We start from the raw sequence: 423,781 nt of genomic DNA on the forward strand, positions 1-423,781 counted from the left end.
GATGTATAGTAATAAGTCGTCTGCGTACAGAGACACTTTGTGTTCTGCGCCTCCTCTTATGATTCCTTTATATTCTTCTGCAGAGCACAATAAAATAGCAAGAGGTTCTATGGTCAGCGCAAATAATAGGGGAGATAGCAGGCAGCCCTGGTGTGGTGAATGGTGGAGAGGGAAGGAGCTTGTGTCTATATTATTGGTGTGTACAGTTGCCTTGGGTTGCACATAAAGTAGTTTGACCAGAGAGATGTAGTTGAGGCCAAGTCCAAACCTCAACAGGGTCCAGAACAGAAAATCCCACTCGACCCTGTTGAAGGCCTTCTCGGCATCCAAGGACAGCAGTATTACTGACACTTTTTTATTTGAACTTTGAGTGTAGATAATGTTAAACAGTTGCCTGATGTTGAAAAATAGCTGTCTTTAACAAATCCAGTTTGATCTGGTGATACAACCGTTAGGACTGTTTCTAATCACATGGCCAAGATTTTTGCTAGTATTTTATTATCTATGTTCAGCAGACTTATGGGTCTATATGAGCCTGGATTTAGTGGATCCTTACCAGTTTTATGGATTAGAGAAATGCTCGCATCATATAGCATTAGGGGCAGAGCACCTGCTGTCAGTGCCTCATTATAAACATTTAGGAGAAGAGGGGCAGTCTGATCTATAAATGCCTTATAGAATTCAGCGCTGTACCCGTCAGGACCGGGACATTTACAGTTTTGCATATTCAGGATAGCTTGTTTTACTTCCTCTATTGAAATTGGCTGGTCTAATTTTTTTTTATTTTCGAAACTTATGCAAAAAAAAAAATGTTCTGTTAAATCTGGATCATTTTTGGATTCTGAGGAAAATAGAAATTTCTAAAGGTTTTGTTTATTATTTCGGGAATAATTGGTTTATTATACAGCTTGCCTGTAACAATGACATATCATCCACGAGGGTCAGATACTGCTTTTGATGTTATAAAAGGAATCGTCCTTCTAATAACAATTGCTGCACCTCTACTTTTTACTGAGAAATTTGAGTGGTACACTTGACCGACCCATTTGGTTCGTAACCTTTTATGGTCTTGATCTCTCAAGTGAGTTTCTTGTAGTAACCCAATATCCATTTCTAGATTTTTAAGATGAGTCAGTATATTCCCACGTTTAATCGTACTATTGAGACCTTTGCAATTCCATGAGATAATCTTAACCAAGTTTTGATGCCCAGTTGTTTTTGACACATTAGCCATGATCGTATAGTTGGAAAAATAAGAAAGCACTCCAGCTTGTATTTTTAGACAGCCTCCATTCAAAGTAAAAGTTACATTCTGTAGAAGTGCAGGACAAAAAATATGAACTAAGACCAAAACCCCTGAACCCTACCCTCCCATTTCCCTCCCTGTACTCACCTAAACTAACTACTCTGCCAGAACTAGGACAGAGAAAGTGCTTCAATCGAAGCAAAAAGTGTCTAAACTTAGAGAGGTGCTTGTTCATGAACATTTGACTTACCGCTAAGCTCCTAAACTTTTCTTTTCTTTTCCAGGCCATTTTAACTATATTTTGGTCCTCACGCATGTTTAATATACAGTAAAACAGATATCTCCCTTATTTTGAATACATAAATAAAACGAGAAAATAAAAATAATTAAAAAAAGATGAATTTACATATTTAGGGTACCTGATAGAAAGTTTGTTACTCAGTCCGCATAAGCCATAACAATGAGTTGTTTCTTTGTTTTTGTTAACTTTCAGTCGTCCTCTTGTCGGGATGATGGCATGTTGTCCCCAAGGTATTTTTCCGCTGCCCTTGGGTCGGTGAACGTTGTTTTGGCATCACCCATCGTGATCACGAGCTGTGCAGGTTAAAAGCATTGGGTACGGGATTCCAAAGTTGTGTAGTTTGGCTTTCATGTGATTGAAGGCTGCTCGCTGTCTTCCTACCTCTGGGTTCATATCAGGGAAGCTGTGGACCTGGGACCCCTCATAAAGCAGCTTGCCTTTGCTCCGGGACAGCGACATGATTTTTTCTTTGAGTAGTAGTGAAGACGAGCAATTATTGGTCGGGGTCTTCCTCGTTGCACGGTTTCGGGGCAAGGCTTCAGTGTGCTCGGTCAACAACAATGGGGCTATTAAAGTTTTCTTCGCCCAGCACTTTAGAGAGGAACCTGGATGTAAAGTCAGTCAGTTTGTTGTTTTCGGCACCCTCTGGAATGTTTAATATCCTGATGTTCTGCCGGCGACTTCTGTTTTCCAAATCAATCCACTTTTCCTGTAGTTTCTTGTGGTCAGCGGCAAGTGACCGGTATGAGCTCTCGAGAGCCGTGAGCCTGTCAGAAGCGTCGCTGAGAGATTGTTCCATGTTCTTCTGTGTATTCGCCGCTTCTGCTTGTGTTGAGAATAATTTCTCAACTTTCTCGGTTAGCTCGTCACGTCCGCCTTTAATGTCCGCCTTGGTGGTCTCGTGCAAAGACAAGATATCTTCACATATTTCTTTACAGAATCCCTCCATCTTGGTTTTAATAACAGACTGCATGGTATCCCTGTAGGCTTTAAATTCCATTCTCAGTAAAGTGCCCAGTGATAACGGGCTTTCCTCTGTTAGCCCTGTGGCGTTAGTGTTAGGTTTAGCTGGCTCGACTTCCAGAGTCATCTGGGTATGCTGCTTGTTTTGCCTGGGAGTCATTTTTGCTTCAGTAGTGTTATGGCTTACTTCGTTTGAAGATATCTGGTCTGGAAATTTTAGTTTTTATCAGTTTTGCGAGGAGCTGGTCTTTCGCGCTGCTTACTTCATATGACCGGAAGTGGTGAAGTCCCTTCACTTTCTTTTTTAACATATTTACAATTACATTATATACTTACATTGAACTTACTAAGTAAAATTAGGTGTGCGTACGCACGCACTCCCACTTTTAATATAAAGATGATTTACTGTCCCCTACTGGAATGGCATGTTAGCTAATATCTGTAGTTTCTCCAAAAATATTAATCCTATCAACGTTATATTTTGGCACCATTACCTTAAAATACATAAGCACAGCAAACGGCAGGCAAAGCTTTTTGTTCTGCATTCTGCTGCAAGCAGGTGCTTTTATTTTTTGCACACGCACAAACAGATGGTGGCGGAAGACATCAAACCCAATATTCTATTTACTCATGGTAATGACAACATGACACTTAACTAAACTGACTAAACCAATTGAACTATAAAAACACAATAAATTAATAACACTAACAACGCTGTTAAACTAACTTGAACCACAATAACAATATTTAAAACCCCAAAACCCTGAACTCCTATGGTGCATTGTAGCACAATGTCCATTGTTTATTGGTGAGCTAAAATTGCTAATTTCTCCACAAATATTAGTCCTATCAATGTTTTGTTTTCACAGTGTTCATCTTTGACCCAAAATACATAAGCATACCACACGGCAAATGTCAGCTCTCCCCGGTTTCTGCTTGATCGAAACGCATGCACACAGATTCCACTTGGCTATTATAATATAGATATTAATTTATATATAGGTGAGCTTTATTAATTCACGCAGGCAGAAGATGCGATTTGGCTTTACTTGCGGCCGATTTATGGACACTGAAAGTTTAGACTACTGTATAAAAGTCAATTTTGATTTAACCATTTTTGGGAGGGGCAGGCATCAGTATAAATTCCGGCCCAATCTGAACCAGTGAGAAGGATCAAAAGCGGAAGGTCACATCCAGATCCATGACCAAAATCTTTGAATCATCCAGAATCATCCGCACTGACGAAGCTCTCACTGCTGAAGTGCAGCAGCCTGGGGAGGAAGAAGATCCTAAACCCACTCCAGATGAAGACATCATCATCCAGAATCACCTGCACTGATGAAGCCCTGATCACTGAAGTGCAGTAGCCTGAGGAGGAAGAAGGTATGCACTTCACACAAGTCAGTGTTTTGTCATATGCAGAACAGTAACAAACATCATCCATTACCCACGCAGGGGTCCTGACAGGAAAACATCAAACGCGCCGAGACACTTTGATATGCACTTTGCACATCTTGGCGTGTTATCACATGCAAAACCGGGAAGGCACTGTAACCACAGTTGACGACACTTGGTATGGTGAATTATGTCCACAATGTCCATTACATGTTGAATGTCCACTACAGGGTGTTCGGATTTGTTAGAGTATTGGGATTTTTTGAAACTTAATGAGATTATAGAGGTTATAGACAGAGGTTATGTTGTTTGGAAGTGCCCTCGTTGACTTGGGACCTCTTAAGGATTTTGTACGTCCCAAGGTCACCAGCCTTGGTGTCATGATAGACAGCGATTTTAAATTTGATAAACAAATCAATGGTGTTTTGAAGTCGTGCTTTTATCATCTTCATCTTTTATCAAAGGTAAAACCGTTTTTATCTTTCAACCTTTTTGAACAAGTTGTGCACTCTTTTATTTCAAGTGCGACTTTTAACAGGAGCCTGGAAGCGTGAACACATAACCCCAATTCTTGCATCTTTGCACTGGCTTCCTATTAATTTTAGAATTGATTTTAAGATTTTACTGTTTGTCTTTAAAGCTTTGAATGGAATGGCCCCTCAATATATCACTGACCTCCTACAAATTTATTCTCCGGCGCGTGCTCTGAGATCTGAGGGCCATTTCCAGCTTATGGTACCCAAGACAAGACAGGGGGACAGGGCTTTCTCTGTGGCTGGCCCCAGACTTTGGAACGCTCTGCCCCTCCATGTCCGAACAGCCCCCACAGTGGAGTGTTTTAAGTCTCATCTGAAGACCCACTTTGATTCTCTGGTTTTTAACACTGCGTGAGTTGAGTGGTCCTCTGTTTTATTGGTTTTGTTTTATTTTGTTAGATTTTATTGGTTTTATCTTTTGTATGCTGTATTTATTTATTTATCTTGCACATTTTAGTTATTTTTATTGTTAATTTTCTTATTTTTAATTTATTTCTTGACTTTTGGGGTTTTATCTATCGTGATTCTCTGATGGACAGATGACATCACATTTCCCCTGAGGACAAACTGCATTGAGCAGTATTTGAGCGGGGTTTGTCTTGGTCGTGTGAACAGTCCCACATTTTTTTTTCCTTTTTATGTGATGGTTGACCACATTTATGTTATAATAATAATAATAATAATAATACATTTTATATATATAATACATTTTTTATAAAGTGCCTTACATTTGGCAAGCAAATCTCAAGGCGCTACCATAAAAGCACAATAAAACACAGTAAAAAAAAAAAAAAAAAAAAAGTGTTTTTTAAAAGTTTCGGATGACTGTGGCAGTCTTAGATGGTAGGGAAGAGCATATTCCACAGTCCCTTCTGGTATACCGTAGAGCCAAATGTTGTTATGTCAAAGTCTGTTTTCCATGTCATCACATTTAACAGTGAGGTTAGCTTCCCTCAGCAAGTAAATGTTAAGTGGACTTAATTTATATAGCGCTTTTCCATCTGCATCAGATGTTCAAAGCACTTTGCAATTATGCCTCACATTCACACAGACACACTCGCACACTGGTGTCAAGGTGCTGCCATGCAAGACACTCAATACACACCGCGAGCAACTTGGGGATGAAGGTCTGTTGGGTTAAAATCTCTAATTTTACGGGGTTGAGAGGGAGCGCTCAAAAACTGACAGGAAACGGACCTCAAAATCTACAAGCTGATCTCACACACACACACACACACACACACACACACACACACACACACTCTGCCTGCTGCTTCTTCCTGCACTCCAGCTCCGCCCCCAGATAGGCGGGCCATTTCCCCTCAATGTGGATCAGTAAAATCATGTGATTGGTTGAAAGATGTTGCATTTTGACCTTTATCTGCGGTGAGTGCATGCATTGTATTAAACGGTGTGTATAAAAGTAAAACTGTTCTGTCCATGTAGCATGACAAGCAGAAGGACAGTATGCATCATGGCATACAACATAAAGTTATTATTATTACTATTATTATCTGTATAAGGACATATGAAGTTATTATTATATGAACTTAGCAAAGTAGCAAATTAGCCATGAGACATACTGCTCCAACAGAACTTTGCCCAAGGTGATTTAGTGATTAGTGATTTTCTAGCCAGACTGGGCTTTGAACCAAGGATCCTCTGGTCTGAAGCCCAACGCTTTACCACTAGACCATCACCTCCCCTGTAGCTCTGTCCCTTCTCATGCTGCGTGTGTCCGTCCTCGGCAGCACCGTGTCCTCTGTGTAAGTCAGTCTTTTGTCCAGCCCCTAGGTTCGTTGTTTTAACTCATCCATAGTAGATTCAAGCCTCGTAAGAGACATCTTCACCAAAGAATCTTTATTTTCCCGTTGGAGCTTACAAAGCTCTGTTAGCACTCCGGCTCGGCGTTAGCCTCCGTAGCTTCAGCTAGTGTTAGCTGTTTGGTGCCCACTTTGCTTTCTTCATTTTTTCTTCCTTTTGTGTCATGTTTTTTTGGTTCAAACTCACAACTGCTGTTATCTTCTCTGGTAATCATGTGTTCATTTGTCTGTTTGTTACTTTTAATCTGCTATTTTAATGGGTCCATTGGAGCTGAGAGTTTAGCTGCCCGTCTCAACCATGATGTAACCAGAAGTCCAATTTTATTGTTTTGTTTGTTTGCATGTTTATTTTTTAATTTTTTATTTTTTTTTTGAGTGCATGTGTGTGACTAAACATATGAAATTGTTTGCTCTGTCAATTCTACTTTCACTGCTCTTTCTTTTCACAAATGTCTTGTATTTAGTTTTGCTTTTCCTTGATGTTTTACATTGTTGCGGTTGCCAGATTAGATGGTCTCCAGACTGAGTTGGTGCGCTCAGATTTGGACCCTGCTCTTGTGATGCACCTTGAGATGGCCTGTGTTGTGATTTGGTGGGAAACAAACTGAATTGAGGTCAGTGATGTCACTTTTCAAATTACGAATGACTTTTTTAAACTCTGCACTTCAAGTAAAGCAGCCTTTCCCAAGAATTACACAAACTGATCCAAATCTTTCACTTTACTAGAAATGTAGTTGATTGAGTAAAATTCATTGTACTTTTTTTTGGCACGTGTTCAAACCAAGTACGAAACAGCTCCATTCTTTAAAAAAAAACAAAACCAAATCTTTTATCAAACTTAACACGTCAAGATACCTTACGAGGTCTGTGATAAAAGTAACGGACCTTATTATTTTTTTCAAAAACCATATGGATTTGAATCACGTGTGATTACATCAGACATGCTTGAACCCTCATGGGCATGCGAGAGTTTTTTCACGCCTGTCGGTTACATCATTCGCCTGTGGGCAGTCTTTGAGTGAGGAGTGGCCCACCCTCTCGTCGATTTTTTTCATTGTTTAGGAATGGCTCAGAGACTGCTGCTTTGTTTGATCAAACTTTTTTCAAAAACTGTAAGGTACAACTGAGTGGACACCATTCAATAAATTCAGCTGGTTTTCGGTAAAAATTTTAACGGCTGATGAGAGATTTTGGTCTGGTAGTGTCACCGTAAGGATGGCCCACGGCGCCTGACGGCGATCTACACTTCGAGGCGGCAGCGTCTCGCCGTTTCAAGTTGAAAACTTCCACATTTCAGGCTCTGTTGACGCAGTAAGTTGTCAGAGAACAGAGAATGTTCAGAAGAAGTCGGCATGAGGAGTTTATTCGGACATTCCATTGTTAACGGACATTTTGTAATGAAAGAACGTGTGGGCAGAGTCGCATGTCGGGCCGGACCCGACCGCGGGGGGTCGCGACAGGAAAAAAAACATCCGTTGGAAACCTTAACGGGCAAGGTGGAACATGTCCAAGCTGTTAAACAATTTCTCAGTTACTCACTTGTTGAAAGCCATCAAAAGCCACCTGAATTTTACAAATGGTTTTCAACACGGAGGTGTTTTTCCTGTCGCGGCGCACACAGATTCGCCGAGTCGTCACGGAAACAACTCGGCGAATTTGCGCGCACGTCTTTCATTAAAAATGTCCTTAAACAGTGGAATGTCCGCATAAAGTCCTCATGCCGGCCTCTTCTGAATCTTCTCTGTTCTCTTACAACGTCCTGGGTGAATTAAGCCTTAAATTAGAATGTTTTCAGGTCGAAACAGGCCGACGACGGCGCCTGGAAGCGCTGTGCGACGTCCCGCTCTGTGGGAAGTCCTTACACCGACAGAAACACCCCATAATCTCTCATCAGCCGTTAAACTTTTCACCGAAAACCATCTTAATTTCTCGAATAGTGTCCACTCGGATATCCCTCACAGATCCAGAAAAAATGTTGATAAAGCAACGCGCACCGTCCGCAGCGGCTATTCAGACAAAGAGATTCCAACTGGCGGGGTGGAGCACTCTTCACTCAAGGCCTGCCCACAGGCGAATGACGTCACCGACACGCGTGAAAAAACTCACGCATGCGCACAAGGGTTCAAGCTTGTCTGATGTAAAAACATATGTTTTTTTGAAAAAAATAAAAATGAACACTTTTTCATCACAGACCTCATATTTTACAAAATTATTATTCGGTATAAAAAGAGTGACACAATCATCCCTCAACCAAAGAAGAAATGGGACTAAAAAGAGGCAAATACAGATTTGTCTGACAAAAAAGAAGAATGTTAAATACATCAGCAGTTCTTGAAAAAAATGCACATCAAATAGAAGTAGAAGCTGGAAAAGAAACGGAAAAGACATCAGTTTGATTAAAAGGTCAAATTCCACATGTACACGTCATTCTGACTAGTAGAAGAACAGAAACTGTGGTTCAGCGGTGATGCCGGCCCCCTGCTCACCAGTACCTCAGGCTGGTTCCAAAATGGTTCCAAATGTGAGGGCCCTCATCAAAAACACTGCTTAAAAGAAACCAGCAGGCTGAGGACAAAGATTGAAGCTTTTACCAACATCTGACCATCATTCCTGATTTCAAACGGATGTTTTGTGTTTGTCATCTTTTATTATTGTTTTTATTTCAGTTTACTCATTGTGTCAGTGGGACGTTTGTGTATTTATTCAGCAGAACGACGCTCCAAACATCTGTTTAATAAAAACAAACAAAACAGCAGCTGAAGTTCACCAGCATGGAGCAAATAGTCTGCAGTACCGTTTTGTTACCAATAGATGTCAGTGTTAGGGTTTAACTACATGGCAAAGAGTTAAACTGTTAAACTGACGCATTCTGATGATGATTTTTTATTTTTATTTTAACACAACACTTTTTTGTGTTGAGAACAATAATTCTAGGCTGTTATTTTAGAACACAATGTTATGAAATTGATTTCTGAGCCAGCAGAACAAACATGTGGCACTCTTTGGGTAATTTGTGCTTCCTGAACACTCTTCCAGAGCTTCAATTATCTTGTTTAGTCTCATGTTTGATGTACATGGTGCCTCTTGACCTTGAACCTGCAGCTGATCTTCTAAGCTGCAGGCCCAGCCAAGGTGTGTCCCCAACTACTGAAGACCTGCGCCACTGAACTGGGAGAAATGTTTCAACCTCAGCCTGCAGCTAGGGAGAGTGCCCACCCTCTGGAAGACATCATTACAGTTGGTGTGGAGGATGCCACACCAACACCTGCTACAACTCCACTCACACCTGGATAAGGGAAGTGGCACAGTGAGGATTCTCTTCCTGGACTTATCAAGCGCCTTCAGCACCATCCAGCCCCTTGTGCTTCAGGACAAACTGAACAGGATGTGAGTGGACCCCCGTCTGGTCATATGGATCTCCAGCTACCTCACCGACAGGCTGCAGTATGTCAGTCTGGGGACACCATGTCTGACACTGTGATCAGCAGCACTGGAGCACCCCAGGGTAGTTTTTTCAGTTTTTTCGATTTCAATTTATTTTCATTTATGCAGCAGTGGTAAGGAAAAACTCCCTCTGAGGAAGAAACCTCAAGCAGACCAGACTAGGGGTGACCCTCTGCTTGGGCCATGCTACAAACATAAATTACAAAACAATTCACAAACTGAATACACAGGAAATGCTGTTGGTGCACAGGGCAGGAGGGTCTCCAGCACAAATAGCACACCCATCTCTGGATGGAGCTGCACCTTAAACAGAGAGAAAAAACAGAATCGGGCATCAGAAAGGCAAGAAATACAGTATAATTTGTCAGCATTAAACAAGAAAAACAGAAGGAATACTAAGGTGATTGCCAGCCACTAATCCTAAGCTTCACTAAAAGACCCAGAATTTAGGTTTAAGTTGAGGCCGCGGCACACTCCGTTTCCTAATAAAATGAATTAAAAGAATGAAAAGCATAGAACTATACTATGCCAGTATGCTAACCATAAGAAAGGGAAAATAACTGCGTCTTAAGTCTGGATTTGAAACTCTCCACAGAATCTGACTGTTTTATTGACGCAGGGAGATCATTCCACAGAAAAACCATCCTGACCCTCTTCACCTTGTATAACTCGGACGTCTGCTACAGCTTTGAGCTCTGTCACATCCAGAAGTTTGCAGATGACACAGCCATTGTTGGATGCATCAGGGACAGCAGAGGAGGAGTACAGCAGCCTAGTGAAGGACTTTGCTACTTGGTTCCACACAAACCATCTACAGCTCAACACCTCAAAGACAAAGGAGTTGGTCATTGACTTTGAGAAGTCCAGACCAAGTCCACGACCAGTTCTGATTGAGGAAGCCTAGGTGGAGGCTGTGGATTCCTACAAGTACCTCAGGCTGTGGCTGGACAGGAAACTGGACTGGACAACCCACACCAACCACCTGTACAGGAACAGAGCAGGCTGTATTTTCTAAGGAGGCTGCGGTTGTTTAACATCTGCAGGAAACTCCTGTGGATGTTCTACCAGTCCGTAGTAGCCAGTGTCCTCTTTTACACCGTGGTGTGCTGGGGGCAGCACATTAAAGAAGGACACACCCAGGCTGGACAAACTGATCAGGAGGGCTGGCTCTGTGGTTGGCATGAGGCTGGACTCTCTGGTGATGGTGGCAGAGAAGAGAACAATGGATAAGTGTACTGTCCAACTCCTCACTCAGGGGGAGAAGGAGTAACAGGAAAACAGAGGACGGGAATGAGAGGAACAGTAGTAGCCAGTAAACCAATAGTTTTGGTATTTATATTTGTATTTACCTTAAACAAATTGTTTCTTTCTTCTACTTTTGATACTGTGTGCTTCTTACCCTGTGTGCTACTGTCTAATGCTGCTGGAAACTCAATTTCCCTGACGGACTCTTTCCAAGGGATGAAGAAAGTTCTGTCTAATCTCATTTTTACATTCATTACAGAGGTTCTATTTTTGTTTTGTCCATCTGTAGCAGGATATCTGAACAGGACATGAACAGATTTCAGTGACGTTTGGTGGTGTTTTGGTAGGTCTGGGGTCAAAGAAGAGCTGGTTAAATTCTGGTGCAGACCCACATCAAAGAGTGGATCTTGCCTTTGATCTTTATTCTGTTGATGGTGTTTGTGCCATTGATCTTTGTTTTTGACTGCTAATTAGTTCATCAGTCAGGATCAGAGGATCCGCTCCTTGATCCTGATTCTTTTGATCCTTTACACGATGACAGGCTCAAGCTAAGACAAACCGTAATGAAAACATAACATTGTTGGCAGACAAAGACCAGCATCAAAGACCAGGAAAAACACTCCCCAATAAAAAACAAAGAAAAGTAAAACGTCAACAGAGAATCAAAGAGTTGGGTCTTGGTGAGTGCCCCTCCAGGTAACTATGTGACCTTACTGCACTGATCCTTCAGATACTACAGTTATTGCAGCGACGTGTGTCTGTACGATCGTTATGACGGCAGTAAGGTGTCCGGCTGGATGTGCTAAGACTTGGATGTAATGTGATGTAACAATTTGCATAGATTTTTTTTACGTTATTTCAACTTTCAACTGAGTTAATGCCACAAGACTTCTCTAGTTAAGCTGAAATCAGTGTAAATTGTGACATCACTTTTTCTTGTTGAGACGGCAGTTCATTTTTTTAAAGTGTAGCGTTTGCTCTTTCTTGTTTTCACTGACACGATAGTTTCATGGTAATCTGGTGTGAAAACAGGCTGGATCACTTGATGACACCTGAGGATACGGAACACAAATGGTTTACGATTTTGGGTGTTTTGAGGGGGGTTGGTCTCTTCTACATGGTTCTGTTTTGTGGGAATGTCAGACATAAAACCATTTTTCTGTAATTGTGATTACAGACAAATTTACCTGAAAAGCTTCATTTTAGGAACTTGTACATGTGTGAGAACATTTGTGCTGCTGTGTTGTCCAGTTATTGAACACTTCATTAAAGAAGAACCTTGATGAACCTGAAGAGTTTTCCATTGTTGATCACATTTTGACATTATTAAATTATGATTGTGTGTAAATAAAATGGCGCTGTGCTCCCATCGTTGTTAATGGCACAGAAATTGGAACGGCAGGACCTTAGGGTTCAGTCTTCTCCGTATCAGGACTGGAAACCCATTGGGCCAGGACCTTGTCAGAATCTGGATGCAGGCACAGAGACGGTCAGAGACGAGTGTCTTGGAACTCGTCCTCAGCCTCCTCGGGCAGGGCAGAGATCTTGGCTGTCTGTGGCACCGCTCGCTTGGTGGAGTTGAGGTGAAGAGCTGGAAAGAGTCGCAGTCGGTCGGTGGGGCTCATGGCCTGTTTGAGGTGGCTGGTCTCATTCATCAGCCTGTGGATGGAGTCGTAGCTTTTCACAGAGCTGCCCTCAATCATCTGGACACGAGACAGAAACAACAAATCACCTGTTTTGATCTGCTGCTGCTTATTTTTGTTTTTCATGAAAATTATGACAATTTTCTGTAATTCTGGCTAGAGAAGCACAGCTTTTCAGGCTAAAAAATGCACACACACACCAATCTGCCACTTCAGACATTTAATTATTGTTCTGACAATGAGAAGAAGAAGAGCCAGCCGGGGATTTTTGCTGGTGGGCCGATCAATAATGTGCTGATGGCTGCCTGTTTTTTTTTTTTTGTTGTTGTTGTTTGTTTGTTTGTTTGTTTTTGCTGCGCCTTGTCATGGTAACTCTCCTGGGCCAGGGCAGCCTGCAGACACAACATAGGCCCAGTGGCTTGTCTGTCAAAAGAATACCTGACCCAGTTGTGGCCCTGTGATAGGCTACAGAGATGCAGGAGTCCCACCCATGCATGTTCAAGAGTCCTCTCACCCAATCACCTTTAATGATGAGCAATCATGATGTGAGAGACAGAAACAACACAGCAGAACATGAAAAACAAAGCAAGTCACAAAATGGAGAAAAAAAGGAAAGGTGGTGCAGAAAAACAGAGGGAAAAGAAAAAGAAAAAGAAAACAGAAGCTGTTGTTACTGATGCTGCTAAGAGCAGAAAAAATTCAGAGATGTTTGTTGTGGGGTCCTGGCACGAGCACCTGCAGGTCCCTCTCAGCACCAGCAGGTGGTGTCAGAGTCGGACAGTGAAAGAGGCTCTGGCTGCTGTGGAGGTGGTACAGGAGCAGGAGGAGATTGGTGGTGCCAATGATAGCAGGTGTGTGCCAGCATGGTGTGGATAAACACTCATTCATAGAAATGTTTAGCCTTTCATATAAATGAAAAGCCCTATAAGGTCCAACACCTATCAAAGAGAGTGGAGAGTGCTCGACAGTAAGTCAAAATCATTTCCAGTGGGGGTTGGCCTCTGCCAGGGCTGCACCTTGTCACCAATCCTGTTTGTGATATTCATGGAGAGGATAACAAGGCAGAGTAAGGAGAGGAGGGTTTCCAGTTTGGTGGGCTTACTTGATGATGATGATGTAGTCTTGCTGGTTTCATCAGCCGGTGACCTCCAACACTCACTCACTTCAACTACCTCGGGGTCTTATTCAAGTGAGGGGGAACAATGGAGCATGAGATTGGCCAGAGAATTGGCGCAGCAGGGGCGGTGTTGCTTTCACTCTACTGTACTGTTGTGATGAAAAGGGAGCTCTGCCAAAAGGCGAAGCTTTTGATCTACTGGTCAGTCTTCATTGCTACTCTCACCTATGGTCATGAGGGTTGGGTCATGACTGAAATAACTATATCATGGGTACAAGCGGCCGAAATGGGCTTCCTCACGAGGATGGCTGCTGTCTCCCTCAGAGATAGGGTGAGAAGCTCAGTCATTTTTGGGAGCTCGAAGTAGAGCTGCTTCGTGCTGAAAGGAGCCAGCTGAGGTGGTTCGGGCATCTGGTAAGGATGCCCCCTGGGCGCCTCCCTAGCGTGTTCCAAGCACGTCCATCTAGGAGGAGACCACGGAGGAAGACCCAGGACTAGGTGGAGCGATTATATCTCCACACTGGCCTGGGAACGCCTCGAGATCCACCAATCATTGGTGCTTAATGTGGCCCGGGAAAGGGAAGTCTGGGGTCCCCTGCTAGAGCTGTTCCCCCCGCGACCCGATTCCGGATAAGCGGTTGAAGATTTTATATATACAAATCTGGGCACCCCTGATGATTTCCATGATTTTCCTTTATAAATCATTGGTTGTTTGGATGAGCAATATCAGTTAAATACATCATAGCAGACAAACAGTGGTATTTGAGAAGTGAAATGAAGTTTATAGGATTTACAGAAAGTGTGCAATAATTCTTTAAACAAAATTAGGCAGGTGCATCAATTTGTGCACCCCAACAGAAAAAATACATCAATATTTATGAGATCCTCCTTTTGCAGAAATAACAGCCTCTAAACACTTCCTATTGGCTTCCAATGAGAGTCTGGTTTCTGGTTGAAGGTATTTTGGACTATTCTTCTTTACAAAACATCTCAGGTTTGTTGGTTTCCGAGCATGGACAGCCTGCTTAAAATCACACCACAGATTTTCAATAATATTCAGGTCTGAGGACTGAGATGGCCATTCCAGAATGTTGTACTTGTTGCCGTAGTAGATTTTGAGCAGTGTTTAGGGTCGTTGTCTTGTTGAAAGATCCAACCCAGCCACAACTTCAACTTTGTCACTGATTCTTGAACATTGTTCTCAAGAATCTGACCCTCAACTTTAACAAGATTCCCAGTACCTGCACTGGCCACACAGCCATACAGCATGATGGAACCACCTCCAAATTTTACTGTAGGTAGCAAGTATTTTTCTTGGAATTCTGTGTTCTTTTTCAGCCATGCATACCGCCCCTTGTTATGTCCAAATAACTCAATTTTAGTTTCATCAGTCCACAGCACCTTATCCCAAAATGAAGCTGGCTTGTCCAAATGTGGTTTAGCATACCTCCAGTGAGTCTGTTTGTGGGATGTACACAGAAAAGGCTTCCTTTGCATTACTCTCCCATACAGTATCTCCTTGTGCAAAGTGTGCTGTCTAGTTGAACAATGCACACAGACACTATCTGCAACAAGCTCATTGTGTAGGTCTTTGGAGCAGGTCTGTGGGTTTACTATGACTGTTCTCACCATCCTTTGCTTCAGCTTATCTGAGATTTTTCTTGGCCTGCCACTTTGGGTTTTAACTAGTACTGTGCCTGCGGTCTTCCATTTCCTCACTATGTTCCTCACAGTGGAAACTGACAGCTGAAATCTCTGAGAAAGATTTTTGTGTCCTTCCCCTATACCATGATGTTGAACAATCTTTGTTTTCAGGTCATTTGAGAGTTGTTTCGAGGCTTCCATGTTGCCACTCATTAGAAGAGATGCAAAGAGGGGAAACATTTGCAAATCTCATTTCAGCCGCCTCTGAACTCTTGGAGGGCGCCAAAGTTTTTACAAAGCTGGATCTTAGCAATGCATATCATTTGATTAGAATTAAGCAGGGAGACGAGTGGAAAACAGAGTTTAATATGCCGACAGGACATTATGGCATCTGATAATGCCATTTGGGCTCACCAATGCTCCAGTTGTCTTCCAGAATCTGGTTAATGATGTTCTGCGTCATTATACCTGAATATACCTGAATAAGCTTGTTTTTGTTTATTTGAACTTTATCCCATAAGAACCCAGATCCATTTTTCTTTAAGGGAAAATTATGCTGGATATAAAGCAGACTAGATGGACTACATACAACATATTTCTGATATTATTTTGGAAAAAACACCCTTTGTTGCGAAGATCTGTCATGTTACATATATGACACATTGGGCGTCTTAAGGAACTTTATTACAGATTATATAGCTTATTTGAAAATAAATCCACTTAACATTTTCTTCTTTAGAAATAAAGACTTGCCTTTTTATTTGCATTTCCATAGTATAAATCAAAATTACGTCCTTGTTAAGATTTAGCAACATTTTTTAATTATAATTTGTTTTACAGCACCAAAATGTGCAAACTGAACAATAAAACAGCCTCATATTAGAGGTACTGTCAATAACATACTGTTGCTGCAGAAAACTGAGCAACAGATATATACAGTAAACATTAAGACATAGTGCAAAAACAAAACACTGAACATTTGTATGATCTACACCATGTCTGAACTATTCTTTTCAGTTCGTATGTCAGTATGTCTTTCCTCAGTGAAGCAAAATCGCACAGAGTGGTGGTTGCATTGACTTTGCAGAATTTGCAGCAGCCACGTTTATCACATTTCACAGGCCAGTGTGCAACGTTGTCAGTGTGAACATCATCTGGAACTTTAGCATAAACTCTCTTGGGGAGGTGATGGAGATGTGGCGGTAAAGGTTGGGCGGCCTCTTTGTGAATGCACCAGAATCAGGCTCCTGGCAATTTATGCCTGGAAGCTTCTTTGTTTCAGTGGCTTTTGGACACCAAGTAGTTTACAGTCACGGCGGTAGATTAGCCACGCATTGACAAGGCCTAACATCATGGTTTGCCAGAACAGGTAGAGGTACCACCTCTGTGACCTCATGTGGTACTTGTACCTTGCAACACAAGTTACCCCACCCCATGAATGTGTTGTACTCCTTCACAATGTGTGGCCTATTGACCTGTACAAATGTCTTGTCTGATTTTCTCCAGCGTCGAGCTTTGTCTTGGGGCTCAGTTGCACAGTATGATGAGATCAGGGTGACAGACTTGTTGTCATACCATTTGACAATGACAATGGGTTCCTCTTTCTCCAGCCTGGCATCAAAGGATCCTCTGCCTCTCTTAGCAAGACTTTTCTCATCTTCAAGCTGGCAACCTGCCAAGCGATTGCTACGTAGAGTTCCTACAAAGTAGATCTGTCGCTGAAGAAGCTTGTGCACCAGTTGTACTGAAGAAAAATAGTTGTCAGCAAATACTTTGTAGTTCTGGTTTGATGGGAGTGTTTCACACAGTTTGACCACAACATCGCCTCCCATGCCAAGTGGAGTTTTTTTCCCTAGTACCACCCTCATAGACCATGAAATCGCAGGAAGAGCAGCTACCCCAAATTTTCAATCCCCAAGGATGGGGCTTTCCTTTCACATACTGTCTTATTGGGCTGTGAGTCCCTCTGAAGGACACCATTTGTTCATCAATGGAGTTGTACTCCACTGGTGTGATTTTCAGGCATTGCTGGCGAAACATACTTATTATATTGATTCATACTACGAAAATAAAAAAAAAAAACAACACTGAAAAAGGACCAGCATAGGATAGTAAAATACTATTTGTGTATTTGTCTATGTATTACCAAGAAACGTGTTGAGCTAAAGACAGGATGCGGTTTGAGACTGATATGCAAAATGTGTGTCATAATACATTTTATGATTCATTTATTTAAATTAAACATTTCTTTGGTTATATTTGTGTAAATGTGCTTTCAATGACCCACAGAAAATACACTGATAGAAATTAACTGATTAAGCTTAATTATTTGAGCAACTCATTACTATTTTTCTTATTGTGACAAAGACGTCACATGGTATTTTCTGCAAGAATGTTTAGGCTGAAGGCCCGATGTTACATATGTGTCACAGCAATTTTTACAAAACTTGTTATATATCTATTTGTGTAAAGAATGCGATCAGAACAGCATAAATGTGATCTTGGACATCTTATTGAAGGATTACTATTGTTACATGGGTTGAAACTTACCTTTGCTGTCAAAAAACAAGCTTTTTAAATTATCAGATTTTCTCCCATTTTGGAAGTGACGTCATGTGAACAGCAATTCACTTAGTGGACTGCATTTATATAGCGCTTTTCCATCTGCATCAGACGCTCAAAGCGCTTTACAATTATGCCTCACATTCACCCCAATGTCAGGGTGCTGCCACACAAGGTGCTCACTGCACACTGGGAGCAATAGGGGATTAAAGGCCTTGCCCAAGGGCCCTTAGTGATTTTCCAGTCAGGCGGGGATCTTCTGGACTCAAGCCCAACGCCTTAACCACTAGACCATCACCTCCCCTAGTGTCACATGACTTCACCAGTATGTTAAGTGGATGTCACTTTGGGACCTCATCAGTTAAATTCAAGAATAAATGTCTATGAGGAACTTTCCAGACTATTTAAAGGACATTCACATAACAATACATAGTTAAAAATCAAAAACAAAGGTGTAGGCTTATGCTCTATTTAAGAAAGTCAATAACTGGCCCTGATCTTGTATCGAAGATCAAGATCCATTGTTGAACTGTGGGAGATTCCGGTTTCAAATTGTGATCATTTTTCTTGCGGTCATCCAAAGAAGGTGAAGCAGAAATTTTTGATCCTGAGAAAAGTTGTCTGGAAAAACATCCAATAAGAAAGTAACAGGGTCCAGAGAGATGCTCACTTTCATTAGAGTCTCCACACTGTTTTTAATATTCTTCCTCAAGTAGTTCTGTATGTTGGAACAGTCTCAGAAGTGAGTTTGGTCACCCACAAATCCACAATTTCTCCAGCACTTGTCAGTGACATTTACTTTGAAGCAGAAGGACTTCAATGGTGTTCTGAAAAATCTAATTTTCATCTTCCAATCAAACTCCTTCTAACTTTGATTGCCCACTCCCCTATGGCAACCAGAGCAAATATCCCTCCAAACAGCATCCTCTAAAATGACATTTAGCTCCATTTCCCATTGCTGTTTTATGTGCTGCGTGTTATGTGCCATATCGATCATCATTTTTTGGTACATTAATATTTGTTTTTTCATTACACCTGCATTTTCAACCAAACTGATAAAATGCTTTTCTATGTTTGTAGATTCTCTTCTAATATGTTCCCAGTCTGTATGTTTGTGATGTAACTTCTTATTTGTAAATACCTATAAAAATCACTTGTTGGTAATTCAAATTTAGCTTTTAGTTGTGCAAAACTTTTAATCACATTTCCATCAAATAACCGATTCAGTGTGATGAGTCCCCTCTTGGCCCACCCACGAAAACCACTGCTGTCCAATAGGGAAGGAAGAAACTCAATATTTCCACTAATGGGCATAGCTCGTGAAAGGACAGCCTTTCCCTTTAACTGCTTTTGAATCCTATTCCAAATTGTTGAAGTATGTTTGACCCAAATATTTGTCATTTTAATTTTTTTCATTGCCTGCATGCTGAGAAATGGGAGATGTGCTAGGGCAATTCCTGGTAATGAATATTCTTCCATGGAGACCCACTAATGATCCATGCCACCACAGCTTTAATTTGGGCCACCCAATAATACAGTCTGAAGTTAGGCAGATTTAATCCTCCATTTTCCTTAGGAGTCATTTAAAATTTTAAGACATACTCGTGGTCTTTTGTTCTGCTAAATAAATTTAGAAATTAATTTATTCAGTAATTTAAAAGTGAATTGTGGGATTAAAAGGGAGGTTCTGGAACAGAAATATAGTCCTAAGAAGACTATTCATTCTTATACATTCAATTCTCCCAAAGAGAGAGAGAGAGTGGTAGTACATCCCATCTGTTTACGAAGTCTGTTAGAAAAGTATCGGACCTTTTTATTTTTTGCAAAAAACTTCTGGATTTGAATCACGTGCGCTTGCATCAGCCAAGCTTGAACCTTCGTGCGCATGTGTGAGTTTTTTCACGCCTGTCGGTTGCGTCATTCACCTGTGAGCAGGCTTTGTGGGAGGAGTGGTCCAGCCCCCTCGGCAGATTTTCATTGTTAGGAAAATGGCTGAGCGACTGCCGCTTGCTGCAATCAAAATTTTTTCAGAAACTGTGAGAGACAGCCAAGTGGAAACCATTCGGAAAATTCAGATGGCTTTCGGTGAAGATCTTATGGTCATCATACAGATTAAGGAGCATTACAACCAGATTAAAGACGGCCCACAGCGGCTGAGGGCGCGCCGCGCTTCGAGCGGCCATCGACAGGCTGAAACAACCAGATCATTTCCAAAGTGAAGGCTGTGTTGATCCGGGACGTCGTCTGACTACCAGAGAAATGGCATGAGAGGTGGACATAGCACTTTTTCGGCACATTACACTGTTACAGGAGATTTTGTAATGAAAGACGTGCGGCGGAATTCGCGCGTCAGGACGGAGCCACTAATGGTGCAGAACAAAAAGCACCTCCGTGTTGGAAGTCTCACGGGACATGCCCAGCTCTTCCACCATTCCGAAGATTCAGACGGCTTTGGGTGGCTTTTCAGTCGAGTGAGTATCTGAGAAACTGTCGAAGAGCTGAGCATGTCACATGTCCTGTGAGACCAACACTGAGGTGCTTTCGTTCCGCGCCATTAGCGGCTCCGTGGCGAATTCCTCTGCTCCTGTTTTCATGACAAAATCTCCTCTAACAGTGGAATGTGCCGGGAAAGTGCTATGTGCACCTTTTCTGCCATTTCTTTGGTAGTCAGACGACATCCCGGATCAACACAGCATTCAGTTTGGAAATGATCTGGTCGTTTCAGCCTGTCGATCGCTGGTCGGAGTGCGGCAGCCCCTCCGGCCATTGTGCGGCGTGTTTTAAACCGGCTGTACCACTCTTAATCTGTGTGATGCCCATAAATCGTCCCTGAAAGCCATCTGAATTTCCGAATGGTGTCACCTGGCGGTCTCTCACAGTTTCTTATTATTGTTATTGCAAAAAATAAAAAGGTCCGATACTTTTCTAACAGACCTCGTAAATCAGTCTTAATTTCTTTCATCAATTTATCATAGTTAGATGAGAATAGCTGTGTGGTCTTAGATGTGAGAATACTCCTAATATCTGAACCCTTGTTTGAGGTATCTGAATTAAACCAGATTATTCAATTGTGATGGCCAATCCCCTGAAATCATTAAACCTTCTGTTTTCATTTATTTGGATGACATTCTCATATTTTCCCCAGATTTACAGACAAAAAACTTGACATGTTTGTTCTGTTGTACAGACTCTATTGCATAACAACTTGTATATTAAAACTGAAAAGTGTGAGTTTCACACATCCACCGTATCGTTTCTGGAGTTCATCATAGCCGAGGGGGAGATTCAGATGGACCCGGATAAGGTGGCGGCAGTACGTGAGTGGGTGGTGCCCAGTAATCGAAAAGGCAGTTCAGAGATTCTTGGGGTTCGCAAATTTCTATTGCAAATTTATATGTAATTTCAGTACTGTTGCAGCTCCGTTATACATAGACCTGGCGCCATGAGGGGGCGTTTGGGCGCGACGCCCCCTCACATCATCCACCCCGCCTCCTTGGATGTGAGAGTTATCAAAAAAAGAAAAGAAAAAGAAGTACTGGAAAATATAGCAAAATATTAGTTATTCAATGATATCACGTATTTATCAAATAAACAAAATTAATTAACTAAAGTAATTAATTTTAAAACAAACAGATATGGCGTGTGTCTGTGTTCAAGCGATTTGATAGGTTGAAGGGCCTTTCACACTGAAGCTTCTCCCATCACCCTGCTGGTAGAAGCTTTTTTTCAGCTACTTTTCGGAGTGACGCCGACCGAGGGAGGACTGACGACTTGGTGGGATATCGATCGAACCGCGACAGCGGGCCGACCCACATGGACAAGCTGGCCTTCAGGCATCATCACTGGTCAGACCGAGGCAGGCAGCCGGGGTGATGGAGCAAACCCACTCAGTCCAAAATCTCCCACTTTTTGGATATATGCGAAGTCCCAGTTTGACCAACGGAGTTTAGTTGCAGCTTTATCGAGGTGAGAATAAAATAAAAGTAAAACGTGACGTTTACTGCACTGCTGTGAAGGTTTATTGATCGGCTAACGTTAGCTTAGACTTTTAGCACAGTTGATCTGAGTGAACACTTTAATTTCTAAATGGTTCAGTCTTTTTTATTTTTACCAAATAAAGCTACAGCTTTTTTCATACACCACAAAAGCTCAACTTTAAATAACTTATTTTTTTGGGCGTTTTTTTTTCTTTTTTTTTTCATTGTTTTTTTCCCATTTTTTTTTTCTTTTCCTTTTTTATATATGAACTGTTTAGTGTTTCTTTATATTTAAAGAAATATTTCTATTTGTCCCAATCAGGAACATTTGCTGTGCAGACAACCAAACTTCCACTGATGAGCTGAACACCATGAAGTCCAGTCGAAAGAAAACATCTCTGCTCTTCACTGTAAAAAAAAATTGTTGAGAATACTTCAAATTTGCAGGCAACAGTCTGCACTTTTATGTTGTGCCGATGATGAACTATATGTTATAGTATATAGTTCATCATCGGCACAACATAAAAGTTCTAAATAAAAGGCTCTTTCAACAGCAATTATTTTATTATTTTTTAAAAAGGTGTTTCATTTTATATTTTAACAATAAATGAACAGATCATTAAAAATCTCCACGAAATCAAAGTCCAAAGACATTTGCACAGGTAGAAACTCTCCACTTGTGCTCAAATTCATATTTTAGAAATGACTCTGTACTGATAACAACATTAAAGGCAATTACATATTTTGGCAAAATTACAAGTTGAAATGACTATTAAAAAATCATCATGAGGTTTATGTCACAGAAATCCTACTTTACAATCACACTGCAGTCATTGTTAAATTATTTCCTGTTGCATTTATAATAAACATTTGTATTTATTTACAGTGTCTTTCTGGTTGAAATGAGATATAAATAATCTACCAGACTTAAAAAAATGTTACTAATTTCCATGTTATTTTGTCTAAAAAGTAAATGTCCGCTATGTTAAACAAGAAATTATCTAATCTGAAATAACAGGTGGTTTTATTTACAGATGAAAGGTTTCTAAAGAACCATTTAGATTTAGATTTATTTAGCTATTTAATTACAAGTTTTATAAACTTTTTTTAACCATAATTCAGAAATTCTCAGGTAACACAACAACAACAAAAACATTTCGAAGGATTTTTTCAGAAAACTGCTCCATAAATGAGCAGTCCTGTGACACGTTTGTTTTGCACAGATCAGTGGCTTCTACACCGATCCGTTTTGTAGAGATCAGTGGTTTCTACACCGATCCCTTTTGTAGAGATCAGTGGTTTCTGCCACTAGTCTTCCGTGTTTGGCCCGATGCGTCGTTCCTATTGGACAACGCAAAGGTACGTCACAGCTCAGAGCATCGAATTTGGTTGGATTGAACTTTGACCGCGTCAGCCTGCCGACAAGCGGCAATGCGCGCTCCGGTCAGAAGCGTCGGTTTAGCTTGGCTTTTGACGCAACGCATCTAAAAAGCAACGCGTCTCATTGAAAATAATGCTTTTTAGACTGATTTTTGACGCATCTGACGTATTCATTGTGAAAGGCCCTTGAGGGTTGCGCTTGTCAGTGCAGCAGAGGGCAAGAATCCTGAGTCCACTGAGGTAGGCTAGCTATCCAGTTTCCACACAGAATTTTATGTTAAGATATGGACTTTTATGGTAAGATAAAAGTTTTGTATTGTTGTAAATATATCTACATGAAAGGTTTATCTTTGACCCGTTGTGTGACTGTCATGCCCAATTGCACTGTGTTTGTGCTTGTGATGGAGGGCTGTATGTTAATCTACTGTCTCGTGTCGTTTCTCAGATCAGTTGTTGGTCTGGTTTTGTGGTATGCAGGAGATCACTTGACCAAGGGTCTATACGTTCAAATAATAATTAAAAAAATGCTGTCATCACTCTTTACTCATACTCAGTCAGTCTCTTACAACGGTGTAGCCTAAATACATGAGCTTTCCAGGAGCTCACCCAATTCATTACGACGCTCAGAGGCACGTCCCCTCCGGCGCGTACTTTTTTTTGGGGGGGGGGGGTGACCCCGCCCACTGTGATAAACTCATCGCCCCCTTAATATTTTTTTTCTGCCACCGGGCCTGGTTATACAGCATGACCTCTTCCCTTTGGTCGTTCTCTTGGACACTGGAGTGTGAGGAAGCATTCAGGGTCCCAAAGCAATTTTGTTAATGCACAGGTTCCACCCGAATGCTCTCATAGCAAGTTATTTGTTCTGGCTCCACTCAGGGGAGAGGTAATTGACTGGGGTCACAACAGTTTGTTTGCCTGTCATCCAGGAATGAAGAAAACAGTGTACGTGGTCCAACAGCAATTTTGGTGGCCACAGCTTTTAAGTGATGTCACTGAGTTTGTGCATGCTTGTCAAATGTGTGCTATGCATAAGTCGTCTACGTGCCCTCCTGCGAGCTCTTTGTATCCTCTGCCTATTCCCAGACAGCCATGGACTCGCATCACGATGGATTGTGTTACTGGACTCCCTCCTTCCAGGGGTAACACTGTTGTCCTGACTGTTATGGATAGACTTTCTAAAATGTGTCATTTTATACCTTTGCCTAAGCTACTCTCGGTCAAAGAAATGGCAGAGATTATGTTGAGTCATGTATTTCGTCTACACGGGTTTCCTCTGGACAATGTTTCCGACCAGGGTTCTCAATTTGTCTCGGGCTTCTGGAGGGAGTTTTGCCACTTACTTGGGGCCACCTCCAGTCTCACATCCGGATACCATCCCCAAACTAATGGACATACTGAAAGACGAAATCAGGAGTTAGAGAAAGGTCTCAGGATTCTCTCCTCATAACATCCCTCCACCTGGTCTTCACAGTTGTCCTGGATTGAACTCGCCTACAATAGTCTCCCATCATCATCCTGTGGTTATTCCCCTTTCCATGTTGTGTACGGTCATCAACCTTCTCTGTTTTCCTCCACAGACTTATGGCCCCCTGTTCCCTCAGCCCTCAGCCTTATCCCCCTGGTGCCAGTGAACCTGGGAGCGGGCCGGTCTTCAGCATGGTACATTGCAGCAGATCGTAAGAGGTCCTAGGCCCCCACCGATGCAGCTGGTCAGAAGGTGTGGCTGTCCACTTGCAACCTGCCTCTTTGTGGTATTCCCAGGAAACTTACTCCCAGGTTCGCTGGTCCTTTTCCCATTTCTAAAATCATTAACCCAGTCTCTGTCAGTCTCAGCCTTCCAAGGTCCATGCGCATGCATCCCATGTTCCAAGTCAGCCATGTCAAACCATTCTGGTCCAGTTGTTTGTGTCCTCCGAATATTCCCCCACCAGGTTCGTGGAGGGTGGGCCTGTTTTTTCTGTACGGCGTCTCCTAGGTTTTCGGCAGAGGGGTCATGGCATCTAGTACCTGGTCGACTGGGAGGGTTATGGCCCCGAGGAGCGGTCGTGGATTCCCTCCAGCTTCATCTTAGACCCCGCTCTCATCCGGGTTTTCCACAGTGCTGTCTGGCTGTCTGGAGTCGACCATGGGGGGGGGGGGGTACTGTCAGGATTTGGAGTTTTTATGTTCTGCCTCTCTTGCTTTATTTAGTTATTTGGTTTTGTTGTATGTTGGTTCTCTTGCTGGTCTTTTTCTGCTTGGGTTTTCTCTGTCCCTATTTCTCTTGTCTTTCTCTTGTTGCTTGGTGGTAGCGTTTCCCTCGGTCTGGCCACACCCTTGTTCTGGTGCGTTCCACGCACATCTGTTTCTAATCTGCAGCTCCTCACTGGGGTGTATTTAAGGTTCACTGTTTGCTCTAGTCCCTCAACAGATTGATGCCCCTTGAGCCTTCTCTGTAGCTCTGTAGTGTGTTTTCTCCGTCCTGCTAGCCTCCTTGTGTGTATGACCACCTGCCTGTTTACTCAACCATGCCTAAGCCTGATGTTTGTTGTACAGCTTATGTCTAGCTGTAGTGGGCCATGATCAGACATGACAATACCTTTATATTGGCAGCCCTGAACTGTAGGACGGGTCCTGCTATTGAGAAGAAAACATCTATCCTTGTTGCGAATGATGCACTGGAGAGAAAAAATAATATTGCTTCATCGTTGGATTTCCTTTTTCTCCAGGGATCAAAAAAGTGCAAAGGATTCAACAAAAGACATGATAACAGCACCTGCCTTGAAATCCCTACTATTGGGCCTTAGATTTGACCAGATACAGGTCCAACACACAATTGACAACACCCCCCCCCCCCCCCCCCCCCCCAATATCAACTGTGATCATTCAAATCTGGGATTGTTGCTATGAAATTGGAAAAGAAAAGAGGGTCATCCGAATGTGGGCCAATACATTTGCACAGCCAACCGAGTGCCATACAAATCCCCTGTCACTATCACATATCTTCCCCTCAACTCAGAGATGGTCAGTGAAAGGGATACCTTTCCTTTCCAAGATGGCTGTGCCTCTAGTTCTATATTCACTCTTTGAACAGAACGTTTGTCCTATCCATGCCTTCTTTATTTTTGCATGTTCCGTTGTTCAAGGTGTGTTTCCTGCAGAAATATAATGTTGGAACTCATAGATTTTAAATGTGCAACAACTCTGCTGCGTTTTACTGGGTTATGCATCCCCTTTATATTCCAACTCAAAAAGTGAGTGTTTCCCACATTCTGCATAACAGACATCCTTACCATAAAAAAAAATATATATATATATATATATCTATATATTCTATATATATTATATATATATATATATATATATATACATAATAACAAAATTCCCCGTCAGTGACCCACCAAAAAGAAAAGAGAAAAAGTAGCCATGCTCAACCCATGTTAATCTACTAATTCTCTAGAGATTACACTCCTTATCACTAGCATAACAAAGCCAATAACCATATACGAGGTCTGTTAGAAAAGTATCAGACCTTTTTAATTTTTGTAAAAACCTGATGGATTTGAATCACGTGTGCTTGCATGAGCCAACCTTGAACCTTCATGCGCATGCGTGAATTTTTTCACGCCTGTCGTCTGCATCATTTTCTGGTAAGCAGCTTTTGTGTGAGGACATGTGTAGTGCGCTCGGCGGATTTTCATTGCAAGGAAAAAGACGGAACGACTGGAGCAGCGCTGCATCAAATTTGCCCAGAAACTGGGTGACAGCCAGGTGGAAACCATTCAGATGATTCAGATGGCTTTCGGTGATTTTCAGTCGGTGACTATCCGAGAGGACACATCCAAATGCTCCCAAACAATTACATTTACAATTGGCAACACACAAAAACTTCATCCTTTTTCAGCAGATACATAGTTTTGAAAACATCATGTCTTTATATTGATTTTAAACTGATTGATATATGGACATTGTTTGAGTTCCTCCGTCAGGTTATTCCATATTCTACACAATGGAGACACAGAAACCTTTCCTGGTCGTCCGAGCACCAGCAATTTAAAAATGATACAAGCCCGTAAATTGATTTTTTCCTCTCTCTCAGGAAAAAGAAAATTCTTGAATTCCTAAATGCCACCTGTTTATTTTAACTTTGTACATTAATTGAACAGTCTTGAACAAAATCATATCGTGAAGTGTTTTAATAATAATTTAATAATAATTTGAAATTTAATGATCCACTGAGTGACACCTTGGTGCAGGTGTCTTTTTCCGAGTGAAGAACACAGTTATGGGTAGTTGTTGGTGCTCTTTTTTCTTCTGGGCGAGAAGATATAAACGGCACACGCAGAACACGTTTCTTCACTCACTGCCTCCGATATTACCGTTGCAGGACGGATGCGGGACCCGCAAAGAATCCAAGTCATTAAAAAGATACAAACCTCTCTCATTGGCCATGGAGCTCTGCGGCTGCGGTTACCGAGACCATGCAGCACTGCGGGTTTCTCCGCAAGAATTCTATCCTTGCGGGCTGCTGGAGCGCTCTGCGTCAAAACAGCAAGCGTAGTCTCTGGACCTGTTTCCAGATTTTGGCCGCAACTCTGCACAGCAGACAGTGGGGCGGTGTGAGTGGCCCGCTGGAGCGCTTACCGAGCCCGCAGACTCGGTAAGCGCATTGGAGGCAGTGAGCGCAATCGTGGTGATGCCGACCAGCCTGCCTGATGAGGACGCAGAACACAATGCGCTGTTAAAAAAAAAAAAGAAGAAGAAGCAGCATGCAAAATTTTACTAAAAAAATCAGCGAAACTGCGAGGCCCCGAAAGATGAATCGCGTTATAGTGAGAGACCACTGTATTTCCTCCAGAATGACATGATCAGGAAGCGATTGTAGCTCACAGCAGCTCCCACAGAAAATAATGGAGAGACAGCCTGTGATTCTCGCATGTTTACATAAAACAAACGCAATAACAACATCTATAAATCCAGAGAATATATTCATGAGAGTTTTAGGCACAATATAAAAATAGTTTTATGTTGCGATGTTAATGCTATTGTCCGTGTACAGCGGTTAAAGTGCAGCGTGATCAGAGCGTCTCAATGCAGTTTCACTGTTACTGACATCTCGCAGAGCGGTGACCTCTCCAAGGTTTTGCAGGATTTGAAACCTGAAAAGGGCGGATATCCGCCCGCTGTGCATAAACAAATGACGTCATAGCGCGTGCGCAGCCCAAGAACTGTCCACAGAGGGGAAAAAAAACTGTCCGCAGAGGAAAAGCTAAAAAGGCGAGAAGTGTGTGTTGGTCCCAATATGATATTCCAGATGATTTCTCATGGATGGTACGACAATGAACAGCAGCCAAAGCAGCCAGCTTGATGAGGGCGCACTGGCGAATTTGGAGAGCAGCATGCGCCAGCCGACACTACAAAAGTTAAAATGAGCCAACTTTTATGTACGTGTTACGTGTTGTGTATCTCAGTAAAAACTGATAATAATGCAAATAACATGCATTTGTCGTGCAGTATGCATTTCTGAGTCCCTCCATCCATGCCATCGCCCGCAATGACAGATATTCGCCCACGTCTAACTCGGGCGAATATCTGTCATTTTGGGCGACTGAGCATGAACGTCGGGCCTCTGAAAATGCATACCGCCCTCCAAAAGCATGTTATTGTATTATTATGAATTGTTCTTAATGCTCTTTTTTGAAGAATAAATAATGTTGCACTGTAGTTTTATAATTGTTGCCCCAAACGTTAGCACAGTAAGTCAGGTAGGGTGCAACCAATGAACAATACAAAGTATGTAGTGCTCTGCAATCAAGAACATGCTTGCTTTAATACTGCAATACTCTTTGATACCTTCTTTTGAACATGTTGAATATGAGCTTTCCAATTATTTTTTCATCAATAATGACACCTAAAAATGTATTTTCTTTGACACATTCTGTTTACCCCTTGTGTACTTAACTGTATTTGTATGTCTTTTTTATAATTTCCAAATAACATTCATTTAGTTTTTGACAAATTTAATGATAATTTGTTAATATCATTTCAGTTCCTAAAACAGATAACAATTGTTGCAAATTTTCTCCTGAGCAAAACAGGTTTGTGTCATCTGCAGAGAGAACTGCTTTAAACAGATCTTGAAACTTTATATAAGTCGTTGATGTACAAAATAAACAATTTTGGTCCAAAAAAGAACCCTGTGGAAGCCCAAAAACAATGTCCAGACATGAAGAACAATATTCCCTGAGTTTAACAAACTGCTTCCGGTTTTGTAAGTAACTTTTAATCCAACTCAGATCCATTCCTCTCATCCCATACAGTTCCATCTTGAAATAATACATTGTGATCAATTGTGTCAAAAGCCTTTCTTAGGTCAATAAATAAACCTAATACTATTTCCCTTTGGTCCACATGTTTATTGATCTCTTCTACTGAATCGAGAAATGCCAGTGCAATGGACCTTTTTGCACTAAAACCATATTGACTTTCATCAAGCAAGTTCTGTCGCTCTATAAATTTATCCAGTCTGCTGTTGTAAAGTTTTTCCAATTTTGAATTTTTAATTTATTTATTTATTCCAGACCCAGGAGGATCCATAACACAGATAAAAAACATCATAACACAGCAAAAACAAAAAACAAAAAAAAAACATACAGATATTGCATAGCTCACTGTCCCACATACAGACACGTTCGCCATTGATTCCACAAACGAGAGAACAGTCTCACAGAGCTACGTCCAGGGCTAGCCAAAACAGCAATTACGTTGTTTTGTAACTCAGATACCCTGCACATAAATCTATACATCAGATTACGCAGCACAGCTGCACAAGTAAGTACCCCAGCACTGACAAACATTTAACTTGCACTAGACCTTCTTGGAATTCCCAGCATCAGCCTCATGCTGTCATAGATATCTTAGAAAATTGTGACAATAGACCATACAGGCCTGTAGTTAGTAAAAAGATGCTTGCTACCAGATTTAAATAAAGGTATCACATTTTGCCACTTTCATACTGTTAGGAACAATTCCAGTTTGAAATGATTTTTTTTTTAAATATATGATAATGGTTTTGCAATTTCAGTAATTATTTGCTTTACTAAGGACATATGTACCTCATTATGATCCGTTGACTTTTTACTTTTACATGTATTAACTACGTTAATAATTTCCCTTTCATCTACTGGGCCAAGAAACATTGTGTGCAGATTCCTGGTGATTAATTGCTGATTTTCCCATGGGCTGTATAGAATTTCAGCTGCCAGATCTGGCCCAACATTAGCAAAAAATTTATTGAAACTATTCACTATTGACTCATGTTATATTCGTCTTTATTGTTATAAGTAAAGTATGTTGGGTAGTTATTTGATTTGGGTTTATTTGCTATAATACTATTCAGTATTTTCCATGTTTCCTTTACGTTGTTTTTATTATCGTTTAGTATTTTTTCAAAGTATGATTTTTTTTACAGTTCCGCATAATAGTTGTTAGTTTATTTTTATAGTCCTTATATTTAATCTCTGCCTCTCTTGATTTACTTTTAATGAATTCTCTGCATAGCATATTTTTCTTCTTACAAGCCTTTTGAAAACGTTTTGTTATCCATGGGTTAACTTTATATTTATTATTTTATTATACTGTATAATTGGACAATTTTTGTTGTATATATTGAGACATATGTTTTCAAATTTGGAATATGCTAGTTCGCATCTTGCTTCTCTTAATGGGATTCCATCCTGTAAAAGTAAATCATTTTTTAAGGCAGTGATAGCTTCTTCAGATTGCAGGTGCTTGCAATATTGTATTTTGTCAGTACATTTTTTATTGAACTTCAGATCAGTTACTATAAAAACTGGTAAATGGTCACTAATATCAATTAATAAACCACTTAGTGTTTTGGTATTGATATCATTTGTAAGTATATTATCAATGAGAGTAGCTGAATGTAAAGTTATTCTTGAAGGCCTAGTAATATAAATGGATATAAATTTAAACTGTACATAGTATTCATGAAATCCTCTGTCACTTTATGCTTATACAGACAAATACTTGCTTACACACCTGTGAAAAAAAAACTTCTCTGTCCAATTTGGAAATTCTTCAGTCTTAGAGCTCTATACATATCTGCAGCTAATAATTATATTTTTACCTTTTTCCATACCTATTTCGATTGTGATTGTGAATTAACAAATTATACACTCAACAAAAATATAAATGCAACACTTTTGGTTTTGCTCCCATTTTGTATGAGATGAACTCAAAGATCTAAAACTTTTTCCACATACACAATATCACCATTTCCCTCAAATATTGTTCACAAACCAGTCTAAATCTGTGATAGTGAGCACTTCTCCTTTGCTGAGATAATCCATCCCACCTCACAGGTGTGCCATATCAAGATGCTGATTAGACACCATGATTAGTGCACAGGTGTGCCTTAGACTGCCCACAATAAAAGGCCACGCTGAAAGGTGCAGTTTTGTTTTATTGGGGGGGATACCAGTCAGTATCTGGTGTGACCACCATTTTCCTCATGCAGTGCAACACATCTCCTTCGCATAGAGTTGAGCAGGTTGTCAATTGTGGCCTGTGGAATGTTGGTCCTACTCATCCTTTTCAATGGCTGTGCGAAGTTGCTGGATATTGGCAGGAAACTGTACACGCTGTCGGTAACGCCGGTCCAGAGCATCCCAAACATGCTCAATGGATGACATGTCCGGTGAGTATGCCGGCCATGCAAGAACTGGGAAATTTTCAGCTTCCGAGAATTGTGTACAGATCCTTGCAACATGGGGCCGTGCATTATCCTGCTGCAACATGAGGTGATGTTCTTGGATTGTATGGCACAACAATGGGCCTCAGGATCTCGTCACGGGTATCTCTGTGCATTCAAAATGCCATCAATAAAATGCACCTGTGTGTCTTCGTCCATAACAGACGCCTGCCCATACCATAACCCCACCGCCAGCATGGGCCACTCGATCCACAACACTGACATCAGAAAACCCGCTCACCCACACGACGCCACACCGCTGTCTGCCATCTGCCCTGAACAGTGTGAACCGGGATTCATCTGTGAAGAGAACACCTCTCCAACGTGCCAAACGCCAGCGAATGTGAGCATTTGCCCACTCAAGTCGATTACGACGACGAACTGGAGTCAGGTCGAGGACCCCGATGAGGACAACGAGCATGCACTATGAGCTTCCCTGAGACGGTTTCTGACAGTTTGTGCAGAAATTCTTTGGTTATGCAAACCGATTGTTTCAGCAGCTGTCCGAGTGGCTGGTCTCAGACGATCTTGGAGGTGAACATGCTGGATGTGGAGGTCCTGGGCTGGTGTGGTTACACGTGGTCTGCGGTTGTGAGGCTGGTTGGATGTACTGCCAAATTCTCTGAAACGCCTTTGGAGATGGCTTATGGTAGAGAAATGAACATTCAATACACGAGCAACAGCTCTGGTTGACATTCCTGCTGTCAGCATGCCATTGCACGCTCCCTCAAATCTTGCGACATCTGTGGCATTGGTGCTGTGTGATAAAACTGCACCTTTCAGAGTGGCCTTTATTGTGGGCAGTCTAAGGCACACATGTGCACTAATCATGGTGTCTAATCAGCATCTTGATATGGCACACCTGTGAGGTGGGATGGATTATCTCAGCAAAGGAGAAGTGCTCACTATCACAGATTTAGACTGGTTTGTGAACAATATTTGAGGGAAATGGTGATATATGTGTATGTGGAAAAAGTTTTAGATCTTTGAGTTCATCTCATACAAAATGGGAGCAAAACCAAAAGTGTTGCATTTATATTTTTGTTGAGTGTATAACATATTTATATCATCATCATTATTATTCTTTAATTTTAGATTTGTATTTTTGTATAGACGCCTGCGGAGCAACGTCGCATCTAGCCAATAACACGGCCGCAACGTATGAGGCCCACCCCCAGCGGCTCCTCCACTGGCAGCCAACAAGGGACGGGAAGCCCTGGGCCGTGCATGCACAGCAGTGTTGCCAGATGTAACGATAATTATCGTATTTGTATGATAGTTTTTGCCCTCGTACATGATACGATCAATATGGGAAAAAAATCCAAATGTACGATAATTTCAGTTGGTTGCCCAAACACGCATCTCTCTCTGACACCCAAGAATCATTTTGCAGGCGATGCACTCAAAGACACACCACACACAGGGCTGCTGCTGGCTTTGGCCGGCCGGGACAAAGTCATTTGAAAGCCCACCACCTCTCCATACAAAGTAATGAGTTCCCATCCAATCTCTGCCGTGACAGGAAGATTCCCCAACCAACAACATCTTTTTTTTTTCCGAAACTTTATTTCAACAAATGTAATAACAAATGAACAAAACACAATAGCAAAGAGATATACAAGAAAAATAAAAAAAAAGTTCAAGTTCCTTATGGAGGTGTCAACATTTTTCTGTGTTCAAGCAAAATCTGCACAAGTGACCATGGCATCGATGATGACGGCGACCTCAAAGTTGAATTCGACTCTTTCTAGTCTGGTAATTACACGTTGTGTCCCTTCACAGAAAAAAAATATTTCTAGTCTGTAGTCATTTGCTTGTGCATTTGCCTTCTTTTTGTGCCATAGCTACGTTGTATGCATTTTGTTTGTGTACGATAATTTCTCCCAAAATACGATAATTTTGAGGTTTTGGTACGATAGTTTCATATTTCATATCTGGCAACACTGACGCACAGCAATGTCCAACTCCCCGCAGGAGTCCACAGACAAGCAAACAAAAATAAATATAGGCCACATTGCTAGCCCCGTAATGAAGAAAGAAAAGAAAGTTATGCAAACTGAATGGAAACTTCCCGTCTCAATATCATAAACTATCAACATTAGCCATTAGCAAATAGCCGCTAATTCCTGTTAGCCATCAAAACTACACCAACTGCATCTCAAAAAAGGTCCATGTCCTAAGGCTTTAGATTCTTCTGAATAAAGTCTATCGCTACAGTTGGGTCCTTGAATCACTTTGGGAAAGACGATCCCAAACTTGATTCACCAACATTTCCGCAAGGAGCTGCTCAGCATCCATGAACGCCACTCTCCTCTTAGCTACCACAGCGGTGTAATCAGGGAAGATAATCACTTTCTTTCTTTCCATGGAGGGTCAGTGAGGTTGTGCGGCAGCTTTACGGAACACTGTCTCTCTCTCTCTTGCAAGTAGTGAAATTTGATCACCACAACTCTCGGGGGTTCTCCTTCGCTGGGTGGTGGCCGCAGATCACGGTGGACCTGGTCCAAAGTCGGAGGCAAAGTCGAGGTCCAGTAAGCCCCTGCAGTATCTTAGCAATAGCATCTGTGGGTCGTTGGTCTCTGCTGTTCTCAATTCCCGCTTTTATCCCGATAATGTGGGCATTGCATCGGCGCTGCCATCCTTTCAAGTCATCTTGCTTTAGCTGTAGCATCGCAACCTCTGACTTCAGCCAGCCGACATCTCCCTCCAGTTTCTTGTTTCGCCATATCATCCCATATAGACTCTATTTTAGCATTTAAATCATGCGTGCATGAGTCTATATGAGACAGTATCTTGCTATCACTGCTTGCAATAGCCGCCATCACTTCAGCTAAATCCACTGTCTCGTCGCTCGAGGTTCTAGCAGGGATCAAATCTTTACCACATTTATTTTTGCTCATAGCAGCTTCTGATCAGTCGTAACTGGTGTGCAAAGCTGTAAGCCAAATGATCTGTGGTCTGTGAGTTGGTAAGCTCTGTTTGAGTTTAATATTTATAAAATGTTCGCCCTCATCAGGAGCTCCGCAAAAACACGTCTCTACATGTTATTGCTCACCAGCGCCCCCTCTGATCCTTTTTGGGTAACTAATATCACGTGTCACAGTGTGTCTGCACTGACCAGGAAGGACTGACACTCCAGCAGCGGCTCCACTCTGTGTTCTGACAGGATGACGGTACAGCTGGAGAAGGACTGCCTCAGTGTCTTCCTCAGGACCTGCAGTGTTCTGCTCACAACACAGACACCACACTCACGCACACACCACACACACACAACACACACACACACACACACACACACACACCACACACACACACACACACACACACACACACACACACACACACAAGCTTACTGCTCTGCCTGTTCATGCGTACATCAAAAGCCCGGTCTGACTCTGGCTTTGTCATTGTTGGCTTCATTTGCCATCATGTGGCGTCACCACACAAACACCCACATACAGTACTTCACAATTACAGTAAGTGCTGAAGATTGCTGCCATGTGTGGCTTCATTTGGTTCGCCGCCGCTGCTGCACTGTGACCCCCACAGTATGGAGAGAGGAGCGCTGACCACAGCACCTGCTCAGCGGGTGCTCTGAGACTGTGTACTTACATGGGGTCAAGGTAGGCGGAGGTGTTCGTCCAGCAGCAGAATGCGGGCCTTGCTGAGGATGGAGCGAGCCAGGCACAGCAGCTGCTTGTGTCCATAGCTCAGCACATAGCCCCCATCCTCCAGTTGGAAGTCCAGTGTTGTCTGGGAACTGTTCAATAATGGATTTCAGACCCACCTGAAGGACACGAGAAAATTTACAGTTCACTGTTTGTTCTTTCACACAAAGCAGCTTCTGTGAAACCCTAAAAGGCTTGAAACCTGTGACCTTTATTCTCCAGGACCGACTGTCTACAGCAGGGGTGGCCACGTTCAGATTCCTCGAGAGCCACCTTCCTGACACTTTTAGTTGTCTCCCTGCTCCAACACACCTGAATCCAATGAAAGACTCGTTAGCAGACTTTTAATGAGCCTTCATTGGATTCAGGTGTGTTGGAGCAGGGAGACAACTAAAGTGTCAGGAAGGTGGCTCTCCAGGACCGAACTTGGCCACCCTGGTCTACAGGTCCTTAATGAACAGGCCCTGGCACTGTGGAAGACTGTCTGGTGTTTTAAGACACACTGGGCCTGATTTATGAAGATCCAGCATTGAATTCAATCCAAACTTTTGCACATTGGGTTGGAGGACTGTAAATTACCCACAAAGTGCAGTTGCTAGTGGGCGGTAACGTGGCATGACCACCTAGTGTAATGAAGATTTTGCACGTGTTAATGGCTGTAAGCACAAACTTAAACTAGAGCACTGCACTCGTAGAGTGCAACCTCCACCAACATGAGTTTCCAATTGCAAAAAAATTCACCTTGGAAAAAATCTTCAAGGTCAAAGTCCTTTCAGAAGTGGCTTTTCATAAGCTAAATTAGGATGTGATCAAATGATGCACCTCCTCCAGATATTCTTATTTATACTTGTCTGTTTAAAATGTAGGATTGTGGACTGAGCTGCAGAAGGAAGCCCTACTGTTTTGCCCTGATGTTCTGCTGAGAGGCTTTGCCATGTGAGGCTATTTGGATGTGCCCTACCCGCTGTTCTGCTTGATGTTCCCTACTGATGGTAGTGAAGGTTCTGTCAGGAACTGTGTGGCGCAAGGTCGCCCCCGTGTGGCAGTGTCCACTACCACTAGTGTTTTAATCGAGTATTAACAAATTGTCATTTAAGAGTTCAGCATAAATCGTTAATTTTTTTAACAAATGAAAAAAATGACATACAACCCCAATTCCAATAAAGTTGGGATGTTGTGGAAATGTAAATAAAAACAGAATACAATTATTTGCAAATCCTCCTCAACCTATATTCAATTGAATACACACAAACACAAGATATTTAATGTTCAAAATGTGATAAACTTTATTGTCCATCCAGCCATCCATTTTCTTCCACTTCTTCCGGAGTTGGGTCATGGGGGCAGCAGCTCAGCAAAGCCGGCCAGACGTCCCGATCCACACACACCTCCCCCAGCTCCTCCGGGGACCCCGAGGTGTTACCAAGCCAGCTGAGAGACGTAGTCCCTCAGCGTGTCCTGGGTCTTCCCCGGGGCCTCCTCCCGATGGGACGTGCCCGGAACACCTCTCCAGCGAGGTGGTCCAGGGGGCCATTCGGAAAGATGCCCCGAGGCCACCTCAGCTGGCTCCTTTCAACATGGAGGAGCAGTGATTCGACTCTGAGCTCCTCCCGAGTGACCGAGCTCCTCACTCTATCTCTAATGGAGCACACAGCCACCCTGCGGAGGAAACTCATCTCGGCCGCTTGTACTCACGATCTTGTTCTTTCGGTCATGAGCCAAATCTCATGACCATAGGTGAGGGTCGAAACGTAGATCGATCGGTAAATCGAGAGCTTTGCCCCCCTGCTCTGCTCTGTCTTAACAATGACAGTCTGAAACAACGACCGCATCACTGCAGATGCTGCACCGATCCATCTGTCGATCTCATGCTCCATCCGTCCTTCACACGTGAACAAGACCCTGAGATGGAGTGCCTCAAGTGGAGACTCCTCCACTTGAGGCACTCCACCGACCTGAAGAGGGCAATGCACCTTTTTCCGGTTGAAAACCATGGCCTCGGATTTGGAGGTGCTGATCTTCATCCCGGACACTTCACACTCGGCTGCAAATCGCTCCAGTGCACGCTGAAGGTCCTGATTTGACGAAGCCAACAGAACCACATCGTCCACAAACAGCAGTGATGATTTCTGTGGTTCCCAAACCGACCCCGCTACACCCTGGCTGCGCTTTAGAATTCTGTCCATAAAGGTAATGATAGAACCAGTGACAAAGGGCAGCCCTGGCGGAGGCCAACGTGCACTGGAAACAGGTTTGACTTACTACCGGCAGATGGCGAACTCAAGCTCCTGCTGTGGTCATAACAGGGACCGGATAGCCCTTAGCAAGGACCCCGGATCCCATACTCCCAGAGCACCCCCCCACAGGCGCCTCAAGGGACATGGTCGAAACGCCTGTGCAGAGCTGGTCCAGGGTGTGCTGCGATCAGTACGAAAACCACACTGCTCCTCCTGAATCCGAGATTCGACTATCGGTCGAATTCTCCTCTCCAGTACTCTTGAATAGACCTTAGAGGAGGCTGAGGAGTGTGATCCCCCTGTAGTTGGAACACACCCTCCGGTCCCCCTTCTTAATCAGAGGGCTCCTCGAAGTATTCCTTCCACTGCCAACCAGCATCCCCAGTCAGGGTCAACAGCTCGCCACCCACACTATAGACAGTGTTGGCGGAGAGCTGCTTCCACCTCCTGAGGCATCGGATGGTTTGCCAGAATTTCTTTCGAGGCCGACCGATAGTCCTCCTCCATGGCCTCCTTGAACTCCTCCCAGACCCAAGTTTTTGCCGTTGCGACCGTACAGGCTGCAGCACGCTTGGCCTGCCGGTACCTGTCAGCTGCCTACGGGGTCCCACTTAACAACAAAGACAAGTAGGACTACTTCCTTCAGCTTGACGGCATCCCTTACTTCCGGCGTTCGGGGATTGCCGCCGCGACAGGCACCAGAGACCTTGCGACCACAGCTATGAGCGGCCGCATCGACAATGGAGGTGGAGAACATGGTCCACTCAGACTCCATGTCTCCAACCTCCCCCAGGATCTGGGAGAAGCTCTCCCGGAGGTGGGAGTTGAAGACCTTGCCGACAGAGGGTTCCACCAGTCATTCCCAGCAGACCCTCACGATATGTTTGGGCCTGCCAGGTCTGACCGGCTTCCAAACTGTGGCTAGCACAGAAGTCCAACAACTGAACACCACTCGGGTTCAGATCAGGGAGGCCATGCTTCCCGATCACCCCCCTCCAGCTCTCACTGTTACCGCCCACGTGGGTGTTGAAGTCCCCCAGGAGAACAATGGAGTCCCCAGTCGGAGCACTATCTAGTACCCCTCCCAGGGACTCCAAGAAGGTCGGGAACTCTGCACTGCTGCTCAGCCCATAGGCCGAGACAACAGTGAGAGACCTGTGCCTGACCCAAAGGTGTAGAGACACGACCCTCTCATTCACCGGGGTGAACTCCTACACATGGCGACTGAGCTAGGGAGCAATGAGCAATGCTACCCCAGCTCACTGCCTCTCCCCGCGGGCAATGCCAGAGAAGTGGAGCGCCCAGCCCCTCTCCGGGAGTTGGGTACCAGAGCCCAAGCTGTGCGTGGAGGTGAGCCCGACTATCTCTAGTCGGTACCTCTCAACCTCCCACACAAGCTCAGGCTCCTCCCCCCCAGCGAGGTAACGTTCCATGTCCCAACAGCCAGAGGCTGTTAGTGCGGACCGGGCTGCCGGGCCACCCACCCTCGACTGCCACCTAGTCCTCTCTGCACCCGACCCCCATGGCCCCCTCTGCAGGTGGTGAACCCACAGGAGGGCAGGCCCACGACCTTCAATCCCTCAGGATTGCATTAAAAAACGACATCATTGGGCAAAGGATCTTACTATGTGGGCTCAGGAATACTTCAGAAAACCATTGTCAGTTAACACAGTTTGTCGGTATATCTACAAGTGCAAGTTAAAACTCTACCATGCAAAGCGAAAGCCATACATCAACAACATCCAGGAACGCCGCCGCCTTCTCTGGGCCCGAGCTCATTTGAAATGAACAGACACAAAGTGGAAAAGTGTCCTGTGGTCTGATGAGTCCACATTTCAAATTGTTTTTGGAAATCATGGACGTCGTGTCCTCCAGACAAAAGCCGAAAAATAACAACCAGATTGTTACCAGAGCAAAGTTCAAGAGCCAGCATCTGTGATGGTATGGGGGTGTGTTTGTGCTCATGGCATGGGCAACTTACACATCTGTGATGGCACCATCAATGCTGAAAGGTACATCCACGTTTTGGAACAACACTTGCTGCCATCCAATCAACGTCTTTTTCAGGGACGTCCCTGCTTATTTCAGCAAGACAATGTCAAGTCACTTTCTGCACGTGTTACAACAGCATGGCTTCATAGTAAAAGAGTGCGGGTACTAGACTGGCCTGCCTGCAGTCCAGACCTGTCGCCCATTGAAAATGTGTGGCTCATTATGAAGCACAAAATACAACAACGGAGGCCCCAGACTGTTGAACAACTGAAGTCGTACATCAAGCAAGAATGGGAAAGAATTCCATCTACAAAGCTTCAACAGTTAGTGTCCTCAGTTCCCAAACGCTTACTGAGTTTTGTTAGAAGGAAAGGTGATGTAACACAGTGGTAAACATACCACTGTCCCAGCTTTTTTGAAATGTGTTGCAGGCATCCATTTCAAAATTAGCAAATATTTGCACAAAAACAATAAAGTTTATCAGTTTGAACATTAAATATCTTGTCTTTGTGGTGTATTCAATTGAATATAGGTAGAAGAGGATTTGCAAATCATTGTATTCTGTTTTTATTTACATTCATTGGAATTGGGGTTGTAATGTAAAATATATATAAATATATATATAAATGGGGTTTTCAAAGTTAAATTGAAATTGCCACAAAATCCGTAATCTGGATCAGATCCGGCTCAAACTTTGTCAGCCAATAAAGGATACTATCCAGTGGTGGGCACAGTTCCGATAATCCGATAATAGATAATTATCAAAGATAATGTTTTCATTATCGGATTATCTTTTTAGATAACTTTAAAAACCATTATCGGACTAATTATCTTCCGATAAATTTTTGTCCAATAACTTTTAGACCGATAACGTAGTAAACAAAGTTGAACAGCGACAAACATTTTTAAAATTTAAAATCAGTTGACCACCTCCCTGTTAAAGGTTTCATAACAGATGTATAGTTCTACCCTCTGCAAACAGAAGAGAGCTGCTTCTATGAGAAACTGCTCTATCCTCTGCAGGCAAAGGAGAACTAGTCACAAAAAAAAAAAAGAAAATTTCCTTTAACACCATACTGATGCACTGGCAATATCACCCAAGTTATCCAGAGGCATACATTTTTAACTTATGGTTCAAATTTTAACCAAACTAATTTCGGACAAGTTATTTAAAATTACTGTCACGTCTGAAGTTTTATAAAGTGAAAATATCAGATATATGTTTTAGTTTTAAAGTAATCCGCTAATTTTTAAGGTTTTCGTGAACACAATATAATAAAATGAGCGCACATTCTCTCCACATGCAAAACATTTTGCGATGACACTTCCAGGGCTCCATAAAAATGCCTGTTTTTACAAATAAAAAATGGAATATTTTACAAAAGCACATTTATCTGTAAACACCAACACACGACACACGTCACATTAACGTGTTGGTTTACATAATGAATGACTGAACCAATCAGTGTTTAGCAGAGGCACATTTCTTTTGCAGAGGCACAATCCTTTGCGATCTGTCTGTGTTTTACAAAACATCAGAATTAGTGCATTATTCAACAATAAAAGATATATGTTATATTTTAACTTTGTACAAATGACAGAATTGACATTAATGGAGTTATTCTATTGGTATTAATGTTATTTATAAATCAAAACCATAAGTCAGCACTGCTTTATTTTCCGAGACTTCCGCCTGACCGGAGCGTTGTGAATGGGTAGAGAGCTGATTTTGTGGCTGCTCTCAGCTTGCTTCTGTGTTGGAAGCCATGTAGAAAATCAAGTATTTCATTTATGTTTTAAAGAAATAAGAGCTGCTAAAACTACCTGGGTATTTGGTTCAAAACAAGTAAAGTATAAAATGCTTTTGATGTATCTTATTTTTGTTTTATTGTGAAGAGCTAAAGGAAGTGCTGTGTCTTATTCCACCGCTGCCAGTGTGTTGTTGTAGTAGCTTGACGCGAGTGAAAAAGCCGGGAGAGAGATGCTTTTGATTGACTGCCAGAAATGCACTTTGAAGTGACCAATTACTGTTTGAGTAATTGAGTTTCCGGATTGTTAACTCAATGGTCCGTAATGGACACTTGTTAATACTTTTTAGACTATCTGAGGACATTTCAGCTCGAAGTTTGTCCTGCAGTAAGGTGTCTGATATTTTAAAGTTGTTTAGCATATGGACATTTAGCACTTGCTGGCTAAGTGAATGCATTGCATGAGAGTTAGTTCAGCTAACAGCTGGTGACAGAGACGACCTGTTCATCGTTCCGGCTTGGAGATGAAGACTAGTCATAAGTGAAGTGTCTTTGGATGATATCTTTTCATGGAGATCACTCACTAGAGTTTAAGTCTGGACCAGCAGATGGGTGGCAGCATCACCATCTTAGGACACAGTTTGGTTTCTTCCTCTTCAGCTACTGGTGGTTGGCTCTCACTGCGGTATTGTATCACTTCCTGTTCCGGAGCACAGCGGTGTTTTTCTGTATCTGTTAGCTGTTTAATCTGCGCAGTTAGATTGATCTAGTTATCTAGATTACGATTTGTTTCCCAGTGTAATCTTTACGTGCCTTAACTAAAGCACTCCCTCTGCTGAATCACCTCTAAATTATTTACACATTATTCACTTTGCGTGTTTTTAGGAATCCGCTAGCTTAGCGTAGCTACTAGCTCTTAGCCGATTTAGCATGGCGGCTTCTCCTGTCTCTCCCGCACTTTTCTGCTCTGGGTGTGAAATGTTTAGTTATTCCTCGGCCTCCTTTAGCAGTAACGGTACTTGTAATAAGTGTAGCTTATTCGTAGCTTTGGAGGCCAGGCTGGGCGAATTGGAGACTCGGCTCCGCACCGTGGAAAATTCTTCAGCTAGCCAGGCCCCTGTAGTCGGTGCGGACCAAGGTAGCTTAGCCGCCGTTAGTTACCCCCTGGCAGATCCCGAGCAGCCGGGAAAGCAGGCCGACTGGGTGACTGTGAGGAGGAAGCGTAGTTCTAAACAGAAGCCCCGTGTACACCGCCAACCCGTTCACATTTCTAACCGTTTTTCCCCACTCGACGACACACCCGCCGAGGATCAAACTCTGGTTATTGGCGACTCTGTTTTGAGAAATGTGAAGTTAGCGACACCAGCAACCATAGTCAATTGTCTTCCGGGGGCCAGAGCAGGCGACATTGAAGGAAATTTGAAACTGCTGGCTAAGTCTAAGCGTAAATTTGGTAAGATTGTAATTCACGTCGGCAGTAATGACACCCGGTTACGCCAATCGGAGGTCACTAAAATTAACATTGAATCGGTGTGTAACTTTGCAAAAACAATGTCGGACTCTGTAGTTTTCTCTGGGCCCCTCCCCAATCGGACCGGGAGTGACATGTTTAGCCGCATGTTCTCCTTGAATTGCTGGCTGTCTGAGTGGTGTCCAAAAAATGAGGTGGGCTTCATAGATAATTGGCAAAGCTTCTGGGGAAAACCTGGTCTTGTTAGGAGAGACGGCATCCATCCCACTTTGGATGGAGCAGCTCTCATTTCTAGAAATCTGGCCAATTTTCTTAAATCCTCCAAACCGTGACTATCCAGGGTGGGGACCAGGAAGCAGAGCTGTAGTCTTACACACCTCTCTGCAGCTTCTCTCCCCCTGCCATCCCCTCATTACCCCATCCCCGTAGAGACGGTGCCTGCTCCCAGACCACCAATAACCAGCAAAAATCTATTTAAGCATAAAAATTCAAAAAGAAAAAATAATATAGCACCTTCAACTGCACCACAGACTAAAACAGTTAAATGTGGTCTATTAAACATTAGGTCTCTCTCTTCTAAGTCCCTGTTGGTAAATGATATAATAATTAATCAACATATTGATTTATTCTGCCTTACAGAAACCTGGTTACAGCAGGATGAATATGTTAGTTTAAATGAGTCAACACCCCCGAGTCACACTAACTGCCAGAATGCTCGTAGCACGGGCCGGGGCGGAGGATTAGCAGCAATCTTCCATTCCAGCTTATTAATTAATCAAAAACCCAGACAGAGCTTTAATTCATTTGAAAGCTTGACTCTTAGTCTTGTCCATCCAAATTGGAAGTCCCAAAAACCAGTTTTATTTGTTATTATCTATCGTCCACCTGGTCGTTACTGTGAGTTTCTCTGTGAATTTTCAGACCTTTTGTCTGACTTAGTGCTTAGCTCAGATAAGATATAGTGGGCGATTTTAACATCCACACAGATGCTGAGAATGACAGCCTCAACACTGCATTTAATCTATTATTAGACTCTATTGGCTTTGCTCAAAAAGTAAATGAGTCCACCCACCACTTTAATCATATCTTAGATCTTGTTCTGACTTATGGTATGGAAATAGAAGACTTAACAGTATTCCCTGAAAACTCCCTTCTGTCTGATCATTTCTTAATAACATTTACATTTACTCTGATGGACTACCCAGCAGTGGGGAATAAGTTTCATTACACTAGAAGTCTTTCAGAAAGCGCTGTAACTAGGTTTAAGGATATGATTCCTTTTTTATGTTCTCTAATGCCATATACCAACACAGTGCAGAGTAGCTACCTAAACTCTGTAAGTGAGATAGAGTATCTCGTCAATAGTTTTACATCCTCATTGAAGACAACTTTGGATGCTGTAGCTCCTCTGAAAAAGAGAGCTTTAAATCAGAAGTGCCTGACTCCGTGGTATAACTCACAAACTCGTAGCTTAAAGCAGATAACCCGTAAGTTGGAGAGGAAATGGCGTCTCACTAATTTAGAAGATCTTCACTTAGCCTGGAAAAAGAGTCTGTTGCTCTATAAAAAAGCCCTCTGTAAAAGTAGGACATCTTTCTACTCATCACTAATTGAAGAAAATAAGAACAACCCCAGGTTTCTTTTCAGCACTGTAGCCAGGCTGACAAAGAGTCAGAGCTCTATTGAGCTGAGTATTCCATTAACTTTAACTAGTAATGACTTCATGACTTTCTTTGCTAACAAAATTTTAACTATTAGAGAAAAAATTACTCATAACCATCCCAAAAACGTATCGTTATCTTTGGCTGCTTTCAGTGATGCCGGTATTTGGTTAGACTCTTTCTCTGTGATTGTTCTGTCTGAGTTATTTTCATTAGTTACTTCATCCAAACCATCAACATGTTTATTAGACCCCAATCCTACCAGGCTGCTCAAGGAAGCCCTACCATTATTTAATGCTTCGATCTTAAATATGATCAATCTATCTTTGTTAGTTGGCTATGTACCACAGGCTTTTAAGGTGGCAGTAATTAAACCATTACTTAAAAAGCCATCACTTGACCCAGCTATCTTAGCTAATTATAGGCCAATCTCCAACCTTCCTTTTCTCTCAAAAATTCTTGAAAGGGTAGTTGTAAAACAGCTAACTGATCATCTGCAGAGGAATGGTCTATTTGAAGAGTTTCAGTCAGGTTTTAGAATTCATCATAGTACAGAAACAGCATTAGTGAAGGTTACAAATGATCTTCTTATGGCCTCGGACAGTGGACTCATCTCTGTGCTTGTTCTGTTAGACCTCAGTGCTGCTTTTGATACTGTTGACCATAAAATTTTATTACAGAGATTAGAGCATGCCATAGGCATTAAAGGCACTGCGCTGCGGTGGTTTGAATCATATTTGTCTAATAGATTACAATTTGTTCATGTAAATGGGGAATCTTCTTCACAGACTAAAGTTAATTATGGAGTTCCACAAGGTTCTGTGCTAGGACCAATTTTATTCACTTTATACATGCTTCCCTTAGGTAGTATTATTAGACGGTATTGCTTAAATTTTCATTGTTACGCAGATGATACCCAGCTTTATCTATCCATGAAGCCAGAGGACACACACCAATTAGCTAAACTGCAGGATTGTCTTACAGACATAAAGACATGGATGACCTCTAATTTCCTGCTTTTAAACTCAGATAAAACTGAAGTTATTGTACTTGGCCCCACAAATCTTAGAAACATGGTGTCTAACCAGATCCTTACTCTGGATGGCATTACCCTGACCTCTAGTAATACTGTGAGAAATCTTGGCGTCATTTTTGATCAGGATATGTCATTCAAAGCGCATATTAAACAAATATGTAGGACTGCTTTTTTGCATTTACGCAATATCTCTAAAATCAGAAAGGTCTTGTCTCAGAGTGATGCTGAAAAACTAATTCATGCATTTATTTCCTCTAGGCTGGACTATTGTAATTCATTATTATCAGGTTGTCCTAAAAGTTCCCTAAAAAGCCTTCAGTTAATTCAAAATGCTGCAGCTAGAGTACTGACGGGGACTAGAAGGAGAGAGCATATCTCACCCATATTGGCCTCTCTTCATTGGCTTCCTGTTAATTCTAGAATAGAATTTAAAATTCTTCTTCTTACTTATAAGGTTTTGAATAATCAGGTCCCATCTTATCTTAGGGACCTCGTAGTACCATATCACCCCAATAGAGCGCTTCGCTCTCAGACTGCAGGCTTACTTGTAGTTCCTAGGGTTTGTAAGAGTAGAATGGGAGGCAGAGCCTTCAGCTTTCAGGCTCCTCTCCTGTGGAACCAGCTCCCAATTCAGATCAGGGAGACAGACACCCTCTCTACTTTTAAGATTAGGCTTAAAACTTTCCTTTTTGCTAAAGCTTATAGTTAGGGCTGGATCAGGTGACCCTGAACCATCCCTTAGTTATGCTGCTATAGACGTAGACTGCTGGGGGGTTCCCATGATGCACTGTTTCTTTCTCTTTTTGCTCTGTATGCACCACTCTGCATTTAATCATTAGTGATCGATCTCTGCTCCCCTCCACAGCATGTCTTTTTCCTGGTTCTCTCCCTCAGCCCCAACCAGTCCCAGCAGAGGACTGCCCCTCCCTGAGCCTGGTTCTGCTGGAGGTTTCTTCCTGTTAAAAGGGAGTTTTTCCTTCCCACTGTAGCCAAGTGCTTGCTCACAGGGGGTCATTTTGACCGTTGGGGTTTTACATAATTATTGTATGGCCAATATAAAGCGCCTTGGGGCAACTGTTTGTTGTGATTTGGCGCTATATAGAAAAATTGATTGATTGATTGACATGAACTTGGACAAGAGTCCATACCTGTTGAACTACTAAATCAGGTACTTCTTTGTTTTGTTTTTTTTTCCAAGAGTGAGGCGGCCATTTAATTCTGGGCTTTGCCACTCCCAAGCATCACTCAGGCCTGCAACTATAAGGTTTTGATAACTAAATAAGATGGCTGTTTAAAATCTTCCACAAACTGCACTGGACCAAAGTTAAAATGTCCCAATTTTTACCCAACATAAACCATATACGAGGTCTGTTAGAAAAGTATCGTACCTTTTTATTTTTTTCAAAAAGTATATGGATTTGATTCACATGTTTTTACGTTAGCCAAGCTTGAACCTTCGTGTGGAGGAATTCCGCGGTGGAGCCGCGACGCGCAAAGCAACGCCGTGATGAAGCGTCACAGAACATGTTCTGGCATGTCCAGGCACATCCACAATTTCTTGGATAATCACTCGACTGAAAAACCACCGACAGCTGTCTGAACGCCATCTCAAAGCCGTCCTGTGAGACCAACACAGAGGTGGTTTTGTGTCGGTCCAGCAGCGAATCCATCATGACGCGCGAAGCCTCCGCTCAGCTTTCCACGACAAAATCTCTTGTTAAAAGTGAAATCTGCAGGAAAATGGGTGATGTCCAGCTCTTGTGATAACCAGAGAAAGTGCACACGATGGTCACGGATCCACAGAGCGATCCGTTTAGAAATGAAATGGTCGTTCAGCCTGTCGATGGCAGCTGGAGCGCGGCACGCCCCACAGCTGCTGTGGGCCGTCCTTAAAGCGACAGTAACATCCCTTAATGTCTTTGAAGCCCATAAAATTTTCACCAAAAACCACCTGAATTTCTCGAATGGTGTCCACATGGATGTGCCTCACAGTTTCTAAAAAAAATTTGATCAAGCAAAGCAGCAGTCTCTCAGCCATTTCCCTGACAATGAAAATCCGCCGAGGGGGTGGACCACTCCTCACTCAAAGCCTGCTCACAGGCGAATGACGCAACCGACAGGCGTGAAAAAAAATCACGCATGTGCATGAAGGTTCAAGGTTGGCTCACGCAAGCACACATGCTTCAAATCCATATGTTTTTTGTTTTTTTTTAAATAAGGTCAGATACTTTTCTAATAGACCTTGTATGTTACCTTGGGTCCCTAATTGTTGTATTGCATTTTGTTTATTTTAACTTTTTTCTTCCTCCTTTTTTTCTGTCTTTTTTTTTTTATTACTGTTGTTTTTACTTTCATATGGGGAAGTGATTTCCACAATGTTGCTGTGAGTGGGGTTACAATTTCTGGTGTTCTGTTATTGTGTTGCAAAAAATCGGAAATAAACCTTGTTAAAAAAAACAGAGATAAAAAGAACAGTGTTGGACACTGAGCACAGAAAAAGACACATACCTCCTCAGCCACCCTCCACAGTTCTTCATCGCTGTAGCGCCCGTGTGGATCCAGGTTCATTCGGAAAGTACCCGTCAGGATGAAGACTTTCTGTTCAACATGGAAAGATGTTTTGAGTGCAGACACTTTTCATTGGTCAGAAATACACATTGCTCCAGTCTTCAGCTTCATTTTCAATCCAATTCAATTTGTTTATATAGTGCTAAATTATAACAGGTCACCTCACAGTGCTATCACCCCATGAGCTAACAGTGGTAAGGAAACACCCCAGAAGTCTTTTTTTATTATTTTATGGGATGAAACCTCAAGCAGACCAGACTGAGCTCCAACAAGACAAAAATGAAAGCAACACAAAGATATATAAATCTCTGTTAACAATGACAGGATAACTGAGGAGATACCAACAAGATACTGGTCTGAGTCCTGCAACCCAGATGAATCAGTCATTCAAGTAAGAGTTAAACCCAGAGCCAAACCAACTGGATCCTTGATTTCTCCTCAAAACGTATTTCCACTTAGCAAAGAGACAATCTCAACCAAGGAAAAGGTAAAGCAAGGGAAAAGGAATGTGTCATACCTAGCAACAGGGTCAAGCCCGCCTCCTCACAAAGACAGGAGTTTCTGTCCCCTCCTTGCTCAGACTTGCTCACACACTTTTTGAATCTCCCTTAGGCTAGGATTCATTGCCAGGAAGTTTTAGGCTACGTTAGGAGGTCTTTGAGAGGACTTTGAGTTGCTTCATGGATGCAGGCCAGGGATTTTTCCAATTTTCCAAGATTTTTCCTGACTTTGACTGACATTTTCAAGGTCATGGGTCAAACCATGACCTTGAAAATGTAATTACTTCTTACCTGTCAGGATACGAATCTTCTGTAAAAATTTCATAACAATATATGAAAATGTGGGTTACAGTCTGTTCACAAACAGACAAAAAAACAAACAAATGGGCAAAAACATAATCTCCTCCAACTTTCTTGGTGGAGGTAAATATCTTGGGTTCATGCTATCTGCAGTGAAACAGAAGTCAAAGTAAATCAAAGATCACTGATTTTTCCTGCATTTTCCATATCATCCACACTTTTTCTGATTTGGGTTTTTTGTAGACATACCTGTGGCACCACTCCAAAGGCCTTCCTCCATGTGTGAAGAGAGACTGAGCTCGAGGAGACGCCATCTACAGAGATTTCTCCATCAGTGTATGCGAGACGCAACAAGGCGGACAGTACAGTGCTCTTCCCTGAACCAGTCCTTCCCAGCAGTCCAACCTACAGCACAAATATCTTCAGTTTTCTCGTATTCTTCACACAATTACTCATAATTAATACTTTTCATATTAACACATACATGTTTGCTTTTCTTATCACCAGTATGAGAATCACAGGACCTCCCACTACGGAAAATACAGTATTAACTTATACATACGAGGTCTGTCAGAAAAGTATCGGACCTTTTTATTTTTTTTTCAAAAACCATATGGATTTGAATCATATGTGATTGCATCAGCCAAGCTTGAACCTTCCTGCGCATGCGTGAGTTTCTTCACGCCTGTCGGTTGCGTCATTCGCCTGTGAGCAGGCTTTGTGTGAGCAGTGGTCCACCCCTCTCGTCAGATTTTTATTGCGAATAAATGTCTGAACGATTTGGAGCTTTGCTGCATCAATTTTTTCCAGAAACTGTGAGAGACCTCCAGGTGTACACCATTCGGAAAATTCTGATGGCTTTCAGGGATGATTTTATGGGGATTACACAGATTAAGGAGTGCTCCAGCCAGTTGAAAGACCGCCCACAGCTGCTGAGAGCGTGCCGCGCTCCGAGCGCCGATCGACAGGCTGAATCAACCAGATCATTTCCAACATGAAGGCTTTGTTGATCCAGGACGTCGTCTGACTTACACAAAAATGGCAGCAGACTTGGACATCAGCACTTTTTCGGCATATTCCACTGTTAAAGGAGTTTTTTTCATGGAAAGAAAAGCGGACGGATGCGCCACCGTGCCGCTCATGGCGCGGGACAAAACCACCTCCGTGTTTGTCTCACAGGACGGCTTTGAGATGGCTTTCAGACGGCTGTCGGTGGGTTTTCAGTCGTGTGACTAACTGAGAAATTGTGGATGAGCCTGGACATGCCAGAACATGTCCTGTGAGGCTTCATCACGGCGTTGCTTTGCGCTATGCGGCTCCACCGCGACGCGCAGAATTCCTCCGCTCCTCTTTCCATGACAAAAACTCCTGTAACAGTGGAATGTGCCATTCATTTCCAAACTGGATGCTGTGTTTTATCCAGGACGTCCTCTGACTAGCACAGGAATTGCGGAAGACGTGGACATCAGCACTTTTTCGGCACATTGAGACAGACGTGCGGAGGAATTCCGGAGGAAGTGGAGCCACATGGTGCAAAGCAACGCTGTGATGAAGCCTCACAGGACATGTTCTGGCATGTCCATGTCAGTGATTCTCTGGGCAAATTCAAATTACATGCAGATGGAAAGGGAACAATGACAGTCTCTAATGTTGACAGAATGCACAAAAAGTGATTTCCCATTGAGAGCACCTAGTTCTCGTTAGAAAAAAGCACACTGAGAAAGCACCTGCATGTATTTCATCAGACTACGCAGCTGTGCAGTGTGGCAGACATTCAACATGTAATGGACATAATTCACCATACCAAATATACAACCCCAATTCCAATGAAGTTGGGACGTTGTGTAATATGTAAATAAAAACAGAATACAATGATTTGCATATCCTCTTCAACCTATAGTCAATTGAATACAGCACAAAGACAAGGTATTTAATGCTCAAACTGATAAACTTTATTGTTTTTGTGCAAATGTTTTCTCATTTTAAAATGGATGCCTGCAACATGTTTCAAAAAAGCTGGGACAGTGGTATGTTTACCACACCATTCACATGCCTGTGCCGCTCCCAGATGATGCAACACTCATAGCAATGGCACCTGTTTTGCCTTGCCAGAGTTTTGAACCCAGAGCCAAGTGTTGCTGCCCACCCTGCACTTTCAGTGGAAAGGGAAACATCGGAGCTGGTGCTCAGTAGTCGCCATGAGCCTCACCCGTACCGACGGGATACCGTTCATCCAAGACACGGTCTCCGGCCGTCGGTTCCTCTGTGACACATCGGTGCACAGCGGAGCATTTTGCCCATTTCCGAACTGGCTGGATTTGGCCCTCACCAGCAACACCGCTATACACACGTATGGCACTTGACATATGGGCATTTGGGGGCCAGAGATTTGGCTGGAACTTCATCACAGCTAAAGTCACTGTCCTTCTCCTGGGCACAGATTTTCTGTGCGCTTATGGTGAACTGGTGGATTTCAAAATCCACTGCTTGATTGATGCCTTTTGACCACCTTTTGTTCATACAGCTGCACCCTCAGTGGTGTGGACTCCATCAGACTGTCTAGTGTGCTGTTGCAGGCTGACATGTTTCACCGCCTTCTCGAGGAATTTCCTGCACTCACACAGCTGACCTTTTCATCCTCTGCCGCCAAGCATATCGCCGCCATGGGCCCGCCTGTGTACTCCTGGGTGAGGTGTCTCAACCCGGCCAAGCTCGGCATTCCCAAAGTTGAGTTTGACAACATGGAACACCTTGGAATTATCCATCACTCCAACAGCCCATGGGCGTCACCCCTTCACGTGGTTCCCAAGCGCGGTGTTGGGTGGTGCCCATGTGGTGATTACTGCCAACTTAACTACGCCACGACATCTCTACCCACATCCAGGATTTTTCGGCACACCTGGTGAGTAGGCCGTCTTCTCAAAGGTGGATCTTATCCGTGGATACCACCAGGTGCCTGTCCACCCACTAGACAACCCCAAAACAGCAGTGATCACCCGCTTTGGACTGTTTGAGTTCCTGAGAATGCCATTTTGCCTTAAGAATATTGCCCAGTCCTTCCAGTGCCTCATGGACTGTGTGCTATGTGACCTGCCCTTCCTGTTTGTATACTTGGATGACATCCTCATTGCCAGTTCCTCCCAAATGGAACACTTGTCCCACCTGTGGATACTGTTTTGAACACCTCAGCCTACATGGGTTAATCATCAACCCAGCTAAGTGCCAGTTTGGTTTGACCACCACTGACTTCCTAGGACACAGTCACCAAAGACTGGGCTGTGACACTCCTGTCTAAGGCAGATGTGGTCCTAACCTTTCCATGGCTGATCACGGTATGGGCAATCCAGGGGTTTTTGGGAATGGTGAACTTTTTACCACCACTTCATTCCCAAGGCTGCTGCAGTTATGGGCCCCCTGTATGAAGCCATGAAGGAGAATGCGCCCAAGCACCTGGCGGATTGGTCCACTGAAAGAGACACAGCATTAATGGATTCCAAAGCTGCCTTTGCTGCTGCAACAATACTGGCTCATCCATTGCCGGAGCCCCCCATAGCCATCACCATGGATGCACTGGACCATGCTGTGCACGAGCAGTGGGTGAACTGCGCCTGGTAACCGCTCACTTTTTTTTAGTCGGCAGTTACACCCCAGTGAGCGCAAGTATAGCACTTTTGACCAGGAGCTGCTTGCCCTTCACCTCACCGTCTGACACCTGTGCACCATTGACTTTTGCCATGGCTAAAGAGTCTGAACCCTGGTCCCAGTGACAGCTCACTTACGAGGTCTGTTAGATAAGAAACCGACACTTTTATTTTTTTTTAACTATATGGATTTGATTGATGTGCGATTACACCAATCATGTTTGAACCCTCGTGCGCATGCGTGAGTTTTTCACGCGTGTCGGTGACATCATTTCCCTGTGGGTAGGCCTTGATTGAGATGTGCCTTGGGGCAACTGTTTGTTGTGATTTGGCGCTATATAAAAAAATTGATTGATTGATTGATTGATTGATGTGGTTTAGCCCTCTCGGCTGAATTCCTTTGTTTCACACGCTGCTCGAGATGGCGTGCGTTGCTTTATCAAAATTTTTTCTGGACCTGTGAGGAATATCCGAGTGGACACTATTCGAGAAATTTAGCTGGTTTTCGGTGAAAAGTTTAATGGCTGATGAGAGATTATGGGGTGTTTCTGTCGCTGTAAGGACTTCCCACAGAACGGGACATCGCGCAGCGCTTCCAGGCGCCGTCGTCGGCCTGTTTCGACCTGAAAACATCCTAATTTAAGGCTTAATTCACCCAGGACGTCGTAAGAGAACAGAGAAGATTCAGAAGAGGCCGGCATGAGGACTTTCCAACGGAGGTGTTTTTCCTGTCGCAACCCCCCGCGGTCGGGTCCGGCCTGACATGCGACTCTGCCCGCACGTTCTTTCATTACAAAATGTCCGTTAACAATGGAATGTCCGAATAAACTCCTCATGCCGACTTCTTCTGAAAGTTCTCTGTTCTCTGACGACTTACTGGGTCAACAGAGCCTGAAATGTGGAAGTTTTCAACTTGAAACGGCGAGACACTGCCGCCTTGAAGCACAGATCGCCGTCAGGCGCCGTGGGCCGTCCTTAAAGCGACACTTACAGACCAAAATCTCTCATCAGCGGTTAAAATTTTTACCGAAAACCAGCTGAATTTATCGAATGGTGTCCACTCAGTTGTGGCCTTACAGGTTTTGAAAAATTTTTTATCAAACAAAGCAGCAGTCTCTGAGCCATTCCTAAACAATGAAAAAAATCGACGAGAGGGTGGGCGACTCCTCACTCAAAGACTGCCCACAGGCGAATGACGTAACCGACAGGCGTGAAAAAACTCTCGCATGCCCACGAGGGTTCAAGCATGTCTGATATAATCACACGTGATTCAAATCCATATGGTTTTTGAAAAAAATAATAAGGTCGGATACTTTTCTAACAGACCTCGTATATCTCAAAGTTCAGCACAGACATACAGCATGCTGCGGGCGAGACTAACTTCGTTGCGGACTGCCTTTCGAGCTTTTGTAGCCACTATCCACCTCAGCCTGGTCTACACCCTAATGGCGGCTGATCACTGACCCAGAGGTGCAGTCCCTCAGGTCTGCGGCCACTGGATTACAGTTGACAGAAATCACTTTTGGTGATGGCGGCACCAGGCTGTTGTGTGACATCTCCACAGGACAGCCACAGCCTGTTGTCCCCCCTGCATGGAAGTGGCATGTTTTTGATGCTGTGCATTGCCTTTCCCACCTGGAGAGGAGACCATCACAAAAGTCAGGCAACCAAGTTCATCTGGCATGGGCTCAAGAAAGATATTGTGGCTAGTCTCAGCACACCAAGATCCACCGCCACTCTAAAGCTTCCCTGGGTCACTTCCCTGTAACTGAGCGGAGGTTTGATCACATTAATGTGGACCTCGTGGGCCCCCTACCAACCTCCCTGGGTTTCACCCACATCCTTACAATGGTGAATAGGACCACCCGGTGGCTGAAGGCTGTTCCATTGACAGCCGTAACAATTGCTGAGATGGGACGGGCATTCATTGGTACCTGGTTCACCCGATTTGGCATTCCATCTGAACTCTGGCTGAGGGGGCATCTCTTTACAGTCTCTCTTTGGATCAGGGCTTTGTTATGCAGTGTACTGGGGTCACTATTTTTAAGATGGTCATAAAATTTAATTGCTCTCTTTTGAACTAATAATTAGTGGGTATCATACTAATTCTTCTCCACATGCATTGTTTGCTGTTTTCCATTGGACACAGAGGATGGATTTACAGAGTCTCAATTTGGTGTTTGTCCCATTTTGCAAAATCTTGGTTGGCGAGCGGGCCCCAGACGTCGCAACCATAACGAGAAATGGGTTCTATGACAGAATCCAATGTTTTGAGCCAGATTTGAATTGGGATATCTACTTAGATGTTATTTTGATGGTATAAAAAGCCCCTCTTGCCTTGTCTATCAGGTCATTTACAGCTTTGTTGAAATTGTGTCTGGTGCTGATGTTTTTCCAAGGTAGGTAGGTGTATTTTTTTGTGTGTTCTCGGATTGTCTTATCCAGGAAGAAATTATATTTGTGTGACTGGAAGCTGGGTCCTTTTTGGAATACCATAATTTTTGTCTTGGTTAGAGTCACTGTTAAGGCTCAGGTTTGGGAAAAATTGTGTAGGTCAAGTTGTTGTTGTAGCCCTTCTTTGGCTGGAGACAGCAACACCAGGTCATCTGTGAAAAACAAGCTTTCCACAGTAACTTTAAAAAGTTATTTTATTAGTTACTTTATACAGTTCCATTTTACAGTTACTTTATACAGTTATTTCATTAGCAGCTGTGGACAACTTGTTGGCAGCTGCTGAATGTATCTAATAAAGTAACTCGTAATCTAACTTGGTTATTTTTAAGTTTGCAAATATTGGGGAAGATCCCAGAGCTAAAGACAACATTAAAGAGCTATGGCCAATTGGAATTTGGGATCTATGAATTTGATCATTTTATTTAGGATGTTGTCAACAACACAGGTCTTCTCGGTTTCAGGTGATTTTGTCTTGCAGTTGTTTTAGGGTCATGGGGTCATCTCGTGGCTTCGGTTAATTTTTTATGGCTTACTCTAAGATTTGTAGTTTGTCTTATATGTGTTATTTCTCTATTGGACCAAATAGCTTTGTGAAGTGGTTTACCCACACATCTCCATTTTCCATGGGTAGATCTTCATGTTTTTGGTTATTTAGGTTGTTCCAATTTCCAAGAATTGATTTGTTTTTATGGACTCTTAAATAGTGTGTATGTGGTTTCTAACATGTTGCTCATTTTTTCCTTACTGTGTTTTTGTCCTGTTTGCCTATACAGTGAAGGCGTGTGTTCTGGTTGTCTGGATCTCTGTGTTTTTGTTTTGATATGTTCTTAACCCTCTGGAGTCAATTGTCGCACCCTTGCGTGAAAAGTCACATGACCTAATTAAGAGGACATACCAAACTATCCACCCCACTCTGTCTGTCTGTTTGAATGCGTGTTGAATGTGTGGAATTCAACCTCCACATCACTTTTCAAATTTTGTTAATAGGCCACGTATGACGTATGTATAACATAAGTATAAATTATGATTAATAATTTATGGAATACGACTTCCTCAACTGCAGCAGGAAAGAGGGGTGTTACCATTGATGGAAAACTGAGGAACTAACCAATCACAATCACCAACTTCACGTGGGGTGATGACAACACACAGACCCCAGTTGGGTGTGTGTGTGTGTGTGTGTGTGTGCATGCCCCCCCCCCCCTTTTTGTGAACGGGACTTTTCTTCAGTCTCTCTATCTGCGACAGCAAACAAGGAATAAAAAATACACAAATTTTTCTTCATCACTAGTGTAAAATATGTCCAAATGATGATCCCCAATCCACGTAATTTGGTTGCTGAGAAGAAAAGTGTGGTTTTGTATGGAGTGAAAAACAGATGTCAAACAGTTTTGAAAGTTGTGATATTCGCCATGCTTGGACTGTGTTTTATTGTGTGTGTGGTGGAGTGTTTTAGTGTGTATGGTTCGTGTGTGGTGTAAGTTTTATATTTATTGGGTGCATCAAAATAACCAGGCGTCTTGGAACAGCGCATCATGTCTCTCTCTTTTCTTTTTGAACTACATGAAGACAACTGAGAGTCTGAACCAGAGTGTGATCAGTCTGATGATGAAGTGGACGAAGGAGAACAGGTGGATTCACAGATCTGTGCACACAAATCAGCATAGTGGATCGGACCACGCGCTTCTTGTTCCATCTTCTCTGGGACTCATGCACTTCTGCTCCAGCGCCGAGTCCTGGAGCACAGCAGGGTGGAGACACACACATGTCCCACCAGTCAGCAGGCTCCAGGGGCGGAGAACACAAGAGTTCAGGTAGAGACTTCTCCTCCAAAGTCCAGAAAACCTTTTTCTATTGTGTTTTTTTTTTTTTGGCCACTAACACAGCCTGTGTCTGTACTAACACCAATAAAAAAAATGCTACAAAAACAAGGACCTGACTCGACTATGAACAGACCCAGTGAGCGACAGAGTTGTAATCCATGTTTGTTGATTGTTTTGTCATAGTTGTGTATATCAGGGAGATGTTTCTTCCTGATGGTAGGTGTTTGTCCCCCTAGGTGCTGAGGGTGTCAGCTCCTTGTCCTGTTCTGGTGTTGGGGTCTTCACATACTGCAATGTGACCATGAGTGTGGAAATGGTTAATTTCCTCCTCGAGGATGGAGAACATGTCTTCACTGAAATATGTGGATTTGGCTGGAGGAATGTCGGTAGCATATAGGAGCATATTTTTCTGTTTGTGTGAATTTCTTATGTATTTCTAACCATATTTTTTGATTAGCTCCACGGAGTGGGCCAGTTGTGATTTGTACTATATTAGCGAACCTCCTGAGTCTCCTCCTCCTTTGATTCCTGTTTGCTTGGTGGATGGTACAACAAGTTCTCTGTAGTTTACAAGGTAGCTGGATGGACCATCTTCTCTGTGCCATGTCTCCTGTAGGACAATGATGTATGTGTTTGCAATTCTTTGGTAAAGTCTGGGTCCCTGTTCTTTCAGCCAAAAGCAGTTGACCTCAGACCTTGTATGTTGCAGGATGAAATATTAAGTGATTTGTATTCCATATTCCAACATGTTTTCTAAAGGGTTTTGGCTTGGACCAGGGCTGTGTAGAGCTCGCTCAGCATCTGGGGTATGCTCAGGTCAAAAGATGGGGCTCTGTCAGGTGGAGTTTTGGGGATTGCTCTGCATACAGCCTGTGTATATGTGTGGTGTAGTGTTGCCAGAAGAGAGGTGGGCCTAGCCTAGGGTGCGATGAGATGTCTTCTGGCTGCTGCAGGAGGTCCTGCACATGGAGCATGGAGTCCTCTGGGTGCTGCGGGGGGTCATCCAGATGGGACGGGTCCTCTGCGTCCAGCATCCTCTTTTACACCGTGGTGTGTTGACGGAGCAGCACATCCAAGGACACATCCAGGCTGTACAAACTGATCATGTGGGCTGGCATGAAGATGGACCCTCTGGTGACGGTGGCAGAGAAGAGAACACTGGACAAACTGCTGGACATTTATGGACAATTCCAGGCAACCTCTGTACACCGTCATCAGCAACCAGAGGAGCCTTTTCAGCCACAGACTGCTCCTTCCAAAGTGGATGAACAACAGACTGAGAAACTCCTTTGTCCCTCAGGCCATCAGACTGTACAACTCCTCACTCAGGGGGAGGAGGAGTAACAGGAAGACAGAGGACGGCAAGGAGAGGAACAGGAGTAGCCAGTAAACCAGTACCAAGCAGTATTTCTGGTATTTATATTTGTGAATTTATAACTGCAAATTGTTTTTTATTTTCACTTTTGATACTTTGTGTGCTTCTTACCCTGTGTGCTGCTATACCATGCTGCTGGAACTTCAATTTCCCTGAGGGAGTCTTCCTAAAGGATGAATAAAATTCCATCTAATCTAATCTCTCCCCCTTCTCTCTCTCTCCCTCTCCTGTTTTCTCTCCCCCCCTGTTTCATCCTAACTCTCCCTTTTCTGTTCTCTCTCTCTTCCCCTCTTTCTCTCTTCACCCCTCTCTTTCTCTGTATCTTGTGCTCTCTCCCTCTCCTGTTCTCTCTCTCCCTGTCTCTCCCTCTCTAATTCTGTTTATCCCCCTCTCTCTCCCTCACTCTCTCCCTCTGTCTTGTCTCTATGTCTCAGCCCCCGTTCTCGCTCTCTGTTTCTGTTCCCCCCTCCTCTCTCTCTCCATCTCTCTCTCTCTCTCTGAGGACATGCTGTGGGAGTTCTTTGATGTGCTCATTGTGAGGGACACACAACTAGAGGAAATATGACGAAATGCTTTCATTAAACGACACACTGTTCATATCCAGTTCCAACAGGTGCACATATATGTCTTTAAATCAGGAAAATCTATCTGCTAATGTCATGCCGTGGAAATGTGACGTCATATGTCTGTAAGAGCCCAACAGAGGAGGACTTATCTGTGCCAAATCAATGTGCAGATCCATCTCAAATCTGCTGTGGACACCCGAGTGGAAAAAAACAAGGGAACAGCAAAAGGGACTTACAATGTTATTGCTGAATAAATCAAATCAAATCAGAGGACGCACACACCTTGAAGTACTGCTGGACATCACTGCATCACGGAGAAAAGGCAGGTCCAATACATGAACCATTGCTGTGCACGGATGTCAGAGACGAGGACAAATGGATCATATAAGCATGGATTATACGAGGTCTGTTAGAAAAGTATTGGACCTTTTTATTTTTTTCAAAAACCTGATCGATTTGAATCACGTGTGCTTGCATGAGCCAACCTTGAACCTTCGTGCGTATGCGTGATTTTTTTCACGCCTGTCAGTTGTGTCATTTGCTTGTAACATAGCCAGCGCCACGGGGGGGCATTTGGGGGCAAAGCCCCTCACGTCATCAACCTTGCCCCCTCGGATGTTAGAATTATCAAAAAAATAAAAAAGAAAGAAACGAAATACTGGAAAATATAGCAAAATATTAGTTATTCAATAATATCACGTATTTAACAAATAAACCAAATTAATTAACTAAAGTAATTAATTTTAAAACAAAACAGATATGGCGTGTGTCTGTGTTCAAGGGAATTTGATAGGTTGAGGGTTGCGCTTGTCAGTGCGGGCAGAGGGTGGTGCGTTTTCAACGCGTCGTGACGTCAGACGCATCGCTTCGGAAGCGGCAAGGGGAGATTGCTACGTCACACTCTGGCTGTTTCCACAACCTGAATAATGTTCAGCGATCACCATCTTGAATTTGCGTCGCCTGAACCACAAAAAATCTTTAAAAAACAGCAGTAGAACGATTCTCCCATCACCCTGCTGAGAGAAGCTTTTATTCAGCTACTTTTCGGAGTGACGCCGACCGAGGGAGGACTGACGACTTTGTGGGATATCAATCGAACCGCGACAGCGGGCCGACCCACAAGGAGAAGCCGGCCTTCAGGCATCATCACTGAGCAGAGCGATCCAGGCCGCCGGGGTAATGGAGCAAACCCACTCAGTCCAAACTCTCCCACTTTTTGGATATATGCGAAGTCCCAGTTTGCCCAACGGAGTTTAGTTCTGCAGCTTTACTGAGGTGAATAATGTAAAAACAAAACGTGACGTTTACTGAACTGTGAAGGTTTAATGATCGGCTAACGTTAGCTTAGCCTTTTAGCACAGTTGATCTGAGTGAACACTTTTAATTTGTAAATGGTTCAGTCTTTTTTATTTTTACCAAATAAAGCTACAGCTTTTTTCAGACACCACAAAAGCTCAACTTTAAATAACTTATTTTTCGGGCGTTTTTTTCCATCGTGTTTTTTTGTTTTTTTGCTGTTTTCCCCCCCTTTTTTTAATGTATAAACTGTTTAGTGTTTCTTTATATTTAAAGAAATATTTTTATTTGTCCCAATCAGGAACATTTGCTGTGCAGACAACCAAACTTCCACTGATGAGCTGAACACCATGAAGTCCAGTCGAAAGAAAACATCTGCTTTTCAGCAACACCACCAGAGTTCAAAGCTGCAGAAGAGACCTTCATCTGGTCCCAAGAATCCAGCAGAACATCACCTGCTTCTAAATAAAAGGCTCTTTGAACAGCAACTATTTTATTATTTTTAAAAAAGCTGTTTCATTTTATATTTTAACAATAAATGAACAGATCATTAAAAATGTCCACGAATCAAAGTCAAAAGACATTTGCACAGGTAGAAGCTCTCCACTTATTGTGCTCAAATTCATATTTTAGAAATGACTCTGTCCTGATAACAACATTAAAGGCAATTACATATTTTGACGAAATTACAAGTTTAAATTACTATAAAAAAATTAATCGAGGTTTATGTCACAGAAATCCTACTTTACAATCACACTGCAGTCATTGTTAAATTATTTCCTTTTGCATTTATAATAAACATTTGTATTTATTTAGTGTTTGTTTTTCTGGTTGAAATGAGATATAAATAATCTACCAGACTTAAAAAATATACAAGTTTCCATGTTATTTTGTCTAAAAATAAATGTCTGAGGTTCCTTATGTTAAACAAGAAATTATCTAATCTGAAATAACAGGTGGTTTTAATTTACAGATGAAAGGTTTCTAAAGAACCATTTATTGATTTATTTAGCTATTTTAATTACAAGTGTTCTAAACTTTTTTTTAACAGTAATCAGAAATTTTGAGGTAACAAACAACAACGAAAAAACTTTTCCAATGATTTTTCTTCAGAAAACTGCTCTATAAATGAGCAGTCCTGTCACACGCTAATGTTTTGTACAGATCAGTGGTTTCTGCACCAATCAGATTGGTCCGATCCATTTTGTACAGATCAGTGGTTTCTGCCACAAGTCTTCCGTGTTTTGGCCTGATGCGTCGCTCCTATTGGACAACACGAAGGTACGTCACAGCTCAGATTGTCGAAAGTTGGCGCACCTCATCTCGACAGAACACCGGCTCTGTGTGGTATGCAGGAGATCACTTGACCGAGGGTCTATACGTTCAAATAATAATTAAAAAAATACTGTCATCACTCTTTACTCTTAGTCAGTCTCTTACAACGGTGTAGCCTAAATACACGAGTTTTCCAGGAGCGCACCCAATTCATTATGCACGCTCAGAGGCACGTCTCCTCTGGTGCGCACTTTTTTGGGGGGGGGGAAGTGACCCCGCCCCCTGTGATAAACTGCCACTGGGCCTGGCTTGTAAGCAGCCTTTGTGTTAGGATGGGTGGAGTCGCTCGTCGTTTTTTCTTTGCAAGGAAATGGCGGAACAACTGGAGCAGCGCGACTTCATCAAATTTTGCCAGAACCTGGGCCACAGCCAGGTGGAAACTATTCGGATTATTCAGACGGCTTTCTGTGACGATCCTCTGGGCATCACACAGATTAAGGAGTGGTACAACTGGTTTAAAGACGTCTGCACAACAGTGAAGAGTGCGCCGCGCTCTGATCGGCATGAACACGCTGAAATGACCGGATCATTTCCAGAGTGAACGCTGTGGTGATGTGGGACCATCGTGTGATTATCCGAGAAATTGCGGAAGAGGTGGACATCAGCACTTTTTCGGCACATTCCACTGTGAAAGAAGATTTTGCCATGAAAAGAGTGGCGGCGAAATTCATTGGCACGAAGCTGATGGCGCAGCAACAGCGCCTCTGTGATGAAGCCTCACAGGACATGTTGTGGCATGCTCACCTCGTCCACAATTTCTCGGATAGTCACACGACTGAAAAGCCATTGAAAGCCGTCTAAATCTTCCGAATGGTGCAAGAGCTAGGCATGTCAGGCCATGTCCCAAGGCTTCATCACGGAGGCGCTGTTGCTGCGCCATCAGTTTCGTGCTGATGAATTTCGCCACCACTCTTTTCATGGCAAAATCTTCTTTCACAGTGGAATGTGCTGAAAAAAAGTGCTGATGTCCACCTCTTCTGCAATTTCTCGGATAATCACACGACGGTCCCACATCACCACAGCGTTCACTTTAGAAATGATCTGGTCATTTCAGCATGCTGATGGCCGAACGGAGCGTGGCTCGCTCTCCACCGTTGTGCGGCCGTCTTTAAACCAGTTGTACTGCTCCTTAATCTGTGTGATGCCCAGAGGCTTGTCACCGAAAGCCGTCTGAATTATCTGAATGGTTTCCACCTGGCTATGGCCCAGTGTCTGGCAAAATTTGATGAAGTCGCGCTGCTCCAGTTGTTCCGCCATTTCCTTGCAAAGAAAAAATGATGAGAGACTCCACCCATCCTCACACAAAGGCTGCTTACAAGCAAATGACGTAACCGACAGGCGTGAAAAAAATCACGCATGCGCACGAAGGTTCAAGGTTGGCTCATGCAAGCACACGTGATTCAAATCCATCAGGTTTTTGAAAAAAATAAAAAGGTCTGATACTTTTCTAACAGACCTCGTATACTGGACATGGAAGATAGGACACTAGATCCAGCAGGGACATCATTCTGCAAGTCAGTGAGTGCGCTATAAATGTTATTATATTTCGTAAAATTTAATATTATTTCAATATTTACTCCCTCACTCATCACTCATTTTCAACCGCTTATCCGGGATCGGGTCACAGGAGCAACATCTCTAGCAGGGGACCCCAGATTTCCCTTTCCCGGGCCAGACTGACCACATCTGACTGGGGGATCCCGAGGCATTCCCAGGCCAGTGTGGAGATATAATCTTTCCACCTAGTCCTGGGTCTTCCCAGGGTCTCCGCCCAGATGGACGTGCCTGGGCCCTAGGGAGGAGCCCAGGTAGCATCCTTACCAGATGCCCAAACCACCTCAGCTGGCTCCTTTCAACGCAAAGGAGCAGCAGCTCTACACCAAGCTCCCCACGGATGACCGAACCTCTCACCCTATCTCTAAGGAAGACACCAGCCACCCTCTTAAGGATGCCCATTTTGGCTGCTTGTACCCACGATCTAGTTTTTTGGTCATGACCCATCCCTCATGACCATAGGTGAGAGTAGGAACGAAGATGCACCAGTAGATCGAGAGCTTCGCCTTTTGGCTCAGTTCCCTTTTCATCACAACAGTACAGTAGAGCGAATGCAACACTGCCCCTGCTGCACTGATTCTCCGGCCAATCTCATGCTCCATTGTCCCCTCGCTCATGAACAAGAGCCCAAGGTACTTGAACTACTTCACTTCGGACAAGAAGGAATCCATTGATTTCCTGCTGAGAACCATGGCCTCAGATTTAGAGGAGCTGATCCTCATCCCAGCTGCTTCACACTTGACTGTGACACCAACTGTGACTGGTGTCTAACTGGAAACAGTGTAAATTAAATCGTTGCCTGTTTTCAGAAAATGAAGTAGGAACCTGCTGCGTTTTTGAGCATTTTGTCACTAAGTTGTGTCACCAACTGCTCTCCAACAGTCACACCAGTATGCTTTTACTTTTATGACCTTGCTTTGACTGATATTTGCAACATCTTCCTTGAATCAAGTTTAAAAACCAATAAAACAATGCCAAAATGCCCTCTTTAAGGTTTCATCAAAATCCAAATCAACCTTTCCTTCTGCCTCACTCAGTGCTTACACTGTGTCCTCCGTCCACACTGAAGGAGACATCGCTGAGTATTGCACGTCCGGCCTCTGTGTGTTTCACAGTGAGGCCTTGGACATTTATCTGTCCTCTGTTGGGCCAGCAGTCATGGGCGTGTGGATTTTCGATAACCAGGTCAGGACCTCCTTTACCACCTCCTTTCCCTCCTTTGGCAGACAGCGGCTCCTCTGATGGCAGGTCAATGAACTTGAACACTCGTTCCACAGAATGCATCTGAGGAGTGCAGAGAAGACGGACAGTCACAGACAGTCCTTCACTGTAACCAGGAGTCCACAAGCTGCTCAGCATAGATTCAACACATTCATACATTCAAACCCACAGTTAACAAGTCAGCATGAGCTCTTATTGCTGACTTGTGTTTGTTGGAGGCAAACACGAGACAGCAATAAGTCATTGTTGCTGATTGTCGTCAAAACACCTGAGTCAATTAATGAGGTCGTTAGCAGCACTCTGGAGAACTTGACTGCATACTGAGGAGGTAATTCAGCCATTTAATTCAGGTGTGTTGGACCAGGGACACATCTAAAAGGTGCAGGACACCAGCCCTCGAGGACTGAAGTTGAAGATTTCTGACATAGATGATGGTCTTTACTTTTGCAAGACATGAATGGCTCTTGGTCGCAGTTGTATGAATTGATACAAATAATCAAGTTATCCTATGTCTTTATGGAGAATATTTTTTTCAGGGTAAATTTAAGATAATGTATATGCTACCTGTGTCCAAAGTGTGGTATCCTGTGGTTCCAGGTAGCCGATGCTGTCAGGAACTACAGATAGTTCAGGAGCTACTTGTCATTGAACCATAGCCTTTATAAATGATTGTGAAACACAAAGATTCTGAAAAACTATATGACATTATGCAAGCACGTGTTGTGGTTTGTCCACAGTGTGTGCCTTATGTTGAATGATCTTTGTGTTCTGTCTGGGCTTTTATTTGTTATTTTTGTGGTTTGTCCCCTGTCTACGTCCCTTTGTTTATAGTTGTTTATATATAGTACAGTTTTGTTCCTCGTGTGTTTTCCTGTGTTTGCACTTATTTTGAGTTCCATGTCTGTTTTCTGCCTTTATTTTCTTGGTTTTGTACTTGGTTGTCTTGTTTTTGATTCCACTTAACCCTGGGTCTCTTTCTGAGTCACGTTGATTTTGTGTGTGTGTGTGTGTGTGTGTGTGTGTGTGTGTGTGTGTGTGTGTGTGTGTGTGTGTGTGTGCTAGTTTCAGTGTGTGTGTGTTGTGTTCCAGCTGCCCCTATTTTTTCTGTGTCTGCCACGCCTGACACTTGTTTGTTTAGTTGTGTTCCACTATTTAAGCCTGTTTTGTTTCCTGTTTGATTTGCTGGATTCTTCTTTGTGGTTCCCACCGTGAGTTTGTCGTGAGTATTTCGATCTTCTTTGTCTCCTCCCATGGTTGTTAGTAGTTGGATTACCTTTGTCACCTCCGTGTGTTTTGCCATTTGTTTACATCCCTTTATGCTGGAATTATTCATCACACCAATTACAAAAATTGGAGATCTCAGTTTGTGCGTTACCTCCCTCGGCCTGTGTTTGGTGGATTTCATTTTGTTTTCTGGACTCCTGTAGGATCCTTTGAACTCTCCCAGCTTGTTGATACTCACTTCTCACCTTACATTCTGTTCTGGTTAGTCTGCATGTTGGGTTCATTCAGACACCATGATTCCGGCCAATCATGAATCCAGCAGGCAGTAACCTGGACACTGTGGTGCTGAAATTGATTTTTTTCAAGACTGAACTATCTTTGCAATTGCTATCATAGCTGTTACACCCGTGGAAAAAAATTGGATTTCTAGACCAGGCATGGAATTTGGTGGAGGCATACTCTTGGGTTTTTCACTGGTTCCTGGGCTTGTTTGCTCTCAATGACTTGTTCAGGGGTAGGCTCCCTGACTGGGTTTGGTGACCAGAGTTGTACCTGCCATAAAGGTCCCCCCTCCCAGAAATTGATCAATACTGGTCAGACTCTGAGGATGAATTTTCATCAGAAGCTGAGGGAGACCGCGACTTGGTTACAATAGGCAATGCTGACAACCTTGACCCCCATAATGCCACCAAAGCTTTTTTTAAGATCCAGGACCTATACCACAACTACAGTGACATATTAATCAGTACTGAAAGAAACACAGTATTAGACTCCGTAGATGACATTATTCGCGCCGAACCCCACCTCATGACTGTTTACCCAGACCTACGCAACATTAGAACACTCTTTGTACAGCAACGGGTTCCTCTCTACATGGAGGACCCTACAAACTTCCTTCCTTTGATTCCTGACATTCCCTCCGTTCCGCCTTCCTCTCCGACCACAACAACAAACTCTGTGTCAGACACGACCTCCATTCAGACACTCCTCACAACCACCCAAAACACAATAACAAGTATACAGTCGGTCCTCCCTGAGCTGCCAGGCAATCACACCTGTTCTTAGACCTCCGTCTTGGACACAGCATTCCACGCATCAGAGCAGCAACTGCTGTTCTACACACCTCAGCAGTTGCTTGCATTCCACACAACACATTTTATACCAGTGTTTGGTATTAACTACAGTGAGGCAAATACGTATTTGATCCACTGTCCATTTTGCAAGTTTTTCCACCTACAAAGAATGTAGAGGTCTGAAATTTTTATCGTAGGTACACTTCAACTGTGAGAGACAGAATCTAAAAAAACAAATACAGAAAATCACATTGTATGATTTTTAAATAATTCATTTACATTTTATTGCATGAAATAAGTATTTGATCTAATAGAAAAACAGACCTTAATATTTGGTACAGAAAAATTTGTTTGCAATTACATAGGTCAGATGTTTCCTGTAGTTTTTGACCAAGTTTGCACACTGCAGCAGGGATTTTGGTCCACTCCTCCATACAGATCTTCTCCAGATCTTTCAGGTTTGGAGTTTCAGCTCCCTCCAAAGATTTTCTATTGAGTTCAGGTCTGGGGACTGGCCAGGCCACTCCTGGACCTTGGAATGCTTCTTACGGAGTCCCTCCTTAGTTGCCCTGGCTGTGTGTTTTGGGTCATTGTCATGCTGAAAGACCCAGCCACGACCCACCATCAGTGCTCTTACTGAGGGAAGGAGGTTGTTTGCCAAAATCTTGCGATACATGACCCCATCCATCCTCCCTTCAATACGGTGCAGTCGTCCTGTCCCCTTTGCAGAATAGCACCCCCAGAGTATGATGTTTCCACCCCCATGCTTCACGGTTGGGACAGTGTTCTTGGGGTTGTTCTCATCCTCCACACATGGTGAGTGGAGTTGATATCAAAAACGTCTATTTTGGTCTCATCTGACCACATGACCTTCTCCCATGCCTCCTCTGGATCATCCAGATGGTCACTGGTGAACTTCAAACGGGCCTGGACATGTGCTGGCTTGAGCAGGGGGACCTTGCTGCCCTGTAGGATTTTAAACCATGACGGCGTCATGTGTTACTAATGTAATCTTTGCGACTGTGGTCCCAGCTCTCTTCAGGTCATTGACCAGGTCCTCCCATGTAGTTCTGGGCTTTCTCAGAATAATCTTTACCCCATGAGGCGAGGTCTTGCAAGGAGACAAGGAGGAAGACTGACAGTCATCTTGTGTTTCTTCCATTTTCTAATAATTACCTGTTCTTTACTGTGTGACAAGAACAAACTGATGTGTTTTCACAAGCTCAGAGTGAGACCTTCATAGCGACATGGGAGTGGGTCCACTCAAGGAGGCCGCTGTGTTGCACCACCATACTGATATAGTAAAGTACTTGGTAAGGTTCTTGAAATGTAGCCACATAGATATTGGGGGAGTAGACCTACGATCGCTTTGTAAATAAAAATGTGCCAGTGTGAGAGACGACGTGCAGCCAATGAGGGCCACTCAACTCTGCTATATAAAGTACAATGGTGAGTGAAGGTTTTGCAATGTGTAACAAACCTTAGGGCACTGTGATACACGGAGTCCAGAGATTGGAGACAATTTGCAGGGGCATGCATATAAAGAAGGTAATAAAGGAAGAAAGGTGGCAGCTACTAAATTCTTCCTAGCAGCAAAGCTAAAACACGTCCTGTTACGATAAAAGAACCCCAGTTTTAGCTTTAGTTTTTTGATCAGGTTCTCTATATGAGACTTAAAAGAAAGTCTGTCATCAGTCAGCACACCCAAATACTTGTAGCAAGGCACAAGCTCAATCGTGTATCCTTGCAGGGAGAACACATTCGGGTGTCTTCCTGCCATTTGAAAAAATCCTAAATTTGGTTTTAGAAACATTAAGAACGAGTTTCAAATTTACAAGCTGACGTTCCATAAGGTTAAAGGCGGCCTGTAGAAAGCCAACAGCCTTAGCAAGGGTGGAGCCACAACAGTAAATAACAGTGGCATCAGCATAAAAATGGAATTTAGCATCCGGGACATTTCTGCCAAGTACATCCACTAAACAAAATTGGACCTAAAACAGAGCCCTGAGTCACACCAGAGGAGACTTTTAACATTATGGAGAAACTACCACTGAAGTGTGTACATTGCATTCTGTCAGACAGATAGTTTGCAAACCAACCCTGATAGTTCGCAAAAGAGTTTCTCCCTGATACACTGTTGGCTAGTTTAATAGGGAGATGATGGTCTAGTGGTAAAGCAGTGGGCTTCGGACCAGAGGATCCTTGGATGTCAGCAGCACCCTGACATGTGAGTGTGTCTGTGTGAATGGGTTAATGTGAGTCATCATTGTAAACCGTTTTGAGCTGCTGATATAGATGGAAAAGCACTCTCTCTCTCTCTCTCTCTCTCTCTCTCTCTCTCTCTCTCTCTCTCTCTCTCTCTCTCTCTCTCTCTCTATATATATATATATATATATGTATATGTGTAAGGATTAAACAACGAGAAGCTGTGCATTATACGGTTTGAATGCACGACGCGGAGTCTGAAACACCATGACGCGAAGTGGAGTGGTGTTGCTCCGCGAAGTGCATTCAAACCGTATAATGCATGGCTTCGAGTTGTTTAATCTGCTTATACCACGGTCCCACACAGTCAGCTAACAGAACTTGATAAAAATGTGTGAGTATTTGGGACTATTTTATGTTTTGCCTCTGATGCGCTTACCGAGTCTGCAAGCTTGAGCCGCAGCGGGCCGCTCACACCGCCCTCCTCTCTGCTGTCGCCTGTGACAAACCTAGGCAAACAAGTCAAGAAAACTACGCTTGCTGTTTTGATGCGGAGCGCTCGGCCGCCCGCACGGATAGAACCGTTCTGTTCTTCTTTCCCGTCTTCAATCTTGTCCAGTTCGTCCGATGTTAAATCATTATGCCGTTGCTTTTGCTGTTCTTCTCGTTTGATCTCCTCTTCCCATTCCTCAAACGTTTTATTTTGGCCAACAATATTAAAATTCACTTGGAAATCCATGTTTTATCACGTTTCTGTCATTCACCTGTCAAAACACAGCTGATCTGTGCCAAGTGACTTGCGCGTTGCTATGGTGACGACCACAGCTGAGTGATTATAACAGTGACTTAACTTGCCGAACTACGTGTGTGTATACATGAAAATAATGCACGTCAGTTAGACATGGAATTCTCACTGACCGTGGTATAAATATATATACGAGGGCTGTCAATAAAGTAACGGTCCTTTTTATTTTTTTCAAAAACTATATGGATTTCATTCATATGTTTTTACGTCAGACATGCTTGAACCCTCGTGCGCATGCGTGAGTTTTTCCACGCCTGTCGGTGACGTCATTCGCCTGTGAGCACTCCTTGTGGGAGGAGTCGTCCAGCCCCTCGTCGGAATTCCTTTGTCTGAGAAGTTGCTGAGAGACTGGCGCTTTGTTTGATCAAAATTTTTTCTAAACCTGTGAGACACATCGAAGTGGACATGGTTCGAAAAATTAAGCTGGTTTTCAGTGAAAATTTTAACAGCTGATGAGAGATTTTGAGGTGATTCTGTCGCTTTAAGGACTTCCCACGGTGCGAGACGTCGCTCAGCGCTCTCAGCCGCCGTCGTCAGCCTGTTTCAAGCTTAAAACCTCCACATTTCAGGCTCTATTGATCCAGGACGTCGTGAGAGAACAGAGAAGTTTCAGAAGAAGTCGGTTTCAGCATTTTATCCGGATATTCCACTGTTAAAGGAGATTTTTTAATGAAAGACGTGCGGACGGATCCGCGCGTCGGGACGCAGCCGATGCGGTGCGGCGGCACAGGAAAAACACCTCCGTGTTGATAACCATTTGTAAAATCCAGGCGGCTTTTGATGGCTTTCAGTGGAGTGAGTATATGAGAAATTGTTTAACAGGCAGGACATGTTCCAACTTGTCCTTAAGGCTTTCAACAGAGGTGTTTTTCCTGTAGCGGAGCGTCGCGGCAGCTGCACCCTCTGCCAGCTCTGTACTGGCACATATCACCACTTGTGATATGACACTCTGACAAGTTCACAAAGCGACAGCTCTTCTTGTGTTTGTATCCACCATTAAAATACGTAGTGTTTGTCTCAACATGTCCTCCAGTCCATCCTCTAATCACAGGAGCATTTCAGGGTTGCCAACTCTCACGCATCTGGTGTAACGCTCACGCTTTCATCATCAATCTCAAGAAATGTCATGCCAAAACAAAAATTTCTCCCGTTAATTTTCTGTTGATGACTACATTAGACTAGACCAGACCACAGCACAGTATTTCTTAATGAAAGGAGAGGAGTTTGAGGCCCACACCCAAAACAGCTATCTGCTTACAGCGTTCTCGCTGCAGTATTCTCTGATCACTGATTCACTGCAAACCTGTCACCTGAGATGTCAGCTGCACATGAAGAGATCAGAGAGAGTTCAAGCATAGGTCCGGAGCTTGGTTGTGAGTCGGCCACTAATGCACAATAGAAAGTTTTGGATGACAGGGTAAGATGATAAATAGCCTAATAAATCAAATAATCTATTGTCTAAAAGACTTGGGTCCCTTGTCACTACAGCCGTAGCCTGATCAGTCTGTTTGTGTGCTGAGAGACAGTAGGCTACAGACTTCAACTAGTTGTAAATGTTGTCTGACGTACGATATGTAGGGGCTAGGTAACTTAAAGGACGTGGCACACGTTATTTAATGTCCTGGTTAGCAAGTATTCATGATTGTAAGTTTATCCGTGCACATGTGGTAAAAATGTGTGGTAGCTGATTTATTTTATGGCTAATATTAGTGACAGAGAATTCTAAGCCTTTTAAACCACTAAATCAGTGTGAAGCAATTGTGTTGAAATGGTTGCGTTTTGAAGCATTTGATACAATTTAATATCGCTACATCTGCTGGCCAATCTTTAACGTAGCACTTGCATGGAACAATGAAACAGCCAGCACTGTTATGGATGTTAAATAATAAAGGTTTTATGTGTATCTTGAAATTTGTGACTATATTTTAGTTTAAAGACAATAATATACTTGTGTTATAATGTGATGGTGCCATCATAGAATACTGTATGTAATAGAGATAAAAATTGTCAAATGTTTGTGCAGCTAGGGACTGTTATGACCATAGTTGTACAAAATGAAGGGGATTTGGGGATTCAAAGGTTTTTATTTAAAAACAAGATCATTTCAGCGGTGTTAAGCTTAAGTCTGTTCCTTCTCCCCAGTTTAGGAGAAGACTCACAGGGCACAGAAGCTGCTGGCATGTGAAGACAGATTTTTTTCCAGCTTGTAAAGAGTTGGACAAATAACTGCCTCCATCCTTTCTATCTCTCCTTGCAAATTCACTGCAGAAAATGGTTCTGGGGAGCATTAGCATGGCTAAAACTCTTCAGCTTCTGAAGATTTCTAGCCCCCAGCCAGGTCCCCCTTGAACCCCAACCATTTTAAGCATTTTTCTTTATTTGCCTCTCACATGCTTGCAGATCACCTTGCTATTTTGGAAAATGGAAGGAGGATGGAGAAGAGAGGAGATGAATCAAGCAGTGTTTCCCTTCTTTTATTTTTATTAGTAAACAAAGACTGTTTTTTTTTTAAATTAGGGTTAGGGTTGCCAAAACATTTCGGCGTGTGCTACGTGCTTGCAGAGTCTCACTCCAACCAAAGTCCCTAAGTTGGTAACCCTGGCATTTCTGAAACATGTAAAAAAAACAAAAAAAAAACGGAATAAACGGAATAGTGTTACAGAGAACTTAATGAATAGCTGGTGCCTTCTAACCAGGTTTTTGTTGTTGTACACCAGCTGACTGTCTCACATGCACAATCATTGCACCACCATGGTGTTAACCCTCTGGGGTCTGAGGGTATTTTTTTGGATAGTTCACTCGCCTGGCATAAATGTTTTATTATTGCTTTTAACAGCTCTCCCTGCATCACACAATCAAGTTTTATGTCTCTTTTTTCAGGACAACCTGTGCTTTCATAATATATATGATTTGTTGTGTTTTATAAGTGTAATAAAGGTTTACAATCAGAGATAAGAAAGAAAAAAGTAAAGCGGAAAATAATTTTCCACACACATTTATTCAAAACACACAGCAAACTATAATAAATAACTGTTTTGACACGCTATAAATGTAATTTGATGTCTTGTGTGAAAGACTGTACAACAAAAAGGTTCAAACAATAAACACAAATGCACATTTTGAACAATATATACAAAATGGTCTATGCATTTTTTGTCTTCATCTCAAAGCAATTTCTGTCTGCTATTACACAAAGGTTACATCACAAACTTCTACTGTGTTTTGGAGTGTTCTGTGCTGCTCCTAAAGCAACTTTCATTCACACTTTGGCCCACTTTGGCTCCTTACAGTCTGAGGAGCGGCCCTCCCCCTCGCTCCATTGATATGGTAAACAGTGCTTTATGCCGAGAAAGCAACAGAGTTATCCAGTAACATTCACATGCAAACTAGTGGAGCAATCCTGATAGTCACACACTCTTTGTTTGAGCATGTGACAATGTCATCAGAGGTTCTCCATCTGCTCCGTCTGCTTTCACTCACTGCTGTGCAGGGCGCACTGATGTACTGATTGGAGCACTCAGGGGGCTATTCAAATGGGCCAACTAGTAACACATCACTCATGAAAACGATCTTTGGCTTTTCACGCGAGGTGAATCTGCCCTACAACTGGATTTTGGAAAACCATGTGACAGTGAAGCAATTCCGATTGGACACTCACATTGTGCACGTCATCACATAGCTTCTATGAGGAGTACAAAGATGGCCGATGTTGTTAGTAGTTGCAAATGTACCAGAGACAATACTGGAATTTATCGGTTATCTGCAACTTCCGAAACATTTTTGGGTGGTTTATGGGGTTATCTTTATCAAAGATAGCTTTTCAGTTATCTGATTACCTGTTATCGAAGTTAATTTTTTGGTTATCTGTGCCCACCACTGACTATAGGTGGGAGTAGGAATGAAGACTGACCAGTAGATCGTGGGTTTTGCCTTTTGGCTCAGCTCACTTTTCGTCACAACAGTATAGTGGAACGAATGCGGGCAAACAGTCTCCAGCCAGCCTCACACTCCATTAATTCGGGGTGTTGAGGTATTTGCCTTTTGTCATAGTTTAAATATTTTTTTTACATTTAAACATCTCAGTTATGTCAAAGATGTTTAAAAACACACAAACACATTTTAACATAAATAATATTAATTACACTTTTTATACATAATTAGTCTCTCATCTAGTCTCACCTCTTGTTTAGTGCGAGTAATGAGTCTGGGTCTTTGACGCGCACAGGTGGCTGATGTGGGGATGCACTGTGGAGAGGAGCAAATGACTGTCCTCTACTTTCTTCTTTTTTTGGTTGCCCCAAACTCTGTCTGGTAGATTTGCGCACTAAAAATCTATCCATTTTGCTCCTGGCATGTTAGCTAACAACTTCAGACTTCAGACAACTTTATTGATCCTAAAAAAGGGCAACTACGTTTACACTCCAATTACCTCAGACAAGATACAACAATTAATCCACAATTATTACTTGTTTACCGTAATAATGGCACACATCAAAATTAAAGACAACACATATACATTTGACATTGTTTATGTGCACTAAACTTGAAGCAAATCCGAACTGAGGTAAAGTGGGTGAAGGCCACTGCAACTGGAGTTGCGCCGCCGCTAGCTTGGGCGGAGCATATCTCACCCATATTGGCCTCTCTTCATTGGCTTCCTGTTAATTCTAGAATAGAATTTAAAATTCTTCTTCTTACTTATAAGGTTTTGAATAATCAGGTCCCATCTTATCTTAGGGACCTCATAGTACCATATCACCCCAACAGAGCGCTTCGCTCTCAGACTGCAGGCTTACTTGTAGTTCCTAGGGTTTGTAAGAGTAGAATGGGAGGCAGAGCCTTCAGCTTTCAGGCTCCTCTCCTGTGGAACCAGCTCCCAATTCAGATCAGGGAGACAGACACCCTCTCTACTTTTAAGATTAGGCTTAAAACTTTCCTTTTTGCTAAAGCTTATAGTTAGGGCTGGATCAGGTGACCCTGAACCATCCCTTAGTTATGCTGCTATAGACTTAGACTGCTGGGGGGTTCCCATGATGCACTGAGTGTTTCTTTCTCTTTTTACTCTATATGCACCACTCTGCATTTAATCATTAGTGATTGATCTCTGCTCTCTTCCACAGCATGTCTTTTTCCTGGTTCTCCCCCTCAGCCCCAACCAGTCCCAACAGAAGACTGCCCCTCCCTGAGCCTGGTTCTGCTGGAGGTTTCTTCCTGTTAAAAGGGAGTTTTTCCTTCCGACTGTCGCCAAGTGCTTGCTCACAGGGGCCGTTTTGACCATTGGGGTTTTTCCGTAATTATTGTATGGCCTTGCCTTACAATATAAAGCGCCTTGGGGCAGCTGTTTGTTGTGATTTGGTGCTATATAAATAAAGTTGATTTGATTTTGATTTGATTTAGCTTGGGGGGAACGGGGACCTGCCGCAGTTTAAAAACCGCGCAGCCCCCGGAGGGGGAACGGGTGGCATGAGCGGTGGCCGGGATGGGGTATGTGATGGGGGAGCAGGAAGGGAGGTAAAGGGGAAAATGGACCATGCTTCAGTCTTGTCCATGTGTAAGTCTGTCAGTTTATTGTCTTTGTGGGTTGAGATAAGAAGGAGCCGAATAATCTCACCAGAGCCTGGAGACATTCCTCTGGAGGAAAACACTGGGCAATTTGTCCTTGAGGCTAGATAAGCCTGGAGTGTTGTGGTTGAGCAGTGAAAAACACTTTTAACAGTTCCACTTGAACAACCAAATTATGAATTAAGAATATTCCCAATTATGAATTAAGAATATTGACCGGCCTCCGAAACCTTCAGCTTCAACTGCAAGGCATGCATCTGCTCCAAGATGTCATCCAATTTGCGTCTGAGTTCAAGAGTCAACACAGTCTGAGAATGCACTGCCTTGCCAACCTCCTTAATCATGACAGACAAGCGAGGGGCCGTGGTTTTTGATGCCACCGTCTTGCCAATTTTCCGGTAGATCAGGGCAGCACATAAGCCAGAAAGTACCAGCCCTGCTACCATGAGACCAAAAATGAATAAATCCTCGATGTCCTCAACAGAGAAAGGCGCCAAGCATGCAACACATCAAGACCCTCAGGAGTCGAGGGCATAGCCAGCAGGATACGTTCCATCTGGGCAGGTAGGATCCTCCAGTCCTGACCTTCTTGTAGAAAAAATGGTGTCAATAGCGTTCAGAGACCAGCTGATCAATTCCATGGTTAATCCAATAGTAGTCCAATAGATCCAGAATCCAATATAATTTGAGAAATTCACAGTCTGGGGAAGTAGGGACTTGAAGGTTAAAGGCAGAGAACAGAGAGAACAGAGATAAGGGACAGTGGAGGAGATGCGACCGCCCTTGTCGGAGTCCCAAGCTAATGTAAACAATGCTTTCTTTTTCCTTTTTCCCCTTCTTCTTTTGTTAGTTAACAATGTTTACAGTTATTTTTTTGCTCCCCCCCCCCCCCCCCCTCCAAAAAAAAAAAAAAAACTGGGGGGGGGGGCACCTCACAGTTTGAAAACTACTGCTATAAATAATAATCAGTTTTATTGCCAGTTTTCTACAGACAGTCAGAGGATGGAAAATGAACATTTCCAAGTCACTGAATATGTCTTGGACTGTATTTACATCAGATTCTAATCTGGATTTTCTTTGTATTTCTGAAACGTGGCTACAGTCCTCCACTCCCTCTCATGTATTTATGGTGCCAGGTTATCAGTGTTTCAGACGGGACAGACCTGTGGGTCGGGGAGGAGGGGTGTTAATATATGTAAGAAATGACATTAAATGTGAACGGGTGGTTTTTAAAGCTGCTAATACGCTGGAATACGTCGGATTGAAAATTATTTTATCCCAGCAAATGTCTTTTACTATTACTGGAGTGTACAGACCCCCCTCTGCAAATGATGCATTTTATGATTAGTTGACAGAAATGCTCAGAGAATGTAATCACAACAAAGAGTTAATTCTTATGGGTGATTTCAATTTAGACTGGGGAGATAGTGTAAAGAGAAAAAAGTTGAAAGGCTTGGCAGATAAATATAACTTAGATCAGCTCATAAAAGGAGTGGCAAGAATTGCCAAATAATCTAGCACACAACTTGACCTAATTTTTACCAATAAACCAGAAAGAATAACTATAACCTCATTACTGGGTTATCTGATCATAATCTGACTTTGGTAGCTAGGAAGTTCAAAAACTCCAATAAATTTCTTAGACATACCCAAAACTCAGCAAGCTGAGTTTGACAATGAAATCAGTGATCTAAGCTGGGAGGATGTAATAGCCTCTGAGGATTTGGAGGGCAGTTGTAATATATTTGTCAATAATATTAACTCTGGTAAGAGAACGTTTTACTGTTAAAATCCAGAAAAAATGTAAAAGAAAGCAAAATCTACCATGGTTAACTGACAATGTGTGGAAACTCATGAAAGAAAGGGATGCTGCGCTAAGAAAAGCCATTAAGTCTAAAGTGAGCACAGACTTGCTGATTTTTAAAGGCCTAAGGAATAAGGTTATTTATGAACTGAGGCAGGCTAAATCTAAATTTTATCTTAATATTTTACATAATGCTAAAGGTAATCAATCAATCAATCAATTTTTTTTATATAGCGCCAAATCACAACAAACAGTTGCCCCAAGGCACTTTATATTGTAAGGCAAGGCCATACAATAATTATGTAAAACCCCAACGGTCAAAACGACCCCCTGTGAGCAAGCACTTGGCTACAGTGGGAAGGAAAAACTCCCTTTTAACAGGAAGAAACCTCCAGTAGAACCAGGCTCAGGGAGGGGCAGTCTTCTGCTGGGACTGGTTGGGGCTGAGGGAGAGAACCGGGAAAAAGACATGCTGTGGAGGGGAGCAGAGATCGATCACTAATGATTAAATGCAGAGTGGTGCATACAGAGCAAAAAGAGAAAGAAACAGTGCATCATGGGAACCCCCCAGCAGTCTACGTCTATAGCAGCATAACTAAGGGATGGTTCAGGGTCACCTGATCCAGCCCTAACTATAAGCTTTAGCAAAAAGGAAAGTTTTAAGCCTAATCTTAAAAGTAGAGAGGGTGTCTGTCTCCCTGATCTGAATTGGGAGCTGGTTCCACAGGAGAGGAGCCTGAAAGCTGAAGGCTCTGCCTCCCATTCTACTCTTACAAACCCTAGGAACTACAAGTAAGCCTGCAGTCTGAGAGCGAAGCGCTCTATTGGGGTGATATGGTACTACGAGGTCCCTAAGATAAGATGGGACCTGATTATTCAAAACCTTATAAGTAAGAAGAAGAATTTTAAATTCTATTCTAGAATTAACAGGAAGCCAATGAAGAGAGGCCAATATGGGTGAGATATGCTCTCTCCTTCTAGTCCCCGTCAGTACTCTAGCTGCAGCATTTTGAATTAACTGAAGGCTTTTTAGGGAACTTTTAGGACAACCTGATAATAATGAATTACAATAGTCCAGCCTAGAGGAAATAAATGCATGAATTAGTTTTTCAGCATCACTCTGAGACAAGACCTTTCTGATTTTAGAGATATTGCGTAAATGCAAAAAAGCAGTCCTACATATTTGTTTAATATGCGCTTTGAATGACATATCCTGATCAAAAATGACTCCAAGATTTCTCACAGTATTACTAGAGGTCAGGGTAATGCCATCCAGAGTAAGGATCTGGTTAGACACCATGTTTCTAAGATTTGTGGGGCCAAGTACAATAACTTCAGTTTTATCTGAGTTTAAAAGCAGGAAATTAGAGGTCATCCATGTCTTTATGTCTGTAAGACAATCCTGCAGTTTAGCTAATTGGTGTGTGTCCTCTGGCTTCATGGATAGATAAAACTGGGTATCATCTGCGTAACAATGAAAATTTAAGCAATACCGTCTAATAATACTGCCTAAGGGAAGCATGTATAAAGTGAATAAAATTGGTCCTAGCACAGAACCTTGTGGAACTCCATAATTAACTTTAGTCTGTGAAGAAGATTCCCCATTTACATGAACAAACTGTAATCTATTAGACAAATATGATTCAAACCACCGCAGCGCAGTGCCTTTAATACCTATGGCATGCTCTAATCTCTGTAATAAAATTTTATGGTCAACAGTATCAAAAGCAGCACTGAGGTCTAACAGAACAAGCACAGAGATGAGTCCACTGTCCGAGGCCATAAGAAGATCATTTGTAACCTTCACTAATGCTGTTTCTGTACTATGATGAATTCTAAAACCTGACTGAAACTCTTCAAATAGACCATTCCTCTGCAGATGATCAGTTAGCTGTTTTACAACTACCCTTTCAAGAATTTTTGAGAGAAAAGGAAGGTTGGAGATTGGCCTATAATTAGCTAAGATAGCTGGGTCAAGTGATGGCTTTTTAAGTAATGGTTTAATTACTGCCACCTTAAAAGCCTGTGGTACATAGCCAACTAACAAAGATAGATTGATCATATTTAAGATCGAAGCATTAAATAATGGTAGGGCTTCCTTGAGCAGCCTGGTAGGAATGGGGTCTAATAAACATGTTGATGGTTTGGATGAAGTAACTAATGAAAATAATTCAGACAGAACAATCGGAGAGAAAGAGTCTAACCAAATACCGGCATCACTGAAAGCAGCCAAAGATAACGATACGTCTTTGGGATGGTTATGAGTAATTTTTTCTCTAATAGTTAAAATTTTGTTAGCAAAGAAAGTCATGAAGTCATTACTAGTTAAAGTTAATGGAATACTCAGCTCAACAGAGCTCTGACTCTTTGTCAGCCTGGCTACAGTGCTGAAAAGAAACCTGGGGTTGTTCTTATTTTCTTCAATTAGTGATGAGTAGAAAGATGTCCTAGCTTTACGGAGGGCTTTTTTATAGAGCAACAGACTCTTTTTCCAGGCTAAGTGAAGATCTTCTAAATTAGTGAGACGCCATTTCCTCTCCAACTTACGGGTTATCTGCTTTAAGCTACGAGTTTGTGAGTTATACCACGGAGTCAGACACTTCTGATTTAAAGCTCTCGTTTTCAGAGGAGCTACAGCATCCAAAGTTGTCTTCAATGAGGATGTAAAACTATTGACGAGATACTCTATCTCACTTACAGAGTTTAGGTAGCTACTCTGCACTGTGTTGGTATATGGCATTAGAGAACATAAAGAAGGAATCATATCCTTAAACCTAGTTACAGCGCTTTCTGAAAGACTTCTAGTGTAATGAAACTTATTCCCCACTGCTGGGTAGTCCATCAGAGTAAATGTAAATGTTATTAAGAAATGATCAGACAGAAGGGAGTTTTCAGGGAATACTGTTAAGTCTTCTATTTCCATACCATAAGTCAGAACAAGATCTAAGATATGATTAAAGTGGTGGGTGGACTCATTTACTTTTTGAGCAAAGCCAATAGAGTCTAATAATAGATTAAATGCAGTGTTGAGGCTGTCATTCTCAGCATCTGTGTGGATGTTAAAATCGCCCACTATAATTATCTTATCTGAGCTAAGCACTAAATCAGACAAAAGGTCTGAAAATTCACAGAGAAACTCACAGTAACGACCAGGTGGACGATAGATAATAACAAATAAAACTGGTTTTTGGGACTTCCAATTTGGATGGACAAGACTAAGAGACAAGCTTTCAAATGAATTAAAGTTCTGTCCGGGTTTTTGATTAATTAATAAGCTGGAATGGAAGACTGCTGCTAATCCTCCGCCCCGGCCCGTGCTACGAGCATTCTGACACTTAGTGTGACTCGGGGGTGTTGACTCATTTAAACTAACATATTCATCCTGCTGTAACCAGGTTTCTGTTAGGCAGAATAAATCAATATGTTGAATATCAATATGTTGTGGTAATAGCAAACTAATATGGCACGGCATCAATAATTTGATGAGGAATGAGCCACTTGTCCCAGAAGATATTCAATTGAATATTGATAGAATTTTGACGGATGACAAGTCTGCTGTTGCTAAAATTTTTTATCATTATTTTATTGATTCAGTAAACGATCTTGGGAGAAATTTCACTGAAACGGAATTGGATATTACACCTATCACTCCTCCTGATGAAGCTTTCGTTTTGGCTCAAACAGATGTCACAGAAGTGAATAAAATTATCAGTTCTTTAAAGAATTCCAAATGTAGGGATGTTTTTCAGTTCGATACCATGTTTATTAAAAAACACCAGGCTACATTAGTGCCACCTACTGCTCACTTAATTAATTTATCAATAAAACATAATGTTTTTCCAACTGCTTGGAAGCAAGCCATTGTCAGTCCTATCTTTAAGTCTGGTGACCGTCATGAAGCGAGTAATTTCAGACCAATAAGTATACTTCCAGTGCTTTCGAAAGTTGCTGAGAAGGTTGTAATTAAGCAACTGACTACATATCTCGCGGATAGTAAATTTTGTTTACATCCATTGCAGTTTGGCTTTAGGCCCAGTCACTCCACTGAAACAGCTGTTTTGCATCTCATTGAGCAGATGAAATTTAAATTAGATAAGGGGGGGGGGGGGTAGTTGGTGCCATATTCTTGGATTTGAGAAATGCATTTGATATGGTAAATCATAGTGTTCTTATTTCAGAACTTTCAAATTTTAATATTTCATCAGAAACGCTGCAATGGATGGCTTCTTATTTATCTGATAGGATGCCTTGTGTTAAAGTTAAGGATGTTCTCTCAGATAACATTAAGTGTACAATGGGTGTGCCACAAGGTTCTGTTTTGGGCCCCCTTCTCTTTAGTCTTTATATTAATGATCTGCCACAGGTGTGTCAGGGCATGGATCTGCAAATGTATGCTGATGATACTGTCTTATACACACATGCAAAAACTGCTGAACTAGCAGCTAGGAAGCTGACAGCTACTATGGAAAGGATTATGGAGTGGCTTGACCAGTCATGTCTCAGCCTTAACATAAGTAAGACTGTTGTGTGGGCCGCCAGAAGAGGAGGTACTGCTGGCCCACCACCAGAGGGCGCCCTGCCTGAAGTGCGGGCTTCAGGCACGAGAGGGCGCTGCCACCATGGACACAGCCGGGGGTGACAGCTGTCACTCATTATCTCCTGACAGCTGTCACTCATTCATGCTTCATCATCTCACTCCATAAAACCCGGACGTCATCTCCACCTCATCGCCGACATATCGTCAAACCGTTCAGGTAGTATTCTCAGCCTTGAAAGTGAACTGTGTATCAGTCTGAACTCTTTTTTGCAGACGTTTTCCTGTGGTGTTCCATGTCTGTGAGACCGGCGTTCGGTGTGACCAGCAACGGCTCCGCTGCACACCTCTACCAGATAAGTGGGTAGACAGGAGCTGCACGAGTGTGTGTTAGAGATGGAGGTGGCATTCCCACCATTGTTGCTACTGGGTGTGCACACACCCATATCTTATTGTCTCTGCTCCCTGCCAGCAGTACCAGATCCGACCTTCGAAGACGGTGGCCACCTGGGGACTCGGGACTTGGCGGCTCCAGTATTCTCCGGGTTCGGTGGCGGAGGAAATCGTGTGGTTCCGGTTCACCTCAGGACAGACGTCATCTATCCTCAAGCCTGCCCACACGTCACCCTTGTGATTGACTGTCTGTAAAATTTCACATTCCTCTGTGTTGTGCTCATTCACAACAGTAAAGTGTTCATATTTGACTCTTTCATTGTCCGTTCATTTGCGCCCCCTGTTGTGGGTCCGTGTCGCTATACTTTCCCCAACAGGATACTTCGGCCAGCGTCATGGATCCCGAGGGGCGTCACCCATCTGTTGGACAGCCAATGGAACAGCAGGGTGCACAGGCGTCTGCAGGAGGCGTGCTCGGTGAGTTGCAGCAAATCCTCACCGCCTTTACCGCTCGGCTGGATTTGATGACCGAGCAAAACGTCATCCTTAATCGCAGGATGGAGGCTCTCACCGCACAGGTGGAAGCGCGCGATCAGAGCGCTGCTGCGGCTCCTCCTCCTGCCGACCCTGTGCCCGATATTAACTTTCCACTGGTCATTCAACGAACCCCCCCACCATCCCCTGAAGCATACATAAGTCCCCCAGAGCCATACAGGGGTTGTGTGGAGACATGCGCGGACTTTCTGATGCAGTGTTCGCTCGTCTTTGCACAACGACCCGTGATGTACGCGTCTGACGCCAGCAAGGTGGCTTATGTTATTAACTTGCTTCATGGTGAGGCACGCACTTGGGCTACAGCGCTTTGGGAGCAAAACTCACGGCTCCTTACCTCTTATACTGGGTTTGTGAGGGAGTTCAGAACAGTGTTTGATCACCCTAACAGAGGAGAGACCGCTTCAACAGTGCTGCTGTCAATGCGACAGGGGCGCCGGAGCGCAGCCGAATATGCAGTCGACTTCCGCATCGCGGCTGCGAGGTCCGGCTGGAATAACGTTGCGGTCCGCGCCGCCTTCATAAACGGACTGTCGTCGGTCCTGAAGGAGCACCTGGTAGCTAAGGAAGAACCGCAGGATTTAGATGGACTTATTGATCTCGTTATACGGTTAGACAATTGGTTGGAGGAACGCCGTCGGGAGCGAGACGAAGGACATGGCCGGGCACGCGCCGTCCCTCTCCCTTCCGGGTTCGAAAAGGTTCCGCCCTCCCCACGCTCCACAGCCTCAACGCTCCGTGTGGCTTCAGCTCCCACTGCTGACGAAGCTATGGACATGAGCAGGGCCACATTTAGACCACCTAACAGACAGAGGAGGCTGGCCCGCGGGGAGTGTTTTGTCTGCGGTTCTAATGAGCACCTGCAGAGAGACTGCCCCAAGCGGTTAAACACCAACGCCCGCCCCTAGAAACTGGGCTAAGGGTGGGCCAAGACATTCACGTGGGACATACACATATTTCCACACGACTCCCAGTTACAATCCTAAGCGGGGATTTAACCCTTCAAGCCCCAGCACTGGTGGACACGGGGTCAGAAGGGAATCTGCTGGACAGCAGATGGGCAAGGGAGGTAGGGCTCCCTCTGGTGGCGCTTCCTTCGCCATTGCAGGTGCGGGCACTAGATGGCACCCTTCTCCCTTTAATCACGCACAAGACACAACCTGTAACTCTGGTGGTGTCTGGAAATCATCGGGAGCAGATCAAGTTTTTTGTGACTCCTTCTTCCTCCCGCGTGATTTTGGGCTTCCCATGGATGTTGAAGCACAATCCCCAGATCGATTGGCCGTCTGGGGTGGTGGTTCAGTGGAGCGAAACCTGCCATCGGGTGTGTTTAGGATCCTCGGTTCCTCCCGGTTTACATGCTAAGGAGGAGGTCAAAGTCCCTCTCAATCTGACGGCGGTGCCGGTTGAGTACCACGATCTTGCTGATGTCTTCAGCAAGGATCTGGCACTCGCCCTTCCCCTGCATCGTCCGTACGATTGTGCCATTGATCTGATTCCAGGCGTTGAGTTCCCGTCCAGCAGGCTGTACAACCTCTCATGACCTGAGCGCGAATCAATGGAGACCTACATCCGGGACTCATTAGCTGCCGGGCTGATCCGGAACTCCACCTCCCCGATGGGTGCAGGTTTCTTTTTTGTGGGCAAGAAGGATGGCGGACTCCGTCCATGCATTGATTACAGGGGGCTGAATGAGATTACGGTTCGCAACCAATACCCGTTGCCGTTGTTGGATTCCGTGGTCACCCCCCTGCATGGAGCCAAAATCTTTACTAAGCTGGATCTTAGGAATGCGTATCACCTGGTTCGGATCCGGAAGGGAGACGAATGGAAGACGGCATTTAACACCCCGTTAGGTCACTTTGAGTACCTGGTCATGCCGTTCGGCCTCACCAACGCCCCCGCGACGTTCCAAGCCTTGGTTAACGACGTCTTGCGGGACTTCCTGCACTGATTCGTCTTCGTATATCTGGACGATATTCTCATCTTTTCTCCGGATCCTGAGACCCATGTCCAGCATGTACGTCAGGTCCTGCAGCGGTTGTTAGAGAACCGACTGTTTGTGAAGGGCGAGAAGTGCGAGTTTCACCGCACTTCTTTGTCCTTCCTGGGGTTTATCATCTCCTCTAACACCGTCGCCCCTGATCCGGCCAAGATTGCGGCGGTGAGAGATTGGCCCCAACCAACAAGCCGTAGGAAGCTGCAACAGTTCCTCGGCTTTGCTAATTTCTATAGGCTACAGTCAGGTAGTTAGCCCCCTGACAGCCCTGACCTCTCCAAAAGTCCCCTTCACCTGGTCGGATCGGTGCGAAGCCGCGTTCAAGGAGTTGAAACGACGGTTCTCTACTGCACCAGTTTTGGTGCAGCCCGACCCTAGCCGCCAGTTTGTGGTTGAAGTGGATGCCTCTGACTCAGGGATAGGAGCCGTGCTATCCCAGAGCGGAGAGACCGATAAGGTTCTTCACCCATGTGCCTACTTTTCTCGCAGGTTGACCCCGGCTGAACGGAACTATGACGTCGACAATCGAGAACTCCTTGCGGTGAAAGAGGCTCTGAAAGAGGAGTGGAGACACCTGTTGGAGGGAGCGTCTGTGCCATTCACGGTTTTCACTGACCATCGGAACCTGGAGTATATCAGGACCGCCAAGCGGCTGAACCCCAGGCAAGCCCGCTGGTCACTGTTCTTCGGGCGTTTTGACTTCCGGATCACCTATCGCCCCGGGACCAAGAACCAGAGATCGGATGCCTTGTCCCGGGTACACGAAGAGGAGGTCAAAACTGCGCTGTCGGATCCACCGGAGCCCATCCTGCCTGAGTCCACTATCGTGGCCACCCTCACCTGGGACGTGGAGAAGATCGTCCGGGAGGCCCTGGCACGAAGCCCGGACCCGGGAACTGGACCAAAGGACAAACTATACGTCCCACCAGAGGCCAGGGCTGCGGTCCTAGACTTCTGTCACGGTTCCAAGCTCTCCTGTTATCCGGGGGTGCGAAGGACCGTGGCAGTTGTCCGGCAGCGCTTCTGGTGGGCGTCTATGGAGGCCGACGTCCGGGAGTACATCCAGGTCTGCACCACCTGCGCCAGGGGCAAGGCTGACCACAGGAAGTCCCAAGGACTGCTCCAACCGCTTCCTGTGCCTCATCGCCCCTGGTCCCATATCGGCCTGGATTTTGTCATGGGCCTCCCACCGTCCCAGGGCAACACCACCATCCTCACGATAGTGGGCCAATTCTCCAAGGCGGCCCACTTTGTGGTCCTCCCGAAGCTCCCTACAGCCCAGGAGACAGCGGACCTCCTGGTCCGCCACGTCGTCCGTCTGCATGGGATCGCTACTGACGTAGTCTCGGATCGTGGTCCCCAGTTTTCCTCTCACGTCTGGAGGAGTTTCTGCAGGGAACTGGGGGCCACCGTGAGCCTCTCGTCCGGGTACCATCCACAGACGAACGGACAGGCAGAACGGGCCAACCAGGAGTTGGAACAGACCCTCCGCTGTGTGACATCCGCGCACCCGACAGCCTGGAGCAACCACCTGGCCTGGATCGAGTATGCGCATAACAGCCAGGTGTCTTCTGCCACCAGCCTCTCCCTGTTTGAGGTGTGTTTGGGGTACCAGCCCCCATTATTTCCTGTGGTTGAGGGAGAGGTCGGTGTGCCCTCGGTCCGGGCCCACCTTCTGAGGTGCCGTCGGGTGTGGCGCACCGCCCGTTCTGCCTTGTTGAAGGCCCGGACGAGGGCCAAGACCCATGCAGACCGCCGGCGGTCCCCGGCCCCTGCATACCAGCCCGGGCAGGAGGTGTGGTTGTCGACAAAGGACATCCCGCTTCAGGTACAGTCACCGAAACTAATGGACAGGTTCATCGGACCCTTCCGCATCCTCAAGGTCCTTAGCCCTGCCGCAGTGAAGCTCCAGCTCCCAGCTTCACTGCGGATCCACCCGGTTTTCCACATCTCCAAGATCAAACCGCACCACACCTCACCCCTCTGTGCTCCCGGTCCGGCGCCGCCTCCTGCCCGGATCATTGACGGGGAGCCGGCTTGGACAGTGCGCCGGGTCCTGGACGTCCGTCGAATGGGCCGGGGGTTCCTATATCTGGTGGACTGGGAGGGGTATGGACCCGAAGAATGCTCCTGGGTGAAGAGGAGCTTCATCCTGGATCCGGCCCTCCTGGCCGATTTCTACCGTCGACACCCCGATAAGCCTGGTCGGGCGCCAGGAGGCGCCCGTTGAGGGGGGGTTCCTGTTGTGTGGCCCGGCGTAAAACCTGTGTCAATTCAACATGCAGATCCACCTTGGATTTGCTGTGGCGACCCCGAGTGCAAACAAGGGAGCAGCTGAAGGGACTTACTTTTTTTACTCACCAATACAACGTTGGTCTCATTATTAGTCCATAGTTCAAATAACATGTTCAGTTCAAATCTGAGGCAAATATTTTTCTTCTTCTACTAAGGTAGATTAGAACTTTTTGGGGGTTCCAGTACTTGGTGGACTGGGAGGGGTATGGGGTATGGCCCTGAAGAACGCTGCTGGGTGTCGCGGGGCCTCATTGTGGACCCCTCACTCATTAGAGACTTCCATCGGGCTCACCCAGACCGCTCTCCTAGGTTGCCTGGGGTCTCCCATTGAGGGGGGTTACTGTTGTGCTTCTGCTGTCAGCCTCACTCCCCCTTCCCTCCTGTTTTCTCTGGGCTGCTTCACAGAGCTGATTGGACACACCTGACTGTAATGAACCTGCACCTGTATTTACACCTCAGTTCGTCACCCACTCAGAGGCCGGAAACTCAGTTTGCCTTTGGAGTATCTGGCCACAGTTTTGCGTTCATGTCTCTAGTTGTCTCTAGTTTTTGTCTACTAACATATTTCTCTGTGGTTTCAGATTATGAAACTCAGTCACCTCTGTCACAGCCACCAAGTCCTGCTCTGGTTCAATTTAAGCTGCAGCTGCTACCTGGACTGGGAGTGCACCTTTAGGTCAACACTTTGGCTCATCTCTCCATTCTCCAGTGCTTGGTTCATCTGCTCATTCCACTGTTCATTACATTTACTTGCAAAATAAACTGTTATATTTTTTAAACTCAAGGTCTATTTCTCTGCCTTTGAGTCTTAACCTCTACTTTGGGTGTTTGTACTTTGCACCATAACAGATGTTGCTTTTATTTAACTTATTTTAAAGAACTATGTAAATGTATTATTATTATTATTATTATTATTATTATTATTATTATTACTATTTATTCTTATTATTATTCTTATATTGCCAAGACAAAGTCCACATTAATGCTTGTATTGTTTGACAGAAGACAGACACATTCAGACAGAGAAGTGACTGTTTCTACCAGTAAATCAAAGTGAATAACTGTAACTGAGTGTGTTCCCACATTATCAACATCAGGCTACTCCCCCAAACACAAAATGCCTTCCACTGCGATAAGCACGAGCATGATGACACTGAACCTGAAAACAGCTCCATTCAGCAACAAAACAAATTCTCACAGAGACTCAGACATGATGCGTATCGAAAAGGCTATTCACAGGAGCTTTTTCATGATGGAATAATTAGATTAGATGATGCAGTTTGATTTAATCCAATATAATTTGTTATTTAATGTACACATCCTTTATCTATGATGAATTAGAACAAGTCAAAAGCAGCTTTGTTTACCATCAAATACATATTTCATGAACAATCAAGGACCTTCTGCAGGTTTTACTTGTGCGCTGTAGCCACTGATCTATATTACTGAATCGCTCACTGGCCAATATTTCTGAAGCAAACCAGCCGCCATATTACCACTCATGTGCCGCTCCTGAATGCGCTTTTCTATTGATCTTTAACCAGGCGTACGCAACTTTATTCTTTGTGATTTTGTAAAAAAACAAAAAAAAAACAAAATGCCTTCTTGTGCAGCAAATCACCAGTTCAAAGTCTGTGGACAAACATTTCACCTGTATGATTGAAATGGAAAGTAATGAACAATAATTTGAAGCGTTCTCTCCCTTATTCCAGCATATAGGCAAAGATAATAATAATAATGATAATAATAATAATAATAATAGGTGGCATGGCTTGTGTGTAGCCACATGTAGAGTTTTGTGTTGGACGAGCCATTTTAAGACATTTAATTACTTGTGCATAGTTTTGGAGCTTTAGGCGTTGCTGCTAGAGCTGAGTGTAATAAATATTGACATTGCAGGGAAAACCACCTCTCCTGTAGCTAGTTAAGTGGTATTTTATTCTTTCAGTGCAGCTATAAAAAAAAAAAAATCCACTATTGCTATATTATCCATCATGACATATTATCCATCCACTTTTGTTCATGATATGGTACATATATATATATATCCATCCATCCATTTTCTTCCGCTTTATCCGGAGTCGGGTCGTGGGGGCAGCAGCTCAAGCAAAGCCGCCCAGACCTCCCGATCCACACACACCTCTAGATATATATATATATATATATATATATATATATATATATATATATATATATCACTTACATCATTTTCTGACCGTTCTGTTCTTGTTCTCCAATAATTGGTTAACATGTACCGGACCCAGAACTCGAGTAAACTCACCACTCATCCGTTTCTCTGTATTTTCTAACTAAGACTCCTTGTCCAACAGAGATGTTCCTGAGTCTGCCCTTACTTCTTGACTCTTTCTGTGCCAATCGATCTTGGACCATTTCTGAAGATTTGGTTTTACCAAAGACAACCTGTCTTTTCAAAAACAGTTCATGTGGTGTTTTTACAGTTGCCACATGTGGTACATTTCTGTAACCATACAAAAAATTTGCAACACAGTGACTGACCACCAAGTGCTGTTCTTTTTGCCAAATACCTCTTGAAATTTTGCACCAACCGTTCAGCCAGTCCATTTGATACTGGATGGTATGCTGGAGTTTTGATGTATTTGACTGCATTCAATTTTAGTGCAGAGACTAAAGAAAAGGTTGTGGTATGTGGCACCAGGCAGCAAAGCAAAACTGTCTCAAATTCACTTGAAATGAATTGAGGTCCATTATCAGTTACCACCTCTTTATTCAGCAGTCATCATCTTGAAAAGAGTCCTCAGATATCAATGCCAGCAACAATCTCTGGTCATCTCGCATATGAATCAATCAACACCAGAAACGTTTGACACTTTGATTCTGCAAAATCCAAGTGTATTCATTCCCATGGACCTGATGCCCATTTCCAAGTATGCACCGGTGCTTTATCAGGTACACTACACTGATATTTGTAGGCTTCACACTGATTCACTTTCGCTTCAAGGTCTTCATCCAAAGAAGGACACCACATTGAGCTCCTAGCCAGGGACTTCATTTTGACCATTCCCCAGTGGCTGTCATGTAGCTCTGCAAGTAACCTATTTTTCAGACTATCTGGGATAATTACTCGAAATCCCCAGAGTAAACACTTATTTTCCACAGTTTAGATCAAATTACAACCATTACTGACCCCCCAAACAAATGGACAGATGGGTTGAGCACTATCTGAAACTGTATTCTACAGAGAATCCGAGGAGGCCATAAATAGCATCCCAGCACTGTCAGTCCTGGAGGAGGTAGACACAGGACCTACTGTAGCAGAGCTAGAGAAGGCTATGGATGCCCTCGCCTGTGGAAAAGCTCCAGGAAACAATGCCATTCCACCAGAGGTAATCAAACAAGGGAAACCAGCACTCCTCCCACATCTCCAAGACCTCCTCTGCCTATGTTGGAAAGACGGATCGGTACCTCAGGACATGAGAGACGCTAATATCGTTACACTCTTCAAATACAAGGGCGATAGGAGCGCCTGCGACAACTATCATGGCATCTCCCTCCTCAGTATTGTTGGCAAGGTTTTTGCCCACGTGGTTCTGTCCAGACTGCAGGTGTTAGGCAATTGTGTATATCCAGAGACTCGATGTGTGTTTTTCAAATTAATACCTATTAGTACATTGGATGACATTGGAATTGAGGATGGCCCGCTGGCTGTTCCTGCTGTATTCAGTATTTCACATCTGATGCTTGCGATCCGTGTGGAGTGTATCAGGCCTAAACCTATTTTTAGGTACCTCAGAAATGTTCCTTCGGAACCACCCATAAACCCAAATAGTCCAATTGTCAACTCTGCCGAGGTCCTTAGTTTGGGTCTTATAAATATCAGATCACTGTCTTCAAAATCTATGTTGATCAATGAATTAATATGATGCTACATATTGTCTGGGGCAAAAGTGGGGACATCAGCCGCGTTAGTTTGTCATTGTTTATAGGCCACCTTGGCCCATATTCTGAATTCTTGGACGAATTTGGTGCATTGATTTCTAACTTGTCAACTAGTGCTGATAATATTTTGATCATTGGTGATTTTAATATTCATATGAATAGGCCCTCTGATCCCCTTCTGTAAATGGAATTTGGAAATTGTGGATGCATTGGGATTTCGGCAATGCATTCAGGGCTCGATGCACATTAGTGGAAATACCTTGGATTTAGTTCTTGTACGTGGTATTGCTGTCACGAATATTGGTATCCTGCTCCTTGCATCGGTGGTCTCTGACCACTCATTTATTAAGTTTACATTTATACTCCCGCTTTTACTGGAGCAGCAACCTTGCCTATTACTACGGCAACGCATTAAACCTTCAACTAGGACTGAACTTGAAGCTAGATTGGCAATAAAAGGTTGACAAAATCGTTTTAAATAGTCTTTGATACTCCCAAAATTTTTGTACAGACTCCTACTGTTAAAGTGGATTACTGATCATTTCCCATCACTTGTAATGCAGTTGTTGTAATGTTCCTCTGTATAATACCGACAGTTATTATTTATTAAGGAATAGAAATGATTGTCCGGATCTACGTATCTCATATTCCAGATCCTGTATATGATGCTGAGTACACTGAAAAAGTTGTAATTCCAAACCCTCATAACCATGTATCATCTCAGTTATATAGGGTGAGTAAATTTCGAAGACTCAGTTGCCATCCCAAAAGAACTGTAATCCACAATCCAAAAATGCAGTTAAGATCATTATTTTACTCCTGTGTGAATCTTAGGAGTGGTTTTCTCTTAGGAGTTTTTTTCCCTGTTTTTTTCTGTTAGTTAGCTTGCTCTAGCTTGGCTATACTCTTGAATTTTCTGGAGCACTACTTTACACTTTACATAAATCTTGTGTGATTCTGGCAGATAAGGTGGCTCTTTTAGAGAGCTGTGTCCGTAAGCTACAACAGTTTCTTTGCTCAGTGGAGAGAGATGTCACGGGCACTCCAGACAATGTTAGCCGGCTAGCGTGCCCATTAGCAACAGCCTAGAAACGGCAGCTGTGGAGGAGGCTTTCAGACTGTGGTTAGGTTGCGGTACCCCAATCACACTCGCCACTGCAAATTGTGAACTGGTTTCTCCCTTGGATATGTCTGATGTGAGTTCTTTGAGCCCACAGGTGACTTCCACTCCTATCTCTAGGCTTTAGTTGTAGGGGATTCTATCACCTGGAAAGTCAGGTTACAGACACCTGCTGACATTAAATGTATTGCTGGGGCCAGAGCTCCTGACAGTGACTCCCATCTTTGGGTGCTGACACTGCAAAAAGGTAGACAGACAAAGGAACATGGCATGGGATACAGTCACACAGTTATTCAAGTCGGTGCCAATGATGTCAGGATGAAGCACTCTGAGGCCACAAAAATGGACACAGAGAGGACTTGTGACCTTGCCAGAAAGATGTGTCGGCATTGATTAATAGTCTCTGGTCCCCTCCCCTCCTGGGGTAATGATGAAGCGTTTAGTAGGCTGGCATTGTTAAATAGGTGGCTAGCGCAATTTTGTAGACAGCAAGGCTTCAGTTTTATAGATAAATGGCCTTCATTCTGGGGCCATTGCTGATGGCCTTCACCCTACTAGGGAAGGTGCCGCCATCTTGTCTGCAAACATAGATAGAGCTCTACAGGGAGGGTAACATTAGGATTTTACAGCAGGCCACGGAGCAGGTAATTAGAGACCCTGCAGGGCTTATGACAAATGTGGGTGTGGAATCTATTAGCTTAGCGGGGAAATTAGTGCAGAAAATCCACTATGGTGCAGTTTATGTGCCAGGGATGGAAATTCATCAAGTTGAGACTGTGGCCTGTTTCCGTAGAAGTGTCTATAAAAATCATAGAGGAATATAACCCATTACTACTACATTGACTGATGTTGAAATTGAGGATGGCTTGTTAGCTGTTCCAGCAATATCAAATATTTAACATAATGGTGACTTTAACATTCATATAAATAAGCCTTCTGATCCCCTCTGCAAATCATTTAGGGAAATTGTGGATGCATTAGGATTTCAGCAATGCATTCAGGATTCGATGCACATTAGTGGAAATACCCTGGATTTGATTCTCACATGTGGTATTGCTGTCATATTGACATCATGCCTCTTGCATCAGTGGTCTCTGATCACTCACTTATTAAGTTTACAGAGTCGCTGCCGTGTTTATGGAACAACAACCTTATTTATCACTGCAGTGACGCATCAACTCCTCAACTACGACTGAACTTGAAGCTAGACTGCCTGATATCTTAGCTTCACTTCTGGAAAATGCCTAATCAGTAAACAGTCTTGTAGATCGTTCAAACTCAGCGCACAAAACTACACTCGACATGAATCCACCACCTTTATTAAAACCGCGCCCCCCCAAAACACAGTCACCTGGGTTCAATGATTACTTGCGTGACCTCAAGCATAAGGCCTATTACTCTGATTTCATCAACAAAAACAAGCATAACTCAAAGTTCTTGTTCGACACGGTGGCAACGCTTATTCAAGGACAACCACCTGTAGTTTGCTCTCCTTTTACAGCACAAGATTTCTTGAATTACTTTGAGAAGAAAATAGAAGACATTAGGTTAAACATATCCCAGCATGCCTTAACCCAGCCACCACACCCCGCTATTGAGGTTGTGCTATTACTGAGGCATTATCTAGATTTACAGAATTTGATAGTATCTCACTAGGCGTGCTGACAAAACTTGTAACGTCTACAAAAAGCACAACCTTCTTATTTGATCCTATACCAACAAAACTGTTTCAGGATCTGTGGCTCACTCTTGGGGCAACTGTGCTGGAAATTATTAATCTCTCATTAACTTCTGGATCTGTTCCTAACTGTTTCAAATCTAGAGTGATTAAACCATTACTTAAGAAATCTAATCTTGACCCCAGTGTATTGAAAAACTATAGGCTGATATCAAATATATAATTTTGCTCTAAAATTGTGGAAAAGGTGGTTTCACAGCAGCTCTTGGACCACCTTACTGAGAATAATCTTTTTGAGCCACTGCAGTTTGCTTTTAGAAAATATCATTCCACAGAGACGGCTCTCACTAAAGTGGTGAATGATCCACTTGCAATAGATTCGGACACCACTACGGTTCTGGTGCTGTTAGATCTTAGTGCTCCATTTGATTTCGTGGATCATCATATTCTACTCGATAGGCTGGAGAGTCATTTTGGGATTACTGGGAATGCCTTTGCATGGTTGACGTCATACCTGACCAGTCGTTCTCACTGTGTTTGTACAATAACACTACCTATAACCTTAGTGACATGAAATTTGGGGTTCCACAGGGGTCCGTCTTAGACCCCCTGCTTTTCTCCCTTTATATAGCACCCCTTGGGCCCATATTGCGGTGTATCGGAATTACCTTTCACTGCTATGCTGATGATACTCAGTTATACATGCTGCTGTCATGTATAACTGCTGGTAATCTCATCCAAATAAAATCCTTAGAAGATTGCCTTGCATCAGTGAGAAGCTGGATGTCTACAATAGCAACTTCCTACTTCTAAACTCTGATAAAACTGAAATGATGGTTCTTGGCATTGGCATCAATTTGACCAGCTAATGCTTAGCTGGTCAATTGTCAGTGTGACATACATCACACTGACAAAGTGAGGAACCTTGGGGTAATTTTTGATCCTACATTGTCCTTTGACCTCCACATTAGAGATATTATGAGGAATACTTTCTTCTACCTGCGAAATATAGCGAAGATTCATCCAATCCTGTCTATGGCTGATGCTGAGACCCTGATTCGTGTGTTTATCTCTTCTAGATTGAACTACTGCAAAGTTCTATTTTCTGGTTTACCGCAGTCCAGCATTAGGGCTCTCCAACTGGTTCAAAATGCTGCTGCCAGACCTTTGACACGAAGCAGAAAGTTTTACCACATTACACCCATTTTGGCATCTCTTCATCTTTTTTGGCATCTTTTCTGGCTTCCTGTCCCTGTGAGGTCAGATTTTAAGGTTCTGCTACTAACCTAAAAAATTGTTCACGGGCTGGCACCTACCTACTTAGCTGACCTAATTAAACCCTACGTACTGGCCCGGGCTTTGCTTTCTCAGGGTGCAGGACAGGTACAATTTGGAATACGTTTGCAATCACTTTTATCAGATTCATGATTTGAAAAAAAAATATCAAGTATTTGTCATGTTGTTTGAGCAGGGGTGGTGGACAAGTGGTTAATGCACTTGGTTTCAGTTCAGAAGGCTCCGGGTTCAAATCCCACCCCTGCCACATTTCTCCATGTAATGTGGAGTTGCGTCAGAAAGGGCATCCGGCGTGAAACCTGTGCCAATTCAACATGCAGATCCACCTTGGATTTGCTGTGGCGACCCCGAGTGCAAACAAGGGAGCAGCTGAAGGGACTTACTCTTTTATTTCTCATGTTGTTTCACATGGTGTTTCCTGCTGCAAACTATAAACCAGGTTTTTGAGCTGTTAATGCTTCAGCCATGTTTGTTCATGCAAATGGATATGTCCAAACTGGACATCTTCCTGCTGATGGATGTCTTTGACTGACTGCTGTTTATGTGTTTTTAAGTGACATTTCACACCTCTGTACTGTTATGTTACTGTGTTTGTGTGACATACCAGTTCATCTACGGTGATGCTGGTGATAATCGCCCACTGGAAAGTCCCAAGGATGAGCATAGCCATCGCCACAATGATGCCAATCTCCCCTGGTTTGTCTTCTGCAAAAAGTAAACACACCCACACGTCATCCATTGTCCATTCATAGCTGCTGGCCCTGATGTCATGTGCTACAACTCTGCTACTGGCTGCATTGGAAGCTAATGAGCTGTGAAATGACCCTTTAAACCACCTTCAAAATAAACACACATGCTGTGACACAGCAACACATGGATGTGTGTTCTGGTTCAGGTAGGTGCACATGTTTGCTTTTGCACGTGACATTTTGTTCCCGTGTTTTGTCTGGTGTCCAGATATCCTGTGCCGTGAGGATCTTATCTGACTTCACACTGCAACAGGTTATTAATCAGAGAATAATGATGGATGAACTGACAGCTTCTATAAAACAATCACAATAGCTGGTCTAAAAAAAACCCCACATACACAAATCCTTTCAGTTCGATGAGAATACAGTTCTTTTATACAGTTCTTTTTTTTTTTTCCAGTATTTTTATTAAATTTTCTTGCAAAGATATAACAATATGAATAATTGACAATATGAACATGTCAATATACAAGAAGAACAATACATTTCACACACACACATACACATCCATACTTGTGCACATATAAACCTTACATTGCGCAATTTATCACAATCCACTCAAATATCACTATTCAGCAGTAACAAAAAGGAAAATGCATAATAATAATAATAATGTAGAGATGACTTCTGTATTTCCTATTTCATAGATATAATATTCAAATATGGTTCCCACAATTTAACAAAATCTTTTCGTTTACCCTTGACTATATATGTCAGTCTTTCAAGACCTATACATTCTGAAAGTTCCTTAATCCACTGTCTTGGGGAAGGGGCTTCAATATTCTTCCAATTCAGAGCAATAACTCTTCTAGCTTGTAAAAGTCCAAAATCCAATAGTTTCACTTGTTTTTTTTTTCAATAGGCCATCAGGATATATTCCCAATATACATAATTTTGCACAAAGTGGAATGTTTATATTAAATATTTCCATTAAGCATTGAATTACATTTTTCCAAAAAAGTTGAATTGTCGCGCATTCCCAAAGACAGTGTACAAGAGTTCCTTTAAAGTTACCACATTTATTACAAGTGTCGGGAATATTATTAGAGATATGGTGAAGTATTTCAGGAGTTATATATGTCCTTGTTAGCCATTTGTATTGAAGTAGTTTAAGTCTTGTATTTATTGTTTGTTTCTGTGCTCTTAAACATGCTTCGTTCCATTCAGTTTCACTTATATCTTCATGCAAGTCATTCCTCCAAGCATTCAATTTATCTAGTGTTGAATCTTTAGAATGGACCATGAGCAGGTTGTAAAATTTTGATAATAGACCTTTCCCTTTCTGGTGTTTTATAGCAATTTCTTCAATTGTTGATAGACAGGGGATATTCGTACTTTCTCTATATTTTGATGATATAAAATTTCTTATTTGTAAATATTTAAAAAAGTGTTTTTTGGGGATTTGAAATTTTTCACACAATTCATTGAATGTAAGCAGTTTTCCATCTACATATAGGTCCTTGATTGTCTGAATGCCTTTGTCTTTCCATAATTTGAATCCTCCATCCATCCTACCTGGTATGAACTGGTTATTGTTCCATATAGGTGAGAAACGAGATATTGTTATAGGGTTTTTGACAAGTTTATGGGCATTGTACCATACAGTTATTGTGTTTTTTAGAAATGGATTTTTTGTTTGTTTTTTAAGTAGTTTTATATCAGATGAATATAGATAGTTGTTTATTGGTAAATTTGGGATTGATTGTTGCTCGATGGATACCCAAGCTGGAGGAGTGCCTGTACTGAAATAGTGCAATGCTGATGTTAATTGTGCTGCCATATAATACCACTGAAGGTTTGGAAATTGAAGGCCCCCTCTTTCATAAGGTAAATAAAGTAGCTTGAACCGAAGTCTTGCTTTCCTCTTGTTCCATATGAATTCACTGAATATTTTGTTCAATTTATCAAAAAATGATCGAGGTAGTGGCAAAGGAAGTGTTTGAAAATAATATAAAAATTTTGGCAAAATTGACATCTTTATTATATTAATGCGTCCTATCATAGAAATAGGTAAACTTGACCAGCGACCAAGTGTTTCTGTGATCTCATCTACCAAGGGATCGTAATTTATAGTGACAATTTTATCTATATCTGGGGTGATTTGGACTCCCAGATACTTGAACCCATCTGTTGTGATGGTGAATTTGGTTTTTATTGGAGGGGATTTCCTGTCCTCATCATTAAGAAACAGTAGTACTGATTTACTATTATTGATTTTATATCCGGAAAATTCGCCAAATTTCTCAAGCAGGTTCATCAGGTTAGGAATAGTGTTCTTTAAGTCTGTTAAAAAGAATATTATGTCATCCGCAAATAAGGATATCAAATGATTTCTACCACCAATGTTGACTCCCGAGAGTCCTACCTGGGCTCTCACCGCTATAGCCAGGGATTCCATAGCTAGTATGAAAAGAATTGGTGACAGGGGGCACCCTTGTCTAGTGGAACGTTGTAAATGAAATGGTCTGGAAAGGTTATTGTTAGTTAAAACTTGGGCAGTGGGGTTTGTATATAACAATTTAATCCATTTGATGAAGTTTTCCCCCATTCCATATCTTGGGAGTAGTTTCAACAGATAGTGCCATTCTATCCTATCAAACGCTTGACGTGCATCTACTGACAATATTGCTGTATCACGAGCATTATGTTTCTCATATAATACATTTAACACACGTCTGATATTATGATAGCCTTGTCTCTGTTGAACGAATCCTTGTTGATCATCCAATATCAATTTGGGTACACAACTTTCTAGTCTTTTGGAGAGCACTTTGCACAATATTTTCAAATCGCATCCCATGAGACTTATTCCCCTATATGATGCACAATCTGTTTGTGGTTTGTTAGGTTTTAAAATGAGGATGATAGTTGCTAATCTTAGGGTGTCTGGGAGGGTCCCAATTTTGTATGATTCTTTTATCCTCCAGGCTAACAGTTTACTTGCTTTTTCTCCCTGGTCGTAATATGCTTGCTTCGTCCACATTAAACTTTTTGCTACTTTTTCAGTTGTTAGTTTATCATATTTAGTTCTCATAATTCTTAAATTTTGCAGTTTGTCTAGGTCATTAGTGTTATAAAATTCATTTTCTAAAGTTTTAATTTGTTGTTCCATTAATTTAATCTCCATGTTATATTTTTTATTTCTAGTCCCTATGAAACTTATTATTTCACCTCGTATATAGGCTTTAAAAGCTTCCCATCTAATACTAGCGGATGTTTCTTCTTTATTACAGTCAAAATAATTATCTATACATTTTTCTACAAATTTTACGAATACTTCATCTTGTAACAAGAAGGTCTGTAATCTCCATCTTTTTGGACTATACACTATTTTACCCAATTGTATCTTAACAGAAACCGGCGCGTGATTACTCAGTACAATGCTATTATACCAACACTCTTTCACTTGTGGCTCCAAATCTACGGATGTTAAAAAATAATCAATGCGCGAGTGGTTTTTACAGCTGCCTGAAAAACAGGAATATTGAATACTATTTGGATTTCTAATCCTCCATATATCATGTAGTTTTAGATCTTTCATATAGTTATGAAGTATCTTCCTGGTTTTCATATGTGTGCTATCACTTTGGGATGAACGATCTAAGACTGGGTTGAGAGTGCAATTAAAGTCTCCCCCCATAATACACATTCCATCTGAAGTGGAAATATTAAGAAAAAGATTTTCAAAAAAGGATGGGGAGTCATAGTTGGGGCCATAAATATTTATAAGATTCATCTTTTGAGAGAATATAGTACCTTGTAATATAATATATCTTCCTCCTGGATCGATAATGACCTTGGATTTCTGAAATGGTATTGATTTATGGATCAAAATTAAAACCCCTCTGGCATGACTAGTGAAGCACGCATGAAACACTTGGCCAGGCCATCTTTTGGTTAGTATTTTGATATCTTGCATAGTCAGGTGTGATTCTTGTAGGTAAATAATTTTAGATTTAACAACTGTTTCTATTCAATATTTTTTTCACTTTAATTAATTTTCTCATTCCCCTGACATTCCAGCTTGTAATAAGAGCATCAATATATTCTTTTTTACTTTCCATTAGTGATTTATGATAAACAAGATTAGGACCAACATCACCATACCTCTTCCTTGATAAGTGCACATTTACACAGTCATACTCATTCATGCACATATATACACACACATTGAACCCAGAACATATTTTAAACTTCCCCTTACCCACCCCTGGTATTCCATCCAGTGGAATGAGAACCCCACCCCTTTGAACACTGAAGTTCCCCAGGATGCCGATCCACAATACTGGGGAGAAGCTAACCACATGACCTTTCTCCCTTGTTCCAACATCGACACCCCAAACACCATGTTAGTTCTAATGTCTCTTAACCCCCTTGAAATAAGTATAACAATGGAAGATGTAAAAATAACAGTATACTGTATATATTGCTATTGCTATCCAAATTATAACTGCCAACTATAACCTTGAGTTACTGAAGCTTAGCTTAGTAAATAAACAGAAAATATTTAAATGAAAATATAGACATAAGAAAACAAACAAAACAAAAACACACCCTGTATTTATCAGGTATCACCTGCTTAGAAATGTTTGTTTTATATCAGGAAATTCTTGATCCACATATTACCACGTTCAGTTCAAACGCCACCGGTGTTCTCCGTGGAACCTTGAAGTCGCCTGTAGAATTCCTCTGCTTCCTTAGGTGTGGAAAAAAGGTGGATCTTACTGTCATGGAGAATTCTAATCCTGCATGGATTGTATTGAAACCCACGGAAAGCGTTAATGTCGATGAAGTTCTGATGACGGGTTGAAAGTTCTTTCTTGTCCGGGCTGTTCGGCCGAGAAGTCTTGTGCAAACGTGATCCTCTGGCCATCGTGCAAGATTTGTTGTTTTCTTGCTTCTCGGTAAACAAACTCTCTCTCTTGTAAGTTTAGAAACCGGATCAGAACGGCTCTGTTCTGGCCTGGTCTGGCTGTTGCTGGTGTGCGGTGGGCTCGTTCCAATGTAACTGAACGGTGCGTCAGGCCCAGCCATTTCGGTAGCATCTCAGTAATATAGTCGATAAGTCTACTATTCCCCTCGACTCCTTCACGTATTCCAAACACACGGAGATTTTTACGTCTTCCACGATTTTCCACGTCCTCCAATTTAGCCTCCAGGGAAGCAATGCGCTTAAGAGCAGTTTGTAGAGTTGTGTCGGCTTCCTCCTGTTTAGTTTCGGATGTGGCTATGCGGGCTTCGGCCTGTTCAATGCGAGTCGTGTTTGCAGAGACGTCTTGTATTGTCTGTGTTAGGTTACTCTCTAATGTTGTGAGGGCGGATGACATATTGCTCAATTTTTGATCAATACCACCGAGTCTTCCTCCAAAGTCTGAGCGCATTGACTTTAGTTCTGACAGTACATCTTCGATGCTAGCCATATTAGCACACTCCGTGTTAGTAGTAGCATTGGCATCCGTGCTATCCTGGAGATTTGTCGGGGTTGTTCTGGTACTCGTTTTGCGTCCGCGGGTGAAAAGATCGCATTGTTTCATGGACGTTGTCTTTGACATGACCCCCACGCAGCGCGTAAAGTGAAAGTTGGCAGTTAATAAGGGTTTTGTTCATAAAAACAAGAACACGGTGTCGGAGCCACAGCGCTAAGTCGCCATCTTGGTCATGTGGTTCCCGGAACCTCATACAGTTCTTTTTCTTGACAGCTTTACCCATAATTCCACTGAAGTCGCTGCGATAACTCACACAGTCAGACGTGATTGTAGTAAAGTAAAAATCTTGTTCGAGTAAAAACAAGATTGCAAAAATGCACAACTACTGATGGAGAGTCCCAATTTGCACGTGTGCATTTCTACAAACATGCACACACATCTATATTTGGCAGCACACCTCACAAAAATATCTTCACATTTGCATGAGTGCAGTTCTCATATAAAGCAAAAGTGAAAGCATCATTTTTATACTTCTTATACTGTAGTACTGCAGTACTGATGAAGTTTTATGCTTCTGTGGTCCTCAGACTCAACACGTCCACCAGACAGTCCAAAAAGTGAAGATGCTGCATGTTAAAAATGAGTAAATAAAAAAATCTTTGATTGGCTGTTTAGGAAACTAAAATAGCAATTTGCATGTAACTCAGAAATTCTAACTCAGAGCTCACACAAGACACTTATAGTCAGACTAACTCAAGTTCAGCAAAGAATTTAATTAACTGGTTTTGTAAACTTAATTTTGTAAAGTTAATTAATGTTAACCAAATTAATTTAAAGGTTTTGGTGTTATTAGACGAATGATTAAAGTGATTCTAGGTTCTTTACTTTGCCTCCATTCCACTTAGTAATGTTCATGCAAATTAATACACTCTCTCTCTCTCACACACACACACACACACCACCTCTTTCACAGTCCCTCTCTTTTTTGGAAGGTGGTGTGAACATTGTTATATGTACATAATGTTCTTTTGTCAATTGAAGAATTTTTCATTTTTGAAAGTCTAAATTTGGTGATATTTTCTGTTCTGTTTGGGGGGGGGGGGGGGGGGTGTTACTGTGAACCCCAGGATGTGTTTGTCTGAAGATAATGTCAGTGCAGTACAGTTTGGTGTACTATGTGTGTAATTGGTGTTAAATGGTGAAATGTTCTTTGCTCAAGAACTTGAGTGTTGTATTTGATACTGTTCCTTTCCAAAGTATAAATGAGGAGTAATATAGCTGTAAATTGTTAACTTCATCTGTGAAACTGCTGATTTTGAGAAGGAAATTAAACGATTATTGTGGAATTCTGGTAATTTTCCGACTATTCATTTGAATGCCTGTACTGGATGAGGCACAGCAGCCCCACCAATACTTTTTTCACCAGCTGCCACTGAACTGTCCAAGGTGCTAAACTGGAGCACAGCAGCTCTCTGCAGGGGCGTGCTGGGAACATTTTTCAGCCCGGGAGTTTCATATCCAACCGGCCCACAAACCGCCAGCACACAGGGATAAAAAGAGTTGTGCTGTGGCATTTATGTGCTGACTGACTGTGAAAATTGGGTGGCTTATAACAGAAAGTAAAAGTTTGTTAGTTAAAACAAGAACAGTATTGTTAACTCACCAGCGCACCACTGTGCAATTTTTGGCGCTTTTTCAGCCGATTTTTCACTCGTGCGAGAATTTTTTAGATCATGCTGAGTTTCAGCTTCGTGTGTCCTGCGTCTCATGACCACCTCCCGATGGGGAATCATATGGTTGGATGAAAATCAAACCTGTTTGATATTTTGGTCGGCCGTCGTGGCTCGTGAGGGTTCTGCGCTGTTGAAGCAGCGCTACAAGCGTCTACGCGCTGATTACGTCGCTCACTGTGCATGTGCAAACACCGGAGAGAGCAAACAGTGATCTCATGTAAAGTCTTGTGGGGTTTTTTTTATTGCGTTCCCTCGCAATATATATAATATATTAAAGTTCATGCCTATCAGCGCGCACAGTGAGTGGAATCAGGTGGGGGGAGACTGAACGTATATGCGCGCGCGTGCACACACACACACACACTGCAGACAACAACAGGATTTACGACAGATGAGCACAGCTGTAAGACTCCATATGAAATATAGTTTATTTATAAAACAGTGTAAGTAGCAACACCTGTTATGAATATTTATGTTTTCTTTTATTACCGTCCTCTCGAGAATCACGTTGCTGTCTGCTGTGTGTGTGCATGCGCATATACGTTCAGTCTCCCCCCACCTGATTTCACTCACTGTGCACGCTGATAGGCATGAAATAATAATAATAAAAAAAAAAAGAAACGCGACCCCAACGTGTGGTTTTTGAACGTACAATGTGAACAGTCAGATCGCATCAGAGCATCGGGCCGTACAGTGTGAGAACATGAATCGTGCGCTCTGAACTTTTAAACCCTGTGGTTTTGTCACACAGTTTGTGCTGGAGCCAAGTACGATTGAAAATATCGTACAGTGTATGCCCAGCTTAAGTCAGTGAAGTTTGTAAGTAGCTGTAAGAGATGGTACTGGACTACTAATGTTGATACGGCTGACATCCGGGCATCAACAGGCATGTAGCCTGTTGATGCCCGGCCCTATTTACCAGTTCCATCTTTGCTCTGTCTTCTTGAAAAAATATCTGTGAGCTTTGCACACTTGGCAGCTTTTCTTAATCTATCTTTTTCAGCTCCACTTGGCTTTTTTCTGTCCATCTTTCACTCACGGGACACTCCTAAATTTGCTAGTAGTGCAAGTCCCATCTGAGCGCACAGGGCTTGATTGGACTGAACTAACTGAAATGAATGCATAGGGGTGTTAAACGTGTAATGGTATGTCCCTACCTGGAAAAGATAACAGCGTTGCAAAAGAAGGAGTCTTAACTTATTTTCTTGTGAATTTTTGTGATTGTAAACCATTTATAACACTTAATGTCTTCTCTCTTCTCATTTTGACCCGAAGACCACCTTTGTGCCTTTTTTTGTACAGCTTACATGGAAATGTGAATAAAAGCAACATTTCACTTTTTCTATTGTTGGGGCTAATCTAGGAAAAGTCATAAAATTTCAAGTTAAAAAAATAGCATTTAGTGGATTTTTTGGGGGGGGGGGGGGGGGGGGGTTTAACACAGTGGCAGGTCATTTTGACCAGAGGACACAGGAGGGTTAAGATAAAGCAGCCCAAGTGTCTTGCTGTGTAGCCTAACAGCTAGTGGTGGTCATATATGTATGCATATATTAACACCCCCTCACAACGGCCCCAGGTTGGACCAGCCCACTGGGAAAACTCCTGACTCTCCCGATTACCCAGCACGCGTAGGCTCTCTGTCTCCCATGGACAGAAGAGTGACGTTCTGTGCTATTAACTAAGTAAACAGAAAAAAAAACATCTCTCATTGACTAGCAGCAAAACAGTTATTGGTCTTACTGTGTATCACAGGTATAGATATTCTTCATACCATAAGCTAATTTACAGTGGCCAACAGATTTTATTATATCATGAAACTTTTACATAGACATCTCATATCAGTTTTAAAACTAATAAAGCCCATCCTGATTTTTCCAGGCCTACTCATTAGCCACATTCTGGCTCCGCCACTGTGCTGTCTACACATTGTTGTCCTCGTACTCACGGTTGGTTCCCATGGCGATGAAGGTAGCAGCAATGAAGAACAGGACATAGATCATGTCACAGCGAACGAGGAACCATCGCAGTGTGGTCAAATAGTGGAACCACATGGCGGTGTGAGTGTTCAGCGCCTTGTGGAAGAGCATCTCAAAGTACGTCTGACATTCAAAGGCACGAATTGTCCATAAACCTTTCAGGGAGATGATGAGATGGGAGAAGATTGGGCTACGAGCTGCAAAGGAAGGAACAGATATGTAAAACATTAAACACTGCCAGATGTCTGGGTCACTGCATGGTCATGACAGCTGATTCAGTGGCGAGCTCTTCAACACATTCAGCTCATTTTAAGTCATTTCACACCAAAGAAACTTCTTTTTCTGTCACCTTTTTGACCAGCAGTTAACAAGGCGTATCTGAAAGCTAAAATAGTTAAAGCTGTGAAAGATGACGTGGTGAGAACACCGTTGCATGAAGAGCTAGAAGTTAGCCTCCATCAGGTAACTCACAAGCTTGGAGCTGTGCAGACAGAACATCAATGATCATGAGGACTATTTCAACTTAAAACAGGACGCTACTTAAAACTTAAGACTTAAGACACTACTGTTCTCTCTCAGGATGTTGTCAGGACCAAATATCATTCTTCCTCCTCTTTGTCTTTCAGCTGTGCCCATTAGGGGGCACTCAGTCGTTTCCATCTGACCCTGGCCTCTGTATCTTCCTCTGTCACACCAAACACTTGCATGTCCTCCCTCAGCACATCCATAAACCTCCTCTTTGGCCTTGCTCTTCTCCTGATATGTTCATTCCAAATCATTTCAATTCTCATCACTCCCAAAGACAATCACAACATCTTCAGTTCTGCCTCCTGTCTTTTGTTAGTGCCACCGTCTCTAAGCTCTACAACATAGCTGGTCTCACTACTGTCTTGAAAACTTTCTCCTTCACTCGCAAATATTCTTCAGTCACAAATCATTTCTGCCACCTTTTTCCACTCACTCCACCCTGTATGGACTCTCTTCTTTACCTCTCTACCACACTTTCCATTACTTTGGACAGTTGACCCAAAGTCTACTTTCTTCATCTCTCCAACTATCCCAATTCTTTTTTGCCATTGTAAACCTGGGCCTCGACCAATCTGGTATGGAAATTCAATTTGGACTCTGCATGTTTATTTTGGCTTGTTTTACATCGGCTGCCCTTTCTGACACAACCCTACTTATTTACCTGGGCTTGGGATGGACACTTAGAGTGTATTGGCTGAGTGCACCTTGAGAGCTCAGGCCGGTACGTAGGTGAGCTAAGTAAGGAGGTGCTGGTCCGTGAATACCTTTATAGGTTAGTAACAGAACCTTAAACTCCAACCTCACAGGACCATAGACAACACGAAGCCAGTGAAAAGATGTCATGTAATGTGGTTGAACTTTCTGCTTCTTGTCAAAACTCTTCTTCTTCTTACTTATAAGGTTTTGAATAATCAGGTCCCCATCTTATCTTAGGGACCTCGTAGTACCATATCACCCAATAGAGCGCTTCGCTCTCAGACTGCAGGCTTACTTGTAGTTCCTAGGGTTTGTAAGAGTAGAATGGGAGGCAGAGCCTTCAGCTTCAGGCTCCTCTCCTGTGGAAACCAGCTCCCAATTCAGATCAGGAGACAGACACCCTCTCTACTTTAAGATTAGGCTTAAACTTTCCTTTTTGCTAAAGCTTATAGTTAGGGCTGGATCAGGTGACCCTGAACCATCCTTAGTTATGCTGATAGACGTAGACTGCTGGGGGGTTCCCATGATGCACTGTTTCTTTCTCTTTTTGCTCTGTATGCACCACTCTGCATTTAATCATTAGTGATCGATCTCTGCTCCCCTCCACAGCATGTCTGTTTCCTGGTTCTCCTCCCTCAGCCCCAACCAGTCCCAGCAGAGACTGCCCCTCCCTGAGCCTGGTTCTGCTGGAGGTTTCTTCCTGTTAAAAGGGAGTTTTTCCTTCCCACTGTAGCCAAGTGCTTGCTCACAGGGGGTCGTTTCTGACCGTTGGGGTTTACATCATTATTGTATGGCCTTGCCTTACAATATAAAGCGCCTTGGGGCAACTGTTTGTTGTGATTTGGCGCTATATAAAAAAAAAATTGATTGATTGATTGAAAACTCTGACAGCAGCATTTTGAACCAATTGGAGACTCCTAATGCTGAACTGTGGTAAACCAGAGAATAGAACATTGCAGTCATCCAGTCTTGAAGAGACAAGTGCATTGATCATAGTCTCTGCATCAGCCACAGACAGGATGGGATGAATCTTTGCTATGTTTTGCAGATGAAAGAAAACTGTCCTTGTAATATCTCTATGTGTGTAATATCTATATTTAGGATGCAAAGGACAGCATGAGCTCAAAAATCACCCCAAGGATCTTCACTTTGTCAGTATGATATATGACACACAAGCCCAGGTTAAGCATTAAGCTTGTCAAACTGATGCCAATGTCTCGCTGGACTAAGAACCATCATTTCGGTTTATATAAAGGCTGAGTGGATCCTTGTCATTTGTTTGGTGCTTTGTATGTCACATGACATTGATTAATTCATCTCATTGTGGTTTGCATTGCATTTAAAGTGCAGTTTGGTTCCATCAGATGCAAATTCTGATGCTAGGCCTCGTTGATGGTATGTTATTTATACTCCTAAACATCATTATTTGTATACTATGTTAAAAGTAAGAAACTGTAGGACAGCCAGCTTTTCACTGACACAAGGCAATCCTTGTGTCACTAATCAATCCTATAATGCCACAGTAGTGCCCGAGGGGTGCTATATAAAGAGCAGGCAACCAGGGGGCTAAGAGGTACCCCTGGTGGAACCCCATATTTCATGACACCAAGGTAACAGTAGTGGTGTTGTACAGGACAAAATGATAGTGACTGATAGGTAAGATGTCAACCATGCAAGGACATTAAATGGACTGCATTTATATTGCGCTTTTCCATCTGCATATCAGACGCTCAAAGCGCTTTACAATTATGCCTCACATTCGCCCCGATGTCAGAGTGCTGCCATACAAGGCGCTCACTACACACCGGGAGCAATAGAGGATTAAAGGCCTTGCCCAAGGGCCCTGAGTGTTTTTCCAGTCAGGTGGGGATTTGAACCCATGATCTTCTGGACTCAAGCCCAACACCTTAACCACTAGACCATAGGTGTCAAACTGATTCCAGAAAGGGTCAAGAGAGTGCAGGTTTTCTTTGTAACCACCAACTCCACCAGGTGATTTCAATGATGAACATCACTTTGAGCAGATGGGAAGAGTTCATCAGTGAAATCACCTGGTGGAGTTGGTGGTTACAAAGAAAACCTTCACCCTCTTGACCCTTTCTGGAATCAGTTTGACACCTATGCACTAGACCATCACCTCCCATTCCCATTCCTCCCAGACATTCCCAGTAATCCCAAAATGATTCTCCAGCCTATCAAGTAGAATATGATGAGCCACTGCATGTAACACAGCGCTAAGATCTACAACCCCAATTCCGGTGAAGTTGGGACGTTGTGTAAAATGTAAATAAAAACAGAATACAATGATTTGCAAATCCTCTTCAACTTATATTCAATTGAATACACCAGAAAGACAAGATATTTAATGTTCAAACTGATAAACCTCATTGTTTTTGTGCAAATATTTGCTCATTTTGAAATGGATGCCTGCAACACTTTTCAAAAAAGCTGGGACAGTGGTATGTTTACCACTGTGTTACATCACCTTTCCTTCAAACAACACTCAATAAGCATTTGGGAACTGAGGACACTAATTGTTGAAGGCAGGCCAGTCGAGTAGCCACAGTCTTTTACACTCAAACAGGAAGTGCCAATTTATCAGTCACAGTGAAACAGGAAATGTTCAAATGTCAAACATTTCCTGGCATGGGTGGAGCTAGAGCGGAGGCTGGGGTTTCATTGGACTCTCCTGAAATCCAATTGGACACAGGTGATTGACATGTCACAGCACCGCACATCTGGTTGCCAGAGCTGCATTCTGAAATTAGTGAGTCACATTGACTGCTGGGTTACTCCTGTCCAGTAGTTGGTACTGTTTACCACAAAAGGTTCTAATCCACCTTAGTAGAAGAAGAAAATGTTTGCCTCAGATTTGAACTGAACACGTCATTTGAACTCCACTGGGATAGGCAGCATTACATACTCTGAACACTCTGGACATTTCTTGTTGTAATAAATCCGTGTTTGACACATTCCTCTCTGCTCCCTGCTTCTGGTTTCGTTGTCCGTTCACACCCGAACCATAACAGGAGTTTCTGGCCACATCATGGACCCAGCGGGGGCTGACCATTTGCAGCAGACGTTACAGATCCAGAGCGAGTATCTTGGAAAACTCCAGCAAGCCGTGGACTCTACAGCGGATCACGTAAGCTCACTGACAGACCACATCAAACACTCAGACACGCACCTCTCAGACCTCTCCTCCCAGATGTCACAGCTTGCACTCGGACACACACTGACACCGCCTCCTGCCACTCCGGCTCAGTTTATCACCACCTCGTCCTCCGGCACTGCCTCCGTGGCACCACTCAAACCGATCATTTGTCACCCAGAACCATTCGAGGGTAGTGTTGATACGTGTGCTGCATTCTTGATGCAATGTTCTCTGGTTTTTGATCAGCGTCTGTCACAATACAGCTCCGATAAAAGCAGAGTAGCGTACATCATCAATTTACTCCGGGGAGAGGCGCGCGCCTGGGCGACCGCGCTCTGGAGCAACGACTCCCCCCTCCTTAGTTCTTTTGCAGCTTTTTCCAGGGAATTTCGTTTAGTTTTTGAATTTCGTTTAGTCAAACAACACTGTCAGGATAAAATATTATTAATTATTGTCAAACATCACTGGACAGGGTCAAACATCACTGTCAGGATCAAATATCATTAACTGTAGTCAAACATCACTGGACAGGGTCAAACATCACTGTCAGGGTCAAATATTATTCACTCCAATAAAAAAAACACTAGACAGGGTCAAGTCACCATCAGGATCAAATATTGTCAACTATAGTCAAACACCACTAGACAACGTCAAACATCAATGGACAGGGTCAAAAGTCACTGTCAGGATCAAATATTATGAATCATATTCAAACATCAATGTCAGGATGAAATATTGTAAACTGTCATCAAACATCACAAGACAGGGTCAAACATCACTGTCAGAATCAAATATTATTAATTATTGTCAAACATCACTGTCAGAATCAAATATTATTAATTATTGTCAAACATCACTGTCAATCAAACATTATTAATTACTGTCAAACATCACTGTCAGGATCAAATATCATTAACTCTAGTCAAATATCACTGGGGAGGGTCAAACATGAAAGGACAGGATCAAACATCACTGTCAGGATCAAATATCATTACCTATAGTCAAACATCACTGGACAGGGTCAAATATTATTCACTATAATCAAACATCACTGGACAGGGTCAAACATCACTGGACAGGGTCAAATGTCACTGTCAGGATCAAATATCATTAACTATAGTCAAACACCACTGGACAACGTCAAACATCAATGGACAGGGTCAAAAGTCACTGTCAGGATCAAATATCATTACCTATAGTCAAACATCACTGGACAGAGCTCTATTGAGCTGAGTATTCCATTAACTTTAACTAGTAATGACTTCATGACTTTCTTTGCTAACAAAATTTTAACTATTAGAGAAAAAATTACTCATAACCATCCCAAAGACGTATCGTTATCTTTGGCTGCTTTCAGTGATGCCGGTATTTGGTTAGACTCTTTCTCTCCGATTGTTCTGAGTTATTTTCATTAGTTACTTCATCCAAACCATCAACATGTTTATTAGACCCCATTCCTACCAGGCTGCTCAAGGAAGCCCTACCATTATTTAATGCTTCGATCTTAAATATGATCAATCTATCTTTGTTAGTTGGCTATGTACCACAGGCTTTTAAGGTGGCAGTAATTAAACCATTACTTAAAAAGCCATCACTTGACCCAGCTATCTTAGCTAATTATAGGCCAATCTCCAACCTTCCTTTTCTCTCAAAAATTCTTGAAAGGGTAGTTGTAAAACAGCTAACTGATCATCTGCAGAGGAATGGTCTATTTGAAGAGTTTCAGTCAGGTTTTAGAATTCATCATAGTACAGAAACAGCATTAGTGAAGGTTACAAATGATCTTCTTATGGCCTCGGACAGTGGACTCATCTCTGTGCTTGTTCTGTTAGACCTCAGTGCTGCTTTTGATACTGTTGACCATAAAAGTTGTCCTAAAAGTTCCCTAAAAAGCCTTCAGTTAATTCAAAATGCTGCAGCTAGAGTACTGACGGGGACTAGAAGGAGAGAGCATATCTCACCCATATTGGCCTCTCTTCATTGGCTTCCTGTTAATTCTAGAATAGAATTTAAAATTCTTCTTCTTACTTATAAGGTTTTGAATAATCAGGTCCCATCTTATCTTAGCGACCTCGTAGTACCATATCACCCCAATAGAGCGCTTCGCTCTCAGACTGCAGGCTTACTTGTAGTTCCTAGGGTTTGTAAGAGTAGAATGCGAGGCAGAGCCTTCAGCTTTCAGGCTCCTCTCCTGTGGAACCAGCTCCCAATTCAGATCAGGGAGACAGACACCCTCTCTACTTTTAAGATTAGGCTTAAAACTTTCCTTTTTGCTAAAGCTTATAGTTAGGGCTGGATCAGGTGACCCTGAACCATCCCTTAGTTATGCTGCTATAGACATAGACTGCTGGGGGGTTCCCATGATGCACTGTTTCTTTCTCTTTTTGCTCTGTATGCACCACTCTGCATTTAATCATTAGTGATCGATCTCTGCTCCCCTCCACAGCATGTCTTTTTCCTGGTTCTCTCCCTCAGCCCCAACCAGTCCCAGCAGAAGACTGCCCCTCCCTGAGCCTGGTTCTGCTGGAGGTTTCTTCCTGTTAAAAGAGAGTTTTTCCTTCCCACTGTAGCCAAGTGCTTGCTCACAGGGGTCGTTTTGACCGTTGGGGTTTTACAAATATGTATGGCCTTGCCTTACAATATAAAGCGCCTTGGGGCAACTGTTTGTTGTGATTTGGCGCTATATAAAAAAATTGATTGATTGATTGATTGATTGATTGATTGATTGATTGATTGATTGATTGATTGATTGACAGGGTCAAATATTATTCACTATAATCAAACATCCCCAGACAGGGTCAAACATCACTGGACAGGGTCAAATATTATTCACTATAATCAAACATCCCCAGACAGGGTCAAACATCACTGGACAGGGTCAAATATTATTCACTATAATCAAACATCCCCAGACAGGGTCAAACATCACTGGACAGGGTCAAACATCACTGGACAGGGTCAAATGTCACTGTCACGGTCAAATATTATGAATCATAGTCAAACATCAATGTCAGGATGAAATATCGTAAAACTGTTGTCAGACATCACGAGGACAAGGTCAAACCTGGACTGGACAGGGTCAAACATCACTGTCAGCATCAAATATTATTAACTACACTATGTAACACCAATTTTTGTTCCTGGCTTCTAAGTGTTATATTTCACTGCTTCTGTCTAAAGTCTAGATGGAAAAATGACTACCTTCAGCACAAACTTTGATTTTATTTTTTTTTTAACATTCTTGAAAGTTCTAAAGTTTCTTGACAATTTCTAGAATAATTCTGGAAAACTTCTAGAAATTCTGGACAGTTCCAGCAGTTAAAGAATATTGTAGAAGACTACTCAGTAGTAGTGAAGGCAAATCGAGAATATTCTTGAAAACAGACAAATTTAAAAAATATCATTGTCCTGATCACAGAAGCAAAGTTTCTGTGGAATAACAGCTATTTTCTATTTATATAAGGCATAACAGGTTTGGAAAACACACTGTGTACCCAGGAACAAAACAAAAATAAAAATTTGTTACATAGTGCTATCGTCAAACATCACCGGACAGGGTCAAACATCATTCTCACCGTCAAATATTGTGAGTTTTAGTCAAACATCACTGTCAGGATCAAATATCATTAACAAAAGTCAAACATCACTATCATGGTCAAATATCATTAATGTAGTCAAATATCAAATATTATTAGTTCTTGTCAAACATCACTGGACAGGGTCAGACATCACTGTCAGGATCAAATATCATTAACTCTAGTCAGATATCACTCGGGAGGGTCAACATGAAAGGACAGGATCAAACATCACTGGACAGGGTCAAACATCACTGTCAGGATCAAATGTCATTAAAAACAGTCAAACATCACTGGACAGGGTCAAACATCACTGGACAGGGTCAAATGTCACTGTCAGGATCAAATGTCATTAAAAACAGTCAAACATCACTGGACAGGGTCAAATGTCACTGTCACAGTCAAATAGTGTGAATTATAGTCAAACATCAATGTCTGGATGAAATATCGTAAACTATTGTCAAACATCAAGAGACAGGGCCAAACCTGAAAGAACAGGGTCAAACATCACTGTCAACATCAAGTATTATTAAGTATAGTCAAATATCACTGGACAGGGTCAAACGTCACTGTTAGGATCAAATATTGTTAACGATAGTCAAACATCACCGGAGAGGGTCAAACAAAGGGTCAAACAACAATGGAAAGGTTCAAAAGTTACTGTTGGGATCCAATATTGTTAACTACAGTCAAATATCACTGGACAGGGTCAAACATGACTTGACAGTGAAACATCACTGTCAAGATCAAATATTATTTACTTCAGAAAAACATCACTGGACAGGGTCAAACACGAATGGACAGGTTCAAACATCACTGGACATGGTCAAACATCGCTATCAGGATCAAATATCATTAACTATAGTCAAACATCACTGGACAGCGTCAAATATCAATGGACAGGGTGAAACATCACTGTCAGGCTCAAATATTATTCACTACAGTCAAACATCACTGGACAGGGTCAAACATCAATGGACAGGGTCAAACATGAATGGACAGGGTGAAACATCACTGTCAGGCTCAAATATTATTCACTACAGTCAAACATCACCGGAGAGGGTCAAATATCAATGGACAGGGTCAAACATGAATGGACAGGATCAAATATTATTCACTACAGTCAAACATCACTGGACAGGGTCAAACATCACCATCAAGATCAAATATCATTAACTATCGTCAAACATCACTGGACAGGGTCAAACATCAATGGACAGGGTGAAACATCACTGTCAGGCTCAAATATTATTCACTACAGTCAAACATCACTGGACAGGGTCAAACATCAATGGACAGGGTCAAAAGTCACTGTCAGGATCAAATACTGTTAATGATAGTCAAACATCACTGGAGAGGGTCAAACGTCACTGGACAGGGTCAAACATGAATGGACAGGATCAAATATTATTCACTACAGTCAAACATCACTGGACAGGGTCAAACAACAATGGAAAGGTTCAAAAGTCACTGTCGGTTTCAAATATCGTTAAATACAGTCAAACATCACTGGACAGGGTCAAACAACACTGTCAGGATAAAATATTATTAATTACTGTCAAACATCACTGGACAGGGTCAAACAACACTGTCAGGATCAAATGTCATTAACTGTAGTCAAACATCACTGGACAGGGTCAAATGTCACTGTCACGATCAAATGTCATTAACTATAGTCAAACATCACTGGACAGGGTCAAATGTCACTGTCACGATCAAATGTCATTAACTATAGTCAAACATCACTGGACAGGGTCAAACATGATGGTCAGGATCAAATATTATTCACTACAGTCAAACATCACTGGACAGGGTCAAACATGACGGTCAGGATCAAATATTATTCACAAAAGTCACTGTCGGGCTCAAATATCATTACCAATAATCAAACATCACTGGACAGGGTCAAAAATCACTGTCAGGATAAAATATTATTAATTACAGTCAAACATCACTGTCAGGATAAAATATTATTAATTACAGTCAAACATCACTGGACAGGGTCAAACATGACGGTCAGGATCAAATATTCACAAAAGTCACTGTCGGGCTCAAATATCATTACCAATAATCAAACATCACTGGACAGGGTCAAACATCACTGTCAGGATGAAATATTGTTAACTGCCGTCAAACATCATTTGATAGGGTCAAACCTGAATGGACAGCTTCAAACATCACTGTCAATCAATCAATCAATTTTTTTATATAGCGCCAAAATCACAACAAACAGTTGCCCCAAGGCGCTTTATATTGTAAGGCAAGGCCATACAATAATTATGTAAAACCCCAACGGTCAAAACGACCCCCTGTGAGCAAGCACTTGGCTACAGTGGGAAGGAAAAACTCCCTTTTAACAGGAAGAAACCTCCAGCAGAACCAGGCGCAGGGAGGGGCAGTCTTCTGCTGGGACTGGTGGGGCTGAGGGAGAGAACCAGGAAAAAGACATGCTGTGGAGGGGAGCAGAGATCGATCACTAATGATTAAATGCAGAGTGGTGCATACAGAGCAAAAAGAGAAAGAAACAGTGCATCATGGGAACCCCCCAGCAGTCTACATCTATAGCAGCATAACTAAGGGATGGTCAGGGTCACCTGATCCAGCCCTAACTATAAGCTTTAGCAAAAAGGACAGTTTTAAGCCTAATCTTAAAAGTAGAGAGGGTGTCTGTCTCCCTGATCTGAATTGGGAGCTGGTTCCACAGGAGAGGAGCCTGAAAGCTGAAGGCTCTGCCTCCCATTCTACTCTTACAAACCCTAGGACTACCAGTAAGCCTGCAGTCTGAGAGCGAAGCGCTCTATTGGGGGTGATATGGTACTACGAGGTCCCTAAGATAAGATGGGACCTGATTATTCAAAACCTTATAGTAAGAAGAAGAATTTTAAATTCTATTCTAGAATTAACAGGCAGCCAATGAAGAGAGGCCAATATGGGTGAGATATTGCTCTCTCCTTCTAGTCCCCGTCAGTACTCTAGCTGCAGCATTTTGAATTAACTGAAGGCTTTTTAGGGAACTTTTAGGACAACCTGATAATAATGAATTACAATAGTCCAGCCCTAGAGGGAAATAAATGCATGAATTAGTTTCTTCAGCATCACTCTGAGCAAGACCTTTCTGATTTTAGAGATATTGCGTCAATGCAAAAAAGCAGTCCTACATATTTGTTAATATGCGCTTTGAATGACATAGCCTGATCACAAATGACTCCAAGATTTCTCACAGTATTACTAGAGGTCAGGGTAATGCCATCCAGAGTAAGGATCTGGTTAGACCACCATGTTCTAAGATTTGTGGGGCCCAAGTACAATAACTTCAGTTTATCTGAGTTTAAAAGCAGGAACATTAGAGGTCATCCATGTCTTTATGTCTGTAAGACAATTCCTGCAGTTTAGCTAATTGGTGTGTGTCCTCTGGCTTCATGGATAGATAAAGCTGGGTATCATCTGCGTAACAATGAAATTTAAGCAATACCGTCTAATCATTACTGCCTAAGGGAAGCATGTATAAAGTGAATAAAATTGGTCCTAGCACAGAACCTTGTGGAACTCCATATTAACTTTAGTCTGTGAAGAAGATTCCCCATTTACATGAACAAATTTGTAATCTATTAGACAAATATGATTCAACCCACCGCAGCGCAGTGCCTTTAATACCTATGGCATGCTCTAATCTCTGTAATAAAATTTGTCAGCATCAAATATTATTATCTATAGTCAAATATCACTGGACAGGTTCAAACGTCACTTGGACAGGGTCAAACCATCGCTGTCACGGTCAAATATGTGAGTTTTCATCAACGTCACTGTCAGGGTCAAATATCATTAATATTGTCAAACATCAGTGGACAGGGTCAAACATCACTTTCAGGATCAAATATATTAATTATTGTCAAACATCACTATCAGGATCAATATCATTAATGTATCAAACATCAGTGGACAGGTCAAAACACACTGTCAGGATGAAATATTAATTATTGTCAAACATCACTGGACTTTTTGACTATGCTGAATATACTCACCATAGTCACAGCATCACTGGACAGGGTCAAACATGAAAGGACAGGGTCAAACATCACTGGACAGGGTCAAACATCGCTATCAGGATCAAATATCATTAACTATAGTCAAACATCACTGGACAGCCTCAAATATCAATGGACAGGGTCAAAGGTCACTGTCAGGATCAAATATCATTAACTATCATCAAACATCACTGGACAGGGTCAAAAGTCACTGTCAGGATCAAATATCATTACCAATAATCAAACATCACTGGACAGGGTCAAACATCACTGGACAGGGTCAAATGTCACTGTCACGGTCAAATATTATGAATCATAGTCAAACATCAATGTCAGGATGAAATATCGTAAACTGTCGTCAAACATCATTTGATAGGGTCAAACCTAAATGGACAGGGTCAAACATCACTGTCAGCATCAAATATTATTAACCATATCACTGTACAGGGTCAAACATCACTGGACAGGGTCAAAAATCAATGGACAGGGTCAAAGGACACTGTCAGGATCAAATATCATTACCAATAATCAAACATCACTGTCAGCATCAAATATTATTAACTATAGTCAAATATCACTGGACAGGGTCAAACATCACTGTCAGAATCAAATATTATTAATTATTGTCAAACATCACTGGACTTTGTCAAACATCACTATCAGGATCAAATATCATTAATGTAGTCAAACATCAGTGGACAGGGTCAAAGGTCACTGTCAGGATCAAATATTCATTATTGTCAAACATCACTGGACAGGGTCAAACATCATTAATGTAGTCAAACATCAGTGGACAGGGTCAAACATGCATGGACAGGGTCAAACAACACTGTCAGGAAAAAATATTATTCACTACAGTCCAACATCACTGGACTTTTGTCAAACATCACTGTCAGGATCAAATATCATTAACTCTAGTCAGACATCACTGGACAGGGTCAAAAATCACAGGACAGGGTCAAACATCACCGTCAGGCTCAAATATTATTCACGACAGTCAAGCATCACTGGACGGGGTCAAACATTACTGGAGAGGGTCAAACATCACTGTCAGGATTAAATATCATTAACTATAGTCAAACATCACTATTAACATCAAATATTATTAACTATACTCAGATATGAATGGACAGGGTCAAACATCACTGGACACGGTCCACCATCACTGTCAGAATCAAATAATATCATGAACTATAGATCAGGGCAGCACATAAGCCAAAACGTACCAGCCCTGCTACCATGAGACCAAAAATGAATAAATCCTCGACATACTCAACGGAGAAAGGCGCCAAGCATGCCACACGCCAGGAACTCCAGGAGTCGAGGACATAGCCCGTAGGATACGTTTCATCTGGACAGGCAGGATCCCCCGGTCCTGACCTTCTTGTAGAAAAAATGGTGTCAATAGCATTCAGAGACCAGCTGATCAGTTCCATGGTTAATCCAATAGTAGTTCAATAGATCCAGAATCCAATATAGTTTTGAGGAATTCAAAGTCTGGTGGCGTAGGGACTTGAAGGTTAAAAGCAGAGAGATAAGGGAGAGTGGAGGAGATGCGACCGCCCTCGTCGGAGTCCCAAGCTGAATATATACCATTGTGCAAGTGGCTAAAATACTGGAGCTAGTAAGTACACCAAAAAACACCAGCTAAGGAAGGTCCAGTGGAGTCAGAGTCAATAACAATAACAATATTTGGCATTCACGGCTGCTTTAACAGCTCTGTGGATAAATCCAATGTTGAGGATAGTGATAAGCTAAACAGGCTATATGAATACTACTATGGCAAAACGTTGAAAGTAATTCAGCCATGTTTACTCATGCAACCATCAGAAGGGTACAAGAAGGCAAAACAACTACTCAAGCAAAGGTTTGGCAATGACTTTGCAATCTGTAAGGCATGGGTCTCAAAGGTGGCAGAAGGTCCACCTGTCAAACCAAATAATGGTGAAGCCCTGCAATACTTTGTGAATGATGTTAGAAGCTGTATGGAGACTCTTGGGGCTATGAAAGCTGAGGGAAGTTGATTCACAAGACCGGATGGTAAAAATACTGAACCGACTGCCAATGTATCTTCAGACTAGATGGCGTAAGAAGCTTACAAGACACATGAGAGAACAGGGGAATACCCTAGCTTTGATCACTTTGTCAAGTTCCTAGAGCTAGTAGCAGGAGAAGCTAATGACCCAGTTTTTGGGAAAAACCTGTTAACACTCAGACTACCAGAGTTGTGCCAAATGGCACTTCTTCCTTTCATGACCAAGGTCGTGCCAAATGGCACTGCTGGGGTAATTTAAATCAAATCAAATCAATTTTATTTATATAGCGCCAAATCACAACAAACAGTCACCCCAAGGTGCTTTATATTGTAAGGCAAAAGCCATACAATAATTACAGAAAAACCGCAATGGTCAAAACAACCCCCTATGAGCAAGCACTTGGCGACAGTGGGAAGGAAAACTCCCTTTTAACAGGAAGAAACCTCCAGCAGAACAAGGCTCAGGGAGGGCCAGTCTTCTGCTGGGACTGGTTGGGGCTGAGGGGAGAGAATCAGGAAAGACATGCTGTGGAAGAGAGCAGAGGTCAATCACTAATGATTAAATGCAGAGTGGTGCATACAGAGCAAAAAGAGGTGAATAAAAAGAAACACTCAGTGCATCATGGGAACCCCCCATGACTGGCAGTTTGAGCTTTCTGCTCAAGCTTGCATGATGACTTTCTCAAAGTCAGAAATGTTATGCATACAAATAAAAAAGTGACCAAAAATTGATCAAATTAAAGACTTAAAAAACAAAACTAAGCTTCATGAATTAAATATTAAGGCAGTTTTCTTTTAAAAGTTTGCAATGATGATGAGCTCTCTGTTACATTTCTTTTATCATTCCATATTTGTACAACACAATATCTGATGGAAAACAGACCATGTTTAGTTTACTGTGAGAATGTTCAGTTTTTTAAAAAGTGATACAGAAGCTTCTGTTGATTAGGGAGGACAGAAATACCAAAGTGCTTTACAGTAAAAAAGACTGTACCCCAGGACCCCAGAGGAACACAAGGGTTAATTTTAAAGATATGGAACAGTAGTAGTGACTTCCAGTGACATCAGGGATGTAGTGGCAGCAATGTTGTTGTGTGGGCCGCTGAAGAGGAGGTACTGCTGGCCCACCACCAGAAGGCGCCCTGCCTGAAGTGCGGGCTTCAGGCACGAGAGGGCGCTGCCGCCTCAGGAACAAGCCGTGGTGACAGCTGTCACCCATCATCCGTGACAGCTGTCACTAATCATCACATCTGGTATAAAAGCAGGAAGACACCTCCACCAAACTGCCGAGATATCATCTTCATCTGGAGGTAATACTCTCAGCCTTTTGTGATTTATAAATCTGTTATTGTGAGTGTTTGCAGGAGAACCGGTCATTTTTGCGGAGGCTGTGCAAGACGGCGCTCCTTTTCAGCTGAGACCGCTGCAACACGCTGAGTGAGAGGTGGAGGTGGCATTCCCACCATTGTTACTGGGTGTTCACACACCCACCCTTTGACTGTCTTTTGCTTTCTGCCAGCAGTACCAGATCCGACACGCCGGGAAGGTGGACACCTGGGGACTCCGGGACTTGGCGGCTCCAGTATTCCTCGGGTTCAGGTGGCGGTGGAAATCGTGTGGTTCCGGTTCGTTTCCAGACGGGCGTCTCCTATCGTCGAGCCTGCCCACACGACACCTTTCTTAATTGACTGTTGCACATTCTGAATCTGCTGTGTTTGGTTGTGACATTCACAACAGTAAAGTGTTATAATTTGACTCCTTCCATTGTCCGTTCATTTACGCCCCCTGTTGTGGGTCCGTGTCACTACACTTTCCCAACAAATGTAACTGAGCTCCGCTGGACATAAATGAAAATAAGTGCGACAACTATAACAATTCAATGCCGAAACGTTAAAAATAGATTACTAAAACATGAGCTCCTCCGCTGGACAAAGAAGACAGGAGAAACTTGACCCCTCACGAGGAAAAGATGATAATAAGCGGAATCCACCGAGCCCAACTAGCAAGAACCTGGCTAGTAGCAACACGAGTCAATCAGATACAACGGTACTGGAAGAACCGAGAAAACTCCGAAAAGAAAATCAAGATGGACACAGTCAAACTAAACTGGCCCTTAACCGTGTGGAACAATCTATTTCCGACACAAAAACCAACTGGCAGAACACGAATGAATGGAAAGGCTGGAGGAGAGAATCAGCACGGCGGAAGATACAGAGATGCGCCACCACAGAGCACTGAGGTATCTGCTGCACCGTGATATTGAGCTTACAGCAAAGTGCGATGACCTCCAAAACAGGCTGAGAAGAAACAATATCAGGATCTTTCAAATCCCAGAAGATAGTGAGGGAGGGGATGCGGCTGGTTTTGTTAAGGACCTGCTCCTGAAAGAGCTTAAATTACCACCAGGCTTGGACATTAAGATTGAAAGGGCACACCGCTCCCTGGAGGCTAAACCTAAGGATCCAACAGCCCCTCTGAGGTCGATAATAGTGAGATTTCTGGACGCAGCGGTAAAGGACATAATCATAAGGCAGGCATGGAGCCAGGGGACGGTTGTCTATCAAGGCAAACAGATCTATTTCGATCAGGATTAATCTCCCGATCTACAACAGAAATGAATGAGGGTCCACAAAGTTATTAACAACTTAAAAAGAAGAGCACCCAGGCAAGGTGTGTGTACCCAGCGCAACTGAAAATTAAGCTGAGCACTGGAGAGAAGACGTTTGGATCGCTAAAAAGCGCCGCAACACTACTGAAGGAGCTGGGAGTCGAGGTGCGATACGAGGAGAGGGAGCGCATTGAGGAGGAACTGAAGGATGGATGGAGGAGCCAGGAGAGGAGAAAAAGGGGGGGTGCCTTTGTTGTCAGCTGATCTCAAGACTTTTCTGCAAGTGAAGGATTAAAGGGACTCTACCATTAAGGTGGTCAATAAGCCTGTTTCAACTAACCTAATGATAAGGTTAGTGGATTCACGCTAGCTATAACTAATGGACTCAAAGGAACATAATAAGCGTCATTAAGTTTTATTATTCAAATATATTTTGTTGTCACAAAATAATAGATAGTCCAAGGCGGTTATGCTGACTATATGAGTGGAACACATTCACCTGGACCTTTTTTACAGTTTAGTGTAATACTGGTCACACTTACACTGTGTGTACTTTTTTCCACAGAGAGGGTAGGTCACACCTCTCTGCTCCAGTACCAACGGGGATCTGACACGGTCATAGTTCAGCTACTGTGTCAGATTGATGTAGTGGAAGTTCAATTCTATGTTCTTTGTGTTTTGTTTTTCCTCACATATATAACTGATATCACTTTGTTAGGGGTTAGATACACTCTGATGTCCAAGGGTAAACAGGTAGAGAGCTATACTGTAAGATCCTATAGGGATTATGACTGAGTTGAATTTCATAAGTTACAATATAAGAGGAATCAATAATCCGATCAAGAGGAAGAAACATCTGGAACAATTAAAGAAACTACACTGTTCTGTTGCTCTGATACAGGAAACACACCTGACAGAGGTGGAGCATCTAAAACTGAAGAGAGAGTGGGTCAATCAGGTTTATAGCTCATCATGTGGGAGAGCAAAGAAGATAGGGGTTGCCATATTGTTTAATAAATCTGTGTATTATAATAATGAGAAATCCTTCCAGGATGATGAAGGCCGGTATGTTATGGTGATAGGCATGATTGCAGGAATGAAAGTAACTATACTTAATGTGTATGCCCCAAATGAAGATTGTCCACACTTTATCAAAAAGGTAGCAGCTTTACTAGCAGACAAAAGTGAGGGGATTATACTGGTAGGGGCTGATTTCAATTACACCTTGAACTCAAAGCTGGACAGGTTACCTACAATAAGAATATCTCAAACTAAAATGTCTAAGGGGCTGTCAGATATGATGAAGGAACTGGGCCTAGTAGATATTTGGCGGCAACTTCACCCTAATGAGAGAGACTTCACGTTTATGTCCCAAGTACACGGAAGTTATTCGAGGATAGATTTTTTTCTGCTTATCAAAAACTGAATTACACAGGGTAAAAGAGTGTACAATTGAACCAATAACTATTACGGACCATGGCTCTGTGACTATGAAAATTAACTTGGAAGCAGATAACTATTTTAAACACTGGAGGCTTAATGTCTCCTTACTAATGGATACAAACATCAGACAAGAAATACAAAGAGCTCTGACTGAATACTTTGCTATCAATGATGATGGTAGTATCCCCCCCTCAGCTGTATGGGATGCCAGTAAGGCCACAATAAGAGGGAAGATTATTTCTATTGGATCTAGAATAAAGAAACAAAGGCTTGCAAAACAACAAGGATTAGAAGCAGAAATAAAAAAAATTAACAAGGGAACACAAACAATACGGAAATAAAGACATTTTAAATAAAATAAAGAAAGTCAGACAACAACTGGATGAAGTTTTGACACATAAGGCAGAGGGAGCTCTCAGATACACTAAGAGAAAATATTATGAAATGGGTAATAAAGCTAGTAGGCTATTGGCCTTTCAACTCAGAAAAGCCCAATCTAGCCATGCAATCCCCAAGATAAGGAACCTAGAGACCAATCAGATAAAAACCGATCCAACTAAAATATCAGATTCCTTTGCAACATACTACAAACAACTATATAGGACTGATGAATCAAAATTCAGGAGAAAGGAGTGCAGAGTTCTTAGGGCCCCTTAAATTGAATAAACTATCAAGTGAGGAAGCAGAACTATTAATAAAACCCATCACAGAAAGTGAAATTAAAGAAACTACTACCAAACTAAAAAATAATAAATCACCAGAGAATACTACAAAATATTTGTGAATGAACTCACTCCCATACTATGTAAATTATACAACTACGCACTGAAATCAGGAAATCCCCCAAACTCGTGGTCAGAAGCCATAATAACGGTCATACATAAGGAGGGAAAGGACCCCCTTCAGTGTACTAGTTACCGCCCAATAAGTCTACTATGTGTGGATTATAAAATCTTGACTTCTATATTGGCTACCAGAATTTAAAAAAAAATAAAGAAATTAATACACCCAGATCAAACGGGGTTCATACCAGGACGTCAAGGAACAAATAACATTAGGAGAGCTCTGAATTTGCAGAAAATTGCAGCAAGGGAGAAACAACCGTTGATGCTTCTCGGCTTAGATGCAGAGAAGGCATTTGATCAAGTTGACTGGATATTTCTGAGGCAGACACTGCTAGAAATGGGTCTTGGAAAGGAATTTGTGACCTGGATCAGTCTCTTGTATAAAGAGCCTTGCTCCAAAGTAAGAGTCAATGGCCACTGCTCTAGTCCCTTTGGGATTGAGCGAGGTGTGAGACAGGGGGACTCGTTATCACCCATCTTATTTGCCCTAAGTATTGAACCTCTGGCAGAGGCAATACGCCAAAACACGCAGATTCAAGGGATAGCAGATGAAGGAGGGGTAATCCATAAAATAGCTCTGTTCGCAGATGACATTTTGCTCTTTATAAAAAATCCACTCCTTTCCATTCCCACGCTTATAAAATGTCTACATAAATACGGGTCAGTATCGGGATACAAAATCAATGAGACTAAGTTAGAAGCCATGATAATCTTGGGTACCTGGCCTACACAACTGAATAACAGCGTCTCCTTTCGCTGGTCTAAACAGGGGTTTAGGTATCTAGGAGTCATTATCACACCTAACCCCACTCAGTTATTTGAGGCCAATTATAGCAAATTAATTAGACAAATAAAAAGGGATGTGACACATTGGGAGGTGCTTCCCCTGTCTTTAATTGGTAGAGACAGTAAAAATAAACCTATTGCCTAGACTTCTTTTTTTGTTTCAGTCCCTCCCAGTAAGAGTACCTGTTCTCACTCTAAAAATGTTAGATAAACTAATATCAACATTTATTTGGCAAAGGAAGAGGCCGAGGATAAAACTGAAATGCCTCCATCTGCCTAAGGAAAGGGGAGGACTGAGTTTACCAAACTTTAAAAACTACTATTGGGCTGCACAAATAAACGCAATTGTGGCATGGCTTAGAAATGATCAGGAGACAATATGGACTCGGATAGAGCAGGATTCAATTAAGGGTGTCCCTTTATCAATACTGCCCTTTATTGATATAAAGTCAATCAAAAAGATTAAATTAAAGAATGAATGGATAAAACACACTTTAAAAATTTGGACAACAGTTAAAAAAGTGCTTGGGGGGCCGCAGTCAATCTCAAGGACTATGCCTATAGTAGGAAACAAAATTCCCCCCCTCGGTATGGGATAGTGGGTTTAGAAGATGGGCAGAAAAAGGCTTCCACACAATTAATCAACTCTTTATAGAAACAGAATTCAAATCCTTCTCCCAACTTCAAGAACAATTTGATCTCCCTTCGAACGATTTCTATAAATATCTCCAGATCAGATACTATATCACAAGCCATAAAGAAAAGGAGATGATTATTAAAGCCCCAAATGAGATGGAGGAGTATTTAATCTGTATTACAGAGAAACACTTCCCAACAAAAAGACACATATCTAATATATACAAAAGGTTGATAACTGACGAATATAAATATAATAATTATATAATATATATATTATATTATATAATTATATTATAATATATATATATATATATATATATACACTCAACAAAAATATAAACGCAACACTTTTGGTTTTGCTCCCATTTTGTATGAGATGAACTCAAAGATCTAAAACTTTTTCCACATACACAATATCACCATTTCTCTCAAATATTGTTCACAAACCAGTCTAAATCTGTGATAGTGAGCACTTCTCCTTTGCTGAGATAATCCATCCCACCTCACAGGTGTGCCATATCAAGATGCTGATTAGACACCATGATTAGTGCACAGGTGTGCCTTAGACTGCCCACAATAAAAGGCCACTCTGAAAGGTGCAGTTTTATCACACAGCACAATGCCACAGATGTCGCAAGATTTGAGGGAGCGTGCAATTGGCATGCTGACAGCAGGAATGTCAACCAGAGCTGTTGCTCGTGTATTGAATGTTCATTTCTCTACCATAAGCCATCTCCAAAGGCGTTTCAGAGAATTTGGCAGTACATCCAACCAGCCTCACAACCGCAGACCACGTGTAACCACACCAGCCCAGGACCTCCACATCCAGCATGTTCACCTCCAAGATCGTCTGAGACCAGTCACTCGGACAGCTGCTGGAACAATCGGTTTGCATAACCAAAGAATTTCTGCACAAACTGTCAGAAACCGTCTCAGGGAAGCTCATCTGCATGCTCGTCGTCCTCATCGGGGTCTCGACCTGACTCCAGTTCGTTGTCGTAACCGACTTGAGTGGGCAAATGCTCACATTCGCTTGTGTTTGGCACGTTGGAGAGGTGTTCTCTTCACAGATGATGCGAAGGAGATGTGTTGCACTGCATGAGGCAAATGGTGGTCACACCAGTTACTGACTGGTTTCCCCCCCCAATAAAACAAAACTGCACCTTTCAGAGTGGCCTTTTATTGTGGGCAGTCTAAGGCACACCTGTGCACTAATCATGGTGTCTAATCAGCATCTTGATATGGCACACCTGTGAGGTGGGATGGATTATCTCAGCAAAGGAGAAGTGCTCACTATCACAGATTTAGACTGGTTTGTGAACAATATTTGAGGGAAATGATGATATTGTGTATGTGGAAAAAGTTTTAGATCGTTGAGTTCATCTCATACAAAATGGGAGCAAAACCAAAAGTGTTGCGTTTATATTTTTGTTGAGTATATATATAATTTAAGACTCTACATGAATGACATATGTACAGTGTTGTGTGGGCCGCTGAAGAGGAGGTACTGCTGGCTCACCACCACCGGATGGCGCCCTGCTTGGAGTGCGGGCTTCAAGCACAAGAGGGCGCCAGAACCACTGGGAGTGACAGCCGTCAATCATCCTCAACACCAGCTGTCACTCATCATCTCATCATCACCATCACCATAAAGGCCGGGTGGCGACTCCACCTCCTCGCCGAGAAATCTCCTACGATACAAGGTAATCTCTCTGCTGACTTATACGTCAAATAATAATCTGATCTGTTTTGCAGCTGTTTTTTCCTGGTGGTATTTCCTTGACTGGATTTTCGGAGCTGCACGTGTGTATGATTGGAGGTGGAGGCTCTCCCTCCACAAGAATCAATAATCAAGGTTGCTGGGTGTGAGGATTCACACTCACTACCTTCTGTTTTTTCTGCCAGCAGTACCAGGGCCGACAACGGAGGACAGAGACCACCTGGGGACTCGGGGCTTGGCGGCTTCAGTGTTCTTCAGGCCGTTGGTGGTAGAAGCGGTGTGGGTCCCGGCTCTTCGTTCATCTGAGGTCTCCTATCTTCGAGCCTGCCCGCAATCCTCTTGTGTGTGATTGGCAGTACCTTTGTTTATTTACGTTGTGTTCTTGTGCAACATTAAATTGTTACTCCTTCCCTTATCCATTGTCCGTTCATTAGCGCCCCCTGTTGTGGGTCCGTGTTACGACACCTTCCCAACAGGATTTCTCGGCCATTCGTCATGGATCCCGAGGGGCGTCAACCACAGCTTGAACAGCCAATGGGAGAACAGGGAGCGCAGGCGTCAGCAGGAGGCGTGGTAAGTGATCTGCAGCAAATCCTTACCGCTTTCACTGCTCAGTTACAGCTGGTAACTGAGCAAAATGCAAGCCTCAATCAGAGGATGGAGGCTCTCACCGCCAGAGTGGAAGCACGCGAGTCAAGCGTCGCTGCAGTGTCTCCTCCTGCTGGTCCGGGGCCTAATGTAGATGTTCCACTGGCCGTTCAACTACCCCCCCCCACCGTCCCCTGAAGCTTACATAAGTCCTCCTGAACCGTACGGAGGCTGTGTGGAGACGTGCGCAGACTTCTTGATGCAGTGTTCGCTCGTTTTTGCACAGCGTCCAGTCATGTACGCGGCAGACGCCACCCGGGTGGCTTATGTAATTAATCTGCTTCGAGGTGAGGCACGCGCTTGGGCTACAGCGCTCTGGGAACAGCAGTCATGGCTTCTGACGTCATACGCTGGGTTTATACGGGAATTCAAACAGGTGTTTGATCATCCCAACAGAGGCGAGACCGCCTCGACCGTGCTGCTGTCACTGAGACAGGGGCGTCGGAGCGCGGCCGATTACGCTGTCGACTTCCGCATCGCGGCTGCGAGGTCGGGTTGGAATGACGTCGCGCTCCGCGCCGCCTTCATAAGCGGACTGTCTCCAGTACTGAAGGAGCATTTACTGGCTAAGGACGAACAGCAGACTTTCGACGGGCTTGTCACTCTGGTTATACGCTTAGACAACCGTTTGAATGAACACCGTCGGGAGCAGGCCGGGGGGCGTGGCCGGGCACAAGCCGTCCCTCTCTCTTCCGGGTCTGACGGGGTGACGTCGTCCTCACGCTCCATTGCCGGTGGGCTCCGTGTGGCAACAGCTCCCCCTGCTGACGAAGCTATGGACACGAGCAGGGCTAAAGTGAGATCAGATATTAAACAAAGGAGACTGGCCCGCGGGGAATGTTTTACTGTGGCTCATGTGAGCACCTGTTAAAAGACTGCCCCAAACGGTCAAACACCAACGCCCGTCCTTAGACACTGGGCTAAGGGTGGGCCATAACATGTGCACGGGAAGTTCCCGCAAATCAGCACGAATCCCAGTGGTAATCCTGAGTGGGGATTTAACCCTTCACGCCCCAGCACTGGTGGACACGGGGTCCGAAGGGAATCTGTTGGACAGCAGATGGGCAAAGGAAGTGGGGCTCCCCCTAGTGGCTCTGCCTTCGCCCTTGAAGGTACGGGCACTAGATGGCACTCTACTCCCGCTAATCACACACCGGACCCAGCCTGTGACCTTGGTTGTGTCTGGGAATCACCGGGAGGAGATAGTGTTTTACGTGACATCTTCTACCTCCCGAGTGATTTTGGGTTTTCCTTGGATGGTGAAGCACAATCCCCGGATCGATTGGCCGTCTGGGGTCGTGGTGCAGTGGAGCGAAACCTGCCACCGGGAGTGTTTAGGATCCTCGGTTCCCCCCGGAATGACGGCTAAGGAGGAGGTTAAAACCCCTCCCAATCTGACGGCGGTGCCAGGGGAGTACCATGATCTGGCTGACGTCTTCAGCAAAGATCTGGCGCTCGCCCTTCCACCACACCGACCGTACGATTGTGCCATCGATTTGGTTCCGGGCAGTGAGTTCCCGTCCAGTAGGCTGTACAATCTCTCACGTCCGGAACGCGAATCAATGGAAACCTACATCCGGGACTCCTTGGCCGCCGGGTTGATCCGGAACTCCACCTCCCCGATGGGTGCTGGTTTCTTTTTTGTGGGCAAGAAAGACGGCGGACTTCGTCCATGCATCGATTACAGGGGATTGAACGAGATCACGGTTCGCAATCGATACCCATTGCCCCTCTTGGATTCGGTGTTCACACCCCTGCATGGAGCCAAAATATTCACCAAACTCGATCTTAGGAATGCGTACCATCTAGTTCGGATCCGGAAGGGAAATGAATGGAAGACGGCATTTAACACCCCGTTGGGTCATTTTGAGTACCTGGTCATGCCGTTCGGTCTCACTAACGCCCCCGCGACGTTCCAAGCCTTGGTTAATGACGTCCTGCGGGACTTCCTGCACCGGTTTGTCTTCGTGTATCTGGATGATATACTCATCTTTTCCCCGGATCCTGAGACCCATGTCCGGCATGTACGTCAGGTCCTACAGCGGTTGTTAGAAAACCGGCTGTTTGTGAAGGGCGAGAAGTGTGAGTTTCACCGCACATCTCTGTCCTTCTTGGGGTTTATCATCTCCTCCAACTCCGTCGCCCCGGATCCGGCCAAGGTTGCGGCGGTGAGGGATTGGCCCCAACCAACGAGCCGTAGGAAGCTGCAACAGTTCCTCGGCTTCGCAAACTTCTACAGGAGGTTCATTAAGGGTTACAGTCAGGTCGTTAGCCCCCTGACCGCCCTGACCTCCACCAAAGTCCCCTTCACCTGGTCGGACCGGTGCGAGGCCGCGTTTAGGGAGTTGAAACGCCGGTTTTCATCTGCTCCAGTTCTGGTGCAGCCTGATCCTACTCGCCAGTTTGTAGTAGAGGTGGACGCCTCAGACTCAGGAATAGGAGCCGTGCTGTCCCAGAGCGGGGAGTCCGATAAGGTTCTCCATCCTTGTGCCTACTTTTCCCGCAGGTTGACCCCCGCTGAACGGAACTATGACGTGGGCAATCGAGAACTCCTCGCGGTGAAGGAGGCTCTAGAAGAGTGGAGACACCTGTTGGAGGGGGCTACGGGGCCTTTCACGGTTTTTACGGACCACCGGAACCTGGAGTACATCCGGACCGCCAAGCGGCTGAACCCCAGGCAAGCCCGCTGGTCCCTGTTCTTCGCACGCTTTGACTTCCGGATCACCTACCGCCCCGGGACCAAAAATCAACGATCTGATGCATTGTCCCGGGTGCACGAAGAGGAAGCCAAGGTCGGGTTGTCGGACCCCATCGACACCATCCTTCCCGAGTCCACTGTCGTGGCTACCCTCACCTGGGACGTGGAGGAGATCGTCCGGGAGGCCCAGACTAAGAACCCGGACCCGGGAAACGGTCCGAAGAATAGACTCTACGTTCCACCAGAGGCTAGGGCTGCCGTCTTGGACTTCTGCCACGGATCCAAGCTCTCCTGTCATCCTGGAGTGCGTAGGACCGTGGCAGTAGTCCAGCAGCGCTTCTGGTGGGCGTCACTGGAAGCCGACGTCCGGGACTACGTCCAGGCCTGCACCACCTGTGCCAGGGGCAAGGCGGACCATCGCAAGACCAGGGGTCTCCTCCAACCCCTGCCTGTGCCTCATCGCCCCTGGTCCCACATCGGTCTGGACTTCGTCACGGGCCTCCCGCCGTCCCAGGGCAACACCGCCATACTGACGATAGTGGACCGGTTCTCCAAGGCGGCCCACTTCGTGGCCCTCCCGAAGCTCCCAACGGCCCAGGAGACGGCAGACCTCCTGGTTCACCACGTCGTGCGTCTGCATGGGATACCGTCGGACATCGTCTCGGATCGTGGTCCCCAGTTTTCCTCGCAGGTCTGGAGGAGTTTTTGTAAGGAACTGGGGGCCACCGTGCGTCTCTCGTCCGGGTACCACCCACAGACGAACGGCCAGGCAGAGCGGGCGAACCAGGAACTTGAACAGGCTCTTCGTTGTGTCACCTCCGCTCACCCGGCGGCCTGGAGTAACCATCTGGCCTGGATCGAGTACGCTCACAACAGCCAAGTATCCTCTGCCACCGGCCTCTCCCCCTTTGAAGCGTGTCTGGGCTACCAGCCCCCGTTGTTCCCACTTGTGGAGGGAGAGGTCGGGGTACCCTCGGTCCAGGCCCACCTGCGGAGGTGCCGCCGGGTGTGGCGGGCCGCCCGCTCTGCCCTGTTGCAGGCCCGGACGAGGGCCAAGGCCCATGCAGACCGCCGGCGTTCCCCGGCCCCTACATACCAACCAGGGCAGGAGGTGTGGCTATCCACCAAAGATATCCCGCTCCAGGTGACCTCCCACAAACTCAAGGACCGCTTCATCGGGCCGTTCCCCATCGCCAAGATCCTCAGTCCGGCCGCAGTGAAGCTAACTCTCCTGGCTTCACTGCGGATCCATCCGGTTTTTCATGTTTCCAAACTCAAGCCATACCACACCTCACCGCTCTGCTCCCCCGGACCCGACCCACCTCCTGCCCGGATCATCGACGGGGAGCCGGCATGGACCGTTCGTCGGCTCCTGGACGTCCGTCGGATGGGTCGGGGCTTTCAGTACTGGTGGACTGGGAGGGTTACGGACCCGAGGAACGCTCCTGGGTGAAGAGGAGCTTCATCCTGGACCCGGCCCTTTTGGTCGATTTCTACCACCGACACCCAGACAAGCCTGGTCGGGCGCCAGGAGGCGCCCGTTGAGGGGGGGGGTCCTGTTGTGTGGGCCGCTGAAGAGGAGGTACTGCTGGCTCACCACCACCGGATGGCGCCCTGCTTGGAGTGCGGGCTTCAAGCACAAGAGGGCGCCAGAACCACTGGGAGTGACAGCCGTCAATCATCCTCAACACCAGCTGTCACTCATCATCTCATCATCACCATCACCATAAAGGCCGGGTGGCGACTCCACCTCCTCGCCGAGAAATCTCCTACGATACAAGGTAATCTCTCTGCTGACTTATACGTCAAATAATAATCTGATCTGTTTTGCAGCTGTTTTTTCCTGGTGGTATTTCCTTGACTGGATTTTCAGAGCTGCACGTGTGTATGATTGGAGGTGGAGGCTCTCCCTCCACAAGAATCAATAATCAAGGTTGCTGGGTGTGAGGATTCACACTCACTACCTTCTGTTTTTTCTGCCAGCAGTACCAGGGCCGACAACGGAGGACAGAGACCACCTGGGACTCGGGGCTTGGCGGCTTCAGTGTTCTTCAGGCCGTTGGTGGTAGAAGCGGTGTGGGTCCCGGCTCTTCGTTCATCTGAGGTCTCCTATCTTCGAGCCTGCCCGCAATCCTCTTGTGTGTGATTGGCAGTACCTTTGTTTATTTTACGTTGTGTTCTTGTGCAACATTAAATTGTTACTCCTTCCCTTATCCATTGTCCGTTCATTAGCGCCCCCTGTTGTGGGTCCGTGTTACGACACCTTCCCAACATACAGGTTGCCATAAGGGAATTAATAGCCAATTATGGGAGGAATTTCACTGGAAAGTGAAAATCAGATACTTTTATACTCCTCTTACCATCTCTTCATTTGTAAAGAATCCTACTACAGCACTATGTTGGCGGAACTGTGGAAATATTGGAGACACCACACACATTTTTTGGGAGTGTCCAGTAATAAAGGAATATTGGGACAACATTAAAAAAGAGATAGACACTATTTTAGGAATAAATGTTGTCCCAGAACCTATGTTGTTCCTGTTGGGAGCCATTCCTAGAGACCTATATAATGCAGATCAGCGATATATACTGAGGATTCTTTTGCTGATAGCAAAGAAAATGATTACGGTGAACTGCAAAGATGTAAAACCGCCAACTATAGATCAATGGGTACAGAGACTGAAAAATGTTTATATAATGGAGCAAATGACTGCAAATCTCCAGCTATCCATGGACACTTTTGAGCAAAAATGGGCATGTATTTCGACATACATGGATGTTTGACGAGAAGTATGATAAAATACTGTTCCTCTATTACCCTTTGGGAAATTTACCTTAGCCACCATTTATAGATATTATCTACTACGAGGTCTATTAGATAATAAACCGACCCTTTTATTTATTTTTTTTAACTATATGGATTTGAATGACGTGCGATTACACCAATCATGCTTGAACCCTCGTGCACATGCGTGAGTTTTTTCACGCGTGTCGGTGACGTCATTTCCCTGTGGGCAGGCCTTGAGTGAGATGTGGTTCAGCCCTCTCGGCTGAATTCCTTTGTTTCACACACTGCTCGAGACAGCGCGCGTTGCTTTATCAAAATTTTTTCTGGACCTGTGAGGAATATCCGAGTGGACACTATTCGAGAAATTAAGATGGTTTTCGGTGAAAAGTTTAACGGCTGATGAGAGATTATGGGGTGTTTCTGTCGGTGTAAGGCTTCCCACAGAGCGGGACGTCGTGCAGCGCTTCCAGGCGCCGTCGTCGGCCTGTTTCGAGCTGAAAACATCCTAATTTAAGGCTTAATTCACCCAGGACGTCGTGAGAGAACAGAGAAGATTCAGAAGAGGCCGGCATGAGGACTTTATGCGGACATTCCACTGTTAAGGACATTTTTAATGAAAGACGTGCGCGCAAATTCGCCGAGTCATTTCCATGATGACTCGGCAAATCTGTGTGCACCGCGACAGGAAAAACACCTCGGTGTTGAAAACCATTTGTAAAATTCAGGTGGCTTTTGATGACTTTCAACAAGTGAGTATCTGAGAAATTGTTTAACAGCTTGGGCATGTTCCAACTTGCCCGTTAAGGTTTCCAACGGAGGTGTTTTTCCTGTCGCGACCCCCCGCGGTCGGGTCCGGCCCGACATGCTACTCTGCCCGCACGTTCTTTCATTACAAAATGTCCGTTAACAATGGAATGTCCGAATAAACTCCTCATGCCGACTTCTTCTGAAAGTTCTCTGTTCTCTGACAACTTACTGGGTCAACAGAGCCTGAAATGTGGAAGTTTTCAACTTGAAACGGTGAGACGCTGCCGCCTCGAAGCGCAGATCGCCATCAGGCACCGTGGGCCATCCTTACGGTGACACTACCAGACCAAAATCTCTCATCAGCCGTTAAAAATTTTCCTGAAAACCAGCTGAATTTATCGAATGGTGTCCACTCAGTTGTGCCTTACAGTTTTGAAAAAAATTTGATCAAACAAAGCAGCAGTCTCTGAGCCATTCCTAAACAATGAAAAAATCGACGAGAGGGTGGGCCACTCCTCACTCAAAGACTGCCCACAGGCGAATGACGTAACTGACAGTTGTGAAAAAACTCTCGCATGCCCACGAGGGTTCAAGCATGTCTGATGTAATCACACGTGATTCAAATCCATATGGTTTTTGAAAAAAATAATAAGGTCGGATAATTTTCTAACAGACCTCGTATACCCCTAAATCATTATATATATATATATATATATATATATATATAGGAAAAGGGGAAAAAAGGAAAAAAGAAAGAAAACCTTCTTACTTTGTGGGAAATGTTGTGTCAGAAAATGTTATGTTTAGTGGTTAAATAAAGAGTTTAAAAAAAAAGGAACAGTAGTAGTAAGAGGTTGACCGACACAGTTTGTTTGCATTCTTGGTGAAATTTATTGCTTACTGATTGTCTGAACATACTTGGCACTGCCACAACATCTCCTTTCTGCATTTGCCACATGTGAACTTGTTACAATAAACACGATGCTTAGTGGCATGGTTTTTCTTGCAGCAACACTTCACCTGGCACAATGCCCTTTTCCTTGTGTCAGGTGTGGGTGGTTGTTGCTGAAGGATTTCCTTATTCACCTCCTGATTCCACCTGTTATTCTTTGGTTCTCACATGTACAATATAAATATTCATCAGATGTGTGTGTTTATTTACAAAAAACATGTTCTCACCTTTATGTTGACCATCAGCATTTAGAAATTTGTTCATATTAAATTCACAGATTCATTCATATAACACCAAACAGAATAGTCATCTTCACCTTCCTTTCTATAAAACTAAACATGGTCTGTTTTCCATCAGATATTGTGTCGTAAAAATATGGAATGATACAAGAAATGTAACAGAGAGCTCATCATCACTGCAACCTTTTAAAAGAAAACTGCCTTTACATTTAATTCATGAAGCTTAGTTTTGTTTTTTTAAGTCTTTAATTTGTTCAATTGTTTTGGTCTTTTTGTATACATGCATAACACTTCTGACTTTCTCAAAGTCAGAATGCAAGCTTGAGCAGAAAACTCAAACTGCCGGTCACTCTGGTACTGCCACATTCTGATCTAATGGCTGCACTTACATATGAAACATAAGAACAGGTACATAAGAAAAGGTGGCCTAATGAGTTGTAAATTACCCCAGCAGTGCCATGTGGCACCCTCCGGTCAGAATATGAGGTGGGAGAAAAGGCTGGTTTGCGAGTGTTAAGGAGTCAAAGGAAAAGGGAAAGTCAGTGCAATCTAAGAAGAACGGCACAAGTACCAGCCCAAGCAAAGCTAATAAAAAAACAGTAGCTACCCAAAAACCTACAAATGTCAGATATGTAGCAGCGAAAGCCACGGAGTGAATTCCTGTCATGACTTCAAGAAAATGACTCCAGAAAAGAGGTTAGAGGTCATCAAAGAGAAGAGACTGTGCTTTAACTGCCTAGACTTTAGTAACCACTGTCCAAAGGAGTGTAGACGACCAAGAGACTGTCAAGAAAATGTCTGTAGAGGGAAACATTCATCACTACTTCACCAAGCCGTAATTATGATTAAAGCTCAGGTTACACATAGATGGTTTTGTCGGCGGGTAGTACGTAGACCGAAGTTCGTGGTAGTTCCGGCTGTTTTCGGGGTGGAAAGGGGCGGAGCATTTGCCGGCATTTTGAGCACCGTACTAGCCGCAAATACGCGGATAAAATGCCGCTAAATCCGCCGAATAAAGCGGCGTTTTGACGCCGTAGCATCCGGCACACGTCAGGCAACGAGGGTTAATATCCAGTTCTATCCTTTACAATCGCAGGTTAAGACGCGCATGAGAACGGCGGTGTTCTGCTGCCGCCGATAATGCCCTGTGTATCACTGGATTTATCCAGGCAAATGCTGCGATACTCCAGGAACGTTTGCATATAGGCACCGCCCCCAGAGTATAATAGGCTGAAGCAGCTGTCACTGCCGGGGGAGGGAGTGACAGGGAGCTCATCTCAGCCTTTTCTTCTCCTTTCCTTTTCCCCTCCTCAACATGTTGCTCGTCTCCACCACAGGCCTCTCCTCTCCTTCTGAACCAGACCTCTTGGTAAGTCCTTGCCGCTGCCAATTTTCTTTTAGGAGGCATACTGGAGCTTCTCTGCAAAAATATGTGGAGCTGGCCGCGAGTGAGAGGCCTGCATGCAGCGCGCTAGCGTTTTTATATTGACCGCCGCCTATCGGCCGTTTGGAACACCGTTAACCGGGAGGTGGCGTTTAGAACGGCGTACTGTCCGCTAGCGCCGCCGTTTTGTCTGCCTCTGTCGTTGGTTAAAACGCCCTTGAGGACGCCGATGTGGGCTCTATCGCCGTTTTACACGCCGTTGGTTAGGGATACAACGCCGGCCGCCAATTACGGCGGTGTAAACTGCGGCACTATAGGAACGGGCAGGATGAAACGGCGATTAAAAAGTATCAAACGATGACAACGATGAGAGATGACAAAGTAGTCAAGAAAGAAACGAAGGTTTGTGCCACAACAACTAGTTCACCTGATTTTGTGGAGAAAATATTCACCAGATACTCTTCTGGTATCGTTTGAAAAGAGGAGTGGCGTGGCTGATTCAATTTGAAAGATGGCTCAGCTAAATAATCAGCTTACTGTCAGTGAACTCCAAGATGCAGAGAAAAGCATTGTCGATACATCCAAAGAAGATACTATTCTGATGAAGTTGCTGCTCCTCAGACAGGTAGACATCTTCCGCAAAATCAGTATCTTCAAGTTAGAGCCCTTCAAAGATGAGCATGGAATGCTTCGTGCGCAGGGAAGACTTGAAGGTGCCCCAATCAGTGACTCATCCAAGCATCCTTTAATTCTAACAAAGGAACACCATGTTGCACAACTCATAGTGAGGCATGTCCACGAGTGGGTTTCAAAGTATTCTGGGAGAGAATATGTTCTTTCCAGAGTTCGGGAAAAGTACTGGATATCCCAGGGACGCCCGCTTGTAAATAAAGTTCTTCGGAATTGTGTAGTCTGCAAGAAGCTGAGAGGAAAGATAGAAGTTAAAAAGGTTGGCTGATTTCCCCAAGCACCACCCTTCACCCAAACCACCCAAACCACCGTTCACTTAAACAAGCTTATACTGGTGGTATAGATATCACTGGACAGGGTCAAACGTCACTGGACAGGGTCAAACGTCACTGTCAGGATCAAATATCGTTCACTATCGTCAAACACCACTGGACAGGGTGAAACATCACTGTCATGATCAAATATTAACTACAGTCAAACATCACTGTACAGGATCAAACATTAACTACAGTCAAACATCACTGTCAGGGTCAAACATCAGTGTCAGGTTCAAATATCTTTAATTATAGTCAAACATCACTGGGCAGGGTCAAACATCACTATCAGGATCAAATATCGTTCACTGTCGTCAAACATCACTGTCAGGATCAAATATTATGAATTATAGTTAAATGTCACTGTCAGGATCAAATATCTTTAACTATAGTCAAACATCACTGTCAGGATCAAATAGCTTTAACTACGAGGTCTATTAGATAAAAACTGACCCTTTTATTTATTAACTATATGGATTTGAATGACGTGCGATTACACCAATCATGCTTGAACCCTCGTGCGCATGCGTGAGTTTTTTCACGCGTCAGTGACGTCATTTCCCTGTGGGCAGGCCTTGAGTGAGATGTGGTCCCGCCCTCTCAGCTGAATTCCTTTGTTTCACACGCTGCTCGAGATGGTGCGCGTTGCTTTATCAAAATTTTTTCTGGACCTGTGAGGAATATCCGAGTGGACACTATTCGAGAAATTAAGATGGTTTTCGGTGAAAAGTTTAACAGCTGATGAGAGATTATGGGGTGTTTCTGTCGGTGTAAGGACTTCCCACGGAGCAGGGCGTCGTGCAGCGCTTCCAGGCGCCGTCGTCGGCCTGTTTCAACCTGAAAACATCCTAATTTAAGGCTTAATTCACCTAGAACGTCGTGAGAGAACAGAGAAGATTCAGAAGAGGCCAGCATGAGGACTTTATGCGGACATTCCACTGTTTAAGGACATTTTTTAATGAAAGACGTGCGCACAAATTCGACGAGTCGTTTCCGTGAAGACTCGGCAAATCTGTGTGCGCCGCGACAGGAAAAACACCTCCGTGTTGAAAACCATTTGTAAAATTCAAGCGGCTTTTGATGGCTTTCAACAAGTGAGTAACTGAGAAATTGTTTAACAGCTTGGGCATGTTCCAACTTGCCCGTTAAGGTTTTCAACATGGAGGTGTTTTTCCTGTCGCGACCCCCGCGGTCGGGTCCGGCCCGACATGCGACTCTGCCCGCACGTTCTTTCATTACAAAATGTCCGTTAACAATGGAATGTCCGAATAAACTCCTCATGCCGACTTCTTCTGAAAGTTCTCTGTTCTCTGACTTCCTGGGTCAACAGAGCCTGAAATGTGGAAGTTTTCAACTTGAAACGGCGAGACGCTGCCGCCTCGAAGCGCAGATCGCCATCAGGCACCGTGGGCCGTCCTTACGGCGACACTACCAAACCAAAATCTCTCATCAGCCGTTAAAATTTTTACCGAAAACCAGCTGAATTTATCAAATGGTGTCCACTCAGTTGTGCCTTACAGTTTTGAAAAAATTTTGATCAAACAAAGCAGCAGTCTCTGAGCCATTCCTAAACAATGAAAAAATCAACGAGACGGTGGCCCACTCCTCACTCAAAGACTGCCCACAGGCGAATGACGTAACCGACAGGCGTGAAAAAACTCTCGCATGCCCACGAGGGTTCAAGCATGTCTGATGTAATCACACGTGATTCAAATCCATATGGTTTTTGAAAAAAAATAATAAGGTCGGATACTTTTCTAATAGACCTCGTATAGTCAACCATCACTGGACAGGGTCAGAGGTCTTCAGTCAGGCTCACACATCATTACCAAAGGTTAAACGTGTTGTCAGGTGTTTCCAGTTTAAAATGGAAAACATACATCATGGAAACAAACAAATAAAAAAAAGAAACCTCACATGTCAAAAAAGTTTCAAACTCACTTTTCGAACATCTCTGTCAGTGTTAAATGTAACTGCGTCTCGCTCTCTGACTGTGGGGACAAGCTGCAGCCCCCCATCACCCCTGATTGGTGTCAGGGGCAATAGAAAATGAATGAATGAATGAAAGCTGAACGGGGTGTGTAAACTCTTTGTGGAAAGTCAGTTACACTCTGCTTTCAATATTTTTGCTGGTGGTTGAGGTTTTCTTCCAATATTTTTATGACAATGTGTACATTTTTTGAATGGTGTCTTATTTTATAATCTTCCCTAACTGCGCCTTGAAATCCTGTCCATGAACATCATGAACAGTACTGGGGAGTCCAACACCCACCCAGTGAGAACACGTCCCATATCATGCTGAGAATGTGGGTGCTGCTCACACTTTGGTCAAACAGAGAGTGTGTTGAACGGTGCAGTGAAGCCGATACCCCGGACACCCCCCACAGGATAAATGAAGGGACCCGGTTGTGTGCCTTTTCCAAGTCCACAACACACAGTTTTTGTTTACCAGTCTGAACGTCAATATTTGCCTAATAATTAAAATTTCAAAGTTACACAAGGAAAAGTTCTTCACAGTTCATAAATAAATTAAAACCATCATAACTGAAATGTGAAGAAAAAGAAGCTTTGCCAGCGATGTAAACACTCAAAGTGACACACACAGACACACACACACACACACACAGACACACACACACAAACACACAGACACACACAAACACACACACACACAGACACACACACACAAACACACAGACACACACACACACACACAGACACAAACACACAGACACACACAGACACAAACACACAGACACACACAAACACACAGACACAAACACACAGACACACACACACACAGACACACACAGACACAAACACACAGACACACACAAACACACAGACACAAACACACAGACACACACACACAGACACAAACACACAGACACACACACACACAGACACACACAGACACAAACACACAGACACACACAAACACACAGACACAAACACACAGACACAAACACACAGACACAAACACACAGACACACACACACACAGACACACACAGACACAAACACACAGACACACACAAACACACAGACACAAACACACAGACACAAACACACAGACACACACAAACACACAGACACAAACACACAGACACACACACACACACAGACACACACACACACACAGACACAAACACACAGACACACACAAACACACAGACACAAACACACAGACACACACAAACACACACACACAGACACAAACACACAGACACACACACACACACACAGACACACACACACACACAGACACAAACACACAGACACACACACACACACACACACAGACACACACACACACAGACACAAACACACAGACACACACAAACACACAGACACAAACACACAGACACACAAACACACAGACACACAGACACACACAAACACACAGACACACAGACACACACAGACACAAACACACAGACAAACACACAGACACACACACAAACACACAAACACAGACACACACACACACACAGACACAAACACAGACACACAGACACACAAACACACAGAGACACACAAACACACAGACACACACAAACACACAGACACACACACACACACAGACACACACACACACACACACACACACACAGACACACACACACACAGACACAAACACACAGACACACACAAACACACAGACACACACACACAAACACACACACACAGACACACACACACACACAGACACAAACACAGACACACACACACAAACACACAGACACACACGCACACAGACAAACACACAGACACACAAACACACAGACACACACAGTCACAAACATACACACACACAAACACACAGACACACACACACACAGGCACACACAAACACACACACACAGACACAAACACACAGACACACAGACACACACACAGACAGACACACACGCACACAGACAAACACACAGACACAGACACACACAGTCACACACACACACACACACACACGCACAGACACACAGACACACACACAGACACACAGATACACACAGACCCACACACACAGACACAAACATACACAGACACACACACACACAAACGCGCACACAACACACACACAGACACACACACAAACAGACAGACACACACGCACACAAACACAGACACACAAACACACACACACAGAGATAAACACACAGACACACAAACACACAGACACACACAGACAAACACACAGACACACAAACACACACACACAGAGATAAACACATAGACACACAAACACACAGACACAGACACACAAACACACACACAAACACACAGACACACAAACACACACAAAGATAAACACAGACACACAAACACAGACACACACACAAACACACACACACAAACACACACACACACACACAGACAAACACACAGACACACAAACACACATGCACACACAGACACACACACACAGTCACACACACACACGCACACAGACACACACAGATAAACACACAGACACACAAACACACAGACACACACACACACACAGACACACACACAAACACACAGACACACAAACACACATGCACACACAGACACACAGTCACACACACACATGCACACAGACACACACAGACATACACACAGACATACATGCACACAGACACACACACGCACACAGACACACACAGACATACACACAGACATACATGCACACAGACACACACACACACACACAAACACACACACATAGACATACACACAGACACACACACACAGACACACAAACACACATGCACACAATAAAAGTCCACTCTGAAAGGTGCAGTTTTGTTTTATTGGGGGGGATACCAGTCAGTATCTGGTGTGACCACCATTTGCCTCATGCAGTGCAACACATCTCCTTCGCATAGAGTTGATCAGGTTGTCAATTGTGGCATGTGGAATGTTGGTCCACTCCTCTTCAATGGCTGTGCGAAGTTGCTGGATATTGGCAGGAACTGGTACATGCTGTCATATACGCCGGTCCAGAGCATCCTAAACATGCTCAATGGGTGACATGTCTGGTGAGTATGCCGGCCATGCCAGAACTGGGACATTTTCATCTTCCAAGAATTGTGTACAGATCCTTGCAACATGGGGCCGTGCATTATCCTGCTGCAACATGAGGTGATGTTCTTGGATGTATGGCACAACAATGGGCCTCAGGATCTTGTCACGGTATCTCTGTGCATTCAAAATGCCATCAATAAAATGCACCTGTGTTCTTCATCTATAACAGACGCCTGCCCATACCATAACCCCACCGCCACCATGGGCCACTCGATCCACAACATTGACATCAGAAAACCGCTCACCCACACGACGCCACACACGCTGTCTGCCATCTGCCCTGGACAGTGTGAACCGGGATTCATCTGTGAAGAGAACACCTCTCCAATGTGCCAAACGCCAGCGAATGTGAGCATTTGCCCACTCAAGTCGGTTACGACGACGAACTGGAGTCAGGTCGAGACCCCGATGAGGACGACGAGCATGCAGATGAGCTTCCCTGTGACGGTTTCTGACAGTTTGTGCAGAAATTCTTTGGTTATGCAAACCGATTGTTTCAGCAGCTGTCCGAGTGGCTTGTCTCAGACGATCTTGGAGGTGAACATGCTGGATGTGGAGGTCCTGGGCTGGTGTGGTTACACGTGGTCTGCGGTTGTGAGGCTGGTTGGATGTACTGCCAAATTCTCTGAAACGCCTTTGGAGACGGCTTATAGTAGAGAAATGAACATTCAATACACGAGCAACAGCTCTGGTTGACATTCCTGCTGTCAGCATGCCAATTGCACACTCCCTCAAATCTTGCGACATCTGTGGCACTGTGCTGTGTGATAAAACTGCACCTTTCAGAGTGGCCTTTTATTTTGGGCAGTCTAAGGCACACCTGTGCACTAATCATGGTGTCTAATCAGCATCTTGATATGGCACACCTGTGAGGTGGGATGGATTATCTCAGCAAAGGAGAAGTGCTCACTATCACAGATTTAGACTGGTTTGTGAACAATATTTGAGGGAAATGGTGATATTGTGTATGTGGAAAAAGTTTTAGATCTTTGAGTTCATCTCATACAAAATGGGAGCAAAACCAAAAGTGTTGCGTTTATATTTTTGTTGAGTATACATATATAAGTACATATGCATATATATAAACATGATTGGGATTGAAAAAGAGATAGGAGCATCTTATTTACAATATGTGAAATGGAGTTTAGATGTGATAAGGTGACATTAGTGCAGGGATTTGTAAACGAGTTGTTATTGCACATGATTTGTGGACATATTATTGCATGGCGTTATTTCACAGTGTTATTGTACAGTCTAACAGCAGCAGGGAGGAACGACCTGCGGTATCATTCCTTCTTGCACTGAGGGTGCCTCAGTCTGTTATGCTGCTTTTACACATAAAAACAGCAAGTCACGAATGCCACGAAGTATACATTCTTGGCCATTGATCATGAATATGATGATTTGATGCAGAGGCATCAGGAACTGCTGCAACCTGTTACCACACGTTACGATTAATGGCCCCTGTTGCTGGCGAATTATCAGGAACCATTACTCACAGTCAAGTATAATGTTCCGTGCTGCTGTGCGCTGTTGCGCATAACACCACATTCTTAAGTTCTGTCATGTTGTGAATGAGGCGAATTGTCTCCACACACACACACACCCATATTCATCCAACCGTCAGTTGCTGAACAATTCAGATTGCTCCAGTTTGCTCCTCAAAATCCACAGCAGAAGAACTTTGTGATTGCATGCTTAGTTGGGCTCTGTGTGATGGAGTGGTGCAGAGAGGAGGAGGAGACGGAGAGCCACGCAGCTCTGGTCTGGCATGTTTTCTCAAACATCAGGCACATGCAGCAGGTGGAACACCTGCAGGAGCACGCTGAGGAGCACTGGAACAAAACTTTTAGCCAACTTGGCGTCAATGTCCTTCTTCAGTATACTGCAGCAATGAAACTGAATGCGGTGCAGCAGGGTTTAATTGTGCTCACATCAGAGAAGAATGTTGTCACGCTCTATTAAGGATCACCGCTAATCAAGACTGATCAACACACTCAGTTGCCACCTCCATGACATGAGGCGAAGGTGGTGCATGATATTCGTGGAAGATTTTTTTTGACAGCCAAAAACATGCTCCACAAAAATCATGCACCGACAAGCATTATTAAGAAACCTATTCAGATGCATTAAGTTATGTTAAGAATGTCAGGAATGTGCCAAGAATGATGCAAATATGACATTCATAACGCATCTTGCCTATGTGTAAACACAGCATTAGATTCAAACTGAAAGCAAATCTCTACGACTTGATGTAAATAAATTAAAAATATAAAAGCCAAAATGATGGATTGCAAAGTAACCAGCCCCTTTGGTATAATACTTGCAAATAATCAGTTTAATTGCCAGTTTTCTTCAGACAAGTCAGGGGATGGATACATGAACATTTCCAACTCACTGAATATGTCTTGGACTTTATTTACATCAATTATGAAGAAATACAAACAGTATGCCACTCTATGGTAAATCTGTGTGGAGTAGATAGTCCTCAAAAACTGAGTGACTGTGCAAGAAAGAGTGAAGCCCCAGTCACACATAGCAAGAATGTGGAGGAGCCATTCAGACACGGCAAATATTGCCATTATCCGACGTAGTCGAGAGGAAAATTGGCGTGGTCCAAAGGCATCCGGACTGCCTCATCCACACCTGCATGATGGCATCCAAAGCGTGTTTAGACAGCAGGTGGTTGGCACAGATTATTCTCAGACGGTTAGGCTGCAGTCTGCCCAATCTCCAACAGTCTGCAGGGCAGACTGGAGTGCTGTTTTCCTCACACGCATGTCCGCGAATGTGTGTGTGGCACACCTGCACTCTGCGCACATGTGTGGGGCTGTAATTATCACTCAACTGTGTGTGTGTGTGTGTGTGTGTGTGTGTGTGTGTGTGTGTGTGTGTGTGTATGTGTATGTGTGCGTGCATAACACTGCCTGGGCCACTAAGCGTGCATGGGGCACACGTGGACAAGTGGGCAGCTTTGCTCCAAAGTTTGCTGGCAGTCCCTCGGACGGAGCCTTTATAAGGAACTTTCTTTTTTCTTGTTTGCACACATCAGCAGCAGAACGTAACTCTGGACACCACGATGGTTGGATTATCACATGGAATTATTTTTTTTCCTTTGGATGAGAGAATTCTAACGGCAGGCTGCTGTCCTGGCCTCATGTCCTCATCTGTGAAATACCCCTGGACTGCTGTTGGAGGCAAGATGCATGTGTATTAATGGTGTAACGGCCTGCCACAATCTCCATGTTATATCTCCTCCAGAGTTAGAAGGTGGACATTTATTACAATGCATTGAGTTCTGTCCGGCTGAGTCTGCCATGCGGTGAAGCATGCCACATACATTTCAACAGTTCTTTTGTGCTCTGGGGGGTGGACATTATTATTCTAGCATGTGTAGGACATACCGGACATACCGGCAGGCATACCGTGCCAGAGGTTCTTGAGGTTCCGTCATATGCGCTCAAATTGTTTTGGATCGCATTTTGCCGGCATCAGAATATGTATACTGCGGTGAGATGGTCCTCAGACTCTCATGGACCACGGTCAGATAGGTGTCCCATCTTGATCACACCTGTTGAATTATGAACAAGTGCTTCACACTCAGGGCCACCGACCAATTTTGACCAAGAGTGTCAACTTCCACAGGTGGCTGTCAAAACGTTCTGGAACTGAAATCTGACACCTTTTGGATATGTGCCATTTCATAAGTCCGATGCCACTCTGCGTGCTTCCAGCTATGTGTGACGTATGAGGAAAGCCACCAAGACAACCAGACAACCCAGAAGATTTTACAGGCTTCTGTGGCTGTGAGAAATTGTGCCTAGTGCATGTTTTGCGTTTTGTATCCCCAGTTATACAGCTTCATGATGAAGTTGTATAAAGGAGGGTTTTATTAAAAAGAAGATCTGAAAGTTCAGCTGCAGTTTGCCAGAAGGTACAGTAGTGTTCAGAATAATAGTAGTGCTATGTGATTAAAAAGATTAATACAGGTTTTGAGTATATTTCTTATTGTTACATGGGAAACAAGGTACCAGTAGATTCAGTAGATTCTCAGAAATCTAACAAGACCAAGCATTCATGATATGCACACTCTTAGGGCTATGAAATTGGGCTATTAGTAAAAAAAAAAAAGTAGAAAAGGGGGTGTTCACAATAACAGTAGTGTGGCATTCAGTCAGTGAGTTTGTCAATTTTGTGAAACACACAGGTGTGAATCAGGTGTCCCCTATTTAAGGATGAAGCCAGCACCTGTTGAACATGCTTTTATCTTTGAAAGCCTGAGGAAAATGGGACGTTCAACACATTGTTCAGAAGAACAGCGTAGTTTGATTAAAAAGTTGATTGGAGAGGGGAAAACCTATACGCAGGTGCAAAAAATTACAGGCTGTTCATCGACAATGATCTCCAGTGCTTTACAATGGACAAAAAAAACAGAGATGTGTGGAAGAAAATGAAAAACAACCATCAAAATGGATAGAATAATAACCAGAATGGTAAAGGCTCACCCACTGATCAGCTCCAGGATGATCAAAGACAGTCTGGAGTTACCTGTAAGTGCTGTGACAGTTAGAAGACGCCTGTGTGAAGCTAATTTTTTTTGCAAGAATCCCCCGCAAAGTCCCTCTGTTACATAAAACATGTGCAGAAGAGGTTACAATTTGCCAAAGAACACATCAATTGGCCTAAAGAGAAATGGAGGAATATTTTGTGGACTGATGAGAGTAAAATTGTTCTTTTTGGGTCCAAGGGCCTCAGACAGTTTGTGAGACGACCCCCAAACTCTGAATTCAAGCCACAGTTCACAGTGAAGACAGTGGTGCAAGCATGGTGGTGCAAGCATCATGATATGGGCATGTTTCTCCTACTATGGTGTTGGGCCTATATATCACATACCAGGTATCATGGATCAGTTTGGATATGTTAAAATATTTGAAGAGGTCATATTGCCTGATGCTGAAGAGGACATGCCCTTGAAATGGGTGTTTCAACAAGACAATGACCCCAAGCACACTAATAAACGAGCAAAATCTTGGTTCCAAACCAACAAAATTAATGCCTCGCAGATGTGTTTTGAGTTTGTAGCGTCAACAGCAGATGATACTATTATTGTGAACACCCCCTTTTCTACTTTTTTTTTAATAATAGCCCAATTTCATAGCCTTAAGAGTGTGCATATCATGAATGCCTGGTCTTGTTGGATTTGTGAGAATCTACTGAATCTACTGGTACCTTGTTTCCCATGTAACAATAAGAAATATACTCAAAACCTGGATTAATCTTTTTAGTCACATAGCACTACTATTATTCTGAACACTACTGTACATCTGAGATGCAAGCCGAGATTTAATGTTTTGGTTAAAGAAAATCTTTCTCTGCTCCACTTCATCATGAAGCTGTATACAACCCCAATTCCAATGAGTTGGGATGTTGTGTAAAATGTGAATAAAAACAAAATACAATGATTTTCAAATCCTCTTCAACCTATATTCAATTGAATACCCCACAAAGACAAGATATTTAATGTTCAAACTAATAAACTTTATTGTTTTGTGCAAATATTTGCTCATTTTGAAATAGATGCCTGCAACATGTTTCAAAAAAGCTGGGACAGTGGTATGTTTACCACTGTGTTACATCACCTTTCCTTCTAACAACACTCAATAAGCATTTGGGAACTGAGGACACTAATTGTTGAAACTTTGTAGGTGGAATTCTTTCCCATTCTTGCTTGATGTACGACTTCAGTTGTTCAACAGTCCGGAGTCTCCATTATCGTATTTTGCGCTTCATAATGCACCACCCATTTTCAATGGGCGACAGATCTGGACTGCAGGCAGACCAGTCTAGTACCCGCACTCTTTTACTATGACGCCATGCAGTTGTAACACGTGCAGAATGTGACTTCTGAAGTGGTGCCATCAGGGCATCAATTTATTCTGCAAAGATCATAGCATCATCCACAAACTCAAGGTTTAGGAACCTCTCCACATACACAAAGCCACTGAAGTTGCTGGAGGACAGCATCTCCATCTGCCTAAACAACTTCAGCCTCACCTAGACCCCTTCAACTTTACCTGGCCTGAACTGTTACACCACCTTTGCAGCTGACTCGCAGAACAACCACCAGAATCTTGGTACCAGAGGTGTCCAACATCCAGGCAGGAAGATCAGGGTTGTCCATGCCCTCAGTACAGCTGGCTAAATAAGAAAGTACAGCAAGGTCTTCTGTCGTGACTGAAGATGGATGAAGTATAAGTTGGTAGGAACACAGTACTTTGATTCCTCTGTAAGCAGACCAAGGGTCATTAGAACAAGGGTCTAACTGCTGACAGATTCCCCAAATGAATTTCTCGTCTACTTTTGTCCACTTTCTTACTTTCCTACACCTCAGAATTGCCAACAAGCTGTGCACTAGGACTCTTCTGGATGAAGAGATGAAGCAACTCATGGGAACATTTGTAACACCAATGCAGTCCCTGGCAGCTGTCAAGGTATAACTGGAAAAGAATAAATAATAATAAATAAATAACGTCTCATCTTCATGTTTGCAAGTCCCCCATCCAGACTGAAAACACCTGGGAAACAGTCTGATATGAAATCTAGCCAAATTATGTCTGGGACATTACTGGGCAGATGGCACTTTGTCCCTTTGAGAAGGATGTTCAAGAAAGGTTTACAAACTGGGGACTGATCTGTATCTGTTATATACAGATCAGTGTCCGCGGATTTATAAAATTTGCAGGATGACGTAAAAAAGGACACTTTGTGACAGGCATTTTACAAACTCGGTGAAGATCACAATTACAGACTACCACACTAATGCCCCCCCCCACCCATGATGAAATCCGCAGAATTCCTCGGATCCTCTGAGTTTTCACAGCCATGGAAAGTCCAACAAACAGAGAGTTCAAAAGGTTCCACAGGAGTCCAAACAAAACACAAACCAGAAACGTGGGCAGAGGGAAGCAACAAACAAACTGGATTCAACAAAGAGCAAAGAGTAATAGCCTAAGCAGAGGGTCACCCCTTTGAGGCTGGACTGCTTGAGGTTTCTTCCTCAATACCTCATTAGAGGGAGTTTTTCCTTACCACTGTCACCTGCGTGCTTTCTTTAGGGGTTGGTAAGGTTAGACCTTACTTGTGTGAAGCGCCTTGAGGCAACTTTGTTGTGGTTTAGCGCTATATAAACTAAATAAATTGAAACAGAAGTAATACAACGGCAAACTCAGAGGTGTCATGGAATAATCAAAACTTACAACCAGTAACACAGCTATACACGGGAGGTAACAAAGATAGTCAAATTCTCCCAACATACACAGAAGGAGACACAGATCATCAAAACTCACAATCTTAGGGCCCCTTCACACATAATGCAAATATGTACACCTCAGGGCAACTAACAGCGGTAGAGCTCGTATGAGCGCACCACGAAACATCGTGCAGACGGGCGGGCGTGCACGATGCTAGTGCGACAGTTCATGCATGCGGGAACACAATGCCAGCAGCTGCGCGATGTGAAGAAAAAAAAAATACATGCTGTGACGGTTCCATGCACAGTAGCTTTTCACAGCAAAATTACATGCCACTCACGGGAATCAAACAGCGCCTTCCAAAAGATTTCATTTCCAGTCAGAAACTTTACCACTGAGCTACTGTTGCTGTCCTGTGAACGCTGCGGGAAACTCCCTGATATCAGAAAGGACATGGACATATTAAAAAAAAAGTAAAACCACACACCATATAAAAACACCGCATTTATCAAGCAGGCAATAAAAATATGATCCGTCTCTTCCTCTGTAGATGACCCATGGTCACTGACATACAGTCATGGAATGACATAAATGAGAAGCAGTTCACTCATGTCCACATCTGCTGGCACGTGTCCAGCCAGCCCAGCGCACGTGTCCTGCTGGCGCGCCACAGAACTGTCACTGCGTCATGTGGAACAGAGCTCACACATGGTGGTGTGACAGTCAGATTGCCCACTGTATGTTCTGATCTGACAGTCCATTTCAACCTGGAGGCAGTGTGTCCACGGGCTGCAGTGTGCGCACGCTCGCTTGCTGCAGCCCGTCACCAAGCGATATATGTTTTTATTTATGGCCACATGATGACAGCAAGCAAACATACGCACGTCACAGTGGGCAGTTGTTAGTCCATGTTAGTTAGTTGCCAGTTCTTAGTCCAAAGACAGTACATGCTGTCCAACTGGGATGTCCAGATCGACAGATCTCCATAGCTGCTTCTGTCGGCGGCCACACCTCCTGTCAGTTTAGGGCACAAACCAAAACTACACTCGTTGGGCACTAATGCCCCTTTCACACCGGGGCTGCTCCCAGTTGCTTCCTGTGGTGTCATGACGATGCAGGAATATCTGTATCAGGTGCGCGCAGCAGGGGGCAGAGAGGACGTGAGAACACAGCCTGCAGGTTCTCTGCACAGGTTCTGCTACTTTATATTTGTTCTTGTGCAGAGCTGCAGGGCTGCACTCTGAGTTCTATAGTTTATCTTTCCTCCTTTGACAGCGAGATGCGCGCGCATGAACCGTCCTTAAGCAAATGTGGAGATGTCTGGAGTTCTACCTGAAGTTGACTTATGTCCTTTTTTTAACTGTGATTGTTGTGGCTGGGGTGCCTGGCATGCCTGGCTGGCTTTTGTTTGTCTTCTGTTTTCTGTCTTTTGTTTTTCCTTCCAGGTGGCATGCGTTCAGGACTGAGTGGATGTGTGGCTGAGTTATTAGGACCTCACCCTGATCACCCGAAGCTTGTCATGTACAGCTCATCAGGACTCACAGCTGTGGTGCATCTTTATGGATTGGGGCATGGTTGCATTTAAGTCTGGAGTACACAGTGTGTATTGGCCAGAGACTTGACCTTGTGACCAGATGGGTGAGATCGACGTCTAGAGAACCATCTCATCATCATGGATGCAGAGACCGTACCAGGTTTGATGCCATGGTCTGTGAAAGAGGAGGGGGTGAGGTCTCACGCTCGTCAGCACACTTCCTGAGGTACTTTAGGTTTTGTGACTAACATGAGTACAGTCAGTAGATGTGGTGTCCCTCACACCTTATTATATTGAGCTGTTATGTTAGTCGTTTAATCAGCTTCCACTGCAGTGGAGAATTGAACTGGGTGTTCCATGCCTGCAGGGTGGGAAGCTGATTTGTGATTAAGCCAGGAAGTGTTTGCTGTTTATGTACACCTTTGAGTGGTCTCTCTGTGTGTGGAGTGGTGGACTCACATCATGGTTTCTTGTTTCACAGACTCGGTTGGTCGCGGCCACCTGGGGGGTGTCGGCGGGGTCCTTGGGTCCGAACTGTTCTGGCTAGGGAACGTTTGTGCTGCTGGGAGCGCACCGTTCTTCCACCTCGCCAGACCGCGCACTTATTTGTTAGTAATTAAGCACTCACTGTTATGTCATTAAATTCTGTTATCCTTTGTACCGTGCTCTGCTTATTTTATACTGGGTCCTACTTCAAACGCTGGTCGGTTCTCCGCCCGCGTCCGACACATAACAGTGATGTGAGAGTTTGAGCAGAGAACAAGGAACTAATGCCTGCAGCCAGACTTTTTTTCTTTTAATTGTTCACATGTGCGCGCATGAATGAACGTCCATGAGTGGACTAGAGATGTATGGACTTTTTACTGGATATTTCTGGCAATCACTCTGTGAGCAGGATTTTTATGGAATTTATTTAAACACATTTGTGAGAGAAGAAGCTGCTGCTGCCTCACACAGTGCCTCTCTTCACCAGACAGCTCCACACAGAGAAGGAGCTGAGCTGCAATCAACATTTTTTTTCTGTGGTCTTTTTTTTTTTTGTCAGCGTGTAGTTTTTACTGCATTTAGTACACGGTATAAAAACAATCCTGCATGATTTATACTGCGGGAACAATGGAACACAGCAGGAATTATAAATTGGCTTCCGAGTCACGCCGGGTAACGCCTCTTTGCCTCGAGTTATGCCTCTTTGCCTTGACTTGCGCTGGAACCACTTCCTTTCTGCATCGAGCACAGGACGGCAAAATAATTAAACAGGTTTAATTTTTTGGCTCTTGTGGCGCCAAGCTGCATCGTCTCGGCACTGAGTTGCTTCCACGCGGCGTCATCATAATAATGCACGGCGCAACTGGGAGCAACTGAGAGCACCCCCGATGTGAAAGGGCTTTAGACAAATTTCACTGCCAGCACGACAATGATTGTCTGCTGACTGTTGTCATGTTAACAGTGCGAATGGCCACACATTTTCTAAGTGCCAAACAAGCAGTGTTAGATGTGTGTCACCTGGAATTTGGCCGTCACCTGCCACGAGAGGGTTTGATGGGCTTGCACAGGGCACACTCTGTCTTTCAGCCGCTGGTGTGTGCAAATAGTTGTAGCAACAGGTGTACGAGGCAGCAAAGATTTTACACGTTTTAAGATAAGATAAACTTTATTGTCCCTCTTGGGGAAATTTGTCTTGGGATGAAGCACAGGATGCTGCCACATACAACAAAAATAGACCTGTAAGGGCCACAAAAACAAGGACAAAAAAAAAAAAATCATTTTGCACACGATTCCTGCTTCATGTGCACATTATGCACAAATTGACCAAGTATGCACTGTGTGTGAAGGGGCCCTTACAGAACAGCAATGGGCAGGAGATGGCAAAGACACATCTCGTAAACTCAGAGCAGAAAAGTGCAGTACTTAAAGTGACACAAATTAAATAGACGAGTGACAAGTGGTGTGATTATGGAATGTGATGCAGCTGTGTAGGGGAGACCGGTAACAAAGACACACCTAAACTCCCCAGAGGTGAGAAGAACAAAAAACATGTCATAATAGCAATTAAACTAAAAGAACAACCACAAAATAACCAAGAAAACTAACATGGAACTCACAGATGAAAATGTGCAAAAACAGGAAAACCACATAAACGACAGGACAATTCCAATTCCAACTCCAATTGTTAGTGAGACACACTGACAATTACACAGGGACACAGACAGGGGACACATCACAAAGATGACTAACAGAAAGACACAGACAGGGGCAAACCACAGTGTAGGACCATACCAAAGGCAACCCTTTCTATGAACAATCAAGTCTCACACCCAAGTCATCACATTTTGATGCAAAGAGGTCATTTAAAAAAAAACTTCTTCTGTGATGAGTCGGGTACACTACCCTAACCCAAACCCTAACCATAACCAAAACGCAGATGAATATTTCCAGAAGTGAGGTAGACAGTTTTGTGCACAGTCAGAGAGAATTGACACAGCTAGCAAAATATGTGTGTCCCCAACAATCACATCATGATGGAATGAGGCACGGACCAAGCGTAAAATGTGATGAGTTGGAAGTGATCATGTGTCATAATGAATGCATGCAATATTCTTGAAAATGCTGTTATACACAATGAGGAGGTGATGGTCTAGTGGTTAAGTGGTGGGGTGGAGAAAAGAGGATCCTTGGTAGCCAGATTGCAAAATCACTAAGAGCCCTTGAGCAAAGTCCTTCATCTGTCATTTGCTTTCAGTGTGCAGTAAAGCACCTTGCATAGCAGCACTCTGACACTGATGGGCGAATTGTGAGACATCACTGCAAAGTGCTCTGAGCTTCTAATTCAGATGAAAAAGAGCCATTAGGCGACAGGTCTGGACTGCAGGCAGGCCAGTCTAGTACCCGCACTCTTTTACTATGAAGCCACGGTGTTGTAACACGTGCAGAATGTGGCTTGGCATTGTCTTTCTGAAATAAGCAGGGACGTCCCTGAAAAACATGTTGCTTGGATGGCAGCATGTGCTGTTCCAAAACCTGGATGTACCTTTCAGCATTGATGATGCCATCACAGATGTGTAAGTTACCCATGCCGTGGCCACTAACACACCCCCATACCATCACAGACGCTGTCTTTTGAACTTTGTGCTGGTAGCAGTCTGGATGGTCTTTTTCCTCTTTTGTCTGGAGGACACAACGTCCATGATTTCCAAAAACAATTTGAACTGTGGACTCATCAGACCACAGCACACTTTTCCACTTTGTGTCTGTCCATTTTAAATGAGCTCAGGCCCAGAGAAGGCGGCAGCATTTCTGGATGTTGTTGATGTATGGCTTTCGCTTTGCATGGTAGAGTTTTAACTTACACTTGTAGATGTAGTGACGAACTGTGTTAACTGACAATGGTTATCTGAAGTGTTCCTGAGCCCACGCGGTAAGATCCTTTACACAATGATGTTGGTTTTTAATGCAGTGCCACCTGAGGGATTGAAGGTCACAGGCATTCCAATGTTGGTTTTCGGCCTTGCCGCTTACGTGTAGAAAGTTCTCCAGATTCTCTGAATCTAATGATTATATTATGGACTGTAGATCTACAGACCATAATATAATCCCTATTAATGGAATCCCTAATTAATGGAATCCCTAAATTCCTTGCAATTGAATGTTGAGAAACATTGTTCTTAAACTGTTGGACTATTTTTTCACGCAGTTGTTCACAAAGTGGTGATCCTCGCCCCATCTTTGCTTATGAATGGCTGAGCCTTTTGGGGATGCTCCTTTTATACCCAATCATGACACTCACCTGTTTCCAAACAGGTGTTCTTTGAACATTCATCAACTTTCCCAGTCTTTTGTTGCCCCGTTCCAGCTTTTTTGAAACATGTTGCAGGCATCCATTTAAAAATGAGCAAATATTTGCACAAAAACAATAAAGTTTATCAGTTTGAACATTAAATATCTTGTCTTTGTGCTGTATTCAATTGAATATAGGTTGAAAAGGATTTGCAAATCATCATATTCTGCGGACATTTTACCCAGCGTCCCAACTTCATTGGAATTGGGGTTGTAGATGCTGCACAATTCACTTTCAATTATTCCCACATAATACTGAAATCCTGCAGTGGGGTATGTTGAGTACTTCACCTCGTGTTTCATGTTCTTCTCTTTGCACAGAAACAATAAAGCACAAGTAGAAGCTGTGTTTTAATTCACAAGGTGAATCCCTGCTATATTTGGAAAAATATCAAAAATCAAATTTAATGCCTTTCACTATCTTGATAGGTGAATAACTGTTTATTTTACCCAGCTTGCTCCAGTTCTATCAATAACCCCCACCTTTCTGTGGCAGCCCGTCCATCCTCTCCTTCAGCTCTTCCTCTGTTATGTTGTTGCACCCCATACTTACCTTTGACCCAGGGCCGTCCACCAGCTCTGCCCACTGCCGAACTGTCTGGATGACCTCAACTCTCACTTCCTGTTTGCTCTACTGGTTTTTTTTCTATTATGTTTTCATTTGAACTCTTCCTGACAGTTGCTTTTCATTATGGGTATGAATGTCATGGCAAGATTAAACTTTCCAACATATATTAACTGGTGTTTTTGTCAGGCAGAATTATTGCACAGCATACTGTATAACATTTGTAATTTGTAATCTAATTTGTTGCACAACACAGGGTAAAAATTATACACCCACTGACATTATGACATCATTTTGCACCCAGAATACATAAAGAACAAATAATACATAAAAAACAAATATTCTGTACAACGTGCTGTAGTTAATTGATGTCATTTGTCACCGATAATACAGTGACAAATGCACATCATAGGAACAGTATATGACAAAAAAAAAAATCATGTGGACATTAACGGGACTAGAATTAAAATGGCACAATGTGTAACTATTTCATCTCTGACTGCTTGTTGTGTGGGCTGCCAGAAGAGGAGGTACTGCTGGCCCACCACCAGAGGGCGCCCTGCCTGAAGTGCGGGCTTCAGGCACGAGAGGGCGCTGCCGCCTCACAGGAACAGCCGAGGTGACAGCTGTCACTCATCAACTATGACAGCTGTCACCGATCATCTGCACTTCACCCCAGATAAAAGCAGGATGACACCTCCACCACGTCGCCGAGATATCGTTCTTCAAAGGAGGTAATATTCTCAGCCATAAACTAAACTGTATCTTAGTCTGAACTCTTTTTGCAGCCGCTTTCCTGTGGAGCCTTGTCCGCTGATTGGTGGTTTGTGAGAGTGCCGACGTCTTCGCCTCTCACTCTTTCCAGATAAGTGCTGAAACAGGAGCTGCACGAGTGTGTGATTTGAGTTGGAGGTGGAATTCCCACCGTTGTTGTTACTGGGTGTACACACACCCACACTTGACTGTCTTTGCTCTTCGCCAGCAGTACCAGATCCGACACGCGGAGACGGTGGTCACCTGGGGGACTCGGGACCTGGCGGCTCCAGTATCCTTCGGGTTCGGTGGCGGAGGAAATCGTGTGGTTCCGGTTCTTCTTTAGACGGACGTCTCCTATCGTCGAGCCTGCCCACACGACACCTTTATCCATTGACTTTGTATCATTCTATAATCTGCTGTGTATGGTTGTGGCATTCACAACAGTAAAGTGTTCAAATTTGACTCCTTCTATTGTCCGTTCATTTGCGCCCCCTGTTGTGGGTCCGTGTCACTACACTTTCACAACACTGCTCAGATAAAACGACATCACCTTACCTTCAGCCTCCAGTAGTTTAAGCTGCTGTCCAGTTCGAAGGAAGTACTTTCTGAGAATAACAAAAATAACAGCCAATGGGATGGAGGCAATAAAGATGTACGGCCTTATGATAGATACAGTGAAGATGGCGCCAATGACAATCAATGTGAGCTGAAAAAAAGAACAGAGGGGTAACCCAAGTTTATTGTCTGGATTCCAGACCAGAACCAAGCTTTTTACCACACTTAAAAATAGCGGTCTAATGGATTTTAGTTGATCTGAGATTTGTAAAGAACGCCCACGTTCGGCACACATATGGCCTGCAGAATAATGCCGAAGATGATATAACTGAGTGAAATACAGATTTATTGTTATTGTGAATTGTTTGTGTAGGTCGATGCAGAGTTGCAGTGAAATCATGGCAGTCGTCTGTGCATGTTAAAAGCTCTCAGTAGAGGCAGCCTGGTGCAGACTGAACACATGTGAGTGCAAGCACAGAAAGAATCACTCTGAAATATCAGTAGCTGATTAGGGAATGTGTGCAGTGCCTTCTCTGTGCTGTCCTGAGCTGAGTGTGTGCGGGTCCAATGTGGCTGGGAGCCCACTGACCTCCAGATTTTTTTTTGTACTTTTTCTGAGTGGTATAGCTGCTCAAAAGGACTCTTGGCTGGAGCTGCATGGGGCAGTCAGATGAGGTACAGTGAGCAGTGCCTGTCACTAGTACCAACAAGAAGGTGTTCAATTTTGATTACGATGCTTTCACTGTTCTACAATAAATGAAAAGCAAAATTATATTTGTTTCCCTTTTTTATTGATTTGGAAAATGACGACAAGCCTTGATCAGATCTAAACTATAAGGTTTATGATCTGTTGTACCCCTATTTAATAGCAAGCATATCAGTACTTTCTTGGACTGTTTTCACAAACTCTTGGTACAAAACAATGTTATTTCAGATACTGTGTGTGGGCAGAATACCTGTACAAGGTCAAACAGCACAAGAGGCAGCATGTCATCAATGGTGGCCATGTCTTTGGTAAACCTGTTCATGATCCGGCCTGGTAGAGGATATTCAAACACACTCAGGCTCAATGAACAATGTGGTGAATGAGTGAATTAAAGACCCTGGTGCTAAACGTACTGACATCACAAAAGGTCCATTTTGAGAAATTAAATCCAGAAATGTCATGGAGTCATAAAATCAGCCACTAAAGGTTTTGCTGTTTTAATGCATCAGACAGTAACTGCTGATGTTTGAAGTGTATGTAGGCAGGTTTTTAGCATTTTGAAACCTCACGTATTGTGAGATAGCAGCATCTTTGCTTTTGGGACTCGGGTACTTTTTGCACCTGCCTAGGACTTCAACACTCCTGGCATGAAAACCGGGAAAGGACTTTGTCAGAGTTAGAAAACTATTTATTTAGACACAATTTTCATCCTAAGTAAATATGACCCTCCCCAGGACAATGAGTAAAAATAAAACAGTAAAAGCACAACTGCACATTCGTTTCAGACAAAGGGATTTGTAGCACTGAAACACTAGACTTAGATACTTCTTGTGTACTAGAACATGATAACCTGTTGTTTTCATAATGGAAAGAAGTCACACAGGCATCTTTTCTGTTAACAATATTTATAAGGTTAACTTAGCTAAACGAATACAACATGTTTCTATGGTTAACCCCTTAACGCCCATCGTCGCATATATGCTACAATCTCTGACTCAAATATGCAACTTACCAAATTGACCTGTATGCCCGTTGTCGCAAATTTGCAACATACCATCATTATTATTATAACATTATAACATAAAGTCATTACCAGAATACCCAATATTACTATCTAGTTTTTGTACAAAAGTGAAATTAATAATCTCAACATTATTTACCATCTACTTAAAGGCAAAAACACACACAAAACATTTTTTTTTATATACAGCTATATAAATTCGGGCGTTACGGGATTAACCTGAATTGTCTAAAAATGTGACCTCAGTACTTTTAGCACCCATATTTCCAATTAGTGTGGTGATACAGATCAACAAAATGGATACATGTAAAGATGTATGTGCAGTTTTGGGCATTACAACAAAAGTAATTAGAAACATTCACCCTATTGAGGTTTCAAATCCTGCAAAACTTCGGAGAGTTTGCCGCGCTGTGCGATGTCATTAACATTGAGAACTGCATTGAGATGCTCTGATCAGGCTGCACTTTAACCGCTGCACACAGACAACAGCATTAACATCACAACGTAAGACTCTTCGTACATTGTGCCTAAAACTGAATATATTATCCGGGTTTTAGACGTTGTTATTGTGTTTGTTTTATGTAAACCTGTGAGAAGCACAGGTTACTTCTCTGTTATTTTCAATGGGATTCGCTGGGAGCCGCGATCACTTCCTGTTCATGTAGATCTGGGGGAAAGGGAAGTTTGCTCTTTTTTTGCTCTGATTATTGTCCTTCACAGCACTGTTTCTCCAGTTCATTCCAGAGAAATATAAATAAAATGTCTGAAATTTGGTTTGCATTTATTAAATTCCATGCAGGTTAAACGTAGCAGATACAGAATATAGGTTTTAGCAAGTTTAAAGGGTCTTATGCAGCAGTCTCTTATTAACATGATGAAAAGCAAAATAAATGGGGGAGGTGATGGTCTAGTGGGTAGGCGTTGGGCTTGAGGGGTGAATGTGAGGTATTGATGTGTAAAGCGCTTTGAGCGTCTGATGCAGATGGAAAAGCGCTGTAGAAATGCAGTCCATTTACCATTTAAATTACATTTTGGTAGTATAATGTTCATTTGCAATTGTTGCCATGTGGATTTTCTATGTTGTTTCGACTCTCTGGCATGCAAGGGATCATGAGATATCTCAATAGGGTGAATTAAGAAAGTGGAGTGAGTAGAATACCTGTTTTCATGGTGTTGAGCACAGCCATTGGGGCCCGTAGGACAGCCCTTAGCATCTGCTCATGCAATCTCTTGGAGACTGTGAGTAATGTGTGCACTAAAGGGAGTCCTCTGATGAAACCCAATGCCAGGACACTTTCAGAAGTGGCTACAAAGATGTACATGATGTAGTAAGCACTGGTTGGTGTGACAATAACAGCCAGGTGGACAGGCGGTGACGAGGCATTGGGAGGTTGCTCGCTAATGTAGTTGGGTGATGAAGGATTGGCTCCATCCCTCCAAACCGCACTGGTAGAACCCAACAGAAGATTACAAATGTCACATTGATTCAAAATAAGATGTGTACAAACTTGCTATTTGCATGAAAATTATACAACAAAACCCTTAAACATTTTGACATAGACAACATTTGTCAATGACCTGAATCACAGATTCAAGATATACTGTTGTGGTCTAGTCCTGTTAGGGTCCTATCTATGACCAGGTTTTTAGTTGGTTTGTTCTGCCCTTTGTCTCTACTGTCTGTTTAGTCTCATTTCCTCTATCTTGTCTCAGTATTTTCTTGGAATTTCTTCTCAGTCACTCCCAGCTTCCTTTACTGGTTTCACATCTTGTCTTTTCTCCTTCAGCCTGTCAATTATTTCTCTCTTGCAAGCCTTCTATCATCGTCACTGTCAAGCTATGTCTCTGTGTTCAGTTCACTCTGCCTCAGCTCTGTCTCCTCTGTTTCCCTCTCTGCCTCCCTCTGGTGTTCTCCTGGGTTCATCACGTCCTCAGCAATTACCTGTACCCAGTGGTGGGCAGTTGCGCTTATCCGCAAACCGCTAATTATCAAAACTTTTTTGTAAGCAGATTTTCAGCTAATTTCAAAAACCATCAATGGACCAATTAGCTTCCAATAAATTTAGCTCCAATAACTTTTAGAGCTCTGACATTTTTTTTTACATAGTTAGTAATGGTGAAAAACATTGATAAACCCTGTTGGCTCCTGTATTTTGCAGCAGTGAGGTAGCTAAGAGAAGCAGAGCTCAACTCTACCCCAGCAGAAGGGATCTGGCCACCAGACTGCCACCAAAAAATAAAAAAATGTCATTACCCTTTACAGCATACAGCGGTCCAGCCGTGAGGCTGAAGGCCTCAAAGGAAAGTATGTTTGACTTGTGGTTTTGGTTTATAAACCAAATTAATCCAGATAGTTTAATGACATTAATGTCAACTCTTGTCATTTGTACAAAGTGAAAATATAACACATATCTTTTAATTTTAAAATAATGCACTAATTATGAAGTTTTGAACATATTAACACACACACAGATGCCAAACTGCATTATGGGTAAACTCATCCTGATCATCACTGATTGGTTGATTCATTTAACCAACACAAAACTGTGTTGGTTTTTACAAATAAATATGTATTTGTAAAATATGTAATTTTTTTCATTTGTTAAAAAAGGCATTTGCAAAACTGAAAATTCTGTTTGTTAAGTAGTGATTCAGCCAGGAAGCAATAACCATGTGATATAACCAGGTGTCATTCACACTGCCATCCAGTAGATGGCAATGTCCTATACATTTTAACCCATCTACTAGATAGCATATTACATACTGGCTTACCAAGCTTTTTGCTTTTTTACACTGTGCTTTGTAATCTTTTAATTCATTTTATTTTGTTTTCTGAATTATTTTGTGTGAAGCACCTTGAGGCAACTCTGTTGTGAGTTGGTGCTATAGAAAGTGAATAAACTGAATTGAAATTGAGGCTCAGTTTACTCATAATGCAGTTTGGCATGTGTGAGTTTATGAAACTTGACTCTTCAGCAAGAACACAACTCCTTGGTTGAAGTCAAAGTCAAAGTCGGCTTTATTGTCAATTCTTCACATGTACTAGACATACAAGGAATCGAAATTTCGTTTCTCACTTTCCCTCGGTGATGACAGGACAAGACATTTCAACAATAAGCATTTAGTATTTACAGTGTAATGTCTGAGGTAATAGTAAAAGTGGAAAGTGCAGTAGTGCAAACCATTCAGTATTTGTAGCAGCAACTAATTTTTGTTAAGACACTGTGCAAGTGGTGTGGTGGTGATAAAGTGAATCAGTGTAGGACATTGGTCATAGGCAACATATATATATATAAGCTGGGGAGGAGAGAGTTCAATAATCTCACAGCCTGGTGGATGAAGCTCTTTGTGAGTCTGGTGGTGCAGGACCGGAGGTTCCTGTACCTCTTCCTGGAGGGCAGAGTGCTTGGCTTGCATGGCTTACATCACCCACAATTGTGGTTGCTTTGCGGTTGAGGTGGGTGGTGTATATGTCTTGCAGAGAGGGGAGTGAGGCACCAATGATCCTTCCAGCTGCATTCACTATGCACTGTAGGGCTTTCTTGTTGTAGTCAGTGCAGCTTCCGTCCCACACAGTGATGCAGCTGGAAAGGATGCTCTCAATGGTGCCATGGTAGAAAGTGCTCATGATGGTTGGTGGAGCACTTGCCCGCTTGAGTTTGCGCAGGAAGTAGAGATACCGGTGGGCCTTCTTTGGCCTTCCAGGACAAGACCTCACTGATGTGCACCCCCAGGAATTTGGTGCTGCTCACTCTCTTCACAGCAGCACCCTCGATGGTCAGTGACAGGTGTTGGGTGTGACCTTTCCAGATGTCAACAACAATCTCCTTGGTCTTGCTGACATTCAGCAGGAGGTTGTTGTTTCTGCAACACATGGTCAGAAGGTTGACCTCTTCCTTGTAGTGAGTCTCATCGCCCTTGGTGATGAGCCCCACCAGAGTTGTGTCATCCGCAAACTTCACTATGTGGTTTGTGCTGTGGGTTGTTGTGCAGTCATGTGTCAGTATGTGAAGTGGACTGAGCACGCAGCCTTGGGGAGCCCCTGTATTCAATACAATGCTGCTCGAGGTGTTGTTGGCAACACGGACTGCTTGTGGCCTCTGGGTGAGGAAGCAGCCAGTTGCAAAGGGAAGTGCTGAGCCCCAGTTTGTCTAGTTTGCAGATGAGCTATTGAGGTATTATGGTGTTGAACGCTGAACTGAAGTCTATGAACAGCATTCTCACATATGAGTGTTTTGTCTCATGTTGATGTAATTTGACATGGCAGAGCTGAATCAACAAAATTTTAATCAATCTTTCTCAAGACAAAACACATCTCTCCTTCAGGTGTGTTCAAATCTTCCAACTATTTTATGACTTGTACACAAGCACATAGAGAGCGGTAAGAGTGCTGAGGCTGCACCTCCTCCTGCTCCTTCATGTGAAGGATGTAACCACAGACAGCAGTGACACAGAACACTGTTTCATCAGGTTGTGAGATTGCAACATGTCGTCTTTCAATCATCAGAAACATGACGTACGACACTTACGTAGTGATGAGGTAAATACCAAGGACTGAACCAGCAACCTGTTGGGGGAAGGAACAACAGCTTTCATGTTAACTCAAGATAACAAGCAATGCAGAAAAGTGCAAACAATTTTACCTCAATGGCAAAGACAAACAGGATGAAAATTAAGACGTAGATCAAGCTCCTGTTGGTGGTGATGTAACGTAGATATGTGCTCCACGAAGTTGTTTGGAAAATGTTTTGCCGTTCATCTACAAAACATTGCTGTGAAGATAAAGACTGTTGTTAGACTACATCTCAAAAGTAAAACATAATCAGGTAACCTACAAGTGCTTTAGGAGGGTCCTGCTCCCACAACATGACATTGCAATGCTTTATCAAAGCCCTTGGCCTCAAATACCAACCTTCCCCAACTGAATGGAGGACAAGTCCAACACAGGCCCTGAGGCCAATCAGGCAGGTTCGTATCCCTGGGTACTGTAGCATGAAACAGATGGGAGTCTACAGTGCATCCAGAGAGGATTCACAGCAGCTACCTTTTTCCACATTTTGTTGTGTTGCAGACTTATTTCAAAATGGAGAAAATTCCCCCCCCGCAAAAAAAAAAATCAATGACAACATGAAAAAAGTTTGTTTTTGGAATTCTGCAAATTTATTAGAAATAAAAGAAATCACATGTACGTAAGTATTCACACCCTTTGCTCAATACTTTGTTTATGCACATTTGGCAGCAATTACACCCTCAAGTCTTCTTGAATATAATACCACAAGCTTGGTGTACCTATCTTTGGGCAGTTTTGTCCTCTTTTCAGCGCCTCTCAAGCTCCATCAGGTTGGATGGGGAGTGTCAGTGCACAGATATTTTCAGATCTCTCCAGAGATGTTCAATTGGATTCAGGACTGGGCTCTGGATGGGCCACTGAAGGACATTCACAGAGTTGTCCTGAAGCCACTCCTTTGATATTTTGGCTGTGTACTTAAGGTCATTGTCCTGTTGAAAGACTGGGGCGACGGTTCACAAAGATGAACCATTGCCCCAGTCTGAGGTTAAGAGTGCTCTGGAGCAGGTTTTCATCCAGGATGTCTCTGTACATTGCTACATTCATCTTTCCTTCAATCCTAACTAGTCTCCCAGTTCCTGCTCCTGAAAAACATCCCCACAGCATGATGCTGCCACTACCATGCTTCACTGTAGGGATGGTGCCTAGTTTCTGCCAAACATCCATCCATCCATCTTCTACCGCTTAGTCCAATTAAGGGTCGCGGGGGGCTGGAGCCTATCCCAGCAGTCATAGAGCGCGAGGCGGGGTACACCCAGGACAGGACGCTAGTCTGTCGCAGGGCCACAAATAGACAAACAAACACAGACACACCCACACACACACCCACGGACAATTTTAAAGACCCCAATCCACCTAACCCGCATGTCTTTGGATGTGGGAGGAAACCGGAGCACCCGAGGAAACCCACGCAAACACGGGGAGAACATGCAAACTCCACACAGAAAGGCCACGGGAATCGAACCCACAACCTTCTCGCTGTGAGGCAACAGTGCTAACCACTAAGTCACCGTGCTGCCCTCTGCCAAACATGACGCCTGGTATTCACACCAAAGAGTTCAATCTTTGTCTCATCAGACCAGAGAATTTTGTTTCTCATGGTCTGAGAGTCCTTCAGGTTCCTTTTGGCAAACTCCAGGTGGGCTGCCATGTGCATTTAACTAAGGAGCGGCTTCCATCTGACCACTCTACCATACAGCTGTGATTGGTGGATTGCTGCAGAGATGGTTGCCTTATGGAAGGTTCTTCTCTCTCCACAGAGGAGTACTGGAGCTCTGACAGAGTGGCCATCAGGTTCTTGGTCACCTTGTTGTATGGCTGGGGGGCCTGGCTGCCTTTTTGTTTCTGTCTTTTGTTTTTCCTTCCAGGTGGCTTGCATTTGGAACTGAGTGGCTGTGTTGCTGAGTTTATCAGGACCTCACCCTGATCACCTGAGGCTGATCACCTGCGGCTCATCAGGACTCACAGCTGTGGTGCATCTGCATGGATTGGAACATGGTGGCATTTAAGACTGGAGTATGTCTTTGTGTATTTGCCAGAGACTCGACCTTGTGACCAGACGGGTGAGATCTTCGTCTCGGGAGCCATCTCATCATCAGTGGATGCAGAGAACGTCCAGGTTTGATGCACGGTCTGTGAAAGAGGAGGGGGTGAGGTCTCACGCTCGTCAGCACACTTCCTGAGGTACGTTACATTTTGTGACTAACATTTATACAGTCAGTAAATGTGGTGTCCCTCACACCTTTTTATATTGAGCTGTACGTTAGTCATGTATCGGCTTCCACTGCAGTGGAGTTTTGTGAACTGGATGTTCCATGCCTGCAGGTTGGGAAGCTGATTAGTAATCAAGCCAGGAAGTGTTTGCTGTTTGTACACCTTTAAGTGTTCTCTCTGTGTGTAGAGTGTGGACTCACATAATGGTTCCTTCTTTCACAGACTCGGTTTGTTGCGGCCACCTGGGGGTGTCGGCGGGGTCCTTGGGTCCGAACAGCTTCTGGCTCCGGACCGTTAGCGCTGCTGGGAGCGCACCACGCCAGACTGCACTTTCTTTTGTATTTTTTGTATCACTGTTATGTATTAAATTCAGTTAGCCTTTGTACCGTGCTCTGCTTATTTCATACTGGGTCCTTCAAACGCTGGTCGGTTCTCCGAGCTGCGTCCGACACATAACAGTAGTCTCTGGCCAAACATCACGGACCCAGCGGTAGCAGAGACGGTAACGCGCCGGGAAGGCGGCAGCAGACGTTCAGTAGTTATCCGGATCAGTTGCGGGTGCTCTCCGCCCGGATGGTGCGTGTTTGAGACCCATTACTGAATACTGATTTGTGCTCTCTTGCAGCCGTGTTCCTGTGTTTGTGCCTTATCCGAGGGTCGTGGTGGAGTGTGACTGGCGACGGCTTCGCGTCACGCTCCGACCGGATAAGAGGTTTAAACGGGAGCTGCAAGAGTGTGTCTGTAATGGGTGCACGCGCACGGCGGAGCTCTGTGGCACGGGTCGCTGAGCTTCCTGTGTTACAGTTGTAGCCCCGTTTCCCCGGATAAAGATAACTACTGCGTCTGTTGTATCAGCTCCGGCGTTATTTAGTTGAGCACATTTTGGTTGTGTTGCACACAGCTGCGCACGAAGATGCAGCTCGTTTGTTTTTTGTCACCAAAGGGGGTTTTTCATTTTTAGCACTTTGGCTCCCTCTTTTGGTGACTGAGTCACATTACCGTCAAGCTCTTAAGTTGGAACAGGTGTGTTCCATTTATTGGAGCTTGACGGTATAAATCACTTGTTTTGTGTTAGTTCATTTTGTGTGGGTGTTTTTTGAGTTGGTTTTTGTGTGGGATTTTATTTTTTGTTTTTCACTATTTAGTGTCTGGGGTCGTGACCCTGCAGTTCTGCCAAAAAACAAACAAACAAAAAAAAAACAAAACAAAAAAAAGGACCCAAGCAACTGTATGTTAGTCTGTTAGTCTTTCTTTTTATTTCTTTCAGTTTCACCTCCCAGGGTTTGATGGGACAGTCCCCTGGGGGGTTATGGGGGGGTAATTGGGTTGTTTTTTTTTTTCTTTTGTTTTTTGTTGTGCCCTCTCTTCTCCTCTGGCTCCAGCCGGGTGAGCCGTAGTGTCAGCGTTGCTGGAGTGGTGCAGTTTGGTTATGCTGGGCGTTTCCCGGGTAACCTCTGCACCTAGAGGGGGGGGTGTTTTCTTTTTGTTCCCTGTCTTCTCCTCTGGCTCCAGCCGTGTGAGCCGTAGTGTCGGCGTTGCTGGAGTGGTGCAGTTTGGTTATGCTGGGTGTTTCCCAGGTAACCGCTGCACCTGGGGGGGGGGGGGGGGGGTGTTTTTCTCCTTTTTGTTTTTCCCCCCAGTTTCCGCCCTCAGGGTTTGACTGTGGTGTCCTCTGGGGGGGAAAGGGCTGTGGGTCCATCTAGCCATAGACGGCCGGGGCTGGGTCCGTTGGTCATGAGGGGAGGCGTCTCCTGGGGTTGACGAGTGGTCCTCTGGGAGGCGCTGGGAGTCCCCGTGGGTGACGTTGGATCCCAGAGGGACCTCGGCTGTGGTTATTACTCCTGGAGCTGGCGGGATGTCCTCTGGGGGGTGTTGGTCCCTACATGTCGTTGGGGGGGTGTTAGCATTTTTATTTGTTAGCTTAAGTTTGGGTTGTTTTTCTTTTCTCCCCTTCCCGGGGTTTGATGGAATGGGCCTCTGGGGAGGGGGGGGGGTGTTTTGGTTGTTTGTGTTTGTCTTTTTGGTTTTATGACTAACCAGACTGTGAACATGGTTGGACAAAGGCTGACCGCACAGGTTTAAGAACTCCTGGCCACACCTGTGCTAAGTGACTGACAGGAAACAAAGGCAAAGATGCAGCCAGAGGAGAAGACATCAACCGTTCTGTTTGATGAGGATTCTGCTGGAAGATGAATGCGGATACGGTTTCCAGCCATGGTCCCTGGAGGGGGGTGTTTCTCCTGGGCCAGGTTTGTGTGGTCGCCGGGAGGCTTCCCGTGAGGGTGGGGTACTGTTGTATGGCTGGGGGGCCTGGCTGCCTTTTTGTTTCTGTCTTTTGTTTTTCCTTCCAGGTGGCTTGCATTTGGAACTGAGTGGCTGTGTTGCTGAGTTTATCAGGACCTCACCCTGATCACCTGAGGCTGATCACCTGCGGCTCATCAGGACTCACAGCTGTGGTGCATCTGCATGGATTGGAACATGGTGGCATTTAAGACTGGAGTGCACAGTGTGTATTTGCCAGAGACTCGACCTTGTGACCAGACGGGTGAGATCGTCGTCTCGGGAGCCATCTCATCATCAGTGGATGCAGAGAACGTCCAGGTTTGATGCACGGTCTGTGAAAGAGGAGGGGGTGAGGTCTCACGCTCGTCAGCACACTTCCTGAGGTACGTTACATTTTGTGACTAACATTTATACAGTCAGTAAATGTGGTGTCCCTCACACCTTTTTATATTGAGCTGTACGTTAGTCATGTATCGGCTTCCACTGCAGTGGAGTTTTGTGAACTGGATGTTCCATGCCTGCAGGTTGGGAAGCTGATTAGTAATCAAGCCAGGAAGTGTTTGCTGTTTGTACACCTTTAAGTGTTCACTCTGTGTGTAGAGTGTGGACTCACATAATGGTTCCTTCTTTCACAGACTCGGTTTGTTGCGGCCACCTGGGGGGTGTCGGCAGGGTCCTTGGGTCCGAACAGCTTCTGGCTCTGGACCGTTAGCGCTGCTGGGAGCGCACCACGCCAGACCGCACTTTCTTTTGTATTTTTTGTATCACTGTTATGTATTAAATTCAGTTAGCCTTTGTACCGTGCTCTGCTTATTTCATACTGGGTCCTTCAAAAGCTGGTCGGTTCTCCGAGCTGCGTCCGACACATAACACACCTCCCTGAATAAGGCCCTTCTTCACCCCGATTGCTCAGTTTAGACGGGCATCCAGCTCTAGGAAGAGTGCTGGTGGATCCGAACTTCTTCCATTTATGGATGATGGAGGTCACTGTGCTCACTGAGACCTTCAAAGCAGCAGAAGTTTCTGTACGCTTCCCCAGATTTGTGCTTTGAGACAATCCTGTCTCAGAGGTCCTGTCTTCATACTTGATTTGTACTCTGATGCACTGTCAACTGTGGGACCTTATATGTAAACAGGTGTATGTCTTTCCAAATCATGTCCAATCAACTGAATTTACCCCAGGTGGACTATAGAAGCATTTCAAGGATGATCAGTGGAAACAGCACCTGAGCTCATTATTGAGCTTCATGGCAAAGGCTGTGAATACTTAGACTAATTAGGAAAGGGTTTTACTTATAGAATTACAAGCATTTTTGAGTAAAAGTTGGCAAATAGTGTTACTTTGTCAATTTGGGTGCACTGATTCCAAATCTGCCATTTGCCAAACTGTATCTGTCCTCTGATGACCTTGAGAGGTTATTGAACTTTGTACCTGTTGACCCAACCAGAAATCCCACTTAGAGCATGAATTATCAATCTGACCTCATTAAAAATGCACAAGATGTGAAGAAAATTGTCCAATTGTCGAGATTTGAATATTTCAAGTCCTAATAACCTACTTTTCAGGATGTCCTTGACCTTTGGTGACCTTGAGAGGTCGCTGACCTTTTAGATTGCTCCGTTCAACTTCATTTCATAGAGAGCTTGTTAATTGTCAATTAAAATGTTTTTTAATTATTTGTCAAACTGTGTCCCAGGTTTGGATAATCGCTTTTTGTTTATATAGCATTTACGAAAATACCTTACTTGACCTTTGTGACCTTGAGTGATTAGATAGTTAGCCCTGTGGGTATGACTGTTAATTCACGCACGAGCATATGTTTGTCTCTAAACACTTATCACTCACAATGAAAGCAACCCTGCCAGACAGAAGCTTGATTTGAAGGATGAGAACAACATCTTAGCCACCTTGCAGCATTTTCTTGTCTTTGCTGATGAACAAGGACCAAATCTGCAAAATGTTGCAACAAAAGATGTGGTACCAGAGAGCATCAGTGATGATCTACAGACTACAGGCCTGTTGCACTTACGCCTGTGGTCATGAAGTGCTTTGAAAGACTGGTCTCTCAGCACATCAGAGCCTGTCTGCCTCCCACTCTGGACCCCCACCAGTTTGCCTACACAGCAAACCGCTCCACAGAGGACGCTATCACCACAGCTCTCCACACCGCGCTGAGCCACCTGGAGCACCAGGGGAGCTATGTGAGGATGCTCTTCCTGGACTTCAGCTCAGCCTTCAACCACATCATCCCAGAGATCCTGGTCCAGAAACTGACACATCTGGGCATCTCCACCCCCATCAAGGACTTCCTCACGAACCACCCACAGTCTGTGAAACTTGGCCCCCACCTTTCCTCCACCATCACACTCAGCACCAGTTCCCCTCAAGGCTGTGTATTGAGCCCCCTCCTGTTCACCCTTTACACTCACGACTGCTCTCCGACCCATCTGTCAAACACCATCATAAGGTTTGCGGATGATACCAGGGTGGTTGGGCTCATCTCAGGGGGGATGAGTTTGATTACAGAGACGAGGTCAACCGACTGACAGCGTGGTGTTCAGCTAACAACCTGCCGCTGAACACCACAAAAACAAAAGAAATAAACCTGGACTTCAGGAAGGGCAGGGCTGGGTCAGCCCTGCCCTTCCTGGGTCAGGCCTGCCCTTCCTGCCGCGCTCTGGTGGTCAATGGGGAAACTGTGTGGAAAGGGTCAGCTCCATCAGATTCCTGGGAGTGCGGCTCTCTCACAGCCTCTCCTGGACTGCCAACACCACAGTGGTGGTGAAGAAAGCCCAGCAGCGACTCTATTTCCTGAGGGTGCTCAGGAGGAACAATCTGGAGGAGACGCTGCTGGTGTTGTTCTGCAGAGCCACCATTGAGAGCATCCTGACGTACTGCATTACAGGGTGGTACGGAGGTGCACAGCAGCAGACAGGAGAACACTGCAGAGGGTGATCAAACGGCCTCAGGCCGACGGTATAGGTCAATCAAAACTAGGACAAACAGACTCAGGGACAGCTTTCTCCCCAGAGCGATCACTGTACTGAACAATAACAAACCACATTAATCTGTACTTTTCAAAGTTCTTCTGCAATATCTGTACCCACGTGCAATATTTTCCCATGCAGTATCATTCCAGTTGTACATAATTCTTGTTTTACATTTTACTTTTGTCCACATTTTATTTTAGTTGTACATATATTTAAATAATTTATTTTGTTAAATTTCATTATGTTTTCTTTGGCTAATAATTACTTGCACTTCGGAAAAGCACCTTTTGGAGTTTCACTCAAATCTCGTTGCAATGTAAATTACAGTGACAATAAAGGCGATTCTGATTCGATTCTGATTCTGACCTACTCAAGGCTTGTCAGAAAGGTCAAGATCAGCTGATAGAATTTGTCAGAGACAGACTTGAAATTGGCGAAGATGGCAGGAGAACACTTGATTTCACCGAACCTTGTGCAAGAACAAGTATCTTACCTTTGCTTCTCTCTTTGACAGAGAGCACAAAGTACATACAACCACAAAGACGGTTGTATGTGCAGATAAGAAAGTTTTGCAACAGGTACTCACTGCATGTCAGACTGGAAGGGATGTGAACTTGGAGGAAATCCTCAAGCACGAGCTGTTGCCTTCTCCTCCATCTCTGGCAGATATGAAAGGAGAACTTCGATCTGGTCAGAAGTCTGTCTTGGCGGAGTCAGTAACCCTTCCCTGACTTCCAGGGAAATTGGTACTGATGGAACTATCATTGTTGATGGTCAGGCACATGTCATTGCAATGGTTAAACCATCAAAGGCCAGAACCTTTGGTGATTTGGCTGATATGTTTGTGAACTCCATAATGAACTTGGGGGCACTGTTCAGTTGCATTGATGTTACCTTCGACAGATATTATGATCTCTCCATCAAAAGTGGTACAAGAGACAAACGTTCTCACAAAGTTGTAACCGTACGATATGAGATGAAAAGCAGAGACATTCCCTTGCCCTTGAAATGGGACAATTTCATAGCACACAATCAGAACAAGGCACATTTGACAAGGTTTCTATCCCAGCAACTGTTGCTGCAGGCACCACAGGACAAAGTCGTCATAGTTGCAGGTGGTTTCACTGATGAGGAACAGGTGGAATCCTCTGCTGGTTACATCAACACACAGGAGTTGGAGGCCAAACATGAAGAAGCTGACACAAGAATGGTGCTGCATTTGCATCAAGAGCCAAGCATCAGGTATTGTTGCTGCCTCTCGTGATACAGATGTCCTGGTTTTGCTGCTGACCCACTTCAACAAGATGTCCTGCAAGAAGGTTTGGATGAAAACAGGAACAGCAAAGAAAATGAAGTACCATTCATGCAACTCCATTCATGCAGTTGCAGCAAGTCTTGGAGATAATATACTCAATGCACTTCCAGCATTTCATGCCATCACAGGCTGTGACACCACATCATTTCTAGCTGGTCATAGCAAGAAATCCTGCTTTAAGACATTCAAGGAGTGCTACAACCTGCTGTCAAGTCTTGGCAAAGGGAATCTCAGTGACCACATCACTGCAGACGCAGAGAAATTCATTTGCAGTCTTCAAGACTGACTGCGTTTCATCAGACAGAGCGACAGTGACACTTTTCACTCAGACACATTTGCTGCAAACCTTGCCACCAACTCATAATGCCCTGTCATTTCACAGAGAGCTCAGTACCAAGCAGCTGTGTGGAACGAAGCAGATCAACAGCAACCTGTACTGACTCCACCACAATCCATGGGATGGAAAACTGAAAATGGAGCACTGGTACCAGTTCTGACTTCCTTTGTTTCTGTACCACAGAAGCTTGTCAGTTTAGTTACCTGTCAATGTACAACTTAGTGCATGAAAGGTAATTATAGTACATGCAAGATAAACACGCTTCAGTGCACCGCTGCATGTAGTTGCCATGCATCTGTCTGTAGAAACAAGGCGAAGTAAATACAACGCCGTAAACAACATTATGAGCTTCAGTTGGATGACCTCTCAAGGTCACCAGGGGTCAAATAAGTTTCCAAAGTGATGAAATGACACCAAGATTGTGTACTGAAAATGCATGATACCAGAATGTGTGAAATCAAACAACATTTTGATTTGTAAAAAATTGTACTGTTGCAAGCCAAATTAAGTTAAAGGGAGCAATTCAAAAAGGTCAGCGACCTCTCAAGGTCACCAAAGGTCAAGGACATCCTGAAAAGTTGGTAATTAGAATTTGAAGTATTCAAATCTAGACGATTTCAGCATCTTAGCATCTTGTGCATTTTTAATGAGGTCAGGTTGATAATTCATGCTCAAAGTGGGATTTCTGGTCGGGCCAACAGGTACAAAGTTCAGTGATCTCTCAAGGTCATCAGAGGAGAGATACAGTTTGGCAAATGGCAGATTTTGAATCAGCACACCCAAATTGACAAAGTAACACTATTTGCCAACTTCTACTCAAAATACCTGTAATTCTATAAGTAAATAATTCCTGTAGGTGGCAATTTTGGCACCAGTCTAACTTATGTACATGTGATTTCTTTTTTATGTTTAATAAATTTGCAAAAATCTCGTAAAGACTTTTTCACATTGCCATTATGGCATAATGTATGTAGAAATTTGAGGAAAAAAATATTTTATCCATTTTGGAATAAGGCTGTAACATAAAAAAATCTGGAACAAGTACAGCGCTGTGAATACTTTCTGGATGCCCTGCATAAGGAGTTGGAATGGCATGTGAGTCCAGAATGTTTGTAGAATCTTAGGTCTTAGTCCTCAACAGTTCTCAACCATTTTATTACCTGTTAATTGGACATTGTTTTTTATGTTAATTAACTGTCTTAACATATGTATATGTATGTCCATTGCAGCACAATGGACTTTGTGCTGCAATGCACCGTGGGAGTTGTCATGTTGGAGTTGTAACATGTATCATGGTAACATGGAACTGTTAACAGTGTTGTTAGTGTTACTGATTTATTATGTTTTTGCAGTTCAGTTGTTTTAGTCAGTTTAGTTAAGTGTCATGTTGCTGTTACAGTGACTGACAAGTGCAGTGTGTTTGATGTGTTCCACCACCACTGTCTCTGTTTGTGGGTGTGTAAAAATGAAAGCATCTGCTTGCGGCAGAATGCAAAAAAGACAAAATGCTCTGGCTCGGTTTTTGTTCTTCTGTGCAGCTCGCCACAATATATTAAAAGATAAGTCTATGTACGTGTGTGTGTATGGCTTTGATCATGGACAAACTGGGGAGAGCTGACATTTGCCGTTTGGTAGGCTTATGCATGTTGGGACAAGGATGAATACCACCAAAATGTAACATTGATATGACTAATATTTTTGGAGGAACTATGGATATTATCTAATGACACTGAACAACGGACATTGATAATTACATTCTGGACTCCTATATCATGTATATCTTAAAAGGGAGCATGCGTGCATGCATGAGTGAGTGCATGATTTTATTTAGTAAATTCAAAGTAAGTACATAATAAAATTGTAAATATGTTAAAAAAATGGATGATGTATGAAAGTGGAAATACTTATTTCCATTTAAAAATCAAATGACAAAAATAAAATAATTATTATTATTACACTCATCTTCAACTGCTTATCTAAGACCAAGTTATGAGTTGCTGGAGCCTATCCCAGCAGTCAGAGAGCGTGCGGGAAAGTACACCCTGGACAGGACACCAGTCTATCACAGGACCACATATAGACAAACAAACACATTCACACCTATGCACAATTTAAAGTCTCTAGTTCACCTAACCTGGATGTCTTTGGATGGGGAGAAAACCAGAGCACCTGGAGAGAACCCATGCAAACACAAGGAGAACATGAAAACTCCACACAGAAAGGCCACAGGTGAGAATTGATCCCATGACCTTCTCAATGTGAGGCAACAGTACTACCCATTAATCCACCAGGCTGCCCTAATACTGGTAATAATACTAATAATAATACTAATACTACTACTACTACTAATACTACTACTACTACTAATAATAATAATAATAACAAGAACAATCAGAGATTTCTGACGTCCTCCAAACCTGGATCTGGACCACCACCAAAATTCAGTGGACTCTTCCATCTATCTGTGGTGCAAATTTGATGAGAATCAATTAAGTAGTTTTGAAGAAATCCTTTAAAGCCTATAAAAAGTGAAATCTTGATCCAGAAACTGGATCTGGATATGGATGACCTCCAAAATTCAGTGGAGTCTGCCATGCTCTAATATCTATCTGTGGTGCAAATTTGGTTAGAATCAGTGAGGTAATTTTGAAGAAATCCTTCAAAGTGTATATAAAAAGGAATCTCGATCCAGAATGCGGATTCGGATCCAGATCACCTCCAAAATTTAATGGAGTCTTCCATGGCCTAATATCTATCTGTGGCGCAAATTTGGTGAGAATATGTGAGGCAGTTTTGACATAATCCTGCTTATAACAAACAGACAGACAAATAAACACCGATGATTTTATTTCATCTACGGCAGATGTAATACTCGCAAAGCGTTGCGGAGCTCGCTCATGGTACAGGGATTCCCAAACAGGATATGCCAAATTTTGAGTCCACAGTAAAACAAGAAATGTCAAATGTCAAACACTACTTGCATCGACACTTCCTGGATTGACAGATGAGATCTCATGGAATCTCGCGGGGAACTCAGTAGCAAGTTCACACTGAAACAGGAAGTGCCAAATTTTGAGTGTACAGACATTTCCCAACAGGAAATGTTGGGAAATGTCAAATGTTGAACACTTCCTGGCATGGGTGCAGCTGGGTGTCACTGGACCACCTTGAAATCTGATTGGACACCATCCCAGATGATTGACATGTCACGGCACAGCAGATCTGGTTGAAAAGAGCCATTTTAAATCTGAGACATATATTGAGCTAATAAATGGAATAGTTTTGACATTGCTGAATGCTTGGTCTTCAAAGTAAAGGTCAAACAAGGTCAATGTGCATTGGATTCTATGACGTGACATATGTTACCCTGTAACATGAACTAAGCATGACACACAATGCAAGCTGTTACCTTTTAAAACCCACTTAACTTAATCAGGTTTTTAATTTGCATCAACTTTTACCAAAATTGGAGCAACTTTAACTTTTGACCTGTGTACAAACTGAAACTTAACTTTATCACCATTCTTGCTGCTTTTACCTCATAACTTCATAACATTCAGTCACAGATAGTCCAAACTATACCTTTTTGGAAGCTTTATGATCAGGTAAATAATGTGGTAGTTTTCAATATGATTGGAGCATCTTTAAATTTTGACCCCTGTGTAATTCTTTAATTGACCTCTACCTGGCTGTCTATTGAAAATTCAAGTGGCCAATCAGTTTTTTCAAAGAGTTCATGTCTATGGATTATTTGTGCCGAATCTGATGCTTGTATCACCATTTCCACTCTAAATATTTTCTTATCAGCTGCACTATATATGAGATGTAAGATGCTGCTCCTCAGTATTTCTCAATTGCCCTCAAAAGTATTGGAACACTTGGTATTTCACACATTTTAATTTGTTTATTCCATTTCACATTTTTTTTCCTAAAATTATCTTCCTTAACTCAAACTGAAAGCAAATCTCTACAACTTGATATAAATGAATTAAAAACATAAAATCCAGCTTTCTAATGAAGTGTAGACGAGGATTTTCTTTTAAAAAAAGACCTGAAAGTTCAGCTACAATTTGTCAGAAAGTACATCTGAGATGATTTGATGTTTTGGTCAAAGAAACTTTTGTATTTCTTCCTAATTGATGGAAAGGTCAAAGACATATTCAGTGACTTGGAAATGTTCATGTTTCCATCCCCTGACTTGTCTGAAGAAAATGGCAAAAGAACTTATTATTTGATTTGATTTTCATTTGATTTTTAAATGGACTACAATGGAATTACGTGTGTCCCTTTCTTGTGTCATCCATGTATTTTTAATGCATTTACAATTACATTTTGAACTTACTAAATAAAATCACGCATGCATGCATACACGTATATATGTACACAGAGACCACTTTGCTTTTAATGATTTACCGCCCTCTGCTGGAATGGCGTGTGAGTCCAGAATGTAATTACCAATGTCCACTGTTCAGTGTTGTTACCTAATATTTGTAGTTTTGCAAAAAATATCAGTCATATCAATGTTCTATTTTGGCGGCATTCATCTTTGACCCAAAATACATAAGCATACCAAACAGCAAATGTCAGCTCTCCCCTATTTGTCTGTGATCAAAGCCACACACACACACACACACACACACACACACACACACACACACACACACACACACACACACACACACACACACACACACACACACACACACACACACACACACACGCTAAGAGTTGTGAAAGAAGCAGAAGAGAAGGGGAAGCACCATGTGGCTCAGATTTTCCTAGGCAATAGAAATGTGTCCGGGAGTGGTGTAGGAACAAGGATAAACTTACAACCCTGTCCAAAATGGCTGCCTGGTGGGGGGGTAAGGGTAGGCATTGGCGTGACAGGGAAGGGTCTGAAATACGAGGCACTGTGGCTGCATAAGCAACATAGAAACCAGAACAGACTTGATGTGATTTCATGACAATGAGGTAGGACTATTTCATTTTCATTTTACTGTGTTCACTCAGGAATTTCACTACATGCAATGTGACGGGAAAAGATTCGGGGGGGGGGGGGGGGGGGCTTTTATTAGAGAGGGAGCATTTATTAGAGTAAATACTTTACTTTGGTTTGAAAAGTACCAAGTACTGACATAGTGAGTTAACCCTCTGGGGCCGACGCTGTCGTATACGACGGCTAAGACCAAGCTTTACTAAATTCTAAATAACTTTTATTGTTATGAGATAGAAACTTACTTTTTTTTGCCAAAAAGTTAACTCCGCGGATATTCGAGCCAGCCATCGGCCATCTTTGTACTCCTCATAGAAGCTGTGTGATGATGTGCACAATATGAGTGTCCAATCGGAATTGGTTCACCGTCACATGGTTTCCAAAATCCAATCGTAGGGCAGATTCACCTCACGTGATGAGTCAAAGATCATTTTCAGGAGTGATATGTTACTAGTTGGCCCATTTGAATAGCCCCCCTGGGTGCTCCAATGGGTACATACTATTGGGCTCCAAATGCGCCCTGCACATTACGCACAGTGATCACTGAAAACAGACGAAGCAGACGGAGAGCCTCTGATGACAATCTCACATGCTCAAATAAAGAGTGTGTAATGATCAGGATTGCTCCACTAGTTTGCATGTGAATGTTACTGGAGAACTCTATTGCTTTTACCATGAAGACAACAAAACACATAGACCATTTTGTATATATGAGGTCTGTTAGAAAAGTATCAGACCTTTTTATTTTTTTCAAAAACCTGATGGATTTGAATCACGTGTGCTTGCACGTCAATAATTTCTTGGATAGTCACACGACTGAAAAGCCACCGAAAGCTGTCTGAATCTTCCGAATGGTGGAAGAGGTGAGCATGTCACAACATGTCCTGTGAGGCTTCAACACGAAGGCACTTTTGCTGCGCCATCAGCTTCGTGCCGATGAATTTCGCCACAACTCTTTTCATGGCCAAATCTTCTGCCACAGTGGAATGTGCCGAAAAAGTGCTGATGTCCACCTCTTCCACAATTTCTCGGATAATCACATGACGGTCCCACATTACCACAGCGTTCGCTTTGGAAATGATCTGGTCATTTCAGCATGTTGATGGCCGCCTGGAGCGTGGCTCGCTCTCCACCGTTGTGTGGACGTCTTTAAACTGGTTGTACCGCTCCTTAATCTGTGTGATGCCCATAGGATCATCACCGAAAGCCGTCTGAATAATCCGAATGGTTTCCACCTGGCTGTCACCCAGTTTCTGGCAAAATTTGATACAGTCGCGCTGCTCCAGTCGTTACGCCATTTCCTTGCAAAGAAAAAACGACGAGAGACTCCACCCCTCCTCACACAAAGGCTGCTTACAAGCAAATGATGCAACCGACAGGTGTGAAAAAAATCACGCATGCGCACCAAGGTTCAAGGTTTGCTCATGCAAGCACACGTGATTCCACCAGGTTTTTGAAAAAAATAAAAAGGTCCGATACTTTTCTAACAGACCTCGTATTGTTCAAAATGTGTATTTGTGTTTATTGTTTGAACCTTTTTGTTGTACAGTGTTTCACACAAGACCTCAAATTACCTTTATAAAGTGAATAAACAGTTTATTATAGTGTGCTGTGTGTTTTGAATAAATGTGTGGCAAATTATTATTCTTTCCTTCCTTATTTTTGATTGTAAACCGTTATTACACTTATAGAACACAACAAAAGCATATATATTATGAAAGCACAGGTTGTCCTGAAAAAAGAGACATAAACTTGACTGTGGGATGCAGGGAGCGCTGTTAACAGCAATCATAAAACATTTATGCCAGGCGAGTGAACTGTCAAAAAATGCCCTCAGACCCCAGAGGGTTAAAGAAATCCTGTAAAGGAAATAACATGCATCAAAATGTATCGTCAATCATTTTAAAATCAAAACCACTAAATTGTAAACAAATCAAATTGTTAGGTGCCTTACAGATTCCTACCCCAAATATGTGTGTGTGTGTGTGTGTGTGTGTGTGTGTGTGTGTGTGTGTGTGTGTGTGTGTGTGTGTGTGTGTGTGTGTGTGTGTGTGTGTGTGTGTGTGTGTACTCAGTGTATGTCAGAAAAGCTGCATAAATTTTAGTAATGAGAAAAAGTCCTACCGCCATGTCTTCTTCATCCACCTCTTCACTAATGTCATAAACACTATCTTTGGACAACCGATGGGCATAAATGTCCAACTCCGTTGCCAAATCACACTGCGGCGTGATGGACAGTTTCTTTCTGAAAGAGGACTGCAACTGGTCTCTCCGCTCCTGACCATGAGCATTAGTGATGAAGGCCAGGACAGACTGGCGCCGCTGGCCGCTGAGCTGCTGTAATCCATTATGATACATGTTCCCTCTGGGAAGAACCTCCTCTACTTGATCATCCTCAGGTACGACTGAGAATTTTCTTTCAGAAAGTTCACAAACACCATCCTCTATTGTCATGGACTGGGGAACGTTTGTGTTCTGTTGGGAGTTTCCGATGAAGGAGATCTTGCGGGCAGCTGCCAGCGGATTGAGGATGAGAGACTGCTTGCGTTTTTCTGGGTGTCCATCACCTCCAGGAAACGCTTGGGATCCAGAAACCATTAGTGAAGGTGGTGGCTGTCGGAAAGACTGGCGAATTGGATCTGCACCTCTGAAGCCAGCCGTTTCATCAATAGACACCCTGCGGAGAGTTTCTGTGAGAATGGAGCTGCGTCGCTCTGCATTAATGCTGTCATAAGCTTCTATTCCAAGGAGCAGAGAGCTAAAATCAGGGCGCTCGGCCTGTAGCTCTGAGAATGTGCCATAGAAGTAACAGTCTCCATTGTGAAGAAGGAGGATCTTGTCTGCTCGTTTTAGATGCTCCAGCTTGCTGGTGACAACAATTCGTGTCTTGGATGCCATCAGTTTACAGACACATCTGTGCAGGAACAAAAAAAACAAAACAACGTAAGCAGCAGTGAAAGCAATCAAACGTGTCTACACAGCCAGCATACACACAGTACTACTGCTGAGAAGTTTAGCTACTAGTTACTAGTCAATATAATGTGGAATAAGCTAGTTTTAACTTTGCCACTTCTCTATTTTATCACAGTAAACCAAATATTTTTGGGTTTTGGACATTGTTTGTTGTAAAAAAACAAGTACATTACATCTATTGCCTTAGGCTACAGGAAACCTGCATGGAACTCAAACAATTCATCAACAGACTCAAATAATAAAAATCATCAAGATGATTTTAATTTATTCATGTATTTTGGCTGCGAAGAACTGTTTCTACACATGCAGCCTTTTGGTTTGCAAACTATTTGGCTAGCAAGACTCAGTGTGTTCAGATGGCTGGTGTTAACTCTGCCTTCCTCGAGGTAACAAAAGGTGTCCCTCAAGGCTCAGTCCTGGGACCTATCTTGTTCACACTTTATACTACTGACCTGTATACAAACCTATCAAATGCCTTCTATCATCTGTATGCTGCATGCTTCTCCTTAAATGCTCGGAAGCTGCTGATAAGTGCTACCCTACTGCCCATATTGGACTATGGTGATGTCGTATATAGGTGTGCTTCATCCAATTGTCTACAGTCCTTGACCCCACTGTATTACTGTGCCCTGAGATTCATCCCTGGTTGCAGCTGCCTCACTCACCACTGTGAGTTGTATGCCAAAGCTGGTATGCACCCTTTGTCTGTTAGGCGATATACACACTGGATGATTCTAGTTTCCAAAACTGTTATTGGTCTGGTTCCGACCTATTTATCCAGTTTACTTCAGAGAGCCAAAAGCCGCTAAGCTCTGCGCTCAAATGCCATGTTATGTTTTCGTGTACCTCATGTCTGCACTGAAGCAGGAAAGAATGTCTTCAGTAGTTCATCTCTCTCTGATTGGAATGTTCTCCAATCTGAACTGAAACTGCCCAGACAGACTTCCTTGAACACCTTCCGGCCTATTTTACGAGATTGCGAATGGGTTTCTTTTGCACAATGCCTATGTTTCTAATCCAAATCAGTTTGAGATTTTACTTCATGTGCAATGTTATTATGACCAAGTTGATGGTATTTTATTTCTCACCAGCGTTCTCATGTTGATGTTAACCTGCCCATTATGACGTGTGATGCTGCCTTTCTTGGCCGGGTCACCCTTGCAAAAGAGGTTTCGATCTCATTGGAATTCTACCTGGATGAATAAAGGTTATTATTATTATTATTATGATTATTATTATATTCATTCTTGGAATATTGTTCATGTTCATTGCCATAGGATCCCTCACTGATGCAAGAAGTGATCAGCAGCCTGTGAGTCCAAGTGTTCTCTGCCCACTGGGTTCACGTTCAGATCGCCACATTTATGTGGGTCTATTTTTGACAAAATGTCTGCTATCGACAATATACCAGCTACAGACATGCTGAATGAACCCACTTCATAACGCGTGCATGGACGAGTGCCACTGACACATCAGGAGGCACTGGTAGCTGTTTTTAGTCCTGGCCCTGTACATCTCAAGGGGGGCAATTTTTGATTTTCTGAATTTCTGACTGCTGTTTTGAGTAATAGGGTCTACCAACTTTCAAAATCACACAGGTGGACATTTGAATTTAGTGGCGAATGGCCACCAGGGGGCGTTTTCCAAAATGGCCACCGATCATATATCGGAATCATAACTTTTTTGTTTTTTATGCTATATGTTAATGTGATACCTCTATAATAGGGCTTTCAAACATGCAGAACTCATTTCTGACCTTATTTTTGAGTTTCACCAGCTCAACCACATTATTCAGGGTTGATAACACTTCAAAATACTCAAATACGCTAGAAGAAAAATAACAAATTTATTGCATTATACAGTAGTGTTCAGAATAATAGTAGTGCTATGTGACTAAAAAGATTAATCCAGGTTTTGAGTATATTTCTTATTGTTACATGGGAAACAAGGTACCAGTAGATTCAGTAGATTCTCACAAATCCAACAAAACCAACATTCATGATATGCACACTCTTAAGGCTATGAAATTGGGCTATTAGTAAAAAAAAAAAGTAGAAAAGGGGGTGTTCACAATAATAGTAGCATCTGCTGTTGATGCAACAAACTCAAAACTATTATGTTCAAACTGCTTTTTTTTTTGCAATCCTGTGAATCACTAAACTAGTATTTAGTTGTATAACCACAGTTTTTCATGATTTCTTCACATCTGCGAGGCATTAATTTTGTTGGTTTGGAACCAAGATTTTGCTGGTTTACTAGTGTGCTTAGGGTCATTGTCTTGTTGAAACACCCATTTCAAGGGCATGTCCTCTTCACCATAAGGCAACATGACCTCTTCAAGTATTTTGACATATCCAAACTGATCCATGATACCTGGTATGCGATATATATGCCCAACACCATAGTAGGAGAAACATGCACATATCATGATGCTTGCACCACCATGCTTCACTGTCTTCACTGTGAACTGTGGCTTGAATTCAGAGTTTGGGGGTCGTCTCACAAACTGTCTGTGGCCCTTGGACCCAAAAAGAACAATTTTACTCTCATCAGTCCACAAAATATTCCTCCATTTCTCTTTAGGCCAGTTGATGTGTTCTTTGGCAAATTCTAACCTCGTCTGCACGTCTTTTATTTAACAGAGGGACTTTGTGGGGGATTCTTGCAAATAAATTAGCTTCACACAGGCGTCTTCTGTCACAGCACTTACAGGTAACTCCAGACTGTCTTTGATCATCCTGGAGCTGATCAATGGGTGAGCCCTTTGCCATTCTGGTTATTCTTCTATCCATTTTGATGGTTGTTTTCCATTTTCTCCATGTGTCTCTGGTTTTTTTTGTCCATTTTAAAGCATTGGAAATCATTGTAGATGAACGGCCTATAATTTTTTGCATCTGCGTATAAGTTTTCCCCTCTCCAATCAATTTCTTAATCAAACTACGCTGTTCTTCTGAACAATGTCTTGAATGTCCCATTTTCCTCAGGCTTTCAAAGAGAAAAGCATGTTCAACAGGTGCTGGCTTCATCCTTAATTAGAGGACACCTGATTCACACCTGTTTGTTCCACAAATTGACAAACTCACTGACTGAATGCCACACTACTATTATTGTGAACACCCCCTTTTCTACTTTTTTTACTAATAGCCCAATTTCATAGCCTTAAGAGTGTGCATATCATGAATGCTTTGGTCTTGTTAGACACTGTTTTATTTCTTCAGATGAATCCCACTGAAACTAACAGGTAAGAATTTATATTTACTAATGTGTCTTTTACTCTGCCAATCATATATTAATGGACATATTTTGGTTGTTTAAGTCGCAGGGTTCAAAGCGTGTGAAAAAAGCAGGAGCTTTTTAGTTTGTAAATGACAGTGTATCTAATATCGAGATAACTGTGTGATAACTTTTCAGTTATCGGATTAATGGTTATCAAAGCTAACTTTTTGGTTAGCTGTGCCCACCACTGCTCTTTGCCTTCAGAAAACAGAAATTCCATACAAGTTCTTCTCCAATTATTCAATCAGAAAATTACCATTTTTTGAACTTAATGTCAGCATAGGTCGCAAAGGTCACATCAAGGTCAAAACCAAAAGCCTCATTCTCATGATCATGTCCTTACATTGGAAAGCCTTAAGGGTCTTGGATGAGGAATCTGAATCTCAGTGTGCCATAGCCTGTTTGAACTGTGGTGGAACTTCTATCATAGACTTTGACAGACACAGACCACATTCTTGAAAGTGATATCACTGGCACTTTTTCCAGAACCAAGGTGCTGGTTTTGGTTCTGGTGCTGTCCCAGATCACATTTGTGAGCTCCGTTGGGTGACTTGTCACAGTTATACACACTGGCCACAGTTCTGCTAATCTGCTAACCGCTAATTAGCGAAGCTAACTGTTTTGTTAGCAGATTAGGTTTTCAGCTAACTTTGAAAACCATCAGTGGACCAATTAGCTTGTGCTAAATTTAGTTCCGCTAATTCTCAGTCCACTAACATCTCTAAGTAAGTAAAGTTTAATGGCCAAAAACATTTGTAAACCCTAAAATCATACATGTTAGTTCCTGTCTGTTGTGTGTCTGTGGGGCCGCTGTGAGGAGCTCAGCCCCTCTGAGCACTGGCTTCACTGCACATGCGTCATTTCAGAGTGTCAGCAACAATTCAACAATTCTTGTCTTGTTTCAGCTTCAAACTGCCTCCAGTCATCATCTATCTCAGTGACAGATATCTGAAGCTTTTGTACAACAATCATTTCCACATAAATTGTCTAATAGATTACAATTTGTTCATGTACATGGGGAATCTTCTTCACAGACTAGGGTTAATTATGGAGTTCCACAAGGTTCTGTGCTAGGACCAATTGTATTCACTTTATACATGCTTCCCTTAGGTAGTATTATTAGACGGTATTGCTTAAATTTCATTGTTACGCAGATGATACCCAGCTTTATCTATCCATGAAGCCAGAGGACACACACCAATTAGCTAAACTGCAGGATTGTCTTACAGACATAAAGACATGGATGACCTCTAATTTCCTGCTTTTAAACTCAGATAAAACTGAAGTTATTGTACTTGGCCCCACAAATCTTAGAAACATGGTGTCTAACCAGATCCTTACTCTGGATGGCATTGCCCTGGCCTCTAGTAATACTGTGAGAAATCTTGGAGTCATTTTTGATCAGGATATGTCATTCAAAGCGCATATTAAACAAATATGTAGGACTGCTTTTTTGCATTTACGCAATATCTCTAAAATCAGAAAGGTCTTGTCTCAGAGTGATGCTGAAAAACTAATTCATGCATTTATTTCCTCTAGGCTGGACTATTGTAATTCATTATTATCAGGTTGTCCTAAAAGTTCCCTAAAAAGCCTTCAGTTAATTCAAAATGCTGCAGCTAGAGTACTGACGGGGACTAGAAGGAGAGAGCATATCTCACCCATACTGGCCTCTCCTCATTGGCTTCCTGTTAATTCTAGAATAGAATTTAAAATTCTTCTTCTTACTTATAAGGTTTTGAATAATCAGGTCCCATCTTATCTTAGGGACCTCGTAGTACCATATCACCCCAATAGAGCGCTTCGCTCTCAGACTGCAGGCTTACTTGTAGTTCCTAGGGTTTGTAAGAGTAGAATGGGAGGCAGAGCCTTCAGCTTTCAGGCTCCTCTCCTGTGGAACCAGCTCCCAATTCAGATCAGGGAGACAGACACCCTCTCTACTTTTAAGATTAGGCTTAAAACTTTCCTTTTTGCTAAAGCTTATAGTTAGGGCTGGATCGGGTGACCCTGAACCATCCCTTAGTTATGCTGCTATAGACGTAGACTGCTGGGGGGTTCCCATGATGCACTGTTTCTTTCTCTTTTTGCTCTGTATGCACCACTCTGCATTTAATCATTAGTGATCGATCTCTGCTCCCCTCCACAGCATGTCTTTTTCCTGGTTCTCTCCCTCAGCCCCAACCAGTCCCAGCAGAAGACTGCCCCTCCCTGAGCCTGGTTCTGCTGGAGGTTTCTTCCTGTTAAAAGGGAGTTTTTCCTTCCCACTGTAGCCAAGTGCTTGCTCACAGGGGGTCGTTTTGACCGTTGGGGTTTTACATAATTATTGTATGGCCTTGCCTTACAATATAAAGCGCCTTGGGGCAACTGTTTGTTGTGATTTGGCGCTATATAAAAAAATTGATTGATTGATTGATCACCTGACAAAGTTTCATCCAGATCGGATAAAGTTTTTGGATTTTGTGGACACTGAAAAGCCCATTTAGTGTACATTTTGCATCATATCTCAATCAAAAGTGCCTTAATCACTCTCATTTTTCTGTTATGGATTTACCTACACCACCAAAATTTAATTTAGGTTTCAATTTTATGCCCATTTGTCGTCCAGCTATCAGTCGGAAGCTGAGTGCCAAAAAGCAATGACAAATTGTGCATAGCAGAGATGTTCTGTGAAAATTATCTGAAAAGAATTCAGAACCTGAAAAAGTTGAAAAAAAAAACCCTGACAACACCACAAAAACTTTGATTCAACTGCATGAACTAAATACATACTCCTGATATTTGATCACATCTAATTGAGCTCATGAAATGTCACTTCTAACAGGACTTTGACCTTGAAAGGTTTTTTCTAAGGAAAGATTTTGTGGAATTGGAAACTCGGTTTGCAGCCTTGGAGCGCGGTGCTCTAGTTCAGTGATTTTCAACCTTTTTTGAGCCGCGGCACCCTTTTTATATTTACAAAATCCTGCGGCACACCACCAACCAAAATAATATTATAATGCTATTACCTCTGGTTTTGCGCAAAACCAATTATCGCAATAGAAAATCGATACAGAAAACACCGCATTTCGAAAATCCCCAAGCATTTTGCGCTCTGATCTCAAGTAGGGCTGTCACGATTAGGAATTTCTGGAGATGATTAATGGTCAGACAAATAATTGCGATTGACGAATATATTTTCTATTTTTTTTCTTTTTTTCCCCTTCTTTATATTCTACTATTGTAGTATAATTACACAACTCTGGAAGAACGTTTGGCTTCTGTGAGTGGAGAAACTGGGAATAGTGCAACATTTTTATTTTTATCTTCATTTTACATACAGTCCCAACTTTTTCTGAATTGTGGTTGTTTCTGTTGCATTTCTGAAATTGTTTCTCCTCATCAGTCACGTTTTGTGCTTAAACACTGCATTAAGCTCAAGACTGAACAAATAAATACCTTTGGAAAATAACAGCTGTTAAAGTTCAGAGTTCTCACCTGCTTTTTGTGATCTGTGCGTCTGAACATTTTTTTTTTTTTGTGGCTCAGTTCATTCATATATTCTCATTTTTTAAATATGTTTTTAAAGATATTTGACCGTTTATTTCATCTCATGATCTCATAAATTCAGCATACGAAGCGCACATGGTGTGAACAGGACGGTAACGGCAGAATCACACCTTTAGAGAAAGTTCAGAGAGAAGTAAAGGCAGCTTCATGTTTTGGTTTTGTTTACTCGGGTTAAAATCCTCTCTCTGCTCCGCGCTCGCTGCGCACTGAACTTGTCGCGCCTGCATTCAGGAATCTCCCTCACCCACCCCCTCCTGTTAACTCCGTGCGCGCACACACAGGCACAGACACACACACACCGACAGCTCCGCATTTTAGACGGCTTTTGAAGGAGACAACACTGTTTTAATCGGCCGTCAGCCTCCTTGTTATTGTCCCGCCTTAAGACAAGAGCGAGGCTGCAGCACGTTTGACGTCAGATTCTGAGTCGTTTTATGCTTTATGGATAAAATAAATAATTCACGGTAATCGCGAATATGAAAAATAATCGCGAATATGAAAAATACCCACGGCACCCCCGACGATCGACCGGCACCCCGGTTGAGAATCACTGCTCTAGTTAATGCTGTGATTCCACACACACTGATACAGGTGTTGATAAGCACTTTGACAGGGAGGTGATGGTCGACTGGTTAATGGACTAAAGTCAGCAAGACCGAATGGCTCTTTGTGAGCAATTAATTCCAAATATCTGTGTGTGAGTGTGAGATGGCTCTCTCGTACTTTGTACTTAATCCATCTCACACTCACACACAGACAGGGTTGGGAGGGTTACTTTAAAAATGTATTCCAATACAGTTACTAGTTACCTGTTAAAAAATGTAGTCAGTAATGTAATCCAAGTACCATAATATTAATGTCATTTGATTACTTTCAATTATTTCTGGATGACTCCAATATCAAATATGCTAATACAGACAAAAGAAACTAAATATAAATGTCTTGACCACATAGTACTGATTATTAAGCAAAAATAAATCTGTTTCTTTTACATGGCATGCTCTGTTTTACTTCAAATTATGAATTAAGAGCACCACAATATTGTTTTAAACACACCCAGTGTTCACCTGCTAAATTTTCAACCAAAATGCCAAACAAATGAAGGATAATCAAAACTCAGGCATGTGCGGATGAATTTGTAATTAAAAGTGGCTTGCAGAACAATATACAAAACAAACAAAAAGTCTACTACTTGTTCAGTAAATTCGCACCATGTTTAACATATGAGTCCACTTATTAAACTTTCAAAATAAGAACGAAAGCATAATGAAAACCATTAAGTAAATCCTGTCAGTAAGGAGGCGTGGTCGCCATTTGAATTCCAGGCAAGTTAGTGATTTGCGCACATAGAAGTTCAAGAAACAGGTGGAATATGCCGGAAAGCTGCGCATGTTGGCAAAGCCACAAACAGAGGAACAAGAGAGACAATATTTCCTTCCATAAGTAAGTGGTTTTGGTTCTTCTTGTCACTTTGTCTGTGATATTTGGATGATAAACAGCTGTATGTTTCCTGTCGTGTCGCCCGATGACACGGACCATTAACTCTTCATTTATGTCGAGTTGATATTTTCCCTGCTAGAACCATGTCTAGTTAAAATACTTGTCGTTAGTGATTAAAATTGTTTGACAAGACTGGGGATTTTTTTAAATTTGCGCCTTAAAATAATGAGATTATAATGACCCGCGCTGTTCCGCTCACAGTCACACCCACACATAGAGATTTGTACCCACACCACTGACTTCATGAATGAAACTCAGTCAATAAAGGATAACCGTGTAAAAATATAATATGTATATACGAGGTCTGTTAGAAAAGTAGCTGACCTTTTATTTTTTTCAAAAACCTGATGGATTTGAATCACGTGTGCTTGCATGAGCAAACCTTGAACCTTCGTGCGCATGCGTGAACTTTTCCACGCCGTCAACTGCACTCATTTTCTGGTAAGCAGCCTTTGTGTGGGACGTGTGTTGTGCGCCTCGCCGTTTGTTTCATTCCAAGGAAAAAGACGGACGACTGGAGCAGCGCCGCATCAAATTTTGCCAGAAACGGGCGACCAGCCAGTGGAAACCATTCGGATTATTCAGACGGCTTTCGGTGATGATCCAATGGGCCATCACACAGATTAAGGAGCGTACAACCAGTTTAAGATGACCACACAGCGGTGGAGAACGAGCGCGCTCCGGGTCGGACCATCAACACGCTGAAATGACCAGATCACTTCCAAAGTGAACACTGTGGTGATGCGGGGACCGTCGTGTGACTATCCGAAAATTGCGGAAGAGTGGACATCAGCACTTTTTCGGTACATTCCACTGTGAAAGAAGATTTTGCCATGAAAAGATTGGCGGCAAAATTTTTTCCTGAAGCTTCTGATGGCGGAGCAAAAGTGTCTTCACGTTGAAGTCTCACAGGACATGTTGTGACATGTCCGCCTCTTCCACAATTTCTTGGATAGTCACACGACTGAAAAGTCACAGAAAGCCGTCTGAATCATCCGAATGGTTTCCACCTGGCTGTTGCCCAGTTTCTAGCAAAATTTGATGCGGCGCTGGTCCAGTCGTTCCGTCTTTTTCCTTGAAATGAAAATCCGCCGAGCGCACTACACACGTCCCACACAAAGGCTGCTTACCCTAAAATGATCTAATCGACAGGCGTAAAAAAGTTCACGCATGCGCACAAAGGTTCAAGGTTGGCTGATGCAAGCACACATGGTTCAAATCCATCAGGTTTTTGCAAAAAATAAAAAGGTCCGATACTTTTCTAACAGACCTCGTATATGTATTTTAATGGTTTTAGGAGCCGCGCTGCGTAGAACACAGCAGCTGCAGGACGCTTCAGCTCAGCAGCTTGAACAGCGCAGATCCGTGTAACTTTCAACAACTAATATTTGGAATGTGTGAGTGTCAGAGTAAGTTTAATACTTTCCTGACATAATTTAATGTAATTTAATTTTACTGGCTCAATATCCAGGTCAAATGACATTTTTTAAACGGCGTATTTTGCGAGCAGTTTTCTGAGTTCTGTTCAGTTGCGAATCTCAATGAAAATGCATTAACATCCGGTACTTCATCAATATTTTGCCCGGTTAGGAGACGTCATGTCGCTGTTCATGAAGGGACGTTTTTGTTTCAAAGAAAAAAAATATATTATATACAGATAATATCATAAAATGCCTTAAAATTGTAATCCTGCGAACTAATCCCCATTATTACTAAATATACCTGTAACCTGAATGCGTCTTTTTTTCTGTAACTGTAGCGGAATACAGTTAACTTTTTTTTTGTATCCTAATTACGTAACGCCGTTACATGTATTCCATTACGCCCCAAGCCTGCCCATAGAGTGTTTTGTTGCACTCTGCTCTACAACTCTTGATGTTGAGATGTTTTGGTCTCTTACACCAGGAAAGAGCTCATAAACTTTTTCGCTGGTTTGCACTGAACCAGTGAGTTTTACAGATGTTTTGGTTGGAGGAGCAGCAGCTCTGTATGGAGTTTACAGGAGAAGCGGGCAGGAGCACTCATGAAACTCAGACGGTAGGACAGTAACAGAACTGGACATATGCTGAGCACAGACAGAGGGACGGAGTGACAGACAGACAGACAGACGGAGGGACGAAAAGCCTTCACAATACCAAATGGTCATATCTGATGGCCACTGTGTAAAAATTAAAGCAGCAGTGCGGCGCCGGCGTATATGGACATGCTAAAGCTAATGCAATTTTAGCTAATCTGAACAAAATCTAAACAAAACCAGGCAGCTGCAACTTAGTTATTTCTGCCCAACTTTTTGCTCTGGTATTTTATTTACTTTTTGGGAAAGGTTGAGGATACATTGCATTTGCATGCTGGGGTTTGCATGCTGTTGCCATCGCTCAACCAGCCTCCATCGCGAGTGAGGAACAAAACACACTGAGGTTGGGCAAAGTGATTTGTGGCTCTACTGTAACTGTTCAAAACCTTCATGACAGGCGACTGGGGACATATCTGAAAATAATCAGATTGTCCGAGGTTAATCGCCTCGCAGATGACAAATGATGCACGGTAAACCTGAAATTCAGGCCGACACAAAAAGCTGTTGTACAGCTCAGAATACGGTCCAAAATGGGACTCGAGCTTTACAGACTGATGGATAACGGGATGGACAGAGCTGATTGGACAGTGATGACAATGACCCTTGATGGTTGGTGCACAAATTCACAGTTTTCTTTTGTGACTCCAGTCTAAACAACCAACCAGAACAAACTAAAACTGGTGACAGGAGCCAAATTTCCAAAATAAACGGTAAATGGACTGCATTCATATAGCGCTTTTTTCATCTGCATCAGACGCTCAAAGTGCTTTACAATTATGGCACACATTCACCCCAATGTCAGGGTGCTGCCATACACACCGGGAGCAACTAGGGGATTAAAGACCTTGCCCAAGGGCCCTTAGTGATTTTCCAGTCAGGCGGGGATTTGAACCTAGGATCTTCTGGTCTCAAGCCCAACACTTTAACCACTAGACCATCACCTCCCCCAAATAATGACAAATAATGGGCACATTTCAAATTTAAGAAGCAGCTGCATCTTCCCGTTACATACTGAACATGTTTTCAGGTGTGTGTTTGTGTGTGTTATCATTTAGCAAAGTCAGTTTTTTAGAACATGGGCCGCTTTGAAACACGGCCAAAGTCGACATTCCATCAAAGCAGAAATTCCTTTTGCTAATTTAAAAAAAAAAAAATCTAATTTCCTGTTCCATTGTGTTGAAACAGTCGTATATTGCCACAGTCAATTCAAGTGTGTGTAACCTTGACCCTGAAGACAGACAGACAGACCCTGCACCTCCACCACATCAGAGACTCTCTGTAGGGATACAAACTTCTCAAAGATCTCTTTCTCCGTCATGATGTCCAGGTGGGTGAAGGGTGCATCCAGCAGGTACAGGTCTGCATCCTTATACACGGCTCTGGAGCACAAACACACGTGCACACACAGAGGCAAAACAGTGAAACAAAATTTACAACCTGAGGAAAAGAAAGAGAAAAGCTGCAAATGAAAATGAGCCTCAGTGAGAAAACTGCGGTGGCATTAAATCAGCGGGATTAGTCAAAAACCAACCTGAACCAGGACTGATGTCACAGCACTATAAACCAATAAATAATGTTTGATAATGTGAAAGCGTGCACACAGAATAATAGAGCACTAAAGCCCAAATGAAGGCTGTAAGCGTCATTACAACCATAAAACACACTTGGTGAGGGCAGCTGAACGTACCGGAGATAAGAACACCAGCTTCAGGAATTTATGATCAGTCACAGCGGTGCTTTACACTGCTGGGAACCAAGGTGTTGGACAATTTGTTGCCAAAGACAGTAAATCCTAAACACTTGTAAATGTTTGTCAGGTGTATGCAGCACATGCACTGGGACCTTCATCTCTGAAGTGGATCACTTTGAATACTTTGATACTCAGCTATGTTGTTCAAATCTTGGAGCGACATCCTGCTTCATGTTTTTTCTGAGGATGAATCTAAAAAATGCACACATTAAAATCCATCAGGTTGTATGTGTGATGAAGGACCTTATTCCCCAAAAGGAGGTGAAGCTGCAGGGATCCCCACTGCATATGCAGTAAGGTTAAGGTGTGTCTTCCCTTGACTTTGGACAAACACTTTTTCCCATTTATTTCCTGAAGAAGGAGAGAGCATATTTCACCCATACTGGCTTCTCTTCATTGGCTCCCTGTTAATTCCAGAATCAAATTTAAAATTCTTCTTCTTACTTATAAGGTTTTGAATAATCAGGTCCCATCTTATCTTAGGGACCTCTTAGTACCATATCACCCCAATAGAGCTTGTAGTTCCTAGGGTTTGTAAGAGTAGAATGGGAGGCAGAGCCTTCAGCTTTCAGTCTCCTCTCCTGTGGAACCAGCTCCCAATTCAGATCAGGGAGACAGACACCTTCTCTAATTTTAAGATTAAGCTTAAAACTTTCCTTTTTGCTAAAGCTTATAGTTAGGGCTGGATCAGGTGACCCTGAACCATCCCTTAGTTATGCTGCTATAGACTTAGACTACTGGGGGGTTCCCATGATGCACTGAGTGTTTCTTTCTCTTTTTGCTCTGTATGCACCACTCTGCATTTAATCATTAGTGATTGATCTCTGCTCCCCGCCACAGCATGTCTTTTTCCTGGTTCTCTCCCTCAGCCCCAACCAGTCCTAGCAGAAGACTGCCCCTCCCTGAGCCTGGTTCTGCTGGAGGTTTTCTTCCTGTTAAAAGGGAGTTTTTCCTTCCCACTGTTGCCAAGTGCTTGCTCACAGGGGGTCGTTTTGACCGTTGGGGTTTTTCTGTAATTATTGTATGGCTTTTGCCTTACAATATAAAGCGCCTTGGGGCGACTGTTTGTTGTGATTTGGCGTTATATAAATAAAACTGATTTGATTTGATTTGATTTGAAGGTGTAGTGCTGTTTGTTTTTAGTGGTTTGGGAGGCCCTGTGACTTATTCTCCACAATATCAGTCCTGTGACTGTGTATCGTGAGCCAAGAGCTCCTCAACAGTTCCTAAAGAGCTCCTTTGACTAACATTTGGTGACACACAGAGTAGATCATGGACTGTCCAAGGACGCAGAAGGCTCAAGGCATTCCAAACAATGTCCACATATTTTTGATTATACGGTTTCATAAAAAAAGTTATAAACAGGAGGAATTACTTTTTGATCCATCCTCATATTTTACATCCATATCTTTGATCTGCTCACTCATATTTCAACTCTGCTGGTAGAAGAACAAATAAACCACCTCAGCAAAACCACAGCATCCTGTTTGAGTCATTCAAATCTGAGACGGGGACGGCTTCAAGCAACCTGCCTCCATCATTTGTAAAGAAGTTGAATTACAGCACCTCCTGGAATCCAAAATGTGCCCACACTTGGGAACAAAATGTGACTTTTGTGATCAGAAGCAACATTTTGAAATAATAACGAATGTCCTGAGTCCCTGTGAGGATCCGTGCACACATTTATCATGTGCCGCTGAGCCTGGGTCCAAAGATAACAGGGCCAAAAATCCAAATATAACAACAAGTCACACCGTGTACAATAATGTTGGCACTGAGGTATACCACTGGAAACAAAAAGTGTGTGTGTGTGTGTGGGGGGGGGCAATTAAATGAGCAGGTGCTTCAGATGTTGATATGGAGCTTGATGAAAAGACAAGGTATCATTTCTGGGATAATCATCACTCAGCGAGTGAAGCTGAGGAATGCTTTCTTCAATGAAATATGACGGAGCGCAGTAAACCGAGGGGAGCGCCTCCGAGTGCACTCACTGTCAGGACATCGCTGAACACGGCCAGAAGGAGCTGAAGGACTGGAACTCTTTCAGAGCTACAAGATGTTTACGCACTGTTACTGTGTACTTTTTATTAGTGGCATTTATTCTTTTATTAAAAGTCCCTTTGACTTTGCACTTAACACCGGGGGTTTCCACAACAAGGCCAAGGTGGATCTGCATGTTAATTTGGCATAGGTTTTACAGTGGATGGTCTTCCTGACACAACTCCACCTTACATGGAGAATGGGGCAGGAGTGGGGTTTGAACCGGGAACCTTCCGCACTGGAACCAACTGCACTAAGCACTTGTCCACCACACCTCTGGTATCACTGGAGTTTATTTTTCTAGTACTTTGATTTCAGGGAAGTTCTGTATAGTTATTATAATTACTATTATTAATTACAAATGTTTTTGGTATATAAGTAGACCTGGAGTAAAAGTCACAGGGCCTCCCAAAGGACTAAAAACAAACAAACAAATCAAAAACGCAACTTATACTCCAAAAAAGAGGGTAATCATGATGAACTTATAATCCTTTTTATACCACGGTCAGTGAGAATTCCAAGTCTAACTTCTTCTTCTTCTTCTTTGTCTTTTGGCTGTTCCCATTAGGGGTCGCCACAGCAGATCAATCGTTTCCATCTCACCCTGTCCTCTGTATCTTCCTCTGTCACACCAACCACCTGCATGTCCTCTCTCAGCACATCCATGAACCTCCTCTTTGGTCTCCCTCTTCTCCTCCTGCCTGGTGGATCCATCCTCAGCATCCTTCTCCCTATATACCCTGGGTCCCTCCTCTGCACATGTCCAAACATCTCAATCTCGCCTCTCTGACTTTGTCTCCAAAACCGTCCCACTGAGCTGTCCCTCTGATATGTTCATTCCTAATCTTGTCCATTCTTGTCACTCCCAAAGAGAATCTCAACATCTTCAGCTCTGCCACCTCCAGCTCTGCCTCCTGTCTTTTTGTTAGTGCCAGCGTCTCTAAACCATACAACATAGCTGGTCTCACTATTGTTTTGTAAACTTTCCCCTTCACTCTTGCTGATATTCTTCGGTCACAAATCACTCCTGCCACCTTTCTCCACCCACTCCACCCTGCCTGCACTCTCTTCTTCACCTCTCTACCACACTTTCCATTACTTTGAACAGTTGACCCTAAATATTTAAACTCATCTACTTTCACCACTTCTGCTCCTTGAACTGCACTATTCCACTGGGCTCCCTCTCATTCACACACATGTACTCAGTCTTGCTTCTACTGACTTTCATTCCCCTTCTCTCCAAAGCATATCTCCACTTCTCCAGACTAGACTCAACTTGCTCTCTACTCTCACTACAGATCACAATGTCATCTGCAAACATCAAAGTCCATGGGGACTCCTGTCTGATCTCATCTGTCAATCTATCCATCACCACTGCAAACAAGAAAGGACTCAGAGCTGATCCTTGGTGTAATCCCACCTCCACCTTGAATGAGTCTTTCATTCCGACTGCGCATCTCACCGCTGTCACACTATTATTGTACATGTCCTGCACTACCCTAACATACTTCTCTGCCACTCCAGACTTCCTCATACAATACCACAGCTGTTCTCTTGGCACCCTATCATAAGCTTTTTCTAAGTCCACAAACACACAATGTAACTCTTTCTGTCCTTCTCTGTACTTTTCCAACAGTATTCTCAGAGCAAACATTGCATCTGTAGTGCTCTTTCTCAGCAAGAAACCATACTGCTGCTCACAGATCTTCACCTGTTTTCTAAGCCTAGCTTCTACTACTCTTTCCCATTATTTTCATGTATACACACACATAGTTCGGCGAGTTAAGTCACTGTTATAATCACTCTGCTCTCGTCGTCACCATAGCAATGCACAAATCAGTTGGCGCAAATCAGCTGTGTTTTGACAGGTGAATGACAGAAATGCAATAAAACATGGATTTCCAAGTGAATTTTAATATTTTTGACCAAAATAAAATGTTTGAGGAATGGAAAGAGGAGGAAAGCAAACGAAAAGAACAGCAAAAGCAACGGCGTAAAGATTTAACATCAGACGAACTGGACAAGATTGAAGAAGGGAAAGAAGAAGACAACGGTTCTATCCTTGCAGGCTGCTGGAGCACTCTGCATCAAAATAGCGAGCGTAGTTTCTGGACCTGTTGCCAGAGTGGGCCGCAGCTCCACAAAGCAGAGAGGGGGGGCGGTGTGAGTGGCCCGCTGCGATGGTTACCGAGCCTGCAGACTCTGTAAGCACATCTGTGGCAAAATGTCTTGAGACTGCTATAAAATAGTCCCAAATACTTACGCATTTTTATCAAGTTGTGTTAACTTAAAAAAATATTTGTGTTTTAGCTCACTGTATGGGACCATGGTATAAAGAGGATTAAACAACAAGAAGCCGTGCATTATACGGTTTGAATGCACTTTGCATCGTGGTGTTTTAGACTCCGCGTCGTGCATTCAAACTGTATAATGCACAGCTTCTCGTTGTTTAATCCTTACATATAACAGCTGAGTGGATCCTTGTCATTTGATTGGTGCTTTGTTTTTCACTGCTCAGCTGCAACACTACAGGCTATCTAGACTCAAGGTCAATTGCCCACTGTTTACCTCCAGAGGAATTTATTCAGGCCTTGGTGAGATTATTCAGCTCCATTCTTATCTCAACCCACAAAGACAATAACTGACTAACACATGGACTGAAGCATGCTCCAGTTTCTCCTTTTACCTCTCTTCCTGCCCCCCATATTTATGCTATACTGGTCAAGAAAGCAAATCTTTAAGTTCCAAACCAGGAGATAATATCCAGAACTTGAACCAACTCCTCTGGAGCCAAGGACGTGTGCTGAGGGGTTCTCAGTATCAGAGGAAGTACCTTGCTAGACCGAGGCGTGCTCTTTGGCCACCACTGAGGGTCACACCCCCCTCGACAAGCAGCGTCTTGTCTTTCTCAGGCAGCAGAGCAAAGTCCTACAGAAGTAAAGAAAAGGTAACCAGGTCAAACAAGTCCATGCAACGGAATTTTGAGATGAAAAAGCAACTGCATGACACAAAAGCACTGCACATAACGTACATAATGATGATGATGATTGTGTCAAAGCAAAGTCTTCAAACCTCAAACACGGCTCACATCCCACTCCCATACGTACAGATGTACTTTAACTCAAATATAAGTTAATCTATTTCTCTGAACTTTATGACCTTGATTCCCCCTTACATGAGTAACTGAATATTAAATATGTTTAATCAATTACATGTAAAATAACAGAATAAATTATTAACAGTAAACATTGTACACTAATCTACACTATTTATTGTTGCTGTGGGACAATGTGAGACAAGACACCCATCACATTTAATATATTATTGTTGATATTATCATTACTATATTTACATAATAGAACAATCAACCACAATAGAATTTTTTTTTTTATATATTTATTGCACCTCAACAAGCTCACAGTGTTTCACTTTCCCCACAATTTGTTATGTTACAGTCTTATTCCAAAATGGAGTAAATTAATGTTTTCCCGTAAAATTCTACTCACAACACCCCATAATGACAACATGAAAAAAGTTTTGTTTTTTTTTGCAAATTTATTAAAATTAAAAAACTATGAAATCACATGTACATAAGTTCACACCCGTTGCTCAATACTTTGTTGCTGCACCTCTGGCAGAAATTACAGCGTCAAGTTTTCTTGAATATGTAAGTAAGGCCGATGTAACAATGGAAACAGTAATTAGTTAGATTACTTGTTATTGAAAAAAAAATAATGTCGTTTGTAACAGTGTGTGCTTTAACAGCGTTATTCCCATCTCAGTGCTGACAACATAAAAAACTGTGTGACTCTCTACTTACTAGAGACTCCGATTACAGTCTCTGCTGGTAGACTCTCCAATTCTATCAAATCGCAGACTCTACTTTGACATATATATAAAATTGTTTGTGAAACTTAAAAGCACACGTAAACCTGAAAATACAAACACATCGAAAGAGAATGGTAGGACCGGCCTAATAACATGTTTCATTTGGTAACACACAAATAGTTTAGTTGCCCCAAATTAACTATATTTACACCAACGTATTAACTTAATTTCAGTTGGCATAGTTTACTTCAGTGGTACTAACTGAAGCAATCTGAAGAGTTTCAGACTTTTTCTGCACAGGAACACTTCATCTTCAACTTGACAATGACAATGGATGAAGTGATGACAAAAGTTTACTGCCATGGTTATAAATTCTTACCTTTTTAAACGCTCCACTGTCCTGACAGCAGCAAAGACGGGATCAAGTGAACACATTGTTTACATAACAGCTCATAAAACAGGTGACAACCACAAAATAAATAAAGGATTTTATTTTTTTGTAGTTTTGATATCAATAATGTGTACATTGTCAGACATTTACTCAGCTGTAGAGGGGTTTGTCAGAAATGTTGAAACATCCTGAGTTATCGAATATGATCATTAGAAAACCACATGAATTCAGGGGCATATGTGGATAGGAGTTGTACCATCAACCTGCAGAACGTAATTCAAATCCAAGTCTGGGCTTCATGCTGCTTGTCTGTGACCTGCACTGAACTGAACTGCTCCAGCCCTCCCAGCTCTAATGGGAACTATCCTTGACTGGAGCAGGAACCTGTGTCTTATTCAAGGGGATTTGTAGTTTTTTTTTGCCTGCTTCATGTTATGGTATCCAGGACCTGGATGGGACCTACTCACCTTCTTATGTACCACTACAGACAGTATTAAAGTCCACATCTTTAGGATTTCAATGAGAACTTTTTAAAGCACGGCCACAGAATCATTGGAGGAAAGTAATGTTTGTGTTGCATTGAGGGGAGCTGTGGGTAACTTTCCTCCAAAGTTCTCCAGATTTATATACTGGAATTGTATCCGGAAGGCATCCGATGTAAAAACCTGTGATAAAACCCACATGATGATCCAGCACAGGTCCACAGTGATGACCCCATACAAAAGAAAAGAAAGATACCTTTAGGAAAACTGTGCAGCTATAGACAACAGAAAACACAGGAGTCCAACAAGTCCCTCATGACCTCACAAGCTGGGGCCGGGCAAAATGACTCCAAATCAGTAACACAATTTTTTTTTTTTTTTTTTTCTGCAGATCCCAGAGTGCATGAGCAGCCCCCTTTTGTCTGGAAAATTTGACTGCCAGCACCTCTGCTGAAATAGGTCAAAACAAGGGCAAAGCACGGCCCCTGGGCTGCAAGCAGGGCAGCCATTACTTACAGTGCCCACTGCACAAAGAGTTCATGACTCGCTGTCCATCAGTCACCACAAACCCATAAGGTGGATCACATGGCAGAATCATAAAATTTTACACAATTTTTTCCACATGAAAGCTAATTCAGCAGTACAGCCGTCACACACAGTGAACGCTGTGAGAAAACAGGGACCCTGCACAATTCTGTGAGTTTCAATAGCACATTATTATTATGATCCGCAAGGCAGCATTTAATTACAAAAGGTGGGTGTACCTGCAACAGAGAGGGACACATTTTCAGGTCTTGGACTTTTGTTTTTGTCCTTGGTGCGTTTCTGAAACAGCCTCTTTTACTGCAGCAATAAATTTGTCTGCAGTGCTAAATAAATTCCAGAAGGGAGGTGCTGGGGTCATTGTTTTCCACATCAGTGGTGTGGAGGGCAGTGTCTGATTTTTCTAAAGCTGATAAGCATCAACGTTTGTGATGTCAGACATCCTGCATCTTCTACTGAAAGCCCTGAATATTAACCCTGATCAAGCAGGATTTGTAAAATCAAGATATGGCACAGACAATGTACGCCGTGTTCTTAATATTGTTCAGTATCTTAATACTCATCACAACCCATCGTTAATTGTCTCTCTTGATGCCGAAAAGGCCTTTCATTGAGTAGAATGGCCCTTTTTGTTTCTGACATTAGAAAATTCGGTCTGGGCTCTAATTTCATTAATATGATTAAACATTTTTATTCAGACCCAATAGCTACAGTAAATACCAATGGTTTGCTGTCTGACAGCTTTCCGGTGTGCAGGTGTTGGCTGTCGCCATCAGAACCAACTCTGATATATCTGGAATTAGGGTGGGTGAAGTAAACCACATTATCTCTTTATTCACAGACTATGGCCACCTATATCTGAATAAGTCTGAGAAATCAGTCCCGGCGGTTTTGAAATCTATATCCACATTCAGTGCCCTATCTGGCTATAAGATTAACCTGGGGAAGTCGGTCGCTACGCCTTTTAATGCCCTCCAGGATTTAGCGATATCAGGGGTGGCCAACTTCGGTCCTCGAGAGCCACATTCCTGACACTCTTAGTTGTCTCCCTGCTCCAACACACCTGAATCCAATGAAAGGCTCATTAAAAGTCTACTAACGAGTCTTTCATTGGATTCAGGTGTGTTGGAGCAGGGAGACAACTAAGAGTGTCAGGAATGTGGCTCTCGAGGACCGAACTTGGCCACCCATGAGCGATACAATCTCCTTTCCAAGTGTCTAGGAAGGGTTTCAAGTATCTATGTATTTTTGTCACACCTGATCTAAACAATTTATTTGAAACTAACTACACACCTAAGAATGATCTGTCTAGATGGGCCTCTTTACCAACTTCCGTCCTTGGGAGAATCAACAACATAAAAATGAATAGTCTTCCTCGATTGAACTACTTATTCCAAAATCTTCCGTGCTATTTGACCCCAGCATTTTTTAAGTCACTGAATTCTCACATTTCTCCTTATATCTGGAATAATAAGAACCAAAGAGTTAGGTTTTCTACACTTACAAAACCAAGGGATCTGGGAGGTCTGTCCCTGCCCAATTTACAATTATATTATTGATCAGCACAACTTAAAATGATGACAGATTGGTTGATGAACAGGAAGGATTCTTTATGATTGAGCCTTGAATCCCTATCATGCTATCCCAGAAGACTTAACTCGCTTCCTTTTATCAACAATATACACTCAACAAAAATATAAACGCAACACTTTTGGTTTTGCTCCCATTTTGTATGAGATGAACTCAAAGATCTAAAACTTTTTCCACATACACAATATCACCATTTCCCTCAAATATTGTTCACAAACCAGTCTAAATCTGTGATAGTGAGCACTTCTCCTTTGCTGAGATAATCCATCCCACCTCACAGGTGTGCCATATCAGATGCTGATTAGACACCATGATTAGTGCACAGGTGTGCCTTAGACTGCCCACAATAAAAGTCCACTCTGAAAGGTGCAGTTTTGCTTTATTGGGGGGGGGGGGGGGGGGAATACCAGTCAGTATCTGGTGTGACCACATCTCCCTCGCATAGAGTTGATCAGGTTGTCAACTGTGGCCTGTGGAATGTTGGTCCACTCCTCTTCAATGGCTGTGCGAAGTTGCTGGATATTGGCAGGAACTGGTACACACTGTCGTATACGCCAGTCCAGAGCATCACAAACATGCTCAATGGGTGACATGTCCGGTGAGTATGCCGGCCATGCAAGAACTGGGACATTTTCAGCTTCCAAGAATTGTATACAGATCCTTGCAACATGGGGCCGTGCGTTATCCTGCTGCAACATGAGGTGATGTTCTTGGATGTATGGCACAAAAATGGGCCTCAGGATCTCGTCACGGTATCTCTGTGCATTCAAAATGCCATCAATAAACTGCACCTGTGTTCTTTGTCCATAACAGACGCCTGCCCATACCATAACCCCACCACCACCATGGGCCACTCGATCCACAACAGTGACATCAGAAAACCGCTCACCCACACGAAGCCACACACGCTGTCTGCCATCTGCCCTGGACAGTGTGAACCGGGATTCATCCGTGAAGAGAACACCTCTCCAACGTGCCAAACGCCAGCGAATGTGAGCATTTGCCCACTCAAGTCGGTTACGACGACGAACTGGAGTCAGGTCGAGACCCCGATGAGGACGATGAGCATGCAGATGAGCTTCCCTGAGACGGTTTCTGACAGTTTGTGCAGAAATTCTTTGATTGTGCAAACCGACTGTTTCAGCAGCTGTCCGAGTGGCTGGTCTCAGACGATCTTGGAGGTGAACATGCTGGATGTGGATGGATCTTGCGACATCTGTGGCATTGTGCTGTGTGATAAAACTGCACCTTTCAGAGTGGCCTTTTATTGTGGGCAGTCTAAGGCACACCTGTGCACTAATCATGGTGTCTAATCAGCATCTTGATATGGCACACCTGTGAGGTGGGATGGATTATCTCAGCAAAGGAGAAGTGCTCACTATAACAGATTTCGACTGGTTTGTGAACAATATTTGAGGGAAATGGTGATATTGTGTATGTGGAAAAAGTTTTAGATCTTTGAGTTCATCTCATACAAAATGGGAGCAAAACCAAAAGTGTTGCATTTATATTTTTGTTGAGTGTAGATCAGTTAGTTAATTTTAAGAACATTATTGTTTACCATATACTACTGGTTTGGCAAGATGTGAGGAAATACCTAAATATCCCTCCTGTCGTCTCTCTCTACTCTCCCTTGTCTTTGAATCCAGATATACCAGTGCAGATCAGGAATGTTGGTTTGATGGAATGGACATCTAAAAGGCTTGTTAAACTCTGGCAGACCTACTGGCCTCTGACGCTGTTAAATCATCTGAGCAAATCAGGGTAGATATTAATATTCCCCACAAAGATTTTTATAAATACCTCCAAATTCGTCACGTTATAGGATCTCTTTTGAGGACAGGAAGGATCCGCATGAGACTGTCAGAGTTGGAAAATATTATAGTTTCAGTGAACTCTCCCAAAGGGCTGATTTCCAAAATTTACACGTCCCTGCTTTATTGTGATTCTTCGGGATATGATTCTCTGAAGCGGCTGTGGGAATGTGAACTGGAAGTGTCATTTAGTCTGGTAGATTGGGACAAGATTTGCAGCGGGATTTTTCCTAAATGCACTTCCATCTCTATATATGAACAGAATTTTAAATTTTTCCACTGAACTTACTACACACCTGGTCGCCTCCAGAAAATGTTCCCTGACACTTCCAACCTTTGTTACAAATGTAATATACACAAGGGTACATTTATCCATTTGTTTTGGTCATGTGACCACATCCAGACTTTTTGGACAGAAGTTCATTCTGTAATTCAGGAGGTCACTGGTAAACAGTTCTTGTTGACTCCTTTCTGTTTACTTAACCATGCTCCAGATGTTGTCTTGGATACAGATACCAAGTTTTAATTGACTATTCTTATATTTCTGGCCAAAAAATGCATTTTGCTGCAGTGGTCATCTCCCCAGGTTCCTACAGTCGACTTGTGAATATCACAGATTTCTGCCTTTATTCCTCTCAAGAAACTGACTCATGATCTTAACCATAAATTGGACAGATTTTGGAGGATCTGGCAACCATTGCAATCCTTCTTGCATAAGCAATAATTTATTATCTGTCCTGGGGAGACGAGGACTGTTTGCTTTTTCATCTGTTAGAGTTGTATGCTTTTAGTTCACCTGTCTCCTGTCTTCTTTCGATTTTCTAATAAATTCTTATTTACATATAGATAGATATTTGTAGTGCAGGGCTCAATGTTTGTTTGGGGTGGGATAAATTTTTGTTTTGTTTTATTTTTGTTTTATTGTCTGTATTGTGTTTAATACTGTTCAATGACTGTTGTTATTATTGTTATTGTTTATTGTCTGTTTATAGATCAAAAATCAATAAAAACAGTAAAAAAAAAGTCAGCTGATAGTCGGTGGTCAGCTGACATGCACTCTGTATGTTCACAGCAAAGTGTATGAGCAATGTGATCACACATGAATGGGTTCATGCCTTTACCCTTATTTGTTTTATTTGATCTCCACTCTTTCTGTCTGTGATGCATACTACAATTTACATGGTGGAAGTGACATCAGCCTGCCTGGCCACCGTCAATTCTGTGCCGTGTGCTCAGATGCTGGCCGGTCCTCATGTGCATTGCAATGTTCACCAGCTGAGTTACAGTAAACAGTGGTCAGCTGGTCCAGCAGCTCACTGCGATGATGACACACTCCACAAGACATTTGTGTGTGTGTGTGTGTGTGTGTGTGTGTGTGTGTGTGTGTGTGTGTGTGTGTGTGTGGTGTGGGGGTGGGGGGTGGTGGGGTCTGCACAGTCACAGCAATGTGTTCTTAGGTTACGCCACACTTGTGTTGCACTTAGACAATTTTCACAGACAGCTTGAATGTAGTCAGCTGCTCTCTACTATCGTGCGCGGAATGTGATTAGCCCCACCTTGTCTAAATGCCCAGCGAATGGTGTTGGATGTTCCTGTGTAACACTTGGGATTTGGCCGACAACTACCAAGAGGGGGGTTGAATGGGCACTCACAGGGCACTCACTATCTTTCAGCCGCTGATGTACGCAAATGGTTGTGGCAACAGCTGTATGAGGCATTTCAGGCACCTCCGATTGTCACGAGTGGCATGCAATTCCTCCTTCAAAAACTTCAACTATTCCATTATTAATGGAACTGTGAACCTGAAGAAAAAAGACTGTGTCAAAAATGTTAATGATGAGACAATGAACATACCTCCTCCAGCTGGCAGGCCTTGATGACAGAGGTATAGCGATACTCATCGTAGGTCAGACCAAACAGAATATTATCTCGCACTGTCCCTTGCATGATCCAGGAAGTCTGTGGTGAGTAGGATATACGACCACTGTGTCTGATTTTACCCTCTGATGGCACCAGCTCTCCCAAGATCATCATCAGTAAGGAACTCTACAAGGAAATGCAAAATGCACATTCATAGTCAGCAGAATATAAATACAATGAACCCACCTGATTTCATTGACTAAACACAATGACTCAAAATTGAAGACACGTTGCAAATGATGTAACCACACCTGTAAAGACCAGTTCAGAATGCACAGTTAAAGGATCCAAACAGCCACCATGGACAGAGGCACAGGAAGAGGAGTTCGAGTCAGAGCAGGGAGAGGAGGGGGCAAAGAGAGAGAGGAGCAGGCCAAGGATGGAGAGAAGGGGGGAGCAAGGACGGAGAGGAACAGACCAAGGATGGAAAAGATGGGGCGTCACTACAGACAAGGTGAGAGCAGCAGTCACTGACCATGTCATGTCAATGACCAAAGCAGGACAAAGAGTTCGTCCAAACCACTATCTGAGCATTCAGAGAACACAACAGCTACTGTACTGTATTGCTGTCTTGGTCACTACAGTACATTTTTACAGTTTATCTCAGTGTCACTGCTGTACAAATAAATTACAAAACATGTCCATTGATGTTTCTACTGAATGCATGTTTTATTTTGGAGTACATGTACAATTCAGTACTGTAAAATACATGTTTGTTTCTCTAGAGTTGATCGAATGCCACGTGGAGGTTTGAGCGTTGCCATATTTACACTGGTGCAAGAAGCCTTCACTGTAGGTATGGTTCAGGAGAACAACTCAATCAGACTCAGACAAATCAAGGAGAGAGGCATTGCTGACAATGTCAACTCTGAGAACACTGACAAAGTCAGCTTGACCAACACAGACAGAGTTCTTCAGCACCAAAGGGTGCACATGAAGAAGGCCTATAGGGTACCCTTTGGCACAATCAAAGGTCTGTGTTGCGAGTCTGCCCAAGTAAGTATTACATCCATGCACACAGTTCAAAGTACAGTGGGTGCACATACCGTGTTGCTTAGTGGCCTATCAACTCAATCAACTTTTTTCTTCTATAGCGCCAAATCACAACAAACAGTTGCCCCAAGGCGCTCCATATTGTAAGGCAAGGCCATACAATAATTATGAAAAACCCCAACGGTCAAAACGACCCCCTATGAGCAAGCACTTGGCAACAGTGGGAAGGAAAAACTCCCTTTTAACAGGAAGAAACCTCCAGCAGAACCAGGCTCAGGGAGGGGCAGTCTTCTGCTGAGACTGGTTGGGGCTGAGGGAAAAAACCAGGAAAAAGACATGCCGTGAAGGGGGGCAGAGATCGATCACTAATGATTAAATGCAGAGTGATGCATACGGAGCAAAAAGAGAAAGAAACAGTGCATCATGGGAACCCCCCCACAATCTACGTCTAAAGCAGCATAACCAAGGGATGGTCCAGGGTCACCCGATCCAGCCCTAACTATAAGCCTTAGCGAAAAGGAAAGTTTTGAGCCTAATCTTAAAAGTAGAGAGGGTATCTGTCTCCCTGATCTGAATTGGGAGCTGGTTCCACAGGAGAGGAGCCTTTGTCAGGTGATAGTGAGTGCCAGTCTGCAACTACAACCTCAATTCCAATGAAGTTGGGATGTTGTGTGAAATAAAAACAGAATACAATGATATGCAAATCCTCTGCAATCTATATTCAATTGAATACACCACAAAGACAAGCTATTTAAGGTTCAAACTGATAAACTTTATTGTTTTTGTGCAAATATTTGGTCATTTGAAATCTCTGAAATGATGCATGCGCAGTGAAGGCAGGGCGGACCGATTTTTAGGTGGACGTTTGCTCTGCGACACTGGATCAACTTTGTCAGCCGATAAGGGATCCCGTCCTACATAACGCTGTCAGATATGAAAGAAATTTAATCTTTTTGACAGAATTATGCATTTTTGAAAATTTGTTCAATGGTAGGGATATGGATTTTTCTAATTTTCAAGATTTTTCCTGACTTTGACCTATGACCTTGAAAACCAAATCAGTTCTTACCTATCAAGATATGAATCTTCAGTAAAAATTTCATAACGATATATGAAAAATTGTGGGTTACAGGTTGTTCACAAACAAACAAACAAACAAACAAACAGGGGTGAAAACCTGCGCCCAACTATGCTGGCGCAGGTAAATGCGCCAGCATAGTTGGGCGCAGGTTTATTGTAGCTGACGTTCTCTGACAATAGAAATGATACTCCTCACCTTAGTTTTCCTGTACTGAATATTTCAGAATATGAATCAAGTCATATGAGGGGAATAAAATAATATTCACACTACTATAAAAAAGTAATAGTTATAGTTACTAGTTACCTCTCAGTTAGCATTCCATTAGTAACTGAGTTACTGATTTGCAGCATTATAAAAGTAATTAGTAGAGAAAGCAATAACTGTTACTTTTTTAAATGTTCAAATATGTCAATAAATTTGGACCCCCCCCCCCCCATGAACTTTAAATTAAACTGTATGCTATTTATAATAAAACTGAATATTAAATATGTTTAATTAATTAAATGTACACTTAATAGAATAAATGATTAACAGTAAACATTGCACATTAATCTGCACTATTCTAATGTTGCTGAGGGACAATGTGAGACAAGACAATCAAATTTAATATATTACTGTAGATATCTTTATTGTGGTTATACTGTACAACAATGAAACACAATCGATATTTTAGAAATTTTTGATATTTACTGCACCGTGGCTAAGAATGAATGAATGAATGATATTTGTTGCACCTCAACAGGCAACAACTGGCTATCAAATCAATCTAAAATTAAATGATGCTCGTTCACGTTTTTTGCCTGTCTTGTCTGTAGTTCCAGTAGAGAAATGCTAATGTGTCTGTGTCATTTGTGTGTGCATGGGTTTGTATTTGTGAGTGAACTCCCACTCTCCTCTGCCTCTGGTTGGCAACCAATCACCATCACATATGTGGTTGTCTTGCTCCCCCCCAACCCCTCACCAAAGAAAAGAATAAGAAAAAAAAAATTGCAACTCTGCTGAGAGTCTGCAGATGAAAACGGCTTCAGTGAACTTAATTATAGCAACATGCCGCAATTTACTGTCAGTAACAATAAAAGTGATGTAACAATGGAAACAGTAAGATTACCCGTGACTGAAAGAAATAACACCATTAATAACAGCATTAAATTAGTTAATACAGTGACAACTACACAACAGTGGCTTTTCAAATTTTGAGAATTGATCCTCATTGAAGCTGAAAATGGACTCAAATCAGTTGCAGGTGTTTCGGGCCCCTTCACACATTTGGACGAATACGGCAAAACGATGCAAAATAGTTCAAATTATGGGCACCACGAAACATCGTGCCGACGGGCAGGCTGCACGATGCTGGTGCGATGGTTCGTGCATGCGGGAACACAGTGCCAGCACACATCGTGCAGCTGCTGTGACGAAAACAACAAATAAAAAATAAGAAAAATACATGCTGTCAGGGTTGCCAGTATGACAGTGACTGTCTGCAGACTGTTGCAATGTCAAGAATGTGACTGGCTACACATTTTCTAAGTGCTATGTGAGCGGTGTTAGATGTTCTTGTGTGTGTGTTCTTGTGCAGCAGGATTTGATGGGCTCGCACAGCGCACACTCTGTCTGTCAGCCGCTTGTGTGTGCAAATAGTTGTAACAACAGGTGTACGAAGATTTGGAAGCAGCTACGAAATTACACAGTTTGCAAAGGATTCCTGCTTCATGCGCACTTAAAGCGCAATTCGACCAAATCCGCACTATGTGTGAAGGGGCCCTTAACGGGAGAGACTCTAGATGAGATGTGGTCTGACTGGACTCACCTTCCCCGCGCCTGTGGAACCAGCTACAGCCAGCATCATGCCTTTGTCCAGATATAAGCTGATGTTCTTGAGGACAGGTGTGACATAGAGGTTGGTAAAGAAGAGGCCAGCGTCACTTTGTGGGTGTCCGTTGGCCTTGTTCTCTTGCTTGAGCTTCTCAAACAGCTTGCCGATGCCCTGCAGAGAAATCTGTCTGAGTTCTCACTTTTTACAAACTCAACAAATGCTCACTGATCCAATCAGATCACAGGAGCTGCTGGGCCTGATCACAGCGGCACCGTGGACGCGCTCGTGTTTTTTCTTACAACATAACGTTACTACAAAACTAAAATGTGACGTCTGAAAACTGACGGACAGACAAACAACACACACACATAGACAGAAAGAGAGACACACACACAGACAAGAGACACACAGACAAGACAGGGCAGATGGGAGGGTAACACGTGTCTTTAATTTTACAGATGCTTTGGTTGTTATTTTGTTACTGCATCTGGAAATAAATCTTTTCTGCTTAAATGTGGATTTGGCTGAACAGAACAAAACAAAATTAAAATACGTGCAGACTGTTTTTTGTTTTTGAGAAGAGTGATTTCATTGACTGGAGCCAGCTGTGTGTGTGGTGTGTGTGTGTGTGTCTTGTCTGTGTGTGTCTCTTGTCAGTGTGTGTGTCTTGTCTGTGTGTGTGTGTCTCATGTCTGCGTGTGTGTCTCTTGTCTGTGTGTGTGTCTTGTCTGTGTGTGTGTGTCTCTTGTCTGTGTGTTTGTGTGTGTGTGTCTCTTGTCTGTGTTTGTGTCTCTTGTCAGTGTGTGTGTGTGTGTGTGTCTCTTGTCTGTGTTTGTGTCTCTTGTCAGTGTGTGTGTGTGTGTGTGTCTCTTGTCTGTGTTTGTGTCTCTTGTCAGTGTGTGTGTGTGTGTGTGTCTCTTGTCTGTGTGTGTCTCTTGTCTGTGTGTGTGTGTCTTGTCTCTGTGTGTGTGTCTCTTGTCTGTGTGTGTGTGTCTCTCTTTCTGTGTGTTTGTGTGTGTGTGTCTTGTCAGTGTGTGTGTGTGTGTGTGTCACTTGTCTGTGTGTGTGTCTCTTGTCTGTGTGTTTGTGTGTGTGTGTCTCTTGTCTGTGTTTGTGTCTCTTGTCTGTGTGTGTGTCTCTTGTCTGTGTATGTCTTGTCTGTGTGTGTGTGTCTCTTGTCTGTGTGTGTATGTCTTGTCTGTGTGTGTCTTGTCTGTGTGTGTGTGTCTCTTGTCTGTGTGTGTATGTCTTGTCTGTGTGTGTGTCTTGTCTGTGTGTGTGTCTCTTGTCTGTGTGTGTATGTCTTGTCTGTGTGTGTGTCTCTTGTCTGTGTGTGTGTCTTGTCTGTGTGTGTGTCTCTTGTCTGTGTGTGTGTCTCTTGTCTGTGTGTGTATGTCTTGTCTGTGTGTGTGTCTCTCTTTTTGTGTGTGTGTCTCTTGTCTGTGTGTATGTCTTGTCTGTGTGGGTGTCTCTTGTCTGTGTGTATGTCTCTTGTCTGTGTGTCTATGTCTTGTCTGTGTGTGTGTCTCTTGTCTGTGTGTATGTCTTGTCTGTGTGTGTATGTCTTGTCTGTGTGTGGTGTGTGTGTGTGTCACTTGTCTGTGTGTGTGTGTTTCTTGTCTGTGTGTGTGTGTCTCTTGTGTGTGTGTGGTGTGTGTGTGTGTGTCTCTTGTCTGTGTTTGTGTCTCTTGTCTGTGTGTGTGTCTTGTCTGTGTGTGTGTGTCTCGTGTCTGCGTGTGTGTCTCTTGTCTGTGTGTGTGTGTCTTGTCTGTGTGTGTATGTCTTGTCTGTGTGTGTCTCTTGTCTGTGTGTGTGTGTCTTGTCTGTGTGTGTATGTCTTGTCTGTGTGTGTGTGTCTTGTCTGTGTGTGTATGTCTTGTCTGTGTGTGTGTCTCTTGTCTGTGTGTGTATATGAGATTTTTGTGGATCACAATCATGTTTTTTTTTTTTTTTGCTCATTTTCAAAATGTTCTTAGATTGGTCACTATGATCTACAACACTACTATTACCAAAGATGACACACTGTGCTTTTATAGCTGGTAGCCACGATGGCCACATCCCACCCACGGCTTTGACCTTGTGTGACATGATGAGATGTCAAGCCCATGGTGACTCGTATGTCTGTCCAGGAATGTAAAGACTGACTCCAGCAAGCATGGTGGAGTGCTTAAAGCACAAGACACACAGATGTCCTGCTCATCCACATCTGTGTGTGTCTCGTGTCTGCGTGTGTGTCTCTTTTCTGTGTGTGTGTCTCTCTTTCTGTGTGTGTGTGTGTGTCCTGTCTGTGTGTGTCTGTGTGTCTCTTGTCTGTGTGTGTCTCTTGTCTGTGTGTGTGTCTCTTGTCTGTGTGTGTATGTCTTGTCTGTGTGTGTGTCTCTTGTCTGTGTGTGTATGTCTTGTCTGTGTGTGTATGTCTTGTCTGTGTGTGTGTCTCTTGTCTGTGTGTGTATGTCTTGTCTGTGTGTGTGTCTCTTGTCTGTGTGTATGTCTTGTCTGTGTGTGTGTCTCTTGTCTGTGTGTGTGTCTCTTGTCTGTGTGTGTATGTCTTCTCTGTGTGTGGTGTGTGTGTGTGTGTGTGTCTTGTCTGTGTGTGTCTCTTGTCTTTCTGTCTGTGTGTGTCACTTGTCTGTGTGTGTGTGTCTCTTGTCTGTGTGTCTGTCTCTTGTCTGTGTGTATGTCTTGTCTGTGTGTGTGTCTCTTGTCTGTGTGTGTCTCTTGTCTGTGTGTGTATGTCTTCTCTGTGTGTGGTGTGTGTGTCTTGTCTGTGTGTGTCTCTTGTCTTTCTGTCTGTGTGTCACTTGTCTGTGTGTGTGTGTCTCTTGTCTGTGTGTCTGTCTCTTGTCTGTGTGTGTGAGTGTGTGTCTCTTGTCTGTGTGTGTCTCTTGTCTGTGTGTGTCTCTTGTCTGTGTGTGTGTGTGTCTCTTGTCTGTGTGTGTGTGTCTCTTGTCTGTGTGTGTGTGTCTCTTGTCTGTGTGTGTGTTGTGTGTGTGTGTGTGTGTGTCTTGTCTGTGTGTGACTGTGTGTCGTCTGTGTGTCTGTGTGTGTCTCTTGTCTTTGTGTGTGTGTGTGTGTGTGTCTCGTGTCTGCGTGTGTGTCTCTTGTCTGTGTGTGTGTTTGTCTTGTCTGTGTGTGTGTGTCTCTTGTCTGTGTGTGTGTGTGTGTGTCTTGTCTGTGTGTGACTGTGTGTCGTCTGTGTGTCTGTGTGTGTCTCTTGTCTTTGTGTGTGTGTCTCTTGTCTGTGTGTGTGTGGGTCTCTTGTCTGTGTGTGTATGTCTTGTCTGTGTGTCTCCTGTCTGTGTGTGTGTGTGTGTCTCTCTTTCTGTGTGTGTGTCTCTTGTCTGTGTGTGTATGTCTTGTCTGTGTGTCTCTTTTCTGTGTGTGTGTCTCTTGTCTGTGTGTGTATGTCTTGTCTGTGTGTGTGTCTCTTGTCTGTGTGTGTGTCTCTTGTCTGTGTGTATGTATGTCTTGTCTGTGTGTGTGTCTCTTGTCTGTGTGTGTATGTCTTGTCTGTGTGTGTCTCTTGTCTGTGTGTATGTCTTGTCTGTGTGTGTATGTCTTGTCTGTGTGTGTCTCTTGTCTGTGTGTATGTCTTGTCTGTGTGTGTGTCTCTTGTCTGTGTGTGTATATGAGATTTTTGTGGATCATAATCATGTTTTTTTTTTTTGCTCATTTTCAAAATTTTCTTAGATTGGTCACTATGATCTACAACACTACTATTACCAAAGATGACACACTGTGCTTTTATAGCTGGTAGCCACGATGGCCACATCCCGCCTACGGCTTTGACTTTGTGTGACATGATGAGGTGTCAAGCCCATGGTGACTCGTATGTCTGTCCAGGAATGTAAAGACTGACTCCAGCAAGCATGGTGGAGGGCTTAAAGCACAAGACACACAGACGTCCTGCTCATCCACATCTGTGTGTGTGTGTCTCGTGTCTGCGTGTGTGTCTCTTGTCTGTGTGTGTCTCTTGTCTGTGTGTGTCTCTTGTCTTTGTGTGTGTCTCTTGTCTGTGTGTGTCTCTTGTCTGTGTGTGTGTGTGTCTCTTGTCTTTGTGTGTGTCTCTTGTCTGTGTGTGTCTCTTGTCTGTGTGTGTGTGTGTCTCTTGTCTTTGTGTGTGTGTGTCTCTTGCCTTTGTGTGTGTGTGTGTCTCTTGTCTGTGTGTGTCTCTTTCTTGCCTTTGTGTGTGTGTGTGTCTCTTGTCTTTGTGTGTGTCTCTTGTCTGTGTGTGTCTCTTGTCTGTGTGTGTGTGTGTCTCTTGTCTGTGTGTGTGTGTGTCTCTTGTCTTTGTGTGTGTGTGTCTCTTGCCTTTGTGTGTGTGTGTGTCTCTTGTCTGTGTGTGTGTGTGTCTCTTGTCTTTGTGTGTGTGTGTCTCTTGCCTTTGTGTGTGTGTGTGTCTCTTGTCTGTGTGTGTATGTCTTGTCTGTGTGTGTATGTCTTGTCAATGTGTGTGTGTCTCTCTTTCTGTGTGTATGTCTTGTCTGTGTGTATGTCTTGTCTGTGTGTGTGTGTATGTCTTGTCTGTGTGTGTGTGTATGTCTTGTCTGTGTGTGTATGTCTTGTCTGTGTGTGTCTCTTGTCTGTGTGTGTGTGTGTCACTTGTCTGTGTGTCTGTGTGTGTCTCTTGTCTTTGTGTGTGTGTGTCTCTTGTCTGTGTGTGTGTGTGGGTCTCTTGTCTGTGTGTGTATGTCTTGTCTGTGTGTCTCTTGTCTGTGTGTGTATGTCTTGTCTGTGTGTCTCTTGTCTGTGTGTGTATGTCTTGTCTGTGTGTCTCTTGTCTGTGTGTATGTCTCTCTTTCTGTGTGTCTCTTGTCTGTGTGTGTATGTGTGTCTCTTGTCTGTGTGTCTCTTGTCTGTGTGTGTGTGTCTTGTCTGTGTGTCTCTTGTCTGTGTGTGCGTCTCTCTTTCTGTGTGTGTGTCTCTTGTCTGTGTGTGTGTCTGTGTGTGTATGTCTTGTCTGTGTGTGTCTCTTGTCTGTGTGTGTGTGTCTTGTCTGTGTGTGTCTCTTGTCTGTGTGTGTATGTCTTGTCTGTGTGTGTATGTCTTGTCTGTGTGTGTGTGTCTTGTCTGTGTGTGTGTCTCTTGTCTGTGTGTCTCTTGTCTGTGTGTATGTCTTGTCTGTGTGTGTGTGTCTTGTCTGTGTGTGTGTGTCTCTTGTCTGTGTGTATGTCTTGTCTGTGTGTGTATGTCTTGTCTGTGTGTCTCTTGTCTGTGTGTGTGTGTCTTGTCTGTGGGTCTCTTGTCTGTGTGTGTGTCTCTTGTCTGTGTGTGTGTCTCTTGTCTGTGTGTGTCTCTTGTCTGTGTGTGTATGTCTTGTCTGTGTGTGTATGTCTTGTCTGTGTGTGTGTCTCTTGTCTGTGTGTGTATATGAGATTTTTGTGGATCACAATCATGTTTTTTTTTTTTTTTGCTCATTTTCAAAATTTTCTTAGATTGGTCACTATGATCTACAACACTACTATTACCAAAGATGACACACTGTGCTTTTATAGCTGGTAGCCACGATGGCCACATCCCACCCACGGCTTTGACCTTGTGTGACATGATGAGATGTCAAGCCCATGGTGACTCGTATGTCTGTCCAGGAATGTAAAGACTGACTCCAGCAAGCATGGTGGAGTGCTTAAAGCACAAGACACACAGATGTCCTGCTCATCCACATCTGTGTGTGTCTCGTGTCTGCGTGTGTGTCTCTTTTCTGTGTGTGTGTCTCTCTTTCTGTGTGTGTGTGTGTGTCCTGTCTGTGTGTGTCTGTGTGTCTCTTGTCTGTGTGTGTGTCTCTTGTCTGTGTGTGTATGTCTTGTCTGTGTGTGTGTCTCTTGTCTGTGTGTGTATGTCTTGTCTGTGTGTGTATGTCTTGTCTGTGTGTGTGTCTCTTGTCTGTGTGTGTATGTCTTGTCTGTGTGTGTGTCTCTTGTCTGTGTGTGTGTCTCTTGTCTGTGTGTGTGTCTCTTGTCTGTGTGTATGTCTTGTCTGTGTGTGTGTCTCTTGTCTGTGTGTGTATGTCTTCTCTGTGTGTGGTGTGTGTGTGTGTGTGTCTTGTCTGTGTGTGTCTCTTGTCTTTCTGTCTGTGTGTGTCACTTGTCTGTGTGTGTGTGTCTCTTGTCTGTGTGTCTGTCTCTTGTCTGTGTGTATGTCTTGTCTGTGTGTGTGTGTCTTGTCTGTGTGTGTGTGTCTTGTCTGTGTGTGTCTCTTGTCTGTGTGTGTCTCTTGTCTGTGTGTGTGTGTCTCTTGTCTGTGTGTGTATGTCTTCTCTGTGTGTGGTGTGTGTGTCTTGTCTGTGTGTGTCTCTTGTCTTTCTGTCTGTGTGTCACTTGTCTGTGTGTGTGTGTCTCTTGTCTGTGTGTCTGTCTCTTGTCTGTGTGTGTGAGTGTGTGTCTCTTGTCTGTGTGTGTGTGTGTCTCGTGTCTGCGTGTGTGTCTCTTGTCTGTGTGTGTGTTTGTCTTGTCTGTGTGTGTGTGTCTCTTGTCTGTGTGTGTGTGTGTGTGTGTCTTGTCTGTGTGTGACTGTGTGTCGTCTGTGTGTCTGTGTGTGTCTCTTGTCTTTGTGTGTGTGTCTCTTGTCTGTGTGTGACTGTGTGTCGTCTGTGTGTCTGTGTGTGTCTCTTGTCTGTGTGTGTGTCTCTTGTCTGTGTGTCTTGTCTGTGTGTCTCTTGTCTGTGTGTATGTCACTTGTCTGTGTGTGTGTCTCTTGTCTGTGTGTCTGTCTCTTGTCTGTGTGTTTGTGTGTGTGAGTGTGTGTCTCTTGTCTGTGTCTCTTGTCTGTGTGTGTGTCTCGTGTCTGTGTGTGTGTCTCTTGTCTGTGTGTGTGTTTGTCTTGTCTGTGTGTGTGTGTCTCTTGTCTGTGTGTGTGTCTCTTGTCTGTGTGTGTGTGTGTGTGTTTTGTCTGTGTTTGACTGTGTGTGTGTGTGTCTTGTCTGTGTGTGTCTCTTGTCTGTGTGTGTGTGTCTCTTGTCTTTGTGTGTGTGTGTCTCTTGTCTGTGTGTGTGTGTGTGGGTCTCTTGTCTGTGTGTGTATGTCTTGTCTGTGTGTCTCTTGTCTGTGTGTATGTCTCTCTTTCTGTGTGTCTCTTGTCTGTGTGTGTATGTCTTGTCTGTGTGTGTGTCTCTTGTCTGTGTGTGTGTCTCTTGTCTGTGTGCGCATGTCTTGTCTGTGTGTGTCTCTTGTCTGTGTGTGTCTCTTGTCTGTGTGTGTATGTCTTATCTGTGTGTGTATGTCTTGTCTGTGTGTGTCTCTTGTCTGTCTGTGTATGTCTTGTCTGTGTGTGTATGTCTTGTCTGTGTGCGTATGTCTTGTCTGTGTGTGTATGTCTTGTCTGTGTGTGTATGTCTTGTCTGTGTGCGTATGTCTTGTCTGTGTGCGTATGTCTTGTCTGTGTGTGTATGTCTTGTCTGTGTGTGTATATGAGATTTTTGTGGATCACAATCATGTTTTTTTTTTTTTTTGCTCATTTTCAAAATTTTCTTAGATTGGTCACTATGATCTACAACACTACTATTACTAAAGATGACACACTGTGCTTTTATAGCTGGTAGCCACGATGGCCACATCCCGCCCACGGCTTTGACTTTGTGTGACATGATGAGGTGTCAAGCCCATGGTGACTCGTATGTCTGTCCAGGAATGTAAAGACTGACTCCAGCAAGCATGGTAGAGCGCTTAAAGCACAAGACACACAGACGTCCTGCTCATCCACTTGCAGCTAGAAGGGAATGTTTCCATGATACTGGGTAAAGGTTCCTTCTGCTGAGAGAGTGGGGTTGGTCGAGTGCAACAGCTCTCCCACTTCCACACAGACGTCCCCTAACTACCTGCAGTGCTGGAGTGACATGGGCATAGCAAAAGCTACGAGTGGAAGTAACCCCTGGAGGTTATATGTATGTAGGTGGTCTGTGGACCAGCGGTCTTCTTTCTTTGAACGGGGCAGAACAAACTGAGCAACCTCAGCTCATTCAGGTCTTCTCAGCTGATCGGGAGATGCAAAATGGGCAGGTTAGGAGTCCAGGAGAATCAGGGCTGGAACCACTGCCATACTGTAGGTCACTGGTTACTGTCCCAAGTTTCAGAGTAAAACAGGAAACACCAGGAGTCTAAAGACTTGAACATTTGCTGTCTTGCAAAGACAATGGCATCACCAAACTGTTCTGTCCAGTTACCTCATGAACTCTTCCCAGATGGCTCTCAACCTCAAAGGCTGATGCTCAAGAGACATGAATGTCACTGTCAAAAGACATGTTAGACTAAGTATAAGTACAGCACTTTCACAGCATACAGAGCCACATCTGATGGCCAAGTCCAGGACGTTATAGCCTGGATCTGAATCTTTATCCAGGACAATCTCAAAATCAGATGCTCCAGTTCCTCACTCAGACACCGTAGTCGCTGGTTTCCACAATCCTGCCGCAAGAGGATTCCAGGATCTCTTTCTTATTACTAAGCCCACACATTTATGAATTTGGGCTTAGTAATAATTATGTACAATAAAAATATCATGCAGAGTGGTGGGTTCAGTATCATGTCGTCCTTAATTTATGACATTATACTTCAAAGAGCACATGCGCTGCAATGGTCTGGCAGCAGCAGCCTCCTCTGGGGAAGGACCTGACTGATGTCCCATCCACTGGGGTTTTTTTTCCCATCCACTGTATTTGGTTCTTGCTATGTACTCCTGGGTGCTGTTCTACTGTGATCACCCACGGTCCAAAAAAAGTGCAAAAACGGGATGAAACAGCTTAATCCAGCTGGTCCTCTAACTGGCTGGCTTATAAAGTACAGACCTGGCATCCTGCCCAAAAATGAAAAACAGGAACTGCTCTCTTGGCTACACATGATCAAAAACTGCAACAAACGCTGCTTCAGCTTCAAATGTGTAGAGCACAATCAAACAAATTCAAGCTGTGGTCACTACAAATACTCCATTTAAAGAAGTTCAACCTGATTGAAGCCGTTAAGACTACAATTACCCATAAGCCAACACGTACTATCAACGATTTTGAAAATTGGGATGAAATTTTTGAACAGTTCAAAAATTGGACTTTGATGGTGCCCTTGATAGGCGTAACCCAACATGTAACCCTTTTTTTTTTTCAAAATATCATGTTCCAGGAAGAGAATGTGGGAATGAGGTGGTGAACACAGTTCCGACTGCCAGGGTGAGTGACAGTGTTTCCACCAGTGGCAGCGTTTTGTCACAGTTTTATGTAAACAGGCTCTTTTTCTCACTGCTCTGGGTAGTCACCTGTGGGACAAATGTTACAGCTAGCGTCACGGATAAACTTATCTGACAGGACTGAGGTAAAAAACGACGAAAATCAAATAGTACACTGAAGAAATCCCATCGTGTTTCTGTCCACCCCGCTGGGGTCTTTGTGTCTCACCATCTGTGCGTGTGCTCTCACATGACTGCCATCTGTGTTTTCCCATCTATCAAACGGCTGCTCTCAGATTTCGTCCCGGGGCGTGTTTATTTGGTTCAGGCTGATTTTTGAATATTGCTGTGCGTTTGTCACAGCCACTCCGCTACTTTGCTCCCTGTCTCTCAGCTGCTCACAGGCTGTTCAGGACGGATTCAGATCCGCATTAGGATTTGATACTCTTCCTGACGGAACTCCGGTTCCACATGGTGAAGCCCACACAGCCCCTGGTATTTCCGAGTGGTCTCCTGGCCAAGTACCAATCAGGACCTACTTCTGAGATCTGACAGGGATCACCTGCAGACTGAATGGTTGCATTGGTCTCTGAACTCTCCACGCAGAGTCCTCCTGTCCTCTGGACAGCTCTTCTTCCAGCACACTCACATCCTCCATCATCTACCTACGACATCCACCGGTCGACTCCACCTCAACCTCCAGATATGGATTTTCGTACCTGGAAACAGACTGGTTTTGTGTCCAGTGCCCCAGGGTCAGCTGGAGTGGGCGGGGCATTCAGGTGACAGGTGCAACCCTGGTGTAGATCGCTTGTGTACACTGCGTTGTTTGTGTAGTAATTTACTTATTTATTTTTGTTCTGACCTTATGGTTGAACGCTAACAACATGATGTTCCATACTCGTTCAGGTTGTTTGGTGACATCATGGAGCCCTCAATATGTCCCACATATAGTCACAAACGTCTTTCCCCACAACCATTATTCTATGAACGCTTCTACATTACTGTCACAGTGGCTTAAAAACTGAAAATCAAAGTGAAACTATACTTGGACACTGTTGGAGGAAAAGACGCAAGACAGGAGGCGCACGCAACAACCCGAGGAAATAAGGGCTCAGTGACCGACAGAAACTTTCACTGCTTCCAACAATCCTGCTTTCAAATGTTCACCCCATCCATAGAACTTTACTCTTCATCCTATGAGCTCCAGAGATCATCAGCAGGTAGCATTTGATTTTTTCTGACAACGCTGTGCTGTTGTCCCTTCTTGACTGTCCACAGTCAGTCCTCATACTAACGCTCTCACTCACTTCATCAGATGATTCCCTACATTTAAATGTTTCTACAACCAACAAACTGATTTCAGACCGAACACATCATTAATGGGGTCATTCATGGTGACAGTGTTGGAATTAATCCGGTCATATTCTGGGAAGGGTTTTTGACGTCCAGCCATGGTGGGACTTGACCAGAGATGCTGTTGTAAAATGAAGTCAGCAAACAAAACATGTCCTTCACAAACTGGATGCCTTCTGTCATTCTTTGAGCTTTTAATCTTTTTTTTCTGACTTTCTCTTTTATCTGCTGGTTTCCCAGTTTGACGTGGAAAGATAGAAACAGTTTGAACAGTACAGTTAAGATCTGTTCACTGATTACTGCAGTAAAACAAACACATCTGTCTGCTCTCTGCAACCAATAAATTATGTTCTCGCAGGTGCCAGCATCTGGGCGTCGGTACGCTTCACCTGTGTGGGAAACAAACCTTCATCTGATGTCCTTCACTGCCTCAACAAGTCACATGTTAAAAAAACTTGCATTGGTAGATTTTATGTGACCTTTTTGACATTTCTGAACTGGTTTTAATGCACTAGTTTTATACTGAATTGAACTTAATCGACTGTTGTTATATTCAGGGCTGGATCCAGAGTGAAAATCTGACAGATGAAAATCTGACAGCCCAATGATAAAATAAAAATCGTACGCATCTTGTTATTCAATAATCTTCATTCTTTTATTTGTGTTCAACATACACTGTCACACTTCTTTTAATATATTTATTATACTTCATGGACCATAGTGAACACTTATTTGTATAAATATGATGCCCTAAAAAACAACACTATAACAAAAATTGACTGTAAACAGAATCAAATTTATTGTCAAAATCTTTCAATTATACCTGAATCTATATATGATTTTTTTTCAATTGATAAAATCAATAAAAATATGACTATTCTTAATAATAATATATTGAGATACAGACAGTTCACAGAATACATTTTCCATTTATACCAATCAAAATTAGAAACAGTCCAGCAGATAACAACAACATCATGTCCATGACTAAATATACTAAAACAAATACATCACAATTGTACACATATCACATATCACAGTTGTGATATGTGATATGTGTACAATTGTGATTTATCGGTCCAACTGTATCGATCCAATTGTGTATGCATCAGTCCAAACCAGTCTGGATCTGGGCCTGACATTGTTTGGCGCATCACAGACGAGGGGAAGCAGCTGGGTTGAGTACTATCTCGAGCTGTACGCAACCCAGATCATTGTCACAGTCACAGCCCTCAATGGAAGAGGTAGACACGCCACTAACCAAGGAAGAGCTTGGAAAAGCCATTGACTGCCTCCGCTAGTGGGAAGGTCCCATGGAGTGACGGCATCCCTTCAGAAGTCTTAAAGAGTGGGAAACCTGCACTGCTAAAACACCTGCACAATCTTTTCTGCCTCTGCTGGGAACAGGGACACATTCCCCAGGATGTGCAAGATGCAAGCATCATCATCTTGTATAAGAACAAAAGAGAAAGAAGCGACTGCAATAATTATCGAGGCACTGTTGGGAAGGCCTTCACCTGTGTCTACAGACACGCAAAGGCTTTGCGTGTTTACCAAAAGTCCCAGTGTGGTTTTCGCACTGGGACTTCTGATCTTTTGAAGATGCCAGCTGCAGGAGAAGTGTCAAGAGCAGCAAATCCCACTCTACATCACCTTCATCGACTTGATCAGTCTGAGTCTGAGTTCAGGCACCTGCAGAAGATCGGCTCTCTCCCAAAACTCGTCGTAGTGGTCTCTTTGTTCCATGAAAACATGCACAGTACAGTTTGCTTCAATGCCGCAACATCAGAGCCCTTCCCAGTTAGCAGTGGGGGAAAACCGGGCTGTGTCCTTGCGCCGACGCTCTTCAGAATCTTCTTCTCCATGCTTCTCCAGGAAGGACTGCAGTGAGGAAGTGTAAATTCACACCAGGGAGCGGAGTGACCGTGCAAGCCCTTTAACAATGCCCGACTTTGCAGCCTTGACATCACACTCTGAAGATGATCTGCAGCAGCTTGTTAGTTGCCTCTCTCACACCTGCAATGAGTTCAGACTGACCATCAGTCTGAAGATGACAAATGTCATGGCACAGGGCACAGTTGCTTCCCCTAGCATTGACATTGATGGGTACACCCTGGATGTCATGGATTACTTCACATACCTTGGGTCAACTGTCTCAGGATAGCAGTATCCTTAACAATAGCAGGATTGCTAAGGCAGCAGCAGTTATGGCAAGACTAAGCCACAAAGTCTGAACCAACTCCAGCCTCAATGACAAGACAAAACTGTGCATCTACCAAACCTGCATGCTCAGCACACTCGGTAGTGAGGCATGGACCGCAAACGTCGGACATGAGAAAAAGCTCAACAGCTCAACAGCAGCTCAACCACCTTGAGGTGCCTTAGATGAATTCTGCACATTGGAAGGCAGGATATGGTGCCCAACACAGAAGTCTTGGAACGCACCAACATGAGCATCATGTTCATCATTCTTGGTGAAAGGTGCGTTCGTTGGATTGGCCATGTCAGGAGACTGGATCCGGCCCGCATTCCTAAAGTTCTACTCTAGTGAGCTGGCAGAGGGCACTCGTTTGGCTGGTTGACTACGTCTGCGCTTCAAGGATGTCTCCAAGAAGGATATGAGCCCCAAGCCTTCTGCATATGCCTTTTGCAAGAAGGCTTGGGACTCCGGCGAGGGCGGTCGCATCTCCTCCTCTCTCTTCTCCTTCTGTGTTTTTCCTCTACCTCTGCCCCAACCTTCAAAAGTCCCAACTTCACCAGACTGTGTATTCTTCGAACTATATTTGGAATAACCATGGAATTGATGAGCTGGTCCCTCAATGCTATTGCTACCATTTTTTAAACAAGGAATCAGGGCTGAGGGACCCTGCGTGCTCTGATAGAACCTATCCTGTGGGGCTATGTTCTCGATGCCTGGGAGAAGTGGCGCGCTTGGCACCACCCTCCGTGGAAGACGTTGAGAATTTATTCTTATTTGCATTTATGGTAGGTCTTTTGCTGCTTGGATTATGCGCTGCCCTGACCTACCGGAGATGGCAAGACGGCTGCTACCAAAGCCACAATCCCACATCTGTCTGTCATGATTAAAGAAGTGGGCAAGGTGGTACAATCTCAGACTGTGTTCACTTTTGAAATTAAACGCAAGTTAGAAACCATCTCAGAGCAACTGTCTGCCCTGCAAAGGAATTGATGTTGGAGACTAGTGCATATTCACAATTGGATCTGGACGGTTAAAGAGAGGCCGTATTGGAATTCTGTGTCTCTCTGCCTAACCCAAACGCGGCAGCCTTATCAGCTACCGAAGGTCAAAATGCCCCGCTGTTTTCCTCCAGAAGGATTTCAACGGCCTTGGTGAAGCATTTCACTCCCTCTTAATCTGCCCCCCTACAGACTGATATGAACTCATCTGCCCTCCCCTACAGCCACTCCAGACTCTACGCACACATGGGCAGAGACTGATATGAACTCATCTGCACACATGTTGTTGATTCCCTGTTCCACCTCCAGCTTCAGCGCGCCTTTGAGCCGTATGCCATCGGCGTAGCTGAGGTTTGGGGCAGTGGAATATACCCGCAGCTGGTGGCTGGTTTGGAAGTCGGAGGGGTGGCGCCGTTTTGTGCCGTCTGCCATTACCGCTGTTCCACTCCTCCCGGTTGACTTCTGGGGTATAGTCGTGGTTGGTGACGTACTTCCAGTTTCCACTGCGCCGAGGGGGTGGGGTTGGGGTTGTTTTGTTTGTATGTTTTTTTTTTCTTTTGTTTTTCCCCCCAGTTTCCACCCTCAGGGTGTGACTGTGGTGTCCTCTGGGGGGGAAAGGGCTGTGGGTCCATCTAGACATAGACGGCCGGGGCTGGGTCTGTTAGTCATGAGGGGGGGCGTCTCCTGGGGTTTGATGGAACCGTCCTCTGGGAGGTGCTGGGAGTCCCCGTGGGTGACTTTGGATCCCAGAGGGACCTCGGCTGTGGTTGTGTTGTTGAGTTATTAGGACCTCACCCTGATCACCTGAGGCTGGTCATGTGCAGCTCGTCAGGACTCACAGCTGTGGTGCATCTTTATGGATTTGGGGCATGGTTGCATTTAAGTCTGGAGTATACAGTGTGTATTTGCCAGAGACTCGACCTTGTGACCAGACGGGTGAGATCGACGTCTAGAGAACCATCTCATCATCATGGATGCAGAGACCGTACCAGGTTTGATGCCATGGTCTGTGAAAGAGGAGGGGGTGAGGTCTCACGCTCGTCAGCACACTTCCTGAGGTACTTTAGGTTTTGTGACTAACATGAGTACAGTCAGTAGATGTGGTGTCCCTCACACCTTTTTATATTGAGCTGTTATGTTAGTCGTTTAATCAGCTTCCACTGCAGTGGAGAATTGAACTGGGTGTTCCATGCCTGCAGGGTGGGAAGCTGATTTGTGATTAAGCCAGGAAGTGTTTGCTGTTTATGTACACCTTTGAGTGGTCTCTCTGTGTGTGGAGTGGTGGACTCACATGATGGTTTCTTCTTTCACAGACTCGGTTGGTCGCGGCCACCTGGGGGGTGTCGGCGGGGTCCTTGGGTCCGAACTGTTCTGGCTCCGGACCGTTTGTGCTGCTGGGAGCGCACCGTTGTTCCACCTCGCCAGACCGCGCACTTATTTGTTATTAAGCACTCACTGTTATGTCATTAAATTCTGTTATCTTTTGAACCGTGCTCTGCTTATTTTATGCTGGGTCCTTCAAACGCTGGTCGGTTCTCCGCCCGCGTCCGACACTCAGCTCAAAATAAATCTGTTCAGCTGTCTTTTTTTCCTTTGAGTTATGCATTTGGCTCCAGTTTTTGCATTGATTGTGATATTTTGATGCACAAACACAGAGGGCTCCAAACTCCAATCACACACTTCAACCTTTACAGAAAAAACTGTCAGAGTGCAACAGCACAGCGCACCAGCGGTGTGGAAAAAGCATTTTCAGTTTGAGTCAGTGAACCAATCAAAAGAGCTGCAGGAAAAGCATTTGTTTCTTCGTTGTGATCAAACAAAATGACATCTATGTTCCCAGTGTGACTGAGTGAAAAGAAATATTCAGGGTAACAACGCTCTTGATAACACTTTTTCAATAAAGTTTTTAAAGCATTTTGTTGTGCACTTTCAAAACAAATTGTTTTGACAGTGCACAACAAACAACTCCAGAACATTTTGGAGCTGAAACCCGACACTTTTTGGATGTGCACCAATTCATCATTCTGACGCCGTTCTGCATGATTCTGGCTGTGTGACGGGGGTATATGAGTTCTAAACCGCATGCCACTGTATGAATTTTGTTGGTTTTAGTTGGCCCCTGTTGGGTCAGAGAGCTATAACATCTCTGAGTACTGTCCTGGTTCTGAAAATAATCCCAAACCTTACATAAATTATAAGTAACATCATTGTGACACAATGGAGAGCAGAGCTCATCCTGACACACAAACACAAACAAACCTCATCCCAGGATGCAGAAACGTTGACCAGCTCCAGGTCTGTGGTGGTCAGGTTGTACTCCAGCACTCTGTATTCTTCCTTCATTAAGAAATCCTTAAGAAAACAAAAACAGACACAACAGTCACATTTATTACAGTCTCTGAAATATCATCTGTGGTGGACTAAACACTGCTGTGGTAACCTCTTCTTCTTTCAGCTGCTCCAGCATCTCCACAGCAGTTCATTTGTTTCCATCTCACCCTGTACTCTGTATCTTCCTCTGTCACATCAACCACCATCCATGTCAGCACATCCATAAACCTCCTCTTTCTCCTCAGCATCCTTCTCCCTATATACCCATTCCTAATCCTGTCCATCCTCACCATTCCCAAAGAAAGTAGCAGCATCTTCAGCTCTGCCTCTTGTTTTTTGTTTGTGCCACCATCTCAAAGTCATACAACATCACTGGTCTCACTACTGTCTTGTAAACTTTGCCCTTCACTCACAGATATACGGCCACAAGTCATTCCTGCCACCTTTCTCCACCTTTCTCCTGTCTGCACTCTCTTCTTCCATCCATCCATCCATCCATCCATTTTCTTCCGCTTTATCCGGAGTCGGGTCGCGGGGGCAGCAGCTCAAGCAAAGCCGCCCAGACCTCCCGATCCACACACACCTCCTCCAGCTCCTCCGGGGGAACCCCAAGACGTTCCCAAGCCAGCCGAGAGATGTAGTCCCTCCAGCGTGTCCTGGGTCTTCCTCAGTGCCTCCTCCCAGTGGGACGTGTACGTAACACCTCTCCAGCGAGGCGTCCAGGGGGCATCCGGAAAAGATGCCCGAGCCACCTCAACTGACTCCTTTCGACGTAGAGGAGCAGTGGCTCGACTCCGAGCTCGAGCTCCGAGCTGCACTCTCTTCTTCACCTCTCTAATCACACTCTCCATTACTTTGAACTGTTGACCCCAAATATTTAAACTCATCTACTTTCACCACTTCTACTCTTTGTAACCACACTATTCCACTGGGTTCCCCTCGTTCACACACGTCGTCCGACTTCCATTCCACTGCTCTTCAGAGCATATCTCTCCAAGCTAGACTCAATCTGCTCTCTATTCTTACAACAGATTCCATGGCATCTGCAAACGTCACAGTCCATGGAGACTACTGTCTGATGACACTATTTATATGCAATGCATATGTTTACATATACTATGGCTGATAATTTTAAACTTAATTTTCTGATAATTTTAATCTTAATGTTTTTTTTTTATCAAACAATATACCATAGTAAGAAAATCGACAAACAAATGGAGGAAGTAGAGGGAGTGAACTGACGTAGCCAAGTTGGTGGATTTGGAGGGATGGTCGTGATGTGACAATGTGAGAATAACTTTTGTGGAGGGTTTGTTAATAAAAGGTTTGGCGTTCCCACCATCAACTGCGTTAAATATTGAAAGAGTGCACCGGGCACTCGCCTGTAATCCCCCGGCCAAAGCTGTGCTGCAGGTTGAGAGCTGTGATCAAAGCTGTGCTTCAAAACTTGACCACTCAAGGTTAGGTTTTGAGGCTCTATGAAGGAGGAGGGCATTAAACAAGCACAGCAGAAAAAAGGTTTTGATTTTCAAGGACAGCGGAGCCACCTAGACCACGACTACATACCGGAGTTCCTGAGGAAACAGAGAGTGTACACAGAAGCACTGAAAGGAAATAACATCAGATTTCAGACACCTTTCCCAGCAAGACCGAGACTGTTCTACAATGACGGTTACGGTGATCTACAACTCGGGTGAAGAGACAACGGCAGACATGACAAAGAGGGGGATACCAGTGACGGTGCTGAAAAAACTGACATCGCTTTTGGAACAGATTAACCGGCTGACATGGCGTTCCAATAGGAGACTTGGAAACGACGGAAACCAGGTTGGGCTTCAAGCAGCGGCTCCGGGCTTTCCGTCATTAGGATGATGGATAAGTACTTTTGCTACGCAATGAATGGGATAAATTGTGTGACATAACTAACCATGGAAGACAATGAGGATGTGTGACTAATTACGTTATCATTTTTTTTGCCAGTGAGCTAATATTAAGGGTGTACAGAGGATAGATACTGCATTGAACACCTACTACTGGACATTACAGACCTGGGCCTGCGAACCAACTTAAAGTCCTCTCAAAGAGCTCTGAACCTGGCCTAAATTTGGAGGAGTACTAGCCTGAGAAAGATCCAAGAGAGCAACTCTGAGCAAGGAGGGGACAGAAATGTTTATCTTTGTGAGGAGGCGGGGTTGACCCCGTTGATAGGTATGATGCAGTCCTCTAATACCTGTGATTGGTTGTTACAGAATGGGGAGGATAAATAAAAAAACAAATGTGCTCCACACTCCTAATCATGAATGGACAGTAAAATCAACCAATCATAAAACCTGAACCGCATTAAGACGTGCAATCGTGAGGATAACTTAATGTCATGATGATGAAACTCAGCAAAATTAAATTAACTGAAAATATTTGAAAGTACCAGGACATGTGTATGCGTGTGTGAGTATTTAGTAAGTTCATGGTAAGTACATAATATAATTGTAAATATGTTAAAAATACATGCATGCATGAAAACACTTATTTCCATTGTCCAATTAAAAATCAAATGACAAAATACAAGTAATAATAAAATAAATGATCAATAATGATAATACTGATAATAATAAATATATAATGCAATGCTAAAATACCCTCGGCCATATGAGCATTATGTTATGTACAGACGGTTGCCCAGTTCCGGATCACCTTTTTTAATGTCCCGCTATACGGAGCCATAATGCAACTGAATGTCCTTTATTGGGTATTGTTGTATTGGGTATTTGGATGTTATTTAGCTGAAAAAGTCTGGGTGGAGTAGCGCTTCTACTTAAAGTGTGAAGCCACATTGTGTGTGGCGCAAACATTTGCCAGAAACGGATCCTTTTGCCAGTTCCGGATCACGACACTCTGAGTCACTTTGGGGGCATTCCTGGCATCTGGCTGGAGCCCTTCTAATGCAGAATGATACACACTGTGCCCGAGAATGTGTTTTGAACACAAAATGATAGAAATAATACTTATTAAATGAGAATTTACTTCGTTTCGAAAAGCGCCGTTATACGTTTTTACGAGCAAAAAATGAAGTGTGGAGTTGAGATTTCTCCCGAATTAAAAAGTAAAAGCCCCCACATTCATGTCCATTCGTGATGTTGAGATGATCCCCAAAGTCCACAAGGCTCACAACTACAGACATGAGGCTGCTGCTTCAAGTGATCCGGAACTGGCAAATTTTTGCGTCGAAGATAAATGTGCGCAGCAATTAAACAGCAAGACATAACACACTGACATTTTCTACCCAAGTTAAGTAAGTATTTTCCCACTCTAGAACCAAAAACACCGAACGTTTTAGAGATCGTTACTTTAAAACTTGCAGGAATGAGTGAGTCAGAAAAAGCGCGCACACCGCAGACACCGGGATGTTTTGATTCCTCTGCTGGTCACAAGGACGGCTGGATCTGGTCGAGCTTGTGGTCGTTTGTAGACAAAACATCAATCTTTCCATTGGTACCAAGTATTAGCTTATTCGTGCTGATTCCGAGAAACGGCGGCACAAAAACTACAGCAGTGATCCAGAACTGGCAATGATCCAGAACTGGGCAAGTGACTGTATAATTTGCAGTTGTTTAATTAATTGTTAACATTCTACTGTCTTACATACAATTTGTACATGTTCAATAAAGCCCCTGTATCAATGAATCAATCAAAAACAATATTTATGTTTTAAGAGAGGAAGCTGTGCAAATCAAGGAATATTTGTAGATCACCTTCTGTGCATTGGCAGATATTGATGAGACCAAGTAACACCATAGAAAGTTAGCTTTGGGTTAGTGGAAGTTAGCGTGCACACTAACACGAAATGGCTTGGAAATAAGTTCAGAGGTGTTATTAGTTTCCAAAAACAGTGTTTTCAGTTTTAGAAGTGTTTTATTTCTTACTAGCTTTTACATAATATATGACAAAGAGAATGTATTTACACACAAACAAAAATGGAGTTTTGGAACTAGCTACCAGCCTGTGATGTCACCATACTAACATCCGTGAAATGTCTTGTAAATAGGTTCAGAGGTGTTATTAGGTCCCAAAAGCAGAGTTTTCAGTTTTAGAAGTGTTTATTTCTTTCCAGCTACAGAATATATGAGATATGTATATAAACGCACAAAACAAAGTGATTTTGGAGAGACCAGTTACTGATGTCACAGTGCAGCTCTACTCTGAATGGCTGTCATGCCAACCACACAAACATGAAACTGAAAATATTGAAACAGAATGTGACTTTTTAACCTCTTACAATAGGTCAAGGTTAGCCATCTTTGAACTTGCTCAACGTCTATGTCCCAAGAATATCCCCTGTAAATCTGAAGACTTTGACAGTAATAGGACTGGACTTATGCTGAGCACAGACAGATGGACAGACGCAAAGCCTTCGCAATACCATATGGCCATATTTGATGGCCTTGGGTAATAATTAAACTTTCTCTGCTTCCTCTCTGTCTTTTCCACATCTTCTCTGCTTAAGACACTCAGGCTCCTTAAAAGTAGAGGTGTGTGGATCGATTCTAATATCGATAATATCGATATCAACGCTGGTATTGATACTGAACGTGTAAAAAGATCGATACTCAAGCTTTTATTCTCTCCCGCAGGCACTGACTGCTGCGCATGCAGATTCATCAAAGTCTACTCTCTGTCTGCAAGAGCAGCACTGCGCTGTGTCACACAACACAGAGCAGCGCACCCTTGTATTGTGGTTTGTCAGCCCTCTACTTCAGGAGATTTAGTTTTAAGTTGTGTTGAGTGATTTTTTTTAAACAAAAATGTTGATTGTGATACTAAAGTATTTTGTTGTCACGTTCAATGTTTGGCGAAATTCTGTCCTAGGCCTTTTCGATCCTTTGGATCTATGAAGCTTAAATATGAAAAAGTATCGGTATCGATATCGGCGATACTGGGCCTGTATTTACTTGGTATTGGATCAATACCAAAATTCATGGTGTCGCCCACCTCTACTTAAAAGTCCTCCTCCCTACTCTTACCAGTTTGACACCTTAGGAGCTCTCTTATGGCCCTGTCACACGACCTACGATGATTCCTGAACAAAGGGAAAAAAGTAAAAAAAAAAATCACAATCCATTAAGAAAAGGTGGAGGAACGAGTTTTATCACTGTATAGCCTGCGAATCAAGAGCGCCAAAGGGACTAAAGAGGAAAAAAAATTACACCGAAGCTAACGCGTTAAACAAAATGCACCTGGAGTCTGTGTGTCTGCATCTCTGCTTTCCAGGACTCGGTGGTGGGACGGAGCTCATAGCGCCCAAGTCCTGGAGAAACTGCAAACAGAAGCTCGTGATCTGACCTACTGCTCTGGTTCCTTGTCCAGAACACAAGAGGGATCATCTCCTCATCGTCAGAATCCTCACTGTCTAACGACGCGCCGTGCGCTCCGTCTTGATCCAATTAAAAAAAAAACTCTGGTGTGCCGTGGTCACTGCTGTATCACTGTATTACGTTACTAAGCCAATATATATTGATTTACAACAGAAAACTATCAAAAGGGGAATACATTTAAGTGTAAAGATGATGGAATATATAATCAAGAGCAGTAAATTGATCAGTCCGTTTGAACGGGCATTGACTCCCCGTGTGCGGTTATTTCTACCAGCTGCAGTTGATCCAAAACGTGAATTCTGCCTTCCAGAACAGCTCTTTATATAATCATCTGAATCATCTACCTGTTGCCACATGTACAGAAGGGCTGGATTGTCATTCCTACAACTCATATTATTATATTTAATAAAAAATAATAAGCGCACACAGGAGGCAATGGCTGCTGCTGCTGCCACTGCTGCTGCCACTGCTGCTGCCGCTGCGTTCAAGTACTGTCCGAAATTACATAACTTTTTTGTTGTTTCAAATGGAGCGTGGTTTTAATTTTAATTTTGGTAAAATAATGAATTGTATCCAGACAAAAGATTAATTCTGGCGTATACAAGGTGCCTGAGCCCAGTGAAGCTGACCCCCCACCCAGATAAAAAAAAAAAAAAAAAAAAATCCATGCAGGCTGAGTTTGCACTGTAATTTCCAACAGTACATGAATGGAGCAGCAGCACCCACAAAATGGCTTCTGCGCTGTGTGAAAACATTCAGCTGGTCGAACGAAGTTAAATTAAACTCTAACGTTACAAAACTAAGCAAATGATAAAAAACCGTCAAGAATGACAGCAAAACGAAATATGGACGAATTGAGGTTTTCAATGGCATTCGTTCAAATTTTTCAACAGTTTAAAAATCCTGACAAAGCGCCAGCTGCAGGAACGAAGCTGCACCAAGGTTAAACAATGCCAAGAAAAGTCAGCAAAAGTCCAGATTTCTTCTTTCATTGGGGCTTCATTGCCCTTCGTTAAGTGTCGTGTGACTGGTCCATTAGACCTAAGGTGCTTTGCGGACAACTTTCATCTTCCGAAGGGAAAATTCTAAGGAATGTCTAAGAATTTGAGGAATTCTAAAATTTTTCCTAGAATAACACCATAAGGAGCTATTTTCAGCCTAAGTCTGCTTCATGGATAAGAGCCCTGAACATTAGTTAAAGGCTGAAAAGGGCTCTCCCAACACCAGACGCAAGAGATTTTGCCTTGACATTCAAGTTCCAACTGAGTCATAAGGCCATTAGAAAGGCCTTAACGCTGGAGGTGCAAATCTGACTACCAAGCCAGATGGAAAGAAATTCAATAGAAGGTGTCCGGGAAGTTCCAATTCAGGCACGGTTATGGGATAAAATCAGCCCAGTCTCACGTTTGTTGTTTTTTTTTTTCGTGCTCCCGTGACGAAATGAGTCAAATTTTCGTGACGGGTTTTTTTTTAACTCACTATTACTAACCCTACTCCTACTCCCAACACTAACCTTAACCATAACCTAATCTTACTCTTTCCCCCCACCCTAACCATAACCACCCCCGCCCCCCGCTTCACTTTTAATTTCGTGCAGGCATCACGGAATGAATTAGAATAATGAATTTGTGCTGCTGTGACAAAAATGAGGCACTTTTTGTCACAATATCACCAACCAATAGATTAATGTGTATTTCATGCTGCTGAATCACGACTTGCTGTGAGACCAGGTTGGATAAAATACTAATTAAAAACTGGAAATCTGTAACAAAGTACTATTACTACACTTAACGAAGTACTCACTCACTCATCTTCAACTGTTTATCTGGAACCAGGTTGTGTGTCAACAGCTCTTCCAGGGAACCTCAAACTTCCCTTTCCCGGGCCACACTGACCACCTCTGACTGGGGGATCCCATGGCATTCCCAGGCCAGTGTGGAGATATAATCTCTCCACCTTGTCCTGGGTCTTCCCCGGGGTCCCCTCCCTGGACGTGCCTGGAACACCTCCCTAGGGAGGCGCCCAGGGGGCATCCTTACCAAATGCCCAAACCACCTCAGCTGGCTCCTCTCAACACGAAGGAGCAGCAGCTGTACCCTGAGCTTCACCCTGTCTCTAAAGGAGACACCAGCCACCCTCCTGAGGAAAAGTTTCCAATTCACCTAACCTGCATGTCTTTAAATGTGGGAGGAAACCGGAGCACCCAGAGGAAACCTACACAAACACGGTGAGAACATGCAAACTCCACACAGAAAGGTCACAGGTGGGAATCAATCCAAGACCTGCTTGTTGTGAGGTAACAGTGCTAACCATTAATCCACTGTGCCGCCCATGACTGGATGAGTATGACTGGCACAGGATGAGTATGACTAGAAAAGGGAGAGAGCTGGCTGATATGATGGAATGGAGAAAGGCAGACATGTTGTGTGTGCAAGAGACCAAGTGTAAGGGACGTAAGACCAGAAGCATAGGCGGTGGGTTCAAGTTGTATGATGGTGTAGATAGGAATAGAAATGTTGTTGGTGTTATTTTAAAGGAAGAGTATGTTAAGAGTGTGCTGGAAGCAGTGGTGGGCAGTTCCGCTAAACGTTAACGCAAAGCTAACTTTTTGGTTTGCGGATTAACTTTTCAGCAAACTTTGAAAACCATCAGCGGACGAATTAGCTTCCGCTAAATTTAGTTTCGCTGACTTTTAGTCCGCTAACATTATTTGTGGCATAGTTAGTAAAGCTGAACGGTCAAAAACATTTCTATATTAAAAATATATGTGTTAGATCTTGTCTGTTACGCGTTTTGCAGCAGTCAGACAGGTATAGTTGAGCTCAACTATACCCCAGTAAAAGGGGGCAGGCTACTGGGCTACCAGACTACTACTACTATTACAAAAAAAAAAGTAATTTACATTCAACATACATGTGGCAGGTGCCATCAAAGGCAAATCAGTTTTCACTTATGGTTTTGATTCATAAACAAAACTAATTCCAGACAGCTCATCGACATTAAGGTCAACTCTGTTATTTTTACAAAGGGAAAATATCACAAATATATTTTAGTTTTAAAGTAATGTGCTAATTTTGAAGGTGTGAGCATTAAAACTCACAGATGCCAAAAGGTATTATGGGATAATGAGCCTCCTCATCACTGGTTGGTTGGTTTATTTATTTAAAAAAAAAAAAAAAAACACAAGTTATTGTAATGTCTGTGTTGGTTTTTACAAATGTGTATTTGTAAATGCACATTTTTCATTTGTAAAAAAAAGGTATTTGCATGGATTTTGGGTCAAAATCCACAGAACAATGCCACCTACTGGCTGGGAGCGTGAATAGCATCCAACTGTCACACGGTTGCTGTTCGTTGTGCTGAATCACATTTAACAAACAGAATTTTCAGTTTTGCAAATGCCTTTTTTACAAAGGCATTTGCAGAATCTGCTTTAGCAGTATTTAATGGCCTAACATATTCTATTCAGCAGCAGAAGGAAATAAAATCAAAATAATGAAGACAAGAATTCCAGAGCAAAAATTTGAATCTTCACAAGTCAGCTTCCTCATTTGGTGCCATCTCCAAGAGGTTCACGCTATCACAACCAATGGTATAATCTGTTACGCAAAAGATATAAGAAAGTTGGGAAACTACAAAAAAGAAAATCACTAACAAAGGAGGCCAATAAAAGAAAAGAAAAAAGGAAAGAAAAGAGAAGAAAACAACACCAAGGAATTAATTAACTTAAATGAATCTCAGAATCACAACTAAGAAATTAATGAACCTACCTCAATCTTCGCCACCAAAGCCAGCGTGTCATACCACATTTGGATGGATCCTGGCAAGTGACGGGTCAGTGTCATTCGTAGCACCATGCAATAAGAGGAAGTCGTAAAAATGCGGCGTAGGATGACGCCCCTACTGAGGGCATGTGGCACAATGACTGACAGAATGACCAAAATTGCAGAAAAAAAGTATGAGGCACTGTAGAAGTACCGCAGAGAACCAATCTTCCTTGTCAGTGTCATCTCGTCCCTGAGGAGGGTGGAGAAAAGATTTCTGTCAGGACCTTAAAATGCCTAAATTAACTACACACGGTACATAAAAGGTCAATCAACCTTATTTATTCAGAACAACTTCAGGCTGAAAGGCTAAAAAACAGAACAAAACATTTTTACAACCTCTTTCTCCTACTTTTCTGAACATCTTCATTCCACCACCAAGACTCTTTGTCTTCCTTCCTCTGTCTCAGTACCTTCCTAGCTGTATTCTTCACCACATCCACACTACACAGTATTTTTCCCATTGTCCAAAAGCAAATCAAATCAGATCAATTTTATTTATATAGCGCCAAATCACAACAAACAGTTGCACCAAGGCGCTTTATATTGTAAGGCAAAAGCCATACAATAATTACAGAAAAACCCCAACGGTCAAAACGACCCCCTGTGAGCAAGCACTTGGCAACAGTGGGAAGGAAAAACTCCCTTTTAACAGGAAGAAACCTCCAGCAGAACCAGGCTCAGGGAGGGGCAGTCTTCTGCTGGGACTGGTTGGGGTTGAGGGGAGAGAACCAGGAAAAAGACATGCTGTGGAGGCGAGCAGAGATCAATCACTAATGATTAAATGCAGAGTGGTGCATACGGAGCAAAAAGAGGTGAATAAAAAGAAACACTCAGTGCATCATGGGAACCCCCCTGCAGTCTAAGTCTATAGCAGTCACCTGATCCAGCCCTAACTATAAGCTTTAGCAAAAAGGAAACTTTTAAGCCTAATCTTAAAAGTAGAGAGGGTGTCTGTCTCCCTGATCCGAATTGGGAGCTGGTTCCACAGGAGAGGAGCCTGAAAGCTGCCTCCCATTCTACTCTTACAAACCCTAGGAACTACAAGTAAGCCTGCAGTCTGAGAGCGAAGCGCTCTATTGGCGTGATATGGTACTATGAGGTCCCTAAGATAAGATGGGACCTGATTATTCAAAACCTTATAAGTAACAAGAAGAATTTTAAATTCTATTCTAGAATTAACAGGAAGCCATTGAAGAGAGGCCAATATGGGTGAGATATGCTCTCTCCTTCTAGTCCCTGTTAGTACTCTAGCTGCAGCATTTTGAATTAACTGAAGGCTTTTCAGGGAACTTTTAGGACAACCTGATAATAATGAATTACAATAGTCCAGCCTAGAGGAAATAAATGCATGAATTAGTTTTTCAGCATCACTCTGAGATAAGACCTTTCTAATTTTAGAGATATTGCGCAAATGCAAAAAAGCAGACCTAGATATTTGCTTAATATGCGCACTGAAGGACATATCCTGATCAAAAATGACTCCAAGATTTCTCACAGTATTACTAGAGGTCAGGGTAATGCCATCCAGAGTAAGGATCTGGTTAGACACTATGTTTCTAAGATTTGTGGGGCCAAGTACAATAACTTCAGTTTTATCTGAATTTAAATGCAGGAAATTAGAGGTCATCCATGTCTTTATGTCTGTAAGACAATCCTGCAGTTTAGCTAATTGGTGTGTGTCCTCTGGCTTCATGGATAGATAAAGCTGGGTATCATCTGCGTAACAATGAAAATTTAAGCAATGCTTTCTAATAATACTGCCTAAGGAAAGCATGTATAAAGTGAATAAAATTGGTCCTAGCACAGAATCTTGTGGAACTCCATAATTAACCTTAGTCCGTGAAGAAGACTCCCAATTTACATGAACAAATTGTAATCTATTAGATAAATATGATTCAAACCACCGCAGCACAGTGCCTTTAATACCTATGGCATGCTCTAATCTCTGTAATAAAATTTTATGGTCAACAGTATCAAAAGCAGCACTGAGGTCTAACAGGACAAGCACAGAGATGAGTCCACTATCTGAGGCCATAAGAAGATCATTTGTAACCTTCACTAATGCTGTTTCTGTACTATGATGAATTCTAAAACCTGACTGAAACTCTTCAAATAGACCATTCCTGATCAGTTAGCTGTTTTACGAGGTCTATTAGAAAAGTATACGACCTTATTATTTTTTAAAAAACCATATGGATTTGAATCACGTGTGATTGCGTCAGACAAGCTTGAACCCTCGTGCGCATGCGTGAGTTTTTTCATGCCTGTCGGTTGTGTCATTCGCCTGTGAGCAGGCTTTGTGTGAGCACTGGTCCACCCCTCTTGTCTATTTTTTATTGCGAATAAATGTCTGAACAATTTGGAGCTTTGCTGCATCAATTTCTTTCCAGAAACTGTGAAAGACCTCCAGGTGGACACCGTTTGAAAAATTAATATGGCTTTCAGGGATGATTTTATGGGGATTAAACAGATTACGGAGTGTTACTGCCGCTTTAAGGACTGCCCACAACTCCTGAGAGTGCGGCGCGCTCCCAGCCCCCATCGACAGGCTGACACCCCGCTGGAACAACCAGATCATTTCCAACGTGAAAGCTTTGTTGATCCGGGACCTCGTCTGACTTTCACAAAAAGACAGAAGATGTGGACATCAGCACTTTTTTGGCACATTCCACCATTACAGGAGTTTTTTCATGGAAAAGAAGCGGAGGGACGCGCCACGAAGCCGTTCATTACGCGGCACAAAACCACCTCCGTGTTGGTCCCACAGGACAGCTTTCAGGTGGATTTCAGACGGATTCCGGTTGCTTTCCAGTCGTGTGAATATCCGATTGTGATTGTGCATGAGCTGGACATACCCAAACATGTCCTGGAAGGCTTCATCACGGCATTTCTTTGTGCCATGCAGCTCCGCCGCGACGCGCGGAATTCCTCCGCACGTCTGTCTTAATGTGCCGAAAAAGTGCTGATGTCCACGTCTTTTCACAATTCCTGTGCTAGTCAGATGACATACCGGATCAAGACAGCGTCCAGTTTAAAAATGAACGGCACATTTCACTGTTACAGGAGTTTTTGTCATGGAAAGAGAAGCGGCTCCACTGCGCGTCGTGGCGGAGCTGCATGGCGCAAAGAAACGCCGTGATGAAGCCTTCCAGGACATGTTTGGGCATGTCCAGCTCATGCACAATCACAATCGGATATTCACATGACTGGAAAGCAACCACAATCCATCTGAAATCCACCTGAAATCCGTCCTGTGAGACCAACACGGAGGTGGTTTTGTGCCGCGTAATGAACGTAATGAGCGCGTAATGAGCACGTCCCTCCGCTTCTTTTTCCACGAAAAAACTCCTGTAACGGTGGAATGTGCCGAAAAAGTGCTGATGTCCACATCTTCTGCCTTTTTGTGAAAGTCAGATGAGGTCCCGGATCAACAAAGCTTTCACGTTGGAAATTATCTGGTTGTTCCAGCGGGGTGTCAGCCTGTCGATGGGGGCTGGGAGCACCCCGCTGGCAGGAGTTGTGGGCAGTCCTTAAAGCAGCAGTAACACTCCGTAATCTGTTTAATCCCCATAAAATCTTCCCTGAAAGCCATATTAATTTTTCGAACGGTGTCCACCTGGAGGTCTCTCACAGTTTCTGGAAAAAAATTGATGCAGCAAAGATTCAAGTCATTCAGACATTTATTCGCAATAAAAAATAGACGAGAGGGGTGGACCACACCTCACTCAAAGCCTGCTCACAGGCGAATGACGCAACCGACAGGCATGAAAAAACTCACGCATGCGCACGAGGGTTCAAGCTTGTCTGACGCAATCACACGTGATTCAAATGCATATGGTTTTTTAAAAAAAATAATAAGGTCGGATACTTTTCTAACAGACCTCGTACAACTACCCTTTAAAGAATTTTTGAATTAATGGTAGGGCTTCCTTGAGCAGCCTGGTAGGAATGGGGTCTAATAGACATGTTGATGGTTTGGAGGAAGTAACTAATGAAAATAACTCAGACAGAACAATTGGAGAGAAAGAGTCTAACCAAATACCAGCATTACTGAAAGCAGCCAAAGATAACCATATGTCTTTGGGATGGTTATGAGTAATTTTTTTCTCTAATAGTTAAAATTTTATTAGCAAAGAAAGTCATGAAGTCATTACTAGTTAAAGTTAAAGGAATACTCGGCTCAATAGAGCTCTGACTCTTTGTCAGCCTGGCTACAGTGCTGAAAAGAAACCTGGGGTTGTTCTTATTTTCTTCAATTAGTGATGAGTAGTAAGATGTCCTAGCTTTACGGAGGGCTTTTTTATAGAGCAACAGGCTAAGTGAAGATCTTCTAAATTAGTGAGACGCCATTTCCTCTCCAACTTACGGGTTATCTGCTTTAAGCTGCGAGTTTGTGAGTTATACCAGGGAGTCAGGCACTCCTGATTTAAGGCTCTCTTTTTCAGAGGAGCTACAGCATCCAAAGTTGTGCTCAAAATCACTTCACCTCTGTCCTGTACCTGTCTCGCCTCCTCCCTGAATTTCACACAATAGTCTTCGTCAATTCAGTTTCCACCATCTGCTCTTTGCTGAGTTGTCAGTGTCTTCCTCTTCTTCACCTCCAAAGTCCTCCCATAAACCACCCTTGGATGCTGCCCAGCAATGTTCTCCCCTGCCTCCAGCCAGTCTAGAATGTCTCTGACATAGAATGTAGTCCACCTGTGTGCTTCTTCTTCTTAAACATCATTAATGCTCTGTTTAAACATTTAAAGTGCCGACAGCCACGGCACTTTAAATGTTTAAACAGAGCATTAATCAGGCGTGATCATGCTGATCAATCAATCAGGTTGTCTGATGATCACACCACAGCGACGGGGCTTTAAAAGTTTAAATCATCACAGCGCTTCTGTGTGTTCAGAGCGCAGCACCGGCTAAGAAACGCACCTAAAGCAGAAAAAACCACAGAGGGACTTGCTTTAAAATGTTGTGTTTCCAGCCACGAATTAAAGGATTTTCCAAGGTCATTTTCAAAAATCAGGAGCTTTACGGGGATTCATGTCTGTCTGTGATGGTGAATTGGACTGAAATGAACAGGTCAGACTTCGTATTTTTCCATGTGTGAATGAAACAGTCATTCTGCATATGGACCGCAGCTTTCAGCCAATCAGTAAGCAGCATTAATGGACGGATGAGTAAATTACAAGAAACGTCTGCCAACAATCACAGAACTTACCTACAACTTATGTCCAGCCTGTGCGGGACGTGTGAGTCACACGCTGGCACTTGTTGAAAATTTTCAACATACCCAAAATTTTGGGAGGAGCTCAGCTTATGAGGACATACATCAACGAGCTTCACCGTATTTTAACAAGTTTCCACGTGCATCAACTTTCTGTTAACTTATAAAAACTTACCCTTAACTTACTGGACTTATGCCAGCGTATTTTAATATGGTCAGCATGCGCTGGCTAAATCGTCAAGGTGTGACAGAGACTTAAAGCTGAGAGTGGTGACATGACAGACAAATGTTGTTGTGTGCACAGCCTCTCCAGTGAAAGCCGCTGATGTTTTTCACTCCTTCAGAGTTGAACTTTGGACAAAATTACTCCGTTGAGGAGGTGTTGGCCTGAGAGAGAGGTGGGCTTTAGTTACAGTCCCTGTGTGTGTGTGTGTGTGTGTGTGTGTGTGTGTGTGTGTGTGTGTGTGTGTGTGTGTGTGTGTGTGTGTGTGTGTGTGTGTGTGTGTGTGTGTGTGTGTGTGTGTAAATGAAATGGTAAATGGGCTGCATTTATATAGCTCTTTTCCATCTGCATCAGACGCTCAAAGCGTTTTACACATCAATGCCTCACATTCATCCAGATGTCAGGCTGCTGCCATGCAAGGCGCTCACTACACACCGGGAGCAAAGGACCAAACATTCGTTTGGAAAACCTTTGTGATTTTCCGGTCAGGCTGGGATTTGAACTGAGGATCCTTTGGTTCGAAGCCTAACGCTTAACCACTAGACCATCACCTCCCCCTTGCTTTCAATGATCAAACATTAAAACACTTGAAGTCACAAGAGGACACTGCTGTGTCTTCTAAGTGCTGTACACACTGCAAACAGTGCGTGTATGTGGGTCTTACTGTCTGATGTTCTTAATGATGGTCTCCATCACCTCCTCCCAGCTGTACGCCTTCACAGAGTGGATGTTCTCCACGATCTCTGCGGTTAGAGCCAGGCGGCGGCTGATCATCCCGGCCCGCTTCACCCTATGAACACATCAAATGGACATTTTCATCAAAATAAAGTGGCTTTCATACAAACACACAATTGAAAGTGCTTTTAATTGAGACAGAAGTGATTTAAAATACTATTTGCAAAATATCCACAACCACATCAAACACAAGGTTTAGGTCTGCACGCCATTCAGGTGCTGTAACCGTGTGTCAGCACTAAAACAAGTGCACGCTCTGCTGCCAGAGGAAGAGCTGCTGGTGTCCTCCTGACATCCTGCTGTATTTCAGCTGTATTTTCCTGTGGAGTGTATTGAACCCTGACAGTGTTTCACAAAAACCTAATGTACATCAGGGTGATGTCAAAACTCTTGCTACAAGTCAAACTACCAGACAACTGCACAGTTTAGGTCTGATTGGTATAATTAAGCCACGGAAATCTCCAAACAGACTAATGAAGGACAAATAGGCTGAGCCAGTATTCATTCATTTAACAAATTTGCTTAGTCCAGTTAAGGGTCACCTGGCAGTGTGGGTGAAGCCTATCCCAGCAGTCAATGGACAAAAGGTGGGGTACACCCTGGACAATCTATCATACAACCCCTGGCAAAAATTATGGAATCACCGGCCTCGGAGGATGTTCATTCAGTTGTTTAATTTTGTAGAAAAAAAGCAGATCACAGACATGACACAAAACTAAAGTCATTTCAAATGGCAACTTTCTGGCTTTAAGAAACACTATAAGAAATTAGGAAAAAAAATTGTGGCAGTCAGTAACGGTTACTTTTTTAGACCAAGCAGAGGCAAAAAAATATGGAATCACTCAATTCTGAGGAAAAAATTATGGAATCATGAAAAACAAAAGAACGCTCCAACACATCACTAGTATTTTGTTGCAACACCTCTGGCTTTTATAACAGCTTGCAGTCTCTGAGGCATGGACTTAATGAGTGACAAACAGTACTCTTCATCAATCTGGCTCCAACTTTCTCTGATTGCTGTTGCCAGATCAGCTTTGCAGGTTGGAGCCTTGTCATGGACCATTTTCTTCAACTTCCACCAAAGATTTTCAATTGGATTAAGATCCGGACTATTTGCAGGCCATGACATTGACCATATGTGTCTTTTTGCAAGGAATGTTTTCACAGTTTTTGCTCTATGGCAAGAGGCATTATCATCTTGAAAAATGATTTCATCATCCCCAAACATCCTTTCAATTGATGGGATAAGAAAAGTGTCCAAAATATCAATGTAAACTTGTGCATTTATTGATGATGTAATGACAGCCATCTCCCCAGTGCCTTTACCTGACATGCAGCCCCATATCATCAATGACTGTGGAAATTTACATGTTCTCTTCAGGCAGTCATCTTTATAAATCTTATTGGAACGGCACCAAACAAAAGTTCCAGCATCATCACCTTGCCCAATGCAGATTTGAGATTCATCACTGAATATGACTTTCATCCAGTCATCCACAGTCCACGATCGCTTTTCCTTAGCCCATTGTAACCTTGTTTTTTTCTGTTTAGGTGTTAATGATGGCTTTCATTTACCTTTTCTGTATGTAAATCCCATTTCCTTTAGGCGGTTTCTTACAGTTCGGTCACAGATGTTGACTCCAGTTTCCTCCCATTCGTTCATTTGTTTTGTTGTGCATTTTCGATTTTTGAGACATATTGCTTAAAGTTTTCTGTCTTGACGCTTTGATGTCTTCCTTGGTCTACCAGTATGTTTGCCTTTAACAACCTTCCCATGTTGTTTGTATTTGGTCCAGAGTTTAGACACAGCTGACTGTGAACAACCAACATCTTTTGCAACATTGCATGATGATTTACCCTCTTTTAAGAGTTTGATAATCCTCTCCTTTGTTTCAATTGACATCTCTCGTGCTGGAGCCATGATTCATGTCAGTCCACTTGGTGCAACAGCTCTCCAAGCTGTAATCACTCCTTTTTAGATGCAGACTAACGAGCAGATCTGATTTGATGCAGGTGTTAGTTTTGGGAATGAAAATTTACAGGGTGATTCCATAATTTATTCCTCAGAATTGAGTGATTCCATATTTTTTTCCCTCTGCTTGGTCTAAAAAAGTAACCGTTACTGACTGCCACAATTTTTTTTCTTATAGTGTTTCTTAAAGCCAGAAAGTTGCCATTTAAAATGACTAGTTTTGTGTCATGTCTGTGATCTGCTTTTTTTTCTACAAAATTAAACAACTGAATGAACATCCTCCGAGGCCGGTGATTCCATAATTTTTTGCCAGGGGTTGTACATATCATGCAATCTATCATATAATCAGAGATATACTGACACACAAACACTCCAACTCACACCGAAGGCCAACTGCATCTAATTTACCTAAAGCCCATTTCACAGTGGTGTATTCGTAGAGCTGCTCATTGCAGCATATCGTCTACACTGCGTTGAGCAGCTCTATGCCCTCTTTTAGCAGCTCTACTTCGAGTTTTTTCTCCCTACGCAGCAGTATGTTGAGGGTTATGCGCGTAGGACGGAAGAAATGAAACATGTTTAATTTTCTTCGGCGCTGTCTAGAGCGCTGGATACAGTTTTATGCAGGTCTGTGCAGCACAGCGTTACTGCAGGCAAGTCTGTGCAACACTGTGCTCCTGTACACAACCAAAAACTGAGTGCGTCAGCTGGAGAACATGAGAACATGATCACCCAGCCCACAGCACCTGTGTGTTCAGAACAGGGACTCGAACCTCAACTCAGAAATCCAGAAACACAACAGAAACAGGTCAGTCTCTCTCTCTCTCTCTCTCTCTGTGTGTGTGTCTGGTCACACCTGTGACTTTAAAATAAAAGCACACTCGCTACATGTCGGTGCGTTCATCAAACGCCCTGATCGATCAGGTCTGATCAAATCAGTGGACCTGACTGGAGCAACTAGAGGTTAAATAGTTTAAGGAGTCACAGCGTTTCGTTCACGACAGCCTTTACCACAGCCAGACTCAGCAGCATCTGGACACAATGAAAGTGATCCACCAAGACAAAAAAGTAAATAAATAAAAAAAAATATAATAATAATGTTAAATGACTGTTTTTGAGCTGCACCACACCTGCAGTAGAGAACAGAGCGCACTTCCACAGAGGCAGAAAATAGCACTGACCTGGTTTAATAGCAGCATGGCACACGCGACTGTGTGAGCAAACATACGCAGCTGCAAGTATGAAACAAACACTGAAAAAGGCTGAGTACGTATGGAGCTAAATCAAGGCCAAAAGTTTTGTAATCTGAAAATAAAAAAGATTGAAAAAATAAATTTTGAAACTGAAAATTAAAGTTTTGTAATCTGAAAATAAAAAAGATTGAAAAAATAAATTTTGAAACTGAACATTCAATGATTGTTCTTGAATTTTATAATCATTTAAAAAGTATTATCAAAATAAAAATAAGTGTAAGATATATTTTTCAGTTTAAATAAATTTTTGATTCAGCTCTAATTTTTTTGATCAAATAATTTATTTTCATTCAAATTTCTTTTTTTCACCTTTAGATCTTTTTTCACTTTCAGATCTTATTTTTTCAGTTTCAAACTTTTGGCCCCATTCTGGCATGGGAGGGCGTGGCTTTCGACTGAGAGGGACGTGGAATTGTGAGTAACAGGAGAGCAATCAATCCTCACATGATGTTGCTTTCAGGAAACGTGGGTACTTTGATAGATAATGACTCTGCTCCCGTCTCCATCGTTTATTTACTACGCGGCTGGCGCGTGAAAGAAAATACAGAGAATGAAAGCTTATTACGTGGCTTTAAACCCTCGAGATGTTTATTGTGATCGATGTGTAGCAGTTGGTTCAGTGGATCCGTATGTTGTACCGGATAGTGAATTTAATGACGATGTAACAAAGTTGACCGCCCGTAAATCCAAATCCAAAGCCGCCCGGAAGAGCGCTCCGGCTACCGACGGTGTGAAGAAGCCTCACCGTTACAGGCCCGGCACTGAAACGCTGAGAGAGATCCACCGCTACCAGAAATCCACCGAGCTGCTGATCCACAAGCTGCCGACCAGGTCAGCCTCGCCGGCCTCCTGCAGAGCATCACAGCGGAGCTCTGAAAGCGGAGGTCGGTCTTGAAGTCCTGAGCGATTTCTCTCACCAGGTGCTGGAAGGGCAGCTTGTGGATGAGCAGCTCAGTGGATTTCTGGTAACGGCGAGGCTACTTCACACCCCGCAGCTCTTTGAAAACGCCAATGTGAAAGGGGCTTAACCTGCATGTCTTTGGAAGTGAGGGGAAGCCAGAGCACCTAGAGAGAGAACCCACACAAACACAGGGAGGGCATGCAAACTCCACACAGAAAAGCACACGTTGGCTTTGAACTCCAGACCTTTTCTCTGTGAGGAACTCATGTTAATCACTAAAGCCTGGGTCCCACCGAACAAGGAAGGATGAAGAAGGAGCCATGCAGCATGTTTTCTTTGCTAATGGAGGGTTTCTTCAACTATCGTGGGAGTTTCGTGGCTCTGAGTGGCTCTTAGAGGCATTATCTTCAGTTAACGAGGCTCCTCTGTGAGCGTGGTGCTAATTTCAAGAAGTTCAAAATTTAGCAACAGCAGCGTGGCGCAGTTTGTGTATGAGTTACTGCGACGGCTTAGAGGCATTTGCGTAGTGTTTACGAGTCTGCTAAAAGCCCATTATCCGTGGGCCTGGCACCTACGCAGGACCTGAGAGGTTATTTTTGGAGCGGCTGCCCTCTTGTGCACACAATTCCACCTGCTCTGTGCACTGGACTCTATATAAAATAGTTATTTTGTAGCAGATTAATCATTTTCTGCCAAACCTTGGATGCTGAAAACACCTCTAATCATTTCTGGAATCACAGAGGACTGTTTCATCTGGACGCTTTTTTCCTCTCTCTCCTGCTCCATGTGGAACAGCTTAAGGTAACTATTTTTAATGTTTTTTATAGCTTGATAAAACAGTTCCTAGCTGTAAAAGTATGTCTGTTGTATGTTGATGTCTGTTGTATGTAAAGGTATGATGATTTAATATCTTGTTAATGGATCACATGAGCTCCGCTGTGTGTGCGCACTGAGGCAGTGACTCATCATTAAACGAGCATTTAGGCAGAACACCAGCTCACAAAACAGTGATATTTCAGTCAATATTGGACGAACACAAAGTTAAAATTTGGGTGACTGCGTGAAAGTGGATGTGTGTTTAAAACCATGGAAGATAATAACTCCAGTGAAGCTGCTAAAAGCAGAGCAGAAGCTGTGCGGCAACACAGGAGGAGTGCGTGCAAAAGACTGATTTTGAAGACATAACACAAAGTTAAAAGTTGTATCACGGTGACGTGTAAGCTGTGGAAGAAATAAAGAACTATATATATATATATATATATATATATATATATATATGGCACAGTGTGTGCCATCTCTGTGCCACAGAGGTGTTTTACCTCTGTGGCACAGAGATGGCACACCAAAAAAGAAGCCCCTCACCACAGTCTAGTGATGCGGGAGTTGCTGAGCACATCTTGAAAATGTTCAGGGTATGTCCACACATCGCCAACACCTTTTCTGTCTTGAAGCGGCGGCAGAGTGGTCATAACCCTCGACAAATACAAGTAAAACAGGAATCCCCCCATACTCTGTATCATGACATTCGTTTGGTTTAGTGATGGTTGGATCATTTTGGTTGCTAAATTTGCAAATATTCACTGAAACATCTCTTTTGTGTTCTGACAATGTATTTAGAAATAATAAAATAAAATGCCTGCATGCATGTGTCTGTGAGCAGCCACACTGTGGATACCCACAAATGGGAAAAGAGGTGGCGTGTATATATCGGCGTTACCCATTGATCTCTATACATTAATGGATCGCTCATTGGCCAACATTTTTGAAGCAAACCGGTCGCCATATTACCACTCTGATGTTCTATATTGTAAGGCAAAAGCCATACAATAATTACAGAAAAACCCCAACGGTCAAAACGACCCCTGTGAGCAAGCACTTTGGCGACAGTGGGAAGGAAAAACTCCCTTTTAACAGGAAGAAACCTCCAGCAGAACCAGGCTCAGGGAGGGGCAGTCTCCTGCTGGGACTGGTTGGGGCTGAAGGGAGAGAATCAGGAAAAAGACATGCTGTGGAGGGGAGCAGAGATCAATCACTAATGATTAAATGCAGAGTGGTGCATACAGAGCAAAAAGAGAAAGAAACACTCAGTGCATCATGGGAACCCCCCAGCAGTCTAAGTCTATAGCAGCATAACTAAGGGTCACCTGATCCAGCCCTAACTATAAGCTTTAGCAAAAAGGAAAGTTTTAAGCCTAATCTTAAATGTAGAGAGGGTGTCTGTCTCCCTGATACGAATTGGGAGCTGATTCCACAGGAGAGGAGCCTGAAAGCTGAAGGCTCTGCCTCCCATTCTACTCTTACAAACCCTAGGAACTACAAGTAAGCCTGCAGTCTGAGAGCGAAGCGCTCTATTGGGGCGATATGGTACTATGAGGTCCCTAAGATAAGATGGGACCTGATTATTCAAAACCTTATAAGGTTTTACGCCAACGTATGTTGGTGTTTACAAATAAATGTGCTTTTGTAAAATATGTCATTTTTCTCATTTGTATAAAAAAAAGAAAGAAATTTTCAAGATCCCACTAGACAGCGCCTAAGCACGCGTGATGACATCACTATCCAGTTAGGGAGACAAGTTTCTTTCAGTAACAAGAACTGCCAAAAAACTTTCTCGTGTGTGGTTGGAATTGTGTGGAGACAGGAATCGCCTTTGAATGCTTGAATAATGATATCAGTCGCGCAAAGAAATCAAATAATAGTGAAAACATGTTTGGTGCGGTGTCATAACGCATCAATCAGTCGCTCCGTGAGGCGTCATAACATCCGATCGGTTAGCGGCTCAGTGCGGTGTTATAACATCAAGCCTGGTTCACATGGCAAGATAATTAGGCCGATATCGGACCCGATCTTCCCCTTCCGACAATCTTAAGGACGCCCCGACAATCGTGATGATATAAATATAATCTTATCAGACATTCCTGCCATATGTGGTTTGTTAAGAAGGACGTGAGGAGCTAAATATGACATGCAGTCAATCAGAAAGCGAGGTGTTTGACCTGGGAATGTTCGTATGTGAAATCTGTTTGTGCGTGTTGTTTTTACCGTGTAGCTGACACCACACACTGTAAAACTAAACCTGTCATATCTATGATTTTTTTTTATCTCCATGTGTGGGGTCTCTCAGGTTTTGGAAAGCTACAGATAATTTTAAAATCCTGCGGTCGACAACACTGTGATATAACCGGTCGCCAGTAGATGGCAGTGTTCTATGCATTTTGATGCCGTTATATCACACGGCCTGAGTCACAACTTAACAGACTTTTCAGCTTTTGGAAAAGCAACCTGGGCTTCTTCTGGCATTTTTACATAAAAAAAGAAAACACAATAACAACATCTATAAATCCAGAGAATATATTCACAAGCGTTTTAGGCACAATATACAAAGAGTTTAATGCTGTTGTCCCTGTGGAGCCTGATCAGAGCATCTCAAATGCATTTCTTCTGTCGTGAATACCCATAATGCACTGGGCATCACAGCATGTCCACACTAAAACCTTCAAAATTAGTGCATTACTTTAAAACTAAAAATATATCTGATATTTTCACTTTGCAAACTTGTCCGAAATTAGCTTGGTTAACATTTTAACCATAAGTTAAAACTGTATGCCTCTGGATGCTATTGCCAGCGTATCAGTATGGGGTCAAAAGAAATGAGCTTTTTTCTTTTCTATGACCAGTTCTCCTTTGCCTGCAGAGGATAGAGTGTTTTTTCTAGAACCACCTGTTCTCTGTTTGTACAGCATAGAACTGCGCATCTACGACAAAAAGCTACACCTGCAAAGATGTTAATGGTCTAAAAATTATTGGACCAAAGCTTATCAGAAGATAATTGGTCTGATGATGGTTTTGAAAAGCTAATCCGATAATGAAAACATTATCTTTCATAATTAGCTGTTAGCGGATTTGCGAGGTGATAATCCATGAACCGCAGCTAATGACACAGTAAAGGCAGGGCAAACTGATGTGTAGGGGGGAACTACTTGGTCTGCGGCACTGGCACACAGGTATATATACATACCTGAGTACCACTGGCTGGAAAAAGACAAGGGGATGCCAAGTTTCACATGGCTGCAGCACATAGATGGTTATTGTAGACAATATGGGGATGGACTGGTGTCTGCCTGGGTGGCTGCCATCCAGTGCCCAAGGCAGCCTTTCCACTGTCATTCTGTGTCTCCTGAGCCTGCCCGCTGATTCCTGGTTTTGTTCACCTAATTGGACTGATTATGACCTTCGACTATTTCCCGAGTTTCAGAATAAAGAAACTTGGACTTTACAACGGATCTGTTCTCTGTCCTAGGGTCACACTGTGAACTCTAGTCATTACAAGAAATCATGCCATGTAAGACTTAAAGATTGAAACTACTTAAGCAAAGTCACAATTTAAACACTGTATCAGCTGCATATTTGTACCTTTCACTGGCTCTCAGAAAGTAAAGTATTTTGCCACAGTTAACTCTTGTACCAGATGGAACTGCGAGAAAGGTCCAGCGGCCTCATGTATAACCCCTGGCAAAAATTATGGAATCACCGGCCTCGGAGGATGTTCATTCAGTTGTTTAATTTTGTAGAAAAAAAGCAGATCACAGACATGACACAAAACTAAAGTCATTTCAAATGGAAACTTTCTGGCTTTAAGAAACACTATAACAAATCAAGAAAAAAAAATTGTGGCAGTCAGTAACGGTTACTTTTTTAGACCAAGCAGAGGGAAAAAAAATATGGACTCATTCAATTCTGAGGAATAAATTATGGAATCACCCTGTAAATTTTCATTCCCAAAACTATCACCTGCATCAAATCAGATCTGCTTGTTAGTCTGCATCTAAAAGGAGTGATCACACCTTGGAGAGCTGTTGCACCAAGTGGACTGACATGAATCATGGCTCCAACACGAGAGATGTCAATTGAAACAAAGGAGAGGATTATCAGGGTAAATCATCACGCAATGTTGCAAAAGATGTTGGCTGTTCACAGTCAGCTGTGTCTAAACTCTGGACCAAATACAAACAACATGGGAAGGTTGTTAAAGGCAAACATACTGGTAGCAATACTGGAAGACATCAAAGCGTCAAGACAGAAAACTTAAAGCAATATGTCTCAAAAATCCAAAATGCACAACAAAACAAATGAGGAACGAATGGGAGGAAACTGGAGTCAACGTCTGTGACCGAACTGTAAGAAACCGCCTAAAGGAAATGGGATTTACATACAGAAAAGCTAAAAAAAGCCATCATTAACACCTAAACAGAAAAAAACAAGGTTACAATGGGCTAAGGAAAAGCAATCGTAGACTGTGGATGACTGGATGAAAGTCATATTCAGTGATGAATCTCGAATCTGCATTGGGCAAGGTGATGATGCTGGAACTTTTGTTTGGTGCCGTTCCAATGAGATTTATAAAGATGACTGCCTGAAGAGAACATGTAAATTTCCACAATCATTGATGATATGGGGCTGCATGTCAGGTAAAGGCACTGGGGAGATGGCTGTCATTACATCAAATCAAATCTAATCAAATCAATTTTATTTATACAGCGCCAAATCACAACAACAGTTGCCCGAAGGCGCTTTATATTGTAAGGCAAAAGCCAAACAATAATTACAGAAAAACCCCAACGGTCAAAACGACCCCCTATGAGCAAGCACTTGGCGACAGTGGGAAGGAAAAACTCCCTTTTAACAGGAAGAAACCTCCAGCAGAACCAGGCTCAGGGAGGGGCAGTCTTCTGCTGGGACTGGTTGGGGCTGAGGGGAGAGAATCAGGAAAAAGACATGCTGTGGAGGGGAGCAGAGATCAATCACTAATGATTAAATGCAGAGTGGTGTAGGGATGGGTATTGATAAGGTTTTATTGATATCGATGCCATTATCGATTCTGCTTATCGATCCGATTCCTTATCGATACATTGTGAATTTTGTTCTAAAAGTAGGCTTTACAGGTTTTCTATGTATTTCCTTGAGTCTTAAAGTAAATAAATATGAAATTAGTCACTGTATCCTTGATCTATGGACATAAATAAAAATAAACAAAACTGTGTTTCGCTTTGAAGTTATTAATTCAGACTGAATTCTATCGTTCTATCTTGACTTGTCAGAGAGCCGCGCAACGTTTGGAGCTGTGTGAACAGAACGGAGGACGATTCTCGTTTCTTTCTTGCAACAAGACAGGAGTCCCAGTTAGTAACTTTAATCCGCACAAAAGTGAATCACAACTCATATTCAGGGATGAAAGTGGTGAAAAACAAAAAAAGCTGAAACCCAAAATTACCCCCAACACCACCTGCACAAAAATGTTTGAATTCTAGAAGCTCTGAAATGTAATCTGGGACTATTCCAGACAATAAACTGGAGTGAGTGCAGCATCCATTTAGGTGAGAAAAAAAAAGTACAACTTTCCTTATTCGGATTCATTCCAGTAGTATTCTGCTTCTAGTTTGGCAGAAAGTTCTGGAGGAAATCACTGAAGAAATTAACAAACTGAAAATATGGTTTGACTGAAACAAAGTGTCATTAAACTTAAATAAGACAGGGATGAAATGGAGGTGTAGGAGTCACTCGGTGTTCACAGGAAACATTTATTTCTGTATGTATTTATTTATTTATGTTAGTTGCTATTATATATTTTCTGTTTGTGTTTCTATTCAGGTTCTTTTTGTCTCTTTCTCTAAAATTGTATATACTAATCATTAGATTATTAATATATAAGCAAAAATAAATTTAAGGAATATTACAATTTGAAAACAAATGCACCCGAACATGATGATGGCTGCAATTGCTAAATGCTAACTTTTAACATTGAAAATGCCGTAGACATGCTAACGCGTTAGCATCGCTCCCGTTTTTAAGTTATAAAATAGTAGTAGTTAAAAAAATAGTTAAAAAATCTATCAACTGTTTCAGAAGACCATAACAGGTCGATTTAACATAGAAAAGGTAAATAATACTCACAGACGTACGCTCTTTAGGGTTTTAGCGGGGGAAAATTAAGCGAAAGAAATAAATGAAGCAATCGACCGAAGCATTGCTTCAATCTGCGAACCACGCTTCGACTGGTTCAAGGTTCAAAGCAAAGCCACGCTGCAGAAAAGTTGATTAAGGACCTGCTGCAGGGTCTGTAATCAATGTAGAGAAATGATCATTTTCCTGACAAACACCCGCCAAAACAACAGCCACCCTGAAGGACCGATAACAGAATCGTTAAGCACAAAGCTTATTGATGTCGGTGGATCGAATCATTTCTTAACAATACCCGTGTTGTATGGCTGGGGGGCCTGGCTGCCTTTTTGTTTCTGTCTTTTGTTTTTCCTTCCAGGTGGCTTGCATTTGGGACTGAGTGGCTGTGTCAGGACCTCACCCTGATCACCTGCGGCTTGTCAGGACTCACAGCTGTGGTGCATCTATATGGATTGGAACATGGTGGCATTTAAGACTGGAGTGTACAGTGTGTATTTGCCAGAGACTCGACCTTGTGACCAGACGGGTGAGATCGTCGTCTCGGGAGCCATCTCATCATCAGTGGATGCAGAGAACGTCCAGGGTTTGATGCACGGTCTGTGAAAGAGGAGGGGGTGAGGTCTCACGCTCGTCAGCACACTTCCTGAGGTACGTTAGATTTTGTGACTAACGTTTATACAGTCAGTAAATGTGGTGTCCCCTCACACCTTATATATTGAGCTGTACGTTAGTCATGTATCGGCTTCCACTGCAGTGGAGTTTTGTGAACTGGATGTTCCATGCCTGCAGGTTGGGAAGCTGATTAGTAATTAAGCAGGAAGTGTTTGCTGTTTATGTACACCTTTGAGTGGTCTCTCTGTGTGTAGAGTGTGGACTCACATAATGGTTCCTTCTTTCACAGACTCGGTTTGTTGCGGCCACCTGGGGGGTGTCGGCGGGGTCCTTGGGCCGAACGGCTTCTGGCTCCGGACCGTTAGCGCTGCTGGGAGCGCACCGTATCACCACCACGCCAGACCGCACATTCTTTTGTTGTTTTGTATCACATCACTGTTATGTATTAAATTCAGTTAGCCTTTGTACCGTGCTCTGCTTATTTCATACTGGGTCCTTCAAACGCTGGTCGGTTCTCCGAGCTGCGTCCGACACATAACAACCCGAAAGGAACCGGTTCTCGATACCCATCCCTAGAGTGGCGCATACAGAGCAAAAAGAGAAAGAAACACTTAGTGCATCATGGGAACCCCCCAGCAGTCTAAGTCTATAGCAGCATAACTAAGGGATGGTTCAGGGTCACCTGATCCAGCCCTAACTATAAGCTTTAGCAAAAAGGAAAGTTTTAAGCCTAATCTTAAAAGTAGAGAGGGTGTCTGTCTCCCTGATCCGAATTGGGAGCTGGTTCCACAGGAGAGGAGCCTGAAAGCTGAAGGCTCGGCCTCCCATTCTACTCTTACAAACCCTAGGAACTACAAGTAAGTAACAAGTAACATCATCAATAAATGCACAAGATTATGTTGATATTTTTGACACTTTTCTTATCCCATCAATTGAAAGGATGTTTGGGGATGATGAAATCATTTTTCAAGATGATAATGCATCTTGCCATAGAGCAAAAACTGTGAAAACATTCCTTGCAAAAAGACACATAGGGTCAATGTCATGGCCTACAAATAGTCCGGATCTTAATCCAACTGAAACTCTTTGGTGGAAGTTGAAGAAAATGGTCCATGACAAGGTTCCAACCTGCAAAGCTGATCTGGCAACAGCAATCAGAGAAAGTTGGAGCCAGATTGATGAAGAGTACTGTTTGTCACTCATTAAGTCCATGCCTCAGAGACTGCAAGCTGTTATAAAGCCAGAGGTGGTGCAACAAAATACTACTGATGTGTTGGAGCGTTCTATTGTTTTTCATGTTTCCATAATTTTTTCCTCAGAATTGAGTGAGTCCATTTTTTCCCTCTGCTTGGTCTAAAAAAGTAACTGTTACTGACTGCCACAATTATTTTTCCTGATTTCTTATAGTGTTTCTTAAAGCCAGAAAGTTGCCATTTGAAATGACTTTAGTTTTGTGTCATGTCTGTGATCTGCTTTTTTTCTACAAAGGGGGTTGTACAAAGACTTGTGTGGACTTTCCACTAAAAGCTGTCATCCGCCAAAACCCTGAATCTGGTGTAAGCACAAATATATTCAGGCACATGAAAGTGTGCATAGGTATGAATTCACACACGTTCCGTTTGTACATCCCACTGAACGTGGAATTGAGCGTGGAACCAAACTCCTCCCTGGCCATGCCCCATTTAAATATGCAATTTCATGTAAATAGGCCCTTTGAGCAGGGATTCCCCACAACGTCACATCAGACAGGAAAGAGGAAAGAGGAGGAAACACAAAACAAGAAACAGGAAAGAAATTATACTATAGATGACTGGAAATTATGTGGACAGGGACAGGGACAGTTTATTCAGTATGCTGTTAAACAGATTAATCATGAAACTGTAAAAATGTTTGTGGGAGCTACAAAGTGTGTATGTGTGTGTGTGTGTGAGGCCGACACGTAAGACAGCGCATACACAATGACATTAAAAAGGTGAGGTGCGCCTCTGCTGACCAATTCACAATTTACACAATTATGAATTCCGTATTTGTGAATTGTCCGTATTTGTGAATTCCGTATTATACGGAACACAGGAAGCCTGCAGCTCACCATCAGGCAAAAATAAAAAAAATACATTAATAATAATAATAAAAATATATTTGAAGGTGCATATGACCAAATGTGCCCACTCTAGTTTTTGTTCAGAACAATTACACAAATAAACTATTCAAACATAAGCATAAATATAAGCACCCATTGTGCACCATGCAGCCTCCAGCCGAATGTCGCGAATTTGCGCACCACATCAATGAAGTTCAAATCTTTCATATTAACAGAAACAAATTCATCATGTGATGGTGCCTATATAGCAAAATATGTGCAGTCAGTAGCTCCATTCGGGAAACCGGATCTCGCTGCAAAATGTGCTGTAATGTTGGAATGTACCTGGATGACATTTGGATGATTGCGGCTCAGCGCAAGGTTGACTCCTGACCGTTCAGCAAGCTCACGCTGGAATGCCCCTGATGCCAGGACACACAACCCCTGGCTCCTCGCCATATTGCGCTCTGGCCGACCGCAGTTGTGTGCACACCTCCAGTAACAGTGGCCTTGGTAATCAAAATCGGTTTATGAGCCAGTTATCCTCATTTGGAAGTAAATCCTCGCATTCTCCGAATACACGCTCACATTGGATTGCACCATTTGCAAGGTCCTCTAACAACGCCACTGCCAGTGCCATTTTACGCATCACTTTGCACGTGCTTTTATATCCATCCACATAATTGCAAATGCGTGGGTGTGCTAAATGTTCATCCACGTGCCTCTGATGTGCACATCACTCTATTATTTCATGTTTTCACACTATTAACAGTTCCCTGCATTTCCTGTACAATGTCGGCAGTGGTACAACAACTGTAGAAATGTGCGTATGCCAGCTAGGATTTTTGTGTGACGCACCACACGTTTCCACGCTCAAATCACTTTTGATACATCTGCACGTGGACGTGGAGACGGGCGTACGCCAGATTTTTGTGCACATGCACGCTTTGTGCATGAGGTCCCTGATCTTTAGGACCCCAAATTCATCAGCATTCATCAGCACAACACAACAATGGCTGTGGTACATATATTTTATTACATGTACTACAATGTGCATGTTTTCTAACCGGTGAGTTCCCATCTTCTGAGAGAGCCACGCCTGGATGATGCCCAGCAGGGAGAGAGCTGCCAGACCACAGAAAGTGTTCACATCGATCAGTTCCCATATCAGTCCAGTTAACAGAATACATTGCAGGGGGGTGATCCATATGAAGTGGGCCAGACCCAGGCTCTGCACAGAAACAACATCAGTCAGGCAAGTGGAACGTACCATTTATCTTTAGTTACACAATTTAAGACTGTCATTCTTTGTTTCCAGCCAGGAAATTCCCCCCAGACAAACTTTTTCATAACAGAGAACCTGAAGGAGCTTCAGACATAGAAATTGGGAGCATATATTGGTGTTTTTCTTGTATCATATAAGGTTGTGTCTGATAGTGTTAATAAATCTAGCATGACTAGATTTGACTGACTGACAAATCTAGTCATGACTAGCATGACTAGATTTGCATGACTATGCATATGGATTTAATATGTGAAGGGCAGTGGACTGAATGACTGACTGAACATACAAAAAGACAAAGAAAGAAAAGAATGTTGAATACAATGCAAAAACACATTAAGGCACACAGTTTTATGTTTCACAGAACTATGAACACCTTAAAAATTGAACCAGCAACTTAATGATGTTGAAACAAGTAACATTTTAATCAAACTTCATGACTTCATAATTCATGTCTGGATTCGCACGAGGACAGTTTCTTAAGAAAGATACTTTCAAGATCTCGTCCTTACAAAAAACAGCATCTCCAATTTCCACACGTTCTGCTGCTTCATTAAGCAGCAGAAAGTGAGCAAAAATTTGTGCAAAACCAATAAAGTTTACAACCCCAAATCCAATGAAGTTGGGGCGTTGTGTAAAATGTAAATAAATAGAATACAATGATTTACAAATCCTCTTCAAACCATATTAATTGAATACACCACAAAGACAAGCTATTTAATGTTTCAAACTGATAAACTTTGTTTTTGTGCAAATATTTGCTCATTTTGAAATGGATGCCTGCAACACATTTCAAAAAAGCTGGGACAGTGGTATGTTTACCACTGTGTTACATTACCGTTCCTTCTAACAACACTCAATAAGCATTTGGGAACTGAGGACACTCAAGACTGGGTATAAAGGAGCATCTCAGCACTCTCAGCCATTCACAATCAAAGATGGGGTGAGGATCACCACTATGTGAACAATTGCATGAAAAATAGTCCAACAGTTTAAGAACAATGTTCTCAACGCTCAATTGCAAAGAATTTAGGGATTCCATCATCTACAGTCCATAATATAATCAGAAAATTCAGAGAATCTGGAGAACTTTCTACATGTTAAGTGGCAAGGCCGAAAACCAACACTGAATGTCCGTGACCTTCGATCCCTCAGGCGGCACTGCATTAAAAACCAACATCATTGTGTAAAGGATCTTACCGCGTGGGCTCAGGAACACTTCAGAAACACAGTTCATTCCTACAAGTGCAGTGTTAAAACTCTACCATGCAAAGCGAAAGCCATACATTAACAACATCCAGAAACACTGCCGCCTTCTCTGGGCCCAAGCTAATTTGAAATGGACAGACGCAAAGTGGAAAAGTGTGCTGTGGTCTGATGTGTCCACATTTCAAATTGTTTTTGGAAATCATGGACGTCGTGTCCTCCAGACAAAAGAGGAAAAAGACCATCCAGATTGTTACCAACACAAAGTTCAAAAGGCAGCATCTGTGATGGTATGGGGGGGGTGTTAGTGCCCATGACATGAGCAACTTACACATCTGTGACGGCACCATTAATGTTGAAAGGTACATCCAGGTTTTGGAGCAACACATGCTGCCATCCAAGCAACGTCTTTTTCAGGGACGTCCCTGCTTATTTTAGCAAGACAATGCCAAGCAACATTCTGCACATGTTACAACAGCGTGGCTTCGTAGTAAAAGAGTGCGGGTACTAGTTTGGCCTGCCTGCAGTCCAGTTGCCCATTGAAAATGTGTGGTGCATTATGAACCAGTTGAAGTCCGGGGTCTCCGTCCGGGGTCTTTCCCATTCTTGCTTGAAGTCGTACTTCAAGCAAGAATGGGAAAGAATTCCACCTACAAAACTTCAACAATTCGTGTCCTAAGTTCCCAAACACTTATTGAGTGTTGTTAGAAGGAAAGGTGATGTAACACAGTGGTAAACATACCCAGCTTTTTTGAAACATGTTGCAGGCATCCATTTCAAAATGTGCAAATATTTGCACAAAAACAATAAAGTTTATCAGTTTGAACATTAAATATCTTGTCTTGGTGGTGCATTCCATTGAATATAGGTTGAAGAGGATTTTCAAATGACTGTATTCTGTTTTTATTTACATTTTACACAACATCCCAACTTCATTGGAATTGGGGTTGCATATTTTATGTATATATTCCCTGTGCATGGCATCTTTCTGCATCCAGGGACTGTAAGTGGTCATCCAGCCTAGACATAATCCATTTTGGGGGTTGGTGGTGGGAAAGGTAACTCAGATATCATAAAACACTTTGCAAACACTTTCCAATCGTCTTCCCCAACATGTCTTGGTCAACAAAGGGAAATATATTTCCCTGGTGGCCTATTTCGCCAACAAATCATACCATTTGGAGCATAATTTGGAAAGAACATGACTCTTATGCAAAGCAACTAAGATAACTGAAACTTTTGAGAATGACTGTACACAGACTGAAGTTTAGCCAAATCCTACAAAAGACTTTAGTAGGATGTATTAAAATTTTTATGGGTTCTGGTTTTTTGGGGGGGTCACCCTGTAGTTTTTCACATTTTCCTGTTGCACAAGGTGAGGCTGCACTTCAGAAATGGGTTATCTAACAACACTTAATCTGAGGGATATTATCTTGTTGCATAGACAGATAATTTCACTTGACAAGATGTCTTGAATTCAGATAGTTAAATTTACAAATAAGCATGTCAAACACTTAAAATAAGAATTTAACTCTTAAAAGAAGAAAAATTATCTAACATTTCTAAATTAAAATTTCTAACATTTCTAACTTAAAGTCTTTGTAAGAACCAAATAATTTGCAATGTGCCCTGAAGATGTGCCAGCTGCTTTAACGAGCATTTAGTGCTAAAATCCGCTGTTCACACAAATGTTCATGTGATCTTTTATAAACAGTAGTTTGTACACTTTAGAAACATTCCATGAAAACAATATCTTTTGTTTTCATGTGAAAATGAACGAACCTCTTTCCTCTCCTCTCCTCTCTCTCAAATCTTGATATCAACAAAAAGAAAAATACATTTTTTTTGTGGGGACCTTTTGAGGAAGAAAGCAGTTTCCAGAGAGATAAAAAAAAAACCCCGAAAGAATGAAGGCAAAAATACAGTACAAAAAAATTGAAAATTAAGACATTAATGGGATTCTAAGGGCACCCTGGCAAAGAAAAAAGAATTGAAGAATAGAATGCTTTTTTATTGTCATTATACACAAGGTACAATGAAATTAAAAGACAACTCCCATAGTGCAAAGGTGTAAAACTAAATATAAAAATATAAAAAGACAAATAAGAATATATACGAGGTCTGTTAAAAAAGTATCCGACCTTTGTATTTTTTTCAAAAACCTGATGGATTTGAATCACATGTGCTTGCATGAGCCAACCTTGAACCTTCGTGCGCATGCGTGATTTTTTTCACGCCTGTCGATTGCGTCATTTGCTTGTAAGCAGCCTTTGTGTGAGGATGGGTGGAGTCTCTTGTCGTTTTTTCTTTGCAAGGAAATGGCGGAACAACTGGAGCAGCGTAACTGCATCAAATTTGCCAGAAACTGGGCGACAGCCAGGTGGAAACCATTCGGATTATTCAGACGGCTTTCAGTGACGATCCTATGGGCATCATACAGATTAAGGAGCGGTTCAACCAGTTTAAAGACGTCCGCACAACAGTGGAGAGCGAGCCACGCTCCGGGCGGTCATCAACATGCTGAAATGACCGGATCATTGATCCGGTATGTCGTCCGACTAGCACAGGAATTGCGGAAGACGTGGACATCAGCAGTTTTTTGGCACATTGAGACAGATGTGCGGAGGAATTCTGTCTGTTGAAAAATGTAATCAGTAACGTAACCCAAAGTACCATAATATTAAAGTAATGTCATTTGATTACTTTCAATTACTTCTGGATTACTCCAATATCAAATATGTTAATACAGACAAAAGAAACTAAATATAAATAGTCTTGACCACATAGTACAGTTTATTAAGCAAAATAAAACTGTTTCTTCACATTATGAATTAAGAGCACCACAATATTGTTTTAAACACACCCAGTGTTCACCTGCTAAATTTTCAACAAAAAAATGCCAAACAAATGAAGGATAATGTAAACTCAGGCGTGTGCGGATGAATTTGTAATTAAAAGTGGCTTGCAGAACAATATACAAAACAAACAAAAAGTCTACTACTTGTTCAGTAAATTCGCACCATGTTTAACATATGAGTCCACTTATTGAACTTTCAAAATAAGAACAAAAGCATAATGAAAACCATTAAGTAAATCCTGTCAGTAAGGAGGCGTGGTCGCCAACATGAATGTTTATATAACATATAACATTCATGTTATTTGTATGTTTCTGTTCTTTCGGATTTGTGTGTGTGTGCCGAATAAATCCATTCATTCATTCATTCATTCATTCATTCACCATTTTAATTCCGGGCAAGTTAGTGATTTGCGTGCATAGATGTTCAAGAAACTGGACGGAAAGCTGCGCATGTTGGCAAAGCCACAAACGGAGGAACAAGGGAGACAATATTTCCTTCCATAAGTAAGTGGTTTTGGTTCTTCTTGTCACTTTCTCCGTGATATTTGGATGATAAACAGCTGTATGTTTCCTGCCATGTCGCCTGATGACATGGACCATTAACTCTTCACTTATGTCTAGTTGATATTTTCCACTGCTAGACCAATGTCTTGTTAAAATGTCGTTAGTGAATAAATTGTTCGACAAGACTGCTCACAGTCACACCCACACATAGAGATGTGTACCCACACCACTGACTTCATGAATGAAACTCAGTCAGTAAAGGATAACTGTGTAAAAATATAATATCTATATAAATGTACTGTAATGGTTTTAGGAGCCGCGCTGAACAGCTGCTGCAGCAGCTCAGCAGCTTGAACAGTGCAGATCCGTGTAACTTTAAACACTAATATTTGGGAATGCGTGAGTGTCAGAGTAAGTTTAATACTTTCCTTTTTTTTAAATTCTTTATTTATACATTTTAAGTAGTGATGGATATATTTAGTATGTACAAATGTACAGATATCAATAATCAAAGTTTCCTTTGTACATTTCGATCATGTAGAAAGAAAGAAACAAAACAAAACAAAACAGGAACAGAAGGAAGTGACCAAGACTCTACACCAATGGCAAAAGCATTGGATCAATGACATAGACAATTGCATTACCCATACATTTTCAGACTGAGATTGGGCCTTTTCAGATTTATGTATTCAACCCATTTCTTCCAGCTCGAAATAAACCAGGCCTGTCTGTTGTTTATAAATGCCGTCATGTCTTCCATTTTATAAATCTCTAATGTTATTTCCCACCATGTTGTCAAATGTGGTATTTACTGTGACAGCCATTTTTTAGTTATACACTTCTTACGTGCAACCAACAAAATACTGAGAAGGAGTTTATCCTTTTTCATCCAATCTTGTGGCAAGTTTCCAAATAAAATTGTTTTAATATCAAAGAAAATAACACATTAAAAAATTTCTTGCAATGTTCTATGAATGTCATTCCAGTATATTTTAATTAACGGACAGTCCCACATAATATGAAAGTAATTGGCTCGTTGAGTTCCACATTTTCTCCAACAGACAGAAGGATTTCCATCATAATGAGACTTCTGACAGGGAATAATAAAATATCGAATCAAGGTTTTCCATCCGAATTCTCTCCATGTTTGAGAGGAAGCACATTTCCACTGATGTTTCCACACACAAGTCCATTCCTCCTCACTCATATTGATTCCTGCTTCTTTCTCCCATAGTGCCTTAACAGTCCCACTTGAGTATGATGTATGATTTAACAAAAATTTGTACACACGGGAAATTAATTTCTTAGTGCCCATACCAATGTATGCATTTTTAAACAAATTTATCAAGTCCAAATTAACATCAGATACCATGTTTACCTTTGTGTCTACATAGTGTCGTATTTGTAAATATCGATAGAAGTCTTGTCTTTCCAAATTATATTTATGTTTTAGCATGTCAAAACTTACCAATTTACCGCCTTTAATTAAACTGCCTATTATTGGTAGTCCTCTGGTGGTCCAAATTTTAAATCGTGCATCTAATCGATTTGGTATAAATTCAGAATCATATGCATACCATTTCAATACTGCAATGTATTTATCCAGATTGTATCTCTCATCACATTTTTCCATACTGAGAGAGTGCATTTCACCCAAGGACTGCCAGCATCGTCTATGTATTTTTGGATATTTGGGTATGCCAATGTAGATTGAATCGGGAAAGAGAAGGTTCTCTCCTCAATACTTTTCCATTGAGCATTATAAGATACATCACACCAATTTATGACTGTCTTCATCTGTGCTGCACGGTAATAATTCTTTAAAGATGGCAGGCCCCATCCTCCTTGTTCTTTTGCAGATTGTAAGGTTTTGAAACGGATTCTAGGCCTCTTCCCTCCCCATACATATCGTGATATTATTTTGTCCCATTCATTAAATACATTTTGGTCAATGGGTATAGGAAGGGTCTGAAATAAATACAGTTGTTGTGTGGGCCACCCGAAGAGGAGGTACTGCTGGCTCACCACCATAGGGCGCCATGCCTGTCGTTGGGTTTCAGGCACCAGAGGGCGTAGTCGCCTCACAGGAGCCCCAGGAGCCCAGAGCTGACAGCTGTCAGACAGCCATCATCATCATTCACCATAAAAGCCTGGAAGAGACACCACTACTCTACCGGGTTATCAGCTTACCCGTCAGGTAAACATACTCAGCCGTTCTGTGCCGTACGCTTCACGTTTTTGCAGCAGAGCTTTTTGCAGTCGTTAACCTTTTTGTACACTTGCAGCTTGTAGCCGAGTTTGTGGAAGTTGTAGGAGTTGGCGTCTCCACTCCTCACTTCAGACTTGATTAAGTGATACATAAGGCACTGCACGTACTCTGTGTTCCTGTGTTTGGAGGTGGAGATTTTTCCCTCAGGAAGGAACTGTATTTTTTACTGACTGTTTGCTGGGTGTACACACACCCACCTATAACCTGCCTGTTCCTGCCAGCAGTACCGGATCTGACAGCTGGGAGCAGTGGCCACCTGGGGACTCAGGACTTGGTGGCTCCGGTATATTGCAGGTCTCCATTGGCGGTGGAACCTCGTGGGTCCCGGCTCTTCTCTGGATAGGCGTCTCCTACCCTCGGGCCTGCCCACGCGTCACCTTTTGTGTAGATTGACTGACAGACTAAAAGCATATTGGGTTGTTGTGCACATCTGCAGAAGAAATTGTTATTTATTCGGACTTCCTATTGGCCGTTCATTTACGCCACCTGTCGTGGGTCCGTGTACTTCACTGTCCCAACAACAGTAGCCTTGGCAAAACATTCATTTTAATCGATTCAATTCGTGAATGTAGAGTAAAAAAAGGAATCAAGTTCCATCTTTTTATATCTTCATTAATTTTCTTTTGCAATGGGACATAATTTATCTCAAAGAGCTTTGTTTGGTCCTTTGGTATGTTGATACCCAGGCATTTTAAGGACTTGGCCTGCCATACCATTGGGTATCTGACAAGAACTTCCCCAGATGGATTGTAGGAAAGCATTTGAGTTTTATTCATATTAATTTTGTACCAAGACATTTTACCATATTGCTCACACAGATGAATCAGTCTTGGTAGGGAGTTTGTAGGTTGTCCTAAATAAATCAAAATATTATCAGCATAACAAGCAAGCTTGTGCTCCTTCCCTTTGATGGTAACACCTTTAATATCTTGGTTTTCTCTTATGGATTGGGCCAAAGGTTCTAAATATAATGCAAACAAAAGTGGGGACCATGCGCAGCCCTGTCTGTTTCCTCTTTGTAATGTAAAACTGTCAGATAAATATCCATTAACATTTATCCCTGCAGTAGGGTTTGTATATAAGGCCTTTATTGTTTGAATAACTGTTTCGTGTAACCCAAATCTACGTAATCTATGTAATAGAGAAAATCCCAATTTACTGAGTCGAACGCTTTCTCAGCGTCGACACTCACCAGCACAGCTTCTGTTTTATCTTTTGTTATTTCGTTTATTACATGAAGAGTTCTACGTATGTTATCTTGTGTCTGTTGGTTTCTTATGAATCCCGTTTGGTCATTATGTATCAGCATTGGTAAGAATTCCTCCATTCGCCTGGCCATTATAGAGGTAAAGAGTCTGCAATCAATGTTTAAAACAGATATTGGCCTATATGATCCACACTCAGTTTTATCTTTACCTTCTTTAGGTACAGCAGTAATAATAGTTTCTTTCCAACTCGGGGGTGTTTGTGCCTTTTTCAGCACCCAGTTTCATGTGGGAAGTATTATTGGGATCAATTCATTTTTAAGTTCTTTATACCATTCGGCAGTATAGCCATCAGCACCTGGGGATCGATTTGATTTCAGTCTACTGATGGCACTCTTAAGCTCCGCTTCAGTTATATCTGCCATCATTTGTTGATTTTGCTCTGTATTTAGCTTTGGTACATTGAGTGAATTCAAAAAGTCGTCAATGTATTTTCCATTTTCTCCAGGAACTTTTGAGTATAATGCTTTATAAAAATCTACAAATGCTCTATGAATTTCCTTTAGTTTAGTCATAATGTCATTTGTTTTTGGGTCCTTAATTTTCATTACTGTACAATCTGCTATTTTCTTTTTTAATTTCTAAGCTAGTATTTTCATTGATTTTGATCCACTATCATAGTACTTTTGTTTCAGAAACATTAATTTCTTTTTAATTTCCTGAGTATTCAAAAATATTTATTTCATTTCTAACAGTTTTCAATTCTTTCCAAGTATTTAGTGAAGGGGTCTTTTGTGTCTACTTTCTAGTTTTTTTAAATAAGTCTTCTAACCTTTTGTTTCTTATTTTTTTCTTATAAGAGGATATTGCTATAATTTTCCCCCTTAAGACTGCTTTTAAGGTGTCCCACAAAATTGGGGGGGAAACTTCCATGTCCAGAAATTCCTTTATGTCTTTCTTAATTTGTTTCTTAAAATTATTATCTTTAAGCAGATTTGAGTTTAGTTTCCAAGTGTCCACCTTGAGGCATAAATCTAAATTAATCTAAATAGATATTAATCTAAACAGATATAATGGTGCATGATCACTCACATCTATCGTCCCTATCCCACAATCTTCAATCTTATCTTTCTCTTTTCCAAATGTTATAAAATAGTCAATTCTAGTATAAAGTGAGTGTGGAGCTGAATAATATGAGTAATCATGTCTTGTAGGATAAACATCTCTCCAGATATCAATCAAACCCACTTCTTCAAAAAGAGCAGAGATCTTCCTATACAAGTTGTTTGATTCAGGGATCTTACTATTGGAGCTATCGAGTTCCGGTTGAAGACGGATGTTCAGGTCCCCAGCACATATTAAGAAGCCTTGAGTTTCTGTAACCATGACGTTCATAATTTTTTTAAAGAAATCCAAGTCACTTCCTAGTGGTGCATAGATATTCATAAATGTAACCAGGTTCCCATCAATACTTCCCCTTACCAGTACAAATCTCCCCTCTTTATCCTTCAATTCAAAAGATTTTTCAAAATTTTGAGATTTTGAAATAAGAATCACCACACCTCGTCTTCGACCAGACTTATATGATGAAGAATACATATTTGTGAATCCCATTCTCTTTAATTTCTCATGTTCTTTATTATCTAGATGAGTTTCCTGTAAGTATACCAACTGTGCCTTCTCTTTCCTCATTTTAGTTAAGATTCTACTCCGCTTAATAGGGTTTGTGAGCCCATTTACATTAAATGAGATACACTTAATACTGCTATTATTCATTACTTATTGTATTTATTGAGTACACAGTCATAATATAGATAAAAATGGTCAACTCCCTTTAAAAACTCGAACACTAAACAACCACACAAAAAGAAACAAATGTTCACCCATAAAAACTGTGATTCCAAGGTAGGGGTCTCTCGTAACTGACCCTGCAAGGTGTTGTGTCTATCAACTACCACTAGGGGTAGACTTCTCCTTTGGAATGAAAGAGGGCCCCGAAGACAGGTATATGTGTCCATTTCTCAATTATTAAAAGTCTCTCCACTTAAATATCTTCATTTAGTATGGGAGAAGAGTAACAATTCCAATGAACCTTACCGGATGGTCTGTTATATACTTATGAATCCTCACTAGTCCTCGGAGGTGGACCTCGTGCATCTCCTGAAAGCCTGAAGTTTCTTTCGAATGTCTTGCTCCCGCTGCTCCTCGGCGTCCTGTCACGGCCGCTCCTCCACCACTTGCCACGCTGACCATACCAGCTGCTCCACCAGGCTCTCTCTGGGTGTTACCTTTGTGACAGTGAAACCTCTCGCTCTCATGTCCACCATCGCCTCCTCTGACGTCTGGTAAAGCGTGGTCCCATCTGGATAGAACACCCTCAGCTTAGGGAAGGGAGTTTGAAACCTGATATTTTGCTCTTTCAGCGCTCGTTTAGCTTCAACATATTCTCTATGCTTCTGAAGGATATTAGGAGGATAGTCCTTGTCAAAATAGATTCTTCTTCCCTCCAGGAGCACAGTCTTTTTGGCCCATGCTCTGCGTAAAACTTCTTCTTTAGTTGTGAAGCGGGCAAACTCGATTATTATCGAGCGTGGTTTATCTTCTTCTCCCCGTGAATTCGGGGCTCCAACCCGGTGTGTTCTCTTAATGTCAAGACTGATGGACTCAGGGATGTCCAGACTGCTCCGGAGGACTTTTTCCATGAAACTCGCCATGGATGAGCCCTCTGCCCCCTCCGGGATATTGTACACTCTCAGATTGTCACGCCTGGATCTTGCTTCTTGACTAATAAGTTTACCTTCTTGCTCCCTCATGATTTTTATCATCTTGCTCAATGCTCCACGTTTTTGACACGGCCTTCCACTTGTTCAATTCGAGTTTCCGCTTCAGCGATCTTTTGATTCACGTTGGTCAGGTCAGTTTTGAAGTCTTGGAATTCCTTGTGAAATCCCTGTATTTCTCCCAGCACTGTCCCCAGACTGATGGGATCAGATTCACTGTTAGCACCGATATTAACGTTAGCATTAGCTTCTTGCTAGCTTCTTGAAGTGGCGTGGCCTTCGTCGTGTTGTTTTTGTTTACATGGTCTTCAGCCGCAGTTTTCTGTCGTATTTCTCTTCTCCCCATGTTCTCCCCATTTCCCCCTCAACTTGTTATTGCAAAGTCTTTAATTCTGATACTTAAATGGGGTGAAATGTTCAAAACCTCTGGAGAGCTATCACCCTAAGCTGCCATTCGGTAGGATGACGTCACCGGAACTTCAGTTTAATACTTTCCTGACATAATTTAATGTAATTTAATTTTACTGGCTCAATATCCAGGTCAAAATGGCATTTTTTAATACGTATTTTTCTGTGTGTGTCCAGTCGTGGATCTCCATTGAAAATGCATTAACATCCGGGTACTTCATCAATATTTTGCCCGGTTAGGAGATGTCATGTCACTGTCCATGAAGGGACGTTTTTGTTTCAAAGAAAAAAAATATTATATACAGATAATATCATAAAATGCTTTAAAATTGTAATCCTGCGAAGTAATCCCCATTTTTACTAAATATACCTGTAATCTGAATACGTCTTTTTTTCTGTAACTGTAGCGGAATACAGTTACCTATTTTTTGTATCCTAATTACGTAATGCTGTTACATGTATTCCGTTACTCCCCAAGCCTACCCATCAGTCAAGTTGTCTGGTCTTAGTTTTGTTCTTCCACTGCGCAGCCCCTTGTTAAATAAACTCTTGTTTATACCTCTTGGGTCTAACACTCAACCTGGTCCTCGACCATAACACAAAGAGTTAAACGAATATAGGGTAATTGCCTTTACTTCTCAGGTAATGAAAAGATTTGAAAAATTTTGAAGGATGAAATTTTGTCATTAACTTTAGACAAATTGGCTCCATTGCAGTTTGCCTATCAGACAGGACAGGGTGTGGAGGATGATCACCTCTTCATTCTAGATCGAGTGTATAAACATCTCAAACAGCCTAAATCACATGCAAGACTTTTTTTTTGCTGATTTTAGCTCTGCTTTTACGAAGATGTCGCTCCATAGTTGAATTGATAGGCTAGCTTCCTATTTTATGATACCTGATCAGATTTGATCACTTATTTTATTTTTTTTTTAACAAACAGACTGCAGCAGGTTTTTGTGAATGGAAAACAAACGGAAGACAAACCGTTACCCAAATTCTTCCTTTGGCCAAAAGGTTGCCAAAAGCACAAATGCAAAATGCTACTTTGGATCAACTTAAAAAAATTGATGTAATTGTTACAGCTAATTTTTTTAGTTTCTCACAATGTATATTTAGGATTTTGTAAAGTGATTCCAGCAGATTTAAACTGGAAATCACAATTTTCCATTAGACCAATTTAAATAAGTACTTTGAATGAAGTGCACTGTGTTTCACTTTTTTCAGTGTACATTTGATTATTTAAAGTATAAACAGTCCCAGCCAAAAACAGCAGTGAGTGTTTTGGGTCCTTTGTTCATTTCAATGCATAGTAAATATTTTGCAGATAGAATTATTTTGTGTTGCTGAAAAAGCTGAATGAGGGAAAACAATATTTTATGATAACAATTTGTTAGAAACTACAAGTGATATGAAATTATGTATTATACAATAATAATAAAACAAAGTGAACTTGACACACATCAGTGCACATGAAGGGCCAGACTCACACCCTCCAGCTAGGGTTTGTTGCATAATGAGAAATTTGTTTCCCACTATACACACACACACACACACACACACACACACACACACACACACACACACACACACACACACACACACACACACACACACACACACACACACACACACACACACACACACACACTTCTTTGTGTCTGTGATTGACTGTTCTCTAACAGCCAATCACACAAGGGCGTAGGTTTGGTCTCAGTTTTGGTAGGGACAATACCACCACCACCCCCCCCCCGGCCCCCCTGCTCACCACCATCACCCCCTAACCCACTCATACCATTAGACGCACAAGTACAGCATAATACATAACATATGACAACATAATGCTGAATAATTTAACACTTTATTTACAATATTAAGTGTGTAGGCAAACAAACAAATAGCTTAAATAACAAAATTGCACCCAAAATCACAAATCTATTCTATAGGCCTACACCTGAGAGAACAAGACAACAAAAAAAAAAAAAATACTTGTGGAGCTAACAAAAAAAAAAAAAAAGTTTTTGCAAACAAGATGTATAATCTATTCTCTTCATCAATAATGCAGTTGTAGGTATCTGGCAACCTAATTTGCCAAAAAAAAAAAAAGGGATTTCCAATGATATATATGGTGTATTACGGTAAACGTAAGCCTGTGATGTCATAACGCAGAGGAAAAACACGGAAGTTTCACACTAATGCGCCGCTGATTCTCATTACCGTAAGTTCTCATGTAAGCCCTCACTCTGAAAAATTTCAACACTGACAGCAAGCCAAGAACCCGTGCTTTCCAACAGCATGCTATATGTTGCATATATTACAGTAAAGTGCGTTCGGTGACTTTTGAAACGAGGGAAAAGTATGAAAAAGAGCGCAAAAGTGACAGAAAAGTACATAGACAGCAAACATAAATTTAGTATTTTTTGAGGAAAAGGCAGGGTGTTAGTGTCATTTGTGAAGGTGTGTGTGCGTGTTTGTGTGGGTGTGCAGTTTATTTTAAGTGTGGCGCACAGCATTGTTCGCAACTCCTCCCCCCCGCCCTTCTTGTTTTTCTGCACCGGAGCAGTGTTGCCAGATATGAAATATGAAACTATCGTACCAAAACCTCAAAATTATCGTATTTTGGGAGAAATTATCGTACACAAACAAAACGCATACAACGTAGCTATTTTAGCGTTTTTTTTAATTTACAAAGAATTTTATGTCACATTTTTAAACAGTAATTATAGTAATGGGGAAACTATGGCACAAAAAGAACGCAAATGCACAAGCAAGACTGTTAAGTAACACAAGCATGTGTTAATTACCAGACTAGAAAGAGTCGAATTCAACCTCGAGGTCGCTGTCGTCATCCGATGCCATGGCCACTTGTGCAGATTTTGTTGAACACAGAAAAAATGTTGACACCTCCATAAGGAACTTGAACTTTTTTTATTTTTCTTGTATATCTCTTTGCTCTTGTGTTTTGTTCGTTTGTTATTGCATTTGTTGAAATACAGTTTCGAAAAAAAAAAAAAAAGATGTTGGTTGGGGAATCTTCCTGTCCTGTCCTGCAGAGATTGGACGGGAACTCATTACTTTGTATGAGAGGGGGCGGGCTTTCAAATGACTGTCCCGGCAGCCCAAAGCCAGCAGCAGCCCTGTGTGTGGTGTGTCTTTGATGCCGCCTGAGTGCAACGCCTGCAAAATGATTCTTGGGTGTCAGAGAGAGATGCGTGTTTGGGAAACCAACTGAAATTATCGTACATATTGGGTTTTTTCCCATTATAGATCGTACATCGTACAGATGGCAAAACTATCGTACAAATACGATAATTATCGTACATCTGGCAACACTGCACCGGAGCCACCCATCCTCTGCGCTCCGGGACCTCCCACTTTATAAATTAAGCACTGCCTGCCACGAGATGCGCTTTGTTTACGTCCATGTGAGAAGAACGTGAGCCAATGAAATTGCAACATGGGTAACTCTGTCACGTCGAAAACACAAAACGTGACGACTAAAATTCTAGTATCGAGTTCGCAAAAAAATAGTGAATGATTTTGTTATATAAACAAAAATGCTAAATATTGGTAGGGACTATTTTGCCATCCCAAAATATTGGTTGTGACTTGTCCCTATGGTCCATATGCAAACCTACGCCCCTGCAATCACAGACTCTAACTGTTCATGAGTACAAAGAACACATCATGGAACTATACAGTCATTGAACTCCTATTTCCTGTCTTTCCTGCAGAGTTTAATCCTTTCTCAGAAAATGACAAAACTGCCAATTTAAACAAGTGACTTAATTCTCATACAAATACGAGGATGAATGCACACTCAAGATTCAAGTGTTCAAAACCATATCAAACAGTTCAACAAATTATTCTACAAGCACTCTTAAAAACACAATGTAGGAAAACGATGAACTGTCAGGATGTGATATTTTGTCATGTTGTTTGTTTTCTGGTCTGTTTTGTTACTTTTTCTGTTCATTTGTTTTCTTGTATGTTTATTCTCTTGCTGGGTTTTTTCCTGCTTGGGTTTGTCTGTCTCTATCTCTCTTGTCTGCCTCCTGGTTCTTTGGTGATGGGCGTTTCACACTCTCTGGCCACACCCTTGTTCTGGTGCTTTCCACACACACCTGTTCCTAATTTGCAGCTCATCACCTGGGTGTATTTGAGGTCGTCCTGCTCGTCCTGCTCTCCTCACGTGTGTATGACCACCTGTCTGTGTGCCCAACCACACCTTAGTGGATTAGTGGTTAGCACTGTTGCCTCACAGCAAGAAGGTCATGGGATTGATTCCAACCTGTGGCCTTTCTGTGTGGAGTTTGTATGTTCTCCTCGTGTTTGCGTGGGTTCTCTCCGGGTGCTCCGGATTCTGCCCATCCAAAGACATGCAGGTTAGGTAGATTGGAAACTATAAATAGTCCGTAGGTGTGCTTGCAGGTGTGAATATGTTTGTTTGTCTGTATGTGTCCCCGTGACAGACTGGCGTCCTGTCCAGGGTGTACCTCGCCTCACGCCCTATGACTGCTGGGATAGGCTCCAGCCCCCCCGTGACCCTTACTTGGAGCAAGTGGTTGAAGATGAGTGAGTGAGTGAGTGAATATAGACAGATACATACAGTTGTTGAATTCCTGGCACCGCACATTTCTAGAGGAACTGTTAAATAATATGGCTGCTCTACAGTTAACTGTCCTGGCATATCGTCTAAGATGTCTGTGCTCAAGCATTTTTGTCAAGTGAAATTTTCATATAATTACATCCACCAAGGACGTAATCAAATCACTGGTGTTTATTTACTTGTTTGTCTGTCTGTCTGTCTGTTAGCAGTATTATATCAAAACTACTGAACGGATTTTCACAAAATTTTCACCACAGATAGATATTAGGCCATAGAAGAACCCATTAAATTTTGGAGGTGATCCGGATCCGGATTCTGAATCAGGTTTCACTTCATATAAGCTTTGAAGGATTACAGTTAAGCCCCTTTCACACCAGGCTTGTATACAGTTGCGCTAAAATGCGTATCCAGGGTCTCTGCAGTCACAACAACATAGAGGATCCACATGATGACAATTGTAAATGAATATTATACTACAAAAATGTCATTTTTAATGCTTTTCGTCACGTTAATAAGAGACTGCTGCATGATACCCTGAAAACTTGCTAAAACAATTATAACAAATAATCCGTGTCTGCTACGTTTAATCTGCATGAAATTTAATAAATGGAAACCAAATTTCAGACATATTACAACCCCTGGCAAAAATTATGGAATCACCGGCCTCGGAGGATGTTCATTCAGTTGTTTAATTTTGTAGAAAAAAAAAGCAGATCACAGACATGACACAAAACTAAAGTCATTTCAAATGGCAACTTTCTGGCTTTAAGAAAAAAAAATTGTGGCAGTCAGTAACGGTTACTTTTTTAGACCAAACAGAGGGAAAAAAATATGGACTCACTCAATTCTGAGGAAAAAATTATGGAATCATGAAAAACAAAAGAACGCTCCAACACATCATTAGTATTTTGTTGCACCACCTCTGGCTTTTATAACAGCTTGCAGTCTCTGAGGCATGGACTTAATGAGTGACAAACAGTACTCTTCATCAATCTGGCTCCAACTTTCTCTGACTGCTGTTGCCAGATCAGCTTTGCAGGTTGGAGCCTTGTCATGGACAATTTTCTTCAACTTCCACCAAAGATTTTCAATTGGATTAAGATCCGGACTATTTGCAGGCCATGACATTGACCCTATGTGTCTTTTAGCAAGGAATGTTTTCACAGTTTTTGCTCTATGGCAAGATGCATTATCATCTTGAAAAATGATTTCATCATCCCCAAACATCCTTTCAATTGATGGGATAAGAAAAGTGTCCAAAATATCAACGTAAACTTGTGCATTTATTGATGATGTAATGACAGCCATCTCCCCAGTGCCTTTACCTGACATGCAGCCCCATATCATCAATGACTGTGGAAATTTACGTGTTCTCTTCAGGCAGTCATCTTTATAAATCTCATTGGAACGGCACAAAACAAAAGTTCCAGCATCATCACCTTGCCCAATGCAGATTCGAGATTCATCACTGAATATGACGTTCATCCAGTCATCCACAGTCCACGATTGCTTTTCCTTAGCCCATTGTAACCTTGTTTTTTCTGTTTAGGTGTTAATGATGGCTTTCGTTTAGCTTTTCTGTATGTAAATCCCATTTCCTTTAGGCAGTTTCTTACAGTTCGGTCACAGACGTTGACTCCAGTTTCCTCCCATTCGTTCCTCATTTGTTTTGTTGTGCATTTTCGATTTTTGAGACATATTGCTTTAAGTTTTCTGTCTTGACGCGTTGATGTCTTCCTTGGTCTACCAGTATGTTTGCCTTTAACAACCTTCCCATGTGGTTTGTATTTGGTCCAGAGTTTAGACACAGCTGACTGTGAACAACCAACATCTTTTGCAACACTGCGTGATGATTTACCCTCTTTTAAGAGTTTGATAATCCTCTCCTTTGTTTCAATTGACATCTCTCGTGTTGGAGCCATGATTCATGTCAGTCCACTTGGTGCAACAGCTCTCCAAGGTGTGATCACTCCTTTTTAGATGCAGACTAACGAGCAGATCTGATATGATGCAGGTGTTAGTTTTGGGGATGAAAATTTACAGGGTGATTCCATAATTTTTTCCTCAGAATTGAGTGATTCCATATTTTTTTCCCTCTGCTTGGTCTAAAAAAGTAACCGTTACTGACTGCCACAATTTTTTTTTCCTGATTTTTTTTATAGTGTTTCTTAAAGCCAGAAAGTTGCCATTTGAAATGACTTTAGTTTTGTGTCATGTCTGTGATCTGCTTTTTTTCTACAAAATTAAACAACTGATTGAACATCCTCCGAGGCCGGTGATTCCATAATTTTTGCCAGGGGTTGTATATATATATATATATATATATATATATATATTAGTCTGGAACAAAGAGGACAAACAGTGTTGTAAAGAACAATAATCAAGACGCTAAGAGGAAATTTCACTTTCCCCCAGAACGACATGATCAGGAAGTGATTGTAGCTCACAGCAGCTCCCACTGAAAATAACAGACAGACAGCCTGTGACTCTCACATGTTTACATAAAACAAATGCAATAACAAAGTCTATAAACCCAGAGAATATATTCACGTGAGTTTTAGGCACAATATAAAAATAGTTTTATTTAATGTTAATGCTAACCCTAACCCTAACCTTGTCTGTGTGCAGCGGTTAAAGTGCAGCCTGATCAGAGCGTCTCAATGCAGTTCTCAATGTTACTGAGATCTCGCAGCGCGCCAACCTCTCCAAGGTTTTGCAGGATTTGAAACCTGAAAAGGGTGGATGGAGTACGCTGGAAAATTGCGCAGACCTGCTAAAAAACTGCGTACTTTCTGCATCCAGTGCTCTACGCAGAAAAAATTAAACAGGTTTAATTTTTTGAGGTGCCTTGTTCACAAGCCCACATTACCACAGGTTTCATTTTTTGCATCCTCCTTATGTAGCCCTCAGCATACTACTGTGTAGGGAGTAAAACCCGCATAGAGCTTAAACTTGGTGTAGAGCTGCATAACTCGGCGTAGACAGTACGCCACAATGCGCCATTCTACGTTCGCCCCGGTGTGAAAGGGGCAATCGAATTATATCAAAACTACTGCACAGATTTTGACAAAATTTTCACCACAGATATATATTAAGCCATTGAAGACTCCATTAAATTTTGGAGGTCATCTGGAACCGGATCCGGATGCTGGATCAAGATTTCACTTTATATAGGCTTTGATGGATTACTTGAAAACTGCTTCATGGATTCTCACCACATTTGCACCACAAATAGATATTAGGGCATGGAAGATTCCATTAAGTTTTGGAGGTGATCCGGATCTGGATTGGTGGATGTCAGAAATCTCAGATTGCTCTTGTTTATTTGTCTGTCTGCAGGATTACGCCTAAACTACTGCACAGATTTTGACGAAATTTTCACAACAGATGCATATTAGGCAATGGACGAATCCATTAAATTTTGGAGGTGATCTGGATTTGGATTTAGATTCTGGATCAAGTTTCACTTTATATAGGCTTTGAAGGATTACTGTTAGCAGGGTTTCATCGAAACTACTGCATGGACTTTGACGAAATTTTCAACACAGATATATATTAGGCCATGGAAGAGTCCACTGAATTTTGGAGGTGATCCGGATTGGCGGATGTTTGTTATGTTAGCGAGATTAGCACTTTTAGTAGCTACGTATCAGTAGCTAGATGACTTAGGGCCAGTTCATCCATGATTACTGAAGAAATAAGATGATTATCATTTTTTATAATCACACGCAAGCCACCCATCAAGAAAACCACAACCCAGTTTTAATAAAACACCTGAAGCAAGGTTAACTGGTAAGCTCAATCACTCTATGTTGCGTTCACACCAGGCGCGACACGAGCGACTGCAGCCACAGGTTGCCATGTAATTCTTATGTAATGATGCGTTTTGGTGCCAAACCGCGCAGCGCGACGCGATGGACACGAGTGAAGCGAGTGAAGCGATTTTGAGCGTTTTGCGCGTTTGTAGCGCGATATTGTGTCGCTTCACGTCGTGTTGCCCTCCTCCTCAAGTTGAAAAATCTGAACTTCAGGGACTGGATATGTAGTGACGTGGAGATGTCTGGATTTTGACTGAAGATGTGAACATGTCCTGTCTCTGGTAGCAGCCTGTGAGCAGGACTTATGTCTCTTTTGTCCTTTAATTCACAATTCTGAGAGTTTTTGGAGTGAGCAGCAGCACCACAGCAGGGGGGAGCGGAGTTTCTTTTTATTTTTATTTTACGTGCCCGCGCGATGGAATCGTCCATGGAGATTATTTTACTTATTAACTGTACAGTATGTATAATAAAGCAAATGGTGCCTGGTTTCTAAAGACAATTATGACAGAGTTTTTTGGGGGAAAGAGCGAGGAGCAGCCTCACAGCAAGCTGCGGAGTTTCTTTCTTTCTTTCTTTCTTTCTTTTTTTTTATGTGTGTGCGTGAGCGAATCGTCTGTGTGGAGAATATTTTATTAATTAACTACACAGATGTATAATAAAACAAATGGTGACTGGTTTCTAAACACAATTATGACAGAGTTTTTTGGGGGAAGCACGAGCTGCAGCAAGCAGTGGAGTTTCTTTTTTTTTTTATTGTTTACATGTGCGCGCGTGAACGGGACAGTAGGTCCTCAAACTGGGTCCCGCAGAGGCGGAAGGACCGCTGAAAGCGGCCGTCATCCAGATGCAGCTCCTGCAGCAAATAATGATACTCTCTGTATTGGGAGCGTTTCATAACAGCTCGCTCCATGTGATCAAGGTCCGTCATGATGACTTGACGCCGAGCGGAATGGAAGCTCCTCCTACTTGATGACGCACTGGGGCGAATTTTCGCAGCGAAAGTCCACCCAAGCAGAGCAACACAACGGGCGAAGGGAGGCGCGTCTGTCGCCATGCGACCCTCGCGAATTTGTAGCGTCTGATCGCGCCCGGTGTAAACGCGGCATAAGGATATCAGCAATCCTTCACCTCTTCACTTGCTTCTGGGACGTGATGGGTGTTCCATCAAATGTCACTGTGCTCAGGCACTTTTGCTCCCACTCATCCCTGTTTTTAGGCATATTTCTAAACAGAAGGCTCTGAGTGTTTCAACACGTGAGTATGGTGAGGCCTGATCATCGACTCAGCACAAATCGACACACTGCCAGTTTCCACCCAGTGCAGTTGTCATTTTCACCCCCAGCTCCTGCCTCCTGTAATTCACGATATAACTTGTGCTCATAAAGGTGTGTTGGTCCCAAATTGAGGTGTGGCCGGGTGCAAAGTTAGTGCACTGATTTCATCCATTATCAGAAAGTGGTTGCACCTTAACACTGGGATTACCAGCATTTTTACACTACTCCTCTATCTACCAAGCGCTGCCAAATGGCAGCACTGGGGTACTTTACATCTCATTAGGCCACATTTTGTTATGTACATGGGGGCCATTAGATCAGAATGTGCAAGTGCTGGAAAGCCAGCTCACAACACATACTCACTCTGTTGACTGAGAGACGCAGAGATGGCTAAGCTTTATAGCACAGAGCATATAAGATATTTTGGACATCCAGTGTGGGCAGCAAAGTACTGTGCATATGACAATAAAGCTTTGAATCTTGAATCTAAATTTCTTCTACTAAGTGTTGTGTTTTTTGTAACAAGTTCACAGAAAGGAGATGTGGCAGTGCCAGGTGCGTTCAAACAAACTAGGTCAAATGTCACCTGGTAACAATAGAAATAATAAGAATATAGAAATAACAAAACATTAGCATAATAACTATTGACGTAATAGTGGTACAAATATCATTCCTAAAGCTATGGGTATGTCTTTATGGTCAAAGAATCTGATAAAGTTGAAAAGTTTATTTTATTCTTTATAACTAAACATCTGTTTTTTCTTATGTACTTGGGTTCTGTCTTTAGAGTTACTTCTTACAAATGTAACTGAAACTATTTTATATTTTTGCTGACACAAAGAGGACAAATGTGCAAGCTGAATAAGGTGCTACTGTGTATTAGCTCATGAAAGGGGGTCGTTGAGATGTAAATCCAGGGAGTGCAGCTGCCATTTGGCAGGTCCTTGGGAGTTAATTAAAAACCAGGTCTAACGAGAGGAACAGTAGTAGCCAATAAATCAATATTGAGCAGTATGTCTGTTTTTTATATTGTGCATTTATATTTGTATTTGCAAACTGTTTTTTTCTTTTTTTTTTACTTTCACTTTTGATACTCTGTGTGCTTCTTACCCTCTCTGCAATGGAATGGTGCTTGAACATCAGTTTCCCTGAGTGAGTCTTCCCAAGGAATCAATAACATTCTATCTCAGTGATACTATTTTTTTCTCAAGAGCCACATACGAAGAAAAAACCAGGAGGAGAGCCGCATATGTACATTAACATACCACACCTTTGCAAATGTGCACAAACGTCCACAAAAAGACAAAAGCAATATATTTTCAATTAAGATATTTATTACCTTAGTACTGGGATGAGCGGAACATTGCTTGCATGGCCTTGACTTTCTTGATGTTGTATTTGTAGTTTGTTGTTGCAATCACAGTAAGACATTCAAGATGAGTATTTGTCAGTCGGTTTCTCTGTTTCCTCTTGATAGTGTTCATAGTTGAAAATGTTGACTCGCAGGTGTATGTGCTCACGAAAAAAGACATCACTTTCTGCACAAGTGGTTTCAAAGTGGGAAAGCTTGCTTCAGAAACCAAACTCCAGAAGTGGCCAACACCTGCTTTGAGTTCAACCTGGAGAATGGCATTTGTTTGCAGCTCAACTATTTCACACTCCAGAGCAGCACGATCACCAGGGCAGAGCTGAGTGATGGACAGAGTGAGAGAGGATACATCCATGTGGAAGGGGTTTTCAATAAAATTGAAAATGTTCTGATGTTCAGTCACATCACTGAACCTGGATTCAAACTCAAGCTTCAGCTCCTCCCAAACTTTAACAAATCCAGTGTAGCTGAAATGCTGCAGCAGTGATGGGTCTCGTGTGGTTGTTTTCTCTGAGTTTTGGGAAGTGGATGAGTTCTCTGTCAGGTATCCACAGAGCAGTTATTTTGCTTTGGAATGCTCTGACTGCCCTCAGCATGTCACTTGGGAGCTTGTCTCTTCCTTGGAGTTGCAAGTTGAGAGAATCCAGGTGACATGTAATGTCAGTAAGGAGGGCCAGCTGCACAATCCACTGTGGGTCTTTCAACTCTGGCTGTTGCTTCCCCTTGCTGTCCAAGAAGGTGCTGATCTCAGGAAGGAGGCTCAGGAACCACTCCAGCACTTTCCCACGAGACAGTCATCTTACTTCATTGTGCAGCACTAAAATCGCTGTACTCTGTTTCATAGTCCTCGATTAACTGTCTGAACTGTCTGTGGTTTAGTGCTCTTGAAACAATGTAGTTGACCACATGCACAACAATTTGCATCACATTTTGAAACGCATTATTTCTGAGTTTTGACACCAGGGCCTCCTGGTGGATGATGCAATGGAAGCTAATGAAATTTGGCATTTCATCCCTTTTTTTCATGAGGCCAACAAGACCCTTCTCTTTGCCTTGCATGCTTGGGGCACCATCAGTACAGACACTTGCGAGTTTGGGCCAGCTGAGATTATTTTCCTCAAAAAATGCCAAAAGTGCATTCAGGATATCCTCACCTCTTGTTTGGCCCTGGAGTGGTAGTAACCACAACATTTCCTTTCGAAAAGATTTTCTTTTGGGAATCTCACCCAAACGCACAGCTGAGCTACATCGGTGACGTCAGTGCTTTCGTCCACTGCCATGCTGAAGCAAGCTGCGGCGCGCAGATGGCAAACAGCTGGTCACGAATGTCCTTTCCGATGTTTTCCATCCGCCTCATTATTGTTGAATCAGACAACTGTAGTGCTTTTAATCGTTTAATGATCTCGTCCTTGTTGGCGAAGTCTCTGAACACTATTTCCGCGGAAGCCAAAAAACAGTGTTTAACTGTTTCGGACGTCCGAGAAAAGGTTTTTTGTTCCCGGGCCAAAATCCACGCTATCTCAAAAGACGCCTCTGTTAAAAGCTCTGCAGCAGAGGTGGCTTGTGGATAAGTCTTTGCTGCCTCACCAAGTGAAGTAGTGAGCTGTTGTTATTTTCATCTTTCTACTTCACTACCAGGTAGATAATTTAAATAAATTTAAATTGTGGATGCGCTGTTTTGAAATGCCTCTCCAGTTACTCCTTTAAAGCAGGCACGGGTTTTCATTGCACAATAAGCACAGCGGGGTTGTGTTATGGAGAATAAACAAAAACTCATCCATCCATTTATCTTTGAAATTTCCTGTGCTCATCTTGTATGCTTCGTACCTTCCTTTTTGTACTCTGACTTTCTGTTTGGCGGCTTGTCCCCTCGTCGGGGCCTGCATGCTGATCTTCCTCACGCTATCTCCCCTCTCTGTTTCTTGCAACTCTGTGTCTTTCCATCTCCTGTATCAGCTATTTTCTTTCCCTTTTTAATTACAAAATGATCCATTTTGTCATCTGTGATTTTTGCATCTCACATCCGAAGTAGCCTATTATATGACATCGTTGCACATGCATTCAAGTGTATCGGTAAACAAATGGTTGGTGGGGGTGCCTTGCCAGGTTTTGCGAGCCGCCAAGTAAAGCTTCACGAGCCGCGCAATGAGTAACGGGGTTTCTATCTAATCTAACCTAATCTAAAATCCAATGCTGCGTAGTGCAGTCCAAACCATAAAACACAGACTCGTCTTACACAACGGGTTAACAGCACACACTCTGCTTGCCTGCACATATCATGAAAAAGTGTGTTTGTACAACCAGAGTATTACAACCACGTCAAGATGTAATGGGTTCTTTGCTGCTCCACACTCCAGCCTGCAAAATTAATGAAATCTACCTGGGAATTTTTGTCTAATCTTGATGAAAGTCAGACAAACACTTCAGCAAACACACCAACAAAATGTCATGAAAATATAACCCCTTGGTAGACGTAATGTGTTTTCTCCAGTAATTATTACATTAAACACTAACTGTTAACTTTCCTCTGACCAAACATCTGGGTTTACCTCACCTCATCCAGCTTGTTGAGGTGGGCTGACATCAGACTGACCAGTTGACCAGTGCTGATTTTATCCAGAACTCGGCTTGACAGTTTCAGGGTCTGAAATGGTCAAAGGTTAGGCATCAGCTGAGACACAAAATGAGACAGTAAACTAGATTAGAGGATGCTGGGGACTTTGCCAGCTTCCTCTGTGTGACCATGTATTAAAAGTGGACTGCGCACCCCCACAGCACGTTCACGATGGACGGTCAAACACAACAGAAGCATTCAGGACGCTCATGCACATCAGATCTTAAAAACAACAGGAGAAAACAAACTCACAAAAAGTCGCTATCATACAAGCTACAGTCAGCTGTTTTGTACCAAAAACTGTTACAGTAGCAACAGTTAGAGAGGATCATGACAACCAGTAATTGTTTGGCTTGAGTACCAACAAAAAGAAAAAAAAAAAATCACTCAAAATAGGCAGCTCAAGTATTAGAGTGGGTTGGCCATAAACCAAATGCTTGCTGGTTGATTCCACTGCTACTGTAGTGGACAACAATACACAACAACACTTTAATGGAATTAAAGTGTTGTTGTGTAAAATACAAATTGCTCCAGATGTCTGGAAGCTGCTGACATCACTGTAAATGTAAGATGCTCTGGATAAATACTACACCAAATACAGAAAAACAAAAACAACTAATAACATGTCTGAAATGTCACAGACTCAAAGTATGGAAGACATTTATTTCACACAAGACATCAGAAGGAAATGCACAATTACTTAACATTTAGAGTCATTAGTTTGATGTCAGTGTCAGATTGCTGCAGCATGACATTGTTTCCATGACCTACCGAACCAGCTGGCGACCACTCGGACAGAGCAGCAGTTCATTCCTGTCTCCTAAAAAATCTGACTCAGCCAGAACACATAAGGGCGTCTTGTTGGCATCATCCAGAGGTCACCAGCAATGAGACACCTGCAGACTGGGTCCTCCCAGGACAACCGGGGCCCTGAAGTCTGGAGTTTGTCCACTAGGAAACCAAACACCTCTGTCCAGCCATATCATGACTCCAGGAGCTCGAGTCAGACACGTCTCAACATCACAGACTGAGCCCCAAACCAATGACTCTCTCACCATGTGTATACAGACACACTCAAAGAAGTCACTCTCAGAAGTCAATGAAACTTGGTATCATGGTTCTGACTGAGGAGAGTTGCAGACATTCCGACCACTCATTCTGCTTCACAACAAGTGGAACCACGACATCCAGTGATTTCACAGAGAGCACAGCATCTCTGCTGAAGTCAAGCACTGAATTTAAAATCCTGCACGCCATCATGGGCAATTTAAAATCACATGTCTCAGTAATTAATAACCATCAGGTATTGAGCCAAAGTATAAATACAGCTGAAAATGTATTAAAATAAGTCTCTGGAGCAACTTTGAATGTACCATGTGGAGCTGGTAAAATTAACAGATTTAAAGAAGGAAGGACTGCAGCAGGAGCACTGGTGTCGATGTCAAATGTTCCCAGGGCTCAGGGGTCCGGTAGGAGGGCCCCAGACGCGGTCAGCACCAGCTGTGCACTCACAGCACACCTGTACAGGCCAGACATGACGTCCAATGACTTACTGGGAATCCTGCAAATTCTCTGGATGTTAAGCACTTTGAGAAAATCAGTGTCAGCTGCAAGGAACCCGTCAATACTCATTGACTATGTCTTTCAATGAGTACCTGAGGACTGAGGATGCAGTTATTGCTGACTTTCTGGATGTCAAACCAAGAACATTGAGCACCAGAGCTGACCTGATGTTCCGAGGACTCGTCTGGGTTCAAGCCATAAGCAATGGACAACTCACTCTTCACATCTCTTAACTTCTTGTAGATGAGGCTGAACAGGGCAATGCGGATCTGCATTCCCAGGTGATGCAGTCCAAAGATGGCAGGCTGCAGCAGGAGGAACCGGGCGACAAAGAGGAGGGAAATCCCGAGGGCCAGGAAGTACTCCTGTTTCCGCTCCGCAGCATGAAATGGGTCAAACGTGGCGATGATGCGTCCCAGGAGCTGAGGCTGCACTGCTTTGGAAGCCTCCTGTTTAAAAAAAAAAAAAAGGGAACAACAGGTCAAGAGGAAGCGTATGTGGCACCTCAAGAACAAATATTTATATCTGGTAATGATTGTAGCAATATATTACGTTTCTGTAGTATGTGATTACACACAGGGACACGTATCAGGTCACTGACCCCAGCTGTCTGTTCATGGTTTGTTCATCGTTCCTTCCAAAGCATGAAGACATGCAGCATATCTCCACATGCACTCTGTATTTTACACTTTTTCACTATTGCTAAAAAACATTTCACGAAACTTTCCTTCGTTTTCCAAAAAGACTAAATGCAAAATACTTTTTTTTCAAACTATACCATGGGTTAAAGCAATAAATTTTCATCTGACTGAAATTTATCCTGGCAAAAATCAATGCCAGCAATTCCCTAAAATGTGGCGTAGTGGGGGCACGCACTCTTTTTTCCTCAATAAATACAATAAACACATTATAGTATACAAATCTATTCTAAATAGCCTCTAAGGAGAGACAGACAAAGCATAAAAAGAATGCAAAACCTGAACATAAAGGTACATAAAAGGGTGGTGGGGGCAGGGTGTAGTCCTGATTCTGGAGGGTCTGGGGGTGCTCCATCAGAACATTTTTAAAAGAGCAAGTCAAATTTTGTGTATTCGGGTGAATTTTAATACGTATGAAGCCCTCTGAAATAAAGAAACTCACTTCAAACTGTGAAGTGAAAAACACGTATTGCTTATGGGGGGTCTGGGGGTGCTCCCCCAGAAATTTTAAGAGGAAGTCAATTTTGTATATTCTGGTGAATTTTAATGAGTATGAAGCCCTCTGAAACAAAGAAAACTCACTTAGAACTGAAGTAAAAATTCTTTGTCTTCTGTAGTATTTTGATCGGTTCTAATCCGGTGAATGCACCAAGTACAAGGTCTGTTAGAAAAGTATCCGACCTTATTATTTTTTTCAAAAACCATATGGATTTGAATCACGTGTGATTGCATCAGACAGCTTGAACTTCGTGCGCATGCGTGAGTTTTTTCACACCTGTCGGTTGCGTCATTCACCTGTGAGCAGGCTTTGAGTAAGGAGTGGTCCACCCCTCTCGTCGTTTTTTTTCATTGTTTAGGAATGGCTCAGAGACTGCCACTTTGCTTGATCAAAATTTTTTCAGAAACTGTGAGGCACATCCAAGTGGACACCATTCGAGAAATTCAGATGGTTTTTGGTGAAAATATTATGGGCTTCAAAGAGATTACGGAGTGTTACTGTCGCTTTAAGGACGGCCCTCAGCGGCTGATGGCGTGTCGCGCTCCGAAGCCGCCAGCTGAACGACCATTTCTTTCTAAATGGATGGCTGTATGGATCCGTGACCATCGTGTGCAATTTCTCTAGTTATCACAAGAGCTGGACATCAACCATTTTCCGGTAGATTTCACTTTTAACAAGAGATTTTGTCATGGAAAGCCGAGCGGAGGCTTTGCGCGTCACGATGGATTCGCTGCTGGAGCGAGACAAAACCACCTCCGTTTTGGTCTCACAGGACGGCTTTGAGATTGCGTTCAGACAGCTGTCGGTGGTTTTTCCATCGAGTGATTATCTGAGAAATTGTGGATGTGCCTGGACATGCCAGAACATGTCCCGTGAGGCTTCATCACAGCGTTGCTTTGTGCCATGTGGCACCGCCGCAACGCGCAGAATTCCTCCGCACGTCTGTCTCAATGTGCCAAAAAAGTGCTCATGTCCACGTCTTTACACAATTCCTGTGCTAGCCAGATGACATCCCGGATAAAACACAGCGTCCAGTTTTGAAATGAACGGCACATTCCACTGTTACAGGAATTTTGTCATGGAAAGAGGAGCGGAGGCTTCGCGCGTCACGGCGGTGCCGCATGGCGCAAAGCAACACCGTGATGAAGCCTCACAGGACATGTTCTGGCATGTCCAGGCACATCCACAATTTCTCAGATAATCACTCGACTGAAAAACCACGAGACCAAAATGGAGGTGGTTTTGTCTCGCTCCAGCAGTGAATCCATCGTGACGTGCGAAGCCTCCGCTTGGCTTTCCATGACAAAATCTCTTGTTAAAAGTGAAATCCTGCCAGAAAAGAGTGAGAAAACTACGTCACATTTTCACCAATAGCCCCACCCCCCACACACACACACACCACACACCCACACCCCACCCCCTTTCACACACGCCCCTTCGAATTAATTATTCAAAAGGTTGTGCCCACCCATTCGTAACACTCAAGAGAAGCAATGGCGAGCTACAGGTGTGCTTTCCCAGGCTGTTTAGCGGACTACAATTTTCTCACGGAAAGCAATGTACGCGATCAATGGCTTTTATTCATTTTTAACCGCATCCCAGCATATACAACAGCCGACTATTTCTTTTGCTCTGCGCATTTCACGTTTCACAAACCTTGCACAATTTCGAGCTGGCTTCAGTCGGCATTTAATACTCAGTAGGGTCAGTTCCGACTCTGCGACAAAATCAACCCCAGCAATCAGTACAGCCTGTAAGTATCACATTTCTTTTGTTTAAATTTGTGTTGCGCCATATTCCTGTTGTAAGAATTGCACGTTAAAATGGCACGTTAGCTCTGGTTTTTCTTCTAAAGGGAATGAGCTAACCCTTAGCAGCTAGGGATGTGTATCGAGAACCGGTTCCTTTTGGGTATCGTTAAGAAATGACTCAATCCACCAACATCAATAAGCTTTGTGCTTAACGATTATGTTATCGGTCCTTCAGAGTGGCCGTTGTTTTGGGGGGTGTTTGTCAGGAAAATGATCATTTCTGTATTGATTACAGACCCTGCAGCAGGTCCGTAAACAACTTTTCTGCAGCGCGGCTTTGCTTTGAACCTTGAACCAATTGAAGCAGTGCTTCGCAGATTGAAGCAATGCTTCGATTATTCTTTCTTTTGCTTAATTTTCTCCTGCTAAAACCCTAAAGAGCATACGTCTGTGAGTATTATTTACCTTTTCTATGTTAAACCGACCTGTTATGTTCTTCTGAAACAGTTGATAGATGTATTTTATAACTTAAAAACAGGAGCGATGCTAACGCGTTAGCATGTCTATGGCATTTCAATGTTAAAGTTAGCATTGCAGCTGTCATCACGTTCGGGTGCATTTGTTTTCAAATTGTAATATTTCTTAAATTTATTTTGTTATATATTAATAATCTAATGATTATTATATACAATTTTAAAGAAAGAGGCAAAAAAAAACCTGAATAGAAACACAACAGAAAATATAAAAGCAATGAAAATAAATAAATAATGCTTTCTTTTCAGTGAGAGCAAGGGCAGCCAATCAAACAACGGCAACCGATCAGCGCCACCTACTTGCATTTCATAATGAGGTTGCCAAATAAGCTCCGAAACGACGCCATTAAAGGCAAACGGGGCATTCTAAACCCAGCATAGTAACATAGCTGTTTCAGAGAGCCTTTTAGGAAGGTTCTGAGCCATTACAGACCCAACCAATTTTTTTTGGGCTACATATCACATCACAGAACAAGGATTAATGCCCCATTCAACCTCTCTCTATCACCTTTAAGAAATAATGTTCTATGTTTGTGTGCTTTGGTACCCTTTTCCAAGAGTACCTGAATTTCAATTATATTACACCTGATTAACTATTTCTACACATTATTTGTAAGTTTTAGCATTTAAAATGAGAAAAAACACAAAAATGAACTTGATTTTTTTTTTTTCAGTTTTTTTGTGAATAATGATTATGTAAAGGAAGTTTGGATTTCACATTTTTAACAGGAAGCTGTAAGTGTTTACAATCAAAATAATTAATTTTGTGTGTCTAGAATTTAGAAACAGTGCAGAAACAGTGCAAAAGTAAACATTTTACAAGGTGAAAATATGCAAAAAGTAACCAAGTGCAGAACCAAATAATATGAGTAACAACAAATAAAGTGCAAAACTATCAATTATTATCTGTATTATTAAAATGTGCAAAAAAAATCACTCATTTTGTGCAAAATTATACAATATGAATAAAACAATAAAGTGTCAAACTATATACAAATATACACTCAACAAAAATATGAACTTTTGGTTTTGCTCCCATTTTGTATGAGATGAACTAAAACCTTTTCCACATACACAATATCACCATTTCCCTCAAATATTGTTCACAAACCACCATTTTTAAGTTATAAAATACATCTATCAACTGTCAGAAGACTATAACAGGTAAAGGTAAATATTACTCACAGACATATGCTCTTTGGGGTTTTAACGGGGGGAAAATTAAGATAAAGCGAAATAAAACAAAGAACCGAAGCAGCAGATCGAAGCATTGCTTCATTGGTTCAAAGGAAAGCCACGCCCTGCTCTACTTGGGGAAGGTCTGCCAATGTTCTCATGAAGACAGGGAGGAGAAGATTGTGGCTCATGGCAAGCAGTAAACAGAGCGGAGAGGAGTGAAAATTCACACAGTCCCTTCCTTCGCGGTGCAGCGCCATCCAGCTGACATTGCTGCTGCGTTGATTAGCGCAGAATGGAATGTTGCTTTGACAATGAGAGGATCATATTTCGGCCCCAAAACACGCATGACATCACATGCGAGTGTGTATGTGTAGTTAAATTTTTCAATTGACGGAGAACTTTAACCCATGAATGACACACACAAAACCTCATATTCTCTTTTCAAAACCCAAACTTTCACACCAAAACAGTTGCTCACATGCTGTAAAACTGTAAACATGACTACACGTCATTCACACTGCAACAAAAACTGAAAACACAATGTTCAGAGTGTGAGAATGTTCTTTTTACATTTCTTTCACGACTGCCAAAGAAACCTTCTTATGTATATTCAGATTATGTTACTGTAGAGTTTTGGGCGTTCATAGAGCTGTGTGTTTCATATGAACACTATGTGAATGACAGAAAATACAGTACAGACACTACTGTACTGCATCACAACTCAATGCAACACTACAGAGCATCCATTACACACAACAATACAAACTGAAAACACAATGTTCAGGATGTGATGTTTTTTGTTATGGAACTACAATACAGACACACACACACAAACACACACCACAATCACTAGGTGGCATCATGTTGTTGAACTGGGTTGGGCCACAGGACCTCGTCAACATTGCAGGCAATATTGTCCTTCACCAGGCAACGTGGGAAGAATTCTGGCATGCTGGATCCAGGCTTGGAACAGCTCCACAGCCCCGTCATCACAGACCAGGTCCACAGCCCTGAGAAGGTTCACTCTGGTCTAAGGTTGGTGTTCATAGACTTTCCACCTCCATGAGGAGAAAAACTCCTCTATAGAATTAGAAAGGTGAGTAGGGTGGCAGACAGACATTCAGAAATAACTGGTCGACACTGAACCACTCTGGTTGGTACGATGAAACTAACATTTTCCCAAATGTCCCAAATTACCCAAATCTTAGCTCTCCCAGGAAGGCGAGGAGACGATGAGTTTTTTTGTTTGTTGAGCCGAGGACAGCATGCTCTTCGCCATCCTTGCTCCCCTCCTCTCTATCCTTGGCCCGCTCCTCTCCGTCCTTGCCCCCCTCCTCTCCATCCTTGGCCTGCTCCTCTCCATCCTTGCCCCATCCTCTCTGTCCGTGCCCCCCTCCTCTTCGTCCTTGCCCCCCTCCTCTCTGTCCTTGGCCTACTACTCTCTGTCCTTGCCCCCCTCCTCTCCATCCTTGGCCCGCTCCTCTCCGTCCGTGCCCCCCTCCTCCCCGTCCTTGGCCTGCTCCTCTTCGTCCTTGCCCCCCTCCTCTCTGTCCTTGGCCTACTACTCTCTGTCCTTGCCCCCCTCCTCTCCATCCTTGGCCCGCTCCTCTCCATCCTTGGCCCGCTCCTCTCCATCCTTGGCCTGCTCCTCTCCGTCCTTGCCCACCTCCTCTCCATCCTTGGCCTACTACTCTCTGTCCTTGCCCCCCTCCTCTCTGCCCTTGACCCGCTCCTCTCTGTCCTTGGCCTTCTCCTCTCCGTCCTCTGACTCGAACTCCTCTTCCTCTGCCTCTGTCTATGGTGGCTGTTTGGATCCTTCAGTATACTGTGCATTTTGAACTTATCTTTAAATGGTAAACCCATTCCTTTGTGCATATGACAATAAAATTCTTTTGAATCCTTTGAATCCTTTGAAGTTGAAATAACTTTTAAAAATCAATGCAAACTGTTACATTATTTTTATTTTCATTGAGAGTATGGGGATAGTTTTATTTAATGTGTTTAGGGGACCGGCCATTTGGTTTAGAGAACTAGGTTTTGTGTTTTAGCAGTTGTGAAAAACTGTAAAAGTAAAAAGTCATGTTTAATGTTGGGAGTCAACAATGCAACAAATCATTTTCCACCACATTACATCACAAAACACTGAAGACACTCTGAACAAAAAGCCATCATATATTCTTCTAATATGACAACAGACACTAAACATTACATAAACACTATCTTGTCATACATGAAGTCTGTAAAGTCAAGAAATATGCATCAGATGATCAAGAACATGCATCAAACCCTTCCTCTGACCTACATAGGACCAACCAAATATCATAACCATAACCAGTTTAAAATACCAACTTAATCAACTTCTCTCAAAGAAAATTAAATCAGTCTTTTATTTACTAAACAAAAATACTTTGAGTTTAGAGAAAAACCACACAAACTATTAGCTTATCAACTTAGAAAAATAAAAGCAGACTGAACTATTCACAAAATTAGAGATGACAAGGGAAATATCCTAATTAAATCAAAGGAGATAAATACGAGGTTTTTGCAATTGTATTCCAATTTGTACACTTCAAAATGTAATATCATAACGTCATGTATAAGTCTCTAGATGACTGCAACCTATCAAGAATTTCTTCTGGAGATTTGGATAAATGATAAATGGACTGCATTTATATAGCACTTTGTCCATCTGCATCAGGGTTGCGCTCACTACACACGGGAGCAACTAAGAGATTAAGGAGCATCCCCAAGGGCCCTTAGTGATTTTCCGGTCAGGCTGGGATTTGAACCAAGGATCCTCTGGTCTCAAGCCTAATACTTAACCACTAGACCATCACCTCCCCGTAGGAGTAATACTGATATCCAGCCTACAGAAATACAAAAGGCAACTGCATCCCTTAAAAGTGGGAAAGCACCACAAGTTGAACTTTATAAAAAATTTCATAATACTCTTACACCATTTCTCCATAGAATATATAAACATGCCCAACTGGACAGTACCCTACCACCAACACTAACTCAGGCAACAATTACAGTTCACCATAAGAAAGGTCAAGATGAATTAAATGTAGGCTCATATCGTCCAATTTGTCTATGAAATATCCATCCATCCATCCATCCATTTTCTTCCGCTTTATCCAGAGTCGGATCGCGGGGGCAGCAGCTCAAGCAAAGCCGCCCAGACCTCCCGATCCACACACACCTCCCCCAGCTCCTCCGGGGGAACCCCAAGGCATTCCCAAGCCAGCCGAGAGATGTAGTCCCTCCAGCGTGTCCTGGGTCTTCCCCGGGGCCTCCTCCCAGTGGGACATGCCCGGAACACCTCTCCAGCGAGGCGTCCAGGGGCATCCGGAAAGATGCCCGAGCCCCTCAACTGACTCCTTTCAACGTGGAGGAGCAGCGGCTTGACTCCAAGCTCCTCCCGAGTGACCGAGCTCCTCACCCTATCTCTAAGGGAGCGCCCAGCGGAACCTACCATCATTCCCCCACCGGTGAAGTGGCGCAGACGGCGGCGAGAGAGAAGACTAAAGCGGGGCAAGAGAAGTAGACTAGATACTAGGATAAATGCTAATACCTTCAAACCAGCGATCCCAAGTCTTTTACTTGCCAACTCCTGGTCGCTTAGTAATAAGATGGATGAACTGCGACTGTGGATCACCTCTTATAAGTTGAATTACTGTGTGATGATCATCACGGAAGAACATTCCCAACACTAGCATCGAGATAGCTAGCCATACCGTCTTCAGAGCAGACAGGACCAAGGACTCAGGCAAGCGCAGAGGTGGGGGCTTGTGTGTTTACATTGACCAAAGATGGTGTGCCAACTTTGCCATTAAAGACCCTTTTTGCTCCATGGACATGACAACAGACACTAAATATCACGTAAACACTTCTACCTATACTCAACAAAAATATAAACGCAACACTTTTGGTTTTGCTCCCATTTTGTATGAGATGAACTCAAAGATCTAAAACTTTTTCCACATACACAATATCACCATTTCCCTCAAATATTGTTCAAAACCAGTCGAAATCTGTGAGTAGTGAGCACTTCTCCTTTGCCTGAGATAATCCATCCCACCTCACAGGTGTGCCATACCAAGATGCTGATTAGACACCATGATTAGTGCACAGGTGTGCCTTAGACTGCCCACAATAAAAGGCCACTCTGAAAGGTGCAGTTTTGTTTTATTGGGTGGGGGATACCAGTCAGTATCTGGTGTGACCACCATTTGCCTCATGCAGTGCAACACATCTCCTTCGCATCATCCGTGAAGAGAACACCTCTCCAACGTGCCAACGCCAGCGAATGTGAGCATTTGCCCACCAAGTCGGTTACGACGACAAACTGGAGGTCAGGTCGAGACCCCGATGAGGACGACGAGCATGCAGATGAGCTTCTTTGAGACGGTTTCTGACAGTTTGTGCAGAAATTCTTTTGGTTATGCAAACCGACTTGTTTCAGCAGCTGTCCGAGTGGCTGGTCTCAGACGATCTTGGAGGTGAACATGCTGGATGTGGAGGTCCTGGGCTGGTGTGGTTACACGTGGTATGCGGTTGTGAGGCTGGTTGGATGTACTGCCAAATTCTCTGAAACGACTTTGAAGACGGCTTATGGTAGAGACATAACATTCAATACACGAGCAACAGCTCTGGTTGACATTCCTGCTGTCAGCATGCAAACTGCACGCTCCCTCAAATCTTGCGACATCTGTGGCATTGTGCTGTGTGATAAAACTGCACCTTTCAGAGTGGCCTTTTATTGTGGGCAGTCTAAGGCACACCTGTGCACTAATCATGGTGTCTAATCAGCATCTTGGTATGGGCACACCTGTGAGGTGGGATGGATTATCTCAGCAAAGGAGAAGTGCTCACTATCACAGATTTAGACTGGTTTGTGAACAATATTTGAGGGAAATGGTGATATTGTGTATGTGGAAAAAGTTTTAGATCTTTGAGTTCATCTCATAACAAAATGGGAGCAAACCAAAAGTGTTTGCGTTTATATTTTTGTTGAGTGTATATAGAGTTTACATTGGTGGCTATACTTGCTGTTTACGTGCCACCGCAAGCTAATGCTAAGCTAGCTATGGAGAAGCTACACTCCTCCATTAGCCAACACCTAGCAGCTCAACCTGATAACATTGTCATAGCAGCAGGGGACTTTAATCACTCCAACTTGATGTCTGTCCTGCCTAAATTTCACAAATATGTAAACTTTCCAACAGACCTCAGTCCTCTCCTCTACTCCCTTTTCACTCATGACTGCACCCCCAAGCACACCACTAACACCATCATCAAATCTGTTGACACCACTGTTGTAGGGCTCATCACAAATAACAATGAGACAGCCTACAGGGAGGAGGTCCAGCTTCTGGAACAGTGGTGTCGCAGTAATAACCTGGATCTCAACATCAGCAAGACCAAGGAACTGATTCTGGACTTTAGGAGATCTACACGCACAGAACACCATTCCATTGGCATTAATGGTGAGGAAGTAGAGAAGAGTGCAGAGGTTCAAATTTCTTGGTTTGGAAGGCTCAACAGAGGCTCTACTTCCTCAGGAAACTCAATTATCCAACCTTTCTTCTGGAATTATAGGACTCAGAGAATTAACAAAAACATTTAGAAAATCTAAAATCTAAACTGGACAGGGGTTTATTTCTTCCAAACTTCATAATGTATTACTGGCTATGTACTTATAAAAGTTTGAATTTCTTTACACCCCCCCCCCCCCCCCCAAAAAAAAACAAAAAACAAAAATCTGGCTAACTATAGAACTGGAAGATTGTGATCCATATTCCCTTGCCACCGTAGTACTTTCACCAACTTCTCTTGACAAATGAAAATATAGCCAAAATGCAAAAATATATAATTTAATTCATATTTGTAAACAAGTCAAATCATATTTTACTTTCAAATTAATGCCCCTTTCTTTACCAATTGCAAAAAATCCATCCATTGTCCCTTTTAACTTAGATTTTACTTTTTGTGACTGGAGTAGATTAGCAATATGTTGGATTCATGGCCTGTATATTGAGAGTAAATTTGCTACTTTTGCACAACTACAGACAAAGTTTAAAGGACATATGTGAGTAAAACTGTTCTACCTGTGTGGTTTTGTTAATTTTTTATATACAAGTCAGGGATTACGTACGAAAACATATGTCAGGCTTTGAAACAGAACCGCAGACTATGATTGATGTGATGAACATACCCTCACATACAGATACATTTATTTGTAATATATACAATGAAATACTAACAATTCCATCCCCCTCTTCTAATAAATATAAAGAAAGTTGGGGGAAGGATATGGGTATTCAGATTCCTGATGATATCTGGGACCTAATATATTTTTGGACTACATTATTTCATTTTTACCTCTGCATCATTTATATTTTTATAATTTGTGCATTTGTTGTTATGACTAAAGAAAATATACATCAGACTAGCGTGCTGTCCATGGGGATCCACGGCTCTAGATTCGGTAGTAGTGTTTACAAAATAGGTAGCTGACATTTTTCAAGGGTGGTAATAAATTACGAAACATTTCTATAATGAGTTGGAATGGCGTGTGAGTCCAGAATGTTTTTAGAACCTTAGGACTCAACAGTTTTTTGAAGAAGAACTCAACCTTTTTATCTCCTGTTAATTACATATTTTTTTTAATGTTAATTTACCGTCTTAATGTATTTATAAATTGTTTAGGTTCTTGTTATCATATACACATGAATATTATTATCATCATTATTACAATTATTATTATCATTATTATGATTATTATGATGATTAGTTGTAGTAGTAGTAGTAGTAGTAGTTTAAGGGTGGTGGCCAAGAGGTTAATGCACTTGGTTTCAGTGCGGAAGGTTCCCGGTTTGAATCCCACCCCTACCACATTTCTCCATGTAATATGGACTTGCATCAGGAAAGGCATCCGGTGTAAAATCTGTGCCAATTCAACATGCAGATCCAACTTGGATTTGCTGTGGTGACCCCGAGTACAAAACAAGGGAGCAGCCGAAGGGACTTACTTAGTAGTAGTAGTGATAGTATAATTATTCTTATCATCAGTATTATTGTTATTATTTCATTTTTACTTCTATTTTGTCATTTGATTTTTAAATGGTCTACAAAGTGTTTTCACTTTCTTGTGCCATCCATGTATTTTGAATGTATTTACAATTGTATTCTGTACTTACATTGAACTTACTAAATAAAATCACTCACCACACTCACACTTTTAATGTAAAGATAACTTACTGCACTCTGGAATGGCGTGTGAGTCCAAAAAGTAGTTAGCAATATCCATTGTTCAGTGTTGTTAGCTCATGGGTTAAAGCAATAAATTTTCATCTGACTGAAATTTTTTCCTGGCAAAAATCAATGCCAGCAATTCCATAAAATGTGGCGTAGTGGGGGCACACACTGTTTTTTTCCTCAATAAATACAATAAACACATTATACAGTATACAAATCTATTCTAAATAGCCTCTAAGGAGAGAGAGAGACAAAGCATAAAAGAATGCAAAATGTGAACTTAAAGGTACATAAAAGGGTGGTAGGGAGTGGGGTGTAGTCTTGACTCTTGGGGTCTGGGGGTTCTCCCCCAGAAAATTTTTAAAACAGCAAGTCAAATTTTGTATATTCTGGTGAGTTTTAATGGGTATGAAGCCCTCTGAAACAACAAAAACTCACTTCAAACTGTCAAGTAAAAACACAGTATTGATTATGGGGGGTCTGGGGGTGCTCCCCCAGAAATTTTTAAACGAGCAAGTTGAATTTTGTATATTCTGGTGAATTTTAATGGGTATGAAGTCCTCTGAAACAAAGAAAACACTTCAAACTGTCAAGTAAAAACACATTATTGATTATGGGGGGTCTGGGGGATCTCCCCCAGAAATTTTTTAAAAGAGCAAGTCAAATTTTGTACATTCTAGTGAAGTTTAATGTGTATGAAGCCCTCTGAAACAAAGAAAACTCACTTCAAACTGTCAAGAAAAAATTCTTTGCTTTCTGTAGTATTTTGATCAGTTCTATTCCGGTAAATGCGCCAAATGGGTGCTGTGTCACTGGTTGTACAGTCAATAAAATACAAAATTAGGGCCCAAAGGAACTGACAACGTTGTTCTGCTGTGCACAAAGTAACACTGCCACAAGTTTTGAAAACGCATTTGCACACTGCAAACTCAAAACTGCCTTATTCACATTTAATCACTAAAATGCTCTCACTCGTAAAACAAACTAGGGCTACAACTAATGATTATTCGGTTGATTATTTTTTTAATTAATCATTTTTTATTTTTTGTTTTTTACTTACATGTGAGTTTTGCCATTATTTCTTTAAGTGACTTATTGTCTTTATCACGCAACATCAACGTTTGACCTTGTAACAAAGTTATGAAAACATATCTGGAGTAGTGTTTTGTTTTATTTTGCACATACATACATCACCGACACACCACAAAGAGATTTCTATCAGGTTTAGATGCCTACAGCAACTATCTCAACCACTGACAACATATTACAGGAAGTCCACAAAAGTTTTTTAAAGGCCTGTCTAAAGTGTAATATGTTATACTTAATAAGATATTTTCATGAAAAAAGACACAAATGTGCAGTTTACTGCACTTTATTTTTTCTTGTATAAAAATACAGCTTAGATGTGGTTTGACCAAAACCAATTGTCATTAAACTTAAATAAAACAGGGAGGAAGTGGAGGTGTAAGAGCCACTAGGTTGTTCACAGGAAACAGTTATTTCTATATTTATTTATTTATGTTCATTGTTAGTTGGTTTAATCTTTTCTGTTTTGTTTTATCAGATTCTTTTTGTCTATTTCTCTAAAACTGTATTGTGGCATTATTAGTTACTATTACTATTATTGTTGTTGTTGCTATTATTGATATATAAAAATATGAATGAATAAAATATTACAATTTATAATACATTTGACTCTTTTACAACTTAATGCTAACTTTAACGTTGAAAACGCCATAGACACGCTAACATGTTAGCATCGCTCCAGTTTTTAAGTTATAAAATACATCTATCAACTGTTTCAGCAGACCATAACAGGTCGCATTAACATAAAAAGGTAAATATTTCTCACAGATATATTCTCTTTAGGGTTTTAGCGGGGAAAAATTAAGATAAAGCAAACTAAAACAAAGACCAAAGCAGCAGATCGAAGCATTGCTTCACTGGTTCAATGCAAAGCCACACCCTGCTCTACTTGGGGAAGGTCTGCCAATGTTCCCACAAACACAGGGAGTAGAAGGACCGTGGCTCATAGCAAGCAGGAAACACAGTGGAGAGGAGTGAAATTTCACACAGTCCCTTCCTCCGCAGTCCACGCTGACATTGCTGCTGCTTTGATTAGCACAGAATGGGATGTTGCTTTGACAGTGAGAGTATCATATTTGGGCCCCAAAACATGCATGACAGCATGTGCGTGGTTAAATTTTCCAAATGACAGAAATCAGTCATGGTGACGGAGAACCCATGTGTTAGCAGTGTTGCCACAGTTACTTTGTAAAAGTAATCCAATTACTGATTACTGATTACTCCTTGAAAAAGTAACTTAGTTACTTTACTGATTACTCAATTGTAAAAGTAACTAAGTTAGATTACTAGTTACTTTTTAGTTACTTTCCCCAGCTGTTGACAACAACCCTCTGCCACCTCAATATGACAATGATACTTGTTTTGCCAAAACTCAGTTTATCGTCATCCTTTCTTGACTTCAATGAAAATAAATACTTGTTTTATAAAAAGTAAAATAAAGACCTCTTTCTTGACATCATATTTAACTGCTGACAGCAAATTTCTAACCTACATTGTTTATAAATGTAACTGTTAAATTCTTTCTAACATTTTTCTAACATTTAAATTCTCTCTAAACATTTTACTTGTTGAAATTATTATTATTATTATTATTATAAGTAGTATTAGTAGTTGTAGTAAAAAAAAAGGCTTCAAGACTGGACCTTTAATCTAGGGGTGTTGTGGGGGTGGGGGGCACATCCCTGCCCCACGCCCCCATTCCATCTGGATTCACCCCTGCTTTGGCGATAGAGCACAAAGAATGGATAACATTTATTTATGCAGAAAACATGACCAGAATTACAGGTAAGAAAGTTTTATTACATTTTCACATCATGTGGTCCTCAGAAAGAGAGTTTATGTTGTGTGGGCCGCCCGAACAGGAGGTACTGCTGGCCAACGCCAGAGGGCGCCCTGCCTGTTGTCGGGTTTCAGGCACCAGAGGGCGCAGTTACCACCCAGGAGCCAGGAGTAACAGCTGTCAGTAATCATCTCATCACCATCCCATCCCATAAAAGACTGGAGGAGACACCACATCTCTGCCGAGATATCAGTTTACCTCTCAGGTAACCTCTCAGCCGTTTGACTGTGCCGTTCGCACATGTTCTCTTTTTCTGAGTGTTGCAGGAGTTCCTGTCTACTACTGCCAGCTGGGAGCTGGGTTTGTGTTCACTCCTCACTCCAAACCGGCTAAGTAGTACTTTTCAGGCTCTACACGAACTGTGTTTCCTGTGTAGGTGGTGGAGGTGTTTTTCCCACCCTACTACAGTGAGAACTTATTTTTGCTGACTGCTTACTGGGTGTCCACACACCCACCCTTAACCTGTTTTTGTTCCTGCCAGCAGTACCGGATCTGACAGCTGGAAGCAGAGGCCACCTGGGGACTCGGGACTTGGCGGCTTCAGTATACTGCAGGTCTTCGTTGGCGGCGGAACCTTGTGGGCCCCGGGCTCTTCTCTGGATAGTCGTCTCCTACCCTCGGGCCTGCCCACACGTCACTTATTGTATCTTGTGATTGACTGTCTAAAAGCAGTATTTGACCTGTTGTGCACTTTTACCGCAATAAATTGTATTTATTGGATTATCTATTGTTCCTTCATTTGCGCTCCCTGTTGTGGGTCTGTGCATTACATTTTCCTCAACAGGATATCTCGGCCAACGTCATGGATCCCGAGGGGCACAACCCACCCGTTGAACAGTCAATGGAGACGCAAGGTGCACAGGCTTCTGCAGGAGGAATAATGGGTGAGTTGCAGCAATTCTTGGCCGCCTTCACTGCTCGGTTGGATTTGGTAACCGAGCAGAATGTACTACTCAATCGTAGGTTGGAGGCTCTCACCGCACAGGTGGAAGCGCGTGCACAGGGCGCGGCTGCTGCTCCTCCTCCTGCCGACCTGTTGCAGAACAGGGACCCTCCAGTGGTCGTTCAACGGACCCCCCCCCCCCCCCCCCATCCCCTGAAGCATACATAAGTCCCCCGGAGCCGTACGGAGGCTGTGTAGAGACGTGCGCGGACTTCTTAATGCAGTGCTCTCTCATCTTCGCTCAGCGTCCAGTAATGTACACGTCAGACTCCAGCAGGGTGGCTTATGTTGTCAATTTGCTTCGAGGTGAGGCACGCGCCTGGGCTACGGCGCATTGGGAGCAGAATTCACGGCTCCTAACGACATACACTGGGTTCGTACGGGAATTCAGACAAGTGTTTGATCACCCTAATCGAGGCGAATCTGCTTCCACTCTGCTGCTGTCCATTCGACAGGGGCGTTGGAGCGCTGCAGAGTATGCAGTCGACTTCCGTGTCGCGGCCGCGAGGGCCGGCTGGAATACGGTAGCGCTCCGCGCCGCCTTCGTAAATGGACCGTCTTCGGTCCTGAAGGAGCACCTGGTGGGTAGAGATGAGCCACGGGATTTAGACGGGCTTATTGATTTAGTCATACGGTTAGACAACCGATTGGAAGAACGTCGACGGGAGCGAGACGAAGGATGTGGCTGGGCACGCGCCGCCCCTCTCCCTTCCCGGTCCGAAGCAGCCCTGCCTTCCCCACGCTCCAGAGCCAGAATGCTCCGTGTGATGACAGCTCCCCCTGCTGACGATGCTATGGACACGAGCAGGGCCAAAATAAGATCAGAAAACAGACAGAGGAGGCTGGCCCACTGAGAGTGCTTTTTCTGCGGCTCTAATGAGCATTTGCAGAAACAATGCCCCAAGCGGTTAAACACCAATGCTCGTCCTTAGAGATTGGGCTAAGGGTGGGCCATAACACACATGCGGGTAATGCACGAAAATCCGCACGAATCCCAGTTGTGATCCTCTGTGGGGATTTAACCCTTCAAGCCCCAGCACTAATCGACACGGGGTCAGTCAGAAGGGAATCTGCTAGATAGCAGATGGGCTAAAGAAGTAGGGCTCCCTCTAGTGGCCCTTCCTTCACCAGTGAGGGTACGGGCACTAGATGGCACCCTCCTTCCACTCATAACACACCAGACACAGCCCTTAACACTGGTTGTGTCTGGAAACCACAAGGAGGAGATTGTGTTCTTCGTAACACCTTCTACCTCCAGAGTTATTTTGGGCTATCCATGGATTAGTAAGCACAATCCCCGGATCGATTGGCCGTCTGGGGTTGTGGCTCAATGGAGCGAAACCTGCCACCGGGAGTGTTTAAGATCCTCGGTCCCACCCGGTGTGACTGCTAAAGAGGAGGCTCGAGTCCCTCCCAATCTCACGGCGGTGCCAGCTGAGTACCACGATCTTGCTGACGTTTTCAGCAAAGATCTGGCACTCACGCTTCCCCCGCATTGACCATATGATTGTGCCATTGATTTGATCCCGGGCGCTGAGTTTCCATCCAGCAAACTGTACAACCTCTCACGCCCCGAGCGCGAATCGATGGAGACCTACATCCGGGACTCTTTAGCTGCCGGGTTGATCCGGAACTCTTCCTCCCCGTTAGGTGCTGGTTTCTTTTTTGTGGGCAAGAAGGACGGCGGACTCCGTCCATGCATTGATTTTAGAGGGCTGAATGAGATCACGGTTCGCAACCTATACCAGTTGCCCCTATTGGATTCAGTGTTCATGCCCCTGCATGGAGCCAAAATATTTACGAAATTGGATCTTAGGAATGCGTATCACCTGGTTCGGATCCGGAAGGGAGACGAATGGAAGACGACATTTAACACCCCGTTAGGTCACTTTGAGTACCTGGTCATGCCGTTCGGCCTCACTAACGCCCCAGCGACGTTCCAATCATTGGTAAACGACGTCTTGTGGGATTTCCTGCATCGGTTCATCTTCGTATATCTAGACGATATCCTCATCTTCTCCTCGGATCCTGAGACTCATGTGCAGCATGTACGTCAGGTCCTGCAGCGGTTGTTGGAGAACCGGCTGTTTGTTAAGGGCGAGAAGTGCGAGTTCCACCGTAATTCTTTGTCCTTCCTGGGGTTCATCATCTCCTCCAACTCCGTCGCCCCCGATCCGGCCAAGGTAGCGGCGGTGAGAGACTGGCCCTAACCGGCAAGCCGTAGGAAGCTGCAACACTTACTCGGCTTCGCTAATTTCTATCAGAGGTTTATCAAGGGCTATAGTCAGGTTGTTGGTCCCCTTACAGCCCTGACCTCCCCAAAATGTTCCCTTCACCTGGTCGGATCGGTGCGAAGCCGCGTTTAGGGAGTTGAAACGCCGGTTCTCTACTGCACCAGTTTTGGTGCAGCCCGATCCTAGCCGCCAGTTTGTTGTGGAAGTAGATGCCTCTGACTCAGGGATAGGAGCCGTGCTGTCCCAGAGCGGGGAGTCTGATAAGGTCCTCCACCCCTGTGCCTATTTCTCCCGCAGGTTGTCCCCGGCAGAGCGGAATTATGACGTCGGCAATCGGGAGCTCCTGGCGGTGAAGGAGGCCCTAAAGGAGTGGAGACACTTGTTGGAGGGAGCTGTGGTTCCATTCACGGTTTTCACTGCCCATCGGAACCTGGAGTATATTCGGACCGCTAAGCGTCTGAACCCCAGGCAAGCCCGTTGGTCTCTATTTTTTGGACGTTTTGACTTCAGGATCACCTATCGCCCCGGGACCAAGAACCAGTGGTCAGATGCACTGTCCCGGGTGCATGAAGAAGAAGTCAAGACGGAGCTGTCGGATCCACCAGAAAACATCATCCTGGAGTCCACTATCATCGCCACACTGACGTGGGACGTGGAGAACTTCGTCAGGGAGGCCCTGACGCATCACCCGGACCCCGGCGGTGGACCACCTAACCGTTTGTACGTCCCACCAGACGCTAGGACTGCAGTTTTGGACTTCTGTCATGGTTCTAAGCTCACCTGCCATCCAGGGGTGCGAAGGACGTGGCAGTTGTCCGGCAGCGGTTCTGGTGGGCGTCTTTGGAAGCCGACATCCAGGCCTGTACCACCTGTGCCAGGGGCAAGGCAGTTCACCAACCGGAAAAAGGACTCCTCCAGCCGCTGCCAGTGCCTCGTCGCCCCTGGTCCCACATCAGCCTGGACTTCGTCACGGGTCTCCCTGTGTCCCAGGGTATGACAAACATCCTGACGATAGTGGACCGGTTCTCCAAGGCGGCCCACTTCGTGGCCCTCCCGAAGCTCCCGACGGCCCAGGAGACTGCAGACCTCCTGGTCCACCAAGTCATATGTCTGCATGGTATCCCTGCGAACATCGTCTCGGATCGTGGTCCCCAGTTCTCCTCGCAAGTCTGGAGGAGTTTCTGTAGGGAACTGGGAGCCACCGTGAGCCTTTCGTCCGGGTACCACCCACAGACCAACGGACAAGCAGAGCGGGCTAATCAAGAGCTGGAACAGGCCCTACGGTGTATGACCTCCGCGCACCCGATGGCCTGGAGTCAACATCTGGCCTGGATCGAGTACGCTCATAACAGTCAATTTTCATCAGCAACCGGCCTCTCCCCATTTGAAGAGTGTTTGGGGTACCAGCCCCCATTGTTTCCGGCTGTGGAGGGAGAGGTCGGGGTTCCCTCGGTCCAGGCCCACCTCAGGAGGTGCCTTTGGGTGTGGCATAAAGCTCTGCCCTGCTGAAAGCCCGGACGAGGGCGAAGAGCCATGCAGACCGCCGACGCGCCCCGGCCCCAGAATATCAGCCCGGACAGGAGGTCTGGCTGTCAACAAAGAACATTCCTCTCAACACGGAGTCACAAAAGCTGATGGACAGATATAGCGGACCATTTAAGATCACCAAAATCATCAGTCCAGCCACAGTGAAGCTGAAAGTCCCAGCTTCACTGCAGATCCATCCAGTTTTCCATGTCTCCAAAATCAAACCATACCACACCTCGGACCATTGCCGCCTCCTGCCCGCATCATCGACGGCGAGCCTGCGTGGACTGTCCACAGGCTCCTGGATGTTTGCCGGAGGGGTCGGGGTCTCCAATATCTGGTGGACTGGGAGGGTTACGGACCTGAAGAACGCTCCTGGGTGAAGAGGAGCGTCATCCTGGATCCGGCCCTCCTGGCCGAGTTCTACCAGCGACACCCCAACAAGCCGGGTCAGGCGCCAGGAGGCGCCCGTTGAGGGGGGGGTCCTGTTGTGTGGGCCGCCCGAAGAGGAGGTACTGCTGGCCAACGCCAGAGGGCGCCCTGCCTGTTGTCAGGTTTCAGGCACCAGAGGGCGCAGTTACCACCCAGGAGCCAGGACTAACAGCTGTCAGTAATCATCTCATCACCATCCCATCCCATAAAAGACTGGAGGAGACACCACATCTCTGCCGAGATATCAGCTTACCTCTCAGGTAACCTCTCAGCCGTTTGACTGTGCCGTTCGCACATGTTCTCTTTTTCTGAGTGTTGCAGGAGTTCCTGTCTACTACTGCCAGCTGGGAGCTAGGTTTGTGGTTAGTGGAGGAGTGACGTCTTCACCCCTCACTCCAAACCGGATAAGTAGTACTTTTCAGGCTCTACATGAACTGTGTTTCCTGTGTAGGTGGTGGAGGTGTTTTCCCCACCCTACTACAGTGAGAACTTATTTTTGCTGACTGCTTACTGGGTGTCCACACACCCACCCTTAACCTGTTTTTGTGGAAGCAGAGGCCACCTGGGGATTCGGGACTTGGCGGGCTTCAGTATACTGCAGCTCTTCGTTGGCGGCGGAACCTTGTGGGCCCCGGCTCTTCTCTGGATAGGCGTCTCCTACCCTCGGGCCTGCCCACACGTCACTTATTGTATCTTGTGATTGACTGTCTAAAATCAGTATTTGACCTGTTGTGCACTTTTGCCGTAATAAATTGTATTTATTGGATTATCTATTGACCGTTCATTTGCGTCCCCAGTTGTGGGTCCGTGCATTACACTTTCCCCAACAGTTTAAGTGCATTTGAGTGGAAAATAGTGTTAGTTGTTGACGCGTTGCAGAGGATCAGCTGTTTTTAATGAGCAGATACTCAGCTCAAAATTCTAAATAAAGGAGAAAAAAGCATAAAAATGTCTTTGTAAAGCTCAGTGCAGGTGTGCTGTTGTCACCGTGCTTTAAGAGGTGACGACAAGTCGTAGCTGCTGCAGAAAACCGTGGATGACAAGCGCAGCTCGCTTAAAGTGGGCAGTTCAGTCTAACCCCGACCTCCTGCCCATGGACCAAGTTTAATGCTGCTATCGACCCACAATGCAAAAATAATAGTAACGCACAGTGACTTGGAGAAGTAACTTTAATCTGATTACTGATTTGGAAAGATTAACGCGTTAGATTACTCGTTACTAAAAAAAAAGTGGTCAGATTAGAGTAACGCATTACTAAGTAACGCGTTACTGGCATCACTGTGTGTTAGCTCATATACATTGCTTCTCCAAAAATATTATTGCTATCAATGTTCCGTTTTGCAGCGTTCATCCTTGACCCAATATACACAACCATATCAAATATCAGCTGTCCACAGTTTGTCTGTGCTTGAAGTTGAATGCATGCATGCACACACAGTTGCTGTAAGCAGGTGCTTTTAATTTGACTAAAAAAAAAAAAAAGACGGTGGTGGAAGACAACTAAAATTGAACTCCAAAAACACATCTCATCTACTTACCCCGAAGTAGAGGAGAACACCAAAGAAAAGGAAAGGGCCTAGGAAACATCGTGCCAAAGCTCGCATCAGCCTGGGCTTGGTCTTGGCTGAAACCACCTCTCTGTCCCATTCTCTGCAGAAAGCACACAGACATACAGCAGTTAGACAGCAGAACAGAGCAGCTATAAGAAAAACACATCCACCAGTTCCACTTCTGCTTCACATGAGCCCGATGTCGTGTTTCCCTCAACTCCTCTTTGGGTGTGGTTGGTGTAACAGCAAAGCCATATGTCTTGTCACATGTTTTAAATGTATTGCGCTGGTTATTCACTCCAATTTACTATTTCCATGGCACATAACCTGATGTAAAGTTCAGGGCATAAACAGCTGATGTTAATCACTTAGAACATGTTTTTCTGTGCTTGGCAAAAATGTTACGTTTTTTCTTTGGATTGGATTTCAGGTACGTATTTGCCTTGTACTGTTTGGAAAATTGGTTGGAAACGACTCAATGAGACGTCAGAGTGAAGACATGCAGGTCAGGTGAACTGGTGAGGTGTGAGGATGTTAATGTGTGTGTGTGTGTGTGTGTGTGTGTGTGTGTGTGTGTGGCACTGCAGTAGACTTGGTGGCCTGTCTGGGGTGTAGTCTGGCTCTCACCCAGTGACTGCTTTGATAACCCCCCAAACCCCAACCCACCCTCTGCCCCCCGTGGCCCTTAACTGGAATAAGAGGGTTCAGAAAATGAATGAATGAATCACAGTCCACCCACAGGTGCACAGATAAGCACAACCACGTGTTACTTAAACTACATGGGTAACACATACAGCTGACAGCTTTTTGAATCTGACCCCCCACCCCATGCCTTGTTGCCATAACAAATATATTAAGGCAAAGCCGATGACAATTCAGACAGCAGGTCATTCAGTGAGGATGAATTTCTTGTCGTAGTCATCCAGTGCTGTAATGTTTGAATGAGAACTGTCTTTTTCCCACTGATGCTGTATGTTTGTTGTCCTTGTTACGTCACTGCTGCTTGAACTTCCCACCACTGTTCTGGCAGGCACTGCACCTCCATTAAATAGCTGCATTGTTCCAAAGGCCATTTATAACCAGAGTGATTTACAGGACATGCCCAACAGTGCATGATGTGAGAAGGAGTAGAGAGAAAAGGAAGAACAAAGAAAAAGCAAAAGATAGAGAGAAGTGGATCTATAGAAAAAAAACACTAATGTAAAGTGCTAGTTTAGGGCACATAAAAATTATTTGGAAATGACATTTACTTTATATCGTTTTTGTACAAAAAAAAATGTCACTAAACTGCTGAAAAGGCCTGATTACACATCTTTTCATTTTCTTTGAATGAAAAATGCAAAAGTAAAACCTGCACCGAGCCTCGCCCACAGTGCAGGTGATCCTACGCGGTACATAGGCCCTGAAGCCCAGCGGTGCTGGTGCTTACCCCCCAGGTTCTAAAGCTGATGACAGTCAAAGCCTCCCCCTAGATGGGGCACCATCACAGATTACTTTCAAGGCCAGTGGACTGGGACAGTGCAGTCATAGTCTCTAGGGGAGGTGATGGTCTAGTGGTTAAGGTGTTGGGCTTGAGACCAGAAGATCCTGGGTTCAAATCCCCGCCTGACTGGAAAATCACTAAGGGCCCTTGGGCAAGGTCTTTAATCCCCTATTGCTCCCGGTGTGTAGTGAGCACCTTGTATGGCAGCACCCTGACATCGGGGTGAATGTGAGGCATAATTGTAAAGCGCTTTGAGCGTCTGATGCAGATGGAAAAGGGCTATATAAATGCAGTCCATTTACCATTTACCATTTCCCCAGGACAGTGACAGGTAGACAAATCCAGGTCTACTTATTGGTATTCTAACTCCTATTCCACTCAGCTTCCTGCTCTTCTCCTTGCAACTGGACTAACTAAATTTGGACTGGGCTGCGATTGCCCTGTTTAGTTTATATTGTACTAATTTGAGGTCATCCCCGCTCTTGGTGGGACAAAAGGCCAATAATGTAAATAATGTCTCAATTATCAAAACCAAAAACATTACAGAGAGTAAAGCATCGCCCTCGTAGAGCGCAACCCTCCACCAACACTCGCTTCCAAATCAATCAAATTTTACCTTGGAAAACATTTTCAATGTCAAATTTGTGTTCAAAGTGGCTTTTCATAAGATAATTAGATGTGATCAAATGTCAGGAGTATGTATTTAGTTCATGCATGTGAATTGAGGTTTTTGTTGTGTTGTCAGGTCTTTTGTTTTGTTTTTTCAATTTTTTTCTATTTCTGAATTTTTTTTTTTTCCAGATAATTTTCACAGAACATTGGTTAATTCTACTACGTACAATTTGTCATTGCTTTTTGGCACTTGGTTTCCGACTGATAACTGGAAGACAAACAGGCATAAAATTGGAACATCCATCCAATTTTGGTGGTGTAGGTAAATCCATAACAGAAAAATTACAGTGACTGAGGCACTTTTGATTGAGATATAATACAAAATGTACACCAAATGGACTTTTCAATATTCATTTCAAATATCCACAAAATCCACAATCTGGATCAGATCCAGATCACATTTTGTAGGCAAGAGTGAGTGCCAGTCTGCACCTCACTTTCAAATATGAGAGTTATTCTATCATTTGGGGCATAATGTAAAATACAGTGAAGAAAATATAAATGTAACACTTTTGTTTTTGCTAGCATTTTTCATGAACTCAAAGATCTAAAACATTTTCTATATACACAAAACACCTATTTCTCTCAAATATTGTCCACAAATGTGTCTAAATCTGTTAGTGAGCACTTCTTCTTTGCCGAGATAATCCATCCCACCTCACAGGTGTGGCATATCAAGATGATGATTAGACAGCATGACACAGGTGTGCCTTAGGATGGCCACAATAAAAGGCCACTCTGAAATCTTATGTTTTATCACACAGCACAGATGACCCATGTTTAGAGGGAGCGTGCAATTGGCATGCTGACTGCAGAAATGTCCACCAGAGCTGTTACTCATGAATTGAATGATCATTTCTCTACCATAAGCTGTCTCCAAAGGTGTTTCAGAGAATCTGGCAGTACATCCAACAGGCCTCGCCTCAGAGCTGCAGACCACATCTAGCATGTTCATGTCCAAGATCGTCTGAGACCAGCCACCCAGACAGCTGCTGCAACAATCGGTCTGCAGAACTAAAGAACTTGTGCACAAACTGTCAGAAACCGTCTCAGGGAAGCTCATCTGCATGCTTGACCTGACTGCAGCTCATCATCGTAGTCGACTTGAGTGGACAAATGCTCACATTTGATGGCATCTGGCTGCTGATCAACTCTATGTGAAGGAGATGTGTTACACTGTGTGAGGCAAATCATAGTCAAACCAGATGCTGACTAGTTTTCTGAACCCCCCCCCCCAGTAAAGCAAAACTGTACATTTTAGAGTGGTCCTTTATTGTGGCCAGTGTAAGGCACACTTGTGCAATAATCATGCTGTCATCTTGATATGCCACACCTGTGAGGTGGGATGGATTATCTCTGCAAAGGAGAAGTGCTCACTAACACAGATTTAGACAGATTTGTGAACGATATTTGAGAAAAACAGGTCTTTTGTGTATATACACCCCTGGCAAAAATTATGGAATCACCGGCCTCAGAGGATGTTCATTCAGTTGTTTAATTTTGTAGAAAAAAGCAGATCACAGACATGACACAAAACTAAAGTCATTTCAAGTGGCAACTTTCTGGCTTTAAGAAACACTATAAGAAATCAGGAAAAAAAATTATGGCAGTCAGTAACGGTTACTTTTTTAGACCAAGCAGAGGGAAAAAATTATGGAATCACTCTGTAAATTTTCATCCCCAAAACTAACACCTGCATCAAATCAGATCTGCTCGTTAGTCTGCATCTAAAAAGGAGTGATCACACCTTGGAGAGCTGTTGCACCAAGTGGACTGACATGAATCATGGCTCCAACACGAGAGATGGCAATTGAAACAAAGGAGAGGATTATCAAACTCTTAAAAGAGAGTAAATCATCACGCAATGTTGCAAAAGATGTTTGAGCCAGATTGATGAAGAGTACTGTTTGTCACTCATTAAGTCCATGCCTCAGAGACTGCAAGCTGTTATAAAAGCCAGAGGTGGTGCAACAAAATACTAGTGATGTGTTGGAGCGTTCTTTTGTTTTTCATGATTCCATAATTTTTTCCTCAGAATTGAGTGATTCCATATTTTTGTCCCTCTGCTTGGTCTAAAAAAGTAGCCGTTACTGACTGCCACAATTTTTTTCCCCTAATTTCTTATAGTGTTTCTTAAAGCCAGAAAGTTGCCATTTGGCATGACTTTAGTTTTGTGTCATGTGGCTGGCTCATCTGGCTCCAACTTTCTCTGATTGCTGTTGTCAGATCAGCTTTGCAGGTTGGAGCCTTGTCATGGACCATTTTCTTCAACTTCCACCAAAGATTTTCAATTGGATTAAGATCCGGACTATTTGCAGGCCATGACATTGACCCTATGTGTGTTTTTGCAAGGAATGTTTTCACAGTTTTTGCTCTATGGCAAGATGCATTATCATCTTGAAAAATGATTTCATCATCCCCAAACATCCTTTCAATTGATGGGATAAGAAAAGTGTCCAAAATATCAACGTAAACTTGTGCATTTATTGATGATGTAATGACAGCCATCTCCCCAGTACCTGACATGCAGCCCCATATCATCAATGACTGTGGAAATTTACATGTTCTTTTCAGGCAGTCATCTTTATAAATCTCACTGGAATGGCACCAAACAAAAGTTCCAGCATCATCACCTTGCCCAATGCAGATTCGAGATTCATCACTGAATATGACTTTCATCAGTCATCCACAGTCCACAATTGCTTTTCCTTAGCCCATTGTAACCTTGTTTTTTTCTGTTTAGGTGTTAATGATGGCTTTCGTTTAGCTTTTCTGTATGTAAATCCCATTTCCTTTAGGTGGTTTCTTACAGTTCGGTCACAGACGTTGACTCCAGTTTCCTCCCATTCGTTCCTCATTTGTTTTGTTGTGCATTTTCGATTTTTGAGACATATTGCTTTAAGTTTTCTGTCTTGACGCTTTGATGTCTTCCTTGGTCTACCAGTATGTTTGCCTTTAACAACCTTCCCATGTTGTTTGTATTTGGTCCAGAGTTTAGACACAGCTGACTGTGAACAACCAACATCTTTTGCAACATTGCGTGATTATTTACCCTCTTTTAAGAGTTTGATAATCCTCTCCTTTGTTTCAACTGACATCTCTCGTGTTGGAGCCATGATTCATGCCAGTCCACTTGGTGGAACAGCTCTCCAAGGTGTAATCACTCCTTTTTAGATGCAGACTAACGAGCAGATCTGATTTGATGCAGGTGTTAGTTTTGGGGATGAAAATTTACAGGGTGATTCCATAATTTATTCCTCAGAATTGAGTGAGTCCATATTTTTTTCCCTCTGCTTGGTCTAAAAAAGTAACCGTTACTGACTGCCACAATTTTTTTTCCTGATTTCTTATAGTGTTTCTTAAAGCCAGAAAGTTGCCATTTGAAATGACTTTAGTTTTGTGTCATGTCTGTGATCTGCTTTTTTTCTACAAAATTAAACAACTGAATGACCATCCTCCGAGGCCAGTGATTCCATAATTATTGCCAGGGGTTGTACTAGTAAAACAAATTTAATAGTTTCTAGTAATATTAAAAGTAACAACAGACCCAAACAATGAGACCACACTTTTTTCTTCCAACATTCTGCCCCTGCTGGAAGCTCTTGTTTACTACAGCACTCCCAGCACAGAGGCACTCCAAGAGCAGCCATAAAGCCAGCTCTCTATCAATTACAATGCTCCGGTCAGGCGGAGGTCTTGAAAAATAAAATCATGCTGAGTTATAGTTTTGATTTATAAATAACATTAATACTGATAGAATAACTCCATTAATGTCAATTCTGTCATTTGTACAAAGTTAAAATATAACATATATCTTTTAATGTTGAATAATGCACTAATTCTGAGGTTTGTAACAAACAGACAGATCGCAAAGGATTCTGGGTAAAAGTGCCTCTGCTAAATACTGATTGGTTCAGTCATTCATTATGTAAACCAACACGTTAATGTGACGTCTGTCGTGTGTTGTGATGTCTGTGGTGTTTAAAGATAAATGTGCTTTTGTAAAATATTCCATTTTTTATTTGTAAAAACAGGCAGTTTTACGGAGCCCTGCAAGTGTCATCGCAAAATGTTTTGCATGTGGAGAGAATGTGAGCACATTTTATGATGTTGTAAAACGTGCTTTACACTGTGCAAGATGATTTTTTATGCAGGAATTTTTTGGACCGAGTTTCAGGTTAATCGAGCGTCCTGTATCGTGTAGTGTACATGGAGTATCAAGTTGCGGTCAACATCTGACGACCACATCCTGATCGCCGATCGTATGGTCGAATGAGAATCAAATCTGTTTGATATTATTGTGGTCGGCCGTCGTGAGGGTTTCCTGCTGCTGAAAAGCTACAAGCATCCAAATGCTTGCACTGTGCCTGTGCAAACACTGCAGAGCTGTCTTGTAATGTTATTATTATTATTATTATTATTTTGCTGTTGTTTTGTTTTGTTTTTAAACTTCATTTGTAAAAAAAAAAGCCATTTGCAAAGCCAAAAAGTTGATTTGACAATCATCTGATATAACCGGGGTCAAAATAAATAGAACACTGCCATCTACTGGTTCCCAGACGGTTAGTACTTAGAGCTAATACTGCCATGAACACTACTGGCCAGTCGACGTGAGATGGCAGTAGAGGCCTTGAAAACAAAATTCTACGTAATCTTTGTCTGCTACATTTAAAATGTGTGGAATTTAACAAACGCAAATATAAAACCAACGTCTATAAATGCAGAGAATATATTCAAGAGAGTTTTAGGCACTAGAGTTTAATGCTGTTGTCTGTGGAGCCTGAACAGAGTGTCTGAAATGCATTTGTCCTGTCGTGACATACTGAGATTACATCATTGTACCCATAATGCACTGCGGGGCACAGCATGTGCTCACAAAACCTTAAAAATTAGCACATTACTTTAAAACTAAAACATATATCTGATATTTTCACTTTATAAAACTTCAGACATGACAGTAATTTTAAATAACTTGTCCAAAATTAGTTTGGTTAAAATTTGAACCATAAGTTAAAAATGTATGCCTCTGGATGACTTACGTGATATTGCCAGCATATTGGTATGGTGTTAAAGGAAATGTTTTTTTTTTTGAGGGGGTGGGGGCGGTTCTCCTTTGTCTGCAGAGGATTGAGATGTTTTTCATACAAGCAGTTCTCTTCTGGTAGCAGAGGGTATAACTGTGCGTCTGTTACAAAACTTTCAACAGGTGGGTGCTGAACTGATTTTAAAAATGCTTGTCACTGTTCGGCTTTGTTTATCGGTTTAAAAGTTATCGGACAAAAATTAATCGGAAGATAATTGGTCCGATAATGGTTTTTAAAGTTATTTAAAAAGATAATCCGATAATGAAAACATTATCTTCGATAATTATCTGTTATCGGATTATCGGAAGTGTGCCCACCACTGACTGAAATTGAATTGAATATGTCGTGTTCTTGAATCATTCTCTCGACATGCTAGATCCACAGACAGCTTGGATAATCTGAGTGCAGTAGTTTGAAGGCTGTACTTCTGTCTTGACTCTTGTAGAGAGGAATGAATGTCACTGCTCTACAAGAGTCAAGACAGAAGTCAGACTACCAGAGCAAGACTTTTAGCTGAGGAAGCTTCTACGATTTGAAGCGAAACGTTGTCGCGTCAAGGAACCCAGTCCAGTCGAAGATTCACGCTTCTTTACTATTACTGTGTTGTACTGTGTGTGTCCTGTTGTGTTGTGTTGTACTGTGTCCTGTTGTGTTGTACTGTGTCCTGTTGTGTTGTCCTGTCCTGTGTTGTGTTGTACTGTGTCCTGTTCTGTTGTCCTGTGTTGTGTTGTGTTGTACTGTGTCCTGTTGTGTTGTGTTGTACTGTGTCCTGTTGTGTTGTCCTGTGTTGTTTTCTGTTGTACTGTGCTGTACTGTGTTGTGTTGTACTGTGTTCTGTTGTGCTGTACTATGTTGTGTTGTACTGTGTTCTCTTGTGTTGTACTGTGTTGTGTTGTACTGTACTGTTTTCTGTTGTACGGTGTTGTGTTGTATTGTGTTGTGCTGTGGTGTGTTGTCCTGTGTTGTACTGTGTTGTGTTCTGTTGTACTGTGTTGTGCTGTGGTGTGTTGTCCTGCGTTCTGTTGTACTGTGCTGTGTTGTACTGTGTTGTGTTGTGTTGTACTGTGTTGTGCTGTGTTGTTTTCTGTTGTACTCTGTTGTGCTGTGTTGTTTTCTGTTCTGCTGTGTTGTACTGTGTTCTGTTGTACTGTGTTGTGTTGTGTTATGTTGTACTGTGTTGTGCTGTGTTGTTTTCTGTTGTACTCTGTTGTGCTGTGTTGTTTTCTGTTCTGCTGTGTTGTACTGTGTTCTGTTGTACTGTGCTGTGTTGTACTGTGTTCTGTTGTACTGTGCTGTGGTGTTTTCTGTTCTGCTGTGCAGTGTTGTGCTGTACTGTATTGTGTTGTACTGTGCTGTGTTGTTTTCTGTTGTACTGTGTTGTGCTGTGTTGTGTTGTTTCCTGTTCTGCTGTACTGTGTTGTGTTGTACTGTGTTGTGCTGTGTTGTTTTCTGTTGTACTGTGTTGTGTTGTACTGTGTTGAGTTGTTTTCTGTTCTGCTGTGCAGTGTTGTGCTGTACTGTGTTGTGTTGTGCTGTGTTGTTTTCTGTTGTACTGTGTTGTGTTGTACTGTGTTGTGTTGTTTTCTGTTCTGCTGTGCAGTGTTGTGCTGTACTGTGTTGTGCTGTGTTGATTTCTGTTGTACTGTGTTGTGTTCTGTTGTACTGTGTTGTGCTGCGTTGTGTTGTATTGATTTCTGTTCTGCTGTGTTGTGTTGTGTTGTACTGTGCTGTGTTGTACTGTGTTGTGCTGTGTTGTTTTCTGTTGTACTGTGTTGTGCTGTGTTCTGTTGTACTGTGCTGTGCAGTGTTGTGTTGTACTGTGTTCTGTTGTACTGTGCTGTGTTGTACTGTGTTGTGTTTTACTGTGTTGTGTTGTACTGTGTTCTGTTGTACTGTGTTTTTTACTGTGTTGTGTTGTACTGTGTTGTGTTGTACTGTGTTGTGTTGTACTGTGTTTTTTACTGTGTTGTGTTGTACTGTGTTGTGTTGTACTGTGTTGTGTTGTACTGTGTTTTTTACTGTGTTGTGTTGTACTGTGTTGTGTTGTTTTCTGTTGTGCAGTGTTGTGTTGTACTGTGTTCTGTTGTACTGTGCTGTGTTGTTTTCTGTTGTACTGTGTAGTTCTGTGTTGTGTAATAATGTGTTGCGTTGTGTTGTACTGTGTTGTGTTGTAATGTGTTGTGCCGTGTTGCATTGTCTTGTGCTGTGGTGTGTTCTGTTGTGTTGTACAGTGTTGTACTGTGTTGTGTTGTACTGTTTTCTGTTGTAGTGTGTTGTGTTGTACTGTCTTCTGTTGTGTTGTATCCTGATGTGTAGCTGCAGTCTGTTGTAGTTTTTGTGTTGTTGCTGTGACGTCTGGACCTCCTCCTTGATGGATTCAGTACAAACTCCTGACACCGTTCGTTTACAAACAGCACACTGGTGATATCAGAACTTAATATTTGCGTTACACCTTGTCTCTGTACACATAGTCACGCTGGTGTTGTCTTCTGCTCCGGGCCCCTCTCGCTCTCGTTTGTTTACAGTAATTATACCGCTGTATCACAGTTCAGTCACTCATGATGAAACAGTTTTTTAAATGCAAATAGTTTCATTACAGTAGAAGTCTATCGGAAAGCGCTGTAACTAGGTTTAAGGATATGATTCCTTCGTTGTTATGTTCTCCAATGCCATATACCAACAGAGTGCAGAGTAGCTACCTAAACTCTGTGAGTGAGATAGGTTATCTCGTCAATAGTTTTACATCCTCACTGAGCACAACTTTGGATACTGTAGCTCCTCTGAAAAAGAGAGCCTTAAATCAGAAGTGCCTGACTCCGTGGTATAACTCACAAACTCGCAGCTTAAAGCAGATAACCCATAAGTTGGAGAGGAAATGGCGTCTCAGTAATTTAGAAGATCTTCACTTAGCCTGGACAAAACAGTCTGTTGCTCTATAAAAAAGCCCTCCGTAAAGCTAGGACATCTTACTACTCATCACTAATTGAAGAAAATAAGAGTCAGAGCTCTATTGACTTAACTTTAACTTTAACTAGTAATGACTTCATGACTTTCTTTGCTAATAAAATTTTAACTATTAGAGAAAAAATTACTCATTACCATCCCAAAGACATATCGTTATCTTTGGCTGCTTTCAGTAATGCTGGTATTTGGTTAGACTCTTTCTCTCCGATTGTTCTGTCTGAGTTATTTTCATTAGTTACTTACTCCAAACCATCAACGTGTCTATGAGACCCCATTCCTACCAGGCTGTTCAAGGAAGCCCTACCATTAATTAATGCTTCAAGCTTAAATATGATCAATCTATCTTTATTAGTTGGCTATGTACCACAGGCTTTTAAGGTGGCAGTAATTAAACCATTGTTTAAAAAGCCATCACTTGACCCAGCTATCTTACCTAATTATAGGCCAATCTCCAACCTTCCTTTTCTCTCAAAAATTCTTGAAAGGGTAGTTGTAAAACAGCTAACTGATCATCCGCAGAGGAATGGTCAAATGAAATCAAATCAATTTAATTTATATAGCGCCAAATCACAACAAACAGTTGCCCCAAGGCCCTTCATATTGCAAGGCAAAAGCCATACAATAATCACAGAAAAACCCCAACGGTCAAAACAACCCCCTATGAGCAAGCACTTGGCGACAGTGGGAAGGAAAAACTCCCTTTTAACAGGAAGAATTTGAAGTCTTCAAATTTGGTCTATTTGAAGAGTTTCAGTCAGGTTTTAGAATTCATCATAGTACAGAAACAGCATTAGTGAAGGTTACAAATGATCTTCTTATGGCCTCAGACAGTGGACTCATCTCTGTGCTTGTTCTGTTAGACCTCAGTGCAGCTTTTGATACTGTTGACCATAAAATTTTATTACAGAGATTAGAGCATGCCATAGGTATTAAAGGCACTGCTCTGCGGTGGTTTGAATCATATTTATTTTTTATTTATTTATTTATTTAGAATTTAAAATTCTTCTTCTTACTTATAAGGTTTTGAATAATCAGGTCCCATCTTATCTTAGGGACCTCATAGTACCATATCACCCCAATAGAGTGCTTCGCTCTCAGACTGCAGGCTTACTTGTAGTTCCTAGGGTTTTTAAGAGTAGAGTGGGAGGCAGAGCCTTCAGCTTTCAGGCTCCTCTCCTGTGGAACCAGCTCCCAATTCGGATCAGGGAGACAGACACCTTCTCTACTTTTAAGATTAGGCTTAAAACTTTCCTTTTTGCTAAAGCTTATAGTTAGGGCTGGATCAGGTGACCCTGAACCATCCCTTAGTTATGCTGCTATAGACTTAGACTGCTGGGGGGTTCTCATGATGCACTGAGTGTTTCTTTCTCTTTTTGCTCTGTATGCACCACTCTGCATTTAATCATTAGTGCTCTCTTCCACAGCATGTCTTTTTCCTGATTCTCTCCCCTCAGCCCCAACCAGTCCCAGCAGAAGACTGCCCCTCCCTGAGCCTGGTTCTGCTGGAGGTTTCTTCCTGTTAAAAGGGAGTTTTTCCTTCCCACTGTCGCCAAGTGCTTGCTCACAGGGGGTCGTTTTGACCGTTGGGGTTTTTCTGTAATTATTGTATGGCTTTTGCCTTACAATAATAAAGCGACTTGGGGCAACTGTTTGTTGTGATTTGGCACTATATAAATAAAATTGATTGATTGATTGATTGAAATAATCCAACTACAGTGATGAAAATAAATATTTAAACACCCTGCGATTTTGCAAGTTCTCCCACTTAGAAATCATGGAGGGGTCTGAAATTTTCATCTTAGGTGCATGTCCACTGTGAGAGACATAATCTAAAAAAAAAACAAAAATCCGGAAATCACAATGTATTATTTTTTAATAATTTATTTGGATGTTACTGCTGCAAATAAGTATTTGAACACCTACCAATCAGCAAGAATTCTGGCTCACACAGACCTGTTAATTTTTCTTTAAGAAGCCCTCTTATTCTGCACTCTTTACCTGTATTAATTGCACCTGTTTGAACTTGTTACCTGTATAAAAGACACCTGTTCACACACTCAACCAATCACACTCCAACGTGTCCACCATAGCCAAGACCAAAGAGCTGTCTCAGGACACCAGGGACAAAACTGTAGACCTGCACAAGGCTGGGATGGACTACAGGACAACCGGCAAGCAGCTTGGTAGAAGACAACAACTGTTATGATTATTTATTAGAAAGTGGAAGAAACACAAGATGACAATCTCCCTCGGTCTGGGATTCCATGCAAGATCTCACTTTGTGGGGTAAGGATGATTCTGAGAAAGCTCAGAAGTACACAGGAGAACCTGGTCAATGACCTTAAGAGAGCTGGGACCACAGTTACAAAGATTACATTAGTAACACATGATGCTGTCATGGTTTAAAATCCTGCAGGGCAGCAAGGTCCCCCTGCTCAAGCCAGCACATGTCCAGGCCCGTTTGAAGTTCACCAGTGATCATCTGGATGATCCAGAGGAGGCATGGGAGAAGGTCATGTGGTCAGATGAGACCAGAATAGAGCTTTTTCGAATCAACTCCACTTACCATGTTTAGAGGATGAGAACAACCCCAAGAAAACCATCCCAACCGTGAAGCATGGGGGTGGAAACATTATACTCTCGGGGTGCTCTTCTGCAAAGGGCGACTGCACCGTATTGAAGGGAGGATGGATGGGTCATGTATTGAGAGATTTTGGCAAACAACCTCCTTCCCTCAGTAAGAGCATTGAAGATGGGTCATGGCTGGGTCTTCCAGCATGACAATGACCTCAAGCACACAGCCAGGGCAACTAAGGAGGGGCTCTGTAAGAAGCATTTCAAGGTCCTGGAGTGGCCTTGCCAGTCTCCAGACCTGAACTCAATAGAAAATCTTTGGAGGGAGCTGAAACTCCAAACCTTAAAGATCTAGAGAAGATTTGTATGGAGGAGTGGACCAAATTCCCTGCTGCAGTGTGCAAACCTGGTGAAAAACTACAGGAAACATTTGACCTCTGTAATTGCAAACAAAGGCTACTGTACCAAATATTAACATTGATTTTCACAGGTGTTCAAATACTTATTTGCAGCAGTAACATACAAATAAATTATTTAAAAAAAATCATACATTGTGATTTCCAGATTTTTTAGATTATGTCTCTCACAGTGGACATGCACCTAAGATGAAAATTTCAGACCCCTCCATGATTTGTAAGTGGGAGAACTTGCAAAATCGCAGGGTGTTCAAATACTTATTTTCCTCACTGTATATGCTTCAATGTTTAAAGATATAAAGCCTTTCAAATTTCCCAAAACAGGAAAAATTTGTTTCTACCAAAATCCAAGCATTACAAAGTAAAAAGTAAGTCCCTTCGGCTGCTCCCTTGTTTGCACTCGGGGTCACCACAGCAAATCCAAGGTGGATCTGCATATGGAATTGGCACAGGTTTTACGCCGGATGCCCTTCCTGACGCAACTCCACATTACATGGAGAAATGTGGCGGGGGTGGGATTTGAACCCGGAGCCTTCTGAACTGAAACAAAGCACATTAACCACTTGGCCACCACCCCTGCATCCAAGCATTACAACATTTATTAAAATAGCCAAGTGGCCTCTGTGTGTGTGTGTGTGTGTGTGTGTGTGTGTGTGTGTGTGTGTGCGCGCGCACATGTGTGTGTGTGCACGCACGTGTGTGTGTGTATGGCTTTGATCACGCAAAACCAAACTTTACGTTTTGTATGCTAATGTATTTTTGATAAAGGATGAACTGCAAAAACAGAAAGTTGATAGGACTAATATTTTTGAGAAATTAGCAATTTTACCTAACCAATAAACAATAGACTACCAACCCCTGCAGGCGGATGGCTGTCGGTGGGTTTTCAGTCGTGTGACTGTGACAGCTCCAGCTGTGGCTCCAGGCGCGTTTCATTTAAAGCGTCAAGATCGTTAGCTTCGTTTTTTTAAGTTCCTCTTTCGTCTCTTTTGCGCTCTTGCTTCGCAGGCTGTTCGGTGGTAAAGGTCTTTTGTCCACCTTCTCTCAATGAATTGTGACTTTTTTTTACTTTTTCCCGACTGGGCCATTAGATAACTTTTGATCAGTAGTCTCTGAATGATCTGAACAAAATTTGAAGTGCATTGGACACAATCACTAGGAGGAGTTTGTTCAAATACAATGTGTGGAAGTCATGCCAAAATTACATGAAAATTCAAAATGGCCGACTTCTTGTTTGGAGTAGACCATGGTGCAAGAAACTTTTTTGTACGCCTATGCAAGTCACACATGTGTACCAATTTGTCATGTTTGACCTGTGTATCAATTTTCATGATGATATGACAAAATTAAAGCCATCAAAAGGAAGAACGTTATTCAGCACTAGGGCTGGGTATCGAGAACTGGTTCCTTTTCGGGTATCATTAAGAAATGATTCGATCCACCAACATCAATAAGCTTTTTGCTTAATGATTCCCTTATCGGTCCTTCAGAGTGGCCATTGTTTTTGGGGGTGTTTGTCAGGAAAATGATGATTTCTCTACATTGTTTACAGACCTTGCAGCAGGTCTATAATCAACTTTTCTGCAGCGCTTTGAACCTTGAACCAATCGAAGCAGTGATTCGCAGATTGAAGCAGTGCTTTGATCTGGTGCTTCGTTGATTCATTGTTTTATTTCACTTTATCTTACTTTTTCCCCGCTAAAACCCTAAAGAGCATATGTCTGTGAGTAATATCTACCATTTTAATGTTAAACTGACCTGTTACGGCCTTCTGAAACAATTGATAGATGTATTTTATAACTTAAAAATTGGACCGATGCTAACGCGTTAGCATGTCTATGGCATTTTCAATGTTAACGTTAGCATTAAGCTGTTCGCATCTCAGCATGTTTGTGTGCATTTGTTTTCTGTATAATAATTAATGGCTCAGTGTTCGTTGTCGTAAAAGTCAAATTGTATTTTTTTATTTTTTTATTCATATATTAATAATAATAGCAACAACAACAATAATAGTAATAATAACTCATAATAGCTAATAATGCTACAATACAATTTTAGAGAAAGAGACAAAAAGAACCTGATGAATCAAAACACAACAGAAAAGATAAAACCAACTAACAATGAAAATAAATAAATACATATAAAATACATAAATAAGTGTTTCCTGTGAACACCTCGTGACTCTTACACCTCCAATTCATCCCTGTTTTATTTAAGTTTAATGACAATTTGTTTCAGTCAAACCATATTTTCAGTTTGTTAATTTCTTCAGTGATTTCCTCCAGAACTATCTGCCAAACTAGAAAACTGCTGAATCCTACAAGTAGTAAGAGCAGAATACTACTGGAACGAATTTGAATAAGAAAAGTTGTTTTTTTTCCCACCAAAATGGATGCTGCACTCACTGTAGTTTATTTTCTGGAAGAGTCCCAGATTGCATTTCAGAGTTTCCAAAATTCAAACATTTTGGTGTGGGTGGTGTTGGGGGAGTAATTTTGGGTTTCAGCTTTTTTTGTTTTTCACCACTTTCATCCCTGAATATGTCAATCATGAGTCACTCCTCCGTTCTGATCACACAGCTCCAAATGCTGCGCAGGTCTCTGCCAAGTCAAGTTAGAACGACAGAGTCCAGTCGGAATTAATAACTTCAAAGCAAAAGGCCGTTTAAATCAAATGACACCTCTTTCCAAACGTTGTAATACAAACTGCAATCGAACTAAACGTTTTTTCCTCCCAAAATGAGACGTCCTGTGCTGATGTGCAGCAGCCGGATGAGCTCAGCTCAAATGTATGGAGAGACATTCATGCCAAAATGTCCGAAAGGAAATGCTTTTGACAAAAACTACAGATTTTATTTATTTTTATTTATGTCCAGAGATAAAGGATCCAGTGACCAATTTAAAATGTTGTTGACATAGAAAACCTGTAAAGCCTACTTTTAGTGCACAGAAAATTCACAAGAGGTATCAATAAGGGAATCAATAAGGAATCTAATCGATAAGCGGAATCGATAACGGCATAGATATCAATAAAATCTTATCAATACCATCCCTATTCAGTACGCCGCCACACTGACGCCATTTCACGTAGCTCCACGGTGATCATCATGTATTAGAAGTGGAATGAAATTGATGGGGTTAACCATATGACATCAGTACCTGTTAAAGTATAAATAGGACATTCCCTCTTACCACCAGGAGGTGCTTTGAGTTAGGTGTTAGCCATTCGAATTGAAACAACATGCTCCAAAATGCTCGCCAAAATTTGACAAACCATAGCAGCCACGCCTTTTGACCTACAAAAATTCTTTTGATAACATTTGATCAGCCATGGGTCATGATGAAGACGACTGGATGAAATCCCTAGGGCGAGTTCGTTCAAAAGTAAGTGGAAATGGTCAAAAATGGCAAAAATTACCTCAAAATTGAAACTTCAAATCAAAATGGCTGACTTCCTGTGAGCATTTCACCATGATGTTAAGAGACTTTTTTGTGCATCCCAGCACGGTAAATATGTGTACCAAATTTTGTGAGGCGATGACAAAAAACCCAATGGGGAGGGTCTTTTAAAAATGTTGTAGGGGCCACCATTTCGCTGCGAGCATGTGCGCGACCCCCAAAATATCGAATTTCAGATCTGGCCGAACGACTTTGCAAAGCTGTGTGAGATTTTGAGCATAGGAAAGGGGTGAAATTGGGGCTTGAAAAGTATAAAGAAAAAAATGAAAATTTGTAGGGGGCGCCATTTCACTATGAACATGTGCGCTACCTCCAAAATATCAAATTTTAATCCCAGCCGAACAACTTTGCAAAGTTTGGTGAGTTTTTGAGCATGGGAAAGAGGTGAAATTCGGGCTTGAAAAGTATCAAGAATAGGGTCCTTGTAGGATGCTTTTGTTGTCACTTGGGCCCTAATAATAATACTAATAATAATAATAACAGTGTGCATATGGTAACAACAACCTAAGCAATTTATAAATACATTAAGATCGTAAATTAACATTGAAAAAAGAGACAGCAGGTGGATGGCACAGATTGCTGTCAGACGGCCATAAAAGGCACTGCAGTCTGCCCGATCTCCAACAGTCTGCAGGGCAGACCACGTGTGTTATTATACTGGCACGTGCAGGACATACTGGACATACCGGAAGGCATACCGTGCCAGGACTATCTCAAGGTTCCATCATATGCGCTCAAATCATTTCGGATCACATTTTGCTACAATCAGAATATGTAAATTGTGGTTAGATGGTTCTCAGACTTCTCATGGACCATGGTCAGATAGGTGTCCCATCTTAACCGCACCTGGAGAATTATGAACATGTGCTTCACTCCCGGGGCCACCGGCAGATTTTGACCAAGTGTGTCGACATCCATAGATGGCTGTCAGAACGTTTTGGAACTGAAATCCGACACCTTTCAGATGTGTTTCATTTCATAAGTCTGACGCCACTCTACGTGATTCCAGCTATGTGTAATGGGGGTAGAGCTGCCACCACTACTCGACTAGTCATAAACTATGTCGACTATTGAAATCGTTACTTGCTTTGAACCTTGAACCAATGAAGCAGTGCTTCGATCCGCTGCTTTGTTGGATCTTTGCTTTGCTCCTCTTCAGAAGTGGTAACTCTGCTTCTTAACCTTTCTCAAAGTCATTAAAATATGTCCATTGTGAGTCACTTTTATGTGGATTAAAGTGACTAACTGGGGCTTCCTGTCTTGTTGTGAGAAAGAACCGAGAATCGTCCTCCGTTCCATTGCTCCAAATGCTGCGCCACCCAGTCAAGTTAGAAAGATAGAGTCCGCTTGGAATTAATAACTTCAAAGCGAATCGCCGTTTAAATCAAACGCTACCTCTTTCCAAACGTTGTAATACAAACAATAAACTACAATTGATCAAAATGTTTTTTCCTCTCAAAATGAGACGTCCTGGCTGACGTGCAGCAGCCCAAGACTGTATGTCTGCAGACCTGCTGACTCCAAGGATCAAGGATCGACCATGTAGAGTTTATTTATGTCCAGAGATCAAGGATCCAGTGACCAGTTCATATTTATTTACTTTAAGACTCAATAAAATGTTATTGACATATAGAAAACCTGTAAAGCCTACTTTTAGTACACAGAAAATACACAGGAGGTATCGATAAGGGAATCGATAAGGAATCGGATTGATAAGCGGAATCGATAATGGTATCAATATCAAAAAAATATGATAAGCTGCAATTTACCTATGATCCAACTTGTCGACTACAGTGGTCCCTCATTTATCGCGGGAGTTATGTTCTAAAAATAACTTGTGATAAGCGAAATCCACAAAGTAGTCAGTGCTATTTTTTGCAATTATTATAGATGTTTTAAGGCTGTAAAACCCCTCACTACACACTTTATACGCTTTTCTCAAACAGGCACTAACATTTTCTCACTTTTCTCTCCTGTGCAGTGTGAGTGGCCCGCTGCTGCGTTTACCGAGCCCGCAGACTCAGTAAGCGCATTGGAGGCAGTGAGAGCAATCGCGGTGATGCCGACCGGTGCCGCGACCGGCCTGCCTGATAAGGACGCAGAACACAATGCACTGTTAAAAAAAAAAATGCATGCAAAATTGCACTAAAAAAAATCCACGAAACTGCGAGGCCCAAAAGGTGAACCGCATTATAGCGAGGGACTACTGTATTCACAAAAATAATCGTTAGCTCGTCGACTATCAAAATAGTCGTTTGTGGCAGCTCTAGACGAGGGTACAAGAATTAAAATTATAGTGTTGCAAAGAAAATGACTTTTATGACTTAAATCTGAAAAAAGCTTTAGTGCCATTGCTAAACCTTTAATGTGAAATTATAAACAAGATGGTTTTTTTTTCTCTCATTCAAAGCTGAAGCAAGTTGAGTTGAGCTGGTGACTGTATACATGGAGCTTTACTGGACATTAAAGTTCATGTTCCCTGAAGCCCTCATTGAAACCCCCACCATTGCTCTTTGTTCAGCCAATGAACATCGGCCCCTTACTAAAGGTTGACATTTTTACAACCATGAACATTTACTGGCTTTCTGGCACTCGGAATCTCAGCAGTAAAGCCAGAGAACCCAGTCATGATTCATGTTGTCTACTCAGAGTCAACAGAAGACACAGCAGTGGTTCAGACAAATTTCTCTCTCAATTCAATTTAAGGCATAAAGTAAGTCGCCCCAAGGCTCTTCACAAAGGTACAGCCTACCTTTCCCACCCCCCTAAGCAGGCGTGTATGTAGGTGACAGCGGCAAGGAAAAACTCCCTCTAGTTTGTTTGTTTTTGAGGAAGAAAACTCAAGCAGACCAGACTCAGAAGGACTCACTGCTTAGTATTCTAAGGGTAATAGAGATCAAACTAGAGCACCGCATGCACAGAGCGCAAACATCCACCAACACTAGTTTCTAATTCCACAAATATTTTTACCTTGGAAAATATTTTCAAGGTCAAAGTCCTGTTAGAAGTGGGTTTTCATAAGCTAAATTAGATGTGATCAAATGTCAAGAGTATGTATTTAGTTCATACACTTGAATAAACGGGGATTTTGTCTGTGTGTGTGTGTGTGTGTGTGTGTGTGTGTGTGTGTGTGTGTGTGTGTGTGTGTGTGGTGTTGTCAGGTTTGGTTTTTGTTTTCAACTTTTTTGGTTTCTGAATTAATTTCACCTAATTTTCACAGAATATTGGTTTTCTCTGCTATGCACAATTTGTCATTGGTTTTTTGCACTTGGTTTCTGACTGATAACTGGAGGACAGACAAATGGGCATAAAACTGTAACCTCTATCCAATTTTGGTGGTGTAGGTAAATCAATAGCAGAAAAACAAGAGTGATTGAGGCACTTTTGATTGAGACATAATGCAAAATGTACACCAAAAGGGCTTTTCAATATTAAATTCAAATGTCCACGAAATCCATAATCTGGATCAAACTTTGTCAGGCGATAGTAAGTGCCAATCTGCGCCTCACTTTCAAATATGAGAGTGATTGGGGCAAGTTTGATTAACATACAATGTAAAATATACATTAAATGGGGTTTTCAATGTTACATTTAAATGGCCACAAAATCTGTAATCTGGATCAAATCAGGATCAAACTTTGCCAGTCAATAAAGGACACCATCCTACATAATACTGTCAGATATAAAACAAATTTGATCTTTTTTTGACAGAGTTATGATTTTTTTTTTAATTCATTAAATGTTAAAGGAAGGGGATTTTTCCGGGGCAATATACACTGCAATATATACATATCTTGCAGGATTTTTCAGGATACACTGAAAATAACTAAAAACTCACAGCACATACAGTGCATCCAGAAAGTATTCACAGCAGTGCATTTTATGCACATGTTGTTATGTTACAGCCTTATTCCAAAATGGATGAAATTCATTTTTTTTTCTCTCAAAATTCTACACATAATACCCCATATAGACCATAAGGTGAACCAAGAAAAAGTGGCTCGAAAATGACTTTCATTTCCATGTCTGGGCACTACTTTTTAAAATGCATTTTTGTCTACACTATACCCTTAAGGACTTTGACTTAAAATCCATTAAACTATAAATTTAAAAACCAAAATTGTATGGCGCTAGTTTTATGTAATTTATTGATCAACATATAGTGTAGCAACACAAAATCTCACAAATTGGCATTTTATATGTATGATAACATTTTAGACGCTACTTGATGAATTATTACAATGAAATTTGAATTTAGACCATCAAATCTCGCAAATTTGTGGAAGAACACTTCTTCAACTGATATATTACACATGGTGAAATTTCACACACACACACACACACACACACACACACACACACACACACACACACACACACACACACACACACACACACACACACACACACACACACACAGTGGTGGGCACAGTTCGGCTAATCCACTAACCGCTAATCATCAAAGCTAACTTTTTTGTTAGCGGATTAACTTTTCAGCTAACTTCCAAAACCATCTGCAGAACAATTACCTTCCGATAAATTTAGTTCTGATAACTTTTAGGCCACTAACCTTTTTTTTACACAGTAACGTTGAAAAACATTTATAAACCTTGTTTGCTCCTGTCTGCTATGTATTTTACAGCAGCAAGGCAGCTGAGAGGAGCTGAGCTCAACTCTACCCCAGCAGAAGGGACCGCTAGACTACCACAAAAAAAACTAAACAAAAAAAAAAACCAACAACAAAAAAATCACTATCCTTGACAGCATACAGTGGTCTGGCTGTGAGGCAGACGTCTTGAAAAGGAAAGCAGGTTTGACCTATTTGATTTATAAATCAAATTAATCCAGATAGAATAACTACATTAATATCAACTCTTAGAATGTACAAAGTTAAAATATAGCACATATGTGTTAATTTTAAAATAATGCACTAATTCTGAAGATTTGAATATTAACACACAGATGCCTGAAGGGATAATGGGTAAGCTCAGCCTCTGCTCACACTGATAGGTTGACTAATTCAGTGTTTCCCAACCTTTTTTTTGGCCTGAGTACCCCCTGAGCCTTCTTGTCACACCACGAGTACCCCCTCACACATATGCGTTGATGATTCTCCAAAGGTAGAGCACAACACAGTGGTTATTACATGAAAATCATTTTATTTAATCTCTTTAACTTTAACATAAATTTCTCAGGCTTTCTCTCTCTCCTTTTAATCTTAATTTAACATAAGAATAAAGATTTTTTCTTGGAATAACCTTTCTTTTGTTATATCTAACTTAAAGAATACATTAACATAACTCATTTCTCTCTTTTTAAAGAATACATTAACATAACTCATGTAACATTCATCACAAAACTGGAGTCTCCTTCATAAACAGTCCTCCATAAACAGGCTTTTTAAGTTAATATCTGAAACAAAACCTTCATCAAAATACTCACTACTGTAGTATAATCTGGTCTTTAGTGAGACACTTGAGCTTGCTTGTCTTTCATCAGCTTTGCTAGATCTGGGGACAATATGGAAACAGCTGCTAGCAGGCTGTTCTCCACATCCAGCCTGTTTCTCTTATTTGTTTTTATGTGTGTCAGAGCTGAGAAGGTCACCTCACACATATATGTTGACCCCAAAGGTAAAAGTTCAATCAGTGCATGTTTTCCCAATTCAGGATATTCCTTCTCCACATTACACCAAAACTGTGTCAATGACTTTTCTCTGTGTGCCACTTTCAGGCCCCGGTCAGAGGACACATCCAGCAGCTGCTCCTGCAGCCTTGCGGGAAGCTTGTTGCTGCTCTCAGTTGGGGTGAATGGGTCCCTCACCCAATCCAGGCTTTCTGACTTTTTATCAATATCCTGAAAGTATTGGTTAAAGTCTGAGTTGAGTTTGGATAGTTGTTCTTCCACCAGTTTTACCACTGGAGCCCTGGTGACATCAGTAGTGGCAAGATGTGCATGAAGTAATGGGAAATGGCTCACATCACCCTCCTCACATTTCCTTTACCACAGATTGAGCTTTTTTGTGAACCCTTCCACTTTCTCGTACATCATCACATCTGTCATTTCATCCAGCTGCAAAGCGAATTGACCAGCTCGTCTTATTTTGTCCCATACTTGTCCCGCAATATCAAGAGCCATATCATCAATCCGACGGGCCACGGTGTTGTTTCACAGGGGAACTTTCCTGAATGTCTCAGCTGCTTTTTTGTCTATCATTATTTCAGCTATGCGAGTCGCTGCAGGGAGAATTAGTTCTTCAACAATTGAGTGAGGAGTTTTTGTTTGTGCCACAAGCAGCGATACGGCGTAAGACGCCTCCAGGGCTTTGCTCGACACATTAGTGGCTTTCATCATTGTATTCTGAATCTGACCTGACTTAAATTCTGACAGCTTTCGTTTGAAGTACTCTTCAGTTTTCCCTACTTTTGCAGGGTGCTTGGTGCTCTGGTGTCGCTGCAAATGTGCTGGCTTCATTGCGCTGTTAGCCAGAATTTCACCACAGAAGAAACACTGAGGCTACGGTAGTTCCGAAGACGTTGACGTGGTGAAACCATACAAAATGTAGTTTTCATTGTACTGCCTAGGTTTAGCTTTGGCCTTTGTCTTGCGTTTCTCTGCTGTCTCCTCTGAACCCCCTGGATCCAGAGAAGCTGGACGTTTAAATGGTTACATTTATCCATCTGCAGGTAGCAGCCAGACTTTTTGTAGACGTTATCGGTTGCTATGCTTCTGTATTTTGTGTCACAGGTCGGTCCCAGGGAAAACGAGTTGTAGTGCAAACGTACTGTTATTGATGAGCTCAACATGACACATTGCTGAGAAGATTTATCTCTGAAACATTATTAAATAAATAGAATATTACTAAATTCCACAGCAGACATTCTTTTGTCCACATATTACGAGTTAGCTTGGGACTACGCTTTTGTGTGACACCTTAAAAAAAAAAAAAAAAAAAAAAAACTCCCCGTGTGCCGCGTACCCCCTGCAGTACCTCCGCGTACCCCTAGGGGTACTGAAAAGTCTGTGTGTTAAGTTCTGATTCAGGTCGACAACCGTGTGATATAACCGGGCACCAGTAGATGGCAGTGTTCTATGCATTTTGACCCCGGTTGTCAAATCACAACTTACCCATAATCCTTTTGGGCATCTGTGTGTCAATGTTCAAATCTTCAGAATTAGTGTGTTATTTTAAAATGAACAGATATGTGGTATAGTTTTACTTTGTACATTTTAAGAGCTGACATTAAAGTAGTTATTCTATCTGGATTAATTTGATTTATACCATGGTCAGTGTGAATTCCATGTCTAACTGGCGTGCATTATTTTCGTATATATGCACACACAGTTCAGCGAGTTAAGTCACTGTTATAATCACTCTGCTCTGGTCGTCACCATAGCAACGCGCAAATCAGTTGGCGCAGATCAGCTGTGTTTTGACAGGTGAATGACAGAAAAGCGATAAAACAAGGATTTCCAAGTGAATTTCAACATACATTTTTGGCCAAAATAAAACATTTGAGGAATGGAAAGAGGAAGAGAGCAGACGAGAAGAACAGCAAAAGCAACAGCATAAAGATTTAACATCGGACAAACTGGACAAGATTGAAGACGGGAAAGAAGAAGACAACGGTTCTATCCTTGCGGGCTGTGGGAGCACTCTGCATCAAAACAGCAAGCATAGTTTCTGGACCTGTTGCCAGAGTTGGCCGCAGCTCCACACAGCAGAGGGGGGGTGGTGTGATCGGCCCGCTGCGGCACTTACCAAGCCCGCAGACACGGTAAGCACATTGGAGGCAAAATGTCTTGAGACTGGCATAAAATAGTCCCAAATACTTACGCATTTTTATCAAGTTCTGTTAAATAAATATTTGTGTGTTAGCTCACTGTGTGGGACCATAGTATAAAGAGGATTAAACAACTCGAAGCCGAGCATTATACGGTTTGAATGCACTTCGCAGAGTAACGCCACTCTGCTTCCCGATGTGGTGTTTTAGACTCCGCGTCGTGCATTCAAACCATATAACGCACAGCTTCTCGTTGTTTAATCCTTACTTATAAATCAAAACCATAAGTAGGCAGGTTGAAACTTCTACCCAGATTTGTAAATGCTGTGAGGCAGAGGTCTCAAACCGGTTCCAGAAAGGGCCGAGAGGGTGCAGGTTTTCTGTGCAACCACCCACTCCAGCAGGTGATTTCACTGATTAACTGATTTCACCTGCTCAAAGTGATGTTAATCAGTGAAATTACCTGCTGGAGTGGGTGGTTGCACAGGAAGCCTGCACCCTCTCGGCTCTTTCTGGAACTGGTTTGAGACCTCTGCTGTGAGGTATTCCTCTTTCTCACTAGCAACAGAAAATATTTCCTCCCTTGCCATGAAGGCACTTGTAGAGTCACAGCCTAAGAAGGTATGAATCCCAATAAGTACCGAACACACACTGGTGCCAAGAGCTGAGGTCACCTTGGCTAAGTCAATGATCCTTGGTCAGTTGGCAACTCCAGTGTGAAAGTCCAACCTACATGGTAGATCTTTCTCCAAACTTACAGCAATGACTGCCTCATCAGTATCAGGGCTCTTAATAATCACAGTGTGATGTTCCTGTGCAGCATGGTGTGCTTGTAAAAACATCCTGGTGTCACATTCCGAATTATCACGTCAGATCTTCAACAGCATTAACAGTCTCGAAACCCTCTCTGACAGTCACACAGTGACACTTTTCTCCATGAGCAATGTATAAGCTCAAGTTCTTGCCCACAACAGTAAGATCACCATCTCTCCGTGCACCATCGAATGCTGTCAGTGCCGCTTTGTTTGTTCCACCTGACAAAAACTTTTTCCATTGTATTGGTGTCTTCTGATCTCCATAAATTTGCACTTGTTGTGTATCTCCAAGAACTCTTTGTGACCATTCTGGAGTTTTTACGCTCATCTCTGGATACTGATCAATCACAAAGTCTATCCGTGAACATATGTGATGCAGAGCAAGCTAGACCATGGGCTCAGCTAGCTCTCCAAAGGTATTTGGTCTGGACTGGATGGCTTGAAGGACCGCCATGCCATCGAAGAGAGAAGCTTTGTCTGCCAGAACTTTGTTAACCAAGCAGTATCCACCTTTGGTCTCTAATGCCGCGTTCACACCGGGCGCAACGCAAGCGACAGGTTGCCATGTAATCCCTATGGAACCAAGACACGCCAAGTCAAGTCTTTTGGCGCCAAGTCACGCAGTGCAATGCGATGGATGCGAATGAAACGATGCGAGTGAAGCGATTTTGATTGGCGCATCTGTGATTGAAAAATCTTAACTTTTTTGTCTTGTCACGCTGCGATGACCAATCAGGGACTGAATATGTAGTGACGTGGAGATGTCTGGAGTTTCACTGAGGATGTGAACATGTCCTGTCTCTGGTAGCAGCCTGTGAGTAGGACTTATGTCTCTTTTGTCCTTTATTTCTCAATTATGACAGAGTTTTTGGAGCGAGCAGCAGCACCACAGCAAGCAGCGGAGTTTCTTTCTCTTTTTATTTTACGTGCGCGAGCAAATCGTCCGTGGAGATTATTTTACTTATTAACTACACAGATGTATAATAAAGCAAATGGTGACTGGTTTCTAAACACAATTATGACAGAGTTATTTGGGGAAGAGCGAGAAGCAGCCCCACAGCAAGCAGTGGAGGCTTTTTTTCTTACGTGCGCATGCGAGCGAATCGTCTGTGGAGATTATTTTATTAATTAACGACACAGATGTATAATAAAGCAAATGGTGACTGGTTTCTAAACACAATTATGACAGAATTATTTGGGGAAGAGCGAGCAGCAGCCTCACAGTAAGCAGCTGAGTTTCTTTTTTTTTTTATTGTTTACATGTGCGCGCATGAACGGGACAGAGGAAGGACCACTGAAAGCGGCCGTCATCCAGACGCAGCTCCTGCAGCAAATGATGATACTCCCCGAATTGGGAACGTTTCATGACGTTTGTCAGCTTTCCATAACAACTCGCTCCATGTGATCAAGGTCTGTCATGTTAACTTGACTGACAACCGGAGCCGGCGAGCGGAATGGAAGCTTCTCCTATTTGATGACGCACCGGGGTGAATTTTCGCAGCAAAAGCAGAGCGACACACCGGGCGATGGTGGCGCGTCCGTTGCCACGCGACCCCCGCGAATTTGTGGCATCTGTTCGCGCCCGGTGTGAACGCGGCATAATAAATACACAAGAGCTCATTTTGTCTGTTTTTGCAAGAGAACCATCAGTACTGGCTAAAGGATATGAAACTGTTCCCAAGGAGCAGGACAGGATTTCTCTCCTGTCCATTTTCCTACTTTGACCTATAGCTTCTTGTCTGCACATAGAATAACATCCTTGCCTGCTGCAGATTCTATCTTGCCTTTGCCTGGTCACTGGTCTTAAATGTTTGCACCTTAATGGAGAATATGTCAACTGATTATGATAACAGCCTTTGATCCATAAAACCTTTGACAGCTTTTCCCCCCTTTTCTAAATCTGTAAGCAAATCCTTTTTTATTTATTCAGATGTGACTGTTCCTGAGCTAAGACACACAATGCCATCATGGTTTGTGTCAAAAAAGGTTCAGCATAAAATCAATGGTGGAAATGATTCTAGTCACAGCTTTTTCATCAGCTTGAATCCGTGTGCTGTCAAGGTCTTTTCGTTTCCTCATTTCTGTAGATTTACCTGCCAGAGACTCACACTGTCTTGTTCTTGCAGCCTGTTCATGTTGAGACAATATCCAGAGATAAACTGCAGCTTGATTGTGTGTTATCCCGTCCAGCCACCTTTGTTCTTGGAATCTCTGTTGCAGGTTTGCTCAGTAGCCTGGTCACAAGCAATGGAGGCAAATCCATGTCCACTTTGACGTTGGACAGTCCACTGAACTTCAATAATGAGCTCAGTGTGGCACAAAGGATGTGTGAGGGGCAGATTGATCAAGTCCAGCCAGTATGAAACATGATCATAAGCAAAAAAAAAAATGCCATGATCAACAGCGATACTGACAGGTGAAAGCTTGCATGTTTTGAACACATTTAGGCAAATTTCTCATTGACACACAAAGTATCCATGGCTCTCTCTGGAAATGAACCTTTGATTTCACTTATCACATCCACATACTCTCCTTGGGTGGCAAAGAGTCTAAGAAAGTTTTAAATCTTATGCGTTGTAGACTCTCATACATTGGTTTGCTTGCCCTCATGCTGTGGTTGTAGTGACGACCACTAATGACACCACTGATAGATCCTGCAGCAACAACTTCAGAATGATGAGTACGTACGTCTCACAGTATCTCCAAACCTGTTTCCTAAAATACTAAGGTAGGACATGCAGGTGTGAAACTCACTGCGTCTAATCACTGTACGCTTTGCCACCTCCTGTCTTTCTAGTGGATCCGCTGACGCATATACAGCTTGATCAAAAACGAGAACTACATGGTCCAGTTCTAGCTGGTCAACAATTTGAACACTTTGCTTCAGAATCATTTTTACAGTTGATATCTGTGTTGGTGAAGCCTCAATGACTGGAAGATAATAAAGTGCTGACTTTTGGAGACTGCCTTCACCTTGAACAGGACTTGAACAGGTAACAGAACTTGTGATATCGAACTTCCACGGCCGCACAATCTTCATGTTTAATATGTAAAAGGAACGTGTCTTCCTTCATCTCTGCAGCTTTTAGCAAAAGACCTTTAATGAATGAAGATAATTACATGGCATCTGTATTTGTGTGTATATACAGCATGTGCACACACACACACACGCACACACACACACACTCACACGCACACATACTGCACAGGTACCCTATATGATAACAAGTACAATGTAGCCTACAGAATTATGTTCACAATCTAATCTCTAATCTAATCTAATCTAATCTAATCTCGTTGTACTATGCAGACTGTGTTTGCTGTGTATAATGACAATAAAGGCTTTCTATTCTATTCTAAAATCATTTCCACTCTAAACAAAATAGAATAAACTTACAGCCACACTCAAACACTGTATATAAGTAAGTCAGTGTGTAAGAAAGAGGGAGAGAGATTTTTTTAGCACAGCTGCTGATAATGTCTGTGCCAGTGGAGGATGATCCTATGTGCGTTTGCCTGACACAGTGACATATTTATCTACTTTCTTGCATCTGATGGTCACAGCAGGCAGAACAGGATCAGAGGAAACCACAGGCCGACCCGTCCTGGATCGTCGTTTCTTTCACTTGTTGATCCTGAGGTGGTGCCAGCATCACTTCTTAGCACAGACTCGTCTATCTGTGTATCTTAAACATCTAAATGCTCTCTTTTATGTATCTTTTATTTTTATGAATCCAAATGCTTTTTATCAATGAATCGTCTGTAGCATGTCGCATGAAGCTCAGCAGCTTCTGGAATATTGTCAAAGTCAACAGTGATACAGTGTTTCTAAGTTTCAGCTGGTCCTGCTCTCACCACTCAAACAAAGCCATCATCAGTTTCCCATCATTTTGCCAAAAAATCTTGCATTTCTTCCTTTTTAACAGATATCACATGAATATATCATATTTTTTTGAATGTTTTTTAAATGTTTTAAATGTTTTGCTCCTCTGATTTGTTGGAAGAATACATCTTGGAGGTTTTGCTCTCTCTTATGTACCAGTGGGTTACACGTGACTCAAACCACAGCATGCATGACAACAATATTATTACATGATGTAACATGTGGTGGTGCAGGCTGTAGTTAGCCATGGACAGGTGCTGCTGGATAGCAAAAGAGCACGACTTGTAGTTGTAGATTTCCACAAAACACCGGTTTATTTATCAAAAAAAAAGAGAAGTTGCCAGCTTTACCACAAGTTACTGGAGGTTGCACAGCGGTCCGAGTACACATGGCCGAGTCCATGACATGAGAGCGAAGAGAGAGAAAAAAGGTGGTAATGACTATTAAAATGGAGTGTTACATAGTCCCCCCTAGTGAGAAAAGGCTGTCCCCAGCCGTACACAGTGGAAGATGCACTATACCACACCTACTAGCATCCTGTACATAGAGCATAGTTAAGGTTGGATAACACTCAGGGCAAAGAGAATGTACCAAAAACAAAATGGAAATACATTAAGCAAGATAAAAATAGAAATATGTACCGTGGAAATCTTTTCTGTTGTTTTTTGTAAACACGAACCACCGCTCACTGAAGAGCGCTTAACATGGGCTGAGTAGCATTAACAACATCTACACCCTGAAACATTGAAATGCAGTGAAACAACGCAACAGGGAAATAATTTTAAACAAGTCACTTCAGATCAAGTCTGTCAGTGTGAAAAACATTTGTCCATTTTTTGTCATGCCAACCAGACGTGATCCTGGGGCACCGTCTGGGCCTGAGGTTGTAATGTCCAGTAGAAACCAGGTCTGGGCTAGAACTGAGCAAAAGACCACTGGAATCAGTGTCCACGTCAGTATTTGAGTCAACGTCCGGTAAATCAAAGGGAATTGGGTCAGTGTCAGTGTGCGGGACCTGAGGGGCAAAAGAATCATTGTCCATAACCTCAGGGGTCCCACTCACAACAGGAGAGGAAACAGAGTGTCCTTTGGAGGAGAGAGAGTCCCAAGTATGGAATGGGTGCATATTCACAACATGATAAACACCAGCATCAGCACCAGAGTCCGCTCGTGCGAGTCTGTAGTTAACATCACTGAGCTTTTGAGATACGCACAGAGGAGCAAAGTTAGCAGCAAAGTTAGACTGAGCATCAGACCTGGGGCGCGTCTTAATCCTAACAAGGTCACCGACATTAAATGTGGCATGCCAACGTCTCAAGTTATAGTAGTGTTTTTGTCTGTCATGACTATAATCAAGAGCTGCTCTCGCATGATCATGAGCTTCCTGCTCTGAGAGTCTCTGGGTAAGGTACACCTGGCTCGTCAACACTGTCACTGGAGGGTTGTGTGATGAGGTCAAGTGGGGTGTCCAACTCACGACCATAAAGCATCATGGAGGGATTCAGTCCAGTACCGTCATGTGGGGCGGTACATAGAGCAAAGCAAATCTGGGGGAGGTACTTGTCCCATAAAGTGTGCTTGTCACCTACACAAGCGCGTATGGCAGTTTTCAGAGTCCGGCTGACACATTCAATAGCATTTGTCTGAGGGTGGTAAGCTGTAGTGAGTCTGTGTACAGAGCCTAAGGCTGATACAACATGTTCGAAAGATTCCCTCACAAAAGGAGACCCTCTGTCAGAAATCAAGTAAGTGGGTGCACCATGTCTGGCAAAAATGTCAGAAACGAATTTACCAGCTGCAACCTGAGATGTAGCTTCTTTCACAGCGCTTGCTTCAATCCACTTAGTCATGTAGTCAACAAACACGATCAGGTAAGCATTACCAGCTGGGGTGCAGGGTAGAGGGCCAACAAAATCTACGCCTACATACTCCCAGGGTTTCTGACATACAATGGGAACCATAAGACCTGAAGGTTTTCTCTGACTAGGCTTAGTGAACTGGCAGACTGAGCATGAGGTTACATAGCATTTGACATCAGCTGCCATTTTAGGCCAGAAAAACCTGAAGCGCAGCCTAGCTAAGGTCTTAGAAACACAAAGATGACCTGCAGTGGGGTGGTCATGGTAATACTCAAGCAAGGTGCCTCTAAGAGATGTAGGGGCAAACAGTTTCAGCTCTTTCAAAGGGTGCAAAGCGCATTTGGACTGGAATCTTTACAATACAGTAAAGAGTCACGCACAACATAATGAAACAGATTTTCACTCTCTGAGTTAATCCATGAGTCTGCTTCGATGTCTCTGATAGGGATGGGTATCGAGAACCGGTTCCTTTCAGGTATCGTTAAGAAATGATTCGATCCACAGACATCAATAAGCTTTGTGCTTAACGATTCTGTTATCGGTCCTTCAGAGTGGCCGTTGTTTTGGCGTGTTTGTCAGGAAAATGATAATTTCTCTACATTGATTACAGACCCTGCAGCGGGTCCTTAATCAACTTTTCTCTGCAGCGGGTCCTTAATCAACTTTTCTGCAGCGCGGCTTTGCTTTGAACCTTGATCCAATCGAAGTGTGGTTCGCAGATTGAAGCAATGCTTCGGTCGATTGCTTTGTTTATTTCTTTCTTTCACTTAATTTTCCCCCACTAAAACCCTAAAGAGCATACATTTGTGAGTATTAGTTACCTTTTCTATGTTAAACCGACCTGTTATGGTCTTCTGAAACAGTTGATAGATGTATTTTATAACTTAAAAACGGGAGCGATGCTAACGCGTTAGCATATCTATGGCATTTTCAATGTTAAAACTTAGCATTAAGCAATTGCAGCCATCATCATGTTTGGGTGCATTTGTTTTCAAATTATAATATTCCTTAAATTTATTTTTGCTTATATATTAATAATCTAATGATTATTATATACAGTTTTAGAGAAAGAGACAAAAAGAACCTGACTAGAAACACAACAGAAAATATATAATAGCAACTAACATAAATAAATAAATACATACAGAAATAAATGTTTCCTGTGAACACCGAGTGACTCCTACACCTCCATTTCATCGCTGTTTTATTTAAGTTTAATGACAGTTTGTTTCAGTCAAACCATATTTTCAGTTTGTTAATTTCTTCAGTGATTTCCTCCAGAACTTTCTGCCAAACTAGAAAACTGCTGCATCCCAGTAAGAGCAGAATACTACTGGAATGAATTTGAATAAGGAAAGTTGTATTTTTTTTTCTCACCTAAATGGATTCAGCACTCACTCCAGTTTATTGTCTGGAATAGTCCCAGATTGCATTTCAAAGCTTCTAGAATTTAAACATTTTCGTGCAGGTGGTGTTGGGGGTAATTTTGGGTTTCAGCTTTTTTTGTTTTTCACCACTTTCATCCCTGAATATGAGTTGTGATTAAAGTGTGCGGATTAAAGTTACTAACTGGGACTCCTGTCTTGTTGCGAGAAAGAAACGAGAATCCTCCTCCGTTCTGTTCACACAGCTCCAAACGTCGCGCGGCTCTCTGACAAGTCAAGATAGAACGATAGAATTCTGTCTGAATTAATAACTTCAAAGCGAAACACAGTTTTGTTTATTTTTATTTATGTCCAGAGATCAAGGATACAGTGACTAATTTCATATTTATTTACTTTAAGACTCAAGGAAATACATAGAAAACCTGTAAAGCCTACTTTTAGTACAAAATTCACAAGGTATCGATAAGGGAATCGATAAGGAATCGGATCGATAAGCAGAATCGATAATGGCATCGATATCGATAAAACCTTATCAATACCCATCCCTAGTCTCTGAGTAGTGGGCCTGTGACAGGATCATCTAACTGTAACTGTCTCAACTGCAAACGGTCATAAAGCATCACAGGGGGCAGGGCACGAATGTCCAAACTGCCAATCACAGCATGCTCAGGCAAGAGATCTGTTGGGTTGTCACAAGTCAGAGGTAAGGGGTCACGTGACAGTGCATCTGGCACTTTGTTGTGTGTGCCAGGTTTGTGCACAATCGTGAAATCAAAGTCTTGAAGGCGAAGTGACCAGCGGGCAAGCCGACCAGTGGGGTTTGGACGAGACATCAGCCATTTAAGACTGCTGTGGTCAGTGTAAATAGTAACATGCATACCTTCAACGTATGGGCGAAAGTGCTCCAGGGCCTATATCACAGCAAGGCACTCCTTTTCTGAAGTGCAGTAGGGGAGTTCAGCTTTGTGAAGGGAGCAACTAGCGAAGGCAACAGCATACTCACAACCTTTGTCATCCTTTTGCATTAATGCAGCACCAAGACCAATGTCACAAGCATCAGTGTGAATGAAAAAGGGATGCTTGAAGTCAGGAAATGACAGGACAGGGGCTGATGTGACATGGTCTTTCAAAATGTCCATGGCTCTTTGGCAGTTGTCGTCCCAGCTGAAAGTGGCATCCTTTCTTGTCAGAGCGTGAAGAGGTTCAGCATGACGGGTGTAATCCTGAATGAAGCGACGATAATAGTCAGTCAGGCCGAGGAACTGATGGACGTGTTTCACCGAGGCGGGGGTGTTAAACTCCTTAACTTTGTCCGGATCCGGTTTAACACCTGATGAGGAGATGCAGTAGTCGAGGAAGGTGAACTCTTTGAGGCAGAACTGGCACTTACTGAGCTTCACTGACAGGCCAGCATCTCGGAGTCTGTCCAGCACTTCTTTAAGATTTGCCAAGTGCTGTTCAAAGGTGGGTGAGGCAATAACAATGTCGTCAAGGTAGACTGCACACGTTTTATAAATGAGGCCGGCAAGTACAGAGTTCATGAGTCTTTGAAAAGTCGCAGGTGCGTTGCAGAGTCCAAAAGGTAGCACCCGAAACTGAAAGAGGCCACAGTGTGAAATGGCAGTTTTTGGCTTAGAGTCCTCTGCAACAGCAACTTGCCAATAACCTCGTGCCGAGTCCAGTGTTGAGACAAACTTACCCCTAGCCAAGAAGGCTAAAGACTCATCTATTCGAGGTAAGGGATAGGAGTCCTTTTGAGTAACTTGGTTGAGACCTCGAACGTCTACACAAAACTGTGGGTCAGTAGTGGCTCTGTTGATGATGACCACGGAGCAGCCCAGGGGCTTGTGGAAGGTTCAGTGATATTGTCTTTAAGCATCTGCTGCACCTGTTCTTCAATCACATGCTTCTTTGCAGGTGACGTGCGATAGGGTGGCCGATTCACAGGCGTAGCATTACCAGTCTCTATGACATGCTCGGCAAGAGATGTTTGACCAAGATGACCGTCAAAGCTGGTGAGCAGACTGAGCAAAGTGTCTTTGTTGTCCTCTGAGAGGCTGGCTTCAGACACTTTTGCGTGAAGGTTTGAGTTTAGTGAGTCCATTGACATTACTGTTTCCGCTGAACGCAAGTAATCATTTTGGCAATCCTCCTCTTCATCTGAAAGGGGGCAGGGAATATCATCAATGTAGACTGTCCTTGTGGGAATGTGGATAGACACTGAAGCTCTGGACATAAAATCCATTCCCAGGATGAAAGGAGAAGACAACTTTGGTATTACTGCAAAATGCTGGTAAAAGTTCTTGTTCATGAATATTGAGCCAAGTGACACCCTCAGGGATGCAAGGAGCATTATTGGCGAGGTTGACTGCAGGGCCAATCCACTCACTTGTTTTGTTGGGGTAGGTGCCATTGACTTGAATGAGATCTGCTCTTACTGCTGAGAGGGAAGCACCAGTGTCCAGTAGCCTTCACAGATGTAGCGTTGAAGTTGACTTTTGTTCTCAGAGGAGTATTCCAGTGGGCTTTGGAAAAACTGTCCTCCAAGTGTCCGAGAATTGGACCATCTTGGGGTGTCGTAGGTGAATGAGGCTCTGTTAGTGGCTGGAGGGAGGTTGGCCTCTGCAAAATGTCCTCCCTCCCCTGCAGTTTCCCGATTGCTTGCTTTGTGTCGGGGCCCGAGCGCTGTCATTGTTGTTTTTGTGTTGGCCTGAGTCAGGGGGACCAGGTGCTGGAGATGGTTGAAATAGGTTGGGCCGCATAGCATCTGCAGGGGTCTGCAGAGAAGAAGGCTGGCCGTTGCAATTTGGGCAGGTGCGCGATGTGAATCCTGGTTGACAGCATTTAAAGCAGTATGGCTCAGGCTTGCGCTGTTCTTTGTAACAGGAAAAAGTCTGTGGTCCACTTGGTCCAAGCACTGAGTGGAGCTCATGAGCATGTAGCAAAAGTTCCATTATAGAAGTAATATTAGCTCCATACAGCGCAACTCTGTATTTTTCAAGAGAGTGCTTGCTAATCAGGTTGATCTGCTCTTTTTCAGGTGGCGGACTTTTCAGTTTATTAAACTCACTCAGCATGTGGGCCAGGAAGGTTGGGAGCGGTTCATCCTGAGCCTGGACACGATCCAAAAGTCCCCTCAGAATGCATTCTTGGTTGTCGGAAGTCAGAAAAACTGTCCTGAAGAGCTGACAGAACTGGGCCCATGAGGTGATGTGGGAGCTCAAGGCTTTGAACCATTTCCCGGGCTCTTTAGCAAGAAAGTGTGGCAGTTCATTTAGTAGCTGTCCATCTGTTAAGCCCAATAAGGATTTGTATGTGGCAACAGCTTGTAACCAGTCCTTAGGTTACACTTTATTGTCCCCAGCATATACCAGTGGCTCTAGCTTGGCGTGATGTAAAGCAGCTGCTATCACCCTCGATGCATTGCTGAGCTCGAGTGACTGAGGTGACAGGAAAGGATTGGTGTGTAGAAATTGGGAAAACTGGAGACTGTATGACTGCAGGAGGAAAAGGGTTTTCCTCGTTGAGACGGCCCCACTGCTTCAGGAAAGTCTGCTGCATGTTCAGTGAGTCACGTAAACACTCACTAAGTCTGTCAACTTCTGTTCTCAAATCCACTACTTGTTGCTTAAGGTCAGGAATTTTATTTTCAACAATACTGTATATCGGTAAAGGGGTGAGTCTCATGTCTGAGTCAAAATTGTGCAGGTAACGTGCCATTGTGCTTTCCAAAAATAAAGCACACTTAAACACAGCACAGGGCCTTAATAGTAAGCAAAAAGAGTCAGTCAGACTAAGCTATGCTGACCAAAAGTGAAAAAAAAACACGCCTAAAGGTGCTGGTCAAGACTACATTTAGAGAAAGCCACTCAAAAAAAATGTTACCCAAAATTAGACTGAGACCAGAATGGTCATTATCACTGTATTACTATAAGCATGACAAAGTACAACCAGTAAATAGTGTAAAGTAGTTTTATACAGTCGTATTTTACGATAATATATGACTAAGACTACTGTTTGTGGTCGAAAAAGTCACTACTCACAGTCAAGTGGCCGTCTAATTTCAGCAGAGGGGTAAATGTCTGTGTACTTTAATGTGGACAAAAAGATTCCCTCGCAGTGCCAAAACAGCGTGAAAAGTTCAGTTTTTGTCTTCCAACGGATGTGGGCATTTGAAGAAACAAATCCACGTGGTGATTTCCACATAACTAATCCACAGGTTGCATTTTCTTGGTGGAGTTAGCTTCATCCAGTCAAGTAAAACTGTATTGCACTCATGGGCAATCAGGAAATAGTCGGGTCCCGCCTGCACGAGGCTGCAGCTATGACTGGGAAACGTCGTCCAGAGCGTCCACAAAAGCACTGGGATCACTAAAAAACGTAGACGTGAGGCAAAAGAATCCTTTTTTGTGATCCAAAAACTTGATTGAGGTCCAGAGAAAACAATGTTCGGGCGCCAGTTGTAACGTGTGGTGGTGCAGGCTGTAGTTAGCCATGGACAGGTGCTGCTGGATAGCAAAAGAGCATGACTTGTAGTTGTAGATTTCCACAAAACACCGGTTTATTTAGCAAAAAAAGAGAGAAGCTGCCAGCTTTACCACAAGTTACTGGAGGTTGCACAGCGGTCCGAGTACACACGGCCGAGTCCATGACATGAGAGCGAAGACAGAGAAAAAAGGACCATTATCTATGGTAAAACACAAGGGCGCCCTCTTGAGGCGTAATACTGTAATACCATGGTAATGACTATTAAAATGGACTGTTACAATGAGTAAAGGAAGTAGTACCATCTTCAAATGCTGATTTCATTAAAACTGCAGGATCACAAATGGTGAACTTATTTCCTCTAGCTTACGACCAAAAGTAAAAAGAATAAAAAGATTGGCTTGCCCTATATGTCGGAATTAGATGAAACGATACGACTTTCATATTACGGCCTAATAATGACAATGTGAAAAAGGTTTTAGGGTTTTTTTTTTTTTTTACGTTTTTGCAAATTTATTAAAAATAAAACTAAGAAATCACATGCACATAAATATTCACAGCCTTTGTGATGAAGCCCATATTTGAGCTCAGGTGCATCCTGGTTCACTGAATATCCTTTAGATGTTTCTACAGATTGATTTTATTGGAGTCCACATGGGGTAAATTCAGTTAAATGGACATTATTTGGAAAGACACATACCTGTCTACATACAAGGTCCCACAGTTGACAGCATATGTCAGAGCACAAAACAAGCACGAAGTCAAAGGAATTGTCTGTAGACCTCCAAGACAGGATTGTGTTGAGGCACAAATCTGGGGAAGGCTACAGAAACATATCTGCTGCTTTGAAGGTCCCAATGAGCTCAGTGGACTCCATCATGTGTAAATGGAAAAAGTTCAGATCCACCAGGACTCTTCCTACAGCTGGCCGCCTGTCTAAACTGAGTGATCGGGGGAGAAGTGTCATGGCTGGATGTGGTGTGACACAGGTTGTAGTAGGACACATGATGCAGACTCGCAGGCAGCGGTAAGGAGGCAATAAAATGGCTTTATCGAAAAACACAGGCATGGTATGGTATGGTACACAGTACGGCAGTAAGCAGGGAGGCGGTACAGATAATCAAGAGGCAGTTTCGTAGTTAAACAAACAAGCAGGGGTCAGATTCACGGTGTGGCAGAGATTGGAGAAAATGGGCAAGGTCAAAAACACAAGGCAAACAGGACTGACAAGAAGGATGCGAGGATGTGAAACAAGTTTGACAAACTGTCAGGGGACAGAAAGTGAGGGCTTAAATACAAGGGGAGTAATCAGGGCGTGATGTAAAAGAGGTGTGAGGAAGGTTCTAGAAGGGGCGTGGCCAGACAAGACAGGGAAAACAGGTGGGTGTGGCAGACAAAAGAACTGAGTGCAGGTGACCCCACCCACAACTAACAGAGACAAAAAGAACTGAAAATAAAAGGCAGAACTTAACTAAGACAGAACTCACTGAGCGGCTAAAGAGTAAAGTAAAACACTAAAGATAAATAATAACCAAAAACAGTGACTAAAGCATAATGCAATAAATGTGATAAACAAAACTAAATATATGGCAACCAAGTGATACACAGGAAATAAATGAAGCAAAACTAATCATAACTAGAGCATGACAACACAGAAGCAGAAGATAAGCAGAAACCACAACAGATGATCAAGACCAGAACCCGGGAAAGTTGATCAGACCCTGACCAAAGCCCAGAATGGGCCAAATCCTGACAAGAAGGGCCTTAGTCAGAGAGGTGACCAAGAAACCGATGGTCACTCTGTCAGAGCTCCAGCATTCCTCTGTGGAGAGAGAAGGAAGTTCCAGAAGGACAACCATCTCTGCAGCAATCCACCAATCATGCCTGTATGGTAGAGTGATCAGATGGAAGCCACTCCTTAGTAAAAGGCACATGACAACCCACCTGGAGTTTAGCAAAAGGCACCTGAAGGATTCTCAGACCATGAGAAACAAACTTCTCTGGTCTGATGAGACAAAGATTGAACTCTTTGGTGTGAATACTAGGCGTCATGTTTGGCAGAAACCAGGCACCATCCCTACAGTGAAGCATGGTGGTGGCAGCATCATGCTGTGGGGTTGTTTTTCAGCAGCAGGAAGTGGGAGACTAGTCAGGATTGAGGAAAAGATGAATGCGGCAATGTACAGAGACATCCTGGACCTCTTGACCTCAGACTGGGGCAATGGTTCATCTTTCAGCAGGACAATGACCCTAAGCACACACCAAGATATCAAAGGAGTGGCTTCAGGACAACTCTATGAATGTCCTTGACTGGTCCATTGAGAGCCCAGACCTGAATCTGATTGAACATCTCTGGAGAGATCTGAAAATGTCTGTGCACCGACGCTCCCCATCCAACCTGATGGAGCTTGAGATAGGTGCACCAAGCTTGTGGCATCATATTCAAGAAGATCTGAGGCGGTAATTGCTGCCAAAGGTGCATCAACAAAGCACTAAGCAAAGGGTGTGAATACTTATGTACACGCGACCTCTTTTGATTTTTAACCCTCTGCTTGGGCCATGCTACCGACGCAATTGACAAAACAATTTACGAAACGAATATACAGGAAATTTTACCAGTGCACAGGACGGGAGGGTTGCAGAAGTATACACCACTCCCATCTCCGGATGGAGCTGCACCTCAAACAGAGAGAAAAAAACAGAATCAGGCAACAGAAAAACAACAAATACAGTATAATTTGTCAGAAGAAATATTAAGGTGATCACCGGCCACTAGTCCTAAGCTTCACTAAGACCCAGACTTTAGATAAAGTTGAGGCAGTGACCTGTTCCATTACTAATAAAATTAATTTAAAAGGGTAGAAAGCATTGAACATACTATGCCAGTATGCTAGCCATACGAGAATAAATGCGTCTTAAGTCTGGACTGGAAAAATCTCTACAGAATCTGACTGTTTTATTGACACAGGGAGATCCTTCCATTACTCACAGGGACAGGAAGCCAGTGAAGAGATGCCAAAATGGGTGTAATGTGGTCAAACTTTCTGCTTTGTGTCAACAGTCTGGCAGCAGCATTTTGAACCAATTGGAGACCCCTAATGCTGGATATTGCAGTAGTCTAATCTAGAAGAGACAAACGCATGAATCAGGGTCTCAGCATCAGCCATAGACAAGATGGGATGAATCTTGGAAGAAAGCAGTCCTCGTAATATCTCTAATGTGGAGGTCAAAGGGCAACGTAGTATCAAAAATCACCCCAAAGTTCCTCACTTTGTCATTGTGATGTATGACACACGAGCCTAGGCTAAGTGTTAACTGGTCAAATTGATGCAGATGTCTCACTGGACCAAGAACCATCATTTCAGTCTTGTCATAGTTTAAAAGGAGGAAGCTGCTAGACATCCAGCCTTTCACTGATGCAAGGCAATCTTGTAAGGATTTTATGTGGATAAGATTACCAGCAGTTATCGGCATGTATAACTGAGTATCATCAGCATAGCAGTGAAAGGTAATCCCAAAACGTTGCAATATGTGCTCAAGGGGCAATACATTCGCATAACCCAATCATATCTAAGGGCCCCTTCACACATAACATGAAAGAAGCAGAAACCAGAAGAAAATCCGCAAACGAAACACGAAATGGGGAACCCCACAACATTCCAATTGTTGTTGTGAGGGACGCACAGTCATGCACGATACATTGGCAATGGTTTCGAGAACACAGTGGGCGCAGCTGGAACATGTGTCACCACATCATGCCTCTGCCGTGGAGAAAAACAAAAAATAAAAACTATACACCATAAAAACCCGCCACAATTTACTGAATCCCTTTCATCAAGGGGACAATACAAATATGAACCACCTGTTCCTCTGTACATAGACATACAGTCATGACATGCCAAGAATGAAGCAGTGCGCACTTATCATGTCCACATCTGCTGGCCCATTGTGTCCAGCTAGCTGTGACACGAGTGTCCTGTGGGCAGCGCGCCACACATTGATGACGGACACCATGTCATGTGTCAACTAGACACATGACATGGTGTCACTGGCATCACAAGCTCACATGGGTGACGTGACATTTAAGCCGTGGTCACAACCCGCCATACTTGCACGTGCGTGCAGTCTACTTGCAAAAACGTGGGCTAAATTTGGAGATCCGTACTTCGTAAGTACTGCCTCAGTACGAATTTAGGAGCACGCAGACACACACAGACACGCCATAGAGGTTTTAGTGCATGCAGAACTTTCGCTGCGGTCAGGCTGCGGATTCACCAGCAGTAGAGATGACGCATGCAGTGAGTACTGCCTCAGTATGGATTCAAAGCAGCACATTTTCATTCAATTACTATTGAATTAACCAAATCCGTACGTAGGCAGTACGGATTACGGCACTCACCACATACTATGGAGGCCGATAGACTTGCATGCACAACGCAGCTTCTCACTTGAACTTGGACTTTATTTCCAAATGTCAGCAACACACACACTCCACAGCTTCAGTCTGTTAACTAGCTGTAACTTTTCGAGGCAAGTAAACACTCATACAACTGACTGCTGCAGGCTGGACATGCTCATGCATCGCCGATGCTGAAAAACACCTGCCGCTCCGGTACCGCTCATAAAAAAGAAAAGCGACCCCCCCACACACATACACTGCTTTATTGTCAACTCTCTTTATCGTTACACTCCTAGAGACGTGTGTTGAATGTACTCCCTCCCTGAATATTCAAAGAACACCTAATTGGAAACACGTGAGTGTCGTGATTGGGTATAAAAGGAGCATCCTCAAAAGGCTCAGCCATTCACAAGCAAAGATGGGGTGAGGATCACCACTTTGTGAACAACTGCGTGAAAAAAATAGTCCAACAGTTTAAAAACAATGTTTCTCAAATGTTCAATTGCAAGGAATTTAGGAATTCCATCATCTACAGTCCATAATATAATCAGAAGATTCAGAGAATCTGGCGAACTTTCTACACGTAAGCGGAAAGGCCGAAAGCCAACATTGAATGCCCGTGACTTTTGATCCCTCAGGCAGCACTGCATTAAAAACTGACATCATTGTGTAAAGGATCTTACCATGTGAGCTCAGGAACACTCCAAAAAACCATTGTCAGTTAACACAGTTCGTCACTACATCTACCAGTGCAAGTTAAAACTCTACCATCCAAAGTAAAAGCCATAGATCAACAACATCCACAAATGCCACCGCCTTCACTGGGCCCAAGCTCATTTGAAATAAACAGACGCAAAGTGGAAAAGTGTGCTGTGGTCTGATGAGTCCATGTTTCAAATTGTTTTTGGAAATCATGGATGTTGTGTCCTCCGGACAAAAGACCAAAAAGACCAGACTGTTACCAGCACAAAGTTCAAAAACCAACATCTGTGATGGTATGGGTGTGTAAGTTGCCCATGGCATGGGCAACTTACACATCTGTGATGGCACCATCAATGCTGAAAGGTACATCCAGGTTTTGGAGCAACACATGCTGCCATCCAAGCAGCGTCTTTTTCAGGGACAACCCTGCTTATTTCAGCGAGACAAAGCCAAGCCACATTCTGCACGTGTTACAACAGCGTGGCTTCATAGTAAAGAGTGCAGGTACTAGACTGGCCTGCCTGCAGTCCAGACCTGTTGCCCATTGAAAATGTGTGGCGCATTATGAAGTGCAAAATACAACAATGGAGACCCCGGACTGCTGAACAACTGAAGTCGTACATCAAGCAAGAATGGGAAAGAATTCCACCTACAAAGCTTCAACAGTTAATGTTGTCAGTTCCCAAACGCTTACTGAGTGTTGTTCGAGGGAAAGGTGATGTAACACAGTGGTAAACATACCACTATCCCAGCTTTTTTGAGATGTGTTGCAGGCATCCATTTCAAAATGAGCACATATTTGCACAAAAACACTTAAGTTTATCAGTTGGAGCATTAAAAATCTTGTCTTTGTGGTGTATTCAATTGAATATAGGTTGAAGGAGATTTGCAAATCATTGTATTCTGTTTTTATTTACATTTTTCACAACATCCCATCTTCACTGGAATTGGGGTTGTAAAATGCCTAGAAGTAGGTTTATGTTTGAGACATTCCACGCTGTATGTGAACGGATCCACAGTACAGTGACACGGCTGCAGACACAACACCCCCGCGCCCTGCTCCTCATCACCGGGGACTTTAACCACGCCTCCCTCTCCGCCACCCTTCCTATGTTTATCCAGTACGTCACGTGTAATATGGGACCCTTTTTATGCTAATGTTGAGGATGCTTACACATTCACCCCTCTCCCCCCGCTCAGACGCTCGGATCACAATCTCATCTACCTGCTCCCCGAATACACACCCAGGGTGAGAAAAGGTCGGTGAAACTCTGGACTGAAGAGGCCACCGAGAGGCTGAGGGACTGTTTCAGAACCACAGACTGGAGCATGTTTCAAAACTCTTATGGTGAAGACATCAACGGCCTGACCCAGTGTGTCACTGACTACATGAACGTCTGTGTGGAGAGCACTGTGCCTACCCGGAGGGTACGGTGCTTTCCCAACAACCACCCCTGGGTGACCCCCGAGCTGAAGGTCCTGATGAACCAGAAGATGAGGGCTTTCAACTCGGGAGACAGAGAGGAGCAGCGTAGAGTCTAACAGGAACTCCAGTGGAGGATCCGGGCAGCCAAGAAGGTGTATGGAGGGAAGATGGAGGAGCAGCTAACCCCAAACAATGTCAGGGACGTGTGAAGAGGCCTGAAGAGTGCCTCCAGAATTGGGTGCCAGCAGGACTGCAGATGGAGATTCTCGGTTTGCAGAGGAGCTAAACAGTTACTTAACCATTTCGGCTCCTCCACACCTGCCCCCCCCCCCTCGCATGCTCCCACTCTCCACATGTCTCCAGCAGCCAGCCCTCCAGTCCCTCTGACCCCCACCTTCTTCCCCCTGGCCACCTCCACTGCACCCCAGACTTTGTCCCTCCTCTCCCTGGACTGTATTCAGCACCAGCCCACCTCAGCTCCTGTGAGGGGGAGCTCCTCCGTCCCTCCCGCCTCACTGTGACTCCAACTGAGGTGAGAGGCCAGCTCTTGCGGCTGTAGCAGAGGAAAGCAGCAGGATCTGATGGGATCTCCCCGAGGCTGCTGAGGACCTGTGCAGATGAGCTCTGTGAGGTCCTCAGCCACAGCTTTAACAACACCCTCAGCCTGGGGGTGGCCCCCACCCTGTGGAAGACCTCCTGTGTGGTCCAGGTTCCCAAAATACCACACGCCAAGGAACCACTACAGACCAGTTGCCCTGACTTCCCACCTCATGAAGACCATGGAGCGGCTCGTCCTGTCTCACCTCCGCATCATGGTGAGCGACATCCTGGACCCACTGCAGTTTGCCTACAGGCCCAACATCGGGGTAGATGACTCTGTCATCTACCTGGTGCAGCGGGCGCTCACCCACCTGGAGACTGGCAGGAGCGCTGTGAGAGTCATGTTCTTTGATTTCTCCAGTGCTTTCAACACCATCAGACCGGCGCTGCTGCGGGGGAAACTGGAGGACGCAGGTGTGGATGGACATCTCGCCGCCTGGACCATCGACTACCTCACTGACCAGCCGCAGTACATGCGTCTGCGTGGCTGTCAGTCTGAGTTGATAAGGTGCAGCACTGGGGCCACCCAGGGCACTGTCCTCTCACCTTTCCTCTTCACAATCTTTACACCTCGGACTTCACCTACAACACGGACAGCTGCCATCTCCAGAAGTTCTCCGATGACTCCGCCATTGTGGGTCGTGTGTCTGAGGGGAACAAGCTGGAGTACCGGTTGGTCATCACAGACTTTGTGGAGTGGTGTGAGCAGAACCACTTGTGTCTCAACACCAGTAAGACGAAGGAGATGGTGATTGACTTCAGGAGGAAACCACCACCTCACCCACCGGTGAATATCCAGGGGGAGGACATAGAGACTGTGGACAGTTTCAAATACCTGGATGTTCACCTCAACAGCAAACTGGGCTGGACTCACAACACTGACGCCCTGTACAAAAAAGGTCAGAGTCGCCTCCACCTCCTGAGGAGACTGAGATCCATTGGAGTGAGCAGGCCTCTGAATAAGACCTTCTACGACTCTGTTGTAGCCTCTGCTCTCCTCTATGCTGTCATCTGTTGGGCCCAGGGCAGTACAGAGCGGGAGAGAAAGACAAGCAGGAAGTCCAGCTCTGTCCTGGGCTGTCCTCTGGACTCTCTGGAGGTGGTGGCTGAGAGGACGGTGTTAACCAAGTTCAAATCCATCATGAACAACTCCTCTCACCCTGTGCACCGGACTGTAGTGCTGTAGTGGAGCTGATTAGCTCGTTCAGTGACAGACTGAGGCACCCTCAGTGCAAGAAGGAATGATACCGCAGGTCGTTCCTCCCTGCTGCTGTCAGACTGTACGATAACACTGTGAAATAACCACATGCAACAATATGTCCACAAATCACGTGCAATATTAATATGTCCACAAATCATGTGCAATAACAACTTGTTTACAAATCCCTGCACTAATGCCACCTTACCACATCTAAATTCCACTTCACATATTGTAAATAAGATGCTCCTATTTTTTAATTCCAATCATGATTATATATGCATATATACTTATATGCATGCATATATATTTTATTTCTACATCATTTTCTTATTTTATTGTATTGTTACAAGTATTATTATTATTGCTGATCTTTGCACACACTGTTTGATGCCCATTTTCCTCTACTCGCACTCAACTTTTGTGTTTATTAAGAGCTGACGTAATATGTGAATTTCTCCACTGTGAGATCAATAAAGTCTTATCCTATCTATCTATCTATCTATCTATATGTATATATACACACATAAAGGGCTACATCTGTCTGTCTTTCTGTCTGTCCGGGATAAACTTTAGTGATTTTCCTGTCAGGCTGGGATTTGAACCAAGGATCTTCTGGTCTCAAGCCCAACGCCTTAACCACTAGACCAGGGGTGGCCAAGTTCGGTCCTCAAGAGCCACATTCCTGACACTCTTAGTTGTCTCCCTGTTCCAACACACCTGAATCCAATGAAAGACTCGTTGGCAGACTGTAAAATGAGCCTTTCATTGGATTCAGGTGTGTTGGAGCAGGGAGACAACTAAGAGTGTCAGAAAGGTAGACCTTGAGGACCGAACTTGGCCACCCCTGCACCAAACCATCACCTCCCCGATAAACTTCAAAACTATAATATGTTGCCCTAAAAACTATATATATTCTGAATCCTCATGACATGGGGAACAAACTGGTACCATTTTTTAAAAGTTGAACTGAAAATTACCCCCAAAATAGCCGGCTGTGGGTATGACCAGGCAGATTCAAATTTCCAGCCCTGTATATGTGTTGGCTATCTCTGTTTATTTAATCCCCTTCTTCAGCTATTGTATGTTCTCAACTGTTAAGCACCTGACTGTCTTGTACAACCCAGTTTGCCTTCCTGTCTGAATACAGTGAGGAAAATAAGCATTTGAACACACTGCGATTTTGCAAGTTCTGCCACTTAGAAATCATGGAGGGGTCTGAAATTTTCATCTTAGGTGCATGTCCACTGTGAGAGACATAATCTAAAAAAAAATCCGGAAATCACAATGTATGATTTTTGAATAATTTATTTATATGTTACTGCTGCAAATAAGTATTTGAACACCTGTGAAAATCAATGTTAATATTTGGTACAGTAGCCTTTGTTTGCAATTACAGAGGTCAAACGTTTCCTGTAGTTTTTCACCAGGTTTGCACACACTGCAGCAGGGATTTTGGTCCACTCCTCCATACATATTTTCTCTAGATCTTTCTGGTTTGTAATTTCAGCTCCCTCCAAAGATTTTCTATTCAGTTCAGGTCTGGACACTGGCCAGGCCACTCCAGGACCTTGAAATGCTTCTTACAGAGCCCCTCCTTAGTTGCCCTGGCTGTGTGTTTGGGGCCACTGTCATGCTGGAAGACCCAGCCATGACCCATCTTCAATGCTCTTACTGAGGGAAGGAGGTTGTTTGCCAAACTCTCGCAATACATGACCCATCCATCCTCCCTTCAATGCGGTGCAGTCGTCCTGTTCCCTTTGCAGAAAAGCACCCCCAGAGTATGATGTTTCCACCCCCATGCTTCACGGTTGGGATGGTTTTCTTGGGGTTGTTCTCATCCTCTAAACATGGTAAGTGGAGTTGATTCCAAAAAGCTCTATTCTGGTCTCATCTGACCACATGACCTTCTCCCATGCCTCCTCTGGATCATCCAGATGGTCACTGGTGAACTTCAAACGGGCCTGGACATGTGCTGGCTTGAGCAGGGGGACCTTGCTGCCCTGCAGAAATTCATACCATGACAGCATCATGTGTTACTAATGTAATCTTTGTGACTGTGGTCCCAGCTCTCTTCAGGTCATTGACCAGGTCCTCCTGTGTTGTTCTGAGCTTTATCAGAATCATCTTTACCCCACAAAGTGAGATCTTGCATGGAATCCCAGACTGAGGGAGATTGACAGTCATCTTGTGTTTCTTCCACTTTCTAATAAATAATCATAACAGTTGTTGTCTTCTACCAAGCTGCTTGCCCGTTGTCCTGTAGTCCATCCCAGCCTTGTGCAGGTCTACAGTTTTGTCCCTGGTGTCCTTACACAGCTCTTTGGTCTTGGCTATGGTGGACAGGTTGGAGTGTGATTGATTGAGTGTGTGAACAGGTGTCTTTTATACAGGTAACAAGTTCAAACAGGTGCAATTAACAGGTAAAGAGTGAGGAATAAGAGGGCTTCTTAAAGAAAAATTAACAGGTTTGTGTGAGCCATAATTCTTGCTGGTTGGTAGGGGATCAAATACTTATTCGCAGCAGTATCATACAAATAAATTATTAAAAAAATCATACATTGTGATTTCTGGATTTTTTTTATTTATATTTTTTAATGTCTCTTACAGTGGACATGCAGCTACGATGAAAATTTCAGACCCCTCCATGATGTCTAAGTGGGAGAAATTGCAAAATTGCAGGGTGTTCAAATACTTATTTTCCTCACTGTACATTCATTTTATGTTTGTAAAATGGCAATGTAAAAACAGTGAAATACACCACTACCTCGATTTTGATTCATTGATATCTACATTTACTGTTACCTACCGTTTGTGTGTAATTTTATTATAAATTTGATTGCAAAACAAAGTCTGCATGAAGGACTTCAAATGTGTTTGTCTTTTAACCAAGTATTTCCACTTAATTTGGGGAGTCCACCTCTTATCATTCTGCTGGACAAACTTTAGCCCATTAACTATTATATTTCTAAGACATCAGCATTATAAAAACAAATGTTGGGCATTTGGCTTATGTCTAAAACAGGTTTATATATATATATATATATATATATATATATATATTTTTTTTTTTTTCTTCCACTTTATCCGGAGTCGGGTCGCGGGGGCAGCAGCTCAAGCAAAGCTGCCCAGACCTCCCGATCCACACACACCTCCCCCAGCTCCTCCAGGGGAACCCCAAGGCGTTCCCAAGCCAACGAGAGATGTATTCCCTCCAGCGTGTCCTGGGTCTTCCCCAGGGCCTCCTCCCAATGGGACGTGCCCGGAACACCTCTCCAGCGAGGCGTCCAGGGGGCATCTGGAAGAGATGCCCGAGCCACCTCAACTGACTCCTTTCGATGTGGAGGAGCAGCAGCTCGACTCTGAGCTCCTCCCGAGTGACTGAGCTCCTCCCCCTATCTCTAAGGGAGCGTCCAGCCACCCTGTGGAGTAAACTCATCTCGGCCGCTTGTACTCGCGATCTCGTTCTTTCGGTCATGAGCCAAATCTCATGACCATAGGTGAGGATCGGAACGTAGATGGATCGGTACATCGAGAGCTTTGCCCCCCTACTCAGCTCTCTCTTCACCACGATGGTCCGATACAGCGACCGCATCACTGCAGCTGCTGCACCAATCCGTCTATCGATCTCACGCGCCATCCATCCCTCACTCCTGAACAAGACCCCGAGATACTTAAACTCCTCCACTTGAGGCAAGGACACTCCACCGACCTCAAGAGGGCAAAGCACCTTTTTCCGGTCGAGAACCATGGCCTCGGATTTGGAGGTGCTGATTTTATATATATATATATATATATATATATATACATATATATATACGAGGTCTGTCCATAAAGTATCATACCTTTTTATTTTTTCAAAAACTATATGGATTTCATTCATATGTTTTTACGTCAGACATGCTTGAACCCTCGTGCGCATGCGTGAGTTTTTCCACGCCTGTCAGTGATGTCATTCGCCTGTGAGCACGCCTTTCAGACAAAGGAACACCTCCGTTTCGGAGTGTTAGAGGACAAGTTGGGACATGTCCAGCTCTCCACAAGTTCTTTTATACTCACTCGACTGGTAACCACTGAAAGCCGAGATAGACATGTCCCAACTTGTCCTCTAACACTCCGAAACGGAGGTGTTCCTTTGTCTCGCTTCTTCAGCGAATCGGTCGTGACGCGCGAAGCCTCCGCGCGGCTTTCCATGACAAAATCTCTTGTTAAAAGTGAAATCTGCTGGAAAATGGCTGATGTCCAGGTCTTGTGATAACCAGAGAAAGAGCACACGACGGTCTCGTATCCACAGAGCCATCAGCTTAGAAATGATCCAGTGGTTTGTGCCGCATCGTCGCAGCGCGGCGCACCGACCGTCCTTAAATGGGTCCTTAACCCTGTAGTTAAAGTCCTTATTCTCTGTGAAGCCCGTAAAATTTTCACTGAAAGCCAGATAAATTTTTCGAATGGTTTCCAGGTGCCAGTCTCTAACAGCTTCTGAAAAAATTCTGATGGAAAAAAAGTCCTTTTCATTCCGCCATTTCCAGACAATGAAAATCCGACGAGGGGGCGGGACCACTCCTTCCACAAGGCGTGCTCACAGGCGAATGACGTCACTGACAGGCGTGGAAAAACTCACGCATGCGCACGAGGGTTCAAGCATGTCTGACGTAAAAACATATGAATGAAATCCATATAGTTTTTGAAAAAAATAAAAAGGACCGATACTTTATGGACAGACCTCGTATATATATATATATATATATATATATAGGAGGTCTATTAGAAAAGTATCTGACCTTTTTATTTTTTTCAAAAACCTGATGGATTTGAATCACATGTGTTTGCATGAGCAAACCTTGAACCTTCGTGCGCATGCGGGAACTTTTTCACGCCTGTCGATTGTGTCATTTTCTGGTAAGCAGCCTTTGTGTGGGACGTGTGCAGTGTGCTTGGCGGATTTTCATTTCAAGGAAAAAGATGGAACGACGAGCAGCGCCGCATCAAATTTTGCCAGAAACTGGGTGACAGCCAGGTGGAAACCAAAACGGATGATTCAGACGGCTTTCGGTGACTTTTCAGTCGTGTGACTATCCTAGAAATTGTGGAAGAGGTGGGCATGTCACAACATGTCCTGTGAGACTGCCAACACGGAGGCGCTTTTGCACCGCCTTCAGCAGCAGCCTGAATTTCACCACCAATCTTTTCATGGCCAAATCTTCTGCCACAGTGGAATGTACCGAAAAAGTGCTGATGTCCACCTCTTCCGCAATTTCTCGGATATTTATCTCCTCTGTTCACTTCAGAGGTCTGAAGCCGAGCTGAGCAGCTCACCTCCAAGCTGACGGCTGGTGTCCCGACAGAACACCGGGGTGGAGCAGGAACTTGCTAACAGATGGTCAAGGTTGAGTTGGTAAGTGTTCAATCTGTGTGTTTTTTCCGATGTTGTTTAGATATTTATGGAGTACGTTTCTGTCCGCATTGGTTTTTCTAATCGTGTTTTTAGCTTCCTAGTTTGTACCGTTCAGATCAAAAGAAAATCAGAGCGCACGTAGCGTCGCAGCCATATAATAAATCAGCATACCAAACAGCAAATGTCAGCTCTCCCCAGTTTCTCCGTGATTGTAGCCTTAAACGTGCACATACACATAGGCCACTTGGCTTTTAATATATAGATAACACCCCCCCCCCCCCCCCATCCTCAACCCACTCTGCTAAATAGATCCTAAATCAGTCCAAATTTTGTTCCCCAACCCAATCCTACAAAACTGAATCTGTTCACGGTGACTCCACAGCGTGGTGATCCAAAGGGCGGGGCATGGATGGTTTGTGACGCAGGCGACTGGTGCTGCAACAAAACCAACAACAAACAGCCACACACCTGTAAGGTTAGATCGAAATCACTGGGGACCAGATGGATGCATGTTAGCTAACTATAACAGGCTGTTTACTCACAAACAAACCAACAAAAGCCAGCTGTACAAAGGTTTGAGGCCACCTACAGTCTGCATCACAATGGAATGTCTGATATTTTGTTTTTCCCTTCAACTGGTCAAAACAAAACCAATGCTGAAAATGGTCAAATTAATTTACTGATCAAAAAAAATATAAAGCTCCATAAAATGTAAAAAAAAACAAAACAAAAAAAAACAAGTGAAAATGTTGAACAATGTTATTTTGAACCCAAGATGATGCTTTCAAATGTCTTGCTTGGTCTACAACCCAAAGATATTGAGTTTACTGTAAGATAGGAGCAAAAAACAAAATAGGACATATTCACATTTAAGCAGATGAAATCAAAGAATTTGGTGTGGCACAGTGGATTAGTGATTAGTACTGTTGTCTCACAGCAAGCAGGACGTGAGATCACTTCCCACCTGGTCATTTCTGTGTGGGGTTCACGTGCATTCCCTTTGGGTGCTCTGGCTTTCTCGCACTTCCAAAGACATGCAGGTCAGGTGAAATGGAAAGTTTAAATTGTGTGTAGCTGTAATTGAATTTGTCTAGTGGCCCTGTGATGGTGTCCTGTCCAGCGTGAACCTGCCTCGGACCCTGTGACTGCTGGAGTCGACTCTGCCCCCACCCCACCCCTGAGATCCTTGATTGGAGTAAGTATAAAAAAATTAAATCAAAGCATTTGGATATTTTTTAATGAGTCATTTATTTAATGACTATTTATTTAGTTAGTTGGCTGTAAAAAAGTAATAATCAATTAATAATTTGATTAATCACTGTAGCTCTAAATGTGAAATTATTTTTTCTATTTCTTCAAAGAAATTCATCAATTAACAAGTGAAAAAAATTAATTTCAAATTATAAAAAGAAAGAACACAAAGCTTGATTTCTTTCTCAAAATACCAAAACAGTATTCAATTAATATGGCGCACGTTTTAACAGTTGTACCACCACTCATAGCTTCATGGTGGACGATTTTCATTCATGTGCTTCTTAGCAAACTGTAGATAAAATTTCACCTCATCTTTTTACTAAATTTTTCATGAAGTTATATATAAAACTATGAACGGAACAGACAAACATTTCACCATGCTCAGTCTCTGCAGCCACAGAAGCCTGTGTCTCTGTGTCTCAGAGGAAATCCACTGCAATCACTGGCAGCAAAATGGTCCAAACTTAAAGTGGAGCCAGATTTAGTCATGGACAGTGAGTGGACAGCGATCTGGATGTCAGCTGGATTCTGAGGAAAACTGCAACAAGTCTAAGTTCACAAACTGGGTACTTCTGTTTACACCCCACAGTTCTGAAGAGGTCTGCAGTAATTCCACCAGAACATGATCAACCTTCTTAGCAGCACCACCAGTGTCAGAATACCATGTCCAGCAGTGCAACTCTGGACGGTGAAACCAGGATCCAGTGAGTCGTAGCCCCATAGTTTTGCCAATTTGAGGCGCACTCTGTCGTTTTCACCACAGATGCAGATTTTGAGGATGGATTCAGAACACATCAACAGTCCTGTCAGTCCCTGTGGCCACTGGACATGATTTTGTAACACTGGATAATGTCACACAGCCAGCAACACCTCAAAAGGTCAGAAGAATGAGATCACTTCTGGCTGAGCATCAGCGTAAATGCCACGTCACGTCACGCCTGTTAAAGTCCACCAACACTGAATTCAATGCAAAATATCTACAACCAAAAAGTCAACCTGAGGAAAAGAGGAAGATCAACGGTAAGGATGATGGTGAGGGAAAGAACATTAATCACAAATAAGAGATGACGTCTGCACCAACAAAAAGAACCCAGCAGAAACAGAAGCATTTAACCTTGTCCACCGCGCCGCCTTTTGTTTGTTTGGACACACGTTTGGTTTACGTCAAACTCGGCCCAAATGCCAGCCCATATTTGATGGCCAAAGGACTGCTACTGTAAACACACACACACCAGGGCTGCAGGTATATGGTTGAGTTCTGCTCTTTGACCGCCGTGAATGTTTTCATGCTCGGTGGACATCAAACAGCCTGGGTTCTGCTCTGATGTGGATCACGTGGATGACTCCAGTCCACAGCTGCGCTACGTGACCTCTCACTTCCACATGTAGAGTAATAACTGGCAGATTAAATTACCTGAAGCATTTAGCATGAAGGTTTTTTCTACACTTTGAAACATGAGTTTGAACTTCCTACATTCAGTGTGCACATTTACTGTTTGTCACGAATATTTCACACTTGTTTAATCAAACTATATTTCCACTAAGATGCCCCCATACAACGCTTGTATACGAGGGCTGTCAATAAAGTAAGGGTCCTTTTTATTTTTTTCAAAAACTATATGGATTTCATTCATATGTTTTTACGTCAGACATGCTTGAACCCTCGTGCGCATGCGTGAGTTTTTCCACGCCTGTCGGTGACGTCATTCGCCTGTGAGCACTCCTTGTGGGAGGAGTCGTCCAGCCCCTCGTCGGAATTCCTTTGTCTGAGAAGTTGCTGAGAGACTGGCGCTTTGTTTGATCAAAATTTTTTCTAAACCTGTGAGACACATCAAAGTGGACACGGTTCGAAAAATTAAGCTGGTTTTCAGTGAAAATTTTAACGGCTGATGAGAGATTTTGGGGTGATTCTGTCGCTTTAAGGACTTTTCACGGTGCGAGACGTCGCTCAGTGCTCTCAGCCGCCGTCGTCAGCCTGTTCAAGCTGAAAACCTCCACATTTCAGGCTCTATTGATCCAGGACGTCGTGAGAGAACAGAGAAGTTTCAGAAGAAGTCGGTTTCAGCATTTTATCCGGATATTCCACTGTTAAAGGAGATTTTTTTAATGAAAGACGTGCGGACGGGTCCGCGCGTCGGGACGCAGCCGACGCGGTGCGGCGGCACAGGAAAAACACCTCCGTGTTGATAACCATTTGTAAAATCCAGGCGGCTTTTGATGGCTTTCAGTGGAGTGAGTATATGAGAAATTGTTTAACAGGCAGGACATGTTCCAACTTGTCCTTAAGGCTTTCAACAGAGGTGTTTTTCCTGTGGCGGAGCGTCGCGGCGGCTGCATCCCGACGCGCGGACCCGTCCGCACGTCTTTCATTAAAAAAATCTCCTTTAACAGTGGAATATCCGGATAAAATGCTGAAACCGACTTCTGAAACTTCTCTGTTCTCTCACGACGTCCTGGATCAATAGAGCCTGAAATGTGGAGGTTTTCAGCTTGAACAGGCTGACGACGGCGGCTGAGAGCGCTGAGCGACGTCTCGCACCGTGGGAAGTCCTTAAAGCGACAGAATCACCTCAAAATCTCATCAGCCGTTAAAATTTTCACTGAAAACCAGCTTAATTTTTCGAACCGTGTCCACTTCGATGTGTCTCACAGGTTTAGAAAAAATTTTGATCAAACAAAGCGCCAGTCTCTCAGCAACTTCTCAGACAAAGGAATTCCGACGAGCGGCTGGACGACTCCTCCCACAAGGAGTGCTCACAGGCGAATGACGTCACCGACAGGCGTGGAAAAACTCACGCATGCGCACGAGGGTTCAAGCATGTCTGACGTAAAAACATATGAATGAAATCCATATAGTTTTTGAAAAAAATAAAAAGGGCCGTTACTTTGACAGCCCTCGTATTCCTCAATAATGCACTTGCACAGAGCAGAATGTGATTATATGTGTGCATCTGTGTGACCCATGAGAGGGCCACAGCCCACATTTTTGGAATCACTGGTATAAGCTATTACCTCTGCCAACGTATGTTTCTGCCCTGTCTGTCTGTCTGTTTGTTTGTGAACAGCCTGTAACCCACAGTTTTTCATATATCACTATGAATTTTTTTAAAAATTTGTGGAATTGGAAGCTAGTGTTGGTGGTGGTTTGCGCTCCACCAGCGCGGCACTCTAGTTTACATACTGTCATGTATGTGGGAGGTGATGGTCCAGTGGTTAAGCATTTGGGCTTAAGACCAGAAAATCACTGAGGGCCCTTGGGCAAGGTCCTTAATCATCACGTTGCCCCTGGTGTGTAGTGAGCGCCTTGTATGGCAGCGCCATGACATCAGTGTGTGTGTGTGTGTGTGTGTGTGTGTGAGAATGGGTCAATGTAAGGAATATTTGTAAAATGCTGATTCAGATGGAAAAGTGAAATATAAATATCCATTTACCATTTCAACTTTGATGATTGATGACTAATGGTCGCCCTTACTCATGTTTTTTTTTTGTGCTAACTTCTAGAAAGCAAAATCAAATGTAATGAAATAAAATCTGAGGGATGTCATGAAAACACTACAACTTCTCCATCATTGTTCATCAGCAGGTCATGGAAGTGAAGTGCACAAACCTTTCAAGCCGCTCGGAGAGAACGTCTGCCTGATCATAAGAAGGAGCCTTGTACACGTCTGCGAGGTCCAGCTTCTTCCTGAAGCCCTTCCTCATCAGCGGTGACATCCAGCTGCAAAGCCACAACGTGGACAAACGTTCGGTCAAAGACTGTCCGAAAAAATACATCCAAACTTTAAAACATAACATGTAAGCACCCACTCTGTACACTATCACAACGAAGCTGAAATAAAACAGGCATGATGCATTTACAAATTAAAGCCATTTTTACACTCAGCCCATTCACTTTCCATTTACCTCCATAAGGAAATGGAGAAGCAAAATATATGTATTATTTTAATATAAATCAGCACTTTAGAGCCAGTTTTCTTTAGACAAGTCAGGGGATGGAAACATGAACATTTACTAGTCAGTGAATAAGTCAAACAGTATGTTACTGTATGGAAAGTCTGTCCAGAGGAGGCAGTTCTCAAAAAGTGAGTGATTACGCAAGAAGGAAACAAGTGAGGGAAGCCAGCAAGACCACTCTACACAGGTTATAGCAGTCTTCTCTGGCTGTGATCAGAGAAACAGCGCAGAGTGTAACTTCTGTCTGTTGTGTCACCACTTCCACAGTTTGCCAGCTGGCACACTGGAAACTCAGGCCCGGCCAGATCTGACTGTTTTCTCTGAAATTTCTTCTCTGCTTCAGAATATTGAACAGCTGAGCATCATCTCAAATGGCTGAACTGATTCAGACCTTTGTGCTGACAAAGTAAAAAAATCAAAAAAACAAAACCAGCATTGTAGTGTTTGTTTCATATTCCGCCTCCGTGGAAGAAACTCACTGACAGGAGGCAGTCGTTTTGGACTGAAGTTTGCTTAATTCAAGACCTTTCTGTCCTCAACTGCTGACACTCATCCATGTTGGTTAATTTTATTTTATTTTTTTGTGCTTTTTAATATAAATCTAATTTCCTTTTTTTAATTACTTTCCTGGAAAGTTGCCTTATAACTCATTATTTTTATTTTTATATGAAGCACTTTGTATTAATGTGTGAAGGTGCTATACAAATGTATTTTATTATTATTATTATTATGATTATTATTATTATCGCCAATATTGTATTATTATCACTTATATTGGATTTTTATCTGTAATTTTTTATGTGAAGCACTTTGTACTAAATGTGCTGTACAAATGTACGTGGTCTGTCCATAAAGTAACGGTCCTTTTTATTTTTTTCAAAAACTATATGGATTTCATTCATATGTTTTTACGTCAGACAAGCTTGAACCCTCGTGCGCATGCGTGAGTTTTTCCACGCCTGTCGGTGACGTCATTCGCCTGTGAGCACGCCTTAGGAAGGAGTGGTCCCGCCCCCTCGTCAGATTTTCATTGTCTGGAAATGGCGGAATGAAAAGGACTTTTTTTCCATCAGAATTTTTTCAGAAGCTGTTAGAGACTGGCACCTGGAAACCATTCGAAAAATTTATTTGGCTTTCTGTGAAAATTTTACGGGCTTCACAGAGAATAGGGTCTGTTACTATAGCTTTAAGGACCCCTTTAAGGAAGCTCGGCACACCGCGCTCTGAGCTGCGACGACGCGGCACAAGCCACCGGACCATTTCTAAACGGATGGCTCTGTGGATACGAGACCGTCATGTGCTCTTTCTCTGGTTATCACAAGAGCTGGACATCAGCCATTTTCCATCAGATTTCACTTTTAACAAGAGAATTTGTCATGCAAAGCGTCACGACCGATTCGCTTTGGAAGGGAGACAAAGGAACACCTCCGTTTCGGCGTGTCAGAGGACAAGTTTGGACATGTCTATCTCGGCTTTCAATGCTTACCAGTCCAGTAAGTATCAGTGAAATTGTGGAGAGCTGGACATGAAAAACTCACGCATGTGCACGAGGGTTCAAGCATGTCTGACGTAAAAACATATGAAATCCATATAGTTTTTGAAAAAAATAAAAAGGACCGTTACTTTATTGACAGACCTCGTATTATTATCTATATATTAAAAGCCAAGTGGCCTCTGTGTACATGTGTGGATCATGGACAAACTGGGGAAAGCTGACATTTGCCGTTTGGTATGCTTATGTATTTTGGGTCAAGGACAAACACAGTGAAAACAGAAATTTGATAGGACTAATATTTTTGGAGAAATTATGATATGAGGTAACAACAGTGAACAATGGACTTTGACATCACCATTAATCGGTCCCTGGTAACCTGACAAGCTCTGAACTAAAGACACCATGCCAGTTGTAAAACATGGCATCAACTAGGGATGGGTATCGAGAACCGGTTCCTTTCGGGTATCGTTAAGAAATGATTCGATCCACCGACATCAATAAGCTTTGTGCTTAACGATTCTGTTATCGGTCCTTCAGAGTGGCCGTTGTTTTGGCGGGTGTTTGTCAGGAAAATGATCATTTCTCTACATTGATTACAGACCCTGCAGCGGGTCCTTTATCAACTTTTCTGCAGCGCGGCTTTGCTTTCAACCTTGAACCAATCGAAGCATTGGTTCGCAGATTGAAGCAATGCTTCTATCGATTGCTTCGTTTATTTCTTTCTTTCGCTTAATTTTCCCCCACTAAAACCCTAAAGAGCATACGTCTGTGAGTATTATTTACCTTTTCTATGTTAAACCGACCTGTTATGGTCTTCTGAAACAGTTGATAGATGTATTTTATAACTTAAAAATGGGATTGATGCTAACGTGTTAGCATGTCTATGCCATTTTCAATGTTAAAAGTTAGCATTTAGCAATTGCAGCCGTCGTCACGTTCGGGTGCATTTGTTTTCTAATTGTAATATTCTTTAAATTTATTTTTGCTTATATATTAATAATCTAATGATTATTATATACAATTTTAGAGAAAGAGACAAAAAGAACCTGAATAGAAACACAACAGAAAATATATAATAGCAACTAACAATGAACATACATAAATAAATCAAATCAATTTTTTTATATAGCGCCAAATCACAACAACAGTTGCCCCAAGGCACTTTATATTGCAAGGCAAAAGCCATACAATAATCACAGAAAAACCCCAACGGTCAAAACGACCCCCTGTGAGCAAGCACTTGGCGACAGTGGGAAGGAAAAACTCCCTTTTAACAGGAAGAAACCTCCAGCAGAACCAGGCTCAGGGAGGGGCAGTCTTCTGCTGGGACTGGTTGGGGCTGAGGGAGAGAACCAGGAAAAAGACATGCTGTGGAGGGGAGCAGAGATCAATCACTAATGATTAAATGCAGAGTGGTGCATACAGAGCAAAAAGAGAAAGAAACACTGTGTTTAAATAAATTTATAAATTTATAAAATAAATAAATAAATACATACTTACAAAAATAAATAAATTGTTTCCTGTGAACACCGAGTGACTCCTACACCTCCATTTCATCGCTGTTTTATTTAAGTTTAATGACAGTTTGTTTCAGTCAAACCATATTTTCAGTTTGTTAATTTCTTCAGTGATTTCCTCCAGAACTTTCTGCCAAACTAGAAAACTGCTGCATCCCAGTAAGAGCAGAATACTACTAGAATGAATCTGAATAAGGAAAGTTGTATTTTTTTTTCTCACCTAAATGGATTCAGCACTCACTCCAGTTTATCGTCTGGAATAGTCCCAGATTGCATTTCAGAGCTTCTAGAATTGAAACATTTTCATGCAGGTGGTGTTGGGGGTAATTTTGGGTTTCAGCTTTTTTGTTTTTCACCACTTTCATCCCTGAATATGAGTTGTGATTCACTTTTGTGCGGATTAAAGTTACTAACTGGGACTCCTGTCTTGTTGCGAGAAAGAAATGAGAATCGTCCTCCGTTCTGTTCACACAGCTCCAAACGTCGCGCGGCTCTCTGACAAGTCAAGATAGAACGATAGAATTCAGTTTGAATTAATAACTTCAAAGCAAAACACTGTTTTGTTTATTTTTATTTATGTCCAGAGATCAAGGATACAGTGACTAATTTCATATTTATTTACTTTAAGACTCAAGGAAATACATAGAAAACCTGTAAAGCCTACTTTTAGAACAAAATTCACAAGGTATAGATAAGGGAATCGATAAGGAATCGGATCGATAAGCAGAATCGATAATGGCATCGATATCGATAAACCTTATCAATACCCATCCCTTGCATCAACCGAATGTGCCAAATAATAAATATAATTATTCACAAAACTTTCTCATTTTAATTTCCTGCACTTTCAGTTAAAATCATTATAAAAACTTTGCATAATTTGTTACCACCCTTGAAAAATGTCAGCTACCTATTTTATAAACACTACCCAAGCTAGAGTCCATGGATCCCCACGGGCAGCACGCTGGTTATTATTACAACCCCAATTCCAATGAAGTTGGGACGTTGTGTAAAATGTAAATTAAAACAGAATACAATGATTTGCAAAATTCAATTGACTACACCACAAAGACAAGATATTTAATGTTCAAACTAATAGACTTTGTTGTTTTTATGCAAATATTTGCTCATTTTGAAATGGATGCCTGCAACACATTTCAAAAAAATTGGGACGGGGCAACAAAAGACTGGGAAAGTTGATGAATGCTCAAAGAACACCTAATTGGAAACAGGTGAGTGTCATGATTGGGTATAAAAGGAGCATCCCCAAAAGGCTCAGCCGTTCACAAGCAAAGATGGGGCGAGGATCACCACTTTATGAACAACTCCCTGAAAAAATAGTCCAACAGTTTAAGAACAATGTTTCTCAACATTTATTTGCAAGGAATTTAGGGATTCCATAATCTACAGGCCATAATATAATCAGAAAATTCAGAGAATCTGGAGAACTTTCTACACGTAAGCGGCAAGGCCGAAAACCAACATTGAATATCTGTGACCTTCGATCCCTCAGGCGGCACTGCATTAAAAACCGACATCATTGTGTAAAGGATCTTACCACGTGGGCTGCAGGAACACTTCAGCAAACCATTGTCAGTTAACACAGTTTGTCGCAACATCTACAAGTGCAAGATACTCGTAAAACTCTACCATGCAAAGTGAAAGCCATACATCAACAACATCCAGAAATGCCGCTGCTTTTTCTGGGCCCGAGCTCAACTTACAACAGCGTGGCTTCGTAGTAAAAGACTAGACTGGCCTGCCTGCAGTCCAGACCTGTCGCCCATTGAAAATGTGTGGCACATTATGAAGCGCAAAGTACGACATCAGAGACCTCGGACTGTTGAACAACTGAAGTCGTACATCAAGCAAGAATGGGAAAGAATTCCACCTACAAAGCTTCAACAATTAGAGTCCTCAGTTCCTAAACGCTTATTGAGTTTTGTTACAAGGAAAGGTGATGTAACACAGTGGTAAACATATCACTGTCCCAGCTTTTTTGAAATGTGTTGCAGACATCCATTTCAAAATGAGCAAATATTTGTACAAAAACAATAAAGTCTATCAGTTTGAACATTAAACATCTTTTCTTTGTGGTGTATTCAGTTGAATATAGGTTGAAGAGGATTTGTAAATCATTGCATTCTGTTTTTATTTACATTTTACACAATGTCCCAACTTCATTGGAATTGAGGCTGTAATCTTAGTATTATGATTGCAACCTCTTGGTTCGCTACACCTCATGTTGTGCTCAGATTACATTGACTGTAAACAGCGAAGTGGAGCTGGACGCTCTCCAAATGTGTTTTTGTTGTGCAGATCATCTGTGCAGCACCACAGACACCCCACTAACCTTTTCTTGGTATAATGCTCGTACTTGTAATACTTTATTGTATTTGTAATACATTATTCAGAGTTGTGGATAATCAGGACCTGATGTCAGGGTTTTGTGGCACATGCTACACCAGCTCATGCTCCAGAACACTGTGCACACTTAAATGTATCAAATAGATTCTAAAGTACACAGATGCATATTTTCTGCTGTCACTTAAAAACCACGCTGCGCAAAGGCTTGTTTTTTTTTTTTAAGTTGTTAAACTGTGTGCAGGCCTGACCTTTTTACTGGTAATTATCAAAACAAAAAAACTGGAAGCATCAAATCATCAAATCAGGCAGCGTCCTCCAACATCAGCTTTAAATAAATCACAAAGGAACTCAAACAAAAATGTCATCTGAGGCCAAAGGGCATCCGAGCAACAATGCTGCGGCCGTGATGACTGACAGCACCCACAGTCTGTTATCAAATCAACTCTTCATCACTGACAGCTGTGTAAATGATCACAGACAGCAAAACTCCATCATCATCATCATCATCATCACATCAACAGTGAGAAACATTTCACAATAACAGACACAAATCAATCAATCAATCAATTTTTTTACATAGCGCCAAATCACAACAAACAGTTGCCCCAAGGCGCTTTATATTATAAGGCAAGGCCATACAATAATTATGTAAAACCCCAACGGTCAAAACGACCCCCTGTGAGCAAGCACTTGGCTACAGTGGGAAGGAAAAACTCCCTTTTAACAGGAAGAAACCTCCAGCAGAACCAGGCTCAGGGAGGGGCAGTCTTCTGCTTGGGACTGGTTGGGGCTGAGGGAGAGAACCAGGAAAAAGACATGCTGTGGAGGGGAGCAGAGATCGATCACTAATGATTAAATGCAGAGTGGTGCATACAGAGCAAAAAGAGAAAGAAACAGTGCATCATGGGAAACCCCCAGCAGTCTACGTCTATAGCAGCATAACTAAGGGATGGTTCAGGGTCACCTGATCCAGCCCTAACTATAAGCTTTAGCAAAAAGGAAAGTTTTAAGCCTAATCTTAAAAGTAGAGAGGGTGTCTGTCTCCCTGATCTGAATTGGGAGCTGGTTCCACAGGAGAGGAGCCTGAAAGCTGAAGGCTCTGCCTCCCATTCTACTCTTACAAACCCTAGGAACTACAAGTAAGCCTGCAGTCTGAGAGCGAAGCGCTCTATTGGGGTGATATGGTACTACGAGGTCCCTAAGATAAGATGGGACCTGATTATTCAAAACCTTATAAGTAAGAAGAAGAATTTTAAATTCTATTCTAGAATTAACAGGAAGCCAATGAAGAGAGGCCAATATGGGTGAGATATGCTCTCTCCTTCTAGTCCCCGTCAGTACTCTAGCTGCAGCATTTTGAATTAACTGAAGGCTTTTTAGGGAACTTTTAGGACAACCTGATAATAATGAATTACAATAGTCCAGCCTAGAGGAAATAAATGCATGAATTAGTTTTTCAGCATCACTCTGAGACAAGACCTTTCTGATTTTAGAGATATTGCGTAAATGCAAAAAAGCAGTCCTACATATTTGTTTAATATGCGCTTTGAATGACATATCCTGATCAAAAATGACTCCAAGATTTCTCACAGTATTACTAGAGGTCAGGGTAATGCCATCCAGAGTAAGGATCTGGTTAGACACCATGTTTCTAAGATTTGTGGGGCCAAGTACAATAACTTCAGTTTTATCTGAGTTTAAAAGCAGGAAATTAGAGGTCATCCATGTCTTTATGCCTGTAAGACAATCCTGCAGTTTAGCTAATTGGTGTGTGTCCTCTGGCTTCATGGATAGATAAAGCTGGGTATCATCTGCGTAACAATGAAAATTTAAGCAATACCGTCTAATAATACTGCCTAAGGGAAGCATGTATAAAGTGAATAAAATTGGTCCTAGCACAGAACCTTGTGGAACTCCATAATTAACTTTAGTCTGTGAAGAAGATTCCCCATTTACATGAACAAATTGTAATCTATTAGACAAATATGATTCAAACCACCGCAGCGCAGTGCCTTTAATACCTATGGCATGCTCTAATCTCTGTAATAAAATTTTATGGTCAACAGTATCAAAAGCAGCACTGAGGTCTAACAGAACAAGCACAGAGATGAGTCCACTGTCCGAGGCCATAAGAAGATCATTTGTAACCTTCACTAATGCTGTTTCTGTACTATGATGAATTCTAAAACCTGACTGAAACTCTTCAAATAGACCATTCCTCTGCAGATGATCAGTTAGCTGTTTTACAACTACCCTTTCAAGAATTTTTGAGAGAAAAGGAAGGCTGGAGATTGGCCTATAATTAGCTAAGATAGCTGGGTCAAGTGATGGCTTTTTAAGTAATGGTTTAATTACTGCCACCTTAAAAGCCTGTGGTACATAGCCAACTAACAAAGATAGATTGATCATATTTAAGATCGAAGCATTAAATAATGGTAGGGCTTCCTTGAGCAGCCTGGTAGGAATGGGGTCTAATAAACATGTTGATGGTTTGGATGAAGTAACTAATGAAAATAACTCAGACAGAACAATCGGAGAGAAAGAGTCTAACCAAATACCGGCATCACTGAAAGCAGCCAAAGATAACGATACGTCTTTGGGATGGTTATGAGTAATTTTTTCTCTAATAGTTAAAATTTTGTTAGCAAAGAAAGTCATGAAGTCATTACTAGTTAAAGTTAATGGAATACTCAGCTCAATAGAGCTCTGACTCTTTGTCAGCCTGGCTACAGTGCTGAAAAGAAACCTGGGGTTGTTCTTATTTTCTTCAATTAGTGATGAGTAGAAAGATGTCCTAGCTTTACGGAGGGCTTTTTTATAGAGCAACAGACTCTTTTTCCAGGCTAAGTGAAGATCTTCTAAATTAGTGAGACGCCATTTCTCCAACTTACGGGTTATCTGCTTTAAGCTACGAGTTTGAGAGTTATACCACGGAGTCAGGCACTTCTGATTTAAAGCTCTCTTTTTTAGAGGAGCTACAGCATCCAAAGTTGTCTTCAATGAGGATGTAAAACTATTGACGAGATACTCTATCTCACTTACAGAGTTTAGGTAGCTACTCTGCACTGTGTTGGTATATGGCATTAGAGAACATAAAGAAGGAATCATATCCTTAAACCTACTTACAGCGCTTTCTGAAAGACTTCTAGTGTAATGAAACTTATTCCCCACTGCTGGGTAGTCCATCAGAGTAAATGTAAATGTTATTAAGAAATGATCAGACAGAAGGGAGTTTTCAGGGAATACTGTTAAGTCTTCTATTTCCATACCATAAGTCAGAACAAGATCTAAGATATGATTAAAGTGGTGGGTGGACTCATTTACTTTTTGAGCAAAGCCAATAGAGTTTAATAATAGATTAAATGCAGTGTTGAGGCTGTCATTCTCAGCATCTGTGTGGATGTTAAAATTGCCCACTATAATTATCTTATCTGAAGCACTAAGTCAGACAAAAGGTCTGAAAATTCACAGAGAAACTCACAGTAACGACCAGGTGGACGATAGATAATAACAAATAAAACTGGTTTTTGGGACTTCCAATTTGGATGGACAAGACTAAGAGTCAAGCTTTCAAATGAATTAAAGCTCTGTCTGGGTTTTTGATTAATTAATAAGCTGGAATGGAAGATTGCTGCTAATCCTCCGCCTCGGCCGGTGCTACGAGCATTCTGACAGTTAGTGTGACTCGGGGGTGTTGACTCATTTAAACTAACATATTCATCCTGCTGTAACCAGGTTTCTGTAAGGCAGAATAAATCAATATGTTGATCAATTATTATATCATTTACCAACAGGGACTTAGAAGAGAGAGACCTAATGTTTAATAGACCACATTTAACTGTTTTAGTCTGTGGTGCAGTTGAAGGTGCTATATTATTTTTTCTTTTTGAATTTTTATGCTTAAATAGATTTTTGCTGGTTATTGGTAGTCTGGGAGCAGGCACCGTCTCTACGGGGATGGGGTAATGAGGGGATGGCAGGGGGAGAGAAGCTGCAGAGAGGTGTGTAAGACTACAACTCTGCTTCCTGGTCCCAACCCTGGATAGTCACGGTTTGGAGGATTTAAGAAAATTGGCCAGATTTCTAGAAATGAGAGCTGCTCCATCCAAAGTGGGATGGATGCTGTCTCTCCTAACAAGACCAGGTTTTCCCCAGAAGCTTTGCCAATTATCTATGAAGCCCACCTCATTTTTTGGACACCACTCAGACAGCCAGCAATTCAAGGAGAACATGCGGCTAAACATGTCACTCCCGGTCTGATTGGGGAGGGGCCCAGAGAAAACTACAGAGTCCGACATTGTTTTTGCAAAGTTACACACCGATTCAATGTTAATTTTAGTGACCTCCGATTGGCGTAACCGAGTGTCATTACTGCCGACGTGAATTACAATCTTACCAAATTTACGCTTAGCCTTAGCCAGCAGTTTCAAATTTCCTTCAATGTCACCTCATCAATCAATCAACAAGAAGAATAAATCAAAGACTGTAGCTTTTAAAACACCTTTCATTAGTCGAATGTGAATTACAATAAATATGGAGCTCAACTGCAAATTATTCACTAAACCTAACATATAAATAATAAAAACTGATCTTTGATTCCTGACCCCTTCAGAATGCTGAGTGGGCGTGTCTCTAGCAAGAGTCCCGACACGCAAAAACGCTCTCTTTCAGGCCAAAATGTAGTTTGATGTGACAAAGTTTCCACAAATACAGACATTAAATTGTGGGACTCTGAGCAGTTTAAAATGATCCCTCAGCCAACTCCAAAACAAGAGAAGAGATGACGAGAAAGAAAAGCCTCTTTATTGTCATTGTACATAGAGGGTGACCCCCCGCCCCAAAAAAACCAGAACCCATAAAAATTGCAACAAATCCTGCAACGACTTAAACTTCTGCATGTGTACGATCATTCCGCAAAGCTTCAGTTATCTTGGTTGTTTTGTATAAAAGCCATGTTCTTTCAAATTCTGCTCCAAATGTTCTGATTTGTTGGTGAAACAGACTTCAATCATCTTCCCCAACATGTGTCGGTCAACCAAGGAAAAGACATTTTGCCTGGAGGCCTATTTTGCTTACTTTTTAGGATTTATTACAATTTTTCTGGGTTCTGGGTTTTTTTTGGGGGGGGGGGGGGGGTGTCACCCTATACATATATACATACAATGAAATTTGTCCTCCTCGTCATTTAACCATCCTAATTACAGTTAGGCACAATCCAACCACTGTGGCACTGGAAGTGGGCAGCCACAGTCCAGCGCCCGGAGACCAACTCCAGATGCAGACCCTGCCTTATCAGAGGCAGAGAAAGCAGCAGACCCTAAATAACCATGTTTTTGATTGTGGGAGGAAACTGGAGTGCCCGGAGGAAACCCACACAGACACGGGGAGAACATGCAAACTCCACACTAAGCCACCGTGCCGCCCTAATGAAAAGTCTGATGGAAACTGATTTTGCGTAATATCACCCCTTTAAAACAAGCAGGAACACAGCTTCAAAAGCAACTTGACAGCCCTGTTCATCTTTTTATGAAGCAACACATCAAACAACAGTGATTTAAGACTTATCTTTCAGTAATAATTTATTCGTGATATTCATGTTAGCTAAAGCTACAGTGTTTATTAGCAGAAGTGGAATGTAGCATTAGTAATCATCTATAATTACCTGCAACCACGAATCAACGTGTTTTCATGAGCTTTAATTTATAAAAGAGACTGAACACCATTAATAAATGAACACAATTAACTCTTAATTTACTGTTCATTAATGCTTATTACTACATTAACATCAATGCCATTAATAAATAAATCACATTCACTAGCTATTAGTTAACTATTAGTTCATATTTACTGCTGCCTTTACTAATGGGCTGTTATTGTAAATTCAATTCCATTTATTTAATTTTATTTATATAGCGCCAAATCACAACTATGCTGCCTCAAGGCGCTTGACACGAGTGCAGTCTGACCTTACCAACCCCACTGAGCAGGCATACAGGCAGGTAAAACTCCCTATGATGATAATGAGGAAGAGACCTCAAGCAGACCAGACTTAGAGGGGTGACCTACTGCGTAGGCCGTTCTAATAGTTACAAGATTTTACAAAGCTTTCAAGAATTTCTTAATTTATTGTAAAGGTAATAGCAATTAATTGAATAATCAATTACTAATTGATTATTAAATTAATTGTCAACTATTTTGATAATCAGTTAATCACTTTGAGTCCAAATGATTTGATTTCAGCTTCTTAGATGTGAACATTGTCTTGTTCCTTCACTCCTCTCTGACAGTAAACCTGATATATTTACTGAGTTGTAGACAAAAGACATTTGAGGACGTCGGTCAGCATTTTCTTTATTTTCTGACATTTTGTGGTCTACACAACTAATTGATTTGTCCAAAAAATAATCAACAGATTAATTGACAATGAAAATAATCATTAGTTACAGCTCTATAAACATATCACAATGTTATTTTCTGTGTCAATTTGTGTTCCTTTTTTTTAACCCCCACCCCCACCCCCTATAGGTGTCATTTTCATTTCTGATATTTATTTATTTGTTTGTTTGTTTTAACTTTCAAAATACTTTTATAACAATGGTTGAAAGTTATTGCACAATCTGTGGTTATGATTCACTGTTAACCAAATGATTTATCATCTAATCAGAAAATAATCAATAGATTAATTAGAAAAAATTATTTACTTAATAAATTAATTGTAAATTAATAAACAGATTAATCTCTGACAAAAATGATTGCAAACTGTATTGTGATTTGTTAGTGTTTATATTTTGATCATGTTTAATGGTGCCAACATGGATCCAAAACAGGATCTGGTCATCAAAGCGCCAACTGTTTGTTGTGATTTGGCGCTATATAAAAAAATTGATTGATTGATCACCAGGATCACAATCCAAAATTCCAATGCTATAGTTTTTTTTTTTTTTTTAAGTGTGTTTGTTTGTTTTGTTCTGTTTTTGGAGCTACTAATGGTTGACATGCTATTTTTTTTTTTTTGGTGCAGTAAACACATGTTTGCAACGAATCATTTAAATTGATTTCCAGCAGCACTGGAACTGACCTCCTTACTGAACTGAACTTAAAGGATGAAATGCTAATGAGACCTTGGACTAATCAGGCTCTAATAAACACTGCAACGAAAATCAGATGAACTCCTGATGAAACAAAAATGTGAATGAATAAGTCACCTCGTGACAAAAACACTCAGGCAAAATAATTTCCAGCTTCATCAACAGAAACATGAACACATGAACAGTTTCAGAATCCTTCTTATGTAATGGCATATTCCAAAGTTCATTTAATAGGAGACCTTCAGTGAAGAAAGTACATGTCAAAGTGAAGTCAGAACAACTTCAGACAGTGTGTGTGTAAAAACAAAACAATTAAACTTCAGGTTTCTTCCAGCGTTTCTTTTGGATGATTTCACTAAGAAAATTCCTCATGTTGATTTTTTTAAACAGCTGGAACAACACACACATTACTATAAGATTCATCTCATTCTATTTACCTTTGATGTCTATGACATTTTAATAAGTTATTGAGTAAAAAAGGAAAAAAAAACACTTTATTTTGTGCTGGAAAAGTGACAAATTGTCTCCTGTAATTTGCTTTTAATTGTTTATTTGATTATCAGTGAACTTTCACAGTAAATAAACAAATCTGAGAAACTTTGAATAGGAACGTGCCCCGAGACATAACTGGATAATAACTGGATCCCAAAGTGGAGGAGAGCATTAGGAGACAGTGTCCACCAGCTGGACGTCCTGAGGCAGAGTGCAGCATATTTTATATTTTTATTTATATGAGGCCAACTTAAAGTAAAACAAATCCAAAAATAAATAAATAAATATTTATTTATTTATTTATACAGAAATATTTTAAAAGTTACAGACAACATTGGTAAAACGGATCTAAATGATTAAAGTACTGTGCATTATGCTTTGAATTTATGAATGATGAACTTCATTATAACTGAAGAAAACTGACTGTAAAGGTGCTAATATAATGAAGAGTTGAGTACTTATTCAAGTTATTTTTTATCACTCTCAAATTAAAGAGCACAATTTATTTTTGAATTAGTAAAATTTTTTAATTTGATATTATAAAAAGTAAGACAACCTATTTGTCCAGAGCTCCCTAAATATTTCAATACAGTTCTTTGTTGTCTTTTTAAAATCAATTATGTGCCCTTTGTTATTTAATTAGTATTCCCAGTTACAAAAGTTTTTATCATCTTCTCAGTAAATTCTTTGCACAAGTTAAATGGAAAGTGTGTTTTTTTTAAATATCTAACCACAGTTCCAGACGTGGAACACAGAGTCAGTGAACCCTGGAGGTTTTCTTTTGTTAATAAGTGGTAAATGTTAGTGGGTCCTCCTGAGAGGGTTTTTCTGGCTCCGTCCCTGCTGACCGTCAGAAATCTGCTCTGTTCTTACCAGAAGAAAAACCTCGAAAAGAAGTTTGCATCTTCCACTGGTGAGTTCTGCATCCTGAGCCTGCGTGGAGACACTCAGCGACGTCCCGTGGGTCTCTCGGCTTCCACACGCGCACGTTTTGTCCTCGTCAGGAGTGTGACGGCGGAGCCACAGACCATCCTTTAAAGACCAGCCTCCAACTGACGGGGCGCACACGCACCGGCCCGGGAGGGGGCGCTGCAGCCCGCAGGACACGCCTGTTCTCCCAATTTATCATCATTTAAAGAGCCAGTGCTCAGATCACGACGCACCACGACCAGCTCAGCCCACCCCCCCAAAAATAACAAAAAACGACACAACACACCCCACCCCACCCCTGACAATAACAAAAAACGACACAACACACCCCACCCCACCCCTGACAATAACAAAAAACGACACAACACACCCCACCCCACCCCTGACAATAACAAAAAAACGACACAACACACCCCCACCCCACCCCTGACAATAACAAAAAACGACACAACACACCCCACCCCACCCCTGACAATAACAAAAAACGACACAACACACCCCACCCCACCCCTGACAATAACAAAAAACGACACAACACACCCCACCCCACCCCTCACAATAACAAAAAACGACACAACACACCCCACCCCACCCCTCACAATAACAAAAAACGACACAACACACCCCACCCCACCCCTGACAATAACAAAAAACGACACAACACACCCCACCCCACCCCTGACAATAACAAAAAACGACACAACACACCCCACCCCACCCCTGACAATAACAAAAAACGACACAACACACCCCCACCCCACCCCTGACAATAACAAAAAACGACACAACACACCCCACCCCACCCCTGACAATAACAAAAAACGACACAACACACCCCCACCCCACCCCTGACAATAACAAAAAACGACACAACACACCCCCACCCCCACCCCTCACAATAACAAAAAACGACACAACACACCCCACCCCACCCCTGACAATAACAAAAAACGACACAACACACCCCACCCCACCCCTGACAATAACAAAAAACGACACAACACACCCCACCCCACCCCTGACAATAACAAAAAACGACACAACACACCCCCACCCCTCACAATAACAAAAAACGACACAACACACCCCACCCCTGACAATAACAAAAAACGACACAACACACCCCCACCCCACCCCTGACAATAACAAAAAACGACACAACACACCCCACCCCACCCCTGACAATAACAAAAAACGACACAACACACCCCCACCCCACCCCTCACAATAACAAAAAACGACACAACACACCCCCACCCCTCACAATAACAAAAAAACGACACAACACACCCCACCCCTGACAATAACAAAAAACGACACAACACACCCCACCCCTGACAATAACAAAAAACGACACAACACACCCCACCCCACCCCTGACAATAACAAAAAACGACACAACACACCCCACCCCACCCCTCACAATAACAAAAAACGACACAACACACCCCCACCCCACCCCTGACAATAACAAAAAACGACACAACACACCCCACCCCACCCCTGACAATAACAAAAAACGACACAACACACCCCCCCCCCCACCCCTGACAATAACAAAAAACGACACAACACACCCCACCCCTCACAATAACAAAAAACGACACAACACACCCCCACCCCACCCCTGACAATAACAAAAAACGACACAACACACCCCACCCCACCCCTGACAATAACAAAAAACGACACAACACACCCCCACCCCACCCCTGACAATAACAAAAAACGACACAACACACCCCACCCCACCCCTGACAATAACAAAAAACGACACAACACACCCCACCCCACCCGACAATAACAAAAAACGACACAACACACCCCCACCCCACCCCTCACAATAACAAAAAACGACACAACACACCCCACCCCACCCCTGACAATAACAAAAAACGACACAACACACCCCACCCCACCCCTGACAATAACAAAAAACGACACACCCCACCCCACCCCTGACAATAACAAAAAACGACACACCCCCACCCCACCCCTGACAATAACAAAAAACGACACAACACACCCCCACCCCTCACAATAACAAAAAACGACACAACACACCCCCACCCCACCCCTCACAATAACAAAAAACGACACAACACACCCCACCCCACCCCTGACAATAACAAAAAACGACACAACACACCCCACCCCACCCCTCACAATAACAAATAACAAAAACGACACAACACTCCCCCACCCCACCCCTCAAAATAACAAAAAACAAAAAACGACACAACACTCCCCCACCCCACCCCTCAAAATAACAAAAAACGACACAACACTCCCCCACCCCACCCCTCAAAATAACAAATAACAAAAAACGACACAACACACCCCCACCCCACCCCTCACAATAACAAAAAACGACACAACACACCCCACCCCACCCCTCACAATAACAAAAAACGACACAACACACCCCACCCCTCACAATAACAAAAAACGACACAACACACCCCACCCCACCCCTGACAATAACAAAAAACGACACAACACACCCCACCCCACCCCTGACAATAACAAAAAACGACACAACACACCCCCACCCCACCCCTGACAATAACAAAAAACGACACAACACACCCCCACCCCACCCCTCACAATAACAAAAAACGACACAACACCCCCCACCCCACCCCTCACAATAACAAAATAACAAAAAACGACACAACACTCCCCCACCCCACCCCTCAAAATAACAAAAAACGACACAACACTCCCCCACCCCACCCCTCAAAATAACAAAAAACGACACAACACTCCCCCACCCCACCCCTCAAAATAACAAATAACAAAAAACGACACAACACACCCCCACCCCACCCCTGACAATAACAAAAAACGACACAACACACCCCCACCCCTCCCCTGACAATAACAAAAAACGACACAACACACCCCACCCCACCCCTGACAATAACAAAAAACGACACAACACACCCCACCCCACCCTTCACAATAACAAAAAACGACACAACACACCCCACCCCACCCTTCACAATAACAAAAAACGACACAACACACCCCACCCCACCCCTGACAATAACAAAAAACGACACAACACACCCCACCCCACCCCTGACAATAACAAAAAACGACACAACACACCCCACCCCACCCGACAATAACAAAAAACGACACAACACACCCCCACCCCACCCCTGACAATAACAAAAAACGACACAACACACCCCACCCCACCCGACAATAACAAAAAACGACACAACACACCCCCACCCCACCCCTCACAATAACAAAAAACGACACAACACACCCCACCCCACCCCTGACAATAACAAAAAACGACACAACACACCCCACCCCACCCCTGACAATAACAAAAAAACGACACAACACACCCCACCCCACCCCTGACAATAACAAAAAACGACACAACACACCCCACCCCACCCCTGACAATAACAAAAAACGACACAACACACCCCCACCCCACACAATAACAAAATAACAAAAAACGACACAACACTCCCCCACCCCACCCCTCAAAATAACAAATAACAAAAAACAACACAACACTCCCCCACCCACCCCTCAAAATAACAAAAAACAAAAAACGACACAACACTCCCCCACCCACCCCTCAAAATAACAAAAAACAAAAAACGACACAACACTCCCCCACCCCACCCCTCAAAATAACAAAAAACGACACAACACTCCCCCACCCCACCCCTCAAAATAACAAATAACAAAAAATGACACAACACACCCTTACCCCACCCCTCAAAATAACAAATAACAAAAAACGACACAACACTCCCCCACCCCACCCCTCAAAATAACAAATAACAAAAAAACGACACAACACACCCCCACCCCACACCTCAAAATAACAAAAAACGACACAACACTCCCCCACCCCACCCCTCACAATAACAAAAAACGACACAACACACCCCCACCCCACCCCTCAAAATAACAAATAACAAAAAACGACACAACACCCCCAACCCCAATTTTTGGTTCCTAGAACGTTCCCTTGGTTCCGGTTCGGTTCTTGCTACGTTCCCTGAAAGTCATTTTTGGTTCTGTTTTGGTTCTCACTTGACTGGCAGGAAAGTTTAATTTTGGTTCTCAGAACGTTACGCATGTGGTTCCCTCACCATTCTCACACCGTCCCTTTATTCTTGTTCATGTCATGTTTGTTCCCTCAATGTTCCCATATGGTTCCCATAACCTTGTTGGTTACATATTTGGTTCCCTAGACATGCTCCTGATGTTGTTTATTATGTGCTGGTTCCCACAAGGTTCCCCTACTACATTCTAGTAACCTTGTTGGTTACATATTTGGTTCCCAATGTTTTTTCCCATAATGTTGTCATATTTCTGTAGTTTGTAATTCATTGTAAAAGTTTTGCATGCATGACAACTATTTACTTCAGAGCGTAAGCAGTGATGAATGACCAGGCAAATGTTGCAGGACGAGAATGTTTAATAGAAAAAAATATCAGGAATACAACATGGGTAAGAGGGTAACAGTGCAACATTATAATACTATTTCATAATAAAATGCAATCAAGGCAAAATATATATATATATATATATAAATAAAATACAAAAAATAAGAATTAAAAATGGCAAAAACGGGTGCAGGTGCATATAATTTGGTGTGCGTTTTCATTCTTGAGGATGAGAGAATGTTTAATAGAAAAATATCAGGAACATGGGTAAGAACAGTGCAACACCCTCAAAATAACAAATAACAAATAACAAAAAACGACACAACAGACCCCCACAACCCCAAAATAACAAAAACGACACAACACCCCCACCACCCCCTCAAAAAACAAAACGACACAACAGACACCCACAACCCCAAAATAACAAAAACGACACAACACCCCCCCCCCAAAAAAAAACAAAAAAACGACACAATACTCCCCCACCCCCACACACCCAAAAAACCAAAAAAGACACAACACCCCCCCAAAAAAACAAAAAATGACGCAATACTCCCCCACCCCCCCCAAAAAACAAAAAAGACACAACAATCTCCCACCACCCCACTCCAAAACACAAAAAACAAAACGACACACCACCACCACCCCCCCAAAAAACAAAAAAGGACACAACACCCCACCACCCCAAAAAACAAAAAAAGACACAACAATCCCCCACCACCCCCCAAAAAACAAAAAAACGACAACAATCCCCCACCACTCCCCAAAAAAACAAAAAACAAAAAAACCCGACACAACAATCCCCCACCACCCCACCCCCAAAAAACAAAAAAACGACACAATCCCCCACCACCCCACCCCCAGAAAGCAAAAAACGACACAATCCCCCACCCCCGCCAAAAAAAAACAAAAAACAAAAAAGAACATACAACAATCCCCCACCACCACCCAAAAAAACAAAAAAAAAATGACACAACAATCCCCCACCACCCCATCCCCAAAAAACAAAACAAAAAAAACGACACAACAATCCCCCACCACCCCACCAAAAAACAAAACAAAAAAAACACACAACACCCCTACCACCCCTCCAAAAAACAAAAAACAATAAAACGACACAACCCCCACCCTCCACAAAAACAAAAAACGACACAACAATCCCCCACCACCCTCCAAAAAACAAAAAAACGACACACCTCCACCCCCCCGCCACCCCCCCAAAAAACAAAAAACAAAAAACGACACAATACCCCCACCACCCCCCAAAAACAAAAAACGACACAACACTCCCCCACCCCAAAAACAAAAACGACACAACACTCCCCCACCCCAAAAACAAAAACGACACAACAGACCCCCACAACCCCAAAGTAACAAAAACGACACAACACCCCACCACCCCCCAAAAAACGACACAACACTCCCCCACTCCCACCCACCCAAAAAAACAAAAAAGACACAACACCCCCCCCCAAAAAAATGACGCAATACTCCCCCACCCCTCCCCACCCCCAAAACAAAAAACTACACAATCCCCACAACCCCACCCCCCCAAAAAACAAAAAAAGACACAACAATCCCCCACCCCCCCAAAAAACAAAAAAACGACACAACAATCCTCCACCACCCCACCCCCAAAAAACAAAAAAAGACACAACAATCCCCCACCACTCCCCAAAAAAACAAAAAACAAAAAAACCCGACACAACAATCGTATTAAGAAACTCGAGCTGTTTGGAAAATCTGAATGGAGGGAACCGTTCTCAAAAACTGAGACGGGCTGTGCAAGAAGGAGAGCAGTGAGGGAAGCCACCAAGACACCCAGACAAGTCTGAAATAAATTATAGGCTTCTGTGGATGTGACACGAAAACACATGGGATCTGGGCTCTGGTTTCCCACGAGCCTTCTGGCAAACAGTAGCTGAAATTTTGTGTTCTTTTTATGAAAATTCTCCTCCAAAAGACTTCATCATGAAGCTGTATAATTGATGAAGCCTACAGACAAAAGTTGCACTCTGCACAGTTTCTCCAATCACAGGCCTAGAACTCTTTCAGACCAGTTTTGGGTGTTTTGGTGGCTTTCTTCACTTATTTTCTTCCAGCATGGTCACACAATTTCACCATTTGACAACTTTCCTGACACAACTCCACATAATATGGAGGAGAATGGGCAACAGGAACTCTCCAGACTGGAAACTTGGACTTAACTGCTTGGCCACCAGCCCGGCTCCTTAGTGTTACATATAAAAATCAGATATGTGTGTGTGTGTGTGTGTGTGTGTCCACCTATAATACGTATAATGTGTAATATGCAGAGTAATATTTAATATAATATGTCATACTTATGGACCAGCGTGTCCACTTTCAAGACATGAAGAAATTCTTAAGTGTTTAGTCTTTGAATAGAAACGAGTCAAAAACACCTATGTTCGAGAGACAGACGTAGGTGTTTTGCTGGGTTCTATCAGAAACACACTGCGCTGCACGTGCATGTGCACTTCCTCCTTCAGGTAAATGAACCATAGATGGTGCTGGTGCGTATTTTCTGTAGCGTGACATGGATTAGAGTGTCCAGCTTCCCCTGGATGGGACACAGGTGGACAGTTACTTCCCCAGCTGAGGCCGGCAGCCTGTTACAGCTGTGACAGCACAGATCAACGCAACTCAAACCCAAATATACACAATGGAAGTTCACTTCCTTCTTCCAGTGAGCGACCTGCCTGCTGTATAATAATAAAATAAAAATAAATACCAGCAATAAAACTATCTGTGACCTGTGATACACCACAGAAATTACAGCACTTTGTCAAAACTACATTTCAACAGAAAGTTCATTTCATCCATTTAGTGGAGAACTGAAGGGGGATTACACTCGGAATGGAATGATTTATTTTTTTTTTATTTTTTTTTTTGTGGTAGAAATGGACTTTCATTTCTTTGAACCTTACGTGCAGAGCTTACGTGTTTTTATTTCAACCCGCTGTGTAAAGGTTCCTCTCTCATCAGCAAAACGGCAGAAACAGTTCCTGCAAATCTCAATGAACTTTTTTTATCAGTTTCAGGTCACACACAGTTTCAGCAGGAGGAGGATCAAAACCTCCAGACATTCCGTAAGATAACAGAGATAAAATATGAAAATGTGCCTCCGGTTCCCGTGGCTGTCTTATCTTTGCTGTCAGCGCTTCAGCTGGAGTTGCGGTAAAACTCAGCAGTAACCTGCTGCGTCTGTGGGATTAAATGTTAAATATGAACGCCGGCCCCCGTTGGCCAGGTGCAGGCCTTGGGTCTACAGACTGCTCCATGTTAAACCTTTGATTTCCTCACCAACAACATGGCCTTGAGCGAGTACATCAACCTGTTCCCACAAACAATGACATAAAAATTCAGTTATGACATCAACAACAAGAAGATGATGGATTATCTGAGGAAAAATAAAACATGGCAAGTCACCTTTTACTTTTTCTTATTGTTGTTTTAACTGTAAATTGTAATTTTAACTGATACACATATGTGTTTCTGAAAGTTAAATGTGAAATGTGCGCTGCACATATGTGCATAAAATTGTAGGATTATGCACAAAATGAAACGTGACAGGGAGAAGAAAGGAGACGCACAGGACAGACAGACAGTCAGACGGACTGTGCCTGATCGAGGACACAGTCCGTCCGACAGCAGCAGTCAGACATCATCAGTCACAAGAATGCAGGCGTGTGCACGTACGAGCCTGCATGCAGTGTGTGAACCTTCAGAGGAAAACAGGTGTCTCACAGTGTCAGTGCCTAAGAGTCGTATAGTCCCCACTCAGGGTGCCCACTCCCACACTATGAGCCACTGTCCACGGAGACGCCACCACCTGAAGGTCACAGCCAGAGACCACTTCAAACATGACGGAGGGTCTCGGGCCTTCAGCTGGGCACCCTCAGCCAGGACTGGCAGAAAGCTGCAGTCAGCGACCAAGCCTGTACAGGAAGTGTGTACCAGAGGGTAGGGCTGCATCAAACGATTATTTGGATCATCGATGAATCTGATGGGGTTTCGACACTATTAATCGATTAATCGGATTAGCGGGGAATTTTTTAAAAATGTGCCAGGGAAACAATTTTTCTCTCCTTCCATCACTTTATTTAACAACAGAACATGATTTGAAAACTTTAAATACTTGAAAATCAACAAATCGTCAAATGTCCCTTGGCTGTTGAAATATAAAATAATAAAGAATAAAACAGTTTATAATAAAGAACAAAAATAATTATTTCAAATGGCATTGCTTTATCAAAGTGCTGAGTTGCCATAAAACAACATTGAAACGTATAAATGTTATAAAATATATGGTGAAAAAAAGAGGTATTTTTGTTGCTGCAAATGAGCAATTAGCATAACCAGTTAACCATAAAACCTAAATCAAAAACTGTAGCCTGACTCATTATATGTGCAACATTCTCTGTATAACTTGTAAACTATGTGGTCATTTTACAATCACACATGTGACTCATGTCTCTTTCTCTAAAATTGTATTGTAGCATTATTAGTTATTATTACTATTATTATTGTTGCTATTATTATTAATATATAAATAAAAAAAAATTAAAAAATCATAATTTGTAATACATTTGACTCTTTTATGACAACAAATGCTGAGCCATTAATTATTATACAGAAACAAATGCACAAACATGCTGAAATGCCAGCAGCTTAATGCTAACTTTAACACTGAAAATGACATAGACATGCTAACATGTTAGCATTGGCATTAGCATAAAATACATCTTTCAACTGTTTCAGAAGACCATAACAGGTCAGTTTAACATAAAAAAGTTAAATATTCCTCACAGACATGTGCTCTTTAGGGTTTTAGTGGAGAAAAATTAAGATAAAGCGAAATAAAACAAATGAAACCAACGAAGCAGCAGCTTGAAGGACTCCGTCATTGGTTCAAGATTCAAAGCAAAGCTCGGTTGATTATACAGAAGAAATGAAACATTTGTCTGGGTGTCCCCCCTCACTCGGTTTTTGAGAATGTGTTTAAAGAAAACTGGCTGATAAACAGATTACTTTTTATTAAAAAATAATCCTTGTATTTAATTCGGCCTTTGGAAATGAAGGGGCGACATATACAAACCGCTTTAATTCCCAGATGGTTACTATGCTAATGTGTGTTGATCACCTTGAATTAAAATTTAAATTAAGCAATTGATGGTAGAAGTATTCGGGTTAGGTCTGGGAGCACATAGTGGTACTGTCTGAACACATTCCTGGATAGCAACCATCCAAGCAGACAACTGATCCATTCCCACCTCTTGAACGTTGTCCTCTGTTGCCAGCAGCCAGGTCATCACAATATTCCTAAGTAACCGATACAAGGTCATTCCAGCAGTACCGAAGGAACCCTCAAAGAAACCTAGGATCAAAGACATCCAGTCGTATCCTTCGGTCACTAGTTAGAGTCCAAGTCTCACAGCTATACAATAAGACAGGAAGCACTGGACCCTGAAGACTTGGACCTTCATTCTCCTTAAAAAGATCACCAAACACCTCTGTCCTGTGGCCTCACAACCCCATAAGCTCTTCCCAGGTGTCTCCTGACCTCCAAGGTCGAGGACTCAGAAACGTGAATATCAGTTTTATTCTGAACTAAAGGCCAGTGTGTGAAAACGACCTACATGTAGGAGAACCTGCTTAAGACGGCTGGGTAAGAGCTGAGCGGAGAACCTGCTTTACCTCTCAGGGGCTCAGTTATCACTTCCACTGACAGTTATATTACCATGTGGAAACCATCAGTAGCTGTTCCTTTGACTGACAGATCAAAGGAAAGAGCGACATCTACTGGACATCTACTGTCACTGCAGCAATAAAAACTGAAAACTAGTTTTCTGCACTCTGAAGGTCTCTGGATAAGATGCTATCCTGGAACGCACACTCTCAGGTGACCATAATTAAATATCTGTATGTATGACAGTGTTGGATCACAATCCTTCAGCAAAACTCATTGATGATCAAACACACAACTTACACACCACGTCTGTATTTTTCAGCACGTTTAGTCCTCAGTTTTTGTCTATTGGGGTAATGTGTGGACCAGAAACCTGTCCACACAAATGAGGCTCATTTATGTTTGTGATAAGTGGATATTTTGAGATGTGTTGTGTCCGTTATCACCACAGTGATCATGAACCTTTATCTGCAGTATTTTACAGATCAGCAGGAAAACTCTCTGTGTCAGGACCTGTTTTAGCTTAACCCTGAAAGTCAAACATTTTGGTTTGAATATTCACTTCTCAACTTCGATGTTTGCCATGTGTGAGGTAAATATGAAAGTATTTAACAGCCTTTAGAATATGTGTGTAAGTTGGCTTTCCACGAGCCGCCTGAAGTTACTGTCTTTTATTTTTCTTATTCCAATGGACGCAAAGCATCACCCCACATGTGCAAGAATGTTGATCCACATGTCTGTCTGTCTGTCTGTAGAGGCATTAATTCCTTTCCTATCACTGCTGTAGCTGCTGAAGTTTTTTTTTTTTCTCACTGTGCTAGTTCATATAAAAGTTACCATACCTGTCCCAGTGTTCCCCAGTGGTGCATACAGGGGCTGAAAATGTCTTTCTACTTCCCACTTCTAGTACCAGTGTAGCTGACTATTTTTCCACTAGTTGACTTGTCTTGTAATTTGGTAAAAAAAAAAAGGTGAAGCTGCTGTAGAGGATTTGATGAGGGACTGTTATGACATATCAGATGATGATGATATTGAGGTTGCAGGACTACGATATCTTGCAGAGCCAAACTCAGAGTGCATACAGCACAGCGAGGCGCCTCTCAGCTGATCGCTGGCCAGAGACTCACTGACAGCTGCAAATGATGGCTCAGTGCACACGACGTGTCACATTAACAGAGACCACTGCCAGGAGAGGTATAGAAATAATTACTACAATAACTACATTCACAATTACATGGCAAAATAACTAAAAACAAAATGATCACATAACACAGAAACAGAGAGCAATACTTTGGTCTTTGCGCTGAATGGACAGGGGGCATAGCTGGCTGCCAACAGCAGCAACTGTTGAGATCTCCGGTCCTGGACGTCACAGCTATAGATCACGTACTGTGTTTTGGTGGACATGACCTTACAACTGTTCATCGTGACACCTGTGTGTGCTTGCTGTCATCACGTGGAAATACATAAAACATATATTGCGTTTGTGACAGTCTGGAGTGCGCACACATTGACAGGCTGTCCCAGGTGTAATGGACCGTCAGCTCATGTGGACACGGAGCAGGCGATCTGAATGTCATATCTGTCTGATAGGACACGTGTGTCCTGTGAGTGGCGCGCCACAGGACTATGACAGGCCAACAGTGTGACAAATATCACTTTCAGTCACGTATCACCAAAAATATAGCATAACAAACACCGTTTTTCAGTTATTACGGTGCTTTTTTCGCTGCAATTAAACACAAGGAAAACTTCCTTTTCATTGACATTGCCTAATTTCTCTATCTTTTTTTAAAAACACATTTATATCCTTGTTGATTTTAAGCATTTTATGCTCCTATTAGAAGACAGTGATCTGTTAATCAGCACTTTTATAAATTTCAGGTTAGAATCCCAGGAGTGGCATTTGTTTTTTATTTAACCAGAGTTAAACCACAGGGTTCTGTATTGGGTCCCTTTTTATTTATTATTTATATCAACTCAGTGATTTTCAGTAATTATACACCAATATCTAATCTATCAGTGTTCGGTGACTGTAGTAATTATTTATATTCCCGGCTGGACATAATAAGACATAATGAGAGCACACTGCTTCATTCATGTAATTTCATAACTGTATGTCTGTGACCATGGGTCATATACAGAGGCACAGAGGGATCATACTTTTTGTTATCGCCACAGCAGTGGTGCATTATGGTTCCACACATTCCAGCTGGGTTTTTTTCTTCACATCAGCAGCGTGATGTGGTTCCACACCTTCCAGCTGCTCACACTGTCCACTGCCCACAAGATATGTTGACGTTCCCTTGGTCTATTCATGGGTGATTCTTTAACTACGGGCACTATTGGCCTTGTAAATGTAATTTCCACCACACCATTGCCTTACAATATAAAGCGCCTTGGGGCAACTGTTTGTTGTGATTTGGCGCTATATACATGTGCTCTGATGTCACTGTTTATCTCCATAGAAACTACCCAAACAATCTTTCATACAAACTGTTTAGGGACATTACAGTGTTGTGGTGGAAATTACGGCAATAGTGTGGGACAACTACATTTTGTTTAAAAAAAATCACAACAGTTGTATGACATTGAATACCCCAATTATGTTTTGATTATTTTACTGATATTTTATTCAGAGATATTTTAAAACATTAGAAAAAACATTTCTTTACCATTCATTTTTATCACTGAAGATCAAAAGTCTGGGTGTGGGACAAGCACAAAATGGCAATATTTGCATATAATGATGCTGAAAAAAGGTGAAAAAGTCATCATAGACTACTAGAACAAATTTCTTAACACACTTTCATTGTAAAGATAACTATAAAAGTGTGACATTTCCCTTTTTTTCTGTTTTTCATACAATATGCTCAAAGGACATAATAAGTGCCCGTAGTCTAAGAATCACCCTCATGTTTCTGATGTCCTCAGCACTGAGGCAACTGCATGCCCCCCACATGTACATGGCCTCATCTGAGCTCCACTGAGTCATCAATTATTTGTCCCTGTGAGATCAGATCTTAAGGTTCTGCTATTAACATATAAAATCATTCATGGACTAGCACCTCCCTACTTAACTGAACTGACCTAATTAAACCCTACATACCGGCCCGGGGTCTGCGTTCTCAGGGCACAGGGCTACTTTGTGTGCCTTGGGTGAAAAAAAGTCTGCGGGTCACAGAGTTTTGTCTTATCATGCACCTGTTTTGCAGTGGTGTCAAAAGTACACACATTTGTTACTTAAGTAGAAGTATAGATACTGCAGTTTAAAAACACTCTGGTAAAAGTTGAAGTATCAACTTGACCTCTTTACTCAAGTAAAAGTGAAAAAGTATGTGCTCCAAAACCTACTTAAAGTATAAAAGTATAAAGTAACCTTTAAAAAAAAAAAAGAAAAGGTAGATGCCACTATATGAATTGAAAGCTTAATTTAAAAACTGATTCGTTCTACATGTGGCCCAAGATCCAAAACCCAAAATTACCCCCCAACACCAGCTGCACGAAAATGTTTCAATTCTAGAAGCTCTGAAATGCAATCTGGGACTATTCCAGACAATAAACTGCAGTGAGTGCAGCATCCATTTAGTGAAGAAAAAAAAACAACAAAAAAACCAACTTTCCTTATTCAGATTCATTCCAGTAGTATTCTGCTCTTACTAGGATGCAGTAGTTTTCTAGTTTGGCAAATAGTTCTGGAGGAAATCACTGAAGAAATGAACACATTGAAAATATGGTTTGACCGAAACAAATTGTCAGGGATGAAGTGGAGGTGTAAGTCACTAGGTGTTCACATTAAACATTTATTTATTTATGTATGTATGTATTTATTTATGTATGTTCATTGTTAGTTGCTTTATATTTTCTGTTGTGTTTCTATTCAGGTTCTTCTTGCCTCTTTCTCTAAAACTGTATATAATAATCATTAGATTATTAATATATAAACAAAAATAAATTTAAGAAATATTACAATTTGAAAACAAATGCACCCGAACGTGATGAGAGCAGCTTAATGCTAACTTTTAACATTGAAAATGCCATAGACATGCTAACGCGTTAGCGTCGCTCCCGTTTTTAAGTTATAAAATACATCTATCAACTGTTTCAGAAGACCATAACAGGTCGGTTTAACATAGAAAAGGTAAATAATACTCACAGAAGTATGCTCTTTAGGGTTTTAGCAGGGGAAAATTAAGCGAAAGAAAGAAAGAATAAGCGAAGCAATAGGTCGAAGCATTGCTTCAATCTGCGAACCACTGCTTCGATTGGTTCACGGTTCAAAGCAAAGCCGCGCTGCAGAAAAGTTGATTACAGGCGCACATGACGTGAAATATATACGAGGTCTCTTAGATAATAAACCGACCCTTTTATTTTATTTTTTTAACTATATGGATTTGAATGACATGCGATTACACCAATCATGCTTGAACCCTCGTGCGCATGCGTGAGTTTTTTCACGCGTGTCGGTGACGTCATTTCCCTGTGGGCAGGCCTTGAGTGAGATGTGGTCCCGCCCTCTCGGCTGAATTCCTTTGTTTCACACGCTGCTCGAGACGGCGCGCGTTGCTTTATCAAAATTTTTTCTGGACCTGTGAGGAATATCCGAGTGGACACTATTCGAGAAATTAAGCTGGTTTTCTGTGAAAAGTTTAACGGCTGATGAGAGATTATGAGGTGTTTCTGTCGGTGTAAGGACTTCCCACGGAGCGGGACGTCCTGCAGCGCTTCCAGGCGCTGTCGTCGGCCTGTTTAGAGCTGAAAACATCCTAATTTAAGGCTTAATTCACCCAGGACATCGTGAGAGAACAGAGAAGATTCAGAAGAGGCCGGCATGAGGAATTTATGCGGACATTCCACTGTTTAAGGACATTTTTTTAATGAAAGACGTACGCGCAAATTCGCCAAGTTGTTTCCGTGACGACTCGGCAAATCTGTGTGCGCCACGACAGGAAAAACACCTCCGTGTTGAAAACCATTTGTAGAATTCAGGCGGCTTTTAATGGCTTTCAACAAGTGAGTAACTGAGAAATTGTTTAACAGCTTGGGCATGTTCCAACTTGCCCGTTAAGGTTTCCAACGGAGGTGTTTTTCCTGTCGCGACCCCCTGCGGTCGGGTCCAGCCCGACATGCGACTCTGCCCGCACGTTCTTTCATTACAAAATGACTGTTAACAATGGAATGTCCGAATAAACTCCTCATGCCGACTTCTTCTGAAAGTTCTCTGTTCTCTGACGACTTACTGCGTCAACAGAGCCTGAAATGTGGAAGTTTTCGACTTGAAACAGCGAGACGCTGCCGCCTCGGAGCGCAGATCGCCGTCAGGCGCCGTGGACCGTCCTTAAAGCGACACTAACAGACCAAAATCTCTCATCAGCCGTTAAAATTTTTACCGAAAACCAGCTGAATTTATTGAATGGTGTCCACTCAGTTGTGCCTTACAGTTTTGAAAATTTTTTTTATCAAACAAAGCAACAGTCTCTGAGCCATTCCTAAACAATGAAAAAAATCGATGAGCGGGTGGACGACTCCTCACTCAAAGACTGCCCACAGGCGAATGACGTAACCGACAGGCGTGAAAAAACTCTCGCATGCCCACGAGGGTTCAAGCATGTCTGATGTAATCACACGTGATTCAAATCCATATGGTTTTTGAAAAAAATAAGGTCAGATACTTTTCTAATAGACCTCGTATATATAAACATTAAACTGAAGCCAAGAGTAACGAGGCTGTTTGTTTAAAAAATGTAAGGAATAGAAAGTACAGATACTTGTGTGAAAATGTAATGAGTAGAAGTCAGAAGTAGGCAGAAAAATAAGTAAAGGAGTAAAGTATAGATACCTAAAAAGTGTACTTAAGTACAGTAACGAAGTATTTGTACTTCGTTACTTGACACCTCTGCTGTTTTGTGGAATGATCTCCCTGCATCAATAAACCAGTCAGATTCTGGAGAGACTTTCAAGACTACACTTAAGGGGCATTTATTCTCCCTCTCCTATGGCTACCATACTGGCATAGTATGTTACTATGTTTCCTGTTGGGAAAGTGTAGGTACACGGACCCACAACAGGGGGCGCAAATGAACGGACGATGGAGGAAGTCAAATAGCACTTTTACTGTTGTGAAATAAGCACAACAAACACAACCGATTACAACAATAGACAATAAAGTCGAATCACAAAGGTGTCATGTGGGCAGGCTCGAAGATAGGAGATGTCTGTCCCAAGCAGAACCGGAACCACACGATTTCCTCCGCCACTGAACACCGGGAATACTGGAGCCGCCAAGTCCCGAACTCCCAGGTGGCCACTGCCTCCGCTTGTCGGATCTGGTACTGCTGTCGAGGAACAGAAACAGTCAGATGTGGGTGCGCCTTCACCCAGCAACACGTATGGTGGAAAAACCACCTCCACCTCTCGTCAAGAAAACACTGTTAGTGCAGGAATGTGAGTACTTATCCAAAAGGGGTCCAATACAGTCTCCTGCTGTTCTACTCACTCTCTGCGTGAAGGCAAAAAAGTATTTATGGTCAAAAGACAATATGATTGGCTGGATACATTACCTCCTCGGTAGAGCGATATCTCGGCAAAGAAGTGGAGATGACGTCTTGCAGATATACCGCTGCGGATCAGATGATTGGTAACAGCTGTCGTAGGTGACAGCTGTCATCCCGGCTGCTCCTGTGAGGTGGCAGCGCCCTCTGGTGCCTGGAGCCCGCACTCCAAGCAGGGTGCCCTCTGGTGGTGGTGGGCCAGCAGTACCTCCTCTTCAGCGGCCCACACAACAGGACCCCCCCCCTCAACGGGCGCCTCCTGGCGCCCGACCAGGCTTGTCCGGGTGGCGGCGGTAGAAATCGGCCAGGAGGGCCGGGTCCAGGATGAAGCTCCTCTTCACCCAGGAGCGTTCTTCGGGGCCGTACCCCTCCCAGTCCACCAAATACTGGAAGCCCCGGCCCATCCTACGGACATCCAAGAGCCGGCGCACAGTCCAAGCCGGCTCGCCATCGATGATCCGGGCAGGAGGTGGTGCCGGACATGGAGTACAGAGGGGTGAGGTGTGATGTGGCTTAATCCGGGACACATGGAAAACGGGATGGATCCGCAGTGAGGCCGGAAGCTGAAGCCTCACCGCGGCTGGACTGATAACCTTGAGGATTTTAAATGGACCGATGTACCGATCCTGCAGTTTAGGTGAGACCACTTGGAGGGGAATGTCCTTTGTTGACAACCACACCTCCTGCCCTGGCCGATACGTAGGAGCCGGGGTCCGCCGACGGTCTGCATGGGCTTTCGTCCTCATCCGGGCCCTCAGCAAAGCAGAACGGGTGGCACGCCACACCCGACGGCACTTCCGCAGGTGGGCCTGGACCGAGGGCACACCGACCTCTCCCTCAACCACCGGAAACAAAGGAGGCTGGTACCCCAGACACACCTCAAAAGGGGAGAGGCCGGTGGCTGACGACACCTGGCTGTTATGGGCATACTCGATCCAGGCCAAATGGGTACTCCAGGCCGCCAGGTGCGCGGCCGTCACGCAACGCAGGGCCTGTTCCACCTCCTGATTGTCCCGTTCTGCTTGCCCGTTGGTCTGGGGATGATACCCGGATGAGAGACTCACCGTGGCCCCCAGTTCCCGGCAGAAGCTCCTCCAGACTTGCAAGGAGAACTGGGGACCGCGATCGGAGACGATGTCTGTTGGAATCCCATGCAGCCAGACGACGTGGTGGACCAGGAGGTCCGCTGTCTCCTGGGCCGTCGGGAGCTTCGGGAGGGCCACGAAGTGGGCCGCCTTGGAGAATCGGTCCACTATCGTGAGTATGGTGGTGTTGCCCTGGGACGGCGGGAGGCCCGTGACAAAATCCAGGCCGATGTGGGACCAGGGGCGATGAGGCACGGGCAGCGGCTGGAGCAGTCCCGAAGCCCTGCGATGATCAGCCTTGCCCCTGGCGCAGGTGGTGCAGGCCTGGATATAATCCCGGACGTCAGCCTCTAGGGACGCCCACCAGAAGCGCTGCCGGACAACTGCCATGGTTCTTCGCACCCCTGGATGACAGGAGAGCTTGGAGCCGTGACAGAAGTCCAGGACTGCAGCCCTAGCCTCTGGTGGGACGTAGAGTCTGTTCTTCGGCCCAGTTCCGGGGTCCAGGGCCTCCCGGACGGTTCTCTCTACGTCCCAGGTGAGGGTGGCCACGATAGTGGACTCCGGGAAGATGGGTTCCGGTGGATCCGACAACTCCGCTTTGACTTCATCTTCATGTACCCGGGACAAGGCATCCGATCTCTGGTTTTTGGTCCCGGGATGGTAGGTGATCCGGAAGTCAAAACGGCCGAAGAACAGTGACCAGCGGGCTTGCCTGGGGTTCAGCCGCTTGGCGGTCCTGATATACTCCAGGTTCCGGTGGTCAGTGAAAACCGTGAATGGCACGGACGTTCCCTCCGACAGATGTCTCCACTCTTCAAGAGCCTCTTTCACCGCAAGGAGTTCTCGATTGCTTTCGTCATAGTTCCGTTCCGCCGGGGTCAACCTGCGGGAAAAATAGGCACACAGGTGAAGGACCTTATCGGTCTTCCCGCTCTGGGAAAGCACAGCTCCTATCCCTGAGTCCGAGGCGTCCTCTTCAACCACTAACTGGCGACTAGGATCGGGCTGCACCAGAACGGGTGCAGACGAGAAGCGCCGTTTCAACTCCTTGAATGCGGCATCGCAACGATCCGACCAGGTGAAGGGGACTTTTGGTGAGGTCAGGGCTGTCAGGGGGCTAACTACCTGACTGTAGCCCTTAATGAACCTCCTGTAGAAATTAGCAAAGCCGAGGAACTGTTGCAGCTTCCTACGGCTGGTGGGTTGGGGCCAGTCTCTCACCGCCGTGACCTTGGCCGGATCAGGAGCGACGGAGTTAGGGGAGATGATAAACCCCAGGAAGGACAAAGAAGTGCGGTGGAACTCGCACTTCTCGCCCTTCACAAACAGCCGGTTCTCCAACAACCGCTGCAGGACCTGACGTACATGCCGGACATGGGTCTCAGGATCCGGAGAAAAGATGAGTATATCGTCCAGATATACGAAGACGAATCGGTGCAGGAAATCCCGCAAGACATCATTAACCAATGCTTGGAATGTCGCGGGGGCGTTTGTAAGACCGAACGGCATGACCAGGTACTCAAAGTGACCTAAGGGGGTGTTAAATGCCGTCTTCCACTCGTCTCCCTTCCGGATCCGAACCAGGTGATACGCATTTCTAAGATCTAGCTTAGTGAACATTTGGGCTCCATGCAGGGGCGTGAACACTGAATCCAACAAGGGCAATGGGTATCGGTTACGAACCGTGATTTCGTTCAGCCCCCTGTAATCAATGCATGGACGTAGTCCGCCATCCTTTTTCCCCACAAAAAAGAAACCTGCACCCATCGGGGAGGTGGAATTCCGGATCAACCCAGCAGCTAATGAGTCCCGGATGTAGGTCTCCATTGATTCGCGCTCAGGTCGTGAGAGGTTGTACAGCCTGCTGGACGGAAACTCAACGCCTGGAACCAAATCAATGGCACAATCGTACGTGCGGTGCGGGGGAAGGGTGAGCGCCAGATCCTTGCTGAACACGTCCACAAGGTCATGGTACTCCACCAGCACTGTCCCGAGATTGGGCGGGACTCCTCCTTAGCCAGGGAACCGGGAGGAACCGAGGAACCTAAACATACCCGATGGCAGGTCTCGCTCCACTGAACCACTACCCCGGACGGCCAATCGATCCGGAGATTGTGTTTTAACATCCAGGGGAACCCGAGAATCACGCGGGAGGTGGCAGGAGTCACAAAAAACTCGATCTCCTCCCGGTGGTTCCCTGACACCACCAGAGTTACTGGAGGTGTCTTATGTGTGATTAAAAGGAGTAGGGAGCCATCTAGTGCCCGTACTTGCACAGGAGAAGTAAGTGCCACCAGAGGGAGCCCTGCCTCCCTGGCCCATTTGCTGTCTAGCAAATTCCCTTCAGAGCCCGTGTCCACCAGTGCTGGGGCCTGAAGGGTTAAATCCTCATAAAGGATTGTAACCGGGAGTCGTGTGGCAATATGGGTGTGTCCCACGTGAATGTCTTGGCCCACCCCTAGCCCAGTTTCTAGGGGCGGGCGTTGGTGTTTAACCGCTCGGGGCAGTCCCTCACCTGATGCTCTATCGAGTCACAAACAAAGCACGCTCCGCGGACCAGCCTCCTCTGTCTATCCGGGGGTCTAAATGTGGCCCTGCTCGTGTCCATAGCTTCATCAGCAGGGGGAGCTGTAACCACACGGAGCGTAGGGGCCGTGGAGCGTGGGGAGGGCGGAGCTCGGTCGGAGCTGGAAGGGAGAGGGACGGCGCGTGCCCGGCCACGCCCTTCATCTCGTTCCCGACGGCGTTCTTCTAACCGATTGTCTAATCGTATAACGAGATCAATAAGCCCATCTAAATCCCGCGGTTCGTCCTTAGCCACCAGGTGCTCCTTTAGGACCAACGACAGTCCGTTTACGAAGGCGGCGCGGAGGGCAGTTGCTATTCCAGCCGGACCTCGCAGCCGCGATGCGGAAGTCGACTGCATAAGCAGCTGCGCTCCGGCGCCCCTGTCTCATTGACAGCAGCACGGCTGAAGCGGTCTCTCCTCTATTTGGGTGATCGAACACTGTTCTGAACTCCCTCACAAACCCATCATATGTCTGAAGGAGCCGTGAATTTTGCTCCCAGAGCGCTGTAGCCCAAGCGCGTGCCTCACCGCGAAGCAGATTTATCACATAGGCTATTTTGCTGGCATCAGTCGCGTACATGACGGAACGTTGTGCGAAGACGAGCGAACACTGCATAAGAAAGTCCGCGCACGTCTCCACACAACCTCCGTATGGCTCTGGAGGTCTTATGTATGCTTCCAGGGAAGGTGGGAGGGGTCGTTGAATGACCTGTGGAACGTCACTGTTATGCACAGGGTCGACAGGAGGGAGAGCCGCAGCAGCGCCCTGAGGGCGCGCTTCCACCTGCGCGGCGAGAGCCTCCACCCTGCGGTTAAGGAGGATGTTCTGCTCGGTCATTAGATCCAACCGAGCCGTGAAAGCGGTGAGGATTCGCTGCAACTCACCGATCATTCCTCCTGCGGACGCCTGTGTGCCCTGTTCTTCCATTGGCCCGTTCAACAGCCGGTTGACGCCCCTCGGGATCCATGACGTGGCCGAGATATCCTGTTGGGAAAGTGTAGGTACACGGACCCACAACAGGGGGCGCAAATGAACGGACAATGGAGGAAGTCAAATAGCACTTTTACTGTTGTGAAATAAGCACAACAAACACAACCGATTACAACAATAGACAATAAAGTTGAATCACAAAGGTGTCATGTGGGCAGGCTCGAAGATAGGAGATGTCTGTCCCAAGCAGAACCGGAACCACACGATTTCCTCCGCCACCGAACCCCGGGAATACTGGAGCCGCCAAGTCCCGAACTCCCAGGTGGCCACTGCCTCCGCTTGTCGGATCTGGTACTGCTGGCGAGGAACAGAAACAGTCAGATGTGGGTGCGCCTGCACCCAGCAACACGTATGGTGGAAAAACCACCTCCACCTCTCGTCAAGAAAACACTGTTAGTGCAGGAATGTGAGTACTTATCCAAAAGGGGTCCAATACAGTCTCCTGCTGTTCTACTCACTCTCTGCGTGAAGGCAAAAAAGTATTTATGGTCAAAAGACAATATGATTGGCTGGATACGTTACCTCCTCGGTAGAGCGATATCTCGGCAAAGAAGTGGAGATGACGTCTTGCAGATATACCGCTGCGGATCAGATGATTGGTAACAGCTGTCGTAGGTGACAGCTGTCACCCCGGCTGCTCCTGTGAGGTGGCAGCGCCCTCTGGTGCCTGGAGCCTGCACTCCAGGCAGGGTGCCCTCTGGTGGTGGTGGGCCAGCAGTACCTCCTCTTCAGCGGCCCACACAACAGTTTCCTACCCTTTTTAGTTAATTTTATTAGTAAACGGAGCGGGTTGTGACGTTAACTTTATCAAAATCTGGGTCTGTTAGTGAAGCTAAGGGCTAGTGGTCTGTGATCACCTTAGTATTTCTTCTGCTTTCCTGTTGCTTAATGCTGACAAATTATAACTTAAGTATAGTTTTTCTGGCCGACTGATTCTGATTCTGATTCTGTTCTCTCTGTCCGAGATGCAACTGGATCCACGTGCTGGATACGATGATTTCTGGAAGGGACATGGAATGGACTCTGCTGCAAGAACAGATTCAAGTGGCTCAATGACCCCCACTGCCCAACCCACCCCTCCCCCCACAATGGTGGACTGGATGCCTGCATGGACTCTCATCAGTTGTTGTTGTGTTGTGTTCTGGACGGACGGACCTTTTTGGTAGCATGGCCTAAGCAGTGGGTCACCCCTTTGAATTTGGTCTGCTTGAGGTTTCTTCCTCAATATAATCAGAGGCAGTTTTTTCTTAACACTGTCGCCTGTGTTCTTGCTCTGGGGGTTGTAAGGTTAGGCCTTACTTGTGTTAAGCACCTTGAGGCAGCTTTGTTGTGATTTGGTGCTATTTAAACAAAACAAATTGAAAATAAATTAAATTGAAATTTATACTAAGTAATTTCAATGATGCCACGGGATTCTGCAGAAAGACCAACTACCAAGACATCCAGCCATCATCTTAGATCACTGATTAGTCCAGACCAAGTATGACAACTGTTGTGTGGCTGGGGGGGCCTGGCTGCCTTTTGTTTCTGTTTTCTGTCCTGTCTTTTGTTTTTCCTTCCAGGTGGCTTGCATTTGGGACTGAGTGGCTGTGTAGCTGAGTTTATCAGGACCTCACCCTGATCACCTGAGGCTGATCACCTGCGGCTTGTCAGGACTCACAGCTGTGGTGCATCTACAATGGATTGGAACATGGTGGCATTTAAGACTGGAGTACACAGTGTGTATTTGCCAGAGACTCGACCTTGTGACCAGACGGGTGAGATCGTCGTCTCGGGAGCCATCTCATCATCAGTGGATGCAGAGAACGTCCAGGTTTGATGCATGGTCTGTGAAAGAGGAGGGGTGAGGTCTCACGCTTGTCAGCACACTTCCTGAGGTACGTTAGATTTTGTGACTAACATTTATACAGTCAGTAAATGTGGTGTCCCTCACACCTTATTATATTGAGCTGTATGTTGGTCGTGTAATCAGCTTCCACTGCTTTGGAGTTTTGTGAACTGGATGTTCCATGCCTGCAGGGTGGGAAGCTGATTAGTAATTAAGCCAGGAAGTGTTTGCTGTTTGTGCACCTTTGAGCGTTCTCTCTGTGTGTTGAGTGTGGACTCACATAATGATTCCTTCTTTCACAGACTCGGTTTGTCGCGGCCACCTGGGGGGTGTCGGCGGGGTCCTTGGGTCCGAATTGGTTCTGGCTCCAGACCGTTGGCGCTGCTGGGAGCGCACCGCAAAACCACCACGCCAGATCGTGTACTTTTATATTTTTTCACATCACTGTTATGTTTATTAAACTCTGTTATCCTTTGTACCGTGCTCTGCTTATTTTATACTGGGTCCTTCAAACGCTGGTCGGTTCTCCGGGCTGCGTCCGACACATAACAACAACTGTAGAATACGACTTGATGTACCACTCTTCTGCAAAGATATTGGCTGTTGTGGGCTGCCTTTGTCTGCCTCCCATTCCTGTCTGTTTTTAATCTTGAGTGTAGCTTGTGAGTTTTCCCCAGATGGCGCACTCTGAGCCGAGGAACATCTGCTGCTCATAATCGACACACACCTGATGTTCATGAGTGGTTCATCAGCAGCGGGTTACTTAAACCCTTTCAGCTCATTCGCTGCCAGATTCTTGCATTGCATCCTGATTGTGAAGCTTCCATAACCTTGACCTTGTCTTTCCTGCTGCTTCTATGCGCTCTGGATTTCTGAGGTCTCTGCAGCTCGTTCCAAGGTAACGTGGCCAACTCTAATTTCCGTATTAGAGCTATTAGAGCTCATTGATGTTTTTGGTGTTTCCAGACACTCTCCTGCGCTTCTTCCTTGTTGCACACATTCCTGGCTCCCATGTCACATTCTGCACAACGTCACTTTGGAGCTCTCCAGCTTTCAGCTACAGAGCGCGTAGCTCTGCCATGCTTCACTTAAGTTCTTTCATGTTCTGAGATCCTGTTCTCACCTTGCTCCTGTTTGTCACTGTGCATGACTAACGACTGTTTCCAAGAACTGGCTCCTTGAATTGTTCCAAGAACTAGTACCAAGAAGTATTTCGAAGAACTATTTTCCCAAAACTGTATGAACTCTGATACTGAACTACTAAGAAATTTCCAAGTTATTTCTAAAGTCAAGTCTGGAACTGTGTCACAAGATGTGCAGCACCTGACCTTTGACCTCTGAAGATATTCATGAAGCGTGAACAATTCCTGAACAGCAAACCTTATTTCCTAGACTGTGACCATTATTTCTGGGACTGTAAACATTCCAGTTTTAAGCCTTCTGTGAACTGTCTGTTGTTAAAGAGTTCAGTGTTATGACTCATCACTCACCTCATCTCTCCTCCGTTCTCCTAGTTCCTGTTCTCAGCTCTGTGCATCTCACCTGGCCCCGGCTCCAGTACCATATACTCCAGGATTTCAGTTCTCTTACAAGACTGGTTCGGGAACCTGCAGCTCCCTAATTTCCACCGCTACAAGCCAGGCTGACTCTCCACTCTGCAGGCACCCCCAGTGCAGCATTATTATTTATCCAGTTATTCTAAATAAATATCTTTTCATTCACAACTAGTTCTGTTCCTTGTTCCCAGCATCTGAGTTCATCGTCTGTACCAGTGTGGTCCCGTTGGGCTTCTAACCATAACAATTCGCATTGCCAAAGACTTCTGTCAAGCAACCTTTGTTGGGGAAGTGTCGTGACACGGACCCACAACAGGGGGCGTTAATGAAGGGACAGTGGAATAGCCAAAAAGTAACAATTTAATGTTGTGAAGGTGCACAACGTGATACAGACATACATATATGTGTTATATCAATCCAACAAAAGGTGACGTGTGGCAGGCTCGAAGATAGGAGACGTCCGGTGAGAGAGAAGCCGGAACCCACACAAGCCTCACCATCAACGGACCTGAAGAACACCGGAGCCGCCAAGCCCTGCGCCCCAGGTGGCCACTGTCTTCAGCAGTCAGACCCGGTACTGCTGGCAGAAAACAGAAACAGTTCTGGATGAGTGTGAGTCTGCACACTCAGTAATCCCACAGTCTGTGTTCAGTTAAGGAGGGAGAACCTCCACCTCCAATCACACACTCGTGCAGTTCCTGAGATAACCACTTATCTGAGTGGGGTGTGAGGCGAAGCCGTCGCAGTCCACACCAAACGCCAACTCCGCAGACAGGTTATCCGTCCCAGGAAAACGGCTGCAAAAAGAGATCAGACTAATATTCGAATTTTAAATTCAGCAGAGAAATTACCTGTATGGTAGACGATTTCTCGGCGAGGAGGTGGAGTTGCAGTCCGGTCTTTATAGTGGTGGTGATGGGTGACAGCTGGTGTTGATTGATGACAGCTGTCACCTCCAGCGGCTCCAACGCCCTCTCGTGCTTGGAGCCCGCACTCCAAACAGGGCGCCATCTGGTGGTGGTGGGCCAGCAGTACCTCCTCTTCAGCGGCCCACACAACAACCTTAAGCTCTTCCTATGTGGCTTGGCAAGTGTCTCTATGAAATGAATAACTCTCTCATGAAGATTGACAGTTTCACCCATTCAGATTCATTTCTAATGTCTTAAACCAGGAAGTTATTGATAGACTGAATTTTAGGGCCTCTTCACACATAGTACGAATAAGTACAAATCAGGGCAAATCACAGAGGAACAGCTCGAATGAGTGAAACACGAAAACATTGAGCTGACGGGCAGGTGTGAACAATACCGCTGCAATGGTTTTGTGCACATTGGTTACACATAGCGCAGCTGCTGTGAAAGAAAGAAATAAAAAAATACATCAACGGTTCCGTGCACGCAGGAACACAATGGGAGCAGCTGCAGCATGTGTAACCACATTGTGCAGCTGCTGTGAAAAAAAAATACATGCCACCCATAGATTCGAACCTACAATTTCCAAAAGCTCTGACTGCCAGCCAGAAACGTTACCACTGAGCTACCATCGCTGTCCTGTAAAAGGTGCGGGAAAATGCCTGACATCAAGAAGGACATGGACGTATTGAAAAAAAATACAACCACACACCATATAAAAACACTGCATTTTCTTGAATCAATCTTATCAAGCGGGCAATACAAATATGAACCGTCTGTTCTTCTGGAGATGACCCAACACTATATATATATATATATCACTATATATATATATATATATATATATATATATATATATATATATATATATATATATATATATATATATATATATATATATAGATATATATATATAGTCTAAAAAAATGTACCCAAAAATTTTTTGACAGCACAGAAAAACCCATTCAATATTATCAGACATTTTCTGCATGGCCATGTGGCTGAAGCTTGTAATAATTTTTCTCCCCAATGCACAGTTTTTAGCTGATGCTTTAACCCTTTATCTTTTACACCACATGGTCAATGTATCCTCCTCATCTGAAGTTTCCGAAGAAACAAATCATCCGTCTACAGTTTTTCAGAAAACCACCTCACGAATTCAAGTCTCCTTGCCATTTGCTGGGCAGTTTGTTCGCTCTGAGAGTGAATTTTATATGGAAAGACATGCAAGTCAGCTCTTTAGGATGCGTTGCACAGAACGTAACGATTTTTGTTCTCTGAATTAGGGTCAAACTGTGGCATTTTTCCAGGACTTTAATTTCTTGCAGAACAAACTTTAGGTTTCCTGAAATGAGAGGAAGAAGCAGGTGCTGCACACACCGCTGTATATAGGTGAAACGGAGGTGGAGAGGGTGAGAACTTTCAAATTCCATGGCATCCATATCAGTGAGGATCTCACCTGGTCTCACAACACACAGACCATCATTAGGAAGTCCCAGCAGCGATTATACTTTCTGAGAAGACTAAGGAAATTTGGCATGCCAGCCAAAATTCTCAGCACCTTCTACAGGAGTACTATTGAGAGTGTTGTCACCAGCGCCATCACAGTCTGGTATGGAAACTGCACTGCTCAGGACAGAAAGGCTCTCCAGCGTGTGATCAAGACTGCTCAGTCCATCTCAGGAGCAGCCTTTCCCTCACTACAGGACATTTATCACACCAGAGTCATCAGGAGGGCCCAGAATATAATCAAGGACAGCACTCACCCCCAGCACAACCTCTTTACACTCCTACCTTCAGGCAGACGTTACAGAAGTGTGAAGTCCAGGACCACAAGACTAACAAACAGTTTCTATTCACAGGCCATCAGGCTTATAAACACATCATACACTACCTCCACTCCCCTCCCACCCTGAACTGTTTTTTAACTTTTGCCTGTTTACACTAGATTGCACCTTAAATACACCGTACTGCTGCTATTAAAATACTGTTTACATAGGTTTATTTATATTTGTTCTGAATACTACTGTCCACATCTGTTACTCGTGATTTGCACTCTCTGAATTGCTGCTCCACATATTTGCACAATTTGCACAATAACTTAAGTGTTTTTTTTTTATTTTAAACATTTTGCCTTTTCCTTTCTCTCTCTTTCTTTCTTTTTAAGATTATATTGGTGAATGGAGGAATAGCAAAGTAAGAATTTCATTGTGTGGTGTAACTGCCTGTTTCTGCTGTACATATGACAATAAAACTCTTGAATCTTGAATCTTGAATGAGAAAACACCATTATTTCCCAGTAAATCCATTTCCTGGTATTCGCATTTCAGAGTACTTTTGGGTAAATTTTTTTGAGACACCCTATATATAATAATTATATGTATAAATATTGTATAATGACTCTACGGTAATAGTTGTTATTGTCTGTGCGGCTGCTCCCGTTTAGTTCAGGGTCACCACAGCGGATATAGCCAAATCCGCATCAGTATTTGCCACAAGTTTTACACCGGATGTCCTTCCTGACACAACTCCTGTTTTACCTGGAGAAACACACACGGCTGCTTTGTGTTCCGAAGAGGTCTCCCACCCAAGTACTAACCAGGTCTTGCACTGCTTAGCTTCTGAGATCTGACGGGTTCAAGCTGACACAGAGCAGACCGGCTGCAGTCACACAGCAGTACAACTGTTGTACAAATATTCCCCAGTTTGAATGCAGCACGACAGCAGTGTGCCACACGAATGCTGTCTGAGGAATTCGAATGCATTTCGACTGCAGGATCGAATTGCACGAGTGACATTTGAATGTCCATTCGTACAGCAGTCAGAATGCGATACGACTGCACCTCCACCGCCGTTCAGATGTTTTCCAGCATGAGCGACACACGAATGTGCCAAATGCTGTATATGAGGCATTCAAATGCAGTTCAATGCACCATGAATAGTATGAATGTCATTCAAATGTCAGTTTGTACGCCATTCATGCAATTCGTGCTCTGGTGTGACAGGGGTATAAACTAATGTCAACCACAATCACAACATTTAAAACCCCAAAACCCCAAAAACCTATAAATACCTCAGGACTATCATTGATAATTGACTGAAGTTTGAGGCAAACTGTGAGGCAGCGTGGAAGAAGGGGCACCAGCGCTTGTTCTGCCTCAGGAAGCTGTCCTACTTCCACACTGGCCAAACCATGTTATTTTATTGTACTTTTATTGAATCTCTTTTAACCTTTTCTGTGATAAATGGTAAATGGACTACATTTATAACACACTTTTCCATCTGCACCAGACGCTCAAAGCACTTTACAAATAATGCCTCACATTCACCCTGATCTGTGGTGGCATGGTTTGGCTGTTTGATGCTGAACGACAGGAACAGACTGTGTCAGATTATTAAATGGTCCAGTCAGCTGATTGGTGAGTCGTAGCTGAGCTTAGAATCCCTGTACAGCAAACAGTTACAGCAGACAGACACCTGCACCACAAGTGATGACTCCCACCCTCTGCCTAACGAATTCCAGCTCCTCCCTTCTAGTCTTAGGTTCAAAGTACCAAGGTGCAGGAAAAAATGCCACAGGAGTAGCTTTATTCCACTGGCAATTGTCCAAGTCCCTTCACACATAGCATGAATAAGTAAGAATCAGGGCAAATCACAGTGAAAGAGCCCGAATGAGCGAACCACGCAAACATCAAGCCAGTGTCGGGAGGGACACACGGTCTGGCAGGCGTGAATGATCCCACTGCGACTAGTGCGAACAGCTGCAACGTGTTGCACTACATCGCGCTGCTGCTGTGGAGAAACAAAATGAAAACCACACACCATATAAAACACTGAATATTTAATCCTTCTTATCGAGCAGACAAGTATGATCCCTCTGTGCCTCTGTATATGACCCATGGCCCCTTCACACATAGTGTGAAGTTTAGACAAAGTGTACACTTAGTGCGCATGACACAGGAATCGTGTGCAAACCGTGTAATGTCACCCCCGCCTCTAACGCCTCGTACACCTGTTGCTACAACTATTTGCGCACACAAGCACCTGAAAGATAAAGTGTGCGCTGTGCGAACCCATCACACCCTCTCGCAGCAGGTGCCGGCCAAATTCCAGGTGACACACAGGAACATCTAACACCCATAGTGCTTAGAAAATGTGTGGCCAGTCTCACTCTTGGCACGACAACAGACTGCAGACAATCACTGTCGTACTTGCAGAGAAATTTGTCCCACACGAGTGTGGCTTTGGTCTGTGCACTGAGATGACAGGAGGTGTGTCCTCCCACTGAAGCGGCTGTGGAAATCTGTGGATCTGGACATTCCAGTTGGACACCACATACTATCTTTGGATGGACATGGACAAACAACTGCCCACTGTGATGCGCATGTGTCTGGACATATTAAGTCATAATGAGAGCACCCTGCTTCATTCATGTCATTTCATGACTGTATGTCTGTGACCATGGGTCATATACAAAGGCACAGAGGGATCATACTTGTATTGTCCGCTTGATAAGATGGATTAAATATTGGACATTGCGCTGTTTTTTATGGTGTGTAGTTTTTGTTTTGATTTTTTTTTCCCCTCCACAGCAGCGCGCAGTGTGGTTCCACATGCTCCAGCTGTTTTTTTTTTCTCCACAGTAGCTGGGTGATGTGGTTCCACACGCTCCAGCTGTTTTTTTTTTTCTCCACAGTGGCTGGGTGATGTGGTACCACACGCTCCAGCTGTTTTTTTTCTCCACAGTGGCTGGGTGATGTGGTTCCACACGCTACAGCTGTTTTTGGTTTTTTTTGTGTGTGTGTGTTTTGTTTTGCTTTTTCTCTACAGCGGCTGCGCGATATGGTTCTATACGCTCCAGTTGCTAGCACTGTGTTCCCGCTGCAACGGTTTCGCGAGTGCACGAAACCATCACAGCAGGATCATTCATGCCTGCCTGACTGTGTGTCCCTCCCGCCATCAGCTCAATGTTTCCGTGGTTTGCTCATTCGGGCTGTTTTGCCATGATTCGCCCTGATTCCTACTTACTCATGTGTGAAGGGGCCCTAAATGACAAAAAATGTTCAACTCAAAATAATTTAGCAAAAGACTAAAAAACCTTGTATTTCATCACTAAAAGTTATTTTTCCTTTCAGTGTAAATCCTTGGATGGTCCTGAATAGCCACATGTGTGTTGCTTGGCAACTCCACAGTCATGGGGGCACTTAGACAAATTCCACAGCCAACTCAAAAGTGGTCACGTGCTCACTGTTTTCGTGCTGACAGTGCGAATTTTCTAAGTGTCCAGCAAGTGGTTTTAGATGTTCGTGTGTGTCACCTGGAATTTGGCTGACACCTGCCGCAAGAGCAATTGAATGGGCTCTCACAGGGCACTCTCTGTCTTTCGACTGCTGGTGTGCACGAATAGTTGTAGCGACAGGTTTACAAGGTATTAGAAGCAGTGTGACGGCCCCTGCATTCGTGAGCACATTAAGGCAGATTGTGCTCTGTTAAAGTCAAGAACGTCTCTTAAGCCTAAAGGAGTAGTTTTAGCTGCGCCGGTGTGTAATGCTGTGGAACTTAAGGTGGAAAATATGAGCTCTGAACCATGTGACTCGTATCTGCCTTTCATTCGTGAGGGGTTTGTCTCATTGGTGGTAGATGACAAAAGGTGCGTGTCAAAATTTTGCGTGACACAGGGGCGTTTGACTTGTTTATCCGAGCTGATGTGTTGCCACTGTCTGAGGAGTCGGAGACAGGCACACAGGTTCCAGTTCGAGGTCTTAACACGCTCTTTGTGCCGTTGCATAAAGTGTCACTTGACTGTGAACTGTTCAGTGGGGATGCAGTTTTGGCTGTTTGTCCTGCATTGCCAGTGGAAGGTGTCTCCATTATCTTGGGTAATGGTTTGGCTAGTGCACGTTTGTCGAAGGACATTGCTGGGTCAGCTGTGCAGAAGGAGGCAGAGCCAGTTCCTTGTTTGCTTCATCAGACTGATGAGTGCAGTAAACAGTTCCCCCAGGTGTTCACTGCGTGTTACTCAGGCTATGACATGGAATGAGGTTAAGAAGGAGAAATGTGGAAAAAATGTTCATGTACCTCTGTCTGATTTTCCTGTGTCTTTGTCTCGCAGTGAGCTGGTGGTGGAGCAACATGCTGACGTGTCTTTAAAAGGCCTTTTTGATCAGGTGCGCCCAGTGAGTGACATTCTGGATTGCGCGTGGGGGTACTTTCTTCAGGATTCGCTGTTGGTGAGAAAATGGTTGCCCCATGCGGAGGTTGTCGGTGATCCTGTGTTTCAAATCGTGGTGCCCAGTAAATTTCGCGCTGCTGTGCTAAAAGTTGCACATGATGAGTCTGGACATTCCGGGGTGACTAAAACGTATGACTGGGTCCTGAGACATTTTTTTGGCCGCGTCTAAAAAGGGACGTTTCTGCGTATATTAAAACATGTCATGTGTGCCAGCTTACTGCTAAGCCTAATCAAGTGTTGAAGCCAGTTCCATTGAGTCCAATTGCTGTTGCATCTGAACCATTTGAGCATTTGATAATTGATTGTGTTGCCTCGTTCAAGGTCTGGGTCATCATATTTGCTCACAGTGATGTGCCAAGCTACACGGTATCCGGCAGCTTATCCCTTAGGGACGATAACTGCTAGGGCAGTAGTGCGAGCGCTTACTCAGTTTATTTCTGTGTTTGGCATTCCGAAAGTCATACAGTCGGATCAGGACAGTAACGTTACAGCTCATCTGTTTGGCCAGGTCTTGAAGCAGCTCAGAGTGCGGCATATTAAAGCGACGGCTTTCCATCCTGAGTTGCAAGGCACTTTGGAACATTTCCATCAGTCCTTGAAGTAGCTGTTGCATGAGTTGGGTGATGACTGGGAAGAATGTTTTCCTTGGCTGATGCTGGCTGCTCGTGAAGTAACTCAAGAGAGTACTGGGTTCAGCCCAAATGAGTTGGTCTTTGCACATACAGTGAAAGGTCCTTTGGCTGTAGTGGCCGACAGTTTAAAGGAGCCAAATCCACCTAAAAATCTGATAGACTATGTCAATGGATTCAGACGGCGCTTGTATGTTGCAAGAGATTTGGTCAAGTTAAAAATGACAGAGGCAAAGAATAAAATGAAATCTCTGTTTGATAGACGTTCTGAGGTGCGTTTTGTTTTTGCCTGGTGACCAAGTGTTGGCTCTTTGTCTGGTTATCACGTCACCTTTTCAAGGCGAAGTTTAGTGGTCTTTCGGCTGCTGGTGTGCACAAATAGTTGTAGCGACAGGTTTACAAGGTGTTAGAAGCGGTGTGACGGCCTCTGCATCCATGAGCACATTAAGGCAGATTGTGCTCTGCTAAAGTCAAGAACGAGTTGGGTGACGACTGGGAAGAATGTTTGCCTTGGCTGATGCTGGCTGCTCTGGGTCATCATATTTGCTCACAGTGATGTGCCAAGCTACACGGTATCCGACAGCTTATCCCTTAGGGATGAAACTGCTAGGGCAGTAGTGTGAGCACTTACTCAGTTTATTTCTGTGTCTGGCATTCCGAAAGTCATACAGTAGGATCAGGGCAGTAATGTTACAGCTCATCTGTTTGGCCAGGTCTTGAAGCAGCTCAGAGTGTGGCATATTAAAGCGACAGCCTGGGGGAACTGTTTACTGCACTCATCAGTCTGACAAAGCAAACAAGGAACCGGCTCTGCCTCCTTCTGCACAGCTAGCCCAGCTGACACTGTGCTTGAAAAACTTTCTGATCAAAATTATTTAATCTCAATGCCTGAATGCAGGAAAAAGCAACAAGTGTGTCATGTCAATTTGTTGAAACCTTACTATTCCAGAGAAGTGTTACAGCCAGTGGAGGATGCTGAGGTTTTTGCGGTATGTATGGCAAGTAGATCTGGTGGGACACTTGACAGTGAAGCGGGTACGTTGGACAATGCTCTTACACAGGGACGTCTAAAGAACTCAGTTTTGTCAAATTTGGATGTGTTGCTTGGTCATTTGCCTAGGTGTCAGGCTGAACAGGTATGTGATTTGATACATCACTTTCCATGCTTGTTTTCGGATATATAGGGGCGCACACATCTTATTGAGCATGATATTGAAGTGGGAGATGCTAGGCCGATTAAGCAGCGCTTTTTACAGAATTAGTTTGGATAAGCGCAAGCACCTAGATGCAGAGGTAAAATATATGTTGGAGAATGGCATTGCGGAGCCCAGTGCATCGAGTTGGGTGTCTCCATGTATTTTGTCTCCTAAGTCAGATAATACCTCACATTGTTGTTCTGATTTTCGTAAGCTTAATGCGATTGCAAAACCAAATTGTTTTCCTTTGCCGAGAATGGTCGATTGCGTGGACCAGGTGGGTTCTGCCAATTTTGTGAGTAAATTTGATCTCTTGAAGGGCTACTGGCAAGTGCCGTTGTCTAAGCGTGCACGTGAGGTGTCTGCGTTTATTACTCCGTCAGGCTTGTTTTCCTACACAGTGATGCCTTTTGAACATAGAAATGTGCCAGCTACATTCCAACGGTTGATTGAATGCTGTTGTGGGCGATATGTCTGGTTGCGCGGCATACCTGGATGATGTGGCGGCTTATTCTGACACCTGGGAAGAGCATTTGGAGCACATGGAGGAGCTTTTCACTCGTCTGGCGGGGGCAGGCTGACTGCTTACCTACTTGGGTCGTGTAGTTGGTCAGGGGGAAGTTCGCCCTGTGGCAGCTAAAGTTCAAGCCATTGAGGAATTTCTGTTTCCTAACACTAAAAAAGAACTTCTGCTTTTTGTGGGACTGGTTGGTTTGTGTGGTTTTCGTCCTGGTCGCGGCACACTGGACCAGCTCTACACGCTCCATCGGGTGCTCGAGGGTTCATGGGAGTTTGCCCAACCAGTCCGCACAAAAAGGTACTTTGCCCTCTTCAGGTCGGTGGAGTGTCCTTGCCTCAAGTGGAGGAGTTTAAGTATCTCGGGGTCTTGTTCACGAGTGAGGGACGGATGGAGCGTGAGATCGATAGACGGATCGGTGCAGCATCTGCAGTGATGCGGTCGCTGTATTGGACCATCGTGGTGAAGAGAGAGCTGAGTAGGGGGGCAAAGCTCTCGATTTACCGATCGATCTACGTTCCGATCCTTACCTATGGTCATGAGATTTGGCTCATGACCGAAAGAACAAGATCGCGAGTACAAGCGGCCGAGATGAGTTTCCTCCGCAGGGTGGCTGGGCGCTCCATTAGAGATAGGGTGAGGAGCTCGGTCACTCGGGAGGAGCTCGGAGTCGAGCCGCTGCTCCTCCACGTCGAAAGGAGTCAGTTGAGATGGCTCGGGCATCTTTTCCGGATGCCCCCTGGACGCCTCGCTGGAGAGGTGTTCCGGGCACGTCCCACTGGGAGGAGGCCCCGGGGAAGACCCAGGACACGCTGGAGGGACTACATCTCTCGGTTGGCTTGGGAACGCCTTGGGGTTCCCCCGGAGGAGCTGGAGGAGGTGTGTGTGGATCGGGACGTCTGGGCGGCTTTGCTTGAGCTGCTGCCCCTGCAACCCGATTCCGGATAAAGCGGAAGAAAATGGATGGATGGATGGACGTTAGCTATTTCTCAAAGAAATTTGATAAACATCAGCTAAATTATTCAACTATTGAAAAAGAGATACTTGCGTTGATTTTGGCCCTGAATCATTTTGAAGTGTACTTGTGTGGCAGTGCCAAAATTATCGTATATACTGACCATAATTAACGTTTTTGACTTCTGTTAAGGTGGCTAATCAGCATTTGGTTCAGTGGTCTCTGTACCTCCAGATGCATAATTTGGACATCAAACATATTAAGGAGGCAGAAAACCTGGTAACGGACGCGTTGCCTGGCACAGTGTTCTGACGGAACCTCTGGTTTGTTGAGGGGTGTGTGACGGCCCCTGCAGCCATCTTGATGTGTTTGTAATTGTTTTATTATGTCTGTCGTGTGTTTTGAGGTCCTGGCCACCGGGAGGCACTGGTGTGGCCCCGTCCCAGGAGGATAAAAGGAGGGTTTTCTGCCTCTTCTCTCTCTCTCTCTCTCTCTGCTGTTGCCTTCGCTGTTGCTGCTCCTCCTGTTCCGTCTCGGGATCACGGCTGGGAGAGTGGTCGCGGGCGTCTGGTCCTGGCTGGTTGCTTCCGTGTGTGCCTCAGTAGTTTTGTTGTGGCTTGTGAGCCGAATCGTAACAGTGGCTCCAATTTTTCATGACTGGCATTCACGTCCTCCTTCATGCGCTAGTCGGCTTCATTTGCGTTATGTGTGAAGGGGACCTTGGCAGGGTTTGCACCAATTTATTTATATTTATTTATTATTTATTCTTATTTTATTTATGGAACAATTTATTTGCCTTTTGCACATCGATTTTATGCTGGCCATCTTTTAGTGGTATCTCTTTATTCCTGTTTTTAGCCTTATAGGAAGCTTTTGAGTACACATTTGCATCTGTGTCAAGCTTTTGTTTTGCACATGTTCTTTGTCAGTGTTTTTAGTGTTTTTATTGTTAATGTTTTTCCTGACTAATATGGACGCCCTTTTTTGTTTTGCTGCAAGACAAATCAACCTACAGGTACAAATAAAGTTATCTGAATCTCAACTCCCATTGAGCATTTGCAGCTCAATGTCCATTGTTCACTGTTGTTTGCAAATATCCCTAATTTCTCAAAAAATATTCGTCCTATCAATGGAAAAATGTCCGCTCTGCCCAGTTTCTCTGTGATTGAAGCCTTACACACACACACACACACACACACACACACACACACACACACACACACACACACACACACACACACACACACACACGGTTCTTTATAAACAGAATGTCACGTCTGTAAATGTTCTGTTATATTGATGTCAAACCTGTCAGGTTCACTTGAAGCTATACTGTCACTTGGTTTTACATACCTTTTCTTCCAATAAATGTAACATAATTTAAAATGGTTTGTTCATTTGAGTTGTATTGGAGTGATATTAAATTTTGTATGAGCATCTGTGACAGATAAATTCAACAAATACAATTACAGAAAAACAGAAAGGAGGCAAAATCTTGGAGTTGGACTTTCGACTGACTCAGTATGTGCTTGGTTATATCTGTGCGTGCCCGCATGTGCCCGTGTGTGCACACATGGTCCCAGCATCTGATGTCTGAGGTCCGTGAAGGAAACCATTAAACAGGAGGATGACGTTTCAGCCGCTCCTGATCTTGTTGGTTCAGACACGGAGGCTGCACACAGAAATCACTGTCATCCCCCTCAGCTTTTCTCAAACCTTGGATTTATTTACTTCAGTCCCTTGCAGATGTAAATCAGTCAGTCTGGTTTACACCTACAAATAGAATGTAAACACGTATTTACACACAAGCATGCACGGTCACAAACACCAGACCCCCCGTACTGAGTTCAGAGCCTATTTGTGTCTCAGTGAGAACAAAAAAGCAGAAAAGCATGGACAGATGTCTGTCACTGACCTCACAGTGCCTTTGCACTGCTCTGATGATTCGATTTTGTCCAAAGATCATGTTCTTGTTAACTGATCAGCTGCACAGTGAGGACCATCATGTGACCTTCGCTTCTAGGGGTGCTTTAGGTAGATGAGGCGGACACTAACTGATGCGGAAACAAACCAGAAGTGATGTTCCGTGACTGATTCTGTTTTTAATTTTTATTTTCTTTTTTGCTGCTGCCAAATTAGTTTTTCCTCCACACTATTTTAAATCACATTATGTGACCTTCGCTTCTAGGAGTCTTTATGGTAGATGAGGATGGATGAGGTGCAGAAACAAACCGGAAGTGACATTGCGACCAGGTCCTCATGGCAGATGAAGCAGATGGCACATGTGACCATTCAAAGTGGCAGTGCCCATATTCAGAATAGCTGCGCCAGTGGGTTCTTAGGGGTCCTCATGGCGGATGAGGCTGATGGCCTGTTGGATTCTTCTTATTTTTTTTGCCTTCGGCCATACTCAATGTTCGGTATTAAGATCCTGTGGTCTTACTTACAATATGTACATGTTCAATAAAGCCCATCTCTCTAACAATCAATTAATCAATCATAAACAATATTTTGACAAGAGTGGAAGTTAGCTTTGAGTTAGCAGAAGTTAGCGTGCACGCTGACATATGTGAAATGTCATTTGAATCACTCAAGAGGTGCGGTCAGGTTACTAAAATGGCATTTTCAGTTTTAGAAGTATTTATTTCTCACTAGCTTTAACAGAATATATGAGAATCACATTATACAAACACATAAACAAAGAGTTTTTACAGGGACCTGCCACTGACATCACAGTGCCGCTCTACTCTGATTGGCTGTCACCTCAAAAAAAGGAAGAAATTTAACCTCCATTTTAACCTCTTAAAATAGGTCTAGTTTGGCCATCTTTTAATTTGTGCAAGATCTGTGTCCCAAGAATGTTCCCTGTAATTTGAATACTCTGGCAGTAATAGGACTGGATTTATGCTGAGCACAGACAGACGGACGCAAAGTTCAGAATATTCCGATGGCCATATTTGATGGCCTCGGGTAAAACAAAAAAAAAAAAGAAAAAGAAAGAAAGAAAATACAGGATCAAACAGCAATTCTTCCTGTCCGCTGGCCAGGGACACATTAACAGTGTCAGTTTGGATCGGTTCAGACAGAAATATGAGGTGTGAACTGTACTTTAATGACCACACATTCAAAATGCTGAGCTAACATGAAGCAACATAAATGCAAAGAAAGCATAATAGGTCAGCTTTGATTTCAAAGGAAGTTTCACAATGCTATCAACACATCAAAATGTTATTTTATGGATGTGTACAGTTTGCACTTAACAGTTTGGTTTGACTGTGACATTGGGGGCTCATTACATGTTAGTAACATGTTAAGGCTACCCAGTATCATAATTTAAGGAAGATACCAAAAATAAAAAAATAAAAAGTTCACACCTGTAACAGGTGTGGTGATCTTGGCATCTTGTCATCACATCATGTTGTCTAACCACAGACTGTGTGGGTCTGATGGGGTTAAAACAGTCCAACATGGTGGCGGCAGAACAGAACCATTCGTCCTATTGACGTATCCCATAATCCCTTGTGCACCAGAGAGGCTCTGCAATCAAAACAACATGGAAAAACCACATGATCACAATTGAAAACAAACATTATACTACCAAAATGTAATTTTTTATGCCTTTCATAACATTTATAAGAGACTGCATGTTGTGAAGGTGTCGTAACATGGACCCACAACAGGGGGCGCAAATGAACGGACAATGGATAAGAAAAGGAGTAACAATTTAATGTTGTGAAGGCACACAACGGAATACAGACAGAAAAATAATGGATGCCAATTGTACACAAGAGGACTGTGGGCAGGCTTGAAGATAGGAGACCTCTGGTGATCGAAGAGCCGGGGCCCACACCGCTTCCACCACCAACGGCCTGAAGAACACCGGAGCCGCCAAGTCCTGAGTCCCCAGGTGGTCTCTGTCCTCCGTTGTCGGCCCTGGTACTGCTGGCAGACAAGAAACAGATGACGGTGAGTGTGAGCCCTCACGCCCAGCAACCTTTACACACAATTCCTCTGGGAGGGAAAACCTCCACCTCCAGATACGTTATCACTCGTGCAGCTCCTGTTTGTCCCTCTTCTGGATGGAGTGAGAGACGAAGACCGTCATCCTCTCACTATCCGCTAATCCAATCTCCAACAGACTTCACAGGTGTACGGCTGCACACAGATCACAATTTGAAAAAACACTCAGAAAATACAGCAGAGAAGATTACCTCTAGTGGTAGATGATTTCTCGGCGAGGAGGTGGAGTTGTAATCCGCTTCTTATGAGGTGGTTGATGAGAGACAGCTGGTGTGGTTGACAAGTGACAGCTGTCACTTCCAATGGCTCCGGCGCCCTCTCATGCTTGAAGCCCGCACTCCAAGCAGGGCGCCGACTGGTGGTGGTGGACCAGCAGTACCTCCTCTTCAGCGGCCCACACAACAGGACCCCCCCTCAACGGGCGCCTCCTGGCGCCCGACCAGGCTTGTCTGGGTGTCGGCGGTAGAAATCGGCCAGGAGGGCCGGGTCCAGGATGAAGCTCCTCTTCACCCAGGAGCATTCTTCGGGTCCGTACCCCTCCCAGTCCACCAAGTACTGAAAACCCCGGCCCATCCGACGGACGTCCAGGAGCCGACGAACAGTCCATGCCGGCTCCCCGTCGATGATTCGGGCAGGAGGTGGCTCAGGTCCAGGGGTGCAGAGTGGTGAGGCGTGGTATGGCTTGAGTCTAGAGACATGAAAAACCGGGTGGATCCGCAGTGAAGCCGAGAGTGTCAGCTTCACTGCGGCCGGACTGAGGATCTTGGCGATGGGGAATGGTCCAATGAAACGGTCCTTCAGTTTTTGGGATGCCACTTGGAGCGGGATGTCCTTAGTGGATAACCACACCTCCTGCCCCGGTTGGTATGCAGGGGCCGGGGATCGCCGGCGATCTGCATGGGCCTTAGCCCTCGTCCGGGCCCGCAACAGGGCAGAACGGGCGGTCCGCCACACCCGGCGGCACCTCCGCAGGTGGGCCTGGACCGAGGGTACCCTGACCTCTCCCTCCACAAGTGGGAACAATGGGGGCTGGTAGCCCAGACATGCTTCAAAAGGGGAGAGGCCGGTGGCAGATGACACTTGGCTGTTGTGAGCGTACTCGATCCAGGCCAGATGGTTACTCCAGGCCGCCGGATGCGCTGAGGTTACACAGCGAAGGGCTTGTTCTAAGTCCTGGTTCGCCCGCTCTGCCTGGCCGTTTGTCTGTGGGTGATACCTGGACGAGAGACGTACGGTGGCCCCCAGCTCCTTACAAAAACTCCTCCAGACTTGCGAGGAGAACTGGGGACCACGATCCGAGATGATGTCCGACGATATCCCATGCAGACGCACGACGTGGTGGACCAGGAGGTCTGCTGTCTCCTGGGCCGTTGGGAGCTTCGGGAGGGCCACGAAGTGGGCCGCCTTGGAGAACCAGTCCACTATCGTCAGTATGGCGGTGTTGCCCTGGGACGGCGGGAGGCCCATGACGAAGTCCAGGCCGATGTGGGACCAGGGGCGATGAGGCACAGGCAGGGGTTGGAGGAGACCCCTGGTCTTGTGATGGTCCGCCTTGCCCCTGGCACAGGTGGTACAGGCCTGGACGTAGTCCCGGACGTCGGCTTCCAGTGACGCCCACCAGAAGTGCTGCTGGACTACTGCCACGGTCCTACGCACTCCGGGATGACAGGAGAACTTGGATCCGTGGCAGAAGCCCAAGACGGCAGCCCTAGCCTCTGGTGGGACGTAAAGTTTGTTCTTCGGACCATCTCCCGGGTCCGGGTTCCTTGCCAGGGCCTCCCGGACGGTTTCCTCCACGTCCCAGGTGAGGGTGGCCATGACAGTGGACTCGGGAAGGATGGTTTCGATGGGGTCCGACAACTCAGCCTTGGCCTCCTCTTCGTGCACAGTGCATCGGACCGTTGATTCCTATTCCCGGGGCGGTAGGTGATCCGGAAGTCAAAGCGTCCAAATAACAGGGACCAGCGGGCTTGCCTGGGGTTCAGCCGCTTGGCGGTCCGGATGTACTCCAGGTTCCGGTGGTCCGTGAAAACCGTGAAAGGCTCCATAGCTCCCTCCAACAGGTGTCTCCACTCTTCCAGAGCCTCCTTCACCGCGAGGAGTTCCCGATTGCCCACGTCATAATTCCGCTCAGCGGGGGTCAACCTGCGGGAAAAGTAGGCACAAGGATGGAGAACTTTATCGGACTCCCCGCTCTGGGACAGCACGGCTCCTATCGCTGAGTCTGAGGCGTCCACCTCCACTACAAACTGGCGAGTAGGATCAGGCTGCACCAGAACTGGCGCAGACGAAAACCGGCGTTTCAACTCCCTAAACGCGGCCTCGCACCGGTCCGACCAGGTGAAGGGGACCTTAGTGGAGGTCAGGGCAGTCAGGGGGCTAACAACCTGACTGTAACCCTTAATGAACCTCCTGTAGAAGTTTGCAAAGCCGAGGAACTGTTGCAGCTTCCTACGGCTTTTTGGTTGGGGCCAATCCCTCACCGCCGCAACCTTGGCCGGATCCGGGGCGACGGAGTTGGAGGAGATGATAAACCCCAGGAAGGACAAAGAAGTGCGGTGAAACTCACACTTCTCGCCCTTCACAAACAACCGGTTTTCTAACAACCGCTGTAGGACCTGACGTACATGCTGGACATGAGTCTCAGGGTCCGGAGAAAAGATGAGTATATCATCCAGATATACGAAGACAAACCGGTGCAGGAAGTCCCGCAAGACGTCGTTAACCAATGCTTGGAACGTCGCGGGCGCATTGGTGAGACCAAACGGCATGACCAGGTACTCAAAATGACCTAACGGGGTGTTAAATGCCGTCTTCCATTCGTCTCCCTTCCGGATCCGAACCAGGTGGTACGCATTCCTAAGATCAAGTTTGGTGAATATTTGAGCTCCATGCAGGGGCGTGAACACCGAATCCAAGAGGGGCAATGGGTATCGATTGCGAACCGTGATCTCGTTCAACCCCCTGTAATCGATGCATGGACGGAGTCCGCCGTCTTTCTTACCCACAAAAAAGAAGCCCGCACCCATCGGGGAGGTGGAGTTCCGGATCAATCCGGCGGCTAAGGAGTCCCGGATGTAGGTCTCCATTGATTCGCGTTCCGGGCGTGAGAGGTTGTACAGTCTACTGGATGGGTACTCAACGTCCGGAATCAAATCAATGGCACAATCGTACGGTCGGTGTGGGGGAAGAGTGAGTGCCAGATCTTTGCTGAAAACATCAGCCAGATCATGGTACTCCTCGGGCACCGCCGTCAGATTGGGAGGGACTTTAACCTCCTCCTTAGCCGTGATCCCGGGTGGAACCGAGGATCCTAAACACTCCCGGTGGAAGGCTTCGCTCCACTGCGCCACTACCCCAGATGGCCAATCGATCCGGGGATTGTGTTTCACCATCCAAGGAAAACCCAAAATCACTCGGGAGGTAGAAGGTGTCACGTAAAACACGATCTCCTCCCTGTGATTCCCAGACACAACCAGAGTCACGGGCTGTGTCCGGTGTGTGATTAACAGGAGTATAGTGCCATCTAGTGCCCGTACCTTCAAAGGCGAAGGCAGAGCCACTAGAGGGAGCCCTACTTCCTTTGCCCATCTGCTATCCAACAGATTCCCTTCTGACCCCGTGTCTACCAGTGCTGGGGCGTGAAGGGTTAAATCCCCGCTCAGGATTATCACTGGGATTCGTGCTGATCTGCGGGGTTTCCCCGTGTACATGTTATGGCCCACCCTAAGCCCAGTTTCTAAGGACGGGCGTTGGTGTTTGACCGTTTGGGGCAGTCTTTTAACATGTGCTCACATGAGCCACAGTAAAAACACTCCCCGCGGGCCAGCCTCCTTTGTCTGACATCAGATCTCACTTTGGCCCTGCTCATGTCCATAGCTTCGTCAGCAGGGGGAGCTGTTGCCACACGGAGCCCTCTGGCAATGGAACGTGGGGACGACGTCACCCCTTCGGACCCGGAAGAGAGAGGGACGGCTTGTGCCCGGCCACGCCCCCCGGCCTGCTCCCGACGGTGTTCATTTAAGCGGTTGTCTAAGCGTATAACCAGATTGACAAGCCCGTCGAAATCCTGCGGTTCGTCCTTAGCCAGTAAATGCTCCTTCAGTACTGGAGACAGTCCGCTTATGAAGGCAGCGCGGAGCGCAACGTCATTCCAGCCAGACCTCGCAGCCGCGATGCGGAAGTCGACAGCGTAATCAACTGCGCTCCGACGCCCCTGTCTCATTGACAGCAGCACGGTCGAGGCGGTCTCGCCTCTGTTGGGATGATCAAACACTTGTTTGAATTCCCGTATAAACCCAGTGTATGATGTCAGAAGCCATGAATCCTGTTCCCAGAGCGCTGTAGCCCAAGCGCGTGCCTCACCTCGAAGCAGATTAATTACATAAGCCACCCGGGTGGCGTCTGATGCGTACATAACCGGACGCTGTGCAAAAACGAGCCTCCGTACGGTTCGGGAGGGCTTATGTAAGCTTCAGGGGACGGTGGGGGGGGTTGTTGAACGGCCAGTGGAACGTCTGTATTAGGCCCCGGGCCAGCAGGAGGAGACACTGCAGCGACGCTCGACTCGCGTGCTTCCACTCTGGCGGTGAGAGCCTCCATCCTCCGATTGAGGATTGCATTTTGCTCGGTTACCAGATGTAACTGAGCAGTGAAAGCGGTAAGGATTTGCTGCAGATCACTTACCACGCCTCCTGCTGACGCCTGCGCTCCTTGTTCTCCCATTGGCTGTTCAAGCTGTGGTTGACGCCCCTCGGGATCCATGACGAATGGCCGAGAAATCCTGTTGTGAAGGTGTCGTAACACGGACCCACAACAGGGGGCGCAAATGAACGGACAATGGATAAGAAAAGGAGTAACAATTTAATGTTGTGAAGGCACACAACGGAATACAGACAGAAAAATAATGGATGCCACTTGTACACAAGAGGACTGTGGGCAGGCTCGAAGATAGGAGACCTCTGGTGATCGAAGAGCCGGGGCCCACACCGCTTCCACCACCAACGGCCTGAAGAACACCGGAGCCGCCAAGTCCTGAGTCCCCAGGTGGTCTCTGTCCTCCGTTGTCGGCCCTGGTACTGCTGGCAGACAAGAAACAGATGACGGTGAGTGTGAGTCCTCACGCCCAGCAACCTTTACACACAATTCCTCCGGGAAGGAAAACCTCCACCTCCAGATACGTTATCACTCGTGCAGCTCCTGTTTGTCCCTCTTCTGGATGGAGTGAGAGACGAAGACCGTCGTCCTCTCACTATCCGCCAATCCAATCTCCAACAGACTTCACAGGTGTACGGCTGCACACAGATCACAATTTGAAAAAACACTCAGAAAATACAGCAGAGAAGATTACCTCTAGTGGTAGATGATTTCTCGGCGAGGAGGTGGAGTTGTAATCCGCTTCTTATGAGGTGGTTGATGAGAGACAGCTGGTGTGGTTGACAAGTGACAGCTGTCACTTCCAATGGCTCTGGCGCCCTCTCATGCTTGAAGCCCGCACTCCAAGCAGGGCGCCGACTGGTGGTGGTGGGCCAGCAGTACCTCCTCTTCAGCGGCCCACACAACACTGCATGCATGAGATCCCTGAACAGTTGCTGAAACAAATATTCCAAATAGTCAGTGCCTGCTACCTTCAAACCGTGTGGAACCCAAACTGAATTTCAGACATCTTATCTATATTATTATCATGATATGGTCTCTGTGTATGTGCATGCATGAGTGCCTATGGCTTCGATTACGGCAAAACTGGGGAGAGGCGACATTTGCCGTTTGGTATGCTTATGTATTTTGGGTCGAGGATGAATGCTTCGAAAACAGAAAGTTGATAGGAGAAATACTTTTTGGACATTGTGCTGCAATGCCCAATGGGAGTTCAGGGTTTTGGGAATTTGAATGTCATTGTGGTTCAGGTTAGTTTAACAGTGTTGTTAGTATTATTGATTTATTGTGTTTTTGTAGTTCAATTGGTTTAGTCAGTTTAGTTTAGTGTTATGTTGCTGGTACCATGAGTGACTTAAGTGTCATGCTCCCGGTACCATTAGTGAGAAGTGTAGTGCTTTTAATGTCTTCTGGCATAGTCTCTGTTTGTCAAATTAAAAGCACCTGCTTACAGTAGAATGCAGAAAAGACAAAAAGCTCTGTGTGCATGTGTGTGCGTGCAATTTTGATCATGCACAAACTGGGGAGAAATGACATTTGCCGTTTGGTATGTTTATGTGGGTGATTCTTTAACTACGGGCACTATTAGCCTTGTAAATGTAATTTCCACCACACTATTGCCTTACAATATAAAGCGCCTTGGGGCAACTGTTTGTTGTGATTTGGTGCTATATACATGTGCTCTGATGTCACTGTTTATCTCCATAGAAACTACCCAAACAATCTTTCATACAAACTGTTTAAAGGGACATTACAGTGTTGTGGTGGAAATTACGGCAATAGTGTGGGACAACTACATTTTGTTTAAAAAAATCACAAACGTTGTATGACATTGAATACCCCAATTATGTTTTGATTATTTAACTGATATTTTATTCAGAGATATTTTAAAACATTAGAAAAAACGTTTTCTTACCATTCATCTTTATCGTTGAAGATCAAAAGTCTGGGTGTGGGACAAGCACAAAATGGCAATATTTGCATATAATGATGCTGAAAAAAGGTGAAAAAGTCATCATAGACTACTAGAACAAATTTCTTAAAACACTTTCATTGTAAAGAAAGTGTGAAATTTCCCCTTTTTTCTGTTTTTCATACAATATGATCAAAGGACATAATAAGTGCCCGTAGTTGAAGAATCACCCATGTATTTTGGGTCAAGGATGAAAGGCGCCAAAACCAAATGTTGATAGGACTAATATTTTTAGAGAAGCTACATATATTAGCTAACAACACTGAACAATGGACATTGATATTTACATTCTGGACTCACACGCCATTCCAGCAGGGGGAAGTAAATCATCCATCCATCCATCTTCTACCGCTTAGTCCAATTAAGGGTCGCGGGGGGCTGGAGCCTATCCCAGCAGTCATAGAGCGCGAGGCGGGGTACACCCAGGACAGGACGCTAGTCTGTCGCAGGGCCACAAATAGACAAACAAACACAGACACACCCACACACACACCTACGGACAATTTTAAAGATTCCAGCCTGTGGATTCCCATGGTCAATGTGCTAGTATATATTATTCTGTAACAAACAGCACAAACAATGTTGTAAAGGACAATAAAGGCCCCCTGACACTTGCACAACTTTGATGCACACCCTTGCACGCATTGTGTCGTGCAGGAGAGTAAACTCGTCTTTACCGGGTGTAGACTGAACATGAGAGGGTCTCCAGTGAGTGTAATTGCTCAAAGAGAATTTTTAAATGTTCAAAAAATCTTGCACACATAAATGTCATGCAACATTGTGCAATTGACTCACCAACACTATGTGCAGCTTGTCAGGTTGAGTAAAGAAGAAATGAACAGTGTGAGTGATTGCATCAGCGCACCGCATCAGAGCGCAGCTTGTCTGAATGATTATAACGAGATGTTAAATTTGTCATAAGCATACTTTTACAGCTGCATACAAGAAGGAAAGAACATGCAACTGTTTTACCAAGCCATGACAATGTAAAAATGACAAATAATTACCTGTTTAGATGGCTCCAAATGCTTCCTCCAGCTCCTCCAGTGCACACATGTATACAGCTGCGGTTGTGATTCAGGAAGCAATTCCAGCCGTTTTCAACAATCAACTCACAGAGAAAAATGATTAATCAGCTACAAAATAATTATTTTATATACATAGCGTCCAGCGCACAGCGTGTGGCAGCCAGTGGAACAAAGCACGGCGTCCAGCTGGGAACACAACGGGTGGGATCAGCACGATGACGTGCATGCAGGTGCGCTTATCAAAGTCGAGTAAGTGTCAGGGGGCCTTAAGCAGGGAGTTGAGAGAGCAAACTTCAATTTCCCCCACAATGACCAGAACAGGATGAGTTTATGGCTCAAGGCAATTCCCATTGTAAATAACAGTGAAATCACTTGAGACACTTCTCGTGTGTTTACATAATAGAAACACAATATCAATAATGTCTAAAAACCTAGATAACATGTTCAGGAAAGTTTTAGACACAATATACAAAGAGTTTTACCTTGTATTGTTGATGCCATTGTCCCTGTGCAAAGGTTAAATTGCAGCATTATCTGAGCACCTTGTAGCAATTCACCATGTTGTTGACTGCTCATGGTGTTTATATATATATATGAGGTTTATTAGAAAAGTATCCGACCTTATTATTTTTTTAAAAAACCATATGGATTTGAATCACGTGTGATTGCGTCAAACAAGCTTGAACCCTCGTGCGCATGCATGAGTTTTTTCATGCCTGTCGGTTGCGTCATTCGCCTGTAAGCAGGCTTTGAGTGAGGTGTGGTCCACCCTCTCGGCGGATTTTTATTGCGAATAAGTGTCTGAACAATTTGGAGCTTTGCTGCATCAATTTTTTTCCAGAAACTGTGAGAGACCTCCAGGTGGACACCGTTCGAAAAATTAATATGGCTTTCAGGGACGATTTTATGGGGATTATACAGATTAAGGAGTGTTACTGCCACTTTAAGGACTGCCCACAACTCCTGAGAGTGTGGCGCACTCCCAGCCCCCATCGACAGGCTGACACCCCGCTGAAACAACCAGATCATTTCCAACGTGAAGGCTTTGTTGATCCGGGACCTCGTCTGACTTTCACAAAAAGGCAGAAGATGTGGACATCAGCACTTTTTCAGCACATTCCACCGTTACAGGAGTTTTTTTCATGGAAAGAAAAGCGGAGGGACGCGCCACCGAGCCGTTCATTACGCAGGACAAAACCACCTCGGTGTTGGTCTTAATTTTTCGAACGGTGTCCACCTGGAGGTCTCTCACAGCACGAGGGTTCAAGCTTGTCTGACGCAATCACACGTGATTCAAATCCATATGGTTTTTAAAAAAATAATAAGGTCGGATACTTTTCTAATAGACCTTGTATATATATATATATATATATATATATATATATATATATATATATATATATATATATATATATATATATATATATATAGTTTATCACAAGAAAAGGCAACTTATTATAAATTCTTGTTGCTAAAGAAGTGAAAACATGAAGGAAATGTAAATCGTGACCAACAGTTTGTAACTTTACTGCTTGATGACACTAAATCCTCCACACTCTACCTTTATAACACTCTTTATATGTCAAATTTGTGATTATAAATAGCTCTTAAAAACAGACAAGATTGAGTTGTTCTTTAAAAGAAGAAACGGGGTCATTTAGTATGTTTACACATGTGGATATGATCCATGTCAGAGTGGATCATCACTCGACCGCTGTCCTGTCACACACCTGACCCACACAGTCAAAACTGTGTTTGTCACACAGTGACACACTCATTATAACACCATGTGAAATAGTAGAAGAAGGGCAGCACAGCATGATGATGAGGGTCAGCAGATTCCAACATCCTGAGCGAAAGAGGAAGACAAGGTTGATGTGGGTGCAGAGGATAAACCATGACGTCCTCCTCTTACGTCTGCGTATCAAACCAGAGATGAACTCCAGCTGCTTGTCTCTGTGTCTGCATGCAAACACACATTCTCTGCCGCTGTTCCATGATGTGATCCTGGAACACACTGTGGGGTCCGCTGCCTCCACGTCTCACTCTGTCATCCTCACTGTTTGCTGCTGGCTGTGGTTTGGACTGTCAAAGGAGCAGGCATGTAATGTACGCAAACAGCTCTCTGACACATTACTAGGCACAGACAGCATTTAGACTTTTCCTTTTGTTGTGGCTCTTGCTTTCTGCCATATCCTGGTTCAGTGAGGGGTGTTTTTCTGTTGCGTCTCTAATGACTGCGTGAATTCCAGGTGAAGCACAAAGTGTCGAGGCTTGTTGGACCTTCAAGCATGTGTGTGGAATTTTGCATCTTTCTGAATGTTTGCTGCTCTGATCTTTGATTTGGTGTGCATGGTATGTTTGTGGTTGTATAGTGCTTTAAACATCTAAATCAGGATTTAAACAGCTTGTTCCCGTCATTTTCTGCTGCACATTAGCCTGACTTAAAACATCCTATTGGAAATCTATGGGAGGATATAAGCATATAGGACCCCCCCACCACCACCACCAAAAAAACAAAACAAAACAAAACAAAACAATGAGACACACATCTTGCAGTTTTCATACAGGAGCCATCACATTCCTGTGAGAAAAAATGCTCCAATTTCTGACAGACATCCTGTCTAATCTTACAGGTTTCCTGCAGCATATTCCGAGTGGAACATGAAGGCTGCAGTCTGCTCCTCATGAATGTCGCTGATGATGGTTTATACTGCATCATTTAAACAGCAGATTAAATAAATAATTTTCACCACAATAAAATATCATAAGATGCAAACCCAAACATACAGTCAGATAGAAGTACTACTGCATTAAACATTTAGAAATTACCATCATACATACACACAGTTATACATACACACAGTTATACATACACACAGTTATATATATGTAGCGGCTGCACTCTGCATTGTGTTGTTATGACTCCACCCATTCGCTCCTCTCGGGAGGCGAACTCACGATCCTCTGCATGGAAGTTGGACTGTCTAACCAGAAGGCCAAAACCCAGGGCTCTGGCCTTGTGACAAGAGAATCCTTTTGAGCTGTTGAGAGTGAAGTTTACTAACTACATCTGCACAGCGACACCTGCTGGCCTCTGTTACACATACACACAGTTATACATACACACAGTCATACATACACACAATCATACATACACACAGTCATACATATACACAGTCATATATACACACAGTCCTACATACACACAGTCCTACATACACACAATCACACATATACACAGTCACACATACACACAGTCATACAAACACACAGTTATACATACACACAATCATACATACACACAGTTATACATACACACAGTCATAAATATACACAGTCATACATACACACAGTCCTACATACACACAATCACACATATACACAGTCACACATACACACAGTCATACAAACACACAGTTATACATACACACAATCATACATATACACAGTCACACATACACACAGTCATACAAACACACAGTTATACATACACACAATCATACATACACACAATCATACATACACAGTTATACATACACACAGTCATAAATATACACAGTCATACATACACACAGTCATACATACACACAGTTATACATACACACAATCATACATACACACAGTCATACAAACACACAATCACACATGAACACAATCATACATATACACAGTTATACATACATACACACAGTTATACATACACACAGTCATACATACACACAGTCATACATACACACAGTCATACATATACACAGTCATATATACACACAGTCATACATACACACAATCACACATATACACAGTCACACATATACACAGTCATACATACACACAGTTATACATACACACAATCA

The 423,781-nt window shown here is 43.2% G+C and overlaps 1 protein-coding gene across 1 annotated transcript; it reads right to left on the minus strand.

Annotated features, from left to right (window-relative positions):
• Nucleotides 1-11,239: 11,239 nt before the first annotated feature.
• On the minus strand, nucleotides 11,240-373,194 carry cftr (CF transmembrane conductance regulator). The gene is given in 29 exon segments (XM_034175733.1): nucleotides 11,240-12,656; nucleotides 35,150-35,255; nucleotides 35,644-35,666; nucleotides 35,668-35,778; nucleotides 35,780-35,818; nucleotides 48,353-48,442; nucleotides 49,462-49,617; nucleotides 64,301-64,540; nucleotides 95,540-95,640; nucleotides 104,789-105,016; nucleotides 156,897-157,047; nucleotides 157,853-157,932; nucleotides 159,783-160,069; nucleotides 163,153-163,190; nucleotides 163,267-163,395; nucleotides 179,448-180,237; nucleotides 191,985-192,071; nucleotides 197,316-197,410; nucleotides 204,985-205,176; nucleotides 208,932-209,108; nucleotides 224,901-224,993; nucleotides 234,112-234,358; nucleotides 240,274-240,399; nucleotides 255,187-255,350; nucleotides 280,255-280,344; nucleotides 282,111-282,326; nucleotides 303,398-303,509; nucleotides 358,853-358,963; nucleotides 373,032-373,194. Coding segments are annotated over 29 exon segments (4,545 nt in total). The 5' UTR covers nucleotides 373,085-373,194; the 3' UTR covers nucleotides 11,240-12,443.
• Nucleotides 373,195-423,781: the final 50,587 nt, after the last annotated feature.

Source organism: Thalassophryne amazonica, chromosome 8, assembly GCF_902500255.1.
Source record: "Thalassophryne amazonica chromosome 8, fThaAma1.1, whole genome shotgun sequence".
NCBI classification, from domain to species: domain Eukaryota; kingdom Metazoa; phylum Chordata; class Actinopteri; order Batrachoidiformes; family Batrachoididae; genus Thalassophryne; species Thalassophryne amazonica.